The sequence below is a fragment of the Desmodus rotundus genome, chromosome 8 (genome assembly GCF_022682495.2).
Source record: "Desmodus rotundus isolate HL8 chromosome 8, HLdesRot8A.1, whole genome shotgun sequence".
Lineage (NCBI taxonomy): Eukaryota > Metazoa > Chordata > Mammalia > Chiroptera > Phyllostomidae > Desmodus > Desmodus rotundus.
The window spans coordinates 105607456-106184171 of record NC_071394.1 but is presented as its reverse complement, the minus strand read 5'-3'; the positions used below and the strand labels follow the sequence as shown (position 1 = coordinate 106184171).

Here is a 576716-nt window from a genome sequence, read left to right as displayed (position 1 = left end):
AGCTACTTGAGTGGGAGCAGGGAAAGCAAAAGGTGAACTCTTGGGAGAAATACACTTTAATATTTCAAAAACATTGTCCCACAACAAATATGAGCTCAGTGAGGCTAGAGATCCTGTCTGTATGTTCACCACAATATCTCCAGAATAGTATTGAAGAAGTAAATGTGTGAATAAGTACATGAATGTTGTAAGAAGCAGCTTAATGTTCTTCATCCTGGTTTTTCCCCCCTTCCCAGGCTTTTCTCTTAAGAGAGCGTGAGCAGTGCTCTTCGGGCAGGGAGACAGGGAGAGCTATAATCATGGTTGGTGCCCAGGACTTTCCGGGTTTGACTTACTGTTATATACTTTTACACACACACAGATACACACGTGGGGAGAGAGACATAATTTAAGAAAACAGGACAGAGAACAATAACAAAGGGAAGAGAAATAAAAACACCCAGTGCCTGGCACATAGGGGCCTTAGAAATGTTTGTTGAATGAGAGAAAAGAAGAATTGCTCAGTTTTCCCCATTCAGGGGCTGAAATGGGCAATTCATAAACAGCCACTGAATTCCAACATTTCTTTTTTTGGAAATGTGTTAAAGAGAGTTATGTTGTCACCTCATCGTAATGTCACTCTTCCCTTAAGCAATAGACTCGGTTTGTTTTTCTAGATGGCCCCTCTGCCTCTCAAGGCCGGTGTGAGTTCTGTAACACGCTGGGGGAGAATGAACTCTCGCAACAGGGACAGGCAGGACCAGGAGGCCCTGAGTTGGTTCCCACCCAAAATCGAGAAGGAAAGTGATGTAGCTTAAGACAGGTTCTTTATCACTGGTTCCTCTACTGAGGGTTTTTTTGGTGGGGGGGGGAGGTACAGAATTTAATGACAAACTTGTTTTTTTGTTTTGTTTTGGAAACATCTCCTCAACTTTTGTGGCAGACCCCAGAGGTTGGCACTCCCAACTCTTATGTCAAACCACTTTCTTACTGGCTTCTGTCTGTTACACAGGCTGAGAAACAAAATTACTTTGTTCCCAACCTTTCTTGCAGCCAAAGGAGGCAATTTGGCACAGTTTTCTAGACAAGGAGACATGTTACTCTTCCCATATTTCTTCTTTTCTTCTGCCTTGAATGGACAAGACAGCAGCAGCTGTAGCTGCCATTGTGTGACCATGAGGGACAGGCAAGAGACTCACAGAGATGCTGGCCTTGACATTGTTGAGACACTGAGCCAATGCTAGCAGACACCTGTGTTCAGACTTCCTCTTATGTGGAGGGAAGGTATCCTTCTTTGTTGCAGGCACTGAAATGAAGTATTCTGTCACTGGAAGTCCAAAGTATTCCTTACAGGCAGCTCTTCTTCCTTTTCTTTTTTCTCCAGACAAAAGGAAATGAACCAGCTATATTTAATAAATATGGAAAAAATTCCACAAAATATTAAAATAAGATCTTAAAACATGGACTGGCAGGATAGGCAAAAGAATAAAGTTGGAGGGTTCACACTGCTGGATTTTAAGACTTACTCTAGAACGAAGTATGTATGAAGTCTTTGCACCTCAAGACCTGGTGTTGCTCGTAAAAGGACAGACACGTAGATCAACAACACAGAGCTCAGAAAAGATGGGGTTGCCAAAGACTCATCACTGTGGAGTATTTCAACACGGAGAAAATATCCAACAACCCAAATTACCTCTTCTATTGAGAGATTCAAGTCAGATCAATCCCAATGACTTAGCCTAAGATAAACTGCAATCGTAACAGATGTGTCGAAAAGTAACTTCTGTGTTGGCCTTTCCTTGACTAGGCTGCACTCCTCCAGTTTCAGATCTTCCTGCTATCTCGCCCCGACCTCCCTGGAGTTTGGCTCTGTCAGTTCTCAGCATCCCCTGAAACACCTCTCGTCTGGAGCAGGTACAACAGTTGTTTTTACCTAGGCTTCCATTTTCCTTTCCTGCCTTTACTAATTTTCTCTCCCAGCCACACCATCCATCCTCCTCCTTCAGTTGTCTTTGGCTCCACAGTTTCCTTCTTCCTCATGCCTTTCCCTAAACCGTGCATTGGATTGTGTCATATCTGGCTCAAAACCTCCAGTGGAGTTTCCTTTTCATGGGCTCTGTTTCTCCAACACAGCGGAGGCCTCAGGACCTTTGTTCTTTTTGTTTTAAGTATATTTTATTGATTATGCTATTACAGTTTTCCCAATTTCCCCCTGTTTACCCCCCTTCACTCTATACCCCTAACCCTCCAGCATTCCCCCCCTTAGTTCATGTCCATGGGTGGTACACGTAAGCTCTTTGAATTCTCTGTTTCCTATATCATTCTTAACCTCTCCCTGCCTATTTTATGCCTACTAATTATGCTTCTTATTCTCTGTACCTTCCCCCCCATCCCTCCCTTCCCCCTCCCCACTGAAACCCCTCCATGTGATGTCCATTTCTCTGATTCTGTTCCTGTTCTAGTTGTTTGCTTAGTTTTTGTTTTCCCTTTTTTGTTTTTTAGGTTCATTTGTTGATAGTTTCTTATCATTTTACTGTTCATAGTTTTAAATCTTCTTTTCCTTAGATAAGTCCCTTTAACATTTCATACAATAAGGGCTTGGTGATGATGAACTCCTTGAACTTGACCTTATCTGGGAAGCACTTTATCTGCCCTTCCATTCTAAATGATAGCTTTGCTGGATAGAGTAATCTTGGCTGTAGGTCCTTGCCTTTCATGACTTTGAATACTTCTTTCCAGCCCCTTCTTGCCTGTAAGGTTTCTTTTGAGAAATCAGCTGATAGTCTTATGGGCACTCCTTTGTAGGTAACCCTCTCCTTTCCCCTTGCTGTTTTTAAGAGGAAAGGGGAACTTAATGATGATGTGCTTTGGTGTGTTCCTCTTTGGGTCCAACTTCTTGGGACTCTCTGGACTTCCTGGAAGTCTATTTCTTTCACCAGATTGGGGAAGTTTTCCTTCATTATTTGTTCAAATAAGTTTTCAATTTCTTGCTGTTGTTCTTCTCCTTCTGGCACCCATAAAATTCAAATATTGGAACATTCCAAGTTGTCCCAGAAGTTCCTAAGACTCTCTTCATTTTTTTGAGTTCTTGTGTCTTCATTCTGTTCCAGTTGGATTTTTTTTTTTGTTCCAAATCATTGCTTTGAGTCCTGGTTTCCTTCCTGTCACTGTTGGTTCCCAGAATATTTTGCTTTATTTCACTTTGGGTATCTTTCATTTGCTCTTTCGTTTTGTGACCAAGCTCAATCAGTTCTGTGAGCATTTTGATTACCAGGGCTTTGAACTCTCATCAGATAAGTTGGCTATCTCCTCATCGCTTAGCTCTCTTTCTGGAGTTTTGCTCTGTTCTTTCATTTGTGCCATATTTCTTTGTCTCAGCACACCTGATAAGTTGTAAGGGGGCAGGACCTTAGGTATTCACCCAGGCAGGGTGACCCTCCTTGCTGTGCTGCAGGGCTGCCTGTGGGGGAGGGGCCAGAGAGGGAACAGTGTGGATCACCTGCTGGTCTCTAGCCCCACTTTCCAACGAACTCTTGTGAGACTGGGAGTTTCTCCCACTGCAGCAACTGCTGTAGCACACAGTCAGCTCTGAGTCTCAGTTTCCCATTCAGTCAGCCCCATCCGTGTGGTCCACTGCCTTGCCCTGGGTTCTCTCTGCCAGCCCTCACCTAGCCACGTGGTCTGGTCTGCCACCTCACCGCAGGCCCAGGACCTGTGTTCTGATTAGTCACCTGTCAGGAGCACTCTGGTCCCATATCGTGGCATGCCCAACCCTGTCTGGACCTTAGGTCTCTAGCCAAATGTCTTCCTCTCAAGCAGGTCTTCCTGACCAGTCTACCTCTTCATCACTTTGCCCAGTTTTAAATTGTCTTCAAAGCTTTCTCAGTCCCCAATGATCTTGTTCATTATTTTGTTTACTTCATTAATTTCCATTTTCCTTTGTCTCAACTCCACCAGAGCAAGGACCTTATCTGCTAAAAGGTTTATAAGAAAATGAGTGAACCTGAGGGGAAAGACCCACAAGTAGGGTGACCCTGTTTCCCCAGAACAGTCCAGGTTATTAACATGTCACTACTAACAGCGTCCCCTTTCACTCTCAAAAGTGTGCCCTTTGAAGTGACAGTACCTTTCTCTAGGTCCTTGTCTTGGGTCCCAAGTGCTACCACGTACCTTTTTGTGATCAGCGCTCTTGGTAAGCATGCCTTTCTGACACAGTGATGGCCTCAGCCTCAATATAGATTGGATGGAAAGCAGGGAATAGATGTGGGGTAAGCGAACAGGCTGTGGATGACAGCCACTTTAGTTAATATAAAATTATTTTTCTGCCATAAAGGTATATTTGACTGTTTTTTAATAATTGCAGGATATTCTAGCATATAAATGACTGATAATTTAACTACTGCCTTATTAACAAACATTTCAATTGTTTCCAATTTTCCCCCTGCTATCCATCTTGTGATAATGAACATTTTTGTATACATGTGCAAAATTTTACCAGGATAAACTTCTACCAGTAATATTTCTGCATTGAACGGTATGTACATTTACAATGCTAATGATTATTGTCTAAGGCAATTTCAAGCAGGAAATTAATATGACAATTGTCTTCCACTAAAGCCGGCATGTGTTCAGTTTCAATATCAGGTTAACACACTTTTATTTTACACATTCATACAAGGATGCCCTGTAGAGGAAGAATTTTTAGGTATTCAAAGTATATGATCATCTTTTGCATTCCGAGTTTCTATATAATGCTCTCTAATGAATGCATATGGAATGAATTCATGGGTTGTAAGTAGTAATGTGCCTTCTGTGTTCATTTTTAGGTTCTTTAATGGTCACAGATGGATCCCTAGTTTACATATTTCATTTTTGTTTTTTTAGACAAGAGTCCCACTGTCTACCAACTTAAGGATGTAATTATGTGTTAAACTCTGAGTTAAAGTCAGTGTCTAGGTTTAATTTCGAATCACACGCCAAAACCACTGTATGTTAGAACTGTAAGGGATCTTATGGATCTGTACTGGAGTGCCCCAGCGTACACTCTGGGATGTGGGACGGGCACCACTCGGGTAGGGTCCCAAAGTTGCACACGTGAGCCCTGACCTGCTAAGTAAACAGCAAAGAGTGCCCTTCTGTGGGAGGGCCATCCTGGTCACTTCCATCTCAAGTTCTAGTGTCCCGACTCATATGTGCTCCCTCAAGGCCAGGGCCCTGTGCCGCCCCACAGAGGTCAATGGCTCCAGAAGCAGCTGCTAGCGTAGACCCTTTGCCTGGACCCCTGCTCGTCTTTAACAGGCCAGAAAGAAGATTCCCAGCCTTCACAGGGAAGTTCAGCTAGGGGGTGCTCCATGCATCTCTGATAGTTAGTGATGTTGAGCATCTTTTCATATGCCTGTTGGCCTTTTTGGAGAAATGTCTATTGAGATCCTTTGCCCATTTTTAAATTGGATTGTTTGGGGGGTTTTTGGTGTTGAGCTGTATAAATTCTTTATAAATTTTGGATATTAACCCCTTATCAGATGTATCATTGGCAAATATGCCCCCCGTTTATGTGAGTTGTCTTATCATTTTGTTGATGGTTTCCTCTGCTGTGCAAAACCTGTTAGGTTTTTTTGTTGTTTATTTTTTCCTTTTTGTTTCACTTGCCTGAGGAAATATATCAGAGTAATTAAATGTTTTCTTTTGTTTCCCTTGCCTGAGGAAATATATCAAAAACAATATTACTAAGAGAAATGTTCAAGATTTTACTGCTTATGTTTTCTTCTAGGAGCTTTATGGTTTCACAGCTTACATTTAAGTCTCCCTGAATTCTTAAATTACAGGATCACAAAAGAGTTCTGGTCTTGGGGGAGAGGCCTGGCCGGCCAGGGCTGTGGGGACACTTGGGGGGATCAGCACAGAAGCTGTTTACCAACTTGCATGAAAGCATAGTATTTTAACAATAGGTCTTCCTATACTCATGTATAAGTAGGCCACAGTGGTTCAAGTTTTGGTCCTTTTACTGTTGCCAGGGATTTCCTACTCTCAAAGGCTGTTTGTGACCTGGTGCTGTTCTCTCTCCGACTTCATCTTCATTGCTCCCCAGTCCCTCTCCCTGCACTCCAGCCACACCAGCCTTCTCTGTGATTCTTGAACACTGTCAAGCTCCTTCTTGTTTTAGGGTCTTTGCACTTGCCGTTCAGTCTGCTGGAACTTTCTGTGGGATGGGCTGCAGAGTTATGTTGCAAAGGGCATGGGCACAAAGAGGGTGATGACAGTAGCCAGTTTGGCAAATCTGCCATGTGGCCCCTTTAGGTCCATATTCAGTATGTTAGATAAGGTGCTCAGCACCTCAGATTTCTTCTCTCTCTCTCTCTCCTTCAGAACATTCTGTTGGCTGCCAGAATCTGAATAGTAACTATTTTTCTTCTTGTTTCTGCAATAAATCTAATTGTCTTTCCTCCACTTTCTACTCCATACTTCCTGTCCACCCCGTTCCCCAGATTAATGCTTTATATCAGATACAGAGATGCTTCAGAAAGAACAAAGGAGAAATGCACATTTATATGATTTAAGATATTGTCTCAGTTACATTTACAATAGTTACTCATAATAGGTTCAGGCAATGGGCTGAATACTTTTCTACACATTGTCCCATTTGATCTTCACAAGAGCTCCCCTTACACATGAGAAAACGGAGACCTTCAGTGATTGATGAAACTGCTTCAGAAATTGTTAAATTCTAGTTAAATAGTAGAACAGGATTTGAACTCAGGACTGCCTTACTCCATGGCCCATGCTCCTAACCCTTGCTGCCTCTGCGCCCCTCTGTAAGATCATCATCAGTGAAGTCCCCTTTACAAAGCTTTAGAATTCCTTTATGCTGCCTATTTGTTTGCAGCTTGCTTACTGCCCTAACTATACGCTAACTGCAAACCGCAGGGCTAAAACTTAAAAGAAGATAACAAAAAGAAGCGTGACACAGACTGTGATGGTAATGGCGATCAAATAACAGGAGGATGGCAGGAAAGTCCCCATACAGAAGGCTTTTTCTAATCCAGGGAAGTGGCAGTGATATTTCATCATGAAGCACAATCTAGCAAGAATGGTCCAGCAGGCTGAATTATATTTGAATATATTATCTTCAAGTTGGGCCCATAAGCAAGGGTACATATTATATGCATGGTTATTTTCCTTTGGCTCAAGGCATGTCATTTGATGCAATAAATTTCTCTTGGTGTGTAGTATCCCAGTCGGCTCCTCAAAAACCCATGGTTTCCCGCTCCTAACTTCAACATGGTTGAAAAGAATATTTCTTTGTGGCTTTTATCATTCCTACTGAATCCTAAATTATTAATAGTTTCAATTTATTCCTAAGAAGTTACTATTTTCCTTTATAATTATTCAAAGGGAAAATTTGAGTGAAAAAATTTTCACTACTTGTATTTTCTTTTTCATCTTGCACCATGCTGTTAAAAAAATAATGACAAAATGTGGTCACTGGGCCAGCAGCATGCATGTCGCCTGGGAAACTTGTTTGAGAGGCAAATTCTGGGGCCCTACTCCAGACCGTCTGTAGTCTCCTAGAAGCTGTAGAGTTTCAACCTTTGCATTTACACTTATAATTCATGTTTCCATATACCTATCCGGTTGTGCCAGCACCATTTATTAAAAAGACCTTCTTCCCCCAGCTGAATTGCTGTATCACTTTCGTTTAAAACAAATTGACTATAAATGTGTGGTCTATTCCTGGACTCTTTAATCTGGTCCCTATTTTATTTATCCTTCAGAAGTATCACATGCCGTGATTACTGTGCCTTTATAATGTCCTGAAATCAGGGAGGGTGAGTGTCCAGCATCGTTCTTTTTTTCTCCATTTATTTGGATCTTTAATTTCTCTCAGACTTGTTTCAGTGTATGGGATTTGCATGTTTTTTGCTAAACTTATTCCTAAGATATACACAGATATTTCAGGAATATATATGTAATTTAGTGCTTCTGTTAATGGTATTTTAATTTTAAGAATTATGATAAAATATATATAACAAATTTTTATCATTTAAACTGTTTGTAATTGTGTAGTTCAGTGGTCTTAAGTACATTCTCACCGCTGTGCAGCTTTCACTACCGTTCGTTTCCGGAACTGTCTTCATCCTCCCGGAGTGGAAGCGGGCACTCCTTTAACAGTACCTCCCCGATTCTTCCCTTCCTTCGGCTCCTGCCCACCGCCGCTCCGCCTTCTGTCCTCACGCATTTGACTACTCGAGGGACCTCATGTAAGTGGGACCTCACAGTATTCGTCCTTTTGTGACTGCTTTATTTCACTTCTCATAAGGTCTTCCAGGTTCGTCCACGTGTAACATGTGTCAGAATTTCCTTCCGTTATTAAGGCTGAGTAATATTCCATTGTATGTATATGCTATATTTTGTTTACCTATTCACCCATCAGTGGACACTTAGGTTGCTCCCACTTTTTGTCTATTGTGAATTATGCTGCTATTAACATAGGTGTACAAATATTTGTTTGAGTCCTTGCTTTCAATACTTTTGAGTATATACTTTAAATGGTATTTTAAGACTATTTTCTAAGTGTTTATTGATAAAACTTAGAAATGAAATTGACTTTTGTGTATTGATCTTATATCCTGTGACTTTGCTAAATTTAGTTATTAGTTCTACTAGTTTAGTAGAATCTTGAAAATAGTTTTTGTGTTGTCTTATTGACAGTGAGTAAAGACAGTTTTACTTCTTCCTTTCAAACTTTATACCTTTTACTTGCTTTTTCTTGCTTTAAGGCATGACTAGGACCTTAGCACCGTGTTTAATGTAAGTGGTGAGAACAGACACCCTTGCTGTGCCCCCAGTCTCAGGGTGACGTGTTCATGCAGTACTCCTACATTACGGAGAACATTAGTTGTGTGTGTTTTGTGATGCCTTTTTATCAGGTGGAGGAAACTTCTTTCTATTTCTGCTTTGCTGAGAGTTTAAAAAAACAGTATAGTGATATATAAAACACTGCACATGTTTAGTGCATGCAGCTTGATGGATTTAAACATATACATACACCTGTGAAACCGTGATTAAGGTAATAACACATTCATCACTTCCAAAAGTTATCCTCCTTCACTCATGTACATAGAATGTTGTCAAATGCCTTTTCTGTTCCTATTTTTTAAAAAAATCAATAGCAAAGGGCAATTAATTTTATGGACCACTAATGAGTCAGTGTGAGGTAAGGTGAAAGACCCAGCTTCTTTGTGCATTTTGTTGCCTTCATGAAATTAAGATTTTATAAGCTAAAAAAGAGGAAAAAATGGTTGTTGGGTGGCTACCAACGGTGGTGTCATTATAAGGTCTCTCAACTCAATTTTGGAGTTTTGTGAAGCTAATATTACAAGTAAATGATAGAATAACTTGCTGCACTTGACATCTTGTTTCACCTATCCATCTTGCTCATGGTGAACTTGCCTTCTTCAAACACAGATCTGACCGTGCTACAACTTTGCTGGAAGAAATCTGCACACTACTTATCACTGCAAAACAAATTCCATGGCATGGTAGCCAGTCCCTTTGTGGCCTTGGCTCGATGTTGTCTTTTTAGTAGTATTTTTCAGTGCGCTTCTTTCTTCCTTTGTCACACAACATTTGCCCTTACTCTGACATGCTGTGCATCTCTGTGCCTGTCATTGATGATAATGCCTTTGCCCCTGCAATGGACTCCACAATCCACTCATCTTTCAAGACCCAGCTCAAATGCCACCTCTTCCATGATGCCACCCACAATATTTCCAGTTGCAATTGATCTCTATCATCTCTGTGCTGCTATTGTACCTATAACGCTTTGTTGTAGGATATTTATTGGCAAATGTATTTGTATTATATTTTCCTTGACTATGTATCCCCACGTTGCCTCACACAGGAATGGCAGATAGACAGCCAAGAAGCCGCAAGTCCCTGTTTATGAGCCTGTGGAAGATATTGCTACATGATTACAGCATGATATTTTAGTAACCCTAGATGCACTTCAGGACACCTAAGGGCATTATTAATTTATTATTAATAGCTGATCCAGGCAGTTATTATTAGCTGATTAAATGAAATCTGCATTCTATCTCTAGCTCTGTATATGACCTTGTTAATAACAAAAGCTTAGGTCTTTGGTTAGTTGAAGTGGATTTCATTGCCTAGACTCCACGGGCGTTTTCCACCAAGAGTTAGATTTATTTGGAAGAGGGCAGAAGGCTAGAGGATTATAGTTGATTACTGTGCTATAGCATTAGAGCATGTGGAAGAGCTGACCACATGGAAGAAATCTGTTAGTAAGAGTGACAAGCTCTTGCAGAAGGGAGGCCAGGCTGTCATACCTACTTTATTGAATTCTCGAACTCACCAGGAGACCTTGTTATTTTCTTGCTTTAGATCGAACAATCAGATGAGGGTCTACACGTCATCTGTGTGTAAGGCCATGTGCTGGGAATCTGACGGGCCAAGGGGAGGAGTGAGAGTGTTTCCAAATGTCACAATCCATTTCATTACCGTGGGACACATTTTCATTAGACATAGCTGTAAGTGTCACCCTGGGAACAGCAGGTGTCGACCACAAATAGAACTCTTTAAAGCACACAGACATGTCCAAGCTACGTTCAGAAGTCAGTTTTGGTTGTTTTTCTTCCTGGCATTGAGTTGTATCAGCTCTTTGTATATTTTGGAGATTAAACCCTTGTCAGTTATGTCATTGGCAAAAATGTTCTCCCATACAGTGGGGTCCCTATTTGTCTTGCTGATGGTTTCTTTAGCTGTACAAAAGCTCTTTAATTTGATGTAGTCCCATTTGTTTATTTTCTGCTTTGTTTCCAGTGTCTTAGAAGATATGTCACCAAAAATGTTTCTACTTTGAATATCTGAGATTTTATTCCCTATGTTTTCTTCCAGGAATTTCATAGTTTCACAATTTACATTTAAGTCTTTTATCCATTTTGAGTTTATTTTTTTGTATGGTGTAAGTTGATTTTGTTTCATTTTTTTTGGTATGTACTGGTCCAGTTTTTCTAGCATTATTTCTTGAAGAGACTGCCTTTGTTCCATTGTATGCTCGTGCCAACTTTGTCAAATACCAATTGCTCGTACAGGCATGGGTTTATTCCTGGGCTCTCTGCTCTGTTCCACTGATCTATGTGTCTGTTCTTGTCCCAGTACCAGGCTGTTTTTTTACAGTGGCCTCATAGTATAGTTTGATATTAGGAGTTGTGATACCTCCAACTTTGTTCTTCTTTCACAAGATTGCTGAGGCTATTCAGGGTCTTTTTTGGTTCCATATAAATTTTTGGAGTATTTGTTCTAGTTCTGTGAAGTATGCCATTGGTATTTTAATAAGTATTACATTAAATGTGTAGATTGCTATGGGTAGAATGGCCATTTTAATGATGTTAATGGAATTCTTTTCTTAGTTTCTCTTTCTTTTTTTAAAAGATTTTATTTATTTATTTTTAGAGAGAGGGGAGGGGGAGAGAAAGAGAGGGAGAGAAACACCAATGTGTGGCTACCTCTGGCATGTCCCCCACTGGGAACCTGACCTGCAACCCAGACATGTGCCCTGACTAGGAATCAAATCAACGACCCATTGGTTTATAGGCCAGCACTCAATCCACTGAGCCACACAAGCCAGGGCTTAGTTTCTCTTTCTGATAGCTCGATATTGGTGTATAAAAAATGTCATCAATTTCTGGATATTAATTTTGTAACCTGCTACTTTGCCAAATTTATTTCTTATGTCTAGTAGATTTTTGGTGGAGTCTTCAGGGTTTTCTATGTACAATATCATGTCATCTGCAAATAATAACAGCTTTACTTCCTTCTTTCCAATTCGTATGCTTTTTATTTCTTTTTCATGTCTGATTGCTATAGTTCAGACTTCCAGAACTATTTTGAATAAGAATGATGAAAGCAGACATCCCTGTCTTGTTTCTGATCTTAAAGGGAACATTTTAGTTTTTGCCCATTGAGAATGACATTAGCTGGAGGTTTTTCATATGTGGCCTTTATTTTGTTGAGGTATGGTCCCTCTATTCCCACTCTGCTAAGAGTTTTTAATCATAAATGGGTGCTAGATTTTATCAAATGATTTTTCTGCATCTATTGATATGATCATGTAATTTTTGTCTTTCATTTTATTTATATGATGAACTACATTTATTGATTTGTGAATATTATACCAACCTTGCATCCCCAGGATAAATCCCACTTGATTGTGGTATATGATCTTTTTGATGTATTACTAGATCTGGTTTTCTAATATTTTTTGTTGAGGATTTTAGCATTCATGTTCACCAGGGATATTGGCCTATAATTTTCTTTCTTTGTTGCAAAATGGTCAAAAGACCAAATAGCCACTTCTCCAAAGAGGACATACAGATGGAAAATAGACATATGAAAACATGCTCAACATCACTAATCATCAGAGAAATGCAAATTAAAACCACAATGAAATAATACCTCACACCTGTCAGAATGGCCTATCATCAATAAATCAACAAGTGCTGGTGAGGGTGTGGAGAAAGGGGAACCCTTTTGCACTGTTGGTGGGAATGCAGACTGGTGCAGCCACTGTGGAAAACAGTATGGAGTATCCTTAAAAAATTAAAGATGAGGCTCCCTTTTGACCCAGAGATTCCACTTCTGGGAATATAGCCCAAAGATCCTGAAACACCAATACAAAAAAATAGATGCACCCCTATGTTTATAGCAGCACTAGTTACAGTAGCCAAGGTTTGGAAACAGCCTAACTGCCCATCAGTGGATGAGTGGTTAAAAAAGCCATGGTGTATTTATACAATATAAATATACTGTGTAGCGGTAAAAAAGGAGAAACTCTTACATTTTGCAACAGCATGGGTGGACCTGGAGAAAATTATGCTAAGTGAATTAAGCCAGTCAGTGAAAGAAAAATATCACATGATCTCATTTATATGTGGAGTCTAATGAACACAATAAATTAATGAGCAAGATAGTAACAGAAGCTTAGATACACAGAACAGACTGACAGCTGCTGGAAAGGTGGTGGGGGAACCGGGTGAAAGATGGTGAAGGGATTAACCAAAGAACAGTTATTCACAACCCAAGGACATGGACTAGAATGTGGGGATTACCTTGGCTTGGGGAGAGGGTGGGGGTGGATGAAGGAAGGGGAGGGGAGAAAAATGAGAACAACTGAAACAGCTTAAACAACAAAATAAATAAATAAACCTATTTTAACTGCAAAAATTTCAGTTTGGGAAATGACAGAGTCATCAGGGGTTTCTTTGAAGATAAGTACAGTTTCAAACATTTGTCTATTCCTAAGGATAGATTGTCCAGTTCAATGGCCATTTGTCACATTTGGGTTATTTAAAGTTAAATTAATTAAATAAAATTAAAACTTCAGTTCTGCATTCACATTCGCCACATTTTAAGTGCTCGACCAACCTCATGTGGCTAGTGGCCACCCCACCGGACAGAGCAGATACACAGAACATTTCTATCATTGCAGCGAGTCCTAGTGGGCAGCACTGTTGTAAGGCTTTCTGTGCAAGACTTAAATTCCTTTGCGCCGTAGTTTCAGTTTTTGCAGAAGTTTTGGCTTGCATGCAGCAAATATTCTTTGGTATTAGCATTATTTATATCATGTAACTCTTTTATTTATGTTTCTTTCACCCAAATAAATGTTTTTCTCTTCCAAGGCCTTTCTGTTTAATGTCACATTTGAGAAAAATATCAAGGAAATATTCATATCCCATAGTTAGAGGCCTGAGTAGTAAGCAAGTAATAAGATTCTATTATTTATCTTTTGTTGTTTCTTTACGATGGTTAATATCTTCCTTGATCCCTGGGTTTCTTTTTGCAACCCTCTGCTGCTAAGTTGGTTATGTCCAGCATGGTTGTTTGAATTTAAATTACCTACCATTTTGCCTTACTAAGGAAAATGTAGTGAATTTCATCACTAAAGGAAAGGACTATTGGGAAATAATGTGTCATGTGGCTGCTATCTATTCTGTGACATTTTTATTCTCGACTCATCTCCCACATTAAATAAAAGCTATTGTACGTAGGGAGAGGCATTAAAAATAGACCACACAATATGAAGTGGCGAAAGCTTCCACAATTTTAAAGGGGGTTTATTTGAAATGACTTTAATCTTTGTTATGGTGACTATTCAAACGTTCATTCTTTGTTACAACTCAAAGCCGTATGTTTACTTCATTTATTCCTATGAAGATAAGATTAAATGTTTTTTAAAACATTTTAAGTAAGGTAAAATAAAATGGATTGCAGCATAGGAGACAAAATCTAATCTTTATCTCTATCCCTATGGTTCCACAGATTTTCATCATTCTTTATAATTTCCTGCTAAGGCACCTCTTTGAATAAGGTCTGGATCAGCTACTTAATATTCATATAGTCTCTTTATCCACACAATACTGAGGCTAAAAACTTGGTATATATCCTAGGGAAAAGAATGAATAAGATTTTTTTTTTCTAGTTTCATTGCTGTCATGCCAATCCTCTTCAGAAACAGATTTAGGGGGGTGTTCAATTACATGACTGGTTTAAACCCCAGTTCCACTGCTCCTGGCTGGGTGGACCACAGAAATGACTTAATACTGGGTACTTCAGCTTCATCTTGAAGATGAGTTTGATTTTCAACCTACATTATTGGATTTTCCTGAGGCTTAATAAAAGCCCTTAAAACAGTGTCATTACTTTTCACTTGGGTTTCAAATCTAAAAATCATTTGTCTATGACTTTAAATTTTTAAAATTGAAATGTAATTACTATGGTCTGAATGATTGTGTCCTCCCAAAATTCATATCTTGAAACCCTAATGCCCACTGTGATGATGTTAAGAGGAGGAGGAGCCTTTGGGAGGCAATTAGATCATGAAAAAGACTAATGCCCTTATAAAGAGGCCCCAGAGAGAGCTCTCTTGTCCCTTCCACCATGTGCGGATACAGCCAGAAGTCAGCAGTCTGTAACTCATAGGAGGACTTTCATCAGGACTTGACCATGCTGTACCCAGATTGTGGACATCCAGCTTCCGGAACTGTTGTTTGTAAGCTACCCAGTCTGCAGTGTTTTGTTACAGCAGCCTGAATGGACTAAGACAGCATTATGTACGGGGAAATGCACGATCTTAAGTAGTAGAGAGTTTGATGAGTTTTGACAAAAGCATACACCATCTAACTCACTATCAAGATAGTATAGGAAATGTCTATCTCCTTATTAAGTTCCCTTAGCCCTTTCCCAATAAATTCCTGCTATCCCCACCCCTAGCACACACACACACACATATGCACACACACAGAAATCACTTGATTTTATCCCTATGCTTATTTTTTCTCTGTTCTAGAATTTCATCTGCATGGAATCATATAGTACGTATTCTTTTGTATCGAGTTTTTCCCATTCTCTGTGAATTTTGATTAAATGTTTCACCTTCTATAGTATCACTTTTGTTCACATTTTATGTGGAACACCTGTCTTTAACACAGTTAAAAAATCGTGGGTAGAGAGGTTTAATTTTAAAAGTTTAAGGGAATGGCTTGGCTTGGTGTTTTGAAAGTGGCTTTGTAATTCCTAGCTAAATGAACACATGAGATTTGGCAAGGTACTTAAACTCTCTGAACCTCACTTATCACTTTGAAATGACTGTTGTAATATTTACCTCTCATAAATTTGTATTAGGATAAAATAAAATAATGTATGTGAAGTACACACCATTTGTGAATACAAAAATCTGCCAGTCCCCCCCTCTTTTAGGCCAATAATTCTCACAGCAGTAACCAAGCAGTCATTTTGGCCCTGTGTGTGACTAATCGCACACCCATCAATTACACTGAGTAAGTGGCTAAGTAGGCTCAGAAAGGTTGTTCTCTTATATAATTATAATGTTTTATACTCATTTACCCCTTTGTAATTTACAGAACATTGTTTCCATTTGTTAGCTCATTTAGTCTCTATTGCATCTCTTACAAAAAGTAGCTGATATTACATAATATTTATTTTGCAGATAAGTAAACCAAAACTTGATGTGGTTAAGTAACTTGTCCAGAATCATTCAACTAGTTAGTGGATTTTAAAACCAGATGTCTGGCACTAAAGCTGGTCCTTTTCATGGAGCAATGTTGTGTCCCCTGGGGCAGAGACGAGAGTGACCTAAGACCCTCAAGTTTTGCTGCAGTTACTCTGCACCTGGGAGCTGGCCAGGCAGGTGTGTGCATTCTGCAAAGCGCTCAACATGTCTTTTGCCTTAAGCACCAGTCGTGATTGGCTGTGAAGTGACGATGGTCCAATGGTTCCCTTGTTCATTCTTTCATCCACCAACAGGTGTATGTTATTCTGGCCATCCCTGTGACTACTATGTGCCAGAAACTATTCTGGTCCCTGGAAATTCAGCAATATGCAAAGCAGACCAAGAAAAGTTCCTTCTATGATGGAACTTACATTCTAAATGGGGAAGATGGACTATAAACGAATGAACAAACATGTCTGTTTACTTAGTTACTTATATAATGCTGGAGGGTAATAAGTTCTTTGAAGAAAAATAAAACAGAGGAGACGAACCCAGAGTACCAGGGCATGGGATTTGTTGTTCTGAACAGGGTGGTGAGAGAAGGTTTTGCTGGTAAGTTGAAGGAGGTGGGAAATAAGCCACACAGATAAGGGGTGGAGTTGAGGGTGGAAGGTGTTTCTGGTGAAAGGAAGAGCAAGTTCAAAAGCACTAAGGCAGGAAGGTGCTTGGTATCTTTTAGGGACAACCAAGATCAGTGAGCCCAGAGTAGGGTGAGTCAAATAAGAGAGGAGAAATAGGGGGCTGATTATGGCAGGCCTATTTTGCCATTTTAAGGATTTAGGCATTTCATGAGCTGCAAAGCCATCAGAGGATTCTGGGCAGAGGAATCCTAAATGATTTGATTTATATTCCTAAAGGATCATTCTGGAATCTGGGGTAACAACAGACCATAGGAAGGCGAGGGTGGGAGCGGGGAGACCAGTTAGGAGGCCGCTGCAACAATCTGGATGAGAGATGATGTAGTGGTGGAGGTCATGAGAAGCTGTTAGATTCTGGATATGGTCTGAGGCTAGAGCCAAGAGGATTTCCTGATGGATGGGCTGGGTTTTATGAAAGTGAGGTCAAGGTGATGTTAGGGTTTTTGTTCTGAGCCAGTGGAAGGAAAGAATTTCTGTCACCTAGGATGGAGAAGGCAGGAAGGGGAACAGGTTCAGAAAGGGACATCAAGATTCCCCTTCTGGAGAAGTTGAGTTTGAAATGCCTGCCAGACATCTACCGCTGTGGGGCACTAGATGGACATACGTGTCTAAAGTTTTGAGACCAAGGTCTTGGCTGAAGATACGAATTTGGAAGTTGTTAGAAAACAGGGAAGATCTAGCCCTGGCTGGTGTAGCTCAGTGGATTGAGCACAGTCTGCAAACCAAAGGGTCACCAGTTTGATTCCCAGTGAGGGCATGTGCCTGGGTTGCAGGCCAGGTCCCCAGTGGGGGCCATGTGAGAGGCAACCATACAATGATGTTTCTCTCCCTCTCTTTCTCCCTCCCTTACCCTCACTCTAAAAATAAATAAATAAAATCTTGAAAAAAAGAAAAGGGGAGAGTTAAAGCTGGAGGCTAGATGAGCACATCGAAGGTGTGGAAGCGTAGGCAGAGAAGTGGGACTAGACTTATTGGAGGGATCGCTTTGTAAATTATATAAATGTCTAACCACTAGGCTGCACACCTGAAACTAATATAAAATAACACTGAGTGTCCACTGTAATTGAAAAAAAAAGGGAAGTTCAGTTAGGGTCTCTTTGGGGTTGATAAAATTGTGATTTAAAATGAAAACTGTCTCTCAGTTACAGAAAGGTTATTGGAAAGGTTTTGTCTCTTATTACTATTTAATATTTTCATGACATTTCTCACTTATTCCTCATCTACTCTTCCATACTGAAGAGATTCTTACTAATTTCATCTTTGGGATGAAAACCAGCCCTACAGACCATTTGTTCTGGGTCCCTCTCAGATTAATGGGCCCCGATGTTATTATTGGTCTGTTTTTGAAACCACACTACTCTTTTCCACTCTTTAGAAATTAAGAGGAAGCAGCCAAGTAGGCACAAAAACAAATATGTCTTCTGTGGGCTGAAGGGCTTTATCAATGTGAGGAACAGAGTTTTAGTTCAAAGGTTCCGTTTCTCTGTAAGAAGTAAAGATAAGAAACATTCACACTGTTTTGTTTTCATCTTTGACCTTGAGAACTGCCTGCATCTTCTAGAGAAAGAAAATCCTCTTTGGTTGAAATGTGGACGGGCAGAAATAATCCTCCCACTATCCTAGATGTTATTATATAATCCTTAGGTTGTTTGAGAGAGTCACTGTGAGAGTAATATAAGATGAAATGAGAGAAGAAATACCTGGAAAGATTTTGTTCCTGTTACTATGACTGCATGACAAATTACCCTAAAACTTAGTAGAATAAAACAGACATTTATTATACTCCCAAATTCTCTGGGTAATGCCTTTGGACAGGGATTGCCTATCCTGCTCCATGAGATCTGGGACATCAAATAGGAGATGTGAGGCTGGGAGCAGGAATTGTCTGAAGGCTCATGCACTCAACTAGCAGTTGCTACTAGGTGCCACTTAGGGCCACAGTTCCTTTCCACCTGGGCTTCTTCATGCGGTCCCTCTGCATGGGCTAGTTTGGACTTATTGGCAGCATAAAGGCTAGTTTCCCAGGGTGAGTGTCCTGAAAGAGAGAAGCAGGTGGACACTATCTCTTTCGTCTGACTTAACCTCAGAAGTCACACAGCATCACTTCTGCCATACTCTGTGGTAGGGGCAGCCTTGAGCTCAACCAGGTTCAGTGGAAGGAATATAGGTCCTGCCTCGCAGGGTGGGGAGTATCAATCACACTGTAAGAGGAGCATATGGGATAAGATAGGTACAGTAGTGCATCCATCTTTGGTAAAATACAATTTGCTAAAGATTTAATGGCTATTAAGAGCACAAGCTATTAAAATAAAGAGTTTTGGTTTGAGAAGTAGAGCAGACACAAACACCACTGAGAAGAGATTGAAGATGGAGGTAAGAGCTTTCATTGCTAATTTTAGGAATGCTTTGTTCCTTTTTTTCCTTCCCATTTTGCAGACACTAAAAATGTTGCCTTAGAAGGAGGGCTGTCTGTATCTGCGTCTCAGGCTGACAGCCTCATTAGGACAGTATTTGTACAGTTTGCTGGGTGACGAGTCTCTCAGAAGGGCATAGGGAACTGCCGTATGGTGGAGCTGCAAACAATTACTGAAGGCCCTTGGGAGTTTGCAGGCGTCACCTACGGGACAGAAGCTTTCCTATGAGGCTGGTCCCCTGACAAGAGACCAGTGAATTCCCTAACCTACCTCGTGCTTAATTCCCACCATTTTCCCTCCAGACACATGCAGAGAGAATCGGGTTATATCATACCCTTTACCTGCGTAGGTTTAGACCTAGGGGGAAGGCTCTTCTCTCAACACGTACAAAGTCAGTACCGGGGACTCATTTTTTAGAAGAGATTGGTCCTGGTTAGAGGATAGATTAAAAGATTCACAAGCTCTAGATAAAGACTTAGAGGGAAAGGACTAAAATCCTTGGTGTTAGGAAGGCTCAGAGTAAAGCGAGTGCAATATGTAAACCAAATTTGGGGTTTGGCTGCACGGGAGCTGCCACAGCAGAGGCATCCAAGGGAATGGTGTGTGCTGTGAGAGCACTGAGGGGCCAGCTTGGCTCGGTAAAGGCTGGGAAGTGTTTGGCAGTCAAGGGAAAGTGAAGAAACAAGAACAGAGAAGCTAGTCTCCCTAGGAGTGGGCAATTTCACAGATGCACGGTAGAAAGGATTTGGAAGGAAGGGAGTAGTAGGAGGTTGGGTTAGGGATAAAGAGGTACAGACCAGTTTTGAGATAAGTTTGGGGAAGAAAAGATGACCTGGGTGGGTAGAGGGCTTATATTTTGGGTTCTGGTAGATAATGCAAATTTGGGGCAATTCAAATATTCACAAAGAATTGTAATAATAATTTATACAGTAGAGTAAATCTCTGCCTTATGTGGTAGAGACTTAATGCCAACCCTGTCCGTTGGTCTGTCTGCTTGCTCCATGGGGGGTTACTCTTGTCCATCTGTCTTCTGTTTAGGTAGGGGTATGTAACTGTCCTGGGCAGGGGGCAGAGGTGACGTGAGAACCAAAGTATTTCATTACTGCCGTAAAGCCCTCCAATTCTCTCTTTTGTCCACCAGCAGAACGTGATAGGTTCCGGATGATGGAGCTTTCAGCACTCTGGGTTTCGGAGTGAGGGCGACATGGACTACAGACTAATAGCCACTCGTAGCCCCAGTAATATAAAATGGACATTTTGCAGGAGGAAGAAATAATTGTGTTAAGCTACTGAGATTTGGGGGGTGATTACCTCGACATAACCTAATCTATCCCGAATGACAACGCAGGTGTGTGAATACATTATTTTCTATAATAACTTCTTTCAGTTTGCTGTCAAGACTGTGTCTTGTTGGCAGCTGACAAGGGGACTTAAATGTGCCAATTAAAGATTATAGTCTCATTGAAATACACAAACAGGGGTGGGCAAAAGTAGACTTATAGTTGTTCATATGTGAAAAGACATGCAGGTTGTTATTACAATCACTTTATTAACTCAGAATAAACACTGTTTTGTGTACTCATAACTGTAAACCTACTTTTGCCCACCTCTGTATATAAAACTTTTTTAAGAAATCCTCCCAGGAATTTTTTTCCAGCCAACATGCTGGTATCTGGGTATAGAGGGAAGCTCATCTGTCCTTGTGACAGAGGGGAGGATGGGGTTTTATGCTCTTTCTGGCCCCTGGATTACCTGTCGACTTCGACTGCAGAAGTTTAGGGCTAGGACTTCTGCCGACTCAATTCTAACTAGGGTTTCTAGGCCACACAGGTCCTCAGACCTCAGGTCTTGCCTCAGTCCCATCCAGTAGCCTTGCCTGGGATGTCCGCCCCTGACCCAGCCTCCACTACCTTTCCATGGCAGCACCATGCAAATTTAACAATCTCTATCTCAGCTACTTTTTCATCCCCCCACCCTGGGTCTATAGGCTTGTCTGAATCATTTTTTTTTATTGCATCCTCTCTGTCTACCTTAGATTACTATCCTTTCACTGTCTGCTCACACTGCCTGAGCTAAGGATTAGAGAGACAGGAGTGCTGGGCCCTTATGGGACCAGATAAAATCTTCCTCCTACACTCTCCCCTCCCCCACCCAGTCTTTTCTTTCCCTTCCGGATAGGGAATGACCTGCCTTTTCTGTCTGGTGGAAACTTCCTCTATGTCATTTCCTCTCTTGTTCATCTGTAGACATCTTTGCCCTAAGTGGCCTTGCCTTCTTGCTCAAGTCATTAAGCCTTATGGCTTGGCCTTAATGGTGAATATAATTTATGGGAGACTAAAAGAAGAATTCAGGTTCACATTTTTAAAGATAATTACATTAGCATTTGTGAAGTACTTTCTCCCTGGATGTTCTGCCTACTTGCTTGACATTATCATTTGCTGATTCACTTGTTCGAGAGTCTAGCCGCCTCCATCGTGTGGTGAGCCCTTCGAGGGCTGTGGACTGCCCTCAAGTGGACCCTCGTGATTCAGGTTGGCGGACTGACTCAGGGAGCTCCTTCCACTCTGTGTAAATAAAATATTGGCTCTCAGCAAAATAAACTCAAAGTTAACCTCCAATTTCCATGGAAACCTGGGGAATGTAATCCTTTCTTTTTATGTCTGCTGACTGTCTTGTTTTCCTCAACACCATGGCTTAATGTTCTTGATGGTCTTCTCAAGAGTCATAAATTATTTCAAGACCAGCAAAGGTCAGATGAATCAATGCAAAGACTTTAATTTTTTCAGCTTTCTTTTTGTCACATCTTTGGTCTGTACATTGCTTGAAGCCTTGAGTGAATTTTTTCTTATTAAGAGAAATCCTCATCTTTTTACAGAGTATCGTGTCTAAATTTGCACCACTCCTATGGGAAGGCCACATAAATATGATGTCCATAGATCACTTTAAGCTGAACCCTAGGGAGTCTTGATGCTTTTAAACCTGGAGAATGATTTGACCTGGAGACTCTTTGTTGGTCTTTATGAAAAATGATGATTGCTCAAGAGCTTCTTAATACTTTTTTTAGTTTGCTGCCAAATATTTTTAGCCATGCGTGATCTCGTATTTGTTGAGCTCGTGATACTCTGTCTTTCATCTCCCCACCAAACAATCAAATCATACTTTAGGAATTCGTCATCTGTCTTTCTTACTCTCAGCTGCCGAAAGTTTGTGTTAGACAGAGCTGCTACACTTCCCTTTGGTGGCAGGAACAATACAGAGCAAACTCTCTTCCTCTTTTCCATGAAGAAAATGGTGATGGGAGCACATTCACGAGCAGATATATGGAATTTTTGGCCAAACAAAATGCATTCCTAAAAGTGCCTTAAATGTGAATCTCTTTATTTCAAATCTTATGACATAATTTATTTGATTGGACAGCTTTTGTGCATTATTTAAAGTATTTGTCAGGTCAACCTCTTAACTGAGCTACTTCCATGGACATAGTTCCTGCAGATTTTCATCTGCTTCGTGCAGGGGCAGTTAGGTTGAGACTTGCTGTGGGCTGGTGCCATGACCATGTACTTCTAGTTCCTCACCCTGAGGATTCACCATGGGATACTGCTTTCTTTGTACTTACAGAAGTGCAGCCCAGAAATTTATGTGAGTCATCCTTGACCATTGAGATAGAGGAGTAGATGGATAAATGTTCCTCTTTTGCCCCCAGAGTGGACACTTATGAGATACAATACCTAAGGCTTCTTGAAAGGCCCCAGTAGTTCAAGTAATGGCTGCTGATAGGAATGGCCCACTCAACAGCTCATTCTTGTGTTGGCTTTGCATTCTTGTTTTGTTTTCTCTGTCTTGCAGTATTGCCTTCTAGGGACCGTGTTTCAAAATAACCTATCTGCAAAGAACTTTTTTTTTCCCTCGGGTTCTCCTTTGGGGGAACCAAGACTAAAATAGTATTCTTTATGAAATAGGAGCTAGTGTTTTCTCTTGTTTCTTAGTCTTTCTCATTAAAGCCTACCAACAGAGAGTCAAACATATAGAGAAGAAGCGTTGGTGAGTTTGGTGAATGTGTATGTATAAGTTGGAGTGTGGAATTACATTCCAAAACCAGCTATGGTAATTGTTTTATTATCTACATAAAGAGGCAAATGGATTATCCAAAAATCATTTACATTTTATATTAGGATGCACCCACTCCCCCATTTACTGATAGTCCAAACTCATCCTTTCTATTCATGGTTTCAAGTTCCTTCCAATATGGTACTTCTTTTATAACCTAGGATCCTGTGGAATAATGGTTGGGAAGAGATCTTGGAGAATCTACAAAGCAAATAAACTGACTTAACTATGAAATTTATATTGAAATTATCTGATGCTTTGGGTAATTTGCATTTTATTCCCATCTATTAACATGAATAATTAAGGACTGATTAAATGGATAACAATGCTATAATTTTCTTTTATTTAAAACTAGAAACCTGTCTGATTAGCTGATCCTGGTGGATACATTATCAAAATGGTTATTAGGAGAATGGTCCATATAATTTAGAGGGTTAAAAGGGAAGGGGGGTAGAAAAACACCTTCTTAGGTGAAGCTGGGCCCCTTCCAAATTCAAGAGCCTTGTGATTGTGGAAGGAAATGCTGTTGACCATTTCCATAATCAATGTCTTGAGAAAGAATTTGTTCCCCAGTTGTGATATTGTGATTTCTAATAAATATATATTTGGCCTTCATCCTACTCCTGGCACAGAGTTCCTAGAACCCTTGGAATTTCCTAAGTAAATACAGAGAAAGTTGTGTTACGTTAATGATGTGACATTTGGAAAGCCTCTTGGTAACCCAAGGATGTGGGCTGGCTGCCAGGGAAACCAACCTTTTGATTAGAGGGTTGGAACTTTAGTCTTACTACTCCCCAACCTCCCAGGAGGGGAGAGGGACTGGAGAGTGAATTCAGTCACCAATGGCCAATGATTTACTCAACCATTATTATGTAATGAAGCCTCCATAAAACCCCAAAAGGATGGGGTCCCAAGAGCTTCCAGGCTGGTGAACACATGGAGGTGCTGGGAGAGCAGTGCATCCAGAGATAGTACGGAAGATCTGAGCCCTTTCCCGTGTGCCTCGCCCTACGTACTTCTTCATCTGGATGTTCATCTGCATCCTTTATAGTAGCCTTTATAATAAACTGGTCAAGTTTCTCTGAGTTCTCTTCTGTGAGTTCTGTGAGCTGATTATCACCTTACTTGAACCCAAGGAGAGGGTGGTAGGAATCGGATCTATAGCCAGTGGTTCAGAAGCACAGGTCACAACCTGGACTTATGATTGGCACCTGAAGTGGTAGGGGTGCAACTTTGTGGAACTGAGCCCTTAATCTGTGGTTTCTGACACTATCTCCAGGTAGATAGTGTTAGAATTGAATTAAATGGTAGGACACCCAGTCTGCTGAGAAATGGAGAATTGCTTGGTGGTGTTGGAAAAAAACACATTAGACGAAATTACTAAAAAGATATAATCCCATCAAAATCTCAAAGGAATAAACACGCTGTAAGAGAACTTTGGAGGAGGGGATCCCTGAAATTTTGCCTTCTATTAGGGATGCTGAGATTGGGATTTCAGTCACTTGATAGCATGCTTTAAATGATTTTTATCCTACCATTTCTTCTTTCTGAATCGGTAGAGATACCACGTGGTTCTATCCTTTTGCCAGGACAGGCAAAAATCAGAGAAAATCTGGAACCACCCCTTTTCTTGTGGTTGCGTTACGTAATCAGTCATCATGGCATTCCTTCAATCTTCTGCTCAACTTGGGTCATTGCATTTTCTTTGGTGGCTCATAAGCCATTGCTATTACAAATATGTGTATGTTCCCTTCTGAAATATTTCAACAATGTAGCAGTTGGATTCATCATTTTAGAAGTTGATTGTATTGATGAGGACTATTTTGGTTGCAAATGACAGAAAGCAAGTAAGAGCAGTGGAAGCAAGGACGTTTTGGTGTGCTATGGACCTCAAGGGTAGCCGTGGGGCTCAGAAGCCAATCTCAGGCAGGCATCTCTCTTTACCTTTTGCTTGTTCATGTATTTATTTTTCTGCCTAAGTTCTCTCTTCTTCACTCTTTTAAATGGCTTGCTCTGCTCACATGGAAAGAAAATGTGGCTGTTGCCTGGAGCTACCTGAGCTTTTCATTTACAGTTTTAGTTCCCTAGGAAGAGATGGACTCAACTTGTTTTCAGTGACTCAATACCAGGCAAAGGACTCTGAGAGGCCCAGCTTGAGTTAAATGCTCATTCTGGAGCCAATCTGCTGTCCAGAACAGGTTCTGAGAGGTGATAGGCCCAGATCACCTTCCCCTGGACCAACTAACATTACTTATATAAGATGATTGGTCCAGAGATTTTTGTGTTCATAGAGTAGGGAAAAAGAGCAGGAAGAGGCTGTTTTCAGGAGAAAGTAGGGGAGGGGTAGAGATGGTTCTATGTAATTAGAGCAATAATTGTTCCCTACACTGATCTGAAGGAATCTGACCCTTTATAGTCAGTAAGGTAAATTTCACATAAAATACCAGCTCTCTTTAGTAGTGGGAATATTAAATGGCTTCTTTAGAAAAAATAGGGTGTTTTAAAAATATGTGGTTCCTGATTGTGACATGGATGAAGATGATGTAATAATTTAGTATAAATATATGTTATTACAAGCGTAAATATTGAAATGTTGATAGAATTTGGAATGCAATGAAAATGGAATCTCAAACGATAATTTGGCTTAATTCTCCCAGCTACGGAAATGCTCCTTTAATTAAATGTGAATTTAGTTTTATTTGTTAATTGCACAAGTAATAAGTAATTAAGCAGGCTAACTCTGGAGGTATTTTCCTTGGTTTGATATTTTTCTTTGTCACTTACTAGCTATATGGCTTTGGAAAAATTAGTTGATCTCATAATGCCTCAGATTACTTATCTGTAAATTGGGGATAATAATTGTGGCCTTTTCATAGGTTGGTATGAGTAAAAAACTAGTCAATACATGCAAAGCACTTAGAACAGAGCTTGGCATGTGTTCAGCATTCAGCAATAATAGCTAATAATGTTAGCTATTATTGTTAGAATACTCTTTGGGCATTATTACTTTCTTCAAGATTATAAATGAATAATACAAATGGACTTTCTTGCATACCTTTCAAACTGCATTGACATGATCACTTAGGGCTTTTTGCCAAAAGTCTTTGAGCTCTATTTCACAGAAAAATACAAAGTATAGCTTACTTACTGGTAGTGTTTTGAGGCCCTGAGACATCTTCTGCCCTAGTATCCATTAAGGCTTTTCACAAATGTTCTGTTTCATAGATATTCTAGCACCCTCTCCTTCTCAGCACATGGTAGGATTTTTTCCCACCTACTGGAAGTTAAGTGTGGCCACGTAACACACTTTGGCAATGATGTGCATCTTTTGGGGTAGAAACTGAAGAATCAGGGTATGTTTCACCATATCCTCTTTTCTTTTACTCTGATAGCTAGCAACTTTGACAACTCACAATGGATATGTAGGATAAAAAACAAGGAAATGTTCTTTTAAACAACTGAAATTTTGCTCTTTTTGATTCCTGAAATTCTTCAAATAAGACTTCTGGAAAGGAGGGTGTCTTCACTGTGTTACGTCTGGCTGGGCTGGTTCTTCTTTGGCTATATTTCATTCAGCAATGAACATCTGCATAATTAGGGTATCCATTTCAAAGAACATCACATTATTAAGAGCAAATGTTTTAATGCAGGACAAAAACACCCATATTTTGTGCAATGATGCTGTAATTTTAAAACTCTGGCATCAGTTGAAAATTTATATTAAAGTAATAAATTTCTAATCCAGTCTCACAAAAGCAGAGCTCATTTTTCAGGCTGCCATCTCCGTTTGTGTGGTAAACCCCCCCCCCCATACACGCACACACACACACACACACACACACTCATCATTGCAACACTTGCACTGATAAACTATGTTCCCTTGTTCTGTGTAGTTCTGACTAACCATCTCATCTATCATTTTTTCCTGCTTTCATTTATATAAGACCTGATTTTCTCTATCTAGAAATTCTTTGAAGTTTATCCATCTTGAAACTTAAAAAGTACAGTTTACTTGGCCTTTTAAAATAGCATCTGGTTCAAGCTTCCCAACTGGTCTTCCTGACACTGTTCTCTTATCTACCATCAGAATTACCATTCTAGAAGGCAAATTCTACAAGCTCATTACCTGCCTAGGGGATAAAACGAATGCTTTAGCATTAGTCCCTTGTCCATTGTGTCTTTTTTCCTCACTTCCTGTGTAAGTACTCACAATTCTCCAAAGACACATTTTTACCATTTGTTGAAAATGTCATAGCTATTCATGCCCAGAGGCTCTGGCCATCTCGATTCCCCTGATCTATAATAACATCCTCTTCTACAGCTGTGTTGTTTTGCTAGGGCTACCATAAAATACCACAGACTCCTGGGGCTTAAACAACAGAATTCCAAGATCAAGGTGTCAGCTGGTTTGATTTCTTCTGAGGCTTCTCTCCAAGCCCTGCGGACAGTCACGGCTGTCCCTCTGTGTGTCTCTGGTGTCTCCCTGTGTGTCCACATCTCTTCTTATAAACTGGTCTGATTTGTTTAGAACTCGCCTCAATGGCCTCATTTTAATTTAATCACCTCTTCAATGACACTATCCAACTAAATAGTCACATTTTGAGTTAACTGGGAGGTTAGGGCTTCCACAAAGGAGTTTTGGATGGGACACAGTTTAGCCCAAACATACCATATTCTTCAACTATTTATCCTTCAAGATCCAGTCTTCTGGGAAGCTTTCCCTGGACCCTCTGGTTACGAACTCATTGACGCCCATAGCACTTGATACTTACCTCAATTATCACACTAACAGTACAGTATTGTAGTAATTGATGTCATAGGTTGGCAAACTTTTTCTTGAAGGGCCAGGTAAAAATATTTTAGGCTTTGCAGGCCAGTCTCTGTCACAGCTCCTCAACTCTGCCATAGTGGTAAAGGGAGTTCAGAGTTCTTACATCCAGGTGCTGGTCTGTGGGGGCATCATAAGTATGAGAATCTTTCTTTCAATTTTAATATGAGTTTAAGGGACAGTGATCTATAAAAAAATCTTTTGTTATCTATTAATTTATTTTTCATGACAACCTAGTGCAGCTTTATGAAAAAAAAATGTGGATTTTTTTGGCCAACCCAATATATGGCAATTGCCTCTGTATCTGAAAGCTGAGCTAATCAGAAAGCTCAGATGATGAGTTTTTGTTTGGCATGTGTTTGGGGAGTGGACACTGTTTATTTTTCTATTTTGAGAAGACAAATGATAGGTAGATAACTTGTGTTAATTCTGAGATGTTTGCATGCAAAGTACATGATTGAGTTCCCTCCGATTTAACCCGATCTCTGATCCTTACACAATTTCCAAAATGGTAACCACTGGCCCCGTGTGGCTAGTTAAACTTAAGTTAAGTAGAATTAGATGTTCAGTATCTCAGGTGTGGTGACCACGGCTTGCTGCCCACGTGGCTGCACTGTGGCTCGTGGCTACCCTATCAGCACAGACCTAGGGCACTGCTTCAGCACAGGATGTTCCAGTAGAAGCCCTTACCGTCCTAGCCAGTCTAAGGAGTCATAATCTGTCTTGTGACATTTTATTTTATTCAGTTTATTTTGAAAACTGTGAATGTTATTATATTCTAATTTACTTAGCAGTCCAGGCATGAAAACACTTCTCCCATCCATTTAGGAATGCTGAAAATTTATTGCAGTCAGTTTACATGCATTTAACAACTAAAATATTTACATTTTTTATGTGAAGGATCGGAATCTAGAAGCACTGGCAGCCCAGACTTTTGTGTATGGAAGCCTAGTGAGACTTACTTCTCTGTTTCCAAGAGCTTTGCAAATGTGGGCATTTCCACAGTCATCTCTTCCTTCTTATGTATGTTGGGAGTCGTTAAAGACGGAAGTAGTCACTCTGATCTGGCACAAGTCTTTTGACTGTGTGAGTTCACTTGCTGATGAAGTCTTGCTCGCTACCTGAAGTCAGGATTGAAGAGTTTATGTCCGGAGGGCTTCTCTCACTTGGTTTCTCCCTCCTGGAACCTCACGTGCCTGTATCCTGTCCCAGAAGGCAAGACTAGGGCTTGAAATTGCAGAGCAGATGAGGCAAGTGTGAGATCACAGGTAGGCTCTTGAGTCCCTCATGACCACATGTGCTATGTTTTAATTAGTGGAGCTTTTCTTATGTCCTTGACTGTATTTTAATTGCCCATGGGGCAGCCTCACTTCCTAGATGAAGTTCACAGAGTCCCCCAGAGGCTGAAGAATGATTCACTGCTGCTAATCCAAAGATTCCAGATGGCCTTCCTGTTGCTGCAACTCTAACTTAACTCCTAGCTGTAGGCTAGAGACCTATACTGAGAAGCCAATCTGATTGTCAGGCCCTTTTACCAACTTCTAACTGTGAAAAACCGTTCCTCTTCAGATAGCCCTTTAGATGGGGAAATAATCTCTTGTATTTGCACAATAATCATAGGTGGCACTGGTGGAATGCATACATTGTACCAGGCAGTGGGCTAAGATTTTTATTATATACTTCACTTATTCTTCCCAGCTGAATGAGGGGGTTCTATCATTAGCCCTGCCCACTGGAGGTCACACAGCCAGGAAGATGTAGGGCTGAGATGTAACCCCAGGCCGTCTGACTTCAGAATATATGTGTAAACACATATACATGTGATCCTATTAGATGCATGACTACTTTTCTGCTCTATCTTCTTCACAATCCTATGAGGTATAAAAGGGACCAAAATAAAGCCAAAGAAAAAGACCCCCAACACCAGAGAAGTTAAATTTCAAAGCTCCTAAACAAACTGAGCTCGTGCTCAGACAGGATCATGCCTATAACATGCCATGACAGGCCCACAGAGGGAATGAGCATAAATGGGAAAGGAGAGGACAGAGAAGCCATGGTCTCTGAAGGGAAGCAAGAACTTGCCGGTGTGACAGACTCCTGCCAGTTAAGCTACTCTCCTATTCAAGAGTAGCAGAGACTCAGGTAACTCAGAAATGGGATGGTTATTGTAAGGTACATTTGGGACAAGGAGGGATGAGGACTTTCATGCAAATCCACTCAGTGGGTTTGGCCTTCTAAAGCCAGGAGGTGGAGAGGTACTTGTTCTGAGACAGTTCAAGGTGTTTCAGGAATCTTCCCTTTGGACCCCCTCTTCCCACTACCAGGACCAGCTTCTCTAGTGCATCCATTCTTCAAGGATGTCCACCCACATCTGCCTCACACCTCTGCTTGCCTTTTTCTTTCCCTACTTTGATTCCAATAACGAGAGGGAATCTGATTGGCTTAACAAATGTCTATCATCTCTGTTTGGGCAGAATCCCAGGCCTCAGGAGGACTTGTTATAGGCAGATGATTGGCTACCTTTGTTGTCAGGTGCCCACTCAGGCCCAACTAGCTGGGCTGAAGGGGTGCAATAGAACAAGAATGGGTGGGGCAAAAAAATGGGACGTCTTGGTCATCGAGACAAAACCTGCTGCAGAGCTGTGTCCCTCAGAAGGAGCTGGGGTTCAGAGGCACTGACGTTAGAGTATCTTTTACAGAGAGAAAATACTGCACGTGTGTACAATGAGATTAAAGTTACTCCTGTCTAGGGGTTGTTTATGTTTTAGGAGGTGATTTATCAATTTTCTCCAGGTTACCTAATTCTGCATCTACCCCATCCAAAGTGCTCGTTCAAGCCCCACTCTCTCTTGCAAATTAGGTTTCAGTAAAATTCCCATGCTAGATTGTTTCATCTGGATCTTCTGAAACTCTAAATTACCCCAAAATATGACACCCATTTCTGAATGTCCCATTTGGGATTTTGATTGAGGCTCTCAGGGCTTAAATTCTTAATTTTTATTTTCCTCTCTGCCACATAATCATTCTCATATAAATTCTGAGTTACTAATGTTTATTGCTGGCATTTACCCTACCTAGTGGTTCTCGTGTCTGGCTACACAGTGGATTACTTGGAGACCTTCAAAAAATACCTCAGCCTATGGCATACCTCTGAAAATTATGATTTAATTGTTTTGTAAAGGCCTGGAAATTTGTAAAAAGCTCCCCAGGTGACGTGAATGTACACCCAGGGTCCACAGCCACAGTATGGTCCCTGAGCAGCAGGGTCCACAGCATCAGGAAACTGAATAGGAATTCAAATTTGGGGCCTTATCCTAGATCTGCTGTTTTAGAATCTTGGCGGCGTGGGGGTGGCACTCAGCAACCCGAGTTTTAACAAGCCCTCCGGGTGATGCTGATGTGAGCTCAGGTTTAAAAACCACTGTTCTACACGGAGCTGCTTAATTTATTATAGCTCTTCATAGCACCATAGCTCATGCCTTTCAACTAAGCCCTTTGGAGGTGGCCCCTTGAATTACATTTGTCACACATCCTAAGAGTGCATTGGGCTGTCTTATGGCTTGGCAGAAGGTTAATCATCTTGATTATTCTGGGAATCTTCAGCTCATTTATTTATGATTATTAATGACCAAAATAAAATAGCTAAGTTAGTCCTCTTCGAGGGCTCCCTTTGTTAATTCTTTTTTTAACGTGATTGTTTTCCTGATTGTTTCAGACCATCATTTTCTCCCCACACCTGTTCCATGACATGATAAATTAGCCAGATACTAAAGTGGCTGTTTGTTCTATCTTCAGCTACCATGATAAGATCTTCCAGTTTTGTGGGGAGAAAAGCCCAGCAACTGTTTACCAAGATTTCTGATGCTAAATATTTTTTTTTACAAACACATAGAGTATAATGTGCTTGCCACAAAATAAAACACATATTGTGCAGGGTATCACACAGGACCTGAAATTCAGGATACAATGCAGTCATTGTTATTGTATTGTAATTGTCTATTTATGAGTCTGCTCTCCACTAAATACTGAGCTTCTGAGGAGGGATGGGGTGCATTTCTTATTCTTTTCTGCCTCGAAGAGTGGCTGATGTGTAGTGAACACCGAGCACGTGCTTGGTGAATGGATAGAAGAATGGATGAATGACAGCATCATCCCACACCAGCTGGTTGCATGCAGGCACCACGTTTGTTTTGTCTGGAGGCCACACTATGGAAGACACATTGTTGACACAGTCCAGTCTTCCTTCACTCCTCAAAGTAGATTAAATCTCAATGGTATAATCCACAGGTCTGTGAACTGTGGCCCTTGGGCCAAATCCAGCCAGCCTCCTATTTTTAGAAATAAAGTTTTATTGGAGCACAGCCACACCTGCTCATTTACATATTGTCTCTGGCAGTTTTTGCAATACAATGTCAGGGTTAAGTAATTGCAACAGAGACTGTATGGTTTGCAAGCCTAAAGTACTTGCTCTTTGAGTCTTTACTGGAAAAGTTTGTCAATTATTAGCTCTCTATACCTTTCCTTCCACACCCTAGTACAAATTGTAATGATATATCATGTGAATATTTTATTAATGTTAACCTCTCACATTATTTTTAAGCTCTATTGTTTTAAAAACCATGTTTAATATCCTCACTATTACATTCCTAGAACGTACACTAGTGTTGGCACATAGCAGTTGCTTAATAAATGCTCGTTAATCAAATAAGTATATGATAATTTGGGAGCAAATATGTTCTCTGGAGTACATCTGCATTTCTGTTTAAATGTGTGAGATATAATGGTGTAGCCTAAATGGGGTAATACACAAAGTGCTGAGCATAATGTCTAGAGCATGGAATGTGATGAATAAATCATAGCTCTTACTATGCAAGATCGTCCGCATCTTCACTTAAAAACCCCATGGAGCCTTTGCTACCAGAGAATAGCCTTAGAAATGCACACACAAAAAAAATTAGGAAATGCATTTATTCTAGGACACACTTTTATTTTAAGAAGTATTAGGTGGCTACCCCATGCCTGGTAAAGCCACTTTTCTTATTTCATGGCTTCTCCGTTTTACCACGCTGCCTGCTGTTTTGTAAGGCCTCACAATCATGTGTCTTCTAGAAAAGAAGACCAGTGGAGAAGTAAGCAGCCTTTCCCAGGATTGCATCAATTCTCCATGTGTTTGACGGCTGGCCCGCGCTTTAGAATCACCTGGGGAACTGTTGGAAGTATGATGTCTGGGCTCCCCAGACACCATCCCCGGAAGTTCTGGTCCAGGTGGTGCTTTTAAAGCTTTGCAGGCGCTTCTAATTTGCAGCCAGGAGCTAGACTGTCAGTTTCACCAGTTAAGAGGTATTCAGTGAATACTTGTTCTGAGAGACTGAATGTACAAACAGATAATGGTCAGACCACGTATACCAAAAGAACTTGTAGTAGCTGACCTAGAAGAATCAGGGCCCAGGCAATAATTGCCAGCTCTTCTATTTGTTTATTCTCAGGACCAACCATAGAAAGTCACACACACTCCCCAAACAAATCAGATAGTACACACTGCTTCTAGTTAGCACACCTCCAGCATCTCATGCTAACAACCTGCAAAGAGGGCATACCTGAAGCCTTTTCTTTTCTCACTACAAGGCTTTTCTATTCCATTGCTTGCATTTGAGTTCCTGCCAAATGCAAGTAATGGTGCTGACTCCCTTGCTATGCCAGACTACGAATTAATAGCTTCTCTTTGTTCTCATCTGGGTGGTCTTCATTTATTTCCACAGGGCTATTGTTCTTGATTTGTAACTAGTATTGCATATATAAATAACATACTTTGGCTTCTGTTATAACCAGGAGAATCATGTAGAAGAATCCCACTGGCATTAGCCTAGGTAAAAACTGGACTGAATATAAAAAGTGAAGGGTATCTCAGACAGCCTAAGGGCAGGGGCCAGTTGGGTGGCAGGAACCCAGGAAGGGGGGAAGGCTGTTGGGAACCAGGATATTTTCCCATTGTGTCTCTTGTCCCCATTTTTCTCTGTGCAACTGCTTAATTCTTTCTTCTTGGTCCAAACCACCTGTCTCGATTTTCCAGTCCACATGGCAGAATAACCACTGCCAACAACTCCCTGGTTTGCATCTCCTTGTGAAAGACAGAAGACCTAGATCGAATGGAATCTCTTAGTGAGTGGCCCAAATTGGGGAGGTTCTTCTCCCGCTGCCTTCTGTAACCATGTGGATTTGTGGGAGGCGGTCAGTTCCCACAGCAGACGGGCAGTGTGGCTGAGTGGCACACTTTAGCGATACAACCTTAATAACAAAACAAGCAGTTTCATTTAAATTCTAGACTTTCCTGGAGCCTTTGTTCAGCTGTTTTTCAGCTCCCTAGTGGTTCTGGTCTTCTTTGGTAAGGCTTACTTCGTATAACTTGCACCTGCGGCTCCATTCTCGGGCATCCTGGGGTCATTTGAACATTTTAAGGAAAATTGTCCTTGAGGCCATGGTGCCTCAGGGACCCTTATGAGTGCCTCTCTTCTTTATAAGCATGTGTGCCCATAGAAGTGTGCCAGCGATGTCCATGCCCCCGCCATCTCCCAGTGTCCTTTGGAAGTACACCGCACCCATTACTTGGCAGGGGTGTTCGTGCCCAGACAACTGCTATGATCCATGCTATCCTTTTGGGGGGCTTTATGTCTTTGGGTTTCTTGCCCAGAAGACCTCAGGTTGGAACAACTGTTTGGAGCACTATACCTATCTCTACTCATCCAAAATGATGCTCTTCTCCCTCACCTCCCCCTCCCTCCACAAACTGACAGGGATGCAGAGTCAGCAGGGAGGTACTAGGAATGAAGTTGGAGAGAATTTCTTGAAGTGAAATGAGCTCAGAGCCATCTCCTTCTAATCAACTTAGGCACTAAATTCTGGCCAACACAAGGAGGTAATTAAGCATAAGTGTATGCCATTTACTTTGCAGGTGAATATAAATTGCAGAGACTAGAGTTCTTGAGACACTGTTCAAGCCAAAACTAGGGCAAGCTGTGCTTCTCCCATCAAATCACATACCATAAGTATAGAGGAGCCCATAGGATTAAATCCAGAATTGATACTTTCAAAGGAAACTTGGAGAAAATGCTGCTTCAAATGTTCCAGCCACTATAACCACAGAGCTCCACACCAAGTCTTGACATCAAAGATTTATTGAAGACCTGACACATTTGCCATTATGCAAATAAGGTATTTTTACTTTTCTCAGCTGTGCAGTTCAATTAACATTTTATTGTGCAGAGTCAAACAGGAGCCAGCTCCTGAAACTTAAACCTTTAAACAAACAGCAATATTGTCGGTCTACTTTGACGTCTGCTTATTGCTAAGGAGTGAGGAGGGGAACAAAGATATCCAGGAGTTTTGCATTGGTTATGCAAATTCGGAGTTCGTAATCTCTGCCCTTGTCAAGGTCTGGGGACTATCTGATCTGACATTATCCAAACCAGATGCTCGAGGACAGCTTGTGAAAGATCATCTCTTCCTTTCATCCCCCTCCCCTCCTGAAATGTTATATATGAGTTTGCAGTGCATCTGACCTCCACTGGGAAGGGTTCATTAGGCCTTAGAACCCGAGGGCATTGCGACCCAGCTGGGAGGGACTGAACTGCCATTCCTCTGCTTGCTCATGCAGGCTGTGGCAACATATGTTTTTGAGCCTTGATTTCATCATCAGTCAAATGGGAATAATGTTGTGGAAGTCCTAAACTCATTTATAACTAAGAGTGCACATTGCCCACGCCGTCAGAGGGGAAAACAAAAGCAATTTGGCATCAGGAGATGACCACAAAAAAAAAAAAAAAATCACACACATGCCATCGAAAATCCTCGTCTTCAAGATAAAGCCTTGAGCCCCTTCCTGAAAGTTAGAGTCAATTTTATCTCATTCATATCTTTGATGTTTTCAAATATATAATGATCCCTGCAGATATAATAATCAAGTGAAGAACTGTTTTTGAGCAATGAAAATAGAAATCAGACTGATTGTAACTTTATAGTTTTTTCTTTAAATGCCCACTTGATCCTTTATTTAGGGTGTCCCATTCTTCTGAAGGTTGGGCTGTCTTGCAAACATTGCAAGGAATATTTTTTTTTTATTGCTTGAATCTCCCTCTAGGTTTTCCCTTGACCACTGTGTGGCCAGAATTGCCTGAGGTGAGGCTAGAGGGGTTTAGAGGGGCCCCGCTCACAAAGAGTCCTCCAGGCCACCTTCGGAAGTCTTGTCTTTTCCCTGCGATCAAGAAAGAAGTCACTGTGGACGGTGGAGACGGGATCCCTCGCACTTTAAGACCATCGCTCTGCCTGCAGAGTAAAGAGTGCTTTAAAAAGGGACGGAGCGAAGTGCAAGTGGACGAGCTAGGAAGCCGCCGTTGCAGCTGAGCAGAGAGAAGATAGAAGCTTGTCCTGGGTGGTGACAGTGGTGGTGCAACGGGCAGAAAACAATGGAATCAAAAGATAGTTAGATGGTAAAATGAGCAGGACTTGATTCTGGCCTGGGAATGAGTTGGATGGCAAAGCCAGGCCCTGAACAGGGAAGCGCTGGAGGAGGGCCAGGCCTGTGGTCTTGTAACATCCCATGGATGTGTAAAGTGTGACTCTCACTTTCCAGGGACTGAGGAATTCCTCAGAGGAGGGAATTCTGAGCCTCGTGGTACCTTTCCAGCATCTCTGAATCTCAGTGTGTAACCCATTAAACCCTCTGTTGAAATGCACAGAATTCATTCTTTTACCAAAGCCACTACAGGACTGTATCCTCCTGAAGAGCTCATATAAATGCACGCATCCTCCAGGGCCAAGACAGATGAGGCATTAAGCCACAGACCTCCTCTTTTAAGAACTCTTTATGTTTACATGGCATTTAAAAATTCACAAGGTGCTTTATCACAATGCTACTCAAAGTGTGGTTTCCAGAAGGCAGCATCAGCGTCACCTGGGAGCTTGTCAGTACAGACACTCAGACCTTCTGAATCAGAAACTCGGTGTGCATGTGTCGGGGGTCCGCAACCTGTGTTTTAACAAGCTCTCCAGGTGATTCCGATGCACACTCAAGACTGAGGAGCACTGCTTATCATGCACCTTCCTTAACAATTAATTGTCCAAGGTGAATATTGTCATCCCCGTTTTAGTAAGGAAGAACTGAGGCTCTGAGAAGTTAAGTGACCTGCTTAAGCATGCAGTTGGTGGTAGCAAATGTAGGAATCTAGTCCACAAAATGTCTAAATCCACGTTTAGTGTCTACCAGAGCCTTCTTACTTGGAATGAGTGGAAGGACCTTGAGAGAACAGACATATGTATACGTGTTGATGGGGAGAGGGTGGGAAGGTAGGATTGGAAGAAAGGGATGGAAGAATGAACTGCTTGACACCAAATAACAAACACCCAGATTGAATTCTTCTGCCTAGGGAGGGCCTCAGAGGTGGGCACAGAGGTGGGCTGGAGCTGGCTGGTGCCAGGTCATGAAAGTCCATAATGCATATCTCTTCTAAAGTCTGTGTTCAGGGACATGCTCCTAGGTTAAAACAGGCTGGGACGGGAGTATTTACACCACAGAAAAAGGCAAACACTACAGTCAGGGTTCCTCACCCTTAGGCCCAAGAACGGGTTGGTAAATACTTGCCAGCACACTCCTGGATGGGAGGCGATCTCAGAGACAAAGTGTCATAAAATGGGAGGAGTTGACAGAGATGTTGGGCAAGGTCATTGTGATCGAGGTGAAGCATTGCTGATGTTTCTCCTATGGATTAATATAACTGGCAACAAATAAACCAATCTTAAATCGTAAGTTTTAGACTACTTAACCAAGTCAAAATGGGGAAAAGCTTACTGAATACACTTATGTTTGAGACAAAATAACAACTATTTCAAAACAGGGGTCTTTTTCACTGAATCTAAAAAGTAACACGGGCAGGATTTTCGTAATAAAGAGCACCCCTTCAGTTACTCTCTGGCATCGGCTTGGAGCCACTCGGAAGAACTCTTGAACAGAACAGTAACGGGTACCATCAGCAAGACCTGCAGCATCTGGAAAGGAGAAGCTTTTCCCAAGATCTTGTTTATGTTACCTTTCAGTTAGAGTTCAAACTGAAGACAAGTCTGAGCCTTTTTCTAAAAACCCAAGAGAGAGAAACTGTAATTATATTGAAACATAGCTTCATTCTGAGAGGCTCATTTAAAATGAAACCCATCCTAGCCAAAATTGAATTATATTTAGAAACCAAGAATGAAGACGTCTGATGTTGGGGTTTTAACTCATAATATCGTAGAACTTGGTACTGCAACCAATTATAGGAATCATTTAGAACCCCTTTAAACCTGCTGACTCTCCACCTGGATTACACGTTAGAATCACGTAAAACACCAGTTTCCAGGCTGCACGCCATACCTGTTAAATTGGCATCTCTGGGAGTGGGAGCCAGGCCTTACCTCAGAGCATCCCAGAAGGTTCCCGTGCACAGTTGGAACTGGGGTTTGGACCCCAGTCCAGGAATAGTGATAGAACCCACCTCCCCTATTTTACAGATGAGAAGCTTGTAGCCCAAACTGCTTTGCTGACTGTCCCAGAACCAGTTAGCTAGTTGCCGAGTGAATCATCAGTACACTGGTGTATCATCAGTCAGTTAACAATTGCAGAGCACTTACTGTTTGCCCAGTAGTGCTGTGGTGGATGCCGTGAAATTTAGGGGAAGGCTAGTGGGGCGGACTATGAAGCCCCATGCCCATAAGTCCCACAAGCATTTGCATCCTGGTGAGATCATTTTAAATCAAATGTGATTCATTTACCACATGCACCCCTGCCTCCCCAGGCTTTTTCAATTCCCTAGTTAATAGGACTGACAGCACACTGGAAGGCGTTTTCCTAGCATGTGTCCGCATTTGTAGTTACATATTTATTTATGAGATTATGATATTAATGTCGACTCCACAACCAGTCTGTGAGCCCCATGAAGGCAGGGATTGTGTCTGGGTTTTGTTCACTATTTAGTCATTTATTCAACAAACATTTACTGAATGTCTAGTCTGGATCAGGCTCTGTTCTAGGAAGCAGAACATGGCCTGGAACTAGGTCACTAAATGAACGATTCTGTTACAAAAAGGCAGGCGCAAAGCGGTATATAGAGGCATAAAGAGGCAGCCCTTCGCCTTAGCGGTGTGGGTCTCCCAGTGGTCCCCAGACAAACAGCATCGGCACCACCTGGGACCCTGTTAGAAGTGCAGGTTCTGGGTCCCACTCCGAACTGTTGAATTAGAAACCCTGGGGGCGGGCCCAGCGATCTGCTTTACAAGCACCCCAGGTGATTCCAGGCGTGCAGAGGTTTGAGAGCGACTGCCGTGGGGGAGCTGATGACACGCCTCCTCAGACTGTGTGTTGGAATTAGTCCACAAAAGCCTCCTTTGGTTCTCCCACCAGCTGCCTCTTTGCCTTCATCCTGCTCCAGAAATTCTAAGGGCTTGAAGTGACCGCTCGGATTCTGATCCTCAAGGATAGTTCTTCCATCCAGCTGTGGCCTACACCTTTGAGGAAGATGACACTGCAAGGTAGGCATGGCTGAACATCCTTTTTAAATGAGTTGGTTCCGTTCTAACCCAGCGATTTTCAACTACTGTGCTGCGGCCCACTGGTGAGCCGCAACAATTTTTAAAACACACACTACCTGACTATTTAGTCAGGGGCACTGACCTCTTTTCCCTTAGATTGTCAAATTAAAAAATGACAACAACCAACACAGCAATAGCCATCCAGTGTGACTGAGTCAAAATTATACCTATTTTTTTGGTTAGATTGGCAAAAACATATGTCTTTTGGTGTGTCACAGAATTTTAGTCATTAGTTTATGTGTGCCAGGAGATGAAAAGGTCGATAATTGCGGTCCTAACCTCGTAAGTCAGGAATGTGAGTGTTGACTGGTTACCGAGTTTGCGACCTCTTTGTTCTGCTGTACCTGCCTTGCCAGTCCCAGCCATCAGCAACTCTTCGCCGGGATGGCCAAGAATTTTTGGAGAAAGGCACAGATCCTTTCTCTTTGGTCCAGTCCCCAGGCACACCATCCAGCTTTTCACTCCCCCCGTCCTCACTCCTGACTATTCACTTCCCGCTTCCCTCACCACCAACCCCACTCTGACCCTTCTCTCTCAGTGGCGGCCCTGCCACTCCTCACGGAAGGTCAAGGAGCTGGGCCCTCTCTCAGGCTCCTTCTCTCTGCTTCATCTTCCTGCACCTGCACGTGTCCCTTCCTGCCGCGTTTTTCATTTCGTTTACAGACGATTCTCTGAGAACCCTTTACACACTGTGCAGTCTACAATCCTGCCCTCGGGACGCACTCGGGGAAGCAGATAATAAACAAGCAAACAAGCAGACGGACATGCAACTATACAAGCAAGGGTAATTATAAATTGCAACAAGAGCCACAAAGGAAATGAACCAGGTCCGCAAAAGAGAGACAAACAGAAGGGGGACAGTAACCTGTTCTTTCTCAGGGCTTTTCTCCGAATTTTGTGATTCTAGCCTGGTTTGCTTCCTCTGGTTTAATTACTATCATTTCTCTTTCTCGACTCCAACTCCTTTTCTTCTGTCTACAAATAGAATTGACTCTCTCCAGTTGTCAAATATGTCTTCATAATTCTGGGATTGGTTTACAACGGTTTTTTATGCCACTTCTCTGTTGAAATTGGGCTTTTTATTAAACAGGTCACTGAAGTTCAAATCCATTGGCTATTGGTCAGTATCACCATTCTTATCTTGCTATTGGACCATCCATATCCCTTCCAATGAAACCCATTCCTTTCCTGGTTTTGTGAGGTGGGGCCAACCTTGTTCTTTCCAAATGTGCTTTTTCTCCTTATCTTTCTCTCTTCTACATCTTTACGTTTACCACCTTTGTGAAATCATTTCTTATTTTTCCCAGCCAGTCGTGACCAGGCCCTCCTCTGCTATGTCACAGCTGCCTTCTTAACGAGTGGCAGCATTCACTCCCCCATTGTAGCTCTCTTGTTTTCCTTTCGGGGGGTGCAAAGTGCCGAAGGGAGAGAACTGGGAATTAAACATTCTGATTCTACCACAGGGCCCTGCCGTGGAGGCCCTCAATTAATATGCGGAACAGATTGCTGTTAGTTACTAGCAATGGTTAATAGATAGATAGTCTTAAATAATATATTTCTTAACTGATTTGATGCATTTGTGTGTTTAATGAATTTAAAGGCCTGGAAGCTGGGAATTAGATGTTTCAAGCGGGGGAAAGAAATGGATTCTTACTCTGAAACTAAAAGCCAGGACCATCTGCAGCCCCGGTGCCCAAGCACAGACCCTCAGTAAAGGCTGCCATGGCAACCCACAGCATTGCTTTGTCTTAGTCAGTCTAAGCTAACCTTTTAAAACATACGACTATAAGGGGTTATGTTAGTTTTGTTAAGTACGTAATCACATTTTTGCTCTGAAATACTCCCTGCGCACTCCTGCCATTATGACTTTCTGGAATATGTCCCCACCCGCCTCTGCTACTTCTTCCCAAGAAGCAGAAGTGCCTCTTGTGTTTTATTTAAGAGGGTGGAATGGTAATGGGAAAAGTACAATAAAAAAAGTTATAAAAAGAAAACTCTTGTATTTTAACATCCAAAGTGGTACAATTGGTGTTGCCTTCACCCACCAACCTCATGTTTTGTGACCTTCAACACTTAGACTGTGAACACTTCAAGGTCATGGAGAGAAGCTGATCCGTATTTGTTTCCCTGAGGTGGAGCTCAGTGTTTGGCAATCAGAGATGTCCAATGAATGCTGTATGAACCAGAGAATATGCGTGGATGACCATTCTCTCTTAGTCCGCCTCGGAGACTTATGAGGCCCAAGCAGGAGACGTAGGAATGGGAAGCTGGTGGGGCTGACTGGAAGAGGCACAGAGGGTATCTGGACAGATGTCAGTGAGGAAAATCTCTGATTGCACTTTTATGAGAAAATGAGAATGAAGTGTGCTTTACAGATAGACCTTATAGAGGGCATTTGTTGGCAGCTATCGCACCTCAGGAATATCCCTGTTGTACCGTGGGATCCTACCCATCTCTCCTGTGAACATTTGTCTCTCCACTCACAACACTGGGTTATTCCAAATTCAAAAGGTTCTCAGTGTTGGGGAGAAAGAAGACACGAGAGTTCAGACACTCCAACAGGTTGGCAAAAACGAAGCAGTTAACACAACTGAGCATCCTTTCATGTCGGGATATTTACATACACATTTTTACTTGATCTTATTAATGGCCCAATAAGGTTAATATTATTTTTATTTTGAGGTGAGAAAATAGAGGCTCAAATAGATTTAGTGTTTTAGGGAAGCTTTGATGAAAACTATAGATGCTGTTGTGAACTCACCACCAAAATGCCAGGGTCTGGTGGTGTAACATCTTTGGCCAGTTCTTCTTTCCCTTAGTAGCATTAATTATTGGGTTGGCCAAAATATCCATCATGGTTTTATTTTTTCCATAAAAGAAAAGACACATTTTTCATTTTCACCAATAACTTCATTGATCTGGATATTTTGAGTATGTCGGCTGTCTCCCGCTATTGGCTTCTAGCGGGTAGAGGCCAGGGGAGCTGCTAAACACCTTCCAGTACGTAAGACAGCCCCACAGCAAAGAATCATTTGGCCACAATGTCAATAGTACCAAGGAACTTCCTGAACCCTTTTGACCCATTTGATCAGTCACAGCACCTTCTCCATACACTGCACAAATCTTTTTTGTGTGTTTCGTTTGCATTTTTACCTTTCTTGAAATAATAAAGCATAATATACTGAAAATGTTGCATATTTTCTTCCATCTTCAATATCAAAATGGCAGCACAAAAATTCACCAATTTTGATAATTTTTTAAAAAAATGCACGCTGATATGCCAGCTGTCACAATACAACCTAACAAAATTATTTCGAATGAAGTTAGAGACTACTGAGCACTAATAGATCCATCGTACAGAAAAAACATAACAGACTTTTTGACCAACCCAATACTCAATAGTGAGCATCTGTGTGTATATGAAGTGTGCTTTTCTTGGCTTTTTTTACTTTTGACATGCAGTTCTATGAACTTTAACATTGCGTAGTTTGTTACGAAACATGACAGCTACATTGTGCTGTCACCTGTTGTCATACCCTCCCCCCTCTGTCCCCTGACGTGCACTGATCTGTTCTCTATCACTATAACTTTATCTTCTTGATAATGCCCCACAAATGGACTCATAAAATATGTAACCTTTTGGGATTGGCTTTATTTTCTTAGCATAAAGTCTTTAAGATTCATCCAAGTTATTGTGTATATCGAAGTTTATTTTCATTGATGCATAGGATTCCATTGTATGGACATAGCACAATTTGTTTGTTCACTTGTCCACTTGAAGTAGACAGATTGATGGCCCTCCTAAGGCTATCCACGTGCTAATCCTTGGAACCTGTGATATGTTATATTACATGACAGGCAGGAATTGAGGTTGCTAATAATATGACCTTAAGAAGCAGAGTTGTCATGGGCTAGCCAGGTGGGCCCAGTGTAATCAATCACAAGTGTCCTTAAGTGGGGAAGAGGGAGTTGGAAGAGTCAGAACCAAAGAGACAGCATTGTGAGAAGGACATCTGGCCACTGCTGACGTCGAAAATGGACCAGGCCCCGAGCCTAAGAACGCAGGCCTCCTCTCAAAGCTATCGTGTAGTAAATTTGACTTCTTTTCTTCTGATACACAGTTCTATGAATTTTAAAAACAAGTCTTTGTTCCTTCAAGGAATGTTTTAAAATACAAATTCAATTTGTTTATTGAATAGATATAGGGTTCTTTACATTATCTATTTCATCTCGTGTGAGTTTTGGTAGTTTGTGGGTTTGGAGGAATTAATCCATTTTATTTAAGTTGTTGAGTTCTTGTGCATAGAGTTGTTAGTATTTTCTTATCCTTTTAATGTCTGTGGGGTATATAATCATATTCACTCTTTGATTCCCAAATTTGCTTACTTTTTCTTCAACTGAGAGTATCTTTATTTTACCTTTATTTCTGTAGGGTATTTTCACTGGATAGAGAGTTGTTCTGACAGTTCTTTTCTTTCAGCACTTTAAAATTGTTGTGCTTCCTCCTCCCAAGCTTTCGTGACTTCTGCTGTAAAACCTGTTGTCCTTTGAATCATTCACTGTTCATCTACATGGAATGTGTCATCTTTCTTTGGCTGTATTCAGGTGTTTTCTTTGATTTTAGTTTTCAGGAATTTGGGTAGTGGTGGCAAGCCAAACTTTTTTGGTTGTCTACCCCAGAGCTATCCCTCTCCTTCCTCGCCGATGTGGCCCTGAGTTTGTTCAGGCATCAAAGCACAGTATATCAAGCTTCAGGGCTTGTGGCGTGAGCAGTCTAGGGAATTGTGCTCATTCCATCCCTTTTTCTAGTAGCTGATAGAACAGGGATTCAGCTGGGAAGCTCTTGGAAAAGATTTGTCACTCCGATGAAAAAAATAGACATAAAAAGAAGTTGTCTTATTCTTTCCTACTTTCAGCACCATAACGTGAGCATGTGATTTGTGGGGCTAATGCAGCCTTCTTGCAACCGTGAGGGGAACTGGAGAAGTTCAGCCACAGTCCTGACTTTGGTGAGTGACTAAAGCAACCTTAGGACAGCCTACTTTGAGACTCTGTACATGAGATTATGAATTAACCCCTATTGTTTAAGCCACTTTTAGTCATATACTCTGCTAGTTGCAGCTAAAAGTATCCTAACTGATGTAAGGACCGTGTAGGTTTTGTTCACCACCATCAACTAGTGTAGTGCTTGGCATATGGGTAGAAGCTCAATAATTGTTTATTGGATTCGGGAATGACATGACTGTTCAATCTTACTGATGAGTCTACTCTTGTGTCTTGGTTCTTGTGACAAGGTGCCAGTTAGGTCCAAGGAGGCTACCTAAGTCCTTGCCTGGATACCTGCCTTGAGTTTCAGTCACTTGTCCATTGAGTCTGGTCCTTTCTTCCTCTTTGGAGTTCCTTCAGGGTGGGAGTTAAACCTGTGGCTGGCAGTGCCTCCCAGCTCCCCTTGAGACCAACCTCTGCCTGCATGGTGAAGGTATGGGCTGATTCCACATCTTCTGTTACTGAGTTCCTTCTGGAGAGGAACTGTGTGTGCTCTTTAATGAACTTTCCAGCCATAGGCCATCTGCCTAGATTGCCAAATTTTGTCTACTTTTTGTGTATTCCCACATCCCTTGAGACTATATTTCACCTGCTGGCCTGAAGCACTTTCTCCCACCTAACATTACCGTCTCGTATTTTAGCCAGTATACAAGTGCCTGCAGCTCCTGGAGGGTGTGGCCTGTTTACATCACTAAGCCACCCCTCCCCCTGGTCTGATTAGGTCCGTCCTATCACAAACTTCCGGAGCCCCAAGGGCTCTCTTCCCGATATACTCAAAAGCTACTTCTGTCATCAACTGACAGAATTGGGCAGATGCTAATGAACAGTGACAATGGTTTCTTCTGTGGGCTAGTCAGCTTCACCTGTGACTGGAATGTCAAGGAGAGCTCAGCTAAAGGAGGAACAGGAACATTGTCCTCTGCTCATTGTTCACCTCTACGATGACATAAAAAAGGCCAAGGCTGTTTGAAATCCCTGTGCAAGGACATTTCAACCTCACTGTTTATACAATCAAAGAGAATAAACTTATTTTCCATCTTACTAAAATGATTGAGAACTAGGAATGGTTTGGAAATTTTCCATTTGGAAATGGAAATTTTTAGTAAATTATAGAATTACATGACCAGCCAAAAATGAAACCTACCCAATGTCCATTATCAATAGAATGGAAATTCAACTGTGGTATATTTAAACAATGGAACACTGTGTCAATGAGAATGAAAGACCTACAACCACATGGACGAATTACAAACATAATTCTGGGCTACAGAAGTCAGTTGCATACATACCATATGATTCCATCTATTTTAAGTTCAAAAACAACAGGCCCAGTATTTTTATTTTGTACTGGTTCCCACAGATTATGTAGCTAGTCCTGGATATAAATGTTGCTTTGTGTAACACAGGCAGTGCAGGTCAAGGATTTGTAATCAAATTCTAGTTTAAATGAACTACGGAATTTGATATTTAAAGGTAAATCCTATATGATGACAAATCCTTTCTATACAAAGAATAATTTTCTAACTTATTAATTTTACTGCTAACTTTCTGAACCACAAGTTGACTTAAAACAAGAAACCAAATGGAAAGTGAAATAATAAATACGAATCTTGGAATAGTCTTATTTAAGAGCTGGAAAGAGATCTTAAAAATAATCAAATTCATCCCTTTTGTTTTGCAATAGAGAAAAATTAGTTCTAAAGAAAGAAGTGATTTGTAAAGAAATTGACTCAACTACGTAAGTGGAAGTCAATGAAAATTGATCAGCATAGTGCAATATTTGAAGACTCAGTGATATTTGGAAATTTCTGGCAAGATTTCTGGAGTACTTCTTTTTCTGTGCCAGAAAAAGCCTCTTAGCCAGGCCAAAATAATAAACTTTGCTTTATACAGAATCATTTTCTGGAGGGAAAGTATACAGGCAAATTGATTACACTTTGTATAAAATAATTATCTTAATGTAGCACCTGCCATATGCAATTTTCACTTGGAAACAGAAAGGGCTGTCGGAATGGCTATGCCACAGGCAGTTGGTTAGCGTCAACTTGACCCAATGCAGTGTCCGCCACGTGCAGATTCCGTGCCCAACAAAGACCCTGGTGCCTGTCTGGGGGATGGGGCTTGCATTTCAGTTTGGCTTCACTGAACAAATTTAGGTGGTTGGGTCCTGGCTGTGTTCTGCTTTAGATCAATGACATTTCTGGATGCAGAGAAAATATGGATGAATTAAAATTTTTAAGTAGCTAAGATGGGCCAGGATTGTGCTAGGTGGCAGGATTGGAGCACACCTTTGTTCTCAGGGAGTCCCCAGTTATAACTCACAGCACTGAGTGCAAGAGCACGAAGGGAAGTGGGATATGAGGTTGCTTTGTGGAGGCTTGCAGGAGAGTGGGGGCAATGATGTGCTTCCTGAGTCTTAAAGGATGAATGGAAGTCAGCCCGATGAAGGGCCAGGAGGGGGAGGACATGGCAAGTAGGGCACTGAACTTGAGGGGAAGGTGTGAGCAAAGCCAGTGAATGGTTTTGAACAGAGGAGTGTGTGGTAGCTCAGGAAGATTACAGTGGTAGCAACACGGGCAATGGATAGTGGATGAAGATGATGGCTGGAAGTGCTCCAGGTAAGCAGAGACAAGAGTCTAAGCTATGAGTGTCCCTTACCCCTTCTCAGACAAGGTGTCTGAAAAAAGTGGAGAGTAAAGTTATTAGGCATGATCATCTATGAGTGTAGAGGTTAAGAAAAATGGTTTGGTTTTGTAGCCATGGCACAGGCTACAGTGGTGCCATCAGCTGCAGTGAGCTTTCCAGGAGAAGTGGATTTAAAGGAAAGGATGATGAATTCTTAGAGATGCTGAGCGGAGGTGCCTGTGGAACATCTAGGTGGATAACTTCCACCATTTCAAACATTTGAAACTTTTCGTAAAGTTGTCTGAATGTGTGTTTGTGGTCACTGAATAAATGAGTTCGAAGCTCGTGTGCACATACCATACGACATCATGCATCTTCATTTCAAGCAAACGTGCGTATCGTTAAGTATTCATTTTTAAAACATGCCTGAAGAGGAAGATAAAGTGAATACAGTGTTATATATCAAGTGTATCTCAATTTAAAAAATAAAAATATAAAGAGGAAGAAAATAGAGAAGTTAAATATTACAATTTTATTGCTAGAAAAGGCCATATTAGTCACATTCCATATGAAACAGTTGGGGGTCAGCAAGACCCCTCCCAAGGTCTCCCAGCTATTAAGTGGCAGAGCTGGGACTCCAGCCTGGTGGTCTATTCCCCACCCTAGGCTGCCTCATCAAGGTATCACAGAAGGATGCAATTCACCTGTCTAAAGTGTTTACCACCCCAACCTCCCATTTTAAAGGAGAGCCTTCAAAAATCTTCTTCCTGTATCTACATCTTCCCTCCACCTCAGGTCTCTACTTCATGCCTCACCTCTCTTTACTGCTTGCATTAAAGTTTCTTTGAGGAGCACCTTGGAGAAAGTTCTCATGGCCTGTAGTTAATTCCATGGTTTCCAGTGAAGTGAGAAGCCTTCTGAGCACCAACAGTTATGGCGGTCAAGTTGCCTTCATCTGCCCCGAGGACGCACAAGGCCTTGAATGGTCAGAGGCACAGGGCAGGAAACATTGCGTCAGCTGTGCCTCCGACAATTCACTTCAGTGACAGAAACATTATTCAGAATTCAAGTCAAGCAGGTGTTAAGCACCCACTAGAAGGACTTTTAATTTTTAAGGATTAGGTTTTGAATAATTCTGCCTGAGCCTTTCAAATTACACTCAATTCTAAATTCTTAGAAGGCAAAGTATTATGTGTCATGGCCAAGGCTTCATTTGACATCGAGTTTATGCTTATGGGGAGGCTCTAATACCATCAATGTGTATAGCACAGTTGTATCCAAATTATAGAAAGCACAGAATGTTTCTTTCTAAAATGATTATCGATTTATAGTAAAATATGTGCACGGTGGGATAAATTTCTCTGTCCCTGGATCTTCGTTGTCTTCCTCCACCCTTTCTTCTGGTGAAGAGGGGAACTTTGAGCATAATGTAGAATCAAAGGTATGCTGAGAGAAGTCTTTATTATTGGCAGGAGAGAGCTCTGTCTTGTTGCTGCTCCGCTCTGAAACATTTAAAGCCTCGGGCTGTGGGATTTGTCAGCCTGCAACCATGGAGACTGAAGTGTGTGCTCTGGGCCAAGAACAGTGGAAAAGGAAGAAGGGAGGGGATTCCAAGGGGAGGGGACCTTCCAGACCCATGTGAGCAGACCTTAGTACAAAGGAGAACTGTAAAAGCATTTGCGACACCCTCTGGGCCCTGCGTGTGTTCCCGATGTGCCTTGGGTAAGACTGGGCTGTTCCTGGTGAAGGGCTACCTGCACACCTCAACCATGCAAGGCAGCAGGCTTCCGCGTGCTTTTGTGGCGTGTTGGTAAAAGCCATGACATGTGGGATGCTCACCGTTGCTTAGGAGTGCATAACAGTAATGAAAACTATAGACTATCATTTATTGACTGTTTATTGTGCTGAACACCTTGGTTGTGTAGTTTAACCAAAGTCTGATTGTCAACGTAGTGGTGCCCGGGCCAGAACCCAGGCCACAGAGCTGCCATTTCAGAGCCCTTCCCACTGTCCCATGCTGCCCAGGGTTTGTGATCTAGTGTGGAGGTGTGTGCACATATGGAGATGGAACAGCTTCAAGACCCCAGAGAACGAGCCCCACCCAGATGGATGATGGGATTTAGGCATGTGATCAGAGTATCATTTTGTCTATCTTTCTGAGAGTTGTGCCAGATTGGAAGGCTGCCCTGCTCATATTAAGGATATGCTGTAGAATCTGGTTGTTGGGAAGGCTCAAGATAATACATGGGAAAAAGTCTGGTGCAGTGCCTGGCATACGATAGATTAAGTGAAATCTATGAACTCCAGAGGGGCTCTTATACGGCATATTTGAAGCCCTTCTCCTACTGCCCCACTTCATGGAGTCATTAAACATGGTGCCACCATTTGACAGACTTTGGAGAGCTCATCTTCCTTTGGAATCCTGAGGCTACCCTGGGTTTGGAGACCTGTGGGATGAATCTGTGGCTGGTTCTGCCAAGCCCAAAGGGTCCACCAGGTGTGTCCTGGACAACCTTTCTCAGTTTTATTTTTCACTAGTGATGTTTGCACCTCAGAGCCGAGGCAGAGAGCCTGCTTACTGGTACAACTTTTCAATCTCAGCCCACAGATGGGGCAGGGTTTTCTGAACAGTGGCATTGTGCAAAGTCCTATGCTGGCTGCCTGATTTCAATTCTGCTTCTTTCTCAGGCATTTGCCTCCACCCCTAAGGTGTATCTAAGACTCACATCCACGGGCCTCATAGCTTCAACCCCCACCTACTGCTCTATCTAAAGTCTCCTTCTTTGCTTGTGGCCCCTGGGGGCGTTCTTTCTTGTTTGCATGTGTATTAGAGAGAAACCTTGTTAAGCTTTGAGAATTCAAGCCATTTACTGAATGGCCCCCCGCCCACTGGAGGCTCAGGTAACCAATCCTGGACTTGAAACCAGGCACTCTGCCTCGTGGGCCAACCAAAGACCTGAGCTCAGAATCTTGCCCTATTGGTGCACAACCTTCCCTTTGCCATAACCAAATTCTTTGAATTTCTGCTTGGAGGGACCTGCTGAACTCATACCTGAATGAGGTGATATGGCCCTCCCTTCCAAGTAAACAATAAATCCAGCTTTGTTTTAGACCATATTTGGTAGTCTTTGCTTCTTACTGTCCAACACGTATCAATTTTTTATTTAACTTATTGGTTTACACATCTGCTAGGTCTGCCACCATGTCTAGAAGTTGAGGTAACTTCTGCAGCATTTACAATGTTGGCTGACATTGCATGAAGTCCACACAGGCCCTCAAGGTCAGGGGAACATGGACAAAAGTAACCAAATAAGGAAGGAATGACAAAAGCATCTTTCCCCTGCTGTAGAAGGTCTCTCAGCTGCCTGGCCAAGGGCATGGCTTGCTCTTCAGCCCAAAGTCGCAGAGGGAGATGGGCCACTTTCTGTGTAGTCAGGAATCTGGGTTCTCACCATCAGCAGCCATATGGGTTAGGGAACATCCGTCAGCTAGAGAACTCGCTGATCTAGAAAGGGAGTCTTTTCAAAGGACAGCCCAAAATATTTTGTAAACTTATAGAAAACTGATAGTGACTTTCTGCATGTGCCAGCTGCTGACAAGCATTTTTATTTAAAGATATACCAGGTGGAAAAACCGTAGAGTATTTCAGTGCATGGGGGTTGCTCTTCCAAGGGTCACTTGAAAGAAAAGTCACCCTCAGAGAAACTAACAGACTCAGCACAGAATGTGAGGACTTCAAGCCAGATTTTGAATGGAGACAGTTTCTTAAGGTAACTTAGAACATGTGTCTCGGGGCTCAGATGCTGATTGGATCTGAACTCCCTGGGTAATCTTGACCCCTCTGTGCCTCAGTTTCCACATCTGTAAAATAGAGATGAAAATTGTACCTACCTATCGAGCAGTGTAGGATTAAGGTGATTTGATGCAGGAAAAAGATTTGAAACGGTAACTGACACATAGTAGACACGACATGAACTTAGCTCATATTATACCACATAATAGGATGTTCAAATCTCAGAAGTTTGTTTAGCTGAGGCCTCTGAGCTGAAAACAGTGTCAAATACTCCCTCAGTCCAACGTGAGTCACTGAACCAGCTTGACCTTCTGTGTAGATTGTCCCTTTTGCAAAGGGGGTGGCTAGAGCCCGGTTCTGCCGGAGTCAGGGAGGTTGAAGGTCACGTGGAGGGCAATGATTCTTTCTTTAGAGAGAGTTGTTGGAGAACTGTGCAGTTGCCACTTTCCGGGGAATAGAGGTACTGCTCTGTCACTTTAAGCCAAGTGAGGAGAATGTGTTGAGCAAACTACCCAGAGAGCTTGGCGTGCGTCTCCTAGGATTTAGGGATGAGAGGAAAGGTCCCTGATACACATTTGGGAAAATCTGTAGGTGAGAGGCTGTAGCTAAAGAGGCCAGAGCAGAAAAATAGAGAGTGGCATAGAAAGGGAAGTCCCTTTTGGGAGGGAAGGGGGTCCACAAATACATGGACCCCTTGGAAGGGATCCTGGGATGAGTTGTCTTGAAAAGGATACTTCCCAAGAGAGTATCCTTCCTGGGGTGATGTGACCTGGAAGAGGCTGGAGGGTTACTGCTACATGCAGAGACTGAGGGTGCTAGGGGGAGTCATAAACAGCCATGAGGGAGGAGCATCATCACACCAGAAAATAGCAGTTGCAGGTCTCATGTGTGTGTATGTGTGTGTGTGTGTGTGTTTAAAGGGAGGAAAGGGAGTGCCTTAGTGAACTCAAAAAAAATGTCCCAGAGGAAAAAGAGTTCACATGTAGACATCTATTCCACCAGGGGACATCAGTGCCAGATTGTAATTATACCTTTTCAAAAAAAAGAAACATCTTTTCCTTCTTTCCCAGCTTCATCTCACCCCTCGGGGAAGCCTGAAGCAGAATTGTAGGTGATGGCAGGAAGAATAGATAAACAATGTGTACAAATAACGATGGAGCCAACCCTGCCCCAACTTTCTTCCCCACTGCAAGACTTCAAGATTGCGTTAGACCTAATGAAGGAGGAATTTTAAATTGCACGAGTGTTTAAAGTCAGCAAAGTGAGTTTGCAGAGGCAGATGTGAAAGATACTAGTTTCCAGTCCTTGCATCTTACCAACTTCAATGGTTTTAGATCACTTACCCTAGAAGCAGAGGCTGAGACAGGTATCAGATCCCAGCATTCATTGAGAAAGTGCTTTCAGGAGAAGCCTATGGGGGATGGAGTGAATAAGAGTAGGACAGGGGAAGAAGTTAATCAAAGAGGTGGTCTCAGGTAGGGTCTAACCTTGGCCTGGTCCACAGGATCACTGGACCATAAGTAACACCACAAAGATGTCCCATCTAGAGGGGAAGGGACAACTGGGAGAGGTTGGGGAAGTAACCTCCTGGCTGAATTGGCTCCTGTCAACCAAGGGCAATTCTTCAGAGAAGGGGGCAAGCTTTGAACTAAACGGCCAACCCTTGAACTAGCTGAGTGGTGGGTGTTCCAGCCCAGTAAAAGGGATCTAGGTGAGCACAAGAGTGACTACTATAATACCTTATTCCAGAGCGTATTCCAGGTAGTCTTTTCTTTTCGGGAACTCCAGCAGTCTCCTTAAAATGTTATGTGCTGCTGATATCTACATTAGAGACTTAGTCTTGAAAAATGCTCTATGAAATATGCATTGAGGCAAAGCAAGTTTCTCTACCCAATTTGTGCCACTAGATCGAACGTGACATTTAGCTCCCTTCTTTTTGGAATTCATGTTTTCCTTTCAATGATAACGATGCAACATAGATAGCATACACATACGTTTTTGTCCTTCTCGGAATAAGAAACTATGTAAAAGAAAATCTTGTGAGCCCCTAACATTTGTGGGGTCCAATACAAGAGCACAAGTGGAGGTCTACATACCATATATCTGAATATTTAAAAGGTATAAATTAAGCTAACAAACTATAAAGTAAAATTAATTGTATTCATCTGTATTATCATATATGCCTTCATAATAACCTGGAAGGTCTGGTTTGATTTTATAATTTCCATATCCCTTGAAGTTCCATGCTGCAATGAGATGGCACTGGGGAGTGGACCCCCGACCTCTGGCCCCCCTACCCTCCTCTCCTCATCCCTAGTTCTAGCCTGTTCTGTGAGGGACCTTTGTGCACAAGTATATCAGTCTGCTTGGGCTTCCATACCAAAATATTACAGGCTGGGCAGCTTGAACAACAGAAATCTATTTTCTCATAGTTCTGGAGGCTTGAAGTCTCAGGCCAAGGTGCCGGCTAATCAGCTCCTGGTGAGAGTTCCCTTCCTCCCTTGCAGATGGCTGCCTTCTTGCTGCACCCATACATGGCCCTTCCTCTGAGGCATGTAGAGAGAAGGAGCTCCTTGTCTCTTCCTCTTCACATCAGCCCTATTGGATAATGGCCCTACCCTTATGAGCTCATATAGCATTCACTACCTCCTAAAGGCTTTACCTTCAAACACAGTCAACATGGGGGCTAAGGCCTCAATGTGTGCATTTGAGAGGGATGCAGTTCAGTCTGTAATGCAAGGCTGTGGACGTTCCCGCCTCTGTGAGTGATCCACCTTGGCACTATGTCCTTCAGTCCAAGTCAGGCCTTCAGATGGCTGTAGTTTCATCTGACACCTGATGGGAACATCATGAGAGACCTTGAACTAGAGCCCCCCAGTTAAGCTCCTCACAAATTCACAACCCACAGAAACCATGAAAAATATAAATGATTTTTCTTTTAATATTTTAAATTATATTTTATCAATTATGCTATTACTGTTGTCCCATATTTGTCTCCCCTTTATCACCCTCCTCCCTGCACTGGCCCCCACTACCCTTCAGCATTTCCCCTCTTAGTTCATGACCATGGGTGTTATGCTTCTTATTCCCTGTACCTTTTCTCCCATTCTCCCCGTCCCCCTCCCCACTGATAATCCTCCATGTGATCTCCATTTCTGTGATTCTGTTCCTGTTCTAGTTGTTTGCTTAGTTTTTGTTTTTTAGGTTCAGTTGTTGATAGTTGTGAGTTTGATGTCATTTTACTGTTCATAGCTTTTGGTCTTCTTTTTCTTAGATAAGTCCCTTTAACATTTCATATATTAAGGGCTCAGTGATGATGAACTCCTTCAATTTGCCCTTATCTGGGAAGCACTTAAGCTGACCTTCCATTCTAAATGATAGCTTTGCTGGATAGAGTAATCTTGGATGTAGGTCCTTGCCTTTCATGACTTGGAATACTTCTTTCCAGCCCCTTCTTGCTTGCAAGGTTTCTTTTGAGAAATCAGCTGATAGTTTTATGGGCACTCCTTTGTAGGTAACTGTGTCCTTTTCTCTTGCTGCTTTTAAGATTCTCTCCTTATCTTTAATCCTGGGTAATATAATCATGATGTGCCTTGGTATGTGCTTCTTTGGGTCCAACTTTTTGGGGACTCTCTAAGCTTCCTGTACTTCCTGGAAGTCTATTTCCTTTGACAGATTAGGGAAGTTCTCCTTCATTATGTTTTCAAATACGTTTTCAATTCCTTCTTCTTTTTCTTCTCCTTCTGGCACCCCTATAATTTGGGTGTTGGAATGTTTAAAGTTGTCCCAGAGGTTCCTAAGCCTCTCCTCATTTTTTTTTCATTCTTGTTTCTTCATTCTGTTCCTATATGATGCTTATTTCTTCCTTTTGTCCAAATCGTTGATTTGAGTCCTGGTTTCCTTCCCGTTGCTGTTGGTTCCCTGTATATTTTCCTTTATTTCACTTTGTGTAGTCTTCATTTGTGTACTTTTCACTTATTTTGCTCAATCAGTTCTGTGAGCATCCTGATTACCACTGTTTTGAACTCTGCATCAGATAGGTTGTCTGTCTCCTTGTCACTTAGTTCTTTTTCTGGAGTTTTGATCTGTTCTTTCATCTGGGCCGTATTTCTTTGTCTTGGTGCACCTGTTACATAGTAAGGGGTGGATCCTTAGGTATTCGCCAGGGCAGGGCCACATAACCCTCTTTGCTGCGTTGTGGCACTGATGTGCGGGAGGGGTCAGAGAGGGAACAATGCTGCTTGCTCCGCTTTGTCCCACTTTCCATCACTTCCCTTGCTTCCCACAAGTAAATTGGGCCCTTCTGGTGCCGATTCTTGGGTGGGTGTGTTTGTGTACATTTTAGGACCCTGTGGGTCTCTCCAACGAACTCTCCTGTGAGGCTGGGAGTTTCTCCCACTGCCAAAACCCCCACAGATTTTTTTACAGCCAGGGGTTTGGGTCTTTAGCTTCCCACACTGGATCCCTGGGTTTTGTGATCTGTCTCGCTCCCCTGTTGTTCTTCCTGTCTTCTCTGCTCACAAATGTGGGACTGTCTATATGGTACATCGCCTTGCCTTGCTGTGTCCTCTCCACCCTGGCTGCCCATCTCTGCCCCTCCTACCAGTTTAGATGAATGTTCCTTCGACTCCTTGGTTGTTGGACTTCCATGCAAATCATTTCCTGGCAGTTCTGGTTGTTCTTTTTTTTTTTTTTTTTAAATTGGTTGTTATCCATCTTTTGGTTGTGTGAGTAAGTGAAGCATTTCTGCCTATACCTCCACGTAGGCTAGAACTCCTAAATGATTTTTCATTTTAAGTCACTGCGTTTGCGGTGATTTTTTAATGCCACATTAGACAACTAATGTAGGAGAGGAAAGCAACAGAAAAGGGCCATCCCAGAACCCTCAAAGGTGTGGCGCTTGGGACAGGGGCCTCTCCTGCCCGGATCTAAAGGCAGTGCCGATAAAAAGATATCGATATTGTTTGTCGCAGTACCTTAGTATTTCCCAGGGAATGATAGGAAATGTATACAAAAGAGGAACTTGGAGGACTCATTAGGTGTTTTGAGATCAGAACATTTTTCATACGAGCTGTAATTAAAGAGCCCTCTATTGGGCACATGAGGCCATGCACTTGCTCGACTGTGTAAGCACACAGGAATGTACACATTTTGGAAGTCACAGTGGAAGGAGATCTGCTTAAGCGGATGATGCTGTCTGTCACTTTTCAAAAATGCCCGAGAAACGTCTCTTTCAGTATTGCCCACAAAGCTGGATTACAAGCTTCCCATGAAACCAGACTCATCAGTCAAACTGAGACGTGGTTTGTGACCCCGGACAGCATTCCCCAGCTTGATCACCCAACCTACTTAGCAAACTTCTCTCTGAATGTCTTAGAACTGTTTCTGAAACGCGCACCCCCCTCTGAGGACGCACGCTGTCAGCGCTATCTGTCTAAAACCCATCTTGGATCATGTGCTTCAGTGGCTCTCAGCCGCATGGAGAATTAAGTCCCAACTTCTCAGCCAGATTCTCAAAACTTCCTATAATATGTCTACCTGTCCAGTTCTGTCAGCCCAGAACACACGATGCCCTCTCTACTCACCAGCGATAGGCACCGCTTACTGAGGCCCTGTTATGTGCCCCGCACTGTGCTAAGAGCATTACATGACCTCTCACTTTATCCTCTGCGAGTTTGTAGGGCAAATGTCATCTGTATAGCAAACGATAAAACAGCGATCACTGACACTTTGTATCGTCCTTCCAATGTGCTGAGCCCTGTCCAAGAGAAATATAAATAATATGAGGCATGTATGTGATTTTAAATTTTCTAATTGCCACATGAAAAAAGAAACAGGTGAAATTGGCTTTAATAAAATATTTTTATCAGTGAGTATAGTCAATATTAAAACTTATTAATGACATATTTCATATTCTATATGTGTACATATTAAGTTTTCAAAGTCCACTGTGCATTTTGCACCCCCGGCACTTCTCAATCTGGGTATTACATTTTCGTTGGAAGTAGTTGATCTGAATGTAGAGTTCATGAAAACTGCAGTGGGAAAAGTACATTCACACAGCCAAGTTGTTCCAAACGTGCTGAAAAGATTCCCAATACCTAAATCAAGCACCAAAAAAATCATTCTTTTCCTATTCTCATCTATATTGACATTGACAAAACTGCTTCAATTAAAATTTTTAACATCAGTCAAAATTAAATAAAATACAAAATTTAGTTTTTCAGTCGCATCAGCCACACAGCAGGTGCTCAAAGGTGCTCGGCCTTCACGTTGCAGCCCTAAGCACCGTGCAATTGGCAGCATGAAGAGGGTACGTAGGTGCTTTGTTACCTTCATTTTGCACACAAGGTCAGGGGCGCAGCGAGGTAGTAGCTTGCACGTGTACCCATAGCTAATCAGCTGAGCTCAGAATGGTCAATTTGCCCAATGTGACTTAGCTAATAAAGGCTGGAGCTGGGATTTGAACTCAGGGTTACTTATATCCAAAGTCTGAGTTTTTATCCACTGTGCTAGTCTGCTTTATATACACTTCATTGCTCATGCTTCTCCTAAAATCCTTACTTTCTTGTTTCTGGACTTTTTTTTTTTTTTTTTAATCAGATTACTCCCCTGTCTGAAATGCCTGGCAAGGTCCATGTTGAGAGTCATTTATTCAGTCATACAGTCATTCAGTGAATCCCTTTTTCAGCAAGTATTGCCAGCCACTTCTCAAACACCCCCCGTGTAGGACAGAGAAGTGATCGAGGAAGATGTAACCTGCGCCCTTACAGAGGGCCCAGTCCAGAGCAGCGCGTCTCAGATGTTGGTCTCAGGGCGCCGTCACACTTTAAAACGTACTGAGGAGCCCGAAGGGCTTTTGAGTCTGTAGTTTATAGCTGTTGATATTTATTGAATTGGAAATTAAAACTAGGAAAATTTAAAAGTATTTAAAATGACAATGAACCTATTATCTGTGAACATGAATAATGTGTAACTATGACAAGAGACTTCTGTTTTTCAAAACAAAAAAATTAATGAGTGACATTGTTTTATAACTTTGCCGATCTCTTTAATGTGTGACTTAATAAAAGAGAGCAGGATTCTCATCTCTGCTTCTGTCTTTAATCTGTTCGAATATGTTGTCTGGTTGAAGCATATAAGGGAAATCGGCCTCACCCAGATATGTAATTGGAAAACAGGAGTATCTTAAATGCCTTTTCAGATAATTGCAGAAACTTCCCTTTGCTACTATACCAAAAATCAACAAGTAGTAATTTCTTAAAGTTACCTACAATATAGAATCTAAAACCATATCAATGGTAAATATAAAAATATGCTTTTCATGGATCAAAATTACATTCAAATGTATTAGTCTATGTTGCATTTTCAATGAATCATACATGCGATTTTGTAACAACATGCATTGTTCATTTGGAAACATTACTCACTGAGTTACATACCAGTCTTTCAAATGTGGATACACTTCATTATACAATACATAAAAGTCACATTCATTAATATTAGCACTGACCACATAAGAATTGTGTTGGAAAGCTGTCCAGCTTGTGGTGACAGATATTATTTTTCCAAAATTCTAATTTTTATTTTACTGCTTCAATTTTACCATTGGCAACATATACTGCAAGTAGTTTTAACTTGGTTCATTGGCAGCAAATGTCTGCCAAACACTCAGGTCTAAGTAACCACAGTTTAACTGCCCATTGTTCTTTCAAGTAAAAATGGTGCTTCACAGAAAAAGCATCTGGCTCAGCTCACAAGCCAATCACACAAGTGCTTTTCCTGGAGATGACCCTTGAACTGCAGTGTAGAGCCAAAGTGTTTTATGCACACTTCCCATTTGTCATGCAGAATATTAAACAGGCATATTCAAGGGTTGCAATTTAATAAAATTGATCACTTTTTACTGCTTAATCAAAGACATTCTTAAGTAAAACTAGCATTTTCTTTTCTGTGAGTCGATGGATGGAGAATACAATGACTAGTGGCTGCCACTGTCTTGCTCAGCATTGCTTTGGTGCCATTGCTGCAAATGTCACACAGTGAAAAAGGTAAATGACATCCTAGTGGGATCATGAAAATCCTTTCAACCTTGTGCACCCGACGAAATGGCCTCAGAATCCCCAGGGCTCTGAGGACCACATTTTGAAGACCAATGTTCTAGAAGGAAAGATAACTGCACAAATGCCTGGGTAAGCTGCCAATTCCAAGGGGTCAAGGAGGGCCTCATGGGTATATTAGATTGGACTAGTGGCCTGGGTGCCTGACAGGCAGGGTAAGGGAAGGGAGTGTCAGGCAGAGGCAGCAGCGTGTGTGAGGGCCGGAAAAGACAGGAGCGACAGGAAGTTCTTTTGGCTGCGGCCTGCAAGACCGCAGGGAGAGCAGGTAAGTGAGGAGTCCAGCGGGATGGGTGGGCAGGGCCCACCTGCGACCTGCCTGGCAAATGCCTTGAGAGCATCATATTACCTCTGCTTACTCCTGAAAATATTTAACCTGAATCTAATCTTGAACAGACAACCAGACAAATCCAATTTAAGTACATTCTGTCAAACAACCCACTTGGACTTGGGCAAAATGTCAGGGTAGTGAAAGAAAAAGGCTAGGGAATCGTTCTAAATGATAGAAGACTAAAGAGACGTGATGACTAAAAAGTATTGCATAATCCTCGATTAGATCTTGGATTGAAAAAACAATAACTATAAAGGACATTATTGAGACAATTAGGGAGATTTGAATACAGACTGTGTGTTAGATGGTAATATTGTATCAAGGTTAAAATTTTAAAATGTGATCCTTGTATTGTGGATATGTAAGAAACCGCCTTTATTTTAAGGGTATTTAGGGGGTGAAGTATTATGGTATCTGTGACTAATTTAATTTTCAAATGACTCATCAAAAGCTATTTGTGTGTATACAGGGAGAGAAAAAGCTGTAGAGCAACGTAGCAGAATGTTAGTGGTTGGGTCCAGGTACAGGGTATGTGGGCATGCATTTTACTATTCTTGCGTTTTTAGTAGATTTGGGAATTTCCTAACTGAAAGGTTGGGATACAAGGAGTTAAGGAGTTACCTAGAATCAGTGGAATCATGGAAAGATGGTAGACAAGAGTATCATGATAGGACTCTTTGGTTACAAGGGATCAAAATCCAATTTGAACAGGAAATTATTGGCTCATGTGATCCAATACAATGGGTGTTGCTGGTCTCCAAATTTCAGAATCCAGGTCTCCTCAGGCCCCACCACTCCACTTCCAAACCTTTCTTCCTCCTGTTTCTCTGTAACACTCAGCCTCCTTCTTTCCAACTGCAGACAGGATTCCTCTGCCAGGGAACATGGCCTCAGGCAAGTGTGAGTTTATTTCCTTACTGCCACAGAATCCCCTCCCCCCACCTGTTTGAGGTTGACTAATCCCTAGTACAACATTCTGATGGGTACTATGGGAACCGAAGGACCACCTCTTTGAGCAGTCACTGAAGCCATTGATGTGAATGATGATAATTGGTTCCCCCTGCCCCTGTACTTGCTCCTGTGAGTCAGTTTCTCTTCTTAGAAGCAGGCGCCAAGATAGGATTAGATTTCTGAGAGCTTCATTGGGGGAAATGCCAGTAAAGGACAAACTGGACTGCAGCAAGAGTAGTCAGGAAGAGCTCTGAGCCTGGGATGCAGACCTGAGGCCTAGGAAAGGAGAGAGGGAAGGATGGACTCATTAGGAAGATCGTCTGGCCACAGCACAGTTCTAAGACAGTCTCCACTAAGCTGAGAGAAACTTTCCCAGAAAATAATTGCCCATTGTGGGGGGTACTACGGTGGGCAGGAACATCCCAGCCCTAGATGCTCATTGTGTTCACTCACTGGCTGGGAGCCACCTGGGTGAAGTGTGCTCTTGATATGAGCACCTAGGTGACCCCAAGGTGCAGTAGCCGCAGCCTGATCAGTCACCTATGCCCCCTCCTCCCCAGCAGGTTCTTTAGAAGGCAGTTTGAACTGCCACATCCTGTTGGTCAGAAAGCAAATGGGGAGAATGGAGGAAGAGGTGCTGGGCAGAAAAAGGATAAAAGCGGTAGTTTTTCAAGAGGGAAAGAACCCTACCTTTTCTTTGCTTTTTCAGCCCTCAATTCTTTGAATTTTTACATTCTTACACAGTAGTGGATGTGTAATAATTAAATTTAGATTCTGGAGATGATTACACAAAAAGGTATAAAAAAGATTTTATGCAATAACAGTGTGATCTGACTCAGTCTAGCGGGTGTGAATTCCTTTGAGGGTAAAAACATGCATTTGAGGTGTGAAGTCTGGTGCATGAAAAAAATTTGCTTTCTTACTAATCTAACTTCCTGTGTTTTCTAATTGAACTTCAGGATGCCTGAGGGTTCTTGTTTCTTAGGTAAGAGTTGTATGAGTTAGTGGCAGAACTAGAAATAGAAACTAGGTTTCTTCCATGTTCAACTCTTGTTCCTGGTCTCAGTCACATCACACAGGTAACTGGGCCTGGAACACACAAAAGCTGGATGTCACCAAAAGATGGATAAGATGTTGAGGTGAAAGACCAAGTTTGGTTTAAAATAGAACTATTAAAATAAAATAGAACTATTAAATTAAAATAGAACTATTAAAATAAAATGAAAGAGAACTAATAAAATAGAACTATTAAAATAAAATTTTTTGAGGACCACCATACTTCCTTCCATACACCAGCAATGGAAGGAAGTATGGTGGTCCTCAAAAAATTCAACGTAGAATTACTTCATGATTCAGCAATTCCACTTCTAGATACAAACCCAGAAGAATTGAGAGCAGAGACTCCAACAGGTATCTCTCTACACCCGTGTTTATGGCAGCATTATTTACAGTAGCCAAAAGGTGGAAGCGACCCAAGTGTCCATTGACTAAACAATGGATAAAGAAAATGTGGTATGGATATTCAATGGAATATTATTAAGCCTTGAAAAGGAAGGACATTCTGGCATAAGCTACCATACTTCATGAACCTTAGGGACATTCTGCCAAATGAAATAAGCCAGTCACTAAAGGACAAACACTATATGATTCCACTTATATGAGGCACCTAGAGTAGAAAAATTTATAGAAACAGAAGACTAGGAGTTGAGAGCTATAAGAGGAGACTTTTGTAAAGCATAAAATGGGAACTACTTTGGAAAGCTACGTGGCAGTTATCAACTAAAGATGAATTTAAGTATATTCTTAAATTCCCAGCAATCCCACTCATTGTTTTATGCCAAAGATAATGGTGCGTTTGTCCACCAGTTGACAGGTGCAAGAATGATTGTTTATAACAACACTACGCATGTGGCCACGAACATTCAAATGTCCACCTTCAGGAGGATGAGCATAGAAATCGTGGCATAGTCATACAGTGAAGTATTACACAGCAAACAACTACTACCACTACTATATTAACAAACGCCTACCACACACAGCGTGAATGAATCTGACAAACGTGAAGTTGAGTGATTCCATAATAAAAAAGGAGAAACTGATCTCTGCTGTTAAAAGTCAGAATAATGGTTGCTTTGGGGAGGAGAGGGAGGAGTGACTAGGAGGGAGTGCGAGGGCGGCTCCTGGGGTGCTGGTAGGGACTTTTTTTTTATCTGAATAGTGGTTATGTGGGCGTGTTCACTTTGTGAAATTTCATTGAATTCCGCATGTATTATTAAGGCACTTTTCAGTATGTATGCTACAATTTTTTAGTTTATTAAAATAAGGAATCAGGAATCATTAGGATTCTCGAGTCTCCATAGAGTTCAGAATTGGTCTTTACATAACTAATGCTCAGAACTGATACGGTGGATAGTTTGGGGCCCAGCAGTGGGAAGCGGGAGACCTTTCCTGCATACGGCATGTGTCAGTTGTGTGACTGGGTAGGAGTTAGTGGCAGACCATCAATGCTTTAAAAATGTGCTTCAGGTTAAAAACTCTTTCATGTACATACACTGACCTGTGCTCCTCACAACAACCCTGAGAGTAGCAATTGCCAAAAGCTCCCTTCAAGTAAGAAAACCAGCACTCAGAAAACCCAGGGGTTACGAAGGTGTCTCAGCTAGCTAGTGATTCTGAAGTGAAGCCCCGGAAGGCTGGCCCCAAAGCTTGTGTTGGCTTCTCCTCCCACTCTGCCTCCAGGTATCCTTTCGTACCTGGCTCCTTCCCCTCCTCACATGATGTTGTATCTAGGTAGTGTGGTTCTGCTTATACTATCTATGTATTTCTATTGTAGAGAAAGGATTTGATCATTTTTCTTGGTGTTCACTGTGTTTACCAATTATATTTAAGTTTTTATTGTATTAATTTTTAATTCAGTGCTTTATTAGAATTTTAATGCATTAAAGAGTTGTTTTTATTTAGGTTTTTATATTGTAAAGGAAGTATAGTGACATTGAAGGAAATTGAGAAATTAAGTCCTCTCTTACCTCACATCGCAACCCAGTTTTATTTAAGTCGTAGTCTACCTTCTTCTAGATCTGCCTTCCCGTGCTTATTTTTCCCACTTTTTTTCACTTAGCAATACATATCTTAGAGTCATTAAAGCTATATTTTTAGAAATAACTTTTCTGTGTTAAGAGTAAAATATTGAAAATTGCAAACTGAAAAAATATGAAAAAAAAGAAAATTATCTTAATGTGCAACTGGGCAAGAACCAATATTAATAATTTATTGTAATTCTTCCTAGTGCTCTTTTCCCCTATGAATATATAGTATTTAGTTAGAAACTGGAATCACACTATATATACAAAATTGTATCTTGCTTTTTTTTCAATTATCATATTCTTCCAGGCCACCAATATTCTTTGAAGCCATAATTTTAATGGCCACATCCCAGCTATTGGATAAATATATTTAAAAGAAAATTTTCCTACTCAACTTTTTCATTCTTAACAGACTTTTCTAGTGTACATACATACATAAATGTAGTTTTTGACACAATTTCAAAGATTGTAAGCTTCATAGGGGCAGGATGAATGTGGAATAAAGTACAGGAACTAGCCTGAAATGAAAATGACAATTCACCCAAGATGTCACCTAAAGTGGGGGACAGCCCAGTAAAGGTTTTGGATTGTGGGTACCTATTGCTCATGGATTAAACAAACTGTGGAAAATGGTATCTTAATCTTTAGTTACAAAACTAAAAAAATCTTTACATAGGCAAATAGCCTTTGGCTAATGATAGCAAATAAGTATATGTATTTGAATATACCCCAGATATCTTCAGCTCTATATATAGGGTCCAGCAGAAGTAACACATGCTTGAGTGTGGTTGGTAGGGTAATAATACAGGTGTAATAATTTATACTTTTAATTTGAACATTTCACCTAAAATGTCATATGGTATGCTTGAGTTTGATATTGCTATGTTCTAGAATTACGTGCTTATGATTTTATAATAAAAGAGTTTGTAATAAAAAAGGGGGCATTATTTGTGCTGGACCCTGTGTATATATACTCACTGGCCTATTTGCCAGAAACTTGCCCACCACCAGGTGTCTTAGTGGCATTCCCACGGTGCCCGTCCTCTCTGTTGGGGCTCCCCGGGCTAGCGTGGTTCCTGGGCAGCCACAGGCATGGCGGAGCTCTGCTGCTTCCCCACCCCACCCGCTCCACTGAAACTGCTTTCCCAGCGCTCTGAGTCAAGGCGAGGGAGATCAGGAACTCCCTCTCTTTCCCATTCCAAAGCCTGTCAAGTCTCCTCCCTCAAGCTTTTCTTTATCCTAGGACTGTTAACAGGAAAATCAACCATTTCTTTAGGAAAAAATCTCTTAACCCTCTCACACAGGAGGGATTTTGTTCTCTTGACCCCAAGAGGGTTACCTTGGCCTGTCTCCCATAGTCTGATCCATTCTTTCTAATCCAGAACTTTGAGAGCAACAGAGGCTCCATAAATATATTTAGGTCAACTTGATCTGACCTAAAATTAAAAAAACAAAGGCATGGAACAAGAGCCACATTTTGTGCTACGATCAGCTTCAAGCTGCTCATTTGGGAATATGGAGGAATCAAGGGAAAGAAAAATTGTAAAATTAGGTGACCGCACTGTATACAAATGACAACCTCCTTGCTGGTCTCCACTCCTTTCAATTCACCAGAATGAGGAACTGAAAAGCAAAGATTCCATTCAAATGACTGGGTACATGTACTGTTATTTTCCAAACCGGTACGTTCACCCAATGATTGAGAGGATTAGGGTTCAGCTTCACGGCTATTTATTTGAGTTCTGAACGATGCAGACAAGTGCTCATCAACACGAACACCCTGTGAGGTGTGTGGTGTAATCAGTCCCACATTTAGCAAATTGTGGGTGTTCTACATGTAGTAAGTGTAGCAGTTAAATGTGTCCCGATCTAAAACTGAATTTTGTTGATGGTGCCAGTGGGCATAAATGAAATTCACTGAACTCAAATATTATTGATGGCATTGTTAGTGTAAATAAGGTTGTCAGAATTGCATACCCCTGGGATTGTACCTTTCTGTAAAAAGTCACTCTGTATCAGAAAGCTTCTGAGATTATTCTGTATTTGCCATGTTTACCTGAAAAGGAAGAAAAGAAACTTTAATTATGGGAATGAACCCTATTGGGAATCAAGAGAACTCTGTGTCCCTTCAACTGCCCATGGTATTTTTATTTCTTCCCCCTGTGCTCCCCTCTTCTCTGAACTCTCCTCACTCCCAATATTTACAAAAACGCTGGGATCCATTATTTCCTTGGTGCAGACTAGAATTATGCGCTCTGTCAATATCTGCCCAGCAGGGGAGGAAGGAGAGCTGGAGGAAATCACCAGGAATGTTAATGTGCAGCCCGATGGAGGTAAACTAGTGTGTTGCACAGAAACTAACATGGTACTACCAAGGAGAAGCATATGCAGTAGTGTTTAAAAGTCACAGAGCCTAATTTAATTTAAAAGCTATTAGGATCGTTGCCCAAATAGCCACATGCCTGTATTATATATATCCTCAAATGAAAAAGAATAAGCAGTTAGCTTTTTTTCTGGGTCAAATATAATTTCTGATTAAACTCCTGCTGAGCTCTCCAACAAGTTATGACCAGAAAAGCAGCACAGTAAATTTGGAGTTTGGTTGAATTTAAACTCTGATGGTAAGACGTGTTAAACCTAGAGATGTTTTGTTGTTATTTCTCTTTTCTGATTTCAAACACAATAGCAACTGTAAACCAAAACTAACGGTAGAAGTAACATGAGGTTATAAAAATAAAGTTTCCCTTCTTAAGGAGGAAGGAGACCCCCAGATCTTTGTATAGAGTATAGGTTATTTCAGAGTAATAGAGTGAATATTATCTCTTCTCAATAACTAAATCAACTGCCAAAATCCTGAGATGAAAGTTTTCTTGAGGTAAAGAACTAAGCCTTTGAAATAGCTGTCCTCATTACTTATCTATTAGAAGTCCAGTCACCTGATTCTGCACCTGGGAAATGTGCTCCTCCCTCATCTACATGAAGGCACAGGCATGGATAATTAGACAGGGGCACCTGGTCCAAACAGGAATTCGGAACTGAGACTGGGGACAAGCAGGATGAAGGGGGCTGAAAATAGTCACATGTCACCTCAGAGGCCACTAGCTAGTGGCTAGTAAGCCAGGTGGATTACCGAACAGAAAAAACTGGGGAACATTGGGAGAAAATTTGAGGCTTCACCAAGTATTCTGGAGTAGTCTCAGGTTCCAGTGTGTTCATGAAATCAGCTACATTTTTGCTTTGGGTTCCATCATGGCCACCGCTGTCTTTATAATAAGCTCCCCTTTCAGCTAAATTTAAATCCAAGGGGGCTGATGTTACTTCCAACCAGGAAAACCCTTCCAGGGGTAGCCAACCTTTTGGCATCTCTGTGCCACACTGGAAGAAGAGGTGTCTTGGGCCACGCATTAAATACATTGTGACATGTAATCACAAAAAAAATCTCACAATATTTTAAGTAAATTTACGATTTTGTGTTGGGCCACATTCATAGCGATCCTGGGCTGTGCACGGGACAATACTTTTGGAAATTGCCTGTTATAATTGTTCACTTAAAGCTAAAACTATTTCTGTGTTAAATGCTAAGTGCAGACAAGCCTGGTATCAGCAATACTATTAATTGTGATGTTTTGAAAAGATGGTATAAAGTTTTTAAAAACATTTTGTTATGTTCATTGTGTTCTTCTACAACACAATAAAACAAGTTCATTGAAAATGGAAACTGTCCTGGAACAACAATAAAAAAAGTTAAAAAAAAAAGATGAAAAAATAAAAGAAAATAGAGAAGGAAGCTTTATGACTTTCCTTAAAGACTCAGTAATGATGTAAGATACATATTTTTAGGGAAAATTTCTCTTTTATGACTCTTTTCTAATATCCTCAAGTAGACCTGGCCAGTCTACTGGTGCAGCAAAGCATGTTGCTTATGACTCTATCTTAAATGTATCACAATATGCACAGCGATTAGTTATATTCTCTGACATTTATTGCAGCTTCACTCTGTGCCAGACCTTGGGAATATAAGGGTGAAGTGCCTACAGGCCTGGTCCACAAAGAGGGGCAAACTGACATAACGCCGTGTCAGGTGGGCCCCTCCCTGCTGCCTCAGTGTGCCTACGCATTCCAGTGAGGGTGAGGGCCGTCTCCACAGGAATTGCTGGCGCATAGCAAAGTCAGTCCTGTGACTCCTAGCCCATCGTCTAAATTCAACCTTTAAAAGAGAAGCCTAGATAGTTAAGAAAAAAGTAATATTTTCTTTGAAGGTAATTCATACCAGCAGAGAGCTTAGTTTTATGGCGATTCCACTCCCTTCCCCATTCGAGAGAAAGGGAGATTTCTGCTGCCTCCCTTTAAGACAAGCTGGAGCTGCGGGCACCAGGAGTACAAGGGATGTGTGCCCCGGGCTTCAGCAGGCATAGAGACTGCTCTGAGTCTCATGAGGCTGCTGGAGGAAACAGCAATGTCCCTAAAAAACAGAGGTGCTTGTAAAAGGAATGGCCCACACTTCCACAGTCTGCAAGACTGTGTAGAAAGTTAACCAAGCCGGAGTCAACATGAAAGCATCCAGTTTAAGAGGCTGACCCCCAGGGTGAGGGAACCAGAGCGTATTCTGCTGGAAGGTAGAAGCTGAAGAGTGAAGAGGTTCACAGAACAGACGAGTGAGTGAGATCATCCCCAAGAAGATCACTCAAGATCTAGCAATGTGCCCTATGAAAGGGCCACCGTTTGGGTGTGGGCGTTCAAAAGCTGAAGGAGATCTGCAATCAGTACCAGGGAAATAAGTAGATCTTTGCCCTTTTTCTTCTCATCCCTCTCCCTGACCCCAGTCTTGGAGGCACCTCAAACAGAAACCGAGAATTGGGTGAAAGATGGAAATACTGATGCTGAAATAGACTGCATTTCTTAATATCTGAAAGCAAGATTGCTCTTTAATACCTGAAGATCTTATAGAGCAATGAGATATACGCCCCAGCTGTTACCGGGAAGAACAGAGACCCGCCAGTGTTTGACAGCATTGGTGGGAGAAAACCAAGCCAAATTCAACTCATTCAATAGACCAGCCACACGAGTGAGCAGACGATTGTAAAAGAATGGCCTGAGCGTGGCATACAGAGGAGTAGGGGTTGTCGCGGGGAAAGCATGGGGGCCCCCGACTGAGTGTCAGGGGAGCAGGGAATGCTTCCCAGGATCAGTGAGTCAAATAGCAGGCAGGAGTTTGTCAGGTAAAAAGAGTGAAAAATTGAAGGGGGGAGGGCAGCTGGGCAAAAGCAGGGGCAGGGGCAAATTTCTAGAGACTGGAGAAAGAGCAGCCTGCTTGGAAAATTGCAATTTAGTCCATATTGAGTGTAGGTTCTGATCAGGGAGCAGTGCAAAGTAATGAACTATAGACTGGTCATGAATTTGCATATAATCTTGGAGTCTATAGGAATCCAGTATTTAGCTTTTTTTTTTTTTTAAGTAGGAAAGTAGTACTGTGAAAGGCCATTCTAGCTGAGACACCTGGATTGGGCAGACCTGTGAAGGAGCTGTAACAATAATCAAGGTGAGGGATGCTGGTAGAACTATGGTAATGGCGGTAAGAATGGAGAGAAGATGGCAGATATCAGAGCTCTTCAGGAAGTATCATCTAAAAGGCTTGGTGGTTAAGCCCTTATTATATGAAATGTTAAAGGGAGTTACCTAAGAAAAAGAAGATCAAAAATAGGAACAGTAAAAATGACAGCAAACTCACAGTTATTAACGAGCACACCTAAAACAAAAACAAGAGCAAACTAGGCAAACAACTAGAACAGGAACAGAACCATAGAGATGGAGATCACATGGAGGGGTGTCAATAGGGGAGTGGGGGGGGGGAGGGGGGGGAAGGTACAGAGAATAAGTAGCATAGATGATAAGTGGAAAATAGACAGGGGGAGGGTAAGAATAGTGTAGGAAATGTAGAAGCCAAAGAACTTATAAGCATGATCCATGGACATGAACTATAGGGGGGGAATGTGGGAGGGAGGGGGTGGGCAGGATGAAGTGGAGTGGGGGGAGAATGGGACACCTGTAATAGCATAATCAATAAATATATTTTTAAAAAAACTAAAAAAAAAAATAAAAGGCTTGGTGGTTGACTGACTAAGGGAGCAAGTAAAAGAAAGAATTAAGGATGTGTGCTTCATACTCCCAGCTTGAACAACCAGAACTATTACTTCCAAAAGGCCAAGCGCTCTTAGGAGCATTGGATATAGATTTTGTAGTAACTGGCAAGATAATTGGATTGGATGAGGAACTGATAGAGTGAGTGTAGACAGCTCTTTTCAATAATGTGATGATTGTGAGGGGGAGAAGGGGGTACTAAGTAGAAAGAGAGGAAAGTTGGCACCAGGCTTTAGTTTTTTTGAGACAAAAGAATATGACCAACTAGTGAGAGCTGGCTAGAGGAAGAGCCTGTCTGTTAATGGTAAGGTGAAATGTATGAGGAATGAAGGAAGCCGTATTTAAAAATTTAGGGCCATTGTGTATTTTGAATATTCTGGCTATTTCTATTTGAGGGTCTAGAGTTTTCTGAAATAGAGTTGTCTTTCATTCAGATTCAAATTGGGACCATTGGATTTACTTTGAAATTACTTTCTTCTGTGTTACTAGAACAAAAGAGCTTACAGGGAAGGCTGTATGAACCAAACACACACACACACACTCACAGAGTCTGTGCAACAGACTCTGTGGCCCGAGGCAGCTCGGGGCACCGGATCATAGAGGAAGTTTGTCGTGGGTGTTCTGTCTGCTTCAACCTGGGGAGTTTTCTCAAGGTGTTACAGATTGATTTGTTGTCTTGATTAGTTGAAATGCTCGCAAGTGCATAGACTGGGTATTTGAAAAGAAGACATTATACAGCCGAGCTGGAAAAAAAACAAAATAGATCATAACTGTACGATATAAGAAAAATAAATCAGTGTAGGGAATGCATTTGGGGCAGCAGCTTCAACCCTTGATTGCATGAAATAGCAAGTGGCAAAAGTGAGCCACAAATACCCAGACCAATTTATTTTCTATTATTCTGTGTGGTCCAAATTTTACACAGCTGAACCTGAGGACTCTGCCTGCCCAGGCATCATAAGGGTTTGGGTCAAAACATTTTACATCAATTCTCAGAATTGAATATACCCAAGAAAATATAACCTTTATGTCTTTATGTGCACACAAACCCATGCCCCCAATCTATTATTCAAATGAGCATTGTATAGACTTTTATGGGGTGTTTATGGCATGGAGTATGCACAAATGTGCATATGTTTTTATTATATGGGCCCTGAACTTGATTAAATAATGCTGTCCTTCTGATTTTCTGTTCTATGATGCTTAGATTTTGGATTTCTAACCAGTGAGGGGCAATTTTCAATGTAAAAAATGTTTGCTTCTAGACACAGTGGAGTTATTATGAGGCATATAACTGCAGAAAAGAGAAAGGCAATGGGTCCTGGAGCTTGGGATGTGATTGGCAGCGGAAAAAAAGGAATCTAGAGGCAGATTGAATGTTGGGTGAATGTTCATGGGTGATGGCAAGCACAGAAAAATAACATCAAAAATACTTCTTGGATATCACCTTGTGAAAGACTGAACTTGGATAGAGTATATATTAATTTGATATTTAATTTCAAGTGGCCTATTTTTTTTCTTTAGGGCATACACTCATGTATGTACTATAGCTTGTAATTTGAATTCTCAAAGTAACTGAGATACAAGCAGCCAATCCACCGCCCCCCCCCACCAACCCAGCTTTTCCCTCTGTAATCCATCAATGACGTGGGCTGTGAATCATGCCTGGGGCTTTTAGAATGACTTCACCAAGTAATGACATGTCAACTTCAACTTGGGTTTTTATGGTAGATTTTATGGAAAAGAAAAGAATAACTGTATTTATTAAACTGACAGTGACTAGAATTATCACTGACTCTGTATCTTGAAATGCAAACACTGCTACCACTTTTACACATGTGTAGTTTGTCTGTGATTCTTTTGTCTTGATATAATAAGGATTGTTTGTCTTTATAATTTACTTATATTCTGGTACATCCAAAGGTTGTGATGCAGCATCCAGCCTGAGTATGATCTCAGTTTAGGGGCACAGGACACCATGCTAAAGTAGGACTTATCACAGGATCCAACCTGTTCTTGAATGTTCTGTTAAGCCCGTTTATAAGAACAGTAGAAAGGAAATAGGAAAAGGGGGAAGGAAGAAACTGATATTTAACGTTTAGTCTGTGCAACCAAGGTTGTCCCTGAGGTCAGCGTGGTGGCATCCACTGCACTGGGTGGATTGCTGTGAGTAAGAGCAGAGGGAGAGATCGTCCTGTGTGTCTACAAGGTTTGGAAACACCGGAAATGCCAATCACAGTTACCCAGCAGTCATCTCAATGTAACGAAACTTCAAAGTGATTGGATATTTTCAAGCAGAAATTACTTCCATTGTATACTCTCTTTTAGAAAGAGATGGGGTAAACAGAAAGGAGCATTTAAAAAGGAGAGTAAGAAGCTAACACTGTCAGGGCACATGGGGGCACCATCCAAGGACAAGTAGAATCTGGCAGATGCAGAGGCTTTATTGAAAAGAAGAGCCGAGTTCTTGGCTAAGTGGCCCTGAGCTGTGCTGCTTCCAGAGCAAGAGTATGATCGCAATGAGTCTGGTAGACCCACCGATGGGCCACCCTGCTCTTTCAGGTCTACCTCCACTTCAGAGAGCTGCCAGCCCAAGACCTTGACACCCTTGGGGCAGGACACACTCAGTGACCAAGTGAAGCAGGAACGGGAAGGCCTGGATATCTCGACCCAACGCTGGAGAACTCTGACGGGTGGGACTTACTCCAAGATCCCTGCTGGGTGGGCCAAGGCTTTGCTAGGTCTGCCTCAGAATTCAGCTTCTGCTTTTACCTCATCCTGCTTCCTGCTTCTTCCCCCTTCCTTTCAGAGATGTGATTTCTAACAAATGTAGTCACCTCAAACTGTCTCAGCATCTGCTTGCAGAGAAACCAACCTGCATCAGCAATGGTGTCTCAGATTATTGGAGAGACACCCCTCATGATGTCTCAACATTCAGACACGTGTTGTTTGAAACACCTCTCATATAATACCTTTGGTCTGAGTTCATGCCCACAAGCGAATCTTCCTCTATCTGATTTCCATGTGGTTTGCCTAAAAAGAATGTGCTGGCCAGGCATGGTAAGCAACTAGTTCTCCAGACAGTTGTATTTTTCACTATAAATGAGTAAATTAGCCTTTTGAGAGAGTCAATCTCTGCAAACCTTAATAGTATGAATCTGTTCCTGGGATATGGACTCATTCTTAGAGTGCCCACAAAATCGGTATCAGAGCCTGTGAGGTCTGGGACCAGAGTCTGACCGAGGCACACTCCTTGGTACATAGTGAACACGTGTTATTTTGTCTGTGCAACACCTCATCCTCTGAGGGACAATTCCACCTCCCATTCTTCGGGATTTGGGGCTCTCTCAGTCATGACAGCCACCACCACCACCGCCACCACGGGGGTAGGCCTGTGCCCCAAACTCTACCGCCGAAGGTCACTGGTGTAGAAATTTGACTCTGCAGTGGAGGCACACATGGGCAGAAGGTGGGTGGAGCTGAGTCATATGATGGCAGTGCTCAAGAGATTGTCCTTGAATCTTTGCTGCTGCATGTCCTAAACCTAACCTAGTTCCTATACCCCCGGGCCTTGTTTGTTCAGCCCTTTTCTTCCGTTTGTAGATGACGCCAGCACTCTCGAGATGAAAATGCCGTTTACCTCCTCAAGCTAGTCTGTGTGTTAGTGAGATCTAACTGGCAAAACTGAGACTGCTTAAGTGTTTTGGACCAGATGCAGGAGATTGTTAAAAGGTGAAAGGAGGCCTCTGAAGCCAACCCAAACCTGGGAGGCAGCTTAGAGATTAGTCAAGCAGGAAGCTACTCTCACTCTCAGGCCAGGGGGTGGGGGCGGAGGTGGGGGGCGGGCACCAAGGGAAGTGGTACTGTCAGAGCCCAGAGGCCAGAGTCACCTGGAAGAAGGGGGAACCTCTGTAGACCTGTCTAGCGTGAACTACAGCAATGAAGGAGACTCAGCTGCACAGGTGAAGTGGCTAAAGACAGAGCAGAGGGGAAGGTAGACCCTGGCTTATCCCTTCCCACGACCCTCCAAACTCCCTCCAGAGCCTATTGACTGGGAGCCTGAGAAATGAAAGGTACCAGCACCCGCTGGACATCTTTCAGTCCCTTCCCATGAAAAACATCAAAATGATATACCACAGCCATTTAGGGGATCTTCAGGGCAGGCAGCCTATGTTTCCACCATGAATTGTGCATGTTATCGGGAGGGCAATTCTATGAACCAGGCACTCTCTCCAGCATTGTTTACATTTGTTCTTATAGATCAGATCTAACCACCCAATTCAAACCCACTTAGCCCCAGGGAATTGACATTAAGAGGGGCTGACATGAAATCACATCCATTCAAGACTCATCATTCACCACCCAATAAAGGTGAATTTAACCCTCCTGTCGTAATGATTCCAAACTGAACATACATGTACCACATGACTAAGGCAGAAAACCTAGTTAATAGAGTGCAAAGGAATGGAGAATGGAGAACCAGTTGTCAAAATCTCCAGGAATCCACATGTTTACTATATTTTATTGGGAAAAAACATTTAAAGCTTGAAAGTTACTGAATAAACAATCAATTTCTAATAGCTTGTTTTTAAACATGCGAATTACTCTGCACAAATCCATCCAGAAAACGAAATGAGTTGGAGTCCCATTTTCATTGTTGTTGTTTTACTTCTAATGACTATTTCCATTATGTTTCCATGAAAAGAGGCTGGCTCACTGCAGTGCATGTGTTTACTCATTTTTATAAATATCCAGCAGAAAAATTATTCCTTTTATGGAAAAAATTATTTATTTTAGCAGGTGTTGCAGGGGAAGGTGTTTGTGATGTTGTCTCCCTGGCTCGGTGACCCAATGACTATATAATTTAAAGATTGCTAAGGCTATCGACTTTCCATGTCATTCTTACGTATGGAGAATTACAAAGGAAAACGCATACTTTAGAAAGAAAAACAAGTCCGCCCGGCACTTTTCGTGTGTGGGTAAAACAATTCCAGCAAATCATTTAACAGGAATTTAAAATGTGCTCTAAGGGAACCTGGGTTCAAATGCCACGTTTGTTAGATTCTCTCTCTTAAAAGCTCTCTCTTAAAGTGAAAATGACTTAAGCGAATTTGTTCGTTTATAAGGAATGATAACATACAGCTTGGGCACAATGATAAAAGTAACCTAATAGCCAACCAGGCCAAGATGATGGTAATTCAGTGCAGTGCACATAAAACCTTCCAATAGCTGGCAACTTCCACATACACCCGATTTCCAATTTTACCAAGAGAAAATCTGAGGAGAATTAAGTTCAAGTGGCAGACATTTCTGCTTCTTCCAGTTTCCAGACATAGGGCTATGTCTTTCAAAAAAGGAGAAATAAAGATTGACTTTACAGTGTATCGAATTCAGGCCTTCCTTGAAGGCTGTGGAGATACTTGTGTTGCATATAAAAGTTAGGAAAGACTGCATGTCTGAACAACCCCTCAAGACTAAGTTCAGGCTCCGAAGTGAAACTATCCCAGCAGTTTATCGAGTCAGTCACAAAGGCCCGTTTTCCAAAGTGAGGGACTACAGAAGATAAGAGTTTCAGGAAACCAAAGACGCTGAGATGTATTCCAATTCCTCCCTCCTGTCTCTTACGACCTTGCTGTCATTTATTTTTAATCTATGTACATGTTACAATCACTCAATACATTGTTACTGGCATCTCAAACAGTTATCTATTGATATTAGACCAACTAACACTAAGAAAAATAAAATAGGCTATTTTACCTTCATTTATTCCTTTTCTGATGTTCTTCCTTTCTTTATGTAGACCTAGGTTTCTGACTCATCATTTTTCTTTGCTCTGAAGAACTTAATTTTTTAAAAAACATTTTAACCTTTTGTGCAGGGTGCGTGATCTGGCAATGAATTCCCTTAGTTTTCATTTGTCTGGGAGAGTCGTTGTTTCTCCCTTGCCTTTGAAGGATAGTTGCACCGATTGTAGAATTCTAGACTGGTAGTCTTCCCCAACACTTTAGATGGTCTCTGCCACGCCTGCATCGTTTCTTCAAGGAGGCCGCTGTAATTCTTGCCCTTGTTTGTCTCTAGGTAAAGTCTACACTCTCTTGTAGCTTCTTTAAAGATTTTTGGTTTTCTGAACATTGACTATAATATACCTAGGAGTAGTTTTTTTAAAAAATATTTATTCTGTGTGATGTTCTCTGAGCTTTCTAGATTTGAAGTTTTGTGTCTGCCATTTAGTGTTGGACACTTTCCAGCCATTATTCATTTCAATATTTCTTTTCCATTTTCTCTTTCTTCCCCTTCTGATATTCCAATTGTGCATAGGTTACATCTTTTGAAATTATCCCACCGTTCTCCCTTCTTTTCGTGTTACAGTTTGCAAAGTTTCTCTTGCCATATCATCAAACTCAACAATTCCTTCCTTTGCTGGGCTCAGCCTGCTGATGAGCACATTGAAGGCATTTTTCATTCATGTTACAGTGGTTTTATTTCTAGCATTTCTGTTTGGTTCTTTCTGAGCGTGCCATGTTTCTGCTTACACAACTCATTTGTTGTTCTTGTGTGGTGTTCACTTTTCCCGTTAGAGCCCTTAACATATTAGTCATATTAGTCATATCAGCCCTTAACATAGTTATTTTACATTCCCAGTCTGATAATTGCAAGATATGTGTTACATCTGACTCTGGTTCTGATGCTTGCTTTGTCTCTTCAGGGTTTTTTTTTCTTGCTTTCTAGCATGCCTTGACTTGTTGTTGTTAAAAGCTGGATATGAGGTAAATAGACCTTCAGTGTGAGATTTTATGTTAACCTGTCTAGAAGCCGGGCTTTGCTTAGTGCTTGTTGTAGCTATAGGTTCTGGAGGTTTACAATTCCTTGACTGTCTTGATTTTGTCTTCCCTGTTGTCTTGGAGTTTCCCTAAGAACCCCTTCTTGGATAGAATCTGAACCTTGCAGCTCTGTCGGCTGCAATCCGCTGTTACTTGGCTGGAGCCCTGCTGGTCTGATGTTGAGGAGTGGGAGAGGGGAAGTGTCCTATAATCTTCATTGAATCTCAGTCTTTAGAGGGCCTGTGTGAACCTCACAAGGGTTTTTAGCTCTGCCCTCCACCCCCTCACTTAGGTGGGACAGGATTCTAGAAGGTGCTGGAAGTGGGTAATTGCCCTTCCTCCTAGGTGAGATAAGGCTCTGATAAAGTCTTTTCCCCTGGAAGGGTAGGTCTTTCTTATGAAGAATGTTCTGGGTGTTTTCTGAAACAGTTACTTTTCCTCTCCCACTATCAGAGACACAGGGCCTCTGCCTGGGCTCCACCATGGAAACCTGGTGGGGTTCCTGGAAGTGAAACCCACAAAAGTGTGGATACCCCCTAAGACCATGCCATCCATGTGTGGCTCATGTTCCAGCTAGTCCACACTCAGCCTCCAGCAATTTGTCAAACTGACCAGTTACGTAAGAGTTCCTACCAGTCTGTGGCTGCCACAGCTGGGGCGCCAGGTGAGTTGATCTCAGCTGTGACTCTTTGTCCTCTTGGCTCTCCTGATGTCAGGGTGGCAGCGTTCCCTGCAACTGCAGTTCTCTGCTGCGCACAAGAAAAGTCTTTGAGTCTGAGTTTTTTGAGATTTTTTTTCCAGATTGTAACAATAAGACAACTTCTGAGCTCTTTTCGTATCAGAGCAGAAAACTGGAAGCCCTTTCTGTGATTGTTTCTAAGAAAATGTGACAGGTGTAATTGAAGCTCACTGTCTCCTTTCCAGCCCCTTTCTTCTTTCAGGGGGGTAGTTACCCCCCCGTAGTCACTGTCCACGGTTAATCATCATCCAAAATGGGATTTGTTCTGCCTTCCCATCCGTGCTTTTAGGCCTTCAGAGTATATGCACTCTGTGAGCAATTGTATCAGTTGTCTTTTGATTTGTAACAAAATCTGATACAAATTTGACTTAAGACCACACATTATTTTTCACAGTTCTAAACTGGGCAGCTCCTTCTGACCTCAGGAGTGGATCTCTGGTTGGCTTCACAGATGAGTCTGGCAGGTGACTCATTGTCAGGTGGTGTGACAAGAATGACTCGATCAAGTGCCTCTCATTATCCAACAGAATGGTCCTGTGGTCATTCAAATTTTTGTGGTCACAGGGTCTCCAAGAACCGCAGCTGTGCACGCTGTGATGCCCAAGCACTTTTCTGGTGTCTGCTGATGGCAAGTCTGCTACTATCCTATGACCCAAAGCAAGTCACACAGCTTATTCAGTGTGGGAGGGGACTTTGCAAGGAATTAGCTGTGCTCATTTTCACAGAAAACTCCCTTAATTATACTAGTATTATTTTTTATGTTTGAAGTGTTACGTATATGGCAGCATAAATCCATTTCTTTCTGCAGTGTTCATTTGTCACTCAAAACTCCATGCTTTAACAGAATTGAAATAGAAAATTCTTTTTTGTATAAAAGGCTGACCTATGCATCGTAGGATATTTAGTATCATCCTGGCCTCTCCTCACTAGATGCCAAAACCAAGCCTCCAGTAGTGACAACCCAAAATGCCTCCAGACATTGCCAAACGTTGCCTGGGGGGCAAAACCGCCCTTAAGAGCCACTGCAGTCTACAGGTCTGTGTCTAGAAGTTGAAACTCCCACGTCATTAGATGGGTACATCTTTCACTTTTCTTACACACACGCAAGAATAAATTCGAAATGGATCAATGATGTAAATGTCAGGCCCCAAACCATAAAAATCCTAGAAGAAAAGTAGGCAGCAAAATCTCAGATATTGCTCGTAGCAATACTTTATCAGATATATCTCCCCAGACAAAGGAAACGAAAGAAAAAAACAAAAAAAACAAATGGGACTATATCAAACTAACAAGTTTTTGCACAGCAAGAAAATCATCAACAACAAGAAAAGACAACCCACAAAATGGGAAAACATACTCGCCGGTACATCTGATAAGGCGTTGGTATCCAAAATTTACAAAGAACTTACAAAACTCAACACCAAAAAAATAAACAACCCAATTTTAAAAAATGGGCACAGGATTTGAATAGACACTTGTCCAAAGAGGACATGCAGGTGGCCAATAGACATATGAAAAGATGCTCAACGTCACTAATCATCAGAGAAATTCAAATTAAAACCACGATAAGATAATACCTCACACCTGTGAGAACTGCCTATCATTAATAAATTAACAAACAACAAGTGCTGATGACGATGTGGAGACGGGGGACCCTCTTGCAGTGTTGGTGGGAATGCAATTGGTGCAGCCACTGTGGAAAGCAGTATGGAGATAATCTCAAAAAATTAAAAATGGATCCGCCTTTTGGCCCAGTGATCCCACTTCTGGGAATGTATCCGAAGGAACCCCAAACACTAATTTGAAAGAACATGAGCGCCCCTATGTGTATTGCAGTGTTACTTACAATCACCAAGATATGGAAGCAGCCCAAGTGTCCGTCAGTAGATGAGTGGATAGAACAACTATGGACATTTACACAATAGAATATTATTAGGCCATAAAAAGAAGAAAGTTTTACCCTTTGTGACAGTATGGATGGACCTGGAGAACATTATGCTAAGTGAAATAAGCCAGTCAGAGAAAGACAAATACCGTATGATTTCACTCATACGTGGAATCGAATGAACAAACTGAACTAACAAGGAAAATGGGGGTGGACTCATAGATGGAGAGCAGCATGAGAGCTTGTCGGGGCGGGGGCAGCTAGGGGGTAGAGAGAATGAGCAACAAGGAAAAAAGACTCATGGACATGGACAACAGCGGGGAGGGGGAGGGGTGTAAGGGGACTAAATGGTAATGGAAAAATACAATAAAGATTAAATAAAATAAAATAAAAAATACTATAGACTGAATGTTTGTGTTCCCCCCAAATTCGTGCGTTGAAACCTAATACCCAATGTGATGGTATTTGGAGGTGGAGCCTTTGGGAGCTAATTAGATTGTGAGGGCGGAGCCCCCAAGAATGTGATTAGGAAAGAGACTATAGAGCTTCCTCACCCCTTTGGCCATGTGAGGACACAGCAAGGAAATGGCCACCTGTGAATCTGTGAATGGGGAAGGGGACACTCACCAGACACGGAGTCTGCCAGCACTGTCATCCTGGACTTTCCAGCCTCCAGAACTGGTTTTTAAGTCACCAGTCTATGGGATTTTTATTATAGCCTGAAGAGACCAAGACACTAAATCTTACCAAATTGCTTTCCAAAGGGCTGTGATAATTCATACTCCCAGAATCAGTGTGGAGAGTTCATGTTTCTCCCCGGCCTTGCCATTACTTGATTTTACCAGACGTTTAACCTTTTATAAATTTGATGGGCATGAAATTGCTTCTTCTTGTTTTATTTGGCATTCCTTGAATTGATAATGGAGGTAAGCATCTTATGAGCAACTCAGATTTCTCCCCCTTTGTATTTTCTTTTTTAAAAAATCCTTTCCCACTTTGTTTTTAATTATTAGCTTATAGTTCTTGGTATATTTTGTGTGAAAATTATTATTTTTTAATTATGTGCGTTGCAAATGTCTCCTCTCTGCCTATGGCCTACCTAAGTCAAATTGGTCGCTGTATCGACGCTCCTCCTGAACACTTAAGACCTCTTAATTCTAATGGGTAATGTCATTGAGGTCCTGTGTTTTAGTTGAAGTTTTATTTTAATCTCTATTATTGATTATCAATTTACCAGGCAATACTTACTTGTGTTTACTCACGCATCTTCCAATGTCATTCATTGCTCTCCGTCTCTTCTCGCATTTTATCTCCCCGATTTTTTGTTTATCCTTTAAGAGGACTTCCGGCAAGGACTTTTCAGCCTTTGTATTAAATGCTAGTTTACCTGGGTGCAGAATTCTGGGTTACAATTATTTTCTCTCTTCTCTGAGAAATCTGATGTTAGTCTATTTGTTCCTTTGTAGGTAATTTCTCTTCTCTTGGTGATTATTTTTAAAAATTTCTTTGTTTTTGACATTCTGCAATTTTACTATGATGCATCTAGATGATATTTATATATAGGTTAAATTTACCCTTCCTCAGGTATGGTATACTTCATTCTGAGAACTTGGGTCTTTCTCAATTATATAAAATAAGTTTCTTTAATGATTTTTTTTTTAAATGAGAAGTTTCCCAAAAGTACCTATAGAGGAGTAACTGGCAAAGACTAGATTATACCATCACCTGAGTTGGAGACTTGAGCCGTAGTGATTTGTGTGTTAAAATTATGACCTCATAGCCCAGAGAAGACTCAGGAAAGAAGTGCCACCTTTCCTGACTAGTGCTGATGCATAAAGCCAGACATGAATGGGGCCAAAACCTGGAGGAAAACACCAGGGCCAAGGGCATGAATTCCAAGAGTGTGAATGTGTGTGTGAGTGTGCATGTGTGTCTGTGAGTATGGGAGAGTGTGCAGGTGTATGTATATGTTTGGTTTCTGCAAGAGAGAACAGCCCACACTCTCAAAATAGCAGGCAGGAGAAAAAGACAAGGTTTATATATGTTAGATTTGGCAACTAGATTTATCTACTCCTGCATGAATAGTGGGACAAGGTATGGTAAGATCTCCTTCTCCTTGAAATTATTTGATTCTAATGCTCCCATGTATCACTGTCTCTTTGATTCATGTCATAGAGCTCATCTCTGTTTTATACTGCTCCCTGCCTGAGGGGAAATAAGAATTTCCCTGTCTACATTCTAAAGACAGTGTAACCTACTTGGCTTTTATCAGCTTGGTGTTCTTGATCCTAATTCAGATACCATGTGAGTATATGTGTTTCTATGCTTCCTTCCCATCAGCCCTTGCAAGGTGACTGAATACAAAAGTAAGTCATTATTCCCCAACTGAATCTAATTTTGCATATTAGTGGTAGTGTTATTTCAAACAAGGAATCTGCAATTTCAAACAAGAGTTAGCAAATGTTAACCCTTTACCCACAGACCCAGCAAAAACTAACACTGACCTAACACTGTAGGAACCAGCTACTGCTCCAAGTACTTGACACTATTAGGCAATTTAATCCTCACAGCACACCTTGAGAAGGATACTGTTATTATCCCCACTTTACAAATGAGAAAACTGAAGACCTGGAGATTAATTTACATGGCCAAAGTTCAAGCATTTCAGATGTTAATGTTATTGCAGGCTGGGTTCTCCAGAAAGAAGATCCAAAGACAGGGTTTTGTATGCAGAAAGTTTAATAAGACGTGTTCTCAGGACTAATACCTGTACAAGGGAAGAGAAGAAAGTGACTTTGGACAGAGGGCAGTCTTAGAAATAGAAGTCGTCAACACCATCTGAAGCTGAGGTGGCCCTTCAGAGTGGTTCCAAGTATTGTAGCATGAAGGGGCCAAGGCTTCCACACTGACCAGTCATCGGATAAAGGCTGCCCTTGGACAATGGGGCATGACCTTGGTGAAGCAGCTCTCTTTGGTGAAAACATTTCGCAGAGAAAGATAGCATCTTCAGCCACTGGGAAAATAAGTGTCTCAGTCCTGAAGGGGAACCAGGAACCAGGTAGCGCGTCCCACATCCATTACATATGTATCTATGAGTCATTCCAGGATCTTCAAAAGCAGATTCGGATTCAGCAGGTCTGGGCTGGGGCTGAGCGTCTGCATTTCTAACAAGCTCCCAAGTGATGCCAGTGCTGCGGGTTTGTGACAGCAAGGTCCTGATCGTGCCTCTTCGGTGCTGCAAAGTTATGAATAGAACCCAGGCAGCCTGATTATGCATCTGTGGTCTTGCCGCTCTGCTGTGCTGCTACGTAAAGAAATTCTCTACTAAAATTTTAATTCTAAAGAACTAACTTGATAAACTATGCCAGACTGACCAGCTTTAAAGCATTTTCAGACTGACAAGCTTCAAAGCCACTCTGGCTTACCAGAGACACAGTGGTGTCTACAGTGGGCATTTTATCCCAAGCATTGGCTGATTACTGCAGTTTTCCATTGCTGGCTTTCACAGTGACGTTTTCATGCAGGAAATTCCTTCCAGCTCGCCTGACAGTTTTTTTCCTCCCTGACCTTTATGCAGGTGTAGCAAACATGAGAGTGGTCCCAGCTAGTTGGTATTCATTAATTTGTGGTATACCTTGGCTATTATTTTATCAGAAAATTACCATTTTTCTATTTAAAGAGTTTATTATATCCTTAGGTATCAGTTTATTGTATCTTAGAGCCAATATGATTCCCCAAAGGAGCCTACCTTTAAGAGAATTGGATTTGACGTCCAGGTTCATTTATACTCATTTTTTTAGAAGCATCTCTATTTTGTGAAGTCAAACCTATACTAAGAATTTTCCAGGTTACACTACCTTGTTAATTACATGATGATACTTTTCTCACTGGGTACCCTCCACCAGCACAGAGGGAAGAAGATAAAATGCTGTGCAATTTTATAAAGTTCAAACAAAAGACAAATGTGGAAATCAGTAATGTTTGTGTGTCCATTCTTACCTTGTTTTAAATGCCTATAAAATAATTTAATTATTTTACATTTCTATTATTTTAAACAAAGTATGTGATAAGAATATATAGAGATTGGTGGAAGAGACGTGGAAGAGAGAAGTGACCTGCTTGAAGATATTCATTGTATTGTAGGAAATAAAAGCTTGAACTGGGCAACATTCTGGTTAAGACTCTCTTCTAGCTCAGTCTGTTCCCTAGGCAACAAAAGTCTGTGTTAAAAAAGAGGAAAAGAAAGGGAGATAGCACGTAGAGTAGTTAAGGTTTCCGAGTTTTCTTCATTCAGGAGATTCACAATGGAAAATTATTTGTTTGAATACCAAAATTAGTAATAGTGACTCTAAGAATTTGGGTCAGCAGATGGAGTTACTATGCTTCTAGAACGATGGTTGTCGAAGTGCAGCCCCTGGGCCAGTGGCATCAGCATCACCTTTACCCGGAACTTGTTAGAAATACGGATTTCTGGTCCCATCTAGATCTGCAGAGTCAGAAACCTGGGCATGGGCGGGGAGAACGAGGCAGCAACCTTTCCCACAAGCCCTCCAGGTGGTTCTAGAGGCTACAGAAGTTTGAGAACCACTGTGGTGATAAAATTTTAAGTCCGTTCAGAACTGCTTCTGTTCCAGAATGTTTTCCTATGCACACATTAGGCACCCATGTATAGACTCAAAATATTTAAAACATTAGTGGGAAGGAACTCTAAGACAGCTGTATCAGAAGCAAATTCCTTGCTCAGGGGGACTGAGTTAGAATAGTCTCCGAAGTTCCTTTGACAGCTTTTTGTAGGCCTAAACTGTTGCAGTTACAAATGGCAGGGGCAGCCTCAGCAGTGAAGACACTACTGCTGAATTTCATTTCAAGCAATATCTAGAAGAGCAGTCCGCAGCAGGAGACGTCTTTCAGGAGGGAAAAAAAAGACATCTTCATTCTTTAAATAGAGCAGAAAATGACTCCCATCAGATTGCTGAAAGCAGCTTTCCTCGTGAGGCAGAGCCGTGGTTTGCAGGGCTCACCCCTCTCTTCCCTGCGCTCGCAGGCAAGGTCAGGCAAGATCAGGCAAGATAGGGGCTGTGAAAAGGAGAGCAGACACTGTATTTTGTTCCCGGCTTTTCTTCCTTTTGTGAATTGGTATTGGGAAGATAGCTGTCAGATCGGTAACCACTGCTTGAGAAGAAAAGACTAGCCCTTCGTTTTCAAGCCAGTGAAGGAAGAGCTAACCTGGTGTATTCATAGCCAGCAGCTCAGAGACGGGAGGCAGTGCCGAGGGCAAACTATCCAAAATCCTGCAGCTATCCATTCCGGCCCCAGACGCACGGAGCTGAGTATACGCTAGTAAGTTCAAAAGAAAGAAAGAAAAAGTAAAGTATATGTAATAAGATCGAAAGACAAGCTCCAAGTTGGATTAAGCTTTACATATTATGACAATGTAACAAGAGCCACATGGATTTTTAAAAGATGTTTTTCCAATGAACACTTACTGAGTGTTTTCTACTAAGCATTGAAATAGAAATCTTTATAAATAGGTAAATATCTTACTTAAATACAGTATTTTTCAAGCACTGTATTTTTTATTCTAACAATTTTACAGGGTGGGGCAAAAGTAGATGTACAGTTGTGAGTACGTGAAACAGTTTATTACTGTATTATTATTATTATTATTATTATTATTATTTTCTATACAAACAACTGTAAGCCTACATTTGCCCCACCCTGTATATTTTTAAACTATAATGAACAGGGGAATTATACTGCTCTCTCATTCAATAAGGGTTTATACCTACCATTTATGTTTTCAGAACATGATCTCATTTATTTCTGATGCTCCTCTGAGATTTTCACCACTGAATCTTCATTTTGAGTGTGTAAATACTCTTGTAGAATTTTAGTCAAGTAAACAGTGGAGGTAAGGTTTGACCCCTGGTCCGTCGGGCCCCAAACCTGCTCTCACTGTCCGTGCTGGGTGGCCTCGATCGCTTTATCACGCCCGTGTTTTCAGACTGGCGGTTGGCCGTGCGGCCAGCACACACGTCGTCCCTGTGGCCTTCCATTCTAGTTGCGAGTCTGCTTCTTCGATGGGGTTCTTCCAAGTTGACCCTGTGTGTTTCATATGTCAGAAATCAAGGTCAGTTAGGAAAAAGAAGAACAATAAACCAAAGTAAACGTTTACAATTTTTATGTCTTAAAATCAATTTATTTTTGTAACCAATTGAGACAAATTTTATGTATCATATAAATCACCCATGTCAAGTGTACATGTCAATGATTTTTAAAATAAGTTTTCCAAGTTGTGCAACCATCATAAGTCGGTTCTAAAACATTTCTATGATGCAATAAAATTCTTCGTGCCTACTTACTTACAATTCCCCTCACTCCCCACCCCACCCAGGCAACCAACAATTTGACTTCAGTCCGTGTGGATTTGCCCTTTCTGGAAATTTCATGTAAATGGAACCATACCACATGCGGTCTCATGTCTGGCTTATTTCCCTTAACATAATGCTTTTAGGTTTAATCCATGTCATAGCAGTTTTTAGTAGATTTTTCTTTGCATTTTTGAATTTCATTGTGTGAATACACCCTATTTTATTTACTCACTGATTGATGGACATTTAGGTTGCTTCCCCTATTTGGCAATTATTAATGATTTTGCTGAGACCATTCATACGCAGCTCTTTCTGTGGATGTGTATTTTCATCTCTCTTGGGAAGATATGGAAGAGTAAAATTGCTGAGTCATGTAGTAAATTTATAGTTAGCTTTTTAAGGAACTTCCAAGCTGTTTTCCAAAGAAGCTGCCTCAGTTTACATTCATCCCAGCAATATATGCAGGCTCGGTCCTCCCACACCTTTGCCAACATTGGTTGTTGTCTGTCTGTTGGTCCTAGGAGTCGCTCTAAAGTGTGTGAGGTGGTACACCGTTGTGGTTTAAATCTGCATTTCCCAAATGACGCATGACGGAGTATTTTTCATGTGCTCGTTAGCTATTGGTATGTCCTCTTTGGTGCCTATTTAAACAATTTCCCCACTTTTTAATTAGGTTGTTTGTCTTTTTATTATTGAGGTATGGGAATGTGAATGAGGTAGTCCTAAATTCATGTCCCAATGAAATCTACAGAGACAGTGTACAGTACCCCAACCTCAAAAACAATGGAGCCACACTGTGTTATTTCATTGGCGATGAGCAGATTCAGTAGAATTGAAGTCTATATCTGAAAACACTTTATCTTTTCTTTTTTTTCAATACATGAGATCAGCTTTATTATTTTTATTATTTTTTGTTGTTATTCTATTACAGTTGTCTCAATTTTTCGCCCTTTGCCCTCCTCTGTCCATCCCAGCCCCCCACTCCCACAGTCAGTCCCCACACTGTTGTCCATGTCCATGGGCCATTCCTACATGTTCTTTGTCTAGTCCTTCCCCTTCATTCCACCATTACCCCCTTTCCCCCTTCCCATCTGGCCACTGTCAGTCTGTTCCATGTTTCCGTGCCTGTGGTTCTATTGTGCTCGTTAGTTTATTTTGTTCGCTAGATTCCTCTTATAGGTGAGACCATACGGTATTTGTCTTTCACCGACTATCATTTCGTTTTGGTAAGTCTTATTCCTCATAGCTGGAATCAGTGAACACAGACTGCCTTTCAAAAGAAGCCTGTTGTTAGCATATCGTGGTGGCTTTTACACAGATGTCAAATTCTTTGACACTTCTCCCATGTAGAGATGGGGTCTATCTCTCCTCTCCTTGATTCTGCATTGGCTTGTGAGTGTGTTGATGAATAGAATACAGTGGAAGTGATTTTATGTTACTTCCCAGCCTCGGTCACAAAAGCTCATGCATGTTCTACCTCATTTGTTAGAATATATGTTCTTGAAGCCCTGAGCTGCCACGTAAAATGTCTATCTATTCTGAAGCTGCTATCCTGTGAGAAAGCACGAGCCATGTGGAGAGGTCAGAGCAGGCATTTCAATTGACAGTCCCAACAAAGGCACTATATATGCATGTGAAGAAGCTTCCTGATGATCCCAAACCTCCAGCCATCCAGATATTCTGAGTTCATGTCTAAGACTTCATGGAGCATGAAAAAGAAAGACACAAGTCATTCCAACTGAGCCAGATCTGAGTTCTTCACCCACAGAATCTAGGAATAAGTTAATATGGTTGTTGATGTATGCCACTGCATGGAAGCTTATTGTTCATTCAGTGCTGTTGAAACCACAGTGGACAGAAGCTCCCTCAAGATCACTCAAATAAACGGAAGTTAATAATAAGGCTCTTCTCATGAACTTGAAGAACAGTAGAAAACAGAAGCTGCAGTCACACTCTCCAGCTCTCAGGGAGCTCTCCTTGCTCTCATCTGCATGCCCACTCCATTCCCCCCTGGAATTGCTCTGTGTACCCGTCAGTGATATATGGCCCCATGGCTTCTCCACCATGACCCCTAGCTACATCATCACTTTCCAAATGGATGGCCAATTTGATGCCTTTTAGTTCAAATTCAGGTGAGAGGTTCTAGAATAGTCTAGCCACACCCCATCTGTTTCTGAGTTAGTAGGTCTGAGGCAGGCCCTGAGAATTTACATTCCTGACAATCTACCAGGTGTACAGCTGCCAGCCCAGGGACCGCACTCTGAGAACCACTGCTCACTGAAGACGTCCTTCTGATCTCATGCTAATCTGGTGCCAGGAATGAGAACCCACAAACTCCTGTCTGATTATGATGTAGACTCACATTTCTGAAGGACTGGAATTTTCCCTCTCCTTCATCCTGTGGATGTCAAGGACAATACATCAGTGGTTTGCCTGATCTAGGTTGATGCATGGCCAGGCTGCGTAACCTTTTCACAACAGCAAGAAATAGTTGCCATAGTGATTTTATCTTACTCTAGAGATATATTTGTACAGGACTTGCAATTAGAGTTAAAAATGAAATCAATCACTTGTTAACCAAAATGAGTAATCTCGATGGCTCTTCTGATCTAGCTGCATTGACGAGGGCTATGAGCCAGACACCATGATCAGCACTGAGGACAGAGAGATGTCACTTCCTGCTTTTCTCCATCACACCAGCATGTTTGTTCCTGCTTGATCCTCACAGCATTTTGTGATTGTATAATTTTTTGTTTGCTTATTTATTTCCTGGCTCCACAACTTGATTATAAATTCCACAAAGGCTTGGCTTGACATGCGTCTAGGAAAGCATACTAGGACCAGGGCGTGCAGGTCTGGATGGCATGCCATGGGTTTGAACCTTACCCCACACGTTGATGGGGAGCCACTAGAGGCGTGAGAACCATGGTGCCATTAGGTTGCAGAAAGATGTCCTTGGCGTTCAGTAGGATTGCAGTCATTCAGTCAAGAAGTGATGAGGTTCTGAACCGAACCATAATCCTGGGAGTCAGGAGAGGACAGATTTGGCAGGTATTTAGAAAGCAAAATTAATGAGACCTGGTAATAGAGTATGATGGATTTGTGCAAGGGTGTACTGAGGATTTATTTTATGTAACACTTATTATGTGTCACATAAATATTTGTTAAATGCTGTTCTAAGTACTTTACAGACATTAATTCACTTAACCTTAGAAACCCTGTGAGGTAGGTACTATTATCAGCACAACTTTACAGAGAGGGAAATCTAGGTGCAAAGATGTTGAGTAACTTACTCAATGTCACACAGTTATTAAGTGGTAGAACGAGGGTTTGAGCCCAGAGAGTCTGACTCCAGGTCCATGCTCCTAAACACTAAAATGAGCCACCTCGCAAGGACAAGGTATCTAGGAGCAATTGCAAGTGCCTACATGGGGTAAGTTCAGTTCCTGAAAACCATGAATGATTGTGTTCTTCCTTTGTCTTCCGAATACTGACCAACCACTCTCCCCTTTCCAATATGAATGACTTCAATGACTTTTTGAATGGAATCAAGCAGGGCTGAAAAGGGAGACCTTAGTTCTGAACAGATGCCAAAGGACGGAGTTGGAGCCTGGTGGCTCCATGAATAGTGGTGGGCGAGTTCCACAGAAAAGCCAGTTGTGCTTGTGAGGGATGGGCCTCTGATGATGACCAAAGCCTGTAAAGATCATCTTCTTTGCTTGGCTCAACATAGGCAGGGGGTTGTTATTTTCCTGTAGCTCTTAAAAAAAAGTTTCTTATATAAAATGCAATGCAATTTACGCACTTTGATAAATCTCAAAGTAACAGTGTTCATGTGCAAATGGACACGGAGCCAGCTTTCACATCTACGTGCTATTGGAAGAGAGAATACAGCTCTCCAGGGAATAACCCCCAAATGACTCCTCCAGTCTCTCATTCACATAGCCCCCTTCAAACTGGGCTCGAACTCTCTAAACTGGAAACAGGGGATGTGGCCCTGGTCCAGTGCATTGGATACAAAGCTACCAGGAATTACAATAGCTAGAGACCCATTTGGGTGCTAGCAAGCAAGTAATTATGGGGGAAACGTGCCTTCAGTGTCCTGTCCCACTGACAGAGTCTGAATCTCAGGGTATTCTTAGTTCTGTGATGCTGGCAGAATTTTTAAAGAAGTCTGTAAACAGAAGTTATGTATTAGCACTTCCAGGAACTACTAATATGATCACTGCTTCTGTTGGGTAATTTAAAATGGAAATCTCCATTTATACTAATAGAAATGCATTAGTTAAAAATTATAGTTCGATAATGAGAGTAAAACAAAATTTGGCAAAGCGTCGTTGACATGCAGTTGAGCACCAAACTACAATGTTCCCGCTACAGCCTGGGACCGTTCTAGGCTCGATGGTGTTGGAGGGGGTGACTTGACCTTGTAAAAGCTAAACTCAATGACATCACTGACAAGGGACTACAGACACGTTGCACTCACATTTTTCTAATGCCTGTTATTTTTCATCTCAATGTAATTGAGAAATGACTACTTTTTTCCAGGTAAAATTTGTATTGTTGCAAGAGAGGGCTGTTGCCTTATTGTCAATTATTTTTCTTTGTGGATGTCAAGGGCAACACATGAAGTTAAGAAAGGAAAAATGAACATTCATTTTTAAATTTATAAAAATATATAGTATAAAATTGATCATTTTTTAATTTATTGATTGATTTAATAAGTAAATTTTTATTTAGTTATTTTTTTTACCATTTTTATTTATTGATTTTTTATTTTAGAGAGAGAGAGAGAAACATTGATTTGTTGTTCCACTTATTTATGCATTCATTGGATGATATTTGTATGTGCCCTGACTGGGGATTGAACCCGCAGCCTTGGTGCATCGGAACAACACTCTAACCAACTGAGCTCTCTGGCCAGGATCATCTTAACCATTTTTAAGCATACAGTTCAGTGGTACTAAGTGCACTTACATTATTGTACAACTATCACCACCATCCATCTTCAGAACTTTAATTTTCTGACATATAAATAACAATAGCCGTGTCACATACACAGTTATCCATTCATTTATACTAATAGGGCCCTCAGTGGGGAATATAAGTCATTCATCAGACTCCCTGTACGAGAAAGCCTCACTGTCCCTATTTTGTCATTGTAACACAAAATAGGCTGGTTGTCAATTTGAATGAATGAAGAAACGAATAAATCTCATCAACATTTTCATCCTTCTCTCCTGGGAAAGGGTGGGTGGTGTCTATAGTTTATTCCATTTGGTTCTAATGAAAGCATCCTCAGTCTTTAGAACTATAGTGCTCTGGAATAATCTCCAGCTATAGGTGACAGGGTTTGTAGGACTCAGTCTCCTATAAACGTCATTCAGCTTTGGGTCTCCTATTAACGGTGGTCTTGGGGACTTGTTTACATGCTCTCTTAGTCTGTGGCCCATAGAAATAGAAATATCAAAAATATCAAGAAACGGCATTTCTTCTTTGTCTGCCTGAGATTTTGCTATTTTTAGCCAGTCCCGGACCAGCTTCATTTGTCAGTGACTCTGGGTTTTGAAATTGGCCTTCTGTATTCCCTAGGGCAGTAGCTCAGCCTACCCACTTCCAGATGAGTGATGACGTAAGAACTCACTGAGGATAATCATCATCATACCATATACTGAGCACACGCCGTGTGCCAGGCTCTGTGATATGTGTCTTCCACGTGTTATTTCCAATCCTGCAGATCACCCTCTAAAATAAGGTTGAGGTTTCTGTTTATAAGTGTTGTGTGTCTGCCTGTGCTGTAGATGCCAACTCACTTGATCCTCAAAGCCACTTTCTTCTATGCCTCCTTTCACTAATGAAGAGACTGAGGTTCAAGAGGTTACAAATCTTTGCTGATTACTTAACTACAAGTGACAAAGCTGGGATTCAAACTCAGGCCTGTCTGATTCCAAAGTCTATGTTATTTCTCTCAACGCTTTTTAGATTTCCCCGTTGAGTCATCTGAATTTAATTCCTGCTTATGCAGCTGATCTTTTGCAGGCTTCTTTTTTAAATGTTTTTCTACATCTTGGCTCTTTCTTACCATCTATTAGTCATGAAGATGGTGATCAGATATTCAGAGTTCTGGGTCTTTGGGGAAGGACTGGATGGATAATTTGCTTCTGAGAGAAACGGTCTTGTCAAAGCTTGTGGTTACTTAAAAAAAAATACTAATTATAAAAGGCTTACATCAAGACCAGGTATAGGCCAAATTAACTTGACCATATAAATCAACCTCATTAACACCATTTAGGAAGAGACAGGGAAGTTTGGCAGCAAGGAAAATTAATACCTCAAACTCTCCCTGAAGTACTCTTACATCTTAAATGAACAGGAGTCTAGGCATTACATAGCTGTGGTTGCTTTATCACATTAAAAAACCAATAATTGATTTTTAGTACCTGTTTTTTTGCAAGTCTTTATATTTGAGATTTTAATAGACTTCACCAAAATTATTCCACAGTCCTGTCCTCTTCTTGTTTTTCCCCCTCATTACAAAAGTAATTGCATTTTCATTGTAGAAAAATTGTAAAACAAGCCCTGGGTGCTGTGACTCAGTGGATTGAGTGCCAGCCTGTGAACCAAAGGGTCGCCGGTTCAATTCCTAGTCAGGGCACATGCCTGGGTTGCAGGCCAGATCCCCAGTTGAGGGTGTGTGAGAGGCAACCACACACTGATGTTTCTCTCCCTCTCTTCCTCCCTCCCTTCCCCTCTCTCTAAAAATAAATAAGTAAAATCTAAAAAATATTGTAAAACATAAGAGCAAAAGAAGAAAATGAAAAATGCCCCTTTGTTGACCTCCTTTCTTGGTGCCACAGGAGAAAAGACCCTTGGCCCACCATTTCATTACAGAATGTCCTGCACGTTGGCCTTCTCCCTGTGGTATGAGAATAACGTATAGAAACCCCCAAATTTAAGCCAAGAATGGACTCATATAAAAGATTGAATGTACTTGTTAAAATACTTGTCTTAGGAGAGCTAAGACCTCTCGATAATTTGTTTCTAGTTTGTGATTTTGTGTCTCTATATCTTAAAGATAATCAAAGGAGAAATTAGTACGCCCCTCATTGAAATTTTGTTTGTATTCATCTTTGAAGGTTGATTTTGAAATTACATTGAACTGCAATGTGTCTAATATGGTTCATTTGAAAAATACACATTTTTCTTCCTGGTAAAATTAAGCTACCTCTATGGCATGTTTTTAATAATCTATGGGGTGGGTAGCACTGCATCTTTGGGACAATGAGGTGGCATGCATGCAAGTGCCCGGCACAGTCTTGCACCTAATAGGCACTCAGTGCACATCGATAATGTATGCATCGCATCCAAACATTGCTTATGCTGCTGGTGCTTTTCTCTTGTGCTGTTGGGGCTGAAGAGACTTCAGTAGGAATCGCAGCTCATCCCCTCTTTCTGTCCATTGCATGAGCATAGACCTGTGCTGCTTTGCAGGGCTCCTAAGGGCTCCTAAAGCACACACCTTCTTAACAGTGGGTTAAGAGAAAATGCTTTAAGAGGGAGAGAACTGTTAAGCTGTAAGGATTGTTCAAGAAATAAATTTATAAGAATAATTTTCAGTGTACGAGGTCTGTCCAGAAACAGTCCAGCCGTTGTTAATATAACAAGAATTGGCAGCTTCATCACAACAACACGCCCACTCACACATCACGTCTCATGCAGAGTTTTTTTTGCCAAATGTCAAATCACCCAGGTGACTCAGCCCCCCTACAGCCCAGATTTGGCGCCCTGTGACTTTTGGCTTTTCCCCAAACTAAAAATCACCTTTGAAGGAAGAGATTTCAGACTGTCGATGATATTCAGGAAAATATGATGGGGCAGGTGATGGTGATTCCAGCAAAGGATTTTGCAGAGTGTTTTGATCAGTGGAAGAGACGTGGGGAGAACTGTGTGAGGTCCCAAGGTGCCTACTTTGAAGGGGACTGAGGCATCATTGTTCTTTGTATGATGTTTCTTATATCTTGTATCTTCTTCAATAAATGCCTCTATTTTTCTATATTACATGGCTGGACACCTTCTGGGCGGACCTCATCTTTGCTCCTGTGGTTCCGTCTGCCTGAAGACCATTTCTGAATTTTCAGGTGTCTCCAACTGGATATTCCATAGCACTATAATCCCAAGAGGTAAAAATAAATAAATAGAAATGCTCTCTGTTCATTGATCTATCCCCAGAGCTTAAAGCAGGGCCTGACATGGTGGGCACACAATAATTTATCCTTCCCTCTTCTCTTTCTTTCTTAATGGATTCACCATTAAAGTCACCTTTGACTTTGTCTTCTCCTTCACACCTGGCCCAGTCTGTTCGAACTGCTATGTTGTATTTATACTAAGTACAAAAGACTGGGTGGCTTAGAAGCAACAGGGAATTATTTCTCACAGTTATGCAGTCCAGAAAGTCCAAGGTTAAGGCACTGGCAGGCTTGGTGTGTGGTGAGAGTCTGCTTCCTGGTTCATAGACAACCATCTTTTCACCGGTGACAGAAGGGGCAAGAGAGCTCTCTGCAGTCTCTTTCATCTGAGCACCGATCTCATTCATGAGGGCTCCGCCCTCGTAACCTAATCACTTCCCAAAGGTGCCCCCTCCAAATAATACCACCACATTGTGGGGTTGGTTTTCAACACATGAATTTTGGGGGGAACACAAACAATGAGTCTATAGTATCTAGCACCTACCCCGTGACCTGAGAAGGCCCAGAGGGAAGGAGCTGTCCTATTTAAGGCACTAAAGGAAGCTCTGATGTCAGAGCATAGATTACATAAAGCAGCCCGAGCTCAGAAGTGGGACTGAACCTGAGGCTAGGTCAGATCGTGGGAGGCCTTGTAAAACATTTGGTGAAATTGAGACTTTATCCTAATGTCAGGGAAAAATCAGACTTGGTTACCCTCAAATAACACAGCTACTGAAGAAGTAGAAAAATCACCTTTGGGGGATAAATCATGGAGACTGTTGATGTTGCAAAAAAGTACACAACTAGACAGTGAGCAGCTAAGGATCCTACATTTTACTTCACCCACAAGGAAACTTGTTTTTTGATTATATCATAATTTCATCATAATACCCTTATATCATGACCAATATTTTATTGTATGTGCTAGTTGGTGTTCTCCAGAGAAACAGAACCAATAGGATACAAATAGAGAGATACAGATAGAGATTTATTCTGAGAAATTGGCTCACTTGATTATTGAGGCTGAGAAGTTCCACCATCTGCTCGCCTGCAAGATGAAGGCCCAGGGGAGACAGTGGTGTAATTTTAAGTCTGAGTTCAGGGGTCTGAGAACCAGGGGAGATGATATGAATCCTAGTCCCGAGGCAGGAGATGAAATAAAGTCCACCAGTGAGGCAGGAAAAGGGGCAAATTCCTCTTTCCCCTGCCTTTCGTTCTGTTCAGGCCCTCATGGTTAGGTGATGCCCAGCCACAGGGAGGAGGTGGCCCATCTGCTTCACTGAGCCCACCAATTCAAATGCTAACCTCATCTTGAAACACCTCACAGACACACCTGGAAACATTTAACCTGGGTACCTGTGGTCCACATAAGGTGACATACAAAATTTACCATACAAGGAATTTATGTAGAAAAGTGACAAAAGATTACTGTTTATATACTTGTAATAATTATTTTGCATGGTAATAAAATCAGTATCTTAAAAAGTCTTGTAAAATTGCTTTTTGAACTACCCTTGGAGAACATAAAAATTCACATTTAGAATAAATATGTTACTACCCAACAATATTCCACTTACTGCTTTTTAAATGTGAGATTTGATGTTCTCAGTTTTAAGAATATAAGTTGAGACTTTAAATATAAATGTATAATTTAAGTATAAATGAAGAAACTTTAAAAACCTTTTTCACTTTACAGGAAAAAAAACCCCTTTAATCAAAAAATCCCTTATGCATTCATGATTAATTTTGGAGAGGAGGGTAGCAGAGAAACTTTAAGGGTCAACTGAAAATTAGTGAGATATTAAGATAAAATATCGCTTAGCGATAACAATGAGGGGAAATTGCTTTTATTACTAATTTTTTTTTACTATACACAACTTTTTGGTAAAACATCTGTTATGTGGAAAGGAAAACATGCATTCCTGTGTGTTTATAACTGTTGGTTTTAATCAACTGTCAACAACATTATTATGGTTGAAATGGAACCTTCTCACTAAAGACCGCACAGCAGCATGGTGTCCAATGGCAGGCAGGGTATTTAAATGCGTCCACTCACATCCCACCTTGTCACAAGATGTCCCTTGCTTGATTTTGCTTCTCCTCTAAGATTAAGTGACCTTATCTTCTTCCTCTCGTGCTCTGCCCAAGGTGAATCAGTTCATGGCTCCCACGCACTGCAGAAGAACTTTGTACCCTTTGTCATTCATTTCACCTGGTGGTCTTGCCACCTCACCTCTTCGATGGGCTCAAGGCCAGTTAGGATTCTGTAGGTGACCCACTTCTCGTTGTGAAGGTGGGAGTGACACTTGCTGGCAGCTTTCTCTGTCCTCAGAGAAGGTGGAGGCCCTGTGGCTCATGTTGATATGTTTTATATCACAGCCAGTGCATTATTCAACACATGTGACCTGGAGACAGGTTTCCAAAAACAATGCTCCTTCTGACTTTTTATTCTATTTATTTTTTCATAATCTGCTGTTGCACTTCATTGTAAGAAATGATGGTGGTGACCCACTAAGCTGATCTCACAATCCACTAATTGAGTCAGGAATCACAGTTTTCGAAACACTAGTCTGGTGTGGGAGGCAGATGTGTAACTATCATTACAGTATAATGCATTAATTTCTATAACATTACTTTACCTGTATGTAAATATTATCTAAATAGGATTCTTTTTTGAGAGCAACAGATCACAAATCTGATTAACTTAAGCAATAAAATAATTTAATAGGGTACCCCTGAACTCACAGATTCAACAGGAAGTTTGAAGGACCAGCTTCAAAAATGTGAAAGACCCAGTAGAGGCCACGTAGCTGAGAGCACGTCCAAGGCCACAGCACAGGCACCTGCTGCTTGGGACATCGTCACTGGTAAGTCTTGCCCACCCGACTGTTGGACTTCTGCCACAGCACCGTTACAACTGAGTTCTCAATAGTTCCCTACATCTTTGCATCAAGCTGTAAAGTCCTAAAGTACCAGATGGTGAGTCTAGGTGGGTAGGAGAATACTTAGGTTTTCCCTTAGGGGAAAACTTGGGTTTTCATGTGGGGATAATTTCCCCCCAAATGAAAAGGTGGCCAAAAAAAATGTTCACTGCCCCATAATCACTCTCTATTCTTTTTAACAAAATGTCTTGATATCCGTTGCTTTGATTACCACTTACATGTGTTTGACTCCTGAGTTCATAACTTCAGACCGAAGTTTTCCTCTGAGCTCCAGGCCTGGGACACACAACTGCCCCACTGGCGTCTCCGTTGGGGCGTGTCAGAAGCTCCTCCAGTTGAGTGTCTCAATGTGTCCATGGGTGGCTCCCTGATCTTCCCACAAAACCCCCACATCCCATGTACAGTGACTAGCACTTCCATGCCCCTATTCTTAAGAACCAAGGAACCTTAAAGTCATTCTTGAAATTCTTTCTTCTCCTGAGACATATCTAATTTATCACCAGACCTTATGGATGTTTATTTCTCAAGTATCTCTGGAACCTACCTGCCTTTCTCCATTTTCATCACCCCCTTCCTCATCCAACCTACTGGACTCTGTCAGCCTTAACCCATCCATCTGCACAGGTTCCAGCCCTTCTCTCCAGTGTTCTCCACATAAGTCTTCTTACATGACAAAGCTAACCATGTCGTTCTCGTTGCTTGAAATCATTCAGTGTCTTGTAAGAGCTCCTGATTGGAATCAGAGAATCTTCTTCTATTTAGAGATTTTTAGCATAGATTCCATTATATATTTCCAAAACAGCAGATTGCAGGAGGGGAAAAAAATGTCATCTAGGATATGATGGCCCTTTGAATGAATGGCTGATTGCAATTTGAGGACACTTTTCAGCAGCTTTTGTAAAGGACAGAGTGGAAGATTCTCCCAGAACACAGACAGCATCAGTGGTCACCAACTCATTTAACAGCCCCCTGGAATTAAAATGACTTTACCTGTGATAAACCTGTTTCAAAAGTTTGCCGTAAGTGTGATTTAATATTTTGATTCTCAGCGCAGTCTAGACTTATTTGTAAGCTCTCTGAAGTCAGGGAATCAAGTCTGTTTCGTTCATGCAGTTGGTAGAGGTTCAGTAAGGGGGAGGAAAGGCATTCTGAGTCGAGAAAGGTGATTCGGCAGTGTAGACATGTGCCAAAGAGAAGTCTCCAATCACAAAACCCTTCAAAAGTTTCTTGTGGTGGTTTTGTACTGTGTCAACTTAACTATGCGGAATTTCATTTCCCTAAATTCCCCTTCCTATATGGCTCTGGTTTAGGGTTGGTCCCAAAAGAAATTTGCGTAAGATTTGGAAGGGTAGCGGCAAGGTCCGCGTAAGTCACAATGCACCACTGCAGCTTGCCCACCTTGTCACTAATCTGCTGCTCACGTTGTTGGCACGGGTTCACAGCCAGCTCTGCAGCTCCTCCAGCTCCACCAGATCCTCCACTGCAGCTTCTTCAAGCCCACAGCCAGGTGCCCGTGCAGCAACATAGCGGAGGGTGCAGCCTCTTCTGCAGATGGCTGTCGTCACTGCTGGAGGGCTGAGAGACAGATGTGCATTCCAGTGTGTCCTTCTCCTCCTGCTTCTCCCTAGTTGTTCCCCCCTGCTGTCAGCCCCGCTGATCTGCAGGGACTTCAGGCCTGCTGTCACCTGCAGAGGCAACAAGCCTTCCAAAGACATTTCACCAGATCCCACAATGGTGTGCGTCCACGTTCCTGTAACGTATCTCCGATTCCACATCGCTAACAATGGCTCTGCGTCCCTGATTGGGCCCCGACTGACACGTTTGCTGCATGACATTGACTAGGACTCTTTAAGGACCCCCTTTACTGGACAATCCTGCCCAGGGGCAAATTGCTAGTTCCCTGCCCTCATAGGCAGTTAGTTCCAGAGGTGAGGTCATATATACAGCAATATAGAACACTTGTAATTAAGAGCATGTTCTCCAATGTCAAGACGATCCAGGTTTAAATCCTAGATCACTTCCTGGCCCACTTGAGCCTGTTCCTTAACGCTCCTGAGGCTTAGTTCTCTCATTTGTAGAATAGACACAGTAACATATATCCCAAGGTTGTTTGCAAGATTTACATGAGCCCAAGGTGCATTAACCACGCTTAAGGGGCACAAAGTAAGTAAATAAATTGTAACTATTAAAGCAGAAACACATCGATGTAATCATTTTTCCATCTGGGAATAAAGTGATCTATTTTCTTGGGTAGTAAATTAAAAGCATTAGCCAAGTCTTCCATAATATGTCTCTTTAAAGAAATCCTTTTACCCTTAACATAACATAAGGGCCAAGTACCTTTTTCTCAGCCTTATTATTTAAGAACGTCTCTATGAAGAAACCCTGTGGAGAGGGAGATGGGGAGAGTGTGCAGAGCAGAGGAGGTAAAAAGCTAAAAAATCGTTTTCTGTTGGCAACAAATATGGTGGATGAAATGGAACCCAAAGGGACAGGCTCGTCCACTGCCATCGCCCGCACAGCTTCTTGTCCTGTTACAGGCCAGCTGAGGCTGAGCAGTCGGACTCGTGAAAGAAAAAAGCTGAGCTATTTGATCTATTGAGCTCAATGGGGAAAATTTTCTACATGCTCGCATGGTTTTGTTTGTTTGGTTAGTTTTTTATGTGCATTTTGCTGCTGTTTGTTTGTTTGTTTTGGCTCTTATACAATGCTGTCTGCCCTTATCTAAGTTGCCGATGGCTTGTTTAAGGCGTGAGGAGTAGCAGACCTCTCCAGGTGGGACACAGCCACCTAACCCTCTGAGGTTCTCATTAGTATTAGGAGAAAGCTGCACCATGACAAAGCATTGCCTTGCCATTTGGTTGAAGGACATTAGTGGTTCTGTAGAACACCCAAGGGTGCTGCTGTGCCGCAGAGATGATGCTGAGTGGTTTTCTTCAGAAAAAGAGCAAAGAGGGAATTCCAGGCCAAGTTTAGGTTTAGGTACCAATGAAAAAGTACCCATGAGGGAAGGAGGAGAGGACAGAATCCTAATGGGTGTGACTATGAATTTTCAACCTTTTTAATCATGTCTCAATGTGACTGGTTCTCTAGAAGAAAAGCATATTTTATAGTTCAAATATCATGAAATTTTGTCAAATACTCATGCATTTTTATGTATGAAGAAAGTCATTTTCAATAGCATATTTTAATGATAGAATTAAATAATAGTTCTGACTCTCAAATTCAATAGCCTTAGGTTATCATAAGAAAGATGATAAAATATTCATTTCTTTATAATTAGTCCGAGTTAGAGGTAAAATGAGAAAAAGGCCCATAGCTTTGAAGTACTGGTTTGAGAAGGATGCTTTCCCACAAAAGTAGGGTGTAAACGGCACTGTGCTTAATGAAGACCCGAAGGTCATAAACCATGGCTGCCTCGCTAGTCTGCGGTCCAAGCTTCAATTTGTCTGCAAGCAAATGTCGCCAATCTGTGCCCACACTGTTTAATCACATATTTTATTACTATTTCATGTTTATTTTAGTTTTCACATAGCCCGAAGTTCAAAGGCAGAAATTCTCTGGAACCTAACATTTCCTCCCAGCCCCTGCAAAAATGATGGGGAGTTTGAGATTATGGTTTAGTCGTTTGCATCCCGTGTACAGGTAAAGGTCTGCATGTTTCTGAGTCATGGACCCCTGTGAGAACTTGATAAAAGATATGAATGGCTTCTCTAGAGAAAAACCTCCACACGTTTGCAAGTGCACTAAATTTGCACAGAATACCCAGGGATTCATGGACTCCTCCGAGCACATCTCTGGGCTCCAGGATGAGAGCAACTGATTCCAGAAGTGGGCGGTTATTTACCCCTGGGAGTGGGTATAGGGAGTTGAGTGGAGAGTCCATATGGAGGAGAAATCAAATGACTTCTTGACTTTTCTAGATTTAACGATTCACAGGTTGGTTTTAAAATGAACTTCCAGAATATCAAACATACCCATACCCCAATATACTTTAAAATGGGTCATTTCTTGGTACCATATCTCTGAAGGGCAAATTGATGCTATGTATCAGCAGCCCTAACGAGGTTCATAGATTTTGATACAGTCTTGCCAATTTAAGTAATCTCTCCTAAGAAAATATTTAAAAATGTAGACAAAGATCTATGTACAAGGAAGTTTATCACAGAATTATTGATGATAACAAGAATTTGGAAACAACTTAGATGTTTAGGGGTGGAAAGTGATGAGTAATTAAATTAATTGCACTCATGCAAAAAATTATTTGGAGCTACCAAAAATTGTTTTAATAATATTTAATGGCATGGATAACTGCTTAATATCTAATGTCTAGTTAAAATGGATAGAAATTATATCATCTAAGTTATGGAATTAAAAATTGATGGGGGTGGGTTTTAAAAACCTATATGCATGTAAATGGCAGAATTATAGATTTTTAAAATTTTTTCTTCTCTATAATTCTGTATTTTCCAAGTGTTTTTACAATGAATTGGTTTATTTAATTAATTGAATAAACCAATATTCATTGTATGCCTATTATGTACTAGGTACTATGCTATGCCTATATCTAAGTAATGTTTACCATTATGAAAAATAAAACAAATGAAATTTGCTTGTTTAATCTATAACAGCCATCAGACACTAGAAATTTCTCTTATACTGATACATATGTATGCTTTATTTTCCCATTACAATGTAACCTCTTATAGGATAGAGGATTCCATTTAACCCACTTATTAGATATTTCTTTGTATTGGGTATTGTTCTCGGTGCTAAACTTGTCCAGCAGTTTTTAAAGTCCTCAGCACTATTCAAAATCCTATAGATGAGATCAGTTCTAGTTCTTCCTCTTCATAATTTTGAGGTAGCAATGTCTTAATTCTATAAAAGTGTTTCTTCTTTTTAAAATGGAGTTAATACTATCTATCTCAAAATGCTGATGGGGAAATTAAATAAAATTTTTCACATAAAATGTTTTTCATTTCTTATCTATAAATTGAAGCATATGTGTGTAGTGATAATGTATTATTTTTATCTACAAAAATGGAAGTTCCATGTGGTGGAACCTAATAATTCATGTTAACTATCAGATATGGCTGCACCCTTGACGAATTACATAGAGAAGGTGTATCTGCAGATTGGGATGGAAAGGGAAGCCTGGGTATAATTATGATGAAGTAACTCAACTGAATTCTCAGAATTACAGATGTTGCCTAATTTTAATCTGGGTAAAATATTCATACCAGCTATCCTTTACAAACAAAAAGAGCAATAAAATCCAGGAGACCAGATACAAAACTCAGGGATGGGGAAGGTGTTCTTAACTAAGACAGAGAATCCAGAGGGCTATAAGAAAGTCAGACTTATTTGACCATTTAAAACTTTTAAAACCATATTAAAATACTACAAATGATATTTATTGATTTATTAAATCATTGCCTGTGTTTCCTATCTAGAGTATAGGAAACATGGAGGGAAGGGACTTTTGTCCATTTTGTTCACTGTTGAATCCTCAGGACATGGACTAGTGTCTGGCACACAGTAAGTGTCACCACAAAAGAGAAAAACACTGTAAGCAAAGTCAACCGATAAATAATAGATGTGGAACAAATATTTACAACAAGAGAATAGACAAAGGGTTAATATTTCTAATGTGAAAGAGCGAAAAACTAAAAAGAGGACATGAAATATAGTAAAATAGGAGGCTCCATTATCCAAAGAATATGTGAAAATATCCTCAAACTCATACATACTGTTACCACTTCAGACTGGTGAAAATGAAAAAGACTGACAACCTCTGTTGTTGGTAGGAAAGTGGGGGTGAGGGTACTACCAGGCACAACTAGGGAGAAGATGGATTGTCTTCGCTATTGTTGGAATGCAATCTGATACCGTCAGTTAAAATTTTAAATGCATATACATTTTGACCCACTAATGCTTCTTCTGGGCATCTGTTCCATGGAAATGAAAGCACAAGTGTATAGCATGTATACAAAGCTGTTTACTGCAGCATTATTTTGGAGGCAAAAGGTAGGAACTTTGGCTCAATAGGATAACGTTTGAGTCATTGAAAATACATTGCCATATAAATGTTATGCAACCATTAGAAAAGAGTTATTGTTGAGAAAATGCAAGATTCAAAACTAGGTGTGTTCCAATTTTTGCAAAAGAACGGGAAAACCTCTCTATGTATATGCATATAAGTATGCATTATGAATATGTATGCACATTATGGGCAGTCATTTATTTATGAGTACATGAGCCTAAAGAATAATATGAAAGCATATACAGTAGGTTGTTAGCATGGGTATCTCTCTGTCTATAAGTAGATAATGCAGGTTGAGAGAGGAGTATATGGGAGAGGAAAAGCTAAGCCAACACAAAAACGGCATTTAAAACAGTACACATACATAGAGAATTTAGGTAAAATTACCTGTGACTGTTTACATGTATAAATATTTTAAAAGAAAAAATAACCAAAGAACAAGGGAAATGAGTTTTACTGAGCCCATGGCTATTTCCGCACAGCCTACATGTCGCAGTGCGGCCATAAAGAAACTGTAATGCGACGTTGGAAGTGGAAAAGCAGGCTGGACTGTCAAGCCCAAATATGAAGAAGGATGGAGAAGGACACACTTCCACCATCAGATAAATCAAAATGAGTTAAGTAAACCCAAAGAACCAGCTCCTGCAGCCCTTAAAAAAGTCAGCAGGGAATTACTGGTAGAAAAAAAAAAGAAAGAGTAAAAACCACCACAGTGAAGCATATTTGTTAGAGACCTGCTGCAAGACACTAGTTAAACTCCACGGCAGAGGGAAGCCCTGAAGGAAGCAGAGCCATATGCGATTGGACCATGTGATTGAACCGTATCACACACCGCTGACTCTAGGCTACATTAAGGCTCCGAGAGTCTGTGCCTGTAGAATGAATGCAGTGTGCGTGGTGTAACCCTTAGGATGCGTGCAGTCACAGGGTTTTGGAGCTGGATGACCCTTGGACGATTGTCTACTGCTGGGTCCACTGGGTTTTTTAATTTACAGTTTTTACTGTGATAAAATCTACATAACATAACATTTATCATTCTGACTATTTTTAAGTGTGCAGCTCAGAGGAATGAAGTACATTCACACTGTTGTGCCAGATATTTTTTTAGAAGGGCCCTTTTGCAGGAACTGGTGAACATATACATATAGGACCTCTCTGTATTACCTCTTCAACTTCCTGTAAATTTATATATTCAAAAATTTAAAGGTTTTTAAACAATGGGGCACCTGTGTGTGCTTCAGGATCTTCCTCGCAGGCACGAGAGGGGCAGCGTGAGCGTGATTTCAGGTGTGGCCTCTACCACCCACCTTCACTCAGAGAAGCTCTACTTCATCCCTCTCATGTGTTTCTGCGTGAGATTTCCAAAATTCCATGTAAGAAACAGTTCCACTATTTCAAAGAGTAGGTTTGAAAACTAATGACTCTACTCCTTTATTTTACCGATGAAAAGAAATGAATTTAATTTTCCAAATTTGCTGAGTAAATAATTGGCAGGGCTAGGTGACAAATTCAGGTGTGTAGACTCCCCATCTGGTCCTCCCTGTGCTATACCACATTGCTTCTATTGAAATATGAAGATGTTTGTTGTTCCTGGCTTTGCCACTATGTCCTACAACCTAAAATAAGCACCTTCAATTAGCAACACAGGTAATTGATACATTATAGACAAGGAGGAGGCTGTAGCAGGGAACAAATCTAGAGACTCACGTACCTAGGACTTTGGATTCCAACGTCTCCAAGTCTGTAACCTTGATGAGGCAGGTGTGTATGTGTACACCTTAGTGTCCTGAAAGGATATGCAATGAAAGATAGCACAACCGACCTGAGTCTCAGAGAAATTTAAGAGAAAAATGTATGAATGCCTGCTTTTCAATTCATTTAGCAAATGTTTAATGAGTATCTGCTAAGTGCCAGGAACTTTGACAGACACTGAGGATGCAATGGTAAACAAAATAGGACATGGCCTCTCCTCACATGAGCTCACTACCTGGGAGGCTGGAATACATGGTTATTAATATAATCATCAAAGCAATGAACAGATATTTCAACTGAGTTAGAGGAAACAAAGGCATGAAACCTAGGACAATGAGGTTGTGCGAGGTCTGTCCTGAAGAAGTCCAACAATTGTTAATATAATAAGAATGGTTTGCACTATATCAATGTAATCTGGCAGCCAAGGACATAGGACTGGGATGCACATGCGTGAGCAATGACAACTTCACCGTACTGGTCAGTGGGGCCAGTAAATGCCATTAAGTGAGCATGTGTACTGTGTGGCTGTCATATTCAAAATCACTGAGTGAGTAGGGCAATGGATCTGCATCAAATTTTACATTAAACTTGAACATTCCTCCGCAGACACTGTCCGGATGATACAGAAGGCCACAGCTATGGGCAAGCTGATGGTTGGCAGCTTCATCACAACAGTGCACCAACTCATGCATCACGTATCATGAAGAGATTTTTGGCAAAACACCAAATCACCCAGGTGACTCAGCCCCCCTATAGCCCAGGTTTGGTACCCTGTGACTTCTGGATTTTCCCAAAACTAAAATCACCTTTGAAAGGGAAGAGATTTTAGACCATTGATGAGATTCAGGAAAATATGACGGGGCAGCTGATGGCAATTGGGAGAACTGTGTGAGGTCCCAAGGAACCTACTTTGAAGGGAACTGAGGTGTCATTGCCCTGTGTACAGTGTTTCTTGTATCTTCTTCAATAAATGCTCTATTTTCATAGCGCATGGCTGGATACTTTCTGGACATAGCTTGTATAACAGGAAATGACCTAAAAACGGTCAGAGCGAGCTTCCCTGAATAAGTCATGTTTGAGCTGATCCATGGGGTAAGTAAGAGTTAACTGGATGTGTTTGTGGAAAGCTATTTGTAAATAAAGTTACAGTTTAATTGTTCTGTAGGGAGGTTTTATTGAAAAGACAACTTTTGTAGAGAAGAGTATTGTTTAGGCTCAGCCAATATACCACCTTCCTACTCTTGTTCCCTATCACTCAACCATCCAGACAGACCTCACCAGTCAGTTACAGCTCTCTTTCCTGGTAAATCCTGACGGACATTCTCAACAGAGGTTCTGGGAAGCCCTTCCCAATCAGATTTGGCACTCGAAGTGGAATGTATTTGCCATCTTGTGTATAGTAAACCAAAAATGTCTCTGGCCTCACATTTAGAAGTTCTGAGTTGTAGCTGTGTGGATTTAACTCGTGATTTAAGGGACCGGCCAACATTTGGGCAGCTCACCTCAGTCCCTGTGATGGTTAATTTTCCATGTCAACTTGACTGGGCTAAGTGATGCCCAGATGGCTGGTAAAATATTACTTCTGGGTGTGTCTGTGAGGGCGTCTCCTGAAGAGATTAGTATTTGAATCTGTGGACTAAAGAAGGAGGATAACCTTCACCAGTATGGGTGGGCATCGTTTGATTTACATAAAGTCCCAATGGGACAAAAAAGTAAAGGAAGGGTGAATTCACTCACTCATCTTGCGCTGAGACATCCATCTCCCCCTGTCCGTCAGCATCAGCACTCCTGGGGTTTGGACTCAGACTGGGACTTACACCATCAGCCCCCTAATTCTTACATGTTTGGACTCTAATTGAATTATATCACCAGCGTTCCTGGTTCTCCAGCTTACAGATAGCAGATTGCAGAACTTCTTGTCCTCTATAACCGTGTAGGCCAATTCCTATGATATTTCATACATATTATGTATGTCCCCAGGGAAGACAACACACACATCCTGCTACCCCATCCTGTGGAACTACGTGAGAGAGTCGATGGGATAAGGCCTCTTTGTGTTCTAACCCTCTATTTATGGATAGAAGAGTTAGCCCGAAAATATGTCCTTGGGCAGTACCAGAATCTGTCAATTTGCCTGAGGATTACAAAAGTATTTTGCTGAGACTTGCAAAATTAAAACTAAGAAGAATGAAAATACTAAAGGCATTCGATTTCAAGCCAGAAGGGTTGCTATTAAAAGTTTACAGAGAAATTAAATGCATATAACTTAAAATTTCTGGGCACTCCTGTCTCTTCAGGGCATGGAGCCATGGCCACGTTCTCTGCACAGTGAAGAATAAATTACCCCACAAATTCTGGTTGATTTGGAACGTGGCTGCTTTCTAGAACTTCTGTTTATTTTGAGTTTAAAAATGTATATCAATACCATTTTTATTGTGTTTCTCCTAACCCCTCCTTTCTATAAGAATGTGTGATTGCCAACGGCAGTTTTGCCAATCACAATACTCCAGCAGCTGGCAAGGGATTGCTGAATTTCAAAAGATGTTTTTCTTTGTAAAAATTTTTAACTCAACACATGGTAATGCCTTTAACACTGGCTTATGTTGCACCATTGAAAAAGATGTTTTGCATATTCAGTGCTTCTGTTTAGAGCCACCTGGGGATCCTATCACCCTAATACCTGTGTTACATCCGTGGAGTCCTCATAAGATGGACCGCGGGCTCTAGAATGAACTTGTCCTCACGTTGTCTAGTCAAAGAGACAGACACTTGATGCAAGATGTAATTTTCATGCTTTTCACTTCTATCATCTTATGATGGATAGCTGGCATTATGCTAATAATAATGATTATCTTTAGCATTTGATTACCTATCTTACCGAGCTACACCTTCTTTGACTACAGTCTTTCATATCCATGCCAAATTGCATAAGCACTACAGAGAAGATTTCAATTTAATAAGTAGAAAGGATGCTAATCTTAATTCCACTATGTAAGTGTGTTGGCAGATGAGTCAAAATGACACAATAACTCTGGATGTTGGCACAGTTCCATTTACTCCAAAGAAAAATGAAGGCTGTGTCTTCTATTTAACTACTGACATTTTCATCTTCCTCCGTCAAGCTCTCAGTCTGAGAGGTTTTAGAGGGGGTGGCAGCAAAAGTTATACGGTGGTGCTCATCAGTGTTTATGGTGGGAACACAACATCGCATTGGGTGCGTGTGTCAAGAGCGCCAAGGCACAGAGGCTTAGCAGAGCAACTCCTGTGGCCTACCCACTAGGGAGGCTGTGTTTGCACAGTGTGTGTGTGTGTGTGTGTGTGTGTGTGTGTGTGTGGTATGCGTTATCCCAGGATCTATGCGTTATCCCAGGATCTGATTGCTCTGGCTCCAGCTGTCAGGTGTTTGCCACTTCATGGTCATTTCCCTTCAGAGCTTTCTTTTCTGTTCATTGCTGCTCCCTTCCTGACTGATGAGCAAACCTTGGGAAAGCCATTCCTAGGGGGTTCTCAGCTCCCTGTGATAAAGCGTTGAAATGCAGGCTTGTGCAATTGAAACTCCAGACAGGGATGCACCTGTGAAGGGCAGGCCTCCTGAGTCCCTGCAGATGTCTTTATGTAAACTCTCCCACTTCCCTTGCATTACTAGTTTGGAATCTATAAAGGTCCCTGGGAGAGGAGCAGCCACAGCCACAGCTCCCCAGGCTCTGCAGGAAGTTGTTCCGCCCCCTATCAGGAGTACATGGCATATCCAGGAGAGTTTCTTCGGGTGGTTTGTGGGATTTGGGTGTCTGAAAATCAGTGGCTTTAGAAAGTATAGCTTTAATCAAGAGAAACTAGTTTTGATTTTTGAGTAATTTAGATAATGTGCTCTGAGGTTCTAACAACCTCTTGCTTACAGGCCTATTTATAAAGCTAACTATATGACTTGGGGACAGATCACTTTCCTTTCTGGGTCTCAGACTCTACTATAGAATGAAGGACTTGAACCACATCAGTGGTTTTTACTCACGGGTTACCTTGAAGTTCAAAGGGAAGTGTCATTACTCCAGTGTCCAGGAGTTCAGTTTTCATGTTTAATGTTCTAAGATTCCACATAAGATTTAAATTGGGAGAGAGAGAGAGAATAAGAAGAAGGAGGAGCAGGAGGAGGAGAGGAAGAGAGAAAGGAGAAGCAGAAGAAAGGAGAAAGGAGAAGGAAGAAGCAGGAAGAGGAGAATGGGAAGGGGAAGAGCAAGAGGAGGAAGAAGATAAAAGGGGGCTCAGAGGAGGAGAAGGAAGAGGAAGAGGAAAAGGAGAGAAATGGTTCTCTGTCTTAAGGTTGTTTGTGAAAATAACTGAACTACATAATTGTAAGTAAGTTTCCAGCTCCTTTTCTGACTCCTAGAATCTAGATTCATCCATAAGATGTAAGGAGACTTGCAATACTTCATTATCCAATCACAAATTAAGATATTTTAGCAGGAAGTGATGGCAAAAGGAGGGAAGGCAGCTTTTAAAGGGTGTCTTAGAACTTGATAGAAATCAAGTCTTACAACTTCACAGAAAGTGCTAAGGAATTAAGGGGCGTTGCCACTCAGTTAAATTACTACCCTGTCTTCTAGGGCTGTCTCTGCTATATCCTTTGACCTTACTGATTGATTTCTTTTTAAAAATTTTTTTTAATTGTATTGTTATTCAATTACAGTTGTCTGCATTTTCTCCCCCTCCCTCCACTCCACCCCATCTCCCGCCTCCACCCTCCCCGTTGATTTTGTCCATGTGTCCTTTATAGTAGCTCCTGAAACCCCTCTCCCCACTGCCCCCTCCCCACTCCCCTCTGGCTATTGTTAGATTGTTCTCAACTTCAATGTCTCTGGTTATATTTTGTTTGCTTGATTTCTCCTCTGTTTCTTTCCTGAGCCCCTGACCCTTATCCAAAGATTTCAAAGGAAATATGAAGAAACACCAGCCACATGAGCACAATGCCAGTGATAGGTTTAGGGTGGGCAGCTGGCCCAGGTCTGACCAACAATACATGGAGGAGTTCTACTGAGGGCAACAGAAAGGGTCTCATGGAAGATTTATGGGAAAGGAACACCCCTGTTTCTTTGGTTGGACGTTATGGTGTTTGGGTGTGACAATAGGGACAAGTCAGGGGGAACAAGTGATTAGTGCCCCTGCTTCCCTTTTACTTTTACTACATGTTGAAGAAGGATCATCCCTAAGTGGACATCTGTATACAGCCATCCAGAATGTACTAAGACTCTAGGATTTGATTTTAAGTTGGGAGAAAGTGGATATCCCTCTTCAGCCTGGAGCCTCAGCCATGGACTCCAAACAGCGCTTCGCAGGGCTCCACTCTGGGTCATGGGCATGTGCACCAACAAATGAAGGAAAACTGACTCTTAGCAGCTCTTCCTCAGACATGTAGCTCCCTGAGCAAAGGTGTTTCAGGGCTTTGGCCGTAACACCAGCACAATAACATCAACTGCCCTGTCATTTCCCATCAGCCTAGACATAATCTATTTGTTCAGCCTTCTCAGGGAAACGAGGTATGATATACAGATGTGGAGTTTCCGTAACTGAAGCTGAATCCTCTGTTCAAGCCTTTGATTTTAACACATTTTTGTGGAAATACTAAAAAAAAAAAAAATAGTTCTTCGTTTTTTGTATTCTCTGAAGGGCTAAATGTATTTAAACTGTCCCCTAATGATTTAGAGTCACCTTTATGACCCAGCTCTGATGTCCATGCGTGGCTGTCTTCAGGCTTTCGTGCTGCCTTTCCTACTCTGAGCTCACTGCACATGCTTACAGTGGGGAGGGGTCAGAAGGCTCTGCCCTGTGGGGGCTGGAGCCTGCGGAATAACCATTGGCAAGGACTCAGGGCACCTCTTTTGTCCATAAATTTAGGTCCTCTTGCTGGGGGAGATGCTGGGCTTGTCAGAAGGTGAGAGCTGGGTGAAAGGAAGTGGGGTCATTAGAATCTCCCTGTGGTGGGGATTCAGGGAACCAGGAGGGAAACTTCCGTGGATGGAGGCACCCAAGGAAGCCGTGGAAGGGCTGAGCAGGACAGGGCTGTGTGACCCTCTGAGATCAGGTTGTCAGGGATGGAGACTTAAAATGACTAGTGATAGAAGGTGCCAGGTTCTTTCTGATGTTTCTTCTCCTTGTGTCCCCTTTCTTCCCTTGTCCTTCCCCGAATCTTCTGACAGGTGAGCTTTGAACCTCTTCCCAGTCCCGGGACCCACTTTGTACCACCATCTCTGACCTGCCCCCACATTCTTGACACTCACTCCCCTTTCCTTATCTCTGATCTCTTGAGTCCTCCTTCTGCAGAGCTGGGTGAGCAGATCTGAGTCCAAGCCTTCCAGATGTAAGGCTGCTGAAAGCCATGTGGTTATATACAGGATAAATACTTCTAGATTTCAGACAACACAAAAAAAGTTGTTGCTTTCTAAATTTTAAAGAAGAGGACGCTAACTCTATAAAACAATAAGAAAAAAATTCTACTTTTAGTGGATTGACTTACAGGAATCTCTCCATTATAGTAATAAAAAATATTGTTTTTAAAACTGCATGTCACTATATCATTATTACTTTGTAAAATAAATTATTAAGCAACGAGGCCCTGGCTGGTGTGGCTCAGTAAATTGAGTGCCGGACTACGAATCACAGGGTTGCCGGTTCAATTCCCAGTCAGGGCACATGCCTGGGTTGCAGGCCAGGTATCCAGTGGGGGGCGTGTGAGAGGCAACTACACATTGATGTTTCTCTCCCTCTCTTTCTCCCTCCCTTCCCCTCTGTCTAAAAAAATAAAATCTTTTTAAAAAGTATTAAGGAACGAGAAATTTTAGAATAGAATAAAAAGTATCAGGTGTGTCACGTATAGAAAGAAAAAATATTGTTGAAAGGAAAATGTAATTCAGTTAAATATATACAAAGGTATGAGTATATGAACAAGAATACAAAGTTAAATGTGTTCCTTACTGTAGGTCATGGGCAAAACATGTGAGAACTACTGAATTCTAACAACTGTACCTGGATGTCAACCTGGGACCATGTATGGGCCTCCCCTTCATCTGGGGAAGGTAGCTGAAGTGCCCACAGGAATGTTCCCTCTTGATAGAACTTATTGCTGCACTGGGATCAAGGTTAGTCTTTGGGCTCCTCTACCTCCTCCAGTAAAATACTCACTTAGGAATTTGGATGTTTGTGCAAGTCAGTTTGGGCCTGGACGGAGACCCCTCCCTCGTGTGGGTAAATGGAGTAACTGCAGAAACAGCCAACCTTCCTCCAGTCGGATCCTCCTGTATCATCTTCCATTTCTGTAAATGTGACTGTGAGCGTGGCCTCTCCTGGTCTTAGGGGGTCATCTGCTCTCCATCTGTCTCTAATCTAGACTGTGTTCCCATTTCATTCGAAGATAATGGTCTCCAGAAGCCTTCTCTCATATGTGCTGATGAAAGATGTGGTTAAATTTGGTGGGGGAAAAGCCCCAAACATCCAGAAGTATCTGTCATAGCTTCACCATGAGAGAAGTTCTGCCACTGCGTGGCTAGATGACCATCTCTTCCACCACCAGTCCTACACTTTCTTTTCCCCTTTTATCCCTCTCTGTCTTCATAGCCAGGCCAAAAATATATACTTACTGAGAATGATAGATATAACTTCTAAACTTCCCCAAGTCCAACGAAGTCCACTGCCAAGACCCTGGTGGCATTCAGGGTCTAAAGATGAATTACACCTGCTATTCCAGGAAGCGTGGGGCATTCTTCAGTGGTTCCATACAGTGAACATTTAGGATATTTTATATGCTCCAAAATCCAATATAAGTCTTACTTTGATTATTAAGCTTATTGATTTTCAGAACTTTACTGTTCAAGCTGCCCTGGTATTAATCCCTTTGGAGCCAAACCATCAAATTCTGAGATACACATATGTATTAAGAATAGATTTATGTTTGCTACAAATGAAGGTCGACTTTTAAGCTATCGCCTTTGCAGCTTTTGACATGCAATTCAAAGACTCCTGCCTACTTTAGCTTTTGTTAATGTGTCTCAATAGAAGAAATGGCTGCTGCAATGCAAGCTGGTGAACTCAGTTCCATGTGAGCAAAATGGCACTTTGATCCAGGTTACCAGGGAAAATTCAGGAAACAGCTATCAGTATGAGTTTGGGGGTTAATTATGTAAGTGGTAAGACCTGCTTTGCAGGTTTTAGCAGGCAGCACCTACATAAGCCAGGATATATTTTAGGTGCTTAATAACTGAGAGTTGTTGGCATTTTTACTGCCTTTTGTTATTCTCATCACTCCTGACTAAATATGCTTCCAAGGTACAGTTTTTGTTATAAAATGGAATTATGAGTATGGATGGTTTAGTACAAAAATCTCCCCTATTTAAGGACTACAGACCTCAATCTGTGCTTCCTCCTATTAGGTCACCAATGCCTTTATTTAAAAATTTACAGTGTACATTACCTCATGAGGAAGGGTTGGTGTTTTAAACAGGGCTCAGATAGTTAAGCCCTCCTAGTTCCCCCTCCCCCACCAAAGTCCGAGGGACTTGGTTTATGCAGGGGACATTCAGCAAATACACTGTTTCAGAGCCCAGGCTTGTCTCTCAGTGAACTGATTGCATTCCAGTAGCTTCCCCTGGAGCCCAGTATTCTTACAATCTTTTCAATAAAACATTCCAGCAATAGTCTTATTTATTTCTCTCCTTCTCACAAACTCAGGCTTCTTAAAAGAACAGTTTCTACATTCACAACTTCTAGTTCCTCACCTCCTGTGTTAGAGACCGGGATGAGAAAGCTACTGTGACAAAGAAATCCAAAAATATAGTGGCTTATATGACTTAGAACTTCTTTCTTGTCAGGTAGCTTTCCAGAGGTAGGTAGTCCAGCCTGCTAGGCATGCAGGTTCCTTTATCATGTGGCTCCACCAGGCTCTAGAGTGTCATCTTCAACTGAATGATGAGAACAAGGATGAGTCCAAGGATATGAACAACTGGAGGAGTGGAGTTGCCATTAGCTGAAATGGGAAGATGGCAGGAGGAGCAGGTTTAGGGAGCAGAGAGGAGGAGCTCACTTGTAGTCATGTGAAGACTGAACATTCTAGTGGAAATATAAAGAGGTAGTTGGATAAAGAGATTGGGAGTCCAGAGGAGAGGATCAGGCTGTAGATATGACCTGAGGAGTCAGTAGTCATGGTCTTTGATGAAATCAACAAGGGAATAGTGTATATAGAAAAGAAAAAAGGACTAAAGACTGAGCCCTGGGTCACTCAGAAATGTGGAGGTTGGGACCATGAATGAAAAACAGCAACTAGTAAGATACTGGTATCCCTGAAGCCAGGAGAAGAACATGTCAAAGACGAGGGAACAATTAACTTGTCAAATGCTGCTTGTGAGTCAAGTAAGGTGAGCACTGATTGGATTCAGCTTCAAGGGGCAGGCGCATGTCTGCAGAGCAGAAGTGAAACTAAGCGGTAAAAAGGGCTCCTGTTTTATTGGTTCATTTATTTTTTCATTTACTAATTCAGGAAGCATTGAATACACACAGTACATTCTACATTGATGACATGTGCCTTTAGGAAAATAATTTTAAAAGACTGTTCATACATTGAGCTGTGTCTTGGATTCAGTCCTGTAAATAGTGCTGTTTCTTTCCAAAGATTCCCCTCTACCCTGTTCTTCAGAATCAGTTGACTCCATTCACTGGACACACCAGCTGCTTTGGTGACCAAAAGTGATCACCCCACAAGAGGATGACCATATAGACAAACTATAGGATAAAACAGTCAGAAAAGACACAAGCCAATAAAGAAATCTGGCTTAGTGTTGAGTAGGGAAGATGTACAAAACTGGGAGGAACTGGGCTGCCGTGAAAGTCCTCTCCAGTCTCCTGGGTCAGAGATTCCAAGAGGATTTCATTGCAATGAATGTGCACCAGCAGTCTCTACTGATGATTCATTTTAATGAAGTGGAACAATGGTGTAAATTAGCCAAATCAGCATTGAAATCACTACATGTGCTTATGCTCGTATTAAAATGAGCTCACTTATCTGAACACGTCTCAGCATGAAGGGTGGGCATGCAGCCAGGAGGATGTCAGGGAGATGATAACAATATAGGATATTAAAATCCACCAGAGATAACTCATAAAGTAAAACAGTAAGGAGTGGGTATAATCGTCTAGCTGGTATTAGACAGGCTGTTCTGAGGCAGACAGGTTCCCACCGATAAGTGGACAGAAGCCTCTGGTTCTGGTAAAAACCTGGCTGTGTGATGTCGGATACAGGGGTCGCTTTCTGGGCCTTCTACAGTCAAGTGAGGGAACTGGGCAAGAAGACTTTTGAGGTCTTTTTCATCTCTTACATTTCAAAACTAAAACCTCCCAAACGTGCAAAAAAAATTCACTTTGTTGATAATTAGGAAGGGCTTTTTCAGTCCCGCTGTTGGTTCTGACCCAGACGCACGTGTGCATTACTGAAAGTGTCAATGATTCTGTCCCGGGAAGGAGCCACGTGCAAACACAGCTTCACAGATTTGGAGGCCTAATAATGCCTGGTTATTTGCTGCCTCTAACCCACATTCTCAGAAGGGTTTGTCCCCTAGGTGCCTGGTCAGGGCAAGCCAGTGGGATGGCTGTTGGTATAAGTGAACATTCTGTTACTCAGCAAAAGAAAGACAACAGCAGATGTGTGGGATCAGCGCTGTGGCGGAGATCTGGTAGTGATGACACCCCGGATATGTGCAAGCATACAGCTTCCCTCTTCACTGCGGTGTCTTGCACACGCTTCCGAATGAATTCTTGGCGTGCTTAGTGGGTGGATGTTGTTGGAAATCTGTGCTGGGCGCCACGTCCATTGTCTGAATTGCGTATAACACAGTGGAATTACTGTTCTTTAACAAAGTTTATTGGTGGAATTCACACACAGCCACCTTGGCACATCATTCTATTATGGAAACTGAGAGATCCTATGAAAGATATAATCTTGAAAATAAATTAGTGTGTGTGTGTGTGTATATATCTCCTTCCTTGTTGACAGACAGTCCCTGTTAGTTTATCTCCTGTCTAACTCTAAGAGGCAGGGGGTTGAAAAAATGTCATATGATGCTCTGATGATCTGGATCTCAGGCCCCCTGCAGGGGATTTTCCTCCAGGTTCTCAAAGCTATAGGGATTGACTTCCCCAAATTCATACACTGACAAGTGGGAAAACTGGGATTTGAACGTTGGCTTCCTAATTCTGAGTTAACTCTCTCACACATCTCAAACCACAGTTATAAAACTCAATGGCCCGCCCTTTGATACTATTTGAACTTTGGACGTCACCAGGCTCAAGGTGAGCTCGACCCCAGACTCCCCAGTTAAATGAGCTGAGAAATGACCTTCTTTGCTCAAGCTACTTTGACTCTGGTTTCTGTCACTTGTTAACACATTTTCATAATGATATATGAACTCTTCCCTTGTGTCAACAAGTGTGTGCCTATAAAGGAATGATAATTTCATACAGTGATGGTGAACTATGTGCCAAGTGCTGAAGGTCTTGCATATTTATCATTTACCTTCAAACACCGAGGTAGATATTTTTATTGGCCCCAGATGAAGAGACTGAGGCCCAGAGGCCTTAGGTGGGTTTCACAGGGTGATGGATCCAGTAAGATTCAGAGCTAGGATTCAAACCCCACAGTCCCCACTGACTGATCCCAGGATGCCCAGCCATGGGGCACACTGAGGACTTCTAGGGAGCAGTCAGTGAGGTGGGACTAAGCCTGGGGACCTTGGGTCACAGCAAGGGAGCTCAGGCACTTTGGGAAAGTGGCGGATAACAGCATCCAGGCATTGAACAGGAGGCTTGAGTGACAAGAGAGGAATATTTCTGGATGTACAGTCTGGCCCAGGACAGTAAAAAGGATAAAACTGACAGGAGGGTCAGTCGGGCCCTCTTGTCCTCACATCACCCTTCATGTCCAGCTATAATTTAGGCAGTATTTAATTTTATAGCTTCTCAGTATTTATCACCTTTCAAAACTTTGAAAATATGGTATATGAAACCGTGTTATTTTACAATTTCAACTTGCACTTTTTGCTAGTGAGATTGTTGCTATACTGCCAATATATGTCCCATTAGATTTGTTCAGCAGTATGTATATTAGGCCACACGTACTCTTTGATGGCAAATGACAGAAACCCAACAAATCTGAGGACTTATTGAATCATATATGTAGGAAGCTGGGGTGGGGTACACTTACTTTGAGGCAAGTCTACATCCAGGACTTGGACCACAAACTGTCTAATTATGAAATCACATCTCTCTCTCTCTGTCTCTCTTTCTCTTCCCCTCCCTCCCCTCCCCTCCTCCTCCCTCTCTTCCCACCCAACATACAATGGTGTGTCTTCTTAGCCAGGCTCCAGGCTTACATTAAACTCACAGCCAGTGATTCCCACAGAAAAAGGAAAGGTTCCTTTTATTTTATAGCATAGGCAACAGCTTATAGCACCTGAAAAAAAAATTGGTCTCATTGGGAACCTGCCAACGCCTTGGATTGATCACAGTGTTAAGGCTGAGGTAACCAGATTGGGCACATGCTAAATCTTCAGGTAGGGAAGGTGGTAGTGAACAGTATTTTCCTGAAGGAAAATTATGCTACTGAGAGGGAAAGGATGCTAGGCTGGCAAAAGAGAAGATGACCACTAAAATACCCTTCCTGTTTAAAAAGCATTCAGCTTTTTATTGGTTTAGAAGAGCTCTTTCTATATTAAGAATATGAACCTTCCATCTGCACTATACAAACTGTGTACGTCATTTCAGTTTGTCACTTTTCACTTTATTTATGGTCTACTATTTCCTCTCACAGTAATTTAAAATGTTTTACATGAGCCCCCATATGTAGCTCTTCCTCAGAGCTACCACTTACGGGGTGCCTCACCCAAGACTCCCCGTCTCATCCCCCACCTCAGCCTACAGGCCTGAACAGCTAAATACACTAAAGCTTTAGTTCCCTGTCTTCCCAATGAGATTTTCAGGCATCAGTTAATTTCCCCATCTGTAAAGTAGGTAACAATGGTATTACAAGGGTACAGAGGTATGTAGCAGAATGCCCTTACATTTTGGAAGTACATACTAAAGTATCAGGCTGGGGTTCATTGAAGTCTATGATTTATTTCTGGTTTATCTAAAATATTAAAGAAAGAGAGAGATGAGTAGGGTTAAACAGTGTAAAATGTTAACAATATTGAGTCTGAGTGGTGGGTAAATGGATGATCATTATACTGATATTTCTACTTTTCTTTATTTGAAGTCTTTCCTAATTAAAAAGTTTTAAAAAGAGAGTGAAAGAAGGGGCACTGGACAGGTGTGGAGCATGTGAGCTCTTTAGCGTCCCTGTCCTCCTCTCTACCAGTGCCACTGACGGTCTGTCCCCGTGGTCGGCCGGAAGTGCGGGTCCCAGCGCAACACTATGGAGTGCACGCTGCAGGCACTGCGCCTGGCAGAGCTGTTGCTGCTGAAAGTGTACTGGGGTGTGTGTGGGGGCGGGTGTTGATTCCCTGGAGGGGCTGTGGAGCTCTGTGAAGCTTGACTCCCAGCTACTGCCCGGGAAGCTGTCCAAGGCAGTGGCCATGGCCGCTTAAGATCTGCCTGTACTTTGAGTTCTGCAGCTTCTTGTGGGGGCTCAAGTCACATTTTCCACACATCTCATATTTTGCTCAGGAAATTTAAGTTGAATAAGAGCCAGCTTTTTATTAAAAAGGAAAAAGAAAACTTGCCCCAGAGCTTGCAAACATTGATCGGGGATGGGGGCGTGGGGGGAAGTGAACTCCTTGACAGGCTCAGCTCTGTTCAAAAGGAATGTGAAAAACTGGAGTCACCTTTGAAGAATACTAGCCTAGAGAAAGAGTCATCAGAAACCTGGAGGAAACTAGGAAAAGTTCAAGGATGAAATAACTTCCCGAGAATGAGACTTGAATGAAGAAAGCTCTAAATGTGCAGAACAAGAGCACTCTGTGGCCGAAATTATAAGAGTGATACACTCACTTGCCCTGACTGGTGTGGCTCAGTAGGTTGGGCATTGTCCCTCAAACTGACAGGTGGCTGGTTAGGGTCCCGGTCAGGGAACATGCCTGGGTTGTGGGCCACGTCCCGGAAAGGCAACTGATCGATGTTTCTCACATTGATGGTTCTCTTCCTCTCTTTCTTTCTCACTTCACCTCTCTCTAAAAATAAATAACATCTTTTAAAAAAATGATCCACTCACTGGAAGATGAATTGAGTCATCCCATCACAAGAAGCTTTTCAAACACAATGTCAGGCCAGCAGCCAGTCCCTCTGTGGTGTCTCACTAACAGGTGGACCTTTATGTCAAGAACAGCTCTTCTCTCCCCTCCACTTGGGCCTTACCTGTGCGACATTCCCCTATATCCTCCTCTCATCTCAATTATTAATTATTGCCAGTGGTCCCAAGGGTACGGTTTCTGCAGAGGACCTCTTTCTACTTGTCTTTCCCTCTCCCCTCCTCCAGATGCCCCCCACCATCACCACCCTCACACCCTGAACAAAAGAAGTACCTTCGTACTTCGGCACCCATTGGCTTCACAACTCACCAAAACCCTGTACTTGTCGCATTTTGACGAGAAAAAAGTATTTCAACACCTGGCAATTGCTCAGGACTAATTGCACTTGCTAGAACTTTTATGAGTCACGACACCGCCCTGCAAGAGAGAATATTTCATCACGCGGTACTCATTGGTTTCAGCACTCATCATGAGTTCCGTAATGAATTAATGACGGGTACCGAGGTGCCACTGTGGATTCATTACAGACCGACTCAATCTTCAAACAAGCAAAACATTCCAGAATCAACTGAAAAGACTTGGGGCCTCATTTTAATCTCTTTTTGAAAAAAAATAGCCTTGAAACGATTTATCTTTCATTATTGGTTGAGGAAACTGCTGCTACTTAAGAGACTATACTTTGCTCCAGTTGAGCTTGGGGGGACAGTGGTTCTCAATGTTTTGAAAATGATATTTACATAACAACTTATGGGTAATATTTTCATTTTTATTCTATAGTTAGATTAAAGACTTTATTTTATTTCCATTATTATAATCTCAACAATAATAGGAATAGTATGTGTGATTCAGACGTAGTTGTTATTTTAAGCTCCAGAAAAAGCTTTGTGCCCTGGCTGGTGTGGCTCAGTGGATTGACCGCCAGCCTGCGGGACACAGGGTCGCTGGTTTGATTCCCAGTCAGGGCACGTGCCTGGGATGTAGGCTAGGTCCCCAGTAGGGGGTGTGTGAGAGTCAACCACACACTGATGTTTCTCTCCCTCTCTTTCTCTCTCCCTTCTCCTCTGTCTATAAATAAATAAATAAATAAATAAATAAATAAATAAATAAAATCTTTATAAAAGAGTTTCGTTTGCTCAGAGATGCATTGACTATAGTTATAAAGCAAATGTAAAATTTAAGTTTCACCTAAATAAATGTGATTAGTAATTGGTCTTGAAGATACATCTGCACTCTCAGGTTCGTTGCAGCTTTATTCACAATAATCAAGATGTGGTAACAACCTGAATGTCGTCAGTGGACGGACGGACAGGGAAAATGTGGCAAACGCAAATCAGATAGAAAACATGTGTTACATAGTCACATACAAACAATGGAACATGATTCCACTCCCTGCAAAGAAGAAAACCCTCCATTTGCAACAACGCAGGTAGACCTGGAAAACCTGATGCTCAATGGAATGAGCCAGCCGCAGAAGTACAACTACTGCATTATTCTATTCCTGTGAGGTATCTCAAATATCCCACCTCATCGCAATGGAGTAGGAAGGATGGTTGCCAGGGGCTGGGGGCAGGGCGAGGTGGGGAGGTGCTCTCCAGCCGGTAGAGTTCAGTTCTGCAGGAGGAGTACGTTCTACAGGTCTGCGGCACAATACTGTGACACGCTCAAAGCCAGGTAAAAATGGAATTCCTGAGTCCTTTGGTGCTGTGGTATTATTTTCATGAAGGCCAGAAGCTTCACATCTTATGCCTCCTTTCCAGAAAAGTGCATTTTTGCAGGAAATTCACTCAGAAAGGAGAATTCCCACATTGCTCCTAACTCCAGCATATATTGGAGACATTTTTAAATTTTCTCAGGTGAGAAGGGACATGAATTGGGGCCAGTCACAGTTGCTGACACTCAAGTACTGTTCTTTGCAGAGATTTGCATTCAGCATCTGTCAACGCAGGGCCTTAAAACTCCTTCCAGACAGCAATCCGCTGGTTTACGGTCCATGAGAGCTTTGCCCCATCTGAGGCAGGTGCTGAGAAGTGACAGAGAGGCGCACGTGGGTCAGCAACCTGGGACTTTCCAGAGGCGCACGTCACAAGCACCTGACAGTTTTTAGGAATTTCAGCCTTCTTCCCATTGCTCCACACACGATGGCCGTCTTGAGGACTGTGCGTATTCCTCTCATGTGAATTTAAAGTCTAAAATGAAATCCATTTTCTTTTGGACTTACTGTCCTTTTGATGTCAACACTGCAGCTGCAAAAAGAAATATGTTACACAGATTCATTTTTAATAATTTCCTTAAGAGAGAGGTCAAGGGGGCTTTCCTGGGCAGTTCCTTGAGAGCTAATTTGGGGAGTAATTTATCTATACAGGCTGCTCTGTCAAGTTTGGTGGAGTGAATGGTTGTCCCCATTCCGGAATATCTGTGACAGGAATAGATCCCCATCTGTCAAAAGGATTTGAATGCCATTCAGCAGAAAGACGGTTTAATTCAAGGGTCAGCTCCCCCACCCCGTTTTTCTCTTTATATCAACCAGCACCGCCTCTGAATCTGAGAAATGTCACAGTGTAGTGGAGAGATCATGGACTTTTAAGTCAGCAAATTGGAATTTGAATCTTGAAATTGCCACCCATTATCTGTGGGCGCTTAGAATTACTTTATTTTTCTGAACTTCCCTCTTTGATCATGAAATAGAGTGGCTGGGAGAATGAAGTGAGAGGATGTACAGTGTGTAGATGGTAGGGACTTCATAAATTATGTTTTTTCTCTGCTTGTTAGCCCAAATTTAAGAAGTGCTGAGTGCAATGTCAGGGGTGGAGGTCAGTGTAAGCGGTGGAACAAACAAAACCTAGCTGATAATGTACACATTGATTCACTGACTCATTCATTCAGTTAATATGCATTGATTGAGTGTTTTCTTAGTGTTGTCTGGAGAACTGGGAATTAGGCATAAGCAAGACTTGGATCCTGCTACCCCACCCCAGCCCCCACCCTGGAGAAAGTGAAAGGCAGATGCTTCTGAGCAGTCAGCTCAGAGGTGTAAGTGCGGAGCTAACTCTCAAAACCAAAATAGGACTGATGTCCCGAAGCCATTTGTGCTGGTCAGCATCCTCAGAGCCAGCCCCACTCAGGCCCCTCAGTCTCCTGATGATGACGTCGGACCACTGTTTTGCTGATGGACAGAGATAGGGCTCCTAAGATGTAAGAAGCTTTATACTGCCCTGGCTCATTGAGTGGTTTTGGAAATGGCTGAGACTTCCTTCTCTTTGCAAAAGCTTTTGAGGGCAGATGAGATGGCCTCAGACTAAAGCTGGGACACCTGCTGGGAGTCCATGAAATATGTTTGTCTTCTTTGGCAGGCTGGGACTCAGTGGAGGGAGGTGTATGTGCGACGTATGCTTTTGCCTGTAAGATGACAAATGCTTACTTTTGAGTGAACTCACAGAAAAAAACAAGCATGCCCTTGGACTCTTGCTGCTGTCATTTATAAACTTTTTAGGCTCCCTGTTTTTAGGGTCATCACTTTTGTTTCAGACCAATGAAAGTGTAAGTAGAAGAAAATAATATCACGAATTGGTTTACAAAGGAAAAGCTTTCCAGATAAGAATAGAGGTCATTTTTGAGTGTTTACTTATCTACTCATCGCTTGTCCTCATTGTTTACCTTAATCCTCAGGACAACTGCATGAGGCTGATATGACAATCTTTGTTTTGCATGTGGGCAAAACTGGGATTTGAGAGGTAAATATTTTGCCCAAGGTCAAACAGCTAGAAAACAGCAAAGCTAGGTCTGTCTGACCCTGAAGCTCACAAGCTACACAGTGCTCTCTGCCGTGGGACCAGCTCTGTATAATAGCAATGAAATGCGTGTGTAGTATGTGAGATGATATATAATTGAGCACATACAACGTGCCACGGGATCCCCATCATGGGAACAAATCACTCCCCTAGGAAGGCCACGAAATGCGTCACAAGACAGGTGTCTAATTTTAGACGCAAGGGAATAATGCAGTGGAACTCAGAGAGGTTGTGACTTGCCCAAGGTGGCAAAGGGGTAAGGTGAACACAGCACCGAAGGCTGAGCAGTGCTTTTCCCATGAATAAGAACATGCCGTCTATCATGCCCAAAGTGTTGGGGCTCCACAGTAGCTAAAACTAATCTTTAGGCCAGTAAGAAAGTGAAAGACCAAAGTCTAATGGTGCCGGGAAGAAGCTGGGTCCCCAAGTCCTTTGGTTTGCTCCAGACTGGTTGCTCCCAAGTGGTAGTTCCTCTCCGCCTTGGATAGGTGTCAAGGCAAAAGCTGAATATGGCTGTGATGGGGTGGTGTTCACAGGAGAGCCCATCCGTTTCTGACTCCAAGACCAGGGGGAAACAGTCTGAGAAGTAGGCGGAAGGGCAGCGTGAGAAATGGTGGAGAGGGGGCAGAGTGGTTACTACATGCTAATGCACATGCTCTGCACCGTCTGATGTGTCTGAGTGGTCCAGCTACCCACTAACTCATGACAAATCACCCCCGCATTTAGTGGAATAAAAACCATTCCCTAATGATCATGGATGCTGGGGGTCAAGAATTCAGACAAGAAGCCCTAGGCATGGCTCATCTCTGTTCCGTGATGTCTGAAGCCTCAGCTGGGATAACTCAGGAGGCTAGTGGCTGGATGGATACTCTTTTTCCACAGGAACTCTCCATGTGGCTAGCTGGGCCTTCCTCATAGCTGGCATTCTCAGGGTAGAGGAACTTCCTATATGGCAGCTCAGGACTCCGAAGACCAAGGCGGAAGCCACCAGTCCTTTGAAAATCTAGTCCCTGATCATGATTGCCATAATCTATTCACCACACTGTCCTGGCTCAGCCCAAATTCAAGGGGAGGGTAGACCCCACTCAGCCTTTAATGGAAGGAGTATCAAATACTTTAATTGTGTCATGGGAAGAGAACACGAAGAAAAAGGTCTCTGCCTCAGTCACTGTTCTGGTAAAGACCTGGGCTTGGCCAATCCAACAACAGAAAGTAATAGGAACATTAAGACCCCTAAGTCCAGCAATCAGGAAAGCCTGAGACAATTAAGAGGTGAAAAAGGAAATAAGAGCAGTTGCATCTTTGAGGCAATATAATATAGCAGAGAGGACTGGTTTAAAAGTCAAGACTGCTACTAACTTGTGATGTGACTGGTGGCAGGTCCACTCCAAGTGTCCGTGTTTGTGGAGAGGGATGGGTGACCCTGCCTGCCTTGGGGGGGTGGCTGCGAAGCTTAGATAAGATGGTGTCTTAGCGTGGGCCCCTGAAACAAACCTTGAAATTGGAATGTGTGTGAAAATTGTGTATTAGAAACCTTTATCAGTAAAAACAATAATCAGTAGAGAAATGGGAAATTGAGACAGGTAGGCGAAGGAGGCCAGGTTAGAGTGAGGTATCAAGTCACATCTCAAGGAGAGTAATTTTGGCTCAATCTCATCACGTGCCTGCGGGGGAGAGCATTACGTCACAGCACCCTGGAGGAGCAAGGGCGCTGGGGAATTTCTACCCCTAAAACTTTACACCCCCACACCGGTGCCATCTTAGGTAAAGGCTGCCCCAGGGGGGTGTAGATTCACAAGCACTTCCAGCTCCTCCTGTGCTCGACAGTGTGCTCTTGCAGCCTGAGGACGACCTTCAACAACAGGACGCAGTCTGGGGACTAAAGAGCGGCACCAGAAGCCAGTGTGCGAGAAAACGATAAAGGGATTGGAGGGGATGTGAGAAGAAAACTGCAGCGAAGTTACAGGTGGTACAGATAAACCACTCGACATGGTGTGCGGTCCACGCTAGCCGCTGAGTGGAAACAATTCTTGTTTCTTCTAATGTGTTATTGGTGAATAATGGCAAATATTTTGTGTTCCCCTAGATTCTGGAGGAAAGGCCACTGGTAGATAACGTGCGGTTTCCCTCAAATCCAGGGCTCCTTCTAGCTTTGGCGAAGTCCCACAGGCTTTGTCGTCTCTGTCTGTGTCGACTGTTTCACATCTCTGTTGTGATGGATGGGAAGGCTTACCTTTCTCGATTCAAAGCCAGGGCAGGAGAATAGCTTTTCATTCATTCATCTCCTCCACCAGCCACCTCCGCTTGTCAGTGGGTTGTGTGTCTGCCAAGCTGGTGCTGCTGGGGCCCAAATTGCTTTTACAGTTTAATCATCACCCATAGACATGGCAGAAGGGGACCTGGCTCCAGCATCTGATCTCTTACTAGAATCGCTAGGATCCTCTCCCATGGCACACTCCACCCACCATTTATATTTGTCATCAATATATCAGTAACATAAAGCCAGCATGTTCAAACAATTCCAGCCCCCCTTTCTCTTTGGAACCTTCAGAGCCTTGGCCCAAGCTCACCTGGCAAAGAAATTCCCTTAGCGTGGCTGCTGCGTGTGCTTCTCAGTCTTAACCACAGTACCTGTCCAAGTTCTTCTCGTCCCACGGGTTTTATAAAGGATGGTTATGGGGGAAGGGTCATGTGTGGAGGACCAATGGACAGGAAAAATGGGGTGGGGAGGATCGAGTGTGGGGGTTGGGTGGGGTGGGGAAAAGTAAGGGGGAGAAAAGCGGGATCATCATGATTGAACAACAATAAAAAATTTTTTAAAAGGATGGTTATAGGGTGAATTGTGCCCCCCCCCCAAAAAAAAACATGTTGAAGTCCTAACTCCTCATAACGTGACCTTGTGTGGAAATAGAGACTTTACAGAGGTGATCAAGGGACAATTAGGGTGGGCTCTGATCCAATATATTCGATGTTTTCCTGAAAAGGGGAAATGTGGGCACAGAGACAGACATGCACAGAGGGAGACACACAAAGAGGAGTCCAGGTGAGGACAAGGCAGAGACTGGAGTGAAGTTCCTACAAGCCAAGGAACTCTGGGGATTGCTGAGAACCACCAGAAGCCAGGAAGAGGCCAGGCAGTGTTATCCCTGAGTGTTCAGAGAGGGCGTGGCCCTGCCAAAACTTTGGTTTCAGCCTTCTAGCCTACAGAACTGGAGAGAATAAATTTCTTCGGTTTGAAACCACTCAGTGTGTGGAAGTTTGTTACAGCAGCCCTAGCAAACCAATACAGCTGGGATCTGATACCTCTGAGAACTGGCTGGAGGACCCTTGAAAACTGCTTCCCACGTACTCTGGACTTCAACATTTGCATCTGGAAAATGTGGAGAATGGATTTCATGGCTGTGGTGGATTGTATTTTGCAAGGACATCCTCAACAATGCTCATCACACATAGTTTTCTACAATTGGCCATATTAACACTGACTAAGATGAGGTCTATGTCATCTCCTCTAAAATACTGATGAGCTTGTGACTCAACTGTATTTAATAGAATGGGGCAGAAGTGGCACAGCACGATTTCTGAGGCTAGGGCATAAAAGCTTCCAGCTACCTACTGGGACACTTGCTGTGGAGCCCTGAGCCACCACGTGAGAAAGAAGCCTGACTCTCCTGAGGCTCCCATGCTGGGAGGAAGCCCAGGCCACATGGGAGGCCACACGTAGGTTCTCCAGTCAACAGCCCTAGCTGAGGTCCCAGGAGATGGTGAGCATCCATCACCAGACATGTAAGTGAGGGTGTCCCCAGGTTATCCTAGCTCACCAGAAAGTCTCTCCCAGCCATAGAACCTCCCCAGGGATTCCAGTCATCCTCAAGCAAAGGAAAGCCATTTCCACTGTGTTCTTCCTGAATTTCTGACCCACAGAACCCCGAACATAATTAAGCAGAAAAAATAACTGACTCTCCAAGGTCTCTGCCAGATCTTACTGCTTAGAGTCTGAAGACTGGCCTGGAGTACCATGAGGAGAGTGTGGAGAGACTCTGGGAAGACCGGTCTGCCTGGGGAGGGCAGGAGGGCCTGGGACAGGCCATGGCCTCCGGCTCTTCTCTCCTTTTGCGGGAGTTAAGAATCTAATACCAAAAAGGAGAAAGGACTCATGGACAAGGACAACAGTGTGATGATTGCTGGGGGGGTGGGGGGTGGGGGGTTATACGGGGACTAAATGGTAATGGAAAAAAATACAATAAAGATTAAATATATAAAAAAAGACTCTAATACCAAAATAAGTGCAGGTTTTCAGGACACCTCTAACTAAATCTTAAATGTTACATAAATCTAATTAAAGGTTAGTGTGACCCTGCTTTTCACAAGCCTTTTCAAGTATGTTGGCCCAAATTCCATTCCGTTCACAAGTCTGCGGTGACTTTCATTCTGCTGGCGCTTCCTCTGTGCTCACTTTCTGCTTACCTCTGACCACTGCCATTTTACTTATGTGGGATCCAATTCATTCATTCATTCAACGAAATTATTTTATGCCAAGTATGTATAACTATTATGCTAGGCTTTGGTGGGGGGTCGTAGGGAGGGTATACAGAGGCCAATCAGCCACTGATCTTTCTCTTAAAGGAATTTATATTGGAATGAGAGAGTTAAGATGTATCCAAAGAACCTCCCTCCCAGAAAGAAGGCAAAGTGCCGAGAGTGCTATGCAGAGAGAGGTCACTCCCTACTTTCTGATGCTAAGGCTGGGACTCAGCAAAATACATTTCTGGTTTTCCAGCTGCAGTGTTAGGCTCTGCCAATAGGGGACGCTAGAGGAAGGCTGCTGCAAAAGGAAAGGAGGATGGGCTTCACCTGTTTGCTTCCTGTTCCTGTGAGCATCACCCCAGCAAGGCTCTTCATCTGGAGGCAGCACACTGATAATGGCAGTACACTCCTGTAGCGGCTGCAGAAGCTGGTCTCTCAACATTGCAGAATCCGCCTCACTGTCACCTCTCAAAGGTACCAGTACCAGCCTGCTTGCACTCAGTCCTCTGAGGTCTGGAAGTTGGCCCCACAGCACCCTTCTCTAAGTCTGTAAGCCCTAGGGGTGTTAGCTGCCTTCTGCAGTTGTTACCTTATTAAAACCTTAATACTTCCTTTTTACCCTTTTGGTGACGTAGTTAACAATCTTCATATTAAAGTCTCTGTTAAAAAAAAAAAACTGGTGCGATGTTGGTGAGAATGTGAAATTTGAACCCTTGTGCACTGTTGGTGAGAATAGAAAGTAGCACAGTCGCTAGGAAAAATGGCATGGTGGCTCCTCAAAGAATTAAAAATAGAACTTACCATATGATCCAGCAACTCCACTTCCAGGTATAAACCCGAAAGAATTGAAAACAGGGCCTCAAAGAGATATTTATACACCAATGTTCATACATAGCATTATTCATAAGAGACAAGAGATGGAAGCAACACAAGTATTCACTGACAAATGAGTGGATAAACGAAATGTGGTATATACATAAATGCAATGTCATTCAGCCTTAGAAAGGAAAGAATTATGACATATGTGTCAACACAGATAAACTCTCAGGACATCATGCTATGAATAAGTCAGATACAAAAGACGAATACTACATTATTCCATTTATGTGAGCTAGCTAGTCAAACTCGTAGAAACAGGAAGTAGAATGGTGGTTCCCACGTGCTGGAGGACGGCAAAATGGGAGCTGTTTGATGGGTATATCTTTCAATTTGGCAAGATGAAAAAGTTCTGGAGATTGGTTGCACAACAACCAATTTGGTACTGTAAATATTAACAGTACCAAACCACACACTTAAAACTGGGTAAGATGGTATATTTTATAGGTGTATTTTACCACCATTTTTTAAAATGGTGTATTATTTCTGTCTCCTGAGCAGACCCTGAATTATGGAGCAAGTAAAGAAACTTTTGTATTAATTGTGGGGCAGGTAGCGAGGAAGTAAAGAACCAAAGGAACAAACTACTGAGATCCCAGTGGCTTCACGCAGTAAAAGTTCATTAACAGAGTGGCTCTGCCCCACGGGGTCACTCAGGGTCACTCAGGGACTCTTCCCGTGTTCTGAGCTCACCGTCTTCAACACATGGCCTCAAATGACACCCCAGAAGGAAAAGAAGGTACTGAGAGAACTTCCAGAGGATTTATGGCTAGGGTAGTCATACAGATGTGACATTTGCCAGATTTTCCATTGGTCAGAATTCAGTCACCTGACTCAAATTTAGCTGTAAGGGATGCTGGGAGGTTAGTTTTCCATAGAGCACAGGAGGAAAAATGAATGAATGAACACACAGCATTGCTGTTACTGCAACTTTGCAGACAGAAAGGGAAGTGGGCCGAACCTTGAAAACTGAGTCTTCTTATATTCATCTTTGTATTTCTTGCCTTTAGCAAAGGTTCTTGCACAGAGCATATTCTTGATAAATGTTTATTGGATGGGTAAATAGAAATTCAGCTTTCTATAACCTTTGAACCACAAGGGGACTAGAAAGAGAATCAGCCTATTCTATTTCCAGCAGAATTATTGCCTGATGTCTTCCTTTGGGCTTTAAGAACATAAGCCTCTGTTGATTGTCATCTCTCAGAGTTTTCTCTTCTTTCAGCATGAGAAATGGACTCGGAAAAATTGATGAGTAGCTTGCCCCCACAGCTCAGTGACGGAGGGTGAGCCAAGAATCCTAATCCCAAAGCGGGACATCGTCTGACAGACCATCGTGCGCCCACGTGTGCAGTCTCTTGCTTCTCAGTCAGTGTGAATCCCTGATCCCACCCAATTTCCGACACAAGTGCTGGGCATGTGGAGAATAAATCCTACATATCTTAAGACATGCCTTGTTTGTATCATTGATCCTGTGGAAGCTTGCCCGTGTATGAAGGCATTTATTCTTTTGTTTTTTTGGCTTGTTTGAGGAGATATTAATAAAAGTAAAGCCAGTAAAAGCAAAATGATTGTAATTAATGCTAATAAAGGGAAGAACCAGATTGCTGAGTGCATCTGTGCAATCTGGCTTTTTGAGATGTTGGCAGGGATTTTGTTATTGGTAAGTGGGAGAGAGTGAATGCGGGGCCATTACCCATTTCTAATACGCTCACACACAGATGATGATGGCACGGTTTCTGTCTCCAGACCTTGGGCAGCTGCCCAGTAGGCTTTGTGTAACAATGTGGTCAAGGGTAATCTGGGCGAGAAAATTGTTCTTGATGTTCTGCATTGCAAGTAGCCCTGCTTGGAGCCCGTGTTTGGGTTACCTACTGCTATGTCACTAGCTTGCTGAACTCAGCGACTTAAACAACAGTTTGCTGTGCTCGTAGATTCTTTGGGTTAAGAATTCAGAGGGGTGCAGTGTAAATACTTGTCGCTTCTCTGTGATGCTTAATTCTTTGTCTTCTCCTGACATTTAATTCTCTGTCTTTGTTCACCAGATCATTTTCCATTGAATTCCAGGGGAAATCTAAGGGTGGCATCCCATGCTCTGGGAATTAGGAGGAGGCAACAGGAAGAGAGAGGAAGTAAGCCTAGTGATCTGTGTAACCTTGAGCACAATTAAATATACACTGCACAGAATTGTTTCATGGAGGGAACAACATTGGGCATCAAATTCTAACATTTGGTGGAATTAGAATCGTGGTGACCCTTGTGGGTGGGGGTGGTGAGTAATGACTGGGAGGGGGCATGAGGGAGGCTTCTAGGGTACTAAAAATGGGACTTGCTAATCTCAGTTGTGGTTATGTGGGTGTATTCTGTGAAATTCCATTTCTCTCTCACTTACGATTTGTATACTTTTCTATATGTACGTTACACTTTCATTTAAAAGTTTACCAAAAAATTGCCACCCAGAGCATGTGTGTGTAAGTGTGTGTGTAGAATTTCTGTAAATAAGTATTAAGGATAATTTATATATATTACCTGATGAATGGCCTAGATAAAAAATAAAATATAAAAATGGTTTCAGTGGTAGGAATTGGCACAGAGAGTTGTCAGCTTTATGCCTTGGAAAAAATCATGAATATGAACCTCAAAGTAGTTGAAATTTGATGCAGGGGATTAAATATGGATTCTTCTCATCTCAATTTTCCTAAGCCTCTTTCACCTGTCTGGTCTAGGCAGAGGGGTAAACCTGGGATGCTTCTGGAATTCCCAATGAACTGCTGGGCTCATTCTTGTTCTAATCACTCACAGGTTCATTTCCAATCTACTCCTGGAGGTGCTTTCACCCAGTCTATTTCTGTGACTCTTTTGATCTGTCACAAACCTTCACGAATCTAAAAGGCCATTTGAAAAACAAGGGAGGGAGATGTACAAATGGCCCAGGAGAGAGGCCACATGCCTTTCATAAGTCCCACCAGTGGAAAATTACAGCTAGTCTTTTGAAACTCTTGTCCAGGTAGGATTTGGTGACTAAGAGTGAGGTATTTGAAGAAGATGGTTTGATTTCCCGCTGTGACGCACTCTGAAAAAAAATAGACATTTTGAGCTCGGATCTGACATCCTACATTTCATCCACTAACCCTAGCCGAGTGATATCCCTTTTACAAAATTCCCAAGTACAGGAGCTAATCGTAGTAGACCCCACACCTTTTTTTATGATTGAAACTTAGGGCTGTACAGTGTGCTTGTTAAACAGTAGTTGGTCTGCTTATAGGCAGAAGATCTATTCTTTCATGCTCAAAGTCACTCATGTTATTTAGTAGGAAGCCTCACCCTAATTCTCATAGCTCATCTTTGGAACTTTTGCCTTTAAGATTAACGTTGGTTAGATATTCTATTAGTTATTTATTGCTGTGTAGCAGCTCCTCCCTGAGTTATTTATCTTGCTCACAAATCTGAAATTTAGGCAGAGCTTGGCAGGTATGGCTCATCAGCTGGGGCAAATTGACTCGAGGTTGGATGACACACTTTGAAAATGGCCCATTCACGTGCCAGGCAAGCTGATGCTGGCTGGCAGATTGGAATTCAGCCAGGGCTGTAGGTCAAGGGATTCAGTTCCTCTCTACAAGCTGCTTAGGCTTTGCTCATGAGTTTCCAAGAGATTGTGTCCCAAAAGAACAAGATAGAAGTACAATACATGCCATTTTTATGATCCGACCTTAGAAGTCATAATGTCACTTCTGCCACACATGAGTCAAAAGAGTAGCTCTGCCCAGATTCAAGAGGAGGAGACATAGATTTGATCTCTTGATGAAAGAATGCCCATGTTCTAAAAGAGCCTTGGGAGATGGGAGATACTGTTACGGCCATCTTTGGAAAATGCAGTGTGCTGCGTATGTTGCAACAGTGGCTAACCCACAGGATTGACATGATGATCACCAGAAAAGTGTGCACATGGGTGTATGTGTGTGAGGCAAAGGGCCTTTCATTCCCTTTCCACATACATTCATGATAGAATTCCATGCTAGTCACCGGAGGGAGGAAGGATCAAAGGGCTACTTCTGATCTCTCACTCTGCCCTCCCTCATCCTGTCCTCCCCAAGGAACAAAGTATGGCATATTTCCAGGCCATTGCATTAAAACACAGAGTGGGCTGAGTTTTTCTCCCTTAAAAGAAAGCCAGAGATAAAATACACGCCATAGGTATTTGGTGTTTGTGCTTTTTGTCTTCATGTGGAAAGAAAACTGAGTGGAGCCTGGATTAGCAGGCTATCGTTCACACTCTCTTTCTGTATCTGGATGGGTAAGTTAGGATTCTGCAGATCCTTCAATCAGAACAGGAAAGGGAGAGAGGAGGATTTGCCATGTCTTTTTACCCAACCTTATGAATATTAAGTCAGATGTTGCTCAATGCTTCATTTGGTTCTTTGCCATCATTTATCAATTGATGAAGAATCCAAACCATGTAAAGTGTGTAATTAGCATCCTTAAACTTTCAAATGTATGTAATGACAGCTCAATCTATAGCTCAACATTAGTCACTCACTTTAAGTCAGTAGAGTGTAAAATAGGCTACAAAGCAAAGATCGTACTAGTGAGCTCGTATTGAAGAGGCAGGAGGCCATGTTAGGAAAAAGATTACAGATTTTATCTGGAGAGCTTGAGGAAATTGATCAGTTTGAGCCTTTCTCTGAGCCCCATCCCATCCATGGGCAAGAAGACCCCAGATGCCTGCAGGCTGCTGCCACCCTTTCCCAGGAGCCCCCAGAGGCAGAGTGCTAGCCCCGTGGTTGGGCTGTATGATTCTCCTGCTCCACTGTCTAAGAATGAAGCACCCAGGAATTCAGCCTGCCTCTCTAGCCCCCTTTTACCTGGTACACTTGGGCTTCAAAGATTTTTCCAACTTCTCCCACTCTTGCTGTTGATCTTGGAGGAAGCCTTCTTTCTACTCAGTTGGCATTCATCCATTTATTCAGTCCATCATTCATAGCCAACTATGCCAGCTATAGACGCTGAGTATAGGATTGTGAATAAAATATACCTAGTCCTTAGCTTCATAAAAGTTAAAAATCTAATAGAGGAAGCAGACAATAACCCATACATAATATATAGGCCAACCCCCCCCCCCCCCTGAATAATATATAATTACGAATTGTGGTAAGTGCTTTGGAGGAACTAAAAAGGGTACAGAGACATAGGGTCACAATGAGCCATCAACTTAAATCTTATTCCGAAAAACCTTTTTTTTGTGTGTGTGTGCACTACATTCCTATTTTTTTTGTGCCCTACACCGAATAATAATAAAACAGTAGTGGTACTGCTGCTAATAACAACCCTTAACACTTATACAGCACTAACTATGTCCCAGGCACTTTTGTAAGTAATTCTCATATGCTAACTCATTTAACGTGGTACTGGTTAATGTCCTAGATAGCACCAGAATTTAAGACCTGATATCACCCATATCTCTCAAACGCCATGCCTTGCTGTCTTGCTCCTCTCCTCCCTTCTTACACACACATGCAGCCTCTTCCTCCTCTCCATCAGCTTCTCCCTGCAGTGTGAGAGCTGTCTGAATGAAGAGTGACACAGCCTATCTGTTTGGTCTGTAGTTGTGATGGCTGACCTCTTCTTGGGGCACTGCTTCTGCCCTGGTATGTGTCCTGCACAATTCCCCCATTTCCTGTTGCCTTTTCCTGGCTCAGTGTTCCCAGAATAGTGCCCAGATGTAGCACCAATCCGTCCACTCACAGAGCCAGTCCCATCGATATCCAGCTGGAAGGAAGAGAACTATTGCAAAGATAGGGAAAATAAAGTTGATCTGGAGATTTGAAAATCTCACAGGAGAGAGAAACTTGGGCATACTGGACTCTTTTTAAATGAAGCATTATTTGAACATTCCAATATATAAGACAGGTAGAGTGTGAGTGGGAGACCCGTGGCCTAGGTCTACTGTTCTCATCCTTACGTGATCGAAGTTAGCTACGTGGAACTCCATGGCTCCGTAGAACTCAATTTTCAAACACTGCGTTTGGCAATAAGGAGCAATTATGAGTAATTGAGTAGGGGATTGACATTTTCGAAGTGTATTTTAGGAAATTAGTTTGGCAGTAGTATACAGAAATAATTGAATGAGGAAAAATGAAGTTGAAGAAACTCTAACAGATTGTGGCTGAGCTCCTGATTTGAAGTGATAAAATGCCTTATCTCTGTGTAGTATGTTCTGATCATTAGAAACCTATCACGTACCTTATCTTACTCTCCCCTCCAACACTGCCACGTGATATGCATGAGGACTGTCAGTATCTCCACTTTACATTTGAAGAAGACTCATTGATGGGGACCATACAAAAAAATACGTGATCCAAGGCAACAGCCTTCAGGTGTGGACTTGAAAGAGTGAACACAAGACAAATAAATTTCAATAGAAAAGAAGAAAAATTGATCCAGAGCAGTATTTCCCAAGAAGCGTTCTTGGGGAGTTTATAGATATATTATTTACAAGCGTTATTTGGAGAAACTGGATCCATCTTCAAGTGAGGTTTGGAGACACCGGGTCCAGCTTACGTTTTTAAACCATAGAGCTGTTAAGAGATTTAATAAGCAAATGTGCATTCTCTCTCTCTAAGTGGGGCATAGAACGTAAGAATCACCCACATTTCCACACTTTTTTTTTGACATGGGACTCTGTTTTTAGGGGCATCTCATAAAGGTTAGTGAAGTTCCAGGAAATGAATTTTGGGAAACAGTAGTCTAGACCAGGGGTTGACAAACATTTTGTAAAGGTGCTGATAGTAAATATTTTAGGTTTTGCAGGCCATGTGATCTCTGTCCCAACTGTTCAGCTCTGCTGTTGTGGCAGTAAGGTAGCCATCCACAACAGACAAACAAGTGGGTATGCCTGGGTTCTGTTAGAGAGACTGAAATTTGAATTTTATATAACTTTCATGTGTCATAAAATATTATTTTTCTTTTGATCGTTTCCAAATGTTTAAAAGTGTAAAGTGCATTCTTAGCTGTTGGGCTATACAAAACAGCCAGCAGGCTGGACTGGAGGACTCTGGGCACTCCCTGGGAAGACCCAGCGCTGGGCTGAGTGTGTACAGAGACAGGCTCGAGGGCGGGAAGGAGCAGGGATGGTGATGAAGGCCGGGCTCTCTGCGCTCAGAGTGCTGCCTAGGGCTTGGCACGGTTGTAAATGATAACTCCGAAACTCCAGCTCACCCCAGCTCCTTGCTTATTGAGCCTGGCCCACTCACCTGTGGCAGCGACGTTTCAGATAAGTTCACCACATAACTCTCAGTCAAAATCAGTGACCCAAACAACAGCAGCTCATGGACTCTCTTGTCTGAAGAAATTTTGTTAACCCTTGTTTGCCATCTAGCTTCTTGGTGAACCCTAACTCCTCAAATCCACTTTCTAACAGCAGGCAATTGTATTTTGGCCTGCCCCTAAGCATCTCGGGTGACCACACTGTTAAATGCCACTCTTTAATCTCAAGGTAGTGTCTGAAACACACTGTTAGTCATACTTTCCATTCCTTCCAATGTAACGGTTGCAAAAACCCTGACATACTTGAATCAAAAACTTTTGCTCATTATTTTCTCACCTATGCCTCATTTGCCAAAGTACAAGCTGAATAGGATTGAGGGCAGGAACGGCAGAGAAACATGTCACTGTACTCCCAAGTTCATCTCCACCCCTTCTACCCAAAGGCAAACAGTTTAAACAGCATTCTCCCCAAAAGGTCAGTAGTCATGTGTCCTTTTAAAAATATGTCTTCTTGTTACAAAAGAAAAATGTTCATGGCAAAGACTTCCAAAGGGACAGAGAAGGAAAGAGAGAGAGGAGAAAAGCCACCTCAACCCACCACCTGGGTATAACAGCCCCTGATATGTTATTCTTTGTCTTCAAAGATTTTAATGCACATTGAATGAAAAATGACCCTATTGTGTACATACTGCTTGAAAATAGAATTGTTTTCACTAAAGGTAGCAATCTTCCCATGATGGGTCATATGCATTTTGGCTTAAATTGGTATTTCTCAAAGTTTCTTTCACAGAACGCTATTTCTCTGGGCAGTTAATACACAGATGGGAAAAAAATGGGAGGGAGGTTATGGTCAAATTCATTTGAGAAATGGGAAATGCTCAATTAAATACAGTGAAATAGGCTTCTTTACCTCAGGGCATCCAAGTATCTCCAATATGTCAGAGGATGTTAGAAGTCCTCAGGATGAGGACTCGAGTGTGTTGTGTTGAACTACGCTACACAAGACTCTCTTGCCCTCCAAGAATCTCATAAGACTTTTTTTCCACTGTACGTTGGCCAAAATCATTAGGAGCTGAATTCAAACCCTTTCATTTCTCATGGATATTTAAGGCATCATTTTCCCATCCCTAAACAACTTTATAAAGTTTATTGCAAATAAATTACTTTGAAAAAATTCAACTGAACTTCCTTGTAGTTACTCCTCATATTGTGTTGCCTTTCTTTAAAAGCATAATTTAACCGGTAACATTGAACTTTAAGGCAAACCAACAGTGATATATTATTGGTTGAGAATAGATGGTTCACTGTGGAAAAATAACAATGTGAATATTTTTATTGACGTTCTTTTTGTTCTGCTTTATTATTTTTTTTTATATGGACATTTTGAAGGCAGTTTTAGAGTCGGAGAGGAAGAGATTTCCAGAAACTACTTCCAGCCCCCACACCTGCACAGCCTCACCCTTAACACTCCCCACCAGGGTGGAACCTTTGCCACAACTGATGGACCTGCATCGATACACTGTAATCACTAAAGTAAGGATTTTAGATTTTTCAACAAAGCTTGCTTAACGTTTTAATTCTTTTCAGCAAAATGTGTATTCTGTGTAGCACTAATGGGCACAGAAGTTCACAGTCAGAATATTCTATCCCAGTGATTTTCAACCTTTTTCATCTCATGGCACACATAAACTAATTACTAAAATTCTGTGGCAGACCAAAAAAATATTTCTGCCAATATGACAAAAAAATAGGTATAATTATATAATTTTTATTTATTCGCACCAGACGGCTATTGCTGTTTGCTGTTGTCATTTTTTAAAATTTGATAATCTGACGAAAAAGACTTCAGTGCCCCTGACTCAATAGTCAGGTATTGCGTGTTTTAAAATTTCTGGCAGCAACCAGTTGAAAATTGCTATTATATCCCTATGATGAATGCCAGTCTAAAACTCACTGCTGACTCATTGCTGGCATATAGTTGTCCATGGTGCAACAGAGTTTCATTTTCATATTGTCTAGAACTGCCTCCAAGTCCTAGCTTGACAGGTATAAATGTGGAATAGCGTGAGGTCTTTGGGGAAAATCATGCACGGCCTTCAGAAGGCTGGCCTTTCCCAGTCCTTTTCTGAGACGCTTCTTCCAAGTCCAAGTGGTCAAAGCTCTTTAGCTGAGGGGAGAGAATCTAGAATCTAACCCTAAGAGAGCCTGTCTACAGGAGATAGTGATCCTCTGAAGCACAGATCTGGACTCCTGGGCTGTAATTCAAAGAGTCAGCAAGATGGTGATAAGAGTGGACCCACAAAGCAAAATGAGGTGGAACGAGTAGCAGAGTCACACAAGCAGGTACGAACTAGGGTAAAACTGTAGGAACTCATGTTTGGAGGCTCTCTGAGCTCAGGGCTCCAACCCATGAAGGCGTCCCCATTGCCATGTCACCGTGAGGCTTGGCTGTGCAGCTTTTCCTGAATGAGGCTGGCCACAGGGTTGAGGTTCCTGTTTTGCTAGTTTTCCCAGGTATTTTCACAATGAACTCACCTCAACCGATAATGAATAAGACTGTTCCTTATAATATGTATGTATTTTGATTCCATATAAAGTTTTTTTGAGTTTCATTGCTAAAAAAGAAAAAAGAAAGGTAAAAGAAAGAAAAGCCCAGCTCGCACAGCTGGAAAAATGGCAATTGCTCTTCTGTTTCCTGCTGTTTTAATAAAACACCTGTCCCAGTTGCCCAGGAGGGAAAGGGGATGCCTCCTAATCACAGCATCTTACCAGCTGGAGTTCTTCAGGCATTATTCTAGAGCTTCAGATCTTCGGCCCAAGGTTTGGATGGGCTTCAGCATAATTTTGAATTCTTTGCTAGTGTATGTAAGAATTTTTTGCCTATGTACATTTTTCTGCGGCTAGGTACCATTCTCAACTTTCCTGAGACCCTCAAAGGTGTCTATAACTCAAAAATGGTGATAGATAAAGAGGGAAAATTTAAGCCTGTGTGTTTTTGATATCCGAGCTTTTTCTATAGATCAAACATCTTAACTCTGTTAATTAAGATATTGAGATTTCTTGTAATTTCTCTGAATTCATTCTGCATAACTAACTTTTATTTCCCCTGGATCTCTCCCAGCTTGACATTACTACTTTTATCTTGAAAAAAAAAGAAAAAGAAAAAGTGTCTTTGCATAATGCATAAATAATTAGCCCTGAAAAAATGTATAGAGAGTCAAATCTCATTTAAAGTTGTAAAATGACGTCTTTTCCTGGCCTTATAGTGTTTTATACTAAACCTTTCAAGTTGGAAGTACATCCACCTATAAAACCATCTGCATCTCTGTGCATGTTCTGTCTCCTTCCCTCTCATTCTGGTAGAAACTTTCTTGCTTCCTCTTTCACCCACCAGATATAATTTCAAATTCCAGGGGATGTAGGAAGAAAAAGAGAGAACCATGTAAGTCAGTTTTTAAAATAAAAATCCTTGAAAGTGCCCCAAAACACAAAAGCTGAAAAACAAAACATTCTCATGGATGTTAAATCTACCCATAAAAATGGACATTTTTAATTGAAATGATTTTTTTGGCCTTGAAGCAATGATTCCATATTCTGAGATAGCAAAGCAAACTAAGTAGGTTATGGCCTCAATTTAATGAAGAGAAAAGTGAAACATCGGATCTGCGTTGCCCATGGATACGCAGTAGATGGCAGCCCTGTAAGGTCTGGGACTCAGACTGTGCCTGTCTCTGGCCTATGGTGGATCAGTGACCCATGTACTCGTCATGCTTGGTGTCCCTTAGAAGAAGGTCAGAGAGTAACGGAAGAAGTGGTTTGACATGCATGGTCATCTGAAAGGAATAGGGCACACCCGAGAGTTCATGGTCTAACAGGCTGGTCCCTACTGAGTGGTCTAGAACTGTAAATCCTTGGACAGCTTTCAAGTGATAGCTTGCAAGCATAACTTTTATTTCTCTCCTTTTAGATAAAGGGACGTGACAGGTTGTATTTATTAAAAGACTCCCATGTTATCATTCTTGCCTATGTTTTTGTTTGACAAATCACTTTGTTTAGAGAATGGGAGTAAATAGATAAGTTCAAGGTGAATTTGAAAAGTGAGTAACAGTTCAACTTTAAAACACACACACAGAGATGTACAATAGTGGGTTTGTTGCTACACTCTCATTTTTTAAATCATTTTTTAATGTTGGAATACAGTTGTCTCCACTTTCCCACCACCACTTTCCCCTGCCCCACCCACCCCCACCTCCCACCCTCAATCCTACACCCTATTTGGCTTTGTCCTTGGGTCCTTTATACATGTTCCTTGATGACCTTTTCCCCCATTGTTTCCCTCCCCCCTCCTCTATGGTTCTGTCAGTTTGTTCTTAATTTCAATGTCTCTGGTTATATTTTGCTTGCTTGTTTGTTTTGTTGATTAGGTTCCTGTTAAAGGTGAGATCATATGGTATTTGTCTTTCACCGCCTGGCTTATTTCACTTAGCATAATGCTCTCCAGTTCCATCCATGTTGTCGCAAAGGGTAGGAGCTCCTTCTTTCTTTCTGCTGCATAGTACTCTATCGTGTAAATGTATCACAGGTTTTTGACCCATTCACTTACTGATGGGCACCTAGGCTGCTTCCAGCACTTGGCTATTGTAAATTGTGCTGCTATGAACATTGGGGTGAATAGGTTCTTTTGAATTGGTGTTTCAGGATTCTTTGGGTATAATCCCAGCAGTGGAATTGCTGGGTCAAAAGGCAGTTCCATTTTTAGTTTTCTGAGGAAATTCCGTACTGTTTTCTCCAGTGGCTGCACCAGTCTGCATTCCCACCAACAGTGTACTGGGGTTCCCTTTTCTCCGCAACCTCGCCAGCACTTGTTTGTTGATTTATTGATGATGGCCATTCTGACTGGTGTGAAGTGGTGTCTCATTATGGTTTTAATTTGCATCTCTCTGATGGCTAACGATGCTGTGTTGCTACATTCTCTTGACATGTGCAGAGAGAAAACAATCTTGCCAATGATCCCAAAATATATTATTCCCATTTTTGATTCTTTAAAAAAATGTTTTAAATGTAACAGGCAAACCTAAAATATCATTGTGTGGTATGCCATTGTGAAACTATACCACAGTTGGCTTATCCATTTCCCTTCAGTGGACACTGCATTATTCCCACAGAGCCTGTCACAGAGGATGCTGCCGGGAACATTCTTATATGCCTTTGGTGCACTCAAGCACACATTTCTGTAGGGTATGTACCTAGGAACGGAATTACTGGGTTATTAAGGCATGTGTTTCTTCAGCCTTATTAAATGCTGCCAAGCTTTTTCCAAGGAAGTTACACCACGCTTGGGCTTTTCTATTTTTAATTATTATAATGGTGTACCCAAGGCATGTGGTTAGGTCTGCACCTGGCCCTCCTGGCAAGAACAGGTTAGTAAATTGGTTTGGGAACAATTCTGTTTGCCAACTCTTGTTTTCCTTGATTAAATTTCCTCCAGTGATACACTACTTCAGATATTATTCGTCTTGCCTGAGCCCTGACAATACGGTCATTTTTTAAGATCGACCTTTGACCTATATCAAATATAGCTGTATGTAAATTGGGATTAGGGGATCCAGAAGAAAGCCAGTATCAGGGAAATAATTTGCATAGGAAATAATTTCCCTTGGGCTTAAAGCATCCATATTAAAGCTTCTGTGATGTGTAGTACAATCTGTTTTTTTTTAATTTCTTTTTTTAAGGGTATGTAAGTGATGCCAATGTAACAGAATGACTTAACACAGTTAAATGCCAAACTGGGATTTAAAATACCAATGTTTTCTTCTTTAAACTTGAAGCCCTGAAGGATATTATGAGGATGCAAGCATCTTCACAGCAGTCTGTCACCTTGTGGCTCCAGAAATTGAAAGCTCATCATGTTCGTGGATCAGCACCATTTCTACTTATTAATATTTTTAGTGTCTGCCCATAAATCAGGCACAAAGTGAAGGGCTTTTAAAAATAGACTTCTCCATCTCTTCAGGCTCCATACACTCTGCTAAAAGGAATTGTTGGAATCAGCAGATCCTTCCCTTTCCTTCCCGCTTTCTGGCCTCTCCCGGGATGTGGGACACACCTGTGTTTGATCCAGGCCCATCAAGGACTCTAAAGATTCACCATTACTAGCCTTTGCTTCTGTAAAACTCTCATGATATTCATCATCTTATTCTTTCACCCAAGGAGAGACTACAATAATTCAAACTGAGGAGCCTGTGCCTAAGTTTCGGTCCAGCTTACCTAAGCACCGGGCAATAAAGAGGTCTCACATGAAATGCAGTAAATCATTTGCACGCTGCAAGTGAAGTCAGAAGTGGCCAGGTCTATGACGACTGTGATGGTGGTGTGGTATGAAGGGGCTGGGAGAATACATAGACACCCATCTACTTTGCAAGTGTGTCATTTTATATTTACATAAAGTACAAGAGGCAGTCCCTGGCCTTAAGGAGACTGAAATATAATTCAGGAGATTGTACATACTTATTGCAATAACTAAAGAGCAAGTGCTAGGACGTACAGCAGTGTAACAGGACTTCAGGTATGCAGAGAAGGACTAAGTCCACAAACTCAGGGGCTGAAGTGAGGCCTGGAAGAGGGTTTGAAGGAATTTGGACAGGCAGGGAAAGAGCCGGGGCAGGAAAAGCACCATGAGAAGTGATGATGGCACCTGGGATGGCAGACAGGCTGGACTGGGAGGGCCCCATCACCTTTGGGAGCTATGAGAAATGATGTTGGTTACCTAGGTGTTGGGAAGTGGCAAGGAGGGGCGTCTGAGTATTCTTAAACCTGACAGAATAATCATGGGAGTGACTAGAAAGGTGAGCCCATCAGGATTAATGTCAGAAGGTGGATAGGCAAGGGACAGTCTTCTGGCCTCATCAGAAGAAAACTAGTTAAGGGCTTACTTGCCACATGCATCGAGCAGATGGTGCATCATGATGTAAATGGCACCCAGCAGAGCTGTGCATGGAGAGCCTGAATGATGTTTTGTTTAGGGGTGAGGAGGTCTGGGGGAGTCCCGGGCCACCTCGTCTGCCATGGAAATCACAGTATTCGAGTTTTATAAAATACCCCAAATCAACAAAATGGTAGATGGACATTAGAGCTTAAATTATATATACACTAATGACATCTTGTCTGTTTTATTTTCACGTGAACGCTTGTACATGACTGTTCATAAAAGCAGTACTCACAATAGCCCAAGACTGGGAACCACCTAAAAGCCCATCATCGGAGGAACGGATAACAAGCTGGACGGAGCACGTCTGTGTGATGGAATAGTGCTCTGCAGTAGACGGGGGAGAGTGGCTGATACAGGCCACCACCTGGGTATACGTCCCAGACATGACGCTGAGCGAAAGCGGCCGCACTAAAGGGGTACGCACTGTGTGTTTACAGTCATGTAAAAGTAAAATGCACACTGATCTACCGAGATGGAAAGCCAATCAGAAACTACCTGGAGGCCAGGGGTAGAAGGAAGGACTGCGAACGTGGTGGTTTCAGGAGTCTGTCTGTTAAAAAGCTCATTGAATTATATACTTTAAATGTTCAGTTTAGTGTACATAAATCATAACACAATTGCATTAAAGAGAGAAGCTAAACTTCCAAATATTTTCTTATAAAAATTGTATTATTAGAGTTGAGTTATTAATTAGTGGTGACTTAGTTTTAAATTCTTCAAAGTATTTTTTAAAATTTTCAATGTTTTGCCCTGGTCAGGTGGTACAGTTGGATGGAGCATTGTCTCATACACAAAATGGTTGTAGGTTCAATTCCCGGTCAGGGCACATACCTAGGTTGTGGGTTTGATCTCCGGTTGGGGCGTATACAGGAGGCAACCAATCAATGTATCTCTCACATTGATGTTTCTCTCTTTCTCCCTCCCTTCCTCTCTCTCTCTAAAATCAATAAACATATCCTTGAGTAAGAATTTTTTTAAAACGATTTCATTGTTCTAATTCTTGCCCATTAACAAAGTTTCCTTGAAAATGTAACCTAATTTATTTAGAGAACAGGAAAAAATAGATATTAGTATGAATCAGGAAATTGAAAGCAATTGAATTATAAGAATTCAAAAACGGTTTTCCCACACACAGTACCTCATTTTGTATTTTAAAATGAAAATCCATTCAAAAATCTTGTAAGAAGTTATTGTTATTTTATCTGATCGTTTCTCTACATCATAGAAAAATTCAAAATAAACCAATAAACCGGATCATTTCTCCAGCAAGTTTTTCTCCTATTAGGTGTTTGCTATGTTGGCAGGGAACACCCATCAGGGTTTAACTCCAGCAAATGAAATGACAGCTTGTGACACATTTGTCTCAGGAACCAGGGAGGCTTAAGAATGACAGGAAAACTTTAAAGGGCCTCCTTCACAGCGGGCGGCAATGGCTTTGCTTTTTTATGACAATCTTTTTTTTCCCCTCCACTGGAGGATGAGCTAATTATAGCCACAGCTCAACAGGAAGGGGCTCTCACACCTTTGATCATAAAGTTATTAATCACCATTCTGCCGATGATTCTCTGCGGTTTGGTCACATCAATTATTAATTTGTCGGGGGTGAGTTTGTCACTTCTTCCTGGAATCCTGGTGCACAGGCTGGCATACCGTGGGAGAGAGGAGGAGGATGGTGGCTGAGCAAGGGGGCTGTCACTTCACCGTTATGAGTACGCCAGACCCTCGTTTGGGAAAAAAACAGTCGCAAATACTTTACTCTTATACATTCAGCTGGTTCCACCCAGGACTTGAGCCTTAAACCTTTTCAAATATACTATTTGTAGCATCCATTATAATACATTTACAGCACTGATCCTCAACCTTGCCTGCACTTTGTGAAGTCACCTGAGGAGCTTTATAAAGATGTCAAGGCTGGGCCCTACCCCCCAGAGATTCTAACTTAATTGGTCTGGGATTAAGCCCAGGCAAAAGTATTTTTAAAAAACACATTTCAAATGTGCAGCCAAGATGGAGTCCTGCTAATTTAGAGCCAGGACAGTGCTTTTTAAGTGCTCTAAACAAATGCAATATAGAGAATTTTTCATAGTCCACATTAATTTGAAAAGACTTTGAAGTGGGTTCCAAAATACATACATCCAAAGATTTCTTTTAAACTCTGGAAATTTTCATTAAATAAATGGTAATTAAAACAAGAGTGGGGTAATATCTGGCTGGTGAAAAAGTTCATTTGGTTTTTTCCTAAAGCTGGCTCTAGTAAGCGCTTAGTTGTCTTTAACTTGATTTGAAACAACTTTGTTAGATGGTGTTGTGACTGCTGTCATATCAGCGTGCATTTAAAAAACATCAAAATTGGTGTATTTTTGTGTAGTCATTTTAATATTGAAGATGGAAGAAAATAAGCAACATTTTCAGCATATTATGCTTTGTTAATTCAAGAAAGGTTAAAAACGCAACTGAAAAGCAAAAAAAGATTTGTGCAGTGTCTAGAGAAGGAGCTGTGACTGATCGAATGGGTCAAAAGTGGTTTGAGAAGTTTCGTGCCGGACATTTCTTGCTGGATGGTGCTCCATGGTTGTGTAGACCAGTTGAAATTGAGAGCAATCAAATCAAAACATGAATTGAGAACAATCAACATTATACCACATGGGAGATAGCCGACATACTCAAAATATCCAAGTCAAGCGTTGAAAATCAATTTCACCGGCTTGGTTATGTTAATCACTTTCACGTTTGTGTTCCACATAAGTGAAAAAAACCCTTCTTGACCGTGTTTCCTCGTGTGATTCTCTACTTAAATGTAATGAAGACGTTCCATTTTTAAAACAAATTGTGATGGGTGATGAAAAGTGGATGCTTTACAATAACGTGGAACTGGAATAGATTGTGGGATAAGTGAAATGAGCCACCACCAACCACACCAAAGGCCGGTCTTCATCCAAAGAAAGTGATGCTGTGTATATGGTGGGAATGGAAGGGTGTCCTCTATTATGAGCTCCTTCTGGAAAACCAAACAATTAATTCCAACAAGAACTGCTTCCAATTAGTCCAACTGAACACAGCACTGGATGGAAAGCATCCAGAATTAGTCAACAGAAAACACGTAATCTTCCATCAGGATAACGCAAGCCCACATGCTCCTTTGATGACCAGGCAAAAGCTATTAGTGCTTGTCTGGGAAGTTCCGATTCATCCACTGTATTCACCAGGCATTGCACCGTTGGATTTCCATTTATTTTTGTCTTTATAAAATTCTCTTAATGGGAAATATTTCAATTCCCTGGAAGACTGCAAAAGGCACCTGGAACAGTTCTTTGCTCAAAAAAATAAAAAGTTTTGGGAAGATGGAATGATGAAGTTGCCTGAAAGATGGCAGAAATAAAAATGGTGAACATGTTGTTCATCAAGTTATTGGTGAAAATGAAAAATGTGTCTTTTAATCTGAATGAACTTTCACTGCCAACCCAATATCCGCCCCCCCTTCCCCTCCGCCAACAAAAACGTAGAAGGTAGATGCTATCTAGTGATGAGAGTGTGTGGAAAGGTACTGCTCATGCAGCATGCATAGGAGTGAGAACTGGTACCAGTTTCCTGGAGGGCAACTCAGCAGCATCAATATTTTCAAGTATTGCATCAGTTGGTCCAGTAATTATCACTGCTAGGAATTTACTTGCAAAGTTTTTACTGGGATATGCGGTTAGGACTATTCATTGTAATTATTTCTGTGATGCTGAAAAACTGGAGAAAAACAAAGGGTTTATCACTCAGGGCACCAGGTAAGTACATATTGATGAGTTAGTAAGATGAGATACTATGGAAATATTGAGAAGAAGTGCTCCCTCTATACATGCAGATACCAAAAGATCTACAAGATCTAATATTTGGTACCAAAATAAGTTACAGAAAATTATATAGATTATGATCTCCTTTTTGTAAACTTAAATAGACCTACCATATGACCCAGCATTCCCACTTTGGGGGACTTATCTGAACAAATCTAAAACACTAATTCAAAAGACGTATGCACCCCTATGTTCATTGCAGCATTATTTATAATAGCAAAGATATAGAAATACATGTAATTTTAAGCAAATGCTCCCAGAGGCATGTTTTTTTTCCTAGAAGGAAATGTAGCTAGCTTTGGGAAAGTGAACTTTAGGAGAAGTGGGAAACTTGGATTTTTTTGTACCTTTCATTAAGTTTGATTTATTACGTATGTTGAAGGAACAACTGCATGTGCGTGTATGTGTTACATATAGAGAGCTATCTGGGTGATGGGATAATGTTTCATTTTTTATTTAATATAAACTTTTTAAAGGGCGGGAACCAGGAGAAGGGTTTTGAAAAGCAGATAAATGAGATGACAGCATGAGTAATTTGGGATACAAATAACATGTCTTAAGGTCCCTGCGACTGCTGACCCGGGGACATACATTGGGCCCAATTTCACCACCAGCCAAAGTGTAAGGGAAACACCATCAGATAAGCTGTGATTCATGACGTCTGTGAGAATAAGAATGCCTCTATGGGGAAGCTCAGCGAATAACGAGGCTTGAGTGCAGTTTTCAGATGCATCTTCCAAACAAGAGTACTCTGTGGGAAAAACACCCTCAACAGGCTGGAGATTTCTATCCATTTCACAGAGGAGAAAACAATGCCAGAGGCTCAGTTACTGGCCCTTTCTGCTGAGACAGTGGTGTTCGTAGCTGCAACAAACGATCCCCGCTCGGCTAGTGTTGCTACTGCCCACAGAAATCGTGGATGCATCGGTTAAGCTGCGCTGTGGTGCCAGACTGCCACCGTGTCACTGCCACCATGTCACCGCCCCCAGAAGCCAGACACCTTTGCTGCCATCCTCCCCAGGAAACGGATCTCCTTTGTTCCGTTACAAACCAAAGTCTCCCACGTGGCTTTTTACTGGTGGATCTGTAGTCACGTGACTGTGCTGCGCCTGCAGAGAAACTTGGGAAAGCAGGACAAGTCTCATAGTTGGGTATGCTCCCCCCAGAGAGGGCAGGGTACTCATAAGGTGACAGGTGGAGAGAAAAAGAACAAATACCCACCAAAACTCCAAAGCAGATCCAGGATGAGGGGCCAACAGCAATCAGCATCTGTTTCTACTTTGCGTTATCCTCTTGCTTTGATATTAGAAAGTTATACTTAGGCTTTGTCTTAACTCTAATGTCTTTACCAGTTCCAGCACAGACTACACAAACATGTAAACTAATATGAGCTAAATATAGCCTTCTTCCTATAGCCACAGATGCTGATAGGTCTTGAAACAAATAAAAACTGAAATTAAAATTCAGTGCATAATAAAACTGGGAGCCCAAATACCTTTCAACTGAGGGATGGATAAATGAGCTGTATGGTACAATACACAGTGGTATTCAGGAATGAACTACTGATACATGCATCGGTGTAGAAGAAACTCAAAAACACTACGCTAAGTAAAATAAGCCAGACTCAAAAAGCTGCGTACTGTGTGAGTCCATTTATACGGCATTCCAGCACAGGCAAACCTAGAAGGACAGAAAACGGATTGGTGGCTCTGGGGGACTGAGTGTGGGGGAAGGGCTGGATAACAAAGGGGCATGGGACAATTGGGGGGATGACAATTGATCCATGTCTTGATCGTTGTGGTAGTCACATCACTGTAAACGCTTGTCAAAACTCTCATAACTGTACCCCGAAAAGGGTGAATCTTACTGCAAGTAAATTACGCCTTAATTTTAAAAACGGGGGGTGGGGGGTATCAATGAATGATGCCTGCATTCACCTTTTTAAGAAATATTTACTAATTCCCTACTATATTCCAGACACTCTTTTTTTTAATCCTCATCTAAGAACATTTTTTAAATTGCTTTTTAAGAGAGGAAGAAAGAGAGAGAGGTGGGGAGGGAGGGAGGGAGAGAGAGACAAACAGGCAGACAGACAGACATTGATTGGTTACCTTCTTGTACGCACTGCGACTGGGGATTGAACCAGCCACCTGGGTGTGTGCTCTGACCTGGAATCAAACCTGCAACCTTTTGGTCTATGGGATGACACTCCAACCGACTGAGCCACACCATTCTTAACTGACCATATACTTCAGCAAACTAAGCCCAGTATATACAATGCATTGGAAATCATCTAAATTACTCTACCAACTCCTTAAATTTGATTTACAGCCAAAACAATGCATGAAGGACTTTGGCAGTGATGGGAAATGGTGGCAAGTAGTTTCTTTAATCCAAAGCTGATAAACTACTAAAGTCTGGTGTGAAGACATATTGCAGCCAATGGATCTTACACCCACTGAGCACCAATTTAGAAAGTCATTTTTAGGTGATAATTGGCTGTGTGAATGTCACATGTTGGTGCAAAGAGGCCTGGAATTTGGGGTGGAAAGAACTAGAGAGGGAACATTGTGAGGGAAGTTAGGGCAGCCTGAAGCAAAGAGGTGGAGAAAGCAGACCACTGGCCCAGGAGGACTGGAGATCTTACTAGCCCTATTCCTAACTTGCTCAAGGTCACTTTGCCTTCCTGGACTCCGTTTCCCGATCCATAAGATGAGTGAATTGGAAGAGTGGGAAAAGCAGCGACTACACAGTGCAGAGCTCCTCACCGATCACCTGTGTGACCGGGGACCAGTCAGCTGGCCTCTGGGGGCTTTAGTTTCTCACTTTATCAAATAGACACTTAATGGTTGCACAGCAGTGTCAATACCATGGACTGTGCACTTAAAATAGTTATAATGGTAATACACACAGACACACAACTACAATTAAAACATTTTTAATTAAAAAAGAGATTTAGACAAAAAAGTTTCATCTTTCATCTTACACTTGGGATAAAGTCCAAATTCCTTAGCAAAGCCACCCATAGGATAGCAGGCCCTTGGCAAATTTTCTGTGGATCCTCTGTCTACAGAAACACCGAAATCAGCTGGTCAGCACCTACTGCCACCCAGGCTCAGGGGCACCTGCCAGGGGGAGTGGTCTGCTTGGCTGCCTGCCATTTCGGGACAGGCCTGGCCCTGGAGCCCCAACACACCCCCACAGTATCAGTTCTGGTCGGCCCTACCCATGGGGCAGAAGACAAAGATCACGCGGAAGAGAAAAACAGTCTGTACAGGCTCCACCGAGGATTCTGGGTGCCCCCTCCAAATGGCACTGTCATACCCAACTGCTCCAAAACACCAGACAGGGACTTAGAAAATTTCAAAAAAGGCCCATCAAAGCATGGGGCCTTTGAGGCATGGGTGCAGTCAGGGGCCGGGAAATGGGGGTAGGCCTGGGGAGTTGGAGGAATTTGTCCATGCCTAAGGCTGGTACTTCTTACCTGGTTTACTAACTCCGTGTGATCTGCCCTAAATGTGCCAAGATGTCTCTCACCCTTGGACTATGGCACCCACGTAGAGTCTTCCCCCTAAGAACACTGGTTTCTCCTCTGGCCCGACAATCGTTATTCCACTTGCTTAATTCCTCCCTATTCACCTGGGAGGCCTGGAAAACACGTTCCCCAGGAAGTCTCTTCTGGGTTAATGACCCTGGTAGGCTGTTTTAAAGATGGATCTAGGACCTTGGAATCTGTTTTCTCTTCTTTCCCAAACCAGTCCACCAGCACATTAAAAATAAAAGATAACAAAATCCCTTAGGAAAAGAATAGAAATTCTAACTTTGCTTCTTTCCAGAGGCTGGAGAGGAATGGAGTCATTCTGTACTGAGTTCTCAGGGGAGGAGCCAGCACCCAGAAGAGCGAAGGTGTGATATTGTTCCCCACCCAAGATACTTTCAGCTTGCTCCTTGTGGTATTATACAGCTTTCAGTCATTCATTAATTCACTCATCCATCCTTCATTCAATAATTCAACAAACTTTTTATGGCTCCCTACTGTATTCACGGCACTAAACTAGATCCAGGGGGCAAAAGTCAAATAAGATGTGGTTCCTTTAAGGTGCTCATGGTATATTGACCGTAACCAACTTAGGAATGTAGCTAATGGTGCTGAGCCAGGGACTCGTGGAGAATCCTGCAAATGTACCTGGGGGCTTTCCTGACTATTTGCCAGGGTACAGCGAGCATGTCATTTATGAACACGTGAATTCAGAAAACTTGTCAGGAGAGCACGATGCTTCAAGGGTTAGACCGTGCCATTGCCCTGGGAACTGAAGGGAGAATGAAGAATGGGAGAGTCTGCCTTCTTGCATTAGATTCTAAGACTACATGCATGCTTGCTACTTTGTGGCATTTCCCATCAGAGAACAGAAGACCAAATGGGAAACAAAGTATTATAATAGGAGGTCTTCACTGTCAAGCACTGTAAATGGACAAGACACTTAAGGGAAAGAAGTTATGACAAGATCATGTCTACAAGACTTGACCACAGACACATTTCTTAATCTGTCCCCTCCAGAGGCAGGGTTTGAGAAGGGAGTGTGTGGTGGCCTCTAACACCTATTCTACCCCTTGAAACAGCTCAACAGTTAAAGGAGAGAAACCTCACGCACAGAGGTGCTGAGAAACCAGTGTGGGTGATTTCTGAGGATTTGCTAAAAAACCTCCTGACTAATGTCTAACTCTGTACTTCATTTTGGACCAGTAAAGAAGAAGATTCTCCTCAAATTTGTTCCAAATTTCCCTAAAAGAAGACTTCTAGCCCTGGCTGGTGTGGCTCAGTGGATTGAGCGCCAGCTTGCAAACAAAAGGGTCACCGGTTGGATTCCCAGTCAGGGCATGAGCCTGGGTTGCTGGCCAGGTCCCCTGTAGGGGGCACACAGGAGGCAACCACACACTGATGTGTCTTTCCCTCTCTTTCTTCCTCCCTTCCCTTCTGTCTAAAAATAAAATAAACAAAATCTTTTTTAAAAAAGAAGAGTTCTAAAGCATTTGTTTCATGACTGATTTTTACCTCATATCAAATAACCAAGAAAGATTCAAAGGCTGCCTGGTGCTTCCTGCCTGGGAATGCACTATTTTGAGTTTGGAACTTCTTTTAGAATGGGATGAAAGCTATGGGCCTCCTCTCCAGGAAGTGTGCATAAGTCTATACACACAACATTTCCCAGACAATTTCAACGGATTCAGAGGCCCACTTGAAATGTATCCATGTACCCTAGGAGATCTGTGCTCTAGGAAATATTAAAAATGGAATCTGTTGCAAAAAAAAAAAAGAGTTTTAGCTTTAGCCGCATTGATTGATGAGGCTCTAGAAATATTGGACAGCGGTTCTCAGGCTAGAGGTTTGTGGGAAAGTTCCAAGGAAGGAGTGAAGTCGGTAACTATAGAAACAGGCACAATGGCCGTGACAGTGATGCTAGTTTCTTCTAGTTAGGGTGGCTGAATAAAATATGGGATACCAAGTTAAATTTGAATTGCAGGTAAACAAATAAATTCTTAGGATCAGTATGTCCCTGAAATATTTGAGATGTAGTCTTGGTCCATTCGGGCTGCTCTAACAGAATATCGCAGACCAGGTGGCTTAAACAACAGGACATTTTCATAGTTCTGGAGGCTGCAAAGTCCAAGGTCAAAATGCTGGTGGATGCAGCATGCATCTTGGTTTATAGATGGACATCCTCTCTCTGTAACCTCACACACCAAAAGAGGCAAGGGAGCTCTCTGGGACCCGGGCTATAAGGGCACTACTTCCATTTATGAGGGCTCCACCCTCATGACCTCATCACGTCCCAAGTCCCCGCCTACTAATACCACCATGTTGGTCTTTAGGATTTAACTTATACTTTTAGGGAAACACAAACATTCAATTCATTGCTGATATACTGAGAATTATTCACTGTTTATCTAAATTTCACATTTAAATAGATGTTCTTCATTTTAATTTGCTAAATGTGGGAACCCTACTCTTGGTCAATTCTTCTTTGGCAGGATTCCCCATCTTGGGTTTGTTTTTCTTCTATGCTCTGTGTGTTCTTTTTGAAAGTGGTCAGTCTGCCGCCTTAGGTCTAGATGTACTCTAATTGCCCCAGCACTGACCGGACCCAGTGGTGACTGTCACTCTCTGAACAGCACAGCAGTAGTGAAACTGTATGTCTGTGTTTGTGCATGAGGGAGGGAGGGAGGGAGGGAGAGAGAGAGAGAGAGAGAGAGAGAGAGAGAGAGAAAGGGTTTAAGAATTACTGTTTTGAAATACACGTGACCACTGGAAAATGAAATCTAACCTCCAGTGACTGCAGAAGGAGGTAGTAGTATAACTAATACACAATTAAGACAGACAAGTGACTTCTTATAACCAGATAGGAAACAGTCCTTGACGTTTATAAAGAGTCACTATCTCCTTGCCAATGAGAGTTGACTCTTCTTGAAAATCACATGGTTTTAGAGTACCTCTAGTTACTAAAGCCAATATTCATTCTCTTCTGTTTTGTTTTGTTTTTTTAATCCTGATTTCTGATTTTGGTCAAGGCAGCAATGTGTCTGACTAAAGCACACAGTTTGGAGCATCTTTTGCAGGTATCATAGCCATGTGACAAGCTCTGGCTTCTGAGACATCATAGAAGATTGTCAGATATTTCTGGGAAATAGTTGCTTTCCTGGTATGAATGCTACCTCTTCCTCTGTGTTGCTTTCTTCGTGTTCCTGTCCAGAGTGCAGATGTAAGGCTAGCGGTGAAATAGCCATCTTGAGTCCATGAAGCAAATCGTGAGCATAGAAGCCACGGGCAGATCAGAAAGGAAGAGGGAGTCTGAGCCATTGACAATGGTGGTGTGCATTGCACTATACCTGCCTAAATCAGCTTCAGGATTGAAGTCTTTTATCCCCACTGCTGAGACTGTAGATGGCTGATGTCCCTCAGTGGTCAGCCCTCACTGGGAATTGCTCTCAGCGGAAGACAGATGCTCCCATCCCAGGTCACACCTTCCTGGTGGACAGCCTGCATGTAAAGTCTGGATGATAAAAGTGTATAAAGTCCTGCTTCCTTGCTCCCGCACAGAAGAACTCTGAGGGTCCAGCTTCAGAGCTTTCCTTGTGCTTGGCTAGGACCTCGTTGTGACAACACCACGGCCTAACTTCTTCCTCTTACTGAATCCCTCTGTCTTTCTTTATTCCACAGGTGTTATTCCCAAGAGAACTCTTCAATAAACTTCCTGTCTGCCGTCTCCATCACAGTTTGCTTTCCAGAAGAATCTGATCTGCAACAGTGATCTTGCACAGCTACTGCACCAGCCTACCTCTGGACTTATTGTTACATGACAGGTATTTTAAAGCCACAGCAGCTGTATTTCTCATATGCCTAGTCCAAAGCAATGCCTGTCCAGAATGGAGGAGTATTTTATGAGGTCTGTCCAGAAAAAGTCCAGCCATTGTTAATATAATGAGAACAGTTTGAGCAACATCGATGTAACCTGGCAGCCAAGGAGAGTGGAATGGAATACATACATGTGAACAATGATGACTTCACTGTATTAGTCAGTGAGGTTGGTAGAGACCATTGAGTAAGCATGTGTACTGTGTAGCTGTCACATTCAAAATGACTGAGCAAAGTAGAGCAATGAATCTGCATCAAATTTTGCATTAAGCTTGAACATTCCTCTGCAGAAACTATTTGGATGATTCAGAAGGCTTTCGGGGACAATACAATGAGTGCAGTGCAAATAAAAGTGGCAGAAACACTTTAAAGATGGTTGAAAATCTGTTGAAAGTAATCCACATTCTGGAAGGCCTGCAACAAGCAGAACATCTGAGAATGTTGAACATGTAGGGGCTGCAATCAACAAAGATTGGCGACTGACAGTGTGAGAACTAGAAGCTGATCTGGGGATTCCAAAAACTACTGTGTCCAAGATTTTGATGCAGGATCTTGCATGAAACATGTCATGGCAAAATTCATTTTGCAGTTTTTGCTACAAGAGTGGAAGGAACATCGTACTGCAGTTGCTAATGGCTTGATTTAAACTGCTACCAATGAACCAGATTTCCTCAAGAAGGTCATAACCAGAGATGAATTGTGAGTCTACGGTTATAATCTGGAAACAAAGGCCCAGTCATCCCAATGCATCGCCTGGTTCTCCATGCCCAAAGAAGGCATGGCAAAGCTGCAGCAAGATCAAGGTCATGTTAACTGTGTTTCTGATCGGGAAGGCATTGTCCATCACGAGTACACCCCTCCAGGTCAAACAATTAATAAGGAGCACTACCTTAACATTCTTCATTGGTTGAGAGATGCAATACAACCAAAATGGCTGCAGCTAAGGGCAACTGGTGACTGGCAGTTTGGTCACTACAACACACCCACTCACGCAACATGTCTCAAGCAGAGATTTTTTGTGAAACATCAAATCACCCAGGTGACTCAGCCCCACTATAGCCCAGATTTGGTACTCTGCAACTTCTGGATTTTCCCAAAACTAAAGTCACTTTTGAAAGGGAAGAGATTTCAGACCATTGATGAGATTCAGGAAAATACGACAGGGCAGCTGATGGCAACTCCAATAAAGGATTTTGCAGAGTGTTTTGAACAGTGGAAGAGACGCTGGTAGAATGGTGTGAGGTCCCAAGGTGCCTACTTTGAAGGGGACTGAGGCATCATTGTCCTATGTACAATGTTTCTTGTATCTTACATCTTCTTCACTAAATGTCTCTTTCTCATAGTACATAGATGGATACTTTCTGGACAGGCTTCGTCGTATATCTTGAACTGTGGGCTTAAAAGTCTGCATGAAAGATTGATTCACAAGACTTAGCTTGGGTTGCTGAAGGCCAATGTCATATAAGTGAAAATTCTGGATTGACAAGGGGTAAATAGTTCCCATCTGATTCCTGCTGTGGAATGTAAGGATGAGGAAAAGCCATTCCCTAAAGCTGCAGGAAAAGGCAAGGCCTTGACATTTCTCACGTGGAGGGGGAGTGAAGGGTGAACTTTGGAGAGACTTGTCCAGACTGAAACACAACCATTGGCTCTACAAGGCCTGGCAGCCACGTCGTTGAAAATAGATGACGGCGCAGGAAGAGTTGGTCAGCGCCGCCCGGAGCAAACAATTCCAGCGCTGAGGACTCCATGTTCAAAGGCGGATTTGTGTTGCTGTAGACAAACTCCAGACTCCTCAGACATCGCTAACTCCAGAAAATCTTGATAACTAGAGGTATTAAATCCAGAACACTTCATCATCAAAAAATCCCACAAAATTAAAGAGCAAACAAAATAAAACCTAGACATGAATAAAAAGTAAAATGGAGGTAAGAGATTTCATTTTCTTCCCAGTGAATGAAATATAATCATCACAAAATATGAAGAAAATGAATTCTAGGTGAAATCAACTGAATCCAGGTCTCTTGAGACTGATGAAAACCTGAAATTGGTGTTCTTCCTACTCTCTCACTGAAATGCATATACCTATATGGTTCAAGGTGAGGCCAGAACATCTAAAACCGGAAAAACGCTAAGGCAATGCTAAAGGCTTATTCAACCCTCACCCATGGTCATTGCATCATTTCTAGAAGATTATTGCCCCCTCTTTCTGAGTCTTAAAATTAGTACAATTGACTCTTCAAATAAGACAGTCATTGACATGAAAATGAGAAATGTGTACTTTGGTCCATTCAGCTTTTGACTGCAGAGAGATTTCCTCAAGTCACTTACATCTAATGACTTTTACCACGTTTACTTGAGACTGAGGCAATGACAGGAGAAGTATATCTGTCATGCTGTAAAAGCCCTAGCAAGAGCAAGGATTCCAGTGTTAATTGGTGCACCTGGAATCTCTAGCATCTTTTCTTTCCCATTTGTCTGTTTTACACAGACCTGTACTATATTGAAAGTGGCCACACTTGGCGCAATTAATGCAATGTAGTTCTATAATAAAGCTGTACAATTCACATTACACTCAGCTAATGGATTGATCTAGAGACCTCCAAGGATCATTCAAAAGCAGGGAGAAAGGATGTGGCTGAGGAGGGTGTATGTTTGTGGAATTCTCTTCGACCTAGTGTTCCAAAGCAGGGGGCATCTTTCCTCTTTAGGACGTGTGGCTTCTGTTCTTGCTTAGTAGCGGAATCCAGATTTTATTCATGGCAGCAATGTACCCTTCTAAAAAACACCCCTACACTTTCCAGCTCCCCTTGCACCTAGCAGTGATCACATGACATAGTTTGGAGAAGGAGTTTGGGAGATTTCAGGTTGGGAAATGGATCTCTTTAGACAATGGGGTATGTATGTGTGTCTGTGCCCATATTGGATTCGCAGCTATGTTTTGCTTGTCCCATAGGAATTTCTTTGGGAAAAAAAAACTGGATAAATTCTCATAAAATCTCAGATTTGTAGATCTTAAAAAGTTATCTGATAAAAAGTTAAAAAGTTATTAAAAAGTAAAAGAGATGTGATCCGTCTTGTATTCTCACATGGCAGTAATAGGTCACAACTCAGTAACGAAATGGTCCCCACTTCTTCCTATTGCCCCGTCCCCTGCTGTAGGCTTCTCTTCACCTGCCATGTCCTGCATTTGTTTTACATACCTTGCCTTAAACCATTGCCGGTGTTTCTCTCGCTCCTTTTCCCCTTCTGTGTCTTGTGCCGTGTTTTATTAGCCTGTGCCTGAGTCCTGGGCGACAGATGTGCCTCAAAACTCACAATGATCAAGAATGCCTGCATGACCACGCCCAGGGAGGGATTATCAGAGCTGGACCACGTGTGAGTAAAAATGAATGGGATTATTATTTACTCAATGTAATGTTTTTATTTTTATTAGTCCTCTCAAAAACTATAAGAGAAAGTTTATTTAGTAAGTTACAGAGGTAGAAAGAGGTGAGCTGTAGAGAAATGGGCTCAGGAAACAAGTTACAGAGGCCAAAGAAGGGCTCTTGGCGCTTGAGAGACAGAGAGAGAAAGAGAGACAAGGAAAACGTGCCTGGGGGGATGGGGTGGGGAAAGGCATGGGCGTGCTCCATAGAGAGAGCTTCTCTCATTTTAATATTTTTAGTTACTGTTCCTAAACTTGGACCACAGGCCATCCTTATTTTCTTTTTTAAAAAATATTTTAAAATTACAGTTGACATACAACATTATATTAGTTTCAGGTGCACAATATAGGGATTAGACATTTATATACCATATGAAGCGACCACCCTGATAAGCCTAGTTCCCACACGGCACCATCCATTGTTATTATAATAGTATGGACTATATTCCCTATGCTGTACTTTACATTCCTGCGACTATTTTTAGAACTGGCAATTTGTAATTCTTGATCCCTTTCGCCTTTCTCTGCAGGTCATATTTCACGGTGAAGTGGACCACGTGAAGGCTAAAGGTCTTGGATTGCTCATCTGACTTTAACGGTGAGAACTGCATTACAAGGCAAAACTCGAGGAGTATTTACCATATTCTTTTACCAAAGGCAGCATTAGGGGACATGTGACAGGGAGCTAAATGGCCTACCTTCTGCGAACCACAAAAACCTAGTAATTTATGGTTTTATAATCCACGCATTTGCCAACAGTGTGGTGATTGCGGGGGTGGGTAGAGGTGGGAGAGAGCATAAGGGGGTAAATGGTAATGGAAAAATACAATGAAAATATATATGTTGATTATTTTTATTTTCCTACATCATTCTCAGGAGTTATGAGTACCACAAATTATACCCATTGAATGAAATAGTACTTCCTTTATAAATCTCCCAAACCTCAAGTTTCAAAGAACCCTCCGCACTCCAGGACTTCAGAACTGGGTATCGACCTGTCTGTACTGCTGTGATACTATAGGTTTTTATTGTCCCATTGCTTAGCTTTCACCATTCTGCAATGACAAAGAAACCTCCCGCTTTCTTGTAGCTGGCCTTATATGTCTGGTGGGGTCAGCCAAGCTGTCCTTCCTGGGGCTTTTTCTAGGACCGTGGTGGCTTTCCTGAATTTCAGTAACCAGAGGTTCGCAAAGTTTTATTGAAAAGAATATGTATCGAAATATTTCTTTTGAACGATAGTCACCAACTGGCTGGTCACCTGAGCTGTCGTGCCGCATTGGACTGCCGTCCTGGAACGATGTTTCTCCTTTGGCTGTAGGCAACCAATCCCAGAGAGCAATGGATTCTGAGTATTTGTTGATTACTTTTTCTTATATTGTTTTTTAGTTTGTTCTTTAATGACAGGTCCATGATTCTAGAGCCTGGTCTTTGGGGACACGATCCCCTGGGAGCTTGTCACAAGTACGCATGCTCCGCCCTCACCCAGGCCCACCGAATCGGAGGCCCAGCGGTTTGGTTTTTGCAAGCCCTCCAGGTGATGCTGATGCATTCAAGTTTGAGACCCACTGTTTGCAAATAAGTAAATGAGATATGAGGATAGGAAAATTCGTAGGAAAGAAAATGTCTTTTTAAAGATTGTATTTATTTATTTTTAGAGAGAGGGGAAAAGAGGGAGAAAGAGAGGGAGAGAAACATCATGTGGGAGAGAAACATTGATCCGTTGCCTCTTGTACACGTAGGCACCCTGACCAGGGGCCAAATCCGCAACGCCGGTATGTGCCCTGACTGGGAATAAAATCCGCGACATTTCATTTTGCAGCATGAAGTCCAACCAATTGAGCCACATAGGTCAGGGCAAGGATATTTCTACTTAGAATTAGAAAAACTGGACTGTCAAGGAATAGACTATCAATATTGCTTTCTTTGCTTGTTAGGATTTGGGCGATGTGTATAAGTTATCAGTTGCTCGTATGCGAAGGCCTGTCTAGGTTTGATGATCTTACTAAAATTGGCAAGGGGAGAGGAAGACATGTGAGAATGGAGAAAATAATTTAATCTGAGAGGAATTTAAATATTTATACATGCACATATTAGCAGAAAGGACACAGAGTCCAGAAAGGAAAAGAAACTTAAAGGAATATTAGTGATAGACCCTCCTAACAGGTCGTGACACATTCCCAGTTCAGAGTGGAAGCAGCAGAGATGGCCATCAAGGGAGGATTCTGAGCATGAGAGCTTCGCTCGTTTAACAAATGATTACTGAGTACCAGCTACTGTTCCAGGCGCCATTGCTCTTGTCTAATGAAGGACAAGGTGGAAGTGGTCCCTGCCTTCACAGCATTTACACTAGTGAGAGTCAGGAATCACTGAACAGCACACAGTGTGACAGAAGCCGCGTCAGAGGCTGTGCGAGGTGGCTGTGGGAGCTCAGGGGAGAGGCGCTGAGGCCAGACTGGGGACCGACCGGGGAGTGGTGGTAATGGCCATGAGATGACGTTTGCAGCAGGGACATAATGTCGGAGTAAACTGAAGGAAACTCATTTCCAATGGTCTCCCTGAGGGAGAAAGCATTAGTCTCAGTTTGGGGTTTTAATACAAAACGTGTGCATGAGGACTTGTAACTGAGGAGAGAGATCTTGGACCATGGAAATAAAAAATGTTGGCAGAAGCATGGAACTGAGTCCAGAGCCCTCCCTGAAACCATTTCTACCCTAAGGCAGCACAGGCGATTGTAACACTGGGGAGAACTCAAGCCAAGAGAAAGTGAATCTCTCTCTCTCTCTCTTTTTTTAATGTTTGAAAACAGAAGAATTGACTGTTCTCCCTAATGGGGAGAAGTGGAGAATATGGCTTTAGCTACTCCGAGATCCTCTCAGGAGCAATTACTGCTATAAGAGCTCTGAAGCATAAATAGCTGTCAGACTATATGGGGGGGCCGAGGTTTGGGGTCCCTTGTTAGGAGGGATTTTTGTCAGATGACTGTTGCTGCTATAGCAGGAGGTGGCTGATGGAATTCCAGCAGGAGCCCAGTACAAAAAAAAAAAAAAGAAAGAAAGAAAAAAGAAAAGAAAAGAAAGAGGGGACAGACCACCTGGAATTTATTTTATTTCAATTTTTCTTTTTCATACTTTTAATTATTTACTGAAAAAATCTATCTCAAAGCAGGTAACATTTATTGAATGCTTACTATGTGCTAGGCTTTCTGTTGGTCTGAAACCTGTAACTTGAAGTGGAATTGGCCAATACATTCACAAGTGGTCATTAATGTCAAGAGAGATAAGAAACAATGAAAAGAATGTGGACATGTATAATTCTATTCAGGTCTAGTCAAATGGCCATTTTCTTAAGTTATTCTGTCAGGCAAAGTAGTGGAGCCTATAACTGAGGTTTAAAAATGTTGACTATTTAAACAAAAATGATCTCTGGGATTGTCTCATTTTCAGGTCTCTTTTGAATCCCTTTACATGAGCAGGACACAGCTTCACATTTGTACATACGAGTCACCCATCTGAGTCTACAGATTCTCCGTCTCTCTCAGTCCTGATGGCTTTTCCACGTTGACTTCATTCATCTTTCCAAAGCATCCTGAGCACAGGTCACTGTCACAATCGAGTGATTCGAACTAGCCCATCTTTGTGGGTACCATAGAAAAGGAAGCCTCTGTATTACCCTTTCACTATCTTAGTTTGTGGCAAATAATCCGGCCTCTGAAATATGCTCCTTTCCCTTCCTGAGCAAATCCTTTACCCCACCAAGATCAAAGGATTCCACTTCTTTAAGTGACTTTCTCCCATTGACATGTTGAAATAATCTCCTTTCACTGGCTTCACAGACACTGGTAAAATGCCCTTCAAAGCGTTTTTGTTGTACTTACTCTCCTCATATATAATTGATTGGGTCTCTTTAATTTCTTCACATGAACTCCTTTACTAATTTGGTGGAAAATGCCCTCTTTTTTCTCTGATTATTTATATGGCTCAGCAATTCTCTTGATGTATGTTTTTTATGGAAGGCCAACAACGATGAAAAGGTATTTGGGCTTTTCTTGTGGGTTATTGACTTCTTTAAGTCCTTCCTTCCAATTGTCTCTTACATGAGGTCTGTAGTTATCATATTTCCCTTTTTAAACATCTAGCATGTGTGGGATGGGTTTCTTGGTTTTCCCTTCTCCCAAGAGGATGTAGAATTTAATTATGTTATTAATTTTTGCTTAGTGGCTCACCCACAGCAATCTCTCGGGTCCCTTTCTGAACCTGTGTAGGATGAAATTTCTCTCTATTGCCTATCCTTGTGTGATTTAGAAAGCCTTGCTCAATTTATTAACATCCCGCCCACTGCCCCGGCCCCGCCCCACATTTCTCATGTTGATTGAGCAGTTGGTTACTTCGTGTTCTGATAATTAAAGCCTTCTATTATTATTATCTGGACAAATATTTTTAGCTTCCCCAGTTCCATTTAACATTTTTTTGTTTCATTATTTCACTTGGGTAATTTGTATTGGGTTGGCCAGAAAGTCTGTTTAGTTTTTTTCTGTAAAATAAATGATACATTTTTCATTTTACCAGTAACTTTATTTTCATGTTTTAAAATTATATTTAATTGATGATGCTATTACAGTTGTCCTAGTGTTTTCCCCCTTTGCCCCCCTTCACCCAGTACCCATCACTCCCTCAGGCAGTCCCCCCACCATTGTTCGTGTTCATGGGTCATGCATGTAAGTTCTTTTGCTACTCCATTTCCTATACTGTACTGTGCATCCCCATGGCTATTCTGTGGCTACCTATTTGTACTTCTTAATCCCCTCACCTCTTCACCCACTCCCCCATACCTCCAACCCATCTGGCAACCATCAAAATGCTCTCTGTATCCATGATTCTGTCTCTATTCTTGTTGGCTAGGGTTTTTTTTTTTAGTTAATAGATATGTATTTACTGCCATTTTATTGTTCATAGTTTTGATCTTCTTTTTCTTAAATAAGTTCCTTTAACATTTCATATAATGGTTTGGTGATGATGAACTCCTTAAGTTTTTTCTTGCCTGGGAATAACTTCATTGACTTGGATATTTTGAGTAAGTCAGCTGTCTTCCACGTGGAATAACATTGATTGTTCTCAGTGTCTTGATTTGATCATCATCAACTTCAACTGGTCTACCCAACCATGGAGCATCATCCAGCAAGAAATCTCCAGCACAAAACTTTGTAAACCACTTTGGACATGTTCAGTCAGTCACGGCACCTTCTCCATATACCGCACGAATCTTTTTTTACATTTCAGTTGCATTTTTACCTTTCTTGAAATAATAAGGCATAATGTGCCAAAATGTTACTTATTTGTTTCTATCTTCAATATTAAAATGGCTACACAAAAATTCACCAATTTTGATAAGTATTTTTTAAAATGCACGCTGATATGACAGCTGTCGCAATACAATCTAACAAAGTTGTTTAGAATGAAGTTAAGAGACAGCTAAGTGCTACTAGAGCCATTTTACTAAGAAAAACAAAACAAAACCAAATGAACTTTTTGGTCAACCCATCAATACACATCTTTCCATATGGAGAAATTTTAATATGAATTGTTCTTTATAATGATAAGTTTACATGAAAAGCCATAACACAACTCTATCTGTGAAGTTTATTCTACAGATCGTTGTTTATGTACCAGTTCTAGACACCAGGGGTAAGCACGTACCAGAGTCAAAACTCATGGGCATCTATTCCGGTGAGGGTTGGGGTGGAGAGACAAGAAAGAAATAATTTGTCATATGTTGATAGGAGCTAAGAAAAAAATAACGCAGGATGACAGGTTAGAGCAGCCCTTCTTTACCAGTCCTCCCAGAGAACTAAGCTCTAATGCCCTAAGGCACTCGTTATATACAAAGAGTTAACTTCTCTCCATATAGCTAGATTGATGCCAGCCATGTACCGTCCTTGGGAGTTGGCGGTGGGGGGGGGAGGGCGCACTGCCATGGGTATCATTTTCTGTGGTGGGGCTTCGCACTCTCATGGACCTCTGGTTAAGAAAGTCTGGGTGAGAGAGGGCCGGTGTGGGAGGGAGCGCTACTTTGGATCATTTGACCTGGGCGGTTCTCTTTGACAGTAAGTTCTTTGAGCACAGACCTTAATTCAGTGAGGGAGGGAGGGCCCTGCGGATGCAAGGTGGGGCGGAGTGTGTCAGCCAGAGCCAAGAGTGGGCTTGGTATTTCTGAGGAACAGTGAAGGTTGATGTGTCTGCAGTTGAGTTATGGAGGGACAGAGGGCTGGGGATAACATCAGAGAAGTGGCTGGTGAGGGGTGGGGATGGTTGGCGAGATTTGCCAGAGACATTTCTTCATGCAGTGGTGTGTGCCCCACTTGTAATATGGCACTTTTTGTTTTGAACTGTGATGGCTTAGTTAACCCAGAATGAGCAAACGGACAGAACTGATATCGTGTTTTATTGAATGAACGAGACCTCATTCCTCACCTTATCCCTGCTCCTAACTATTTGTGGTGTCTTCTGAAAGTTACCTGTACCGAAGTTGGACCACATGGAATTTCCAGTTCTGGTATCTTTTTCTTATATCAGTTTAGAACTTCCAAACATTTTATATGGTAAGAATTTTGTTCATTTACATTTATGTTTCTATTATATGCATACAATATGGTGTTTCCTTCCATAAACTATTCTCTGTCTTGTGGCTAAGTTTGCTAAGTGTGATATCTCCATCTAAAAAAAATCAAATTGTTGGAAGGGGTACATGGAGCCTTTGACTGTATTAGTAATGTTTTATTCCTTAAGTCAGGGAGGTGTAGAGGGGCATATAATATTGTTATATATACATTTAAAGTCTGATATATCATAAAATAAAAAGAATGTTTATATTCTTTACAGATGATATAAAGAATATAAGGAATAAAAACATATCTAAAAATGTCCAATGTGTTAGGCTAAATTGGTACAGAGTTACAGTAAGTGGAAAAGAAGGTACCAGTTATTAAAACACAGATACATAGATTTAAAATGTTTATCCTGGCTGGATTTATATGACAGATGATGACTAGAATCTTGGGTAATCTGTGGGTCTTCATGAATGAAATCAATTAAGTTTAGAGAAGCTATTATTGGTAGAGGGATAAAGACATAATTAGCAATTATAAAGCAGTCTATGGGGGTTCTGATGGTAATCGAGCAATGGGTGAATTTCTGGAGACTCAAGAGTTTACATCTTATTTCTCTTTTCTTTGCAAATATACCTGATTTTGTTAAGGAATTTCTAGGAGGTAATGGGGCCGGAGGGGGAGGGACTACTTAAGCTACCTCATGATTTTTATCACGCACTAACATACCCGTTTCCTGAGATAGGTTAGCCGGGCTGTATATGCGAGGCAAGCAGGCCGAGAAACAAAGAATGAATAACAGCCTGGCTGTCCTTTTTCAAATTCCTCCAGCAAGAATCTCTTTGTTTCCTGTTGCCTCCTTTTGTAACAATGACACTCGCAAAGAGAAATAGAAATGCTTTTTTTCTAGTTAAAAATCTAAATTACTCATGCTAGTTAAATATCACTGCACACTGTCCTTATTTTACCCAGGGGATAAAGCTACAAGTTTACAAGGTGAGAAACATTTCTCCCCCATTTAAATGCTGTGAAATATATTTTTAAAAAGTGTCAGAGCAGGAGGAAAGCTAGTTTTCAGGATCGCACATCGGGCTTCCATATTTCTGATGTGGCAAATAAAGTCACTTTCGAGCTATTGTTGGCAGAGTGTTCTGAGCGGGCCTCACTAATTCAGTTAAGAACTAGGTCACACCCCACTACAGCAAATGTCACTCCACAGAAAAATTCTGAGTGACAACAGCTTCCCAAGATCCAGACACTATTCACTTTATTTTGCAAAATAATAGAACTTGGTAAAATTCCCCCAAAGGGAATTGAGACTTCAAAGTATTTAAAATACACTCACCTCCTTTCTTCAGGGAGCATGGCAAACTAAACTAATAGCATAGCTATTTCCCTTGAGATTTTGCCTTTATGGTGTCTAGATGTTCTGTATCGCAAGGTACACCTTGAACTCAAATTTAACCAGTATTAGCTTGGAAATATTTACAGGAGAGAGACTAGATGAGGTTGTGGGGGCCAGCGCAGCTGGGAATCTGCATTTTAACAAGTGCTCCAAGTGATTCTGTTACACACTTTGGGAAATAGAGAATAACTCTACAATGCACAAACACAAACTGGCTTTTCGTTAACTAGGGCGTAAAACAAGCGGCGATATAACCGGAGAGTTGATCAGTTTGTTACGGTTAACAAAAGGTAACAGGTTCCATGACTAGGTTTGAATTAAACCTGACATTTCAATTTTTCAATGTGTTCCACTGAATAGTCTTTGGAGTATTTACGACCTGTGCATTATTTTTGGCCTTTAAAAAGAGCTATTCTCACAAATTATGTGGGCACTTTCCTCTGTTTTCAGAGTCTTTATGTTATTAGTGATTTGGGTCCCGGAGTTGCCTTTCTCTGGTTAAAGAACGAGTCCATTGGACCAGCAGCTTGTGCAGGTGTTCTCAAGCACAGCTGTCTACAGATCACCTGTGCAATGCTTTAAACCTCTGGTTGCCCAGGCTCCACTTGTCACCCCAATCGGAATCTCCGGGCACAGGGCCCCAAAATCTCTTTCCTTAAAAGCTGTCCTGTGCAGTTTGGCTGGAGAACTACTGGTGTAATGACAGCAAAAGAAACTTTCTTTGAGACTTGCAAATATTATTCCCCATTTTTGTTGAATTTATTGGGGTTGACACTGGTTAGCAAAATTATATGGGTGTCAGGTGCACAATTCCATAGCACATCATCTGGACACTCCATTGTGTGTTCACCACCCCAAGTCAAGTCTTCGTCCATCAACATATTTTTCTTTTTCTTTTTTTAATTCTCACCTGAGGATAGGTTTATTGATTTTAGAGAGAGAGGAAGGAGAGAGAGAGTGTGTGTGAAACATTGATGTAAGAGTTAAATATTATTGAATAACAATAAAAATTAAAATTTAAAAAAAGAGTTAAATATTGATCAACATCGATTGATTGCCTCCTATGTGTGCCCCAATGGGCAATCGAACCACAACCTGTATGTATGTGCCATGACTGGGAATCAAACTTGCAACCCTTTGGTGAATGGGACCACGCTCCAAATAACTGAGCTCCCTGGTCAGGGCCGTAGTTTTCCCGATTAGACATTTCTTTACTCTTGTTATATAGCCAGCACCATTGTGGTGTCCCATTCGATGTGCTCCCTGAAACTCTGAATTTCGTGCTATGCCACTGCTGATAGAAATGCTATGAACAATGTCTACAATTGCTAGGTGGGCTTCACTTCTGGAGCTGGTAAGACAGAGAGGCCCAAGGCACACCGAAAGGGTGAAGTTTTCTTTAAGTGGCAGTGTGATCACCTTCATACGCAGTAAGAGAAAACTGCTAGAAGCAGTGTCATGGCACCTGGTCTGAAGAGCTGGGGGAAGAAGGTTTGGGGGGATTTGGCACTTAGACCTTTGAATCACTTCGGCACACTATTGGGGATGATAAGAGCTTGACTATGCTGAACAACAAAGTTTCTGGCTGGCCAGTCTGAAAATACTTAGTTTAGGTCAAATTTGAGAGATGGCAGAGACACTGGGCTTCCTCACTTCCAGACTCTGGAAATACTAAGAGGATATCTGGACAATTTTTGAGACCCCTGAAATAGGTTATTTTACAGCTTCTCTAGCTTATACCTGAATTGTCCAAGATGCTGAGACCATTAGCTTTTTGCATGCGTTTCCTACATGCCTTGTCCTGAGTTTGCCTGTGTAGTTCTACAATAGATTGTAAGTTTCCAGCAACTACCTATCTTGCTTCTTTCTGGCCAAGAGTAGAGCACAGTGGCGCTCAGATGCATGTGCCCCATGCTTCAGGGTGACCTAATGTTCTGTAGAAGGAATACATAATCCCCACTTCTGGCTTCCATACTCCAACCACCACATTGGCACAGGTTTCTGACCCAGAGACCAAGGGTGGGTGATGTGGAAATTTAGCACACCTACCCTCAGCGGGTGCCCAAACTATGAGCCGTCGCCAGGGCACCCCATGTTTAGTCAGTCACTGGAATGCATTCTGTCAGTGAAGGTAGAAAAAGGAAAGGTCTTGCAACTGTTTTTAGATAACAGGGAGCAGGGGATCCAACCATCATTTTCTGACAGATACCCTTAAAATCTTGCTGCTTAAAGGGTAGACCTCAGATCTTGGAGCATCATCATCACCACCTGGAGCTGTTAGAAAAGAATAATCTGGGGTCCCCAACCCAGACTTACTGGATCAGAATGCTTCTTTTAACGAGACACCCAGGAAATGCCTATTTAGCATCTGAGATATCCATTGACCCAGCAATTGCTCAGTGAAGCCCCACTCAGCCCCAGGAAAACAGACACTGGGGCCTCCGTGCACACCTCGCACCCGCTCCACTGGGTAGCAACTGAACCTCCAGGGACATCGGAGAAGGTGCTGCCGAGGGCAATTTGGTGATTGGTTTACCTACCACGTGACCGGCGCTGGGCCTCCCGCGCTAGCGGATTGGCTCTTACAGACGATGACGGACGGGGCTGGGTCTGAGGGGCGCGCGCGGGGGCGTGAAGGCGCGAGAACGCGAGTGCGCGTGCGCGTGCGGCGGGGCTTTCTCCCGAGCCGTCGGAGGGAGCTGGAGCGCTTCTCCCGAGGTAAGCGCTGCTGCGGGGCTGTCCGCAGCCTCTCCGCGCCCGGGTGTTGGCGAGAGGGGCGGGTAGGGCCGGGCTGATTGGGGGCGATCTGGGGTCCACCCGCCCGGGCAGCTCCGCTTCGGGGAGGATGCGGACCCAGGCTCAGCCACCCTCTCCGTGCCTCGGTTTCCCTTTTTCCTGTCTTGTAATGCACCTCCTCATCCATCTCACCGCGGTGACGGGTCCGCCCGTGGGGAGTTGTCCCCTGGCAGTCTCTCCTCCGCCTTTGTTTCCCGCTGGCATCGGCCCCCTCCCCAGGTAAAGGGTGAGGGTGGTGCGGCGGGGGCGTCCCGGGCGCCCGACCTGGGCCGGGGCCGGGGAGAAGATGGCATTAATGCAGTGGGACCTGTCACACGTGAGAGCGAAAAAAAAATGTAGTGTCACTTTGGCCAAGCCGCGGGACCCAACTAATCCGGCGGCGGCCAGCGAAGCCGAATTCCTAGCGCAGCTGTGCCGGCGAGCTGGGGGCAGGACCGCTGTTCCGAGTGCAGGTGCCGCCCCATGAAAGGCTTCTCTGTACCTGCCCGCGAGCCCTCAGCCCGGAGTTGCACGGGAATCGAACGCTTGAAGCCTGCTCAAGGAATCCAGGGCTTCGTTAAGAGGCGGATTTTTTTTTTTTTAAGCAGTTGGGTCTCGGTAGAGCAGGTCTAAATGAGAGGCTACAAAAAGGAATTACAGATGCAGTGAAACTGATGACGGGTAAATTGTATGGAGGGAAATGCCTGCAGTGAACTGCAGACCAGACCATCGCTGGAGATTCTTCTTCAAGAAGACAGGGGCCTTGGGCGGGGGTGGGGGGTTAGGGGGGTGGTAATCTCTGTGAACTGATGTTTTTTCCTGGGTAGTAATTACTTTCAGCGTGCTAATGGGCTGAAAGGAGAAGGGAAGCCAGGGTCTAAATTACACCTATTCAGACCTCCTTCATTCTTTGAGAAGTGAATGTTTAAAGAAGACTGTTTGGGTGCCAAAAGCCGTGCGTGTGTGTTGGGGGGTGGGGAATGTCTTTTGTAAATCATAGTTTAAAAAGGGAGGGTGTGTGCAAGGCATCCCCTGCCTGGCTCTCTTCCTTCTCCCCAGGCCTGCATTGCAAGGGCATGCTGTGCACCTTGTAATGATACACAAAAAGTTCATTCCGTTTTCCACTGGTGAACTAATTAGCTAATTTATCTGATGTATCTAGTAGTGTATTCGGTAAGAAAGGGTTCAACTAACTGTCATTCGGAAGATTTACTGCGCCCTGGAGTTTCACTGTAATCCACTCAGAACTTACTCTGGTATGAGATGGACAGGAATCTTTTTACCTGATTTCTCTGAGAAATCTTGATACTGCTTCAAAGCCTTTTTATTACACTTACCTTCCCCATACAAAGTTTTGGTTTTTAAGGGAACGATGTGATTTTTTTTCATACATCTAAGACACACTTTATGCCTGAGAAATGTCTACGCATGCTGGGAAATTAATTGGCAAGTTAAAACAAACTGAAGAGGGAACACTTAACTGTGTTAGGGGGAATCAGAACTAACACTTACCAGCTGCAACAAATCAACTTCTGGTGGTTTTCTGAGGTGGATGAAAGTAGGAGAAGTTGCTGCAAAGCTTGTTGGGAATATAACAAATGACCATAGTCAAGTGAAGTACAGTCACCTGATAGATTGGGGCATAGAGCAAATTAGTGAGAATAATTTAGAAATTTGTCAGTGATCTGTTTTTTAGCTGGTGTGTGATGGGGAGAGGAAGGGATTCTGAATGTGGGGTAGGTGATATAGTTTGAAAGGTATGCTTTCCTGTTTTTTTCAGACGTCACTGTTGTTAATATAAACTACACAGAGGGCATGCAGTGTTTGTGTTTAGCCCGTGGAAGGGGGGCAGGGTTTTGCAAAGGTCGAGAAACACTGATTAGGTTACACAAGGGAAAACAGGAAGATTGGCAGGCTTAGTTCATTCTGGAGGAAGCAGCGTGCCTCAGTGACCTCCAGGACAAGGTTTTATTCTCTGATTCAATAAAAGCCCCATCGGGTTGCTTTTAAAGCAACGACAAAATCGTTTCCCGTTGGTCGTTTCTGTCCCCTGGGTCAGGGATGGGGAGGAGGGAGAACGAGTGAGAGAGATTAGAGCCCGACCTGCCTGCCTAAGCAGTGGTGTCCTCTGAGCAGGATCTGTGTCACATTGTGTGACGGTAAGAGCCTTCACGTTGGGGAGAGTCTGAGCACCTTCCCTGGGTCACATGCTGTAAAATAGAGCTGAAGACACTGCTACAGGTGGGGACTGGGGTGAGATCACCTGATAGAGAAGCACTGGGGGGAAAGGAAAGCCAGGAAGTGTTCCATTGAGTGAGGCTCTGCTGCTTGCCTTTGGAGCCTTGAGGAGGCATTTCCACGCAGCGCTGCCTCATTTATTGGCTAGCCTGGCTGGGCTTTCGGTGGCTTCCAGAAGACCTCCCTTTCACGAGCAAGTCTCCTGTGGGGGTTCCATGGCTCAGATTATAAACATCAGTCATGCTTGTAATGTGCTCTAGAAAAGAAGGGCTCACAAAGACACAAATCTAGGCTGCCGTTCTTTCGGGTCCTTTGGCCCACGTTACCCACCGGCTTCCAGAAAACAAGTGGTGCCCTCCCTACCAGTAGATGGCACTGCTGCCTCTGGGAATTCCTGGAGGAGAGGAAAAACCAGCTGGCTAACCAGCGGTGTGTAGCCTCTAGTCTAGGAGATTTTGAAGGGCCTTGTCCGCTCTTAGTCAAAGAGAATCTTTAAAAAAAAGTTCTGAAAGTCAGACTGTTTATATAAGGCAGGAATAATGTGCTTTGTGGGGAATTGAGGAATGGGTGTGGTTACTTGGCTGGTTGTGTGTGTGTGTGTGTGTGTCTGTCTGTCCGTCCCAGGGGATAAGGCAGCGGATAAACTGACAAGCCTGGTAGCACAGGGTTTGAAAGCATGCGGCAGACATGTTGTTTGTTGGTTAATTGGATGAGGTTGAAATCATGATTAGATCAAAATTCCCAACACTTTCATAGTTACTAATTCTTCACATGTAAAACTAGTCTACACACAGGGACTGTGGAAATATACACATGGGACTTTTCAACCCGATCAGTACCCGATAATTACGTGCTCTGAAGACAGTGGCCGGGGCATCAGTAAAGATAATGCTGGTTTAAGTGGTTACTGCACTTCGTGGCTGTCCAGAGAAGGTAGCTCAAAGTTACCCTGAATCAGTTGCTTCCTGGAATATGTGTTAGGAATGTTTAAGTTTTAGATTTTTGTAGCTAATGTTGTCCTTCCCAGATTATATTAACAATCCAAATCTTGAACTTTGGTTTTATTGACCTTATTAGCCAGAGTTCATTCATCCATTCCCTTCTTTTGATAAAGTTATTATTTTTGGTTACTGATTGTTCTTTGAAATGGATTTTGTAGCCATGACATTTGGGGGTGGTGGGTGCTGTTGACGGTGAGGTTACATTGTATAGGAGAGTCTCACCTTTGACCCTGTTGGAGGTAGAGGGCATTGCTGCTGGGTGTTGTCACTGCAGTCACCTGCTTCCTCGTGCAGTTCTCCTCCCACGGGTCAGCTTATCTGAGGTTTATTTCTGTCTCCAAGTGCACCAATGAGCGCGTTTGTACTCCCAGTGCCTAACACTGAAATGCTGCCGGTGGTAGATGGCAGTAGTGACAACGGTCTGTTAACATTGCCTCATCATGTGACCTCAAGTCACTCTTCTTGCCTTTCTGAGCCTCAGTTTTCCTACGTGGTCACTAGGAGGGGTTTGGGGGTGGCACATGTCTGTTTAAATCTCTTCCAAGTCTAAAATTCTATGGCTAGGTGATTCTCATAAGGTATTCCTGAAGTCTCTGAAAAATTCTCATCTCGAAGGTATTTGCGTACTGTGAGCCTAGGACAAAAGTAAATCTCACTAACAGTTCTCAGAGAAATGATTGTGTGTTGTCTTAGAATCCTAATAATTCAGAGTTGGGAGAAATCCTAGAGTTGGTTTAACCCAACCTTCTCATCTTATAGACGGGGACTTGCAGCTCAGAGCTGAGTGACGTGACCAAGCAAATAGAGGAGTCGATGGCAGAGACCTGGTTAGAGAGTGAGGACCATGCTCGGACTCACCTCAGCCTTCCCTCCTCCAGCGCTGCCTTTCTTCATCTGCCGTTAGTGCCCAGAATATGCTGTGTGTACAGGGCTGGAGCCAAGAAAATTCTGAGTAATTCCTTACTGTAGGATTTTAGAGCCACAGCACCAATAGTGTTGAGTTTGGGCAGAAGTTCAAGGTCAGGCTTCTCTGTGCAGCTCTTTCTTTTCTTCACTGACGGATCCTGAGCAGGATTCTTTACTTTGCATCTTTGGGTTTTTTCAACTTTTCTGCATAAAAATTCCTGTAAGAAAAAACTTTCACCATCCCGAGAGAGTCATTCCCCAATCAAGTGTTCTTAAATTGGGTCCGTGGACCCTCTGAGGCTGTGTAGATAGAAGAGTATTTTCATAATTGACTTCCTTTGTAATCATATATATATTCTCTATACATTTTAACACATTATTCTGAGGAGGTTCTTAGTCTTCAACAGGTTGCCAGAGGGGCCCGTGGCACAAAAACGAGGTAAAAGTTCTACAGTAGATTCTGGAAAACTGCCAGGATGAGAGGATTTTTGAGGAACTAAAGAAATTATGGTGGAAGAGGGTTTGGAGATGGAGCACAGAAGTAAACTTAAGATGTTCTCAGAACGTTTTACCTTTATTAAACTGTTTCAAATTGCTCATTCAATGAAGATGCTGATACATTTTACCCATCTTAAATTGATAATGGATATGCAAGTATTGATTTCCATTTATCATTCCTTGTTCAATAAGTACTTCCTCTTAATTTTACCAGAACACTTACAAAAAGTGCTTTATTAGAAATGACATGCATACTTAGAGCCTTCTTCCCCAGTTTGATTTGATTTCTAGAGAAGTTGATGCCCTTTTGACTTACAACTTCAAGCTTTTGACTCCTATCTTTTCCTTCTTTGTCCCTAACATTTTACCTTTTAGGACTCACCGTGATCCCAGAGATGCAAAATAATTTACATGCCAGGGATAAAAAATCTTGAGGTCCCTTTATTTAGTCCTAGGATTTAGCCCAGAAACCACTGCTCCTCTCTGGCTCATTCTCTTATTTTTCTTTCTGTGTGAACTCCAGGTTCTCTCTTTTTCAAAGCATTCCCAAATATGAGTGACTCAGAGTTCATATATCTTGAAAATAAAAACTCTTATTTTTTCTATAAGGTATGGAGAAGTTAATTTGTGTTCAAGCCACATTTTGGACAAGTGGGGCATCACTGTGGCGATCACTACATTTTGAAGATCATCTGCTTGGAAATCTCTTGATGTCTGTCCCGTGACGCCTTGCTGACATTTGGTACCGTGGTGACCCATGCTGGTGAATGTCACCTTCTGGTACTTTTCTGGGTATGGGCCAGAGTAGTATTTGTTCTTGATTTAGAAGAATAAAAAATGACCCTTTCTTCTTCAGAAGGTTATTGTCGGTTGAGTTTATGTTTCAGAAAAAAGTCAAATTTTTGAACCCTGGTCCCAGAGCACTGAGTTGTTGTGAGATTCGGGAGGCGTCATTGACGTCCCTGAGTTTGCACCTTTGTCCGGTAAATGTAAGGAGAAAGCAGCAACTACTGAAATTCCAGTTCTAAGTCCTGTGACTCCATGAAATCCCTCTTGGTACCTAGGCCAAACTTGTCCTAAAAATGCTGGCTAGCTGGGAATTCATTTATAGTCATAGTCAGTGCCAGGATAGTAAGTCTTCATAGCTGCAAATCACTTTGTGGTTTACAAACATATTGTCTAATTCTTCACCTCTGTTCTACTTCAAGTGTGATCAAAGAACAGCATTGGTATCATCTGGGAGCTTGCTAGAGATGCAGAGTGTCAGGCTCCACCCAGGGCCTCCCCAATCGGAATCTGCATTCTATCCAGATGCCCAGGTGCTCCGCATGCATGTTATAATATGAAGAATGCTGTGTCTCATTTTTGAGCCTCACATTGACCTCCTGGGTCAATGAGGGAAACGGTATTTTACATATAAGCAAATCAGGAAACAAACACTCAGTTGTTAAGTAACTAAACTGTGCTAGTGTCTGACCCAGAGCTCTGTACTTTATTTTGGTTTTTTTTTTAAGATTTTATTTATTTATTTTTAAAGAGATGGGAAGGGAAGGAGAAAGAGAGGGAGAGAAACATCAATGTGTGGTTTCTTCTGGCATGACCCCCACTGAGGACCTGGCCCACAACCCAGGCACATACCCTGACTGGGAATCAAACCAGCAACCCTTTGGTTGCCAGGCTGGTGCTCAATCCACTGAGCCACACCAGCCGGGGCCAGAACTCTGTACTTTAAACCTAATGTTGCTTCTTGGGGTTGGCTAGACTCAAGCTTGTTGATAGAGACTAACTAGCTGCCTGGCAGCCCATGGGCTTAGTTGTGGTCATGTGTCTGAGTTCTAGCCAAGTGAGTGTAAATAGATGTGGAAAAGTGTTCTGATCCACTTCAGGGAAAAATCACAGCAAGAGAGAATGCCCATGTGAGTTCCTCCATGTTCTACTCCTAGCAGGCTGGAATGCACAGGTCCCCTGGAAATTATGTTTTAAAGGTGGCAGAACTTTTTTCAGCCTGGGTGCCTAGATCACTGAATGGGGGGGCCACTCCATCAACTCCCCTGTTCACCTGTCCAGTATGTGTACAGGAACCAGAAATAAAGTTTTATTGAGTTTGAGCCATTACACATGCTCGGGTCTAGGTTAAGCACTCAGCCTACTTTAACAAATTCCTGTGAGCAGTGGTTTGGGGCTTAAAGTTATTGATCTTTTGGTCTAATGCATTCATTCGTTCTTCATCTTCGGCAGTTGGTGATCAGTCGGTCGTAGGCCAACATGCAGAAGTGAGTGGTGAAAAGCAGCGGAGCTGATGGGTCATGAGGATGTAAGTGTGTTTGAAGGCTCTCACACCCCCTACTCCAGGGTAAGTCGAGGGCAATCTCTGCCGCTGTTTCTCTGGTTGTACTAAGTCACAGAGGCTCTTGTCTCAACAGTTTTTTGGAGTCAGTGCAGTGGGGTGCCCTGTCTGTGGAAGGTTCTCAAACCTTTTATTGATTCAATTATAGACACAGCGATAAATCAGCAATTACAAAGATAAAACCATGGTCTGAGGGATGGGATGGGAGCTGTGCATAGAAATACCTCACACAAGAATTTGTAATGAGTTTGTGTGGAATGTATTTACATGGGTGAGGAGGTAGTCGATGGGCCCTTCCTGAGAAGGGAACTAGGCCTGTCGTCTTCCTGTAGCCGTTTCGTGTTGTTATCAGCTCCTCCTCCTTCATGAATCACTCCTTGATTTTCCTTCATCAGTGACTTTTTGCCAGGAGGGGGAACAGCTTACCAGAGAGTTGATGATTCCCAGTTTGGTAAATAATGGCACCAGCAAAGCCTGTGGTTCTCTCCGTTCCATTTTATTTTATCCAGTGTCGCTGGAAGTCATATGTCTGTTAATTCCTCTTCTGTTTGCAGTCCCTCTGGCAATGGCTGTGGGCACTGGGAACATTAAAGCCAAAGCTGGCTTTGGATTTTCATTTATGCTGAAGGTTTTTGAAACCAGAAGGAGAAATTTACTGTTTGCTATGCCCTCCTCAGTGTCTGTGAGGAGGTCCAGGAAGGAGGGGTGGGAAGGACATCCCATCCTTTCTGAGCTCTTCAACTTCTGATGCATAAACTAACACTAGATTCCTTAAAGAGAAACTATAATTAATATAAATCTAAGCAGAGATAAGGATCGGTGGGAAAGAGGGGCGGGGTTAAAAAAAAAAAAGTACTCAGCTGAAAAACTGGATGGAGGGTTGTTTAAGCAGCTTGGCTCAATACCGTGGAGCCCTAGTCCGATAACGTCCCATTACCCAGACTCAGACAGAGGGCACCCAGAAGGGCTGTTGTCCTTTGGTGCCTCACGTGGCTCAGTAACAAGTACAACTTATTGAACAAAATAGACAATGAAGGGCTGTAGCTCTCTGGAGATTCCCATAAACATATATCATTGCTGCTCTGGACTGATGCGCCTGCTTAGAGACAAGCAAAGCAGAGAAGGGGCAGCTGTAAGGCGTGCCGACGACTGCAGAATCCAGATGAGCAGTTAGACTCCGACCGTAGCTCCGGGCCTGGAGGCTGCTAACGAAAGGACCTGGTGTCGTCCAGGGTTTCTCCTGAAAGGACAGGAGCTGGACTTGGCTCTCTTTCCTCATTTTCTCGGTATCTGGGGGGATTGTTCCAGGTAGTGCAGTATTTGCAGGAGACCTGTATTTGCATACAGGCTCCAGCAGGGCGTGCCTAGCACTCTGTTCCTGTGGCGTCAGTGTAGAACTCCGTGCGTGGCAAGTCCAAGTTTTATTTTTTGGAACTTCGTGGGATTTTTTTTTTTTACCCAAATATTTTCAATCCATGGTTGATTGAATTTGAGGATGTGAAATCCATGGATACAAAGAACGAATTGTATCTTCTATTTTAAAAGTGACTAAAAAGGATAGCATGCCAAAGTAGCACTCATCTGGCATGTTTCTGTGTAAATACTGTACAAGGATCAAGTTGTAGAGAGAGCCATTCATTGACTATTGACTGCGGGGCCAAAGAAAGTGATGTTAGAGATGCCAGGGCATCAGGGGTTCCCGTTCTCGGCACCATTGACATTCTGAGCTGGGCAGCTTGTTGTGGGGGACTGTGTTGAGTACTGTAGCATGCTTGGTGGCATCCGCAGCCTCTACCTACTAGGTGCCAGTAGTGCCGCCTCCCCACAATCATGATAGTCACAAATGTTCTCGGACGTCCCTGAATGTCCCTTGAGGGGAAAAACTGCCCCTGGTTGAGAACCGCTGCTGGAGGAACACAGTGATTTAATCTTGCTCTGAGTTTCCCTGGGACTGGGTTTTAACCTTCTAGTATCATTTTGGTGTAGTTTCCTTACCTGCAAAACAGACGCAGTATTAATAACTCGATAGCCTAATAAGATGATGTACATAGATTACTGTGTGACTTCTGGGAGCTCTGTAAATGCTAAGAAACAATACCTGGCTCCCCTCATCTCCAGGACCCAATGATCACTCATGATCCTTGTGACGCAGGACTGTATTTTTCGGACCATAAGACACACCTAAGTTTTAGAGGAGGAAAATAGGAAAAAAAACCAAACAAACCCTGCTCCACCGCCGCCCTCCCCTCCCCCCAGCGAGCCAGGTAAACCACATTCAGACTATAAGATGCACCCCCATTTTCCTCCCAAATTTTGAGGGGGGAGTGCATCTTATAGTCTGAAAAATGCAGTAATTGAGCAGCAACAGCATTTGAAGAAAGGCAGAGGGCTAGTGCCGTGGGAAGTGATGAACAGTCCTGGGTTCTGATTTTACTTGAAGGCTTCATGTTCTAGTTTACTGCAACACTATATTCTGGTTGAAGGCTTGCTTTTGGAAAATTGGGGAGGAGGTGAGGGACTGGGTGAAAAGGTGAAGGGTAAATAAAACAAAACAAAACACAGCTGAACACCTCATAAACGACAGTATGGTGATTACCAGAGGGACCAGAGGGACGAGGGGTTTGAGGGAGGTAGAGGAGGGTAAAGGGGGGATAAATGGTGATGGAAGGAGACTTGACTTGGGGTGGTGAACACATAGTACAATATACAGATGATGTGTTATACAATTTTACCCCTGACACCTGTATAATTTTATTAACCAATGTCACCCCAATAAATTCAATTTAAAAAAAAAGAAATGGGGGAGTGGAGTAGGCAGAAAGAAGGCTACTCGGAAGAGCAGTCGAGGAAATTACTTTTGACAAGGTGGTCTTTTAGTGTTAAAGGGACTCATGTATAATTAGACCAAAGGGCAGAAGGAAGTAACCCTGCAAAGAAAAATATCCTCCCAAATGATTACAGATCCTAGAATAGATTTTGCAGGTAATAAGATAAAGACCAGCGAATGTTTGGAGAAAGCTGTTTTTATCCTAGAACTTTTACACTTGTTTCTTCTCTTCTTTGGTAATATGGAAAGGGGTATTTTAACACATTCCCTGTGAATGATAAACAGAATCTTTTCATATAACATGTGTTCTTCTGGTACTATTGTATTACTCTGTGTTGGAATGGTGAGAGAGGTCATCCTTCTGAGCTAATCCTGAAGTACAATATTATGTCGTTTTCATAAAAAGCCTCAGGTTGACTCTCAGACAGGGCCTGTGCAGGGATGAGATGTGAACTGTCCTGGCAGATTTGAGTTCAGCCTTGCCAAGCATCTGGTCCCTGTAATTATTGGACACTCTCAGGGAACTTACAACAAAAGCGCTCCACTGTGGATTTAGTATGTGGAGAAGCCGTCTTAGACTGTGTCTTGTTTATTTACATCGTGTCATACACTTAGAGTTGTAGGTTTTAAGCAAACTTTGTCAGAATGTTTGAGAAGGATTCTACGTACCTTGAAGGAGGGGGCACTTTAGTGTAGCAGAAAGGTGACAAGCGAAGGCAGCTCCAGTTCGATAGAGGCAGGCTGGTGTTTGAATGTTAATGTTTTCATTCCAGTGCTACTCAGTGTGTGGCCCTGGACCATCAGCATCAGAATCCCCTGGGCACTTGTTTGAAGTGTTTAGACCTACTGAATCAGCAGCTCTGGGAGCGAGTCTAGTAATCTGTGTTTAACCAGACCTCCAGGTCACCCTGATGGGTACAGAAAGTGGAAAAGCACTGCTCTCCTGGTTTCTGATGTAGTGACATTGTAATGAATTGTGTCAGTGGTAGGGAGGGTACTGAGAAAAGTATTTTTCCAGGTGGTCAGAAGATATGCAAGATTTCTCTTGTGCTGACCGGTTAGATCATTTCCCCCAAACCCAGTCTAAGCTTTTTCCTGCATTGTCCAAGACAAGAGCCACTAGCCACGTGGGTTTCTTTTTATTTGAATTAATTTAAATTAAACAAAATTAGGTATTCAGTTTTTTATTTGGAGTAGCCACATTTCAAGTGCTCCGTAGCCACGTGTCGTTAGTGATGCTATAGGAGACAGCACAGACACAGAGCATGATCCCTAACCAGAGTAAGAGTTATTGGACACCGTGGCTGTAGTCTCAAAGGACCTTCTTTCATGGGAACCCACATTTGCGGTGATAGCGGGCTCTTGTAACAAGCCCTCGCTCATTTTAACCAGAATTACCTTTTGGACTGCTGCATCCAAAGCTCCCAGAAGGGGAGCCTTTTGGTCAGTGAGTGTGTTTTGCTGAACCTTTTACCTTTGCTGCAGCATCTGTTTGTTACAGAAAGTGCCCTGAGACTGTCTCTCTGACATAACCAAGTAGAGCGCCTCTAAAATTAAACCAAGGCTGCTGAGCTGTCTCTTTCCATTTGGTCTCCTCGTGCCGGAGCCTTGGAGCTAAAGCCTGTTTGCAGCATCCCTCTGTTGGTACTTCCTGAAGCTTAACAAAACGCCTGGTAGAGGTGGCAAGAGAATTTTCACTTCCTCTTCTTCCAGGTCCCAACAATGTGTTTCATAAGAGGACAATAATTCAGGAGAGTGACCCCTGAGGGATTATCCCCTGAGGAATTAGTCTCCAAAGCAAATTCTCCAACAGACGTATTACTGCACAAATTTAGTAATTAAGCCCTTGAGCAACAGGGAATAATTTTCAGTTGATATTATCTGTTATTACCAATATTAGTTGCTCAGAAACTATCATAATTAGAACAGATGAAAAGATGTGGAAATAAAGACAATTTTTAAAAGATATAATTTAAATCTAACTGAGCCCAAGATTGCTTTGCACGGCAGAGGGAATGAGAATAAGGGGTTTGCACCCCATGAGTGTTATTGCTGGGGGTGAGGGCCGGGGGCATATGGGTGCTGAGACCGACCCTTGGACAACCTTTGCTCGATGGCTTCGCTTCTGATGGGGAGCATTGCTTGTTTTCTTACTACCGTCCTCTCTTCAGTCTGCCTTTCTCTCCTGCTTTTGTCTTCCCTGGATGGGGGGGCTCAGTGTTTCTCAAGGGAGGTGCTGTTAGCATTTTCATAGAATGGTTCATCTGGTAGATTGATCAGTCATCATGTGGAACTTTCCTGTCCACTATAGGACGTTTAGCATCCCTGGTCACTAAATGCTCATATTACTTTAACCAAGTCATACGTCAACCAATATGTCTCCCCATACTTCCAAATACATGCAATTGAGAATCACTGTCTTCTAGAAAAATGAGTGGTATCTTTTTGGGGGGAAGGAGGGGTAATTAGAATTGGGGAAGATGTAGGTGTTTTGAGGGACTGGCTCATTAATTTCTCACATGACCTGACCTTTTCCAAAGTTGGACCTGCTTTGGGAACCAATTTTATTCTATAGGGATCAGAAGAATGAGTTTTTGGCAATGCAAACCCTGGCTCCCGAGGCTGGAGATCAACCCAGAAGCCACAGAGGAATCTGTCAGTGACTCAGAGGGTGGAAAGACTGCTCAGGCTCCCATAGGATGCTGGGTGTTCTTGACTCACTGTGGCTAAACTTCTTGCATCTGCTCAAAAGTAGATTGTGGTTCACATGTGGCAGTGATCTACTGAGAGAAAAATGCAATGGGGCAATTAAAAACAATCCAAGGGAGATAGGCTTTGCCAATCATTTCCTTTCTTTCTCTGTAATTCCAGATATCACCAAAGTAGCCCCTAAGTTTATGAGGTTATGTGTGGGCTATCAGATGGGAGATCTGAGGTTGGTTTATAGTTAGTAAAGAGAAGGGGAACACTTTCAGACGTCTTGTTCTGGGGCCCACATAAATGCCTTTGATCAGAAGAACAGAAACACATTCAAGTTCCCTTCAAAAAGCATGCCTGAGAAAATAAAGAAAACACTGTGTCAGTCGCGGCAAGTTGGAAAGAATCCCAGGGGCATTGTAGGAGCGGTAGGCTGGCCAGACCTCATGGAGAGGGGACCAACTCAGGACGGAGAGACTGTTCCTGATCTGTTGTCCCCTCTAGTGTGTGTCTGCTCTAACAGGGGTTGGTCAGCCTGCGTTCTGCTTCTTGGTCATTCACCTGGCTCAACACTTCCACTTTGGCTTCTCTCCTCATGTTGTCCTTTCTGCCTCCACTCTTTGTCCCTGCAGCCTAACTGATGATCTGTGTATGGACCAAGAAGAAGAGGAATACAATAGTTCACTACTAAGTATCATCCCTACTGGTTTTATACCAGGTGATCTTAGGGGTGCTGATTCCCCCTTTTGGTCCAAGTAGCTGAGCCCCTTTCGTAAGGACTGTGGTCCTGGCAGTTTCTCTAGAAGGGAGCAGTGGGGGTGGGGGTAGACTGATAGGACATGAGGCCTTTCTAGTGTAAGGATGCTGAATTCTAAACCCCCTGGATCAATAGGAACAGTATTTGTAGGTTATGTGTATCAAAAAGAATTGGAAGATTATTTGCAAAGCCTCCACGTTCAGTAGCAATTGTGAAAAAGCCTGAATCCATTCTTTTGAGAAGCCTGTCCGCATCCCATGCAGAATGGAAGGGAAATTGCTGGGCTAGATGATTGGGAAATGAGGAGTTGCATTTTTGGTATGGATAGCTTATAGTTTGTGTCTGCCAAATGTGATGCTCTCAGTCACTCATGTATCCCACAGGAATAAGGGCTCAGTGGCTGTCTAATGCGGAAAGACGTTGTGACATTTCTGACAAGTGTTATTCAACAGCTGGGTTTACAAGAGTCCAGTTCTGGCAGAGGAAAGAAAATAACTGGGTTTGTTACTGTGAAAATAAATTCCACATAGCTGTTGTCATTTAGGGGATTACAGCCGTACAAAGTAGACTTAGAGATGGTTTGTGTTGTAATGTGTTTTGTGCATTTACCCCTAATCTTGGAGAGTTAGTTTCATCTGAACCAATGATTGAATGTGACTTTACAAGGAAATGCATTCTCATGTTGCAGAAGGCTCTGTCCTTACTTACAATTCTGTGACAGAGTACGGAGGATGGTCCCGGCCCCATGGCCCCCCACAGCTGTGAATGGTGTGTGGCAGCACAAACAGCCCATCTGGTCACTGAGTTCATTTGAGGCTCTCATACTTCTCAAGTAGCTGGAGCACGATGGTGCCACATACAGAGAACCAGTATTTCCTTAGAGACATGCAGCTTTTGTTGAAAGAAGCAGAAGAGGAGTTCAGCAGGGCTTCTTGCAACTGCTGGTTGAAGACAGAATGTAGTCTGTTATTGAAGGGTCGTGAGGATCAGCTCTCTCACCCAGCTGCCGACTACAGGGGTGAAAAGAGCAGAGATGAATCGTTTGCTCAAGTTTCTCTTCTAATTCTGAAGGTCTCTATCCCCTCTACTGAATTTTTTTAATAATAAAAAGGGAAAAATACAGAATTGTACCCAATTTGTTTTAACATGTATTTGTGTTTCTTCTAAAGAGGAAGATTTGCATGTATAGAGATAGCCATATGTTGCCAGATTAAAATCTTTAATTTTCATACTAAAGATGTACTAGTCTTACAGAATAAACTAAAGAAAAATAAGTCAAATTTGTGCATGTGTATTTTACAAAACTAAAAGTGTCTGTTCTCATAGAATCAGGAATGAATTTGAAGCCCCATCAGGAAGATTCTGTAGCAACAGTTAAGACCTCCAGGGTGTGAAGAGATTCTGAAAGACAGCTGAGAGTCCGGGATCCTGAATCCTGGGATTTTTCTTCTGCCACAGCCACTCCCTGTGAGATTTCTTGAGGATAGAGGTGCGTGGAGGGGAGGGGCAAGGATTGTGGATGCAGATATTTGAGGGCAGGGCTGTGGTGAACTGTCCTGACCTTCCCCTGAGCCTCAGGAAGGGGTGATCGGTCCTTTCCTTCTCAAGCGCATCATTGAGTCTTGACCTTCACCTTTCCACGAAGTGAAACGGTGGCTGATGCAATATCCTCAAATGTGACCCATCTCTTATCAGCACCACCCCTTAAAGGAGGCTTCATGGACAAGGGAGAGGGCAGTGAGGCACCCGCTTCCCTTAGCTGTCGAAAGTTGGCTTTTTTCTATTGAAAAGAACTCTTATCAGAGACCTTCTGAATTTTCAAGTGATTGACATTAGTAAAATATTTCCCAAGCATTAAACGATAGGACATTCTTTACAGATCCACCCCCTAACTTAGAAAATAATGCTTTTACTTTGAGAGACCAAAATCCAATGTTAGAAAAGTACTTAATTTATTTTAACTTTTTGTTCCCTCTGGTGTTTCTCCAAATGTCTGTCCATCTTTCCCCTCCTTCCGCTAACCCTGTCGTCTCTTTGCCCCCTTTCTTACATCTTTGTTTCATTCCAAGTTCTGTGGCTCCCAGGGGACTACAGGACAAGGTGTGTCTTCACTAGGCCTAAGGCCTCTTTGTAGGCTGACTCCGACTTCCCTTGTGACATTATGCGTGAGCTCCTCCCTACTCAGACTGGTCCTTGGTCCCATTCTCTCCTCTTTGCATAGAATCCCCCTTTTCTCTTTTGAGGGGCCATTTGGTTCTATAGCATTGATAGACCTTTGGCCTATTAGTGAGGTCTGCATTTCTACCCTGTGTCTATCAGTTTTTAGAAATGTGACTCTGGGTAAAATATTTAATTTCTCTCTGCCTCAACTTTCTTACTTGTAGGATGGGATTCATAATACCCACCTTATGGGATGCTTGTGAGCATGGTGCTGGGGGTGCGTTTCTGCCCGTGGCCGAGTTCCTGCCCGTCCAGCACAGAGCTCTGCATGTCGGCTCATCATACATGTTTGCTGATGAAGTTCTTGAACATGAGAATTGCACAGCTGGCCTGCATCACACTGCTTGAATCGTCATCCTCTGCCTGCTACTTCCATATCTTCTCTAAATCTCTCTTTCTTTGATAGGATGCTAGTACCCCTAACCCTATCAGTAAGTACCTAAGGATGTTTTCTCCTCCCTCCACCTGTGATTGTGAAGCGTACATTCATAGGCACTCACAGTGTCCTGGTATATTTGCCCCCAGCAGACACTGACAGCTAGTTCAAGGTCACGCTCTACAACCTTGAGCACCAGTTCGTTTTCTTAGCGCTTTTTCTCTCATGTACAGTGAGATTTAAAATGGAAATCAGGTGCTGTGATTACAGCGAGTTGTCCAAGGCCCAATGAACAGGCTTTTTATTCCAAACGTGACTTCATGAGATGCAACATGACATTAACAGGATTTCTCGGGCAAATCCTTTCGAGTCAGGCTGTGCCCCCTATCGATTCTCAGTTATACCAGGTTCCGCCTGAGTGAGCCTGCCAGTGCTCTCAGAAGTGGTGACGCTGTCCTGGCAGCCCCGCCCTCTCCGACCGCGGAGAGGGTTTCTTTTGTTCATTCTGTTTAAATTTTGGCTTTCCACCTCTTGCTCAGATGATTACAACCCTAAGTTAGGTCTGTAAATTTTGGTTTCTTAAAACCTAGCCCCTTCTGCCCCTTCTTATTCTTTCTTCCTCCCTTTTCTCCATTTTCTTTATTGTCTCATGCACAAAATATGGCTTTTAAATCTTTTCTACTCAAGGAAAGAATAACTTAAATGCTTGTATTGCTTTTCTAGTTTGATCTATTTGGTTTTCAGTTTTTCACATGGGTGTAATTTTCTATATATGTGTGGTTCCCATTGAATTAATTTTGTCTCTTCTTTTGCTCATGAGTTTATTGGTGAGAGACGTAAGTACAGCCGCTTGGATTTTTTCTGCACTCTATGGCTGTTCATGTACATGGCTCATTGTACCTTTACCAGTTGTCCAGATGGGATGGTTTGTCTTGTTTCTACCTATGGCTTTTGAGGGAAATATGTACAAAGACACGAGCGTGTTTGTGGTATGAAAGGGTCCATCGCAGCATTTTGTTCTTCCCAGATCCCTCTTTGGAGAACAGTTAAGGTAGATTAATTTTTTGCTCATAATCGGAAAGATTATTTAGTATAACTTCTTTGAATGGAGAGCTTTTAGGGCAGGCAACAGAAGCCTCCCAGCCTTTCCCCTCCGGGAGCATGGTGGGGGGAGGGGCGCTGGGTCTGAGTGTGTTCGGGGTTGGAAAGGGGAGGGCAGCGACAGTGAGCTGTGAGACTAGGGCCCTAAATTGCTTGTCAATCTTCCTGAAGAGGAAACACCAGGGCCGCAGCCATACGTCCTTTCTTGCAGAATTACTCAGAGTTGGAAGAAGCAAAAAATACAGCTTCTGATCAAGTTGGATCCTTTTTAAAAAACAACTGTTGATTTTGAGGTTTTTATTTTGTTAACTATAGGCACCAAGATAAAAAAAGAAAAGCCAATGGAAGGAGAGATGTACAGCAGCTCAAACACGTGGCTGCTCTGTTCGCTTGAGTTAGGTTGGATATCCTCCTGCTGCTTCATTTCTAAATAACACTCTCTCGCTCTTTCCTGCCCTAGGGGCTTGTGGAACTTTTGTCCTCCTGACTCCCGGAAGCTCTCCCCTGTTCCTGGGGGTTTAGGAAGAAAAGGGGCTGGGATGGATGAGCCCTGCCCCAGAAGGACTGACCACCCCCTCTGTGGGTTTGCTCCTGGGGAAGGAAAAAGGGACTCATATCTTCCTTCTTCAAGCTACACCCTTAGAATCCCTGCAGTCAAATGTGTTCTACCTGCCCCATCTTGTCCATGTGAGGTTCCCTTTCTGTCCTTTTTTGGCTACAGGTCAGGGCACTAAGTGTTATGGGAGAGGAATGCTCCTGAAGAGACCCAGAGGTGCCAGGAGCAAAGCCCTATTTCACAGTTCTGCTCCAGGCCTCCCTGTTTACCTAGCTTTGCTGCTTTGGGTATTAAAGTTTGAGGCCACATTTTGGGACTGGGAGACTTTGCTAAGTATGAAATTATTTTCCTCAAATACATATTTCTTTCCACAATTAGACAATGAGGCCTCCCCGAGCAAGGACCATGCCGGGAGCTTCTCTTGCATTCCTTGCATTGCCTGCACTGTGGGAGGCCCATGGCAGGGGCCCAGGACATGAGGGCTTCATTGCATTCACGGTTTCTCTCTGTAGCCTGTCTTACTCATTCCCCTTACCTTCACTTACCATTCCTATATTTTTATTCAGTAGCCACTTGCTTGTTTCTCCCTGGAGCAGTATATATTTTTCTGGATGGCTTCCAATTCTTCATGCCTCCAGAGCAGTGTGCAGTGGGATTGACTTGGCCATCTCTGCCTTTATTTGTTAAGCTGAATCTTACCTTTTCTTCTGTTGTGACTCAGTCAAGAGCTTGCCTTCTCAGGAGCATGAGCCCTACTTTCGACTCAAGGGGCTTCTTTTCCCCGTCACTACCAGGAGATGAAAGGGACGTGGGTCCTTTTCTGTCGGGCCTCACTTAAATTGGCCGTGTGGCTGCAGAGGAGTCAGTACGCCTCTCTGTGTAGTGGTCTGTCGTAATCAGGAGTCGTCCCAAGTCCTCTTGCCGGGGCCCCTCACTCTGTTGCTTGGATTCTCCGTCACACCAGTGAAGTCATTGCTTTCTTTAAAATTGTCCTAGTTATTTAATGTAGTTTTTTTTTCTAGCCAGACCCATTTTTTGAAGGGCAGGGACAAGACCTAATTCTCATGTATCCTTGGCCACCCTTTTCCTCCCTGTAGACTGAGCATGAGTCTCCATTCAAATTAGGTGATCCATAAATGTTTTAACCTATTTAAACCCCAGCCTTTATAGGATTCAGCAGGAAGAAGTGCTCTTAATACAGTAACACCTAAGCATACCCTAAAGGTCATCTGGTTTACTACCTCATTTTTTTAAATCGATTTATTGATTCAATTATTCCTTCCTTCATCATCCCTCCCTCCCGCTATTTTGTATCGTGCCTGTAAGGAGCAGGGGAGCTGAGGTTACTGTACACGTGGAGCTCATTAACAAATGGAGAGGACAGACACTGAACAAATAGTGACAAGTCTTGAGAGACCTGTGGGTAGCCAGAGCTATAGAACCTCCTGATGGGGAGCTGCCACAGTCCAGGGAGGCTTGTTTTCTGAGGATGTGATGTTTAACCTGAGACTTCACAACCAGAGAAGGGAAGTGACTTGCCCAAGGCCAGTCAGTAGCTCATACGTAGCAGAGCCTGCAGTCCTCTACCCTGATCCAGATTTCTACCCTGCCCAGGGTCCATCCCTCTGAATTTTATGAGGATGCCATGAAACCACTCATTGTTGGAGTACTCTGATCTTCTGAATCTCCCCGGGCGTATGACATAGCTATTGAATAGCTTACAGCTTTGGTAATGTGCTTATATTTTTATAACGATGAACCTTTATGTATGTTTTCCTTCCTTGCTACTCATGAAGCAGTATCCAATGTTTTAGTACCTTACCTCTTTCTAGAGTAGTTATCGACTCCCTTTCTGTTAGCCTCTCTTAATTCTGTGACAGTTTATGTCTTTCATAAGTTTTAAGTTTTGTTCAGTTTCCCCTGATTCATTAGGGTTTTATGTTAAACTCCCTGTCCTACAGGGAGGTAAAAATGAAAGATTGGGATTTATAGAAATTGAGAGTGGCCAAAAGATAACTGATAAACAAGTAAGAACTTTAATAAAAATTTTTAAATTTCAGAATAAAAATTTCTGAATTTCAAAATAAACTGAAGAGGGTCTCTGAGACGAGCCCCAGGGGTAGATAATGAAAAAAAATCTTTTTGCCATTTTTTCCTAATTCTTCAAATCTCTTCATATATGTGGCTTCAGCCAGAGATGCCAAGTGGCGGAAAGTCAGAGAACTCCTCTTTACGTGTTTCCTCAGAAATGACTCAGGTAATCTGCGTGGGAGGGGCAGCAAGGCAGCGGGGGTGGGGTCCTCAAGAAGGAGGTATTAGAAGGAGCCAACTTAACCTGTAGTTACGGTGGGTATATTTTGCATTGTGCTTGTACTGATAGTCCTGTGAGAGAGGAATACTTTATCATTCCACATTAGTTTGCAGAGAAAGATAAATACACAAAATATGATTTGTGCGTGGTCACACATCTGGGTAATGAATTCTTGAACTGCATGAAATTATCTGCAAAATGTTTACATTTTTCTGGGTCATTCTGGTTTCATCGGATTCTCAAAGAGGTTTCTGATCACAGAAAGGTTCAGAATAATGGTATTAGCTGAAAATACTCATTTTGAAAAGTTTGGGGTAATAGAATCTTTCTGTGTGTGTCATACAAATCAGAAATGATTTTCAAAAATTGCTGTTTTATAATAGAATAAAATGTATGCATAATGAAAATTACTATAAACAAGATTCAAAGATGTGACTGAAAGATATTTAGAATTTGTTTATTATCCCTCATATGTAAGTAGGAACACATTGGTGGTGATTGTGCAGTTCAGCATGGTTGTGTTGGCCAGATGAAGACCTTTGGAGCTCTGTGGTTGGTTGGGTCTGTGTCATCGACCTTCTAGAGAGCACTCTGTCATTGTACATAAAAATGTAAAGCGTGCTTACACTTTGACCCAGCAGTTGAACTTCTAGAATTTGTCTGGAGAAGGTACTTGTGTAGCTGTTACGAGATGCATGCACAGAGATACCCACTGCATGTTTGCGTTTGGGAAGGAAAAACTAGAAAGACCTGAATATCCATTACTAGGAGGCTCAATATTGTTCTATGGTAAGCACATGCCTACCATGGAATTCTATATAGTCACTAAAAAGGATACAGTGATTTAAATTTTTATAGAAAGCTCTTCATGACATATTAGTGAGTTAGAACAATTCTGATCAAGAACAAATAATATGAGCCTGTTTATACAAAATTGTGTGCAAACGTGTATAAGTATCTATGTGAACACACACGGAATATTCAAGAAAATCTTAGTAGTTTCTTTTTCAAGTGTTGGGTTTTTTTTTGGTATTTTGCTATATAGGTTGAATGTTGTATGATGAGTGTGTCTCATTCTTAAAAAAAAAATAACAGTATTTAAAACATGCTTGGCCCTACTGATCAACTATTTGTAGCATCATCTAAATACGGCAGCACATTAAAAGGGTGGGAAGGACTGGGCATTGTTTTTATATAACTTCTATTAAAGTTCAACTGTATATATGCCGTGACTCTAGGTGATAGGAATATAGAGGAGTGTCTGGGTCCTAGGAGCTTAACCGTCCAGAGGAATTCCAAGGCAGTAAGGTGTCGAGTAGGTGTACAGTTCTGTGGTGTGGTCTGTGTAAGTACCCGTCGAGGGGAACATCTTTGATGGCTTGTGTGTTCAAACGTATGGTTTTATCTCGAGTGTTTACCTGAATATGAAACAAAAAAAAATCAGCGAGGGCTTCACACTGAAGGGGGTTAGTTTGGCACAATTTTATGGACTTCTGGAACACTCATTAAACTGAGTGTTGCTCTCAGTTTTGGCACTTTAAAAAGGACCTAACCGTCTATGTCAGTGGCAGTTCCTGAGGTGCCCTAGGTGTCCTAAACGCCTGCAGTTTAAATCTCGTGGTGTGCACGCGGAGTCTTCTCGGTGGCAGGGCTGGGAAGTCAGAGAATGCACATTCTGGAAGGAAAGGTCATTTCTTAGCTTTGAAAATGAAAGTAGTGCTTAGTCATTCCTTAATCCAGGTTTAGTTTTCTGATATGCCACGAATATCTTTCTGATGTGGGTGTTTTCCTTTAGCACCATCATTATTTTTTGCCATTGGAAAAATCATAACCTGTTGACCCGATGTGCAAAAAATAGGCATCAAACCTTTTTACACTTTTTAAAAGATTTTATTTATTTATTTTTAGAAAGAAGTGAAGGGAAGGAGAAAGGGAGAGAAACATCAATGTGTGGTTGCTTCTCACGTGGCCCCCCACTGGGGGCCTGGCCCACAACCCAGGCATGTGCCCTGACTGGGAATTGAACTGGTGACCCTTTGGTTTGTAGGCTGGCACTTAATCCACTGAGCCACACCAGCCAGGGCCTTTTTAGAGTTTTTGATGATTTTATTCTCCATTAACATCTCACTATTTTAAATGGTCTTAACTTTCCATAGACTAAGAGACTCAAAATATCAGTCTGCAGCTAATGGACACTCCTTTGGGCCAGAAGGGCTAGAGCCCATGGTACAAAGAATCTCAGGGTAGGTTTAAAGAAGGTTGGTTAGTGAGCTTAAATCTTTAATGTATTCTGTCATCCATTCTCTTTAGTGTTATAAGAATTTGTGTTAAGGGGGTTTTTTTGGAAACATTCTAACTCAGGACATATATACCACCTTACAAATTTGAAGTAAATCTCATATAAAATTTACTTTCACAGAATTGTTTGTTTCAGTCTAACATCTGATGACATTATTTATAAATGCCAATTCATCTCTGTAAAGATTTATCAAGTCCCTTTAGATTCAAGAGAAAGTGGAAGGAGTAAGACTGGAGACACCAGCTTTGAGGACTTGTGCCGCTGCCTCGAGAGTGAGGAAGACTCACTGGTGGTCACATACTTAGAGTAGGAGTATTCAGTGAAGTTGTGTGGTCTTCCTCCTTGGGCCTAGATGTGAATGAGGCAGTGATGAAGTTCATGAGGTTGGATTTTTGTCTCCTGAGCAGGTCCACGTGAGAGTGGGAGGGAGTTCAGGGTCTATGCCCACCCCATTCAGGAAAGGAGTAGTTACGACAGTTGAATGTGGAATTTAAATTGGTTAAGGAGAAAGTGAGGCCAGACAATGAGGAGGCTGAGGACAAGTGAGTAGAGGTAGGGTCAATGGCTGGTGGGTCTCACTGTGGTCACTAAAGTTACTCCCATTGAAGATGGCCATGGTTGGTGAGTAGCATGGAGGGATTTCAGTTAACTGGCATGTGACCTTGGAGTTAGGGTAGAGACAAGGACTGAGAAGCCAGAGCATTGGAAGGATCATCTGTGTGGATACTGGATTCACCTAGAATGATGGCCACAGTAGTGATGGAGAAGGACAGGGAGCCAGGAGCCCAGATCTTCCCAGAATGAGCAGGAGTGGGTGGTACAGTCTAATTTTGTGTGATGCTGAGCTTAGAGTTTTACAGAAGAGGGAAGGAGGGATCGTGGACTGGACGTGGTAAAAAGAAGCAATATGGCCCAAGGAATGTGGGGAGAAAATAGCCACCCCTTGAGAGGCCTGGTGGGGTGGGGATGCAGTACCCTCCGGGAACAACCAGGGTACAACAGAAGGAATATGCAGGGAGCATTCAGAGACAAGGCCGAGGATACAGGGGACCTTGCTTACGGCTGCCTGTGAGTTCCAGAGAGCACAGGAGAGGGGCTTCGGGCACTGGAAGGGGCCAGAGATAGGGTCAAGGGAAGAAATGAAAGAAGCCATATGGCCACCAAAGTTGGAGGAATGAGAAAGACCTGGGCTTCCCATTGTGTGGGGGTTAACAGGGATGGAAGCTGTGATGAAATTAGTTCTGATTTTCCCAAGGCTATGAGTATAAGGCAGGGGTGTCAAACTCATTTTCACTGGGGACCACATCAGCCTCACGGTTGCCTTCAAAGGGCCGAATGTAATTTCAACTCCTTAGCAGTTAAGGAGTAGTTACATTTATCTAGCCCTCAAATTATTTCAGCCATTTGGAGGCAACTGTGAGGCTGATGTGGCCCCCGGTGAAAATGAATTTGACACCCCTGGTATAGAGAGTGGGATGGGAGGCAGGCGGTGTGGATATCGGAGCACATGGGGGTCTGGGTCTCCAGACTTGTGCTTGATGGGGAGTCTTGCTGAATGCATAGGGCTCCTGTTCACCCCCAGCTGGAGGAGGGGCTGCCTTAATTCCAAGCCCTTGGAGCTCACCCTTACCCCACCTAGGGACGTGTGAAGAGCAGTAGAGGGTCACGGAAGGCTCTCCTGCTCTATTCATCTTTGCGAATCACTTCCTGTATTTCACCACATACACAGCACCCCATTTGTTCTGTACTTCTGCTCATTCTTTGTTGTTGATGAAGGGCCCTCCTTCATTTCTTCTCTCCTGCCCCCTTACCCGTCTGCACTGCTCGTGCCTGGACAGACAGAAGCTGCCGTGTATGAGGGCAGAGCATCCTTCATGTGCCCTGTAGGGCTCTGCTCAGTTAAGGTGCTGTGCGCAGGAAAGCATTTGGTCTAAAAGCAGGGGGCACTTCTACCAACCTAAAAGGCGTTCATTCATTTCTATCTTCTCAGCAATGCAAAGGAAACTTAAACGTGTGAGCTGACCTTTAAGTGATCTATTTTGGGGAAATTAATTTGTGTTTAACTCTGAGGGCACTGGATTTAAAATTCAAAATGAACTCCTCGATAAGTTCATGCCGTCTCCCTGTGGATAAAAGCTAGTGTCTTTATTCTCTCTGTCACAGTCTGCTGAGCCCTAAACATACTTGTATAAAGAGATCCAAGAAAGATTTGCCAAAACGACCTAATTTTAATTCTAATTCCTCTTTCTGGAGTCCTGCTACCTTTAACAGAAATGACATTTCATGGAACGTTTGAGTTGTTTTAACATTTCACTTTTAAAGGCCTACTTTATGTGTAAGGGGACTTCTCTGACATGAATCATAATTTTCAAAACAAAGGGAGGCACCATCTGTGGACGTGGAGGTTAGAGAACAAAACCCTTCTTTCTTGCAGAAAATGACAGCAAGTGGTAGAAGTTTCAGAGGTGGCCTGAAACAGGGGCAGACAGCACTGACGAGAGCGTGGTTTGAAGGTACTCCTTCCTCCCTTACAAAGAAAGCTGTCCATACAGATCACTCACACGTTATGTAAAGAATAAACAGGCAAAGTTGATTTACGGGCCTCCCCCCAACTGTGCGCTGCCATGCTGCCACATCTGCAGTGTGGTCGGGATCCCAGTCCCGTCCCTGTGAGACCCTGCAGGTCAGGTCCGGAGGCAGCAGAGGTAAACCAGATGTCCCCACCAGGCTGTAAACCCTTAGAAGGCCGGACTAGGCCCATACCTGATTCTGGAAGATGATCTCACCCTGGGGACGTCCTAGATGCCAAGGCCACGGTGAAGTGATCTTTGAATAGAAATGTATTCAATGTGTATTTATTGGATGAATTAAACTGTGGCCCGTGTATTTTGTTTCAGTCCTGCGTATTCTTTTCTAATTCTGTTTCTTATTCTAATTCTGCTAGCTGCCCAAATGCTCGGGGGGGTGTGAGGATATGTACAGGTAAACACATACACAGGCAGACACACACAGACACAGGAGGTACTTGGATATACAGGGGGAGACACCCTGACTTTTCCCAAACATAATTTTCAGTTAGCCAGAATGTTCCATTCCCTAGCTGTGGTAACGCAGTAAGTTTACCATAAATGTAGTTGTATTTTGCCAGTTTTTAAATTTTTTGCCTCAAAGAGGAAAGAACCATGTTTAGGAAAACCATGTCTAAAGAAATCAAAATCAGACCACGCAGGAAGGGAAGTGGGGCATCTTCCCGCAGTGGCTGCAGCCTGATCTCACCACCTCTGATGCAGTTTTGACATTTTGAAGCCCTAGTTAGTACAGAAGCAACCCAACTATTTTTCATAAACAGTTCATTTTTTCCTGAAAAAATGGAAGGGCCTCAACATAGGGTGCATATTTCTTAATTAAGATCTTCCATGATACACTTAATTGATAGCTCCTCAATCTTATTTCCAGCAAGTTTTTTTTATTTATAACTAGATCAGTTTTAAAATGAGAGGGGTTTTTTTTGTCCATATGGCATTCATGTAGTTATGAGTATTTGTACTAGAAGTACAAACAGTACAAAGAGTGTAGCTCTCTAGGAATAAAAATATAATTTTCAAATGAAAACCGTGGTACCAGCATGTGCCTTTTTCTGCATAGTTCAGCTGCTTTCAAGGCTTAAAGTGGGCGGGATCACACTCTGAATTTTTTAATATAAGTGTAGGGTTATTAATGCTTGGCAATTTTGGTTCTGTAAACAAGGAAATAGACGGTTTTTGAGGTTTTCTGTAACGGGTAAATATATTCTCTAAGTTAAGTATAAGGATTCAAAACAACCATAATAGCCATGAAAAGCTACTCATCTTTGCTTCATTATCGTGATTTTTGTGCATTTTTACTGTTATCATAATTCTTCATGTGTTCTTAGACTCCAATTACTGCACTGTGTCTGGCAGCCCGAGCATGACATTCCTCGCTGTATTTTCATTGATTTACTTATCTTTCCTGTGAACTAAGGACTTTCCTGGAGCCTGGAATTTAATGGGTATTGTGCTCGGTAACTACCAACTTCATTCTTGTCGCCATCTGGTACGAGCCCCGTTAGTGTTTTGTGGGCCTGATTACAGGATGCTCCCTTCGTTCTGTTCTGTATTACCATATACTTCCCGACGTCTGTCTCATTTCTATACTACCTCTGGTTCTAGAAAGGATTTGGAGTGGTTCACAAGGATACACAAAATACAACACATCAATTTTAGGAGTGGAAGTGAAAGAAAAAAACAGTGAAGTAATAACAGTAGAACCTTGAATGAAGCTAAGACAATTGCAGGTCACAGGGACTGATACTCTTTCTCTCTGGAAGACGCATACACATGGCTTTGAGCTTCACCGCAGCCATTTGGAGGGGGTCTCGGCTCCATTACACAGTACTCTTAGCCTAAGAACAAACTGCTTTTCCTTTTCTGTAGTGTGATCAGTGAAGAACGTATCGAGGGGCAGGAAGGGTGTTCAGAAAAACACAAAATTATAAACATGGGGGGCACCTGCTATCTGGGAGGATAGAAGTCTGGTCCTTACCCTCCAGAAGCCTTTTATAATTACCTGCCGTGGTGAAACACGGAAGACAATTGATAGTCCTAATTGCCAAGTTTGCTGTACAGAGATCTGCCTTGGAGGTTTGAAAAGGGAGAGATCACTGTGCAGTCAGCGAAGGCTTCTTGGGGCAGGTCGAGGGTGAACCTGGAAGGACAGGTGGAAGTTAAATAGCAGAGAGTAGGGAAGACATTCCAAGCAGGACAAAGTAGTGTCGGCTTCTGTTGGGTAGAACGGAGGAGGGCTGGGAGGTGAGTTTAGAGGGAGGGAGGGCTGTTGCCAGGTTTATGAGAGACTGAATGACCGTTCCTCCTGAAAGATGGCACCAGCAGTGGAGTAGTGAACTGGCGCGCTTCACATCTCCGCGAGGATGTAGCCAGTGGCTGTAGTTCAGGAGACTGCTCTAGGAGTCCTGTTTCCTTACAAATAGCACCACCGCATTTTTGATTACAGCCTGAGTTTGCTGGTCCTGGGTCACTTTCTTATGGGACTTTACTAAGTTACGTGGTTCATTGTAGTTTGACATTGAGTCTTATGTAGAAGAACCAACTTATTTTTAAATAACAGAAGTAATTAGGCAAATACCTATCTAGCTAATAAAACAAGAGCACGTACCTTAATCCCTCAGGAAATTTCCTCCATTTCAGCAGTAGTGTGAGGAAGTGGTTGAGGCAACCGCATTATTAATTTGTTTAGATCAGCTAGGATCAAGTCACGACTGCAGTCCTTCCTGAAGGAACTTAAAGTCCCAGTTCAGATCCTTTTATTTATAACCCGAGCGCCTCCCTTCCCTACGGCATTCTTTAATGCCCAAACTCCTCCTTAGGCCTGCCCTGAAGGTGGAAATAGTGAGACCATGTGGTATTCCATCCGTTCTGGCCTTGTTCATTATGCCTGTGCCTTTACCACATGACACCTGTAGCCAGGTGTCCAGTCTTTGGTCAAAATCTTGCTGTATAATTGACTCACCCTTTATGTTTCCAAGAATATATATATTCTTCAGTTCCCTCAATTTATGTGCTTTTCACAGTGTCTTGTGTGCTTATATACATTCTCTTGAATCTGTCAGTTTAGTACAACCTATTTTTACTCACAAACTCTAACAGGTTTCCCTCTGCCCTGACAATAGATTTCTCTTTGGTCGATGCTACCCCAGCACCCTCTCAGATTTGGCCGAGTGGATGTTTTTCATACTGAATGTCTGTATCAGATGCATCAAGCTGAGTAGCTTCTTGGTCAGTCACTGCACTTACATATCAAAGGAATAGCCCGCCATCCAAAACATGCTGTGAAAAAACGGTTTAAATCATCCCTGAAGTCTCTTAAACAAGAACCCACAGGGAATTCCCACGACGATGCACAGCATCGCTTATCCAGTCTTCCTTCTCCATCTTCATCTGCCTCACGTGTCACGTCGAACCAGCTGCTCTGCTGTCTCCCCTCTCAAAACTCGGGTTTGCTTGTCCTTTCTCTCTGCCTTTCTTCTTACCTTGAGCTCCTCTTTCATCCCATGAGTCACTTTCTGTCCTTTCCATGGACATTGTTACAGAAGTCCGGTTCTGGAGACATTGTTCTTTATGCAGACCTGCGTCCTCCTCACCCTACTTTCAGGAGCAAATTCAGAAACTCGGCAGTGCAGTGTTGAGTAGAAAACAAGATGACAAATGCTCGAGTTTCGCTTCTTTCTTCCTCCAAGAAATGATGAGCAAGTTTATGAAGAACTATCTAAATGTTGAGTTTTCATTAGGTAAATACAGTGTCGTAGTAGTAGTTTAATAAACAGGCAATAATTATTGCTGGAATATTTTTCTAATATAAATGTCATTGTCAAAGTTTGAGAATAGACTTCATAGCCACAAAGAGCTGCCAATTTTGAATCTGTTCTTCCACCGTGAAGGATCTGGTGGTTTTTTACAGGAATGTCTCACGCGTGTCTAGTGCTATTAGACAGCTGTGGAAATATTTGAGGGTTTTTTTTCTAGCTTCTTTCAAGATTTTCTCTTTGTCTTTGACTTCCTGCATTTTGAATGTGATTTGCCTGGGTGTAGGTTTTTCGAACACCAAGCTTGATGTTCTCTGAGCTTTCTGGATCTGTGGTTTGGTGTCTGACGTTATTTAAGGAAGTTTTCACTCATTATGGCTCAAATATTTCTTCTCTTCCTTTCTCTTTCTTCTCCTTTTGGTATTCCCATTATGCATTTTTACACCTTTTGTAATTGTCCCACAGTTCCTGGATATTCTGTTCTGCCTTTTTTTCCTACTTTAGTCTCTCCTGTTATCTTTGGGTTTCCTTAGAGACTGCTTCTTAAATAAGTTCTGAGACATACTGTTCCTTCAGTTTTATTTTTCCCTGCTGTTAAACAGAAGCCCAATTGATGTGGTAAGGTATGGGGCTGGGGGAGCCTTCTCTAGTCCTATGATTAGGTCCCAGTCTTTTAGTGAGTCAGTGCCCTGGGCTGTGACCTTCACAATTGCTTTTCAGACCCTCTCCTCCTTCCCTTAGGTGTGACAGGCAGGTTACAGGACGGCTGGAGGTGGGCATTTCCTTTCTGCTAGGTTAGTGGCTAGAGTGGGCAGGTGTGGGCATTGCCCTTTCCCCGGTCAGTGAGACTCTGGTAAAATAGTTTCTTTTGAGGGCAGGCCTTGTTAAAAAGAACAGAATGTTCTGATGTACTTTCAAAGGGCTATCTTCCCCCTCCCCCTATAGGAAGCAGGAAGGAATTTTTCTCCAATCCTTACTATGAGAATTTCTGGTAGGTAAAACTTACAAAATGGTGAGCACCCCTGCCCCCTGCCCCAGACTGGGCCCTGCTGAGCTTTTTAACTCTCAAACTTGCCCACACTGAGCCCCCAGCAGTTCATCTGTACTGGTCCCCACCTCCCACCCGAGGTTTCTGCCTGTGGGTCTCTTGCTCCAATGGGTTGTGATTCTCTGTAGTCATCTGTCCATTCCCAGTTTGGGGGGCAGCGGTTGGCCCTGTTATTTGAGTTCTAGGATGGACCTAAGAATTGCTGATTTTCAGTTTGTTAAGCTTTTTTCTTGAGAGGACAGGAGCGATGACTTCTCAGCTTCCAACACACTGACCAGAAACCAGAAGGTCTATTTGAGTGTTTTCAAGGCAGGAAATAAAGTCCTATTTTAAAACTGGTCAGCAGACTACCAAAAAAAGGCTAATATCATTTTTTAATTAATTTTTTTTTCAGTTACAGTTTACATTCAATATTATTTTGTATTAGTTTCAGGTGTGTAGCATGGTGACTACATACACAATCATATTCTTTTCAAAGTGGTCCTCCTGATCCTCCCAGGACCCAGCTAGCACCGTACATAGTTATTACAATATTATTGACTATATTCCCTAGGCTGTACTTTATATTCCAATATCTATTTTGTAACTACCAATCCGTACTTCTCAAGCTCTTCACCTTTTTTACCCAGTCCCCCAAGCCCCTCCCCTCTGTCAGCCATCAGTCTGTTCTCTGTATGTGTGAGTCTGTTTCCGTTTTGTTTGTTCATTTATATTGTTCTTTAGATTCCGCACTTAATCTGTATTGCCAGACACATACTCTCTAAGCACACTAGATCGGTAGGTGAATCTTGATGATATTTAGGAAAAGGATCCCAGTAAATGGCATCTAAAGATATACAAAAATAAGGCCAATGAGGCAAAAAGAATTACTGAGGTCAGACCATTAAAAGTAAGATATATTTATTATTTTGAATTTCACACTGCTAAAATCTGTCATGTAAAATATAATAAAACCTCAGAATAATTAGAGAATGGGTTATTTTAGTTAAGGGAAATCTGTTTACCTCATAATTCAGCTAAAAACCACTTTAGTGTTAAACCCTAATCATGCTAAGTGAAATAAGCCAGGCAGTGAAAGACAAACACCATATGATCTCACCTATATGACCAGAGACATTGAAATAAAGAACAGACTGACAGTAACCAGAGGGGGGGGGTGGGATAACAGGGGGAAAGAAGGGGAAGGGTTTTCAAGGACCGTGTATAAAGGACCCCTGGACAAAGCAAAGGGGGCAAGGATTGGGGGTGGGAGGTGGGGTGGGGCAAGGGGAAGTGGTGGCAGGAGAATGGAGACAACTCTACTTGAACAACAATAAAGAAAAAGAATTTAAAAAAAACCCTTAATCAAAATTAATCTAAAAGGATTAAAGATCTCACAAGACCATAGGATCATAATTCTGCAAATCAAAGACCGTGCCAAATACAGAAAAGGAAACACAAAGTATACACTGCCGGTGGACACTCCGTCCAAGTTGTTTGCTCTTGCTTTTTACCAAATACCTGATACATATTTTATTTCTTTTTTTATGTTTTCTTTTAAAAAATAATAGCTTTATTGAGATAATAACTCATATACCATATGATTTATTCTTTTAAAATATGCAATTCATTAGTTTTTAGTACGTGCACAGAATTGTACAACCATCACCACTACATCATCTTGGAACATTTGCATCATGCCCATTAAAACCATACCCCACCTCCCTCTCCCACCAGTCCCTGCTGTCCACTGAGTTGCTTTCTGACCTATGGATTTGCCTGTTACGGACAGTCATATAAATGGATTTATTGAACATGTGGCCTGTCATGCCTGGCTTTATTTACTTAGCATAACGTTTTAAAGGTTCATTTATGTTGTAGGGTGTTCGGTACTTCATTCCTTTTTATGGCCGTACGTTCCGTTGTTTGCATTTTGTTTGTCCGTTCATCAGTGGACGGATATTTGGGTTGTCCCACATTTATGGGTATTATGAGTAATGTGGTCATGAACATCTATGTACAAGTTCTTGTGTGGCTGTATATTTTTGTTTCCTTTGAGCATAGGCCCCGGAGTAAAATTGCTGGGTCATCTGGTAACTCTACGTTTAATAATTTGAGGGATTCCACACAGGCCATGCAATTTTGCATGCCCACCAGCAGTGTCTGTGGATCGCAGTTTCCACATCATTGCCAACACTTGTTATTATTTGACTTTTTGATTCTAGCCATCCTAGAGGGTGTGGTTTTAATTTGCATTTTCTTAATGACTAATGATGTTGCTTTATGTTGTTCTTGTCACACACAGACACGTAAGTTCAGAACTTTGACAGCATAGCCGAAACAGCAATTAATTTTGACCGGGCTATCACAAAGGTTTAAAAGGCGAGAGATGATTTGGAACTTTGGCACCATTGAATAGCGTTACTGCTCACCCCATGCCGCCTCATGCCACAGTGAACACCCTTCCTGAGCACCTGTTGAGTATTCAGTTTGAGAGTTCACAAATAAATCAGCCTCAGGCCCGACCTCTGGGAGCTCACGTATCAGCAGCTCAAACCAAATTGCCCTCACAAGCGGCACTTGAACGAGTCAGGACAGAATGTGTATGCTCTTGCATTTTTCTGTTTTGTGTCCCCTATTTCCTCTTCTTTGCTACCTCACATGAGAGGTGCCACGCATCATCTGATTAGCTGTTACATCACTGGCCACAGGTGCCTATTTAAGTCAAATCAAATAAATTCAGTTCCTCGGTTGCATTCGTCTCATTTCCAGTGTTCAGGAGCCACATGTGGCTAGTGTCTGCCGTATCAGACGTATAGAACTTGTTCGTCTTTGTGAAAAGTGCCGTTGGACAGTGCCTGAGATCCAGGATTGGGTTGCTCTAGAGGCAGATTAACATTTGTTAAACATGTACTGTCTTTCAGGTGCATATTGTGTCTTAATCCTCTCAAAGTCCCTCGTAATAAGAATCGAGTCCTCGATATTATCAGTGAGGAGCATGCTGCATTTCTTAGACGTTAATTAGTCCCAAGTTATGTAACGAGAAAGTGGCAGAGTTGTGGTTTCAGTGTACCTGTCTTCCAAAGTTGTGGGAGTACAGAAAAGAAATATATATGTCTTTCCTTTTATCCGCATGCCTTATTCTGATTCCCCTCCCACAATGGGCAGTCATTTTAATTTATTTAATGTATATCTTTTTTTTGAGTGCATTATTAAATTCATTTATTTTGTATTCATGTATTATAACACAACTTAATGTTATGTCTTTTTCCTCCCCTCCATTAAGCTTTGCATTTCTGGGACCTGTGTGTGTTGCTGTGTGTTCATCTAACCTGGTGCTGCTTTTTGCTGTGCTTCTCCGTGGATGCCTGCCACAGTCACCTCCCCACAGACCATACAAAAGCCTCTGTTGTGTGTTCGAGCATTCCTTTGGGGGTCTCTGTACACACAGTAGTAGAACTGCCGGGTCATACTCAATGTTACTAAGTAGTGTTTGATTGTCCTCCAGAACGACTGTGTTCGACGGTCCCTCCACCATCACTTGTCAGAGGGTTCACGTTCCCCTAAATCCCGCCAGCACTTGGCATTATCCAACTTCCCAGTTTCTGTCAGGCAGGCTAGTATGTATGAAGTCAAGTCTCATTTTGTTTTCATTTCTCTGATCACCAGTAAGTGATTTGAACATCCTTCGCTATGTTGCTGTGATTTCCAGCAAGTTAAAGCACCCTTATTGAATAGCAGTCCAACCCTCAAGGCGTCTGCCGCATCACCATTCTGTGGTCCTCCTTCCCTTCCTCACCCCTCACCTCTGCCACGTCCCCCGGGTTTTGACGATTCCTCTGGCCATAGCTGCCCGTCCCTTGTACCTTATCATCTGTGAGGTGGTGGAAGAGACAGGACATTATTTAGAGTGCCCTGTGTTTTGTTGCTGTGGGAAACAAGATCTCTCCTGCTTTGTCCTGGCAGTGAGTCACAGAGGAAATAACAGATGGTTTGCAGGGTGAGAACACAGCCACACAGCCACGTGGGAGTCATGTTCCTTAAAAACCACCATTCGCGGGCAAGCAAGTGAAGGGGGCTGGGAGAGTGAGGGAGCATGAGACAGGTTGCTGGAAAAGGGGTTGGGTGGTATCTGGAGACCCCACATCCCCAGGACGGAGAAGCTGACCCAGGAAGGAATGTGGCTCTGGATGATGGCGAGGGGCTAAAGGAAGAGGGAGACTCACTGAGATTTGGGTTGAAAAGAAAGTAGAAGAAGGATTTACGCATCTAGATTTTTTAAATATATATAGTTTTTGATATAATAGATGTAATAAAATACATGTATTTTTAAATACATGTACTTGACCTTGTGGTGTATAAAAAGTCCTCTCTAAAATGAAGCCAGAAGTCATAGTATCAGTTCCCAGAGGACTCATAGTCTAGTAGCCAAGCTTTTAATTTCTTCCATCAGGGAAGATACTGATAGACACTTTTACAATGTGTACTAAAGTTGTGTGGGTTCTCAATTCAACGGTTTGTAACTGCCATCCCACCCACTGAGCAGAAGGCCTCTGATACACTGCGATCAGTAACAGCGACTAATGGGGGTTGGGCGCGTTCTCAGAGTAGTGGAGGCAGGGGTGGAGGAGGAGAAGAGAGGGTTGAGTTGAGGATCACATCCCCAGAAGGATGAGCACAGAGGTCGAAGTGATGAGATATGACAAACCAGCCGAGGAGAGAAGTAGCCTAGAGCAGCAGCGGTCTGCGCTGTCGTTTCAGAGGTTCCATTAACATCCGTGCCTCGATGTCACTTTTCTTGCCCTCCCCACAAAACGCAGATTTGAGTGGTAGCTGATTCACTTTATCTTTCAGGGTCCCCTGGAAACAGCTGCTTTCTGAATCACTCCCCCATTGTTTTGGGGGTCAGCAGTGGCAGTTGCTAGGAATTATGGGCCAGGGGAGAAGGAAAAAGCAGGGGGACAAGTGAGGTGAAATGCAGTGATTGGACAAGGGGTTGAGGAGCGTTTCATTAAGCCTTTAGCATATTTCTCTATCATGCAGCTCTGGTCTTGGCCAGCATCCCCGAATTTCCTGTATCTTGCACCTTCTACATCTGGTTCCCAATCTTTGAGTCCAGAAAACTCAGTCACTTAAGAGAGAAACTAAGAGGCCAGCACGAAGGTTAAGATGTACAACAGAGTAAAATCACTACGTGGATGAAAGTATTTCCCATGGGTAGAAAGCAGAGGGAAGGATCAGTTGAGTCATTGATAGAGTTGTAAAAGCTAAAAGGAAATAGAACTTTTTCGTAAGGGCAGGAAGTGGCGCTAATAGTAGTAACAATAATTCCCTAGATGCATTTATTATTATCTTACAGTTTGGCATCCTTTTCACACTTTGAGGAGTGAAGGATACGGCTGCCATCCTTGTCGTGCGCACACCCAGGCTGAGATACAGGTGGGGAGAGGGGTTTCCTCAAGGTCTCTGGGAAGCTGAGTCTGGACCTAGGGATTCGAGTAGCTTGTTACTTATGTCTGTGACAGTGCTGGAGGTGGAGAGGGGAGTGCCTGGGAAGCAGCTGACCATAAACCAAAGAACATAAAAGGGAAGGAAAGGAGGTAAAAGGAACAGAAAAACTACAGAAGCAGGAGTGTAGAATACAAATTAAGCTACTCTACCTTTAAAGTTTATGTCCTAAAACCTTCCACTTTAATTTGTTCCCTAGGATTTTTCCCCTAGAATCAGAAATCTAGAATCAGAATGTCAGAGCTGATTACCTTTTTGATATTCTATTCCATCCTCATCTGAATGGCAAAAGACAGTTTTCCAGGTTGAAAGGTAGGGGTCCCTCGCAGTGGGTGGGACCTAAATTGCCTAATCCCAGCAAAGGGGAGGGGCTTGGCCTCTTTCTGCTGCATCACGTTTCCAGGGCCACCGGGAATCTGGCTCAAATCAGAAACATGGAAGGAATAGAAATTAAGGCCAAGGCCAAGAAATCAGGTTGCCACACCAAAGAAGGGAATGACAGCATTCAGAGCCAGCCACGCAAGGGAGGGCGGCTGCCCAGAGGAGGGGCTGGGCAGCGGGGGAGCAAGGCAGAGGGTCGAGCCCGCCCGGGTGCACCAAGGGCACAGCACAGGAGGGCTCCCCTGAGGCAGCCGGCCCAGGAAGCTTGGTACCCTGTTCTCTCAAGCTCCTCCTAGCGTGAAGGGTGGGTCTCATGAAACTGAAGAAACCTGAAGGCAAACTCTGTCTCCAGGGGGGATGTTTGAGTCACATTTTCTCTTTGGGGATAACCTCCAAAGTTGTCTAAATGATAAGGCAGAAGTAAAAATACTTCAACTCCCACCCCCCTACTACATACCCTGGCACTTCCAGTCTTCCTGTGGCCAGGCAGATTCCTGCTTATTCAGGCCATCTTTCCTTGCCTGCACCTGAGAGTCCAGGAGAAATGGTCCACTCAGAGAAAGCCTCGAATCCTTGTCTTTTGTGTAAGAGTGAACAGAACCTGGCCCGGACTCCTGGAGCTCTTGACCCCAGACTGACCCTGTTTTGCCTTTTCTGAGAACGCAGGTGCTGTGTGTTCTCACAGGGCAGTCCTGGGGGCATCCAAAGGAATTACTCTGGAAGCTGTCAGCTTGCTTTCCCGAGTCTTCTAATCTGAGAGTTTTACATAAGCTAAAACCAGCCGTGAGGGAAAAGAGCTCCCTATACTGAAACATGAAGCGTCAGTAGGGGTGTGAGGCAAAGCAGTTTCACCTGCTTACCTTGGCTAAAAGGGGTGGGATACGCATGTGTGTACACATCTCAGGCCCCACAGATGTGCCCCTGAGTCACTTCCTGTGGAGGGCAGGGCACATACCACCTTCTTCTCAATGCTTTGGGACATTCACTCACTTAATATCACCCAAGGGACAGCTTGCGCCAACCTTCCTCCCAGCTCATAAGTATTAAAAAAGACAGGTTACTCTCAAATAAGCCAGTGTCTGAACCCCTTGTGGAAATTGATTGATGCTCTGCAGAGCTCCTCTGAATTGCTGAGCGGAGGGTCTAAGGTTAGATTAATCAGGGGCTGGAGAAGTCGAGGAAGAATTAAAGCCACAGTTATAAGACTGTCACCCTCGAGGAGCCATGAGATGACTAGTGATATTTTCAATTTTTAATTAGTGATAGTGACTCAGTAAGTGAAGTGAATAGTCAACTGAAACATGAATGCAACTTAGCAGGAAGTAATTAGAAATTTGAAATCTATTCAACTGGAGGAGTTTTAAGATTTGAATTTATTCAGTCAGAGTAATTGCATTAAATAAGACTAAATTGTTCCTTTACCAAGTGTGAAATGTCTCCCCTCTCTGTCTCTACAAAGCACACACGTGTGTGGTCTTACAGAAAAACCAGGAAGGAACTGATAGTTTTCAGAGATCCCAAAAGGTATTCACTTATCCAACAAATAGATATTTAAATTTTATTTTGTGTGTGGCTCTCTGTTCAAAACTGTGAAGGGCAGGGGAAAGATTGCTTAAAAAATGGTTCTTGCCTTTCAGAACTTTCAGTTAAATTGGGAAGAGAAGACAAACTTTAAAAATATTATGAAAATATTTGAGTTACATAATGATTCAAGACAGCAAGCAGTACCAGTGATGTGTGCTTACAGCCTACAAGAATGACACAGAGCTGTGACTTAAGAAGGGAAAGGGATCCTTGTAGCTACATTTCACTGGCATTTACTTCTGCCCAGATTTGTTGCCTGTGTGTGAAGAAGGGGCCTTTAAGCTTGGTCAGGTGAGATGAAATACGCCGTGCAAATTGCACTTACCTGAGACCAGACAATGGACTTTCCAAAAGCAAAATCATCCAAATCCCCCCAATGATTCTATGGGGATCATTGGGGGTGCTCACCGTTATCTTTCCTTTGCAGGTAAGGAACAGCAGGGTCAGAAGGACTAAGAGTCCCTTTGTGATGAGAAAGGCCCTAGCAAGGTAGCCTGCTGAAGTAAACAGCAGATGGGGCAGGCACAAAGCTTGAGAGTAGGAAAAAGTACTTGTCCACTGGCAGCATGTTGCTCACCTGCCAGGACCGAGGTGCTGGCTGTACTATCTTTTCAAGGTGGGGTCTCACCAGAGGCACAGAGAAGCCTCTGAGTACAGGGCCAGATGCCTTACCCCACTGCATGGGTTGTGAGGCCTACGATTTGCGCCCTGTTTTCTTGCTGCCTGCCGAGGAGCAACAAGGAGAAGTGGATGCTCTCCACATACTCTACCTGTTGTCATCTTGTCTAAGGGTGTTGGTTGATAAAATAGAGCTCTGTGCTATAAGCTGCCTTTTCTTTACACCAAGCAGAACGACCCAGAGGAAATCCCAAATTGGAGACTGTTCAGCCATGTTCTCCAGAGCTGTGGCAACCGCCTAGAAGATGTTGGCATAGTGTCCACTGCGTGCCGCCCACTCCCATTCATTCATTAATTGTTGTAGATCAAGAATTAGGAATAAGCATCTGAAGGCAGAGCACTGGTGAATTTCAGATTCTCTGGTTGTAAGTAATTTCCAAGGGCTTCTAAATAACTGATTTATGTGGATTGTGATACTGAAACTAAGAAACTCTTTTGCATCCTTGCCTTACCTTCTTCAGGCAAATGCTTCCAAGGGCATTGGTGGGCCACCTTTGGTACTTGCCAGTAACTCCAGGGAAGCAGGCTTTGTCTAATGCTTTCGCCTTTCTCAAAGCCCAACCCAAACACTCTGGACCTATAATCCTTCCCCGAGCTCTAGTCAAAATGATGTCTTACCTATCTTCCCATAGCTCTTTGTTCATCTCTCTTATGACCACATGTGTGGTTATTATATGCATGTCTGTCTCCTCCATTGAATTTTAAGATCCTTAAGATCCAGGTGGTGATTTTTTTACGTTTAGAAGCTAGAAGCAGCAGGCACTCAGTGCTGTATGGTGATTGAGAAAGGTCTGTATGGCGAGAATCCAGTGCAGGTCAGCACCGTCATTGTGAAGTACCGTTCTCCCTGTGCGTAATGTATAGGTATTGTATTCTCTCAAATTCTGTGAAACTGCTGGGAACTCACGCTTACAAGAATGTAAGTTTTGCATCCAGGCAGCCATTACGTGAAGTTTCCTCGTGTGTGAAACAACTCACCACGGTCCTCTGTAGCCCCGGAAAGCTTCCCTGGGTTCTTTAGTCTGGGAGGCAGCCATCTGATGAATGGAGCGTAGGTGACTTGGGGAGGCTTCACCACTCCCCTCTGCACCCGTTTCCTCCGCTGTCAAGCAGACATGGTTACAGTCCTTTTGCACAGTTCCAAGGCATGTGTTGGCCAGGTGGGTAGGCATTGTCACTGCTCATGCCTTCATCCACACGCTCATCACTTCTCATCTGGACGTCTCACCGGAAGATGATTGTGCCATCCTGTCAGGCCATTCTCCACACGGGTGTTTGTGGAGTATAGATACATCACCACTTTCCTGGAGCTCAGTCCTTCTTTATCACCTCCGGAATGAAAGCCAAATTTCCTAGCAGAGGACTGGAGGCTCTGGCTTCCGTTTCATGCTTCAGCACTGTCTCTTTCCGCTTTCTTGTTGGTTGATTCCTCTAGGATGTGGACACCAACATAGATACATTTCCAATCAATGTAATTGATTGGAAAAAACCCGCATGTTAAGTGGACCTGTGCAGTTCACACTCCTGCTGTTCAAGGATCAGCTGTACCTTTTACCCATTTGACAGTGTGAAAGTGAGACAGAGAGAGGTTAAATAACTTGGTCTAGGTCACGGGACCAGTGGTGCTGGGATTTGAATGAACCCAGCCAGTCTAGCCCTGAGCCTGTGTTCTCAACCACCAGGCTATTTTGTCTCTCAAAAACTTTGCCTGGGAAGGCCTCTTATGATGCCCTGCTCTGCCCCTTGGCCTGCTCGGCTGTTTCCTGAGTGTGTGCCTTTGTTATGGCGCATTGTGAGGGTGCTGGAGACTCACACACACTGGAGCTCAGTAAATCTGCCGAATGCCTGGATCGAGACAGATGAGAGAGTCGTTGATGTTTGCCACATGGACTGTTAAGCCAGAACAGGCCCTTGGGTGAGTAATTTTGTTCCTTTTTAGATGTTTTTCCCCTTCACTAACCTTCAGAGGTATTTACCTTATCCTCCTGGCTTAATACTGTCCCCACACCTATGCAGTTATGAGCCTGGACTAAAAAGGGACATCTCTGAAAGAAGCATATTCCATAGTTCTTTTTCCTTTGCTTTGTTTAATTATCCCTGCGTCACATTCGTTGGGCAATTTATGTGTCTTTTCATGCCCCTGAAGTAATGTTTTATTTTTAGACCTAACCCAGAGGTCATTTCAAAGATAGTATTTGTTATAAAGGAACGTGTAATTTTTTTTGAGAAAAACTACACATTTGCAGTTTGCTAAGGGACTTCCAAAGAGATGGGACAGTTGGGCGTTTTCACCTTGACTCTACTGCTTTTCCTCCTCTCCTTCCACAGAGGCCAGTCCTGAGGTCATGTTAAAAGGAGTACTAGTTCTAAACACTTTACATGCCCTTCATGTTCATGGCTAAGACCTTCCTAGAGAAACAAAGTTTAAGATCTGGAAGATGAAGCTCTTGCCATGGGTTACAGGGGGCAGAGGAAAGGCATCCAAGAGGTCATTCTTCAACCACAAAGCTTTCAGTCACCTGCACAGTGCATGCCCCAGTACCATGGGCAAAAAAAGCTTATTTTCAACCATTAGATTTAAAAATTTTATAGATTAAAAATTTGATTAGGGGTTTTCATCCGATAGAAACTGGAGAGAGCCGTATCGTGAACCACAGGCACCCATCGTCGTCGATCCGCATGCGACCAGCCTTCTCACAGACTTGCCCACGTGAGTCATAGATGCTAGGCCCTCTGGCCAGTTGGTTTTCCTTCCAATGCTTGGTTTTGCTTTGGTTCAACTCGTTTCACTCTCACTGAAACAAGAAATTGGTTAGACCTCTGCCAGCCACTCTTCCCATTTCTCCCCGCTCCAGAGAGGAGCGCCTTTGTGTCCATGATTTGGAGCCGGGAGCTGTGAAGTTATCTCATCCTGAAGTGGTAGACGTCCTGGAGCCGTCAAAAGACACAGTGTCAAAGGAACACAAGCGAGGCAGATAGTGGCAATTCCCGCCAGTATGATGACGGCATCAGAGCTGGTCTTTGAAGGGTTGTTAGCTTTGGGAGAAGCTCTTGGGTAGATGATGAAAGAGATAAATAATTGCAATTTTTATTACTGTGACAATAACATTTTCAGCATGCTTAATACATGCCAGGCACTGTTCCAAGTACTTTTACATATACTATTTCATTTATTCTCACAGCATCCAAGTTAGGTGCAGCAACTATTAACATCCCCATTTTACAGATTAGAAAGGGGAGATCATTCACCCAAGGACACACAGCCCAATGAAATAGGCATTCAGACATTCACGGGGTCATAGAGTGGGAACAAAAGTCATGGAAACCAACTCCTTTATTAAGGAAGCCATCATGCAAGGGATGAAGGGGTGTTTCCAGGATGCACAGCTAGTGGGTGGCGGGGCTGAGACTTCTATTCAGAAACCTGACTTGGGCCTGGAGTGTTTGGCTGTGTCAGCTGCCGTCTCTACTGCCAAAGCAGCTCAGGAGGCCTCATGGTATCAGTTCTCTATCAGGTTGGGTTAGGGTTGAGTCTTCTCTTTCGGTTTCTTCCTTCCAGAAATATTTCTTGCTTTATTTTTTTATTGTATCTCTGCAAGTTACTGAACTTTGCAAACATTTAGAGAGTACAACCTGGTTAAGACATGGTGCAAAGTCAAGGTAGAGTTGGGGGAAGAGTCTGCTGCCTCTGTGAAACTCTAAACATAATATGTTTTCATTTTTTGCATTTCCTCTACCTATGGCCTCAAAAAGTGATTGCTGTCTGAAGGTTAATGTCTTCCTCTGTCACCAAAGGCATGGCTCACACTGTGGTGCTTATTCTTTTCCGTTTTGGGTGGGAAAGGCTGCGCAAAGCAAAAGCTCCTCGTGAAAGGAACACTGAAATACACCGCTGATTTTCAGATCCGAGGCTGCAGTACGAGATGGGAATATGAGTGAGTTATAAGGGTTTCCCTTTTCCCTTTTTATTTTTTAATGCATGTTATGGATACTCATGAGTTATGTATTTGCTGTGTTACAATCAATTAGAGTAATTATTTTTTTTATCAAGTTGGCCACTGGAAGCCTCTTTAAGTTGGTTTCTGTGTCTTCTTTCATACCCCCATTAATCTTTGAGTCTTTTCCTGCATTCTGTGACATTGTGAGGTCCCAATAAGAAGTCACGTGATATGTTCTTGCTAGATTTTGGGGGGTAAAATTTTAATTTTTTGTGGAAAAATAGGAGTGGTTTAGATTATATGGATTTTTAACTCCTTGAAAAATTTTGAAAGTCAGTAGTTAGGTCCGTGTACCTATTTGTGATAAAAAAAAAATAAAAGCATTTCAGCTTTCATAAATAATATTTTTAGAGTGGAGCTTTATTTTTGAAATGGTATTTATAAGTTTTCTAAATCAAGAGTTTCTATTTTTTTTTAACTAATTTTATCCTTTTTTCTCTTTGCTGAGCCACATTTAAAAAGAGAAGGGAAAAAAGGGAGAAAACACACTGATAATTGCTTACTAAGGAAATATCACATGGAAAGAAATAGAAAGAGTTCTTGGATTCCGATCCTGTCAGGGGAGTGGAGAAAGGATGGCGTGCCCGCATGCTTGCTGTTCTCCGTGACCTTCTCTGCTCCCTGTGTTTGAGGTCGGCATCTGCCCTTGAGGCCCTCTGCCCGGCCCAGTGTTGGCTAGATGTAAAAGCATCATAAGAGCCAGATATGCCTGAAGTCACATTTTCTCTCTCTTCTTACTTAATCGCTGGAGCATTCAAGTCTGTCTTTCCATCTGTGAAGTGAGGCAAAACCACCCTTTAGAGTTGAAGGTGAGGACTCAGTGACAAAGTTTACACCGTGTAAGTGCAGGACCTGAGCGCAGCAAAGGATCGGTAGTTGTTGCATTCCTTCTACCTTGTATCGTGTTCACTTACGTCTGCAGACTATGCAGCTGCCTCATTTCCCTGTTCTATTGTCCAGTATAATACAACTACAAAAAGCTGCGTAAAATAGTTACAGCTTAATGAACTGTTGCAGGATGAGCAAAGATGAGCATTCTTTTAAACATGAGAAACAGGTCATGTTTTCTTCCTGTGGACGGAGGTATAGTCCTGTACCACCAGAGGTCAGACATGGGCGTGAGAGATGACATTTCTTTTAGCTCAGTTAAGTGGGCCCAGATCCAGCGAAGACCTTGTCAGCAGAGGGGACAGCTCTTTGACCAGGACTGTGTGGTCTGGGCACTGCTGTGGGTTAGCCACACAGTCCCACGTCCCACTTCCACGGCTATGGAAAGACTGGCCTGCTTTGCACGTTTTAAATCACAGAATGGCTTGGGAACCTTTTATTTTTTGAGTAACAAAGCTTAAGCTTCTATGTGTTCCCCTCCTAAGTGATTCCAATTTATTTTTATAAGTCTATGTTAGAAGTTAATCACACAAAGAAAATTTTTTTCAGAATGCGAGGCGCCAAGTGGTACATTTACACTTTCATTTGAACGTTTGCATTGGAATAAATATTGACATGATTAACTCTTTTTTAGAAGACTTTTCTGATTGTTGATAGACATTTCACTAGGTGCCTACTGGATGTGATTTCAAGAGTCATGAAGCTGCGGTGTTATGACAGCCCTTGACACTGCCTCTGAGGATCAGTGGGGGACGCTTACTCTGTCGTTGAGTGCCACCCAGAAGTGAAGGGGGTGGGGGTCGGTAGGAGAGGGTAAAGGAGGAATGGGGGGCAGAAGAAGACTTGACTTTGGGTGGGGAACACACAATACCATATAAAGATATGTCATAGGATTGTACGCCTGAAAGCTATACAATTAATTAAGGTCACCCCAACAAATTCAATAGAAATTTTTTTAAAAGGCTGGCAGTGCCACGGCAATGCACGCCATGAGCAGCCCCCGACGTGTGCAGCCCCGCCCACCGTGCACGCTGATGCACGTGGGGGGGGGGGCGCGCCATCGGGCATCAGTTTGCCAGTTTATGTTCTATACCTTGTCTAGAATTTTAACTTACATATTTTGAATTTTTATTAAAAATAGATGTTTTTTGTTTTAAAGAAAATATACAAGTCATATATATTTTTGTTGTAACTCATTTTTGATAGCTTTTGTTGCTGTTGCTCACATTAATTGGATGTGCCTCACGTCCAGCTATGGTCCTCTATGGTCAGGAAAGGTTGGTGACACTAATACAGGTTGTCACTTCATATGGTTAGTGACTGAGTAGGCAGTGAACTTGACGTTCAGAAGCTGCAGGGAGGCTGGCTTAATGACTATCAAACTTAATTAATCCGGGATTTGTCCCAGGCTATGTGATTCAGAGGTGTGAGCTATCTTCCCTGGCCCTTAGGAAAAAATGCTGATGTTCTGGTTGGAAATCTCGTTCATTCCCAAGCTGACCTGCTGAAGGTAGTCGGTCTGGCTGTGCTGAATAGACCGAAAGTGGATCTGTAGGCTGTCTGCATACCAGCACTTGGTAAAGACCCCAAGTTCAAACAGGTGCCAGTTTAGCATGTGTTCAATAGGTAGAATTTCCAACTACACAAAAATGAAAAGTTCAACTAATGGAATTTAAAGGCAGGGTCGCACTCTGCCGGCTTTACAGGTTGAGCATAAGCAGCAGATTAAAATGAGACCAGCAAAGATGAAGAACCTGGTGGGGCTGGAAGAAGGCCTTACCAAACATATTATGAAAACCCTCGTACCTAATCAGAAAACGAAACATTTTTCACCTGAGAGAGATCATTGCTTTCCGACCATGTAGATTCTCACCCTGGGATCTGTAGTCCTCCCCACTGAAAAAACAAGACAAAACAGAAAACTTCCCTAAAGTCCTTCATATGAAGCACTTGGAGCCAGGCAAAAGGCTGTCACTGAGCATCTCTGAACTCTTGAGCATCTCAAGGCAGTGATGTAATCCTCGTTGCTCAATAAGTGTACAATTCTTCAGGTTAATGTTTTCCCCAAGCCTGATTTTAAAGGAAGTATCACATAGCTGCTGTTTTATTGGGGTCCAGTATATACAGGGGTGTCCCACCTTTTGGCATCTCTGGGCCACACTGAAGAAGAGTTGTCTCGGGCCACACAGTGAGTATACAAACACTAATGAAAGTCAAAAAATCTCGTAGTGTTTTAAGGAAATTTACGATTTTGTGTTGTGCCTCATTCATAGCCATCCTGGGCCACATGCGGCCCACGGGCTGTGGGTTGGGTACCCGATAGGGACTTGAGGTCCTTATAACATTGACCCCTTCCCATCTCAGCTGTGAGCAGGATGACTTTGGGATAAAGCCATCAATATGCATCAATAAGTCATTTCCCACCATTATAAAGCTATTTTATACTCGTATTACCAGATAAATCTTGAGAAGTCAAGTACTACTGTTCTCATATTTATTCTGTAAGAAACTCCACACTTTCATTGTAAGAGTGAGATAAGGTAATCTTCCTGCATCAGCATCCCGCAAAATCATTGGTTAACAGTTTGAGTTTTTCCTTCCAGTGTAATTGACACACATGTAGGTATTTTTTTTACTTTATGAAATTGGGTCATACCGTATTGAAGAATATGTACTCTGCATTTTCATATATCATATAACTTACCATGTCATTAAATACTCTCCGAGAATATGAATTTTTAAGGACTGAATAGTATTTTATATGGACGTCTAGAATTTATTAATGTCCCCCTTTTGTTAAATGATCATGATCTGCTATTTTTCACTTGTATAAAGCAATGATGGTCATCTGTACACATTAGATAAGTTTTTGTCAACTTTTAGGATAAATGAACTTATTAGTAAAATGTATTTTTAATAAACATCATCATCATGTTTCTGAAAAGCTGACTCCAGTTCATATTTTCCTGTAGGCCCATGAGAGATTGTCTCCATGTGCTCCACCAACACTGTGTTAACTGTTAAAAAAATTATTTTGCAGATTCATAGATAAAGCATGATATCTTATTTTAATTTGTATTTCTTTGATTACCCACGGAATTGAATTTTTCCACGTATTTGTGTACTTGTGTTTTCTATTTGGCTTATTCTGCACTCTCGAAAGCGACCCTCTGTGCAGAGTGACTTCCCCAATGAGCACGAGGGACGGAGCAGTCACGGTTATGACCAACTGCAAGCCCAGGCGAAGGACAGCCATTCTTAGGGATTTGCTGACGAGGTCGGTGGCTTTTTTGTCTAGAAATGCACACCTGTCATAACTTTCTGTTCCTAATTAACTCTTTTCTGGCATTTGCTGATTATAGTACATAATATGGGTTAGTAAGTCATTAAGAAAACTATTTGATGGGTGGAATAGTTTTTTTTATTATAGATTTGCAAATTCATTAGTATCATACTTTAAAACTTTGCATATTTTGTTAAATACTGTTCTCTACTTATTCACCAGTGACCTCTTCAAATTCTTTGGCTTGAGGAAGACTGTGACAGATCAAGTTCATTCTTTTTGTTTTTAGTCAAAGCTTAATCAAACTAGGCTGGAAGAGGCAGTATAGAGAGTACTAGGTTAAGTCTGAAGCCGTGGTTTTAATCCTGTCCCTTTGTGTGGCCTTGGCCAAGGCCAACTGGTCTGAGCCTCAGATTCCCCATTCGTAAAATGGGGATAATAATCACTGCTTTCCTCACCACCAAAATGTTCATAAAAACAAGGGATATACAGCATACATATGAAAATGCCTTGTAAACTTCTTATGAAGTATGGAAATGTGAGGTATTATTGTAGGATTTATTTTTTTATTTTATTAAAGAATTCAAATTCATGAACTAAATAAATAGTGGTTAACACTATTTTGTATGTGGCCTTCTGGTTCACAAGCCCCAAAGTCTTACAAAGCTTGGCTCATACACAAAAAAAGAGCATACTCTCACTCCCTAAAATCTCTGATACAGAGCCCTGGCTGGTGTGGCTCAGTGGATTGAGCATCAGCCTGCAAACCGAAAGGTCACCGCTTTGATTCCGGGTCAGGGCACATGCCTGGCTTCTGGGCCAGGTCCCCATTTGGGGGCATGTGAGAAGCAGCAGATAGATGTTTTTCTCCCTTTCTCCCTCCTTTCCCCTGTATCTAAAAATAAATAAATAAAATCTTGAGAAATATGCTAAACAAAAAACTGAGAGAGCTAATTGGAGAGACATCTGAAAACCAATATGGTACCATAAGAACACAAATGCGTCAGGCTTATTCTGAGCCTGTCAGAAGATACGCATTCTTTGGTACCTTGCATTGCTAAGTTTCAGCAGGTCTGTCCCTGTCTAATAACATATTTAGTCTGTAAAGTATGGTGACATCAACGGTACTTGGAGCTTCAAAACTGCAAGGCATGCATTGGGAGGCAACCTGCAGCCTTTTGCAGTGGTACCAAACGTAAGGCACTCCTCTCTGGTAACTGTTGGAACTGTAGGGGGAGTAGTTGGGGGGAAACAGGCCTTCATTTCAGCCTTGGGTTCATAAGCAGTTAAGTGGTGCAAATAAGTTGACTTCATTTCAGACCTCTTCTGACACGGAACCAACTGTAAAAAGCAGCAGATTTCTAGAGCATTCTTCCACATTGATTAGTTGACATACCCCGAGCGCTGTGAAACATCTCCTTTTTCCTGAACTCCAGGCGAGAGTGTTCTCTAGCCTCTTCCACCCGACTGATATTTTAGAGTTTCCTTTCTATCAAATTTTAAATGAATGATTTAATTTAGCTGTACAATTTGAGATGTGTTGAAATGCCATAATTTACTTTTTAGGATTTTAGAAGTTTTTAAAATAGCATTGGCTCATAATTCTACAACCATAACATAATGGCCATTGCTATTTTAATTAATTTTTAAACTTTTTTAAAAAGCTGATGGTTTGACAAAGTGAAATCACAGGTTCTACCCTGCATTGTGACTTGGATGGTTCTTCACTCAACATTACACCCTAAAGTACTTTCCTAATTCTCAGCACAGTCTTGGTAGTGCTGCCTGTCAGGAGAGTGTTAGCAGCAAACTCACGTCCCACCAAGTGAGCGTGAGGACTCAACCGTTCTCTGCCGCAGGACATGCCCACAGCTGCTCATCTGCAGTGCTCATGAGGCTGTATTTCTATTATATACATCCATTCACAGAAGCATCCAATATTTACAAGTAGAAACGGGAATTACCTAGAAGGAATTGGCACAAAGCTGTTTAAGTATCTAAAAAGTTCACTTAGACATATCTGAAAAATTACTCTGTCATATCGGTGCTTGGGAGGAAAAAGATTATCTCAGCTATAATATTTTATGTTTGTGGGTAAGGATTTGAAAGGTTGGAATGAAGTCTCACTTGAGGTGGGGAGCTGGGACCGTCTCTGATTACATCTGGCACTTCATGTACGCTGCATTCTTGATGGGGGAGTAAAACGTCCTCCTGCTTGGCCAGAAAGCTTGTTCCTCAGGCCCTCGGTAGGCAAAGCTTGGAGGCCCGAGGCCTTCTGAGACCAGTTCTCCATCGTTATTATGTGTATTATCGTGGACAAGTCACTTTGCTTCCCTGGGCTAATTCCGTCTTCTGTGAAAAGAGAGTCAGATCTGATGTCTAAGATACTTACCAACATTCTCTAATTCTGTGGTTTGTAAACACAGTTTCTCCTCAACACTGCTCTGAGTGGCCTGGGATTATCAAAATTAATATGACTTACCGGGTAGAGGAAACGTAATTGTGATGGAAGCGGAAAGATCCCAGAACAGAGGGGTGAAAGGCCCAATGCAACTTTGCTTTAGAAGGTTTTTGTCTTTCCTAGCATTTCCTCTTTACTGTTAAAACAGCGTATCTTTCTGTATTGGAAATCTGGCCAAGAATAGAGATGCTGTCAATTCATTGAATACTCAAGTGGTGACTGGTTGTGACTCCTTTTATGCTGGTTCCATTTTATCCTGCTGAGGAGCCAAGTCTTGGCCACCCAGGAACCTGCCATTTGCATTTATAACAAGAGTAATGCGAGTGAGGGGAATGATGCGGGAAGCAGGCACCTGAGAGCTGAAAAGGTCTTAGAAGCTTGAGTTGTTGTATCATAGCTATTGCGTAGATGGCAAACATTGTATTCCAGGTTTCTAGATCAGTCCTTGTTTCCAGAAGAAACTTCTCTCATAATGTGAAAACACACAGGTCTGTGTTTCTTAACCCTCTCATAACCCATGTCCCTCCTGATTAAACTCAATGTCATTCTCTCTTCCTCCTCCCGTTCTTGTGTACTTGTGTGCATGTACGCACACACACACACACACACACACACGAGATACTGCTGGCCAGGTTGGTAACCCTTGGTACAAATGGAAAGAATACTAGATTCATTCGTTTCAGAGCAACTCAGTTGTACTTTCGGATCAACTGCTTCTTAGCTGTCTGACCTTGGATAATTTATCAAACCCCTCTGTAAAATGATGGCTTTGGCTAGAGAACTCCACAAGATCCACAGAATTGTACTTTCAGAAGAGTAAGGTTTGAGACATACATAAATGCAGGGCTGGCCCCAGGCACATTGGTAAAACAAGGCATGCTGTTTGCTTCCGGAATTCCCTCCTTTTCTGCACACCTCATCATTCCCCCTCCCCCTCCTTCTCCTCCCCCCAGCATCTGGCACTCAGTACACTCCTGCTGCCTCTTGCCGGCAGGCCCCTTTCAGCAATAGGTTAGCAGTTTAATGCCGTTTCCTCAGCCATCTCTCCCACTTGGCATCTTCATATGCCAGCCATCCTTCAACAACTCAGGTCCAATGCCTTCTCTATGAAGCCATATTGATCCCCTCATCTGGCATTGATCTCTCCTACCTACTAACTTCCATAGCATATACCTGATTTTTAAAATTCATGGATTTCTTCCTGCTTTGTAGATACAAATATTATTTCTTCTACTGGATTATAGTCTCTTGAGGGCAAGATTTCTATTCTAATTCCCGATATATCTGTTGAGTGACGGAATGAATGACCTAATGAGGGAGGATGCGAATGAGTGAATGACTGAATTAATTTATCACTGTATCCCCCCCACTTGGTACTATGCTGTTCAGTAGTAGACCCTCAATAAATGTGGATAAATAATTCTGCCCATCATTCCCATAGGCCCTTTCTGGATAATTTCTGATTAATTAATGAAGAGGTTTTAATCACTGGTAGTCTGATACATTGCTTGCTGCTCAGAAAGGAATTTGTTATAGTAGCAGACTCAAGGGTGTGACTTTAATGGTGGATGCCTCAGATGATGGACTGGAAGAGGTGTATGGGATGTGTGGGTGCACGTAGTCAGGGCTGGGAGGTGGTTCCACCTACTGGGTGGGCAGGTGACCGACAACTTCTGTGCTTGTATGCATTACACTTTCATTATGCAAAACAAAAATTTTCCATAGAACATTAATTGTGACAAAGCTAACAGACAGCTGCTGTCCCCTTGTAAGTACCCTTTGGGTTCCACTGCAGTGTTTCTGCTTGTGCCATCTTGGCTGTGCATCTGTAAGCTACACTGAAGAAGGAAGATTGAGGTTATCCCAAAGAAGATGTAGTCTTCTGAATCTTTTCTACAGCATCTTCCTGGAGCACATGAAGCAGTGCTCACTTATACTTGCTCTTGAGGATGCAGAGGGTGGCGTTTTTCAGTGCGACTAGGAGATGAGGGTGACTCCTAGAATGTCTCTATTAATGAACAGCACGGTCTTTCTTATCTCTTTGGGTTATGTCTACACGACCTCCCCTCACCCAGACATGCAGTTCTGATGGCTCTGCCTCACGGAGCACCACCATGCCCCACGCCCTGCAACAAATGTCAAACACAGACGAGGAAGAGCAGTGCCAGTTCTCAAGGCCTGCTTGTTTTTGTGACCGTTTGTTCTCTCATTTAATTCAGTCGCCGCGGTTTTCTGTGGATTGTATTTCTCAGGTACTAGAAGACCAAGTGTATATAAATAATTTGGTGCACAGCAGGGTGCCGTGAGCAAACTGACACTGAATAGATGACAAGTGCTGAGAGAAAGGAGGTTTGCGAATATGACAGCTACGAAACCAGGGCAAAATCTGACCCTCCTTGAGCAATTGGCCCCAACAGGAAACATGCAGGTGTCTCACTGGAGGAGATGCCATTTGTCTGTATTTGAACTCCAGGTACCTGCCCCCTTCCTTTCTCCATCAGCTCCCCCGTGTGTTAGAAACCTTGTATATAACTGGGGGGCGGGAGGGGGCGGGGCACGGCACTAAAGCTGGGTTCAATTGGCCATTCCAAACAATGTTGTTGAAGTAATGGAGGCCATGACCATGAGTCATTGTTGGAGCCAGATACAGCCCTTGATCTGTCTCCAGAATGCAGTTTGTTTAGAAAAGCAATCGCTCTAGGTTAATAGCTCTGCATCTGGGGTGTTTGGCATTTAAAGAATCAATTTAAATGGCTTTTATTCAAAGAAAAACTCGAACGTGTTCTGTGGTTAATGCATTCAAATATACTTGAGATTTAAGGAGTAGACAAAAAGTAAAAGAAGTAGATTTCTCATGGATTAGACTTCCGATGGTGAAAACATAACCATTTCTTTCATGCCCTAATGTTCCTCCCGCGGCGATTTCAGAATGCTTTCATTGTGGTTCTGTGCTGTAAGTACAGGTACAAAGGAGTTGTTGATAGTAACCCAACTGGGCACTTCACCAAGCCTGTGAGTTAATTTTCAGTTGCAGACTCTCTGCGTCTTTGTAACCCCCACCCCTCTATCAATTTTGAAAGAATTAGGCGGTGAGGGACAAATACCATATGATCTCACCTTTAACTGGAACATAATCAACAAAAGAAAAAAGCAATCAAAATATAACCACATGGAAGTTAAGAACAATCTAACAATAGCCAGAGGGGAGTGGGGAGGGGACAGTGGGGACAGAGGTTTACAGAACTACTGTAAAGGACACATGGACAAAATCAAGGGGAGGGTGGAGGTGGGGGAAGGAGGTGGGTTCTGATGGGGTGCAGAAGACCAAGTAAATTAGGCACAGAGAAGGGCTGTTTTGTGAGGATGGATTAAAAGAGAGAGAGAGAGAGTTCTTCAGCCTGAGTAGATATTTATCAATAGGTACAGGATCGAAGTCAATAAAATAGTGAAGAGTTCAGTACCCCCCAAAGAGTACTCTTTAAAACTTAAAATAAACATTAGGACTTAGATTCCACTCTCAAATCTGAAACCTGGAAGTAATTTTTGGCCTGATACTCTTCTGATTAGAGAAGTAATACATTTATTGTAGGAAATCCAGAAAATACAGTCGAGTACAGTAAAGAAAATAAAAAACCCACATCCTTGTTGTTAGCATAGCTATAACTAAGCACTGTGAATAGCCTTTCAAGCTTTGTTTTATGTGTGTTTATATCTAGATATCTATGTCTAGTTGTGGGTATAACTTTTGATTTTCAAAACTGAAGTCATACTGTTTTTATTACCTAAATTAAGAGCATTTCTTCACTGTCACATGCACATAAGTGAAATATCCATAATTTAGATGGACCATAATTTATCTGCTCCCTATTTTTGGACATTTCAAATTGTCTCCAGTGTTTGCTCTTAGACATAGTGGGACAATGAAAAGATCCTTGTATGTAAACAATTGGGCGACAATTTCTAGTTATTCTATTATGGACAGTGCCTGAAAATGGAAGAGCTGGATCAAAGGCACACACAGTTCTGAGGGGTTCGGAAACGTACCGCCAGACCGCCCTCCAGAAGAGTGTGTTCGGAGGGCGCTGCCCTCCCGTTGTCCTGCCGGCCCACGGAGTGCTCTTTCTTTCAGGCACCGACTGTTCAAGTTATGCTTCCCTCGGCCTCCCAGCTTCAGTTAAAGCCTCATCATTTCTTCACTGCTTTACTTAAACAGCCTCTTGTCTGGACTCTCTCCAAGCTTTCTCCACGTTTCCAACATGCTCATTCTCAGACAGGGATTTTACCACCTCAGGGCCTCCTCTGTATGAACCCACAGTTCCTAGCGTGCTTGCAGAGCTCGTGAGGGTCAACCTCTCCAGCCTCACTGTAGACGTTTGGCCACTTGCAGTCTGGACTTCAGTCCTCTTAAATTATGGCAGAAGCCTTCCGATCTGAGGCACGATTTTTTAGTTAAAAACACTGGTTAAAAATAGGAAGACATGAAAATGATACATCCTAAAATTTTAATTTAAGACATATAACTGGGCATTTCTTCACCAGTCTTTTAATGTAGGGCCAAGGCCTTTCCTTGGAAGTTGGTTCCCTTTGTCAGAGTCCCTCATCATTCTTCTTGTGTAACCATACCCAAATCTTGGCCCTGTCTCTAACTCTGTGTCCTTGGACCAGTCAGGTCCTCAGCATTCCTCACCTATAAAACGGAGAAAGTCATAACTTCTAAATGACCCATAAAAACCATTAGAGCTGATTGGCACACAGTGTGCCCTCAGTATATGTTTGCAATGCTAAAAAATTCATAAAAGTGATCCTATAAATAGCATGATCCCAGAAGGATTCTTAAAAATACTTCTTTAAACAGTATCCTCCCTGCAGCACAGTCATTGCAAAGAATTCAAACAGGAAGTGGTACGTGGGTAGCTATTTGAATCTGAATCTACCACTTGCCAGCTCTAACATTCTGGGCTATTTTCTTAACGTCTCCTAGCCTTGATTTCTCTACCTACGGAATGGAGATAATGACACTGAATTATAGGACGCATAAAAAGTATGGCTCCTGGAAGATAATAGCTGCTCAGTAGATGTTATCTGTGCTTGGCAAAATAGGGCTTTATTTGTCTATAACTGAACTTTTCTCACCCCTGGAATGTCCATCTTCTCTGTTGGCAGAAAATGAAATCTTGCCCATCTGTGATAAATTCAGGGGTGTCAAGACTTTTCCCTCAGTCTCTAGTTTAAGTAAATAAATACTCAGTTGATTTAGGATTCTTTTCTTCTGCCTTCTACTTTCCTCCTCCTGTAGGGCAAGGTTCAGGGGACCAGGTGTTACTCTGACACCTGTGACGATGACACTCAAATGAAAGCTTCCTGCCCGGTCTCCTGAGTGCACAGCTGAACATCGTCATTCCCCTTCTGCCTCCTGGACTCCAGATCCTGCGATGCCTTTGGTTCACTGGAGCTGGTCCACCTGCTTCATCTCTGATACTTTTGGGGAAATTCTGGGTGATCTCTGGCACCTCACTGGAGAACCCAGAACCTGTAAGGAGGCTTCCATCCACTTCCATGCTCACTCTGTGCTGCCATGTCCCTTCCGTCCCTCCGCACTCTGCTGGATGACAAGATTCTTTCAGAGCTTCTGAATGTACCTGGGGATTCTGTTGATGTATCCCCATTCGCCTGGGCTTGGCTCAGAGTACAGATCAGAAGAGAAAAGCTCTCCTTCCTTCTCAGAAACCTACAACAGCATTTCACTCTTATTCTTTCTGTTAGTTTTCTGTTGCTGCCATAACAAATTACTAGACATTAGCAGCTCAGATACCACATGTTTATTATCTCATAGTTCCAAGGGTCAGAAGTCCAGGTTGGCTTGGCTGACTTCTGACTGTTTCACAAGTCTGAAATCAAGGCCCACTTCAAGCTTACCAGGCTGTTGGCAGAATTCAGTTTCTTGTCTTTGTAGGATTGAAATCCTCATTTCCTTGCTGGTTGTTATGGGTTGGGAGGGTCTTATTCTCAGCTTCTAGAGGCCACCCACATTTCTTGGCTCTTGACTCCCTTCCTCCATCTTAAAGCCAACAATGGTGGGTTGAGTCCTCTTCACATTTTGATTTCTCTGACCTCCCCTTCTGTCTCATCTTTCCTGCCTCCCGTTTTCCATGCATCTTTCTGACTCCTCTGCTTTTCAGGGTTCATTACATTAGGACTACCGGGATCATCTCTCTGTTTCAAGGTTGGAGGATAAGTACCTAACTCCCCTCACAGCAAAGTCCCTTCACAGCAGTACCTAGATCAGTGGTTGTTTGAATAGCCATCGAACAGGAAACTTGGGGGGCAGGGGAATTCTGGCTGTGACATTCTTACTTCAAACCTCTCTTGACTTTCTCTTCTATGCAAGTGGAGGAATAAACTGGGTAGGAATGTGTTCCTCGAAAAACATTGATTATCCTAGGTCCTCAGGTTTGATACCCCCAAAATATTCAAAAGTGCCAAACTAATCTCTCTACCTTGGGCCTACAATGCCCTGGACATCCAGAACTAAAATCACCTTCTTTTCCTGCTCTGTCCTGTGCGCCCCACGGGCAGTGTGTACATGAAGCCCTCCCTGTCGCTGTGGGTGGTAGGGAAGGGTAAAGGACTTTCTAAAGGCATGCCATTCAGTGACACGCTTACTGATTATTCTGCAGATGGTGTCGTGGGAAATTCTGACCTCAGGGAATTTATAACCTGGTGGGGGTGCATTTCACTTAAATGCTTACAGTAAGTGCACAGTGTGTGAACACTGTGTAGGAATACACATGCTGCTGTCAGAACCCAGAGGAGGCGGCTGGGGCCTCCAGGTGAGAGAGGTGAAGCTTTGAAAAATCAATGGCCTACAGGCAGTCCTTAAAGAAAAATGGTGGTTGAGAAATAATTTTACATATTGGCAACCTACAAAGTGCTTTTCTATACTGGATTTCTTTAGTACCCACAGTTACCTTTTGCGGCAGGAATTATAACCCATTTGTGTTACAGATGTGGGAGCTAAGACCGAGAGACTTGCTCACATCAGAGCAAGTCTCTGAGTGAGATTAAACCCAGTTTCACCAACTCTAGGTCATGTGCTTGTTTACCACATTAAGACAAGCTGAGGGAGGAGGGGCATACCATGTGGAGAGAACAGCATAAGCCAAGGCAGTGAGGTGGGGCCAGTATAGTGTGTACAGTAGCTAGCCTCCAATACCCTCCTGTGTCCCCACCTGCTGGTATTCACACCTTTGTGTAGTCCCCTCCCAAACTGGATAGTGCTGGCCTGTGCGACCAACATGACGTTGCAGAAATAATGACGCGTGATTCCGAGGCTAGGTCAACACAGACATTGTGTCTTGCAGTGGCTTTCCTGTCTCTCTTTCGGAGGGGAAGTAGCTGCCATGTGCCAAGAGAGGAGCATTTCTTTGGCCGGCCCATGTGGCAAAGCCAGGTGAAAGCTCTCCTGGCAGCAGATTCTCCAGTCCCAGTCAAGCCTTCAGATGACTGCGGCCTTGGGCATCACCACAACCTCACCCCCAAAGGGGTCTCTGGGCTGGAACCATCCAGTTACACTGCTGTCAGAGTCCTGACCCACAGAGACTGGGCGAGGTGTTTATTGTTCTTTTGAGCCACTGAGTTTTTGGCTAACGTGTTTCTCAGTAATAGGTAACTAATACAGTATGGGATTTAAAAGAGCGAGTAATTAATGTTATTTAAATGGTGTTGAACAGATTGTTAAAAAATTGCCCTGGAGTCTAAGAGCCTGATTTTTTATTCTATAAACATGAGGGAGACACTGAAGGGCTTTGAATAGCAGAGTGCTGGGAAAAATAGACTATTGGAGAGTCTCTTGCATATGGAGTATTTACAAATTAGCTGAATTCCATGCCATTTGGACCTGCAAAGCAGTCACTAAGGGATTAAATACCCTCCAACTACATCTGTCTCATTTTATTTTGAGTCTGAAAATCCTCAAATCTGCGTCTGACTCTTTTTGCAATCCTAGGAATCATGCTTTATTTTTATATTTCGAATTAGTAGAACACTTCATACTTACAGCATTCTTACAAGGCAGCATGAACCCCTGAAAGACAAAATAGCTTGTCCAAAGAAGACGCTAGAGACAAACCTGTGGGTCACCACTGGAGCAAGTGTGCACGGTGCGTCAGTGTATGGCGATCAGATTCCAGCCCAATACAAGCGTAGGGAAAAGTGTGTAGTGGGAAAACTCCGCTTTGAGCCTCTCTCCTCTGGCCTTCTAGTAGAATCAAATTATGAAAGGGATTGAATTGCCAGCACAACCATTTGCCATTTAATTGTCAGCTCATGGCACCTGGGAAAGAGGGATTGCTATGATTCACCAGGATGCGCATAGGAAGGATCAGATGACACATCCTGCATCTTTGAGACCTGAAGGGGTTGGAAGCCCTCCACCTAAACTCTCTCAGTGAATAGCCATGACCTCTAAGCTATGATATAGCTCTTGGGGGAGTGGTATTGGTGGAGTGAATGCTTTCCTTTTAAGTGAAGTGAAATCCAGGTTTAAAAGATGTGGCCTAAAATGACCCCACATCCTAGGATTTCGCTTGAACATTATAAGGGCTCATAGATCTCCTAGGGAGAGCTTGTCTCTGAAGATGACTTTTTCTATACCATGGGTGCAGTTGGTTGTATGGTTGACTTTAGGGACTTCATCCATGGTTGGTTCTGCTTGAAGCTCAGAAGCCAAATGATACAGTGGAAAGACCAGTAGAGCTTGGGGATGAAAAGTGCTAGTTCTCACTGTGCCACTGACTGGTGTGGTCTTGGGCAAATGCTGAATCCCCTGGGTCTCAATTTCCTTGCCCAGAAAATGAGGGAGGGCTAGATTAGGTGACTCCCAAGGTTTCTTCTAACTACAACATTCCATGACATGTGATTCCTTTTGTGGCGTCTCTCCATAAAAATGGAAGTACCGTGTATTTCTGGGGAGAGTTTAGAGGGATAAACTGACTCTATTTCTAGAGAGAACAGGACAAATATTATAACCAAAAATGTTGCTTGGAAACTTTAAACACTGTTATTAAAAACAGCGCTTACCCATTTGCTTAGTTTTCTATGTAACATGGGCATTCCTTTGTAATGACAATAACTATTTAATTTGTAAAACTCATAAAGTTTATGGTGGGAAAATTAGGCTGCCTACCATTGCACGCATTAATAATGCATAAGTACGCAAGTGAATCTGTGCCATAGATATCATTCAGTGTGTTTTATATTCTGTTTAATAATTGCAGTTTAATCAAATATTATGATTTACAACATCTTTTTAATACCTTGCAGGAGACGCAGCCTGCTGCCTAATAATCAGATGGATCTTAGTTTTGGTGCAACATTAGTATTTAATAGGATGCTTGGGAATTGTGATGTGTAGCTATTATAGATTTCCTTTTCAGGATTGGTAAGTGGAGGCAGGGACCCTTACAGAACCCTACAGGAAACTGAATTCACTAATTAGTCACAAATCCTGTATTTTAGCTTCCAGTGTGATTGCAGCTCTTCTTCACCAAGCCTGACTATTTTGCCTACTTTTTTTCTTTTTTTTTTGTTCATCCATCCCTTAGAGGATTGGTAGAAATGCAATCAGATGGGCAAGGAGAGAAATGAAAATGAAGAAGATTAGAGGGCCTAGATGTTGTAACAGCTACATAAAATCAAACTCTAGTGATTTGGGGGATTAATTGAGTGGGGAGGGGAAGGAGCAAAGGTGGTCACCAGGTACAGCAGCTTGCCCTGTTCAGAGCATGCACCCACAACTTAAGACACTAAGCAGACAGGATGACAAGTAGAAATAGGTATTTGGTGCTGGCTACGTGAAAGGAAAGATTTCTACGTCAGTCCTTCCACTGTGGAGTGTGGCCTGCACACTCCAGTAGGTTATTTATTTTCTTTTCCTGTGCTCCTTTCATTCTAAGAGGGTCATTCATTGCTTTCTGTTCACAAATCCTGCCATGCCATTTGATCAGCATGCTTATGACATTTCTGGTCCCATCAGGATTTGACCAGCCCTCTCGTGGAAGGGGTGAGCGTTGCTGGGTGACCGGCATCCTGCTCTCACATAGCCAGAGGTGGTGTGTATTCCTTGCTAAGTTATAGAGCAGGGGAACAGGTACCCTAGCATTCTATCAGACCTTTTCCAAACTCTAACTTGCAAACTCCTGAACTTACCATAATGACTGCGTATAATGTTTTGGTGCACATTATACAAGGGATTATTATACCCATTATCATGCCCATGGTATATAATCATTATACCCATGTATAGTGTGCATCCTTATTTTTCCCTCAAAAATTTGGGCAAAGAAGTATGCATTATACATAGCAAAATACAGGGTACTCATTATAGAACCCCAACAGTGGTGTTCTGGAACAGCTGTGGGGTTTGATTGCCCACCACCAAGAAGCATGACTCACAAGGCAAGAGTTTAGTGAAAAAGGAAAGGGGTTGTTTATTTAAAAGTTATGCAGATGTAGAATAATGGCAGATTTCTGCTTCCTTTAAAAACACCCAAAAACAAACAGTCCAGCCTCCCTCTGTCAAAGGAGGCCGGTTCCAGAATACGCCACTCAGAGTTACTGCCTTTCAGAAAAGCAGAGGTCTTCAGCTCAGCATTCCCGGTCACAGTTCAGCTCCAAGCATCTCTCACGAGTCTGGGTGGCTAAGTGGGTCCTCTGCAGCACTGCTAGCTCTCCTGCAGGCTTCCAGGCAGACCTCCAACCTTGTGGCAGACATACTTACTGGCCAATCCACAGACCAACTTACAGGCTGACCTCCAGAGCTTGCATCTCCCCTTTGACCTTCAGCCAGCCCTAACTTAAATGATCGGCTCAGAACTTTCTATGTGACCTCATATCTGGCTCTTCCTGTGGTACATTAGTGTCCGCCATTTTTATCAGTTCCCCAGTGTCTTTGACCTTCTTTCAGCTGCCATCTTTAGTCAGGGCAGGAGTTCCCAGTGATGCACAGGAGGATCCGGTGAGGGCATCTGCCTCCCTGGCTATGTCACATTTGCCCTGAGCTTCAGGAAGGCATGGCTGTTAACTTGCCTTTGCTGTGCAGTATATCTTAAAGCTGTACCATCATCTCTCCCTGCCTCCAGTACTGCCTGTAGGCAGGATTGTGGGGGTGGTCCCCTGTTGTCAGGGGACCCATGCTCTGTACCACAGTTACATACTAAAGCAAAGCTGCCTCCTAAGGCTGTGGGTCTTAAACTTGAGTGTACATCAGAGTCTTCTGGAGAGTTAGTTAGAATCTAATTGTTGTGCCCCACCCTCAGAGTTTTTGACTCAGTAAGTATGAAGTAATATGTAAGCCCATAATATGCATTCTAACAAGTTCCCAGGCCATGCGGATGCTGCTGGTCCGGGCACACCATTTTGGGAACCACTGTCCTGAGGGTCCTCCCAACCTGGGGCGATGTGAAATCAGGCCGCAGTCCCTCTGGTGTCTCAGTTCTGCCACTCCTTTGAGCGAGCTTGGCCTGACCCATGGCTCCTTGGGCCTGGCGGGCATGGATGCGTGCTCATACCCTGTCTCTCAGATCCAGCGTCCCAGACAGGTGGGGCTGTGCCCGCCCACGCTCTGGGATGCCCAACAGGTCTGAATTTCTGAACACAGCATAAAACCAGAAATTCAGGGCAGAATTTGTGTTTTCCTATGACCTTAAGAACACTGTCATTTAATCTTGAAAATAACACTGTTAGGTGGAGAGAATTCTCACTTTTATCTATAAGGAAATAAAACTCAAAGTTTAAATTACATGCTCAGGAAGTAAATGGAAGAACTGAAATTTCAAACCAAGACTGGCTTCAGTGCCTGATTTTCTTTCACCTAAATCTCTTTCTCCCAGGTTCCATTTGGAGGTTTTTCATGACCTCTTTTCTCATTTTTATGTAGCCAAGATTATGAAGACCCTCTTTAGGGTTTGAATTATGACTTGCATATACATATGTATGAATTCACTTATGAATACACATATTAATGTATGAATATACATATACACAAATGCTCCTTTGCTTTGTTTTTATTATTTTGTGTGCATTTTAATCATGCTACATAATATGCATCTTTTTAAGTTGCCCTAAAGCAGTTTAGGAACAAGGCAAGGAATGCATTGCACCCCCGGTTGTAGTGAACACGGGCCCACACGTTAGTCATCCCTACACAGGCTGGCCTTTCCTCCCTACCTCACATTGAGTCTAAGAAAATCTTTGGTAGCCATGGACTTGTACTAGGTTTCAGCCATGCCCTTGACTGCGAATAGTAAATGGAATTGAAACTGCCTTTGCTGTCCTGGCCTCCTCCCCTCCTCCCCGTACTGCTCCATAAAGGAGATTAGGGCCTCATTTAGTTCTGCTGGAAGACAGCTGGCAGGTCTGTACTGACTGACGCATTCACTCTGTTAGAACATAAGAACAGCCCTGAGGCTTTGAGAGTGTGTCTGCACTAAGAGTTTATATGCTTTGCTCACATTAATAGCAATGTAGTGTTTTTTCTCCTTTCCTAAAGAAAACAGCTCTTTTTCCACTGGGGGAAAAACAAAAACCAAAAATTCTAGCATCTGCTGTTGAAGGCTGCAGTGAAACGAGGAGCTGGATCGCAGAAGGAACGGCGGTAAGAAGAGGAGACAAGGGGGTCGTAGTGCGCCCAGGAACAAAATGACTCCAGAGGTGCGTGCACATGTGTGCACACCCATTCCATCAGCTGTGTGAGGTTTTCTCCGGTCACCCAGTGTTTCTCCTGGATGGAATTGCTCATAAGCAAATGTAAAATTTGCATTATGCTCAGAATTGTTTCCTAGTTTATCAGTCGCATTGAAACAAATTTGTGTTTTCAAAACAAGCTTTGCAAGTCAGTTCTCAGAGGATCCCCCATCCCTTGTTTTTGTAATACTTGGTTGCCGTCTGTGAGATGAGGGGGCATAGGAGGATGGCTCTTTTATATATATTTATTTCCTACATTTTATAATATTTTAGGTAATATTACAAACATTATGAGTAAACCCCCCCTCCCAACCTCACAAAACAAGTATAAAATTTTTTTAGGGCACATAAAAATGTCCCATGTATCAAAATGGCCTTGTCAGGATGCCGTGTTCTAACCCCATTGCATCCCACCCCTGCCTTTGAGCCAAGCCGAGTGGGGCTGAGTCAGTGAAGACTGACCCTGTTCGTTTTCTCCCTGATTATTTTCCTTGACTGATAGTCCCAGGAGGTACCTGTTACAGTAGCTCTGTGGTGTTTGATGAAGTATTTATACTCATTTGCTGTGGGTCTTAGGGAGGTTCTCAGGGTTTCATTGGTTGATTTCAGGATACGACTGTGTATATGGGACACTTCTCAGCAAATCCATCTTGGGAAGGAGGAGAAACTACGTGATGAAAGCAGTAGCTCCACATCCTTGAGCCTATATTTGCGGGCGAGCCATGGCTGGGAAAAGCGTAGTCACAACGATGCCCTTGGAAGGAGCACCTGGTTATTTTTTGCAGGTTGACTCCCTGCCTTCCAATTAGATATGGCAGCTGGATTCCCATGTGTGCATTTGAATTACAGAGAGATGAACATCGCATCACTAATACAATTGCTGGGATAGGTAATATGCATATACACATGTAGAAAATTTTTTTTAATCTAGATTTAAAAAGGAATAAACTCTAAGGCCCTAAGATTTAGGACTGAAAGAACATATGGAGAAGGGGGATATTTTGTTCCATGCCCCATCTTACAATGAATATGGAATCAAGCCTACAGAAGCAGCGCTAGCACGAGATCCTGGCTAGTTCAGACAGAACCAGGACTTAAACACCAGGGCTCCAGGCTGTTCTCTCTGCACCATAGTATTGATTTCTGTAGTTCAGTGAGCTCTGAGCACTTCAGAATCCAGGCAGCCCTCATTTTGTTGCTGCTGATGCCTGAACTCTGGCATTTGTCACCCCCGCTGGCTTTGATTTCCCTGCCTGCTACTTCCCTTTTATTTTATTTTTAAAGCTGAGAACTATGAGGGTGACTTGTATACAGGCCATGGCTACCCCTATTTACTTGATTTTTTTAGTAGACATTCTTTTTTTTTTACCTTCATGGATAAGAAATATGAGTAAGAATATGAGTAAGAAATGTGAGTAAGAATAATCTAGGTATAAGGAAGAGAAAAGTGCTGGCCTGCCTCAGATGGAGGTCCATTTTCCAGCAGTTTTGATTTATTTAGTCAGTGAAGTCCACAGAGGCATTCCTGGAGATGTGAGGACCTGGGGGAAAGACAGCCCAGAAAATTTTAGGAAAAAAATGAAAAATTCCTCAAGATGTTTTCTAAAACCAAGTTGGAAAAAGATGTATTGCAGAAAATCTTTAGAATGAAATTGATATTTAGGATACCTCCATACCCCAAAGGCAAGCTGAGTAATAATAATAATAGTAATAATAACAACAACGACGGCAGGAACTTGCACTCACTGAGCTCTGACCAGGTGCCAGGCACTGTTCTGCACGGTTGCAGGAATCATTTACTTCTCAGCGCCACCGTGTAAGGTAAGTGCTGGCATTATTGCTTCATCTGATGGGGGCATTTGAAGTTCAAAGAGGTGGCTCTGCTTGCCTAATACCCCATTGTTAACAACTTGAGGAGCTGGGATGCAAACTGAGGGCTGACAGCGGTCAGGCTTACTCCCCAGCAGAAATGGAGGGAGGAACTAGACAGACCAGCCTTAGTCCTGCCTCTCTTATCAGGCAGCTCAGGTATCCCTCCAAGCAGTTTTGTTATCCACCAAGGGGGAACAAAAATAACACATGGTTTTCCTTTTTCGAAGATTAGTTGTGATAATCAAATAAGATAGGGAAGGGAAATCATGTTTCATGGACACCCCGGCGGAGCCAGGACCAGAGCAGATGTGTTTTAACAGAGCACCGCTAGTTTCCGCTCTTCCTGCTCTTGTTACTGTGTGGTTCTCAAGTTCACTGCTGACACACAGTCACTGCCATTTTCACAAGGGGGATTAACTGCCGTCTGTTCTCATATGTGGGTTTCTCTTGTTTTCTATACTGCCTGTCTTGTTCCACTGATTTCACTGGGGGTGGGAGATTATTTTCAAAGAAATGCATGTTGTTTGTAGAAAATTTGGGCAACGGGTTTGAAAAGGTAGTTTACAAGGGGGAAACTCAAAAGGCCATCAAGCATTGGAAGAGATACTCCAAGTCACTGGTAATAAGAGAAGTGCAAAGTAAATCACTAATGATACATTATGTATGGCATTTTAGAGAACTCGGTTATGCCACGTGTTTCCAGGACTGTGGGGAGGTACCTTCATGCGTTGCAAATAGGTTCACCTACCATTTTGGAGAACCATTTGGCACTCTTGTTCAAATTAGGGCCACGCATACCCCACGACCCAGCAGTTACGCCCTTGGAGCTGTATGAAAATGTCTTTGTTTTATATATATTTTTATATACACACATGCATACACCTATACCTATACACATGCGTATGTAGAATCACTCCATTTATGTAAATATTTACAGATGTACATATGTACATATACATACACAAACACACAATATACTAGATGAATGCATGCTGAAGAGTCAACACATTGTAAACAGAATTATGGGCAATTTTTTCTTTTTTGTTCTCACTTATAGTTTCTGATTTTTTTTTCTCTTTTCAAGGGCTTGAGTTAACCACCATCATCAGTTTATGGCACGTTATCATCATTGTTGTTGTGAGATTCTCCCTTGCTTTAATTATTTATTAATTTAAAATGTTTAAAGATTTTATTTATTTATTTTTTTAGAGAGGGGAAGGGAGGGAGAGAGGAAGAGAATCATCAATGTGAGAGAGATGCATCGATTAGTTGCCTCTTGCACAACCCCAACCGGAGACCTGGTCCACAACCCAGGCATGTACCCTGGCCAGGAATCGAACCAGTGACCTCTCCGTTTGCAGGACGATGCCAAACCTGCTAAGCCATACCAGTCAGGGCTCTCTTGTTTTGTTATTTTCCTTTTCATCCCCAGTTCTCCCCTTCATCCCTAATCCAACCCTCATGTAACCACTGTGCTGAGCTTAACAGATATGTCTTTTATAAGTACTCATAAAATGAGTATCATTTTATGTGCATGTATTTCTATTTGGGAAAATGGTTTTGTGCTGTACCTTGTTTTTCTTACTTTTTTCACTTGGCACTATGCTCTTAAGATCCATCCATGCTGATAAGTGTTCATCTAATCAATTCTTTCTAATATCTGCTCAGCACTCCTTTATGCTCATTCCCCAAATCTGAACTAACCACTTCCACAGTAAAGAACATCCAGGTTACCTCCAGCTCCCTCTTACCACCACAAGAATCCTGTGTGATATCCACTTATGTTCTATTATGGAGGGTTTTACATATGCACATATATGCACACATACATGTACACATGTGTACATGTATAGGCGTATGCATGTGTATATAAAAAACTATATAAAACGAAGACATTTTCATACAGCTCCAAGGGCATAACTGCCGGGAGTGGCCCTGATCTGAACGAGTGAGCCAAATGGCTCTCCGAAATGGTAGGTGAGCCTATTTGCAACTCATGAAGGTCCCTCCCCACAGTCCCGGAAACACTTGGCATAACTGAGTATATATGTACATTATGTAAATATGTACATATTTATTTACATAAACAAATGGGGTAATTCTACATATACTCTTTTTTTGATATTCTGGCTGTGAAACTGTGCTAAGTCATCTCTACGATGCCCGCCGATTCCAAGACACTGTCCTCTCAGGGTGAATACCGCATCATCAAATTCAGTCCATTTTAAACTGCCTTGGCTTCAGCATAACCCAAATGTTTGCTGAACACTCTCAGTGCCAACCATGAATTACTAGTGCATTCAAAGGAAAAGCTATCTGTATTTCATTTATTTGCATTTATTTCAAATAGTACTCATTTTGTGTTGATATGCGGTAGGTCGTTTAAGTGTATTCAGACCATTTCACAGGCTGGTAGTTCACTGTAAGAGCAGATTCCAGCGCTGAGCGTTGGTCCCTGACAGAGCAAGTGAGTTTGGAACTGGTCTCTGGTACCGGGGAGCCACCTCCTGTCAGTGACCTAATGGCTTTTTGATAGGCTAGAGCTGAATGGTTTCTGATGACTGTTCAAAAACAATTAAATTAGTGAACAATAGAGGTCTGAACCTTTATTTCTTGCTCTGTATCTGGAATGTGAGCAACCTTTAATAAAGAGCGCTTTCCTTTCTGCCAGAGGCAAAAGCAGAACTTCCCAACGGAAGATAGCAAGTCAGTCTAGGCCTTTTACAGAAGCCAAACCTCCCATTGCCCGCTGTTGCCATGGTGATCATTGCCGACCTTGCAGGTCCTCCCTAAGGGTGTTCTCACCAGGTTCACTGGTACTGCATAGGCTGTGTGTGTGGCTTGGTTGTCATGTTTTACTCTGAATCCCAAGTCAGAAGGCATCAGTGCCTTGCACGTAAGAAATGCTAAGTGAAGATATATGGGTTTGGATTGGGTGCACTGGGTTTGAAAAAAATCAAAGGTATAAGGAATTTCACAAATCTCTTCAATTCTCAGAATGTAGCCCTTGAAACCCGTGTGGCTGCTACTTTGTCTCTTGAACAATTCCACCTTCTACTTAGAGTCATCAGTGAGTGAGTGATGTTTGCAACTCTCCGACCCATAAGATCCCACTGGGTGGCCGGGACGGGGCAGCTGTTTTAGAATCACCCTCCCTTAGGATTTGTTATTAAGCTTTTCTGGGGTGGGGAACAGCACGGACCTGACAGGCAACTGGCTACTCACCAGGTTGCCTGGCCTCTGGGGGTTGGTTGGTCAGTGGTTTTCACACCCAGCTGAGTACAAACCCTTCTTGGGGTTTCTGATACCCATCGTCCAGGTGTGGGAACCACTCAGTGACAGAATCTCAAGACTATCTTAAGACTTTCCAGCCCTGAGTTTTCCCCAAACCTAAACTGATACTGTAATTTTATCAGATTTTTGATATGCCTCTGATGAAAACAGTCTCCCCCATATTAATATCTTACTGTGGTTGTAGAGTATCATGAACCTTTAAATGGAATCCTTCTTTCCAAAAAGAAGGGAAAGAGAACATCTAAAGCTTTAAACGTAATTTAAATTAAGCATTTATATGATATTAAGTTTTGTGTTTGCAAAATACTTGTCAGTTGTTCCTCATTTATCCTTACAAGACTAGCCACTCCTACCCCTAAAGTGCATCTCAAATTTTCTGAGAACGAAGAACTCAGAACAACAGGTAATTTGCCTTGGACATTGCCCCCAAACCATGTTTTTCACTAATAGAAGAGCCAATACAGATGAAAACTTACTTGACATCTGAAAAGTAGCTGTTCTGGAACCTCGTATGTCCCTTGTGAAAGTATAGTGAGGCTTCTCCACCCAGGGTTCTTCCTCCCACAGCTATAATAGATTGGATGCCAGGGGTTAGCTAGCCTTTGGGGTGTTTTAAAAAATCTTGTCATGCACTGAGGCAGTACAGTGTGGGGACATATCCACAGACCGAGGGGGAGGATTGGACTCAATACTGGCTCTATCATTTCCCGACAGTGTGACCTGGATTACATCAGTAACCTCTCTGGTAAAATGAAGACGTCTGCCTTCCTTGTCTCACAGGTGGTTGTAGCAAATAGGTAGCATCGATCATTCTTTGCAGTTTCTGGAGTGCTTTGGAAATGTGCTAGCTCCATTCACCGAGGGCTGGTGATCCTACACAGGCTGGAAAGAGCGTGTGAATGTGTGCTTTTTCCTGAGTCTAAGTTGTCGGGTGCCTCTTTCTCAGGCTCCTCAGCTTAACCAGCTGTCAGAGTGTATCCCAGAATACCAGAGAAGAGGGGAAGAAAAATAACATAGAAAAGGAGGGGAAGGGCAGGGACTCCCCCCACCTACTCTCCTGCTGCACTCAGCACACCGACTTCGTCCAGCAGCTCTTTCCTGCCTCGTGTGCAGTGACAGAGCCTCTCGTGCGGTGACGCGCATGAACAGCGGGGTATAATTCAGAAATAAATGCAGGCGGAGTTGGCTACTGCCATCTGACAGCCCTGGGTTTCTCTCCAACAGTGCCAGCCATGAGCACCCCATTCGTTTATGGTTCTTAGTGATTTCTTCAGGGCAAATCTGAAGTTTGCTTTGTTTTATCTATGAAGAAAGGACCCACAGAGCAGATAAATAGTGTAAATGTGTTTACTAGGAAACATATTAACCTGCTTGAGATGCATCTGTTTGCATCCTAACAACGTACTGATTAGGAGTGATCCTAGTCTTTAAGGAGTCCTGTGAGGGTTTCTACTGGTAATATTTTATTAGCATTTAATTTGAATTATTTTAATGTAATTCCACTTCTTTAAAGCTTGCCCATAATTCAATATTGTCACACATATCTTTCTTTTATCAATTTGGATTTGTTGTAAGGTATTATTGTAATTAACTACATGCCCCTCCATCCCTTCGATACCATCTGGTAAAATTACATCCTTTGAACAAGACTTAGTTTTCCCTTAGTTTCTTAAGATTAAAAATGGCTTGATACTTAAATGGCATCTCCAGGGTTCAGGTGCAGAGAAGATTTGCCTGTAAGAAGCCAACGAGGGAGGTTGCTAATTAGTTATCTCCACTATGACTAGCCTCCAGGGCAAGGCAGAGGCCAACTTCTTCACCTAAAAATTTGTTTAGATTTCTGTAGTTGCATAGACAAACCTTTATTCATAAAACTTGTGCACTGTGCTTGACCTGTAGTGACCGCTGATTTAGTGGCTTAGTGAATGAAGGTGCGAGAGTACATACGTCTCTGGGATTCTCCCTTGTCTTTCATACATACTGTTGTTTGATGTCGGGCGCTCTCTGTATTACAGCAGGAACCCTGCAAGAGGATTGTATTGAAAGCACTACCTGTGTTCGTCACTTCCATCTACCTACCCCATCTCTAAAATATTTTTGGGAAACCTATGGAGCCAACCAGGCATGGAGAAGGGACAGACCAAGTCCTTGTCACTGTGCCTATCATATTTAGTGTACAGCTCCTCAACTTTTTCCTTGAGAAGTAGGCAAATCTTAAAGATTTTATTTTATTTTATTTATTTTTAGAGAGAAAGGGAGGGAGAAAGAGAGGGAGAGAAACATCAATGTGTGGTTGCTTCTTGTGCACCCCCTATTGGGGACCAGGCCTGCAACCCAGGCATGTACCCTGACTGGGAATCGAACTGGCAACCTTGTGGTTCGCAGGCTGGCACTCAGTCCACTGAGCCATGCCAGCCAGGGCAGGCACTCAACTTTTAGTAGAGCAGTTGATCAGCCTTTTGCCTCTCACTGTACTCAGAGTTGCTGTGTGCTTGGTCCAAGTTCTACCCCAGGCATGCTGCTCTGGTCATTACTTTATGCTTGATTGGGCCACTAGTTACAACAAGGCAGCTACCGACCCTACTTTGTGTTACTGTCTCTTGTTTTCCACTTTATGCTGCAATTGTGTAACATCTAGGGCCTCTCCATTACTAGGGATCCACAGTTCTCAGTCAATAAAGTAACTTCATACTAAAGGTAGCAGCTGATATTTTTGAGCATCTGCTCTGTCCATGCTGGCCATTCCTCTGGAACATTTTATATATCCTCTCATTTAATCCTCAGTGTCCATGGAGGGAGTGTTATTATTTTTGTTTTACAGATAAGGAAACTGAGTCATGCAGGAATATATTTGCACAAGGTCATTTCACAAAGGCAAATTCTTACTCTTTTTAATAATAAAGCCCTTCTGGCACCCCATTTTTTAAAAATTGGCCCCATATGTTGCCTTACTTGATCTGGCACATCCGTGGCCATTCGTTTCCATGGGAGAAGTAGGCAAATGAGGGTGAGCCTTTGCGCTCCATGGCTCTGCAGGCTAGTGACCGCACAGTACTCGAACCCAGGGCTTCTGCGTCCTGGTCCCTGACTCGTCCTCCCAAAACGTACCGCCTTCTTTCCGCTCTCCTGACCGGCAGATCTCTCCTGAAGACTTGAGCCTGTCAGTCACACTGGGAGATTTGGAATCGTGGTGACTTTGAGCACTTACTGGAAGAGCATTTTAAAGGTGGCATGCTTCTTCATACCCATTCCGTTTAGTCTAGCAAGGGTGTCCAACCTGCGGCCTCGTGGGCCGCATGCAGCCCAGGATGGCTGTGAATGCGGCTCAACGCAAAACTGTAAATTTACTTAAAACATGAGGAGATTTTTTGTGTGTGATTACGCGTCACAATGTATTTAATGTGTGGTCCAAGACAACTTTTCTCCCAGTGTGGTGCAGCGATGCCAAAAGGCTGGACACCCCTGACAGAGTATTCCCAGTAAGCACCAACTCTGAATTCTTCTTTCTGCTTCTTTGTTAGAATAATACCTGGAATCTGTCCTTAACGGGTCGAGAGTGAAAAGCCAGTTCTTTGAACAAAGAATCAGTACTAATTGGGAAATAAATCACATTGTTTTCTATAACTAGAAGGGAGAAACTCCCACAAATTCATCTGTCATTTTGATTCATTCTTTCTCCCTTTATAGTACATTTTTAGTGTCTCAGAGAAGCTCCTCTGTGTGTGAATGTGCTCACAGAACCACCTTGTTTTACAGGTGACGAAAATAGAGAGAGCACTTCTTCTGACAGGAAACCTCACGTCTCCTTACTGGAAACCGTCCCAACAGTCATCATGTCTGGCTTTCTGAGATTTCCTGGAGTTAGGGGAACAATAGGCAGTTAAAATGTTAATGTCAGGAGAATTCTGCGCTTTTATAATGAATACCTAGGGAAATTTTTTTCTGTCGAGTTTGTAAGAAAAAAGTAGGAATATTTGGGAGGCTGGAAATAATGAGACAATGAACTTTAATGCTTTTAAAAATGGAGGGTTCTTTCTAATTTTTGGAAGTTGAAAAAATTTAATTGTATATTATGGTGCTCATTTTCTTGTTACTGAGATCAAAAGGACTAAGGGAAATTTCTCTTCAGGTGTCCCTCCCTGCATTGTATAAAGGGGGACCCCCCAAAATGAGAATTTTTTAATAAAAAATTGTGTATTTAGTCTTACATGTTTAAACGTCAGTCACCTTCAAAGCACTCTCCATTGGATGCAATACACCTATCGAGATGTTTTTTCCACTGCTCGAAACATTTTTTTCACTTGTTGACTTAGGTGCCTTTAAGGGCTTCTTCAGTTTTTTATTTCACCTTACACATCAGCAAAATGTTTCCCTTCGAGGACTCTTTTCATAAGGGAAACGAAAAAGAAGTTTCCCAGGGCAAGATCAGGTGAATAGGGAGGGTGGGGTATGGGGGTCATGCCATTTTCGGTCAAAAACTGCTGAACACTCAGTACAGTGTGGGCAGTGCGCTCGTAAATCACCCACCAAGAAATGGGCAAACGTGTTGAGTCTTCGAAAAAACTTCACTGAAGCCAAACACAGCCTCTCACAACAATACCAGCTGCTACACTGATACGGATGTGTTCCTAGAACACTCACCTAGTGAGGGAAGCTTGTGCTATAAGGGACCCACCATGCAGAAGATAATTCCCATTTTGGGGGTCCCCCCCTAGGAAATAATGTATCCCAAGAGACACATTCACAATTTTCTGTATTTTTATTTGATTAAACATCACTTACAGTTCTTGGATTCAGTTTATTATTTCTTAATTTTTATGTATCTACAGGGCTCCTGAGGCTTATGGTTTCTAATTTAGCAGTGGTATAGTTATTTCTCAGCTTCTTCCACCTCTGAAAGAAAAAAAAACTCAAGCATTAGGGAGAGGTGTTTATTTTCTGTGTTTTGCAAAGTGTGCTTCCACCTTTTTAATCATAAGATATATAGCTTTAATATTATTTCTTAATTTCTTTTTAAATTATATTTTGTTGATTACGCTATTACAGTTGTCTCAGTTTTTCCCCCTTTTCCCGCTTCCACCCAGCCCCGCCCCCCACTCCCTCAGGCAGTCCCCACTCCATTGTTCATGTCCATGGGACCTGGATATAAGTTCTTTGGCTACTCTATTTCCTATACTTTACATCCCCATGACTATTCCAGAACTACCAATTTGTACCTCTTAATCCCTTTACCTTTATACCCATCCCCCAGACCCCCTCCCCCCTGGCAAACATCAAGACATTCTCTGTATCTATGCTTCTGTTTCTGTTCTGCTTGTTTGCTTAGTTTTAAATTCAGTTGTTGATTGGTATGTATTGCCATTTTATTGTTCATAGTTTTGATCTTATTTTTCTTAAATAAGTCCCTTTAACATTTCATATAATAATGGTTTGGTGATGATGAACTCCTTTAGCTTTTTCTTGTCTGGGAAACTCTATCTACCCTTCAATTCCAAATGATAGCTTCGCTGGGTAGAGCAATCTTGGCTGCAGATCCTTGCTTTTCATGACTTCGAATATTTCTTGCCAATCCCTTCTAGCCTTCAAAGTTTTTTTTGAGAAATCAGCTGACAGTTTCTCATGGGAACTCCCCTGTAGGTAACTAACTGCTTTTCTCTTACTGCTTTTAAGATTCTCTCTTTATCTTCAACCTTTGGCATTTTGATTATGATGTGTCTTGGGGTGAGCCTCTTTGCATCCATCTTGTTTGGGATACTCTATGCTTCCTGGATTTGTACATCTATTTCCTTCACCAAATTAGGGGAGTTTCCTTTCATTATTTTTTTTCAAATAGGTTTCCAATTCCTTGCTCTTTCTCTTCTTCCAGTACCCCTGTGATATGAATGTTGATGTGCTTGAAGTTTTCCCAGAGGCTCCTTACACTATCCTGTTTTTGGATTATTTTTTCTTCTTGTTCTGATAGGTTGTTTTTTGCTTCCTTATGTTCCAAATCGTTGATTTGATTCTTGGCTTCATCCATTCTACTGTTGTTTCCCTGTAAATTAAAATAAATTGTTCTTTATTTCAATTAGTGAATCTTTTGTTTCTGGCACTAAGTTCCTTGAACATCCTTATAACCAGTGTTTTGAGCTCTGCATCTGATAGATTGCTTATCTCCATTTTGTTTAGTTCTTTTTCTGGAGTTTTGATTTGTTCCATGTTTTCCTTTGGGCCATGTTTCTTTGTTTCCTCATTTTGGCAGCCTCCCTGTGTTTGTTTCTATGTATTAGGTAGAGCTGCTATGACTCCCTGTCTTGGTAGCATGGCCTAATGTAGTAGTTGTCCTGTAGAGTCCAGTGGCACAGCCTTCCCTATCATCCAAGCTGGGTACTCGAGGTGCTCCTTACATGTGGTCAGAGTTCAACCTCCTCTTGCAGTTAAACCTTGACTGCTGTTGGCAGGTCAATGGGAGGGATTTACCCAGGCCAGTCAGCTGCAAGGATTGGCTGTGACCACTGACCACCAACCTCCACCTTTTGTGGAGGATCAGCTGTGCAGGGGCCTATTTCACAGAGCAGGACTTATTTCAGCAGGGCTCTGGTGCCTGCTGAGTCCCCTTGACTGTGTCGCTTGTGGAAGTGGTTGGGAGATGGTGCTCCAGCGTGGTCTGTAGCTGTCTACTGGGTGCTCCAGCTCTGGGGTGTCCTGGGAGGTGCAGGCCAAGGTCAGCTTCTGCCTGTGTTCTATCTGGGGCCACTTGACATAAGCTATAAAGTGATCTGCAGATGGCTGCTACTTGTGCTGGGCTTGGAGGTGCCCAAGTGTGGCCAGGCTGTGAACCAAGGCCATCTGTGGCTAGTGCTGGTCCTGGGCCATTTAGCAAAGAGGTACAGGGGTTCACTGAGGCCAGCTGCTGATTGTTTGAGAGGATTTAGGAAGATATGAAGCATGAGCCAAGACAACCCATTCGTATGGAAAAGCCACTGTTAACAACTTAGCTGGGCCTGTAAGTTGGGTGGTGCAGAGCCTCAGGGAATCACCAGGGTGAGGCAAACAGTGTGAGCCAGGTTGATGGAGTCTCAGATATGGTGCCCACCACTCGGCGTCTCTGTCAGCGGAGGACTCAGAAAGGGACAGTGGCCTCTGCCAGCAGTTCTTTCTGGGAAAAGCTGTCCCCCGGTTCTCACCCTGATGCTAGATACTTCACTGCCTCCTCCTATGCCACTGGTGCCTTTCAAGCTAGTGCCCTGCTGCTGGAGCTCAGAGGGAGTGAGTCCTAGTTTGTCCTTACACAGGCCCTTTAAGAGGAACTGTGTGGAAATCCAGCAGTTTCTTCTACCAACTCAATCCCTGCTGATTTTTACAGCTGTTAGTTATGGGGGCTTAACTACCTGGCACTGGAACCCTGGGCTGGGAGGCCTGGTGTGGAGCTGGGACCTCCTCACTCCTGAGGTATCTCTTCCGATTTTTATGCACCACACGTGGGTGTGGGACCAGCCCGTTCCGTGTTCCACATCTTCACCCCTCCTACCAGTCTGAATGGATGTGGTTTCTTCTTTAATTCCGTACTTGGGGGATTTCCATTCAGCTGATTTCTGATGGTTCTGAGTGATGGTTGTTCTATAGTTCAGTTATAATTTTGGTGTGGTTGTGTGAGGAGGCGAGACGTGTTAACCTAGGCCGCCATCTTCTATTTCTTAATTTCTAATAAAATTTTGATGTATTTACCATGTCCAACCCATTAAAAGTACAAGCTTTGTAAAGAATTTGTGTGAGCTCCTGCTTCCGCTTCTGCAGTTTCTCACCTGCCACAAGAGCTGTGGATAGTTTTAGAGACTCCTGTACTAGTTACAGGGCACACCTAATTGGTAAAAGTATTCTGGTGGCTTAATTATTTTTTTAAAAACTGATAATATGAAAGCAATTATGAATTGTTAACATGCTTTTAAAATATGAGAAAGAATTATTGGGTTGTCCACAAAGTTCTGTTAGAATGTATTGTGATAGCTGTCATAGCAATATGCATTTTTTAAAAAACTTGCCAAAATTGGTGAATTTTTGTGTAGCCATTTTATTATTGAAGATGGAAGAAAATATGCCACATTTTTGGTGTATTATGCTTTATTATTTCAAGAAATGTAAAGATGCAACTGAAACACCAAAAAAGATTTGTGCAGTGTATGGAGAAGGTGCTGTGACTGATTGAATGTGTCCAAAGTGGTTTGCGAAGTTTCTTGGTACTATTGACATTTGGCCAAATAATTCTTTGCTATGGGGCTGTCTTATGCATCAGAAGATGTTTAGCAGCTCCCCTGGCCTCTACCCACTAGAAGCCAATAGCAGGAGATAGCTGACATACTCAAATATCTATATCAATAACATTATTGGTGAAAATGAAAAACCTCTTTTTATTTTACAGAAAAAACTAAATGGACTTTTTGGCCAACCAACCAATACTTTCCTTTAAAATTAATGAACATCTTTAAAAACTATAATATGAAAATAAGGCTTCCTTTCTATATTCTGATTCCTAAATATCATTCTTTAAAGTAACCACTGTTCCTACAAGTCTTTCAGAAATGATTGAATGTTCTATTCATCTATAACATAGACACATATACATGCGAATGTACACATAGCACACATCTCTACTTATATGGGTATATATGGAAACGCATATGGATTCTATTGCAATATCTTGAATATCTGCCCATATCAGTACAGAGAGAGCTACCTCATGTTACTTAATATATAGCATTTTATTGTATTGGCATGCCCTAACTTAACTTACCCTCTATTTATCAACACGTGGTTTGTTTCCAGATTCCTACAGTAACATATTTTTACATTTCTTGGTAAATATATGTTTGTAGGATACGTTCAAAGTAGTGGAATTACAAGTGAAACTGTATGCATTTTTAGTGTCACTAAATAATATCCAATTGTCCTCGAAAATTACTCAACCAATTTATACTTTTACAAAGAGTGTATTAAAACACCATGCTTCTCCACACCTTTGACAGTATTGAATATAACAAAAGTTTTACTTTACATGTATGATAGGTGAAAATAGTATCTTATTTTATAATTTTAGTTATTTCTGTGTCTGTGGTTCTTTTCAGTAAATGCTTACTGACCACTTACTATGTGTCATCGTTGAAGTAGTATCTGGGAATCAAAAATTGTCCTGTTGAGTCATGGAAGTGAATAAGAAACCTCTTTTTAAAAGAAACCTGAAGGTTGCAAGCAAAAAAAAGCGGGTGTTTTCTCCCTGCTGGCAGAAGGAGCTTGTCTCCTGAAGGATGGACAGTGCCCACTCACGGCCTAAGTTGGCAATGCTGCCCTTCTGCATCAGTGATCGCTTTCACTGTGGAAGGCAGTGGCCTGTGTTTTCCTCTAGGACCTGGCTTGATTATCTGGTCAGTTGATTGTAGGAGCTGGTATTCGCTGTTGGTCTGTGTTCCGAAAGGACACCGGGCAAGCATGGGACCCTATCAGTAGGCCATCCCAAGGGCTGGAGAAACTCAGCTTATTCACTGGTCAAGCTCCTCCACCGCTATGGGTTTTCAGACAAAGTGTTTCATGTTAGGGAACCCAAATTATATTATAGACATTGTGAGTGTTTCTTTGGAATTTTTTGAGGAGGGGAAAATGCAGATAGCAGTATGAGTCATTTGGAGCCATGCTGGTTCCTGATGCCAAGTTACCTAAATGAGTATACAGGACAGTCTCTCAGCTAAAATATCTGGTTTCTAGCCTGTTCAATAAATCAATACATCAATAGGTGGGTCCTAAATATGCAACATAATGGATGGAAAATCCTGATTTTCTGAATGGAAGCAAATAGCGATCATTCAATTCTTCTTATAGGTAAGGATGAGCGAGATCTGAGGTTCTCTAAGAACTGGAATTTTCCTGGAGTTAGCCTGGAGTAAGTGAGTCCCTTAGAGCTGTCTACTCTTGGGTCATTGCCTTGAACCCATGAACTTTTTTTTTTTATCTTGGGGCAAAAAGAGGCTCCAGTTTGTCCAATCGCTGTGCATGCTACACACCAGTGCCTTGGGAGGCAGACTTGGCAGCTGCCCTTTTCACATCCAGCCAGCCCCTGAGTGTGTTTTAAAAGATAAAGAGAAAAAAGCTAAACCCCTTTAGAGGGCCTGGAACAGGTTAGCAGTTGCTAGGCAAGTTGAAGTAATTCAGTGTCCTTGCCAAACGTCTGCCATGCAGGCAGGGAGTTTTCAGGGCAGGGGAGTGGGATGGTGGTGCATGTTGGTTGCCATAGGAATGTTTCCCCTGATTGGAAAAGTCTGGGGAGTGGAGAGAGCAAGACAGCCGTATCTGTGGTTCTTTCTGCTTGGCAATGGGAGTCCAGAATGGGCGGTGGAGTGGAGGTAAGCCATGGGGAGGAAGAAGCGAAACCCAAGGCTCTCTCCAGGGGTAAGGGTGTGGGGAAGCTTTAAGGATAGTGCATTCTCTGAAGGGAGGCAGGGGCTCAGCAGGTGAGATCAATCCTGGATGCCCTTGAGACTAATGGTTTCTGAAGCTAAAAAGAGAAGAAAGAAAAGGTTAACTCAGGAACGTTACGTGATGAACTGTCATGCTATTCTGAAGACCTGAGACTTGTTGGAGAATTACAATCCAGAATTAAGTCAGGGAGAATTCCCATCAAACTCTGGAATAAACCCAGGTTTAAATTAGATGGAGATTTAAAATAGTGTAATTTAGTGGAGAAAGTACTTAATTCGAAGGTGGGTATTTTTATTTATGTAAATATATGCTAAATTATGTATTTTAATTCATAAAACAAAGGTAGTGATTAAGGATTTGTTAATGAATTACACTGCCGCACTTATCAAGTCCTGTTTCTATGGGGAAAAAGCACAGTTGACCAAATCGTGTGCTGCCAGTACCAAACCTTAAAGAGACCCTCCAGAGTGGGCTTACTACCCGTTAATAAGCACCTTGCACATCTGGTGGCAGCTTGCAGAATGACAGCTAAGGCCCGAGCACAAAGAAGCAGCTTTTAGCAAATGTTAAACCTTGAATGTGCTATTTAACTTCTCTACATTAATCGATTACTAGGCTCTTAAAACGGAGGTGCTGGCTCATTCTTGGCTCGCTGGAACGGAGTGAGCATGGACGCTGCCCTCATTGAATGTCACTTGTGGGGGTCATTTAAGATCCCAAGGTGCCCGTGATGATACTGACAGGCCTAGTTTGTCTTTCAGTAGTGATTTGGGTCAAAGATTTTCTCATTTTCAGGTTACTATCTTAAGAGGAACTTTCTTTAACTCATAGTTTTACTTGTACGTATGAAGTATATGTAACTTTATTATCATTTACCATAAATTTGATTCTTGGTCAGAAGGTATTTAACATTTTTTTCTTTAAAATGTATGCATATATATTAGGAATATATGTCATTGTTTCTTTATATATGGTTTCTTTTTGAGTCATGTAAAGAAAGACTACAAGAACGTGGTATTTATTCTCCAATACTGAGTCCTAGGGGTGCGTGAATGCAGAGGAAGCCACAGGACCCAGATGAGGGGTCGCTGTGTGCTGTCTCACTCCCTTGGTCAGTTTCCCCGGTCTGGAACTCAAATGTCATTTCTACTTCGGCATTGCTGTGAGGCAGCCGATGCAGTTAAGTGATCTGAGGCAAATCCGTAAACCAAACGCCAAATTTTAATTTACTGGGAGAGTGTAATTAGGAAGACTGTGTTCGGACGCTTCAGATGTTCTAACTTTTCCCTAGTCTGATTCTGACAAAGAAGCCATAATATGTGCTACCTGTAATGTTTTTTTTTAAAAAAAAAGACAAGTGATATTCTTATCTAGATCTCTAGAATCTAGAGCAGTGCTGTTCAATAAAAATGTAATGTGAAACTCAACTATGAGCCTTACATGTGATTTTAAATTTTCTAGTAGCTACTTAAAGTCAAAGGAAATATGTGACATGAATTTTAATGCACTTTAATCCAATATATCCAAAAATTACCATTTTAACAGTAATAGATATAACTAATTATTGAGATTTTGTGGTCTTTTTCTTACTAAGACTTGAAGTCCAGTGTACATTTTACATTTGCAGCACCTGTCAGTCGGGACACTAAATTTTCACAGAAAACACATGACCTGTATTTAGATGAAAATTTACAGTTGGAAAGTAGATTTACATGCATGAGTTGTTCCAAACATGCCTATCAGTTTTTCAATAACTGAATCAATGTCTGTTTCTAAATTTAAATTTAGCTGTAACTGAAGTTAAATAAAGTTTAAAATAAAATAAAGTCCAGTTGGTCAGTCACCCACCCTAGCCATGTTTCAGGCACTCAGTCTCCACGCCTGGCTAGCGGCGGCTTCCATACGGAACAGCACAGAGAGAGGACTGCTTTTCTCTGGCTTCGCTCCTTCGCTTCCACACACCTCGGATTGGGAGAGCTGTCGGAGAGCTCCAGCGGAGAGAGAATCTCGTTTTGTAAGTGTGCAACTACAAAGAGTCTCCACTCTTAAAAGGAAATTTCCATTCAGGCTGTGTTAGAACGGGCCTGGGAGGGAGGTAGCTATCTGACGGGCAGTACTCTCCACCCTCGCTTCCAGGCGCACCCCGCATTGTCTTTGCAGCAGATAGAAACGTGCCCACTCGGACCTTTGCCTCCCTGGGCTCCTCTGGCCCTACACTGTGTGCCGGGTCATTTCCATTACATCAGTGCATTTCCTGGCCATACGCCCCCTCTTATCTTTCTCATTGTTTCATTTTCCACATTTGGCTCTAATTTCTGTTTTACCTTAGTGAAGGATTCAAATGTCCAAATTCCAGTTTAACTCTTAATTGAGGTCATCTATATCAGGTCAATGTGGTTGAATTATATTATTCTGAATAAGAAAATTTTTCTTCTATTCTTCTTTGTTACTCCAGATTTCTAGAGTTGGCTGGGCCAGGAAACCTCACTTTCCCCTTTACTCATAGAAGTATTTTTGGGGGGAGGGAATCAGGGTTCTTAAGTATTGTCACCTGTGGTTAGAACTGCTAACCTTAAAGAACCTCTTTTTTCCTCAGACAGGAAGAATGAAGAAATACTTAGGCAGGTAGGCACATAGGTCAAGACTTTCCTTAGCCTTGCCAGAATCGTTTTGCCCTGCCTCTTGCTTTGGTCTGAAACTTGTTTGGCACATAATATAATAGTGACACCATCACCAGCAGGTTATAGAGCCCAGAAGTTCATCAGTTCCAGCTGGGTACCTTCCACTTTGGAGGGACATCACCAATGACAGTGTTGAAATTCACCCTCCATGTTCTGGAACATATGAAGTGAAAAAAGAGGTTTTTCCAGGTCTAGACAATGACATGTTACCCAAGATAGTAACAAGTCCTCCCTGGGCAAAAAAGCTAGCTTGGAAATTAGGAAATATTCGACCTATTATTTTAAGGGAATCTGGATAGGCTCACATATTGTGTCCCTTCCCTCATTACCAGGAGAATCAGATCATTTTAAATAGGGCTTTGCAGAATGAGTATCGGTGACAGGTGGAACACCTTGGATGCCAATCCCTATTCTACCAGCTGTGAGGAGTGAGACATCAGGAAAGCCATTGAATTGCTCTGGGCCTCATTTCGTACCTGTCAAGTGAGAGTGTTGCACCAGGCGGTCTTGAGGCCCCTCTTGGCCATCATATGTTTTGGTCATCTAGTTTGATCACAGCTTCTCAGATAAAGAACCCAGAGCCTGTAGAGTCACTTCCTGAGCTTATGTAGCAAGTGGGAGGCCGGCTTCTGCTTCCCACAGTCGTTTGCTCTGCCTCCCAAGGAGCTTCACCATGCACTTAGAGACTGAGCTTGAACTAAATGAAGATACCCAGAATGATGCTGGTAATGTTTTTCCCTCCAACATTATTTGTCTGTTCATATTTTGAGGTTGCTTCCCAAAAACCTCAAAATATGCCTTCTTCATACAACTGCTCAGTAATTCAGATCAAACAGCTCTAGGGCATGAAGTCCCCGAATGTCATCTAAGTGTGTATCAATTTTTTGCTGCTGAAGATGCATAATAACAAACAAGAAAGCAGTAGCTGGAATGAAGAATTAAATTTCTCCAGCTCTGGCTGGTGTGGCTCAGGGATTTGAGCACCAGCCTGTGAACTGAAGGGTCACCATTCGATTCCCGGTCAGAGCACATGCCTGGGTTGTGGGCCAGGTTCCCCGTTGGGGGCGTGCCAGGGACAACCAGTCCATGTTTCTCTCACACATCAATGTTTCTCTCCCTCTCTTTCTCCCTCCCTTCCCCTCTCTAAAATATCAATAAAATCTTTTTTGAAAATTTGTCCAAATATTTACCATTTAAACAACCACCACCACGACAAACAAAACAAATCAGAACAGAAGGTCCCAGTGGGCCGCTGCTATTCAAGTTGCCATTGTAAGTCAGAGGCCCACTTCCCGGTGCTGGGGCAGCACCCACAGGACGCTGACCCTGCCTTTCTCTGGAGGGCCTCTTTCAGCAAACCCAGGGGCCGTCACAGTCCTTTAGCCTGTCATTCAATTCTTTAAAAATGACACAGGTGCCAAGGACAGGAAACTTATTGATAGGTTATTATGTACCAAGCATGCTAAGTATTTAATATATGTAAGCTCATTTATTTCTGTAACCGCCCTCCAAGACAGATAGGTGTTATTTCCATTTCACAGATCAATAAAAGTGCCCAGCAAAGTTATGTCGCTTGCCCAGGGTCACATAGTAAATGAGCAGGGATTTTATTTGGCTTTAAAATCTGATTACTTCCCACTAACAGCCAATAACAGATGGCAGTTTTAGACCTCAGCGATTTCATTTTGGTGCCACTGAATTTGAAGAGGACACCTGGTATCACGCTGTGGATGTCAACATAAATAGACCAAAAAGAAAGGTAGATACAGTCATGGGATAAATTTTATTTATGAGCAGAGGTGGTTAATCTGCAACTCAGAGATCCTTTGAAGATATTAAAAGCAAAAATGTAAAGGATTTTTAAAATATATTTATAAACATACCCACGAATCAGCGTTATTGATGGATGGCAAAAGGTGTAATGAATCTTAAGTGAAAATTAACTTTCAGGAGTGGTGCTTGCTGCCTTTGGGTGAAACATAAGGCCGTCATCTTGGTTCTTCAGAAACTATGTTGTTTGTGTTGGTGACTCTCAGTCTTTTACTTTTGGGGTACATGAGAAGACGATATTTGCATTTAATGTCCTTCCCATAGATATGACAACTGTCCCAGACACATAATGCCGCACAAGAAACTTAGTGTCCTACAACAACAACCACGTTTACTTTGCTCACAGATCCGCAGTGGGGACAGGGCCCAGTGGTGACAGTTCATCTCTGCTCCACTCAGCATCTGCTCCGTTGGCTTGGGGGCTGCGGGCTGTAATCAGAAGCTGACTCACTCACAGGCCTGCGGCTTGGACTGGGAGGACTGAACAGCGGGGCTCCTCGGGCATCTGTTTCTTTGTGGTCTCTCCAGTGTGACAACTTCAGGGTAGCCAGACTTCTATGCTGCTCTATGCTCTCAAAGCGCATGACCCAAGAGAGAGAAAGTCAGGCAGGAACCTTATCTTTTATGACCCACCCAAGGAAATTACACAGCATCCCTACACTGCATTCTGTGTATTGAAGCAGTTACAAAGGCCACTGACACTCAACAGGAGTGGAAAGAGATTCCATCTCTCGATAGGAAAGTGGAAAGTTTCTGGAAGGGCATGTGGACTGGAAATACGGCAGTGGCCATTTCTTGGGAAATACAGTCTGCTGCGCAGATAAGCCAGGCTTCGGGTTACATGCTGGTACCCAAGCCAGATGTATTATCTCTGAGCATTTCTCTTCCACTCAGTGAAGCATGGGCATGCAAATGAAAAATAACCTATTTCCTTATAATTTAACCCACTGAAATTTGCACTCATCAAAAAAAAAAAAAAAAAGTAAATCATCTGCAAATTTTCGGCCCTCTAGCTTTAGAAACAAGTTACTTGTAAAACACCAGTGGGTTAGTCTAACAAGGGAGGTAGTTGAGACTCCCCCTAAATTTTCCATCATTGTTGAGCCGATGCCTGTTTAATGTTCTGAATTATCATATTGCTACTTTTCTACCTTATATGTAAAGGTAAACAGCTAAATATTTGTGTAAACAGCTATGCATAGAAACCTTTCCATTTGAGACTAAAAAGTGAAGATAATTGCACTTAAAATTGAATATTTCCTGAACGGGTTTATTCCAGCATTTTATAGCAGCTGCTGCCGCCTCTTTTGGAGGTGAAGTTACTATTCAAGACACATTTCTCAAAGTTTATAAAATGAGTATCTTCTCTCAAGCTCTGATTGTAAACTGTGGGACTCCTGTGGCACGGCACACAACAGGCCTACGTACTTTAGACACTATAAAATATTTCATCCACGTAAAAGAATATAAAATTTACAGGTCCAGTTTAAAGCATTAAAACCACAAATACTCATGTACACACCATCCAAGTTAAGATATAAACCGTCACCTTCCCCATCCCCTAGAGGTCAGACCATCCTGGCTTTTGTGTTAATCATCTTTCTTTCCTTTATGTAGTTTTACCATCTGCATAGTAAAATCCTGTCGTCGTTTGGATCTTTGTACAATGTTCTTAATTTCAATGAAAAACACTTCATGTAAAGAGCTTGCACATCCTTTGTTAGATTTTTCCTAGGTACTTTATATTTTTGTTGCTGATGTTAATGGCAATTTTCTGATTATTGCTGAATATAACATGCATTTGATTTCTACATATTGGTTTTGTGAAAATCAGGTTTGCTAAATCTTTTGTTTTTTATTTTTTTAAAGATTTTATTTATTTTTAGGCAGAGGGGAAGGGAGGGAGGAAGAGAGGAAGAGAAACATCAATGTGTGGTTCCCTCTTGTGCACCCCCTACTGGGGACCCAGCCTGCAACCCCCAGGCATGTGCCCTGACTGGGAATCGAACTGGCAACCCCTTGGTTCATAGGCCGGCACTCAATCCACTGAGCCACTCCAGCCAGGGCAGGTTTGCTAAATCTTACAAATTATAATTTAGTTTTGTATGCTTTGGGGATCTCAACATAAACAGTTTGTAACTTCCTGTCTAATTTTTATATCTTTTGTGTCTTTTTCTTATTTTGTTGCCCTGGCCAGGCTCTCCACAACAGTGTTGAATAGGTACGGTAGTAACTGATGCCTGGTCTTTGTTTCTGATTTTAAAAGAAATGTTTTTTCTTATTTTCATTATGAAGTACACAGTATTTATTGTGGGTATTGTTTTTGCTTCTGTTTTTATTTTGGTATGTATCCTTTATCAGATCAAGGCAGTTTTTTCTGTTCTTAGTTTGCAAAGTTTTAAAAATTCTGAAGGGATGTTGAATTTTATCAATTTTTCTGTACTGATTTGATCAAGTGATTTTTGTCCTTTGTCATTGGGATGCATTACATTAACCAGTTTTCTAATAACTAATCAACTTTGCATTCTTGTGAGAAACCCAATTTGTTTGTTCATCATTCAGTTTTGTTTACTAGTAATTTTTTTTTTAACAACTTGTCACCTTTTTTTAACAACTTGTCACTGAAATTGACTTACAGTGCTTCCTTCTCATTCTATTTCTGTCTTAGTTTGGAATCCAGGTAATGAGTAGGGGAACATTTCCTCTTTTCCTGTCCTCTGGAAGTTTGGAGATAAGGTGGGAGTTACTGTTCTGTGAGTGTCTCATAGAACCTACTCAATCTGATAAAGACGTTGTCTGAGCCTAGTGATTTCTTGGATGGAAGATTTTTAATTAGTAGCTCAATTTATTCAAGTTTTCTATTTCTTAGTCGTATTTGGAAGTTGTATTTTTCTATAGATTTGTCCATTTTACCTAAGTTTTCAAATGTATTGGGTTAATTAAAGTTGTTTAGAATACCTTTCTGCTTATGAGTTGTAGTATTTATAGTTACCTTTGTCTTTCCAGCCCTAGGATTAGTTGCGCATTCCTTCTGGGTGTTTTTTTCCCTTGATTAATCATGCCAGTGGCTTCTCCATTCTCTCAGATTTTACCAAAACCCAATATTTGACTTTGTTGATAGGAACTTGATAGTTCCTATGTTGGTTATCTTTTTTATTAACTTCTTATTCCTATTTTCTTCTCTACCTTCTTAATTTTGAACTTCTTTTCTAATACAAGGTTATAAACTCCCCCATAAGTATTGATTTGGCTCCATTCCTCAAGTTTTAATATGATAGTTTATTATTCAGTTCTAAGAATTTTTCAGTTTCTAGCTTTATTTTTTGGGTTGTGAGTTGTTTTGAAGTATGTTTTTCTTTAAACTTCTTAATGTATGAGAATTTTCTAGTTATTTTTAAAAAATACATTTCTAGTCTTTCATTAGAGTAAAAAATCTGTTGAAATTTATTGAGGCTATCATTATAGCTTTGTCGGTTTTTAGAATTGTTTAACGTATCACTGATTGTTGCATTCAGTGTTCTGTGTATGCTCTGTATTATTAAAAAGCTTATTATTTATGCTGTTTATTCTTCTCTGTCCTCACTGACTTTTTGTCTGCTGAAGCTGTCAGCTGCTAGGAGAGTCGTGCTGCAGTTTCTCCCTCTGGTGATGGGTCCGTCCACTTCTAGTTACCGCACCAACTTTTGCTTTCATATGTTGCAGTAATGTTAATGGATGCGTATTATAATTCTTGGGTGTCTTGTGCCAAGTTTTAGGTGTGTCTTTTACAAGTAACATATAGCTGGATTTTTGTTTATTCAGCCTAAAAATATTTACTTTTAATTGGAAACTTGGGTCCATTTCATTTATTGCAATTAATGGTATATTTAAATTTATTGCTGTCACTCTTTTATGTATTTTTATTTATTGTTTTCTGTTTTTCCTCCTCTCCTCTTGCCATCTTTTGAATTCGTAATTCTTTTTTCCCCATTCCAATTTTGCTTCTACTTCTTTGGAAGTCATATACTTTATGTCTACCTCCTTAGTAGCTATGCCTGCTATTTTAACAGGCATACTTCAAAAAGTTTCTATTTAATGATGATGTTACCACCCATGTTCCAAAATTTAAAGACTTACCTCATCACAGTGTCCCTATTTTCCCTCCACAAATTGCACACTTTTCTTACAGTTTTAAAGAATGTTTGCTTAGTTTTACCCACCTGCTTACCAATATCTTCCCTCATTGTTATAACACTTTCTTCCATTTCAGGGTTTCCCTCTGCAATCATTTTCCTTCTTTCTGAAGTATGTCCTTCAGAACTTCTCTACTGAGTCTTTTTCATAGCAAACTTTATACTACATGTCAGTGGTACCGAGATGAGGAAGATACTTCCCTGTAAAGTATATAACTGAGTGTAAATGCAGTACACAATTGGAGCTCAGGACAAAGTGTTGAGAGCGCAGACAGAAAAAGCTCAGTGTAGGGGCATCTCAGGAAGGGCTGTCTGCACAGGAGATGTGAAGCATGGAAGGCTATGGGTGTGTTCATGGAACATTCATCAGCTTCTCCGGTGGGCTAGGGCTTGGACCCTGGTCGGTGCCAGAATGGAGCTAGAGAGGTTAGCTAGCTAGCTAGTGGGTTGTGAAGAGCCTTAAATACCAGACAAAGGCAAAGGAGAGCTGGGGGAGGTTTAAAGGAGTGACAAGATTAGATACGAATTCAGGAGAGAGATGCAGATAGCACGGAAGGCCACAAGTTGCAGTAGTCACCTGGGAAGAAGCTGTGTAACTAACTATACGAAGACAAAGCAAAGGTGATGAAGAGGTGAGATTTTAAAAGATACTAACAAGGTAAAAAAGCTCCATAGCAGCTTTAAAGCGGAGCGGATTGGAGGATGTAACTTAGAGGACTGGCAAATGGAGAGCACAGGAGGGCTGCTGTCTGTGTTTGGGGTGCAGTGGGGGGATGCCCTTGGGGAAAGAAAATGAGTTTAGTTTGTAACATACACCATTGGATATATTTTTAGGACAAATAGTGGGTTGGTCTTAGAAAAATCAACATTTAAGATATTAGCGATATTTCTGTGCTGAGAACTCAGCAACATTTTTTTTTATTATATCTGATTGTTCTGGTCATTACTGATTTTTCTAGTTTTGTTTTCTGAGTTAGAATGTAGATCTACGCTTCAGGAATCAAAGGTTCTTTTTTCAGCAGTTAATAAAATATTAATTAATAGTTGGATTTCAGTTACATTTGAGGTCAGTAATTTGAAATATAGAACTGTCTTCACTGCTCTGTGCAAAATTATTGCCTCTGAGCAATGATTGCCTTAGCTGGTGGGACCTCTTGTTTTGGGTCTGTTTTTATCTTAGCGCCGTTCACGGATTAGCAGATGTGACACAGACTTCTAAGAGCACCTGGTAAGGCAGGAGGGAAAGGAGAGACAGAAGACAGAGGCAGACTAAGGGAAGAGAGGAGGGGGAAAATCCTCCATTTAATTAAAAAAGTATTTGCAAGGCTTATGTTTCCTACCTGCTGTTCTTAGCTGGCGAGATCAGATTCTCCCTGGGAGATGGCCCCTGGCCCACAGGCCCAGGTGAGGGCGTTCTTGATGATGTGTGAGTCATCCTGGTGATTCAGTGCCTTGTTTGTCCCTCGGGTAATAATTGCATTGGGCACTGCTGAGAGGAGCTTCTCCCTGCCAGGGTGTGAAGCAGCTTTGACAGCAGGTGTGGCCTGTCAGCCTGAAAGCTAAGCAGCTTCTGCCTGGTGCCGTCATGGAGTGCCCTGGACTCAGGCACACACAGGGTCCCGTCACATCCAGGCATTTCTTGACAGAGGAAGGAACTGGCCAGAGAGTTTGGAGGAAAAATGTTATGTACTATAAAATGTTGTCTTTGGGGAGAAAACCTGACAGACTCATCATCGGAAATAATTCCTGGCCTTTTTATGTGGGTGGTGGTGGCTGACACATGGAATCCTGCTGTGTGGATCAACTGCTGCTAAAATATATGATCCTTTAGAAGTGACTCAGTAGGAAAAGTGCCAAGTAAAAGCTAATCATTTCATCCTGGCAAAAAAAAAAAAAAGAATTTGAGTTGTTAAATTGCAGAATGAGTCCTATAATTTTTGTTGTTATCAGAATTACAGTTATGACAAGAACGTGTATTCCTGTATCTCCATACACAGGTTTGTCACTCACCTCTGGATGGCACTGGGAAGGCTGAAAATGGGGGGTGGTTGGTGACCTGTGCGAGCGTATGTGAACGGTGTTGGGGATTATATACCTCAATTATCTCATTTGACGTATCGTGCTGATATGGAAACCCAGAGAAGCGAAGAGAGTAAGGTCACTGTCCATGGTCACTGAGCGGGTACATCATAGCCAGTTCAAACCCAGGTGGCAAAATTCATACCACACCGTCTCCAGGCATGTTTCAGTATTTATTTTTTCTTCTTTCAGAGAACAGATGTGGCTTCTGTGATGAGTTAGCCTCAACCAGGTGTTTTCCCTTGATAAAGACACCATCCTTCCATGCCTTCCCCAGGCTCCAGCCTTCTCTCCCCAGATGCAGTCTTCAAGTAACATTTTTTTTTTTAAAGGAAGAAGCCTGAAGAAGGGGCTACTCCAGTGTGCATTAGCTGGCCCTTCTGCATTCTTTGCTTTGTACTCTTCCTTGAATGCCTGTTAGGCTATAAGTCAGTGATGTTTTTAAGTTATTAAAATTTCTGGCTGTTCTTCTCACAAGGACAGATGACACAAGATTCTGGGCAGCAAATATGTCAGCTGTATAAATAAAAGGATTTGTCCCTTACTTTTTCTAGTGATTTCAAATTGACTAAATGCCACAAATGAGCCAAATGTCAAGCCATCAAGAAAGACAGGATTATATAAAGGTTGTTTGGGGAGCAGGTTTCCTTGGTACCAACCTAAAGTACCTAATGCATTCTACCAAGCTTGGGGAAAACAGCCTTTAATTCACATGAAATATTCTGTTGCCTCCAAGAGTAGTTATAATCACTTGCTTGAACAAGCAGGGTTTACAATAATAGGGCTTGAAGATATGCATGGGTAGCCTTTTGTTATGGAAAGAAGCTGTGTTGTAAAGGTGCAGATGGTAACAGTTTCTGGTGGCAGTTGGGACTGGAGCACATATCTATGTCATGCCTCTTTTCCCTGGGAATTATAGGTACCCAGTCAAAAGACTGTCGTATTTTTAGCATAGGTTATCACCTGCAAAGCACGTGAAATGAAGAACTAGAGCCAGAAGTTAGGAGTTATGAAAAAAACAAAGCAGAAGGTAAGAGGATCCCTTAAAAGCAATGACCAGCCCTGGCTGGTGTGGCTCAGTGGATTGAGGGCCAGCCTGTGAACCAAAGGGTTGCCTGTTCGATTCCCAGTCAGGGCACCTGCCTGGGTTGTGGGCTGGGTCCCCAGTGGGGGGCGCAGGAGAGGCAACAACACATTGATGTTTCTCTCCCTCTTTCTCCCTGTGTTCCCTAGGTCTCTAAAAATAAATAAATAAAATCTTTTTTTTTTTTTAAAAAGCAATGACTGTAACATAGATTGTCATTCATGGGACAGGTGTGATCCACTCTCCAGTGTAGAATTTATCACCTGTTTAAGAACCGACAAGGAGTGACTTTCTTAAGAGCCCCTTTTATTCTCTCTTCCTTCAAAAGAATTCTCAGGAGAAAAGAGGAAAAAAAGGGAAGGGGGAGAATAAATGGAGGACAAAGACTGGGGAAGATCTTTATGTATATTTGGTACAGATAGTCCAAAATCACCTGAGCAGTTTTTGTTTATAAGTTTTATGCCACCTTTTTGCAGGTAAATGAGTTTTGGCAAAGCCCCAGGACCCATTTGAACTAAGTAACTTGAATTGATTTTCTACTAACTTTTTAGAAACACTGTTTTTAAACTTCTCAGAGGCTTGGGTTTTCCCACCTGTGTAATAAAGGAGGCAATGTAGATGGTCTGTAAAGTTGTGATTTGTGATCACAGCGGGTAGGTATAAATGAGTTTTAGTTATCATTTTTTGTGCCAGACACACAATGACTCGGGGAAAATCAGCAAAGGACAAGTAGCAGGCAGCTCATTAGAGCTCTGTCTGATCTCTGCTGAGCATGCACAGCCTTCTAGACCACCAGGAGAAACAAGAGGGATCTTAGCCAGACGCGCTTTCCTTCCCTAGCTCTTCCTATTAAATTTCTGGCTGGTCCGCCTTTTTGTGCTTGTCTCAGCCAGTATCAGCATGTCAGGCTACCCATGATGTTAGCCTCCTCTGATTGTTTGCCACCGAGATTACTGTTCTTTCTAACAGTGCCCAGGCAGGAATTTTTCCATGCTCTGCTCCAAGTCAAGTCAGCTCCCTGCAGCAGGGCGGCGGAACTGCCAGTTCTCACAGCTGTCTCCATCTGCTGGGGCTGCCATAGAGTTTCCTGGTAATGCAGCTGAGGTAATAGGGGGTTAGGGAAGGAGCAGTCCCTGGCTAACGGGTCACAGACTCCCAGGGTTCTTACGGAGAGCCAGTAGATTTTCTTGAATAAATCCTCAATTTGTCGTATGCTTTTGGCCAATTTCCAGAATCTTTAAGTGGTTATTTTTTAATTGAGATATAATTGACATATAACATGTATTAGTTTCAGGTGTAAAACATAATGATTTGATGTAAGTATATACTGTGAAATGATTGCCACAACAAATTTAGGTAGCATCCATCACCACACTTAGTTACAAACTTGTGATGAGAACTTTTAATAATTACTCTTCTTTGCTACTTTCTAATATACAATACAGTATTGTTAACTATAGTCACCATGCTATACATTACATCCCCAGGACTTATCTTATAACTGGAACTTTGTACCTCTTTACCTCTTTAAATTTTGTCCATTTCCCTCACTGCCACCACCCCCACCACCCCCTGACCCCGGTAACCACAAATCTGTTCTCTGTATCTGTGAGTTTGGGGGGGGGGGTGTTTAGATTCCGTATATTAGAGATCATGTAGTGTTCGTCTTTCTCTTTGACTTATTCGACTTAGCATAATGCCCCTCAAGGTCCATCCTTGTTGTCACAAATAGCAAGGTTTCCTTCTTCTTCATGGCTGAATGATAATCCATGTGTATATACACACTGCATTTTCTTTAGCCAGTCACTCATTCACTGATGGGCGCTTAGATTGTTTCCATCACTTGGCTCTTATAAATAGTGCTGCAGTGAACATGGGGGTAAAGATATCTTTTCAAAATAGTAATTTCATTTTCTTCAGGTACATACCCAGAAGTGGAATGGCTGGATTGTATGGTGGTTCTATTTTTGATTTTTCGAGGAACCTTCATACTCTTTTCCATAATGGCTTAACCAATTTACATTCCCACCAACAGTGCACAAGTGTTCCCTTTTCTCCACGTTCTTGCCAACATTTGTTACTTCTTGTCTTTTTGGTAATAGCTGTTCTAAAAGATCTGAGCTGATATCTCATTGTGGTTTTGATTTGCATTTCCCTGATGATTAGTGATGGTGACCATCTGTCATATACCTGTGGCCAGATGTATGTCTTTTTTGAAAAAATGTATACTCAGATCCTCTGCCCCTTTTAAAAATCAGATTGTTACTTTGCTATTGAGTTGTATGAGTTCTTTATATAGATAGATAGATAATATATGTGTGTGTGTATATGTATTTATATATAAACTGCTTATCAGGTATCTGGTTACAAATATATTCTCCCATTCTCTAGGTTGCCTTTTCATTTCATTGATGATTTCCTTTGCTGTGCAGAAGCCATTTGGTTTGATGTAGTAACACGTATTCTTCTTTTTATTGCCTTTGCTTTTGGTGTTAAATTTAAAAAATCATTGCCAAGACTGATGTCTAGGAGCTTACCCGCTATGTTTTCTCTAGGAATTTTATTGCTTCAGGTTTTACATTTAAGTCTTTAATTCAGTTTTAGTTGATTTTTATGATGGTGTAAGATAGTGATCCAGTTTCATTCTTTTGCATGTGGCTGTCCAGTTTTCCCAACACCATTTATTGATGAGACTGTTCTTTCTCCATTGTTTATCTTGACCCCTTTGTCATGAATTAATTGACCATATAGGCATGGGTTTATTTCTGGGCTCTTTAATTCTGTTCCACTGCTCTATGTGTCTGTTTCTATGCAAGTGTCATACTGTTTTGATTACTAAAGCTTTGTAGCATAGCTTAAAATTAAGATGTGTTATGCCTCAGCTTTGTTATTCTTTCAAAATTACTTTAACTATTAAGGATCTTTTGGGTCTTGGGTTTCATGCAAATTTTAGAATTATTCTATTTCTATAAAAATTGCCATTGGAATTTTTATAGGGATTGCATTGAATCTGCAGATTGTTTTGGGTAGTATGGGCATTTTAACAATAGCCTTTCAATCCTTGAATATGGATTGTCTTTTCACTTATTTGTGTCTTCTTCAATGCCATAGTTTTCAATGTATAGGAATTTCACCCTCTTGATTAAATTTATTCTTAGATATTTTTTGATACAAATGCACATGGGATTTTTTTTCTTAATTTCTCTTTCTGATTGTTATTAATATATGGAAATGCAACTGATTTTTAAAGTATTGATCTTATATCATACAACTTTACAGAATTTATTAGCTCGAGCAATTTTTTTGGTGGATACATTAGGGATTTGTATAAACAATATATCATCTGCAAATAGAGACAGTTTTACTTCCTTCTTTCTTTCTGGTTTGAATTCCTTTACTTCTTTTTCTGGCCTAATTGCTCTGGCTAGGACTTCCAATACTATGTTGAATAAAAGTGGCAAAAGTGGGCATTCTTGTATTGTTCGTGATCTTACAGGAAAAGCTTTCAACTTTTCAATGTTGAGTATTTTGTTAGCTGTGGGTTTGTTGTATAGGGTCTTTTATATGTTGAGGTATTCTCCTTTATACCCACTTTGTTGAGAGTTTTTATCATGTTGAATTTGTCAACTGCTTTTTATGCAACTATTGAGATGATCATATGATTTTAATTTATTTTGTTAATGTAGTGTATCACATTGATTGTGGATATTCAATCATTCTTGCATCCCTAGAATAAACCCCACTTGATTGTGGTTTATGATCCTTTATGATCCTTTAAATATATTGTTGAATTTGGTTTGCTAATATTTACCCTGGTTGGTATCAGTTAATACTGTCCTCATAAAATGAGTTTAGATGTGTTTCTTCCTCTTCTGTTTTTTGGAAGTATTTGAGAAGGATTGGTATTAATAGTTAATACCAATTAATTAATCTTCTTTAAAGGTTTGGTATTACAGAATTCACCAGAAACACCATCTGGTCCTGAACTTTGGTTTGTTGGGAGGTTTTTGATCACTGATTCAATCTCCTTACTAGTAATCAGTCTATTCAATTTTTTTATGTCTTCATGATTCAGTCTTGGTAGATTGTATGTTCCTAGGAATTTATCCATTTCTTCTAGGTTGTCCAATTTGTTGATGTATAATGGTTCATAGTAGTCTCTTACAATTCTTTGTATTTCTGTGGTGTCAGATATAACACCTCCATTTTCATTTCTGATTTTATTCAAGTTCTCTTTTTTTGATGGTGAGTCCAGCTAATGGTTTGTCTGTTTTGTTTGTAGTTTCAAAAAAACAGCTCTTCATTTCATTGATCTTTTCTATTGTCCCTTTAGTCTCTATTTCATTTATTTCCATTCTAACCTTTACTTCAACAAATTTAGTTACTTTTTAACAAATTTACCCAGATTTATTTTTGCTTTTACAGGAAAAGATTTTCTGAGTCCCTCACTCAGCCATTCCAGAAGTCCTGCCTCTTTCGTATACTTATAAAATTCTCTTTACAACATGTTTTATAATTCTGTTACTTTAGAGTAGTGCATGTACACTCCAGTTATAAGCGTCTGAGTCCCTTCAGTATCTTCTGTGAGCTGTGTAGGTGCAGTTTACCCTGAGTTGGCCATAAACCATACTGATTTAATGCAAGCAATTGCTTATGTATATTACTTCATGAACTATTGGTAACTTGAAGGATCATATCAATAGGCATTATCCTGTAAATTGTAGAATATCTGTGAATTTTATAATTCAGAGGCTAGGTTGATTAGAAAGGATATTATTAGCTGGGCGATTTTGTACTTTAATAACTTGACAAGTTTACAAGTTTTCTTGTTTTTCGGGGAAAATCTGAACAGAATACAGTTAAGGGATGGTAAGAATCTTTTAAAAACATCTTCATAAAATAGAAATTAAGTATAAATTTGATTGCTGTGATCTCAATCTATTCCTTTCCTTTATCCCCTTCCATTTTCTTAAGAATTCTTGAGCCATAATCACATTTGAGAGCAGGAAACACAGCACAGGACCAGGAGGCAGGAAATCTGTCTCTGAGAATGGGACAGCAACGTACCATAATTCATTTATCTTATTTTCTACAGTCATCATGTATTGTGCTAGTAAGTTTGTCTAAATATTTTCATATGTTCCTCTCCCCCCAACAACAACAACAACAAAATGTTGCATGTGCCGTCCTGAGCTCCATCTCCATAGTACAATGGGCAGTGCGTGCCGCGGTAGGTGAGGGGAGAGGCACTGAGCGTAGGGGTGTGCTCAGAGGGTCCAGCTTACCCATCATAGCAGGTGCCGCTCACATTATTTGGAATTTAAATGATTTAATATACAGGTTAAAACCATACCACCTAAAGGGGAAGTGTTGATATCGAGGAGAACCTTGAGTCCAGATAGTCTGAGCTGTTGAGGTAAGCAAGGCTAGACCTCTCTAATGATGAGGCTAGTCCCAAAGCTATGATGTCAGCAGGGGATTTGTGGTTGAAACCGGCCCCACAGCCAGTGACTTGGGGGAGCAGAGGCCATACCAGGACAGCTGAGTCTGCTGAGAGTCAGAGGTAGAGGATGAACTGAAACTCAACTTAGGGATCTAAAGCTTAAAGCTCATTCATGGAGACTGGGCAAGTCTGGAAAGGTTGGTAAGAGAAAATGGCAATGAAGTAGGCAGGTGGGTGCCTGGAATTTACTCTAGTCACCTTAGACTACACCTTGGCAAGACGACAAAATCAACCTCAGACCCTACCTGCCCATGGGATGGGCTGTTAATATCCAGCTGAGTAACCTGGGCTGAGCCTACTGGGAGAAGGCCTTCAGAGCCTGTAGCTGGGCTGAGGGTGGTAGGCAGGGACTGAACTATGTGGTCATCTTTTCAATTCCAAGGAGATAGCATTGTCTTTAGTCATCGTGAGAATTGCACAGTCCCTGCTGTTGGTGCCGCTAAGGGTGACACTAACACCACAGACCCAAATGGTAGGGGGTCGGCCAAAAAGTGATGTGGTTTCTTCCATAAAATAAAAGACACATTTTTCATTTTTATCAATAACTTTGTCAATTTGGATATTTTGAGTATGTCAGCTATCTCCCACATGATAGAACATCGATTGCTCTCAATTGATTTCTTGATCTGATCACTATCAACTTCAACTGATTTACCCAACTGTGAGGCATATCATCCAGCAAAAACTCTCCAGCACGAAACTGTGTAAACCATTTTTAATCATGTTCCATCAGTCACAGCACCTTCTCCATACACTGCACAAATCTTCTTTTTTTGTATTTCAATTGTATTTCTACCTTTCTTGAAATAATAAAGCGTAATATGCCTGAAATGTTGCATATTTTCTTCCATCTTCAATATTAAAATGGCTATGCAAAAATTCACAAATTTTGATAAGTTTTTTAATGTATGCTGATATGACAGCTATCACTATACCATCTAACAAAATTGTTTCAAATGAAGTTAAAGACGACTAAGTACTACTAGGGCCATTGTATGGAGAAAAACAAGCAAACTCTTTGGCCAACCCCTATAAAAAAATATATTCCCTCTTATTTTCACGATTATTATTGCTGGTAATAATTTTTTGAAAAGGAACCCCAGGTTAGTGGATATGACCCTGCAGTGGAAGTTGGGAGTTAGTGCTTGGCTCATTGAGATATTATAGGAAAAAAATCATGAAGTTGTAATATATCTTCATTTTCCACTGTCCTGGATACTGTCGGGCAGGAGTTCCCAACTGTGGTACAGTGAATTTTAAACCAGGTAACCCTTTGTTACGAGGGAGGGTGGGCTGTCAAATGAATTGTTGGATGTTTAGCAGCATTGATGGATGTTTACCCATTAGATGCCAGTAGCATGTCACTTCCCATTGGGCAACCAAAAACGTCTCCAGACATTGCCAAATGTTGCCTGTGGCCAGAATTGCCCCCAGTTGAGAACCACTGCTGCAGGATACACAAGAAGCCCGTGTAAGACATCGCTCTGTTGTCAAGGAGCTCACAATCTCTTTGGGCGGATTCATCTAAAATGCATGGCGAGGTGGTAACAGGCATGTTTGGAACACTGTGCTTCTTAGCGTACATGTGAAAAGAGTTGAAACAGAGGTTGGGATTGGCTGACATGAGGAAGGGTATGGAAGAGGAGCCAGTTATGGAAGTAGCATTTAAGGACAGACAGCACTTAACGTGTAGGGGCGGTGGGGAGGGCAGCTCAGCTAGCGCAGCAGACGTGGGACTGTGAGAACACTGCCCCGCTCAGAGCCCAGGCGTGTGCTAGGAAGTAGAGGGAGGGAGGCTGGGCCAGGGAGCTGCCACCGTGAAGCAGAGTCTCATGCTTCAGGTTTCCCTGCTGAGTCTCATGCTTCAGGTTTCCCTGCTCCCTGAAGACCACATACTAGGCATGGAGTCAGTTCTAGAAAATGGGCTTTCCACATATTCAATGCGACTCTTTCCCACTCCCTGTGTGATTAAATAGGATAATAAAATATCTGCCAATACTTTTAACTAACAACCCATGCCCCTTCATTAGCAATTCTACCTGATCAGATTATTAGTCAAGTATAGTTACAGGTGGCATTTATTAAGTTTTCACCATATTCTGGGCACTGTCCTAAATGCTTCACATGTGTCAAATCATTTTTTCACAACAGCCTTAATTGTCATGTTCTTGATTTTACAGATGAGCAAAACTTGAGGCTTAGAGAAGTTATACAAAGTTGTACAACTAACAGGCAGCACAAATAGGACTTGAATACAGATGGTCTGGCTCCAGAATCTGTACTTTTAATCCGTACTATGCTCCCGCTCTTCCCACGCTGATAAGTTGTCGCATATCACAGAGGTAGCAGAAACTACAGAGAAAAAGAGACCCGAGTGTGTGGCACGGGAAGTTACAAGTTCATACCCAGAGCCCCTGGCCTCTTAGAAGTCCAGAACTGTGCCAGAGCTTGTCTTTGGGGGTTATATTCCAGGGCTGAACTGAAAGAAGCTCAGTGTTTGGAATTATGGTCACAAAATACCTCGATGCGTTAAAAGTACTTGAAATTTATCTTGCTTTAGTCTCAATGTTTTTCAGTAAGATCTTTTGAATTTGTCTCCTATCCAGATTTTATAGACTAATAGTTCAGTTCATACTTTGCCTGATATTAAAGTACATAGTATTCATCTACACCTGTTAAAAATAAGGATGCCTCTTATTTATAAAGTACATTTTCAATTGCGTTGTTTATTTTTATCCTCGTAACAGTTCCAGAAGCAAAGCTGTTCAGGAGGCAGAACACTTTGCATTCATTTTTTTCATTCCTCTACCTTTTATTATTGACTGGTGTGGTAAAAGAAATACTGTAATCATTTTCCAGATGAGGAAACAAGAATACAGAGAGATGAAGCCATTCACCAAGGAGGCAAAAGCAGGGGTTCGGTGTGGAATCCCTCCAGCCCCTGGGCAGACCCTAAGTGTGCTGCGCTGGACTGCCGAGGGAGGCGCTGGGCTCGGAGCATCCTGTGCCCTGCCAGCCCCGTGCAGGCCCTTCTCTGCCTTCACTCATCCTATTTCCCTGGCCCACAGTGTTCCCTCTCCTCTCCTGGTATTCCAAGTAGGAGCAGCCACAGGGGAGGGGAAGGTTCACTCTTACCAGCACGTTACATACTGGCCAAGTTCCTTACGTGGTGGCCAAGGCTCTCTGGAGCTTCGCTCATCTCAGCTGTCAAATGTAGTCAGTATACTCCATTACCAACTGCTGAGAATGTTTCCTTTAGAAAAAATCAATTAATGACCGTTCCAGTGTTTCTCAGTCTGGCCTAAGACTTACCTGTTTGGAGAAATCTTTTGTAGATTAAAACCTTTCTCTGAGTAGAAACTCCTTTGCTGTGAATGCTTGAATGAATTCCTTGGTGCCGGATTAAGGATATCGATATGAACTCACGTTTATTTTAACATGCATATGGAAATATAGATATCTATGTAGACATAACCTTATATACATGCATATGTTTTCCATCCCTGTCCCCTGAGAGGACCTAGCAACAGTGACACCCTGCAGTGATGAGCACACCTAGTGCGCGGGGCTTGGTTTTTAAATACAGCCCTGCCTCGTGTCACTGTGCTGAGCTTTATTATGCTTCTGAGATGTTGCAATTTTTACAAATTGAAGGCAAAACCCTCCACCAACAAAAAAGATTATGACTTTTTTTATTGCAATGCTTACTTTATTGTAGTGGTCTGGAACAGAAACCACAGTATCTCCAAGGTATGCCTGAATCATTTTCCAATAAAATGACCCAATACTCCCTGGACAAGTGGCTGAATCTAGGGCCGGGAGAGGAAAATACCTAAAAGAACCTTGAGAATCTTTTAGTGTCATAAAGTAATGAAATGCTCAAGGAAAAAAAATGAGAACATGTTGAAAGGACAGAAGCTAATCTAAAACAATTTTCCTGGCTGGTGTGGCTCAATGGATTGAGTGCTGGCCTGTGAACCAAATGGTCGCTGGTTCCATTCCCAGTCAGGGCACATGCCTGGGTTGCAGGCCAGGTCCCCAGTTGGGGGCGTGCAAGAAGCAACTGATTGATGTGTCTCTCCCTTTCTTTCTCCCTCCCTTCCCCTATCTCTAAAAATAAATAAAATCTTTAAAAAATAAATAAAATATAAATAAGTATAAATAAAACTTTCAGTGGCCAAACTGGAGAAGTTATAGCAACAAAATAAATCAGATTAGTATCATCAAAGAAGAAAATAAATATTAGTGATACCATATTAATATAAATAAATGGGGACAAGGGATAAATATTCCTTACAGAAGAATTTTAACTTAAATAGAGAAGAACTGAGGGAAATAGAAAGTCATTAGAACACTACAGTAAGTTGCTGTAGGAATTTCCATTGATGAATACTAAAATTAGAGCAAAACTTTGAGAAATCGTATATCTGCATGGATTCAAAGTATCCCTCCCAAAATAGTTATTATTGTGATGGTTTTAACATATGTTGACAAATTCTTTGAAACTCTCTCCTCCAGTGAGTGAGACCTAATTGCTCTCCCCTAGAGTGTAGGTTGGACTTAGGGACTCACTTCTAAGGAACAGAGAATGGAAAGGGACCATTAGTAACTGTCCAGTGGAGAAAACAGGCAGACACCCCTTTAACCAAGTGGTCCAGGTGGACACCACCAGCAATGAGTCATGTTGACCTCAGGGTCACCTTGTTGACCCTGGTGTGAAGGGATTGGGAAGAATACTCCATCACTGTCGTCTTTTCCCTGAAATCTACAGCTCCAAATCAAGGGGCATTCTACAAAATGCCTGACTAGTGCTCTTCAAAAGTATCGAGGCCATGGAAGAGTAAAGACAAGGAAAGACCAAGAAACTGTTAGTGGATAGAAGGAGACAACTAAATGCAACACGGAGTCCTGGACTCAAGCCAGGAACAGAAAAAGGGTGTAGGAGAGGAAAAACTATTCCTTACGGCCTTAAGATCTCTGGCTGGGCTTAAGAATTACACTGATATCAGATTACTAGCAGGAGAAAAGTATGTGAATTTTACTAAATTTCTGCCATGTATTTGGGGACCTTCACAAGAGAATGAAGACCTGAAGAAGTGACCAGAGCAAAGAGTATGAAATGCTTTTTCTTAGACAAAGAAATGATAGATTTGTGAAGAAATGGCAAGACAGAGGGGTTTGGGCTGCAGGCAGTAAATTGTGTGGAAGTGACTAGGAGACATATGGGGTGAGAAAGAAACTAGTGGAAGATAAGGGTTATTTTAGTAAGTTGTCTGTACAGACCCATTTAAGCATTGATTCCCAGTCTCCAGTGATAAAGATGTTCTCCTCCTGGTACAGGGAGGACACCTTTCTCGTGCGAAGTTTTATGGCCTGCTTTCAGGTAGAAAAGGGGAAGTCAGCCCCTCCTGCGTCTGCTGTTGCCCGGGTGCCTTCAGCTAAAAAGAGCCCACGTGCCACAGTGGCATACTTTAGGGTGGCATGTTAGACTCCTCCAAGGACATTTGTGAAAAATTGAGGGAATCCAAATGAAGTTGTAGTTTTGTTAACAGTATTGTCCCAATGTTAATTTCTTAGTTTACAATTACACCACGGCTATATGAAATCTTAGCATTGGGGAAGCTGGGTGAAGGGTATACAGGAAACTCGGTACTATCTTTGCATCTCTTTTGTAAATCTAAAATTATTTTAAAATAATTTTAACAACTTTTTTCCTGAATTCTTCTTGCTTTGCATTCTTTAGTACTTGCATTTACAGATTTCACAAAGGCACAATGCTAATAACTTATATCTTAATTAGAAATTATGGTCTTTCAAATATAATATATGCTGCTCCAGTTATTATGTTGGCATCACAAATAAAGTAACTTTTTTGTAACTTCCTTGGTTCCATATATAATTCTCTTAAAACGTATTTCTTCTTAATGTATGGGTAAACTAACAGAAATTGACTGAGAAAACTGGAAAATTATTGAAATATACCTGGTAAATATCCAGTACATGCAGGTTTGTTAGGTTTCTTAGAGGCATTTTTCACCTGTATCTTCCTTTGAGGGTGAGTTAGGCTCTTTAGTTGATGATTTTTAAGCAAACAGGGCCCCATTTTCTCAACTCGGCTCCCACGGTAAGCTGTAGAACAGTGCCTTCAAGGACTGAGTCTTGGAAAGATATGGGCCATTGTTTATATGTACTATTTTACTACAGATAGAAATGGGATCTAACATTTGCCTGTGTTTTCCTAATTTTAAAAATATTTAAGGCTTTTACGTTAGCAGCAGCCATAAACAGCTGCTTGAATTCCTAGCCAGCTGCTTGCTTAGGATATAAAATTCATCCTCCTATGCTGTAATTAAACCGTGATGGCGGAATGCATGTTACCTGAAAAGTTTCTGGCTACCACTTTAGTTTTCAGGGAATCTTTAAAAGCAATAATAAGTCTGTATAATGATTTTTTCTTGAAGCAGTTGGGAAATGCATAGGATGACTTTGGAACCAGGAAGCCTGGTTTTTATTGAGGTTGTGGTATTACTTTTTTCCCCTTGGGGCATTTTTTAAAAAATTATCTTCCATGAGGATACTGGTTGCATCGTATGATTATGCTTTTAATTAGATGCTAATACTGGGAAAAGCCCTGAGGTTTCAACCCAGACCATAAAGGTCTTCTATGCATACGAAATATAAATCTACAGTATTAACAGGGCTCCACCACAGCATTTCTTACATCACACTCCTGATGAAGATGGTTCAAGAGAGCTGCTTAGCTTTCAGACCTACTGGTAAGGTTAAATATTCATGGAACCCAGCTTGTATGATAAGAGAAGAAAAATGACTACATCGATCAAATTAGACTTCACCATCCGATCCTGCCACCAAGAGGGCTGACCTACAGGAGCCTGGGGTTTCGGCCTTGCTTCATCTTCAGCCCCGCAGGCCCCCAGATGAGACAGTGCACCTACCTTAACCCTGGTTTCTGTGCCTGAGAAGTGAGAGGGGGTAGAATATATGATCTTTGAAGTACCTTCTACAGAAAGAACATGACCAACTGATAGCTTTGATTTTCTATTTTAACAAAGGTATTATTTTATACCAAAAAAGAGTCATGCAGTGGTTATGAAATGTCTGTAATCGTTTCTAAAGTGGGGCGGGGCCAAGTGGCATTATCTGTGAGGAGAGGTGGCTGAGGGCACAGGCTGTCCTCACCCCAGCAGGTCCCCACGTGGCAGGAGGCCCCAGTCCAAGAACACATCCGCCTCCCTGTCTAACACTTTAGAGCATCCCCCATACTCTTAGAATAAACCCAGTGCCTTCAGCCGGCTTACACAACCTTTCCTAACCTGGTCCCAGTTTACCTCTTTTGACCTCATTATTCCAACCCAAGTGTATCAGTAGTGAACTGCTCTCCATTTCTTTCGTTTGCCACGTCCCCTGTCTCCCTGGTCTGTGTCCCTGATACTCCCTTTTCCCAGAATGCTTTCTTACTGCTTCTTTATCTCTCCTCTTTCAGTATTGTTTATTCCAAGAAGTCGTTCTTGAATCCTCTATGGATCTGGGTGAGGGTGCGTTGCTGAGTCTCCTTCAGTATCAATCCTCCTCTATCATTAGTATGTGGCATGCGGCATTGTATGTGGCTGCTAGTTTTCTGGTGTCCTCAGGACTGTAATCCTGAGGGCAGTGAACGCTTTTGTCTCGCTGGAATCCCTAGCACCTAACACGGTTCCTGGCCCCAAGATGCTCAATAAACACTTGTTGAGTGAATGAATGAATGAACACACCAGCGATATTAAAGCTGAACTAGGTTACTGAGGAGACTTTCCAAAGTTCACTCCAGAGATGTTTAGTGGGAAAAAACATGGAAATCAAATTGCAGTCCACCTTTAAAGTATAAATGTTCTTTTTTCCCAAAGATTTTATTTATTTATTTTTAGAGAGAGGAGAAGGAAGGGAGAAAGAGAGGGAGAAACATCAATGTGTGGTTGCCTCTTGCATGCCCCCTACTGGGGTCCTGGCCTACAGCCCAGGCATGTGCCCTGACTTGGAATCGAACCGGTGACCCTTTGGTTCCCAGGCCCATGCTCAATCCACTGAGCCACACCAGCCAGGGCAGTATAAAAATTCTTTGTAGAATTGTTTTATCATTTACATTCCAAGAAGAGTCTAATGGAAACTTGGGGGTGGGGGGAGACCATTGGCATTAAACCCAAGATTTTAAGCAGTGGAAATAAATATTAGTAACTAAGCCTATTGCACTGCAGTAAAACTAGTCTTATAGTTTGAGCTAATTTACTGAAGTATTTGAGTGACAGAGCTTTCTTCTGTGTTTATGTTCGAGTAGCAGTAGAGCAATGACACAGCAGTTCCTAAACATTTTTAATTGCAGATTGTAGTTAAATTTTGTGGTATTTTCTCACTTTCAGTAGAGGTTTATTTGTTTAACCATTCCTCTGCGTCTCAGTATCTCAGGTGCCTCACACACCCGTTGTCTCTTCTAGGGCTGGTGGCAGAATAGAGCAGTGGGCTGGGTGACAGGATGGGGGTTGGATGTCATGGTAGACGCCCACCGGAGTAGACCGGACGCTATTGTCTGCATCCACAGCTGACCTGTACGAGTAACTTGATACTGTAATTGCTGGGTTGTTGGAGACTCCTGGTGACCAAAACAGCATCTGATTTCTCACCTTTGTCAGTTGAGTGAGTAGTTCCAAGCTGCCAGTAGAGCATTCATTTTAGAGTCTGAAGTTACAGTTCAGATACAAGAGAAGAAGAAGATATTGGCCCTAAGTAAGTTTGTTTTTCCATAAGATGGCCCTAATACTGCTTAGTTGTTTTTAGCTTCATTTGAAACAATTTTGTCAGACTGTATTGTGACAGCTGTCATGTCAGCATGCATAAAAAATACTTATCAACATTGGTGAATTTTTGTGCAGCCATTTTAATATGGAGATGAAAGAAAATATGCAACATTTTGGCATATTCTGTATTATTTCAAGAAAGGTAAAAATGCAACAGAAATGCAAAAAAATTGTGCAAGTGTCTGGAGAAGGTGCTGTGATGGATCGAACATGTCAAAGGTGGTTTGCAAAGTTTCATGCTGGACATTTCTTGCTGGATGATGCTCCGTGGTTGGGTAGGCCAGTTGAAGTTGATAGTGATCAAATCAAGACATTAATTGAGAACAATCAACATTACACCATGGGGGAGATAGCCAACATACTCCAAATATCCAAATCAATAAAGTTATTGCTGAAAATGAAAAATGTGTCTTTTATTTTATGGAAGAAACTAAACCCAACCCAAGTACTGTGTTTTGGGCCAACCCAACACTTAGCTTTCTTCACCATTCACAGTGCCTTTGGGGAACAGCATTGGTTGCTAAGGAACAGCAGTGTTATATTCTCTTGCAAACGATTGGTTTGCTGGGAATTCACATTATTGTTTCAATCAGATTCTCTCCCCATTAGGAGCCAATCTCTCTCTCTTGTTTCCCAATGTGATGGCAACATATAGACTTTCATTCACTGGATTTTGGTTAAGAGGTAGCTCAGATGAACCTTCTTAGGGGCAGATGAGAAGCTAGGATGCCACACCTGCTCTCCAGTGAATACTGATCTGACCCTGGAAAGAAAGAATAAGGAGAAGACATCCAAAATAAAACCAGCGGCAAGGATCCATGGGACAAACTGACAGATCTCAGAGGGGCGGGGGCTAGGGGGCTGGAAGAAATTATTCAAAGAACATACATATGTTCCTGTGTATAATGCACACGTTTTTGCCCAAATTTTTGAGGGAAAGATAAGGGTGCGCCTTATACATGGGTAGTACCTGAAATACCTTATATCTGTTTTTGTGTTTTATAATTATTTGTTACATAAAACTTCTTGCACCATAATGTGTTCAAAAATAAATGCTAAAATTTCTTTATAATACAAAAAACAAGTCTCTGAATATAAATAAATAAATAATTGAATTAAAAATTAAAACGAAAAATTTTTTTCCTGAAAGTTCGGGCCCAAAATGCGGGTGCATGTTATACACGGCAAAATATGGTGTCTGCATATACGCATGCCCCTGGACGCAGCCAGTGTGGTGAACGCCGGGGATACGGGGGCCGGGGACTGGGTGGAGGGGGGGAGGGGGAGAGAATAGGGGACATCTGTAATAGTGTCAACAATAAAAATAATATTTTTTTTAAAAAAGGACATCCACCTTTACAGTAGCTTTGGAAATTGCCACCACCTATTGGGTGATGGCTTTGTCACATGGCTCCTCCGTATCTCCCTGGGGTTACAAGGGTCATGGTGTCTATTTCATAGACAAAGAATTTTACTAGCTTACTTTGGAGGAATGAGAACTTAAACTTTTAGAGCCTGGAAGCTTGAAGGAATTTCCAGATTCTCATTACCTGGGAAATCACTTTTAAGCTGTTTCCTGAAATGCCCTTATCTAAACCTTTAAAAGAGAACCAGTTCGAATCGTTTCACTATAAAATGCACGGGAACACTGTGAACATTTCCGTTAGCTCTTAGAATTTGTGCAGCGTAGCAGGGCAGGGTGACTTAATGAAAAAACAACTGACAATATCATTAAAGCTGGTGAGCAAAATAGAACTAATTTCAGATAAATCCTTCTTCCAGGCCGCAAATAGCTTTGATTTAATATCTAGTCTTGTTTCCTTTGTATTCTGGACAGATTTTAGCAGTGATGGGGCTTCGTTGTATCCTGTGTACTTAAATAATAGGTGGCATTTCAGAGGAAATGGAAACTAACCAAAGTTTGATTTGTTTGGAATCGCGTAAACAGTTTCTTCACTGCGCCGAACACCATTCTGAACAAGACGTTCCACCTGGACATAAAATTACAGTCAGGAGATCCATGGTCTGTCTCAACTCCGTCATAAACTAGGGGATCCCGGGTAATTCTCTTCAGTTTCTCTGCAGCAAGTGGGTTCCAACGTCCCTTCTAGTTCTAACATTTCATTATATGTTAATATCTGAGCTCCGTTGGCTCAAGTAGAAGCATTTGGCAAAATTCAATGGAAAGTAATAACATGAAGTGAATGCCTGCCATGTATTAAGCATGTTCTAAGTATTTTCTGCATTATTTCAATTTACTCCCCCAACAGCATGACATAGTAAGAACCATTATTATTCAACTTTTACAAGTGAAGAAATTGAAGAAAGTGAAGTAGCATGCCCCGGTTGAGTTCAGTCTAAGGTTATATTAAGGCAAAGTAGACAAGCTATTAGAGAACTGATTTCACCATTATCACCTCTGCTTTTTACTCAGACTCAGGTGCTAATCAAGCACTTGGTTTTTGAGCCTTACAATCTTGCCTTTTATGCAGGAGCACTGCATTCATTCCAGTGTTTTCAGAAGGAATTCTGCCTGTGGCGATCTATGGCAAATGACTTTTGAGTGCATGCACAGAGAGAGGAACTTCCAGTGTCGAAACAAAGGCAGATGGAAGTCTGGGCAAATCTGTGGCGGCTATTGTAAGCACGACGCATTGTCTGTGGTGTGTGGTGTGATTTGACATGATGAAAAGGGAAGCACATGCACAGGAAGCTGCAGGCCTGGGAAGCATTGTACCTGTAAAGGCAGGTGTCATCCAGAGGACATCTCCAAATGGAGCTGCCTGAAGTGCTCCCGAACAGTAAAGGAGGTGGTTTAGTTTACCTACTTGGTTCCTTTCCCTGAGATGCTCACAGTGCAGCCTTGGGGTTCAAAACTAGTGTTTCTGTAGGAGTTGGACAAGTCACCCGAGGCACACTTACAAATACATTGCCTTTTTTTATTGACACTATTAAAGTTGTCCCGCATACCCCCCTTTGCTCACCTCCACCTAGCATCTGCACCCCTCCCTACCCCCTCTGCCTGCCCCCCGCCGTCTTCACTATACTATCGTCTGTGTCCACGGGATATGCATATATGTTCTTTGGTTAATCCTGTCACCTTCTTTTACCCAGTCCCCTGCACCCCCACTCTTCCCTGGGATCTGTCAGTCTGCTCCACGTATCCATGCAACCACGCCTCAGGTTCTGCTTTGTTCGTCAGTTTATTTTGCTCATTAGGTCCACACACGTGAGGTCATGTGGTATTTGCCTTTCTCTGACTGGCTTATTTTGCTTAGCGTATCCACCTCTTATGATTCTCAGGTGAACACAAAGAATGTTACAACAATATGTCCTCGGCAAACAAAATTTAGAGATGAGATATATATATGAAGAGATGAGTAATGTTCAATAGGTGTTTCGTAAATAGTACAAATAAATAGTAAATTGGAATGTACTGAAAATGACGAGTGCAAAGATTGTACCTCAATAGCTTTTTAACTAAAGGATTAGGATTTAGAGTTCTAAAAACTCTTTGATTTACTGTTTATATGATTTAAGCAAGTCACTCAATCTCTCTGAGCTTTGGTGATTTCATTGGTAAAATAAGATCCTGATAGAACCCAAACTGTAAGTGTGGAGTAGAAATCAAATGAGTTAATGGGTGTGAAAGAACTTCGCCAAGTTCTTATATAATGTAATTAATGTTTCCTAGAAACCACCGTCCAGCTCAGTGCCTTCCACCAGACATCTGGCAGAACTGCACTGCCTTGCCCCTTTGAAGTTAGGTATGGCCAGATAACTTACTCTGGCCAATGAAATGTGAGCCCAAGTGGACATTGGTTGCTTCCAGGTGGAAGTTTGAACAGCCTGTTTTCCCTTCTTGCTCTGCCACTGGAGGCATTGTTGGACCTTCATCAACCTGTGGTCCCTGGCAGTGACCATGGTGAGCAAAGCCTCCAGCCAACCAGTGTTGAATGTAGAGCATGAGCAAGAAATAAATCTATGTCCTGGTCAAGTAATAGAATTTGGGTGGTTTGTTACCACGCCATAGTCTTCCAGCACACTTTGCCCAGCTGTGTATCATTCCCGGTAACATTCCTCGAGCGCCCGTGTACTCAGGTTCCAGGGGTGCTGTGCCGGCGCTGTCTGCTGACTGCTGCACGGTGGGGTTGCTCATATTTCTGGGAACTTCACCTTCTCAGAAAGGATGTTGGCCTCAGACTAGTCATGTCTTTTTTTATCTTTCCTGTCAGGCATTTAAGGTATTTGCAGAACAAGGTAGAGCTGAGCTTTTCTGTCTACTTCTGTTTTTCAAAATCAGCTTACTTGAAAGAGAAAGTTACGGATCAAGACAAGATTTCTGTTTGACCATAACAATATTTGGGAAAGTGGTTGAAAAATAACAAAATACAAGTTACCTTTATTGTATGTATTTATTTCTTTTTTAAAAAGTTATTACAACAAAAGAATGCATGAGTCTCATTTTAGGCAAAGTAAATTCTTACTCGGATTTTAAGTTCTTAACTCCGCTTGACATGCTTTCCCACTTAGTGAAAGAAGATTGGACCCGTATTAGACCATATGACCATGAGCCTGTGCTTGAGGCCCACGCGAATAATGGCATTTGAAGAAGAGCACTTCTTGAAACTTTGGGATGACACGTCCTTTTGGATGGTGCCTGAGACAGAACTGTTGTATGCTGAACTTTTTTTTTCTTGCATTAAGACATATAGTAAGCATCCAGAATAGCAGAACCTAACCCTGAGAATCCAAGCCATTGATGAGTATGTAGATTCAAATGTACCCCTATTGGGACAGACTCATGGATGGAGAGCAGGATGACAGCCAGTCAGGGGGTGGGTTAGGAGGTGGAGGGATTGAGCAGAAAGGAAAAAGGACTCATGGACGTGGACAACAGTGTGGAGATTGTTGGGGGGGGGAGTATAAGAGGACTAAATGGTAATGGAAAAAATACAGTAAAGGTTAAGTTAAAAAATGTTTGACAGATTAAAAAATACAATGTATATGTAAGTACAAAGCATAATAATAAAATAGACATTTGTAACTGCCAAAAAAATCCCTTTTGTACCCCCATTGAAGGTCGCTTTCTCTGAGTGTATGTGAGTCAGGAGAACGAGGCCCCTCTTTGTTCCTGGGTGAGCGATTAGCCCACGCTGGGTGGTGTGAGCTGTGGGAAGGCTGCTTGGCACCAGCACTGCAGGCAGTAACGTGGGCCTTTGGAGTGTTTAGTCTCTTTAGACTGAACAGATTAGTCCACCTTTGGGGAGCAAATCCTGCCTGCCATATGCCAGGTACTGGCACTTGCAAATGGATTATTGCCTTTCATCCTTTTAACAATCCTGTGGATCTTGTCAGGTCCCTTTATAGACCAAAACAAAAATAAACTGAAAAAGACCAGAAGTGAGCTCTGCCCTCGGCATCCATCTCCGTTGTCCCTCATATTATCTTAGAGATTGGTTATATGTGAAGTAGGTTGGCCTAATGAAGCAAACTTTTTAGTTCTTTTTTTAACATCACAAAGGTGACACATTTTTCATAGATAATTGAAAAATACCCAAGAGCCAGTAGAAGAGAAATTGCCCATAAGTCAACAGTGCATGGTGAACCATTGCTGCTACGTAGGCAAGCCACCCCCTTCCTAAGTCCAGGGGTGTCCTGGAAGGAGATGTGAGAGCGCTGTGCTCTCCCAGCAGTACTTGGAGAACTGAGCGTCTCTGGAATGAGAGGCAGGAGAGTGAATTCAGTAAATAGGCAGTTGTGAGAGATGCTATCACAGTCTAGTGTCCCTGGCTACTGTCTCCTGTTGACCTTTCCCCCAGCTGGCTAATGTCAGCCAGCTGCTAACCCAGGCTTGTGAAAAGTTGGTTAACATGCAGAGTAGAGCTCAGCCTGTGGATATATTTACCAGGCTGTAGACATTGCCAGCCCTTCGGGTACAGGGAGAGTGTTACGCTCATGCTGTCTCCATTGGAGCCTGTGAAAGGGACGGCCAAAAATGCAGGCTGGCCGTTTACAAAGCGAGAACATTCACTTCTCCCTGGAGCTCCGCTTGTGACATTGCGTTGCTTCTGATGGATTGTCTTCTCTGATTTTCTCCTATTTAAGCCAGGTGGTGAGGTGTTCCCCATGTCACTTACCGTACCAGTTGACAATGATGAGTAGGAACTCATCACTATGTAAATTAGTTTTTCTTCTAGTCTTCTTAATTAAGTTAGGTAAATCCCCACAGCCCATTTTCCTGGAATTTAGATAATTCTAAAGCATTTATACACCTGTGCAATTCTCTCAGTTCTCCTTGGCTGCTTTTATCCATGCTCCAAATGACTATCTTATTTTCCTCCATCCGCTCAAGGGGATCCACCCCTTTGACTACTTAATCTTTGAGGGTCCTTGTACCTTACTTGGCACATGTCCGGTAGAATTCTTTCCAAGAGCAGAGTCACATCCAGTTTGAAGAAACCCACAATGATGATGACGGTCACAGTGATGGTAATTAACCACGACATAGCTCTGACTCTGGGCCAGACATGGTACCACAGGTTTCTGTTAACTTAGCATCCTCAACAACCCTGTGAGTGGCTGCTGTTTTTCTGTTCCCATTTTACGGATGAAAAAACTGAGTCACAGAGAGGTTAAATAATTTCCCCCAAGTCAAAAGGCTGGAAGTGACAGAGCTGGGATTCAGACTCAGATAGTACAGCTCTCGGGCCTCTTTCCTTTAACTGCTACTCTGTACCCTTTCTTCTGTTTCCGCTTGCCCCTGTTTTCTGAACTCCTCCTCAATCTATGTGAAATCTCCTTCTTCTCTTTCATTTAAGAGGATCCAACAAAGACAAAGAATGCAAGGGTTTTGCTCCTGATATCACTGCAAATAAGCATGCATAATGAGAAGTATGGGGAGAGCTGGGAATCAAACAGAAAAGTCCTGATTCAGGGTCGCCTTCTTTGTCGATAGCAGTCAAGGACTGCGGAGATCTCCTACAGCGTTCTCATGATAGGGGCTGGCTGCTTGCTGGCCATCCTCCCCAGAGGCAGGAGGCACCGTCCCCAGAGACTTAGGGCCCACTTCCCCTCTGGTGGGTCCCTCCGCTTCAGGTTGAAGTTCTCGACCGCGTGAGGGTCTCACACGCAGGGAAATCACAGCGCTGCTGCCTGAGGTCCGAAGTTCCCGGCGCTGCATGAGGAAGGAGAAGCTGGTCCTGGAAAGTGGAGTTGGTGTCAGAAGAGGCGCTGACACCATTCAGTGGGCTCCTGTGAAACAGCAGTTTGCTTGGTTAGTGGGTGTAGGCGGTGGATTGTGTGAACGTGTGTGTGGTTCCAGTTCCCAAACTGTGGCCACGCCTGAAGAGTTGGACTTGGGTCTAAAGCAACACTCCACTTTCATTCTAGATTGTTCTGCAGTCCTAGCAAACAAGAAAGCCTTTTGCCTAGCGGTTTAGTATCTTTTCACTTCCATCATTTCAGTCCATGGCACTTGTAGGGCAAGAGGGTGGAGGCACTAACAGTCTTGCGGGGAGTGTGGACCCTGGGACAAAAGGGAGGACTGAAAAGCTTTACCTCAGGTAGCAGTAAACTTTCCCGTCCCCGCCCCTAACCAGCGCCCAGCTTGCTATTGTGCAGAGGACCTCTGTTGGAAAACGAAAGCTTACACAGGTGTAGCGCTACCTGTGGTATGTTAATCATCCATTATCTCTAGTCTCCAGTCCAGGGTTCCCTGACTCGGAAATACTTTGAAAACTCAGACCCTTTTTAAGGATGAAATCGAACGCAGGGAGCGCGCTGGCCTGGCTCGCTTGTTACATAAACCAGGAAACAAAGGTCTAGAGGGCTTAAGAGATTTGCTCGAGTTTTCACAAGAAACTGTCAGAGCTACAACATTTTTGATGTTTTTGGCCTGGGAGCCGGTGTTCTCTTCTACCACTTCATCTTCAGTTTCTACTTACTGCAGAGGGAATGGATGCGGGTGGAGTGCTTTCAGATTAGCAGAGTTATTTGCTAGTTTTTTAACCTGTACGATAGTTTGGCATAACTTGCTTAACTGTGAAAAATATCAGATTTTGAGGGAAATAACCTCTGAATTTATCCAACCCCTCTCCCTTTATCTTTCCACATCCACTTAGACAGGCATAATGTCTGGAATCCTAGATGGAAAGAAACTTTTCTGGTACAATTGACATTTGCACAGTGCTGGCTTAAGGAAAGGGGAGAGAAAGGGAGGGAGGGAGAGAAAGATATAAAGAGATGGAAGGAAGGAGGGAGAGAGGGGGCAGAAGGGGAGGGAGGAAGGGAGGGAGAAAGAGAAAGAAAAGAAACAAGCACACAAACTGATAGGTACTCTCAACTTTGCAACTTGGGGGACACGATAACTGTCTTCAACATCTAATTAACATACTAGACGAGGACTACTTCAGTAATTAGCTTTTGCCCATGTGTAATTGTTGTCACTCATTTAACATTTAAACACCAGCCCCAGGAGGAGGCTGAGGCTTCTGTGTAAACTGAAGCAATGAAAGGGGAAGGTACTTAAAAGCTGCACCACAGCGTCTTCAGTAGATTTTAGGTCTTTGCCACGGGATGAGAAGTTTCAGGAAGGTCGCTGGGAAACGGGTTGCCATCGGGCACTTTGTTCTGCCATCAAGAACCAAACACGGCCTAGTTTCCATACTGAGTGTCTCAAAGTCCCTGAGTCCCAGGCCTCATTTCGAAGAGTTTGAACACTGCTCTTCCAGGCATAGGTTAAAAACGTGTTAGCCCTGGACCCTGGGGCCAGGTCCCTTTAATTAGAGCATGGCTGGGCTGGCCACCTAGGGCTGCCACCTTTGAATGCTTTATATTTATAGAAAGACAGATGGAACTTCTCCCGCGGTGGGTCTGTTAGTTTACCGAGTTTTGCTGTCACTGCTGACCCGGCCGTGTCGTTAAACCTCATTTAGGTTTAGGACTTGTCAGCCTGCTCTTTTGCAAGTGAGTGCAGCCATCCCGCCCCACTTCGTATGTGTCTGGGCCAGTCCAGCAGCGTGCTTGTGTCGGGCTCTAGGCCTTGCGGGATTTCATGGTCAGACCTCTTCGGAGGTCTGTTTGAGGACTTACAGACCCATTTGCATGCAAAGCATGGCACCTGACATTAAGATTGCACTGCCACCTGAACCCCTGTAATGGCCTCCTAACTGACCTTCCTGCTTTCACCCTGTCCCCCCAAATCTGTTTTCTGTATATAAAAGGCAACGTGATCCTTTTAAAATGAAAAGTATGCCTGTTACTTCCTTGTTTAAAATCCCCCAGTGTCCTCTCGATTTTCACACAACCGTAAAACCCAGGCGCCTCACCCGGGCCTGTGCAACCTGCATGGTCTGGGCCCTGCCTCCATCTCAGGCGCAGTCTTTCTGTTTTGACTCGGCCACACTGACCATTTTCCTTTTTGAACACTCAGAGTACCTGCCCTGTGCAAGCTGCTTCTGCGTCCTGAGAGGCTCGTCCACTGGTCTTCATGTGACTGGCTTCTTCCCAGCGTCAGATCCCCGAGTAACCTCCTCGAGGAGGCGTTCTTTAACTGCCCAGTCTCAAGGAGCCCCTGTCGCTCTTTGTCTCCTGTTTATTTATTTGTTCATTATCTCTCTATTCTCATCAGCTTCATGAAGACAGGGACCGTTTCTGTCCTGTTCTTCGTTGTTCCCTCAGTGCCTATATAATGCCTAGCATACGATGGTGTTCCGTCAATATGTACCGAATGAATGAGTGACACTTCGTAAGTGCTCAATAAATGGTAGCGATTATTAATTAATTATAGTGTTAGAAATGAAAAGGTAAAACCTTAATATACCTGGGATTCCATTTGGTCCTGATACTATGCAGTGACGTGTTCAAATAGCTGTCTAGCAGAAAACTGTGACTGAAAGTAACTAAAGTCTTTATACCGTCAAGAAAATGCCCAGTGTGCGAGGGTGTGGTTTTCACCTATAATAAACCTGGTTAAAATCTGGTCCCGCCGTCTCTCTCGCCCACAGTACCCAATGCTCATGGCAGCCACTCCGCCAATTTCTTCTCTCTGTCTCCCTGCCGACTCCCACCCAGAGAACTCTCCTCAGATACGGGAGGCCTGGCCAAGCTCCTCCAGCTGTCAGACCCATTTCTAAGTCAGCATAACAGAAAGGAGGGAGGCATGCACACTTAGACCCTGGCATTGGGGTGAGTGAGACTGGGGATGCTTACAGGTTAATAGCTCTGTTCCTGCTACATATGCAGCAAAAAGGGGAAACTGAATGATGATTTTAGAGAATTCTAAACAGAATGGTATTTAAGAAAGACTGCACTAAACAGCTCTGCTCGGGAAGCACCAAATCCTGGGAACTTTTCATTAGGAGCCGAATACACAGAAGGTCTTCATTCCTGGTACCCTGCTACAAAGCTTTGGACCTGAGATGGGAGATGTCTACTATTACAGAGTTCCTCTTCACCTAGGACCTTATTGACTCTGATTAGATGTAGTTATTATTAACTTGCTTTATTATTTTGTTTTTCTCTCATGGATTAGAGGCCACATCTAAAAGGGAAGGGAACCGTTAGAGGCAGAGAAAAGAACGTGGTGCCAGACAGCCTGAGCATGCAAGGAGGCCAGCATGGAGCAGGATCTCACTACACAGCCGTGACAGTGGCCCTGACTCCTCAAGTGGGGGTCAGGCCACCACGTTTCATCGCTGACTTTTTTCTCCAGGAGTTGGTTCTGGCTTCTGGAGCCTTCAGTTAGGCTCCATACATCCCCTGCACACTGGCAGGACTGAGCCTAGGATTACCAGATGTGGTCTGCGGGGAACAGGGCGATGCTCTGCCAAATCGCCAAGTCTGCCAAAGCAGCTTTCCTGAGCCCGTGGCCTCGTTGACTAACACTGCTCCAACTCCCTGACCTCAACGGACTCATCAGGTTATAAGAGGAGTTGGGAATAGAATGATTGCCCTGGGGAATCCCGGCTATATAATAGCTATCATTTGTATGCAGTTAAACGATTTGCACAGCTCAGAGCTCCCAGCTGCATTCTATCTATTTCTGGAAGCGTATGGAACAGTTTGCGGGGAATGTGGTTTCCAAAAGGTGATGTGAGTGTTACAGTGACATCTGGGGCCGGGGTTTTCTCCCATCCATCTAGAGTTGGGTCGGAGGTCTGCACTTGGGGAACGTAGATATAATGGCTCTTGCATGCTTTCCCATCCCATGCCTGTCAGTTCTCCCATTTCTGCCCGCAACGGTCTTGAGCCTCTCAGCTGCCATCATCCCCCAGAGAGTGCCAGGGGGAGGAGTTATACATTAATATTCAAGAGAGAAAGAGACTTAGAAGGCAGAGGTCAGGGGACCCTTATTCTGAGATGGGCTGCTGGCTGCCTGCCTTGCTTTCCTTTTCCTCCCACTCATCCTCCTACAGTAAATTGATGTAGAAAGTGGCCACGGCCTTCTCCATGCAGTCGGGGAGAGGCAAGACAACGTGGACGGCAACAGCCAGGAGAGGTGAGGGACCACATGCGATTTCCCAGGTTGGCACAGTGTTTCCCAGCCTAGCTTTCACCAGTGATGGGTGAATTGCCCCAAATTCCCATATACTCCAGGAGTCAAGGAGGGTGAGATAAGCAGAGCAGAGAATTACAAACAGGAAGGGGTGTCATGGGTGGCACTGAGGGGTAAGGGAAGCAAAGGCCGTCCTGTTCGCCCTAGCCAGACCATCAGGGACTCTGCCCTGGGGGCAGGCACTGCCACCTCCTCTGATCCCCACATCTTTCTACCCCAGAAAAACCAGATTAAAAGGAATGACAGCTGCAGCCTTGAAGGCTGTGAGAAAGGGAGGGTATTTCAGCCCTTTGCCTTTCCTGAGAAATGGGAGGGGTGATGCTCAGTGGCCTGGATCTTGGAGTCTTTGGAGAATTTTGCCATCTACTCTCACCTTTCTCCTCCCTGTGAGTCGCATTAGCCTGGCCACCTGGTTTCCAAAGCTCAAGCTGCTGATGAAGGCCCTCATTTGCTCCACACCAGGGGTTTGTTCTCTGACAGTGGTGTGTCTCAGTCTCAAGTTCCCGATTTTCAGTGTTCTCACTCTTCCAGGTTAGGCTTTGGCCTATTTCTAGTGAAGCTTACTTAGGTTTCTCCTTGTGACTTCCAATCAGAGATGCACAGTTTATCTCTTTATAACACTCCTTTTTCTCTCCTTGCATTAGAGTTGGTCTCTTCAATCAGATTAATGTTAGAGCAGCCATCACAAACATCTTTATATGACTGCCTTTGCATGAACTATACTTAATGCCTTTTTCTACTCTGTGACAAGAACAATTTTGTTAATCTGAGCAGACAATGCCAAGTGGCAGGACACAGCAAAGCCAATGGGAGCCAGGGTTCCTCCCTGACTTGTCCCAACACCGTGAAGTGTTTTGCTGTCTCTAATGGCTAGTTTTCCAAGTCACGGAAAATGCCGATGATTTACCACAGGCCTTAACCCAGCCAGACTCGTGAGTCATGTGTGGAAAGCCTAATAACACCTGGAGCAAGTAGATGAGTGAGTCCCCGAGCAAAACAGTGCAGACCCATTGGTGAGAATAAATGAAAACCTTTGTCTTGGAGCTTGAGAGGCCAGCAGGAGGCAGTGTGATACAGCAGAAGGAACACTGAACGTGTGGTGGGTGTCCTGGGTTTGGGAGCATCCTCACTCTGCCAGCTTATTGGCCACATGATGTGGCCAAGACCTTTTACCTGGTATTGTTTTATTCAGGTGTTGTGCCTGCTCTGTAGCAGGCGCTGTGCTTGGAACTGCTGGGCCAGTCGTGAAGGGGGGTTTGCAGCTATGTGTGACACCCCCCTCTACATTAGAGGGTTCCTGTGCAAGGAACCCTCTCTTGTTAACTTTGAGTTCATAACACAAGTATTATCTGTACTGAAAATAAAGGTAGTAACAAGTATATTTGAAAGTCTACATGGAGAACATGAATGTATCCAACCAGGGTGCCATACATAGAAAAGCAGACATAGCAATGTGGATGGGGAGTGCACATTATCCTACGGGGAGAGATTTTTTATGCATTTATTCCCATGTAATAGCAAAATGTAAAAGCACTACTGCCACTGATACAGGGGACAGAAGGCATTTATTAAAAGTAAATTTCACGAAACTCTACTTGGTTCTCTTAAAAGCCACTCTTTCTGTGTTCTCATCAAACGCCTGGGAAGACTGTAGGCTTATAACGGACAGCCTCTGTTATGTAGCATATCTCCATATCGCTCTGCAAAGGGTCAAAAGCAGCAGAACAGGAGGGTTTGAAGGGGTGGATTGAGAGCAACCTGCAGGTCACCCGTTCCTGGAGATGAAGAGGCTTTGTGAAGGCTCATTCACTCACCTGGAGCTTGAGAGGCAGCCGGGCCTCCTCCTGTGGGGAGAGAGACCCAAGGGAGGTCAGCCCTGGGCCGACTTAGACGCGGCGCACGTTGGATGACTCAGAGTCACTGAGAAGAGGATTTTAAAGTCTTTAACTGTAGAGGGAGTTTACAAATCAATAAAAAGATAGTGTCCCATTAAAAACTCTATGGCACATTGGTATGTGAAAAATTAAAAAGACTATAGACTGTCTTGTACATATCTTCAGGTCACCACCAGAGAGTGGGCAATATAATCCTTTAGGAAAAAGAGGTATTTGTGGGTGTATGCATAGAATATTAACTGTGGTTATCATTGCATTATATGGTTCTGGGCATATCTTTTTACTCAGAAAGAATGATTATAAACAAAACCCTAAAATAACATCAGCGCAGGAAAGGGACTGTGTGCAGTGCACTATGTCACCCCCAGTGTCTGTACTGAACGTCAGCGCCACCTGAGAGAACTCGTAACTGTACAGTTTTCCGAGCCTCACCCCTGGAGATGCTGACTCAGCGAACCGGTAGGAGATGAGGCTACCAAGGAAGGTGGAAGCAGATTCTACACTGAGTCACACTAAAGAGTACTATCAAAACCATCATTTCCTGCAAAAATTCCAGGTTCATTGTATCGTGCGGCAAAATCTGTACTCCCATTGAAAATCATCCCTCCAAACTTCCTCCCTCTGGTCTTGGCTCCGGTAGTTACTCTGTCTGGGAAGGATGTGTCTAGTTCAGTTTCCCCCTGAGATGCCTCAGGGGCTCCTGGAACTCGCAAAAGGCAATTATCTATCAAATACCAGATGGCTGGGTAGATTAGCCCCGATGAGTAGAAACACAAGGATGAGAACAAAAGATGTGATTAGCTGGTTGACTAACAACAGGCCATCTCAGCACAGGTGCACTGGAGACCAGGGTGGGGTGGGGCACTGGCGGTTCACTCTCCTGGGTTCATTAACAGTGTATTCATTATTCAGTACGACTCTGACGTTAACAGTGGGGACTCATGGAGGGCTAGCACACACCACAGCATTCTCTGCTTTATTAAAATAACATTTTCCTTGAACTGTTGTGGTAAGAGATGGCAATGTTATTTCCCATCCACTTGTAAAGGTTGTAATATGTGTTTCCTGGGTTTTGTTTTTTAAGAACTTCAAACTAAGCATTTCAAACTCCATTTATGACTGTGATGAGAAACTAATATTCATACTGTCCACCTATGCACACCACAGGGTTCTGTGGTGTAAAAAAGACGCTGAAGGCCGCCCACATGTTTCAGGCCACCACTCCACAGCTGCTTAGTTCAAACACACGCATGGAGATGCTGCCTGGTGAAACCCCTGCTGTGGACTCCGTGGTCTCTACTCTCAGTCAGCTGAGGCATCCGGCGGGGAAAGGGAAGACCCCAGATCACTTAAAGCACAGTAAAACCAAAAGTACTCAAAATGCGGTACCAAAATTTTAATTGTAAACATATTTAGTTCAAAATACATCCAATATTCAGAAACACATTAACATTTTAAAACATCATCCAAAGCATAAATGATTTAGCTATTGATGGTGTGCAAGCAACCAACCATAATCTTACATCCTCAACAAAGAAATGGTCAAAATAGTAAAATCACAGTGTTTTTTTAAAAATTGTCTATTACAACATACTATTGGTTTGTTTTTCTGGGTTTTTTGTGGAGAGACATGATATGTCCCCAAGATATGATGAGATAATATCTATTTCCAATAATAAACACATTCACAGAGAGAGATATTCGTTCTGAACTGTGGCGAGTTTATTTTTGGACAACTACTTCATACACACCTTTAGACATGGTGAGGTTCATCTTCACTCAGGCTTGTCCACCCCAGATAATCAGCAGGTAACCTCATGTGGCCTTGGCTCGCGTTGCTAACGTTCAGGTAGGTAAGTGGTGAAGACCAGTTGACTAAAAGCAGTGGGCGTCGTTAGCAAGTTGCAGCTCTGTGAGGTGAGTCGGTCGTCAGTCCATTGTTTTCATCATTTCACTCACTCATTTGTGAACCTAGGGTCACTGGTGCCAGCTTTCTCCCCTCTCTGACATGCAGGTAATTCGCCACCAGATAGCTTACCCTGTGCCTTGGCTTGCTGTTTGTCCACACCTACGAGGCACGCGAAAGAAGTTAGCGAAGCTGTGAACAGATAAATCGACGTGCTCTTAGAGAGTAGCAGTTTTACTCGAGGATGTCGGGGGCAACATAACGTAGACAAGTTTTATGTATGGCACATGATTTAAAAAATATTTTTATGTTGAAGTGATCTGTGCATATCATGAAATATAAAGCAACATGTGCATGGTTTTTAAAGACAACACAGGAGATTTCAAGGAAATTTCCTGCATGAAAAGTGCACTTTCCTCCATACCCAGAAATGGGATCGGGGTAAGGTGAGGTAGCATATTCACTCTCATTTTCTGTTCGACATTCTTCTGTGATGGGATTGATAAGCACTGCAGAGGGGCACAAGGAAAACAGCATAAAATTCATTTAAATAAATATCCTTTTGGTGGTAGTTATGAAGGGACTCCATTCAGTTACAGTTTTTCTGAAAAAGCCTAACTTGTCAAGCATAAATCACTAATTATCCTGTTTATGGGGACTCAATGTTGACAATAGAGAAAATCAAATGGCTAGATTCTTACAATTTCCTGATAGAGAGAACCTTTTGTTTTCTCACTTCCCTCCTTTAGTGTCTCATTTACCACGTCGGGTGTCAAAAGTTCCCATGACTTAGGCAAACCTGGAATCTTGCTGCTAAAGATGCTCTGCAGACTTTGATGATGATGATGGTGATGGTGATGGTGATGGTCAGCACCTACACAGTATTTCCCATATGCCAGGCACTGCTCTAAGTGCCTTGCATTTAACCTCACAACAACCCTATAAGATCCACTTACCCCATTTTTCCATTTTACAGATGAGGAAACTGAAGCCCCAAGAGTTCAGTAGCTTTCCAACAGCATGTGGCTTAGAAATGGCAGAACCAAGATTGGACCCTGGGCAGCCTGGTTCCAGAGTCCTGCTTTTGCACATTACCTGTTCCTGCTTCTCATCATAGGTTGTTAAAACATTTGCTGTTTGCACGGTTAGAATTCACAAAGCTGTTGGCAGTAATAGTGCAGAAATGCTTGAGTCCCGTGAATGGCACCAGCAAATGAGGATCGGGTGCAATTAGACAAGCAGACACAGTAGGTGCTTCCAGACGGAATCATTCGGCTTACAAAGGAAATCAAATGAAGCCCTGAAATAGAATTTTTAATAATTACATTTGCTACGATGGTGCTGTGAATATCCTGTGTGAAATAAAGGATGTTGTATGGTACTATTGGGCAGTTCCGTCCCCCCAAAACAACACACTCCAAAAAGCACTCAATTTATTCTTTATTTGGAGGTATCTACTTAGCATAGTCAGGAGGAATCCCTAGATTCTGAAAGCAATTTCCCAATGGTTTTCAGATAAAGCCCCAGTCTGTATTAGACAAAGTGTATGCCGGAAAGTTATCTTCAGTCCAGTTATTGACATGGGAAGCTCGGCCAGCACAGGAAGTTGATGGTGCCAAGGGTCAGTAGAGGTATAGAGGGGGCTCATTTGTGATCAGTTGTTCTATCCCAGGAAAGAAGAGCCTGAGAGGCCTTACCTGGGCCCCACCGCTCCATATTTACTTACCATTAGAAAAGAGAGAACCCTTATTCTCCTAGTAACGTCGGGGCTACGCTGCTCCTTGTGGCCGCTCCGAACTTGGAAGGCATGTGTGTTTAATTTCACTCTAATTAACACCTCCCCTTGTTCTCTTCCTTCTGCTAGCAAAATCTGCATTGTTTCCAAGTCCCTAATGCTTCTCCAGCACTAAAATTGCTCCTCCCACAGCCTGGACTCGCTGATTTTCCTCTTAGGAAGACACCCCATTGCAGATGTAAGTGGAACATTCAATTCATGCACATTTAGGTGGAACATGTGAAGGTTTTCAAAGAATGATTTTGTTCCAAGAGTATTAAGTTTTCAGCAGACTAAAATCAGAAGCACACATTTTAGTAAAACAGGGGAGATGACTCATTATCACCACATTAATCTTGAACTCTGATCATTGGAATAGAGATTAACTGACTAGCCAACTTAAAGCAGTTCTGAGTCGCATCTTGGGAAGTTCTCTTATCAAGTAGCTTGACAGTGATCTAAATTAAACTTCAGGTTTTTATGCCTTAGGCCCTGAAAATTCGCAGATGGTTGGCACTGAGACAAACTCTGAATGTGCAGAAGTCCTTCTGCCCAGAGTACTGAGTCAAAGAGTTTTAGCTGCAGCGAACCTGGGGCAATAGCCTTGGCCTCTGACCCCCAAGTCTTCCCAACCTGGCACTTTACCTGGGAGATCTCATCCTGTCTAGGCAACCTCACCTGGCTTAATCGGCCACCAGCCTGCCATTTATATGTCAAATGGGTCAAGAGCCAGTGGTTTCTGCATGCATTTGACTGCTGGCTTGTCGTGCCGATTGTAATGGAAGCAGAGTCCTTTCTTCCTGTGGGTAGGTTGCTTAATCAGACTGCCTTGAGGGCAGGGACGATTAACTTTTTTTTCAGGACTAATAGTCCTAAAAAGAATATGAGAGATTAAATTTTGCTTTTATCTAGGAAAATGCATAGGTTGGATTTCTCCCCAGTGAACTTTTCTGAGTTTAAAAGTGAGTGGGCTCCTCAGCAAGATCTGCTTGCTGGGCACCCTGCAGAGGAAGAGCCTGAGATTCCCATATGGCTTTATCACTGCGCATGTCTACACATTCGCAGACCGTGAGAAGGGAATCCTAGGAGCCCCAGCGTCATTCAGTGGTGGAACACTGTGGTCACGTTGTGGGTTTTGTGTCTGCTTGTTTGCAAGTTCACAGTAAGTCATTTGCTTTCCAAGTTTTGATAGTCTTGTTGCCTTGAACATACTGCCTTATGCTTTTATTTGCCTGGGTGTGCTGGAGAAACTGCTTCAGCCGGCAAACCCATTCTTCCCTTGTCCCAGGAGAGTCCAGCTCCTTCTAAAGAGCACAGAGTACTGGTCCTTCTAATGAAGCCTTCTGGGGTCCGGGGAAAATGCCTCTTGGGCCATGGCACCCAGGCCAAATGTGTCTTCATGAGGTGGTGGTTCTGCACCGGACTCGTTCTGGCCCCGCTGGTGCCAGCGTCCTGACTGTACCGTCCAGACCAGGCATCTACATAGATGGCGACAGCAGGTGTCAACCTTTGGCTGAAGGCAGGGGAGACTTTACAGTAATGACAAGAGTATTGGTTGGGAATGTTTGACCCCTCCACTGGAATGATAAGTAAATATATTAATAAAAACAAAAAATAAATATATATTTTCATAGATTTAAAGCCAATACATCTTCCCCTCCTCCCCTTAAAGCATTGGCTTGTTGCAGCATCTCATTCTTAAGCACAGTGGACTTACATCTGCAGGGAAGGGGGAGGGCGAGACAGGGGGCTTGAAAGGAGTCCTTGAGGAGTGAGAGGCCTGTGACATCCCTGCAGCTGCTCCATAGGGAGAGAGAAGGCAAGCCTGGAGGGTCCAGCTCACAGGTTCTCCTGCAGCGTGGAGAAGATGTAAAGGAAGTGAAAGAAAGTCTGCCTCCGTCCTGGGCAAAGGTGGGAAGAAGGAGAATGGAAAGAGGGAAGGAGACAGAAGTGGGTCCAAGAGGGGCATCTCCAGAGCTTTCTCTGAGCCTTGCTGTTGGGAGACTGGCGAATTGTGGGAAGCCCCGCAGGCACAGGATTCCCTCGGGGTGCTCCCGTGGGGACTGGGGAATGGGAGAAGTGTGCGGATACCCTCCAGGCCCATACAGAGCAGCTCTGTGACCATACAGCACAGATACTAAGGTGAGAAGCAGAAGCACCAAAACAGATGTTGGGGCCCACCGTTGGTCTGGGTCTGAACACTGCTGGGGCACACTCTGGGGTCTGCAGCCAGCCAGAGCTGGAGGAAAGCTGGACAGCAGAGGGGAGTTGGATTCACCTACCTGAGAGCATCACTGGAGGTGAAAGAAGGGGCCGGCTTGACACCTTACCATCAGAGGCCAGAGGAGCACATGGCGACAGGGAAACAAGGGGCAGTAATGCAGACCAGTGGGTGCCAGGCAGTGCCCGTGAAAGGCCTGCCACAACACCTGATGACCGCTCCCACAGCCCACGAGATACCAGGAAGGCCGGGGTGCCATCACGGGAGGAGAGGAAGCTGTCGGGGAACCTGCATATGTCAAAAAGGACAGCTTAAATTACTGTATTGAATAAATTCTAAGCTGGACTGGGCATTTAGTTACCGTAAAGGGATTACATCAGATCTGATCACAACTATTTTTTAAAGTAAAGTAGAATCATAAACAATTATTTATGTATGTTTCTTAAACATTTGATTTTAATTTAATGTAAATGTACATTCATACAGCAATCCTTTAATGCAGGGCCAAGACCTTTGCTTTGTATATTGGTCTTCCAATTAGAGTGATTATTTCTGTCACAGTTCTCCTCCATAATGCTTTATCTACAACTTCTAGTGGTATTTTCATTACTAGGCAAATAACTCTTTAAGACACTTGCAAAGAAATTTGAGCATAGAATCTTAGACTTTTTTATAGTCTTTCCATCTAATTGAAAGTATTGTTAAAGGAAGCTTATCTTAATTAAGTCTGTTCAAAGGATTTGATTTAGTTTTCATAGACAGCGCTCTCTTCACAGTCATTTTTCTCATTCTGCATCATATTTAATTATATTATGTAACTAAAATACACATGGATTTGAGGGCACAACTGACTCTTGAAAGCAGATGATACAGAGTCACCTCAGAGGGAAACCTGCTACTTACGGCACTCAGTGGACCAAGGGACTCGGTCACGGTGAAGCACAGAAGGAATGCCAGATGCTGGTTAGTTCAGCGGGTCAGTTAAATGGAAATTCGGTAGGAGTGTGGACAGTGGAACATCTTCTCTCTAAGGGCAGATGAGGGCTCAAAGGAAGCCCAGGTCAGTTACTGATGACATGTTTAAAATTGCATTTTCTACCCTGGCCGGGTGGCTCAGTTGATTGGAGCATCGTCCCGTCCACTGGAAGGTTGTGGGTTCAATTCCCAGTTAGGGCACATACTTATGTTGTGGGTTCAATCTCCAGTTGGGGTGCAATCAATGTTTCTCCCTCACATCTATGTTTCTCGCTCTGTCTCATCCTTGCTCCCTCTCTAAAATCAGTAAACATATCTTCGAAACCCTACCACATGCACTCTGCAATAAATCAAACCGTAAATGTATACAGCTAATTTGTAAAAGGATATTCAGTGGTTTTTCTGCTGATCCTTTTCCATGATATTCTTGATTGTGTGATGGTAAACCAATAACATTTTTCTTCTTGTCTATAGTTTATCCTAGTTTCTGCTTACCTCCTCAAAAGGTCTTTTAAAATTGGATCTTCATTGCTGTATGTGTAAGGAGTTTGCTTCCTGCCACAAAGTCTCCAGAATTATAGCTGCCTGCTCTACCACTTAACCCAGGCCTGGCTTGGCTTTGTTGCTCTGGCTCTGTGTTTCGCCCATCTGTCCTCCTCAATGCAGTGGCCTCTCTACTCTGCCTACAGACTAAATAGGAGGAGATGTTTTATGCTGCTTTGGGTTGGAAAAGTGACTTCCTGATTACAGATCTAAGCTAGAGACAGTTGTTTGCCCCATTGAATGGACATACGAATACTTTCTATTTAACTATTATATTTCTCTCTACCCTTTATTCTACCTGCACTTCTGCCTGTCTCCAGCGGTGTTCCTGTTTAACTGTACCCTGTCCAGCGCCATGCCAGCTTCTCCTGCTTCATGCTGAGGCACTGTTTACTGCTGCAGTAGCCTTACCCCAACCACCTATGGCCCCTGTGCCTGCAGTAGACCCGGTTGGAGGGAGAATTGGTAAACTCTTCCTTGGCATTCTGCCCGTGTGCTCTCCCCTTCTTGTCTGCAGAGCCAAAGATCCTACAGGCTAACCCCTCACCAGGGATCATGGGGCAGAACTTCAGTGAGTGCTCATTGATGTCTCCAGCTGTAGGAACACTCTCACCTGGGAAAGAGCGGGTGCCTCCACTGCTTTTGGCAAGTGAAGTAAGGACCTTTCCAACTTGTCAGAGGATGCAGTTTCTAAAACAGAGTTGACAGCCTTCTCAGGCTGGAGGGTCAAGATTAATAACCCACAGCCCCGGCCAGTGTGGCTCAGTTGGTTGGAGCATTGTCCCATAACCAAGAGGTTGTGGGTTTGGTTCCTGGTCTGGGCATGTAGGGAGGCAACCAACTGATGCTTCTTTCTTGCATTGATGTTTCTCTCTCTCCTTTACTCTCTCTAAAAGCAATGAAAAAGTGTCCTCGGGTGAGGATTAAAGAAAAGTAATAACCTACTGTTTTTGGTTTTATTTTGGTTGTTTTCTCTAGAGCCAACATTGTTCACTTCACTGAAACTGTTAAGGAATGCTTCACATTGTTAGTTACTATTTGTGATCCATTTGTGGCACTTTCCTAAATCTTGCAAAACATTGGAGGTAGGAGTTGGTTAACTTCCCTCAAGCCATCTGACCTGATACTACTGTTCTTACTGTAAACACAGCTTGTAATTTATTCCCCACTGTCCCAGCTCCGAACTGTGCCTGCAAAGCCGTGTCATGTGAAATGATTTTTAAAGACATAGCCTCAACCACGTGCTAGGGTCAATTTTTAATAATCTAAAAAGGCTTAGGAATCAAAACGCAGTTTCAGACTTAGTCTGTCCTATTTGTAAGTAGACACAGAAATATTAATCGGGAGCATATTGTGACAAATCCATGGGAATCGTGTCCTCCATTGATTTGTGCTGTTATTCTTGGAAAGAGTATATAAGGAAATAAGTCTTCCCAATCCAAATTTCCTTTTGACAAAACTTTGGCAAAAGCTTTCCTAATCCTAGGTTTCAAGTCTTTAAGAGTAATTTTGCTGGGTGATGCATGCTTTGAGGATATAATATTTTAAATAGCATCATATCGCTTGCAGACATCTGAGGGTTTAACATGCAAATTACTGTATCATTTCCCTTATCTCTGTATGGTACGTGTGCACGTGTGTGTGTGTGTGTGTGTGTGTGTGTGTGTGAGAGAGAGAGAGAGAGAGAGAGAGAGAGAGAGAGAGAGAGAGATCATCTCAAATCTGTTGGTTATATCAGAGTACCAGGCCTTGGGCAAGTCAGTTAATCTCTCTAGGCTGTCTTCTCAAATTGTAAAGGAATAGTACTGTTTTATTTTAAGCATTTCATTGTTATAACATTCTTTTATTCTAGTGCGAAGGAGTTTTGTTCCTTTTTAAATTAAATTCTAGTTGACATAAAATGTTATGTGAGTTTTAGGCGCACGGCACAGTGATTCAGCGTTTCTGTGCCTTACCAAAGCGATCGCCGTACTAAGTTTAGTGACCGTCCGGCACCAGCAGTTATTACAATACCCTTGACTGTGTTCTCCACGCTGCACTTTGCATCCCACGGCGTGTTTATTTTTTAACTGCATGTTCGTACCTCTGAATCCCCTTCACTTTCTGAGATCACAGGCTTATGGGTGCCCTGCACGTGCAGATAACAGAGACTAAGGTTTCATCTCTGAGAGGCTGGGATAATGTGATTCACATATGTACAAAGATGATTCTCTTAACTTTTGTTTTCTACTTTAATATATATAAACTGAGAGGGGGTAAAGGAAGATTAAAATCTTTTTTGACTGTGTATGGGACCCACTTCACCATCACCTCACCCGTGGCAGCTCCACATTGGACGTTCTATAGTAGCACCATGTTGCATGGAGCCACAGCAGGGCTGAGGGCGGGGTGGGGAGGAATCCTGGGCCAGGTCTCCAAGGCGCTCCCTGACTCACTAACGTCAGTAGTAGCCTTGAGTGTAATCTATCAGGACAGCGTGGCTTTCCCAGCAATTTCCTATCCACATTCAGGGCAGCGTCCTTCTAGCTTACTTAAAGCTCCACATGTATCAGGGCACCAGTCTCTGGAAACAGAAAAACACAGGAAGAAATAAACACACACTTTTAAAAACCATATCCGATACCTCGTGTGCCACTACTTCCTCAGAACCATGCAAGGCTGTCTTTGAAACTTAATTCTGTTTCTAACCTGCTAAAGTATGAACCATGGCTACTCCTCGGCTCCTTTCTTGATTTTCACACCCTGTTAAGATCGAAGCTAATTTGTCACCTTGACAATGAAGAATATAATTATTCAAAGCCAAATTAAAAAGGGAATTTATACAGAACAAAACCAATAAGCCAGGCAGCCTTGACATTTAATTTTCTTGGAAACCTTTCCCATCGAACCAGGAAAGTCTGCACACTACACATTTGCAAAATGAAAAGTGGTGCTGGGGGAGGATGATCTCTTTGTATAAACGATGAGTGAATAGTTTGAAAGAGACTGGGTGTTATAGATGGTCCTTTCTCCTTCCCTTGTCCTTCCCACCCTATCCTGAAATGGCATTTGTGCATTCTGGCTTTTAGAAACAGTTCTAGCTATTTTAGTCCCTTTTTTTATGAAATACAGACTGGAGAGCATTATGCTAAGTGAAATAAGCCAGACGGTGAGGGACAAATACCATATGATCTCACCTTTAACTGGAACATAATCAACAGAAGAAAAAAGCAAACAAAATATAACCAGAGACATTGAAGTTAAGAACAATCTAGCAATAGCCAGGGGGGAGTGGGGAAGGGACAGTGAGGAGAGAGGTTTTCAGGAACTACTATAAAGGACACATGGACAAAATCAAGGGGGAGGGTGAAGGGGGGGGAGGGAGGTGGGTTCAGCTGGGGTGGGGCGGAGGGATGGGGAGAAAAAGGCATACAACTGTAATTGAATAACAATAAAAATTTTAAAAAAAGAAATACAAAAGGTTTGAGGAATGAAGGGGGAGAATTTTCATTTATGTTTTTGGCCATCAATTCCAAGTTTGCACTAACTAGTAAGAATATTGGTTCCTGGCCCTTAAGCTCAGAGGCTCAATAAACAGTATCCATTTACCAAGAGTTGCCTGAAAACCCTAATGTGAACTATTAGAGATTAGTTCAAGACACCATTTGGCTCTTCAAGGTGAGCCGAACATACAGAAGAAACCGTAGGTCAGGATGCATTCAGCTTTCTTGCTTTAGTCAGAGTAGGTAACGCTACTTTTTTAACAGAAAGTCAAAATCTCAGTGGTTTGACATAAGTTTATGTATCGCATTCTGATTTGATGCAGATTGGTGGGAGGTGAGATGGAAGAGGGTCCTATTCCTTCCAGTCATTTAGGGACCTAGAATTTCTCTGCAATGTAAGTCTGCCATCTTCTGAGATTCAGCATCCCTCCACTAGATTCTCTGTGTCTTCCAGGAAGGGCAGTGAGAAGGGAGTAGAGGAGCCTGCAGGGTAGAGAGAGGTGGGTCTGTACCCCAGCTGTTGACTGGAACCCAGTCGCAGGGTCCCACCTGACTGCAGGGCACCTTTGGAAATGTAGTTTAGCTCTGGGACCTGCAGAAGGAAGAAGGGAGTTTGGTGAACTCATTGTTTTGACTCTACCTGGGTTCCCTTTCCTCTTGCTACTGATACCGGTCTGTGCATGCAGTCCTAGTCCTGGGGTAGCCTACCTGTGATGATACCAAGGCATTCGATTCGACTTATCTAGTGGTTGGGTATATATCCATTTGATCTATTGTTTATTCCATTTGCTTTCTCTGGAAGGAGATGACCTTTACCTATATGGGGTAAATGTGTTTGAATATAGACCTGCTTGAATCACCATAGTTTCAAAGTGGAATTCTGCAGGGAATGGATCCTGACTATTCAACATACCCACATGGGAAGTAAGAGGAGATCTCATTCATTTATCTGTTATATTTGGAAAAGCTTTAAATGATTTTCTCCTCTCTCCCAAGCTGTTCCTCTGCGGGGAAGAAGAGAAAATTACAGGGCTTCAAGAGACCAAATGATCAAAAGAAAAACAAAGCCAGAGAGATTTCAGCTAAGATGATAATGGAATAAAGTGTCGCCAAGATATTTAGTAACAGAAGGTTACTTGATACAAGTTGAGATACAGTGTTCTAGGGAGAGTCATTTATGCCCGTTAACCTTACTCCATAATTCAGCATCTGAGGAATTCTCAACTCAGACTGGTTCTTGATTAACCAATAATTCCAACACATGAGGGACTTCTTAGATGGAGCCAAAAGAAGTAGAGAGACACTGACAAGGAACTGATAGCAGTTGAGGGTCGGCCTGTATACTTGACCTTCCAGTGAGTCCTTCAGCAAAACACGGTAAAGGCACAGATGGGCGTTTTATTGGGCAGGCTAGTATTTCTCAGGGGAAATTTCTACCCACGGACATTTAGGGCCCATCAGGTATGGTTCTATATGCTTTTTCTTGGAATCCTATCCCCAAGAGGGATGTGAGAAAGAAGTAATGCGTTCTTATTGATTATAATACTGGCTTCCTCTGCCAGCAAAAGGGCAGCATTGCAAGAAAAATCCCATCTCCATGGCAACAATGATTGCAACTTTAACTTAATATCACATGGAAAATTATTTTTTCCCTAGCCGCTAAGGTTGCAGATTTGTGAACGTGAGTATGACCTTTGGCAACAGGGTTTTGTTAGCGCATCTGGGCCAAAGGGCTAATGTCCAGGCTGAAGGCCTTTAGGGCTTTTAATATGTCAGTCCTGATTTTATTTACATCAGGGCAAAAGGTGATAACTTAAACCATGTAAGACATTATTTTCCTGCCCGGGAACAATGATCATTTTTTTTTCCCAGAGGTATCTCATGGGCAGAAGAATAGGAAATTTCATTTGTTTAACTTCCCTGAATAGTGCAAGACCCCCCACAGTGTAGCTAATCAAATTAATCTCTGCTAGACATTACTATTGTCTTTCCCTTCGTTCTCCTGCTGCTATCACTGAGCTTCTTAGACAGAGCAGCCAGTCCTGTGAGGGACCCCTGGTCACCCTGGCCCAGAAAACTGAGTGTCTCTGGCGGCTGTGCTGTGGAGAACTGTCCTGCCATCTGTGGTAGAACCTGAAGGTGACAGTAAGTCTCATCAGCCAGATATTGTCAACAAAGAGGCCGGCAGGAGCCAGGGTACGAGAGGAGAGTGGACATTTACCGATCACGTGCTGTGCCGGGCACTGTGCTGGCTGCCTGCGGTACTGGGAGACCACGGCGTGTGCCGTCTTCCTCGCTCCTGTGACCAGAGAGGATCATTGGCTCATGGTGGCTGTCATTAAAGGCTGTCACTTCTGCGCGAGGATCTAAACTAAGGGTTCAACACAACACTCTGGAGCCATTGGTGGCAAATAGGCTACGATTTTCTCAGCGTTGTTGACAGAGCTGGTATTTCAATTAAACAGTGGTTCACTGCAAAGAAAAAATGTTAATGTGTCAGTCTGATTCATTTTCATTCTTGATCAGAAACATTCGATCATTTTTCACTTAGAATTAATTGGAGGAAGTGATGGGATACATTTTTGACTAGTACCACTGCAAATAGAGGTTGAGGGTTGGGGTGGTGGGGACCGTGAGCAAGAGAGCCAGGCAGAGATCGTTGTTTTAAGAGAAATGTAGGGGACGAGGAGACAAAATCAGAAAAGAAAGTCAGTTTGAACAAACGAAGCACAGTCCACTACAATGAAGCCTTAATAACTAGGTTTTAAATTTACCGAAGTTCCTCTCCCACTATTTACTATCTTTGTAGTAAAGGTAGCAAACTTTCACCTCTGTTAGGATGAAATAGGTCTCTTCTCCTTTGCAGTTCTGAGATACGTTTTTAAAAGTCATTCTGTCTGTCAAATTAGGCTGATTTATGCGCTGGTAACGAGCAACACAAAACAGCAGTAGATGACAACCGCCCGTTTATTTCTCCTGTGCCGAGGAGGGTGGGCTGATGTAGCTGCTCTCTGGGGCCCTGCGGGTCTGAGGTGGAGGGAAGTGTGTGTTCGCTCCTGCTAATGAGCACTGGTGGATGGAGCTTCAGTCCGGCCCTGACACCGTCACTCCTGCTCAAGTTCGTAGCCAAAGAGATCATCACATCACCCAGCTTGGGCAAGGAAAGAAATCCTCCTTCTCTTCCTAGACTTAATCTTAAGTATCTTCAATTTCTTGGGGGCGTGTCACACCTATAGTTACTTTTCCTGGGTCATTTTGTCCACCTAGAGACCACCTTAAGGCATTGAGAGGTTTTTAAAAAGACTAGGAAGGCTATACCTTTAATGTGGTCCTTTCCTGGGACTGATGATTTAATTAGCCTTCATTGTTCAAAGATCTGCTTCCTTTTTTCTGTGACAGTTTGGGTTGTAAAGAAGTTGCCTCTTTTAATCCTCTAAGACTTGGGATTTCTGTACTCTTAGTCCCTTTCACTTCTGCTTACAGTGTCCACTTCCTTTCCTAAATCATGTCTTTCTCAGGGCATCTTGTCAAATGCAGCTAAAGGCAGTGAAAGATGCTGTTAGCATTTCATTTTCCCCCTCTTCACCTAAAGCAACAAGCTTATTAGGTACATTATATGTGTTCTCTCACTTGTGACAAGTGATAGTCTCAGCAAATGTTTTCCGAGTGCAGAATGGATTGCCCCCTTTCCGGGCTCTCGTGGAGCTCCTTCACAGGACCGCCTCCTGACCCCACACCAGCGCCTTACGTGTCAGGACTTCCTGTTGTTTTAGGGGCACCCCGTTCCTGACGCCAATTGCCATGTGTCAGGACATGCTAGGCTGTGCTGCAGTAACAATAGACCTTCAGACCTGAGTCACTTAAAGCAACAAAGGTTTATTGTTCACTGATACTACATGCCCATCACAGATCACCTTTGTCTTAATTCCTCCAAGAAAGGGCTATGAATGTTTTTTATATAAATGATCTTCTGTATATTTTTTTAAAGATTTTATTTATTTTTAGACAGAGGGGAATGGAGAGGGAGAGAGAGAGAGAAACATCAATGTGTGGTTGCCTCTCACACGCCCCCTACTGGGGACCTGGCCTGCAACCCAGGCATGAGCCCTGACTGCGAATTGAACTAGTGACCCTCTGGTTCCCATGCTGGCACTGAGCCACACTAGCCAGGGCTGAATATTTTTTAATAATGCTGTCAACTATAATTATTGATTCAAAATGTCATGTAGCTCATAAAATATGGTTCTGTTCCATCTTTATAGACTTCTACTAGTGCACGAGAGCCCCGCTCTCGAAACAGCCCATCCACGCTGACAAAAGTACTTGACTCGAAGTGCTTTAACAAAAACACGCTCCTTTTTCTTCCTCCCCCTAATGCTGTCTTGATCAGGGTCCTCAGAAGAGATGATATTTAAGCCAGTCCTTTAAAAGTGAGCACAGTGTGGACAGGCAAAGGAAGGGCAAAGTAGAGAAGGGCATGGTAGGTGGGGCAGGGAAGGAGTGGAGTCCTGAGAGCGTAATTCCACTCAGGGAGCTGTTCCTCCGGATGGGCACGGGGAGCACAGGGTGCCTCTGCAGTGGTTCTCCTAAAAAGGAAGATTGTCCCCGAGGGGTATTGGCTTTAGGTTTTGTCTCAGACCTTTGTTCTGTGGTCACCTGATAGGGCCTACGAAGCAGGAGCTTCCTGAGCCAGCTGTTCCACCCAACTTCCTGCTTCCAGCTGGTCAAGATTCATGCCCCTGGCATTGCCCGGTGGAGCGGGAGCCAGTGAAGAATTTAAAGTGCAGTAGTAAGGGATCAGGTTTGAGTTTCAGAAACTAAAAGCTAGAGGACAAGAGATCAGTGGGGACTGTCACAACTGTCGGCCAGGACTGGGGTCCTGCCGTGAATGGGCTGATGTAGTGAAACTGCCCTGTTACTCAGAACGTTCCCTAGGCTGCGTTGTGCGTGGTGCTGACACACCAGAGGGCACAGCCTGTTAAACCCAGCTTTTCCCCAGCCCCACCCTGCCCCACCCTGCCCCACCCGAGATCTGTGCATACCCCGTGGCCAGCGATACCCAGGCTCTGACAGATACAAGAACCAATGCTTGGAGATACCTGGGAGAGTTAGGAAGCCATTACAATAGCAAAGGAAGGATACACTGAAAATTGTTACCTGATGAGATGTAAAGGGTGAGAGTTTCAGCTGGGGTTACTGAGGGAGTAAGTCTATTACCAAACTAGAAAACTCAAGCAGGTGGTTAAAATATCTATTTTTTAAATCTTATTTTGGACATACTGAGTTTGAGGTTTGGAAAGGACTTTTCTGAGGAGTTGTCAGGCAGGCAGATGGGAACCTCACCGGCACAACTAACTAATGCAGAGGCAACTAAAATGTGTGAGTTTGAAGGGATTGTGTAGAGAGAGAGGTTAGAGCAAGAAAAGAAGAGGGGGAGGCCAGGGCAGGCAGGAATGCGTACATTGAAGAGGCAGCAGAGGACCAGGAGACACAGTGATGAACTAAGAGGAATATGGAGAGAGGGAAAGTGAGCCAGGAAAGGGGAATGCCGCAGAGACTCAGTCTGTTTTTACATCTGCAGGTGGAATTGAGCCCTCAACGAACGGTGATGCTGCCCTTTGGGACAAAGTCCACATAGACTTTAAAATACCTCCATAGATTTACTTCTACTCTGTGTCACATGGCAAGATATTGACATACTTTTTGCTGTGTATCTTTTGAATCATGTATTCTTAACAGGGGTAATTTTGCCCCAAAGAGATGGAAATTGGTTCTTGGGGAAGAAGGGAGGGAAGGGCAGCTCGAGTCTTAGATATTGTAATAGTCTGTGGCCCTCCAAAACTCAATCCTACCCAAAATCAAGGGGGAGGGTGGAGGTGGGAGAGGGAGGTGGGTTCAGCTGGGGTGGGGTGGAGGGATGGGGAGAAAAGGCACACAACTGTAATTGAATAACAATAAAATTTTTTTTAAAAAATTGGAAAACAAAACTCAATCCTATCTAACAAAATCTCATTCCCTGGCATTTAGTCTCTCTTGTGTTTCCTTGGGTATCATAGACACGTCATTGACATCAGAGATACACAAAATACCTGCAGTGCTGCAAAACTATGGGAAATTGATGCGACTGTAATTGGAGAATTTCCTGTCAATCAACTCCTCGATCTCAGAGTGGCCTGAGCAGGCGGTCGGCGTGCGCCTGTTCGGGTGCTTGGCGGAGGCTGTGTGTGTTTGGTCTTCAGTGCTTTTGTGTGTGGCTTGGGCCCACAGAATTAAATAAAAATAGTTTTTTTATTCTACACAAGTTATCCATCATTAATTGTTACATATACAATTAAAAGATCGACAATATCCAGCAGATAGCTAAGTTAAAAATCATTTCTTCACATCAGGCAAAGTTAAAAGTTAAGTTTACTACAAATAATGTATAGTGAATTAGTTTAGTTTTCTCAGTTGTTTTGTTTTTGAGGAAAAAAGTGAAAGTTTTGAATATTTTTGAATTCCATTACATTGCCTTCCATCCACTACTGTGCCCATGGGTTCAACACTGCCTTGTCCCTGGTGGGGGGAGAGTGGAGACTTTTCTCTTTAAATCGAAAACCCAGTCCTCCTCTCTCAGCAGGTGCTACCACTGCCTTTTGTGGATTGAAGAGAAAGCGGGAGGAATCTGGAGCCCCGGCAGCATTGCCTGCCCAACCTGCTCCTCCTTAAACTACTTCCCAGGGTCAGAGATAATAGATAATAAGTTTTCTGCATTACATACTCATTTTTCTTTTCTTTTGTTGTTTTTCACACACACACACACACACACACACACACACACACACACACACACACACACACCCACCCACCCATTTTCCCAAGCCTCTATAACTGTGCTGGCCGGCACGGTAGCCACAGTCCACATGCCCATTTCAATTTAAAATTAGTTCCTCAGTTACACCAGCCACGTTTTAAGTGCTCAGTAGCCACCTATCGCTATGGCTAGTGTGTCACACAATACAACTTACAGAACATTTCTGTCCTTGCAGAAAGTTCTGTTTGACAGTGCCACCTCCATCAATTTTGTAGGCTCACTCACACACTTACGTAGTCTGTGTGCTGAACACCTACTACGTGCCTGACCGTATTCTAAGCACTGAAGACACAACACCACGCGAGATGGACAACATGTCTGCCTTTCTGACCTCACACTTTAATTTAGGAAGCCTGCACCCAAACGTCACCGTGCCAATAGCTTCAGGAGGGACAACACGGAACACAGGGGGCTAATTGTTTTCTAAAATCCTGGCTCATCCGCAGTTTGACGTATTTGAGGTATTGCTCAGTTTTTAAGGACCTCTGAATTTAGACTTCTGATTTGGGTTGATTTGCAAGGCACAAATGGCTTACATGTTTGATTTAAGTATTGGCTAGCGGAGAACCAAGATGGCGGCGTAGGTAGACACACTGCGCCTCCCCGCACAACCAGAACTGACAGAAAATCTAACGGCAAGGAGGTCCGACACCAAGGAAATAGAAAATAAACATTCCTCTAGACCGGTAGGAGGGGCGGAGAAGGGCACCGGGGCGGAGAGGACTCGCATGGCCGTGGCGGGACCGAGACTGGCGGAGTGTGGGACCAATGGCGCAGGCAGTCCGACCACTGGCAGACCCTGTGGCCCCACATTCGCACAGATAAACCGAGAGGGCCGGACTCAGAGTGGCGGAGAACGGGGCAGGCAGAGCGGGGGGTAGCACCCTGCGGCCCCACATTCACGCACAGATAAACCGGACAAACGGTGGGGAGTGAAGCAAACCACACAACCCAGGGCTCGCTCCAGCGCAGGGAAATAAAGCCTCAAACATCTGATTGAAAATGCCCGCGAGGGTTGGGGTGTCAGCGGGAGAGACTCCCAGCCTCGCAGGAGAGGTCGTTGGAGAGACCCACAGGGGCCTAGAGTGTGCACAGGCCCACCCACTCGGGAACCAGCACCAGAGAGGCCCGGTTTGATTGTGGGTAGTGGAGTGAAAGGTTGAGGTCCGGAGGAGAATGAAGTGGGTGCCATAGCTCCCTCTGGGCCCCTCCCCCACGTACAGTGTCACAGGGCAGCGACCAGCGTTACCCTGCCCGGGGGAACACCTAAGGCTCCGCCCCTTAAAGTAACAGACGCGCCAAGACAAAAAAAAAAAAAAAAAAAAAAGAAAAAAAACGGCCCAAATGACAGAACACTTCAAAGCTCCAGAAATAATTCAACTAAGCAGCGAACAGATAGCCAGCCTATCAGATGTACAGTTCAAAACACTGGTTATCAAGATGCTCACAGAATTGGTTGAATCTGTTCGAAAACCAGATGAAAAAATGAAGCTTATGCTAAGAGTAACAAAGGAAAATGTACAGGGAACCAATAGTGATGCGAAGGAAACTGGGACTCAAATCAATGGTGTGGACCAGAAGGAAGAAAGAAACATCCAACCAGAAAAGAATGAAGAAACAAGAATTCGGAAAAATGAGGAGAGGCTTAGGAACCTCCAGGACATCTTGAAACGTTCCAACATCTGAATTATAGGGGTGCCAGAAGGAGAAGAGGAAGAGCAACAAATTGAAAACTTATTTGAACAAATAATGAAGGAGAACTTCCCTCATCTGGCAAAGGAAATAGACTTCCAGGAAGTCCAGGAAGCTCAGAGAGTCCCAAAGAAGCTGGACCCAAGGAGGAACACACCAAGGCACATCATAATTACATTACCCAAGATTAAATGCAAGGACCTACATCCAAGGTTACTGTATCCAGCAAAGCTATCATTTAGAATGGAAGGGAAGATAAAGTGCTTCTCAGATAAGGTCAAGTTAAAGAAGTTCATCATCACCAAGCCCTTATTATATGAAATGTTAAAGGGAGTTACCTGAGAAAAAGAAGATAAAAAATAGGAACAGTAAAAATGACAGCAAACTCACAGTTATTAATGACCACACCTAAAACAAAAACAAGAGCAAACTAGGCAAACAACTAGAACAGGAACAGAACCATAAAGATGGAGATCACATGGAGGGTTGTCAATAGGGGAGTGGGAGGGGGAGGGGGGGAAAAGGTACAGAGAACAAGTAGCATAGATGATAGGTGGAAAATAGACAGGGGGAGGGTAAGAATAGTGTAGGAAATGTAGAAGCCAAAGAACTTATAAGTATGACCCATGGACATGAACTATAGGGGGGGAATGTGGGAGGGAGGGGGTGGGCACGATGGAGTGGAGTGAGGGGGGCGGAAATGGGACAACTGTAATAGCATAATCAATAAATATATTTAAAAATATAAGTATTGGCTAGCATTGTTAAGTCTTCTAGGTTCTGGGGGAGAGGTTTATTTGAAAGCAGTTCTAGGATTAATCATTTAAATCAATTCTGGCTGTGTTTAGAATTTTAATTTCGTGACAGGTCTAGTTCTTACTAGCTGTGTATAACCACAGCAGAGACGGGACGGACGCTGCAGTTATTTTGTTGGTTTTCCCACCACAAAGCCCATGTTTCAATATACCCTCCCCGTATGGGGTTATTCATAGAGCATTAATATTAGTAATCTAAAAAGTCGAGTGACGGAAGTGGGTTGTACTTTTAAATTAGCCGTTAGAATTCAGATGTACCTACCAGCGCTCTCCACAAGAGCCATGAATGCTTACACCAACAATCCATCTGAACTAATGGACTGTAAACACTTTCCCCACTGGAGAGTCGGTGAATTACAGTATGTTACAGTTGAGAGAGACTTTGATGATGGGTTTTTCTGCTCCAGTTTCCTCTTTTCTCATTTATCGGTCCTTTGAAGATGAAAATGATCTGTCCAAGGTAAGAGTTGTAAAATTCTGCCATAACATAGTAAATGGGTTCAGAAATTCACTTGGGCATAGTAGGGGTCCTCAAGCTCTAGAGTTTTAGCATTCTTGGAGGACTTATGGAAGACAGATTGCTAGGCCCCACCCCCAGAGCTTCTGATTCACTGAGTCTAGGGTGGAGCCTGATGACTTGCATTTCTAACAAGTTCCTGGGTGCTTGCTGGTCTGAGGACCACACGTTGAGACCCACTAGTGTGCACCATGTGGTTACATTATTGTGACGTTGCTGAAATGATGAGAGTGAGCCTATGTACCAAGCCAGCCTAGAGATCTGAGGGTCCAGCTGGATGATCTAGATCCATCCAAGTGTAAACTGGGCTTAGGCGCCACCTACTGGTGGTTGTCTAATGCTGTGCACATCAGTGGAGATGACTTGGGTCTTGTAGCTGTCTGGGACTGCAAGAACAGTGTCATGGTTAGTGGGCATTTATTTTGTTGTTGTGATCTGGAACATTGAACCTGGGGAACCCAGCCTCCATCTCTCTGCTTCCCTATCAGTCTTGTCCTCAGGATCCTTCAAAGAGCCTTCCCTTCCCCAGAAGATGAGACCTTCAGCCCCACCCTGGAGAGGCAGACACATATTATATCCAAAATTGCATTGTTTGGGAATTTTAAAGCCGCCAGTGGTAGATCTTCTGTGGTTTGGCAAACTCATCCTCAGACCCTGCCTCACTGTCCTCATTCGGCATCGTCCCCCCTTTCCGCCTTCACTTCCTCTTTTCAAAATCCTTCTTAACCTTGAAAGTTTAGCTCAGAGTATATCTCCTGCTACTCTCCAGAAAACAAAATTTCTCCTTCCTCTGGAGAAATGTCATTTCATTCTCTAAACAACCTTGCAAGTATAGGTGTAATGCCTATTTTATAGGTAGGGATCTGGCTAATGAGCGCTTTTTAAAAAAAATTGTATTGATTGATTTTAGAGAGACAGAGGAAAGGGGGGGAGAGAGAGATTGATTTGATTTACTGGTCCACTTATTTAGGTGATTCTTGTATATACCCTGACCAGGGATTGAACCCACAATCTTGGCATATTGGAATGTTGCTCGAACCAACTGAGCTACCCAGCCAGGGCACGAATGAATGATTTTTGACATGATGTTCTCTCTCCCTGCTGAACTGCAAACTCCTTGAGGGCAAGGACCATGTCCCCTTGGCTTTTATTCCCAGCCCCTGAGATGAACAGTGCTTGTCACGTGTTGGCACTCAATATTTTTCAAAGAAATGGACCTGCAGGCTCCCCACTCCTTGTACTACATCTTCCTGCCCTGCTCTTCTCTGTGCTTTTGGCTGTGGTCCCCTACAGGAGAAGGGACCCCTTCTGTTTGTTCCCTCCCTCTACTGCCACTCAAACTTGCATCCTTGGCTCTCACTGTGTTTCCCTATGAATGCAGTCTTCAGAAAGAGGAACATCCCTCTGCCTTGGGAACAGCGATTTAGAGATTAAAGTGGTTTCAGCTTTATGCCAGGCTCCTAGTCCTGTCTGCCTGTGGATTCCACACACTCTTCACTTCACTGAACCTCTTTCTCCCTTTTACTCAGTAACTGCTTAGTCTTGTGCATCCCTGTGAAGCAAGTAGCAGGGGCAAGTGAGAGGTTTACCAAAGAGAAATTGGGTAAAATATCACAAAGAGCTCGTGTTGCTCAAAATTTGAATTGCATGAGAGGCTGTGGATCTAAATATTTAAGGAATTCTGAATCACTCATTTTCTGTTTTGAATGTAACTTGCAAAGTGGTTTCATTTATCATCCCACTTCTTCCATCTCTCTTAAAACTGCCGGCTTCAGGAGAGAGAACAAGTGGGACTGGGCTCGCTGTGGGTTCTCGGTCTCTCTTAGGCAGGGACAGGATCCCCTGGGAGAGTCCCTCCCTCCCTCAGGGAGTCTGAAATAATTGATTTAGAATGTTCCTCCAGGGTTACAGTGTGCAGTCAAGGTTAAGAATGGCTAGATAAGGTTCTTGGTTTCCATGCCTGGCTTATCATGAGAACCACCTTGGGCACCTTTTAAAATTGCCCATCTAAGAATCTGGGTATTAGAATACCTGAGAGAAAGACCTAGAAATCTATTTTGAAATGGATTCGGACCATCGCCTGGTTTGGGAAACCACCAATCTCGGTACTTCTGGATATTTCTTCTAGCCCTTCCAGTCACCAAAGCGATGTAGAATTATCAGCATGATTAAATGAGCTAGTTAAGGCCCTCACAGGTGAGGTCAAATGACCTTAATCTATATTCTTCAAGTGATGGCTGCACCTGTTTTATATTGAACCAAACTGCTCTTGCCCACATATTTTTAAAATTTCATTATAATTTTTATTCTAGCTGTGCATTCCAAAGATTTTACTTGTCCTATGGAATCACTTGACATAAATTATATTCATGTATTGAAAGATTAAATCAGAACCATAGGTTAAAACTGTCTTCATACAGGTCAAGAACTTTCTGTGGATTGAAAGGGGAATGGAAAAAAAGAGTCTGAGCTAAAAAATAAAACTTAGCAGTGCCTCTGATACTGTGAATAATCTCACGTGCCGAAATGCATTGCATGTTCCAGTCATGAGTTGTGGGTTTAAATGTCCTTTCTGCGTGTAAAACATTCTGATAAGAGTTCTGCCTACTTCCTATGGCCTCGCCTCCCTTTCCACTGTGAAAACTTGGCACATCTTTCAGGAGAAATATCTGCTGCCCAGAGGAAATACACTTATTTTTAGGTTTCCAAATTTAATTTCTGAAGATGTTTTTCAGATGCTGCAAAGGAAAAGAAAAATGACTTTGCCGTGGACAGGAAGTAATCTTTTTCATAAGCAGTGCGGCCAGCATGACTGAGCACGCCCCTTTAGTGTTGGGCATTGCTGCGGCGTCGTTTCGTCCCCTGGCCTCAGTGTCCAGTCATTCATACCGAAGCCACAAAGGGGGAAGTGTGATGTGCATTCTCCGCCTTGTGGTAGCACCTTTCTGTCTCCTCAAATGAGATCAATGGTCTTAATACATCTTGTGCCAGAAGAAGGAGGCCTGTAGTCCTATAAGCCCCCAGCTCCTTGTCCTAGTTTCACACTGTTGCTGACTTCAGTGACTGTGGGCAGCAAACCCCACTCCCACCCCCAACAAATGCAGGTGAGCCCCAGCTGGTCTGGAGGACCAGTCAGGCAGTTGACCTCTCAGTCCTCCAGGCACAATCCACTCTACAGTCAGACCTCGGAGGCATTGTGGGTTTGGTTCCAGACCACCACAGTGAAGTGAGGATCACAATAAAGAAATCATAACCTTTTTGCTGGTGGAGGGTCTTGCCTTCATATTGTGAAAAAATGCAGCATCTGTGAAGTACAATAAAGCGAAGTGCAGTAAAATGAGGGGTGCCTGTAATTGATTCCTTTTGCAGGCTTTTCCTTGGCAGGAGACGAACGATTTTTGCCTTTCGTTTGGAATTCAGTATCCCAGTGGATTTGACAACCTAACCAGCAATATTCTATTTTTCGGAGAAGTAACTGTGAAGAGGAAGAGAGGAAAGGAGCTCAGTTGAAGGTGTTTTCTTTCCCTTGAAAGCTTACTAAGCGAGAGCCCAGAGGAGTAGCCGAACGAAACCTGGAGGGAGGGTTGATCTGCCCCGCCTCCTCCTCCAGCCCCTCCCTCCAGAGATGGACACTCTGCTCCTCAGTTTGCTAGGAAAGTGCTCACATAGGTTCTACATCAGGAAAGCCTTGCGAATCAGGAAGCACACAGTCCTACGTCTTTTGGCTTGTAGTCTTGGCCCACATGAATGAATCGCTAGTATTTTAAAATAGGGAGATTCTATGTCTGACTTCTCTTCAAAATTTAGGGAAAACATTTTTAAGAGGACTTCCAGTTTCTTTAAGAAAAACAAAAGGAAAAGAAAAAGACCAGTTTTCCTGCTGACAATTGGCTGGAGCCACAAAGCAAAAGAAAAGAAAAGAAAACCCCCTACTCCCTTGTTCTGTGCAGTTACCAGAATCCCACTGCTCCCTGTGACTCCCAGACCTGAGACACAGTGACAGTCACTGCAGTTGCGCTCCCTCTCCTGACCGCTGGTTCAGAGGAAAGGGAAATATTACTTGCACAGAAGTGAGAAAATTTGGAAGATGAACTAGAAGAGCCCCACGTTTCAAGAAAAACAAGAGAGAACACCTATTTTTGTATGGAAGTGAAAGCGATTTCTGTGTTTAATAGACAAAGCATCTGTGTCAAAAGAATTTGACTAAAAGTTCCACTACCACCCAAACCCAGCCCTGTCGGATGCCTGCATCTCATTGTGACTTAAGGTATAAGTGGGCCTGAGAAACCTCCCTGTCTGCCTCCCTGAGCTAATCCAACACCCATGATGCTCAAGCCCTGGTCTGACTGCTGAATATCAGATGGTTCCTTCTGTTTTCCCAGTTCTCTTTATCCACAAATGACCCAAACAGCATATTTGTACACCATTAGCTCAGGAGAAAGGGAGAGACATATACAATGTGCCAGGCACACAGTGGGTGCTTTACTTTATTCTCTCAGCAATCCTCTGATTTAGGTGTCAGCCCCATTTACAGATGAGAAAGCTGAAGCTCAGAGAAGCTGAATAACTTGCCTAAGGGCACACAGCAAAGCTACCCAGTGGCAGCCCTGATCTTTCCCATGCAGCACGGTGCTCCTGGTGCACATTAAAATGCTCTCCCTGAATTACCACTTAGCGCAGTAACCTTAGCTTGTCTTGTGGGCTGATAAGGAGCAGCTGCAATACAATATTCTGTTTATATTCCATAAAACTGCTATCGAGGATGCTAATGATTTTCAAAAGATGATCTGTCTAATGATCTTTTCTCACATTTAGGAGCAGAAAAATTTTGTATTTCTAAGCAAAATTTAAAATCCCACTGATGCAGCCAGAAAAAAATGATACTAGCTATCCTTTTGGTCTTTATTTTTAGGATGCTCCAAGGAAAATGTATTGTCCCGTTGCATCTGATGGTAAAATTAATTCCCCTTTCCTCCACATAATTTTGCGTCTCTCTTTCTGATGTGATTAATGTACATCATATGTTAATAATTCTGTTGTACAGGTTGCATCTAACAGTAAGCATACTCAAAGCCTTTTTAAGGAAGACAAAGGTATAAATTATAAATAAGAACTGTGAAGTTAAATTTATACATCTGAGTGTAATCCTAAATCCAACATAAATGTGTCATCGTCTTGGCTTCTGCTATTGGGAAGTAGTTGCTAACTCGCACTGAGCACTCACTGTGGGCCTGGCGGTGGGGCAAGTGCTTCGCGTGCATTGTCTCAGTCTTTGCAGCAAGCGTGTCTGGTGCTGTGCTTACCCTTTCCACAACTACGGAACCCACCGGTCAGAGAAGTCAAGAAACTAGCTCAAGGTCTTGCGATTTGATCTTGAGCAAAGCCCTGCACTTCTCGGTCTCTCTGTCTCCACCTGCAAAATGGAGGAATATGCTCCTTAACAAACTTCTTCAAGGGCCTGTGTTGTTTGTTGATATGTAAACTCTCCTGTCTCTCTCCCTTCTTACTACTTTCCTGGAGGGCAACTCTAAGGTGTGTTGGCCACCAGGTTAATCAGATCTTCCCTGTCCCAGGGAGATGAAAGCCAACGTTCTGTTTTGTTCAAGCTCTACTATCGGCCTGAATCATTGATCATCTTCATTTTTGCCTCACAAAATATTTTAAAGTCTGGCCCAAATATACACAATTCTCATTACTCATGGTAGTTGTATTCTATAAAGTTGTCCCAAATATTTAATTATCGAATATTGAACCATTGCTCCTAGGGGAAATACAAGGTTAGGTTCCCATGGGCCTCTCGTCATATTTTTATCAACCGATCGATATATAACCTTGTTTTATATGTTTCTGTTTAGTGATACCTTATTTAGTATATATTGTTGCTTCATTAACTTTGATCTCCAGGCCGACAGCACTAACTCCTGCCTGAGCAAAGCTCATGTAAGACATGTATTTTAGCTGTAAGGCCAATCTCTGTCTTCTGGCACTTAGGAACACTAGACAGCACTTCAGTACTATGCTTGGGGGACATTTCAAATAGACGTTGGAAAAAAAAACCCAAAATGCTGAAAATTTGTCCCTAAATAGCCTGGAGAAAGGACCCTTATTCACAGGAAGAGATCTGGAACAAGAAGGCAGCATTGCCTTTTGACCTCTGCTGGGAACACAGCACGATGGAGGCTCAGGTTTTTCACCTCTGTGTGCATGTCTGCAAAGGATCGCTGAGGACCACGAGTACTGATTTGAGGATTACAAATAAAGTTTATGGATAGTAATTCTTTGCTTGTTATTAGTTGAACATTTTTTCTAGTTTTTTATTTGCATTATTTAGTTGTATTTTTTACTGTGTAATTTTTTATGTAATAGAGTTTATCTTTTTCCTTATTGCTTCATACTTTGATTTTGAGTTAGCAAAGCTTCTCTACTCCCAAGTAATAAAAGAATTTACCCATTTTTTCCCCCTTGTACTTGTGTGCTTTACTTTTTTACATTTAAATGTCTGGTCCATTCCAGTCAAGATGGAGGTGTAGGCAAACACAGCTCACCCCCTCACACAACTATAGCAAAAATCACAACTAGACCACACAACAACTATCACCCAGAATCATCAGAAAAAATTGAGTACATGGAAGAAGCCACATTCATCCACATAGGTAGGCAGGGTGGAGAAGCAGAGACGCAGGGAGAGGTGCATCGACACAGAACAGGTGGTCGATACCCATGTGTGGTGCATAAAAATTGGAAGGAATACCTCAGGAGTGAGGGATCCCAGCCCCATACCAGACCACCTAGCCCAGGGTTCCAGTGCCAGGAAGATAAATCCCCATAACTTCTGGCTGTAAAAACCAGTGGGAGGTGGGGCAGCAAAAGAAACTGCAAGATTCTCAGCAGTCTCCTCTTGAAGGGCCCGCAACAGACTTAGGACTCATGCAGACTCACTCCCTCTGGGCTCCAGCATGGATGCAGCAGCAGGAAGGGCACCAGTGGCATACAGGGAGAAATTGAAGTGTCTACCATCAGGGCAAGTGCAGGGGGACAGCTTCCTCCTGGACACAACTCCAGAGGCCAGGCAGCAGCATTGTCCCCTTTCTGACCCTCCCCTACATAGAGCCACAGAGCAGCGACACCATATCAGTGATCCATCAGCCTGCTTTCAATGGGATGCCCTGCATAGGCGATTACCTAAGGCTCTGCCCCATCCAATTTACCAGTGAGATTTTCTACAATAGGCCACGCTACTAGGAGAGGGAGTCAAAGCAGCTCTACCTAATACATAGAAACACACACAGGGAGGCTGCCAAAATGAGGAGACAAAGAAATGTGGCCCAAATGAAAGAACAGGTCAAACTCCAGAAAAAGAACTAAATGAAATGGAGATAAAAAATCTATCAGAGGCAGAGTTCAAAACACTGGTTAGCAGGATGCTCAGGGAACTCATTGGGTACTTCAATAGTATAAAAAAGACACAGGCAGAAATGAAGGTTACACTAAGTGAAATAAAGAAAAATTCACAGGGAACCAACAGTGGAGTGGATGAATCTGAGAATCAAATCAATGATTTGGAACATAACAAAGAACAAAACATACAATCAGAACAGCAAGAAGAAAAAAGAATCCAAAAAAAATAAGGATAAGCTAAGGAGCCTTGGGACAACTTCAGGTGTACCAACATTTGAATCATAGGGGTACCAGAAGGAGAAGAGAAAGGGCAAGAAATTGAAAACTTATTTGAAAAAATAATGAAGGAAAAGTTCCCTAATTTGGTGAAGGAAACAAACATACAAGTCCAGGAAGCACAGAGAGTCCCAAAGAAGATGGATGCCAAGAGGATAACACCAATCACATCATAATTAAAATGCCAAAGGTTAAAGATAGAGAACCTTAAAAGTAACAGGAAAAAAGCAGATAGTTACCTACAAAGGAGTTTTCATAGACTGTCAGCTGATTTCTCGAAAGAAACTGCAGGCTAGAAGAGACTGGCAAGAAGTATTCAAAGTGATGGGAAGCAAGGACATACAAACTAGATTACTTTCTCCAGCAAGGCTATCATTTAGAATTCAAAGGCAGATAAAGTGCTTCCCAGACAAGGTAATGCTAAAGGAGTTCATCATCACCAAGCCATTATGAGATGAAATGTTAAAGGTACTTATTTAAGAAAAAGAGGATCAAAACTATGAACATTAAAATGGCAATAAATTCACAACTATCAACAATTGAATCTAAAAAACTAAGCAAACAAGCAGAACAGAAACAAAATCATAGATATGGAGATCGTTTGGAGTGTTATCAGTTGGTAGGCAGAAGGGGAAGAATGGGAGAAAAGGTGCAGGGATTAAGAAGTACAAATTGGTAGGTACAGAACAGATAGGGGGATGTTAAGAACAGTATAGGAAATGGAGTAGCTAAAGAATGTATATGCATGAACCAAGGACAGGGGGCGGGATTGCCAGAGGGAATGGGGGTTACTGGGTGGAGGGGGCAAAGGGGGAAAAATTGGGACAACTGTAATACCATAATCAATAAAATATATTGAAAAAAAAGAAAAACTATTGGAGGATTTTAAGCTTAAAAGTGTCATGATCTGATTGGCATTTATAAAAATCCCCGGCTTGGCTGTTGAGTAGAGAATGGATTGTAGAGAAGCAAGAACAGTTTTGAGAAGCCCAGAGAGGAGGCTTGGCAGCAATCTGAACAGCAGAGCCCCTGTGCTGAGGTATAGCAGCCCGGGTGGCAGCGCACGGATGTATTCGAGAGATACTGAGCAGGTATCTCTCAATTTTAGTGATCGATTGTACTGAACAATCGCTAAAATTGAGAGACCAAATTTAGTGATTGATCGGACTTCAGTTCAGGGAGAAAGAGGGAGGATTGACTCAGGTTTCTACAGCTTGGATCTCATTTTGATGTCAGTTATAAAAACAAAGTACCGCTGTTCAGCCCCAGGTGCCTCAAAAAGGCTAATTGAGAGTAAACATAGCATCATCCAGAAAACATCATTGTTTATTTATAAGGCCTCGCTTCATCTAGATGGAGGTACGAGAGGTGAGCCAGAAAACGTGAGTAATTCAGCAGGGCTGCTTCCCATTTTTGAACAAGGAGTGGCACGCTGCCTCACACCCAGGCAGAAACGAGCTTGTGTCCCTCCCACTCCAGCCTCCACATCCCTTCAGCCTCATCATTTGTTTAAAGGTGGGAGGATGCGATGGTGACTGCTTAAGGTCCCTAGGCTGAAATTCTCCTAACTTGGCTGAGATAAACAGCACAATCAGAATTAGAGTCTCTTGCCAGAAATACAGTTTCAGGATCCACATTCTGCAAATGTCCGATAAACCTCGATTGTTGTTACAGCCAAAGTTTCAGACTGACCTACGGCCACTTCCAGGCTCTTTGAAAGGAGGGACCGAATGCTCAAAGGATGTCAGCAGACAGTTTGCACAAAAAGAAACCAAATATTAGCAATTGTGTTTTTTTGAGGGGGGAGTTTCAATCTCACTAGTAAACAAAGAACATTAAAGTAAAATGAACACAGAGGTTCCATGTCTCTCCTATTCAGTTAGATAAAATAATAAAATTTAATAATGCCAAGGCTGTGGTTTGTATAAACTCATACATTTATACATTATTTTTTTATTACAGTGGACATTGTTGCAATGTCTTTGCTGGGCAATCTGACAGCAGGTGATAAAGACCATGAAATGATCAAAAACTAAAATAAATAAATAAATGTCTGGTCCATTTGGAACTCCTGCTGGTGTGTAGTGTTTGGAATGAGGACAATTATCTTTTTTCATATTACTCTGCCATTCTCTCAGCTTTTATTTAGGAGTCCATCTTTTTGCCCACTGATTTGGTGTGCTGCCTCGATCATATTCTAAATTTCCATATAAACTTGGGTCTATTCATGTGTCAGTATCGAATTATTTTAATTATAGAGGCTTTAGAGTATGTTAGGTCTGATAGGGCTGGCAGCTTTTTCCTCCCCTACCCCCACCTTTTTGGGAATTTTTTTGCTTTTGTTTTCCAGGATTTTCCCAGCTATTTTGTATTTGTTTTCTATGAACTTATCATTTCAAGTCAGTTTGCATATCACGTATCAGAGCTTTTCCTTTAACTTGCTACTACACGGACATTTCTAATGGGAACATTTTCAGTGATCCACAAAGGAGAATTGCCTCCTGAGTCAATGGCACGGATACAACTGTCCCATTTAAGGCAATGGGAGAGGCGGGGTTCTGTAGGGCTCACTCTCTTCAGGGAGTGAGTGGTTCAGGTTTCTTGCACCCCCTTGTTCCTCCCGAGCTAATAATCAGTGAGTTCCCTACCTGTGCTGCTGTCCCTGCATGTTGAGTCAAATGTTTGCATCATCTTCTTTCTCTCTGCTTTTATTCAGCCTTTGGCTGTAAAACTCGGTACTTTCTCAGAATTTCATTCCAGAAATTAATTTTCATCCTTGGAACTCCTAAATTATTTCCTGAGGCACCAGATACAATTAATGTTTCCGACTACAGTTAAAAAGAGGCTTTCAATGGAATCTCATTGTGGCTCTCCATCCATCCAAAGCAGCACAATTGACCTAAGAGACTTAGCCGAGAAAGCATCATTACCACGGGTGAGTGCGTTCAGTTAGGCCACAAAATGAATATATAAAAACTCAGTCATTTTCATGTAGAGACAATTAGGAAGTATAATGGGAACACAAATTCCATCACAGAGGCAAAATATAAAATGCCTAGAAATTAACAAGACCGTATAACTTAAATGAAGGAAAAACACTGCAAAACTCCACAGAAAGGCCCAAATGAACATTAGTTTTGAACAAACTAGGCCACGTAGTGCTTGTAGTTAGGATAGCCCTGTGTGGCCCAGACGAGCCCAAGTGTCCCAGATTTATGGGCTCAGTCGTTTCTTGATCTGTGAGTAAAATGGCTCTCGTCCATGCCTTGTGGAAAGTCTTCCGGTTTCTTGAAGACCTCTAAGGACTTCCAGAGAAGATCGAGGAGCATGTGTTTCCCCGTGATCAATTTAAACTACAGCTCTTTCTCTGCTGTCCTGTTGCCTGATCATTCCTTTATCCATTCGTTCATTTACTTACGCGCTGCACGTGTATTGAACACTTACCATGTCCTAAGTCCTCCATAGATGTCCACTACCACCGCTTACGGCTCCAGTGCCCCCCACCTCTGTTCCCAGTCACGCTTGTCTTGGGTCATAGTGCCTTCTCGTTCACTGCCCAGCTGAGCACCGCCCATGCAGGGCTATTTTGTACAAGACTTTTGCTGAGGTTTTGAGGATACTAGTGTTGGATAAGCACTGTGGGGGAGAAGGAAGAAAGATGTGACATGTAAACACAAAAAGCATGAAAAAGCAGTAATGAAAAATTAAGTGTCACACACCTGAAAGTTCGCAGGTCATCTCCTGTGGAGAATTTCTCGTTTGACCCTTTATTCTTAGCTCCCACCTGCTGCTGTCTTTTGGGATTGCCTCTTTTTTTTCTGTCTCTTAACGTCTTTGGTTTATCATCTCAGCCTTCCTGATTTCCGGGTCACTTAACCCCTCCTTCCTGGCCTTTGGGAACTCAAACCTCCCATTACTTTATAGCGGAGAGGAATCTGACTATTCTTTCTCCCCCTCTTCCTCACCCAGGTGACACTGTGAGAGAGAGGGCTTCGATTTTCCCAAACAAGTCCTTGAGCTCTTCCCCGCCCCACAGAAAGAGCACTTCTCACCCTCTGAGAAGAATTCTTCTGCTCTCTACAGCTACAGTCTAAAATATCATCTATTTTTCTCCTTATCGCACTTGGATTTTGAAGAGATCAGGTCTCTCCTAAGTTAATAAAGCAAGTAGAAGATTATTCTAACTATAATCCCAATGATTGTTTTTCTGGAATTTAGTAAAACGATTTTCAACTTAATTTGGAGGGATAAACAAGTTCAAAGATCTAGGCAAACCTTTAAAAGAAGAGTAAAAACTAAGGACATTCTATACAACACTTATTGTTATAACAGAAAATGAGTAAAGAAGTAAAACATGATACACAGTCCAGGAAAGAAGCAAAAAATGTACCAGAATAAAGTACAGGCAACTATTTATGTAATCTTGGACTGAGGACGGCCTTTCTAACCATAGTAGTGTGTGTGTGTATCATTGTTAAAATAAATAATTAAACAAACATTACAGCATGAATGAACCTTGAAAACATTATGTCAAGTGAAAGAGCCAGAAACAACAGGCCGTGCATTGTATGATTCCATTTATGTGAGATGCACAGAATAGGGAAATCCGTAGTAGATTAGTGGTTGCCAGGGAATGGGGAAAGGGGATGATGGGAAATGACTGCTCATGAACATGGGAATTTCTTCTTAGAGTGATGAAAATATTTTGGAATTAGGTACTGGTGATGGCCGCACAACTTTTGGATACACTGACAACTGAATTGTATACTTTAAAGGCTGACTTTTAAGATACGTGAATTATAACTCAGTTAAATTTCTTAAAGACAAATCAATTCTTACTCGGGGTATCATGAAAAAAAATTCCAGCATACCAGTAGAGAATAGTTAAAGACTGTGTTAAAGAAAAAAATATTCAACCTTAAACGTAAAATAGAAACAAAGGAATGAATTTTTAAAAAGTATTCACTGACACTTGTTAAAGAAGGTAAGGCAGACTTTATTCTGGACCATCAGAATAGTATAGGGACCACTACAGTGGGATTTTACAGTGGGAGAGAGAGATTGGACTCAAACCCTAAGATAGGGCAGGCAAGTGAAAATTTAGCAAGAAATAGGGTTGGGGATCATTGGATGGAAAATTACTAAGGAGAAACACCAGAGCATTCTGGCCAACCTGACCCATGAGGATTCTCAGTGAGGACAGGCCAGGGCAATCATCCCCTGTGTGTGGTGGAGGACGAGGGCCCTAATCACGTATTGAGGGTGGTTAGAGTTTGAGCATGGGGTGGGTAGCAGTTCTGGTTGTACTGACTTAGCAGGGTTCTTGCTAACACTGGGTTTGACAAGGACGTGCATGGAAGGGCCTACGAAGGAGCCTGACTGAAGAATCTTTGTCAAATGTGAGTTTAAAAAATTTTAAAGACAAGTGGCTAATAAACACACAAAATGCAAACTAAAGCCATGATATGGAACATTTGCCTATTTACTTGGCAAAGAGGGAAAGAAGGTATAAATCCTCATCACTGGGTAGGTTGCAGTCCAGAGACATCCTCATGTACCAGAACTGGTGAAAGTCTGTTTGGCAATATGGTTCAAAAGCCATAAATTGTGTCCTTGCGATTCCATCTCTAGGAATTTAACTTAATACTGTGTGCCATTTAAAGTTAACACAGCACAAGATGTTTCTGCTCCTACGGAGAAAAATTAGAATGTATAATACATGAAATGAGACAGGCCACTGAAAATGCATACTTGAAAGGCTAGAGAAATAGGTAATTTGTATTTTCTCATATATTCGTATCTATATTTTCTGTTTATATTTTCCAAATATTCTGTATTAGGGGTATCTTTTATAACAGAGAGTGATGGAAAAGTTATTTAATACAATACAATTTCAAGTGTGGTGAAGTTGTTTGGTGAGCACCATAGTAGAAATGAGATTAGAAATTTTTTGTTTCTCTTGTTTCAAGATCAGAGACTCAGGGGAGATTGATTGGAAGCCTCGAAAGTTCCAAAGCCAGATTCTTACTCTCTAGTTACCCGAGTAAGTTTCCTTCAGTGGTGTGCATATTTCAGGATTTGGCTGATTTGATTAACTGGTAGCTTCACAGCATACACTGTTGTAAGTTAAACTGTGGCGAATCCATTCCAAGAATTTTCCTTTTCAGCCCTGGCTGGTGTGGCTCAGTGGAGTGAGTGCCGGCCTGTGAACCAATTGAACTTGTTCAATTCCCAGTCAGGGCGCATGCCTGGGTTGTGGGCCAGGTCCCCAGTTAGGGGGTGCACAAGAGGCAACCACACATTGGTGTTCCTCTCCCTCCCTTCCCCTCTCTCTACAAATAAATAAATAAAGTCTTTAAAAAAAGAGTTTTCCTTTTCAGAGTCAGGTGTTTTAGCCTTTACAGCTAGGGTCATGTTAAGTGGAGTTCTTCTTGACTATTGACTTGAATTATATTCCCCAGATGTAACAATTTTCTTCTCCCAATTTCCTAGACAGAATCATGAATAAACTGGAGGACAAGAAGGACCAGATGATACCATGAAGAGAAGTTTACAGGCCCTCTATTGCCAACTGTTAAGTAAGTTGTTATCACATTTCTTCTTTCCTGGAATATACCAGTGTTATTGTTTGTCCAGTGCCAGAGACCCGTCCACTTTCTAGAGGAAGATCAGGGTTTGGTCAATGAGAGAGGACAGTAACTTTTCCCTCTGCTTCATCTAGGTACTTAGAGTGTCACACATTTAGTTATCCCGTTACCTTGGGCATCGGCTATAGTGTAGACTCCATTATAATTCTAAATTGGCATGTTACACATAGTTAATATAAGAATGAGTGTCAAAAACCTTGTTGCCCTGGTTTTTGTGATGAACGGTGTTCCAGGGTGATCCTCTGTAAGTTTCACAGGGAGAGGGAGTGGCAGGCTGGGTTTTGTGTCCTGTAACTGTTACCATTCAGTGTTTGCTCAGCCTTCGGCTTGGAATGTTTTGCATAGTTATGCTTGTTCTTATATAATGGGGGTTGAAAATGTAATTCCTTTAAGTTTGGTGATAGAATGACGTGTTCAGCTAGGACTTGCTGCGTGTTACTCATGAGTTTTGTGGATTGTGATGCAAAGTGCCAGTTGCCGCTTAGTGCCTGTATGGCCTTGAGATTGGCATCCTTAATGAGTGAATATAAAAACCAATCCCAGTTGGCAGGTTTGAGGTTCAGATTGACCCACTTGGGGCAACAGGCATTTCCCACTCCAGGTCGAACAAAAGCCACTGAGTTAGGAAAATCTGGAGTTGATTGTGTTTGTCTGGTTCTTGCCAAGGTAAAAATAGAGGACCTATCTTTCCTAGGCTGAGTGGCTCCTTATTAACTTTTGCCAAGAAAATAGCATGAAAGAGATTGAGATGCAAATCACCAGTCAGCCCTTAGAATTTAGCAGTTCAGGTTACCTTGCACCCCCAGTTCTCAGCACTTTATCTGCAAATAGCATTCTGGTTGGTATTCTCATTGACTCATTTCTGCTACTGAATTATGACCCCTGAAACACAGGGCATGTCAGCCTGCTTCAGTCTGGTGGGACGTTGCCAGGAGTTGTAGAAACTCTCAAGTTCTTTCTCCATGTTTCTGCACGACTGTGGGTGGTTGTTGCTTCTTAAAAAAAAAAAAAAAGGTAAGCTTTCTTGGTAAAGAAAAGGCATTACAGATTGAAGAAGCAATGTCATCAAGAAATGATTAACTCTGCCTTGATGGCAGAGGGGACATTTGAAGGTTAAATAAGATCACACACACACACACACACACACCCTCAGGAAGGGCAGGCAGGCTTTGCAGAAGAACCAGGAAGTGGAAAAGAGCATAGTCCATTTGCGAGGCAGCAAAATGTTTGAGTTCACCATACTGATTATATGCCCCAAAGTTTACATAACAATTTTTAAAAGGCATCAGGTAAGTATTCTATGTTTCAGAGCCAAGTCTTATCCTCTAACAAGGCTCTTCCAAAGTGGAGCACGTGGGAAAGTTGAAGGGGTTTTCCTCAAAGATTATCTGGAGAATGTACTGCAGAAATCTACTTGGTCCTAAAGCTTCCGCGGCAAGCTTGCCAGAGTAGGTAGTTTCCTGCTGGGTAGGAGGAAGGTAGGTAGTGGCCTTTGATAAACTGCTCTGATTACTAGATAGCTGGTCATGGGCTGGAGCCCAGCTTTGTACAGAACTGGGAGGGCGGAGCGCTTGGGCACTGGATTCAGTGAGTCTGACTTCAGAGCATGGTTTTCCCAAGTTCATTAAGATGAATGACTGTTATTTGTAGCATTATTTTTCCTGTGGGAGGAACTGGATATTTAGAAAAATTCTAGAGAACTTAAACTCTGGCATGCATACTCCCCCCACCCCCAACACACACACACACAGTAGCTCATATATGTCACTGGTCAGCCAATTAGTAAGTTATGCTCGGATTAACATTGTCCACAAAGAAAATGTTTTTCAGTGTCTACAGTGTGCTGATTGCTGGGGGGAGGTGGGTATAAGGGGACTAAATAGTAATGAGAAAAAAACACAATAAAGATTAAGTCAAATAGGGAACAAATAAAATAAAATAGACTTGAGAACTACAGAATCAACATAAACTTAATATGTGACAAAACAATTCAGCAAACTGATGTTTTTAATTTTCAGGGGGAAAAAAACCTGATAAAGAGAGTGTTCTATATATCTTTTGTTGCATAACAAACTACCTCAAAACATTGTGGCTTAAAGTAAAAACAGTCATTTATTTTGCTCACGAATCTGCAGCTTGGGCAGGGTTGGCAAAGACGCCGGTGTCTGGGCTCTGGGCTGGAATAACTCCAACAGCTGGGGCTGGAGCAGCTGGGGCTGGACCAGCATCTCTTTTTCCCTGAGGCCCTTTCACAGGACGTAGTGGAGCTTCCTCCAGCAACGTGGCCTCAGGGTGCTCAGACTTCTACACGGCAGCTCACGGCTATGAGGCCAGGGCAAACCTACAAGGCTTCTCATGAACTTGGTTTAGAAATCCCAGAACAGCACTTTGGCCACATTGTGCTGGCCAAGGAAGTCACCAAGACCAGCCCTGATTCAAGGGGAGTGGGCTTGGACCCCACCTCTCAAAGGGAAAAGTAGTAAGAATTTGTAGTCATCTTCAGTCTACCTCAGAGAGTGTCTGTTAAAAACAAGCAAGCAAACAATTACTAGTTCATGAGTCATTATAACCATCAGAGAATCTACTCCCTCTTGAATGCCTACTGTGTTCACAGACCTCTGCTGATCATTCTACCCGCATCATCTCATTTATTTTAGAGTGGCACTTGTTTCAGTATGAAGAAGTGTTTCCAATGAGTAAGTTAAGAACTGGCCCATGGTGAACAGGTAATGAGAGATGGAGCCGGAATTCACACCTGGGTCTCTCTGACCTGCTGGTTCATGCCCAATTTTTCATCCTGCCTGGCACCTCCCCCCCACACAAGAGAAATCAGCAGCGTGGCCCCTTTGCTATCCCTCTGTCTAGACCACGCTGGGTCTAGCCTGTGATCGGTAAAGTATACATCTTATTAGTTATGGCAGGTGAGGCTAAAAAACCCCCGGCTCTCTCTGGATCACTGAATCCCAATCAGCAGTCATTGGGGCTTGTGCGTGTGCCTGATAGGGGCTGAGGGATGCAGTCTTTGGCAGGCAGGGCGATTGAGGTTTTAATATTTTACTTTTATTGCAACTGACTGTCTCTGCCTTTGTTTTAGCTCTTGGGCTCCATTCCACAGTACAGAGCTAACTGTTTCATCCTGCCAGCTACAGCCCTTTGGGAAGGTTTAGCACGCTTTATAGCATATTTTAGAGCAACGGAAAACTTGAGGATGAGGGTGACAATGAGAGCCTTCATGGCCATGTAAAAACCAAATGCCACTTTTATTTTCCTTTTGTAGACGTAAGCAACAAAGTAGATGCGAAGCTAGTGCTAAGAATGCCTGGGTTTTTCAGCAGCAGGTCAGGGTTTAAATCCTAGCCCTACTACTTAGTAGGTAGCTCATGTTAGGTAAGTTCCTTCACCTTATGTGCCTCCTATGCCCAATGGGACATGACCACCCACTGCATAAGATGGTACTAGGTGAGATAACAGGGCAGAGAGAAGACCTCCGTCGATGCCAGTTCCTTTATTGGGCCTTCTGTCTGGAAGAGAGGGGTACCACCTAGCCAGGAGCTCCACTGTGACTAACTATTGCATGGGACGTTTTGGTTCACCAGACGTTTTCATGGAATTTGATCCTCATACTTTACACGGCAAGTGGGACATTAATTATCATTGATCCCATTCTTCAAAGGAGGGGATGATATAATCGAGGCTGCCTTTCCCAGGCCACATCACAACTTTTTTTAAAGTAGTAATGGAGAGTAAGGAGCATCGTCACAAATCTTTAAGAACAGGACCTGCTGGAAAGATGCTGAGTCCCCCGTTAGCAGACTTGGTCTTTGCCTGGGTGCTGTGTACTGGAAATTCTTCGTGGTACTTCACTGTTGAGAAGACTAAGACAATTATTATGAGCTTATGAAAATAAGAAGCTTTGATATACCAACATTTATTCAAATCAAAGTTGTTTGGATACTTACTCAGAGTTAAGGAGTGATAGAGTGATTATGTTTCGTAAGTTAAGGGTCTGCTCTACACCCAGGCAGTTGTATTTCTTAAATCATGTTCTGTGTTCTTCTTGGTTCATCTTGCTTGCTCTTGCATCCTCTGCACATACTGGACTGTGTTGACCACCCAGAGTAACCTTCTGTTCAACCCAAAGAACTTTCCACAGGCTCCTGTCTTACTCGGGAAGAGGAAGAAGAAGAGGAAGATAACTGCTGGCATGGATTGGGGCCCCTAACCTATGGGCTTCAGAAGGAAAGGGATACCCCACCGTTCCTGCTCTCTTTACTGGGGACATGGGCATTGTGCCTCGGTCTCAGACTTGATTTAGGTACACACACCCCAAAATCTGTATTGCCCACCTCTCTACACTCTTCCAGGCATGAGAAGCCAGTTGAGTGTCGAATCCTTTTTCTGATGAGATGACCTGCCTCTCTTCATCTGATCTCTGGAGCTGAGCAGACGCCCCTAAAATACTTCAAAGTGAGCAGAATGTCTCTGGTGCGTTTTCAACTCTATCCCTTCTCGCCAACCAGCTACCTAGTGACTAGTCTTCTCTCCTGTCACTCCTTAAACTGGAAATATTCATATAAGTAATTACAGCTTCCACAAGGGGTTAAAATTTTATCTCTCTTTTTCCCTCCACCCATCTTTAGACCCAAGGTCCCCACCAGAGCTCCTCCCCAGGCCAGTTGCCCTGCAGTGGTCTGTGAACTGAAGCTTTCCTGTGTTCCATTAAGATGGAAAGCACTCTGACCAATCAACGCCAAGGTGTGCTTTATTGGTTAAGGAGAACTAAAGAGCTTCTCCGTAGCTCGGGGTTATTTGCATTTTTAAAGAAATTAATTTTACCTTAAAGCACACACAGTATTTTGGTATCATTTTAAACAGTACTGAGTAGAGCAGTTTAAAGAGGTAAACTTCCCAGGGCCTGTCTGGATCTCCTTGAGTCAGTGGTCTGGGATCTTCATATCATTTCTCATTTCTTTCCTCTTTGATTAGCTAAAACCAGAACTGATCTTTTTATGCCTTACCTATACACAATTATCATCACCATCCACTCAGATTTCCAACCCAGAATACCCAAAGTCGTTCTCGTTCTCTGCCCCAGCCAGGGTGCATTTGGATACCAGCTCCCGTGGACTCTTAACATGTTGTGGACCCATTAATTTCTCTGCATCCCCACTAGGTCTGCTGAGTGAAGGGTTCCTATGGTCTTGCCTGGAATTTTTAATAGTCTCCCTGATTGTTGCCCTATTCTTAGGCCTCTTCCCCTTCTCTTCTTATCATCGTCCCATTGCTGCAGAATTAGCTGCCCGCCATCTGCTGATGACTTTTCAGTGGCTTTGCATCACCAAGAGCAGCAGTTCTCATGGTGTTGTCCAAGAACCTCTGGGATCCCGCAGGCCCGTGCAGGAAGTCTGTGAGGCTCCCCTTTTGCAACTACATATCTTTATGAGGCCAGAGTTTCTTCATACACTTCAAATACACCACAACAGATGGGGTGCAGAAGCTCCTCCGAGAGCCAGCTAGCTGTCTTTCATAAGCCAGATTAAAGAGGTCTACAAAAATATAAAACAATGGCATCCTTCTCATTAATTCTTTTTGTTTTAGAAAATGTGTTTTTTTTTCATTTAAAATGTTATTTGTTAACATGTAACGAGTTCATTATTTTTAATGAATTAATATATTTTGCTTCTCAGCTTTAATCTTAATACAATAAACATTAGCAGATCTAAGCCATATAAACAAAGACGCTTTGTGGTCCTCAAGACTCTGTAAGAGCATAAAGGGGCCATGAGACCAAAATGTCTGAGAACTACTGACCTAAAGGATAAGGCCTAAATTCCTTAGGTCAGCACTCAGTGCTGGGTAACAGTCTGGTCCCAGGCTAACTTTCCTGCCTCATCTCTCACTTCTGCCCTTCATGCCCTTGGCAGACACACCCCACTTACAGGGTGGATGCCCAGTGTGCTCCAGCCCCGACAACCAGCGGTTCATCCCCCGCAAGCTCTTTAGCTCTGGGTGTGTGTGTGCTTGTTCCCTGTCTGCCAGCTGCTCGGGCATAGGGACTCCGTTTCACTCATTCCCGCATCTCCCGTCTAGTCTAGAGCTTGAATTATAGTGGGATTCAATGTATGCTTAACGTTATTACCACATTTCATCAAACGTACGATTTCATTAATTGTAAGATAGATACACTCGGGTTTTATGAACCACTGAGAAAGAAAAATTGCCGCTTAGACTATGAAACTACACACCATCAGTTACACCTTCCGATGTGGAAACGCATGTCCAGATGAAATCCAGAATTACTAGGGTGGATTATGGCTAACTGGGTGACATAGTCCTCGGATTCCTGCCATGAAGTTCTCCGTTAGGACCAAGTTTCAGCAAGCCCACCTATAGCCCCAGCGCCCACCCCCTGTTGCAGGGAACCTCCCCTCGGGAGCTGGAGGGACAGCAGAGTGGCTGGCTGTCGCTCGCCGAGGTGGGCTCACGTATCCTGTCTTCATGGTTTCTCTCTCCTGATGTGAGAGGGAATTTTCCCTGAGATTAAGGAGGAGGAGCTATAAATCATAATTGACATGGTTTTTAGGTCTGAACAATTGTTGACTCCAGAAACGTAGGTTCTTTTAGATGTTATAGGTCATCATAAAGATCGCATTGTGTATGCGTATGAAATGAGGTCTCTTCATTTCCTCCTCCTCTGCCATTGAAGGTGTCTTCCCTTGCCTTGTGTGCTGGCTGGTCCTAACCTCCATGGAGGACAGTGTGGCAGCCACAGTTAAGGGCTCAGGTTCTGGATTGAGATTGCTTGGGTTCCCATCCTGGCTGACTATGAATTCTTTTCCAAATGATTTTCATCCTTTTCCATACAAAACATACTGTTACAGAACAGACCTGAGGCGGGGGCAGGGGGATAATATACTATTACCAATGGACCCCCCTCTTCTCCTAGGGTCCCCCTATACTAGGTTTGCCTTGCCCGCCACCAGGGAATGACGTCTCTCAATGTCAGAGGTTGGTGAAAAGGAAAGGAATTATTTATTCAAAGGTTGTACAGACTTAGAGTAATGACTTAATGTCTTCATTAAAATCCCAAAGTCCCTTAAAACACTCACAAACACACACAGTCCTTCCTTCCCCCCTTTGCCTAGTCAGGGGGACCATATCTCAGGAAAAGAAATAGAAGTCCATGGCTCAGGTAGCCCCCAGTTCTTCCCAGTAATCGTGCTCAACTGGCAGGCCTCCCTCAGTTCCCAGCACCATCAGCTGTGTCGCCACCATGATCTCCAGTTAATCCAAACCCGCGTGGCACTTTCTTACGGTCCACCAGCAAGAATCCTTTCACCCCTTTCCTTCCCGAAGCATCTCCTGCATTCTTCCGGACTGCTAAGAGAAAGCCCTGCATCGCTGCTACATCTTGCTTTCCCGCTTCCTAAGCTGTATGGCAAAGGGAGCCCCAAAGCTGCATGGTTGCCCTTCTCTCCAAAGCCATGTGGTCCCAACCTTTTCTCGCCAAAGCTGTGCGGTCCCTCCTTACTCCAAGCTCTCACACAGGCCCTGTAACCAGGGGGAGCTGCCTCCCAATTCCATCCTGGGTAGAAGTCATTCTCATTTCCCTGGCTCAAAATGTGGCCACAGCTATTTAACATATCCGTGAAACCAGTTAAAAGTTATAGATTTGTTCAATGACCATGCCTGAGGTTAGTTGCAAAACTTGCTGTGTAGAACAACTCTCAATGGCCCTGCTCCATGTGTCCCATCCGCCAGTTCAGACTTGTGGAGGAGAGGACATCCTATATATATTTTTTAATATTTCCTGGACACCCTGAGTTCTGGACCCCATTACGAATTCCTATTGGGGGGCACCCTGGCTGCACCCTGTTACAATACCAGTTGAGGGGGCCTCCCTGGCCAAACAGCTGTTGGACTATCCATCCACCACCCATGCAAATCGATTACTCCCGCAGCTATTAACAACTCTGCTCTTGAGGAAATAAAGGAGCATACTCTGTTTGGTAGCAGAGAGCAGTTTGTCAGCCTGCATTTCTCTCATGGCACCACAGTGGCTGCGATAGCACTAGTGACACGTTCGGTCTTCATCAGTGTGATGGAGACGGGAGCATCCATTTTAGCCACAGTGCAGTTTCGTGTTCCAGACTGGGTTACTCCGACTGGCTTCCATCAGGGCTTCTCAAATCTACCTGTGCATTAGAATCCACTGGGGAGCTTTTAACAACACTCCTTGCCTGGCCAGACCCCACCCCAGACCAGTTAAATCAGAATCCTTGAGAGAGAGGGTAGGTGGGTAGTGTGGGGCCCGGGCATCAGGTGATTCTAATGGGCAACCAGTGTTGAGGACCACTGGCTCAGAGCAGGGTTTTTTTAACTTGATTATCCAGCAGAATTACCAGGGAGGCTCGTGTAAGTGCGGAAGGCCCAAAGTTTCTGGGTCAGTAGATACAGGATGGGTCAGTCCTTTGCCTTTCTAAATTTCCAGGGACGCTGAGGCTTTAGTCCAGGGACTTTGAGAATCACCATCTGAGACTTATGGAGGGCCAGTTTGCATCAGGAGATGCTCTCAGCTTCCTTGAATTACTTGAGCTGCCTGGCGGTGAAGTGGATCTTGGAACAAAACCAGGCTGACTTAGGAAGACGGCAGATGTCAGGGAATGAGCAGAATCCCATTGCTGTAGGGTTAGGAACTGCTAGAACTTGAGGTTTCGTGCCCTCTTCAGGGTGCACTGGAAGTTAGCTTTCACTCTGTTCTAAGGCTGAGAAGAGCACAGGGACTGGCCTAGCAAGGGTTACAAAGCGAAGGGGAACACGAGAGTGGCCCTTGGCTCTGACTCTTCTCTGAGGTCAGCCTGTTTCACAACTCGATTTTGTATGACTATTTCTTTCTCACTTTATGCTGGATAATTCTTTTGCAAATCAGGAATTCAAGGCTGCATTTTTTTTCTTTTCATTATGAAGAGATTTGCAAATGTTCTCTAGGGAGAACAGGTCTCTGGTTCTGAAAGGTAAGTCATTCATAGAGAAAAATTAAGGAAGTAACACTTGGAAATGTGACATTAACCCAGGAAGTTTAGGCTTACAGGGTCCTTAAAGGTGCCACGTTAATTTAATGTCTTTTACATTTTAAGGTGTAATTTTTAAATTTGCATAAGTCAGCAACTCTTATGCAGATTACACAGACCTTAATAAGACATTCTTATTGTAGCAATGCCAGTGAAGACTGAAGAATAAAGTATTTTAAAGGAACTCAATTCTCTGACTTTTTGGTACATTCCAGTACACAGTGAGCATGAGGGAAGTTATGCCCACACTTAGGAGAGCTGTTGACCAATGCAAATATAAATGTTAACTCTTGATGAGTTAATTCAGATTCCTGTATGAATGTACTTTTGCCAAGTAAGACCTATGGAGGGAGAGAGCATATCATTTGATGTAAAGGATGTACTTTGAGTTCTCACCTCTTCTCTTAGTGGTTATGTGACTCACAGGGCACCGAACCTCCCAGAGCAGCTTCGTGTCCCTGAGCTGCAGTGTGCAGATGAGAGAGTGACATCTATCCTGACTGAGGACTGTCAAGAGTTACATCAGAAGGCCTAAAAACATTTCAGAAGCTGTAAAGCGCCTTCCAAACACGGATTGTCGTTTCACTGCTGTCCTTAATTAACTTAATTATTTCTTTTATCGTTGCGCTGTACTATTGTTAGCAAATCCTGCATAAAAGCTTAAAAGAAGAAATGGGAAAGCTGCTAGCAGGTCCTCACCCAGGTTTCAAGTCAGTAGGACCCCCATTAATGCACATAAACCTCATCAATGGGGGCTAATCTAATGGGGCTTTCTAGCTTAGCAGGATCTGGTAAAATTCTGGAAAATTGTTCTAAGAGGAGTTTGCGCAGAATTTTTCAAATGAAGAAAAATGTTTTTTTCCAGCAGCTTCATGTTGGCTTCATAATAAAGCTTCTCTGAAAGTTTTCTGAGACATCTAATTGTTGCCTCTACAAATGCGGTGGACACTGCGGGTTCTTCAGGCTGGAATCCAGGAGGAATCCCCAAACCTAGGCACACGTTGCCTTTCTCCCTATCATGTCTCCCCTTCTAGTCACCCATTCTCCTTCCTTTTCTTTGGGTCGTTTCCCTCCCTGGGCTCTCTCTTCCTTTTGCTCTTCTCCCTCAGAAGTGTTTGAGCCTTTCTCCTCCGGGGATAAATGCTTTATCTGCGGAAGTTGTCCTAACAGCTCCTTAAAAGTGAACCCCTTGCCTTTGCTCTGGCTGCACCAGAGTAAAACTCAGGGCGCCTGCAGGCCGGGGCCACTCCCGAGCGCCTTCAGCGGGTCCCCGTCTGCAAAATGCATTTGCTCCCTCTGTAATGGCTGCCATAGCCAATTACCACAACCTTGGTGGCTTAAAATAATGCAGGTTTCTTTCTCTCAGTTCTGGAGCCCCGAAGTCTGAAATCAAGGTGTCAGCAGGGCCACACTCTCCCCAAAGGCCACAAGAGAGACTCCTTTCTTGACTTCCATTCTGGTGGCTTGAAGATGCTCCTCGGTTTGTGGCTGCATCACTCCACACTCTGTTTCTGTCTTCACACAGCCTTCCTGCTTTTCCCTGCGTCTCTTCTGTGCGTGTCTCCGATAAGGAAGTTGTCATTGCATTGAGGACCCACCAGATAATCCAGCATGATTTCATCTCAAGATCCTTAACTATATCTGCAATGACATTTTTTCAAACTAAGGTCACATTTACAGGTTTCAGAGTTAGGATGGAGACAAAACTTTTGAGGGACCCCCATTCAGCTGACCACAGCATGCTATTGCTATACTTCATAGAGGTGCCAGTGTAAATGTGTTCCCTCGCACAGAGCCCCGTTCAGAACGGTGCTCAGTAAGCGGTGGGTGTGGGTCTGGAGGTGAGTATGACGGGATGAAAAGGAACAATTGAGTTTATGCAGCTTTCAGAGAAGGTTTACCGTAAGCTTAGAGCAAAAGACAGCTGTAGCTAGTGAAGGATATAGGGCTGAGCGTTTCAAAAAACAGTAACTCGCGCTGGTCTGAAAGCTCCCAGGACTGATTTGCAGGAACCGAGGGCTGTAGGGCTGTGAGCTTCAGGGGCCGTGCGGTGCACATTGGTGGTGAGCCCCCAGGGCAGGGACAGCTCTAGAAGTGATTTCTGTGCCTGTGCATACTGGGGCACAGGTGCGTTTCCTGACCTCGCCAATGCAGCCAGTACTGGGGGCATAATTGTGCCGTGTTTGATAAGAAGCAAAAGGAGGCTCCCCTGAATGGGGATCAGTGAGTCGGGTTACCACTGAGCGTAAGCGCTTTAATGATTTCCCTGAGATGTTTTCTCAAAGGCAGACAACTGTCTCCCCAGGGGCAGAGCCCAGGCTCGGTGCTCACAGTTGTGAGGTTTGCTAATTATAACGGGGCTCAAGAGAGAGCCCGGAGCCCTCTGAGATGAAGAGATGTTACAGTTTACTTTGAAATTCCTTGCTTCGATGAAATGAGAGTGTAACCACTTTACCCAGTAGGCAGAGGAGCAAGGGCCCAGGAGTCACCTAGATGGGGGACCAGTGTCATGCCCCAAGTACCTGCTAGGCCATGCCCCTGCATCCCTCAGTACAGCAGGAGATGAATGAGAGAGGAGGGATGGAAGCTCTAGAGCGGGCCTCCTGAAGGTGGGGGGTAATTATTAATTAGCTGCTGGCCTGGAGGTTGTTATGAGGCACAGGCAGCCCCCGAGTTTGGGGAGTGCCAGCTTGGAAGGAAGCCAGAATGATGGGCAGCTTTCTTGTCTAAACAGGTGGGGTCACGTTTAGGCAGCTCTCATCACAGCAGCGGAGAAGCCCTGAAGGTGGAAAAGGGTGCCCAGACAAATACGGGCACACTGTTCCATTGATCTCTCATTGTTATTTTGACCAGTGGTAAGTGCAAAATAACCGAGCTAAACATTAAAACATAACATTGATTTAAATATCTTAGCTATACAAATTCCATAGGGGAAAAATGTCTCCTATTTCACCCAAAGAGTTAGTCTGCTCTCGTCAGGACATTCAGTTTCTCTTTTGGCCAGCGTCTTTAGTCACACTCCCTGTAAGTACCCTTTGAGCCCTGAGACAAGGAGTCCTGAGAAGCGAGGTATTAGGCAGTGCTCCCAGGAAACCTGCAGGAGCCGAGGAAGGGGGCCTGGATAGGGAAGGAGGCCCAGTGACGATGCAGTACCCAGCACAGCCCCACAGAGGCTGACCTGGGCTTAGTTTCTCCCATGAACTCTGGTAAGAGCACAGGTCACACCTTGGACTTGTCCCCATCCCAAGTGATGGAGCTAGAGTGTTGTATGTCTGGATCTGTGAGTCACTTGCTGTACCAGGCACTGTTTAAGCACTTTAAATTAGTGACGAACACATTATCGTGTTTAATACATGTAACACGTGCAAAGCATTTGGAGCTGTCTGTGAATCAGCAGTCCCCAACCTTTCCAGCACCAGGGACCAGTTTCTCGGAAGACAGTTTTTCCATGGACCGGTGGGGGGTGGGGGGCTGGTTCTGAGATGACTCAAGTGCATTGCTTTCAAGCTCAACTCCTGCTGTGCGGCCCCGTTCATAAGAGGCCCAGACTGTTATCGGTCTATGGCGTGGGGGTTGGGGGTCCCTGCTGTAAATGTTGGGTTGTTATCTCTCTACCACCATCCCTTCCTCTACTCCTCCCAGTTTTCTAGACTTAAAACCCCATCTCTCTTACATTCTTAGAACCTTGTTCTCACTGTCATGCATCGTATCACAAATACAAGGTATTACATCTCCTTCCTCTCTCCTCCGAGTCCCCCTCCTAAGCCTCATTCTCGGAGAGCCAGGCTGGAGTTCTAGCTGAGGGCTGCTGGTGACCAGCGAAGGGTTGACTGTGAAGCCGTCCATCACGTGGCCCCTGGGTTAGAGGTGTAATTGAAATTCTCCCCGGATGTGGTCCCAGGGGCTTCTCTTGCGCATTATTAAATTGTGATGATAAATGAGTGTGACCAGATATTTTATTCCTTCCCTAGAGATGTGGCTCTTATAGATGTGGTCTCATTAGAAATGTTTTCCACAGGTGGAACTTCGGCAGAGTCACTGCCAGCCTGAGAACCCAGATTTCCCCAGTCAATGGGTACTTCAAAAAGTTAAAGTTCTGAAAACTGGGAAATTATTTATAGACTTCTGAGGGGATTATAGTATAGTTGTAAAAAACAAGGGCCTTGTTTGTATAGGACCTCTCATTGTTTTTGAGGAAGCTGGTCCAGGTTTTAAAGGAAAATGTTCTTATGTGTGCAGCAGGGAGCTTAGAGGTTTATCCTGAGATGCTATATGAGAATGAGCTGGCTAGATGTCAAATAAGTTTCATTTTCTTTAAAAAAAAAAAAAAAAGCCCTGGCTGGTGTGGCTCAGTGGATTGAGCAGCGGCCTGCGAACCAAAGGGTTGCTGGTTTGATTCCCACTCAAGGCACATACCTGGGTTGTGGGCTGAGTCCCCAGTAGGGGGTGTTCAAGAGGCAGCCACATATTGATGTTTCTCTCCCTCTCTTTGTTCTTCCCTTCCCCTCTTTCTAAAAATAAATAAACAAAAAATCTTTAAAAAAAGAAGGGGAGGGGAAGAGCAAGGGAGGCATCAAATTACTAAAACTTCAAAGAGATTAAGGGTCAGGATGTTTTGATTTGCTTCCTTTTTCATTTTCCAGGACAGGATTTTTACTTCTTAGAATATACAAATAAGTCATAGAATCATATCCTTTCAGAGCTGAAAGGAAGATCCTTTATTAATTGCCACCCACTTAGCAGATGAAGAAACATGCCATCCTAATAGGAAAAGTGAGCTGTCCAAGATCCAAACCTGGTTGACGTGAGGGCAGAGGCTCATTCTCCGGCCACACAGATCTTCTTTTCCTGCCTGAAATGTTCCAACATATTCTTTGCTTGGGGCCTCGGACAGGCCGTCCCTCCTGACCCTGCGTGACTGGCTCCCTGCTGTCCGGAACACAGCGGCGTGGCTCCTCCCAGCAACTGCCTCACCAGCCAGCCCCTCTCCATCACATCGTCTCCAATTTAAGCTCTACATGACACACAGTGTTATCTGATGTTTTTCTCTGCTCTATTTTTTATCCTCACCTGAGGACATTTTTTCATTGCTTTTAGAGAGAGAGGAAGGGGGAGAGAGAAACATTTATTGGTTGCCTCCTGTACATACCCGGACCAGCCAGACCCGCAAGTGAACCTGCATCCTAAGCATGTTCCCTGACCGGGAATGAAACCTACAAATTTTTGTTGTACAGGAAGAAGTTCCAACCAGCTGAGCAACACCTACCAGGGCTCTGCTCTTTATTTTTTTATTGCCTACATCTTTCTTTGGAATGCCAGCTAAGAACCAACATACTGTATCCCCAGCCTTGAACAGTGACGAGCCTGTGGAAGACCCCAAAAACATTGTGCTCATGTGGAATGAACTGGACAGAAGGCCAATGAGCAGGTTTCTTGGGTGGTCCTATGGTCAGGTGAGGCTCCACGTGGAGAGGACTGGACCTGTGGCCTAGATGAGCACTGTTCACTGGACAGAACACAAGCCACAATTTTAGATGTTTTAATAGCCACATTACAAAAAGTGAAAAGAAGTAGGTGAAATTAATTTAAATAATGTATTTCATTAAACCTAGGATATCCAAAACATTATCTTTTCAACATTTGATCAACATAAAAAATTATTAGTGAGGTATCTTGCTTTCTTTTTTAACACCAGGTCTTTGAACTCCTCTGCATAGTTTGCACTTATAGCGCATCTCAACTTGGACACTGAATTTTCATCAGAAATACTTGATTGGCATTTAGATTTCATAAAATTTACAGTTGAAAAATTGGATTCACATACTTAAAATTGTTCTAATAATTGAATTAGTCATTAGATTTTAAGTGCGAATTAGTTAAAATGAAATAAAATTTTAAAATTCAGTTTCTTGGTCACCCTAGCAACATTTCAAGTGCCCCTGCGGCAGGTGGCTGGTGCTGTGCGGGTCTGTGCTGACTGCATCCGACTGGTGGTTGTGGGGTTCCTCTGCCCTTCCTGCCCCACATCAGCCCTGTGCAGAGCCTGGTCTGTGGGACCCATGGAGGCAAAGCACCAGGGCCAAGACAAACGCCTGGGCCTCTAACCCACCACCTCCTTGGCCGTGATGTTAAGAGACAGGAGTTGGTGAATCCTTTTAAGACCTTGAGAGTGAAGTTGTTCTATTCCAATTTGTTTTAGATGAAGGGCAAGGTCAGGGATTCTCGCAGTGCCCACAGAGTACACGCAGTCCAGCATCGAACACAGAACTGGTGCACGCGTGCGAGCCTCTCTGGAAACAAGTGGCATCGGGCTCCTCAAGGCTGAGGAAAACAAGAGATTTGTGTAGAGCAGAGCTGCTCACTCAGGTGGCTGTGACTGAGTGGGCAGTGTGACACACACACACACACACACACACCATGGAGGCACCCAGAATTTATCTGTGCAGGAAGGCTTTTTTCTCAGATTCTCTGCAAGGCCCTGAACTAAGGGGCATCACTTCTCAGAAGAGTTTTAAGATCCTCACCCCTCCCATGTGCCGTCTCACCCTGATCTCTGCGCAGCCCTGGCCTGGCAGCACCACGTCTTCCTCAGTTACTGGGGGCACACATGTTATTTCTCAGTTTCTTAGACTTGTCCAGGAGGCCTGGACATCATGCTGTGAGCTCCTGGTACCAGCAACTCCAAGGAGAGTATCTCATGGTGTGCGCATCCCTTGGGAGAAAAACAAGGGTCAGTGTTATGCTCTGAAACAGCGGATACTGCAGGCTTCTCTCATGGCTCTTTAAAAAATTATATTTTATTGATTATGCTATTATAGTTGTCTCAATTTTTCCCCCTTTGCCGTCCTCCACCCAGCCCGCTACTCCCTAGGCAATCCCCACACCATTGTTCATGTCCATGGGTCAGTCATATAAGTTCTTTGGCTACTCCATTTCCTGTACTGTACTGTGCATCCCCATGGCTATTCTGTAACTACCTATTTGTGCTTCTCAACCCCTCGCCTCTTCACCCATTTCCCCACACCCCTTCCCATCAGGCTACTATGCAAATGCTCTCGTTATCTATGATTCTGTGTTCTTGTTGTTTAGCTTGTTTTTTAATTAGATTGTTGATAGATGTATTTATTGCCATTTTATTGTTAATAGTTTTGATCTTCTTAAATAAGTCCCTTTAACATTTCATATAATAATGGTTTGGTGATGATGAACTCCTTTAGTGTTTTCCTGTCTGACTAGCTCTTTATCTGCCCTTCAACTCTAAATGATAGTTTTACTGGGTAGAGCAAGCTTGGCTGTGGGTCTCTGCTTTCCATGATTTTGAATATTTCTTGCCAGTCCCTTCTAGTCTGCCAGGTTTCTTTTGAGAAATCAGCTGCCAGTCTTATGGGAACTCCCCTAAAGGTAACTAAATTCTTTTCTCTTGCTGCTTTTAAGATTCTCTCTTTATTTTTAACCTTTGGCATTTTAATTATGATGTGTCTTGGAGTGGGCCTCTTTGTATCCATCTTGAGACCCTCTGTGCTTCTGGGCTTGTGTGTCTATTTCCTTTATCAAATTAGGGAAGTTTTCTTCCATTATTTTTTCAAATGCCACATTTTGCCATGTATAATGTGCACCCACGTTTTTGTGCATGTTATACATGGGATTATTATGCCCATTACTATATCCATGGTATGTAATCATTATAGCCATGTATAATGCACATCCTTGGTTTTCCCTAAAAAATTTGGGCAAAAAGATGTGTATTATACATGGCAAAATACAGTAGATTTCCAATTTCTTGCTCTTACTCTTCTCCTGGCACCTCTATGATGCAAATGATGGAACACTAGAAGTTGTCCCAGAGGCTGCTTACACTATCGTTGGTTTTTATATTCTTGTTTCTTCTTGTTATTCTGATTGTTTTTTGCTTCCTTATGTTCCAAATAATTGATTTGATTCTCAGCTTCATTCACTCTACTGTTGTTTCCCTGTAAATTATTCTTTATTTCAGTTAGTGTGTCCTTCATTTCTGATTGGATCTTTTTTGTGTTGTTGAGGTCCTCACTAAGTTCCTTGAGCATCCTTATGCCCAGTGTTTTGAACTCTGCATCTGATAGATTGCTCATCTGCTTTTCATTTAGCTCTCTTTCTGGAGTTTTGATCTGCTCTTTCATTTGGTGCATGTTTCTTTGTCTCCTTGTTCTGGCAGCCTCCCTGTGTTTGCTTCTATGTATTAGGTAGAGCTGCTTTGACTCCGTGTCTTGGTGTCCTGTAGGGTCCAGGGGCACACCTTCCCCCAATCACTCAAGATGGATACTTGAGGTGCTCCCTTCATGTGGGCTGAGTACACCTTCCTCTTGCAGTTGAGCCCTTGGTTGCTGTTGGCAGGTCAGTGGGAGGGATTTACCCAGGCCAGTCAGTTACAAGGACTGGCTGTGATCACTGACCACCAACTTCTGCCCTCCATGGAGTATCAGCTGTGCAGGGGCAGGGTGGTGGTATTCCATCATGGTCTGTAGCTGTCCATTGGGTGTGCAGGCGCTGGGATTTCCCGGGTGGTGCAGGCCAAGGTCAGCCCCCACCTGTGTTTTGCCAGGGGCCACCCTGCCTGAGCTGTAAAGCAATCTGAGATGACTTCTACTACTTGTGCTGGGCTTGAAGCACAAGTAGTGCTTCACCATATTCCCAGGTGAAGGCAAGCTATGAATCTAAGCTGGCTGCGTTTGTGCCTTACCTGGGGCCACATAGTAAGAGGTACAGGGTGGGGAAGCTGGGGACTCCCTGAGGCCAGCTGTTGCTTGTTTGAAAGAATTTTGGAAGTTGTGAAGCATGAGCCAAAACCAGTCATTCATATGGAAAAGCTATTGTTAACAGCTGCAAGTTGGGTGGGATGGAGTCCCAGGGGATCTCTAGGGCAGAGCAGAGTGTTAGCCAGGTTTATGGAGTCTCAGATGTTGTACTTATCTACGAGCTCTGTGGCTCTGCCTGCCTTTCTGTCTGGGATAAAGCTCTCCCCCAGCTCTCTCCTTAATGCCAAACATTAAACTTCAGTTCCTCCATGTATGCCACTTTTGCCTTTCAAGCTGCTACCCCAGTGCTTGAGCTCAGAAGGAGTGAATGAGTCTGAGTAAGTTCATGTGTGGGTTCTTTAAGAGGAACTCGGTGGGAATCCATGGAGTTGTAGAAGTTTCTTCTACCAACTCAATCCCCACTGGTTTTTGCCAGAAGTTATGAGGACTTATCTTCTTGGCATTGGAATCCTGGGCTGGGGGGCCTGGTGTGAGGCTGGGACTCCTCACTCCTGAGATGTCCCTCCTGCAATTTTATCCACCACATGTGGATGTCTGACCAGCCTCTTTCGTGTCTTTGCCCCTCTTACCATTCTGGGTGGATGTAGTTTCTTTAATTCTATAGTTGTCGGACTTCCATTCAACTAAATTTCTGCCTGTTCTGAGTGATGGTTGTTCTGTAATTTAGTTGTAATGTTGATGTGGTTGTGTGAAGAGGTGAGCTGTGTTTACCTATGCTGCCATCTTGACCAGAAGTCTCCTTGTTATGGCTTTAAGTGAATTACCAAGTTACAGTTCTTCTCCGTTAAGAACATTAATAGAATAACTCCAACTGAGATATCCAGGACACAGACGCCCAAGATAGCCAATGTGCCTGACAAGTAGAAAAAAGCTAAAGTTTATCATGGGGAAAACTGTCTCAACTCCTTAAATCACAAACAGTTTGCAAGTAGAGCTCTTCCCATATGAACGAGCTATCGAGAATGGAATTCTTAGGAAACATCCCTGCTTTAAATCCGCCCTCTAGAAGTCCAGGGTAGACCATGTGGCGTACCCTTCTGTTTTCACTATCTTTCAACTCTCTTTTTTAAAGGACCTATTATGTACCAGGCAATATGCTAGGCACTGGGAATGAAAAGAGATGAGCTCTAGTCTCTAAGAGCTCCCAGGCTCCATGCAGAGACTGCAGTACAAATGTGGTTAATCGTGATCCCTTATCAGACAGTGAGCCTGCTACATGGATGGCTCTGTGGAAATTCTGGGGATACAAAGAGATGTGAGACATAATCTATGCTCTCTGGAAGCTTATAGTACAATCGAGAAGACAGGTACAGAAGGTGAAAAGAAGATAGTGTGTTTAGGATATAGTAAGAAGCCACAGGTCAAGCCATGTCCTTGACTCCAACACAACTAGTAATGAAGATGCCTTTTGATTCACCTTCTGATTCTTCTAAGTACATTTTAATTGGTTCCAAAATTGGAGAGAGGCTGTGGTTAGTCCCCATACCCAGCACTACAACCAAAGGAGACTGATGAAAATAAGCCTTTTGTACTTCATATTTTCCCGTCCTGACAACCCCATTGATAGGCGTCGTTTCTACAACCATGTTACTGTTAAGGAAATGGAAACCCAAAGAAGCCAAGTGTTGTGCCCAAAGTCCTCTAAGAACTTGGACCCAGCTCTCTGTACTCCAAATCTAATGTCTTTTCCAGAATCCCACAGCCTCCCTTATTTTACCTAAGTCACAGTCCTTGTACTGGAAAAACTGAGGGACCTACTCAGGATGGTTGTGCCATCTGATTGTGTGTTTCTTCTCCAAGTTTTCCAACTTCAATCAGTGAATCGTCCAGCCTTTTCCTTGCAATATGCCTCATCTTGTTTTAGCAGCTTAGGTGGTTGGCCTTTTTGTCTTCTCCACCTCCTACCCCTACATCAGTTTAAAGTAACTAAAAAAAAAAACAACCAGTAGCAGAATAGAGAGAGATTTTGACTCCCAAGTCAGATATCAGCAAGGCAATATATGGGAAAGCAAATGTTGCAATCCATTAAGGTGATGGGCCATTCCTTTTATAAGCCTATGGATCCGTAGTTCATTTAGCCTCATTGTTTTTTAGTTAGCAAGCTCTGGTTGTGCCATCCTTGTGGCTATATTTTTAGAAGTCTTAGATTATTATAGCAACTGTGAAAAAGGATGGGAAAAGAAATCTGGCTCCCAGTATACATCCCGCTTGTTTCTTGAATTAAATTTGTCTTTTATCTAGCCCTCGGAAAGTGCTGCACCCACCCCTGCTGCTGATTGAAAGCTGCTACCAGATGATGAGATGTTTCAGGGTGCTGACAGTCCCCCTCCTCATTCAGTTGGTTGTTCTGGGTACCAGCTGGACGTGGAAGGGTCGAGGTGGAAAAGGCCAGATAGGAAGCATGGATAACTGTGCCGCCTCCTTCACAGTGCCAAGTGAAACATGAACAATTTGTGTTGAGTCTGATGTTCTAGTCATGGCACTTAAGCCTCGTTAGAGCCGATGAGACAAGAGGCCGAGACAGTCATGGGAAGGCCCCACTGTGCATCGGAGGAATTCGGGCAGTAAATAACTGTGCCAAACTATTGGGCAGTATCGGTGCAGCAAAAGGCAGGGAATTTCAGCCCTTAAACTCTTCCTTTCACGCTGTGGCTAATTATAGAAAAGCTTTGAAGGAGTTGTAGCAGAAAAACGAAGAGTAGGGAAGACTCTGAGCATGAAGGACATAAACTGATGTTTTACTGCCACCTCCTGGGTCCTGCACAGCCATCTGTCCCCTGCGTGCCCTGCTGCTCTCTCTGAGGGCCTCACCTGCTGTGTCCTCCTCGACCCCACATTGGACTTCTGCCTTTGTTTCTCCCCCAGCACCCCGGTTTCCTGTGGACACGAGCACCCTGCCAGAAATTTGTCTCAGGATTGCCTGCTGAGCACCTGTCAGTATCTTCCCATAGGGAACTGGATTCGATATTCCTTAAGTCATCCTCAGCACAGAGGGCCTGCCCTCGACAGAATGGCCACCGAGAGCTGTGATAGGGAAGCCGACTCAGTCTGGAATGGAGTCTTTGGTATTGGCTAAGCCCCACAACTGAGCTCCTGTTAGCTGTCCAGATGAAGCTGGAGAGTCACTATACACCCCATTGGACTTCCCTAGTTGTCAGCGCTGGTGTGTCTGTAGCTGATTGGTTTTCTCCAGCTCCTCCTCCTCCCCCAGTCTTGGTTCTTCTTTCAGACCATCACTGGTTCATTGTGGGGGGGGCAGGGCTACCATGCCTTACTGCCATGCCCATTCAGCACAAATCATTTTTCTTCTGTATTTACAGTATTTCAAGAAAAAAATGCAAGATATGGTCATGGGATCTGTGAAAAAATCTGTTTTGCTTTTTAATTTTAATTCCAATTTCAAGCCTGGATGATATGGTCCAGTGAAGGAGTCCAGAAGAGAGGTGACAAAAATATTTTGAAGAAGCTTAGGGTCTCAGAATAACACAGAATTAAGAGATGCAGGTAAAGAAGTACAAGGAATTTAAAAAGGGGCCATAGGTGCTGCCCCAGTCTACATTCTCCCCAATGGGATCTCTTTTTCTCTACATCCTCTCTAGCATTTATGGTTTTTTTTAATTTTTTTTTTACTTAACCTTTATTGTATTTTTTCCATTACCATTTAGTCCTCTTATACTCCCCCCACAATCACCACACTGTTGTCCATGTCCATGAGTCCTTTTTGCTCAATCCCTCAGCCCCCTAACCGCCGCCCCCCAGCTAGCTGTCATCCTGCTCTCCATCTATGAGTCTGCCTCTTGCCTTTTTTAGATAGTCATTCTAACAGGCATGAGGTGATGTCTCGCTACGGTTTTGATGTGCGTTTTCCCAGTGATAAGTGATGTTGAACACCTTCTCAAGTACCTGTTGACCTGACTGACCTGTATGTCTTCTTTGGGAAAATATGTATTCACTTCCTTTGCCCATTTCTTTTATTTATTTATTTATCTATCTATCTATCTATTATTTATATTTGTGCTATTGTCTGATTTTTAATATACATTAGATAATAACCCTTATCAGACATATGATTTGCAGATATTTCTCCCATTTTATAGGTTACCCTTTTATTTTGTTGGTTTCCCTTGGTACGTAGAAGCATTTTAATTTGATGTAGTCTCACTTGTTTATTTTTGCTTTTATTGCCTTTCCTTTTGGTGTCAAATCCAAAGAAAATTATTGCCAAGATTGACATTAAGGAGCTGTTTTCTCCTAGGGTTGGGTTTATTTTTCCCTTGGTTTCAGTCTGCGTTTAAGTCTTTAATCCATTTGAGTTTACTATCGTGCACGGTAAGATAGGGGTTATATGTATTTTTAAATACGTATTTTTAAGCTTCAAAAAGTCTGCTTTCTTGGGGTGCCAGTAGAGTGACATCCAATAAGCTAGAAATACAGTGTTCTGTCTTAGTCTAGACAGGACTATGCTAGATTAGAGACTTCTAGTGCACTGCTGTTACAGGAGTGGGCAAAAGTAGGTTTAAGTTGTTCATACGGAACATAATACAATAATTAATAAATAATAATGCCAGAGAAAACTGTTTTGCATACTCACAACTGTAAACCTACTTTTGCCAACCCTGTATATTCTCAATATTAGCAAGACTACTTGTATCGTTGGTAAAGACAGCATCAGCAATTAATCAACAGAATTTTGCAGGGTATTTGAAAATTGTCAAATTCCAAACAATTGGGATTTTCAGGCCCTGTGGTTTGGGAAACTTTTACTCTATAATAGAAATTGTACTGAAGAGCAAGTATGATGTAAACATTATTATGATCTCTAGCTGTAGAGGTGAGTCACTTTTTAAAATTCTCCATTCTCTAATTTGTCCCGTTTTTCTTCCTCTTTCCTCTCTCATCTCTCAAAGCAGAATTCTTTGGCGTTGACCCACTTGCCTAAAATCACATACAGGGCAGGCAAAAGTAGATGTACAGCTGTGAGTGCCTGAAATGCAGCATTTATTCTTGAATTATTATTTATTAATTATTGTAGTATTTTCCACACGAATAACTGTAAACCTACTTTTGCACTACCCTTCATTATGTCAGTGAAACAAGAATCCCTTGGATTTTTATTTGTTTGTTCTACTTCATTGGAGGTCGAGCCTCTGACTTGTATGGTCCTGCTAGCATGTCTGATGGGTTGGTGAGCTTCCTAGGGTCACGGTCAGTCCACAGCCAGTGGTTCTGTAACCCAGATGGCACTGAATGAGATTAATAGGCAAAGATACGCACTAGTCTTACTTATTCAACAAGTATCTGAGTGTCTGCTGTGTGCTAGACACTGTGCTAAGTCCTAGATGTATCCCTTAAAGAGAAAACCAAATCTTAAAAATCTGGAACTCCTTGAGAAAGATAGCTAAAGGTCATCTTTTTCCAAAGCGAATTTTCATGGACATTCATTAACACTTACTTTGAAGACACTGCAGAGGATGTAATATGTAAAGGTACAGCTTCTTCTCTTTAAAAGAACCTCATGCTGATTCCGCCTCTGAGGGTTTGTAACATCAGTGTGGAGGCACAAACGGTAAACCTGAGAAGGAGTCCTGGCCGCGTTCGGGATAATGAAGTGTCAGGTTATCGCAGGCAGTGATTATGTGAAACTTGGCAGATAATAAAACTTTTTAATGCTTCTTTAAATTACATAATGCTTAAAGTTTAAATGTTTATTGGTAACTGTGTATTATTTATACCTGTATTTCCTGAATTAATGAAAAGAGATCTAGATAATTTGAAAAATAAAAATAAAAATAAATAAATAAAAGAATTTCATACAACCAACCAGCAGCTGGTCTTTGTTGTAGTCAGTATACATCATCTGCTATAACAAAAAAGGCAAGATCACACAATGGGTTAAGATAAAAATGGTTTGTTTCCCATTCACCCGAAGTTCCTAAGTAGGTATTTCTGGTTGGGTGGCTTTCGTCCAAGGTGTGATCAGAAACCCAGGCTTCTCCCATCTTAGGATCCCTCTGTCTTCAGTGCTGGCCTCCGAGACTTACCGCAGACGGGAGATCAGTGTTGGAGACTTACCCTCCTCTCCCTGGAGGTAATACACATGAGTTTCTGCTTCCGTCTTGTTGGCTAGATCTAGTCATGTGGCTCCATCCAGATGCAAGAGGAGTGGGAAATAGTGCCTGTGGCTGTGCAGCCCCTTCCCAGGGACAAATACACACGCAGGGAGGGAACCATGAATCTTGGATGGTCACCTAGTCATCTCTGTGTTCTTGGCTCTAAACTTAAACCTCTAGGTGGAGGGGTAAACTCATGAAACGAGACAGCCTCTCAAGCATTCAATCCTTCAGACAGCCTGCAGCGCAGAGTAAAATAAAGGCAACAGGGATGCTTGTTAGAGACAACTGGTCCTAACCCCTGTTGCTGTGGGACTCCCACAGCACTGTTTTCACTAACAAGTTTCTATCATGGAGCCCTGTTACCATCACTGCCATCATCACCCCCTCTGTTGATGTGACTACCCTTGAAATAAATGAGTGACCAGAACCACATTAATTTCAAGGTTCGATAGACTCATGGGAGTCAATATTGCTGGAGAAGGATGCAAGGAAAGTAAAGCCTGACTCATTTCAACTCCCTGCTATGGTGGTATTAAAAGAGCTGAAAACACCTGGGCACGTGAGCAGAACGAAAACAGAGCCATCACCTAAGGTTATTCAAGTTGCGAACTGCACAACTGTGAGGCACCATTTGCGTCATGGGCTGTGTGAACGGTGTCCTCCTGGAGTCACGTGGCTGTTCTGTGGAGGACTGAATGAGAATTGTAGCAGTGCGGCGGTTAGGAAGACGGTAGTGATTCAGACACTTTATGACGCTGTGACTGTAAGTTCACAGCGGGACACAGCAGATAACTTTCCTTTCAGATGTTTCTGACGCAGATTCTGATCAAGTTATCTTTACATAGAATGTAAGGAATATTTCCCAAGCAGATATTTCATGCTTCTGTGGGTCAATGGGGAATAAAACCAAGAGGGAGAGAGTTGAGAGTATAATGAAAAGCAGAGAAACGGAAGATGAGAGGGAGGGACAGGGTGCTATGACAGTTTAAGAACCGGACGAGTAGACGGGGAGATCGCACCGGACCTCTGGCCACGTGTCTGTGGAACGGGAGGCGGAGACTAGGAGGTCTCTGAGCCCCGTTCCTGTGCGCAGTGTTCAGAGACGCACAGAAGGTAGAGCGGCCTGGGTTCCGAGAGTCGCTGTCTTACACGAGACTAGCATAGAAAACAAGAAGAGTAGTCCTTCGCAGAACCATCTGAGAGCCAGGAAAGCTGGATTCTAATATTGCTCCTGCTGTCGATTAGTTTTTCTTTCCGAGCCTCAGTTTACCCATTTCTAAGGAGTCTCAGTTTATCCACCTATAAAGAGAACATTAAAAAAGAGCCGCAAGTGTTTTATAAGGTTGTTCCTACTCTTAATGTCCTTTGATTCTAGACTTTTAACATGGATGGATTTTTCCCTTAAAACAAAGAAAAAGACCCTGGACGTCATGAGGTGTCCACACTGCAGTGAGATAGCCTGGGAAAGCTCACCACGGGAGGAACGCGAGTAAGGGCAGCATGTGGTCATTTCAGTTAGTGCCTCCCGACGGTTACTACTCATCAAGTGTATACTCAACGCCTTAACTTGTGAGGTGTGGTCAGCTTTACACAGAAAACTGAGCATATGCCACTCTTCTGTTAGGCTTTTCTTTTTCGTATTTTTTCCGTTACCATTTATCCCCCTATACTGCCTTCCGCCTCCCCCCACTGCCCATCCCTCCTCAATCCCCATGCTGATAGGCTTTTGAATTCTAAATCTGTCTGTAGGAAGATTTCTTTTGCCAGTAGTTCATTTAATTTCACCAGGTTTCCCTGTTTACCAAGCTTCCTTTGGCTGGATGATAGTCATCTTCAAAATATGTTTTGTATAGTTGAAATTTGCTAAAAGACTACCGTATTTTTTGGACTATAAGACATACTTCCCCCCCAAAAAATTGGGAGGAAAATGGGGGTGTGTGTTATAGTCCAAATGTAGCTTACCTGGCTTGCTGGGGGGGGGGGGGGCGGCGGGCAGCGGTGGAGCCTGGTTTTTTTCCTATTTTCCTCCTCTAAAACCTAGGTATGTCTTACGGTCTGGTGCATCTTATAGTCTGAAAAATACGGTATATCTTAAATGTTCTCACCACCCCAGAAAAAGGTGACTGTGTCAGGCAATGACAAGGTTAATTAGCTTAATTGTGGTGATCATTTCACAATAGATATGTACAGGACAATATCACAGTATACACATTAAATATATAGAACTTTTTGTCAGTTATGACCCAGTAAAGCTAGGGAGGGAGAGCAAAAAGCGACAAAACGTGTTCTGAGCATCTTCCCTACGAGCGGGGCTGTTGCAGTCGTTTATGATACAAGCATATCTTGTTTTATTGCTCTTAGCTTTATTGCGCTTCACAGTCGTGTTTTTACCAACGGAAGGCAGGACCCTCCATCAGCAAAAGGGTTATGATTCGATTTTTGCAATAGTCGCTTTATTACAGTATTCTGGAAACCGAACCCGCAATATCCCCGAGGTGTGTCTGTATTAAAGAAAATAAAGGAAAAAGATAATAGGCCTGATCTCACAGAACTTCTGGTTAATTCCAGTGGGTGTGGGGAGTAGGTAATTGGAAAGGTAATTTTAAAAACTGAATTGTAAACCTGGCTGTAGCACTCTCGGGGATCCTAAACATGTCATGTAAAGGAACACAAGTCATATTCCTGTAAAGGAACATATAAGAACATTCATTAAATATTTGCAGGTTGAATGAATGTGCCTAGGAAAAACTCACCTGCAACAAAGGCAGCCAATGGACAACCCTATCAGTCATTGTTACGGCTGTTAGTGGAGAAAAGCAGTAATAACAGCAGCCTTCCTTGAGAATTTCTAACCACAGGGCTGCTCTCTTGCGGCTTGGATTTTGAATCCATATTACACGTGCAGTATGGGTAACTCCAAGAGGAATATAAATAAAAATAATTCCAGTGGGTAGCACTTTTGGGGCCAGCCAAAACAAATATAAATTTCTTGGTAGGAAAACATCCTCAACCAAGAGGCCTCAGGATACCTACAAATGAACTTCAGCCAAATGTGAAATCTCAGGGAAAGGCTGATACATGAGGGAAGGAGCTGTTGCAGGGGGTCAGCAAGCCAGAGGGGAGGGGGAGGGGGGTTTATGTAGCCTGCCCAGAGCTTGTGGTACTGGAATTATCCGGCAGTGCTCGTGAACTAACTCATCCTCGTTCCTGCAGTCTATTGATGTTTAGTAAGTTACCCCGGAACTTAGTGGCATCAGACAACCAATCGTTATTATACTTTTGGAGTCTGTGGATCAGGAACTTGGGTACAGGGGGAATGGTTTGTTGTCTGGGACCCCAGCTGGTTGGCTGGGAGGCTGCTGCAATACTCTGAAGGCTCATTCATTCATATTTCTGGTGGTTCTTGATACTGTGATTGAGACCTTAGCGGGAGTTATCAGCCAGAATACCCAAGTGTCACCTCTCCAAATGGCCTGGGCTTCCAGCATGGTGGCTTGTTCCCAGGGCGTCCGCAGAGAGAGCCAGGTAGAAGCTATGCACCTTTTCTAGCCTGGCTTCAAAACCCTGCGGCATGACTTCCGCAGCATTTGGTGCGTCAAGGAAATCACAAAGGCCAGGCCAGGTCTGAGGGAAAGGAGAGTAGGCTTCTCCTCTTGATGAGGGTTAGCAAGGTTCTGAGAGGGAATTTGGAACTCGATGTATTGTTGCAGCCATTTTAGAAAGAGGTAGTCTGTCACAAAATATGAAAATATTTGAGCAAACAGAAGATGAAAACAGCACGGAGGTTCATGAGATTAATGGACTAATAAAACTAACCAGTTAGAACTGAAAAAAGAACCAGCTAGAATTTATAGAATTGAAAATGTAATCGTGACAATTTGAAACTCAGTGGATGGATCAAACAGCAGATTAAATATCGTTTTACAAGAACGGATGTACTGGAGCACAAAGCTTAAGAAGTCACCTCAAATGTATTATGGAGAAATAAGAAGGTAAAAAATTTGGAAGAGCGATTGAGACACAGAAGATAGTAGAAGTCCTAATGCAGGTGCAGCGGGGGCTCAAGGAGAAAACAGAGGTGATGAGAGAGAAGAAATATTTGAAGACATACTAGCTCCGAATATTTCCTAGGATTTATGAAAAATAGGAATACTCAGATTCTAGGAGTCCTGTGAATCTGAAGAAAAAAATAAAAAGAACCCCACACCTGCCTATTCAAACAACGAGACCGCAGATAAATACATGGTCTTAAAAGCAGAGAAAGGAGAAGGTTACTTACAAAGCCAACCAGCCGCTGACTTCTCGACAGCCACTACGGCGTCCAGGAGACCGCGAAATAGGGCCTTTGAGATGACGGTGGTCGGTAACTACAAACTGAGAATTACGGACCCCATGAAACTACCTTTAAAGCCGAAGAGCAAAATAATGACATTTTCAGGTTTTTTAATAGAGCATTTTACAGGTAGACCCTCATTTTACAAAACTTCCAAAAGATGTGCTTTGGGAAAATAGTTTTTTTCTCAGAAGGAAAGTCTTAAATGTAAGAAAGAACAGACGTCAAAGAAATTGACAAATAACTGTCTTCATTAAACAATATAAGAATGTCTCATTTGCAGGGTTAAAGAAAAAAAACAATAAATATACTGGATAATAGTAGCATTTAAGTTAGGAGGGGTTAAACAGAATCAAAGTTTTCCTTGTAGTGTGAGAAGAATGGAGATAAATCAATTAATTTAGATGTCGTCAAGTTAAGTAGGCATGGAAAAATTTTAAGTGAACAACTACAAGAATAGAAATAACTTCTAAACAAGTAGAGCACAAAAGCTATTGGAATAAGGGGGGAAAATCCAAAGGAGGGCACTAAGGGCACTAAGGAAGGGAAAACGGGCATGGAGAAATGCCCAGTTGGATAAATAAGACAAAGTAGACATAAATACAAATATCAGCAAGCACAACAAATGTCAATGGACTAAGCTGACTGGTTAAGTGCATCGTGGCTCACTTTAAGAGATGACCATGCTTTTAATGCAAAGGCCACAAAGGATAATGGGAGAAAGGGAAAGTACTGGGTCAGTCTCACCCGTCAACATGACTATAAAATCATGCCTTGAAGGGAGGGACGGCGATTCTGAAACCTGAAAAGGACATGATGCCCGTACCTGTCACACCTGCAGGAACACACTGTGCCTCCTTCTGGTTTATGTCTGGGGTAGAAGTTGGCAGAAGGTCTTTACTGATACCAACTCGTTTGTGGCTGTCTCTTAATATTCATAACCCCGGGCCGCTACGCAGTGCCTGTGTTATATAACAGCACCTCTTTTACGGCCCAGGATGTCACAGCCTGATGAGTAACGAGGTGCTTGTGGGAGTTATTGAAGGATTAACTGTAGAATCCAAGAGTTGCAGGAGATGAGGCGACATCATAAAGAATTTATCAAAGTGACTCGTCTCCGTTGCTGTGGACAGATTACATTCTCATTCTGTCTCTGAAAGTTTATGGCCCATCTCTGAAGTAGTTACAAATGCATTATTAATAATCCTTAGAAACCCGTGCACTTTTGCATGGTTTAAGCATTTCTCATCTCTAGAAAAGCAGTTACATTTCTGCAACAGTCAGTCCTGTCTTCATAACATTACTGCCTCTTAAAGTTCGCCCCCCACCCCACTTCAAAACAAAACCCCAAGCAATATTCTGTTAATCCCTTTGAATGCATACGATAAAGCTGGAGATGGTGAATTAGGTTGAAGTGAAAAGGTTTAGATTTGCCTCTCCTCCCCCCCTCTCTGTGAGAGCTCTTACTGAGGCAAATGAAATGGGATGAAAATCCCCCGTAGGAATAGACTGTGTATCTGAACAGGGCCGAGTAGACGCTGCCCAGTTGTAAACTTGGCTGATTCCCAGTGATGACGGAGTCAGGTGCGGAGACTTTTCTTCCAGCCAATGACCTGCATCCTGAGTGCACAGCACTGAGCTGTGCCTGTTGGGAAGCAGTCAGAGACCCAGACAGTTTCTAACAGGGGAAAGAATCTCCCCAGTATGAAGGACTCCAGGAAGAGCTGGTTGGTGTGTTTCCCTCAGGGCCTTGTGGGGAAGGTGGGACAGGATTCAGATGCTTGAATCCCATGGTGGAAACACCAGCCATACTCACCATCATATCCATCGAGCATTTTGTGAAGGGGAAGCACACGAGGCGGTTCTCCAGAACCTGGTTTGGAGGGCCGTGGCAAGAGGAGCCAGCTGCCTGCTGGGCCCTGCTACCTCTCAGTAAAAGTGGGTGAACCACATGGTACACGTCCCGGGGAGCCCCTCATGTCTTCACGTATCACGTCCTTGTCTCTGAGGCAGCGGTTGCCATGTCACCTCCCATCCCCGCCACCCAGGGGCAGCGGTGCATCCCCAGCATCCCCATCAGCACTGTCCAGCGTCCCACTGCCCCCTGCTGCTCTTCTGCCTCCTCTCCAGACCTCCCCCTCTGCCAGGAGCCATCTTTAAGACCAAGGAAAGCAAACTGGGCTCCTCATCCCGAGTGGGCGGCGAAGGGGGACAGGAGCGAGGGAGCGAGAGAGAGGGGAGCGCAAGGGATAGTGAAACATCTCATGCTATTTACCAAGGGCAGAGCGTTATGTAGGGAAACTTCTTTTTGTTTTGTGTTTCGGTGGTTATTTAAGCCTCTTGGACTAATTTGGAGAGCATGAAGAACCTTTCAGGATTAGCTGACTGTTGGTTCGGCTAAGAAAGCACTAAAACAGACTCTCTCTGCACCAGCAGACCTGTGGGCATGCCTGGAAGTACTCGGAGATTTTTACCTTTCCTATTGTCTTTCCCTTTATAATTAAAGGTGCAGCACTCAATGATTACTTTCTGCTTTTAGAATTCTTCTGCCTGATTTTTAGAGCACAAGTGCCACAGATGCTGGTGGTTAGAAGTAGCAATTGCATTTCAGAAAAGAACTGTGTTGAAATTTTTTAGTGATATTATTAGTCCATACATCTACCTGTTACCGATATTAAGCATGACTAGAAGAGATGAGGAACAAAACCAAACGCTCATATTATACTAAATCAATTTGATCTCTAATACTGCTGTTTATTTATGCTTTATTTTCACATATCCAAGATGTCAGTTTTATTTTGGCTTAATGTAAGCTGATTGTGAGCTGTATAAAATAATGACAAGAGTTCGCCCCTGGAGCTTTGATAAGCTTGGATTCAAATCTTGGTTCTGTAATTTACTAGCTGCCTCGGTTTCCTTGTCTGTCTAGAAGGAATGATGGAACCTATCACGCTGGGGTTTGTGAGGGTTAAGTAAGATGACTTAGGACAAGTTCCAAGCACAATACCAGGTACCTAATGGATGTCAAATACATTGTAGACATTATTCACGATTTAAGCTCTGTAGCAAGGGATCTGGTCTTGATGGCTGTGATTTGGGACTGGATGAGGAACTTGGAGGAGACACAGAGCATTCCTGCAGAAGTCCAGGTGTCCCTGGCGAAGTTCCCACCCAGCCGGCAGTCTGCAAGGTCTGGAGCTGCCAGTGAGAACTGAGAATTAAATTCCTCCTCCTTTTTTTCTTTCTTAGGACTTCTGAATCTAATAAATTGGACAGGAAATGTCAGTTATTTGAACTAGTTGAGGCCATGGGATAGGGGAGAAGATCACAAACTTTCTAATCCTGGCTCTGCAGTGTATTAGCTGGGGGGCTTCCATTTGCCTCCTCACTTACGAAGAGAGAAAATGTGTAACTCCTCCCCTGTGGCCCACGGAGGTAGTATATGCGGAAATGGCAGCACAGTGATGGACACCCGGTGCCTGGTGTCCCCATTCCTTGTTCCTACCTACCCCTCCTCCCACCCCCACTGCCTTTTGTGTTGGAAAATCTGGGGTTTTCTGGCAGGTCATCTACAAATTTGCAGTAGCTCCTGGAGGTGTGAGGACAGGTTTATTGAGCACCCCAGAGCAGAAAGCTCTGCCAGTCACAGACTTGCTTTTCGGAGAACTAGCTGCACCCTCTTCACAGTCTGAGGGAAGCCCGCTAAGAGAAGAGATTTATTCTTAGAGTCGTTACATAGGAAACAATGGATTGATCTCTGCCTCAAGTGGCTTACAGTTCACTGACAGGATGTGGAAACATTTAAATGCAGTATTGGGAGAGTCAAAATTTGCATTCATATGAATAACAAGGAGCAGGCTCTAGTTCATGGTTTGAGGATACTTACCTTGTCACTTTGGTCTTTGCAGACCCCTGTGCGGTAGCCCTTGCAGTGTCCCTTGGTTTAGTCTCCAGGCTCCGACTGTCCTGATGGGTGGCTTTTTCATACAGGACAGTAGGGAGCTCCACTAACTTTCCTCCCAGCTGCCGCGGAGACCTTCTCAGTGCCTCACACACTGCAGGTGCTCGGTCAGAGTCTTACCTGGTCCGGTGTCGTCATCTGTCTGACTTTGTACTTCAGAAACCAGGCCTGATCAGGTCCCTTCACTTCTGAAGCTTCTGCAGCCTGTGGTAAGATGTCCTCCTTTCCTTTACGATACTTGTGTTTTGATGTGCAAAGAAGTGCTCCTGGTGTTCCGAAACTCTCCTGATGGAGTTCTGGAGGCATCTTGCACTTCCTGCTGAATACTTGAGGAACTACCAGAGGAAGCCCCTGGGCAGCGGACAAGTCCTGAGTCCTGGGCTTGTCCCCGTCCTTGGGGCAGATGTGTGTCACCCATAGAGCGCACGCCCCAGTGCTCTCACTGGTTTATGTCAGAGGTAGGTAGTAATAACGCCATTCTGCAGGTGAGAAAACTGAGGCTGTGAGGTTACATCATATATTCAGGGCTGAATTGGCTGCAAGTAAATAACAGAATTAGGATTTTATTCTCTGGGTTCTGACTTCAAGCCCAGTATTCCTTTAGCTATTCCACATTAGCAATTTGGGGAAATACTGGGTTCCCAAAAAGGAAATATAAATTTTGCAACAAGAGGGGGAAAAGTATCTTTGAGTCCTGATACAGTACCAAGTGGTCACAGTGAGGACAACTTAGCACACAGAGCAATGAAAGTTTTCCAATACCTATAGAGTGGGTGTGATTTTTATAAACAGGACAGGCCTTGGAAAATTGGGCTTAGCGGATCTGTCCTTTGAATGGCCCAAATGGTCCAGAAGGCAGTTCCTATTGACAAAGAACAGGTGCATGCCCACAGAAGACTCTTTAGGGTCCAGGTAGAGAACTATGTTGCCCAGCACCCAGAGTCAAGGAGAGTAAGAATTGATTTTGTGGGTACAAGGGGTGAGTGAGTCTCTCATTAGATATGGAAGCAACTATGCCAGCTCACCAACCCATGTATACCTTAAGCAGGTCTCAGTGCCTTTGCTTAGCACCTGCATTGGTTCAGGTACCTGCTTTCTGCGAAGCTGCTCACCTGCAACTATTTTAGACTTTTTATTTCACTAAGAATGTTAGTAATTTACTCTGTAGGGCATTATTCTTGATAACAAATGAGATAAATAAGATCTCAGCCTCATGGAGCTTACAGACTAGTTGGGCAACCCAGACAATAAGGGAGTTTTAAAAACATCAGAAGGGAAATCGTACTATGCAGAGATCTAACAAGGTTATTGCGATTGAATGTGACTGAGTAGCTGGTTAGATGGAGTGGTCAAGAAAGGCATCTTGGAGTGGATGGCACTGGGCTGACAGCTGAATGAAAAGAAGAAGCCTGACCTGACAGGGTGAATAAAAAAGGACGTCCCAGCTAGATGGACACAAGGAGGAAAAGCCTTGAGGTGGAAACATGCTCGTCATTGCTGAGGAACAGCAAGATGGCCAGTCGTGCGGGAGTGCAGTGAGCACGAGGACCAGCGGGACGACATGAGGTGCACTGGGGTGAGCCAGGAGCAAGACATTGGGGTGTAAGTGTGACGGGGAGCCATTGGAGAAGTCCAGACGGAGAGATAACTTTGTATGCTTTATGTTTTGAAAAGACAGCTGGCTGCTTTGTGGAGAATTGATTGTAGGGGGTTGGGAGTGGAGGCAGGGGGACCAGTTCGGAGGCGGTCATAGTAGTCAGGCGAGAGATGGTGACAGCTTGAACCAGGATGGTGGTCATGGGGATGGGGAAGCATAGCAAGCAGCAAACATCTCAGAAATAGATGGGACTTGCTCATGGATGGGGTGATACAGAGCGAGGACGTCACGTTTAATCAACCAGAATTAGGGCTTTAATCTCTGGATGCCCTGTGGCAGGCAACATGGTAAAAGAAGTACGTCCTAACCAGGTAGAGTTTAGGTCCAGGTTTTTCCATTAATTGTTCGAGCTGCTTGTCCACACCTGAGTTTATTTAAAAAAAAAAAAAAAGGGTAAATGAGACTTTGAGTTTGGTGCTGACGGCAACCCCACATCATGTCTGGATCCTGGGATAGTCTGACAAAATGGACGGCAGGAAAGCACAAGGAGAGACTTGGGGCTCCTTTGGAAGCGGTAGCTGTTTCATTCGCTCATCACGTATTCAGCGTCCGCTCAAAGCAGCTAAGCGCTATGAATATAGAAACGTGAGTCAGAGCTGCCCAGGCAAAGCTCACACTCTTGTGTCCCTGTGGACTCTTCACAAACAGCCCACCGAGAAGTGACATTTTCAGACGGAGACCTCTGTGGATACCAAGGCAGTTCACGTCTGCAGTAAACACAGCAGCCCCTTGATTTCTGCCTTACGTGTGGCCTTTCCGCAGCAGAAACGACTTAGACCTTCTCCTTACCGCATTTCTGGAGAGGACGCTGGTCCCTCCACTCTTCCCGGCTGTGAGTCAGTGACTGCCCTCTACGTGCTCTCACTCTCCTCTTCGCACCTACTCGTTCCTGAGACTCCCACTGCACAGTGGCGGAAAGCCTTCTTCTTCTGGAGGAATATAAGAGGTGCCCAGAGCGCTCAGTTTTTCTGTCTCACAAGACCCAAGCCGCATTAATTTATCATTGAACAGTTCCATTTTAAGAAGCTTTTAATTCCAATAAATGTTGATGGAGGTTTGAAGCCCAAACATTTTAATGAAGTCATAAATCAAGAAGCCAGAGCAGCTTTCTTCAAATGTCCTCTCACAAAATTATCTTGCAGGATGGGTTTCCCATGGAGCTAGAGCGCCTGCTCCAGGCAGGCAGCAGCATTCCCAGCTTGGGTTTTCACAAGCTCCACAGCGCAGGAGTTGGTGTGGAGAAACTTGTCTTTGTAGTTCAAGTGTCAGACCCGGCATGCCCTCTTCTCCTCCCCAGTCTCCGATTCTAGCTGCAGCTTCGGTCACACCTGGCCTTAAAGTTGCGCACACCAGAGGGTGGTCACCACTAACAGATGTCTTTGTTTCACTAGTTTGCCCCTGCCCTTCGGAACTGCAGTAACCAGTTCACTGCTCAGGTCAGGTCCCAGGTTAACGTCCAGCCTCCACTCAGCATAGCCTCCTGTACTCATCTTTGGAATTCCACAGCTATTTCCTTTATGAGTTGAAATGAGAACGTTTCTTATCTGTGGGCTAAAATCCCTCTGCTATATTTTCAAATGCACTTCTTAAAATATGTACTTCTAATCTCAGACTTAATGCAGTTTCCTGGACTCCGTGGATCTCTGTTTCAACATATTGCATCTATTCTATATATTGTCATATATTATTTAAATGCATTTATTATAAAGTGGGACATGCACAAGCTTTGCAGATTACCAAAGAGGTTGCCCTCTGGGCAGATTTCTCTATCAACTGCATCGCTCATGCTCCCCTCCTCCTTCCCACTTGCATTTACAGAGTTTCCTGGTACCAGGCGTTACTATAGTAACATGGAAAGATTGTTCAAACAAAAATGGGAGACACAGCACTGAGCTTTCATCTTCACTGCTTTACGTTTCTGTGATGTCATCAACCAAGATAGAGGGTCTGGAGAAAACAGGGAGCCCTATCCCCAAAGTTATTGACTGTCGTTAGAGATGCGAGTGTTGTGGATTCTGAGCACTCGGTTCCTCAGGTATTTAGAGAGCACCCACTGTGTCATGCCCCACGGGCTGCTGGGGACGCAAGCAGGAGGGATGGTTGCCGCCTTCAAAACTTTGCAGGCTAGTAATCAAACACATTTCACATAAAAGGGTTGTTTACAAAAATTTGATGAAAATTCCAAATAGAACCCTTTACTACCAGGCATCCTTCTTTCCAAATCTTTTGAGAGTGGGCTATGGGTTTATGATTATAAGACAAATAATGTTCATCATGATTGCCCTGCTAATGAATGAAAGGAGATCCTCCATTTGAAATTCTTAAGCCTTCCATGTTTTTGGAAGTTCTCTGCTGTTACAGATCACAGGTGATGGTTTGTAAAACTTTGCGAACCTATTGCTTCGTTCCCTTCCAAAGATCCTGACCTGTTGAGAACGCTCCATGTGAGGTGGGGAACACAGGCAGTGGTATAAGAACTCCAGACACTGGTGAACTGGAAATGCTGTAATTTCTTGGAAAAAAGTAATCAAAATACTACGGTGGTAAGTTATAGGAAATGGAGTGACTGAGAAATTAGCTAAATTCTACTTTCTGCATAAGCAAGTAAGTAGTAAGAAACATTATGTCATCTGAAGCTAAGTTACTGCTTGAATGCGTACACCTTTGAAAGCTCTCTCAGTTCTCCTGCTATGCTGCATATGGTACTGTTTTCTGCATTGCCGTTCTATCTTAATCACGGTTAAAGTAAATCATTTCAGTGATTGGAGAATCTGACTTGGAAGTATAACAGTGAAATTTCTTCATGGGGTTAAAGCGTCCTGCTTCATAGATGAGCTCACAGTTTTTCTGAGTTATCAAAAGAGAAACAGACATTAAAGAGTATCACTGACACTAACAGATGATTTATTGGTTTAAATGAGTAGCTTATAATCCTGTGTTTTCCTGTCTCAGAGGATTTCTGTGTAATAGTTCCTTTCACTTAAATTCAAAAACGACACAATTCCACATAGTATTTTTGTGGTGAATAAGAAAAAAGCCATACAAAACTAGGATGTTATAAATTCTTAAAATTTAACCTCCACCGAATCGCTGGTCATTGCATCTTTGTTGTTTGGCTCATTGGAAGGGTGATATGAAGTTCTGAGAGTTAATACTTAGAGACTCTGGTGGTACTAGAAGTCAGATTCACTGGTTTGAGTTTAAATTCTCCCCAGGAATGGCAGCCTCTGGGAGGCTGGACTTTGAAACTCTCACGTGGCCCAAAGAGTGAACAAAGTGAGAAGGACACAGGTGACCCCCAAACTGCGACCGAGGCTTGCAGGCAAAGCGGCAAAGTCGCCCTGCCATGCTGTCCTCCTCCAGACCACACGGCCACCACTAGAGGGGGAGGGTGGGTGATCCGCCAAGGTCATGGCCAGTTGAGACATGATTGCTTTTTTCTTCTCAAGTCTGAAACAATTTGTTTCTTTCAAGAGAAGTACTGGATATGTCCGTGGAGTGCTCAGAGTTATATTCTACAAAGAGAAAACTCAAGTGAGTTATGAGTGCTGGGGATCTGGAGGTGAGAATTCTTAGAATTTAGATACTCGGCTTTAGAGAAGTAGGTAACAGTGTCGGTTCGCTCGAAGAAGGTTACTTTCTAGGTCAGGCTGCCAGTTGGTAATAGGTTACTGCAGCCATCCACACTCTCTTGTCCAGATTGCCCATGAGCAAGAACCTAGTTTCTCACTGCATGTCTACGGTTAGAGATTCATCTTGTGAACTTGGAACTGACTTTCTCAGCAGGGAGCCAGCTAGTTTGGAATTGAACTTATGTCCACAGTAGAACATCATTTTCTAGCTATTACGTTCTGTTTCTTTCTGCTTTGGGTACAAATTTATCACAAAAAGCAGCACTGATGTTCTAGGCACATGCCCTGGCTTTTCAAACAGTCCATGATATAGGTCCAGATTTGTTTGAAGATAAAGATTAGACCATGAATTGCAAGATACTTACTACAAACAGACCTGGACTTGATGGTCGTCTGGAAAGCAGGCAATGGTGACATTACCCAGCTCAGACAGTTGCTGAGGGGACTAAAGATAATGCAGGTCTGTTGGTCAGGGAAGCCGTGCAGGTAGCAGGTCTCGCTCTAGGTATCTCAGGCAGAAAGCAATTGCCAGGAAGGAATTAAGTGCTTACAAAACCATTGAAAAGGCTGGGACAGTAGAAGTCAGGGACTGTAAGGTCCACAGTCACTGTAGCAGCACCCAGAGGCCAGGAGCAGCTCCTGCGTGACCCCAGGAGCCAGCACGGCAGCCACCACCGAGCTCTCTGAGCACCAATGAAGCAGTGACCAGGATACTGACACTCCGCATACAGCTGCCTCGCTGCTTCTCATAGTGAGTGGGAGCTGACCTGCCCACCACTGTAGAAGCAGGACCCCGGCCTCTGGCTGGCGTCTGCCTGCAGGCGCCCCACAGCACGCAGTCGCATCCAGAACCTGCTGCATGCCCGAGGCCAGGAAACAGCGTTTTAAGCTCTTCAACCTCTTCAGCCAGAAGGGTGGGATGGAGATGGGAAAAATCAAGTCACATTATTTACCACAGTAGGAAAGTACTTAACACAGTACCTGTTAAAGCCTAGTTATATTTCTGTTGTGTTTGACATTTATAAGGTGGTACTTTTAACCCTGGCGTCTCAGCCCTCATTTCCAAGAGCTCTCTTGACAAGTTGATTTTTAATGGCACCTGGAGAACCCAAATGACAGAGGGGTTCCTCTCCCCTGAGGCTTAAAGTTGGCACTGCTGGCTTGGGAGGCCCTGCTGATTTGGCCAGAATGGCTGCCCGCGCTCTCAGGACACAGGTCCTGACTGGGGTGCCCATGGAACACACAGCTTTACTGGGGGGTACGCCTCCCCAGCTGGTGAAGTCAGGATTCGCCGTTAGCAGTTCCAGAGGAAGAGAAGTTTGGTCTGTACCCTGTGGAATGGGGCCGTGCAGTATGATAGCCACTAACACATGGTGATTTACATTACATGAGATTTAAGATTCTCAGTAGCCACATGTCACTGATGGCCACGTCTATTGGATGGTGCAAAGACAAAATATTTCCGTCATTGCAGCAAGTTCTGTAAATGCTGTTTAAAAGCATCTTTTCACATGTGAGTCAGAACTTGTAGTCCTATCTCTAAACTCTGTACAACCTTTGCAAGGTCTTTCCAATATGAATGGCATAGAGTTTTATTCTAGGGCCCCTGTCCTCTTCTGGTTTGCACCTAGAGTCCTAGGGCTTTTCTGTGGCCTCCAAAGATGCCCGCGGTCTTCGGCAGGAAAAGCCAGGAGTATGATGGTGACTGTTGGGTACCTCACTGACCATTGATCAGAGGCTGGGAGCCCTGGACGGGCTCGTTTGGCACAGACCCAGTAGGAATCACCACATCCAGCCAGAGGCAGGGCAGGATCCTGTGTGTGTGTTCAACTCCCTCCCTCCAGACAGCTCTGCTTCTCGCCTTTAGCATTCTGTGTGTCTGAGGTTTGATGTTCTACCTGCAGCTTTGAACTAATCCATTTAAAACGTTGTCCTTGAGCTTCCAACACGTTGGGAGACAAAACCACAGTGCAGCACTGACTTGCAGATGAAACATCCCTGTCCTTGCATCGTTTGCTGAGGCTACAGTGCTGCGATTCCGAGCCCCGGGGTGGGGGGGCCCCTTTGTCAATCAATGTTTCTAGCATTCATTCCACACCTACGGGGTTTTCAGTCTCCGCCTTCTGTCCTTGGCAAGCACAGCTGCAGCGGGAGAATATCCCAGGTTTGGGCTGGCAGGTAAGGAGGTGGGGTGGGGAGATGTCTACTGCTGGTTGAGCTTCTGCAAAAAGCCTGAATGAGACCATTGAAAATGAATGGACTATTCATGCTATTTTCTCTTCCAGTTTCTAATTCTTTTATGTCAAGGCAGATGACAGGGAAGCTACATACTTTATTATCTGGCTCTCCATAGAAATGCCTTCACCAACCTAGAATTTAACATTATACTTTTGGCTTTCCTTGAAAGTGGCTATATATAAAAGTTTCCTGTACTTTTTGTTTTTTTTTTTTTAAAACAGTATCAGAGACACCATTTATTGTGTTATTTAATGCCTCTTTATATAAAGACTTGTGAGGAAAATTCTTCTTACAATTTAAAACTAGGGCAAAAGTCTTTACTGACAAACTTATGCTACCTCTTTCAAATGTTGAGAGTTGTATAATCCATTCAAACCTCCTTTTGCCTTGACTCCAAGGAAGCTCCAAAAATAATTTTGTCCACTTGCAGAAGTGTCCCTAACCTGGGCTTTTGGTGTGATAGTCTTATCATCACTTGTTCTTCTTATTATACTTTACAATATTTAAGAGTTTGTTTTTTAATAACTTTGTATTCTGAAACCCCATATTTTGGGGGGGACATAGATTACATATCCACAAATCAATGAATATAACTTGCTGGACCCAAGGAGGAACACACCAAGGCACATCATAATTACATTACCCAAGATTAGACGCAAGGACCTACATCCAAGATTACTGTATCCAGCAAAGCTATCATTTAGAATGGAAGGGAAGATAAAGTGCTTCTCAGATAAGGTCAAGTTAAAGAAGTTGATCATCACCAAGCCCTTATTATATGAAATGTTAAAGGGAGTTACCTAAGAAAAAGAAGATAAAAATATGAACAGTAAAAATGACAGCAAACTCACAGTTATTAACGACCACACCTAAAACAAAAACAAGAGCAAACTAGGCAAACAACTAGAACAGGAACAGAACCATAGAGATGGAGATCACATGGAGGGTTGTCAATAGGGGAGTGGGAGGGGGAGAGGGGGGGAAAGGTACAGAGAATAAGTAGCATAGATGATAGGTGGAAAATAGACAGGGGGAGGGTAAGAATAGTGTAGGAAATGTGGAAGCCAAAGAACTTATAAGTATGACCCATGGACATGAACTATAGGGGGGGAATGTGGGAGGGAGGGGGTGGGCAGGATGGAGTGGAGGGGGGGGAAAATGGGACAACTGTAATAGCATAATCAATAAATATATTTAAAAAAAAAGAATATAACTTGGTTAAAAAAAGTCACCCATGGAGACTTTTAAAATAGACATGTCTGAAGTTCACCTCACAACTAGTGAATCAGAATCTCTGAGGGCAGGACTGGACTAGGTGTATGTTTTAAAATCACAGGTGATTCTGAAGTGTTCTCCTGAAAAAATCTGGAGATTAAGCAGCCAATGGATTGAGTCCTAGCTGACCCATGTGAGATGGCTGGTCAGGCAAGTACTTGAAGAACTTCCCATGTACAGGGATATAGTTACTGTAAAGTCATGATTCCATGGAAGTTGGCTTCATTCATTTGTCCATTCCACTCACAGTCTGGTGTGAGTCCCACTCACAGTCTGGTGGGACTGTCAGACTTATGGGTAATAACTAGATACTGTAATAAATATGGGGACAGAGACATGCCCAGGTCATTATGGAAGCCCAAAGGACAGACATCTGGCCAAATCTTGAGGGAAGAAATCAGTGAAGTCTTCCTGGAGAAAGCATCTGGACATCTGGGATTCAAAGAATGAATAGGAGTTATCTAGATAAAAGGTATTCTCAGAAGAGGGGCCAGCACTGTGTAGGAAACTGCATTCTATATACATAAATCATCTGTTGTTGTACAACAAATTATCCCAAATTAATGGCTTAAAACAATAAACACATTATCTCACAGCTTCTGTGGGTGAGGAATTTTGGAGCGGCTTAGCTAAAGGGTTCTAGCTCAAGGTCAGGTCTCTCATTAGGTAACAGTCATCTAAAGGCTTGACCAGGACTGGGGGATCTGCTTCTGACATGTTTCACTCACATGTCTGTGGACGACAGACCTCAGTTCCTACCACGTGGGCTCTTGATAGGCCTGCCATGGGTCCTCATGAAGTGACAGCTGGCTTCTCCCAGACTGATCCAGGACAGAGCTAGGCTAAACCCAACATATCTTTTATGACAGGACGTTAGAATTCCCACAGAATTCTGGTGGTTGCACAGGTCGGCCCTCTGCAGGGTGGGAGGGGATTCCACAAGGGTGTAAAATGGACCAGGGATCACTGAGGAGATCTTAGAAGCTGGCTGTCACACAAGCACATTGCGCTTACGTTAGGGAGTGGTGGATGAAGCTTGTAAGGTATAAGCCCAATCCTGAAGCAGCCAAAAGGCCATCAGTAAGGGGCTGAGATTTCCCCTATAGGCAACACAGAGCCACTGAGAAAATGATAAGAAGAAAGGATGGTGTCAGAATGACATTTTAGGAAGGCCTCTTGGACAATAGGGAGGAAGGGCCAGTGAGCCGTCATAAAAGTCCAGTGAGGTGACACGGGCCGAGGTCCGGGCAGTTGTGGTATTAAATGTAAACCTTTGCTACTCAAAATGTGGTCCGTGGGCATGTAGCACTGGTGTTACCTAAGAGTTTATAAAGTGCAGGCTTCACCTTAGACATGAATAGAATCTAGTTCATATGGACCTAAATGTTTGAGAAATACTATTGGAGAAGATGCAGTAGCAGTGATTAGGAATTCCACGCTGAGGGGGAAGAGAAGGAGAGAAGACTGGCTCCCAAGTCAAGGCTGAAAAGCATACTGTAAACATTTTTGCCTGAATCTACGGAATGGGCCCAGAGTGGCCTGCATAGTCACAGTGTCACTAATGACGTGATCTAATCTAATAACAAGGCGGCTTTCTCTTTCACTATAAATTGCAATCACGTAAATGATGCCAGCGGAGGAAGCTTACTGAATCCTTGTTATAAAGCATCACCTTATTTTCCAGCCGGCTTATTTGTTTTGTCTCAGAGTCTAAAGAGCAGATAACGTAAGTTTTGAGAAAAGAGGCCGCGGAGGATGGAATAATACGGTAAAGCAGAGATTTGGAAAGCTACGAGATAATGGGCATTCTGGAAAATGTCCTCATTTCCAGCTGACCTTTCCAAGCATTGTCTTTTTTGGGATCAGACGTGGGAGCCAACTAACGACTGGGCCCCGCACAGTGAACGCCTGCCAGGAAATCCATTACGGCACTGTGGCCGGGGAGCCACCGCCCAGTGGCTTCTGCACTTAAGTGGGATGTCCTCCTGGTCTGCAGGCTGGCAAGCGCCAGCTGTCGTCATGTGCCGTGTGTCAGTCCTTGCTTTTTCCTCCCCTCTTCTATTCAGCTCTTTGTAATTAGGAAGATAACGTAAGTCAGTTCATTCTGGATCTTAGAACTCATATAACTATGTTAGCCGGGACTGGGAGGGGTGGGGGAGGAAGGGGAAAATGGGATTATGGGAAACCTCCAAAAGCTTAGAAACAAGCATTGGCACAATGAGAATACTTTACTCAAGGAGGAGGGAGTTTCCTCTTGCAACATATTCAACATATTCAACTGCTTTGGTGGCTAATGATTTAATACCTAACAGAGCCTCAGTCTCGTTGTTCTTCAGGCATGAACTGTTGTCCCTGCTAATAAGGAGGAGATACTTTAGGCGAGTTCTTCAAAGGGCAGTGACGTTACTGGCTCCAGGAGCTGCCAGAGATTAAATGGCTTCCTTGGGATGCGTCCACATAGAAGAGGAGCCAAAAGGAACCTGGTGCTTTCTCCTGGCGCTTTTGCCTCACCTCCCCCATGTCCAGGCCCCTGATAGTCTGGATTCCAGTGAGTTATTGGTCACTTATTGAGTCATTTTTAGTTCACGTCTCACAATGATATGAAGTTATTTGTTCCCATTTAGAGTGATTAGGCGGGTCCCTGAGCAGTAAATCTGCCAGTAATTACAGAGCCTTAGGTAGTAGATCTCTAAGCTGCTTGTCATCTGTGAACTGCTTCTCTGGGGTTTCCAAGGATCCCCAACTGTGAGTAGGAAGAAGAGGAGTTTTCAGTAATACCACACCCCTCCTGAGCTTCCGCGACTTTCAGGTCAATCCCTTCACTGCAACCCCTTAGCGAGTATTGAAAGTAGGATTCACCTTCTCTTCATGGAAATGAGCTACAGTTGGGGAAAGAGATGCTAATTAAGATCATTCTCAATATTGTGAAATATTAACTTCATTTACCTCTTCTTCAGTATGTCAGCTTAGTAAGCATCATAGCCCCATTCCTCAAACATTTACTTTCAAAGGCATTCTTTGTCTTCTAAAAAATCAGATACCAAATAAATTGCACCGCGTCCTCTCCCTTTCCTTTTGAGGTTAGCTTTCTTGCTCTTCCTTACCCCATTTTGCTCTATCTCATCCGATAACACTGATCACCTTCTGAACGATCATTTACTCACTTATCTCTATTGTCAAACTCCCTCTACTGGAGTGTAAACTGCATGAGGGTAGGGATTTTAGTCTTTCCTATTAACTGCTATAGTAGATATACAGTAAATATTATTTGAATAAATTTAAGATCCTAAGGGACCTTGAAACCTGTTCAATGCTTTTGTTCAGATGATGAGATTAAAACCCTGGGAGTTTGTGATTCACCCAAGGTCACAGAAACAGATGTAGAACTGGAACCCAGATCCTCCCCTCCAGCCTTTCTGCCCCTCCCTGCTGCCTTTGGAGTTGGATTGGAGACTGCAGGCTTCTGGTCCTAATCCATCCATATTATGGGCTTTCTGAGTCCTGCTCAGAAAGAAGTAGGCAAGTACTACAAACATCTTCCACCAAAAAGGTATTGGTAGTCAAACGTGGCTTTGGTCTCTTAGTCATATTTGCCAATTTCCACTGCCAGGATTCTTCCCCTGCTTAAAGAATGCCCCCCGCCACACACCCACAATTCTTTGGCTGCCCGAGTCAGCACATAGCTGCCAGAAGGGTCATCTCCATAGGGTCATCTCCAACCCTGTTTGGTGCAGCTTGGGCAGGAGGATTGCTGATGTTATTATTGAGGTACCAAAGTTTCCTCCAAACCATCTGCTTGATCCAACCACTGTTTTGACCTTTGACCCATTCCAGGATACTGCTTTCTGTGACTCTTTGGTTTCTACTACTCTTAGTTACTTTAGATGATCACACAACCCAGCCCTGGACCTCAAAACCATACCCCATCATCTGGCTTTTTCTCCCTGCCCATTCCACTACCTCGTACCACCCTCAACATCCCCAAGGAGCCAAAAAGGAGAATTATAGAAGCCAGGTAACATTGCGCTCGTGATTAAGGGAGAGGGCCAGGAGTTGAGGACCAGGAAATAGGCAGGGCTTGACAGCCCCACAGAGGCAAGTGGTCTGGGGAGTTGAATCAGCTACATCATGTCATTAGAAAAATTAATTCTTTACCCACCAAATACTGTGTTGGAAGCCTGTCTCACAAGGCCCACAAACTTCCCTATTATGGGGCTGTCAGTTTTCAACAGGAACTTAAAATCAGCAATTTAAAAGAGATTGCTTGGAAATAATTTCTTACACAATCTTAAGTCTCTAGAGAAAAACGTAGGTCTTTCTGCCCATTAGGTACAGGACCCCTAGCTCATGAGTGAGAAAGAAAAAGGGAGAGCAGGAATTAACGGGGTGGTTCAGTTGGCTTCACAGGACCGCCTGGCTAGTGTGCGAGCTCAGGAAGTGTCTCATTTGCAGGCAGAGAGTGATTAACACACCAGGGGCTCCTCTGACTCTCCTGGGAGTGAGAGGAGAGAAAGCTTGAAGGCTACATTTGCAGAAATCATGAGCAGCCCCACCCAAAAGCAAGCCAAGCTTGTTTTTATCTCTTTGTTCCTCTCTAGCTTCTGGGCCAGTCTTATTCCTGCCTTCTGGCATTCGTTCACCTGAGTCCCTACTGTGTGTCAGGCTGTATGCTAGGTATGCACTGAGAGGAAAGATGGATCCCATGCAGCCCGTCTTTGGAGAACTCAGAGGTTTGGTAAAGATTTAAGTAGATAAGCAAATAACAGCTATTGGCAAAATTAATGTGTCATAATAAAAATACGTTGACATGAGGTCGTAAGCTCTTAACTTTGCTTCAGGAGCTACAGCAGGCCTCTGAGAGGAGTTACCCTTTGAGTTTAGTGCCTCCCGGTTTCTCTTAAGGACGACAGATTCCCAGATTTTCATCAATAAGGCCAACCAGGATATTCTCTCTCCTAGAACTTTTTCTATATTTTTTTGTCTTTATTAGACTTCGGATTTGTGTGGTCAGACACTTGTGGCATTGAAGGAGCATGCTGAGCCTCAGCCTTTTAAGAACACCGATATTTTTTAATAGCTGAAAGGAGACTTGTGGGAACTTCACTGAGATGCAGGAAATCCCATAGACCTCGCTCTCAATGCTGCAAGAATAAACCAGCTTTAGAGCTGAACTGACCTTCCAAATCAGCTCATCCTATTTACAGCTGATGAGCATCAAAGCTAGGGAAGCTAAAGGACTCCACTGAAGTCACATAGCTAACTACAGGCAGAACCAAGTCTATGACCAGGCCATGGTTTTATACATTTCAGGGTACCCTGCAGGTCCCTCCAAAGAACACATATCTGTCAGCACAGTGGGGTGTATAGGGGCCAGCTTTACCCTCAAAGAAGGGGTGATGTGTCTGAGATGTAACTGAATCACAGAGCTGGGAGGAACCCTAGAGGCCATCGCACCCACCTCCCTCATCTTCCTGATGAAGAAAGAGAAGCCAGAGAAGGTGAACTCAGTCTTCTCCTGAAGGGGATTTGTGTGTCTGGTCATTTTTGATTGTCACAGTGACGAAGGGGTGATGTGGCTAATATCGGTTCCACTGGTTCCAAGTTAGTGCTTGATTTAACGGGCTGGTGCCAGGGATGCTAAATACATTGGAATGGCTGGAACCATCCTACCCAGTGAGTACTCACCCAGCCTCAGCTGGCAGCAGCTCATTAAGAATCATGGGATTAATGTCACTTTGCTAAAAGCAAAAGCACCTGTCAGGAGCAGAAGGGGGACTCAGTTCCGTGGTAGTTTACCAAGTATAACTCATCATTGGGTGAGTGTTTGCAGGTGGGTCACCAAGACCTCCGAGAATTGGTTTAAAACCTCTTCCTGGAATCCTTCACGTGCACACAAGTTTCACACTTAATCTTAATGGGTTTGAGCTCCTTTATATCTATCCCTGACCCCTAAGTTAATATCTCTGGTCTGGAAAGACATAAAGGTAGAAGAAATTAAATGTGTATGTTTTCTTACGGGTAAAAGAGTGTCTGCCTAATGGAATGAAGAATGAATGTGTATTGTTCCCATAGGTGGACACAGTGCTATCCAGGCTATTAGACTGTCTTTTGTTCATTTATCAGAAGCTGTGAACTTTATCCATCACTGGAAAATTATAGCCAATATTTCCTAGTGAAAGCCAAGTGAACACTGAATCTGCTTCCAGCACCCTCCTTTCCTTTCCTTGCTCCCACATTAAGAAGTGCTGGGAGCAGGATGGAGGTGGGAGTGGGTACTCACTTCGAAGGATCCTTTGCTCTGAGCTAGCGATGGTCTCCTCTGAAACAGTGTGTGTCCCGGCTGAGCGTTAGGAGGACTGCGGGTTTAATTACTAGTCAGGCTATAAATCGGATGTTGTATTTTAAAATTTTTTAAGTGGGGAATTTCTGACTTATTATATCAGTTACATGGCAAAATGTTCCATTTTGGCTGCTCTTCTCCTTCCATTTACAACAGGTAGTGAGTTGTCAGATCTCTGTGGTGCTGTTTTAGAGAGGGTAGGGATGGAGAGATGGGAAGGGATGAGGGCAGAGGAGGCGGGAGGGATGAGCAGAAGAGAAGAATGATGGATAGCTGGCTACCACTCGGTGAGAAAGGACTTAGGGTCGGGTATAAAAGTAGGGCCAAACAGACATTTCGAATAGTTACTCAAGAGCTTTACCTGACAGAACCCTCTGGGCATATTTTCCTGTCTATTTTACTAATGAAGAAACTGTGTCTCAGAAAGATTAAGTAACTTTTTTAAAGTCAAGTCAAAATTCAAACTCTACCCTCTGTGACTCCTCAGTCAAGTTCTCCCCACCCCAGTGCCTCCCAGACTCCCAGCTAGTTTGGGTAAATGAGTGAACGCAGTTAATAATAATGCTTTCAAACAGCCAAAATTATCTACGCAGCAGGCGCCTCCATAGCTTCAAACACAGCAGCCTCTCCGGCTAGGAGACCCTTCTCAGGTTGCTCTGGGCCCTTCCAGGATGCTGAGGGTGAGGCTGCTGACTTTCATTTAGCTTTTTTGGTGGTCCGTGCTTCCATCAAGGCCATAGAGAAACCTGTCAAGGCATCATTTTATACGCTTCCTTCCCTCTCTCTCTCTTGACTTTGAACCTTTCCTTAGAGACTGATAGGGGAGACCAAGCCCACTGCTGAAAGTGCAGTGCGTGTGAATAGCCCCTGAGGTCTTCCCAGACCAGGCCTGGACAAATTGAAACGTCATCTGCATCTACTTTCCACTTAGCTGGTGGCTTTATTCTGTCCCCCAAAGTTCTTTGTTCTGCTTCCCTTGGAGATGTGTTTCTCCCTAAGTTCATCTAAATACAGTGTGTGCTGACGGACAAGAATCCTTTCCCACTGCCTCCCGTTGCGTAGTTGCGGAGAGCAGGACCGAAGCTGTGTTTAGAGCATGCGCAGTAGAGTGATGACGCAGGGCGGTGATGCAATCCCTCAAGCATGTGCAGTACATCACGGTCAACATGTGCCCGGCGGGACTGAGGAAAACAGCATGTGTTCATCGAAACTGAGAAAAATATGTTTATGAGACACTGTGCAAAACAACATGACTTTGCAACCAAAAGAAGCATAAAAGCAGGGGACTTCAGACCATGGATGACGCATCTGGAGAGCGAGTCACCTTGAGATGTCCTGCAAGTTCCACCTCTGGAGGAAGATCTGCGGAGATCCCGTTTCTCTGACTCTGCCTTGCAAGGTGCCGACCGCCCAGCCCAGTTGCCTCCCGGACCTGGACCTGATCTGGACTCTTGGGACTCAGGTTCATTGTCCCCTAATTTTCTTGTGTGATGTTATTGCTGATTGTTGCTGAGTGATTATTACTGTTATTAGGGTATTATAGATTTGGATGATATCTGTGTTAATAAAAGCTGAGTGAATAGCACAGTTACCTGTGTTGACTCACTGTTACTCCTTTGTGCCAGCGTTACCTGTAGGGCTGGTGACTAAATAGGTGGCCCAGTGCTTTCAGTTCTTAAGGCCCGGGTCAGATGACCCAAGGGGGGATCGAGGGCTGACTTACAGGAAGGACTGCATCGCAACAGGAGCTGTCATTATTGCTGGACAGATGGCGCCTTCCCAACTGCGGTGATACTCTCCACTCCCTCAGGTGACTGGGGTCTGAATCCTTTGAGTCTAGAAGGTGATCTTTCTGAAGGTAGTGGCCTTTTGTTTGTGCCATCGGTCAACCAGAGAGTGAGACACATCTCCCATCCCCACTGCTGGGCGTGATTTTCCACCCCTGCCGCACTTCCAACAGAGCTGATGGAGGAGCTTACCTCCAATCCAGTCTCTGAGTGAAATTCCACGGGCTCTCAGAGCACTCACAGCCTCTCCTGTTCTGAATCTGTTCAGAAATAGCTCATCAAGTGGCACTAGTGAGCTGTAAATCTTTTTCATTTGTTTCTCTAAGTCTCATCCTGTTACACCTGAAGCCATTGGTTCCAAGTTGGCACTTGATTTTCCTACTTCTGTCAGCAAAACCCACAAATACTCGGATTCTAAAAATGGTCTGAGAATGCCAATGCCAAGTATAAAGCCCAAAATCTGCTGAGAGATTCATCGTTTGAGGATTTTCATGCTGGAATTAGGCCTTTTAAGGGAGAAATGGGAAGAGCTCTAGGCCAGGAGTCAGAAGACCAAAGGTTTAGCTTGGACTCCACTACTAACTACCCACGTGACCCAAGTCACTTTCTTATCCAGTTTCCCCAACTGTAAACCAGTGTTTCACACTTAGATATTCTCTGAAGCAGAGCTGTCCACTAGAAATATAGTAGGAGCCACGTAGGTAATTTTTAACGTTCTAATAGCTACCAGAACATTAGCTAATAGGAAAAAACCATTGAAATTAATTTTATAATATACTTTATCCAACCTAATATATCCAAAATAATATTATTTCAACATGTAGTCAGATATATTCTTTTTACATACTAAATTTTTGAAATCCAACGTGTATTTTACACTAACAATTCAGATCAGACACATTTCAAGTGTCCAGTGGGGCCACATGTGGCCACTGGCTGTTATAGTGGACCCTGCAGTTTCTAAAATCTTTTTGGCTATTACCTTGTAAATCTGCCCCAATTCTGTATTTCAGACTCTTGAGGTAAGATGCAGAATTGAGAATTTTTCATGTTTTAATAGGTAATACAATATTTATCATATATTATGTAATACCCCAGGTGGTCTGCAGCAGGACTCTGTGATCAAATAGATACTTATGTAGCAAAAAATTATGACAGTTCACACTAAGTAAGATAAAGAGAGCAAATAGCATCGTGTGGGTTGACTGTTGCTCCCACCTCACCTTTTCGTTTTCACAGGGTTTTACCTTTTGAAATTACAGAGAAAGGATTGTGGGTCTGCACCATGAAAACTGTGTGTGCTTAGGTTCAGTATTTACTTGATTAATTTAGGTTCAGTGTTCAGTTGTTTTCTTTATCAGAAAACAGCCCAGCATTAGTGTGGCAACGCAGCTGTTCATTTGCTAGCCTTGGACTGGGCGCGACAGTGAAGGCTGCTCCCTTACTTTGAGTCTCGGTAATGGCCGCTGTCCGCAGCTAGTTTAAAAGGCCATCCGTGGGGCCTGGACTTGGGAGTGCCAGATAACACAGAGGATGCTCAGTTGATCTGAACTTAAGATAAACATCCAACGATTTGGGGGGGTATAAGTATGTCCCACACCATATTCGAATTTTGGATGAAGCTTGTCTGAAGTTCAGGTTTGCCTGGGCGTGCACTGACTCGGGCCGGCTGAAAGCTGCCTCAGCAAGTAGGCTGCTGTTTTGCGGACCAGCTGGGGCAGAGTGAGAGCAGCCTCCCTTCCTCACCTGTGTCACACTTGCTCACAGGAAACACACAGAGCAGCCCGGATGGTGAAGGAGACCAGAATCTGGGTGTTTGAATCCCAGAATCCAAAAAATTAGGCTGACTAAGAATTTAGGTACAGGTGTGGCATTGGCAGCTCTCAAGGCCTAGCTCATTGCCGGGGAGCCAAAGGCTAACGGGACAGATATTCTTCACTGACTCTCTTAAAGCCCTTACGAGCCTTATCAGGTTATAACCCACAAACCAGTCATGCAGCCCCTGATTTGGGGGCTTCTTAATCTCCACCGAGCATTCAAGAAGAAAACCAAGGAGGGCGAATTAGTTGTTGTTGTTTTTTTAATGAGGCACCGTCAGTGGTGGGTGTTTGTTGAGAGCATAACTCCCTCTCCAAATGCCTCAGAAATTGAGGTGCCAAGAGGAAGTGCCGCTTTGAGAACCACCTGGCTCTCCTAGGTGCAATGATGGGGAGGCTGCCAACCTGCATCACCGGTGTGCTCAGCTCCCATATGCAGCGTAGCTCCCGGCACTCCCTGCCGAGTCGGGGCTTTGTCTCTCAGAGAGTCAGCAGAAGCAGGTGGCAAATCTGACAGACCAAGGCGAGGACAGCATGGCACCCACGCATTCAGTGCGGTGCACTCAGGATCCCTCGAACTGTAGAGACATCCGGTCCAATGACTTGTAAAGGGCTGGATTGACCCCAGGGGCCTGGCTGAGGAACAGCTCCAGATTGAAGGGGGCTGAGGGGACAGGACAAATAAATGCACTGCATGACCTTAGATTGAACCGGCATCAGGAAAAAGGACAGTTGCAGTAAACGTCACTATTGAGACAGCTGGTGATTCTTTAATGTAAGTCATTTTTAGACAATAGTTTTGTCACTGTTAAAACCTGGTCATAATTGTACTATGGGTATGCAAGAGAATGCCTTTGTTTCCTGGTCTTTAAGGGTAAAGGTTATTTTTATAGTTTCAAGTGATTCAGAAAAAAATAACACTCTCTCTCACATGTACACAGAAATGTAGCAAAAGGTAACTATTGCTAAATCTGTGTGAAGGGTACAGAAGTTCATTGTACTATTCTTGTAACTTTTTAGTAATTTTTTTTAATAAAAGGAGAAAAGGAGGGTAGCCCGGCGCAACTCAAAAACAGCTGCTCCAAAGGGAGAACCGTGGGAGAGGCGAGGGTCCCTCCCTCCCTGAATCAGAGGCTGCCCGACTTAGAGTAGCTTTAGGCCTGTCTAGCCTTTAACTTCACTTTCAATTTCAGAGCACGCAGGGGAGACTCAGCCAGCCAGGTGTTCAGCGGGGCCCTGCAGTGCCCTAGCTGTTTATCCTGTTTATCTCTGTTTCCTACATGGGGTACTGTGACTTACCTCACAACTTTGCTGTAGGACTGGAGGTGAAGTTTGCAAAGCACCAGGCTGAGTGTATGGCATGTAATAGGTACTCCCCCCAAATTAGATACACTTCTGCTTCCACAGAAAGACCACGGCCTGCTGGCTTCACAGTCTCTTATTTTAGTCAGGAACAGGAAGCAGCAGTCTGTCCGCAGGTCCGTGGACCTGAGGGCCCTGCCCCACTTGAAACCCTCTAATTGCAAAGCCCGCTGGAAACCCTGTTTATTTAACTGCTCTGTGCAGTGTTTCCGGGGGTGACTGGTTTCCTAGCACGCATGACGACTTAGGGCAGGACCACCACAAGCCCTTTCTATCTGGAATGCTTTTCAAAATCTTTTCTTCCCCAGCTGCCACAGCCGCAGGAGAAGCGAGATCAGGTTGTCAGCCCAAAGGCTGAAAAAGGATGAGATTAACTCTGGACTTGGACCTTTAGGCAAATGACTTCACAAGACTTGGGAGGCAGAGTAAAAAGGAAAAGTGAATGAATGAGGCTGTGAGAGAATGAGGCTGTGAGCGAATGGCAGTGACACCGCACTAGGAGTCAAAGAACTGGGATCAGAACGCTGGCTGCGCCACTAACTGGCTGTGCCGCTTACCGGCTGCTGGTTTTGAGGCAGGCCGCTCGGAGCCTGTTGCTTCCCTGGAGAGATGAGGACACTGATGCTCCGTTTAGTTGGTGAGTTAATCGAATGAGAGAGCACATGTAGAGGGCCTTGGTAAACTGCAAAGGGCCACATAACCTAAGCCTTGCTCAAAGTGTAGTTCAGCACCTGTGCCATGGGGAGATGGAGTCTCTCAGGCCTACCCCGGACCTAATGAATCAGAATTTACATTTTAACAACCTGCTCAGGGCGTCCACATGCACAGGAAAGTTGGAGAAGCTGGAGTAAAACACTGCCCTTGAGTTGATTCTTAAGGTGGTGCATTTAAAGGGGCCTGTTGGGGCTTTTAAAACTAGACCCTCCAGATGGACTGATGATTGCTGGAACCCCTGGAGCCACTTGGTGTTCAGTGTTTTGCCTATTCAGACCACAAAGGTGTCTTTCAAGGATCTGGCAAACCAGCAAGGTCCCTAATGAACGCTGAAAACACACCGGGCACCCTCACACAGCTCTTGCCTCTGCGCATGCCCAAGTTCATGGGGTTAGTCCTCTGTGCCACTCCACCATCACCTGTAAGTCAGCTCTGAGTTTTGGGACACCTGTTACTCCCAAAACCTGCCTTTGGCCTGGAAACCACCACGTCCATTGTGAGGCCATCCTTTGGGAGGGAATAAATGTAGGACTTAACCCAAGGTTAGCTGCAAGTAGGAATTAGGCCTGGCTGTCCAGTCCCCTTTGTTGCTAGAGCTCAAAGGCAGCGATGACCCCATATGGCCTCTGCTCACCCTGTGGTGAGTTAAAGGAAAGGCCAGAAGCAGATCTCAGCTCCACAGTTCCTTCACATTTCCAGCTGGGCCAACTCAGAGCCCTCAGGGACCAGAACTGCGGGGAATTTTTGGCATGGTTCTAGGCACTGAGCTGAGTTGGTGGGCGTGGTCAATGGCTGCCCAGGTAGTGACTTTGATGAAGACTTCAGCACAATGTTTTATAGTTGGTTGACTGAGTAGGACAGGGTAACCATACAATAGGCACAGAGCCCCAAACTGTGAGTTCTTCACAGGCTTAGGAAAATGTTCCAGATGTGAAGATCAACAACAAAATCAGTGATTCCAAAATACAGAAAGAAAACTGCAAAGGAAACGTTAAAATGTGCAACTAGCTGGCTAGTCAAGTGCAACTTGACCCTGAGAGTTCTGTATAAATTATATTAAATTGTGGGGACGTGGGAACACCTGAACATGGTAAGTGTGGCATGGGTACAGCCTCCAAAAGTTAGTGTCTAGGGCCTAGGAAGGACTGGTCGTAGCAGTTAGGTGGTGTAGCCCCCACCCTGCCCCTGCTCCCTTGCTGAAGGAACCAAGGCAGGCGCGAAGGTGACACCCTAAGAGTGGCAAGGAAATGGCACAGCAGAAATCAGGGAAGCCAAGATGTTTTAAAAATTATAGGGCTTTCACCCTGTCCTGGATAATGTTTCCAGTGTATTTTTGTACACTCTTTTGTAAGGAGAGAATTTTCTGCCACTTGTCTTACTACCCTACTATTGATTAATGGCATGCCCTACATTTTGTGCATTTCTTTTTATTTCCTTAATCACAAGCTGTTGAGGTTGCAATGGGCTGAGTGTAGGCGGAATATGAGAATCAAATTTTCATCAGTCTTTTCCACTTCCCTGTTGCCCTCAAGAAAACAATTCTGTTCAAAATTTCCATTAAGTTACTCATCTAGGTAACATACAGAACCACGTGGGAAACATCCCTTTGCTCCGAGAGGCCCAATTTAATAAGCATTCCTGCAGACAGGAATAAGGGAATCTATATCAGTTCATTTTTGCGGCATATCAACCGCACCCCCCCCCCCAAAAAAAAACGTAGTGGCTTGAAACAGCCACTATTTATTTAACTTACAAGTCTCTGGGTCAGCTATGTGGACTTGGTTCAGCCACTGGTTGTTCTGGTGTTAGCTGGACTCATTCATGCCTTTGTGCTTAACTGCCCAGTGAATTGGAGGGCCAGCCAATCTGGGACAGCCTCATTCGGGACTGCTCATCTCAGCCTCCTGTGGTCTCCCATGGCCCAGCCGGCTAGCTCAGGCTTGCTCACACGGAGGCTGAGCAGATGTCCGAGAGAACCAACAGAAGCACACAAGTCCACCCTCAGAGCTGGTTCCATCTCATTCTGTTGGCCAAAGCAAGTCAGCCCAGATTAGAGGGCTGGGGAAATAAACGTCACCTCTTGATGAGAAAAGCTTCAAAGTCACGTGCAAGGGACGTAAATACTGTGAAGGCAAGAACTGCAGCCATTTTTGCCATCTAACGGAGTCACAACAACAGAACAGTGTAACCCTGAGCGAAATCGGTGAATGAGGTTTAAACTGCCAGGGCAAAAGAAGAGAAGATGGGGGTCAGAGGAGTCACGAACTTGAATGCAGTCAGACCAAGGGGGTGGGGGGAGGAATGAGCCTGAGCCCGATCATTCCGCTGGTTTGTAAAGCTGGTTCTGAGGGGGAAGTGAATGACCGGGTTAGGAGAGGTGTGGGGGCCGTCATTTTTTCCAACAGTGGTGCTTCAGGCTGCGCAGACGCACACCCCCAGATAAAAATGAACCTTGCAGCAGCCACTACAGACAGCCGGGAGCAACCTCAGCTGACTGGGCAGCTCTTCCCTCTGCACTGTTACAAAGGACAGAGAAGTCTGCCCAACAGCAACAAATGTCACGTGGCTAAGGAAGTGGCAAGTGATGGGGGGCACTTGCAGGAGCTCTGCTCCCGGTCCTGGCTCTACTGCAAACTGCTCGGTGACACTGCCCCAGCCACCTTCACTCTCTAGGCCTTGGTCACCTCCTGTACCAAACAGGAGAGCGGGTTTGACCATCTCTCTGGTTCCTTCCAATAGTGGGGTTAGGATCATTGGGCTGAATACCTTGACACGTGATTGTTTCTCCCAGGAAAGCAATACAAGGGAAAAGTGTATTTTTAGACCATTTCAATCCTTAGTGCTAGTGGAATTTTCCTGCTCATGGGCCTCTCTGTCAAATCCAATTTCTTTGAGATAAAAAAAGTAATTACGCAAATAAGAAACAGTAGGGGCTCTACACAGACTTAGAAGGCTCTTTCTTCTCCCGGTTTTTCCAGTGGCATTTTAGGCTACACAGGCTCCCCATTGGAGTGCAGAGATTCAGGGTTCTGTGCTCCCCATTCCCACAGCACGTCCGCACTTCTTAACCCAGTCATCTTGTTGCTCACACCCTTGCATAGCCCTTCGTATCTGACGTGCTAAGGAAACTCCCTGTGACTTGGTGTTTTAATTCCCTGATGAATCGGATCACCAAGAAGTCTTCAGAGGGTACCAAGGAAGCCTCTCTGAACGACATAGCACATACCCTGAATGACATACCCTTGTTCCACCGTTGTGCATGTCCCTTTGCCCATTGTAATTTCATTTCTCTTTCTCCACTGGTTGTGAAGTTAAGACTGTGGATGTTGTTACCATCTCCATTCAGCCTTTTTATAAAGTGTGAGGTGCATTGCGGCATCATTTGTAATCATGAAAACGGGGCAAACCTAAATGCCCACAGGGGAGGAAGGGTCTGAGAAAAGAGGGCACAGCTATTCACGGGAATGCAACGCAACACTTAAAGAAGCAAGGTCTGATGATATTAACGTGGGATATTTTCCAGGAGTTATTGATAAATGAAAAAACCAGAACAATGTGTCTAATGAAGTATTATTTATGGAAAGGTTAGCTTAAGTGGTGTATCTCAAGGTAGGTGTCCACTTGCATAAACAAGGTGAGACTGTGCAGGAAGGACACAGAAACAGGTACCAGTGCCTTTCTCGGGGCAGCAGAGGAGATGGGGGTAGGGAGAGTAATGAGAATTTTTGCCTTATCTGCTTTAATTTACTTATGTTTTTAATATTAAGAATACTATCATATTTATTTGTGCAATTAAAAAATTTTTGCAGAGAGTTCAGTGATGATGGTTTATTTCACCTCTGGGTGTCAGAAAAGAAATAGAAGTTAGGAAAAATTGCTTGCTCTTTCTAGGATTAATAGCCCAGCACCCTGAGGATGGAGGTGATGGCATCTTTCTGGCCTCCTAGTGTGAGGGGAAAATAACACAAAGGTTTCAGGAAGTAAGAAACTGCTGTATTCTAACCTGGACAAGAACCCTCTGAAAATGTCAGAATTTCAGGTTTTAATTACTCCATCATTTCACTTTTGCTCTTAGAGCTAATTCCAAGAAGTGACTGCTTTTCTTAAATACTGTGCAATTTAATTACAATTAACTCCTTACAATTTAATTACAGGTGAGTACTATTTCTTCAGAATCTGGGCAACCAGAAAGCTTATGTAATCAACAGCTTGCCTCGCTATTCTGCTTTTTGAAAATGAGACAAATAAGAGGCTGAATTCAGGGAACTCTTCCAAAAACACGTTTCCGTTTCTGTGATAGGGTCAGCTCGGGTGACCCACTTGGTTACCCCTCCGGCAATCCCAGGATCAGGTGCTGGTAACTGATACATATAACAACAGCAGGGAGACACTGCAAGCTTCTAAAGCAACTTAGGAGATTTCAAAGAAAGTTAACATTGTGGGTGGTATCTGGTGTTGCTTCCTGTAATTTTGAAAATTATAATCCATATGCTGTATATTTGGTGCCTCTCGGGTAGGCAGACAGCTGAGCAATAGCGTCTCCAAATCTAGGGATGCAGGAGAAAAGACCTGTGCAGAGAGTGCAGGTGTCAAGGGCGGACTAGCCACATGTGCCTAGTGGCCACTGTTCTGGACAGCATGATTCTAGACGCGGAGGTGTCCAGCCTTTTCCCGTCTCCGGGCCACACTGGAAGAAGAGTTGTCTTGGGCCACACATTAAATACATTGAGACACATAATCACAAAACAATCTCAATGTTTTAAGTAAAATTACGGTTTTGTGTTGGGCCACATTCACAGCCATCTTGGGCCTTGGGTTGGCCACCCCTGTGAGCACCGGACAGGAAGTCTTCCTGGCCAAGGGGCTATTACAGATTGATGTCACTCAAGGGCCAGTGGAGGAACCAGCTTGCCCTGCAGCCAGCCGTGTCTCCTTGTCCTCCGCTTCCATCTCCTGTGTGAAGTCCTCAGCTCCCAGCCAGAAGAGGCAGCTTCCAGTCCCCTGCAGAGCACGCCGTGCCCCTCCCAGCTCTGTCACCTGTTCTTCCAGCAGCACCATCAGTCTCTGTCAGCAGGGTGGGTTCGTGCTGGAGTCTGCAGAGTTAGCCCTTCCCTCTGCCTTCCCACCTCCTGTGGCTCTGCTGGTTCCCAGTGTCCTGCCAGTGTCTGCACAGAAAAGCCCGTCTGGGGGCCCACGTGGCTCAGATGCCATCTTCCCGCCTCTCTCAGGCAAACTGGTTTCTAAGCATTAGCAGCAGATCTCCTGGGCCTTCAGTCTACGCTCACACGGCTGCCTCCATTAGGTCATAGCTGACATTCCTGCTTCACCTTCTTCCTATGGGGCAGGTGTTGCTGCCTTCAGCTCTGAAGGCCTGGATGGTCACGGCTGCTTCAGTGGCTACAGAGACCAGCTGCTGGCTAGATGTTTTGAGTTTACCTTTTTCCAAAAATGGCTTTTGTCTCCTCAGGCCATCCCAGATTAATGCCAAGTGGTGTTCTCTCCAAAAGCGTTTCTGATTAATCATAACACACAAGACTTGTCACTCCTACAAGTCATCATTCCCCAAGTGTTACAGAGCAAGGGGGGGTGGTGGTTCACGATAAATTATTACAGAAAGGATCCCCCCTTTCTGTCTCTGGAGGTTCCTCCCCCCACGCCCACCTGCTAGGTTCGCAATGCCCGCCGCTAGAAGAAAGATGTCTCTCAATGCCAGAGACTGGTGAAAAGGAAAGGAATTGTTTATTTAAAAGTTACACAGACTTAGAGTAATGGCTTAATGACTTCAATAAGATACTAAAGTCCTCTAGAATACCCACAGATGCACAGTCCTTCCCTCTCCCTGTGCCCAGTCCAGGATACCGTGTCTCAGGAAAAGAAGTAGAAGTCCGTGATTCAGGCTCCCGGCTCCATCAGCTGTGTGGCTGCTGCAATCTCCAGTTAATCCAAAGCCATGCAGCACCTTCTCATGGCCCACCAGCAAGAGTCCTTTCTCCCCTTTTCTATGGCTGCAAAGTCTCTCCTGCTGCCTAAGCCGTGTGGCAAAAAGAAGCACTCCAAAACCACATGGTCCTCTCTACTCTCCTTCAGAACCGTGTGGTCCTTTTCCCCACTTCAGAACCACGTGGTCCTCCTCCTTTCCCCTCAGAACCTCATGGTTCTCTCTTCACCAAAGCTGCCTGATCCTCTCCCTTCTCCTCCAAAACCTTGTGGTCCTCTCTTTCCCTTCATCAGAACCGCGTGGACCTCTATCTATCTACTTGCTTCAGAACCTCGTGGTTCTCCCTCTATGGCTGCCGCGCCTAGGTTGAAATCCCAGCACCCATCTTCCTTTGCAGCCCCATTTCTGACTCCTCCTACAGTCAGCTACACCTACCAGCATCCCCGTATTCTTCCAACTTTACTGGGCTGCCATAGTAAGTCTGGGCAGGTGTGGCCCCATGGCGTGGAGCCAATCATCTCCAAGCTCTCACGCAGGCCCTGTAACCAGGGGGAGTTACTTCCCAGTCCCATCCTGGGTGGAATTTGGTCCCATCCCCCTGGCTCAAAGCATGGCCACAGCTACTTAACACATCCATGAAACCAGTTAAAGGTTATAGATATGTTAAATGACTGTGCCAGGGGTTAGCTGCAAAGCTCTTGCCACCCAAAACAGCTCTGAATGGCCCTGTTCCATGTGTCCCATCCCCCCTGGCTCAGGCTTGTGGGGGTGAGGACATCCTACATACATTTTTCTAATATTTCCTGGACACCTTGAGCTCCGGACCCCATTAAAAATCCCTTCTTGGGGCCCTCCTCTTGGCTGCACCCTGCTTCACAAGTATTTGGTCCCAGGTGTGAGAGAACACAGTGCAGAAGGCTCCCATTAAGTATTTGTTGAATGAATATGTGAAATAGCAAATCTAAAGACAGACATTCCCACACATAGCCAAGTGTCATCTTTTTTCCCCTCACTTCTGTGTTGGTATTTCAGGTGAGGGACCGCAGCACGGATTTTACACTTTCTTTCTGTAGCCTCACTCTTCCCGTCTCCAAAAGGATGGTGGTTCTTTTAAAACAATTCTGTGTCCAAGATAGAGAACTGATATCATTTCTGGATCTTTCCTCTCCTGTAGCTCCCCCAGATCACTAACGTAATGCATCCTCTATGACACTCAAGCCCCGCACACTCAGATTCCTCTTGAACACTCTCCCTAACACCCCTCACAGGCCTTGTCACTCTCGGCGGTTTCCTCCAGACCAGCCGTGACCCTGAGAGCCCCGTGCTGACCCATTTTACCGACCATTTAACAGCATGTCGCCATTACCCACCCCAGGGCTCTAATTCTAGAAGAGGCAGCTACACGCTGGCGCTGCAAGGCGGTCTACCTGGTGTTCCACTTAAACCCCCCTGAAACTTGGCAGCTTCGAGTAACAGTCTTTTTATTCTGTCTCATAGTTTCATAGGTCAGGAAGTGGAGGGAAGGGTTTAGCTGGGTAATTCTTCGGCCCCATGTGGCATTGACCAAGAATGCTGGGTAGTATTCAGCTGGCAGGTGGGTTGGTCTGGAAGATGTGAGATGACCTTGCTTACATATCTTCTCACGGACAGCAGGCAGGCTGAGCTCACATTGGCATTGGCTGTGACCTGGAACGGCTGCGTCCGGCCTCTCCGGCACAGGAGTCTCTGAGCAGTAGGTTGTCTTACATGGCAGCCCAGGGCTCCCAGAGAGACCGTCCCAAGGTAGCCAGGCAGAAGCTGCAAAGCTTTTTGTGACCTAGCCTTGGAAGTCCCAGGAGTCACTTAAATGGCATTCCGTTGATCAAGCATTTCACTAAGGCAGACACCTAGATTTAAGGTGAATTATTAAAAATAAGGGACTTAGACTCCAACTCTTGCTGGGAGGAATAGCAGAGAATTTGTGGTTTTCTTTAATTTACAAAACCTGGCTTTTTAAGGCTCCTGAACAGGACTCATAAGTAAATCCTCACTTAACATTATCAATAGTTTTTATAACTTTAAATGAAAGGACATATAATGAAACTATAATGTTATCACATGACACAGTCACCGACAAGCAGTGTCCACAGCATTGTGGCTGAGATGAGACAAATTCACACGGACTACCGAGTCCTGCGGAGGAAAAGGGACGGCAGGGCCACTCTCTCAAGGGGAGAGCACCCTGACCCTTGCCTTGCAGGCTTTTCTTTCTTTTCTGGGCAGATTACATTGAGGATGGTCCTCATTTACTATGCACAGGTTTGCTTTAGGTGGTTACCTTTCACGGAAAACAAAGGAGAGAATGTTGCTAATTACATCAAAAAAGAAGGATATTTACAAATGTAAAGGGAAAAGTGGTTGAACTGGTTACACTCCTCCTTGGAAGGTTTAGCATAGATTTTAGGAAGTTACTTTAAAGATATTCAGTAAACATTTGCTGCCTCAATTCAGGGTGAGGGAGTTTTAGCAAAAAGGAAGTCTCAAAGTGGCCTAGGTACAATGCAGGCCTGATTCCCCATGGGAGAACCTATCCATGGGTATGGGTCCTAGATGTCGGACCTCGCTTTCCACTGGCCTTTCCGAATGGGAGCTGGGCCCACACCATGCAGAACAGTCTCCTATAATCATAAGCTAATCTATATAAACAAGAGTTAAGTTCCTACAGCACCTCATCAACATTATAACATGACATTGAACCAAACACTTCCAAGGACCTGCGGTATATCCAGTGAATACACAGGTAGATCTTGTTTCTAGGTCCCAGTCTTAGAAACTTGGCAAAGCTTCTCATAACAGGAAAGCAGGAAACAGACCAAATATGAGATGGGCTGGATTTTCTTCATGTAGACTCTCTTACCTGCTTCTCTGATCCTGTGTTTTTCTCAGATTTTCATCTAGTTCACAGGTGGCAAACACAAGGCCTGAGGGCTGAATCCAGCCCTCCACCTTGTTTTATCCGGCCTGGCACCTTGTTTCTACCCGGCAGCAGCGCCGAGCTCCTTGTCCCTAGTTAAGGAGTAGTTACATCTATAGTCCTGAAATTGTATTCGGCCCTTTGAAGGCAACCGTGAGGCTAATGTGGCCGGCGAAAATGAGTTTGACACCCCTGATCTAGTTCATACCCTCATTTGACTATACTATTTTTTCAGTTCCAGCATGATTCCTGTGTTCCTCTTTGCTTTAAAAGTAGGCAGGGAAGCTGGGCGAGTCAGAGACTCGCATCCCACAAAGTCCTGTCTCACTGCCACCAGAATTGAGAATGTGGCCGGCAAGAAGGTTCTTGGTATTTTTTTAAAGGTGTTATTTATTTCATTTTAGAGACAAGGGGAGGGAGAGAGAAAGAGAGGGAGAGAAACATCCATGTGTGGTTCTCTCTCGTGCACCCCCCCCCCCCGCCCCGTGGGGACTGGGCCCTGCAGCCCTCAGGCATGTGCCCTGACTGGGAATCGAACCAGCAACCCCTCGGTTCACAGGCTGACTCTCAATCCACTGAGCCACACCAGCCAAGGCAGGTTCTTGGTATTTTTAATAATTCCCCTGCTCTACACAGTTTAATATGGTGAGGTTCGGGAGATAATGAGCAGGTCACTGATAAAGAATATGAATTAAAATTTCTCCCCAACCTTCTTTATAAAGCCCTTTTAGAAGTAGATCAAGGCTGAGTATATCTATGGGTGTGAGTGACTCAGTCAGTGATTCCATTAACCTAGTAAAAACTGGTTAAACAAAGTGCCATGGAGTATTCGAGTATATAATACAGTTTCTGACAAATGTGATTTTATTGAGTCCCTTTCCTCCTAAGTTGCTTGGAGGTCGAAAGAGTTCCTTCTTGCCAGTTCACTCTGTTTGGCAGAATGTTTTCATTTGCTCCTTTGTATGAAATTACTGGTCATCTTTGGGAGGAGCTAGATGGACTTTATGATGTTATGTTGATAGCAGATTACAACAAAATGGTGTGAGAGTATGCTGATAAGATTTCAGAACAACTTCCCTGTCTAAGGTATGCTCATTGCCTGAGAGAGAGAGAGGTGAGCTACAGATTTCATTGTTAATTTGGCCCTTGGGCTAAGTGAAACCCAGAGAATTTTAGTTAGGGCTTCTCTCAGGTCAGTAAGCCCGACAGACTGTAAATCAAAAATACAGATCAATAATTTGTTCAACTTTGTTGAACGCAGATAATCACTTAGATTCCATAGCAAACAGATTCAGGAGAGCTGACTGGAGAATTTTGCTGCTGTGGCATAAAAGTTAGAGGAGTGCTTAATGTTCCTCTCATCGTCCCTCACTCACTGGGGAGCCTTCGGCTGGGTTCGGGATGATGGCCCCGGAGACCCCGAGATGGGAACCATTCAAGTTACATTTTAATGAAGCCCCAGGAAGGAAGGGAGAATTATGCGAAGTCATTAATAGAAAGTAGCAATTGTTCCTTGCCCTCATAATTATTTGTACACCTCACGCCTGAACGGCTGGGTAAATTAACAGCTGTGCCCCTCACAAGCAAGCGTGTATGCGGGGCAGCTGCATGAAGGTTGGACTGCTCTCCCTAAACTGATTTTCCTAGTTCTTCCGAAAGTGTGCTGTAATAATTAGCAGCATTGTGATACACTTAACTGAGCAAAACTCCACCGCATCCTGTGTGTTCTCCAAAGTGGGCATGTAGAAGTTCCTTGTGGCGTTCGTGTTAGCTGAGCTCCACTCGTGGTGAGTGCATTTGCAGCAGCCCTGTTCCCTGTGGTCGTAGGTACCCCTTCCTATTGGGGACTTGCCCCTGGAGGGGAAGCGCTGAGTTCTTCCCTACAGTAGAGCTGCTAGTGCTGAGATGGCAGTAATAGCAACGCCTAACCCTTCAGGATGCCGAGCACTCTGCCACGGGCTCTGCGTATATTGACTCATTTAATTTTCACACACACACAAAACTAGGAGGTGCTGAAATATTGACAGGTGCAGTCTGGGATTTATGTCCCAGTTATGGGGACAGAGAATACAGGGTGTGGCGGGAGTATGGTTGGCCATAATTGAATGGTCGTTAGGGCTCGGTGATGGGGTATGGGGCGCATTATTGTATTCCGTGTACTTTTATATAGGTTTGAAATTTCTCCATAATAAAAAGCTGAACAAAAACTGTGAGGTAGATACTGTTATTTTCTCTTTGTTGTAGATGGGAAACCTTGCCCAAGTTCACACAGCCCCAGAGTGTGTGCATCTAACCACTGGGCCGTGGCCCAGGGTGCGGCAGTGGACAGCATTGGGGGTGCTGCGGGGTATTTTACATCGCGGGTGGAAGGAAGCCTAACAGTGCCCCCACGTCTGTCAGAGACCATCTGAACTGCTAGCTCAAAGCCGCAGTTTCCATGTTAGACTGAACTACATTCCTATGGTTATGTCACATCTTTGTGAAGCTGGCTTTTCAGCACTTGTGATAAAAAGCAAGTACCACGTGACAATCAGTGTGGAACAAGAGCTCAGGGTCCTGGTGTCCAATCTGATTCTGAGGTTTGAAAAGTCGTGCTGTCCCTGATAAGTGCACACATCCCATTAGGAAATGATTGCAGGATTACAGAATAAAATTAAAATATTTTTTCTTTCAATGTATGTGCATTTCTTCTCATATGGCTACTAAGTTGTTAGGACATAAACGCTTCTTAAGTCTTTGGGACCTAACTAAGTGCCACGTGACCCAAAATTTGGGGAACCCCTGCACTCTATGATACTGCCCAAGATGTAGAAACTAAAACATGGAGTACCCGAACGCTGGTCCCCTGTGCTAGCCCAGCCTCATCACTAAAGGCAAGGCAGGTTCATTCACGTATCCATTCAACCAGTACTTATGAAACACCTATTCTGCCAGGCGCTGTGCTAGACACAGGAGATACAGCAGCGAACAAGTCACAAAACCCCCCTGACAGGGCTTTTGTGCTGATGCGGAAAACAGAATAATCAGAATGAACAAACAGGAAACATGCATCATCTTAGATTGTGATAAGTGCTAAGAAAGAGACAGCAGCAGTCCAGTGGGATAGAAAATGTGGGAGGGCGGGGAAGGGGTGAGATCTTACACAAGGAATGGCCTCATCATTGAGATGACAGATCGGTAAAGACCTGAAAGAGGGAAGAGAGAGCTATCAGACACTTAGTTATCCCTTGCTAAAAAAAAATAATAATAATTCAGAAACAGAGCCCTGGAGTTAAGTTGTCCAACACATAGAAAATTAATGGCAACTGACCTACATCAGATAAATTAATGAAAAAGCAAAAGAAAAACAGTGTATAACTTTTCTGTGGATTACCTGACTTCCCTGGTTTCAGTGGAGCCCAAATGTAGAGGGGGAGAGGACAAAGGTAATAAATAACCACACCAGCTCAGTACCATAGCTCAGTTGCAATGGGAAACGAAGAAGGGCCTGGAGATTTTATGCAAACAAGAAGTCATGTTATCACTATTTGAGATGCTAAGTGGCACTAGCTAAAATGCCTAGAGGTTTTAATGGGGTCTATACTATACTAACACCAGCTGCTCATATAATAACAACAATATTTTGCTTTTGTATTGGAGATGTTTTATGAGGATGGGAGTGAAGGACCGCGAGGGGATTGTTTTGTTGTTGAATGATGAGTAACAGAGCCAGTACCGAAAATGTTAATAGCAATTAGAACCATCAATCAAACAAGCAGTAGGTTGTTCTCCTCAATGGCACCCTTTAAAAACTTTGTAAATGGAAACATCAGAATTTTTTATAAGTCTAAATCACCACCACTGAATTTTTTCATGGGACAGCTGCAACCTTCACGGAGCTGTGGAATTTCCCTGAGCCTCACCCGAGAGAAAATTAAAGATTCATCGGTTACAAGCCCTGTGGATGTCCCATGTTCTTCAGCTTGCTTGTTGTCTCACTTCTGTGTCTGTGATGAAGCCATCAGACTCAGAGGGCAGGGTTCATGGAGGGGCCCGGAGCCGTTGCAGCTCCTTTGCTGTCCATCGTGGCTTCCCCCAGCTCTGGACTCTTGGTGAGTTAGAGACCCAGGTTATCACCCTGCCATCTTCTCCCCTCCCCAGAAAGTTTGGAGTTAATCCTGCTGTAGATCATCCCATATTAAAATCCATTTCGTGGAGCAGGATGTGGAATAGCTCCTTCCCAGTCCTGACTGCACATCAGAGTCCCCCTGGGAGCCCAATAACAACAGAAACCTGGATTCAGTACATTTGGGATGAGGCCCATGGATTTGTGTGTTTAACAAATGCCTCTGATGATTCCGTTAGAAAACAATTCATGGGAGTCTTGGAGGGTGAGTAGAAGTTACCAGATTGGCAAACGGAAGAAGAGTCTTTTACACATGGATACAAAACGCCATGTGTACAAGTATGGATGAGGGAATGTGTGTGGCAAATTCAAAAAAGTGCAGGTTTTCAAACTATGCTCCAAAAAAGTGCTTGAGTGGGGAAGAAGCTATTTTATAAATATCAAGGGCTCTTAATAAGAATTCTTCTAATAAAGGTTTCTTTGCTAAGCTCCTTTCTGGTTCTGCTGTTTCAACCTCACCAGGCGGTGGGTTTCTTGCCCAGTCCTCATTAGGCCCAGCGCCAGGGTCTGGGCTGATCTCAGGCTTTCCTTGGATCCCGCCATGGCTTCCTCTTACTTGTTCTTTGCATTGGCACTGATTGGCATCCTAAGAGAGAAACAACCTAGCTGGAACTTGGTACCTGGCTGCTGATAAAATGTGTCAGGCAAGAACAGCCCACCCAAGTGCTCCACAGTTGGCAGGGAGCTTATGTGGTTTTCAGCCTGGGAACCTGGAGACAGTTTTAATCACTTTTTCAAGCATCTGTCCCATACCCTCAAGCCCCAAGGTCCTCTCCTCTTTCCCTCAGACAGACAGATGCCCAAGCCATAATCCCCCTATTGCAGAATTCTGAATTTATTATGAACTTAATCAAACAAAGCTTTGTGGAGAGCTCTGGGCTTGAGATAGGAGACGCTTGGCTTCCAGTTCTATTTCATTTGCTACTTACTTTTTGACTTAAGCCAAATAACCTGGCCAAATGAAACATTCTCGGTTCCGCTTTCTATAAACTTGGTATGATAGCACGCTTGACTTTCTGCAGCCAGGAATAATGGATGAGATCTATGTGAATGGAACCTTGAGAAAAAGGATATATACTACAAATATGATACTGTATCTTAAGAACAATAGGGAACTGAACCTTGCATAATTTGCCTTGTAAGACCAGTTGCTTTTTCTGAGGCACAAGGAAAAATCGATTCATCAGTAGGCATCTTTCAGGAAATGTTTACTCTCATTGAAAGCATTTACCTCTAGACTGCCCCCAGCCTTCTTCGACACCGAATCCGAGTCAGCCATGCCTGCCTTTGGATTCCCGCTGACGTAAGCATTTCCTTCCATGAAAGCCTTCATCATACTCCTCAAAGGCAGAAGCCTCCAGTGTATCTGTCCCTGAGCCTAACACAGGCTTTGGTACATAGTAAGCCTTTAACCAATGCTGGCTATTAAAGAATGAACTTGGACACTGTCCAGCATTGGATTTGATGCACTTCAGACCAAAGATTAATACAATACCCATTCCTGAATTTGAGTGGATTTTAAGGATTCATCTTGCCAACTTCCTGCCCTTCTCCAGAGCCAACTTTTAAGCACCTAACAAATTAGGACCCTTTATTTTTAGTTCCTTCCTGAGAAGGACATTGAGTGGTGTTGCCAGCTAACTCATCAAGCATGAGCATCCTCTGTGCAGCTGAAGTCCATTTCCTCTTTATCCACTTAAATGAAATGAGAGTAGAATATGCCTGCATCACATCTTGTGTGTAAGTTTTCTGGTTTTTTGTTTTTTACAAATTGAAGACTGTCCTTACAGAGTCTAATCTAGTTTAGGTTGGAAACAGGGACGGTCCTCTCAGTTAGGGTACAACAGGAGAGCTAAGGAATTGTCAACTTGAATGTGAGAACTGCCTCCCGTGGCAGCCGGGAACCCAGAAACCAGCTTCAGCACACCAACGGCAGTCGCTGCAGGTCGGAGCCCTGCCGTGCTTTCGCCAAAGACAGGCCGCGCTGCTGTGCAGATGGTCTTGGATTTGTCACGTCTGAATATTAATTTTCTCTCCTGTGTCTAGTCCTCTGTGCCGTTTCTGATGTGATTTGAGTGAATTTAATTTACTAGAAGTGCTTTTGTGGATAATAAGCATTTGTATTTCTCCTCTTTATAAATACAGGGCGCCGTCAGGAAGAAGGGAACTGATAGTATTGTGTGTAAGGAAGAAAATGTCCTTTCCAGTAAAACTCGTCCCACCCCTAGAGCTGTTTGGAGCTGGTAGAAATATGGCTCCAGAATTCCTTGAACTTCTCAGAAAAATGTGGCAATAAAATTGGAACCATGGTTTTTGTGTTGTTTCACTTTTTTAAAAAAATTTCAGCATAGAGTTAAGAAGCCAAACAAAACTATAAAACCACCAGAAGGCACAGGGCTGCGGGGCGGAGCCATCGCCTTGCGATGCCTCCACGTAGGAGGTTTTCTCTACTTCCTTCAATATGAATGTTTCCGGACAGTTGAGTTTAAATCCTGGTGTAAGGAGTATTTCTGAAGATGGGGGATCTGCCTCCGGTGCCTCCAGCTAACTCTCTGCAAAAAGATAGAATCAATTTACTTCCCAAGTAGCAATGTTGAGATGTATTTTTATTGGTTTCCTTGATTATTTTTTAAATTTCTCTCACTACTTAAAACTAAATGTACATCAGCTTTTATTAAATGGCTACTTCTGAGCTGATGAAGTCGAGAGGTGGCAGGCCAGGCCACCGCCTTTAATTATGTTGACTTTCACAATTTGGGGTCCTTTCAGATTTATGAGATTTCAAGCATCCACATGTCTTTACTATTTCCTGAAGAATTGTTTTTAAAGAAATAAATGTATGAACCATTTCAATCTAACACGAGAAGACCCAGCTGAGTAATGTACATTCCCTGACTGAAATCAAATTTCATTGATGCTGGGAGTGTTACTGTGGGCAGAAAGTATTTGGAGTTTATTAAAGGCTGTGTTTATAGCTGCTCCCCACTAGGCACTTCCGTAACAATAAATCATGGGAAAATTATACATTGAGATAAAACTTGGGACGCTAAGTTTATATATTATTAATATACATAAGTACTTTTAAGTACTTAAAAGTACTTATGTATATTAATAATATGTCGTAAGTACTTTTCTCATTTGTTTCATAAAAAGGACAAGGTTGGAGATTGTCAAAATTTTTGACACAGAAAATAGACACAGTTTCCCCTCAACCCTGATAACCATAGCTTTTGAGATCTGGAAGGAGCCTTTGCGAGCAACCTTCTCTGGAGCAAGGGATGGAGAAGTGGGCAGAGCAGAGCCTTCTGGCCACTGTCCAGCCATGTGACCTGGGGCTTATTGGGTGGCCCTTGGCCAGGCTACTTTGTAAATGGAAATAGTGCTCATACATCTGCCTACCTGGAAAGTCGTGAGCATGAAATAAAACCCAAAAGCATTATGTGAGCTATAAATATATAACGCCCAGTGTCAGGGTCAGTTGTTACTATACTGTTATCTAGAAACCCTATCACTTTTTTGATGAAGAGCGGAAGTGTCCAGTGACTTGCCCAAGAGCATTCTTTGGCAAAACCAGGCCTGGAATTTAGGATATCCCAATACCCAGTGCAAGTTTTTCCTCCCTCTGAGGACACCGGGAGCCAGGAGAGAGAGAATGAGCACAACGCTAGGGCTACCCCTGGCTGCTGGGCAGCTTGGTGGCACTCCTTTGCCTCGTCCGCCCAGAGGGAGACACAATTACAGGCCAGCGGTGATGCTGTCAGAGAAGCAACGGCAGCGCTGCAGCTGGGCCCACGAAGGAAGAGAAACCGCACGATGTGGGGTACGCAGCTCACCAAGGCCCCCGAATGAAAGCAAACATTTTCTACCAAGCACACTATAGGGGAGCAACCTATTTTTCTAACATGGAAGAACGAGACAGAGCGTTTTAAGACTGAGAAGGGCTCAGGTCCAAACTTTTCCTTGTCTTCAAAGTTCTCCCGTATCTTCGTTTCCTTCCTGCTGCTCCTGGCTTGTCTAGTGTTTGAGTGTGTCTACCCTTGACGTCCTGGTCCAAACCTTAACAGATGTCCCTTTTTTTTTTCTTTTTTTTTTTGTTTTCTCTTAGTTATGTTTGTTTTCAAAAGAATGTTACTTAAAAAAAAGAATTTTAGTAAAATTAAAGATAGGCAAAAAAAAATAAAAAGAAACCCAACAAACTAAGCCAATGTAATAAAAGAAACATTAACGCTATCAAGTCAGTGAAGTTGGGGTTTAAATCCTAGATTACCTGCCTCCAGAGCCCGTACTTGTTTTAGTTCATTGCACGTAAAATAGCCATTATAACATTAAAACAGAAATCACAGACGCACAGAGGCGGCAGGGTACTCAGAACTCTCGTGGGGGTTTCTCTTTACACACAGTGTGTGAAAAACCTAATGCACAGAGAGATCACATTTCTGCCTGTGTTTCCAGAACTCAAAATAACAAGTCGCCAGGCTAACCAAGAAGTATCACGTAACAATTAAACTATTAATACCAGGTTGCTAGGCTGCCAAAAAAAAAAAAAAAAAACCAAACCACTAATAAAAAGCAATAATCTGACATTTTCATCAAGCCTTGTGTGTGTCCTCGGCAGGGAGGTAGACAGGCTGGATCCAGGAGGGAGCAGCCTTGGCCGAGGCCACCGATGCAGCGAGACCGGCGGAGCAGTGGAGGGGTGGTGGGGGCTGTCGGTGGACAGTGGGGCCGAGGGCCGGCACAGAAAAATCAGGGGAGCACAGGAAGGGGAGTGCCAGGAGGAGTGCTAGAAACGAGGTTAGAATGGAAGTGTGTCTAATGGACTCGAAAGTATAAATCAAAGCAAACAGCTTTCTCATTAAGTGGGAGGAAGAACAGGGTACAAACCAGCAAGAATGTGGACCCCTGGTGCTCCCAGCCATCCCCACTTTCCTGCAGGGCCTAGTCTTCAGTACCCAGCTGAGCCAACAGAACGAGGCCCGGGTCTGAGCTGCACCCCCCAGAGCCTCTTGGTCTCCGAAGGAAGTCGGAACGATATCAGTCTAGCAGTTGCTTTTTCTTAAATGCATGCAAGCTCACTAATAATGCTCATTAGGCCTATAGCTCACTCGAATTTAATTTAGAGTATTTCATTTGTGTCCCTGCATGGTTGCCAGGACAGATGTGTGCGTGGCTCGGGCATACTTCTCCCTGCCTGAGACAGATGTCAGGGTATTGGGCCATGCTGGAGCCATGCCAGCGTGTTTATCAGTGACAATATATTGTCAGCCTCCCTTCCCCAGTTGGGACTTCCATTTCGGTTAAAATGCCAGTGCCAGCTCAGAAAAAGAGAGAGAAAGATTTTGAGAGAATTAGAGAAAGAAGAAGTAGGGTGAAAATGGAGGAAAAAAATAGAAACTGACCAAGCAGCAGAGGAAAGAGGGAAAGCTTTGGGTCACTCGTTTCGATTGCCAACATGATTCAGGTTATTTATGATTCCCACATGCGACTCGGGTTCACCTTGGGGGTGGAGGAAGATTTAGGAAGCAGAATCCTGGGCTCCACCCCAGAGCTACTACTTCTCAAGGCCCAGGGACCTGTATATATTTAAACTCCCCACAAGTAGGCTATAAGAACCACTGGCTGAGGCTACCTCTAAGGTTTCTTTTTAGACTCAGAGTCTTTGCTAATGAGAAGGGAGAAAACAAGGGGGGTGTTGGGGTGAACCCAAAGGACAGGACTGCCGTACCGATGTTTCTTTGTCCTGGGGAAGAAGCTGCCCTGCCGGTAAAGACGATGTGATACAAAGATCAGAGGAGAGGAGGGATGCTTGGCATGGGTGTTTATTTCTTTAGTCAGGTATCTCACTAACTGTGGACTGGTGCCTGACAAATGAAGTTATTGTATTCCTACCTCATGAGTCTCAAACGCTTTGACCTTTCTGATGTTTTTGTCCATCCACCCGCCAAGGTGCTCTGAGCCCCTGCCCTCCCCCGATGGACCAGGCCACTAGCAGATCAGAGAGTGTGAATGGAGGAAGAGCCGGCCCACTGACTTTAGTCCCTCCCTGAGTCCTGGCCGCTGAAACCTCTCTTTTCCCATTTCTCTCTCTCTTTGGGGATTTCTTATGAGTAGGTTTCTATTAACTCTGTGTAGAGCAGACAATTCTCCCAGGTCTACCAGAAGGACCAGGTGATTCATTCCAACCAGAGGCCCAGGAAGAACTCTCCCTCCCACCCCACTCCCACCCCTCACCAAACCTAATGTCCTTAAAACTTATCAAAAGCAACACAAAGTATCTAGAAAACAAAAGATCCCCTCAATCTCAATATAACTATTTTCACTTTATGTAGTCCCTTGATAAATATTTTACATAGAGTACTAATGATTTTCATAGGCCTTTTCTATGAGAAGCATTCTCCTCATTGCTGTACAGCCTTGTTAATCATCTTTGTAAAAGCTGCAACATTCCCCATCTAGAAAAGGTACCACTTCGTTTGTTAAATCCTTACATAGTGCTTCTCACACTCTGGGTACATAAACATTATAATATGTGTTAACTCATTTCATCCTCACAGTATTTAAAAATATACACTAATTTCCAACTCCTAACCAGCTCTGTTAGGCTCAAGTTATTGATGAGGATGTAGAGGCTCAGAGAGGTTAGATAACCTGCCCGAGATCACACAGCGAGCAAGCAGCAGAGACAGGCAGATGCTCTTCTGTGCTCCTAACCACTATGCAATACTGACACTTAATTTCACTACTTTTCTACAGCTTCCCGTTTAGGCTGCACAGAGTGTTTTCAAATTATAAATAACTGTGAAGAACATCCTGTTGCTTGTGCCTTTTTCATTCTTTCAGATTATTTGTCCAGGATAGGTTTCCAGGCGAGCTGCCTGTCCCACTTCATTGGGAAAATCTGAACTCTGGGGAGGAAGGGCACTTTCTTATGAGTTTGTTAGTGCTTGGTCCTGGCCTGTGTAATCTAGAACAATGAAGGAAATGACCGAGCTCACAGCTTCGTGAAGGCGAAGGCTTAAGATACTGGATGCTATTGTTGCTCAGTGCCTCCTGGGTGGCCTGGTAGCTGTAAAGCCACTCATTGAACAAGAGAAACAAATTGTCTTTATTTATCTCAGTGGTGGGAAGTAACAACAGAGTAACTTCAATGGCAGATAGATTAACCAACCAGTTGGTGGGTTTAGCCCCTCGCCTTTAATCTGGGTGTTTTGACGTCCTGTAGACAAGCTGATTTGGAGGTAAAGCCCGATTCTCTAGAATTTCTGTATAGGTGGGGATGGGGCTGCCAGCCTTTCAGAATGGAGCGTGAAGGGGATTTGTCTTGAAACTACATTTGCAGCACACGCACGGATTTTTCCTTCTGCAGTACATTTGTTTGGAGGATGGCGTGGAGTGGAAGAACTGAAGAATATTATGCCTCCCTCCACTGCTTGGTCCACCACGGGGTCAGTCAAGTCATGCTTAAGGTTTTTGGATGACTATGGACCAAACTACCAGAAATCTTAGTGGATCAAAGGACAGTTCTTTGTTTTTTCTCACTTAGGATGCAGGCCCACTGTCTTCTTTGCTTACATGGTGTCGTAAACAGCAAAAGTGGGTGCGGTTCCCATTCCCTGGGCCGACGCACATCTTCAACCCGACACACACACACACTCTCTCGTCCTGCACCCTCCCGTATTAGCAACCATGCATCTGCTCCCCACTCTCCCCAATTAGAAATGCAATTATCATGTTATTAGCACATTCTTTAAAAAGTCTTCCTATCACAAGAAGTGATAAATCTGTAAACCAGACATGAGAAAGGCGGAATGTCAGAGTGAGAAAAATAGGAACAGCTGATTTTTTCCAAGTTTCTGGGAAATTGCAATGCGTCAACAAGGCCTTAGGGAGGTGTGTTAACGGCCTGGGTAGCCCCTGTTGGCTGCCTCTTGGGTCCATGCCTTCCCTCGCTCTATAGCCACTGTGTCTTCTATCAGGTCATTGGAAGCTTCAAACATGTTCGATCAAACAATAAGGACTTTTCGTATGGGGTAAAGGAAGAGGAAATTGGTCCTGAGCACATTTTAAGAACGTAAAATAAACACCTAAGTAAACAACCTGATGGTGTTGCCTGGCAACCCCCAGCCGGCCTTGGAGCAACAGAGTCCCAGCAAAGGGAAGTGAGGGATATGTTCAGAAGGGCAAATTTACTGCCTCTGCTGTTACTGACTATGGATGCAGCCAGATAAAACATTATCCAGTTGTAAAATACACCCAGAATTTGTTTTGATTGGGTATGGGAAGACACAGACATGTAAACAACTGCCACGGAGGAAGAAGTTCAGCCTCACAGACCCCTGGGAACCGCAGGCGCAGCATGCCATGCGCCCCGCACAGAGGCACCAGGGCCGGTCAGGAGGCGGGGGTTGCGAGGGGAAGCCTGGGTGAGGGTTTTCATTGCGAGGCAAGGCGAGCAGGGTAGACATGTTTAGGATTGGCTAGCTTAAATAATTTCACTGGGCCTTGGCCTATAGGAGTGCCTCCTAGCTGCCTAGTGCCTGGCTCTGGGGAGATGAGGGCAGAGGGCTAGTATCCTCTACTACTGGGGCCTAACAAGTGAACAGGAGGTTCACCTGTCAGGTTTAACCAGAGTTCAGGCGGGGGCTGTGTCATTTCCTATCACACACAGTGAGCATTGCTAAAAAGCGTTATCTGGGAAGACTGTTACCCCATTGTTCAATTAGCTCCAGGAATGAGAATAAACATGTTCAGAGTCTTTTGTGTTTGTAAACGGTTTACAAGCACCGGCTGGCTCACTTGTTAATAATTACTTTGGGGGATTCTTAACAATGCATATTTAGGAGATAAAAGTAATGGTTTGATGGGATTAGAGGAAAAGACAAGTAATAGAAAAACATTTCGCACGTTTTTTCAGGTCAGTAGTCTCTGCAAGCCTGTACTGACTCACCTTCATTTCCATTGCATTTAGTTCCACACTCCTAGTACTCAAAGCCCAGCACAAATACATACACATTTGGCAAACCCGTGTTTAAGCTTTACGTTACTCACTGCCCCTCATCGTCCTTTGGTGTCCCATTTTCACACAACATGGCCCAGCTCAGGAAGCATTCTGTGAGCGTACCCACCACCCACCCACTTGGGACAGGAGACCCGGCACTGTCCTTCTGTCCTTCCGGCCTGTGCCCGATGGACGGCCCCAGCATCTGCACTGCACCTGTGGGCCTCGTCCCAGCCGCACAACGACTGAGCGAGGGGACTGCAGGGGAACATGGGACCAGCAAGGTCCTTCCATCCTACATCCCACGAATCTATGATCTGACCACTTTGCCTGAAGCTGGAATGTGTGACTTTAGGGTTCTCTCTGCTGATTATCTCACTGAAAACCAGAGACTGGCACATCAGCGTGGGACCACAAGAGCATGTGTGAGCACACACACACACGCACACACACACACACCAAACTTTACACATCAGGGACTTTAAAGTTTGGTGGACTGGAAATATATTCCAAAGCCACTCATTAAAAGTATAAAATTTCATAAGTCTTCTGAAGTTTTTATTCTAAGTCACACTTAATGAGTGTTTTTACTCCGGTCTTCATGTACTGTCCACCCTCCAAAGGTCAGCAGTATCCTGTGATGCTGCGTTCCTGGGGCACCCACACGTGTGTCTCACCCGCTGTCAGGTGTGAGAAAAGCAGCGCCAGGCCTCACGCTCCTCTCCCTGCGCCCCCTGCTGGAGCCTCAAGTCTGAAGGGAGCCGTAGACAGAACAGTGGACCTCATGCCCCTGCCCCGTATCTTACCTGTCTCTTGACAAGTTCTGCTAGTAGAGGCTGAAGTGGCCCAGGAAATATGATTTGAGCCAGAGGCTTGTTTGATAATGAAGCTATCTGTTTGCATGACACTCATCTTCAATTTTTCAATATCTCCTTAAAAAACAGATGTTTAGAGCCAACAGTGGTGGAAAATATCTCAAGAAACATCACTGTATGTATTTATACATTACTTAGGGCTGTCGTTTTGCATACACCGTTACATCCATCTCAGTGGCAACATCAGTTTTGGGGGGCACACGTGCTACACACTCCGCCTGCCTCACATCAGCCATGTGTGTGAGCGTTTGCACAGGGGGCAGATGTCACAGGGAGAGAGTGGGCAAGTTTTGGACCTTTCAAAGGAAATGTTTCGTCATAGTGACAAATCTCATGGACAGTGAACTTAATCAAGATTTGCCAAAAATATCTCTTTGGTGCCTTCCTACACACTTTACTATGTATAGAAAATTGGTGTAATTTAATAAGTTGCTGAGTCAGTATATTTCCAAAAATAGCTTCCTAATGTCCTTCTCCTAAGGTCAGGAAACCGAGGCACTGAAGGAATCTGGTCGCTGCTTGTTCTTTCACTACGCAGTCTCCGTGAGACGGGAAAGCCTGCCTCAGTCATTAAAAAGCCACATGCACTCTTAAAGTGAATATTGCTAATTTACTAACCCAAGGTTGCTTTCTGAAGACCAAATCACATGTATTTATGACAGTTCACTTTGAAAAATCGGACTGTTGTCATAATGAAATATCCAGAAAATCCAATTTCAATTGATTACTTTGTCGTAGTTGTGGTTTTGAAAAATCTTTAAGAAAGCCAAGCGGTTGTGTAGGAATGTGGTTGCTGTTTCCTTTGCGCCTAAGCAGGGAATTGATGAAACTGCATTCCGTGAATGCAGTTTCTGACGTCATGACTGTGCCTGGCTCGGGGCTTTTCTTCTCCCATGCCTTGCTACGCAGGCCAACATAGCCGTGCGGCAGCTGTTACTTCCAAGACGGGCCACGGTGTGCGGTCCAGCTCCATCAAGCCCTGCTAACATGGCTCGGACATCCTAACAGCCCCTGAGCCCAAACCTGCAAAGTGGGAGCGGTACCAACTTCAGGGGCCGTCACGGGATCAGAGAGAACAGTGTAAGGAAGGGAGCCACCAGAATGCCTGGCTCCGTTCTCGCCTTTCCTGCACGTGCCGTGAAATGGCCATGCTCGTCGCCTTCTGGAACAGCGGCTGACATTCTGATCTGGCCATAATCATACACGAATGGTCTGACAGAATGGAAGCCTCATATGTTACAGTTTTCTTCTCAACTTAGCTCTACTGATTTTTTAAACAGCTTCATTGAAGCGGAAATTGCATACCGTACAATTCGCCCATTGCAAATCGATGGGTTCCGTGATGTTCACAAGGATGTAGAGCTGTACAGCCATCCCCCAGTTCAGCGATAGGGCATTTCTGTCACCTGAGAAAGTTTCCTCATGTCCATTTACAGCAGCTCCCCTTCACCTTCAGCCCGAGGCAACCACTGATCTGCCTCCCTTCTCTGTAAGTTTACCTCTTCTAGACATCCCCGTGAATGGAATTGTACAGTGCACACAGCCTGTCGTACCTGGCTTCTTCTCCTTGCATAGTGTTTTCGAGGTTTATCCCTGCTGTAGCACTGTGTTAGGGTTCTCCAGAGAAACAGAACCAGTGGAATAGACAGATATCCTGAGGGATTGGCTCCCGTGACTGCAGAGGCCGAGAAGTCCCACGATCTGCCATCTCTACCTGGAGATCCAGGAAAGCCAGTGGTATAATTCCAGCCCAAGTCTAGAAGAAAAAAAAAGAAAAGAACAGCTTCGTAGGATTTAGATAGGAATCGTTGCAAATTTATAGGTTAATTTTGGGAGAATTGACATCTCGACATAATTGAGTGACTTTTTAAAACAGCTTTTTATTTGTAAATAATTTCATACTTACAGAAAAGTTGTAAGAATATTGCAAACAGCACACATGTACCCACTATTCATACTCACTGAATGCTACCATTTCCCCCATTTGCTTTACTATCCTATGTATGTATGCATGTGTGTAATTCTAAGTTACTTGGGAAGAAATTGCATGTATCATGCCCATTACCCCTCAATGCTTCAGTGTGCGTTCCCTAGGAATGGCTTTCTCTTACGTAACCACAGCGCAGTTACCAACTTCACCAGATTTAACATTGTTACAGCTCTTCATCTGATCACCAGTCGTCCACAATTGGAACGAGCTTCACAGCATGCTTTCCGCCCGAACAGGATCCAAACTAGAATCGCGTAGTGCACTTAGCTGTCACGTCTCTTTAACCCGGAACACCTCCTCAACCTTTCTTTGCCTTTTATAACATAGACAGCTTTGAAAATACACTCTCAAAAACCATCCGAAGATTTCAGAAAATGTATATATTTGCAGTTTTGAACATAACTTTAAAATTATTTTAAAACCCGCTTTCAGATAAATGTTCTTCGATTTTTCATTGCCCGATGTTTCCTCCCGGTCCCGCCCATGTTGGGTTTTCCAAGTCGGAGTGCCAGCTGGGTGACGGCGTGTCCTTCTCCTGGCGACACATCTGGAGGCACCTGACGTCCGCCTGCCGCTTACTGCTGTTAATTTTCATCACCCAGTCAAGGTGGTGTTAGGTTCCTCCACTCTGTAGCTGCCATTTCCCCTTACATTTACCAGGTCCTCTGACTTTCTTTTTGAACCAGCATTTTAGGTTTTTCTCAGTGTCCCTAACAGGGCGAGGAACTACTCCGGTACTAGCAACACTACAAGTAACGGCTGCGCCCTGCGAAGGGAGCCTTCATAATGGCGTTACAACCCGAAGGCCTTTTTAATGTGTATTTAAGGCTTTTCCCTAATGCATGGGTGATTAGAAATAGAGAAAGCTGCTACCAAGTGGATGACAGTTTTCTTCTCCCCTGTAATCTAATACAAGATTAACTCCTTTCCCCGTTCTATTAATACCTCCAGTGAAAGACTTCCTGATGTGATCTCTGCCTTGCTCGCTCATGAATAAATGGATGGAGCTGTAGGGATGGATTCCTGTAGGAATTTTTAAGGGTTTAATTTTTTTTCTCTTCCATCAAATCAAGATAAAAGAACAGCTTAAAAGAAATGGCTCAGACTTCATTGGAAAGAGTAATACTTGGAGAAAAAAAAAGTTGTTTTTAATAGCTTGGGAAAATTAAAAGGATGATGACAAATCCAAAGCATGTGCCACCTCTCATCAGCATCTCAGCCCCCAATTAATAGGAGACGGTGACAGCTTTGTTATTAAATTATGTAGATGCTAATTGAAGGCACAACCAAATAGGAGGATCTGTTGCCTTCCAGGAACTTTCAGCTTGTTAGCTGTGATGTCAGTGATGGAATGCCCATTCCAGACCCGTTTCCAACTCGCAGACTGATGCTTCTCCTAGGAAGAAGTGCTTTGGGAAGAAATGCTCGTATCTGGTCTTCATGCTCGAAGTTACTCTTGTGTCTGAAGATGTAAATGTTTCCCCCTTATGCGATACAGCCAAGGTCCTCAGACAGCTGTACGCTGCACACTGAAGCCACTTCTCCACCCTGGTCAACAGAGGCCCGGGGCTGGTGGGGATCTGCTGGCGCTTTGATGCACGGACTAGTCCTGGGGACTAGTGCATAGATTAGAATTTGCCTAAAAGACTGTGGGGCAAGGGCAGGTAGCATCCATTTAGGCTTTGGAAAGGCCCAGTCCTTAGAAATAGCCCAGCCCAACCCCCAAGATCTCATTACTATTGACACATCTCTGAGAGAACTAACAACGACGATGACGGTCTGGATTTGCATAGCCCTTTGCCCTTTCAAAGCACTCTTGGAAATATCTCTTTTGAGGCACTATAGCCACAATGCCTTGTTTAAATCTCGGCATCAGCGTCTCCTGACTGTGTAATCTTAAAGTTATTCAACCTTGCCACGCTTCAGCTTCACCCTCCGCAGCATGGAGATAATAGTGGTTCCCTGCTCAGCGGTTGCAGGAACTAAATGAGATTATATCGATCAAGGGCTCAGAACAGTGCCTGGACACAGTGTTGTAGTCCTCTCAATATCCTACGGAAGGAGGTAAAAGTGTTGACTAATTCCCTGCTTTGATGGATGAAGAAGTAGAAGCCAACAGTTCCATGACGTGCCTCTGATCACACAGTATTTGTTCTGAGCTTTTGAGGCCTGCTTTAGGTCCCTAGCGAGGGTCCCTCCTCCCTCCGGTCCTCTGAGCATTTCATCACGTTCAGTGGTTTTGAAGCACAGAAAGCCTTGAGGACCCCACCTGGAGATATAGAACAAAGCCAGGACCAGACTGTGCCCCCACAGAAATGCTCAACTCTGAACCCTAGAGCTTGGGTCTGTGATAGCTGCCAGACACAGCGTCAGTGAGGAGCCAGCCAAACGAGGGCAGGAACAGCATAAGCCCACTGCCCCGCCACGTCCAGGCCCCAGCCACCCCAGCAGGAAAGCTCGCTGATGTGCTGATTCCACCAAGCCCAGCAGCCACGTGGCGACAGCAGATGTGAAGACGTAGTTAGCTCTCCTCCAGAAGTGAACACCAGGGAGGTATCTGGGCGATGGATTGTATTATAACTCCAGATCTTTAGGGAATGGAAATTAAATTTGACCCAACTTTGACATTAGACACCACAGAGGCACACATTTACAAAACCACTTTCATTTCAATATTACACACTAACATCAAAGGGGAAAAGGCAGCGCCCACAGCTGAGTGCACACGCTGGCGCCGCCCAGTTGTAAAGAGGGGTAGAGAGCACACACCCTTCCCCTGTGGCTGTAGCTAGCACACCGTCTCAAAGTGGACCTCCCTACCGCTAAGTTCCAGGGACGCGCTAGAGCCCTGCAGTCTTTCCCGAGACATGCGCAAATGCCAAAAAAGGAAAGGGGGACTAACAAAAAGACAAACAGTGCTCGCAATAATCGACTGTTCTGGAGCCCGTTTCATTAGGTGTTTCATTAATCATACAAAACAGGAAAATAAAGGGAAAGGCACACAGGAGGGAAGGAGAGAAAAGGAGTTAAAAAGAAACTATGTATGCTCCTCACATTCTTTTAAAAAAATTGGAAGAAATGGGTTGAGTGATTGATTCCCTTCGGGCGGTGAGGTTGTGGGTGTTCAGTTTTGTTCTTTCCCTAGGTATCCTCCATATTTATAAGAACGTATTTTACCGTGGAAATTGAGGAAAGCACGTTTTTAAATCAGTACCCAGGGGGCACCGGTTGTAAGGTGTGCACTGCAGAGCCCACATCTTTAGCACCATCGCACGGGGAGCCGTGCGGTCACTAGGTGTGTTTCTGCCCTGCTGAGAGAGTGCCTGGTCATTAGCTCGATAGGTCTGAACTTTAGAGCCCAAGGACCTGGCCATCGCAAGTTGGAGGGGGGATATAAACACATGTGTGAACATCTTCTTGCCTAAAAAGATGTGGTCAAACCACATTCCAGTGCCTCTGGAATGTGTTCAGAATGAGCCAAGTATCAGATTCCTCCTCTTACTCAGCTGGCCAGGTGCCCAGGGAGCAGCATCAGACCTGAGGTGAGTATACTCAGCCCTCAACTTATAGTATGCAAGTCCAAGGGCGAGCCAAAAAAACAGGGTCTTGCAGAGATGCCGGATCACAAGTCAGAAGATCATCCAAGTGAGTTGGCATAGACAGAGCAGAAAAAGCTGGACACTGAGCTGGAAGACAGGCCCAGGGACCTGAGGCCCCCAGGGATCCAGGTGTGAGTGGGAGCAAGTTCCCCGTGGGGATTTGCCACCGCAGTGTGGCCAGGATGGGGCGTTTTGTAAACCCCTGTGAGCTTGTTGGAGTGAGGATTTATTCAAATGTGAACAAGAGCTGTTACTGAGAGTGGCTGAAAAGCGTTCCAAGTTCCTGGGCTGAAAGACATTCTCTGTGTTTCCACAGCCCTGTTACTGCCCATCTAAGCCGATGATAGAGAAATTAAAAGGGATTTGTATCCCCAGGGAATACGTGCATTGCTGATACCACATTACTCTGATGACTTTTTAAAAATGTATACTATCCCCTTGATACAAGATGCTTGACAGGCTCTCAGTAAAAATACTGAGCTTTTACCACCTTTGCTAAGGAAGCAATAAACATTACCTGAAAGGGAGGAAATGAAAGATTGTTGCCAAATGTTGAAGGCCTTGGCAGGTATCAGTAATATGATTTTTATAAGAATGAGATTCTCGTAATTGTGGGTAATGGATTTACAGATTTCCCAGATGGCTTAGTGAATAACAGCTTGGAAACAGAACATAAATTATAAGCAGGAACATAAACACCAAACCAAATTTTGAAAATAAGCATAATAGAAATTCGAAGAACATTAACAAATAGTAATTGCTTGTAACCTTTAATGTCACCTTGGCTAGAGAGGTTATTTGGTGTGGATGCCCCACAGAAGAACTGAAAGGCTCTTCTCAGCATAGTCCGGTCCAGCAGATACAAATGCAGTGCTGCCTTCCCGGGGCCACACACCCTTCCCGGAGCTGGGAGTCCAGAAGCAAACAAAAGGACCAAGTGCCTGGCCGCGTGGAGCTGACATTTTAGCAGGGAAAGACTCGTTAACAGGAATACGTCAGCACAATATATGTCATGGTAGTGGGGTCCACGCAGTGGAGAAATCTAAGGCTGAAAAGGAGAATAGATGTGGTGAAGGATGGTGCTTCTGCTTGGAAAGAGGGGAAGTGCAGCCAGTGGCCCTCACTGCAGAACAGACGTGGTTCCCGGAGTGGGGGCAGGAAGCTCTAGCCCGTCACTTCACACTTCACGGGTAGCCATTCGCTCCCCACGGAGAGAAGCAGTCAGGCTGAGCGAGCTCTGTCGCAGACAAGCTCACACAGCTCTGGCCTGTGGATGTATGACACCCGGGAAATTAAGAAACAGCTTAGATTTCAAACTTAGGAAGTAATTCATCAAGTAGCGCCCTTTTGTGTCCATAAAACGAAAGCACAGATCGCCCACGGGAGGCGTCTGCTCTGGGGCGAATGCTCCCAGAAGTGAGCACACGGGCGCCTTCCACTGGGCAGTGAGAAGCCCGTGGGAGGGAAAAGAACGGGGACCCCTGGTTTACATCTCGAGGATATTAGAGATTTGTACAACTGCCTGTCCAACATTTGTCCTTAGAATTCATCACCAGCTAGGCCCTGTCACTTTTTAAAGCCCATTTTATAGATTAGGAAATTGGGAAATAAAGATTAGGTCACTTACTCAAGTTCAAATTTGTACAGTTGTAGTTCAAGGACTTGAACCCAGATCCCTCTGATACCGCAATCTATAGTCTTTACCCTGTTCCTGGGCACATTTTCATGAGTGCCTCATCCTTTACCCTATAATCTTCCCCAGATACAGAAACATTCAACAAAATTCAGAATGTGGATGTTGTACGGGACGAATTACCTGGTTTCCTCAGCAAACAAACTGCAAAAAAAAGAGAGTGAGTGAGGAAGAACCTGTGAATTAAAAGTGACTTAAGAGACCCTGGCCAGGTGGCTCAGCTGGTCGGAGCGTCAGCCTGTACACCAGAAGTTTGCGGGTTGGATTCCCAGTCAGGGCACATACCTTGGTTACGGGTTCAGTCCCCAGTAGGGGTGTGTATGGGAGGCAACCAATTGATGTTTCTCTCTCTCCCTCTCTCCCCCCTTCCTCTCTCTCTCAAGTCAATAAACATATCCTGGAGTGAGGATTTCTTAAAAAGTGACTTAATGCCCTAATCAGTGTGGCTCAGTTGGTTGGACATTGTCCCACATGGTGGAAGGTCAATGGTTCGATTCCCAGTCAGGGCACATCCCTGGGTTGCAGGTTTGGTCCCCAGTCAGGATGCGTGCAAGAGGCAACCGATCAATGTTTCTCTCACATCGATGTTTCTCTCCCTCTCTTTCTCCCTCCCTTCGCCTCTCTCTAAAAATAAATAAATATTTTTTAAAAAGTGACTTGAGAGACAACTGATTTCAACATTTGGACCTTACTTAGATTCTGATTCAAACAAACTACTTAAAAATCAATATACAAAAATACATTTAGAAATTTGAACACTAACAGAGTATTTGAAAATATTAAAGAATTATCTTTATTTTTTTAAGTGCGATAATATTGTGGCTGTGTTCTTTAGAGTCATTTTAGAGGTACGTACTTACACATTGCCGAGGAAATGATATGATGTGTGGGATTCACTTTATAATGATGCGCTGGAGGGTGTGTAAATAAACAGGATTGGCTGTGTTCATCACCATTGTAGCAGGATCCTGGGGCTTGTTCTAGAGTTCTCTGATTTTTATATCTCCCATAATAAAAAATTAAACCAAAGCAAACCAAACACACTCTCCATGCTGAGTAAGGAACTGGTTGCCCTGACCACCTGCCACTTTCTTAGGCGCCCTGCCTCCTCCATTAGACTGGAGGCCAGGACCGAGTCTAATGGCCGAAGCTCACATGCCAGTGCCTGTTGCTGCCTTGGCTTATAGAGCTGGCCTACACGGTGGACTTGCTGCCTATGACAGACTGTCCTCTGCCCGGTCTGCAGCTTTTTTGCAACCAGCCCCACAGACCATAACCAAGGAACCCGGGAGGCAGTGTGATGATATGAGAAGAAGGCGGGCTGGGATCAGAATACCCTTCATTGGAAGTTTGCCCCTACCTTTTAGTAGCTGCGTTGTCTTAAGCAAAGCCCTCTACGTGCTGAGCCTTGAGGAGTTGTGGTGGTCAAATAGAACAGCATAAACATAATGGAATATCACAAACCCTGGAGATCCTTCCCAAAAATTTGGGCTCCCAAATGCGCAAGTGAGCTGGGACCCAGCAGTGATTCCGAGGAAGAAATGGTGTCTATAGCAGGATAGAGGGAGTAACTGGCATTTTTCTAAGTCATCTCTATCTTCCCTACCAGACTGTGCCGCCTGGGAAAAGGAACCATTCCTTGTGCTTCTGTGTGTTCCCAGCAGAGGGAGGTGGGAAGAACGTGGCCCTGGGGTCAGAGTCCTGGGCTCCAATTCTGTGTCTATTGCTTATCCGTCATGGAACCTTTGGCAAATATTTTAGCCTCGTGATCTGTGAAGTAGCAGTAATAGTGCCCACTAAAGGGATTTAATGAAAGAACACATTCAACTCCTCAGCTCATAGTTGGGGCGCGGGAAGTGTTAGTTTCCCACCACCCTCAGGTGCTCTCTTAACGTTTGGTGAGCGAATGAGGTTAACTAGATGTTTCTCCAGAAAGCAGGTGCCTCAGAAGGAGGCTGATCAGATACAGTCCCACAGGTTCTCCGCTGCAGACAGACACCTGGGTGGACTCCACAAGCTGTGCACCTGAGTGTGGGACTGTTTGCCCAAAGGAAGGGCACTTCTGTGTCCTTATGCAAAGGTGCTGAATGGGCTATTGGTGCCCCTGCTCAGAAGACAAATGTCAGCCACCCAGAGAAAGAAATCTGTTTTGTGATGAGTGACTCAGACTGGTGCTGAGGGTAAAGAGGAAAAATAACTCCTGTGGAAATTGTGAGGTCACTGAACCTTCCTTGAAGCCCACCGCATTTTTGAGCCTTTAACATTCCTTACTGGCCGAGTCAGGTCCCGGTCTGGGTATTAGCACGGCGCTCAGGTTATGGCGAGGATGGAAGTGCGAAAACTGACAGTCATCCGAAAGGGCTGTCTGAGTAAGGTGGCCACCCGGGCCTGGCTGCCTGTTAGGACTGACTTCCCCAGGCTAGCCTCAGGTCACAGTCAGCTCCGCAGCCTAGCACCTAGCAACTCACTGATGCCAGGTGAATTATAACTGTGGTCCGAGCCCTCCTGGCAGAGGCCCTGCAGAAAGGCCCCAGGGCTATCGCTTCCCCTGAAGCGTTTAAAGAGGTGCTGCCTCCTCAGCGTGGTGTCAAGTTCAGTGTGGACAGGGTGAGCATTTATACCGTCTCTGTGCTGACAGTCATGTCACAAGTTCAAGGCCACAGGGACTCAGGGGCAGGGACCCCACCCTTCTGAAAGGAAAGAGGAGAGGCAAGCCCACTTCTGTGGATGTCTTGGGGTGGAGGTCACAATGATTCTGAAGTCTCTCGGGACAAGCAAAGGCAAGAGAACAGCAGCAAGGTTCAGTGAAGGAAGAAGGGAAGGCAGGAGGTAGGAGGTGGGCATAACAAGTGTAAGGAGTGGACTGTGTGTAAAGTGTTTCCAAGAGCTTCATTGCTTGTCCCGATACTATTTGTTGAAAAATCCCAGAGCAGGTTTGGAGGACTGGGTGAAAAAGATGAAGGGATTGAGAAGTACAAATCGGTAGTTACAAAGTAGTCATGGGGATATAAGTATAGCATAGGATATGTAGTCAATAGTACTGTAACAGCTATGTATGGTGTCAGATGGGAACTGGAAACATCAGCGGGAACACGTTGTAAAGTATATGGTTGTCTAACCACTATGCTGCACACCTGAAACTAAAACAAAATAATATTCAGTGTAAACTGTAATTGAAAAAAAAATTTTGTAAAAATGTAAAAGAAAAATCCCTCTTTTTCTTTTCTCCTCAATACCACCTTTATCATATTTTTTTTCTCACGGAGGTTTTCTGGTCAGTTCCGTGAATCAGTCTCTGATCTTGTGTCAGTGTCTCCAGGTGACAGATATCTAAGGAGCCACTAGTCCGAGGGGGACTCGCAGCTACCGTCAGAACTGAAGTCAGACGTGCACTCCCAAACAGGGAGCGCGTCCCCGTTTCTCGTCTTAGGTTCTAATACTGTGAGTCAGAGGCACTGGGCCAGGCTGCGGTGGGCACCTAACAGGACATTAATCATTTGTGTCTGAGTGTAAGGGCGTGCCACGACCTCCGTTAACCACAGGGAGATAATGGGATGTTGGGAAAACTCTAAGTCCGTCACCTGTAATTAGAATCTCTGGTAGAGATCAATGAAAGTCCCTATAACTTAATCAGCTTTCCCTTTCCCTGTAATTAACACAACCACTGAGCGCTCACTGACCTGGTCACTGTGTGGAGTCCCCAGCCTGGTTCAGCAGGTGTCTTCCTGGTTGTTTCTACCCAAGCAGCGTGAGAACAATGTTATCAGACACTTGCAGGCTGATAGCAAAGGTGGATTTTCCCTACTTCATGCCACCGGCTCTCATCCCCTGCTGCCAGATAGTCAGTCCGCCCTCAGGGAGCAGTAGATGGAGGAAGCCAGTATGTTTTTTACTTTCGGCGTTCAGGTTTGTAGCAGGGTAGATGTAATATAGAACTGAGCCCTGAACAACACCTCTTGAACCTTCTATGCCACAAATTCCCCAAATAATAGAGGGTGGGAGGAAGGCATAAAGGAGGAAGGTGATGAGAGGTAATCACTCACTCTTCCCTTTTTATCTCGGTGCGCTAAACCCACGCCTACCTGTGTTCTAACCCTACTCACATTGTGGCGTGTGTGTTTGTTTTATTTAATGAGCTGCCTGAGAGTGTCAGGACTGCTTTAGTCATTTTCATTACCTAGTATGATGACTAGAATGTAGGCGATAGTAAATAAGTGTTTGAGAAATTATTAAGTGAATGAATTTCAGACTGTTTGTGACAACACTAGTATTTTGTGAAAACTCCCGTTGCTGTGTTCACTTTAGCCACATTGGGGGAGCGGTGAGTGCAAGAGGAAAGGAAAGTGTCTGGCTAAAAGAAAAAATAAAAACAATAACACCCCCACAACGGCCAAACGCCTTGGAACATTTTCTACGTCCGTGTCACTAACATCAGAGAAGGAATCTGGGAAGTGAGGTTGGGGCTCTTTGCTGAGGAGGATGAATATTGTCCCGTAAGCAGGTGACACACTGCAATGGGAGCTCACTGATGCCTGGAGCCCGTGACAGCCTGCCTGTGACTGGCAGGGCTTTGCTGGGCCTTGCCTCTGCAGACAGGATCTCAAGGCCTTATAGAAAATCTCCGGTGAAAACAGGAGGGAAATCCGGGGAGTGGCAGGAACCCAACTCCAACTGCTGCTTCACCGTGCAGCCGCAACTCCGAGCCGCTGTGCTAGGCACATAGGAACGTCAGAGACTGTACCCTTCCCTTTGTTTGCTTAGGCTCATCTTTATGTATTGTCTTCTTTTAAGGCAAAGACGATGTTCCAATAATTCTTATCACAGCTCCCAAGCCCACAAAGAGAAGGCCCAGAGTCCTCTGTTCAGCCTTCACCCAAGGCTGCACTCCCAGGCGGCATCCATCCCAGAACCATCCTGGGAGAGAATGCTTAATTGCTAATTAAATATGCTTCCAGGGCGTGATCAGGATTCCCTGGGAGAAGGCTTACAGGACAGGGTGTGGGCACATCCTCCCCACAGAAGATGAACTTGACACTGGGAAGATGCCATTCAGGCTCTCTGTGGAACCAGTTTTCCATCTTCTCATCCTTCGCTTCTGGCAGGGTTGCTTTGGAAAAGAAACCATCACAGTAATGTGAGGAGGAAAAGGAGTGTTCAAAATGCCATAAGTACCTCTAGCTATTTATCTGCGCTGAAGTGTTCTGGGCACACACAGTTTCCTTCATGAAGACAACTTTTTAAAAACCAGTAAGTTGCCTTTAGATAAGAAGCTTCTCTTTGCCAGCCTCCATTCCCGTGTGGAGCCCTGCAGGGCAGTGGCCACCGTGTGTGAGGCTGTTGCTGAGCAGAGCAGCCTCGGCCAGGGCAGATTCATGGGGGAGGGCGAGGAGTGGGAAGAAACTAAAGTATCAGGAAAGGTGAAACAAGGGAAGCAATACCTGTGTGTGTTTGTGTCAGAGACAGAGACAGGGAGATGGAGAGAATATTTTATTTGGATTCTAGTTAGTTTTCTTGGAAAAATCCTTCTCCAGAATGACATAGGAGAAAATCTTGAAAAACAAAACCATCTGGTTTTATAGGGAAGTGTCTGATCAGATTGAGTGTGTCTTGTGTTTTTCTTTTTTCTTTTATTTTGCTGTTGCTGGAGGTGGAGTATTTGCTTTGTTTTGATGCTTTTGCTAAACTAAAATAGTGTGTCTTCCAACTGTATTCAACCTTTGCTAGAGAATGGAGCTTGCTTTGTCGCCTCACTAGGCTCTAACTCCTGCTTTCTCTGCTGACTAGATCGCACCTGGTTTTTTGTTTTGGTTTGTTTTGTGTTTTAAGTTTAAGGGTTTCATCATCAATCTGTTGTAAAACAGTTTCAGAAACTGTATATCTACCCGGCACAGACCATAACATACTTTTGGTTTTACTTCACAAAAGTGAAGCTTGAAACCCCCGTAACTAAGAAGACAGTTGCCGAACTCCTTTGCTTTACCATGGAATCGCTGTGGGCATGAGATTACTATGGCAGTAACAGTAACACAGATGTACTGGTTTTATACAACTTGAGGGCAAATAAGAAGTACATTAACAAGTACATTTGTCTTATTTTAAAAGCATATGAAGGTCAACTTAAAATGCAATACATAGATTAAAACAAATTAATAAAAGTGGAAAATTGGAAATCAGGACAAGAGATAATCCTCTCGTACCAATGGACTCAGGATAGGCAGATAACTTTCACTGATACAGACATGGAATAAATCACTTCAGGGAAAAAAATTCCCAAACGCCTTATGAAAAAGTATACAACTCTACTTCAAAATGTGCTATTCAGTCACTGCCAAAGATGTTTCATTTGAAATCTTGTTTCTGTATTAAAACCTAATTAGCCATCAAAAAAGGTTAGTGCCTATATAACCTTTCAAATTGAAACAAAAGCCACAAAAATTCAGCCACGAGGCCTACAGGATCATCTATTTCAAATGCTTACTTCCACGTGTAACTATAAGAATGTTAATTTGTCGTGTCAACAAACAAGACCTTAAGTAGATCATGGTGTTGGAGGATTTTAATGTAGCTGAAATCAGATACATCTAGTAAATAAAGGAAACCACGAAGAGAGTACAAAAAACACAGTCCCTAACTTCTGCCATAGAAGAAAGAAGAAAAGCAAAGGCGCTCAAGTTCAAGATCATGCTAAAGGAGGAGTACTCCCACATCTTCTAGGCACTGGCAGCCAAGACACAGATCAAGAAGGAGATCGCATTCTAAGCCAAGATGTAGGCAACAATCCAAAAGTTCTAGACTGAGAAGATATTCCAGAGAAAGGTAGGAGGTCAAGGAGCACATCAAAAACCAGAGACCAAAAGAAAGAAAACAAAGAAAAGAAACATTCTAAAACACCACCAAAAAGTTATATAGCACAGCGGGACAGTCCAGAAGTGCAAGCCGAGAGAGACGACGAAGAAGCCGGAATGGCACATGGTCTCCAAAAAGAAAGTCGCCTCCCTCACCGTCCCCTAGGAGGCACACAAAGGAGAAGAAAGATGAAGATAAAGAAAGAAGCAGAGATGAAAGTGAACAGTCTACCAGCAAGAAGTAGAAAAGGAAGGGAAATCAGAGAGTGATAAAGATATGAAAAGTTACACGGGATTACAATGAAGAGGAACGGGGTAAAGCAACAAGAAAGAGAGATAAGGGGAAAAGAAACCAGCAGAACCAGTTTCCCCTAAAACAAGACTGTTCTCTGGCAAAGGGAACTGGCGATCCACTGAGAGAATCCAGAGTGGGTGGGGGTGATCACCGTGAAGGGGACGTGGCTATGCGGGACTGAATAGTGCCTGTGGGGGAAGCCAGCTGTACACACGCATCAGTGCCGTCCTTTGTGTGATTTCTTAATGCTGTGTGTTCATCTCAAACCTTCGGTGTATACAACTCTGCATTATAAATGCTTATAAAGCTCCTGATACTGGTATTATTTACATCGGAAAGCTTTTAGAAAATGATACATGGGTCAACGATTCTTGACGTGGTGAAATATGATTGAGTAACCAAGCTGTTTTACTGTCCTGCTGCTTCAGAGCCAATGTGAAAAGCCGCATGCATTGCAGCAGGCATGGGGCGTTCGTGTCGTAGGACCTCCTTCATTAAGCTCGCTTATTTCTAGCATTTGATTCATTGTCATAATAGAGCCGTGTGGGGAAAGAATGCACTGATTGCATGTTAATTGTGGCGCCCGTTTTTATAACGTGTTCAAGTCTATTAAGACTAATGAATAATAACTTTATAACAAAACATATCAGGTTGAAAGAAGAAAAGGATCGCTAAAAGGTACGATACTTGGGATTCACTTCAAAATAAAACATTTGAGGTGGGAAGTAGATCAGATAAGGGAGATAAAAGGAGTCCCTATAAAATATCTGGGCTTTTTTTTTTTTTTTACATAATATCTGGAATTTACCTCAGACCAGTGGAGGAGAGGGGGGAGTTGGGTGGGAGCTCAGATGAGATAGGACTGCCGGGAACTGACCATTGCTGGTGCATGGAAGTTCACAATACTATTCTGCCTACTTTGTACGGGTTTGTACAGGCCTGTGATAAAAAGGCAACAGTTGTACACATGTCCCTTAGCCTTTAGATATGGAAGAAAACACAGTAGATCTCAAAGAAAGTGGGCTGCAGGCTACTAAGACGTTTTTCTAAAAGGAAAATATTGGCATTTGGTGTGATAGTTGCTCTATTTGGGGATACTCACTGTCATCAGATGTCTCATTGGTAATGAAAAAAATGCTGGACTGAAGAAACTCCTGATGATGAGTTTGGTCCAGACTTAATAGGTCTCTCCCATTGCTGATTATTTTATGGGGCAATTTACCACCCTAATGAAACATTCCTCTGATGGAACATTCTAATAGAGGCAGAGAAACTCGACCAATGGCTCCGTTTCCTAAAACCAACAGCAAAACATCCTGTGCAGAACTGCGGTGTAAATCGAAGAGCCAAAATATCGCCTTTCTTTGTCTGTCAGAACGCTCTGGAGACCCGAAGGCACATGGGATCTGCCCTTCGCTAGGGCAGCAGTCCCACTTATGGACTGCAAGCTACACATCCACGGGGTCCCCCCAGGACTCATATTGATGATCACTTCTTTCCCTCCTGCTTTCCCCAGAAGCATAGCCTCCTGCGTTCTATGATGCACATACTTCCCTTGTCACAAACCTAATTAACTCTCAAGAATCAGAGGAAACAATCTCATTAATATTTATCAGGGGAATTCTGGCGAAGGAGGATGGATAGTCTCAGGAACAAAGAGACCCGACCAGAAGTCAATTTGTGTCAAAAAAAATATGTGCTAAAACTTTGAATTCAATTTCTTGGCTGGGGCTCTGAATCGTGGTCTGCCTGGGTGAGCCAGGATCCGTAAACGGGGCTGAGACATCCCGTTTGCCGCTGGGTGGCCACTCGTGGTGTTGGGCAGGGCACTGCACGGCAGTGCAGGGTGGTTTCTCCACTGGCTCCTCTCATCACCCGGAGGTTTGGAGAGGCTGCAGGCTTAACCCAGGCTAGAGAGCCCCCGGGAGTAACTATGCTGAAGGGGGATACTGACTGCCTGGAAAAGCCACCGTATGACTCTTGCTGTCACCAGGACAGAAACTGACGGGAGAGATCTTCTTGGAACCCAGGCACCAAATGTGAGCTGACACGTTGTCCTTCCCACCGGCTCTAGGGCAGGGCTCAGGTGCTCACCAAAGAGGGAAAGCTCGAACAGTTGGAATGTGTGGCATGGATGGCCTGCCCTGAAGCGCCGAGACCAGAGCTCTCCGTCTCAAACTTAATTCCCTCTAGAGGAAGTGGATGAGATGGTGTTAGAACAAGATCCTTCTGGTGCCATGATCGTCAGCCTTATTGGGAAGTGCGTATAGCCTCAAGTTAAATTTAGAGCCAGGTTTTGGCATATTTCAAGACTTTCTAAAAGAAAAAAATACCCATATACCTTAAAGCGCTTCTGTTTTAGCCATTGATTAAGCTCTTAGATTGAGTCTTTCTCCTGTCCTTTAAGCTGATGAGTCATAACGCCTAGCATGTTCCTGTAACCAAGGAACCATTAGCGCAGTGAGTGACCATTAGTGTCGCTTTCCTAAGCCATTTCAGGCAGATAAATTGAGAGAGAAGAGAGTCTGCCTCCTGTAGTGCTCCAACTATCAGGCAGATCCCGAGTGTCATAGAATCATGCCGCCTTCTCAGTCCCTGACACTAAGCCATCAAGACCCACTCTGAGGCAAGGTTTGAATGACAGCATGTGCCATGATGGCAGGGCCCTGGGGAGCTCTGCGTGGGTGCAATACCTCTCCTTGCTGGGGGAGCTTCTCTTCTCAGGGAGCCTGTGACCTTTCTACCATGGCTCTGATTCTGTGACGAAAGTCCCACACCTGTGCTGTCCAGTATGGTAGCCAGTAGCCACTTGTGGCCATTAAGTTTTAAGTGTAATTAATTAAAAACTCAGCACACCAGTAATACTAGCTACATTTCAGGTGCAAAATAACCAGATGTGGCTAGTGGCTTGCACACCGGCAGCACAGACATAAAACGTTTTCCTTATTGCAGAGAGTTCTTGTGGATAGCACTCCTCTGTCCCATAGGTCAGCAAAGTGTGGCTTGTGGGAGGAATTCAGCCCAGCTTCCGTGACTGTAGATAAATCTATACTGGAAGACAGTCACGCCATTCTTTTATGTATTATCTGTGGCTACTTCCACATTATATGGGCAGGGTTGAATCATTTGCAACAGAGACTATCTGGACCACAAAGTGCAAAATATTTACTATCGGGACCTTACAGAAAATGTTTGCCAACCCTGCTCCATACCTTTCTTGCATAAAAATGTACATGGCTATATTTAAAATTTTACACGTAATTTTAGAAAATATGCAAACTCCCTTAGCTCCATCCATGAAAGCTCAGGGTACAAGCTTCTTGGCTAGTTCCATTTTTCTAGAATCCTCAAGCCCCAGTTCCATACTACTGAAATCTAGAAATGATAGATTTTTATGATTTCAAAAGATTAAAAACATCTTTAAAAAGTAATACCGCTGCAGAGTTCAGGGTTACGCTCCGTGCACTTTCATACAACATCCCTGATAGTGTTTGGGCTTCACTGGCAAGCCCACCACCATCTAAGAGTCAGGCCATTGCCTCTCTTCACATAAACCCCTCTCCTGCTTTTAACCTCTGCGAGTCTGGACTCACTGACTCTTTGTTAGACTCACTGTCCAAACCATCTGTTATCTCTGTTAGCTGTCAAAACCCTAAATAGTCCCCGTTTCTCCCGGTTCTTGATGTCTTCATCAATAAAACACCTGCACCTAGCTTTCTCCTTCCACTAGCTCTTCTGCTCGTGCTCAAACATGTGCGCATCTTGCTGCCGCCGTCACGCTTAGTGAGCTGCCACCTGAAGGTTCTGTAGCTCATCTTTGCAATTTTTGTTGAGATGCATATTGGCTAGAAGAGAATTTGCGCATACGAGTGCATGCACACACACGCACACACACAAACACACACCTACACTTACCTAGACGTTCTTGGGGTTTCATTTGAGTACCTGATTTCATTAGCCAAGGGGGCAATCTGTCATCTGAAGCCATGGGGTAGGGTGGGGGGCCCAGCAGGGGTAGAAGATGATAGTGCATCTGAAATGGCTCCCTTCCGGGGGGTTCTAACCTGCGGCCCCACGGGCTGCGTGTGGCCCAGGATGGTTATGAATGCCGCCGAACACAAAATCGTAAATTTACTTTAAACCTTTTTTTTTCTCATCAGCTTTCATTCGTGTTTTGTATTTAACATGTGGCCCGAGACAACTCTTCTTCCAGGGTGGCACAGAGAGGCCAACAGGTTGGACACCCCTGCTAACCCCAGAGTCCCTAACAGGAACACACTGGTGTTTCCAGATCCAAAAGCTCAAGTCTTGCTCTGCCACTTTTTGCACGAACAATTTACATCACCTTCCAGAAGGAATATAATCTAACAGTCTTTGTCCTTCTATTTAAGGGACTTTTATTAGACCCTCCTGTTGGTTTTTTTTTTTAAACAAATTTAGCAACAACAAGACATAAACATCTTCATTTATTCAATCTATCTTGTTGGGTTTTTTTTAAATTTATCAAGTACCCGCTATTTCCAGGAACACTTCTAGATATTGGAGCTATGCCAGGAGGGGGTGGGAATAAAGGTGTGGCCTTGGTAATACTTACGTTCCACCAGAGGGTACTGAAAATAAATTAGTAAAGAAAAGATAGACACGTAATGTGAACTGAGATAGTGTTCGTGTTACAGAAAATAATTAAGTAGGTCAGGGGATGAAGGGTCCCCTTCATACATGGGGGTCACAGAGGGCTCCTCAGAGGACACTGCAGCAGAGACCAACATGAAGTGCAGGAGGAGCCTTTAAGGCAGAGACAAGTTCAAAGACCCTGAGGCAAGAGCCTGCTTGTTGTATGGCTAGAGCAGAGAAAGGGAGGGGGAGGGGAAGAAAAGAAGTCAGAGGATGTCCATGGCCAGTGAGACTTGGACTTTTGCTCTAGTTGGGCTTGGACATCCTAGAGGGTTTTGAGCAGAGAAATAACAGGTTATCACATTTCATATTATCTTTCTTTGAATAACATCTTCCCCCGATATTTAAGCCTTTTAGGAAATATCATTGCCTCTCAGTCCGCCCAGACTCTGACTTAATTCTCCTTTTGTCCGGGTCAGCCAGGCACTGAGTTAGGTCTGAGGTCTTCAAGCCCCGATTCATTTCCCCTCTGCCGCCACCCTCCCCTCCTCGCAGTCCCCCTTTTACTCCAGCTGTTGCCACAGGAATCAGCCACACGGAGAAGCATGGGGAGAGCACCTGCCTCAGCCAGCCGCACATCTTTGTCACTCCGCCCCCGACTTCTCTGCCACTGTCACTGCCACATGGGGCGGCTGTGAGGACCACCCGGCCCTTCTGTTGCGCGCACACTCCTGACCTGTGAGCAGGTTAACATCCAAGAGGCAGGCACCCTTTCACTAATGAGGGACAGAGTTAGTGGACAGATCTCCCTCTGTCCCTTCAAAGGACAGTGAGGTACAGTCCACACAGCTTCTCCAAGGGTCCCCAGCAGGATGGATCCCCAGTTGCCCTTAGTGGTGATCAACTCAGTAACACAATCCTGGATGTTCTTTCTCTTTCACTTCTCACCCTTTTGGGTCCCCTTTGCCTGTTCCCTGAAATCACTCTGCACAAAACACTACCTACAGGGAAGCCATGTCCAGACTGCTTGTTGGGGAAATTGGGGTTAAAAACAGCCCTTCTCCTTTCACCTTTCCTACTCTGTTCCTGCCTCTTCATTAAAAAAAAAAGTTCAAATAATCTTAAATCAAAGAGACCTTTAGAGAAAAGTCATCTCAGCACCCTTTGGTTACAGATGAGGCAATGGAGGTCTGAAGAAATGAATATGCCTCTGCTATAATTTGTCTTTCTTGTGGAAAAGATAAGAGCAAGTGGAAAATCAAAACCATGTAAGGGACTGCAGACCTTGGCAGGCAGTTCCGAAGTCAAGAACAAGACTGTTTTTTAATAGAGAGAACTCATCTTCGCTGTGGCATAAAAGGAGTCAGTGCCTAGGAGCTGAAATGGAGACAGAACTGTACGAGTTTGTAGGAGATAGAAGTTTTGGGTCCATTGTACTGTTTCAGAGTTTAGTTTCTTTGTAAGTCAATCTGTGTATGTCCAGTGAGCACATACCCTAACAAGATTCCATGCTGCTGCTCTGGGAGAGTCAGAGGGCATTCTGAGATAGCCCCCAGCAGGCTGGGGATCAGGAGATTGAATTTCTAATTATACTTTGACCGTTAATTAACTCTGTGAACTTGAGCTGAAGTCATTTTCTCTCTCTGGGCTGTGACTCAGTTCCTTCTTTACAAAATGTCTTAATCATGGAACGGTGACTTATGAAGTGGCTTTGGAGCTCATCCTCATTTTGCAGGCCCAAAGCAAAGAAGTGAGTTTCCAAAAGTCATTGAGTTAGAATCAGATCTGGCAGTGGAACCCTGATCTTCCCCGGTCCTCGGTCTGCGGATGAGTTTTGAAGTTTTTCCCAACCCTGCGATCAGGTAACCCCATGATGAAACTGTAAGACAGTATTCCTGCCCGGAAGAGTTCTGCAGTCACACGGAGGAGACACTGACGCACACAAGTACTTACGATAAGACAAGTGAGATCCAGTAAGCAGAACAACAGTCTCTTCTTTGGCCCTTCTGAGAAGCGAGCTGTCAGGGAAATCAGTGAGATTTGAGCCCAGCTTTGGAAAACAACGGGTGGGTGGGAAAGATCATTATGGATGTGGGAAAGCAGCCAGGGCAAAGGCTGGGCCTGGGGTCAGCTGGGAGGACAGCCACTGGGACTGTCGAGCAGGAGTCACAGTCCTGGGAGAGAAGGGATTCCCGGCGTCTCTCCTTCCGGGGGCTGAAGCTGTACCCAGCGAGGGGCTCTGTCTTATCATTTCAGTCTGTAACAGAGGAAAATAGGATGTGGAGACTGCGGCCAAGTTCTTTTATGGTACTGAAATAGACTTAAATCTGCTCATTTCTGATTGGTCCTCAAGCAGTTTTATTTTTAAATGATATTTTAAGTACAACTGATACACAGTACCCCAGATACCAGGGCTAGTTATAAAATTCATCTTATGGCACACATAAACTAATTACTAAAATTCTTCAGCACACCAAAAAAATACATTTTTTGCCAATCTCACAAAAAAGGTATAATTTTGATTGATTAAAAAAAAAATAATAGTAATTACCTACACTTTTTGCTCCAAAGTGACTTTTTAGAAGATCAAGTGCCTATGCTTGTACATAAAGATTTCTGGTACCAAGAATTAACCAATCAGATGCAACCTTATTGTGCAACGTGGCCAATAAGATGAAACTCTATGATATGACCTATACATTTATGGTTTGACACAGGGCATTCACACTGGATGGGTACTGTTGGGTTGGCTGTTGTCATTTTTTAATTGACAGTCTAAGGGGAAAGAGGTAGTGCCCAAACTAGTCAGGTACTGCATGTTTTAAAAATTCCTGTGGCACACCAGTGTGCCTGCCACAGCACACCAGTTGAAAATCACTGAATTAATAAGAATAATGAAGAACAGTGGACTTTTTTTTGCAAAGAATCTTGTAATTCTTTGAAACACATTGTTTAAATAAGTACAGTTGTTTAGAAACAGAAGTAGATGTAGCTCACCCAGCTTGATAAGTTTCCTGTTTTAAGTGGGATTGGTGGAAAGGTTAGGGAGAGACTCAGAGTTTCACGTTTGGCATTGATAATTAAAGAAATGTGATTACGGCAAAACATAACATTATATACACTTTAAAATGAGTAAGCAAATAAGGAAATGCTAAAACAACAAACAAAATTGAAATCATAAAACAGGATGAGAGACCTAACAGCATTTATGTCAATAGACGCCAATAAGGCCCACTGTTAGATGACAAAGACCCATCCAAACAAAACATAGCGATGTGCTCTGTTCACCTAAAACATAGCGACATGAAAGAGTTACAAATACAAGGATAGAGAAAATTGGACAAAAATAAAGCAGAAATGTATTTTTAAATCACAAGAGCAAATAAAAGAAGCAAAATAACATAGTGACAATATAAATACTGGTTAGAATAAACACAAGGGAAAAATATTTGGGCTAAAGAGGATTATTTTATAAAAGGTGTGATCTACAATGAATGTGTAATGTACTATGACACAGCATAGAAATAGAGAGCAAAAGCCACTAGAAGACAAAAGCTGAAAAGAAACACAACTGTAGAAAAATTAGCATACCATGTTTAGTCTTCGGTGAATCATGGGGTCAAAACTAAATAGGTTTTAAATATGCTTAATAGGGTTAATTTGATAACTTATGTATGAAACTTTGTACCCTACAGATGATATAATCTTCTTTTCAAATATCCATGGATCATTATAAAAAATTATTCTATACTAGACCAAAAATTTTAAAACCTCCATAAATTCAATAAAGTGAATTTTTGGTGCGACAAAAGCTAGTGTTAGAAATAACATATAAAAATGTAAACCAACATGTAATGGCTATTAAAACAAAATCGTAAAGTGTTGGGTATTAGAGAAAATGAAAGTGTGGATACAGTTTGCATAGAAAATACACAGCAGTGCAGAACTACATGTCAGCTTGTGGCTGAAAGGCGATTAAAAGATATTATTTTATAGAAATGATCTAGGCATATGTAAAGGTTGCAGGAAGGTAGATTTGTAATAAAGTCTGAATGCAAAAGCAAAACAAAAACAAAAACAAAAACACCTTAAAGCCCAATCCAGACAACAAGTCCATAGCCTTGAAAGTTTTCATCATTTAGTGAGAGAGAATGGAGATAAATTACCTATGAACTCAGCTTAAAAAAAATCAACAGAGCAAAATACACTTAAAGCAGGAAGAAGAAAATAAAAAATAAAAGGAAAGAGAGTGTAGAGGAAAATAAAAGGGGAGTATAATTGGAAATTCAAAAAACAATCCCATATGAATATATTTGGGGGTTGAGTATTGAAAATAACAAAATAAGTGTGCCTTTGACAAGTCTATTACAAAGGAGAAAGTAAAGAAAATAGGCATGAGAAAAGTACCTAATAGATGAGGAAATTTTTAAATAAGGGTGTACTTTGTGTTTGGTGTGAAAATCCAACAAACTTCACAATTTTTCAGAAAACGAAAAATAACTGAAATTACATACAAAACCAGATAGAACTATAAGCCTGGAAAGTATTTTTAAGCTGTCAGATTTTTAAATTGTCAAAGAATTTTCTACAAAAAAAGGGGGGTTACTGTTTCACAAATAGGCTAAAAAAAAAAGAGTTTACTGAACAAATATTTCATATGCTATATGAGGTGGCCCTGATCACAGAAAAACACTTTAAGCATCTCGATTTGTATCATTAGCTTATTACGATTAGCTTATGTCACTCAGTTACCAAAACCTAACCTGATGCCTTAAACCACATACATCCCAACTTACAGACCGGTCCTCACCATAAATGGAGATATAACAATCTGGAACAAAGTTTCACCGGATTGTATGAGGGTGGTTCAAAGAATGTGCAGATGGATGCTGTTAGCATCTATCAATATAAACCATAGGATCTAAGGAGAGTAGTTGGATGAGCATTTCAATAGATTACAGAAAAAATATTTGAGAGTATTTAATATCTACTCCTTAAAAAAACTCTCAAATAGATGTAGAAGGATATTTCCTTAACCTAACACCAATAGCTGGTACTGTGTATTGTCATGTTCATCGAAACCAGAATCAAAACAAGGATGCCTGCCACAGTCACTGTTACATAGATAACCTCATTCTGGATGTCCACATCAATGGAGTAAAAAGTAAATTAGAAGAGTAACAAACTTATGAAAGAGTAATACAAAATTATGTGTGGGAAGATCATTGTTTTCCTGAAAAATCTTAAGCTATTAGAACAAAGAAGAGGCATTAGTAAAGGATACAGTTACGAAGTCAACACACACGAAAGTAATAGGCTAATGATTGCGTGTCTGTGAGGCTCAAGACCAGACAAAACTCTGATGACAGAAATCAGAGCAGTGGTTGCTCTGAGAGGGAGTATTGCTTGGAAAGAATCGGAGAGCATCTGAGGGTACGGAGATGTCTGGTATCTTGGTTGGAGTACCGGTTAATGGATGTGCACTGCGCAGTTCAGGTATGTGAATTGCATTGTATGTAAACTGGAATCATACAGAATATGGCCTTTTAGACTGGCTTCTTTCACTTAGCAATATGCTTCTATGGCCCTTCCATGTCTTTTGTGGCTTGAAAACTCCTTTATTTTAATCATTGAGTATAATATTCTAGTATGGATGTACCATAGCTTCTGTATTCATTCACCTACTTGTATACATCTTGGTTACTTCCAGCTTGGGACAATTAGGAATAAAGCTGCCTTAAACATTCATGTGCACATTTTTATGTGGACATACATTTTCAACTCATTTGGATAAATACCTGGGAGCACAATTGTGAAATCTTATGTTAATAGCATGTTTAACTTTTTGAGAAACCACCAAATTGTCTTTCAAAGTGACTGTACCATTTCGCATTCCCTCCATCAATGAATGAAAGTTACTGTTTCTTCACATCCTCGTCAGCATTTGGTATTGTCAGTTTTTTGGACTTCAGCCATTCTGAAAGGTGTGTGGTGGTATTCATTGTTGCTCTAATTTGCGTTTGCCTATGACATATGATGAACATCTTTTCATATGCTTATTTTCCATCTGTATATCTTCATTGATTAGGTGTCTGTTCAGATGTTTTGCCCATTTTTTAATTGGGTTGTATTATTATTATTATTATTATTATTATTATTATTATTATTGAGTTTTGAGAGTTATTTGTACATGTTAGATACAAGTCCTGTATAAGAAATCCGCACCTTTGGAAAACAGATAAAAACCTCTCAAGACAAAGGACCCAGTTCTCGCTCCTTTTCTCTCTTGAGCGCGTCCACACCTTTCCCTACCTCCTTATTCCCCAGAGCACGCTCTCTCTTTGGAGGACACCTGTGCCTTTTCTCATGTCCTTCCCCCGTGCGCATGCTCTCTGCCTTTCTTCCTCCTAAGCTCCAAGAGCCCTTCTTTTGCCTCTGTAACTTGTTTCCTGAGCAGCCCAGCTGGCTCACTTTTCCCATGGCTCACCGCTTCCACCTCTGTAACTTTCTAAATGAAATTTTGTTTGTATTTGGGAAAAAAAATGCATATGTAAATATTTTCTCCAAGTCTGTAGCTTTCTGTTCTCTTAACAATATCCTTCTCCATGTAGAGCTTCAGTGAGGTCCAATTTATTTTTTTTCTTTCATGGATTATGTTTTTTGCATTTTGTCTAAAAACTCATTATATCATAAAGTACAATATAGGAAATGGAGTAGTGCCCTGGCTGGTGTGGTTCAGTGGATTGAGCGCTGGCCTGTGAACAAAGGGTCGCCAGTTTGATTCCCAGTCAGGGTACATGCCAGGGTGCTGGGTGCACTTGAGAGGCAACCACACATTGATATTTCTCTCCTCTTTCTCTCTCCCTTCCCCTCTCTAAAAATAAATAAATAAAATCTTTTTTTAAAAAAAGGAAATGGAGTAGCCAAAGAACTTATATGCATGGCCCATGGACATAAACAATGGTGGGGGGGTTTGCCTGAGGGAGTAGGGGGCACAGGGTGGAGGGGCCAAAGGGGGGAAAATCAAGACAACTATAATAGCAAAATCAATAAAATATCATTTAAAAAGAAAAAATAAAAATAATAATTCATAATAAAACTCAAGTTTACCTAGATTTTCTCCTATGGCAACTTTTAGTAATTTTATAGTTTTGTGTTTTACATTTAGGTCTATGACCCATTTTGAGTTAATATTTCTGAAAGACGTAAGATCTGGGCCTAGATTCATTTTTGGCATATGGATATCCAGTTGGTGCAGCACCGTTTGTTGAGGAAAAATACAACCCTTTGTCCACTGAATTGCCTTTGTTCTTTGGTCAAAGATCGATTGACTATATTTGTGTGGCTCAATTTCTGGAACCCATTCTGTCCCAGGGACCAGTTTTTCTGTCCTTTCTCTAATACTACCCTGTCTCGATTGCTGTAACTTTAAGTCTTTAAGTCAGGCAATGGCAGTCTTTTGACTTCTTCAGTATTGTGTTGGCTGTTGTCTTTTGTCTTTGCATATGAACTTGAGAGTCGGTTTGTCAATGTCTACAAAACGATTTTCATTTCTCTGGGATTTTCACTGAGATTGTGTTAAATCTATAGATGGAATTGGGAAGAACTGAAATCATTACAATCTTGAGTCCTTTTATCAATGAATGTGGACTATCTCTCCATTTATTTCGATCTTCTTGGAATTCTTTCATCAAAGTTTTGTAGTTTTCCTTATGTGTAGATTATGTACATATTTTGTTAGACTTATTCCTAAGTATTTCTTTGGAGAGGGGATGCTAGAAATGGTGTTGTATTTTTAATTCCAAATTCCAATTGTTTATTGCTGGTATATAGGAAAAGCAATTGACTTTTATACTGTGTTAACCTTGCTTATTAGTTCTAGGACTTTTTGTTGTTGTGATTTTTTGTGGAAGTTTTTTGTTTGTTTCTTTTGTAGATTCTTTGGGATTTTCTTGATAATCATGTTATCTACAAACAGACAGTTTTCTTTCTTCCCAATCTGTATACCTTTTGCATCTTTTCTTGCCTTATTGCATTAGCTAGGCCTTCCAGTACGATGTTGCATAGCAGCAATGAGAGGGAACATCCTTGCCTGGTTCCCAATCTATATGTAAACTATACCTCAATAAAATAAGTTGAAAAAAACTAATACCTGTCTTGCACACCAGCAATGAATGTCTAGAACATGCAATGTAAGACAAACCATTTCCTACTGACAACACACACACGCAAAAGCTGGATTTAACCAAATGGCCAATACAGAAACAAGCAAAACTACAAAACTTCACTAAGGGGCATAAAAGAAGGCTTGAATGAATGGAGACATCAAGTTCTATCTCAAGGGAAGAATTCGTATTGCACAAATTTCCCCCAATTAAGGCTAGTTTATAGCCTTAATGAAATCCAAATCAAAATTCTAGTAACAGATTTTTTTTTATTACTCAATAGAAAATAGTCCCAAGTTCATCTGGAAGTATAGACAGGCAAGAGTAGTAAAGACATTTTTGAAAAATAAGAGTAATGAAAAGGGATTTTCTCTGCAAGAACCAAAACATATCATTAAAATATATGAATTAAAATACTGTATTGCAAGTACCCAAAGCAGACAAATTAGAGAAACAGTCTAGATAGCCTGGAAACAGTCTCTAGTATATTTAAGAATGTAAAAGATAGTAGAGGTAGCAGCCCCAAAACTGGGGAGAGGATAATTCCGTAAATGGTATTGAGAGAATTAATTATTTGGAAAAAATAAGTTAAAGCTTCACCCCACACCTTCTATGAAAGTGAACTGCAAATGAATTCAACTGGTTTTCTGTCAGGTTCCCGGGAGAAGAGGCCCAAGGAGTGTGTGCGTGCACTGCAGGAGTTCAGTGCTGGGCAGTGAGGGTTCAGGCCCAACAGAGAGGAGGTCAGGCTGCCATGCAGTTAACCCGGAGGGCTCAGCCCACTCCGGGGGGAGCAGTGGGGCTGGGATGGGCCTTCAGAGTTGTCCCAAACTGAGACAAGGGCCTTTGTACCCTGATACGATCTAGGTGTTGGATGTGGGGTTCACCCTGGAGGGGCGTCATCTTGGGTGAGGCAGCTCCCTTTGGCTAAGGGAGATTCTGGGAGAGGGATTCAGCTGTGAGCCATCAGCAGCCAGCACGCCCAGCTGAGGGAGAACAGCCTCAGTCTTGAGGAGGGGATCTGAGTGGCTGACGACGACATCCCCCGCATAGCTAAATGCAAAAGACAACATTATGGAAACAAATCGAGGGAAGTGTTGATAAATACAACAATGGGATTGAGAAGGACTTTCTTTTCGTGTGATATTTTCCAAATCACATTAAAAGAGTTGTCAAACAGCTGTTGGGACCACTAGTTTTGCTGAGGTGGGGATTAGAAGCGGGGAAAGCCCTAGCAAAGGCCACCAGCATCACTGTGGTTTAAGTGTGACCTCCCTCCCTTGCCCGCCAGGCTGGACATCTGAAGGACTGGCTTTTCCTCCTAGTGCTGCTTTTCGCTAAGCCCTGAAAAACAGACCACGTCAGTCAGCCTTGTTCATGGCCTCAGCTATTTGCTCCTGTGAGACCCTCAGGATGACTTCATATTTGTGTCTGGTGGGGCGGAGCTGATTTTCAGTCACCCAGGGGACCCTGCTTATTTCAAACTCAGCATGTTTATAAGATACCGTGGTCTTCAAGGAATATCCTTCCATTGGCCCCTACCTCTCCTTGCAATTGTACATCCCTGGGTGTCCTCACCCCACCTTTGTGTGCCTGTTTAGAAGGGCCAGCTGAACTTCCAGCATGGCGGGCTTTTCCTAGACATGCCCTGTGCCCCGTGTTCTCCCTTCTTACTGGGTTCTGAGCCCTTGGGGAAGGCTAGTCGGTACTCAGAGACTGTGGTGCTCTAGGAAGGAAGAAGACACCTTCAGGGTTAATAATAATTATGATAACAGCAGCCACAGTGACTTCACCAGACACTGTGAGAAGCACTTTTATAGATCATCTCAGCAAATCTTCGCAAGTCTTCATTTTACAGATGAAGGAACTGATCAGGTTGCCCAAGGTCACACTGCTGAAAGCGCTCTCCTGAGCCACTTCGATGTGAATTAGGATCTGACTCCAAAGATCTCACTCCTCCTACCGCCTCCAGTTCTTCTGAGGCTCATTCAGTGAGATAAGATACGGAGACCCCAGGTGGAAGACTTAGTGTGCAGCTATTATTATGTCAGTAGCTCAGTGACTCTCACTCTTGGCTTCACATTAGATTCATCTGGGGAGTTTTTAAAAAATCCCATTGGTTCCAGTAAGAATCCAAAGTTGAGAACTATTTATTAGATGCCTTCAAAAATACCCTAAAATACAAAGTTGGTGCCATCTTAAAAGCTAATGTTACCGCCTTCCTCAGCATTGAGATTGCATCATTGGATAATCCTGTGTCTACTTAGAGCATTTCATTTACTACTTTACTTCCATATTAACATAAATGGTAACTAAACAAAAACACAGAGGCTAGAAGCTTCAGTTGGCTTTTAGGTGCTACCGTGCATCCTCACGTCTGTGGGGAGTCAGAGTCCGAACAGAATTAGAAACCGAGGTCCAGGTTTTAGCTCTGCCACTCACCCCGTGTGTGGTCTTGATCTTGAAATGTCTCCTTACACTGAAGGAAGCTGGAGACAAAGATACTGTTCAAGGGATACAAGGGTATCGATCATGCTGCCTTCACCCACCCACCCCAACCCTCGTGAAGCTGAAGGTACAGAGAGCAATCTCATGCTTATTTGGGCTTAAGAGTTAGGAAAGCCTGTTCTTTGTAAGCATTTCTTAAATGGAAGTCTGTACATTTTTAGTCTTCTTTCAAAATGAAGGTGTAAGATCCAAGCGACCAGAGCAGTGACATAACAAGAGTCTGGCGTGACCTCGGATATCAGAAAGGTCCCCTCCTTCGGGCACTGGAAGCCGGGGAGACCCATGCCGAGGATTGCTGGGTCTGTCTCTGGCCTGTGCAGTCTTCTCATCTCTGACTCCGCCAATTCGGGGCTTACTCTAATGTGAAGTGGGCGTGTGGGGTCTGTCCCAACTCTGTCGCCCTCATGCTTCTAGGGTGACAGAGGAGTACTAGCTGTGACATTTGAATTGGGAAGAAGGTAGTACATTGAGAAGAAATAATCACTTCTTACACATTGGGAGGCAGCTTAAGAGCCAGCCAGGAATCTCGTTGTCTTCTCTAGTTTCTATTTCAGGCTCTCCCTTTCAGAAAAGAATAGGGCTGTGTCTTGCCTTCTATCCAATTTAATCACACAGCCCATTTCCCAAACTTGCCTTCACAAGCAGCAGGCAGGCACACGAGTTCTCCCAGATTTTGTTTCTCGGCATTCTGGAGAAGCACGGATTTGCTTGTGTCCTTTAAGGTTGGTCAGCAACGAGACCACAGGAGGCAGGGTGAGCGGTGTGGGATTTCACTGGTGGCTCTTGCTTCTCCCTGTTGGTTGGTCCCCACCCTCTGTTTCAGCTCATCTTCGTCTTCTCATTCCTCTGTAAAGTATTGATCTCAGTTTTTGTGCTACAAGGCTCCTGTCGGTGCCCATCCTGCTGTAAACCACCTTGAAGCCTTTTCGAAAGCATGTAACACAGACATCAGAAACAAATTACAACAGGTGCACCCCCCGTGTCTGCGGTGGGAGCATGGCATACACCACGTCAGGGGTGTGCCGGGGAAGCTCTGAGCGGGGGATGCATCTGGAGATTCAGGCTCATTGAAGCCACCCAAGAAGTCTGCTCAGGCATCTCACAGACGCCTGCCATGCTTAGAGGCGCACAGAAGGATGAGCTGGCATCCAGAACATCACTGCACTCGGCCCTGTCTCCAGGGGACCCTTGCCAGGAAGCCTGTTTACTACAATGAGTTGTACGGAACAGAAATGTTAAGGGTTTGATACTGGATTCTAGCAGCACATTTGTGAAGCAGTGGAGGATGGAAAGAACAGGGGCTTGGGGTAGACAGACAGGAGAGCCAAAAGCTCCGTGACCAGGAGAGGTGGCCACAGTATGGCACAGTGCTTTTCCTGCCACAGCCACATGCACCCGCGCCTCACTAGATCCCTGCCACCCGCGCCCTGCCAAGCAGAACCTGGCAAGCCCAACTCAGAGACCTGTTCAGGGAGCCAAGCAGCCTCCTTAACTGTAGCAGTAGTTTGTCCAATCCTACTTTAAATGTCATATAACCATTTTTACACAGATATAAGTTTCTAATTTTGCTTTTTCCTTTACACATTCCTTTGGCATATGTGCTAAAGCACATGTTAAAAAAACTAACTATAGCTCAATTCTGATTTTCTTACTTTAACATGACCAGCACATTACATTCTCATGCATAATTTATTTTGTAAACCATAAGATCCTTGTTGAGCTCACGGCAGAAAGGGCAGGTGTGAGGATACAGTTCTGTGGGTCATACCAAGTTAGGACCCGCAAGAATTCCCTTGTTAGACTCATTCCCATCCAGTGCACAGATACTCAGCTGAAAGCGTCTAAATATCACTACACAGCATTAGGAAATGGTTGCAAAGAAGAAAAATGCAACGATATCCTGCTCTTCAAGGCAGTTGGGTTTTTCTTTACCTCCTAAAGTTTGAAAGTAGGACTTGGTTTAAGCACACCTCTTCATTTGGGTTTATGCTATTGGAAAGACCTCTGTTCATTTTAACATCTCTGAGGTCAGGGTGCATCTCCTGGTCTCTGTCAGCCAGACGGCATTCGTGACGTAGTTACTACAGTCCAAACACAGGCAAACATCGACTGTAGTTGTTCGTCTCATACTCTCTCGTTTGCGGCAAATGCATCACTGGTACTATGCATATTTAACTGCTGCTTAAAGTGTCTTCACAATCATTCACTGTGACTCATTATTGAAACAAAAAGTTGTGGATGCAGAGGGCACGGAGGCTGAGCAGCAGGATAGAAACTTGATGTTTGTGGAACAAGTGCTCATCATTGTAAGAACGGTCTCCATTCCATATTCCAAACAACAACCAAGTTCTAAGTGGGACTAAAGGAAAGCAGACACTCACAAAGCAGTTGAACGTGGGCTATGCTTTGTTGCTGAGATGCTTGCAAAAGGATTAGCAGTTGCACACTGTGGGATGCCAGTGAAGACATGTGGCAGAAGTGTCTAGATGAGTCTAAAGGAGCTCTTTCAACAATTGCAGAATAAAAATTGAAAACGTAAGAGAGCATTGTCATATTTAATGGGCAGCATTTTCTCTTATTAGTGCATAAAACAGTAGTATGTTGGTTCTTATATTTAATGAAATATGGTACTTAAAAGAGCTAGAACATCCTTAGATAACTGTTACATCTATTGCCTCATTTTTAGCATGAGCAAACATAAAATTCTCTCTCAGAATCACAAGCTGACGTACCCTCAGGTGGTTTCACCATGAACAACAAAGATTTCGGGTATCCTAGAATGAGGGAGCTATAAAGCAGCCCTAGGGATTCTATGGTCTTTCAGATGGAGATGCTGAAGCCCAGAATCCAAAAGCATCCATTTAGTCACTGGACATTTATGTAATCAAATGGACCGTGAGCAGGTGAAGCACGGATGCCCTTTCCCGGTGCTGCGTGTGGTCCCTCTGGGCATAGAGAGGAGTAGAGGGGAGGGAGAAGAGAAGCAGGGTAGTGGGGAGACAAGCCAGATTGGACGACTGTGCGGTCAGCCTTCAGCCGCGCTCGTTTTCCTCCAGGACACCCTCCCCACGATTCCCTCTCACCTTCCCCTTCTCCCCCACCCTCTCTTCTTCCTTTGCTTTGTCCCACTCCTCTCCTCCCTTCCCATGTCTTCTAGGTGGGATGATTAATTGGGATGAAGGGGATGGGGCGTGTAAGGAGAAAGTAGCACAAACAGGAGACCTTGGGAAAAAGCACACTTGAAAAACGTAATCGGAACATTCCCTGTCTCAAATCCTACCACGTTCTTGATCAGGAAGTGGCAAACCACAGTCTGCCACCTCTTTGTAAATCAAGTTTTATTAAAAAGCAGCCACACCCACTCTTTGGCATCTTGTCTACATCTGCTCACACACAATAATGGCAGAACTGAGTGATTGTGACACGAAGCTTGAAGTGCTCACTCTCTGGCCCGTCACAGAAAAGTGTGTTGACTCCTGGTCTAGCTAAGTGCTTCTTCCCCAAGAGTGTTCTGCAGAAATCTAATGCTGCAGAATGTTGAATAGGAGTTACTGCAACGGAAAGGATTCTCAGTTCAAATAACTTAGGAAGCCCTGCTTTTTAATTACAGAATGTCCTAGAGCTTTTAATAAGCTAACATGCATTGCGAATTTCTGAGAGGCAGCCAGGGCTTGCGGCGCGTTTCCAAGTTTATTTGGGAACCCTTTTCTCACAGAGCACCTGGCGGGTATAGAGTTCAAGAACACACTTTAGGAAATAGCTCTTTAACAATATCCAAGATATATTATTAAGTAAGTAAAACAAGGCGTGCCAAGTACACGTGCATCTATATAGAAAATGGGAGGTGAAATGTAGTTAAGTGTTTGCTTGTGAAAATTTCAATTATCTCTTGAAAGGCCCATAAGGAACTGGTAACACCACTCACCTTCATGTGAGTTGAAGCTGGAGAGAGATTTTCAGTGCATTTTTTTTCTTTTTTTTGGGGGGGGTATGTGTAAATTTTTAAGTATATTTTATTGATTATGCTATTTCTCCCCTTTATCCCCCTCCACCCTGCACCCCCCTCCCGCCAGCGCTCCCCTCCTTAGATCATGTCCATGGGTCATACATATAAGTTCTTTGGCTTCTCCATTTCCTATACTGTTCTTAACCTCCCCCTGTCTATACTGTACCTACCAATTATTCTTCTTATTCCCTGTACCTTTCCCCCCTCTTTCTCCCCTTCCCCTCCCTCCTGATAACCCTCCAGGTGATCTCCATTTCTGTGATTCTGTTCCTGTTCTAATTGTTTGCTTTGCTTTTGTTCTTATTTTTTGCCTTCGGTTGTTGATAGTTGTGAGTTTGTTGTCATTTTATTGTTCATAGTTTTTGATCTTCTTTTTCTTAGATAAGTCCCTTTAGCATTTCATATATTAAGGGCTTGGTGATGATGAACTCCTTTAATGTGACCTTATCTGGGAGGCACTTTATCTTCCCTTCCATTCTAAATGATAGCTTGCTGGATAGAGCAATCTTGGATGTAGGTCCTTGCCTTTCATGACTTCGAATACTTCTTTCCAGCCCCTTCTTGCCTGCAAGGTTTCTTTTGAGAAATCAGCTTATAGTCTTATGGGAACTCCTTTGTAGGTAACTCTCTCCTTTCCTCTTACTGCTTTTAAGATTCTCTCCTTATCTTTAATCTTGGGCATTTTAATTATGATGTGTCTTGGCGTGGTCCTCTTTGGGTCCAACTTGTTTGGGACTCTCTATGCTTCCTGGACTTGTATGTCTATTTCCTTCGCCAAATTAGGGAATTTCTTCATTATTTTTTCAAATAAGTTTTCAGTTTCTTGCTCTTCCTCTTCTCCTTATGGCACCCCTATGATTACAATGTTGGAATGTTTAAAGTTGTCCCAGAGGTTCCTCAGCCTCTCCTCAATTTTTTGAATTCTTGTTTCTTCATTCTGTCTGGTTAGATGTTTATTTCTTCCTTTTTGTTCCAAATCGTTGATTTGAGTCCTAGTTTCCTTCCCTCCACTGTTGGTTCTCTGTATATTTTTCTTTATTTCACTTTGTATAGCCTTCGCTTCTTCCTCTATTTTGTGTCTGTACTCAGTCATTTCTCTGAGCATCCTGATTACTAGTGTTTTGAACTCTGTATCTGATAGGCGGCTATCTCCTCATTCCTTAGTTTCTTTTCTGGAGTTTTGATCTATTCTTTCATTTGGGCCGTATTTCTTTGTCTCATTACGTAGTAAGGGGCAGAGCCTTAAGTATCCACCAGCACCACAATGCAGTGACAACCCATGTCACTGCATTGTGGCGCTGTATGTGGGGAAGGGGTCTGAGAGGGAACAATGCCTCTTGCTCGGCTCTCACCCTGCTTTCAGTCACTTCCCCTGCTACCCACAAGCAAATTGGGCCCTTCTGGGCTGATTCCCAGGTGGGTGGGTTTCTGTACATTCTAGGACCCTGCGAGTCTCTCCAATGAACCCTCCTGTGAGGCTGGGAGTTTCTCCTGCCACTGCAGCCCCACAGGTTTTTTCAGTCAGAGGTTTTGAGGCTTTCTTTCCCTGCACTGGAACCCTGGGTGGCACAGTCTGTCTCTCTCCCCAGTCATTCCTCCCAGTTTATCCACCTGTGAATGTGGGACTGCCTGGTCTGCCAGCCACCGCCTTGCACACCTGGTCCACCGCCTTGCCATGTCTCTGCCCCTCCTACCGGTCTGGAAGAATGTTTCTTCTTTACTCTTTGGTTGTCAGACTTCCACACAGTTTGATTTTCTGGCAGTTCAGGTTGTTTTTTGTTTATAAATTGGTTGTTGTCCTTCCTTTGGTTGTGGGAAGAAGCAAGCCTATCTACCTATGCCTCCAACTTGGCTGAAAGTCTGTATGTGTTGTATTTATTTTCTGCATTTTGACTTCTGGATTGTGCCAATATACTTTATTACCTAAACAATCAATTAATCAATCAGTCAATGAACATACTTAAATTTTAAAACAAATATAAAATGGAAAGCCACCTTGGAAAACAGTTTGGCAATTTTTAATAAACTTAAAGATGCACTTACCATATGTCTCAGAAGCTCTACTCCTAGGTATTTAGCCAAGAGAAATGAAAACATATGTCCACACAAAGACTTGTAAACAAATGTTTATAGCAGCTTTTTTCATAATAGTCCTAAACAAGAAATAACCCAAATGCTATCATCAGATGAATGACTGTACCCGTTGGAGTAAATCCTTATACTGGAATACTACTCAGGAATAAAAAAGGAACAAACCACTGATAGATGCAGCAAATGGATAAATTTAACAGATGTTTGGATAAATTTCACAGATGTTATGCTGAATGAAAGCCAGACACCAAAGACTGTATTTAAATCCACTTATGTGAAAATCTACAACAAATAAAACAAAGCACTAGTGCTGGAAATCAGATCATTTTTTGCCTAAAGTGGGTGTCAGGAGATTTGACAGCAGAGGGACAGGAGGGAGCCTCCCAGGGAGATGGAAATGTTCCTTATCTTGATTACAGTGGTGGCTACACAATTGTGCATATTTGTCAAAACTCATCAAGCTGTACACTTAAAATGTGTGGATTTTATTGTATATAAACCATTAAAATTAACTTTATATTGCATATAAAGTTAATTTTAGAAAGAAAGAAATGTCTCCCTGAACCACTCAGAAGGAAGCAATGAAAGAGGAAGGGGCATTCAGTAGTTAGAAGATGGTCACATCAGTCCTCTAGTATTAGTGTAAAAGGGTCAATCTCTGCCCTGTAGTGTGGGAGCCCCAGAGAGAGAGAGAAGTGAGCAGGCCCAGCCTGCATCTGCTCTTTGTTAATCCAAGCCAGCTCGGGGTTCTGGTCTAGAAACCAGCTCTGCAGGAGAAGCTGCTCCCCCCGGCTGAAATGAGGCTGGTGACCCTTGTCCCACGTGCCACGCACCGGATCGAACCATGTCTTATGCTGTCCCTGATGGTGTTCCCTCTGTTTCTGGGACCGTGACAATTCCAAGGAGAGCCCCAACATCATTTTGGGTGTAATAACTGGTGAAAATATAAGCAACATATCTGACTTTGCTGCAGTCTGACAGATTATCCCGAAGGGACTGCCTCCAGCTTAAGAATCAACTGGACTCCAAAGTAAAATAAAATAAAACAAGCCAACCTCTGAAAGTCCACCAGAGTGAACTAAGACATCAAAGCCCTAATCTAACTTCAAGGCAGCCCATGTTCTTTGTTCACATTCCCACTTCAAGGCCAAGTGTCTTTTTATACTTGGCATGGGAATCAGCCTTTTCAGCGGACCTTTGAAGATAAGTCCTCTGTACTGTGACACAGTAAAGGACTCAGTGGTCATCTCTGCTTACAGATGTCCATGTGTAACCTAGCCAGCATGTCTGGACAGGAGAACAGACCTGCTGGAGACTGTAGACACAGGGGTGTCCAACCTTTTGGCGTCTCTGGGCCACACTGGCAGAAGAAGAGTTGTCTTGGGCCACACATTAAATACATTGTGACATGTAATCACAAAAAAATTCTCAGTGTTTTGAGGAAATTTACGATTTTGTGTTGGGCCGCATCATAGCCATCCTGGGCCACATGCGGCCTGCAGGCCACAGGTTGGCCACCCCTGTGAGCATCTGACAGGGAGTCTTCCTGGCCACGGGGCTATTAAGGATGTGACTCAGAGCCCGCACACACAGATGACAGATACAAGCCTGCAGCTCGGCTTGCCGCACACCAGCTGTGAGACCTCACGTGAATTACTTAACTTCTTCCTGTGTTTCCTCCTCTGTGAGGGAGCTACGATAATAACCCCTAGGTTAGTGTGAGTTTCATAAGATAATGTAGAGTTCCATTTACTGTTGTTGGGTAGCAAGCCAAGCCAAAACTTAGCAGCTTAACACAATGACATCATTTATTTTGTTCCCAAACTGGCATGCCGGACAGGACTGTGAGGACAGCTTGTCTCTGCTTCAGTCCATGTCACCTGAAGGTTCGTTTACTCACAGCTGGGGGCCTGGAGAGCTGGGGCCCCTCGGGCATCTCCATCTATGTGTGATCTGTCCAGCATGGCAGCTGCAGGGCTGCCAGACTTAGTCCAGGTCACCTTGAACTTGGAACTCAGAGTGGAACCTCTGCCGTAGCCACAGGCCTGCCCGGACACAAGGAGAGGGAACACAGACTCCACCTCTCAATGCATGTCAACAGCACACTGTGGAAAGAACCTTCGGTGGTGTTGGCAGTGACGGTTAAACAGACACATTTACTCAGTGCTCCTGGTACTTAGAGTAAGGGAAGAGGGCGGGCCGTGGGGAGAAGGTGGGCTGCCGTGCAGTCCCACCAAAGGCCTCAGCCGACCCAGTGATGAGCTCTGGAGCCTGACTGCCCTTTGCAGCCCTTCTAAACTGGGGCAAGGGGACCAGCCTGTTTACCCCACATGAACCAGTTGTTAGATGCAGGTTTCCCAGGATGGGGTTGTAACCTTGAGCCACACAGCTCTGTCAGCTGAGATCAGTTCCTGAAGAGAAGCAGCTGCGTCTGGGCGGTGGGCTTCACTGACCAGTGCACCAACTCAGGGCAGAATCTGAAGAGCCAACGAGAGAACACAACATTGAATGGAAGCCCCTGCAGAATCCCAACAGTCAGCCTATCTAGTAAATTGATGCGAGGTCATACAACTGGTGAGTGAATTTACACCTAGTGTCTGTTTTCTCTCCACACGCTCCAGGAAAGAGAAGAGAGGTGAAGAATAGAACCTAAACACCCTTTATCACAACGAGTCCAATTCCTAGATCTGTAGGATTCAAACACTTTGTGTTCTAGAGTCTAAAAGAAAGTTGGACCACAGTTGGAGTGGGGGAGCACACTTACCTAGGAGCCTTGGGTGCCTGAGTCATTGGGAGCTGTGGCTAGAGTAAGGGCAGAGCCTTGGAGAAAATCACAGTGACAAGGGACTACCTCCTCTCCTCCCTGCCCCCAGCTGTGTTTCTGCTGCTAGGGAGAGTGTCTGCAAAAGACATTCCCAGGGTGGGCTGTGGTAGTGGTCTCCGCGCCACCGCCCAGTCGAGCCTGGGGATTAGAGCTTTTTGGGGGGATGCTTCAGTCCTGATCCCGAGTGTTGGCTTGGGTTCAAATCGGAGGCAGAGTTTGAACTGTGCTCCTGGACTGAGGCCCGCCAGAGTGGAACAGCCCTCAGGAGCCTGACTCCATGTGGTCATCGGCTAGTCTTCTCTCAGGCCTGCCGAAGCTAGGGGCCCTTTGACCAGGCAGCGCACGTACTGGGAGCAGAAGTAATCGGGCATCACCACTAACGGGCTTTTGCAGCTGGCAGTGTCCGCAGCTGGAAATAGAAAAGGAGAGGCGGAAGGGAGAGTAAACAAAAACAAAAATATATAACATTTACATCTGCATTTTGGTTCCCCCTTGAATATGTGACCTTGAATAAATCTTTTAACCCCTCTGAACCTCCATTTTAGAGAACAAGACTCACCTCACGAAAGTTTTTATGAGTCATCAATTTGCAGGAATAAAATACTTCTAAACATAACCAGTGCTTAATAAACATGTGTCCTTACTATGAACATTAGTGCCTCCCACCCATGGATAAACTCACCTCCTCAAAATTTGCCGGATTTTGTCTGCCACTGTGCCTTTTATTGCCTGTAGTGGGGAATGAGGTCACAGCAGCCATCCCCGTGGCTGAGACTGCGAGGGCAGTTACCTGGGGAACACAGGGCCTCACTCTGCTTAGCCCTCAATGAATGTTTGTTGAATGTGTAAACAAAGAAATGAGCAAATGGTGGGATGGTAGTAAGAGAACTCCAGTTTCTCCTCTTCCAGGAAGCACTCCTGGGTTTGTCCAGCTTTCATGAGCTCCCTGTCAAGTGGCTGCACATAAAATTTGCTCCATTCAACAGCGTCCTGAATTACAGACTACCTTCTGTTGCTTTTGTCTTATTCTTTGTGTTGATGGTTGTCTCCTTGGCTTGACATGGACAGAATTTTATTAGTGTTTCCTCCAGAAAGCTGCCTCCAAATTTACATTGAATTATTCAGGTACTTAAATCCATAGATTTATATCCCAAAAGAGAGTAATAAAGAGGTGGAGGATGGGTACCCTTATAACCATACAGGACATGGATTAAGAGTTGTCCTTTTCTACCTCATAGGGTTTTATGAAGACTGAGTAAGATGATATGTAAAATTCCTTAGTTGAGTGCCTGGCACGTAGCAGGTGCCTATTAAGTGGAAATTCAGAATTAGCGATGGTATCGGTATCAGTGCTGGGGAGAGGTAGGGAAGAGGGGAAAGGAAATCCTTAATCCCCACGCACACGCAGCTTAGAAGGCTGCCCTTCAGAATTCAACTGTGAAATCCAGCTCATGCCCAGCACTTAAATTACACCTTGGAGTGTGGGCATCCTGCCTTGCAAGGGGAAATGCGGCAATTTCACAAGGATGCACAGCGGTGCTGCCTGAGCCGTTTTGTTCCAGGCAGACTGGCACAGACGGTGACCCTTGGGCAGCCGACAGACAGAGCAGCGCCAGACGCCTGCAGCCTGCCCGCTGGGCCAGGCCGGGCCAGAATACCAAGCAGCCTTGCAGGGCGCAGGGAGAAGCTGCGGGGCTCCAGAGCTGGTGAGCGGTGTGCCAGAGGGAGCAGACAGCCTCTGCCCTGCCCACCCCACCTCGCAGACATTGCCACTGCCCCGGGAGCCACCTGCTCTCTCCTCAGCAAGCTCTTTGTGTGTGTGGGGGGGGTGGGGGGGGCTGCTAAGAAATGCCGTTTTAGACTGGCAGCGAGCCCCAGAGGATGTCAGGTGAAAGCCCCAATGCTCTGTTTAGGCAAGTGACTCCCAGGCATGATCAGGCCAGGACCTTATGCCTTTTTTTCTCCTGGCTCTTGAGAATTTGGAGAAATTTGGAGAATGCTGGTGTGTGCAGGTCAGGTACCTCCACCTCTTTGGGCAGGTCCCAGGACTCTCCAAGGGCTTCCTCAGATCCCAGAGATCCCGTGATGCTCACTAGGGAGCCCCCTAGATCAGAACCCAATGTGGGTCTGCAGGCTCTGGGGGAGTCATTTTTTATGGTTTATAGGAGACACCACGGGCTTCTCCAGGGCATGCCAGGGCCCTTGGTGGGGCCGCCTCCCAACAGCAAGGCCTGTTTGTCATGCTTCCCTGTGGCTCTTGTCAGAACCTTCCAAGAGCACACACCCTGAACCAAGAAGCGGGTGCTGGGACCCGTCTCTAAAACCCCAGTCCTGGCAAACACTCTGACCCGGCCCTTTAGGACTCTGGAGGGAAGTGCAGGCCAGTTTGCCTATGTAACAGGAAGGAGCCTGCAGTCAGGGTGCGGTGCAGGAGAGGGTCCTGGGCGGCCCTGCAGGAAGTGGGCTCCCTCTCGGCCTTCTCCTGCCTCACCCCCTCATGTGGGTTGTAGGTTTGTTTGAACCGGTGGTCGATCACCGAACCACGCGAAGTAAAAATGAGACACGTACACGGGTGCATGCACACGCACACCCACGCTGCCACATCACAGGACTCGCATTACTTTCTGCTTTCTGTTCTCAAAGAAACCAACATCTATCATCTGGGGGTGAGCATTCAGTCACAAATAAATGTGTGGAATTATTTAAGCATCTGTTTTGCTCCCGTTTTTCAGAAAACACAATGCTCCTAGTACAAGTCAGACAGTGAAGTAAGTGCTAGGGTTCCAAATGCCCAAGGACCCCAAGCCCCAGGGAGTCACCTAAGTGTGGCAGAAACTGAAACCACACTTCCCACCCGTTGAACACCTGGCACGGGTGGGGCCTCTGTGCCTCTCAGTCTCCTGTTCCCACCCCCAAAAGCACCCTGAAGTTAGTCATTGTCATCCTTATTGTACAGCTGAGGGAAACAAAGCGGAACTAATTTGCCCGCGGCCCCACAGCTTGGTGGGGATTGCCCCTAAACTCCACTGATCCCTGGCCCATGCCTTCCAGCCGTGCCCTCAGCTGAAGGGCTCTGTGGGGAGATGGGTCACAGTACTGGGGACAGAGTGCCCTGGCAGCACTGGGCAGGGAGCCCAGTTCCTGTCCAGAAGACGTGAGGGACCCTGACCTTGTCAAGACAAGCGACAGCCCAGGTTGGGGCTTTAGAGACGGGCACATCCCCACTTAGCAGGAAAGCGGCGTGGGCAGAGACCCGCAATGGGGACAGTGGGTCCATGCCCAGCACCTTCTCCAGCATCCTGTGTGAGGGGCCGGCCGCCCAGCCCTGCGGAAATGACGAATGGCCTTTGGTTTTCAAGCAGCCTGCTTCCTTGTTCAGGAAGGTTGGGACTGCTTATATCACTTGGGTGGCATTTACCCTGACCCCTCAGCTGGAATTTGCACGGGTTAAAAAGCCACGTGCCCAGGTTGTGGGTCGCCCCGAGCTGAGCACATTTCACCTCCAAGCTGCACACTTGGGCCCTGCGAATACGGAAAACGGTGAGGCCCAGGTGGAATGTGGATGGACGCAGCAACAGCCGTGGGATGTTTTTCCCGCTGGAGGGTCCAAAATGGGTCTGCCGATGCATGACCTCACATAGGGTGCTGGGGAATTGCCGCCAACCTCCCTCAGCCACGTCCCCTCCCAGGCCCCACCCCTCGGGATGGTGCTCACACTGCCCTGCTGACTCACCTCTGTGGAACAATTTTTTTTAACTTTTTAAACTTTGGAATAATTTTAAGCTTACAGAAAAGTTGCAGCCAATGTCTTCTGTTACTGACATCCTACATTTCTGTGGTACGTTCAGCACAGTTAAGGAACCGAAATAACACACTATTGGTAACTGAAGTCCATTCGTTACTCAGAGCGCCTTCATTTTTCCCTAAGGTCCTTTCTCGGTTCCAGGTGCCCCTCCAGGACACCACGGCACACTGAGTTGTCACGCCTCCTTAGGTGCCATCGGGCTGTGAGAGTTTCTCAGACTTGCCTTGCTTTTGATGACCTTGGCAACTCCGAGGAGTACTGCTGAGGTCATTTTCTAGAACATCCCTTACTTGGTTTTTAAAGTGCTTTTCTTATGATTAGACTGAGGCTGCAGGTTTGAGGGATGAAAACTGCGAGGTAAAGTGCTGTTTTCATATCGCGGACGCTCAGCCCCGACTTTATCAATGTTGATGTTAACAGTGATAAACAGCCCCTACTGCCTGGGCTTCACTCGGTAAAGCGTGGCGCTTTTTTATGCGTCTTTTCCTTCTGGTTTGGGAGAGCAGAGCGCTGTCTGGACTGGTGCATTGGTGCTCTTTCCCGTGATGTCAGCAAGCTGTTCCCTGAATGTTAAGGATTCTGCTGTTTCATTAGAAGCTGAGTTGACCTTTTCATCCATCTCCTTCTGACTCTCATTTTTATTTGTTTCCGGAAAGTCTTTGAGAGAACGTCTCAGGTGGTGTGGGTTTGTGCCCCGTCATAGTTGATTTTCCTCCTTGCAAGTTGGCAGCTCCTTGAAGGAAATGGTCATCTGTGGGCTCCATTCAGTGCACACACATACTGTGTACACACATACACCGTACACACACACACCGTACACACACACTGTGTACACACACACATACTGTGTACACACATACTATGTACACACACACTGTATACACACATACATACTGTGTATACACACTGTGCACACACATACTGTGTACACACATACATACTGTGTATACACACATACTAGGTACACACAGTGTAGACACATACACACTATGTACACACATACTGTGTACACACACAGTAAAGTCACATCTCCAACATGCGGGCCCTTCCCCGAGCTTCCAGCCCCCTCCCAGCCCACAAAGTGCACATGAGCCAGGGAGCTTCGTGGCTCTCCTAGTGTGCATCCGTTCCTTTCTTCCTTTGGGGGAACCTGTAGTTACAGACTAGAGAAGTCACGATGTTATAGAAAGAGCCCAGAATTGAGCTGTTTCCCTTTCCTTGAGTCTGGGCAGGAAGAGAGGACAGTAAGGGGATGCAAATGAAAATCAGCCTGTTGGGCTCCAGCATAGAAAATCTCTGATGAGGAAATCCAGAAAGGTCACTCAAAGAGCTTTAACTTCACTTCTACATAGATGGTGTCCAATCACTGTCGCTGCCTAACAAACCGCCCCAAAACTTAGTGGCCTAAAACAATAATAATCGTTCACAGGTCTGTAGTTTGGGCAGGGATCACTCGTCTCTGCCCCACCGAGACTCAGCTGGGGCAGCTTGCCTGCGGCTGGAAGCTCCGCTTTCAGGATGGCTCAGGCCTTCGCTGGCAAGTTGGCGCTGGCTGTCCTCTGGAAGCTCAGCTGGGACTGAGGGCCACGTGGGCCCTGCACAGGTTACTCAGGCCTCCTCACAGCCCGGCGCTGGCTTCCGAGAGCAAGCACCCAAGAACAAGAACTAGGGAGAAGCTGTATCACTTTTATGACCTGCCTCAGAAGTCACAGAGCATCTCCTCAGTCACAAACCCACCCAGATTCAAGGGGAGGGAACATGAGCCCCAGCTCTCATCAGGAGTTTTGTTTTTTAATTGTGATCATCACGGCTGTTGTGATTGCTATGTTATTCCCTGTTTTCATAAAGCATTCCTCTGCTCACGCAGGACATTCCTTTGGATTAGAAATCTCTCCGTCCCTAGGGTCTCAAGCAGCCAGGGTGGGAGAAGCCTGGGTTTTAAATCCTGGTGCTGCTGCGTGGTGGCCGCGTTGACCTTGGGCCAGCGACTGAGCCATGTGTTAGCATGGGTATGGTGGGAAGTCTTGGGCCGCAGATTCATCATTTTGCCTGTTTCCTGCTTGCAGGAGAGGACCTGTGCATTGTGTGTGTGCTAACACGGGCAAGGTAAACTCCGCTGGCTGGGGGCCGTGGGTGTGTTGGGGCCCACAGGCCCATCTCACGTGGATATCCACTGGCAGTGCATTAGAGATGTACTCTGGGAAATACAGTCTTGGGCCTCGTCAACGATCTCCAGACATTTCTGGAACGCACCAGGTGATGGCCTCAGGCAGCTCTGAGCGCCAAGCAGAACCTGTCCTTTATCCTCATGGCCAGCAGGACGTGATGGAAGGGAACACTTGGACTGTGGCTGCCTGGAAAGAGGGCCGCAGCAAAGATCTGCACCCAGAACTCCTCGGTTCCATAAGGAAGCCAAGGTCACAGGCATGAGTACCTCTTAAGAGTAGTTGCCCGGCTCGCCCTGCAGTCAACGAGGGGTATTTATTTCTGAGTGAGAGACACTGAGCTCCGAGGAGTGGATTGATGTTTGACCTTTAAAACGAAAGGGAACGTTGAGGTTCAGAGGCCCTAGAGTACTGGGGGCACAGGGCAGAAAGACAGCCCGCGGGTCTGGGCATTGATGGGATGGGAGGGCCAGTGAGCTGGCCGGGGTCTCTCCCAGCCCTAACCCCGTGTAGCTGGCAGGCCCAGGGCAAGTTGTTTCACTCTGTTGGGCTGCAGCCTTCTCATCCATCCAGTGAAAGAGTTAGATTCCAGAGATTCCAGAGAGTCCAATTAAAAGTCCCTTCCAGTTAAAGGACAATCATCTTGAAGTTAGAACAGCCCATTTCCTGGCAAGATGTTCCTGTTGCTGCCTGTGGCGGAGACAGGCCCCCTGAGGGTCAGACATGGAATGCCACGGATAGCCTTTCCTTTTGCTGTCGAAACATCGGAGGCAGAAACTAAATTTCTAAGTGTTCTGGTTATCTATCACTGCCAAGCCAACCACCCCAAAATAGGACTTAAAGAAGTAACAATTATTTTGTTCACAAATGCTAGGGTTGACCAGGCGCAGCTAGGCGGCTCTCACCTGGGGTCTCCTGTGGGATTGCAACCCAGCAGTGGCTGGGCCAGGGTCATCTCCCAGGCGTCTTCACTCTGACGTCTGACGCCTGGCTGTGGCCGGGACGGCGGGGACTCCTCAGGCCTCCCTCTCAGTCTCCAGGCCGCCTCTCCACACTCTGTCCACCTCTGTCTCATGGTGGCCTCGGGGGAGCTGGACTTCTGCGTGGGGCTGAAGGCCCCCAAGAGAAACCTGCAGAAGCTGTGTGACCCTTTCTACTCTGGCTTCTGAAGTCATGTGGTGTCACTTCTGCCTCATTCTCTTCATTGAGGAGGTCACAGAGGCCCACCCTAGGTTCAGCAGCAGGGGAGGCGGACTCCAGCGCTCGGTGAGAGGATAGTCAGAGGACCTGCAAATGCCATGCGTCCAGGGTGGCCAAGCTGCCGTCGTGCTTAGGGATGGGGGTGGCTTGGAAGGCACCTCAGACCCTTTGCTTATGTTTGTAGGGTTTGGAGGGGATGGAAAAAATAACTGACAGTAGAAGCCTTGGGGAGGGATGCTCTACGTAGAAGGAGGACATATTTCAAATTACAAGGAAAATGAGCCAGAACTCTGTTTATTTTTGGAAGGGAAATTGTACCCATGTAACAAATATGTCTTGTATGTGTGTAAGCAGTTTCAAAAGAAAAATTATACCATTGATTTAATTAAGCATTGGTGTGTGTGACACACCAGGATTGGGGAAGAGGAGAGAATTCAAGCAGAGATTTCCAGCCCTTTTACTGTACTACTACAAGTTCCTCCAAGCTACTTGTAAAATGACGTTAATTGGCTGGATTGTTAAAAGAATACCAAATGTGTCATATAGAACCCTGAAACAGAGATAGAAGAAAACAGGTAAGAGGGAAGAAGAGTGAAAAGACCAATAATAGAACATCAGTTCCCAAAGGATTGTGGGTCATCGCATTTGGTTGTACAGAGCAGCCTGCAGGGTGGGGGCTGAGAGCAGAGACTCTGGAGCGAGCCACGCTGCCAGGTTCTGGTCGCAGCTCACGGTCCCCCAGCGCCCCAGCGGTGTGAGGGCCTGCCGGGCCCTGTAGGTGCCTCTCTGTGCTGCTTCTCCATTGCAACAGGGAGCTAATGGCGGCACCTGCCTCGTCCCCTTGTTACCAGGATTGTGCCAGGTATGTAGGAAGCACTCAGTACACATTAGCCATTTCTCTCGTCACCAGCTCCCTCCTTGCCTTTGCCAGATGCAAATATCATGCCCAATATGGACTGTGGGCAACCGACCAAAGAAACAGAAGGAGAAGGGCCTTTTCTCCCCCTGGGTCCTGGGATCCTGTATGCATTGGAATTCTAGGTAGGAGGAGGCCTTCACAGACATCTGGACTCCCCTCAGCCTACGGGTTTCCACCCCCGCCCCCCACCACTTGTCCTTATTCCAACATGATTTAAAAGTCGGTTCCACATTTAAAGCACGTCAAGCTAGATTTTAGTTTTAGTCTCTCTTATATATTTGGAGGTAGAACCTCCAGAGGCCATTATGCAAATCAATGCAAATGACATGCAAAAAAGGACCTAGCCCCGGATTGTGGGGCACAGAGTGAGCAGGGCAGCACAAAGGGCCTGGGGTGAAAACTCGCATCTGTTGAGGGGTTGAAGGCCTGGCACGGCTACTGTGGCAGTGTGCTGCCCGTGCACTCCGAGGTTGACCTTTGGTGCAGAGGACGAGAGGTAAACCCTGGTCTGATTTCCACACTGAAGGTGACAGTGGAGGCTGAAGGTGTTTGGGCAGCACCACCCCTTGGTAGCAACTTGCATGATGCAAATGAAAGTTGCTCTGAAATAACAGCTGTGATCCAGACCATCTCCAGCCAGCCGTGTGTTCTTGGACAAGTGACTTCACGCCTCCCCTGGCCCCCTCTGTGAGGTGAGGGGTTGCGTTGAGCTACCCCTAGGGCCCTTGCACAGTGGCAGCTAAATGTCTTCCTCCAGGTGAAAACCCTCTGCAGCCAGGATGGCAGGACCGGTCCATTGTACCAAAGGGTTACTCTGAAATCTAAAGGAGAAATGGCTGAGAGGTCTTTAACAGTCCTCCCGGAGAGAAAAATACCTTCAGGGTGTGCAAAGGCAAGCAGACTTGCTCACACCGTATGTCTCACAGCCAGAGGGGCTCAGTCGTGCACCTCCTCGCTGGGAGGGTTCTAGCCCGGGGATGCTGCTGGTGGGAGAGTCAGGGCCATTTCTTCCCCTGCTTATTATAAAGCACCCTCTGCCTCCGGAGTGCTCAAAAGTTCTGGAGGCCGGGGTTGCCCCTGTCCTACCTGGGCCTGTCACTGGGGTCACTTGGGGGCTCTCTGAAAGTTTGTCACTGCCCTTTCCGCTGCCACAAGACCAAGGTACCCTTGGCCTCCAGCCCCTGGTTGTACCGAACACATCTGGTGCTCCACCCAGGAATTCTCTGGCCCTTACCTTTAACGCCAGCTACTGTGGCAGCCACCAGCTGGGGGCAGGTGTCACCAGAGGGCCGCTCTCTGACTCAGCTCCATGAGAGGAAGTGCCGTGGCAGGGACGCCCATGGAGCAGCCATGGGCCAGCGGGGATGGAAGCTGCCGGGTAAGTGCTCGTCTTACGTGGATGACTTGGGGTACATCGCTTGTCCCCTCAGACGTCCCCAGCGAATTTGCATTACCCAATCTAATCAGCTCATAACTCACCCTTGGATTGATTTTCCGTGTTTCACTCATCACAGCCCAGACCCCCATTGCTGTCCCCTCAGATCACTTCCCAAAATAAACTGCCACACACAAGCCCCTGTCTCCACCTCTCTTTGGGGTGGGGGGTGCAGGTCTCTAAGTCATCATCCAGGCTGCCATACAAAGTTCCCCAGATGGGGGGCTCCAACAATAGAAATTTGCTTTCTCACAGTTCTGTAAGCTAAAAGTCCAAGGTCAAGATGCTGACCGTATTGGTTTCTAATAAGGCCTCTCTCCTCGGCTTGCCGAGGCTGCCCGCTCACTGTGTCCTGCATGGGAATTTGAGGGCCCCTGGTGTGTCTGTGGGCCCTAACGTTGTTGTAGGATCCAGTCAGGTTGGACCAGGACCCACCGTCACGGCTTCATTTTGTCTTAATCGCCTCTTCAAAGGGTCTGGCTCCCAACACAGTCACACTCTGAGGTGCTTGGGGTCAGGGCTCCCACATATGCATCTGGGGTGCCCAGTCGGGTTCACAGTAATATTGAACCAAGGCACTCAGGCACCCAGGCACCAAACAGAGGCTTATAACAGAATGTCCGAGGTCTCAGTACCATTTCTTAGAGTGTCCCTGTGGTTTAAGCTGCAAGGGAGAGGCTGAATGACCTCGAGCTGGGCAGAGCCTAGCGGTGCCTTTCTTCTGTGGGTGCAGCTCCGCGCCCTCTTCTTCCTCCTTCTGTGGCATCGGAGATGTTCAGCCAGGAAAAGCATGCGTTTTGGATACAGCCTGGTTTCATATACTTCCCATACTGTGGGGCTCTGAATATGTTACTTAATCTCCCTGAGCCTCAATTTTCTACCCGTTCCCGTGTCTGGAAGGATTAAGTCAAGCGTGAAACAGTTTTTAGGGTTCATTTGAATAAGCAGAGCACACTGTTGATCTAGGGGCTGGATCACAAACGAAAGTTTAGAAAAAATAGGTTGTTTAGGGCAAATTGTCAGTCCTAGAGATCGTGGGTGCTAGTCTCTGTTGGATCTACTGTTCCTCAGCCTCCCTCCCACCCCCTAATTTACAAGTGCAGGGTGAGGGGGGCACCCGTCCAGAACCCCACCCCACCCCTGAGCTAGAGGCGGCCCCAGTAGTGATCGTGGGCCTTGCTTCAAAGGCATGCCAGGAGATGGTCGCCCCCTCTCTGCTTCCTGGAAGCTCACCAGGGCCCCTGCCTTCCCCTGTGAGCAGTTTTGCTGACTGCCCCAGACTCCCAGGAGTCACCCCCAGGGCCCCAGCTCTGGCCATCAGTCCTGCTGGACCGTGGTGGGGGAGGGAGGCTCCGAGAGAGTGACCAGAGACAGATCTCTGCTGTGCCGTAGCCGGGGCGGCAGCAGGGCTGAAGGAAGGGCGTGCGAGTGACCACGGCCAGGCTCCTGCGAGCAAGCAGGAGTTCCCGGTCAGAGCCAGGTGCTGGGGGCCGCTCCTCGGCAGGGCAGGGCGCACCGGCTCTCTCCAGGCCCTGTGCTGCACAGGGGTGGCCAGTCTTCCAGTCTATAGTCCGAACAGATCCCGTGTCTCCCATGTACGTGAGGTATTTGAAAGACAGGCACCGGCTGTTGTGATTAATAAAGTCCACACATATGTAGAATTGTTTTTAAGTTTGGTTTTTTCCTTCTGCATTTTATCAATGAGCTAAAAGCATACTACTGACCTTTGGGCAAAATCCATGACTTTCTTTTAGTGCTCGAAAGGGCTTCTTCTATGCAAAAGACCTGGGCGTCGGCAGTGGTTCCCCAGCGTTCAGCGCCATAGGGACAGCAGTGAGCACAGATGACAGCACTGGCCTCACTGGGACACCTCCTCCGGGCTCTGCTCCGTGCCTCACAGGCGCCTGGTCTGGTCGCCCTCCTCTGGACCCCTGTCTCCTGTGTGTGTCAGTCTCCAATGGCACTGGGGCATCTCTGCCTAGTTGTAGGATTGTTTGTGGATTTGTGCGAGCGAGCTCAGGGACAGAGACTGCCCTGTCATTTTTGGGTCCTGCAGGGTCCAAGAGAGGGCAGTCCCTCCTTAATTGGTGGGTAGGCATCAATGAACAGAGGTCTGTTTGTACCTTTGAGAAAAGACATGGGGCTGGCCAGCTCTGCCCACCTAAGTCTTCCTCATCTGATGCAGGGCGGCTCACACAGAGCTGCCAGCTTCCCTCCGATCAAGCTGGCCTTGACCCCACCCTGCCTGAGGAGAGCCAGCACGCACTCAGAGACCACAGCCTACCTCCCACTCTCAGCCCCAGCCTGTTTGGAGAAGCTGCCTCAGGCAGAGGGCTGGTGGCATTTGGGAAAGCCTGGGCCTGGCCGCTTTACTGGCTCCAGTTTCCAGGGGCTGGGTTATCCTCCCAGCAGAGCTGGTGGGCACCTACCTAACAGACCTGCCGAACTCCACGATTCTGCGTCTGATGCGGGCAGGGCAGCAGCGCGGACCTCAGGAGTGCTCCCGATGTTCCCCTGAGTTCCTGCACTTCACAGGCTCTCGGGGTAGGGAGGCCCAGGCGCCGAGCCGCTCCCCGGGTGCTCACCTCTTCTTCCTGTCTCCCTCTCAGGCATCCTCCTGATCTTGGCCCTGACCGAAGCACCGGTATTTGCTGCCCAGGAACCATCTCCCAGGGAGTCCCTTCAGGTCCTGCCTTCAGGCACCACGGTGACAGCACTGTTCAGCTCTGCCAGGCTCTCATCCGAGACAGCTGCCCCCACCTCCGTGATGACACCGAGCCCCCGTCCTGATGGGTCCTTCTCACAGGCTGAAGCCCCCGTGGCAACAACAACACCCTTTCCAGACGGACACCCTCCTACAAACACCTTCTCCACCATTTTGGCGACAGCAGCCACCCGTCATGCAGAAGGCCCCCCAACCACAGGGCCCCTTCCTGCTGCCATGGCAACCACATCCTCCCACTCAGAGGGCCACCCCCTGGGGGAGGCTGGGCCCACCATCCTGCTGACAAAGCCGACTGGAGCCACCAGCTACCCGGCCACCACACCCCCCCGGGCCAGCACCCGCAGGCCCCCCAGGCCCCCAGGCTCTTCCCGAAAGGGGGCTGGTAGTTCTTCACGCTCTGTCCTGCCTGCACTCAGTGGTCACTCTGGAAGAAAGGAAGGCCAGCGGGGAAGAAACCAGAGCTCCACACATCTGGGGCAGAAGCAGTCCCTGGGGAAAATCTTTCACTTCTACAAAGGCAACTTCACAGGCTCGGTGGAGCCCGAGCCCCCCAGCCTCACCCCGCGGAGCCCACTCTGGGATTTCTCCTCCTCGACACAGACCCAGGCAGCAGCCACAACCAGGGCTCCTGGCAGGACCTCGTGGGCACCAAGCATTGCCCCCTCGGTGCGCACAGAAGACAAGCCTGGCCTTAGCAGAGCAGACCAGGGGGGTGGCCCCACCTTCACCAGCCAAGGGGGGGCGCCAGGTGCCACAGCAGCCTCAGGTGCCCCTGCCAGTCCACAACCTGCCCCAGTGCCTTCTCAGCGCCCCCGTGCTGACCCACCCAGCAGCACCGGCCACAATGACTCCTGGCTGGCTGTCACCCCTGGAACCAACAGACCTCTGTCTGCCAGCTCTGGGGCCTTCACAGCCGCCACGGGGCCCACCCAGGCTGCCTTTGATGCCAGTGTCTCAGCCCCGTCCGAGGGCATTCCTCAGGGAGCATCCTCCACAACATCCTCAGCCCCGCAGGCCCCGGCCCACCCCCCCGGGGCCTCAGAAAGCACTGTTTCCCAAACCGAGGAGGAGGCTGTGGCCACCCCCACCGTGACCAACAGGGTACCCAGTCCTCTCTCCACAGTGGTGTCCACGGCCACAGGGAACTTCCTCAACCGCCTGGTCCCTGCAGGCACCTGGAAGCCTGGAACAGCAGGGAACATCTCCCATGTGGCTGAAGGGAACAAACCCCAGCACAGAGCCACCATCTGCCTGAGCAAGATGGACATCGCCTGGGTGATCCTGGCCATCAGTGTGCCCATCTCCTCCTGCTGTAAGTGCCCGCCCTCTCCCACACCTCCCTCCCCTCCTTGCTCTCCCTCCACCACGTCAATTTGTCCATCCCCAGAATCCCATTGCCCCAGAGTTGGAAAGCCCCCACCGAGTGGGCTGCAAAACTTTTCAGAATCCCAGGGCACAAGGTGGCAGAACAAACACCAGGGCTTATCCCAGCCCTGGTCCTCGGCCTGGCCAGGCCACAGCTCGGATGCCCACTGGCCATGACAGCACAGCTCCTAGAGCCGGGGTGGCCCACACAGGCAGTCCAGTTCACCCCTGCCTTTCGCAGGAAGAAATACCAAGCTGGAGAGGCAACGTGGCTCACTCAAGACCCCAGAGTGGGTGAGGGCAGGCTGGGATGAGAGCCCACAGCACCTGTCTTCCAGCACAGCGCACTAGTCATGACATCACCCTGCCCTCAAGGTCGCCTGCTAATGCTGCAGTGACAGGGCAGCCAGGCCCCGGGGGGAGTCGGCAGGCTGACAGCAGAGCCCTCGCCTTCCTCCCCTGCATCACTCCCATCTCCCTTCCTGTCTTCCTCTCCTCCCTCCCTTCCCCAAGAAGGAAAAGGAGATGAAGCTTTGATCCTGCAGGAACTTCTATCAGCCTTGGCAAAACACAGTTCTTGCACCTAAATCGAGGCTTCAGAGCTACCTATGAATTTAGCTGCCTTGTCCCTCCCTGTCCACCTGGGTGGTGTGAGCTGCACGCAGTGGGGACCTCATCTCTGTCTTTTGCTGCCACTGGTATTGGTGAAGAAGGGCTTTCCCCAGGTGACCAGCACCTCCTTGCTGCTGCCTGTCACTCCTTTAATGAGGAGTCGGAAGGCTGGCTCCCTGATGTCTGCATAAAGAACCTGACGTAATCCCTCAGCACCTTAGGGCGCCCTTTATGTCTTGCCCAGGTACCTGGCCCTAGACTCTTAGAATGTCCCTGATAACCTCAAAGGAACCCTCACTGATCTCAGCCCCAGCCCACCCCCACACAGTTACCACCCAGCCTCCCTCTGAAGCTGTGCTCCTCACTCCCTGGACAGCCCACCCTCCCTCCCATGGTTACCCAGCTCTCCTGGGGGCCTGACATCGGCCTCCTTGTAAGTTTCCTGCTCTGGTCCCAAGCCGTGCCCTCCAAAGAAGCTACGCAAAACCGCTCAGTCTACCAGCCCCTGAGAGGTTTGCAGTGGCTGTCTCACGGTCAGCCTCCTCTTTTTCCAAGCTGCTCGTCCCCGTGCCTGCGGGTCTCTTCACAGGGCTGCATGGCGCTGGCCTGCCCCCTGCCCCCGCCCCTCTGGGTGGTCTCCAGTTTACCCTTGCTCCCGGAAGGGAGAGGACAGCACTGCACATGCCGGGCCCGTCGGCCCCATGCAGGCTGCTGGCGTCGGCTTTGTCCGCTGTACTGACTGTCGTGTCCCACCACGGCTCACCCAGTTCTCTAGAGGGACGACGCCCAGAAACATTACAGGTCGTTTGAACATCAGGGCAGGAGGTGCGTGCCTTTGATGTGAACGTGGTCTCTGCTTGGCATTGTGGGAGCAAGACCTTGTTAATCTGGATTCTGGATCCTTTCCAGGAGCCACCTCTCCCAGCATTCTCTCTCCCAGTGGAGAAGCAGTGCAGACCTTCCACGTCGGGGGTGGCAGCCTGCTTCTGCTCGGGGACCCAGTTCAAGGGCAAGTGCAAACGTTTGCAGACTGCCTCTTTTCTTGTTTCATTAGGCAGCTTTGTTGTCTCTCCTGGAAACACACCCGTGTGCTTAAAAGTGTGGCTGCCCACTTCTAAAGCAGAAGAATGATAATGAGAAAATATTGCACTATTAGCCAATAAATAATTGATAATGGTCGTATTGGAGAAGTGACCACATGACAGACAGCGTTCTAACTTTCCATTCTTTGTAAGTGTCTAGAGGCTCTCATTCACAAAGTGAGTTCCCATGATTTTTAATCATTCCATCCTTAAAACAGACTAGCCAGAGGAGAAAATAAAGACAGAAACAAGTAAATACACCATGCAAGGAACATACCTTAAAGGTGGGGAGTAAGTCACCAGGTAAAGTGACTTGTCCAGGGCCCCAGTCACAGAAGAGTCAGCCCAGATCTGGTGGTAGGATCTGTCTGATTCAGCACAGTTCCTCCTGAGTGCCCACTGTGTGCCAGGGACTGTGCCAAGCACCAGGGAATCAGAGACTGTGATGCGGCTCCCCCTCTCCCAGAGTCCTCTGCCAGCCTGGGCTTCCTCTTCCTCTGGCCTGGACGGCACAGAGTATATCTAGCCTTTGCCCCCTACAGGCCACACCTGGGTTTTGCAATTCTAAAAACACCACTCCAGCCCTTTTGCTGCATGTGAGTGTGAGATCAGGTCAGACCTTCCTGCAAAGCCAGAAAACCCACAGGCTGCCTAAGCCATGCGCGATAATGTCAGCCGGGACCAAAGCAAGGACTGAGCCTGGGCCTGCATCTGCATAACGCTTCTGGCAGTGACGGCCTTCGTGAAGGATGATATAAACCTTTGCTCAAAGCGGACTCTTGCAGCCCCTGGGAACCTCAGATGCTCTTTGGCGTCTGTCCTGCATTTCCACCCTCCTCAGGCCCCGAGGCTTCTGCCTCAGCCCTGGCTGCCTCCGCACACAGCTCCCTGTCCTCGTGGTGGCCCCAACCTCTGTAGGGCCGTCATTAACCCTGTGATGGCCCAGAGGGAGGAACATGGAGACAATACTCGTCCAGCTGCAGAACACTGTGCGCTTCCAAAGCTCGGGAGCGAGTACCCAGTCTGTTTTCAGAGCTCTGCCCCACTCTGGTTCTCAGGGGAGCAGACAGACCTCTTCCAGGTCTAAGGGCCCCCAGTCACACCTTCTCGGCAGTGACCTGTATCCTAAAGCCCACTCTGCAGCCCTCAAAGAAGGGCCTCCTCCTTTGCCATTTTGCCAGAGAGTTTGGCCAGTCCAGATGGTAGCAAAGTACATGCATGGATTTTCTCACACGTGGCTTTTCAGACGGGCCCTGGCCCTGCTTTTCTCCATCCGCCAGAAGCCAGACCTCAGATGGCCAGGACTGCGGGCAGCCAGGTGCTCTGGTAGAAGCAGGGGGTGGTCATAGCAAATCTCAGGCCTGCCCAGATAGGGATCATCGATTCCACCTGCCCTTCCAGGTCGTGATCCCCGCCTAGCGGCCGGAGGGCAGATGTGCCAGGATGGAGGAATGCTTTGTCTCTGGAGCCCGGCCTGGGACAGCCATACAGGGTTTCGGAAGGCTGAGAGGCGAAATGGATTGGATCAAGCCACTTTTGGCTGGGGCAGGGGAGCCATGTGGCTCCTGAGCTGGTCTCTGCTGCCACCATCAGGATGCTCAAAGCCCCCCGCCTCCCGCCGGAGTGTCTGGGCCTGTCCTGGAATTGCTGACGCCCCCTCTGTGCCCTGGGCTCCCCCCAGACGGTCAGCTGTGTCTGCACCAGGCTCCCAGGCCACAGCCAGTCTTGAGAATGTCTTCTCCCAGCCTCCCTGGGAACACAGGGGGCTTTATGGAAGGTGAGAGCGGGAAACCGGGCCAGTGCGCCTGCTTTTCCTCAGCAGTCCATGTGGAAGCAGACCAGCCGAGCGGCTCCTATGAGGGGCCTTGTGCACCTCGCCCGGAGTGGCAGCCTTCCTTCCGCTCGGGTGGCGAACGTCACCGGTGTGTCAGTGCGGCATTCCGAGAGACACCACATCCGAGTGCACAGCGCGGCTCTCGGCTCCGTCAGCTGCTCTGTGAATGGCAGTCAAATCTGTGTTCCATTTACTCACAGGCCCAAAGTGACTGTAACTGTCTGAGAAAGCCTGGGTCAGAATTACTCTTTCAGTGAGCAAAGTAGAAGAGAGCGGGACCAGAAGGAAGTGTAAACCAAAGGATCGTCTCCCTGGAGCTATGAAACCATTGAAGGAGGGGCAGGGAGCAGCCTTAGGACAAGGCAGGGCTGTCCAGCATGGGCCACCTCAGCTGGACCACGGTCATTCATGCCCAGGCTCTCAGGGCTCTTCCCTGTGCTTCCCAACCAGTGCCCCGTCGGGGGGACCTTGGGCTTCTTCAGGCACGTTCCCACCAGCCAGGATGGGGAGTCAGAGAGTAGATCCCCAGATTCGGTTCCCCCAGGCCCATGGCCTGGTGCCCAGCCTGGCCTCCTTCCGTACGGAGCCCCCCACCCCCAACCTCTTCCCTCAGCCTCCGAGGAGGGCAATGCTTGCCCACAGCCTGGCTCACCCCTCGGTTTGCCACTCCTGACCCACCCTTCCCTCGAGGGTCTCAGGTCTCTCGTGAACAAAATGAAGGGGCCACCTGGAAAAATGTCAGGGCTCCCTGTCCTCACTAGCTTTTCTTCATTTTCAACCTGCATGGGTCGCCAGAGAGGAAGCCTGGTGTAACAGGAAGGCTTGGCTTGGGGACCAAACACACCTGGATGTCATGCCAGCACTGGATTACAGCCTGAGAGACTCAGACGAGTTACTTAACCATCGATCCAATGCCTTCTCACCTGTAGGGATAGGGCCAGTGTTCACTGTGTGTGTTCGGGCCCTTCAGGAGGTGGACACCGAGACAGGGTTAGGCCTGCGGGAGGTTTACTAGGGAAACCCCTGGGATAAGCGTGAAGGAAGGGGCTGGAGAGGGCAGAGAGCCTCCGGCTGCAGTGCAGGCCTGACGCCTGTGAAAGCAGAGGGGAAGGAAGGAGCACTGGGCAGGAAGAGTCTTGGACTGCAGCGCAGCTTTAAGGAGGTTTCTAATGGGCCATCAGGGGCGCCCCGTGTCCTGCAGGAGCAGAGCTGCACCGGTGCCCCTGCTACCATCAGTCACACCCGAGAGCAGCCCGGGATGCATGGCCTTGGCCCAGACACCGTGCTGGGTCCAGAGGGCAGCAGCCGGGGCTGTCCCTGAGCCATGCTCCCCACGGCAGGAGGTCGGTCTCAGCAAAGCATCTTCGTGGCTGCAGCACCCACTCTGAAGCCCTACTTGAGCGCCAGAGACGATGCGGTGGAGAAAGCGCTCAGTAACTGGCAGTGGTCGTGTAGCCATTGTCATTATCCGTCTTCCTGTTGTGAGCGTTTGCTGTGCGTGCTCCGTAGGCCACGGAGAGAGTGCTTTCAGCAGGTGTTTGGAAAGGTTGAATCCTCGGGGAGCCTGGAGGATTTTATTTCCATTTCCTGTCACACAGTGAGTCAACCCCTGGCGTCATGGCTCTCCCAGAAATGTCCGCACGGGCCCCAGGGTTCCATCTTCGACTCAGTGGCCCTCCTCCTTCCTGCCACACATCTGACAGGTTATGGATGGGTCCCCAAGGACATGCCTAGGAAACCGAGAGAACTTGCTTAATTCTCACTCGTGTTTTAAAACTTGAGGGAACAGAGATGTCCTTGACCCCCAGTGGAGTCTTGGCAGCTGTCGCCTTTAGAGAAACAGAGCAGTTAAAGCTCTTAACTGAATGAGAACGGGCGGAGCGGGGAGGGGGGGGGGCGGCTCACACCTTGTGTTTGCCTGAGCTGTGCAGCTGACAAAGTGCCTCGTGTTGACTAAGGCGCGTTCCCTCCAGTGTTCTGGACAACATGGGAGAGCAAGCGTGATCCCGAGGGTCACAGACACTGGGTCCAAGTTCCAGGAATTAGCTGAGTGAGCAGGATCGGTTTTCTTAACATCCACAAGCCTCTCCTGGAAATGGGAAGAGTCACAGTACCTGGCTCAGACGGTCCCTTCCCGGGTTAAATTAGACTGTGAGACACCAAGGTTGGCGCCGGGAGTATGTCAGAGACTGTAAGTCTGAACGGTACTTTTCTTTCTTGGATGGAAGGTCAGGTCACTGAAATAAGGAAAGTTCTAAGCCACAGGTGGAGCCTTGGCCTGGCACCACCCAACAGTCATGTGGCCCGGTTCTTCTTTCTAGGTCTGTCTTGTGGGAGATGCTGGGAGGAGAAAAAGACCCTCATTAATTAAGTACCTATCATGCATCAGCGCACTAAGCATTTTGCTTTTTCAGGCTAACTTTTCTTACACGCCTGTGAAGACCATAGTAATCAGCTTGATGAAGTGACTTACCTAGTGTAACACGTGGCAGAGGTGGACTTGAACCCAGGTCTTTTGGACTCCAAGCCCCTGCTCTTTCTGTGGCCAGGCAGGCTTCTAGTATGTCAGTGAAGTGGCCCTGGAGAGGCACTGGGAACTTCTGGGAGAAATGCAGTCAGGGAGAAAGAGCTAGGAACGGAACTCCCTGTTCCAACCCTCAGGCCATCCCACGAGAGTGCCGGCCCTTCCCACAGGATCCTGGTCCTGCGTCCTAAACAGACCCAGAACTGGGAGCCAGGGCAGAGTGGACTTAGAGGGAGCACAGGGTGTCTAAGCCCTTCTTTGTGGCTGCTGTTTCGCCAGCTCGAACTCCCCAGGGTATTTCTCTACCACAGTTCCAGGCGCAGGGTGGAAAGGTAGTGATAGTGAAGAATAAAGACACCAAAAATGGGGAGACGGGACCTGGGGACTTGGGCCAGCCTTGGCATTCACACCCGTGACCAGTGGTGAGTCAACCAGGTGCTTTGGACCGCAGTCTTCGCATCTGCGGAGTGAGGAGGTGCCCTAACTTAGCAGCTTTTCGGGCTGGGCTCCTCAGCTGCCCCACCCCCATCCCCTTTACCAGTGAAGGAAGGACTCTTCGGAAGGAAGGGAAGAAAGAAAGGGAGACTCCAAAAATTTGAAAAAGTCTATTACCAGGCAGTCTAAAATTCCTTATAGCTCAAATGCTCAGAAATTTCCTTTATATATTTTTAAACTTTTTAAGGAGACCTGGAAGAACAGTGAGCAAATTAGAAGTCTTGATCAAAGCACATTGGATGAAATGGAAACTTGCCAGGTCTCTTGATTTTGTCTGGAGGAAGCCCTCTCAGGCGGAGACGCCCGCTGGAAAGAGAGCCGCAGAATTCCTCCTTCAGGGAGAGTCCCTCCCTCAGAGGCCTGGGGTGTAGGCCCCGAAGTCTCAGCCTGTGTGGGGCCAGCTTTTGCAGCCACCTCACACCTAGCAGACACAGGCCCCTGGTGCTAGCCACACATGCTGCTGTGGACAAGGGTGGCCCTCTGCTGCCCTCTGGTGGCCACTGCCATCAGGGCGCCAGCCTCTGGACAGCGCAGCTCTCCCCAGTACAGGTGGGTGGCACATCCAGGGTGTTGGATGCCACCCTGCCCACCCCTGGTCTGGCGTTTCAGCCACCTTACAGGCTCTGGTGGTGGTAGCCTGGACAGGAGACGCCCAGTCTTCAGTTACTGGCTTCTCCTCAAGACGTATCCTGTCACCCTTGTCACTGCATCCCCTGCTCCACTGCATGAGCCTGGACGGGCCTTCCCCGTTGGCCCAAGTCACTCTGTCCACACCTGGTTCATCAGCAACATCCAGACGCGTGCCTTCCTCCCTGGGGCCCCACGAGTCTCCAAGGTGAAACAGGTCGCACGGCAAGCTGTGTAGAGCCCCGGATCGGGCCCCTCTGGGCTGGCGGGCTGCTGCCTCGGCCTTCAGCACGTCGGTGCGAGGCAGAACCGTGGAGGGTTAGCAACACAGACTTTGGAGTCCAGATGATGTCGGGGTTTGCTCTCAGCCAAGTCGCTTCTTGTCTCTGAGCTCAGTTTTCCTGTCTGTAAAATGGGTACCCTAATAGTATTGACCTTATGGAGTGAAGTCGGGGATTAAATGAATTAATATTTATAAAGTGCTTGGAACCCTGCCTGGCACATACACCACATAACTGTCAGGGGCTTTTTTTTTTATGATGGTGATACTGATGATGATGCCAGAGCAGCTTTTGAATCAGGCCCGAGACCTCTGCCCAGGATTCTGCTCTGTGACCCTCTGCCATCCAGGCTGAATGTGAGAACCAGGACTCACTGGGCTCTGCCCCTCTTTCTGCCACCGACCGCTCATCAATCCAGCAGAGCCCCTCAGCACACTGCCATTCTCTGCAGCCAAGCCCCCATCCCATCGAATGAGCACGGCCTTGCCTTGGAGCAGACGCCAGGAGAGGCACTGCTCTGTGCTACCCACAGATCACTGAAACCACGTCAGAGCCTCTTGCCCCCAGCCCTGTGGACACAGCCCCTGAACTCCACTCTGGCCTCATCTACCTCACTCCTGCACACTCGCCCCCTCTAGCCATGCCGCTCTTTCCTCACACACAGCAAGCTTGTCCCCACCTTGGGCCCTCTGCACGTGCTGCGTCCTCCACCTGGAGCACACTGCCCTGCTTCTGCGCAAGACTAGCTCCTCCCCACTCTGTTCTTAGGTCCAAGGTCACCTTCTCAGAGAAGCCTTTTGTGATGGCTCTAAAACACTGTCTCCCCCAACTCACCTCCATCTCCATTGTCTCTCCCACTTCACACTGTTTTACTTTCCCTGAACAGTTACCACCAGCTGAACTTACCTTCTTTATTCATTGTGTCTGTTAGGGACATACTGTCTGACCCCTCACCCCCGCACCCCCTCCCAGACACACACTAAAAGGGAAGCTTATGGAGGCGGGGCACACTTGTCTTTCTTTCACCCCAGCGCCTGGCTCAAGGCACTCAGCATATATAGGTATCTGTTGAACAAACAAACAAGCAAATGAATGAAGGGGGTAAGTGGCCGAATGTATGACATCCCCGCTGCTCCTGGAGACCGGCATCTGTCGCTCAGGAATGCGGGCTCCTTGCCGGTCGCCTCCCTGCCCCCTCTAACTTGGGCTCTCTCCACAGCTGTCTTGCTGACGGTGTGCTGCCTGAGGAGGAAGAAGAAGACGGCCAACCCGGAGAACAACCTGAGCTACTGGAACAACGCCATCACCATGGACTACTTCAACAAGCACGCGGTGGAGTTACCTAGGGAGATCCAGTCCCTCGAAACCTCCGAGGTAACGAGCTCCAAACCAGGGCTGCCCCCTGGAAGGGCTGGCCCCGCTGCCCGCCGGGAAAATCAGGCTCCAAAGAGAGCAGGGGAGCGTCTGCTCACCTCCCTAAGAACCAGCAGCAGAGCACCCAGGAGGCCGCAGGCCCCACCCAGCCCAACCGAATCAGGATCTGCATTTTAGCAAGAATCCCCGGGGATCTATATGCAGGTTAAAGTTTTGGAATCACTGTTCTTGGGACTTTGAGTTTCCAGGAACAAGTCGACAAATACTCCCTGAGGACCTGTTTTGTGGCAGGCACCCTGGGGACTATGAGGGTGAGAGCTTGTTCTCGGGGGCCCGGGTTCCAGGATGGGGTTGGGGTGTCGTTCAGAACCAAAACAAACTAGGGGAGATCCATGGAGAGTTACAGAGAGCTGTGGGAACCCAGAGGAAAGTCTTCACAGTGGAGGTGCCAGGAAGGATAAATGGATCTCACAGGTATTCCAGCAAAGATGGGGATGTGTGTTAGATGTGGCCGAAGGAAGCGTTTGCCCGAAACTCCTGGCTGACCGGTGAGAGAGCTGAGCTTCGCACCCAGGTCCCTTTGGCCTCAGAGTCTGTGCTCTTCACTCACAGGGAAGGTGGGCGGCGGCCAGGGTGAGGCAGGAGTGGTAGGTGGACGGGGCACAGCCTCGAACGCGGTTGAATGGGCTTGCGTCTTGGCAGCCGAGGCTCACTGAAAGTTTCGAGCTTTGTGTGACCAGGTTTTAGGGAGATTGTGCTGATGGCCTGGTGAAGGCACTCTGTTCGTGATCGGTGAGTGGGTAGGAAGGGTGGTTCAACAGATGGATGAATGGATGGGCGGACAGCCAGACCCACTAGAAACAAGCAGAGCTACTGGGATGCGACTGAGGAGCAGGATGGCGGGGATCTGAGGAAAGGTGATGAGAGCTGAGAAGCATTGTCCTGGGCATACACTCCCTTCCTCCCCTGCAGATTTCTTCCCGCAGCAGCCAGGCTGAGCTTTTATAAACACACACGTGATCATGCCAGTCCCATGCTCAGAACCCTTCAGTAGCTTCCTGTTGCTCTGAAAGGTGAGGTTTCCACAGGGCCTACGAGGGGCACCCAGCCCCCGGCCCGACTTCCCAGCCTCGTGCCATCCCCCCACCCCTCTCATTGCTAAGGCACACTGGACCTCTCCTCAGCCTTGACAGCATCAAGTTACGTCCACCCAGGGCTGCGCGTGAGCGGTTCCCTCTCCCAGAATGTCTTCTGAGCCCCCCTAGCACTTGTCTCCTGCCCGTGATTCAGGCCCAGTCTGAGCATCACCTCCTCAGGGAGGCCTTCCCTGATTTGCCAGGCTGGGCTTGGCTCCCCTGTCCGTGTGGCCCCAGCTCTGTATGCTTTTCCATCACTACAGGTAGCAGGGTCATAACTGTATCTCTCTCCCCTACCAGGATAGCTGTTTGCCTCCACACTGCTAAGCCCCTGGTCGTCCTGAGCATCCTCTTAGCTGAACTGCCAGCAGCATCAGCACCATCACTTCCTCCTCAAAACGATTCCCTGCTGTCCTCTGGGCCCCACCCTGTCCTGGCTCCCCGCCACCTCCCTGGCTCCCAGCAGCTGCCCTCTGATCTGCAGCACTGGTTCCTTGTCTTCTCCCAGCCTCTAGTCACCTCTCACTGCTTCTCTCTCTGCTTTGTTTCACAACTTAAATGCCATCTCTGCCCTCTGGGCTACCAGTTCCTATCACAAGGACCTCCACCCCCGCCCAAACTCCAGACTCACAAACCCAGCTCCTGCGCACTTGTTGAACAGGGGACTCTTGGCTTCCCCGCCCTGCCCCACCCAAACTCCCGGAAGCTCACAGCCAGTGCCCATCCTCCCACGCCCACATCCAGTTGGTCCTCCCCACGCACTTGTTACCACCTGCACTGCCGCCCCTCGCCCAGGCTGCCGTCATCCTCCCAATCCCGGACTGTGGCAGCGGCTTCTGAGTGTGGGACTCCCCACTGCCGTCTCGCATCCCACCGTCTGTCTCCCACCCAGTAGCCAGGTGATCTCTGCCAGGCAGGCCCTCATGTCAGCTGTGGCTCCCAGCCCTCGAATGGCTCCTCCACCGGTGGACCTCTGCCTACCTCCATGAGTCCCTCCTGCTAGACTTCCCCGTTGATCAGATACGTGAGCCACACCGACCTTTTTGCTCTTCTCCAAAGCAGTGAGCTTGCCCCACCTTGGAGCTTTGCTCTTGTGTGGATCTGAATTGCTCTGATCTGAAATGCTCTGCTCCCAGCTGCCTCCTCCCCTCACTTCCTGCCGGTCTCCGTTCCAATGTCACCTCCTCAGGGAGGCCTTCCCTGACTGCTCTACACAGATTAGAAGCCCACACTCCACCGCCATAGTTCTCTACTCCCTTCCCTGCCTGATTTTCCTTCAGAGCACTCCTCACCGCCTGCCAGTGCATCATTCCCTGGGTCAGCTGGTTTGTTGTCTGTCTCCCCTGCGGGAATATTAGCTGCCTGAGGGCAGGAGCCTGGTCTGTTCCACCCATGGCTCTGTCGCCGGCCCCTAGAGCAGGGCCCAGCACGTGGCAGGTGCTCAGTAAATGCTTGTCACGTGAATAAACCACAGGTTTTGGTCACGCTTCACCCACCCTTCCCCCAGCCCAAAGTGATGCTCCGTAAAAAATTTTAACTCAAGGACAGAGGGATGGGCTTCATGAAGGCACTGACCTTGACCTTGAGCATGGCCAGTGCACATCCTGTGGGGCCAAGGCGAGCCTGAGGACTGTTGTAGTGGGTGAAGATGGGGAACTAGGCGGAGGGGCCGGCCCCACTTTGGGTGTGGGCTGCAAACCCCTGAAACTCTACATTTCTCACATTCCGTTTGCAAAATCAATAAATAAAAGCCAAAGCCAGAGAACAGTGCTTATGAGTGCCCTGCAGAAAGGGCCAGATGGGCTCCCAGCCCAGAGCTCCAGGGCCTCCACTCAGGGACAAAGCCTGAGGCTCTGGCAGAGACTGGCCACAAGCTCAGGGTCAGGGTTAAGAGCACAAAGCCCGGCTGGGCCTCAGAGTGGATTCGATCGCCTCCCTCCCAGCAGGGCTGCTCCCCGCATCTGCTTTATTTAGAGGGATCCACAGTTTCTCCAACTCTCCGGGCACATGTACGCACCACAGACCACCCCCAGAGTGACCACACAGCCACAGGGCTCAGTCCGCTGCTTTCCGCGGCCTCAGGACGTGCACTCGCCGCCCGCCATCCGGCCGCCACCCGTGGAGATGGCCAGGCGCTGTGTCTGAGCAGGTTCTCGGGCGCTGGCTCCCTTTCCGGGTGGGTGAAAAGCAGCAAACACAAGGCTGGGCCGCGCGGGCGAAACCGTGATGCCAAAAAGGTGCCTGGAAACGTTTCCGTGCTTCCTTTCCCTCTTCCTTCCCTGCCTCTTTCTTACCTTAGCTGTCTCCTAAATAACTTTCTCTTTTTCACGAAGTGAGCAGTCCCCACTGGTTCCCCTGGGTGAACACCTGCTGTGTGAGAAATTAAAATGAAAAGCCAGATCCCAGCCTCCCAAGTCCCCCCCCCCACAGCTCAACCCAAAAGCCCTGTGGTGAAGGATTCCTGTCCCCACCCTGACGTGCCACCCTGTGTCCACCCTCGGATGGGCACTCAGCTAATTCCAAACGTTGAGGGAAATTCTTGTCTTCAGAGAATACATTTTACCAACGAATAGCCTTTCTTCCTTCATCTCTTTATTCTCCATGAAACAGTACATACTGCTTAACAGTTGTACGTCTCACTTAAAAACAAACTTCAGAGAACTCATTGTGGCTTCTTAAAGAGAAGACATCTTAGCAAGTCTGTCTTCAACCGGTCACACCCAGGTGAGTCTGAGAACAGCCGCGCAGACGCCCTGAGCACTGGATTGCCTCTTTCTGGGCTTGTCCCTCCTGGGGCTGTGCAGACAGACTGAGTGTTTCACTTACCACCTACTGCGCCATCACACAGAGATTCGGAGCCATTCACCTCCATCCCATCTAGTGCTGCAGGAAACGGGGCAAGGATTCCGACCAGGCTCTGGGAGGACTGGGGTGGGGAGGAGTTAGCCCTTGGAGGCTCCGACACGTGGGTGGCAGGGGAGGAAAGAGGTGGGCGCATGTCGGGTGTGCCAGGGAGGAGAAGCAGCAAGATCTCCCAGAGGCCTGAGAGCGAGGCAGGAAGGAGAGTCTGGGGCCCAAGTGGGCCACAGTCTGCCTGTCACGTCACAGAGCCGTGAAGTCTGCAGGTCAGGCATGGTGAGCCCTCAGACTCTGACCAGGAGACCACTACCATCCCTGGACACCTTAGGTGGGGCGATTCGGGGGGCAGGGACTCTGTTTGGACGCTGCTATAAAAATCCGGGAGAGCGGAGAGGGCTCTGCACCTCAGCATTGGCAGGGAAAAGGATGAAAAACGTTTGCGAAGCAATCCCAGGTGTAAATAATTACCCCTGTGGGTCCCTTTCTTTAGGAATGGCCACCGCGTGCCCTGGCCGGGTGGTGCAGTTGGTTGGAGCGTCTTCCTGTGCACCCGGTTTCAGGTTCAATCCCCGGTTGGGACGGGTATGGGAGGCAACTGCTTGATGTTTCTCTCCCACATCGGTGTTCCCCTCTCTCTCTTTCTCCCTTCCTCTCTCTCAAATCAATAAATATATCCTCGGAGGAAAATTGCTTTTTTTAATTATTAAAAAAATGGCCACCTTGTGAACCCTGGCAGCTCACACCATCTCCTTCCTCTCTCTCCCCCCAGGACCAGCTGTCAGAGCCCCGCTCCCCAGCCAACGGTGACTACCGGGACACAGGGATGGTCCTCGTCAACCCCTTCTGCCAGGAGACCCTGTTTGTGGGGGGTGGCCAGGTGTCAGAGATCTGACTGCAGCAGCCCTCGCCTTGCCGTTCCCTACCTTTTGTCTCTGAATTATAAACACACAAATATATATTACGGATATAATCTTTGTGTAACCCTGACTTAATGAGAAACATGTCAGCTTTTGTTTTTCCTAAGAATTGTCAACATCTTTTTTATAAGTGTGGTTTAAAAAAAAAAACTTTACAGAATGATCCGTGGCTTTATAAAATAAAGGTATTTCTAAGCAAAGCAGTTGCATTGATTGCTTCTCTTAATAACTGTCCTTGAGCACTTGGGGGTCCCAGCAGCCCCCAGAAGGTGAGGGAATGTCACATGCATGGCCCTTGAGTGACTCTTGAAGCTCAGGTTCCTCTCGATTCCATGTGACCCCTGCCCCCACTCCTTATGCACACCGGTGAAGGGCCACCGGGGGGAGAGGATGGCCGATTTCCACACTAACCCAGGAAAGGGGACATGACACCCCGCAGCGAGGAGTGCCCTGGAGCCTCACACTGGCACCGTGACTGTTGAGGGTAATTCCGTCTGGGCAGCTGGGCAGGAGCGGCAGCCCTCCGGAATCCATGAAGGTCAGCGGGCATCTTAAGGCCACGTCCCCTAATGTCACACAGCAGGGACCTTGGCTGTGCCGACCTCGGGACTGCCTTTCCCTGGTGAAGAAAGCTCCGCTCCTGGCACATGTGTCGCGTCCTCTGCATCGCCCACGTCTGCATTCAACACTCGTGCCTTTCTCTGGGGAGGGTTTTGACGCAGACCCCACCATGAGCTTGAAGATGCTTGCCCTCTTCAAGGATCATGTGCTTATGGGGGTTCAGCTTTGCTTCCTCAAAAGGCCATCGGATTGTGCCCCTGAGGAACGTGTTCGTGTAAGAAGCCTTGAAGTGTGGAGCTGCTGTTTTCAAAATCATCCTCCTTCGATCCTATAGAAACGAGATTGCCAAAGCGGTCACTTGGGAGAAGAATCGTGATATCCCTTCTGGCACTGCAGACCCGAGTGCGGGTCAGCCGATGGACTCGCCACCAGCTCATTCCCGGTGCCCCTGCATTGCTCCCCCAGTCAGTGGGCGGCCCCCCACCCGCCCCCCGGGCTGCGACCCGCTCGGCTAGCAAGGATCAGACCCTCAGAGACAAGAGGGGCTTCCAGAGACGGCTGCTTGTCCACTGTTTCCTGATAGGTAGTGGCTGGGACAGAAAGTACTGCTTTAACATTTCCTTTCTCTAAAATAAAAATAGTTTGATAGTATATATTTTGAATATAGATGTTCTTATAGTCAGACTGGGAATTGAACTTGAATGTTGATACATATGTTTATGTTGTTGCTGTGGTCTTTTTACCATAACTTCTTTCTTCCTACATTTTCCTTCCAAAAAAAAAAAAGATGGCCTTCAGAAACGTGTGTTCTCAGTGTCGTGTGAACGTACTTAACAGGAGTTTGCTGGTTGTCTCTCTTTAAACCCTGCAGACCACAAAGAAGCAGGTTCAATGTCGCTGAGATTTGTATCCCAGTGTGCTGCTGTCTGACTTTTTATCCTCGTCATAATCTTCCTGTTAGCTGTGGCATTTACTATGTCAACGTGTGTGTGTATGTACATAGAAGGAAATCTGTTTGTAAACTAAAATTTATATATAATATATGTAATCAAAGGTACATATGTTATATATACATATGTGGATGTTTGGCTTATTTTTCCTTATCGACAGAACTCAGCTACCATGTATATATAAATAAACTTATTTTATTAGCCAGAGGATTAAGTTGCTAATGCATTTTGCATTCTTTCCGTTGTGAAAATAACTTTCAAGTCTTCCTTTAGTGCTGATACCACCTAAGGCCATCTGTATTTTTAATCCACTTTAACAGTAAAGTGTGTCTTGTGGGAAATGATGAGCTAAGAGGATTAGCAATTGATTATTTGATAAAACAAATCCTTTAAAACGTGTTAGTGATTTCTCCAAAAGAGAATCATCCCTCTTCAGGTCTTTGGACTCACTGGGGTCAGCTGGGTTTCCTCCCCTCCTCAACCCATCCCCCCTCCCAGAACTCAGGCTTCACTGAAAATAGCAAAGGGTCCGATAAGTCTGGGGCTGACCTGGCTGTGAGTGTTGGCATGCTGTAGAGGGTAGTAGTACCTGGGCAGCCTTTGCAGACAGCTCAGTAGCTTGAAGCCTTCGTTTAGCCTTGAGTGTTAGGCACATCCTGGAATTCACAAGAACACGGCTCTTCAGGACCCAGGCAGCGTCTCCCGTCTTAGCATGTTGTTGCAACACAGTCCCACGGGCGCCGCGGGCCCTGCAGGCCGCACCGGAGGAGGCGTTCCCAGCCAGAATGCCCCGTCTGAGTAAACGAGGGACACCACCAGCCTTTACTTGATGAAGTTGCTTTCTTAATCTGTTTGTCATATAACCAACATGGATATTTATAAAGTACCTTCTGTGTCATCTCAAAAAGACAAAGCAGAAGGGGAAAAAAGAGTGTGGTGTCCTAATCAGCAAGGAAGAGCACGGGGAGTATCCCAGTAGGTAGCCGGGCTTTAAACTCTGCCTGTGTGCCCTGGGGCAGATACCTGCTCTGGGCAGCGGGAGACGGGGGCCCTGGGTAAATCCCTGGGTTAGGGGTCAGAGAGGCCTCCTCATCCCAGCTCAGCTGCTTTCTGAACGTGGGACCTCGGGAAAGTCACTGCAACTGGCAGGGTCCTCATCACACAAGGGGACAATAACCCATCATAGGACACGCGATGATATTTCTGGAGCTGTACCATGAGCAGCCAAATGGCAGGACCTGTCAGCCTCACACCTGCCCCCTAAGGCTGAACTGAGAACTCAGTACAATACCGTGCAGAAACCGTGCCTGGCCCTGGGAAGGGTTCAGCACACACTTGAACTGGATGCCCTGTCCCTACTCTCCCTGGGGGGGTGTTCCCACATTGCAGGACCTGGAATAAATATCTGGCCTCCAGGTTTGGTTACTTGGTTTCTCCAGGGTAAAACTTGATTGCAGTAGCTTTTAGGTCCATTTTGTCCCCTTGGGGCTGGAAGGTCCTTTCTGAGCCTGGAGCCATGCCAACATGCTTTAGTGGATTCTGAGGACAGGGATCCAAACCCAAGGAGTGTCATCGAATCCTAACTTGGAGCACCCTTAAGGAGCTTACTGGAAAACTGTCTCTCTGTGTTCTATTAATTTTCTGGCAGATGGGCAAACAGGTGTATAGGGAACAGCTAGAGCATAATAGGTGCCCAGCATGTGTGGGACCTGAATTTGCCCAAGGTCCCTAGAGAGTCAGAGCCCAGGCCAGTGCGTGGAAAGTGAGGTCCAGAGAGGTGAAGCAATGTGGCCGAGATCACACAGCCGATGGCAGTTTTCTTGGGGAAAAGGGTGCTAGGGAGGGACCTGAGGCTGTTGCCGGGACTGAGGGGGCATGAAGGATGCAACAGGCTTGGTTTGCCTCTCTTGAGACCCAGGGGCTGCTTCCTGCCATGGCTGGTTTACGTCTGTTTCCATCCTGTTACCTGTAGGAACATGTGAGCACATCCATGTGTTCACACACACGGCACCTGGGAGGATGTAGGAAACCCTGAAATCGGCCCTGGGAACACCTAGGTTGATTGAGCCCTGGCTCAGCCGCTCTCTGCGGTTGGGATCTGAGCCTCCAGTTGACCCTTGGAATCAGGACTGCAGCAGTGAATCGTGGAGGAAAGGCTGCCTTGGATTTGGCGGCATTAAGGAAATGGGGCTGTGGAGTGGGGCTGCCTAACATCTACCGTGCCCTCTCGCAGGTAGGGAAGTACATACACCCAGAAGAGCCACACACACCCCTTACCTCCCCCACCAGCAGCAGAAAAATCTGGGAGTTTAGGCACATGACCCTGAAGAGAATGCACGAGCGCCTCTCTGCACGCAGCCCTGGACACCGCCCCGTTCTCTTTCAGCTCAGTGATGATGGAAGCTCATGGAAAACAGCAGACAAAGCAGCCCTGGGTACAGGGGAGCTTCCAGAGAGGCCCATGACTGGGCCACAGGGACGCTGGGGCTGGAAACCAAGAGCCACTGGACTCTGTAAAACCACCAGGCACAGCACAGGCAGAAGCAGCGATGAGCTCAAGGCAGGTGGTGGTGGATGAGCCCACCGATGCCGGCATGTCCCTCCAGAGGCACAGGGCATCCTTCCGAGGAACACGGTTGTTGTGTTCCCTGGGTAGCACCCCAGCCCCAAGGACCAGTGCCATAGGTGGCCCTGTCCGAGCCCCCAGGGTCTATGTAGGAATGGCCGCCAGTGGGTACACAGGTGGCCTGGTTGCCCGGGTGACCCGCCGAGCCCTGGGCATCAGCAGCGTCTTTCTGCAGGGGCTGCAGAGCTCAGGCCTGGCCATGGCACCCACTCCGAGCCTGGAGAGGGACCTCGGTGCCGTTGAGGACCTGGGGGGCTGCCTGGTGGAGTACATGGCCAAGGTGCATGCCCTTGAGCAAGCCAGCCAGGACCTGGAGGCACAGCTGCGGATGCACCTGGAGAGCAAGGCTGGGCGCTGTGAGAACTGGGGTACCCTCAGGGCCTCCTGGGCCAGCAGCTGCCAGCAGGTGAGTGCCCGGGCTGTGCCCTAGGGCTCTGCAGAGGGTGAGGGGGGATGCTGGCGGCTGCCTGTTGCACGTCTCTGGGAGGTCACTATCAGAGACCACGCGGACTGTGGCGGGGGCAGGGGTAAGTGGTCTGAGACCAGAGAGACTGACTATAACCCCTTCTACTTTCATGCTACATACACTAACGACAGCAATAACAGCAGTGACAACTGCCATTGACTGAGGTGTCCTAGCGGCCAGACCCACAGGAGTCCCTCGACACGCAGCCTCCTCTAGTGTTTAGAGCAGGGCTGTGCGGCGGCTCATTCGCTGGTCGCATGTTTCGAATGAGAAAACTGAGGCACCAAGTTATTTGGCCAAGATTAGGCAGCAAGTAGGGGATGCAGCTGAGAGTTAAACCTGGATTTTTCTGGCTCCGAAGCTCGCATTTGTCCCATCACCTGGGGCTGCCTCTGTGACCTTTGTGTCAGGAAAGGGTGTTTATAGCCACCCTCAAATGGAGTGACATCGAATGGATGGAACACTAAAAATGAGGGACAAGTGACAGAACGGTCCTGTACCCACCTATCCTCTCACTGTCCAACAGAAACACGAGCCACGTAGATAATGTCCCAGTTTCTACTGCCCACAGCAAGAAAAAGAAGTAAAAAGAAAAGGGGAAGTTAATATTGCATTATATCTTATTTAACTCAACATATTTTAAGCGCGACTCCATGTAATCAATATAACAAGTAGTAATGAGACAGTTTAGCTCCTAATAGAACTTTTCACAATGATGAAGATGCCCTGTGTCCACACTGTCTGTCCTGGCCACCACCAGCCATACACAGCTACTGAGCACTTGAAGTGTGGCTAATGAGAATGAGGAATTGAAGTTGTGTATCTCATTTGATTTTTGTTACTTTAAGTGGCCACATGTGGCTAGCGGCTGTCTTATTGGCCAGGGCAGGACGCAGAGGTTCCCTTTCTCCCTCGCTTGGTCAGGACCCGCTCTCAGGGAGGTTTCTGCAGAGCTCCCAGCCCATCCGTCACATTGGGCCTGCCGCCAGGGGCTCTGGCACTGGGGCTCCAGCCAGCACCACACAGCTCGTCTGTCTCTGTGTGGGTGGCTGCCTTCTCTCCTCCCCCCTGCCAAACATGCTGGCCTTGGGGTCCCTTGGGGCTAAAGCAGCCTCTCACCCAGCCAGGACCTGCCACCTCAGACCCCTTGCCCCCTGGGGCCCAGCACACAGCCCCCCAAGACGAGATCACAAACCTTCATGTGTGTGGCTGGGCGATGCTGAGCAGACACACTCAGGGGCTCTCCCTCCCCCTCCCCCAACCATTTCATCCCAGCATGCTGCTGCTTCACTGTCAGTCAGTGCTCAGCTGGCAGCGCAGGACTTGTCCTTCCTGCTTTGCCCTGGAGCTGAGGCTCTGCTCACACCCAGCTGGGCGGAGGGAGGGCCGGCTGAGAACAGCCTGGGCCTTAACGCCGCCAAGTCCAAGGCAGCCGCCCCTCTACGATTGACTGCAGCAGTCCCGACTCCAAACGTGCGTCCGGTAAACCACCAGCACATCCCTGCACAGGCCACATTTCAGCACCTGTGGGACAATTCCTTGCATTCTGGTACACACAGACTTTTCAGGAGAAGTCAGGCAACCCAGTTCCCAGGTCGAAAAGCGTGGCCACAGAAAACAGCAGATACTGCCTTGGTCTGGCCCCAACAGGCCACAGGGGCGTGGGCAACTCACTCAGCCTCTCTGAGTCTCAGTTCCTCGCCTGTAAAGTGGGTACAATAATGCCACGGATAGTCCAGCAAATCTGTGGGTCAATAAGTTACATGGTTCCTGCCTTCAGGTGGACTGCAGACTAGACACCGTCCAGGGAGAGCGGTGTGGCCCTGGCACCGCAGGGGAGAAGGCCAGACGCCAAGACGTTCACCCCGACACAGGTCCTTGGAGTCCCCAGTGAAGTCCATTTCCTCTTAAGTGACTATAACTGACCTCCTAGGGGTGAATACAGAGTCCTCTCTCTCTTCTCTTTCGTTTAAACAAGGACGTGAAGGTACAGTTAGACCTGTAAAACGGAGTTACTTCTGTATCACACAGCCCAGCCTTCCAGCCATATTAATATCCGTTCCGTGTCAGAGAACAAAACAAAATACTACACATTTGAGAAATAACACGTGATTTTCTTTTGTTGCTATTGCAAAACTGATTGACGCTGCCCACCCCTCCCCAGGCCTGACACGTGGCTGGGAGTCGGGCGTGCTGGCCCCTGCTCTCCCTGCCCATGTCCCCACACAGTCACCACAGTGACCTCTCAGACACGTGGGATTTGACTACACTGTGTTGCTGCCCAAAACCCTTCTGGGCTGCCCGTCACTGACTGGACACCGTGATCCATGACCCCGGGCTCGGTCCACCAGGCCCTTCTGAATGAATCCAGCTGTCTGTCTGGGCCCCACCAGTGCCCCCTGCTGCTCCTCTGTGATGCTTTCCTGCTCCTTCTATGACTTCATGGCAGCCTGCACCCACGTCCACTGCACAGCTACCCTGTTGTCCCGTGGTCATTTGCATGTCCACCCTTCACATGCTGAGCCCACTCAGGCAAAGACAGATTGTCCTGCACAGGGAGGGGACTGAAAAGGACACAAACTGAGGGTCAGGTGAACTGACTTTTGGGTGTTGGCTCTGCCACCCATAGCTGGGTGACTTAAGGTCAGGTACTTAACTTCTCTGGACCTGTTCCCTCGGGTGTGATTTGGAGATCACTGTATCTCTTTTGCAGAATGGTTAGGGGGGTAGCTGAGTGCAATGCACCTGTAAAATCAGTGACTAACAGCTTAGGAAGACCATGTCCTTCCTGGCATTACAGGCACCTAGAGCCACGTACACGGTCGATGCTCAACCAGGAGCTGATCTTCCTTCAAATCCTGGTTCTGCCACCGACTCAGACCAAGCACCCTTCTGCCCCATGTCTTCCTTTCCCCTTCTTCAAAATGCATGATCACCCCCCAGCGCCACTGTGAGCAGGAAATGAAGTAAGGTGCAGAAAGGGGCTGCAGGAACCGTGAGCTGTTGTGCGCGTGCAAACAGGCCGTCCCCTGGGCTTGACCTCTGACCAAGGACTGGCTGCTGGAGGCCACAGCCCACCTTCAGGGCCTCCACCCCTAATGGTGTCCTCCTCCCAGTGGCCGCAGGGACACAGCTCCCTCCTCCGCCCTATCCGTCCCGAGATGGCAGGCCGCACTTCTGGCTACTCAGAAACAACGCCCCTCCCCCCAGGGAGTGAGGCCCACTGCCTTCTTAGGCCTTGTCACGGAGCCCTAGACCCCCAGCCAGCCAGGCCCCCCGTGCTGCAGGGGTCAGGAAACCAGTCCTTGGGGTGGGGGGACTTCTCCCTCGTCACCCACTATGTACCTGTGAGAGCCTTGGAAGAACTGGGGTCAGGGTCAAGGTCAGCTTCACAGGCATGTGACCGCTACAGTCCTTTAGGGTACAGTACTCAGAGGGCTGAACTTGGAATTTAAGGCTCTGCAGTTGCCATCTTGAAATTTTTAATGGCTTCATGTTTGACTTTGTGTTCTGTAAGTGAAGTCGATGGGACAATGGAGTGTGTCCGTGTGTAAGGGACTTGGAGCCGCAGCTCAGACGGGCCCCACCTCCTGCTCCCATACCACAGGGCTGAAATCAGCAAAGCCCAGGCTGTGGGAAACAATAGGACTCAACCAACCCAATCTTTTCAACAAGTAACAGTTACAAGGGGGGGAAAGAGATGGAGTGGAGAAAACTACAAATTGAAAGAGACTAAGTTGACATACTGACCCTTTGACATGGACTTTGTTTGAACCATATTCAAACAGTTAAAAAAAACAGATTAAACATGAGGAAAGATGAACTGTGCATTTAATGATATTGGGGAATTATTATTAACTTTTAGGTGCGGTAATGGTTCTGAAGGTATGTGCTTCTGTAAAGTATCTTTACAATTTAGCAATACACACTGAAATATCTGAAAAAGAACTAATACAGTACCTAGGATTTGTTCAAACTAATCTGAGGCCAAGGAGAAAATTGAGAGGTTTAGGTGAAATACAATAGGCCTTGGCTGACGGCCCTGGAAGCCAGCTGACAGGTATATGGGAACGCATTACCCCATTCTCTCCATCTGTATAAGTTTGAACTTTTTGTAACAAAAATGAAGATAGAATTTCTACCTCATAGGGTTGGTCCATTATTTGCATATAATGAAATGATGTAAGTAAATTTCTGGGGGCCTAATCAATGCCCAGTTCAAGGCTGTGGAATAACAGTGGAGATACAGACATGAAATGAGCGGTAAAGTGACAGTGTTTCCACACGAGCATTCACGAGCCGCTCGACCCACACGTGCAGCGGGGGTTTAGGAAAGAAGTGAGGCCTCGCCTGGTCCTGAGCAAGGCCCAGGAGGTGGAGGCTACCCGTGGAACACCAAGACCATGCCAGGAGATGGCCCTTCTGCCCAGCATGGACAAAGGCTGGGAGTCGGGACAGGGCGTGACCCGCTGCGAGGTGGTCTTCGTGTTGGGCAGAGACGTCCCAGCTGTCTGGGAGAAATTTTACACTGGCCACTTGTTAAAATTGGCGAGACGGACTTTATTCAGGCTACTGTGGTAACAGAGAGAGACTGAGTTCAGAGCTGAGCTCGAGTGCGTAGAACCAAAGGCTTTTGAAACACAGGGGAGGGCTAAAAAAGAAACTTCTGAAGGAGGCTAAGAGGGGGCTGGTTTGTGTGACTGGGCCATCTGTGTTTGTTTAGCGGAGCTTATACAAGGAGAAACACTCTTCGCACGTCCTCTGACAGGAGCAGCTTGACACTAGACGCCCACCCCAGCTAGCATCGTGCCCCCGCCAGGAACTGGGCGACAGGGGAGCTTCCGTGCAGATGTCTGCATCTCACAGCCCGGCTCCCGGTCCCTGAGGAAGCACTCTGGGTCGCAGGAGACCTATCGCAAAGAGGCAGAGGAAGGATGTACAATCCCAAGTTTCCTGGAGTAATTGTCTAAGAACAGGGATGTCAGGGGCCCCATGCAGGTTCTGACTGGAATAAACAGTAAATTCTTTGGGCAGCTTGGGCTTTCTCCGGCAGGCGTTATAAGGGGCTGGGGCCATCCAGGGCCCTGGTCTGCGGCTGACAGAAGCCAGGCCAGAGTTCAGGCAGGCCCCCGAGTGTGGGGGGCTGGATGGGTCGTTTATGCCAAGAGTTTTGTGGTTCTCGCCACTGAGCGCCAAGTGGCCCCAGGTCACTGCCTGTCCCCACCGCCTCTCTGCTCTGAGAGTATGTCACAGCACCCCACAGGCGGCCACCAAACGGGTGGGCCTTGAAGTCTGTACACAGGGCCAAGCAGCTCAGGTTTCCGATCGGAACCCTGAAGTGAGGGACAGAGAATTGCTTTAAAATCCCCACTTCTCTAATATCTCAGAGGTGAAGGTGTGGGACCCACCTGCGGGTCTGAGAGAGCTAAAGTACTTGGCAGAATCCCGGCAGAACCCTCGGCTGCCGTAAGGCCAGAACAGGGAAGCTCGTCCTACGCCGATGTGGGGCCAGCACCAATGCGTACTTCTGAGTGAACAATGGGCTGCAAAACCCCATCTGTGCTCTGCTGCTACTTGTGCCGTCTTACTTGCTCATGCACTCATTGGTGGCTTCCCGTACGTGCCCTGACTGGGGATCAAACCCACAACCCTGGCGTACTGGGACAACCTTCCAGCCAAGTGAGCCACCCGGCCAGGGCTGCCACTCGCGTTGTTTTAACAGAGGAGGGAGGGTCAGCCGTCTAGACCCACAGCCGTCTAGACCCACAGCCTGGGGAACGGCCTTGCTTCTAGTGCGAGGGCAGGGGGACTGGGCCTGAGGTTTACTTTGGGCTATGCCCTTTTTTCTGGGGAGGGGGGCACTGTTAAGATGATTTACCTTTCAACAAAAATGAAGTAATAAATGAAACTCCTGCCAGCAGCTTGTTACATGGGGGAGGGGAGGCCGGGGTTGGTGGTCCAGCCAGGTCCGGCAGGGGGCAGGGGGCCAAGCGAAGCCCAGGTCCTCACAGAAGCACAGAACCTGTCTGCGGAGAGAACACTCACTCAGCGGCCTCGTCTAAAAAAAACAAAAAAAACCCAAAAAACCCCAAAAAACAGGAAAGGAAACCAAAATTGAATATGCATATAAAAGAGTAATAGGAAAGACCTTCTAATGGGCTACACTCTCCGGAAGAACTAAATTAAAACTCAATCCTAGCAGCTGGTGCGAATGTCGGGATGAACGTGGCGGCTCTTTACACGGAATTAGGGAAGGAATTGGCTGAACTAAGCGGAACGTCAGCCGGGGGCCCCGCATTCCCCCAGAGGGTTTGTGCTGATCCACCGAAGTGGAGGACCCAATTTAGGAAAATGAAACCTAGTTCACCGTCCGTCTGGCTGGGGAAAAGCACAGAAAGACTCATTTATCTGGCTGCAGACGGGCTAGCAGCGCTGACTGTCACAAATGCATTATTCAGCAGAAACGAGGAGCGATTTCAGCTGTTATCGGTGGGTAATGAAAAGCCGTGCGCAAGGAGTGGAAAACTCCATCCCCAAAATGCCCTGCTATTGAAAAACAACTTGTAATTTGTAGTTATTTATTTCAAGGACCAGTGAGTAATCATTGAAATAAGTCTTAGGGGAAATACTACAACATGGAGAAAGAAAGAGAGTTAGAAAACACCCTCTCCCACCTCCAGCAGCCTCCAGGCGAAGCTATACGGGAGGCAAAGTGCCTGACTTCTAACTGCCCACACTTGTCATCCCAGCCCCAGCACCTGTCGCCCTTCCCCTGGCCCCTCCCCAGCCCCTCCTTCTGGCTGGGCTGCCCAGGCTTCCAGGCATCATCCTGGCCTTTGACTGCGCTGCATCTTCATCGTCTTCATTCCCACCGGTCCCGGTAAGAACCCATTCCTCAGGGCTGCTCCCCACCAACTCCGAAAAGGAAGGTTATTAACTTAAGGGAATAGGTGTGTTTAGCTGCGTAATGAAAGTGGAAACTGCTGTCTCGCGGGTCCTGGGTCGTTGGGAGGAGTAATGAGACGAGAAAATGAAGCTCCTGGGGCATCGCTGGAGTCCGCTGCCTGTCTCTCTAAGGAGCATCACCTGCAAATTGAATTGCCCCTTCAGTGTTTCTGACCCCCTGCAGGTGCCTAGCAGCACCCGGGGCACCCAGGGTGGGGTCTGCACCCCAAGGCCAGCCCTGCCTGGCACTGACTCCAGTGCGCAGCCCTGGGCAGGCTCCTGAATTCCTGGATGGTTTGCCCAGACCGCAGCCACCCCCTGGAGGGGCACAAGTGCTCTGCGGGCTCTATGGGTTCCCCTCCCGTGTCCCCTAACAAAATCACATGCTTGGGTAATAAGACTAAAGCGTCCACACTTTTCACTACGACCTGCAGGCTTCAGAGGCTGAGTTTTGACAGGAAGTTCTACTCCCTGTATCACCTGATCCTCTCAGCAATGTGTGCGTCCCCAGGGGCTGGGCTTGTGCCCCCTGGATTAGTCTGCCTGGGCTGCTGTAAGGACGCGTCACAGGCCGAGTGGCTCAAACAACAGGAATTTGTTTTCTCACAGTCCTGGAGCCTGGAGGTCCGAGACAGGATGTCGGCAGGGTTGTTTCTGCTGCGGCCTCTCTTCGGGGCATTTAGATGGTCGTCTTCCTGCTGTGGCCACACATCTTCTCCCCTTTAGACATGTGTCCACATTTCCTCTTCTCACGGGACGCCCTTGTGGCACCGTCTTAACAGCCTCGTTAAAGACCCCGTCTCCAAACACAGTCACACACTGAGGTGCTGCGGGTTAGGGCTTCACCACAGGAATCTGGGGGGGACACAGTTCAGCCCGTAACACCCATTTTATAGGTGAAGAAACCGAGGCCCACAGAGGCGGAGTTCCTCACGGAGTCAGGGTCCCAGCCAGGACCAGTTCAGCATTGTGTCTGCCCCCGAACACTATTAAAAGCCTCCTGCTAAACTCGCTGTATGACCAGTGTCAGTCCCGTCTCCAGCCCCAGGCCCCAAAGGGTCAGTGGGTTTACATACACTGTGAGGGCCCCCGGATACGAGTTACAAGTAGAGTCAGCCAAGGCCGTTCTCTATGAGGACTTGAAACTCTGCGCTATGCCTCCTGTGTCTCCTCTCCTCTGCCTCTTTTAGCTTGGAGGAAATTGTCAGAAGCCGTGATTGATCCTCACCCAAGCTCACGGACCCTGGGACTAGTAACCACGACACAGGACGCTAGAACTGGGACTTGAAAGTTGAATAGCTTTGCAGCCCCTCGGGCATTTCCATCTTCCTTTCTCGGGGATTTTAACACTCAGAAGAATGTGCCGAGCAACGGGCCCGGGGGTAGGATGTCTTATCTGAGCAGCATTTAGGGGCCCCCCTGAGGCACAGCCCTCCACCACAGGAGTGGGCACCGCATCGTTGTGAGGTGGCCTTCCCCTAAAACCCACAGTCTTTGCCAGAGATCTGTGTCCCCTGAAGGGTGATGTGCCCACCTGCCACCGTCACTTTGTTCCACGACTACTGGAAGAGCTGAGCGTTCCTGGTAGGAGGTGGGAGGGATCCCCAACACCAACCGCCATGGGCCCTGGGTCTGCGGGCAAGGCGTGCGCCGGTGGGAGCCAGGCAGACAGTGAGAGCACACTGATAGGGGGCAAATCGAGGTTTGCTCACCCACTACAGTGGGAGAGAAACACACTCGGGTACCTGGGACAGCTCAGGAAGAGTTGGGAGGGGCCAGTATGAGGTTTGGGGGAAAGTTTAAGAGCAAGGCCTTGTTCTGCATTTGATGCCCTCAGGGATTGGGGGCCGTGGGACGACTGGCCATCCCAGACTTCACCCAGGAGACGGGAGGAACGGGGAGGACAGAGCTGCCAAGAGCAGCCACCCGCCACCTGTGCTGGCTGGAGGGGGAGTGCCGATTTCGATGGTTGCAGAGCATCCTTGCTGCTCTGTTCTGATAGGATCACAGTGTGGTCTTGCTTCTGTCCCTTCCCACCAGGATCACGGAGTGACCCTGCCTGGCTACCACTGACACTCTATGAGCGTTCCTAAGCAGGTAGTGCACTGTGGCCTCCCTGCCAGCTCCCTGACCCCTCATGCTCAGCTTGGGAGGCAGGACTAGGGGGCAGAGCTGGCTGGGAGGGGTCTCTGGCCTCACACACATCTTCGCAGGACCGGCGAGGCCAGGGGCTGAGTGCAGTTTCTTGGGCAGTGCTCAGCTTTTGAAGGCCGGGCCCACTCTGTGTCCTGGAAATGCCAAGCAGGAGGTATCTCTGGGCCCAGGCTCCTGCCTGTCTCGCTCTTCTCCCCCCTTGGATGTCTGTCTCGGGGGGCATGCCCCTAGGCTGTGAGAGAGACCGGGACGGTGGTTCACACAGAGCCCACCTGCATCCTTTACCCACTTTATCCTGGATGAAGTCCAGGCCCAGCTCCATCCGAACCAGAAGTGAGGCCCTGGCCTGGTCACTGACCCCTAAGAGTGAGTTTCCTTACCTCTAAGTTGAGTGAGAATGATCCCTTTCCCCAGGATTGTTGTGAGGACTCTGAGAGACAGTGCGAGTGACCTCGAAGGTCAGCTTCAGGAAGGCAGGAACCTAGGCTGTCTCCCTCCCTGCTCTTTCTCTCGCACCCTGCGCAATGCCTGGCGCTCAGCAGATGCACAACAAATATTGATTAAATCTACAAACAGAAGTGCCCAGGAAAATAATCAATAAGAGAGAATGCTGTTCTTTTCCTAGGGCTGCCACAACAAAATACCACAAAGTGGGTGGCTTAAGAAAACTGAAATTTATTTTCTCCCCCTTCTGGAGGCTGGAAGTCCAAGGTCAAGGTGTCTGCAGGGCTGATTACTTCTGAGGGCTCTGAGGGAGAACCCGTTTCATGCCTCCCTCCCTTCTGCCTGCTGGTGGCGGCCGGCCATCCTGGTCATTCCTTGGCTTGTGAACACATTGCATTACTCCACTCTCTGCCTTTATTCTCCCTGTGTGTCTGTGTCCAAATTTCCCTCGTCAAAGGACACCCGTCACACTGGACTAGGGCCACCCTCATGACCTCATCCTCACTGATTATATGTACAAAGGCATGGTTCCCAATAAGGTCATGTTCACAGATATTCACTGGGGTCTAGGACTTCAGCATATCTTTGGGGTGGCACACAATTCAGCCCACAACAGTAGCTATTGTTTTCCACAGGGCAGTCCTGATTTCCAACATGTTGTCCTGCCTGCTCAAATCTCATTCTGAAAGGTTCCAGAAATACCGGTATTTCTGCACCTAATCCACTTCACCCTTGCTTCGTTTGCCCTTGAACTCAGATCCCAAATGCTGTCAGACCACACAGAGCTTGGGGGTCAGAAAGGAAAGCCACGGCACAGGGAGCACAGAGAGTCCTGTGGACAGAGAAACACGGTGTCACTGAGTGGCTGCATGACCTTAGGCAAGTCACCCCGCCTCTTTCATCTTCAGTCTCCTGGACTGTTAGGTGACTGGATTGGATCAGACTGACACCCCCCTGCAGGTGCGCAGGGGCTAGGCAGACTCCCTTTCATCACTCTGGCGGCGGCAGCGAGCAGGTGGTCACTTCACTGTGCCCTTCACAGACGGGAGAGACCAAGTGCAGCTGCTCCCGGGTCTGTCTTCACTCTGGCTGCTAACTGTCTGTGTGCCTGAGGCAATTCTCTTCGCCTCCAGGCTCCTCGGCCGTAAAATGAGAGGGTGGAACTCTCTGATCTCCCAAGCCTCAGGCCCTGGACTTTTCTGTCACAGCTCCTCATTATCTCCTAAAGAGAAGCAGCAGTCCTCTGGTGAGCCATGGTCCCCAGTCCTTTGTGGCTCAGCTGGTTGGCTGACTGCCAACGAGAACATTCAGTTTCAGTAATCTGCCACCTCCTTCATTTCCGAGGGCCAGGTGGTAGCCTGTGCCCCAACGTTGATGAAACAGCAGTTTAATTAACCATCCTTCCCCTCAAGCCCCTCACACACACACACACACACACCCACACCCACACCCACACACACACACACCCCTGCCAGAATATATCCCAGGTCTTGCCAAATGGCAGTGAAGGGAGAAATTGGCTAGACGGGGCGTTTACTGAAAGAGAGCAAAGCTCACACCTGATCCAGGATCACAAAAACCCAGAATAAGTTAAACCAACGAACAGCTGGAATTGCCAGCTTGAATAGCCCCCAGCATTATGTCTGACCTAAAACCGTGCTGGGTGCAAGCGAGCCTCCCTTCCCATGCTTGCCATCATCACGGCCCCCATCACCCACCCCATCACCCACCACGGTTGTCCTGGGTCTGTGCATTACAGTGAGGACCCCCAAGAACAGAGGTGCAGTCTGGTCCTTCCTGAACCTCACACCCAGCACAAAGAGAGGAAGGAGGGGGTGGAGGGAGGGAGGGAAGGAGGGAAGGTCACAGTGAGTAATGGTACAAGCTCTAGTGGAGTCCAAAAGAACTGAATTCAGATTCTGGCTTTGCCGTTGGCCAACCTTGGGACCTAAAACAAATGCCTTAATCTCTCTGGATTTCAGCGCTCGCATCTGACAAATAAGGATAATAGTATTTGCCCCCACAGGATCGCTGTGGGAATCAAATCCAATCATTCACTTAGAGCGTGTAGCAGGTGTCTCCCGCGGTCAGCACTCAATAAACTGTGGCAGTAATTTCTGTTGTTGTTTGTAGTAGTTGAAATGGTAACTCTGGATTACACGGCCCTCCTGCTACCGTCTGCCCAGGCATCTCTGCAGGGAGAAGGAATGAGCACTTGCACAGGGACAATAAGGGGCGGGCCCTTGGTTTGTCAGAAGCATCCCACTTTGAGGCAGAAACCCAAAAGTGGCCTCCCAGCAAAATCAGAGTGGCAGGGGACACCCTTGGATATGGGAGAGTCCCAGGCCACTGCCTCTGATCCAGTTCTTTTGGCAAGTGGCGCCACCTTCTGGCTTCTCTGGGAACTGTCTGACACGCTTACCCAGCTGCAAAATGTTATTGTGTCAAGTCTGGGTGCCTATAATTATCCCTTCACTGGGAAGCTGCCCTGATCCTGAGGGCCCAGCCACACAATTCATGCCGCCCTGCAGTCACTGCCTTCATGTCAGAATTTCCACGACAGCTTCCAATTTCCTGGATTATAAAGAGAGCCTAAAATTTCACTCCACGCTGAGACTTTGCATATATTAGCCAGCAAATCTTTCTTCTCTCCTGCTTCCATTTGTGATGGAAGAAACCAACCCCTTCTTTTTCTTTTTCTTTTTTTTTTTGTTTGAGTTGCATTTTCTGTGGCTTTGGGTTTTAGGTCAGAGCTTGAGTGTGGAGTCAGGGGCCGTGAGCTCCACCCAGTCTCGGGTCACCGGGTACTTTGACCAGGTCCCTAGTATCTCCTGTCTACCACCATGGCCCCCTCCTGGTCCTTTTGAAGCTTAAAGGAGAATAACACGCTCTGGCCCATTGGCTCAGTTGGTTGTAGCGTCGTCCTGTACACCAAAAGGTGACAGGTTCAATCCCCCATTGGGGAGTGTGCGCAGGAGGCGACCTATAGTTGTTCTCACATCGATGTTTCCCCTCTCTCTCTCCCCTCTCCCTTCCTCTCTCTCTAAAATAAATAAACATTATCAGGTGAGGACTTTTTTAAAAAAGGAGACTAACACGAGAGGGAAAAGGCTTCATCAGTGTCAGAGATTAGGCTGCGGCTCCTCCGTCTATGTGTGTAATTAGCATCACATGTAAGTGGGATGTTGGTATGTGTTGGCCCTGCCTCCTTCCTCCCCAGCAGTCTCGACAGGGTGACATTTGTCATGGTAGCTGCTATGGGGCTGGCACAGAATTCAGGTTTATTATGTTTATGCATCAGGCACTGAGTGGGAGTGTACCCTGCCCCAGGCACGATGCTGATCCAAATATTCAAGAGTCAAAATGCTCAGACTCTGGGACCTGGAGCTGTAAGAGGGATGAGGAGGAAATAAGTCCTCAGTTGCTGAGGGCCTGCCATGTGCCGGGCACAGGGCTGGGTGTGGAAAGGATGTCAAGTACATTGAACAGGAAGGACTCATGAGTTATATCGTAATAAAAGTAGCTTTGCTGGGAGGTAAATACTGTCTCCTACCCTCTGGATGGAAATACGAATGGACTCTTGATTCTTCTGCTCTTTTGTAGATAACTGAAAATTTCATTCAATTTAAGTCACAAAATACAGTCTCAATTCAGTAGATAGGAAATGTTACTCAACACATTAACCCTCACTTTCTCCCCTGAGCCCAGGTAGGGTCCAACACCTAAGAGGGGAGTGGGAGGAGCCTCGGCCCTAGCTCCCTGGTCTCCCACCCCCTACCCCCCCTGCTGTTCCTAAGGCAGCTGAAGTGCAAGCAGGAAGGAAGGAGAGGAGAGGAGGGCAGCACAGTTCTTCCTTGAGAGAGACTGTTATAAGTTGGCCTCACGTTATCTGGGTCTGGTTAGAGCTCAAACCAGATTCTTTCTTTTGGAGACACATCTCTTCTGAGATTTCCCCACTGGGCCAACTGCACAGAGAAACTCCACCTTCAGCTGACGCCCCACTGGCACCCCCTCGCCCTCATGGGCAGGACCCCTCTCAAATGAGCCCAGCTGCCATGGCTGTCCCAGGTCCACCCCTGCTCCCAGGAGGGGTGCGCCTTTGGCCAGTCTGAGAGCAGCGCAGTGAATTCCCAGCCTCAGTTCAGGTGGTTGAACATCCTGTTACACATACATGTCTTTTAATCATCTTACAGTGTTGGGGAGAACATCTCTTATCCCCATTCCACAAATAGGGGGACTTTTAGAGCATCACACATCCTCAAGGGACAAAGACAGGGTTGGAAGCCCTGTCTCTCCAAAGCCCATTGTCTTCCCAGGAGTCCTTGCTGCTTGACTCCAAAGGGGGAAGGACCTGCTCTGGGGTGGGGACAAGCCGTCACACCTCTCTGTGCCTTCATCCTTCGGAGAGCCCCTTGCATTCTGAAACTGTAAGGAAATGTCCGAGTGGAGATTTGCTGGAAGCAGAGGGCAGAGGATTCTGCAGAGGCCCCACCCTCGGTGTGCAAGGCAGCCTGGAGGTCGGCTCTCGCCTCCTGCTCTAACATGCTCTGTCTCACAGGGGCAGGCACCCTGAGCAAGTGTGGGGTGAGAAGCGCCACTTACACGGTGCTGGCACTCTGCTCCATCCGTGAGCTGTGCCCTGTCCTGAGCAAGAGAACGGAGGCTTGAATTTGCTTCCTCTTCAGACAGGCTGACTTCCCTGTGCCTCTCGTGGGAGGATTAGGCCATACTGAGCATGACGCTGGTGTTTCAAGAAAGGAACGTTCCAGATAACATAACTCCTATTTCAGTGGACTGTCTCATGTGGAGAAAAACCCCAGCTGTGCTGGCCTTACTGATCACGGGTCTCCAGGATGGCGCCCTTCTAGGGGCTTCCCGAGGACAGTCTCGTCTAGGCTACTGCAATGTTCTCCTAACCTTCGCTTTGGTGCCATGGGTGGAATTCCAGTGCGAGGCAGCTCACGGGACCCAGCATGTGCTCTGCTGTGTCCCCCTAGGTCCTCGCAGGCTCCCTTGGAGTGAGTAGAACGGGTCTATTGCCCCCTTTTACAGATGGGGAAACTGAGGCTCAGAGAAGAGCAATACCAGAGCCAGGACTGGAAACCAGAGCCAGGACGGGAACCTCGGTTTTCCATGCCATGTCTAATACTTTGAGTCCTGTACTCTCTTTCATGCTGACGTTAACACAAGAGTGAGTGAGCATTTCTCTGTCCTTCCCTAATGCTCTCCCTGCTACAGCCCCATTCCCAGACATGGAGCCCCAACCCACTTCCTGCTCCTCAGCCAGCCTGGGGTGGGGGAGGGGTGGAATCTCAGGCAAAGGAAGAATGAAATGCAATTCTCTTGTATTTCTTTCAGTAAACTACCAGGCACATCCACCCTGCCAACCCACTCACCTGTCCACTCTGTCCTATTGCAACAAACTGAGGTTATTGTCCACGTAATAGAGAATGGCTTGTTCCCTTTATTAAATCAGCCTGGTGTGCAGACCCAAGCTCAGGGGAAAAGCATATCTAGTCCCTGATTGCCCTTAAGTGTCCCTTTAGTTCCAGTGGAGATTAACAAAACATTTATTGAGCACTTACCATATGCCGCAATTAATTCTGAGATTTTTGTACATGCCCTACCTCATTTAACTTCACAACAACACTATGAGGCTGATCCTTTCATGACCCCTTTTAGAAAGATGAGGAAACCATGGCACAGAGCAGTGAAAGAACTTTTCCAAGGTCACACAGCTAAAAAGGGATGGAGACAAGACTTTCCACTTGGATGGTCTGATTCAGAGGCTGTGTGCCCACCTTCACTCTAGACAGACCAAGGCTGGAGGCATCCCGACCCGGAGGGATTCTGGGATAAAGGAGAGCTCCTGTCTTAGATGGATCCCTAAGAATTGGAGCCCAGGTCTATGGATAGTGGTGGCATCTTACAGAGGCGCTCCCAGGGGAAACCTGTGCAGGAGGGATGAGCAAGGGAACCATCTCCGGCCAAGTGCCAGCTTCAGCCTGACCCTGAGGGGGATCTCAGGGCAGCTAAGTTTCACCTCAGAGTTGTCCCAGCTCCAGCAAGGGAGCTGATGCTCACAACCCACACCTGTCAGTCATTGCTGAAGAATCAGCCCCGAGGAACTGTAAAGTGGGCCCTGGCTCCCTGAGGGCACTGCCCCCAAAAGAGCCCAAGTGCTGACTGTGGGAGGGGGAAATCACCAGCAACCTCAGAGCACACCCCCCCCAAAACCCCAGGAGCCCTGGCTGACCCTGGGCAGTGTCTGCTCCAGCAGTGACCCCTAAGACAGAAGGGGTCACTGCTGGAGCAGACACTCGTCTAGGCTACTGCAATGTTCTCCTACCCTTCGCTTTGGTGCCATGGGTGGGATTCCAGTGTGAGGCAGCTCACGGGACCCAGCATGTCCTCTGCTGTGTCTTCCTAGGTCCTCACAGGCTCCCTTGGAGTGAGTAGAATGGGTCTATTGCCCCCTTTTATAGATGGGGAAACTGAGGCTCAGAGAAGAGCAATACCAGAGCCAGGAGTGACCTTGGTTTATAAAAATGCCTTCGATTTCTGAATAATGACTTTGTATCCCACTGTTTTGCCAAATTCACTTATTAGGTCAAGTAGTTGGGGTTTTTTCTGTGTGTGTGTGGAGACTATAGGGTTTTCTATGTACACTATCATGTCATCTGCAAATAATGAGTTTTACTTCCTCCTTTCCAATTTGGATGCCTGTTGTTTTTCTTGTCTGATTGCTGTGGCTAGAACTTCTAATACTATGTTGAATAAAAGTGGTGAAAGCAGACACCATTGTCTTCTTCCTGGTTTAAGGGGGAAGCTTTTAATTTTTACCCATTGAATATGATGTTGGCTATAGGTTTCTCATAAATGGCCTTTATTATGTTGAAATATGCTCCCTCTATTCCCACTTTGCTGAGTGTTCTTATCATAAATTGGTGTTATACTTTATCAAATGCTTTTTCAGCATGTATTGATATAATCAAGTGATTTTGTCTTTCTTTTTGTTTATGCAATGTGTTATGTTTATTGATTTGTGAATATTGTACCGTCCTTGCATCCCTGGGATGAAACCCACTTGATCATGGTTTATGATCTTTTTAATGTATTGCTGGATCCAATTTGCCAATATTTTGTTGAGGATTTTAGCACCTATGTTCATCAGAGACATTGGCCTGTAGTTTTCTTTCTTTATTGTGTCTTTACCTGGTTTTGGAATTAGGATAATACTGGCCTCATAAAAAGAGTTTAGAAGTCTTCCCTCTTCTTGGATATTTTGGAGTAGTTTGAGAAGGATAGGAGTTAGTTCTCCTTTAAATGTTTGGTAAAGTTCACCTGTGAAGGCTGTAGACTGGACGGTCCAGGGCTTTTGTGTGCTGGGAGTTTTTTGATTCAAAAAAACCAGGCACCTGCTTTCGTAAATAAAGTTTGGTTGGAATACAGTCACACCCTGATTCACGTGCTGATCACCTATGACTGCATTCATCCTGCAAGGGCAGGGTCGTGCCATTTCAACAAAAACTGTAGGCCCACAAAGCCTAAAGTATCTCCTATCTGGCCCTTTGTAGAAAAAAATCAGAAGACCCTGCTCGGTACCAAGGAGTAGAATGAGCTGTGTCCATCATCAGCTTTTATATGGCATTGCCCAAACTTACCCTCCCGGAAGCAGGCTGTAGGAGCTCCACTTTCTTCACATCTGCACCTCCCAAAGGTTTGCCAATCTGATGCTTGTGAATTCGTTTCTCAGTGTTATTTCACAAGTTTGGCTCCTTAAACTTATATCACTTATTCATTCATTGAACAAACATCTATTCAGAGATTACTGTGTGCCTGGTACTGCCAAGATACAGCTGCCCCATTTTACAAGAAGAAACAACTACATAATGTTAGAATCACAATTCAAGCTTGCGGGGAGGCAAGATGGTTGGGTACTTGTGGGTTTTGCAGCCGTGGCCTGGAGAGGGTGACACCATGAAAATCGTTAAATAGTTCATATTATGCTGCAGGTCTGAGGATGCTCTCCTGGGGAAAAAACCCCAACAATTTGACTACCTGCCCATAGTTTCTGACAGGGGCACCTACATCATAATTCTTAGCAGAAAGGACCTATATTTCACACGGGCACCAGTAGAGTCATTTAGTAATTAGACTGGTTTTTTGTCTTCTCTTTTGACCTTAGAAAATAAACCATCTGTGATTATAAGAGAGACAGTGAGTGTGAGAAAGAAAATGTTCATAACTGTTACAAGAAATAGAACTTTATTATCTAAAGTCACCAAGACAGCGGGTAAGTAAAGGAAAAGGGAGGGGCATGTGAGTGCACTAAGTCTTCACTAGGTGGCCAGAAGGTCAATACACGACGTTTGTGGCTGATAACTGAAGCAATCAAGACGTTTGTAGAAATATGGGGCAGTCTCTGGACAAATGAAAACCTGGACGTGCTGGGGATTAGGATTCGGGGGATGCAGGTGTGAGGCAGGGGAACGCTTTTCTTTACTAGTTTTTCTTGTCAGTATTGTTTAATTTTTTTAATCAAATGTTATATATTATTTTGACAATTTTATTTTTATTGTATGTTTTCCATTACTATTTATTCCCCCCATTTTTTAAAGATTTTATTTATTTTTTGAGAGGGGGAAGGGAGGGAGAAAGAGAGGGAGAGAAACATTGATGTGCAAGAGAAACATCTATCAGTTGCCCCTCACATGCCCCCTACTGGCGACCTGGTGCGCAACCCAGGCATGCATCCTGACCAAGAATCAAACTGGCAACCTTTTGGTTCACAGACCGGCGCTCAATCCACTGATCTGCACCAGCCAGGGCATCATTTATCCCTCTTCTACTTCCCCTCCCCCTCCCAATCACCACTCTGTTGTCCATGTGACAATTTTCAATTAAAATGCAAGAAGTACTAACTGGAGCATGGGCGAGTAAAAGAGTTGGATAAAGCAATATGTGCATAATAACCTCAGAGACAGAGGCTGGTGGGAGTACAGATGTTTTAACTTAGCCATGAGATTTTCATTGTTGACGTGGGGAGATGGGGGGAAGGGTCATCATCCTAATTTCTCTCTACCTTTATGTGTAGTTTTATATAGTTGAAATTTCCCGTAATAAAAAGTTTTCTTAAGGGAAAAAAAAGCATGGGCTGCGGAGTCAGACAGACATGGATTAAATTCAGCGGGGCCCCTTAGCACTGTGGGCACATTACTTGAACTCTCGGGGCCTCAGTTTCCTCGTCTGCCTAATGGAAACAGCTAATATGTACCTACTTTGTGTGGCCATGTGCGTCGGGGGTGGGGGTTAAATGAGATCATGACCCCGAAGGGCTGAGCAGGGCATAAAACACGGTGCTTCAGAAAGGTTCCGGTTTGATTGATCTGGTTGCTTCTATTTGGGATTTTATAAGCAGAGTTTGGCTCTAAAGTCTGAGTTCTGCTTCTCAGGAATCTTAGTTCCACACCTCTAATTATGTTGAACTTTATATGTGTGTGTTAATTTGCTCTCCCCAGCTAGCCTGCTTCATCTGCTCAGTTAACCAACATTTAGTGAGCACCTATGGGCCAGGCATTGAGCTGGAGGCAGAGATGAGAGACTGCCCCTGTCCTGGGGACACACAGATCACTGGTGGGGAAAGACAGAAAAAGATCAGAAGAAACTCAGCGTGACAATTGCAGTGACGGAGACACACCCGCGGGGGATATGAGCGGTACAGAGGATGCCCAGTGCAGCCTGAGCCGGGTTTTGAAGGATGGATGGGAGTTTCCATGGCAAAGAAGGAAAACACAGGGGCGTGGGTGGCCTGGTGCGGTCATGACCTGCAGAGGTGGCAGCACGAGCCAAGGTCTAGAGCCGGACCGGCCTTGGGAAAATACCGGTAATTCAAAAACACAATTCAGGTCGTAGCAGCAGAGGAGTAAAAAAGAAATAAAGCTAGAGTGAAGACCAAGGTCTAAACTGTGAGCTTTTTAATCCTTACCCAAGGGTATGTTTATTAATTTTAGAGAGAGAGGAAAGGGGAGAGGGAGAGGGAGAGAGAGAGAGAAACATCGATGTGAGGGAGAAGCACTGGTTGGTTACATCCCGCACATGCACTGACTGGGGACAGGCCTGCAGCCCCGATAGATGTGCCCTAACAGGGAATGGGACCTGCGACATTGTGATGCACAGGACAAGGCTCCGACCTGCTGAGCCACCCAGCCAGGGCTTGGGAGGGTTTTTTCAAAATCACACCTCTGAGTAAAATCCAAGTTCAAATTTGTGTCTCAGTATCCAGTAGAAAGGAGAATCAGAGGTTGGAAAACAGTTGCTCCAAATCTGAGAAAGAGGGAGACTGAGATTGAAGAGGGAGATAACTCAGATTTTGTTACGGCATCTGTAGAAAATTGGGCCCTGGCAGGCTGGCTCACAGCTAACAAACCCCTCTGGCACATGCGCCCAGGCATACATACTAATGTACAGTGCTGGTTAAACCTGTCCAGTGCCCACCACCGGCACCTGCTGTCCACAGCAAGCCCTCCTGTTCCAAGGTAGCTGGAGGCAAGATACTCGGTGAGCCCAGAACCAGCATGGAGGGGTGCAGAGGCTTCCCCAGAGAGTGAGGCCTAAAGAATCTTGTCCCCACCGTGACAGAGGACAACCACTAGGTACCAGGCTGCACTTGATTGTGCGGGAATGACGGGTAACAGCAACCACCAGCTCTGGCCCCTCACTCCATGAAGACGTTCTTTCTGTAGCCAGAGCACAATTTGATGGTGAGGTCAAGGCAGATTTGTAGTACAGACTCAGAAGTGTTCACCGTCCTGGCTTTCTGAAGTAAGACCCAGCCTTAGCCCTCAGGGGTCCCTGATCCTCCCTGGACTCTCGGCGGCTGTGACTGTGCTTGGGGGTGAACTGTCTCTGATACAAGTCTCTCGGCTTCTCCATTACAGATTGACATGTCCCCAACCCCACTGGCAAATGCACTAACGCACTGTTTGAGCTTCGTACTTTCCATTCCCAGGCGACAACTATCAGGTTAAACCAGAAGAGAGGATTAGGGCTAACAGCAAGGCTGGATTCTGGAACAGGAATGCGTGAGCACAGCAATGTGGGGAACTGATCGTTTCCTGACTTGGGAGATGAGGAAGGTGCTGAAGGTGCTTCCTGAAGCTAAGACCCAGGTGTTCCCTACCTTGCTTCTCCATAAAGAGGTGGCACTCTTGCAGGGCTCATTAATTCACCTGATACCTACTGTGCCAGGGATGGGACAACCGGCAGGACAGAAAGGCGTGCCTGACCTCAAGAAGTTTATATTCTGGTGGCAAATACCAATAAACAGAAATTGATAATAATTACCAGCTGTGATAAGTGTTTTAAAGAAAGCAAACAAGGCAGAGAGGGGCAGAGTCAAGGCAGCTCCTACCTTAGGTGAGGTGAGCAGGATTGGGGAGCCTCCCACGCAGGGAAGAGAGGAGGAGAGGTCCAGGCGGAGGGGCCAACTCATGTGGGGCCTGGAGGCAGGAGGGAGACTGGTGTTGCCGGAGAAGGCCACTTGCTTGACAGTGTTTTATTCTAAGTACAAGAAATACATTTAAAAGGTTTCATTTCCTTTAATCAAAATAACATGATCTGATTTGAAGAGTTTAAGAAGATCACCCTGCCCTGGTTGGGTGACTCAGTTGGTGGAGCATCATCCCGTAGACCAATTGCAGGTTTGATCCCTGGTCAGGGCACATAAAGGTGGCAATCAATCGATGTTTCTCTCTCACATTGATGTGTCTCTCTTTCTCTCTCTCTCTCTCTCTCTCTCTCTCTCTCTCCTTCTCCTTCTCCCTCTCAAGTCAATAAGCATTTCCTTGGGTGAGGATTAGAAAAAAATAAGATCACTCTGGACACAGGATAAGGAATGTGTTGGAGGAGAGAAGAACAGAGCAGAGATCAGAAGGACAGGGTGGTGGCATGGTGGTGACGCGCACCAGGAGGCATCCGTGGAGATGGAGAGAAGTAGATGGACTTGAGATACACTTTTGGGGTAGAACTGACCAGGGTGGTGTTGGATTCGATGTGGGGGATAAGAGAAGGTGCGATATCAAGACACCCCAGTTTCTGGGCAAATGTCGGTGCTATGCCCTGACATGGAGAAGATGGAGAGGCGAGGAAAGATGTGAGGGCAAAATCTAAAATTCCATTTCGGGTCATGGTAGGTTTATGAAGTCTGAGACATATCCAAGAGGAGACATCAAGGAGAGTGCCACGCATGTGTGGAATGGGGGAGAAAGCTCTGTGCTAGAGATACCCATGCAGGTGTCATCAGCACATACACTTAGATCCATGTGAGTAGATCAGATCACTTAGGGATAAAAGGAACAAGTCCAGAGACCCAATCTTGAGAAACTCCAGCAGATGAGGGAGAAAGGCTTCATGAAGTAGAAAGTCAATGAAAATGGCTAACGAGGTAGGAGGAAGAGCGGGAGAGAGTGGTGTCATGGAAGCCAGAGGGGAAAACACATCCTCTGTGGCAAATGCATCTGGAATCTCAAGATGAGCTCACTGCCCTGACCAGTGTGGCTCAGGGGATTGAGTGTTGTCCCACAACCCAAAAGGTCACTGGTTCGATTCCTGGTCAGGGCACATGCCTGGCTTGCAGGCCAGGTCTCCAGTTGGAGTCATGTGAGAGGCAACTGATCGATGTTTGTCTCTCACACTGATATTTCTCTTCCTCTCTTCCTCCCTCCCTTCCTCTCTCACTAAAAATAAATAAATAAAATCATTTTTTTAAAAAAGAGCTCAGAGAAGCCTCTGTTTGGCTTGGTAACATGGCGGTCTTCACCATCTGGGTGGAGACGCACTATCTCTGGGGCACTAGAGACAGGAAATGGCTTCTTGTTTATTTATTGCTAGAAGTAAGTCACGCAGAGCGTTTGTCCTAAAGTTGAAAGTCACACATATATATGAGAGGGCTTTCCAGGGACTCTTGCATCACACCACTGCGGCCGCAGCGCCTGATTTCCCAGAGGCCCAGTCTTGCCCACCTCCACCAGCTCCAGCTGCTGGGATGCTGATATCTTTAACTCCCAATAAAGCATTCATTGCACCCTTGGGCCCGAATAATAACGCTTTTTAAAATGCTGCTGTCCTTGCCCTTTCTAAACACAGCGATGGTCAAATCTCTCACCCGCCACCACCAGCTCCGTTGGTTTTATTAACTACATCCACAATGTGGTGGATGGGCAGTTGGACGGGCTAAGATCCTCATCCTCGTAGTACCAGTGACCGGGGCTTTTCAAAATGACTATGGACAGGAAAAAATGAAAGAAGAAAAAAATCAAGCCACTAGATAGAAATCTTCCTTCAGCTGCCTGTGCAGGGGGCGGGAACGTGCCAGACTGCACACGCCCGTCAAGTCTGTGTGACTGTCCTTGAATCACTGCTCTGTAGTAAGACAAATAACAATAAGAGTAACGGCTGCCATTCACAGGGTGCTACTTCCTGTGTGCCAGGCAGTCAGCCAAGTGCTTTTCCTGCAGTGGTTCATTTAACTCTCGCAAGTACCAAGGAGGTAGGAAGTATTGTTATCCTCGTTTTATGGATGAAGAAAGCAAATCTTAGAGTTCCCCAAGGAGCTGGCCCAAGGCAGTGAGTGGAAGAGCTAGGTTCAAGAACACAGATCTCTGTGATTGTCTACTGAGTGTGGTAAGATAGGGAGGGACTTGTGCCATAGGTTGGGACTGACTGGGACACAGGAATGACCCGAGGAGAGAGGGAGTCAGCACCATACCTCAGGCTAACAACCTAAGGGGCATTCTCAATTCTTTTTGCTTACTCGCCCCACAACTCCTTCATCACTAAAAACTGCCTGTTCCATCCCCAAAATATGTCTTAAACCTGTTGGCTTTTCCCCACCGTCCCTACAACCACCCTGATCAAAGCTGCCCTCCTCCCCTGCAGCCCCCTAGCTGGGCCCCCAGCATTGCCTCCAGCACGTCACTATCCCTCCGTCCCAGTGGGGTCAGGAGGACCCACGGACCACATGATCACACCTGTATCTGCTTAAGCCCTTTCCATGGATTCCCAGTAAATCCCACCTACTTTCCATGGTTTCCAAGGCCTTCCCTCCATTTCTTTTTTTTTAATCCTCATCTGACGATATGTTTATTGATTTTAGAGAGAGAGGAAGAGAGAGAGAAACATCAATATGAGAGAGAAACATTGATCGGTTTGCCTCCCATACATGCCTCCACTGGGGCTTGAACCTGCAACCTAGGTATGTACCCTCACGGGAATCAAACCCACAACCTTTTTGGTGTATGGGGAAAACACTCCAACCACTGAACCACCCAGCCAGGGTCTTCCCTCCCTTTTTAACTGCCTCTCCAAGTACTGCAGAGCCTGGCTCAAAGGAAGCTGTCATCATGTGCTGAAGAAATGAAGGCAAGAGTGAATGAGTGGATGGATTAAAAAGCTTCCCAGGGGAAGCCATGTTTGACATGAGCTTTACAGTGAGGCTGGGTTCCTCAAGTGGCAAGGGCTATGGGTAGGCCCTGGCTGCTGTGGCTCAGTGGATTGAGCATCGGCCTGCAAACTGAAAGGTTGCTGGTTCGATTCCAGGTCAGGGCACACACCTGGGTTTTGGGCCAGGTCCTGAGTTGGGGGCGTGCAGGAGGCAACCAGTCGATGTTTCTCTCTCACATCCGTGTTTCTCTTCCTCTTTCTCCCTCCCTCCCCTCTCTCTCTAAAAAAAAAAAAAAAAAAAAAAAAGCTATGGCGTGAGGTGGTAAAACCAGGTGTTCTAGATACAGGCAACGACACAGACGAGGACATGGAGGACTTCCAGGAGCAGCCTGGGAGGTGACATGAGCAGGACTGGAGGCAGGTCCGGGCAAAGCCTGGGTTATCCAAGTCCAAGGTGCCTTGTAATGCCCTGAAAATCTTGATAAAACACAGATTGTTGGGCCCCACTTCCGGAGGTTCCACCTCCCACATCTGAGTTAGCCTCTGAGAATTTGCATTTCTGCTAAGTTTTGAGGAGGTGCTGATACTGCTGGCCCAGGTGTTAAGCAAGATAGATAGTAAACCAAGGCAGGGGGAGGAGGGAGACGTGTCTCACCTGCTGATGCAGCAGCAGTCCTGAGCCCAGTCTGACAAGACTGCCAGGTGTTCTGAATATCACAAGCAAAAACTATGATAGCTCAGGAGGGGAGTCCTTGAAGGTCTGTGTGCTGGGAAAGAAAGCCTTTGTAACTGTATATTGATCCCAAGGCCTGGAAGGGGGAGAAGAAGGGGCACCTAGAAGCTGGCTAAAACACAAGAACTCCTGCAGTCCCGAGAGTAGGGGCACTCAGAACAGCTGGGTGCCCGCTTGTAACCTTTTGCTCAAGCGTACCTCATAAATAAACTTGCTATCTCGTTTCCCCTCTGCGTGTTGTCTGTTGATTGAATTCTTCTCTTGCAAGTAAGACAAGAACTGAGGAGGAGAGCCCCTGACTCTGGTCTCCCCAACAACACGGGGACGGCATTTTGAAAGACACTGGTACGGGGTATGCTAAGGAAGCCTCCGCATGGAGGGTCGGGGAGGACCCTCCAGGGACACGAATGGAAGGAGGCTGCATACCACACTGAGCACAGTCTGTGCAGGCAGAGGCCAGTGGTCAGCCCCACCTTTCCCCAAACCCGAGCCTACCGTGACCACCTCCGACTGCCCAGTCTCCTGGTACTCAACCCTGCCCGTCTCCTCGGGTGCATTTATGCTTTGAAGGAGTCTCCTGTTCCTCACTCCAGTGAGAATTTGATGATCCCTTCAAAATGCTGCTGAGGGGATAGGCTAAGACCACCTAATTTCACACAGCAATTCTCACTGATGCTGCTGTGACTGTTTTTAGCAGGAAACCTGGCATTAAGTCGTGTCTCCTTGAAGGCAGTTCTCACTTTATGTTTGGGCAGAGGGAGAGGGAGGAGGAGGAAAGGCGGTGCCCTGCTAACCTTCCCAGGACAAATCATGTGCAAACTGCAGCCTGCCCACCGTGGCTTGGCTTGGTTTGGTTTGGTTTGGTTTGGTCAGCATCCTCATATCCAATAGGGACAATATCTCTTTCTCTTCATCGTGAAGCCCGGATAGCAGCCTGGGGTCCTGGCTGCTCTGTGTCACAGGAAAAAGACAGAAAGCAATCTTGTACAACAGCTTCTCTCGATTCTGATGCGCTTTTTAGTTTCTGACACTGATACAAAACCATGCACAGTTTCGATTCACATTCACCTGGTTTGGCATTCTGGCTCTGCCAACTTTGCAGCCATTGATTTAAGGCAACTTACTTAAGCTCTCTGAGCCTCAGCATCCTCATCTGTAAAATGGGTGTGTTGATAACCCACGTCAGAGGGGCACCAGGGGCATTTAATGAAGTCATGAATGTTAAGTATGTAATAGAGTGTGGGGCTCATCCGTGTTTGCCAATTGCCCTGGTGTAAACACTCTCACCGTAGCTGAGGTCCAGCTAACGACATGCTGTCTCTGAATGGGGTTGAGCACACCATTACTTAGCGTTTCCACCATCCAGACACAGTACAAACAAATAACCTCAAGAGCAGAGAGGACAGTTACCCACAGCAAAACAGTTAGGAAGTGATGGGTTTTTATGACCTTTGCATTTTGAGTATTTATCACCTGTGTTTTTAATATGTATTAATAATGTTAATAGGTATTTACATGCATATTTAATATGTATTTAATGTATTTAATTGTGAGTTCACATAATTAAAATTTTCATGATGGCTCTGTTTAACAACCAGTTCACAAAACCCCTGAAATACTTAAACCTCCTCTCATAAGCCAGTACCAGCCAGTTCCAGCATACGGGCTGAGCTCACCTGTAGGTGGTTGGTTAGTGACACATCCTTTTCCTCTTTCCTTCCTATCCTCAAACCCGGGGAAGATTTAATGAAACTTTCCCAGGTAGAAATAAAGATGTTTTCTGTTCCACTGCAGGCTCCAATTTTGCTTTAGGCCTTGTCCCCCATCCCAGTCCTCAGCCAAGGTCCGGCCCTCGTCATGCTGCCTGACTGGCCCTCCCCACGGCTGGGCAGCTCAGCCACCACTGACACCGAAGAGGACACAGCCCCTGCTGGGCTGGGCACCGGCAGGAGAACCATGAAGGGCTCTCTGTGGCTGCGTGGTGGACTGGCAGGTTATTTCAGGATCTCGTCAGTGAAGGGGATGGGGAAGCCCAGCCAGCCAAGTGCACTTTGGCAAGTCAAGGCCTATAATTAGCCTCCACTTGAGGCATGAATAAACCCCTGGTTGTTACTAAACAACAGCAAAGCAGGAAGGCCTCCAGCTTCCCCAGGCCTAGTGCTGCACGAGCCGCCCAGGACAGACATTTGGACAGAAGTGCCCTGTCTGCTGAGCGGTGTCCAAATTATCTCAGAAACCTCTCCTGGCCTCAACCCCAAGTGAGCACAGAGGAGCAAAGGGCGCCGAGCCACCGGCTCCTCACCCGGCCTCACCTTCAGCATCCGCACGCCCTGCCTGACTCCATGATTGCTCGGCAGCCTCTTATTTACAGTCTGCAATCACTGGGGAACCGTTACACATGCACACGGCCAGGTCTGCGGGAGCCCCGCAAAGCAAAAGGTAAAAGGAAATGTATCCAAACGCTGGCGGTGATCTCACTGGATGGCAGGACTTGGAATGAGTGCGTTGTCAGCCATCTTTCTGCTTTTCCAGAATTGTATGACTCTAAATATGGTACACATATCCCCCCCCACACACACACCCAGAGTTTTGTCTTATTTTTTACTTTTTCTGCCCACCCCTCTAGATCCCAAGTTTAAAAAGCAGAAAGAAGCAAACAGCAAAACCAAGTTGTACCAAATGAGGAATTTAAGCTTCAGGGTCCCTTGCTCACCACAGACACCCCTTCGTATTAGTCATTTTTCATTCCCTTGGTTAAAGGCCGTCTCCCCAGTTCTATGAGCTCCAGGCACACATCCGCCCGCGCCCACCCCTGCACCGCCGCCTGAGGGCCTAGCGCACGTGAAGCCATCTCCTCCCCTGCGGTTCTTTTCGAGCTTACGGTTTGCTATGACTTGGGTCCCCACACTGCGTGGAATATTTGTCCTGGCATCAGTGTAAGAAATTGAGCAGGGCAATCGCCTCAGGCTTCAAATTCGTCATCTGCAAAATGGCAGCACTGAGAGTCCAAGACTAGAAGGTTTTCTGAATGTGCGGCTGCAGCATGTGGGAGAGGAGGAGCAGGAGCGGGCTCAGCCCGCGCAGCCCAGCCAGTCCTCGGCGAGGCCTCACACAGCCGGAGCCCTCCGATGAACTGTAGGCAATGATAGTGACTCCGTTATCTTACTTTCTGCATTCTTTTAAAATTATTTTAAACTATTTTTTATTTTTCAATTACAGTTGACATCACGATTATATTAGTTTCAGGTGTTGTGGTTAAACATTCACATAACTTACGAAGTCATCACCCTGCTAAGTCTAGTACGCACCCGACACCATTTCAACATTAGTGACTATGTATTCCCTACGCCCGTGCTTTACATCCCCATGACTATTCCGTAACTACCAACTTGTACTTCTTAATCCCTCCCCCTTTTCTGCCCATCTCCCCAGCCCTCCTTCCATCTGGCAACCCTTGTTGCCTCGGACTGTTGAGTGGCCACATGTGGCTGCCACGTTGGGCAGCACAGGCAGAGAGCAGGCGTCATCACAGAAGGTTCTGTTGGACAGCCCTGATCTAGAGGTTCCACGATTCCAGCAGCTTTTCAAAGGCACTCGTGACCGGAAAATGTTAAGAGCCACTAAGTCAAGCCCGTGAAACTTCATTTAAGGAGCCAGGAACTTCTCTAGCGGACAAAAGCTCATCATGGTGGCAGAGGCTATGAACAAGTCTGCCTCTGACTGCTCTTTTTGCTCTAAAAATCCAACTCTAAAAACTCTAGAACACCCAGATCTTGCACTTTATTGTTTATCTCCTTCCCCCTTTTTAGAGAAGGACACTTAAAGTTCCCCAGAGCCTCTGGGCCCAGCCCGAGTCACAGTGGGAAATAGGGGGGTATTCAGTGACCTTGTCTCCTGTGCTGTGTGTGACTGTTCCAGGTTGGCGAGGCGGTCTTGGAAAACGCCCGGCTCATGCTGCAGACAGAGAGTATCCAGGCAGGCGTGGACGACTTTAAAGAAAGGTAATGCTCTGCCCGCAGAGGGGACAGTCCCTCCGTACCTCCTGCGTGACCCCTGGGTCACTCAGGCCATGCTCTCTGGAGTCTCCTGCATTCCCCTCCAGCCACATGGAAGGCTGGGGTGGGACAACAGGGTCCCTGGGAGAATCCAGAGCCAAGATGGTCAGACCCAAACCCTCCTTGCAGACACAAACTAAGCCCCAAGGGCTCAGACATTTTGCCTGGTGTCACTTGGGTTAGAGCAGATGTTCTTGAAATCTAGTGTAGTTCAGAATCCCCTAGGCGGCTTGTAGAAAACACAGATTGCTATGCCCCACCCTCAGAGTTTTTGATTCAATAGATCTGGAGAGGGGCCCGAAATTTACATTTCCTGCAAGATCCCAGTGCTGCTGATCCTGCTGGTCCTGGGACCACACTCTGAGAACTGCTGCTTTAGAGCAATGCCTCTCATGGGCAGCTGCGTATTAGAATTACCTGGGCACTAAAAATGCCAGTGAGCAAGCCCCGCAGACTAATTAAACCAGAGTGTCTGGGGGTGGGGCCCCAGCCTCTGCATATTTAAAGCTCACCAGCCTTGAGAAGCATCTCTTTGAAGTCTAATATAGTGTTTCCTAAGGTGGGCAAAAATGCATTTAGAGTTGTTCATATGAAAAATTATACAATAATGAATAAATAATACTACAAGAATAAAGTCAGCATATATATTGCTGGTGAAGATTATTTTAAGTGGCATAAGGATAACATTTTACTTTTAATAGTGATGTGTTTATTTTTGTAGTTACCTTCTGTTTATGACCCATGCAACTGTATTTCCACTGCAGTACTACCATTTATAGTAGCGATTTAAGGTTTATTTAATATCAAGAGCTTTCCAGGTCTATTGATTTAAGATTTACTTCTTCGGTAGCTAAACCTAAGGAAAAATTAAGTAAATAATGATACAGAGGATAGGCACTTAGGGCAAAATCACAAAGGCCAGTGAGGTGTGGGAACCACTAGGTCCATGGAGAAGCTGAAGGAGGAAGACCCTTTTCTGCACGAGCATAGTGATTTTGAGAAGGTTCTGTGGGGCAGGTGGCCTGGGCGGAGGGCAGTTGGATTGTTATTCAAGGGAAGATTTTCCGAAACTGGCAAAGACAGAGAGGAAAGGCATAGCGTTGGGAGTCCATGGGAAAGACCGTGTCCCCATCATTCTTATCTCAGGATAAGAAGGCCTGGTGACAAAAAGGAGAACTGTTACCATCTCTTCATTGTCCTTTCCTTTCCCAAAGACTGAGCTTCTCCGTCTGCTAAAAAGTCTCTCCATTGGTGGCCACTCTGGAGTCACGGGCACTCAACTAGCCAGGGTTGCTGTCTTGCCAGGCACCATGCTACCCAAGGTAGCATTAGCTCATGCTACCTTGGGTACACTTCTCTGTACCCAAGGTAGCATGAGCACAGAGAAGTGAAATAAAAAACTGGGGAGAGGGGTCCGCAGTTCGATTCCCAATCAGGGCACATGCCTGGGTTGCAGCCTGGTCCCCAGTTGGGGCGCATTTCTCTCACCGATGTTTCTCTGACCCCCTCTCTCCCTCCCTTCCACTCTCTCTAAGAAAGCTGGGCACCCTGAGCACAGAGATGCTAATTGAAGACTACAGAATGGTGGGGACAGGGGGAAAGGGTAGCCAGAGAAAGCTAAAAGCTTAAGAGCAGCCTTGGGGCATATCACAAATATATCTCAAATCCTTAGAGCAGCGATTTTCAGCCCTGTTCTTCTCAAGGCGCTCATGGCACTTCTCATCTCTCTTCACATAAACCAATTACTAACATCCTGCGGCACACCAAAAACTATATTGTATTTTTTGCCGATCTGACAAAAAATAATAGGTATAATTTTGATTCATTCACATTGGACAGCTATTGTTGTGTTGACTGTTGTCACTTTTTACTTGACAATCTGAGGGAAAAGAGGTCAGTGCCCCTGACTAAACAGTCAGGTATTTTGTGTTTTAAAAATTCTTTCGGCATATAGTTGAAAATCGCTGCCGTAGAGGACCTCAAAAAAAAAAGTCGATGGGACACCTAAGACCTCCCATTGTTGAATGGACCTTATCCCAGAGGGACCAGGCTCCCTGGGTAGGTGAGCAAATATGACTCCAGGGGCCCAAGGGGGACTCTTCCAACTTGGCTCAACAGAGACCAAGCCCAATCATATGGGTGGCTTTTCATTTCAGCTGGAAGGACAGGACTTGTTTCCAGAAGGACTAAATGCTAATAAGCGTGCAATCCTTTGTAAAAAATGCATTTGGGTAGAAAAGTTCATCCTACACACAGAGCACAGAAAAATGCTTCAGAAGTGCAGGTGCGAGGGTGGAGCTCCCACCCTGGGGGAAGGCTCAGCGGAGTGCCCCAGGGCTCTGTCCTTCATTCCTTCATTTACATTTTGGACGGCCAGGTGCAGGTATGCAAAGGAGGCGCAATGGCACCATATGCGAACCAGGGGGCGGTGAAGAGCAGAATGACAGACACGTGATTCAGAGCCGTCTCAGCACACTGGAACAAGGGGCCACCGAAACAAAGAGGATAAATTCCAACTCCCACTTTGGAGCTCACGCACCAGGTGCACCCAGGGAGGACAGGGAAACTGGGCTTCAGGCAGCTCTGGCGAAAAACGCTTGGGGGTTCTAGTTGGCAGGACCCCCAATATTAGTCAGCAGCAAGTACAGCTGGTCAAAATCAAATGAACAAACGCATAAGCAAAGAAAAGCCGCAAAGCAAATCTTAGGATCCGTGAGGAAGAGCATTAAGGGGCTTATCCACAGGAGCAGACAGTCCCACAGGGCCCTGAACTAATCGGGCAGCATCGGGATCTTTGCAGTCTGTGTTACATCTTCAGAAGGCCGGAAGACCAATGAGAGCATTTATGTTCATTCCACAAATGCACCTGAAGCCTGGAGCAGGGTGCTGAGGACAAAAAGATGGAGAGGCCACAGTCCCTGTCCTCGATAATGAGGGATGTGGAAACCAATGTACGTCAAGAATGGAGGAAGGAGTGGGAGTGTGTAACTTAAGGAACAACAGGCTTGGAGGGGTGGGAGTGGGGGAGGGGAAATGAGGGAGTGACATAGAGACAGCCTCTAAATATTTGTAGGACTGCCAGAAGGAAGCATTAGACTGATTTGGGGTGTTCCAAAGGGCAGAACTCAAATTCTTACAAGAATGGAGATTTAAGCTCTTGGGGAAAAAAAACTGCAATAATTAGAGCTGTCTAAAAATGAAATGGTGGCCTTGAGTGGTGATGAGTTCCCTGTCACTGGAGGTATTCAAGCAGAGGCTACATGATCAGTTATCAGGAATGCTATCAAGGGATTGCCACTGGGTAGGAGTATCAATAGTTGAATGCCAAAGTCTCTTTAAAATTCTAAGACTCTACGAGGCAGAGGTTTTGTGAAATGACAGGTGTGTGATTTCTCCCTTCTGTGAATGGACTAAGGTAAGCTGTGGAATATGGCTGAGTGGTGCAGCTGGATAGAAGGCTGTGGCAGGAAAGGAGTGACATGGGGAGAAACTGGCACAGATGTGGGGTAGTTTTCAGGAAGAAAGCTGGCAAAAACCAAAAAATGAAGGAACTCAGAGTAGGCAGTTTCAGACTCGAGTTGGTGTGTTATTGCCTATGTTGTAAGTTTTTAAAACTCCAATATTTCACACATAAATCCAGCTTTCCTGTTTCTCTCAAAGAGAACTGTCACACCCTTCCCACAAGGCAGTGAGGGGGAGGTGCTGAGCAGCAGTGCCCCTTTAGAGGAAGCACACATAAGCTGTTGTGTGTGCTTCAATCCCCACCTCTCTCTGCTGCCCAGACCTGGCCCTCATCTCTCACCTGCATTGGCCACTTGGCCCCTGGAGGCCTTTGGGTTGGTGGCCACGGTCCTGAAATTCCATCCACATGGGCTTTTTGGAGATAGAAACCACATTCTTCATTTTGGGGTCATCGGCACATAGCCTGGCAGATTCTCAGTAATGGTTGTTACAGGATCCTCAGTTGAAAAGGATGACAAATCAGAATAATGATGACAATGCCAATCCCTGAACTCCTAGAGAAGCTCACCCCAGAGTTCCAGGCTGCCAGGGCCCCACGAGGCTGGCCCCCCGTTAAGCCTGGTTATCAGAAGCTGGCAGCAATTGTTCTCACTTTAACAGGCCAACATGTAACAGTTGCATTAACCGTGCCCTCAAAGCTGCTAGAAAAATGACATTTAACATTTGTTGTCTAACTAGCACATAATTGGCCTGTTGGCAACACTTATAATCGGATTATTTTGTCTTTTGGGTTGCCTGGCTATGCTGATTAAGTTCCTTTATCTGCAGATATGAAAAAGAGCAGCCATTTCGAAAGGCAGCGGAAGAGGAAATTAACTCTCTGTATAAAGTCATAGATGAAGCTAACTGGACAAAAGTGGATCTGGAAAGTCAAATAGAAAGCCTGAAAGAAGAACTTGGCTTTCTGTCAAGGAGCTATGAAGAGGTAGGTGGTGGCTGGGGTGACGCTGGGTTGGTTACAAGACCAGAGACACCTTCCTGTCTGGCAAAACTTCAAAACACAGGTGAGGGTGGCTCGCCTCAGCCTCTGCATGTCACTTGCGCAGGGCTGCAGGGAAGATGCTGGTAAAAGACTTTCAGGCCTTGGTGTGGGTCAGGTTAGCCCGGTGCCTCACCCTCAGAGGGCTTCAGAACCAGGCTGCTATAGAACCGAGAGCCAAGAAAGGCAGCAGGTCCAAGCCACAGACTGTTGAGTTGGAGGGAGCGTCCCATACCTCAAGGCATTCAAGTTCAGATCTTTGTTTTCAACACTATAGAGGACAGACAAATTAGCTCCGATCAAGTCTGTGGTTTGCACATACTCGTGAATGGAATTAGGTCAGAACATTGAGTGACAGGACAGAGAGACCCTCCCACAGTGACGTGGTCCAGTCCCCGACAGAACGGTACTGATTCTAAACCACCTGCCACATGCCACTGTCTGATTTGAGGCCTAAAGTGCCTGCTGTTGAAAGAGTAAAAAGCCACTTACCAAGGTGTATGTCAGGAAGCTCCTTCTTTTCACCAACCTTAAGCAAACCAGGAACCAATCAGCCCGCACCCTCCTGTTCTTGGCTCTGTAGTTTTCACCACTCTGCAACAGTAAGACACTCCAAAGTTATCTTTAAATCTCTCTCAGCCTACTCTGACTTTATGAGATTCATAAGGGTCATCTGGCCGTCCTTGCTTACTCTGTTTGTGTTGTTACTTAGTAACTTACTTGGATTTTTGCTTTGGCCTGTACTTGTGAGGACCAGCTGAGAAATGCATCCTGGGAAAGGAAAGTGCCTCCCCAGTGCTGGGAAGGGGACTGGGGACTTGGCCAGTGTCTGCAGAACCCCACGTCTGGCTGTAGAAAAATGAGAAGCACAAGTGTTGCCCACAGAACTGGGCTTCTGCAGACCTGACTTCTGAGTCTCTTCTTTCTCCCATGGGACTCACCAGAGGTGTATGTTGTCCTTTGCAGGATGTGAAAATGCTGTATAAGCAGTTGGCAGTGTCCGAGCTAGAACAAGTAGGTGTCCCCATGGGCACTGGCCTGGACGATATCCTTGAGACGATCAGAATTCACTGGGAAAGAGATGTCGAAAAGAACCGGATGGAAGCAGAGACCTCACTCCAATCCAAGGTGAGAGGCGGCCCCGCGCCCTCCTGTCCGCCCTATACAGAAGGAGGCCACGTGCAGATGGAGAACAGCCTGCATACAAAGGGAGAAATGCAGTGTTCCGATCTCATGAGCCAAAAATGAAATGTGCGTTACAATAATAGTTGTTTTGTTTACCTGTGTAAAGGCAGGAGACGTTTAAAGTGGTAATGATGATAATAATGCTGGCCAGTGGGTGGAAAAGGTTTTCACCTGTATTACGTGGGCACGTCACTACGACCCCTTTCCGTGAGGGATTTGGTGGTATGCATCAAGAGTCTTAAAATGTCCCCACCTACTAGTCGAATAATCTGGACACTATCCTAAAGCAATCATAGAAAATACAAGTAAACCCTGGCCAGGTGGCTCAGTGCGTTAGAGCATCATCCCCATCGTATGCTAAGGTTGTGGGTTCAATCCCCGGTCAGGACTCATATATAAGAATCAACCAATGAATGTCTGGATAAGTGGAACAACAATTGATCTCTCTTTCTCTCTCTGCCCCTCATTTCTCTCTCTCTCCCCATCTCTCTCTCTCAAATCAATCAATAAAAAAAAAAAATTAGATCCTTAAAAAAATACAAGTAAAGTTTACATCCAAATATACTCACTGATATATTCATTATAAGAGTCAAAAACTTTGGGAAATAAACACACAATATGTTTAACAATAGGACAAAGACTAACGGTGCAGTGACATGCCAGGCAGTTATCAGAGACGGCACTCGCGAAGCATTTATAACAAGGGAAAACGCTCACACAACAGGGTAAAATGCGGGTGGGAGGAAGAGAGAGCAGAGTGGTATCCACCAGGGCCAACAAACTTTTGCTGTGAAGGACAAGATATTTAGGTTTCTGGGCCAATGGTCTCTGTGGCAACGTCCCACTCTGCCTCTGTAATGCTAATGCTGCTGTAGACAATAGGTAACAAACGACGTGGCTGTGTGCCAATAAAACTTTATTTACAGAAACAGGAGACGGGCTGGATTTGGCCTGCGGACCGCAGTCTGTCAGCCCCTGGTGTACCCAGCAGGATGAGCATTCAAACAAAGAAACGAGGCATCGAGCAGAGATTAGTAAGAAAACACTAAAACACACGGTTTCAGGGGCGGCTGTCTTTGCATGAGGGAACTGTTCAACACTTTGAAGTGTATTTCTCATTTTGCAAATTTCTTCAGTAGCATGAGTCCTGTTCATGGGAGAAAATGACTTTCATTACACTTCATAAATACTAAAGGAATTAGCCAGAAGTAGAACGCATAGGGCTTCTTCCCTTCTCCATCCCCCACCATGTATGACTCTGGAATTTCAAGGCAGAAGTCAAAAAGGGCAGAAGAGGAAGCAAAGCATGAAGGAAGTGTGAAAACTAAGGTAGCTATTTGACACCAGGCAAGAGGGCTGCTCCTGCATCCTTGGTTTCTGGTGAGTGGTTCTCAGTCCTGGCTGCACAGCAGAATTAATTCAGAGCATTTTCAAACGTGCCCAAGCCCAGGCCCCATCCAAGACCAATGAAGTCAGAAGCAGGAGGGGGACTTTGTGGTTTCTCAGCTGTCTGGATGATTCCAATGCACAGCCAGAGTTGAGAGTCACGATCATGTATAAAATCTACCGAAAGAAAGTCAAGAAGACCTTTTCTCCCTTCTCCCTGCGCCCCAAGTACCAACAGGAACACTCCCAGCAGAGTGTTCACCAGCGCTGGAGCCCCCAAGGTTCTGCAGCCCAGGAAACATCTTCCATCCCCCCTCCCCGCTTTCCTGTGCGCTAACCCCTTTCCACAGCTTATCTTCTTTCTGACCTTCAACGCTTAGAACCAGACCACAACCAACACTTTTTAGGGCAAATAGTGCCTAACAACACCACAAAATGCAGCCTCTCCCCGCCCTCCCCACTTGGGGAGAGCTGTAAGAACACAGAGGGAAAGTGAACCAAACCATGGGTTTGATTTTGGCCCATGACTTCTTTCTTAGGAGAGTCGTGAATACTTACCGTTAATGACCCTAGAAACCAGCCGTCTCCACTCCCTCACTTTAGAGGTGAGACCCAGAGAGGGCAGCGGTCACACAGCTGGAGTGTGTGTGTGTGTGTGACTGTCATTGAGCTCTCCTGGCTCTTTTCTCTGTTTGGGCCTGTGATTTCTCCTTGGCTCTGTTCTCAAAGCTATTTGCAATTTCCCATCTGTCCCAGCACTCCTCGGGTGTATACCACACTGGAGTGATTTTATCTTGGAGAAAGGGGGGAAGGGCATTGTAATTAACAGGAATGTATCCTGCATAGTGTGAAAAAGAAAAAAAAACTGGGGGTCATTGTTATTCACTCCTCACCCTCTTGAGAATCATCACCAACCCAACAGTAATTCAAACATCAACTCTGAACAAATTCATTTGTGTACGTTTCACAGAGCAATCTGAAAGCTCCATCTCAGAGAAAACAGACAGCACTTGTTTAAGTTTGGCCCATGCTGCCTGGGCCTCTTGCAGAGAGGCAGAGCTCAGAAAATATTTGCAGAATGGGTGAATCCTTCTGATCATCAACAGAGATGAGGACTGACAGCCAGAAGTCCTCCAATAAATAGTTTTGTTAGCTGCAGCCACGCCCTCAGGGGCTGACATTCGCCCATCCTCAGCACCTCTGGTCGGTTTCTTGGCCGCAGAGCATAAATGTGAAAGGGCTTAGCACACACTGCTTTCGAAACCTTTTGCAGAGAGCACACAAACATGTACTTAATTACCTTTCAGCCAGGGAGACTGAAAATTAATTGGCATGATGAAGTTATGTCTTTGTTTAGCTTCCCCCAGAAACTGATCCTGAGACAAATATTGAAGTGGAGGTGATTTATTTGGAAGTTGAGGGGAAAATACCAAAATACCAGGAGAGGAGAAGTAGAGAAGGGAATCAACAAAGAATATGTTATCCAATGAGATGCCACTGTGGGAGACTGGAACAAACCCCACGGGGGTCCTGGGGGCAGCACAGAATACGAGAGAGGGGAAGGCAAGGAAGCTGGGGTAATAATACCATCTCCCAGAAGTCCTCTGCCATCTGCTAGCAGAGAGGCCTTTCATAGTCTTCGGAACAAGCTCTCAGGCAGAGGCATGGAGCCTGGCCAGGAAAAGGGAGCTGGGGAAATGAACAGGATAAGGCCAGGGGTTTAATATAGGTGGATGCCCTCAGCATCTCCTACCACTTATCTGCCAAGCCTTCTCTTCTTTTAATTGAGGTAAAGGTGGCATATAACATTATATAAACCTCTGGTATACAATATTAAAATTCAACACCTGCCTACAGAGGTCACCACCCAAAGTCCAGTTACTGTCCATCCCTACACAATTGACCCCTTCACTCACGTCACCCACCCCCCAGCCCTCGTCCCTTTGGGTAACCACCAACTGTTTTCTGTATTTCCGAGATTGGTTTTGTTTGGTTGGTTACTTTTGTGTGGTGAGGGGGGTTTCAAGATTCCACATATAAATGAAATCATATGGTGTTTGTCTTTCTCTGTTTGATTTATTTCACTTAGCATAGTGCCCTTGGGTCCATCCATGTTCTTGCACAAGGCAGGATTTCACTTTTCCACGGCTGATTAACAGTCCATTCTATATCGATTCGCCCATCCATGAACACTTAGGTTGCTTCCATATCTTGGCTATTGCAAATTACGCTGCAATGAACACGAGGGTGCACCTATGGTTTTGAATTAGTGTTTTCTTCAGCTAAATATGCAGATATAAAATACCCAGATAATATGGCTTTTTGAGGAATCTCCATACTGTTTTCCAAAAATCTTTTTTGTTTCTAATCATGAAAAGCTTATAAAGAGGTTCTGGTTAGGTTTCTCTCCAGCCACAGTGTTGTGGGTGTCGGGAACCTCAGTGGTCTGGAGTTTGGAGCGCCTCAATTCGTATGAGTCAGTGTTCGGGAGGGTCAGGCTGGTCGAAGGAGCTCCTGGAGGGTCTTAACATCTGGCCCTTCCTTTTCTGTTTGTTGTGGTCACCCAACTCAGGGTATTTGGGGATTTTTCAGGAGCCTTCCATGACACGCCAGACTGCTCTCTAGTCCTCCCAGCTAGGATGGAATACATCCCCCAGTCTGCAGCCCACAGACCTTTGGAAGGCCCCTTGGGGGACCCGGCCAAACTGCGCTCACTCCCGTTTCCCAGAGTCAAATGCTGAGATGCTCCCATTCTGTAGAGTGACAAATAAGAGTGTCCTGAGGGCGAGTACCTCTACCCTGGCCATGGCCCAATGAAAGTCGCAGTGCCCTTCTTTCCTAAAACTTGCGTGGAATTTACGGGTGCACAGAAATCACCCCGTCGATCATGGTTAAGACATGTAAAATTCAAAAATAAAATCGATAAGCAGAGGAGGGCACTTCTGCCGGCCAGACCTTTTGACTTCTTCCCAGGTGGTTCAGTTCTCATAACAGCCTCAGAAGCAAGAACTGTTGTTACTGGAGGGAAGAGAGGTGAGGGTCTGTAGTTTCTCCACAGCCAGGCTGTTTCCACTACGTGTTTCTTTCACAGATGCAGCCATTTCAAAGGTCCTTTGTCATCAACAGGAAAATGGTGTTCTAGGTAACCAAAGTGATACTTCCAAGAATATTATGCAGTTGTTACCTTTCATGTCCATGTTAGTCCATTGTGATCAATATAACCAAATGTTTCTTCCAACTGACCCTTTCCTTACAACGTGGGATCCTCCTGGATCCAGGGCCACGCTGCAGGCCGTGGGCTTCCAAAGCTTTTGAACAAAGCTGCGTTGGGGTCAGAAGATTGACCTTTCTCACCTCAGTTTGCCCGTTGATGGGACTGGAGGCCCTCCCCCCAAGGTAATGAGGTATATTCATTTCTCATTGCTTTGTAATCACTTTCCACAAACTTATTGACTTGGACAACTTACCGTGATTGGCTCACAGTTGCCATGATCGGGAATCAGGTGTGGCTTAACTGGGTCCTCTGCTGGGGGTCTCACTCAGCTTCCATCAGGTATCAGCCGGGCTGCATTCTCAGCTTCCGAGCTTGTTCAGGTTGTTGGCAGAGCTCAGTTCCTGCAGTTGCTCTCAGCTGCTCTGAGTCTCTCAGCTCCCAGAGGCTGCCCCTCTCCACTGGCAACTCACAGCATGGCCTCACCTCCTCCTCCAAGGCCAGTGGAAAATGACACCCTTTTGAAGCTTTAATCCTATTAAGTCAGCCCTACCCAGGGTACCCCTCTTTTTTGATCAACTCCAAATTAACTGATTTGGGACTTTAATGACATCTGCAAAATCCCCTAATCCTTGTGACCTAATCACAGGTATAACAGCTGGAGGCAGAGATCATAGAGGTCATCTCAGACTCCTTCCCACCATATCAGCTCACCCAGAATTGCAGCAGAGAAATAAGACTGCACCCCCACCCACCCCACCTCCCCTGTCAGGTGGGCAGCACTGCCTTCAGCCTACCTCCACAGGGGAGGCCAGGTCCTCTCTTCCTTGTCCAGTTTCTCAGCCTAGACACTGATGTTACCGAACAGCAAGCGGGGGCCTGCTGCCCAGTGCCACCCCGTAGGCAAAACTCCAGAGGCAAAGGTCTGCTGATAAAGGAAAGGAATCTTTATTCAAAGGCTACACAATTTTGGAATAACAGCTTTCCACATGCATTAGTCACTTAAGCCTATGGATTAGGGCTAAACTCTTTAACACCTGAGTTCTCCTATCATTCCCCGGTTAGTTTTAATTATCTTATTTCTATAGGTTAGTTTACAAACTAAAAACAACAAAAGATAACAAAAAGTACACAATTTTGGAAGAAAGGCAGGCTTCTGCCTCACAGCTGGTCCCCTCTAGGACACCCAAAGAAGAATGCCCCTGCCACCCCCTGCCAGGCCAGCCCGATCCTCAGCTGCTCCCGGAGCTCCTTCTACCATCCTTCGGGAAACCAGGCTGCTGCAGTGGGATCATCCAGCCATCTTCAAGGAAGAGAGCCCTAAAGCCAGTCTCTGCCCTCCTTTCACTTTAAATCTTCTGACCCACAATTTTGTGCACTCCTGAGGCATTCAGCTTCTCAGCCAATCCCTTCCTAGACTGCTCACCATTGCCTCAGGCAACCTCCTCCTATGGCCCCTCCCTACTCTGCCCCAGTGATCTCATCAGATCTGCTGTGTATCACTGAGAGGCCTTGGCTCCCTTTCCCTAAGCCCAGCCTTCAGTCAGCTTCCAGCAAGGAAGGCTCAGTTTTGCTGCCTTAACCTCCTCCTGGGGTCTTCCTTCCCTGGGAAGAGCTTGCACCCTCATTCCCAGAAACCTCACCTCTGTCCCTCATTCACGGCAGCTGGGTGCTGTGTAAAATAACCCATTCATTTACCAACATGAGCGGGCGTGGTGTGAGGCAGGGATGAGAGAGAACTCAGCCCCCTTCACAGTCCCCCAGGGCCAGGAGCTCCATCCACACCACCACTGCTGTCTGTTCTGGCTGTAGGTCAGCACTTGCCTCAGATCAGTTTGCAGGGGTGTGCAACCCACAGCCTGCCCAGGAGGGCTATGAACACAGCCCAACACAAAATTGTGAATCTACTTAAAACATCATGAGGGGTTTTTTGTGGTTACACGTCGCATTGTGCTTAATGTGTGGCCCAAGACAACTCTTGTCGTTCCAGTGTGGCCCAGAGACGCCACAAAGCTGGACACCCCTGGAAGCCCTTTGTGGTCAGGAACTTTATCTGTGCTGTGAACTTCATGCCTTAAGCAATCGGATGATTGCTTGTGGAGACGGTTAAGCATGAAGAGAGGGGGAAGAGGCTGAGATGAACTGCGAGGTGTCTGGTTCCTGACAGTCTCTGAGCTGGAAGACACGTTAGAGATGGACCAGAGGAGGGCCCTCGGACAGGCGTTTCTACAGTAATGGGGATGTTCTACAGCCCGTGCCGCGATCCAGTATGGTAGCCATGGGCCCCGCGTGGGCTTCGAGCACCTGAAATGTGCCTGACACAACTGCGTTTTTAAATTTCATTTAATGTTTTAATTAAGTTTTAATTAAAAATATGACATGTGGCTCATGGCTACCATATCGGACAGCATGAGTCTGGATTGACCCTCGAGAGACCTTGGATGACATGCTCCCGAGTCAGCCATTTTCACAAACAGATACTTGCCCCCTAAGGGCAAACATCCTCCACAGACTACTGTGTCTATGCCTCTTCTTTGCCTTTCTCTGGCTCTAGACTATAAGGTGGCCAAATGTGATATTGCCATTGTGGCCAACGGGGAGAGTGCCTTTCAAGGAGAATAGAGAGAGCAGAACCCCTGAGGACACCCGTAATCCACAGATCCCTATGATTTGATGAAAGAAGCCGGAGAGGCACTTCAGTGAAGTAAGCCAGCACTGAAGGGTAACGTCTCTGTACCTCACAGTGTGTCACAGAATGAACTTGGCCAAAGGGCCCCAGCTTGCTTTGATTTCTTTCTTCACGTACTTTTATTTCATTGAAACATTTAGGTATGTATACCTTAACTTGGTTCACAATTCCCAGTGTACAAAATGATACGCTGTGAAAGTGTCACCCTCCCCCATATCTCAGCCCCCCCCCCCCCCGTTCTTTTCTGTGCAGCTTCAATCAGTGTTACACTTTTCTTATGCGGGGTTTCAAGGACATATGTATACAGGCACTTGCTCTCTGTCTGTTTTCCTAAACAATAGTATTCAGAGCACACTGCTTTTTAGCTGCATGCTTTGCACCATGGGACACAGCAAACTGGCCCGCAAGCCAAACCTGCCTGACTACCTGTTTTCTTGCAAATGAAGTTATTTTTGGGACAGAGCCATGCTCATTCATTTCCACATTGTCTCTGGCTGCGTTTGCACACCGTCAGAGCTGAATAGCTGGGTCAGAGACCACGTGGCCTGCTAAGCCTGAAATATTTACTATCTGGCCCTTTACAGAAAAAGTTGCCAACCCCTGTTCCAGCTAACAGATATCCCAGGATTTATTTTAACCTGTGCCCTGCTGATGAATGTTTAGGTGGCTCCTAATCTTTTGCTATTATAAATAAAACAAATCACACACTTTGTATTTCCCAACGTAGAAATGTATCTGTTGGATAAATTCATAGACATGGAATTGCTGGGCAAGAAATTATGTGCTTTGGTAATTTTGATGAATATTGCCAAATTGCCCTCTATAAAGGTAGCTACAACGTACATCCTCATCTGAAATGTTGGGGAGCGCCCATCGCCCCACATCTTCACCAGTGCCATGAGTTCTCACACTGCGATCTCTTGTCAATATTGTAGGTTAAAAATATGGTTTTCAGTGTGGTTTTATTTTGCATTTTTCATATTATGAGGAAGGTAGAACATCTTTTATGTGCTGAACTTCATCCATGTTTGCTCTGTGTAGACTATCTGATCATATCATTTGCCCATTTTTATTACATCTTGGATTTTTTTATTACCGCTTTGTAGTGGCTCTTTGTACGTTAGAGAAATTAGGCCTCTCTCTGTGATATAAGTTGTAAATATGTTTCCAACTTGTCACGTGTCTTTTTACTTAATTTATGGTAGTTCCAGCCAGCTTTCAAAAGTGAGCCAACAAGAAAGGGTTATTCTCAGAGACAGGTAGCCAGGATTTGGTTCCCTTAGCTGTTTGCTACAGCAGCATATCCCAGCCGGTGTGACTGGGGCAGAGCTGGGGGAAAATGAAGAGCCCGTCTACCCAGAACAACCATATGCGCTGGAAGGCACTCCCGGTCCTCATCTTCTGTACTGTGTTTTCAAACCCATGACTGGTCAACAACCAAGATTTGAGGGGATGTCTCTGCAGGCGATCACCAAACATTGCAACCTCCCCTCACACCTTCCACCAAGGAATCTTCACTCACTCACACCTAATGTTGTTTGAACGCTGTTAAGTTCGAACCAGGTGCCAAGTCCTGCTCTTGGTGCTGTGGACGCAAAGTCCCTGGTTTCAAAGAATGCCCATGCCTGGCCACCCAACTCTACTGGTCTCAGAGCTGTCTTAGATATTTCTTAATAGCAGTTCTTGCCCTGGCCAGAGTGGCTGTGTTGGTTGGAGCATCATCCCATAAACCCAAAGGTTATGGTTTGATTCCTGGTCAGGGCACATGCCTGGGTTGCGGGCCAAGTCCCCAGTGAGGGCCACGTGAGAGGCAACCACACATTGATGTTTCTTTCCTTCTCTTTCTCCCTCCCTTCCTCTCTAAAAATAAATAAATAAAATATTTATTTAAAAAATAAGTAATTTGCAAAAATAAAACAACCCAAATCCCTGAGAAATTAAGGTAGTGAATTAAGATTCATATTAAACACTTGGTAGTCTCCTGGAAAGGACAAAGCAGAGGAGTCCCTTTTTCCTAAGAATGGGATGATCTCAATAAACCAGAGCAAAAATGCTACATTTGGACATCTCCAATAATTAAGAAGAAAAATAAACTTTTCTCTTCAGAATGACACTCACTGCTGAGCCTCTTCTGCTGCGCTCATCAGCAGGGTGAGCTCACTTCTGGCCAAGGGGACAGCGAGCCCGCAGAGCCATGTGCTCCTCTGGGTTTCCTTTGGCAGCTTCCACCGAGGCTGGGCATCGGTCCTACACCCCTGAGAGAACAGTATCAACAGCCAGGCAGATCTTGAGTAAATTCAAGGAGACACTTGGCTTAGCCTGGCCAGACTTGCTCTTCTGCCAGTGCTGAGGTTTCGCCATGTGAGACATGCCCTTCTTTTTAATCCCTCCTAAGGAGAGCCTATGTCTCTGGTGAAAACTGGGTGGCACCCGGCCCTCTCCCAGATAAATGCTGCCTCTGGCTGGGGTAGGTCAGAGATGGGTGTGCTGCTAGTAAAGAACTATCCTTAGTTAGATAACACGGATACACACCGAATGGCTGTCAAGTGACTTGCAATTGTTATAACAAGGAGAGCTAACCCTCCTAATGAAAAGGAGATGGGATTTAGTACCATTTCTGGTAGATCCCCCTCTTCTTCCTTGGTCCGTACGTGCCTGACACACACCATAGACCTTCAATAAATGCCATTGAGCACGTACTGGGTATAAAAAGCCATCTTAGGTCCCCAGGGAGGGTAGAGGGGTGACTGAGAAGTTGTCCCTGAACACAGGGCACCCACAGTCCAAGGCAGAGTTTGGCCGGGGTGGGGGCAGCAGGCAATGGGTAGAAAGACCACCTTCTACAAGGCAGAAAGGGGTGCACCGTGAAAGCAGTGTTGGCAAAGCGTTTATCGAGCATCTTTAAAGTGCCAGCCAGTGAACTAAGTATCTGACAGGCACGTTCTCCCTTAATCTTCCCAGGATGCAATAGTACTGTGATTTTATCTATTTTGCACAGGAGGAATCTGAGGCACAGAGAGATTAAGTAATTTACCCAAGACACATAGTTTAGAAGGTAGTAGAGCTATGAATCAACTTTCTTATTGTTGGTATAAGAACGTCGAAACCTATAGAAAAATTTTATGAGAGTTTATTTGAAGCTAACTGAGGACACACCCCAAAGCAAGATCTCAATGGCCTGAGAAAATGCCCTGGAAAAAGGCAGTTCTCCAGTTCTTTTTATGCATTTGGAATCAAAGGAGGGAAGGAAGGAAGATTACATGAAATCCATTGGTGGTAGTTAAGGAGATAGGCAAAGCAAGGTGAAGAAATCTCTGTGATTGGATAAAAAGTAAAATGGAGAGATACATACTTCTTTTACATGGCTGAGTCCAGAATACTTAATATTGGACATTTACTGCAAATGGGGATGATATACAGGGGGCAGCAATACCCAGTGCTCCCCTGAGGGTAACTAGCCTCTGAAGGGGTCTGGTAAAGAGGATTGCTTTGGCATTTCAAAGGGCTGTTAACCTAGAAGAACGAGACAATGGACAGGGCTTAAAACAAAATAAACCTTTTACTAAGGAAATTACAGACCTGGGGCGTTACTACCCACCAGGGCCTGCACAGTTAGGGATTTATGACCAAATCATCCTGGGAGGTTACTTCAGGTCACTGAGCCTGTCAGATTGACTCTATAGCTCCTCCCCGACTGACACACCCACCCACTGGACAGGTAGGCTGACCTGGACAGGTCCCATGGAGTGGGGAACTGGGATTCGTTTTCTTCTGTTAAGAATGAGCAAGTGACGTCTTGTAGAATGTGCAGTTGGGAGGCCTCTGTCCCGAGGGCCTAAAAGGTTATGCCAGGCTTTGTCAGGCTCTTTCTGAACCAAGGCTCTGTGCCTCCCTGTGCGGTAAGATTCCTCTGTGACACAAGACTGGGACCCCGATCCCAGCCTTACTTTCCCCTTCTCCATGGAAAATGAATGTAATGAGCTTGGTGTGGTCCTGGGAGGTCTAAGGTGCTTAGAGCAGGGCAGTTGGTTGTCCTCTGCAGCAGAGCATAGCAATCTTTCACCCCTGACGAAAACCGAAGAGCTCGGGTGACTTGCTGAAACCCGCACAGCAGCTGCTCAGGGGAGGCAGGGCACTCAGGGCACACTGCACGGTGGCTGTCCACACTCCGCCGCCTCCTCAGCTCTCGCCCTCCCCTCACACTACAGGGTGGCGTTGCTTCCAACTCCAGGTCTTTGCCAAGGGTGTTTGGGGGAATGGCAATGCGAGTCAGCAAAGTGGGTTGGATCGCATTTTCCCCTCCATTTGGAAACCCTCAAATACTCCATTCTGACTTACTCAAAAGCATGCTGCTTTTCTTCTCCCACGTCCATCCTTCCCATGCAGTAACATGAAAATTGAAGTTAAAAATATTTTAATTTGAAAATGTTGACCGTATTTCAAAATGTCCACATGCTCTCCTGCCCCAGAAATGTGGGTGGGGTGCAACCACCGGCAGCCCAACTCCTGCACAACGAAGCCAAGATTTCAAGCTTGTTTGAAAGAGTGGGGACTAACATAATTGAATCTCATTACACACCCTAGCAACAGAACTAGTCCTGTCTTCCTAGCCTCGGGCTCAGGAATCGCACACCCACTATTTTTGATCTGTAAGGAGAGATCTGGAGGCACGGAGTTGAAATGGAAACAGAAGTAGAGTTATTGCAATAACTAGAAAGTATAAATCTAAAAAGGCATTGGAGAAGAGCGTGTAATCATTTTAGGTGAGTTCAAACACCCAAGTGTTCCCAGATGCAAGGCAAGTGTGTGGTAAGCTGGTTTGAGAAGGTATGAGACATGATATGAAATGGCAGTGTAATTCATTGTGATCAAATTAATTTCTTTTTCAATCTTAAACTATAAGAAAGTTTCCATTCGGTGCTGGTAAGTCATTAACACTTCTGTTGTACTTGTTAACCTCACCTTTCAACAAAAAGAAAGCAGGCTTTGGGACTCGGGTGCTTGGCAGGCACCATTTGCTAGAATAAAATAACATAGATCGGTTTTAAGTTTATTAATTTTTCAGTTATTTTCTATCTGCAGCAAGTAAAGCAGTTCTATCAGTTTCTATAGCAATCTACAAATTTGCTTCCCTGGACCAGGCATCATATGATGACAGTTTTCAACACAGATTCCTGGGCCCCTCAGATTCCTGATTCCTGAATCAGGACCTGCGCTTTCACAAGATCCCCCAGATGCTGCTGACGCATATTAAAATTTGAGACTAATCTACAGTTTCCATTTTATACACATTTATTTACAAAGACAAAGGGAATTGATTAAAATAAAAATGGTTTGGATTAGTATGCAGATATGTAAAAAACCGTGCTGGTCATCCAAGAATGTCTGGGAAACACTTGGGTACAGCATTTTGCTAATGAAACTGAGACCTAGGGATTCACCCCCCCCAGACACCAGGACACAGCTCTAAATGCAAGCCACTCATTGTCTGGATTGACAGGAGGGACAGACAGATCATACGGGGACCGTGGCTACAGCCTCGGCCAGCAGCTTCAGTCTAGACCCGCCCAGCAAGGCTCTGAAACCTGCCCTCTGTCCGCTCATGCCCGGCTCTTACCCACAGTGCCCCGGCCACATGTCACAGCTGCTCTGGGCGTGGGGCGAATGTAAGCGTACGCATGTACATGTCAATCAAATTCACAATACCACATAAAAGTGACATAGAATTTCTGGTGACATTTTATTCATCTAATTTTAGAAATAACACATTTTCAGATGAAATACCTACTTTGCCTTTCCATTTGCACTTGTAACTGCAATGTGACTTGCTATTTCTTGCAAAACCCACCAACCGCTTTGATAATTCTGTCACCAACAATAGTGTCACAAGATCAGACTACAGAAAAATGTCTGATTATTAATGCCTGACTATACAAAAAGTCACTCAGTGATGAATGAGGATAACTCTGATTCATTTGTGATGAATATTTGTGTTGACTTGAATGAGTTCATTCACCAATGATGTAACAACCTCTTTATGGGTCAGATAACAGTTTCCAAATATTGGAGGAATATGCCCTCTAATGTTTGTGCCACTCACAAACAATGCAACAGCGTCAGACATGACCCACTTCTAAGTTGGATCTGCATTATTAGCATTTTCTGCCTCCCTGTCTAAGTCTAGACAATGAGTAAAATAGTGATTCACGGTGTCAACACTGGTTGCAAACTAGTAGCTCCATGTAGATGAACACAGAGTTGGGCAGGGACACACCATTCCTTCCACCACACAGGGGCCATCAATGTAAGTAACCGCAAAAGCAGATAATGATAAAATGTAAATAATTAACAAGTGATGCATTTTGAGTATTTATTACCATTTTTAATATAGCTTATTTAATTGTGACTTGGTATAATTTAATTTTTAATAATGGCTGTGTTTAAAGACAACCAGCTTACAAAGTTCCTGGAAATTTACCACAAGGCTCTTGTAAGCTGTGGGGAGCCGCCAGCCCCTCTGCGTGGCTGTGCCACCTGACTCCGCTTGCCTGTCAGGAGACCCCTCTCCTGTCCCCACCTACCCACACAGCCCGTCTGGCCAGGTCCCAACCCCAAAGAGAGAAGGAAAACCAGGACCACTGATCACGGGAGGGCTTGGCAGACAATGAGGTGTTTTAGAGTGATCCACCTTCACCTTGGGAAGACAACTCCAACTTCAGGCTCTTCAGCTGAGACCAGTGGGAGCAGTGGCATTAAACTCTGGTTAAGAGCGTGGCTCTGGGGTCTGCTGCTGCACGAGCCCCAGCTCCGCCCCCTGAAGCCCCATGACCTTGAAAAATAACTCAGTCTCAGTTTCCTCATGTGAAATGGGAATAATAAGGACACGGCTTCATAGGGTTGTGGAAATGAAGTGAGATCACAGACTAAAAGCTGTGAACAGAGTGCTTGGCACAAAATAAGTGCTGCTTCACCCCGATTAGTTGTCATTATTCAACTCGCAGCGGCTGTACAAACGCATTTATTGGTTAATACTACCTTTCACATATAGAAAGCATATACAGCCAATGGCTGCATGCTTTTAAGGTTCAAAAAGCTTCTACCTGCATAACCTGCAGGAAGCCTCGAGCGATTCGGGGGATAGTCGTGTGATTATCATTTACCGCTCACTGTTATCTGCATCCAATGGGCAGGGACAGGGACGAAGAGAGGCTGAGTGACGGCCCAGGGACACATGGCCATGGGCTGACTAGTCAGAGCTGGGCCCACGGCTTCTGCTTTCCTTCAGCTGATCCCAGGCCTTTAGTGGCACTTGCGCGGAGTTCCTTACAGCCTTTAAACAGCAAAAACTGCCAGAACTACTACTGCGGTATGAGCCTTTTGACATGGGGTTTCTGAGCCAGTCAGTAAGATCGGATTATTTTTGCATAATTCAATAAGTAAGTATTCATATGTAATAAAAATGGTCAGTCCACAAAGCCAGTAAACTAGGAGACGAAGCAGTTTCTTCCTCCTACATCACTGGCGTGGTGGCATGCCGTCAGACTTGGATTGAAGTTACAGATGAGGGAGATCTCTCATTTTTTCCCTTTTCCCCAGCGAAGAGCAGAGTAACGACGACCTGCTCCCCTGAACACGTAGGGACGAATCATAGTGTGTCCACGATGCTGGGGGAGAAGGTCCAAAACGCAGACCTGCCCCTTGATAGTCACGACTGTGGCCAGACACGTTTTTCCCAGGAAATGGGGACCATCGGATCAAGCCTGTTTACTACTAATTGAAGAAGTTGCGGCCATCGGCACCATGTTACGGCGCTGGAACGAGTTACAAATTTTCTGAAGGGCAGTTTGGCAACATTCCTCAAAGTTACAGATGCCTACACTTTTGATTCAGCAATTCCACAGCAGGATCTTACCCCCAGAGATATTCCCAGGGACTCAACATGAGGGATGCAGGTTATTCTTTACACCATTGATTGTAACAGGCGAAGACTGGAAGCCACAGAAGTGTTCCTCAGTGGGGGACTTCTAAATAATTATAGTACTTCCAAATAGGGCACTCCTATGTAAAAGAATGTGATCGGTGTGTATATGCTGATAGACTAGAATAATTTCTAAGATTAACTACCAAAGCAAGGGGGGTGATCATACATATTTATTTATAAATATTTATATGAAATATTTCTGGAAGGAGGTATAAAAAAACTGGAAACAGGAGAACTGAGTAATTAGAACATAGGAAAAAAGGATTCTATATACTTTCTACCATATTTTTTTAATCCTCACCAGAAGATATGTTTATTGATTTTAGAAAGAAAGAGAAAGAAACATCGATGTGAGAGAGAATCATTGATCATTTGCCTCCCATAAGCTCCTCAACTGGGGATGGAACCCACTACCTAGCATGTGCCCTAACCGAGGACCGCACCAAAACCTTCTGGTGTATGGGATGATACCCCAACCAGCCAAGCCACCTGACTGGGGCTCTACCATATATTCTTTAGAAAATCTTTTGAATGTCATTCTATTTGCATGTGTTATATGTTCAAACTATATGAACGTTTACATACAAGCTGGAGTGGGCACCTATAGAAAAAGTGGAATTCTTAAATCTAATAGCTGTTTCCTCTGAGTTAGAAGCAGTGGGGCGGTCATTAGAAAGGGGGAGGGGCAGGACGGCAGCGGCCTCTCCACTCACCCTGCTCACCGAGACCTCACTGTCCACAGCAGCAGGCAGAAGTGGCCCGCCTGGCCCAGACCCAGGAGGAGAAGCTGGCCGCCACCCTCAGGGCAGAGGTGCACAACACTTCATGCCAAGTGCAGAGCCTTCAGGCTGAGATGGAATCTTTGCGCGCCCTGGTGAGTGGGCCAGGAGACCTGGCATTTGGGGGGACAACTTTAACTCTTAACCATTGAACTGCAGTCCTGGGGGTCACAGGACTGCAAGGGACTTCCATCTCACAGCAGGACTTTGAGGCCTGAAAGGGTATCTGATTCTGAATCACAAGTGTGGTAGACACGGTGAGTGCCCAGCCCAGGCAGGCTTCACCGGGCTGCCGCCGTGAATGCTGGCCACTCGTGCCCGTAGATGCCCCTTCTCTGCTGCCCCTCTTCTCCAGAGAATTGCCCTCAGTCAAACAGAAGACACCTCGGGAGATCAGGCCAGCCCACCTTCCCAGCCAATGACTGACTCACAGGGGGACTGAAAACCCAGCTCCCTTGCGTCAAAGTGGAGCCTGCCCTTGGTGTAATTCACCCTCCGGAGGCTCCGTGGGCTTAGGCTGCAGCCAGACTGCTCCATGACCCCCTCCTGGCTCATCACCTTCCCTGCCCCGCCCTGTCCTGCTCTCCTGGCTCCCCCTTTTCCTGAGGGCAACCCCTTAATTATGTCCATACAAGGATCCCTTTCTCAGGCTCTGCTTCTGGGGCACTCAGCCTAAGACATCTAGAAAGCCCCTTAGACTCACTGTGGTTTGTGAATGGCTCTCTCGCATCATTAATTATTCTTATTAATTTCAATGATTGTTAGTAATGCAGCCGCCCACCTCTGCTCTCTGGAATGGCCCAAAGTTCAAGCACAGCGCCTCCTGGACGCCCCCCTGGAGGGCACCATGAGTACTGCAGAGGTGGTCTGAAGACCATTGAGGCCCAAGAAGCCCTTCTCGTCCACCAGCCTCACTTCCCAGGGCTGACCAGATACCCATGTTAAGGCCATTTTCTTCCACCAGACCTCATAAACCTGCATCCCAGTTTTGCCACTCGAATCAGCCCCATCATCAAACCACCAGCCCTGCCTCCCGCTGCAGCCACAGCCTGCCATGGAGTTAATTCTAGTCGGCTCCCCTCAGAAACAACTTTCTCTCTGCCTGTTGTTAAGATCATCCCATCGCCCGCAGTCCCCTTCCTTCAGGGGTCTTCAATTCACTGGGGTCCCTTGTTCTCCAGCCAGCAAGGCCACACAGGGCCCTGGCAGCTCAGGGAGGAGGCACAGGCTTCTTGCCACATGTGACCCACACCATGTGCTCCCCTTCTTCCGCTCATTCTCTGAGGGGATCTGGGTCAGAGCAAGGGGGTGTGAGGAAAGGATCTGAGGTCAGAAAAATCAGGAAACTACTATTTAAAGCAATTCTGTTTCACACTTTCACTTTTTAAAAAAAATCGAAAAGAGACGGTGTTATTTATGTGAATTTATGCTAATTATTTCATTCACCTGCCATAACCACTGATAAACACCCTGATGTTAGGGGTGCTGGCTTTCCCCCCTGTGCTGTAGGCACAGTTAAGGGGCTGCCATTTCTTCCCCAGATGTCCTTGTGGCTGCCAAAGTTGTCACTCTTCTGGTGACAGAAAATTCCAGGCAAAAGATTTGAGAACATATTCTCAAGGCCACACCATCCAAAAAGCCCAGATGAATTACTCCTAAGTGGCAGGTGGCCCATCCCTCAGCACACATTCCACACACATATACTGGGTGCCTACTGTGTGCAAAGCCCTCCTTAGACCCTGGGAGGCAAACATGAATTGGAAGGTTCCCGTCCTCTAAAAGCTCAGACCTTGACTGGTGAAGGAAACCTCTGCTGCAGGGAACTGAACAAAGCAGAGGGCGGCTGTGTTCCTCAGAGTGGCCACCCCAACCATCTCCACTCTCAGCGAGCCCCCAGCATACCGCTGTCCCTCAGCAGATGCTGTCACCTGTGTTATTCTGCTGATAAAATTAAGATCCCCAACACAAGGTCTCTGGTTCCCATTTCCCACTTCAACAGACCTCTGAAGCTTTGTCTGCCGCCTCTTTCCTTCGATAGACTTCAGCTGTCTTGTGTTGCACCCTCTGGACGTTCCTCCACCTACTGCCTCCTCTCGTCTGCACTTTCAGGGTCCCTAACCCAGGGAATTGCCTGGGCTCAGCCTGCAACAGAAGCCTTCCTCTGCCAGACCTCCCACCACCACCCAGCTCAGGCTTCATTTTAATGTGCAGACATGGTCCATTGCTTTCCTACCCTTGAGTCCTTGGATGTGTCCTTCCCATGGCTGGAAGGAGACTCCTCCCCACAAGTCTGCCCACCCCTACCGCACACCCTGGGCACAGGTGAGCTGAAATGCATAGCTCCTGACTCCCACAGCTGGGTGGTCTCTTCCACCTGTTGCCCACTCGCACTCACAGCAGTGCCTATGGTGAAATTAGCTCATCCACCAAAGTCACATTAACTGCTTGGGGGCAGGGACAAGGTGTAATTACTTTCAAGTCCCCAAATCACTTGGTACAGTGCCCAAAACAAAATGTCTTCAAAGTGACACCAATAGTAATAAGAACATGCTCATACGCATTCTCTCATTGGATCCTCGTAGAAACATTGAGAAATGGGCTGGGCTGTGACTAACATCCCGTTTTGCAGATGAGAAATCTGTGGCTCCGGGGCTTTCCTACTAACGCAAAGAAGTGGAGGAGCCAAGCCTTGCTGGCTCTGTTTCTGTCCTAGACCGTGCCCACCCTATGGAACGGGGGACTGGCACTCACGCTGGGGTCAACCCTGGCTCCTCCATCACGAGCTGTGTGACCGATAAATTCAATTTTCTTACTTTTTATAAAGTGAGGGTCTATTTATACTTATCTGCTCTGTCCGTGGCTTAAGACAATTTAGGCAGAATTCAGAGAGGTTTTTTTTCCCTCCTGCTCCATGTAGCATCTGCTGGGGCCGGGACATCCAAGAAAGGCTGTTTCACCTCCCACACCTGGTGCCTCAGCTGTGCGTCTCTTTTCCTCTCTCCTTGTGGCCCCTGTGCGTAGCTGACTTTGACTTCCTCACGTTGTGGGAGTCTTGCGTAGTTGGACTTCTGACATGCTGTCTGGCTTCCATCAGAGTGTGAGCACAAAAACTAGCAGTTCTCCTAACACCTGGCTGGAGAGTCCCTGAACATCACTCAGGCAGCGCACCACTGTCAGAGCAGTCACAAGACCAGCCCAGAATCAGCAGGAAGAGAAAGAAACTCCACCTCATGATGGGGCCACAGCGATGGCTCATAGAGAAAGAGCAGGTGGGGCGGAGATCGTTGTGACAGCTGCCTTGGGAACTGTGATCTACCCCTGGACCATAGCAGGATTTACCTTATAAAGCCATTGGGATGATCAGTTAGAGAGTGCAAGCCCTCAGCGCCGTACCCGGCACAGAGTGAGCTGTCAATAAATGGCATTAGTAATTGTCACTATAGCATCAATAGAACCACTAGTAAAGTAACCCCAACTTTCTATCATCTAGTCACCTAACTTAAACCCATGGTCCTAACTGTTGGAACAAATGGTAAAAGAACTCACACCCACGACCAGAGACTTAGGTGTGGTGACGTGCTAGCCATGCCTAGGACCCAGGACGGGCTGCCTCTGTCCCCTTCTGGCTCCAGGAGATCAGAGTTCTGGTCACTGTACCTTGTAGCCAAGGTTAGGAGCACAGACGGAGCCAGAACAGGTAGTACACCCCCCTATAGCTTTCAAACATGGCAGAGTTCATCCAGCCACCCTGTTATCCTCACTCAGAGCAACCTGTGCACACGCAAGGCCCCTGCTGCTTATATGAGCCTCAGGAAGCCAAGCTGATGAGACATTCAGCCTTCTTTTCCAACCAGGCACCATTTACATTGGCAGCCAGGCACCAATAACGGCACTTGACGCGTACTAAGTTCTGTGTTCAGTCAACTCAAATCAGGAATTCTAGACCAGAAATTAATAGGTCACCATTTTACTTTCTGAAGGGTTTATAACTCAAGGGCATCCGTTCAGATTCCCATAAACTGGGGAGTAAGTGTGCTCCCGGAGGCTCAGTTTGCTTGCTGGTGCTACACGTGCTGCCTAGCGGGCCAGGGCGAGGACCCCTGCAGCATAGGTCTGGTCCCAGGGACTGAGGCTGGAGCCTCTCGGTGCAAACCAGGCCAAGATGTCGGGGGCTCCGGTGGCGAAACTGGGCTTGGCCTCTGAGGGTGAGATGGAAGAGAAGCTGACAGAGGTTCCCAGGAACCCAACCTGGGCAGTGGGTCCTGAGTCATCAGAGACAAACCCTAGGCCGCACAGAGGAATCACCCCTGAACATGGATCCAATACTACAAACAGAGGACTCAACCTTGGCTCTGCAGAATGGTTTTCCAAATCACAAGTGTTACAGGTCGAATGCCAATAACATCTACCCATGAACCGAGCAATGTCCTGGTAAACGAAGGGAGAAAACCCGGGGCTGGGGAGGAGATGGAGCAATAATTCTCCAAGTCCGGGTGGCCATTTCTGCGTCCTCACTGTCATACAGGGGCTCTCAGATCCCATCAGCAAAGTAATACCCTTAGACCAGCTACCAATATACATCCATCCAACTACTGATCACAGTTTGCTACCTGTAAATGCACTAGGGTGGGAATCTGACTCAACATTCTCGTACCCTTTGGAATTAAGATTTAAGTAAGATAATATGGTGACCCCGCTTAACAACAGCCATGATCCAAGACAGCATCCATAACCAAGAATCTTTCGTTTTGGCCACAGTGGTCAAAAGGGTACGAAAAATCTCCCCCTTGGGATCAGAGTACAGGAATTTGTTTCAGCGAAATTTGACTCTATCCAGTTTAGAACGATATTTATGTGTTTCTTACGTGTTATATAAAAAGCCAGATACTAAATTATAGGTTCTCCATAGTTACAACTATTAAAAATGTTAGACAGACGCACACAGATTTTTAAAGGCGTCTGTGGTCAGCCCTGCAGTGTGCAGGGTATGGTACATGGGGAGATGAGAAGAACGTTTCCGACTAACAGGGAGACAGACAGGGTGATAAGTGTACTTATCGCAAGTGTTGTCGTCCGGAGCAACCTATGCACACAGGCATCTCCGCCTACACTGTGCCAGGCCCTGTACTGTCACTGGGGTTACAGACACTTGGTCCCTGCTCTCAAGGAGCTCACCATCTGCTAGAGGACACATGCCCCTAAGAAGCTCAGCCCACTCTGATAAGTTCAAGAGCACACACGCACTCAGGTAGCCATGGAAACCAGGGGGGGCGGTGCCTAACCCAGCCTGGTGGTGGTAGGGGCAAGAGACTGTCAAGAAAGGCTTTCTGGGGTGGGGGGTGACCCCTGAGCTTGGGGATGAGCAGGAGCCAGCCAGGTGAGATGCTGGAAGGAATGGAGAAGGATGGTGCAGGTGCAGGAAACAGCATGAGCCCAGTTTACTCGAAGAGTAGCTGTGTTCCCCTCTTTGGGGTGGGGGGTAAAGATGGAACGATGCTGGGCTGGTCCTGTGTGCCATGTTGGGGACCCTGCAGATACAGGCCCAGGTTTGGACTTTTGACAGAGCACCATAGCTTCTGTGTGGGAAACACGGCACAAGGAGGAACTAGAGGCAGAAGGACAAGCTAAGAGGCCACGAGGTTACCCGAGATGAGAGGTGATGAGCATCAATCCTGGGTGTTGGTGACTGGAGAAGAGAGGGCACAAATGTGAAAACTTTTCAGAATATTCAAGAGGCAGGATTCCGTGATGATTGAATTTGGGAGGGAAGCAAGAAGATCAGGGGCATGTCTTTCCCCAGTTTCTAAGTTCTCTTGAGTTCACCTGCTGAAGCACACAATAGGAAAGACCAGCAGGTCCAAAGGGAAGAGAGTGGATTCATTTTGGACTCCTTGCTTTGAGGTGCTCTGGACTGTACATATTTCCAGCGAGAAGTTCACCGTGGGTCAGGGCTTGGAGGAGGGTCTGTGCTAGACGTACCAATGCAGGAGTCATTGGCAGATGGGAGAGACCAGCGAACACAGGCCCAGGGGGTGCAGCTCAGAGAGAAACGGGCTCAGGAGAGGGAGTGGGGGGCCCACAGTGAAGGGGCAGCCAGAAGAAGAGGAATTAGCCAAAATATGCGCCTAAAACACTGAAGAAAAAAGTGCTGAGTATAGCAAGTCCAGAAACATCCGTTCTAACTCATAATCCGGGAAAGAATGTCAGAGGAGACAGCATTTTAACTGAATGATGGATGGGGTTTCAGCAGTGAAAGGGAAATCAGCCCCCCGGGGGTGAGAAAACCTGAGCAAAAAGGCCCAGAGGCCCCTCAGAGAGCAAGATTTCTTTGAAGGGACACCTGCAAACTGCTTCTCTACGTGTGTGTATGTGTGTGTGATATGTGTGTGTATGTGTGTGCGAATCTCTCTCTCATTTTTTTCTCTCTCATTTTCTCACTCATCTTTCATTCTTATATTTCATCTCTCCCCACTGTCCCCCTTCTTTTCCTTCCTTTCCTGCCCTTACCTCCCTCCACATCCCCCACCCACACATCCACCCCCACCCCCATCAGGACAATAAGTGAATTAGACTAAACAACAGTCTGTCCTCCTGAGGAAGTTTCATTATTTCCACACCAAGCCATATAAGCTTAGCAAGGTCATTGTCCTTGAAGAAATGGACTGACCAGACCAATGCCAGCCCCTCGTACTGCTCTACACACCTCCCTCTCCAAGGACCTTGTCTGTCCACCTTGAATTTGGACATGTTCCCTCTGGCAGAAACGAGGCCTGGAGAACACCTTGCATGATGCCAAGCACTGGCATGACCTGGAGCTACAGAACCTGGGTGCCGTAGTCGGCAGGCTGGAGGCGGAGCTCCAGGAGATGCATGTGGAGGCAGAGCAGCAGCAGCGGGCCTGTGAGCGTCTGCTGGCTCACAGGTGCCAGCTGCAGAGGGACGTGACATCCTACCACGCCCTGCTGGACAGGGAGGAGAGCAAGTAAGTCTCTTTTCTTGTTTAATTATAAGAGGAGCACAAATAATTGTTTTAAAAAATACTGTTTTCAAACACTTAGAAGTAAAGATAGAAGAAATCACCCCCAACTCCCCAACACAGACACACACAGCCCCATAGCCTAGCTCTGTCCTTCCAGGATTTTCTATTCCTACATACACATATGCACAAATGTATTACATATGCATGAATACACCTACGTGTGTGCACCTGCTTATGCACACATAGGCATACCTGAAGTGTTCATACATACCGAGGGCAGCAGCTTCTCGAATAAGGTCATTTAGTTCAACAGCAGTTCGTTATAATGGTGATGACATGGCATAGGAACTTATTTGTATCAATTATTCTATAGTAAAAGTGGTTTCATTAAATATCATTTCATCATAGGTCCCAGAACCTATTGACAATGTTACATGAGGACTTGCTGTACATACATGGTAGCGATTAGGAATGCTTTCAGTTGCATGTAATAGAGCCTAATTAATGGGGCTATAAACCAATGCACCTGAAATTGATGTGCACCCATAACACCCCAAACCTGGGCATCTCTTAAAAAATGCAGATTCTACTTCAGTAGTTCTAGGTTGGGGCCTGAGATTCTTCATTTTTAACAAAACTCTCGGGTGATGCCGGAACTGCTGGCCTGCAGACCACACCGTGAACAGCAGGGCATAAGCCATGTCCATTTAAGAGTTCCAGAAATGAGGTGGTCTAGGCTTCTCCAGGATTTCATTAAGGCCCCAAGCTCTTTTCATCTTTCTGCTATGCCATTCCTGATACATTGACTTGTTGTCTTCATCTCTGTCGCCCATGGTTGCTAAATGCCTACCACAGCTACAGATATTATGTCCTCTTTCATGACAAGAAGGGGGAAGGAAGGGAGGACAGCAAAAGGGCCTCTCCTTGGGTAACTTCTTTATCAATCAGTGAAGGAAAAATGTTTGAGAAGTCCTCCAATGGACCATCCCCAATCTCATTGACCATACCTACCTACAAGGGGTGCTGAGAAAGCAACTTTTTAGCTTGTCCAGCCCCCATACTGGAGAGAGGCAAGGAGAAGGGATGACATAATGTCTATGTAGGTATACATGTGAATATATGCACATATATCCACATATGTACCTATGTACCTATTCATCTATGCACATATGTACATACATGTGTACATGCGGTCTTTTTTAATGGATAAGGATTCCAGGAGCATATGCCTGAGTTTTGGGACTAGTTTCTTGCCAGCTCTTTAAGGAAATCCCAGCCTTTATTCTATCATAATTCTAGGTCTTCATATCTCCCTCTAGGGTCCCTTCTGTGGCATACATTGAATATGGAATAGAATATCAGTCCTAAGAGATAACTTAGTGATTACATAATATAGTCCAACCCCCATGATTCCAGCAAAAAATAATAGACAAAGGGGCCCAAAGCAGAAGAGGAGCTTTCTGTGATCAGGTGGGCAGGTGGAGGCAGAGCTGAGACTGGAGCCCGGGCTCCCAGCTCTCTGCAATGCACTCTGTAACATCCACCCCTTTCCTCAGACAGCCAGAGAGCTGCACGGAAGCCGCCTAACCCTTCCCCCTTTCAAAGGGAGAACGTGTCATCAGCGCTTTTCCAGCTGCCTTTCTATTGGATTGATTGCTGTTGATTACAAAAGCTAGATGTTTCTAACTAAGCTAATGCTTTCATGTGCCTATGAGCACCTGAATAAATGCACAAATTTGTTTTAAACATATACAAAGAACAGCAAGTTAGGCTGAATTTTCTTCAAGAATATAAGAATACCACTTAGTGAGTGCCTGGGATGTGCCAGCACGGTTTTAAATTCGTTGTTATCTTCATTTTCCCTGAAACCTTGCCGGGGCAACATCATTATCTCCATTTGACAGAAAAGAAACAACACCTCAGAGAGCTTAAGTCATTTGCTCGAGGTCACACAGCTAATAACCCTGGAGCAGGGATGTAAAACCCAAGTTGTCTTGTGCCAAAGACCAGCCTCTTTCCACGAGACACCTACCTTTCCTACACTCTTACTGTGATGTCTTTACTCATTTCCATCACTCACGGCTTCTCTCACTCAAATGTGTTTTTCTTTATTTGTTTCAGCCAATGAAGAAACTTTCTCTTTTCATGGACGAAACGCTGCCTTCCTCACCAAGTGACCAATGAAGTTTCTTAAGGATTTTCTCCCCACCCCCCACCTACCCCCAAAACCCCCATGCAACCTCCACCTGCCCCAAGCTGGATTCCCTGCTAGATTTCCAGGTTGATTCAGCTTGAGTTGAAAAGCTTCCTGGACGTGGAGAGAGAAGGTCCTTCTGCCTTAATTTTAAGAAGTCTGTAGCTTAGCAACCCCCCTGTCTCTCTCCAAATAAATGTTTTGTGTGCGGCTTCCAGTCTCCCTACCTTGTTCTATCAGATGAAGATGGATATCGTTACCAGAAAGGGGACCTGGCCCTGAGAGGGTCTGCCCAGGGCCCGCTGGATGTGCGTGGGTTCTTGACTTTGTGCAGGACAGATTTCACGGCACGAGTCCAGGTGATTTAGAGAGTGTGTTTATTAAAGCTGGGGACAGCGGAACAAGGAAGGGCTTAGCATACAAGAAGCACCAGGAGGAGAGCCTAGGCTGGGCTGCTTTGGTTCTCTAGAAATGTCATAGGAAAGAGATGAGCTGAGGCGGGGTTGCCTTAGCTCATTGGGAAGCCAGAGAAGAGGGGACCTTGGAAACAGGTTCAGGGGGTTAGTGCAGTACTAGCTGCCTCTGCCCATTGCTCTCCCAGTTGCAAGTCTCGTGGGGCCCCTTAGAGTTTAGGAGATGCCTGCCTGTGGGGAGTGGGGAGAGAGAGCTCATGCTAGGTCTTTCTTCTCCAGGGTTTTAAAGGCGGGGGGTTCAGGGAAGGTCTTAGGAGAGCATCTCAATAGAATACTCATTGGCTTTATGCTGATGCACCAAAAATGAGATTTATTCTTTTAACTTCATCTGTCCTTGGCTGTGGTTGTCAAATGTCGCTAATTGGATTTCTGCTATCTATCTCCCTGAGTGGGCTGAGTTAAGCTATTTTTCCTCTGGTTGGGGAGGAGAAGTGCAAACCCAGTGCCCTTGGTTTAGAGAAGATGAGATTTACTAGACGTCTGCAAGCTGCTTGGTCGTTTAAAGATCTGTCTCAGTTTCCCTATTCTGTGTGTCCTGACTTACTAGCCTGTCTCCTCATCACTTGGCCTGCCTGGCCTTGGCTCAGGAAGCCATTCTTGAAGGCTCTGGAAGGTTCCTTGAGCATGATGCCATCTCCCTCGCCACCCAAGGACCAGCTGCTCTTGGGTTTATCGACATAAATGCACCGCCTGGGCAAGAGTTGAGCTCATGGCAGGCAAGCCTGCCACAGTTGGGGGCGAAAACAGCACTCTTGTTAGAGAGGGGATTGGCGAGGTGCTTTATGGCTGCGTCATAATGGCAGGCAGCACAAAGCATTCAGACCTCTTTAATGTGCTCGGCATGGTGTTTATGTGCAGACCCACGCATCTCACCGCTGTTGGCAGAGCACCTCACCATCCGTTTAAAGAGAACTTCACTTTAAGTCTGTGGGGGATTAATTAGGTTGTGGCTGCTTACCTCACTTGGAGCCTCAGAATTTTCTTCCAGGGTCAGGGCCCAGGCCAGCCAAATATAGTTCCTGCATCTGCCAGCTACCCAGGCAAGGCTCCGCTGCCGTCTGATTAAAATTGAAAACACCACCTGTGTCCTACGCAGGCTCCCAGTGCCTCCAAAACCACACACACACACACACACACACACACACACGTGTGCGCACATAAGCCCAACCTCCATTTCTTCATTCTTCCCTCGAGCTTCTGTCAGCCCACCTGTCACGTAGAATTACAGACCAAAATATCCAAGCTGAGTCTTTGTCCTCATAATGTCTGATCCAGACAGGGGGACGTGTCCACTACGGGCACATTTGAAGACACCCTCCCCCCGGTATTTGCAGTTCCAAATAGCCAAGGCCAACAGAAACAAAAGAAGCCTCCTTGGCTCTTAAGAAAGCTTGAAAGAGAAGCAAAGCACCAATGCAGGGGTGCCCATAACTGACTGCTGGGTACACGGTACAAGGGCATCCCCCGGGAGACACGGTGTGTGGCTGGCCTAACTATGTTGCACGCACTGTACACACACTAAGCTGTGTCTTTTCTCTCTTGCTTGTTATGATTAATTTTTGCCCCCCCCCCCCCGGCTAACACCAAAATCCCTAACCTAAATACAGTGGGATGGCCCCGAAAGGTCAGCCATCCAAAGGAGGTACTTCTGTGTCTGAATGGCCACGCCTTTTCCAGAACCTGGAAGCTTTCAGCTATTAGAAGAAGGGGAGAATGGATTCGCACCTCACCCTCCACCCTCACCCGGAGTCTCCACCAGCCTACACGCTGGGCCAGGCTGAACTCTCTCTGGTCTCCTCTGCTTTGTAATCTCAAAGAGCAGCTGCCGTAGATCATCACATTTATCATCCGTTGGCAGCCTGAGCCAAGGCTGGCTGGTGCTTCCAGTTCTCAGCACAGGTTCTTGCTGTTTCTAATGAGGCTTCATTAACAGGTAAGAAAAGGCTCTGCTGGCCCGCCTGACTCTGCCAGGGCCTTATTTAACTCGGGCTCCCTCTCACAACACCCGGTACGATTACACTCTGGCAGCGGTCCACTGACAGGTGGCGGGGAGGCTGCTGCTGTGTTGGAGTCAAGGACAGAGCATTTGTTCTGGAGAAGACCAGAGAAGGGCTTCGATGGGCACCTGTGAAAACACAGACGAGCTCTATTTCCAGACCAGGTAACTCCACTGGCCTCCGGCCTCACTCCTAGAGCACAGTGTAAACTCCCAACGAGATTGCTAGAATATTCCCTGGCTTTCAGACCAGGGTCCTTAAGTCCCACCTTCATTGTCATCTATACCACTTCTGAGCACCTACTGGTACGCAGATGTTTTGCTGGTCTTGGAGATTCCAGTATAAAAAGAAGGCGAAGTTTCTGCCCTGGTGGGTTTACAATCTCATTGGGGATTCTAGGTATGTGCATAAAAGTGGAAACAGAGCAAAGCAGGCCAAGCAGCACATCCCCATTTGCATGGCCCCGCATATAACTCAGTTTATATAGAAGGCGTGATAGGCACTCAGGTCGGATCTCTGTGGATTTTGAATAAGGTGAGTCAGCAAGAATCATCAAGCACCACGCTGGTCTCTGACTATCTCTAAGTACCCTGCAGATATTCTACATTTTTCCAGATTTATTGAGCTATAATTGGCATGTGGCACTGTATACGTTTAAGAGGTACAGCATAATGATTTGACCTCTACTGTGAACTGACTACATCAGTACGTTAACATTCAGCATCTCACATAGATATGAAAATATGTTTTTCCTTGCGATGGGAACTTAGGATGTACTGTTAACAACTTCCCTACATTCCACCCGGCAACGCTAACCGTGCCCATCGTGTTACACATGGCACCTCTAGCACTTTCTAATGTGATGACTGGAACTTGGTACCTTCCGACCACCTTCCTTCAACTCCCGCCTCCCCATCCACACCCGCCCCTGACTCTGGTAGCCACAAATCTGCTCTCTTTTTCTATGAGTTTGGGTTTTGTTCTTTTAAGATTTCACTGTCTGGCTTATTTCATTTAGCATAATGCCCTTAAGGTCCCCCCGTGCATCCAAGTTGTCTCAAATGACAGAGTTTCCCCCTCTGACGGCTGAATAACATTCCAGTGTGTGTACACACATATACAAACATCCGTCCCTCCACGCATCCGTCGGTGAACATTTAGGTTGTTAACACAGCTACTGGAAATAATTACTGCTTAATGCCGCTATGAACACGGGGGTACAAATATCTCTTTCACATAATGTTTTCGTTTTCTTGGGATATAATCCCAGAAGTGGACTTCCTGGATGATGTGGTAGTTATAGTTTTAACTTTTTGAGGAGACTCATACTGATTGCCATAGTGGCCGTGCCAGTTTGCAGTCCCCCCAACAGTGCGCGAGCTCCCTCTTCTCCACATCCTCGCCATCACTTAACTTTTCGATGACAGCCATTCTGACAGGTATCCGGTGGTATCATTGTCCTCAACTTCGAGTCCTCTCATAATAAGTGATGTTGAGTACATTTTCATGTACCTGTGTGCATATCTCCTTTATAAAATGTCTATTCAGCTTCTGTGCCCATTTTCTAATGGGATGGCAGTTGACCCTTGAACCACTCAGGTTAGGGCTGTTGACCGCCCCCTGCTGTGCAATCAAAAACCATATATAAATTTTGATTCCTCCAAAACTCAACTAAGTTGGCTCTCAGTATCTGCAGGGAATTGGTTCCAGGACCCCCCTCGGGTACACAGATTTGTGGGTGCTCCATTTTCTTTTATAAAAATGACATAGAACAATGCATACAGTCAGCCCTCTGCATGTGAGTGGACCAGCACAGTTCAAGCCTGTGTTGTTCAAGGTCAACTATACTTAGTGTTTTCTTTCTTTCTTTTCTTGCTTTTTTTTTTTTTGCTATCAAGTTATGTGACTTCTTTATATAATTTAGATGTTAACCTCTCATCAAATATATGGTTTGCGATACTTTCCCCCTTTCTTTGTTAAGTGTTTCTTTTGCTGTGCAGAACCTTTTAATTTGGTGCAGTCCCACTTGTGTATTTTGTTGTTGTTCCTTGTGCTTTTGGTGTCAAATCCAAAAAAAAAAAAATCATTACCAAGGCCCATGGCAGGAGCTTTTCCATTTTTTTCTTCTAGAACTTTATGGTTTTTCAGTTGAAAGTTAAGTCTGTGGTCCATTTCAAGTTAATGTTTGTGAGTGGTATAAGATAGGGGTCTAGTTTCATTCCTCTACATGGGAATATCCGGTTTTCCCAGCACCAATTATTGAAGAGCCTGTGTTTTCTCTGTCGCATAGTCTCAGCTCTCCTGTCAGGTATTAGTTGACTGGAAATGTGTGAGTTTATTTCTGGGCTCTCAGTTCTGTTCCATTGGTCTGGGTGTCTGTTTCTGTGTCAATAACACACTGCTTTGATTACCATAGCTCTATAGTATAGTTTGAAATCAGCAAGTGAGATGCCTACCACTTTGTTCTTCTTTCTCAAGAATGTTTTGGCTATTTGGGGTTTTTTGTGGTTCCATATAAATTTTAGGATTGTTTTTCTACCTCTGTAAAGAATACCATTGAATCTTAATAGGAATTGCACTAAATCGACAATGACTTTGGGTAGTATGGACATTTTAACAGTATTAATTCTTCCAATCCATGAACACAGGGTATTTTTCCACTTATTTGTGCTTTCTTTGATTTCCTTCCTCAATGGCTTGTGTTCAACAGTTTTCAGTGGAGAGACCTTATACCTCCTTGGTTGAATTTACTCCTAAATATTTATTATTTTTGAGGTTATTGTGCCACAGATATTCTTTCATAGACACTTACATCATCTTTTTTTGTTTTGAGAAATGGCAAAAGTGGATGATGCCTCTTTGGGACAATTCTAGCCTCTAATCTGGTCATAGAAAGTAAAAGTACAGGATGCCCAGGTAAATTTGAATTTAGGGAAACAACAAGTAATTTTTTAGTAGAAGTATGTCCAATGTATTACATGACGCTATACTCCCACCAAAAAACTATCTAGAATCCCGAATCACATCAGTCAAAAACACTCCATGCTACATATTCCCCACATAGGTATCTGACTGCCTGTGATACATGAAGGTTGCCCAGCATCTCCAGCTTGGATATCTCAACACACAGAAGGGGAGAGGTGACCCAGGTCATGTCCTTGCCCAGTCTTGACTGAAAACAGTATCCTGACACAACAGCCTAGCAGGTCCAATCAAGTTCAAGACATTAATCTGCTACTTGAGTGAAGAAATAAAGCAAACTGTTTTCTCAGCTGAAGCAACTGGCTTCATTGGATCACATAGACTGGTGACTTCGAACAAAAGGTCACCCAGGAACCAGAGCAGATCTCAGCATAGATGTGCTGTGCTGCAGAGTCAGCAGAAATCCCAGTTGTCCCAACGTGACCAAGAGGAAATGCTCCATTTTCTCCCTCCTCTGGAGAGTGGCAGGTAATGCACACTGCGGGGAGGCGAGCCTTCGGTGAGATCCTGGAAGTGGACACTGTAGGGGAATGAGCTTTGCAAAGCAGATGAGCAGCAAACTACTGAATTTCTTTACACAGACGATAGGCACTTGGTTGATCATTTCATTTTTCTGCAGCTAAAATTCTTACCAATGGCCCGAACAGGAAAAACGTATATAGGAGGTTCACAGTTTTAAACTAAAAAGCCTATTTGGCAAACCGGAGCAGACAAGTTGCTGCCAGCACCTTTATGACAATCAGCAGTGCTCTAGGTGCTTTCAGAGGGAAACAGTTACCAAAATCACTTGAATCCGAAAAAGCCCTCAGTCCTTCCATCTGTGTTTTATGACACTGGCATGTTGACAGGCACAGATGTACTAGTGTCCTGGGACTGCCGTAACAAATTACACAAACGGGGGGGCTTAACACAACAGAAATGTATTGTCTCGCAGCTCTGGAGGTTGGACGTCCAAAATCAAGTGACGGCATGCTACCACCCTCCGAGCCCTGCAGGAGCATCCTTTCTTGCCTATTTTTAGCCACTGGTGGCTTGCTGACGATCCGTGGTGTCCCTTGGTTTCAGCTGCAGCATGTCAATCTCTGCCTCTGTTCTCACGTGGCATTCTCCCCTCACGTGTCTGTGTCCCTGTGTTTCTTCTCCTCTTCTCCTAAGGACACCAGTCACTGGATTAAGGCCCATTGTACACTGAAGGCCCTCATCTTAACTAATTACATCTGCAGTGACCCTATTTCCAAATAAGGGCACATTCTGAAGGGATAGAGCTTCAACATATCTTTGGGGGGACACAGTTCTACTAAGAGAATGTCCCTCAGTTTGGGTTTGTCTGATGTTTCCTCAAGATGACTCAGGCCCTGACTGGTATTGCTTAGTTGGTTGGGTGTTGTTCCCTGCACTGAAAGGTTGCAGGTTTGATTCCCAGTCAGGGCACATACATGGGTTGTGGGTTCAATCCCCAGTCAGGGAGCCTGTGAAAGGCAACTGATCAATGTCTCTCCTTCCCTCCTCCTTCCTCTCTCTCTAAAAACAATGAAAAAATGCCCTCAGGTGAGGATAAAAATGTTTTCTTTTTTGTCTTTTAGGATTCAGGTTGGGCACGGTAGGTTGGAATACCATAAAACTGATCAAGAGGCACAAGGTCTGAATACACCCCATTACTGGTGATGTCAACGTGGGTCACTGGGTTAAGGCGGTGTGTGTGTCCAGCTTCTCCACTATAAAGCTACTGTTTCCCCCTCTGTGATGAGTAAGTATCTTATAGGAAGATAGTTTGAAACTATGTAAGTATTCTGTCCCTCCTCCAGCTTTCTCCCACTAGTTTTAGTTTTAGTATCTTGTCTGAATCATTTATTACTATTATGGTTGCCATATGGTGATTTTTTAAATTCTATCACTTGTACATTTTCAGTTGGCTTTCTCCTGTGAAAGAGTTTTCCTTTCTCCCCTACTTGTTTGTGTATTTATGTCAGTGTGGACTCGTGGAGAGGCAGTGAGTTTTGAGTGGGGCCTAGAGCAGGAAAGGGATCTGGAGCAGGGTCAGGCGGTGCAGGCTGCCCTGCCACTGGGCCTCCCCACTGCGCCCGGTAATTCCGGGAGCGCCACAGGCTCCCAGACAGACGCAGTACAGAACCCTGGCAAGGCACGGTGGGAGAATCACAGTGCAGAGGAAGGAGAATCCTGGAGTGTCTGAGGAAGGCTCTTCCCGCCTCTGCTGACACTGTCCTCTGTTGAAGAGCAGCTCCGCGTTACTGTCCTGGACCTCATGGACTGAACCCTCAACTTTGGGTCAGCTACTCTGCCCCTGATGGCAGATCTGTGTGGCCTGTGTGAATGGCTCCCTTCCCTGCCAACTCCAATGTATTGCAGCAATAGGGAGGGTTAGCAGGAAAAGGAGGGGTGGGGAGTGAGGCCGGGGTATTCATTCCCTTGCCCCTCCCTGTGGCATCACCGCCAGGCCAGCGGGACCAGGACCTCACTGAAGCTCCCAGCCCCGCCGGGCAGCCCTCTCCAAATGACTCAGTCTTTCTGAGTCTGGGAATGGCCCCTTCCTCTCACCACCCCCGCACCCAGAGGTGTAACAGGGGCCCGTAGCTCCCAGCCTGGGGGCGCGCACTGCTTCAGGTGATCTCCTTGACACCCTACGTCTTCGAACAGAATCCATTTACCAAACTGTCCCCAAGGGAGCCAAGTTGAGTATGCCATCCACTTCACGCCAGACCTCTGCTCATACACGCCACTACGGTGGGACGTTGCAGGGCCTCGCTCCCCTGTTCACGCTACGAGCCCTGCAGCGGGGGCTTCCCCGCACAGCAGGCTCCCTCCCCACCCGGGGTCTGCTTCAGGTGACGCTGACATACAAGTCTGTTCACTCTCTTACCATTGTCACTGGGGCAGTGTAGTAAGGTAGGCCTTGGTTTCTTTTTATTTTTAATTAATGACTTGATTGTTTTTATAAAACAATACACGTTCTGAGAATGAGCCGTCCTGCTCCCATGTGCCTTCTGATGACGCACTTGCTGAGGGGGAGAAACGACACCCCTGAGCTGTTCCCCCCCGAAAACGCAGGATCCAGGTCCAATCATGAGAAAACATCAAATCCAAAATCACTGACTCCAAAAATGTCAAGGTCACAAAAGACAAGAAAAGTCAGAGCAACTGACCAGGTGAAAGACAACGAACAAACAAGACATGACAACTGAATGGAACCCACACACCTTCGTTGCGTCCTGGACCAGAATTTTTTTTTCATAAAGGACAACTGACAAAACTTGAATGTTTTGCAGGTGACCTAATAGTATATATTAGTATTGTATCAGTGTTAATTTCCGGATGTGGACGATTGTACAATAGCGATGGGAATACATCGCTATACACAGCTTTGGGGAAACATAGCTGAGGCATTTCGGGGTAAAGGGGGTATCATGTCCCCAACCTACTTCCAGATGGCTCAGGGGCATAAAGAAACACACACACAAATGCGCACACACAAGCACACACAATGAGAAAGCAAATGTGGTGAAATAACAGTATTTGGGGAGTCTAGACGAAGGGAATGCGGAAGTGATTGATACTCTCCTTGCACCTTTGCTGTAAGTCCAAAGTAATTTAAAAATCTAAAAAGCCTGCTTATTCTGGAAATTTTAAGCCACACTGAGAAGTTCAAATAAGAAACAGTAAGTCATGTCAAATGCCCCCGTCCATCCAGAGATAACCTGTGCTAGCATTTGGTGTTGACTTTTCCAGTCCTCGGTCTACACTCGCACTGGGTAGGAAGTACTGAGCGAAAGAGACGCAGCCAGAGCAAATTACGTATGATTAGCCGCATGCCGTACATGCTGCTTTTTTTTTTTTTTTAAACAAACTGAGGTTGATTGCACTTGAATTTAACATAAGAAAAAAATGACATTAAATTGAAAGAAATGCCAAACTTTTGATACATGGTTGTTTAGCTTGAGAAATATTAGTTGCTATAGGATTATTTGGGGTCCAGGGTTTTATTTTTAAAAAGATAATGAAACTGTTGGAATATTATGCATTTCTTTTAAATACATGCTTCAGGGGGGGTTTTGTTGTCATTTTATTTTTATTGTATTGTATTGTATTTTTTCCATTACCAATTATCCCCCCAATACCCTTTTCCACCCACTGCCCCTCCCCCACATGTTTCAGTTTTATATAGTATCAATGTCTCTATACGAAAAACCATGGAATTATTAGCACAGCTACACTTTTTCCCTTTCCCCTTCTCTTTCCCTCTACATATTTTTCTTCTATCATTTTTACTTTATCAAGGTTTACTTTATTCACATTCCTTTCTGCAACCCATAATTCATGTTGTTGCTCAGCCTTAGTCTATGTATATTTAAATAAACATATATTTAAATGGATACTTTTACCCCAGCATTTTCATTCCTAGATTCTTATTTTGATTCATCTCTTGTTTCCAAGGGCTGATGGCTGATAGGCACTTCACCTCCTGCTTTTCTTTCTTGTCTGACTCTGCTAGGTTTCAGTGAGAACTTGGCCAGGCACCAAGCTCCTGGGTCGCACTTCACTTCGCTCTGAACCTGGCAGGTGTTGCTTGTTGGTTTCCTGGATTCGCGGGTTGTAAAAATGTCTGAAGCCAGCCTAACTCTTCACCCCGGCTCCTCTTCCTAGAGACCTGAATATTTCTCTTCACATTTCAAGTTCTTAAATCAGAATATGGATGTGCTTTGATTGCTATCATTCTTAGCCAGTTTTTCCAATGATGTGATATGGTTTTTTTTCTGCCTGAAATTCTACTCTTCTTTCATTTCAAGGCCACTTTTTTGCATCACATCTGAGTACTTTCTCTGCCCCGTTCATTCACGTCTCTATTTCAAAGCCATCAAACGACCATCTTTGCTCCCTTCTGTGTCTTTCATCTTCTCTCTAGTTTTTAAAATCTTTTTTTCTCTTTCCTCTGCAATTATTGTAATTATCTCAGGCCTCTCCAAAAAAATTTGACTTCCGGCCATGTCTACTCATAACTACAGGTTGGGGCAAAAGTAGGTTTGCAGTGGTGAGTACACAAAACACAGAGTTTATTCTTGTATTATTATTTATCAGTTATTGTATTATTTTCCATAAAAACAACTATAAAACTCCTTTTGCCCCACCCTGTGTGTTGAGTTTATTACAACAGTAATAAACTATTACTATTACATAATAGTAATAAACTATTACTACTACAATAGTAATAAACTCAACACACAGGATGGGGCAGAAGGTAATAGTCCTTTAAGTACTATTAAAGTTAAGAAACATGAACTTTTCTACTCTGCAGTATCCCTTTGAACCCAGTCTGTGTCTTAGCTTATCATCTCATAGATGTTATCATATTAGATTAATATTCTACATATTTATGTTCTTATAGTGCAAAGCACCTATGGAGAATATATCCCTTTGAGGGTTTTATTTTCATCTATACTGGTTTCTTTGTATGCTTTTTGTATTCTGATAATTTAATCAACATGTATTTGAGTAGCTTCTACGGCAAGACAATGTTTTTGTCTGGCAATACCACAACACAAAGTAGGTCTTTACTTCCATTGCGCTCACACTGTGTGTGCACACTATACGTGTTTGGGGGTTGCAGTGATACATGCACGTAATCACTATGTCATTTCTTGACATTTCACTGATAGTTGAAACCGGCCTGTGCTACCCAGGTCTTTCATTTCTCTAATAACGTGAGATTGAATTTTCCTTGACATTTATTTTTTCACATTATCTGGAACCAGTTTGAATTCCCTTCAGGGCTTCGGATTAAATTACCCATGTTGGGTTTAATCCACTTTTCTGTAGCCCAAGAATAGAATCATTATGATTAAATTTATGGACTTCAACCTTATAAATGGGAATTCAGTTTGTTGTCATAACAAACTTTTCTTATAAATGTAATTTCTAATTATAAATTATGTAATTGTATTTCCAAAAAGTTAAAAAAAAAAGAATAAAGTCACTTATAAATGATTCTACTGGAAAACAAATTTTATGGCTTTTTTTGAGTAACTGGACCATTATCTTAAAAATGAAAAAGCTGAGGAATGATTAGAACAAGCCCGTGGTTTGTTTCTATGGTAACCTGTAAGAACATGCATCATGTGACTCTGAAAACTCTTTTTTTTTTTTTCCTTTTAATCCTTACCCAAAGATATGCTTATTGATTTTAGAGAGAAAGGAGGGGGGAGAGAGAAACATCAATCAGTTGCCTCCCATATGCACCCTGACTGGGGATGGAACCCACAACCTAGGTATGTGCACTGACCGGGAATCGAACCTGCAACCTTTTGCTGTATAGAACAATGCTCCAACCAACTGAGTCACCCGGCCAGGGCTGAACGCTCTTTATTGACTGTTTAGAAGCAAACTACTAAGCTTTTTCTAACAGTTCCCTACAAAAGAGCAATCCTGAAGATGTTCCCTATCTTAATTGCATTTCATGACAAAAATAACCATTTGTTTAAAAAATATTTATTTATTTGTTTGTTTATTTATTTATTTATAGAGAGAGAGGAAAGGAGGGAGAAAGAGATGGAGAGAAACATCAGTGTGTGGTTGCCTCTCACATGACCCTTGCTAAGTACCTGCCCCACAAGCCAGGCATGTGCCCTGACTGGGAATCGAACCCATGACCCTTTGGTTCACAGGCCAGCACTCAATCCACTGAGCCATACCAGCCAGGGCAAAACTAACCATTTTTTTTAATGTTCATGTGTAAGTATAATTTCATTTGTGTCCAAAATGGACATATGGCCTCCATCTTCTCTTTTGTCTTCCTCTTGGTCAAAGATCATGTTGGCTTCTTCAGTGGAATGGAAAAGAACAGGGTCAGGTATCAGAAATAAAATATTTCCTCTGTCGGTTGTCTCCAAAACCAAAGGAGAAGACGAGATGGGACCTCTAGCAAATTCAATAGACAAAATTACCTCAAGCACCAACAAAGAAACTTTCAAAGGGAGTTACAGGATCTCAAAGGAACCAAGTACAAAATGGCAACACCCATTCAGACTAAGGAACACTCCTGAATACACGCTAAAAAAAATCTACCTCTGAGTTTCCTAGCAACCAGGGCAAGAAGGAAAATAAAACAGGTGTCATACTTCTTCTTTTTGCCTCATAAATGAGTGTTTCCAAACTATTGGAAGACTCAAAATTTCTTCCCACCGTTGAACTCTAAAAGGACAGTTGTTACCTGGATCTCGATGTACTGGATCGCAAACAATGGAATACACAACATTCTCAGTAATCACTTTAACAAGTAAATAAGGAGAGGCCTACTTACTCTTCTATGACCCCGTATATGAAGACAATAAAGCAAGATCTAGTTTCATGAAGTCAGTGCTACAGAAGCAATTCGTAAGAGTTCTGCCTACATTAATGAGTCCATTGTGCAACTTTGTTCTCACTCCGGGTTCTATTTTCCCCTATCCTGCCTTTGTACACTTTCTCTGATTCTGTGCCTCTCTTGGGGACATAAGCATCATCTGTTAAAAGCCATTGTTCCACCAACCATTTTGACAGCCAGACAGAAGGAGTGAGCCACAGTCAGAGGCAGGTCTGGTGAAAGCGGGAAGCAGAAACCCTTTTTCCTTCAGAGCTCTCTCGCCTCTCCATGGCCTTTTACCACCCCCTGCCCCACCTCCATGCATCCTTGCTGCTCTCTTGGCTCACAGCTTCCCTCTGCCGCATTCTATCCAGGCTCACCTTTTCAAATATTGCCATGGCTTACAGTTACCTCCTCTTTTCATTTTCTAACAACACCTCTCTTTCTTCAGGGATGAGCACAGCATCAGGAGGAGGTAATGTTCGTCAATCCAGGTTCAATCAGAGATGCGGATCCACAGTGAGCTCTGGAATGAGGATTTGGGATTCGACCTTACACAGCGATGGGGAGAGCTGGGACATGACAGTAGGGAAGGTGGCGGGAGATCAGAGAGTCACCAACCTGTCAATCTGTACATCTACTGTTGAAGTGGGTACGAATGGGAAGCAAGTAGCGGAATCCATAAGAAGCTGTGGGCTGTGGATCAACAGCCAGGCATCCAGGGATAGGCCTGGGGCTGCTATTGGTCATCAGGGTCAGCACTTGGATGGAAGAGCTGATCTCAGAGTGCAGGGGACCAGGCTCGAACCTGCTGGCATGTCTTTATGGGTCACTGTGTGTAACTGTGACAACATTCTGAAAGTAATGGCTGCTGCTTCCCTTCCATCTCGCAAATTTTGCACAAGTTCCTCTTTTGGCTAACTCTAACCTGCAGCCACACAGGAAAGGGATTCTGGAGACATTGTTTCCACTTTAACCACTTTGGCAATAGAACAACTGAACATACTGTGTTTTGAGAAAGTCACACTGTAACAAATGCCTGATATTCTCTGTGAACTCCTCACAGATGGATACTTTACAGTGAACAAAAAGTTGATTAGTTCAAAGAGGTCTCAGGCACGGGAGGGCCAGGAAGGCATGTATTGGGAGGGGCATAATATTCCTGCTGGCCTTGTTATTTGCTCCTGGCTTTGCAACTTTTCCACCCACAAACCCCTAATTACAGAGGGCAGGCATTGTACACTCCAGAGGACTGAGCTCATTGCCCAAAGTGGCTGACCACAAACTCGTAATTTCTTTGAAGTCTTCTATTTTATCTTCATTATTCCTGCAAACTTTGTGTCTTACTTTGCGACATAAATGTACCTGTTTTGGGATCAAGATAAATTTTAAGATGCTTGGAGAATACATTTCTTAACTTTTTTCCCCCTAACTATTCGGTCACCCATTTATCCTGTGGCTTCAAGAGCCCCAACTTCATCACCATGGGTCCCCTAAAAAGTGCATACCCAAGACCTGAGAAACGTGGACTTTCTCTTGACACTCAACCCATCAGCCACTCCCCTGCTTCAAACGTTCAAAGGTTCCTGAGGGCTCTAATTGTTGGATAGGCCAAAGGTCTCAAGGGCTGGGCAGTCCTACCTGTGATCTGTTGCTGAATGTTAACATGCAGCAGAGTATTCTATAGATGCAGCTGTAAACAGGATGAGCTGACAGGAATTCCACCGATGAAAATAGCCAACCACAAAGAAAAAAATCAACATGTAATTCACCAAATATTAATAATATGTGTAAGTAATGGCTAAGCCTCCCTTTCAGGAGACAGAGCTTTGGATATAAATCCTCTGTCTCCTTTACTTGTGCAAGTAAATAAAACTACTCTGTGACACCACATCTCATGTTTGAATAGAGCACCCCACGCTGCAAACCCCCTTGACTTGGGTACCATCATCAGGGTCAAGTCCAGTCTCACTAAACTGGCATTCAAGGCCCCATGGTCTGGGCTCACTCTCCTTCTGCCTGTTTCCTGTCACTCACTACCCACTCCTGCCTCCTGAGGTCTCCCTTCCAGCACACTCCTGTGGGTCCCTGACCACCCTCCCTCGTGCTATTCCTCTCCTCTGCCCCAATTCCTTGCCTGAAGAAATCTTCCTCAAGCCTCATGCGCCTGTAACACCCGTGAAGCATCCCCAGCCCCTCATCTTTACTTGTGCCATTAGTATCACCCTTTCCATCGGTAATACCCGTTAGTGTTCTGTCTGGCTTCCCAGGCAGCCTGTGCGCTTCTCAGTGGCAGACACCATTAGAAGCCTGCCCAAAGGCCACGCGCCTCTTCACGCTTGCTGACAGAAGACCAGTTGGATTTGGAGGAGTCACAATTAGATTAAACCAGTCATGGTGCCTCCACTGTCCTCTGCCAGTGAGCGATGCAAGGTCGGACACCATGACTCAACTCTGGTCATTAGGATGTAGAGAGAACACACCAGAAAGCTGTTTTCTTTCTCTCTCTCTCTCTCTCTCCCCTCCTCCTCCTCCTCCTCCTCCTCTCTCTCCCTCCCTCCCTCTCTCTCTCTCTCTCTCCCCCACCCCTCTACCACGTGAGGGCACAGTGAGAAGGCGGCCATCTGGGAGCCAGGAAGAGAGCTCTCGCTAGAACCCCTGTGAGAACCTTGATCTTGGACTTCCAGCCTCCACAACTCTGAGAAAATTAACTTCTGTTGCTTAGGCCCCCAGTCTATGGTATTTTGTTATAGCAGCTGAAGTTGTTAATTGATACAAACCTAAACAGCTAAGACTTATTGAATGCTTATCGTGTGCTAAGCATTTTTAAAGCCCCAACTCATTTAATATTCACACCTTTCCAGTGCAGTAGGTACCGTTACGATGATACCCATCACACAGATAGAGAATCTGAGGCACAGAAAGGCTAAGAAACTCACCCCAAATCAAGAATAAGTATGATAAGTAGCAGGGCTGGGATTCGAACCAAGGTTCTCTGGCTCCTGAATTCACACTTTCAACAATTATACTTTATTGCTTCTTAACGGCTAGTCTTACTCATCTTAAAATTCTTAAAGGCCAGCACAGTGCCCGACACATGGTGAAGCGTTTATGAACACTGATGTGCTGGGCATCTGCCACGCATTGCCAACGGCTGTCTAGTTTCATCCTCACAACAAGCCTATCCGCAGCGGGGCTGACCACCCTGGTTTCTCCAAAGCTGAGGGGGTTCCCGAGACTTTCGATTTAGCTGGAGCAGCCCTGGCTGGTGTAGCTCAGTGGATGGAGCACTGGCCTGTGAATTGAAAGGTTGCTGGTTCAATTCCTAGTCACAGCACACGCCTGGGTTGTGGGCCAGGTCCCCAGTAGCAGGCACATGAGATGCAGCCAAGTGATGTTTTTCTCCCCCTCTCCCTCCCTTCTCCTCTCTGTAAAAATAAATAAAATCTTTTACAAAATAAAACTGGAGCAAGTCGGTCACCCCACCTATTAGCTCAGTTCATACTGCATTACACCACGCATTGGCCCTACACCCTTCTACTTCCAGGGGCCCCTCCCACCATAGTAGTTTGTGTGGGCCCTAAAACATTCAAACATTCATTTTTTTATGACACGGGAAAGGAATTAAAGTATCTTCTTCAACCCTCAAATTCCTTTTTATTTTCTTCTGAGTTTGAAAGAAATGAAAACATTCTAATCATCTCCTAAAACATCACGTGTCCCAGGCATGGTGCCCACGTGCCTCTGAGGCCAAATGTACGCACTGGCCCTGGGCCAGAGTCTGCCATGGTCCTCATTTCATAGAGAGTTTAAGTGACTGCCCAATAGCAGTAGAGCTAGAAAGTGATGGAGACAGAATTTGAACTCGTGCAAACTCCAGAGCCTGTGCTCCTTTAAAAAACAACCATTTTTCCATTACCATTTTCCCCCGCATAGCCTCGTCCACCTCCACCCACCCCCGCCCCACCCACGACCACCAACCACCCTGCTGTCCGTGTCCCTGAGTTCTCTCTCTCTCTCTCTTTCTTTTCCGCTTGATCCCTCCACCCCCACCCTGCCCCCGGAGCTGTCAGCCTGCTCTCTGTGGGTCTGTCTCTATTTGGCAGAGCCTGTGCTCTTAACTGCTATTATTTTCAAACATTTTTATGATGATCCCAATAAAAAATAAATTTTATAGCACAGTACATTATACGCACACATGTACACATATGGCTGAACCAAAAGTTTCATGTAACAATATTTACCCTCATCACACATAATTCATATTGATGTTTTCTATTCCATTTCATTTTTTTAAACTCCAGATGTAGCCCAACAGGGTTCATGACCCATCAATGTATTGTGACTCATAGCTTGGAAAACCCTGCACTCCACGCTAATACTGTTTAATAAATATTTGTTGAATGAGTGGCTGGGTGTCGGGACAGGATAGGGACGTCACCCAACACAAACATATCCAGTCAAATAACTATCAGTTTCATCTGCCTCTTTAACAACTGAAATAACATAAAAAGGAAACGTGTTATTTGAGCAAGATGATGCCAGTGGTTTGTTAAATATTTGAGAGTATCAGCTTCCTAGAAAGAATGTGGTACGGGCTTGGATTTTATTTTCATTGTTTTGTCTTGAATAAGTCTTAGCATTCCCTCCTGCTCCAGCAGTTCTTCAGACAGGGCACAATCAGGCTCCAGAAAACTCCTGAACCCAGGGGCTAAAATGAGGCAGCTCAATCTTGCCTGTTTCCTTCTCTGTTAATCAGACACGAGCCTTTCTCTGGGTTCCTTAACTGTCTGCTAGGGAAAATGTGAACTTTAAGCTGGCTAGGTAGAGAAATAGTAGTTACCAAACTAGTCCCAAAATGCAGATCAGGCACTGTAAATATGCTTTTGGACTGATTCAACATCATTCTGAAGCCTGTAGGCCTTCTGAATCCCTCAACAAAGATGCTAATACATAATTAGATCTCCTCAAGGGGACACCGAGGGGCTGGCTTTCCTGTCCTTCTACATTTGGGGACTAGTTTTGATCATGAAAAACCTTCATCCACTAAGACCCTCTGACAACCAGCTGTACACTCAACGTCCAGTCAGCTGGCGCCAAACAGCCCGCGGTCAGGGATGGGAGGAAGGGCCCGCATGGAGGAGGGATGGATGTTGGCGAGATCTTGAGTCAAGGAAATTCAGACCAAGAAGCTATCAAACTTAAGCCCTCAGAGTGGGGCTCAGAAGAGGAGGGGAAGCGAGAAGAGGAAGGGCAAAGAGCGGCTGAGAGGATCACGGTGTGTGGGAAGGGCTTTGACCTGGCGGGAGGGGCATAGCTTCTGCCAATCTCGGCGTCCAGCTTGCTGTATGATTTTGGCAATAGCCTTTACTTTTCTGAGCCTCGGTTTCCGCAACTGCAAATTAAAGTGTCTCCACCCAATGACACTGAAGGTTCCTTTTAGCCCCCAAATTTCAAAATTCCCAGATCGGAACAACCGAAGGTCCCAGCTCTATCAGGCCATGCATGTGACAGTTATGGGTGGACGGCAGGGAGGAGGGCCTCTGGGAAATTATGACATTAGAGAGGGGTCCTCCTACCCAAAGAGGTTGGACTCTACCCTCACGTCTTCCCTGGATGACACCGCTTTCCTGTGGCTGAGTTTAGAATCCCAATTCTTGCACTAATTTGCCAATACCCTAGGAGAAGCCCCAGCATACCCTGCACTTCCCTATGTTCCTAATTATAAATACAACCGTGCAAGGCATTGAGCAAAAATTTTTATCTGCATGAACATCCTTTGTCCTCACAGTGGCCTGGGAAGTAAGGACTATACTTTCTTTATTACGCTGCAAATGGATAGAGAAGGCTCAGGGGGGTTAAGTAGCCCACCCCCGGTTATTCAGCTTGGATGTAGTAGAGGTTGGATTTGAACCCAGCTATATCTGCCTCCCAGGTTCATGTCTGTCTACTGCACCAGGCTGCACAAGTCTCCAGGTTTGCAAGAAATGAGTCCCCTCTCACCCCACCCATTTACAGGCATATCAGGAGGATTAAAGGTATATCACTGGATGCTTTTTACTTCCTTGTCATTTATAGCACACTTGCCCTGGCTGGGTGGCTCAGTTGATTGGAGTGTTCTCCCCTACACCAAAAGGTTGTGGGTTTGATCCCCAGTCTTGGCACGTGCAGGAGGCAACCAATCAATGATTCTCTCTCTCTCTCTCTCTGTCTCTTGCTCTCATATCAATAAACATATCCTTGGGTGAGGATTAAAAAATAATAATAATTTATAGCACACTTCCAAAAATGGATCTGAGGCAGCTCAAAATATTAAAATACATACTATAGGGCAGGTTTTTTAAATTCAAAGATGTACAGGGTCCAGCAGAAGCAAGGCCTGCTTGAGTGGTTGTTAGCGTAATGATATGGGTGTAATAATCTATAGTGTGAATTTGAACATTTCACCTAAAATGTCATATGGTGTACTTCAGTGTGATATTGTTATGTTACAGAATTACATGCTTATGATTTTGTAATAAAAAAGGAGCATTGGTTTTTTTAATATATTTTATTGATTATGCCATTACAGTTGTCCTACTTTTCCCCCTTTATTCCCCTTCACCCTGCACACCCCCTCCTACCTGCATTCCCCCCCTATAGTTCATGTCCATGGGTCGTACATATAAGTTCTTTGGCTTCTACATTTCCTATACTATTCTTACCCTCCCCCTGTCTACTTTCTACCTACCAATTATGTTACTTATTCCCTGTACCTTCCCCCCCCTCCTCCCACTCCCCCACTGATAACCCTCCATGTGATTTCCATTTCTGTGATTCTGTTCCTGTTCTAGTTGTTTGCTTAGTTTGTTTTTGTTTTAGGTTTGGTTGTTAATAGCTGTGAGTTTGTTGTCATTTAAAAAGGGGCATTATTTGTGCCACACCCTGTATATATGCACACATATGAATGTAGGTTCCAAAAATGAAAAAAACTGAGTAAGGCTGGTAATTACTCTTAAAGTCTATTTAAGAGTAATTTACCAATGTAAATTTCCAGGTTTGTCATACCATAACCATATAAGATGTCCCCTTTAGCCCTGGCTGGTGTGGCTCAGTGGACTGAGCGCTGGCCTGTGAACAAAAGCATCATCCGTTCGATTCCCAGTCAGGGCATGTGCCTGGGTTGTGGGCCTGGTCCCCAGTAAGGGGTGCACAAGATGCAACCACACATTCATGTTTCTCTCCCTTCCTCTCTCTCTAAAAATAAATAAATAAATAAAATATTTTTTTAAAAAAAAGATGTCTCCTTTGGGGAAGGGTACATGAGACTCGGCACTATTTTTGCAACTTCCTGTGAGTCTATATTATTTGAAATGAAAATTTAAAAAATTATATAAATAAATCAAAAGATTAGGGGGCGATCAAAAATAATTTAAATAAAAACAGGATGGCAGTTCAGGGACTACTAGCCCTTCACCCCAAATCTAGTTCCTCTCCTCCCTGGATTTCCCAGTCTGCTTTCAACATGGTCATGTGATTGAATTTCGTCAACAGGATGTGATGAATGAGTGGGTACCGCCTGCAGTCCAGGTCTATAAAAACCTCCGAGGGCTGTGTTCCAGGCTCTCTCCCTGTTTTAACTGAATTCAGACGATGGCCAGACTCTCGGGGTTGGTAGAGCTACCGCATGAAGGAGCTGGAGTGACTGATCAGCGTGGGGAAGAGCTGCCCACTGACCTTCCCACCGTGGCCTGAGAAACAAATTCCTGCTAAGTCAAACCACACACTCTCTATATTTCCCCCTTTGCGCTCTTACAAATATTGAGGACTCGAAAAGTTCCATATCCAGTGATACTGACTGTATTAGAAATTAAAACTGAAAAGTATTTAGTTTATTCATTCCTTTAAGAAAAATAAACCCATTACATGTTACCATAAATATTTTATTTTATTTTTTTTGTTTTTTTTTAATTTTTATTGTTATTCAATTACAGTTGTATGCCTTTTCTCCCCATCCCTCCACCCCACCCCAACTGAACCCACCTCCCTCCCCACCATAAATATTTTAATAAAAATGTTTTTTTAAGACAAAAAATTTTACAGTGGTGTACATCTCTTTAATTCTGGCTTAAAATAGAAGACAGGCTAGATTCTCATACCATCTGCTTCTGCATTTAATCTGTGAGATAAATTGTTTTGGTTTAAGCAATTGAAAAAATCCAGCCTCACACAGATATGTAATTTTAAAAGGAAGAGCATTTTAATAGGCTTTCCCCCCCAGATAGTTGTAGATATTCTTTTTTTATATACTAGAATACTCCCCCCTTATCTATGGATGATACATTCCAAGATCCCCAGTGGGTGCCTGAAACTGCAGATGGTGCTGAGCCCTAGATATCGTGTGCTTTCTTCCTATACATACATACCTGTGGTGACGTACAATTTACAAATTAGACACTGCAAGAGATTAACAACAATAACTAATGATAAAATACAACAATTATGACAATACACTGTAATAAAAGTTTTGTGAATATGGCCTCTCTTGTTCTCTGATAACCGAGTGGCTACTAAGTGATCAGCGGAGGGTGGCATGCACAGTGTGGATACACTCAACAAAGGGGCGACTCACGTCCCGGCAGGATGCAGCAAGACAGCTCAAGGTTCCATCATGCTACTCAGAACACGGCACAATTTAAAGTTTATGAATTGTTTATTTCTAGAATTTTCCATTTAGGATTTTCAAATCGCTGTTGACAGTGGGTAACTGAAACCTGTGGAAAGCCAAACCACAGATAAGGGGGGACTAGTGTAGACATAAACTTTACATGTGACAGTTTCTTGAAGGTTAGTTGCCGTGTGAAATCTGAAACCACGTCAATGAATTTCTCATATTCTGTTAAATTAAAATCCACCGGTTTATCTCACACTTTGAAAGGATCTTTTGCGCACGCATGATTTTGTAACAGCATCCATTGGTCATTGCAAAAATAGTGCTTCCCTGAGTGATGCAGATCTTCCAAATGTTGACACATTTTGTTGCACAGTATCTTTTTTATCCTCACCTGAGGACATGCTTATTGATTTTATAGAGAGGGAAATACAGGGAGAGAAACATTGACGCGAGAGAAACATTAAGTGGTTGCCTCTCGCATGTGCCCCAACCAGGGACCAAACCCTCAACCTAGGCATGTGCCCTGACTGGGAATTGAACCTGTGACATTTTGATTTATGGGACAATGTTCCACCTAACTGAGCCACCCAGCCAAGGCTTACACAGCCCCTTTTAAATCATACGTGTTAATATCACCACCAATATTATCAGAAAAGTCTTTAGGTATTGGGAAGGTTTAAAGTTCATAATGGCACATACTAGTTTTCCAGAGTTCTAATTTCTACTTAAAAGTTCCAGCGATATCTCTGGCAACAAATACTGCCGAGTAACAAGCTCACTTCATTCAGGAAAACATCTGCCCGACACCCAAGCTTAAATTGTGATAGTTCATCTGTCAGCCACTCTTTCTAGTAAAACTCATGATCCGTGGGAAAAGCACCTCGTTTACTCAGCGCACAGCTCGGGTGCGTGACTGTGTTTCCCCGAGACAACAGCAGTGCTTTAGGGGCACTTCCCACTCTGTGGTCACACAGAAGAATGAGACCAGGGGCGCTCACGGGCAGCAGTTTAAGAGCCTCAGGAAACTTCAGAGACTTCATATTAAAATGAGAAGCGGTCTGAGCTCCCCGGCTCCCCTGAAAAGGTGGGGAAGCACTGTCCTGCCCCAGAGCTCCTCAGACCGCACTCAGAGAACCGCTCGGAGGAGGCTGGGCAGCCTTCATCACACACGTCTTCCTTCCTTCCTTTCTCATCAGTTGTTTCAGCTCCATCACTGGCGGGCCCAGACAGAAACAGGTTCAAGGGGCACACAGTTGGCTTTCTCTGACATCTTCAGAAGACACTGAAAGTGTATTTTTAAAAAAGAAGGAAGGAAACCATAAGCCAGAATTATAACCAATCTTTGTCTTACTCTGATGACCTGGTCTATAAAATGATACATATTGGTATATTTTAGTCATATTTTATGAAGTTTTCTTCTTTCTTTCTTTTTTTCCTTTCTTTCTTTCCTTCCTTCTTTCATTCTTTCTTTTCTTTCTTTCTTTTTCTTTCTTTCTTTCTCTCTGTCTCCCTTTCTCTCTTTCTTTCTTTTTCTTTTCTTTTCTTTCTGCCATTTTAAAACAGTGTGCCCACAGATTGTCAGGATTTTTGAATTTCCTAATAGAAATTTCAGCAGTCCCAAAGGCTTCTGGGAAATTCTTGACCTGAAAGGGAAAGGATATTCCCGTCTCTGGGAAAGCCGCCTGATTCTTTCTATCTGATTAAAATGGCCACGTGCAGCGAAGTCACAAGAACAACAGCAATGACAGGAGCTCCACAGATGGGAATGTTAGACCTCCTACTCCTCCACGCCATAGGCCCAACCTGGAGAGATTTCACTTTCTCTTTGTTCTGCTCCTTGCTGACTCCCAGCTTTCAGACTGCTTTCTGGCGTTCCAGTCTGACCCCAGAATTTGATTATTTCCCCCCCTTCATGGTTAAACTGACTATGGAAATTTCACTAGATTTTATTACTTAATCCTCTGGTATCTGTTGTCTAAGCTTCACTATATCATTCTTTATATTTAGTTATTCTTTTTTTATTGAATTTATCGGGGTGACATTGCTTAACAAAATTACATAGGTTTCAGGTGTACAGTTCTACAATGTATCATCTGTATGTTGCATTATGGGTTCACCACCCCAAGTCAAGTCTCCTTCCATCACCATTTGTCCCCCCTTTACCCTCCTCCACCTCCCATGGCCCTTTTCCCTCTGTGTCCATGAGTTTTTGTTTGCTTTTTGCCATCTCTTACCTTTTTCACCCAGTCCCCCAACACCCCTCCCTGTTCAGTTATTCTTACTGGTTTGGGAATTTGACTTGGGCCTGTGGTATTTGCTACTCTTCACCTCACACGCTGCCAGTTTTCTTAAATGATTCAAAAATGAAAAGCAACTCCTCACCTTTGCAGCTGTGGAAGACAATTTCTGTAATGTCAGCGTGGCGCACCTCACCCCTGCCTGGGAACTGCCTCACCCACCTTCAGGAATGCGACCTAGCAGCCCTTCTGTCATCCGTGACTTTGCCCCCCCTCCCTGACCACAGCTGATTGGGCCAAGGGTGGACACCTGACTCAAGATGGTCAATCAGAATTTTACCTCCCAAGCCCTGGCCAGGTAGCTCAGTTGGTTAGTGTTGTCCTGATACTCTAAGGTGCAGGTTCGAGCCCCAGTCAGGGCACGCACAAGACTCAGCCAATGAATGCATAAATAATTGGAACAACAAGCCAATGTTTCTCTCTTTACCTTCCTTTCTCTCTAAAATCAATAAGAAAAAAAAAAAAAGAATTCAATCTCCCAAGACTGTGGAATTAGGCCTAATATAAATGAATCAGTTTCTGTTGGCTACTTGACTCCGAGATGGGCCAGCTCAGGAGCTGTGGGTGGGCAGAGAAATCTGGAAGGTTGGCCTACTGTGGGGAAGGCTGGAAGAAGATGTGCAGAGAGGAGAGACCTGAAGCTTTGGAGAATCAGAGGAAATCTCTATCCTGGTTCCCAAAGTCTCTGCAGCTCCTGGTCCCAGGCCTTGGGACAGCCTGTTTCCTGTGGGTTCCAGAAAAGCCCATGTATGCCCCAGAAAATGTTCCCTTTTTGCTTAAAATAGCTCCAGGTTGACCTAAATCCACATTACCTCTACTGTCCTTCGAGACTAGGTACAAATGTCCCCTGCTCTGAGAAGACTTTCCTGACCCTTTCAAGCCAAGTGACCCTTTCCTGCCTGATATTCCTATACTACCACATTCCCCCTGTACCACCTCAATCACCCTAAATGACCATAGTCACCCGATAAGCTGCCACCCTTCCTATACTACCACATTCCCGTTGTACTACGTCACAGTCACCCTTCAGTACCACAGTCCCCTTATGCTGCCATCACACTCCCATCACTGCCCTCGGGCCCATGAACATTACCTGTTTTCTCACCTGACTTGAGCCCTCTGATGTGCTTAGAACAGTACCTGGTGCTTAGTAGGTGCTAAGTAAATCTTTGTGAGTGAACGAATCAATGAGACAGTGAATCAGGGAAACCACTTCAGTGTCTCTCCCTCAACACTGCCGGGTTGACTGGTTTTTTTTAGCTGCAGATGAGAATCAGAACACAAGCACCATGAGAGCAGGTGCGCACGCTGCCATCAGTGTGGCCCCAGCACCCAGCACAGTTCTCCGCAGAGCAGACAACTGTTTGTTGAATGAATGAATCAGTTAGTAGGTATTCAAGGGAAAGAAGGAGTCCTTGCCCACAGATGGTAATTTTCTAAATACTGTCCATTATTCTTGCCCTATTATTCGCATTCCTCTTTCAAAAAAATAATTTATTTACTTTTAGAGAGAGGGTAAGGGAAGGAGAAAGAGAGGGAGGGAAACATCAGTGTGTGAGAGATACATCGATCCGTTGCCTCTTGCGCTCCACCAACCTGGGAACCCACTCTGCAACCCAGGCTTGTGTCCTGACTGGGAATGGAACCGAGAATGGAACCGGTGACCTTTTGGCTCTCAGGCTAGCGCTCAGTCCATTGAGCCACACCAGCCAAGGCTGCATTCCTTTTTAAAGAAAACCTGCAGAGGAAATGAAGTGCTCATTCAGAGTTACAGACCCCAGGTTTGCCTTACTCCCACCCCTATTACTGCATTCTTGCCCAAGGCATATGGTCCCCCTGACGTTTTGCTGTGGCTCTTTTTGTTCGTCATCTCAGGAAAAATTTCACTTTATGACAGTAATTCACCTTTCTGCTGAGGAGGTCTTCTCTCTGTCTCTGTCTCTGTCTCTCTCTCTCTCTCCCTCCCTGCACTCCTTCCTTCTGATGAGTCTGGGCCCTGAAATCCCTTCCCCCACCTCTCACCATCCACTCTGACCAGGAGCCCCTGCTAAGTTCTTCCCCCTGGCTCTGGCTGAGGAGAGAGAAAGAAGAGTGAGTCTACTGATTTTCATGACAGATGTTGACTGAGTGTCCACTGTGTGTCTTACATATTCAGGAGTCACTGGGAGTATACACTGAGTGCCACAGTCCTGTGGTCAAATGACCTCGTCTCATGGGGAAAACAGATATTTAATTCCCATGGAATTAAAATAACACCCTTCCCCCCAAAATGTGGCTAAATAGGATTTTAAAGAGATCTCTCAAGTTGTTATGAAAATATCCACAGAGTTAGATAAATTTAGACAAACCTAGGATGCTCGTAATAACGTGGTATATAGACATTAGTTTGCTAGGGCTGCCATATAAAATACCACAGACTGGGTGGCTCAAGCCACAGAAATTTATTGGGTCCTAATTCTGGAGGCTGGAAGTCCAAGATCTAACTGTCGGTAGATTTGGTTTCTTCTGAGCCCTCCCTCCTCGGCTTGCAGAAGGCCACCTTCTCCACTGTGTCCTCACATGGTCCTTTCTCTGTGCGCAAACATCCCCAGTGTCGGTGTCACTCTGTGTCCAAATTTCCTCTGGTATAAGGACACCAGTCAGACTGGACTGGGGCCCACCCTCACAGAACCATTTTAACCTAATCACCACTTAAAGAGATCCCACGTCCAAACACGGTCTCACTCCAAGCACTGAGAGTTAGGGCTTCAACATATAAATTTTAGAGGGATACAATACAACCTCTAACAGTATGTAATAGCAAACACCTTAGAACCAACCAAAGTATCTGATGATAGGATGTGATTAAACTCATTCAAGAAATACATACTGAGTGTTCACAAGGCCAGGTACTGGTGCTGATTCCTGTCCACAGTATCACCAGGGCGGAGGGTTGACAGACAAATCGTGAGAGACGCAGGTGCCTGCATGCACAGACTCCCTATGAACTTGCTAACGGGATGACTGTGGGAGAGGGTTAACCTCTCTGTACCTCAATTTCCTCCCCTGTACAATGAGGTTAATAATAACACTTACCTCATCGGTCTACTCAGAGAATAAAATATTTGTAAAGCACTGAGAGCAGTCGCTGGCACACAGCACGGTGTCAGTGGTAAATAAATAGATTTGTGAACATCCACTGAGTCTGGCATTGAAAAGGAGCTTTGTGAAAGATTGTACTATTGGCCCCCAATTTTACCTCCCTCCTTATACCCCGGCCCTTTTCCATGTAACTGCGATTCCTCCCCAGATGATGGAGTTTCCTTCTCAGCCCCTTCACTTTGGGCTGACCCACGTGACTTGCCCTGACAGTGCCCTTTAGTGCACTAACCTGGATGCTGGCTCCTTCTCCTGCCCCTTCACATACCATTTCTGAGGATATTCAGTTTTCTTTCAAAGGCATTCTGTTACACCCTGACCAGTGTGGCTCAGCTGGCTGGGTGTCATCCTGAAAAGCAAAAGGTCACCGGTTGATTCCCAGTCAGGGCACATGCCTGGGTTGCAGGTTCGGTCCCAGGTCAGGATGCGCACAAGAGGCAACCAATCGACGTTTCTCTTTCACATCGATGTTCCTCTCTTCCTTCTCTCTAAAAATAAATAAATAACAGATCTCTTTAAATAAAAGTAAAATAAAGTCATTCCATTATGAGCTGCAGCCAAGGCATCACCACCTTTTCTACCTTTTCCCCTTTTCCACTTAAAGGAGGGTAGCCCATTCCACCACTTCCCCCCCCTGGTGAAGTCAGGTTATCAATGAAGTTTTCAGTTTTGGGTTTTTGGTTTTTCCTGAACCAATGCAACTGCACTGCACCGTGACTGCAATGGGCCAGGGTTCCAAGAATTTGCATTTTTAACAAGTTTCAGGTGATGCTTATGCTACTGGTCCAGAAACCATATTTAAGAGCCACTCCAAGTTGATCATTTCTGCTAGACACACATATTATCTCATTTGATCATCCCAAGAGCACTGTAAAGTAGCTATCATTATCCCCATTTTGTACACGAACAAAGTTAAAGTTCAGAGAACTTTCAGAACTTGCCCTGAGTCCACAGCTAGCGAATGGCAAAGCCAAACCAGGAATTTAGGTCTAACTCCAAAGCCCATAGGTTTTGCACTATTTCAAGCCTCCCCCCTGCCCCACCCCCACACACGCTTCCTGGAAAAGCAGTCCTAGAACATTATTTGAGCTGGTCAATGTTGTCAAAATCTCCAGGGTTTGACACATGTTAGTTAAAATACTTACATATTTGTTGATATTCAGTGTAGTTTTTCAGAGTTCTTTAGTGAGCTCCCATGCCTCTTCATAAACTCTCTAATTTCCAGTGATGATCCAGAACAGGATCTTCGCTGTTTACCAGAGTTACCTTATTAAAGTAACTATGAAAAATAAATCTCAGGGTTTGAGAGTAAACAGGCACGGTGACATCATTTCGGATCACGTGCTACTAAAATAGCAGACGGTCAGCTGAAGGTTCTGTAAAGGACCTGGACCATAGGAGTCATTGATCCTGAGCAGAACCACCCCATTCTTTGACTCTAGCTCAGAAGGCAGAAAATGCCTAGGTCACCTGCCACCTCTGCTGCCTCCTTTCATAATGGCAGAGCCTGGTTACAAATTGGATTTTCATCTGACTGTCCTGCTGTCCCTTCCCATTAGCCTCCCGATGCTTTAATTCAGCATGAGAACTAATTCTATAAAAATGCATAAAAGCAAAGACTTCAAACTTAAGTAGGTTTTCTCATGTGAACAAAGGAATCCTATCTTCCTGCTGAATTTGGATTGTCTAAAAGACTTTAATTCATACACAACTTACCAATTGAAGGACTTGGAGAGAAGGTATCACTATAGATGCTGCCATGATTAAAAGGATGGTAACAGAAATTTATGAACAGCTTTATACCAATATCTTTGACGACGTAGGTGATATGGACAAATTCCTTGAAAGACACACACTATCAAAGTCACTGAAGAACAAATAGAAAACCTGTACATCTATTAAAGAAATTGAATTTATAGTTTAAAACCTGTCCACAAAGAAAACTCCCGGTCCAGATGGCTTTACAGGTGAATTCTACCAAACATGTAAGGAAGAAATAATATCAGTTCCATACAAATTCTTTTGGAAATTGAAGTTACTCCCAAGTAACTCTTGAGACTAAAATTACATTGAAATGAAAACCCTTTAGCCTTGCCCTGGCTGGTGTGGCTCAGTGGATTGAGTGCCGGACTGCAGATCGAAAGGTCACTGGTTCGATTCCCAGTCAGGGCACATGCCTGGGTTGTGGGCCAGGTCCCCAATGTGAGAGGGAATGGATCGACGTATGTCTCACGTGTTTCTCCCCCTCTCTCTTCCTTCCCCTCTCTCTAAAAGTAAATAAATAAAATCATTTAAAAAACAAGCTCAGTTGGTTGGGCGTCATCCTGCAAAGCAAAAGGTCACAGGTTCGATCGATTCCCAATCAGGGCACGTGCCTGGGTTTTGGGTTCAGCATCCAGTGGTTGGGGTGCATATGAGGGGTGATGGATCCATGTTTCTCTCCCTCTCTTTCTCCCTTGCTTCCCCTCTTTCTAAAAATAAATAAATAAAATCTTAAAAAACCATTTTAGTTCAAGTTGAGATCACAGGCTGTGCTAAGGAAAGATGTCTTTAATCCATTTTTAATTGTTTTGTGTGTGTGTATGGTGTTACGGTCTAGTTTCACTCTTTTGCATCTGGCTGTCCAATATTCCCTGCACTATTTATTAAAGAGACTGTCCTTTCCCTACTGTATATTCTTGACTCCTTTGTCATAAATTAATTGACCATACATGGGGGGGGGGGCTATTTCTGGGCTCTCTATTCTGTTCCATTGACCGATGTGTCTGTTTTCATGCCAGTACTATACTGTTTTAATTAAAATAGCTTTGTGACAAGTTAGAAATCGGGGAGCATGATGTCTCCAACTTTGTACTTCATCACGCTTATTTTGGCTTTTCAGGGTGTCTTATGGTTCCATACAAATTTTATAATTTTTTGTTCTATTTGTGTAAAAAATTACCATTGGAATTTTTATAGGGATTGCACTACATCCGTAGATTCCTTTGGGTAGTATGGACATTTTAACAAATTAATTCTTCCAGTCCATGAGCAGGGAATGTCTTTTACTTATTCATGTCTTTGTCAGTTTCTTTAGTTGATTTCTTGTAGTTTTCAGTACATAGGTCTTTCACCTCCTCAGTTAAATTTTTTTCCTAGGTATTTTTTTGTGCAATTTTAAATGGGATTGTTTTCTTAATTTCTCTTTTGGAGCCTTCATTATTAATGTATACAAATTCAACAGATTTTTGCATATTGACTTTTTTATCCTGCAACCTCGCTGAGTTAGTTTATTATTTCAAACAGTTTTTTGATAGAGTCTTCAGGGCTTTCATGTCCTCTGAAAAAGTGACAGTTTCACTTCCTTCTAGGATCAATTAATTATGTCTGACATGAGCATGATGGAACAGTGGTAGTAATTTCTATCTCTAATCTATTTATTCCCCTCTTTTAGAAATGAAGGCTCAGTAGAAAAAAACAAGATCACTAAGCTTGGGTTAGGGACAGAATATTGAATGTGATTATGGAGTCAGGGCAGGTTCAGAATCAAAGGGTTATTATTTTTTTTTTAACGATAATTCCTAGTGTTGACAATATGCAAGGAAAATGGCATTCTGGGATACTGTTTTTGAGACTCTAAGTTGACGCCACTTTCCTGGAGGACAATATGACAATATATAACAAAAAAAAACCTTAATAATTTTTATGCCCTTTGACTTAAAAATTTTACTACCAGAAATTTATCCCAAGGATGTGCAGGAAGACCTAGCAAAGGTTGTTCGTGGCAAGTCTGCAATAATAAAATATTGGAAACAACCCAAGGTTTTGCCTATGGGGGATTAGCTAAACACAATATGCCATCCAATCAATGACCCGCAGTCATTTGAATATTATAGAATACATGACATATCATTGAGTGAAAAAAAGCAAGTCTGAAAATAGTATATTCAGTAAGTCTCATTTTCAATTTTTTAAAAAAGGAATTTATACATATAAATATACACATGGAAGAAATGTCACAGTAGGTATACCACAATATTAAGTTAATATTAAAATATTAATATTACTAATTGGTAAAATTAAGAGTAATTTATATTTTTCCCATCCGCTGATCTAATCTTTCAAAATTTCCTATAAGTAATTCATATTTTTAAAGGAAAAGGTTTTAATAACAAGTACTTTTAATCAAGGTGCCAGATAATATACACCAGGGACGTAATTATACTACAACATTATGCCTTGTTTATCTAAGATTTAAATATAAGTGGGTGTGTTACCAAACAGAAAGTGAGATTCAGCTACCGGCTGCCCATAGGCAAATTCCAGAGGCAGAGGTTTGGTGAAAAAGGAAAGAGGTCTTTTATTCAAAAGCTACACAATCTGGGAAAGGGCAGGCTCCTGCCTCAGGGCCCACCCCCTGCAGAGCACACCCGGAGAAAAACTCCGCCACCCTCCACCAGACCAGCCCAAGGCTGCACCCAGAGTTCCTGCTCCCACTTAAGAATACTGTCCTTTGGGAACCGGAGACGGCTGTGTCCTGACCACTCAAGCAGCTTAGCTCGTTCCTGGTTGCAGCCCAGCTTCCGGCTTCTCCCTGCAGCTCCCCCTGCCAATCCCGTTCTTCTCCCAGGATAGACTGAGGGGTCAGCACCGCCCCCTGCTGCCCTGTTGACCTTTACAGTACACATGCTGCTGTGTCCCCTGGTCCCACCCTCAATCAGACTGGAAGTGGGGGAAAGGGTTTTTCCCCCTCATCCAAATATTTCACCAGCCTTGCACAAGCTCTGTGTAAGGCCTCCCCCTGCCACACTCTGCCTGAGGGTAGGGAAATCTGTGGACACGTGCAGCGACTATCTTGGTTACCCAGGCAACATGACACTGCAGTGCTATGCTCCTACCGCCCCTCCCCTCTGCCCTGTGGTCTGGCCAGATCTACCTGCATCAGGTGTCCCATATTTTTATTTGCTAAGTCAGGACTACTTCTTAAAAAGATTTTATTTATTTTTAGAGAGAGGAGAAGGGAGGGAGAAAGAGAGGGAGAGCAACAAGGATGTGCAAGAGATACAAGATATATCAATCCCTTGCTTCTCACATGCCCCCAACTGGGGACCTGGCCCACAACTCAGGCATGTGCCATGACTGGGAATGGAACCAGCAACCTTTCATTTTGCAGGCCAGCACTCAACCCACTGAACCACACCAGCCAGGGCTAAATCAAGCCTACTTTTAATGCAAAGTAATCAAAGGAGAGGTCAGGGTGCTGGCCCACGATGTGCTGGCGCCTTTGAAGATGGGAGAGGAATTGATTGTTCCAAGCCTTTTAAACCCGGAAATAGGATTTGGGTGGACTAAGAAAGAAAGATCTATCTGGGAGCCACATAGTCCTTCTCTCAAGTCTGGACTCCACCACCACCACCATCACCACTGTCCCCTCCAGCCCTTCTCACTGCTCCACCATGAGAAAGTCCTGGGGCAAGTTACTTGTCTCCCCGTCACCTCAGTAATAATTCCTTACAAGAATCAGATGAGAGCATGTGCGTGAAGGCACTTTCTAAAGTGCCAACTGCCAAGCAGCAGGTTATTATCATGTTAGTAAATTATACACACAAGGACATGTTGCACAGGAACAAAACAGCACCAGAGACAAACGCAGAAGTGCTCCTCGCAGCAGATTTTTGATGGCTCTCCGAGGTCAGACAACTCAAGGCTCAGTCGCTCCAGGCCTGAACCCATATATTAACGTCTATCCAAATTGTCCCTGTGATCCTATTTATAGGTGCACTGATCATTAAATATTGTTGGAACGCTTTGCCTGTCACAAGTTGGTTGTTAAATTACTTGGCGAGAAGCGTGTGACAAGTGCCTCGGAGGAAGCCCGCGTGGAGTACGAGTTTAGCAACTCATCACTCCAGGCCCTCACCTTATCCTCACACACTGGTCTCGGTCACCTTGGAAACTGCCCTATTCTAAATGCAGAGCACAGAAGGCCCCAGCTGACACGGCATGAATCAGCAGCCGCCGCCTTCCCTGCTGGTCTCTGCTCCTGAGAACCCGCCAGTGCCTCTCCAGCCACTTCATGTGGGAAGTCAAGGATCTTTCAGGGGAAAATTAACACAGGGGGCTGGGGGATATTAAAAATGAAAAAATAAAACAAGGGAGAAAGTAAGAAAGGGCAAAGGAAAGAGGAAGGAGGAAAGGAAGAAAAAGTAAAGATCAGAAAGAAGAAAATGAGATTATTATCCTATTTTACAGATGAGGAAACTGAAACCCAGAGGCCCAAGGTCATATAACCAGTACATATCCAAGCTGAACTTGAAATCCAAGAGAAATAAAACCCTCGAAGGAGAAAACAGTTCCTCTGATTCACTGAAGTATTTTCAGTCTGTTGAGAGCTTGCTTCCAGGTATATCTCTATTTGGCTCAAATGAGCTCTCAAAAAATTTTTCTACAGATTTAAGAATTGTATACCTGAAAGCAGTATAATTTTATTAACCAATATCACCCCAATAAGTTCCATGAGTAATAAATAAATAAATCTCAATCTTCAAGTTAATATGGCCACTGGACCACTTTTAAGTGGATTTTCAAGAACTCATTGGGGTGAGGGTTTTGAAACCTTAATCATTTCTCTTCAATATTTTTGCCAAAACTATATACCATCTGTTCTATTAGTTACTATATACATGTATATACATACATTTATAAAACCAAATTTGCTTCTAATCATTTTTCCAATATATATTAAAATAAGTGTGTAACTTTAAACTTTAAAAACATTTTTTTTTCTTTTCTACAGGTTTGGATGTTCTTATGTTGGCGTGAATTGGCAGGAGCTTATGTGCCTGACTGGAACTCAAAGTCTGACTGACTAGTTTTAAACACCAATTTTTGTCCTCCACAACCATAGCAAACACGTTTTTTGTTTGCTTCTATGTCTGAATCACTTCTGAAACGATTCATTGCTGCTGAAGCAGTACTATTGGTGCTTGGTAAGGCCAAGCTGGTTAAGAGTCTGGGTCTCACCTACATGGGTCCAGAAACTGGGTCTTTTCAGTGTACTGGTACTGATGGGGCTCGTAGTTATTGATTCATAATCATTAAACTCACCAAAAAATTGAGGTAGGAATCAGAATAATAATTAATCGATTTTCTTATGGGGCATTCCTTTCTGTGATTGAGTTACTCAAGTTTCCTAAGTAGGCACATCCCGATATGAGAATAAGGAAAAGTAGATGCACTTCAGGGGTTTCCGTCCAAGATGTAGAAGATGCTTGTGTGAGCTGTCTCCACTTGTAACAGAGTAAAATGTCTGTAAGGACTGAGAATTTCATATTGCCCTGACTCAATGTTAAAGGTGTGCCTAAGGGTAAAGTGTATGATTGTCTAATGACTGTGCTGTACCCCCAAAACCAGAACCGAATAATACTGAAAGTAAACTGCAATTGAAAAATTAAATAATAAATAAATTTTTTAATGAAAAAAATGGGGTTAAGTATTCTCAGACTCTAATAATTGGGACTGATAATAACAAAGACACCATTTATGGGATTTAAAAAAAAAAGAAAGAAAACAATCCCCCCAGGAAGACCACTTTCTGATGTCCAGAACAGTTGCTCATGGGAATCCGACACTCTGGAAACAGTGCCTCAAAAATGCAACTTGTTAGTGAGGCATTTCAATGGAATGGCATGGAGGAGAGACACAGAGAGAGGCAGCCATCTGCAAGCCAGGAAGAGGCTCTCACCAAGAATCTGACCCTGACCTTGGACTTCCCAGCTTCCTAAACTAAGAAAAAAGTTGTTGTTTAAGCCACCCAGTCGATAGGTATTTTGTTATAGCAGCCGGAGCAGACTAAGACATATGGTACATCTATGTTTAACGTACCGAGTAACTACTAAACTATTTTCTACAGCGGCTGCACTATTTTCCATTCCCACCCTCAGTGTTTGAGGAGAGAATACCGGAGTGGAGTCCCAGCGTCCTCAGCCTGAATCTTAGCTCTGACACAGACTGAACTGAGTGACCTCCTTACATAACCTCTCTAGGTTTCACTTTCCCATTAGGAAAATGGGGACAATAGAGCTGAGAGAGGATTACAGACGACATGTGAAGAGCTCCTGGCACACGGTGGTCAGGAAATGTCAGGGGTTCCCTGGTGGGTGTGGAGAGAATCACAAAATCTCAGTGTGGGAGAGAGCCTGGCAGGTACAACAAGTGACTTCCGGGATTATCATAGCAGGGTTCCACATTGTGCATCACGCCCGGATGTCCCCGTCACTGCTCACAGTAGGGCAATGGGGGCCAAAGCCAACTCTGCTGGACACTGGGGTGGCATTTCCCAAGTGTGTTGGAAACTTGGCTTTCACGGGGTACACACGAGTGTTCTCAAGGGGGAAGAGAATTCCGAGGTCAAATAATACGGGGAGAGCCTAGGTTAAATAACGCCAAAGCAGGTTTCTCTTCGGCAGGGCTTCTCAGAGCATCGAGCAGAACTGTGCACTTGGAAATCTCCCATGAGAAATGGAGTCAGTAGCGTTTCCTAAATCTCTGCATTGTGGGAGACGTTCCCCAGCTGGGAAGGCTGCCTCCAAAAATGAGGCATCGGTACACATGGCAAAGAACCCACATACAACAACCTGAATTGGCCTCAGCCTTGAGTTCTACATACTCACCCCGAACACCACTGCATTGTAGAAATTCTCTCCTTTCCTGCTTTATCGAGAATGGCAACTTGCGAACTCCAACCACTGCACTCTGTAGTCTTCCTTAGGGTCCCCACTCATCCCTGCTATGTGAAGCCAGTCTCCAAGTTCAAGTTCAGGGTGTTAGGTAATGTGAGGCTAAGAGAAGAGTGTCACCTTATCAGCACTGAGGAAATTGGCCCTCCCCATTTCCACCCTGAAGCAGGTCCTGAACACAGGTGGGCAGAAGTAGGTTTCCCTCCTCGGCCTGGTCTCTCAGCTGCTGAGCACAGCAAATATTCAGGGAGCTGACTTTCTTGGGTCCTGCAATTGCCCTTTTGTATGTTAGTGTACTTTAAAAAAAAATCCGTGGTAAATTTGGAGGCTGTAACTAAAAGATGTAAGGAAAGGGATAGAATCTGGGACAGATGAAAAGCCTTCGCAATTCCCTAAGGCACAGGGGAAGGGGCTGGGGCATTGTTCCGAAGGACCTGACCTCCAAGTCACAGGTAATGCACATGCAAATGAGTTCTACCCTCCTGTTGCCACCTCTGGGAATGGTGAATGATTCTATCTCAGACAGAGACCAGATGAAGTGACTCTCACTTCCCATACAAGCTTACCCTGAATCTTTTATTCTCAGGGGCACTGGGGAAACTGAAATCTTTCCTCAAACTCTTTGAACTAGAATGACGCAGAGAATCCCAGGATGACCCCCAACACAGTAACCCCTGGAGCCAATGAGTCCTGATTAAGTAAGCACCTACTTGATGACAGGTGCATATGGACCAATGGCCAGAGGGAAGAGCCAACCGCCCGCAAAGGCACTGGCTGGGATTCCTCTCCGCTGGCCCTGGTCCCACCACCAGCTCCTCCGGTCCGCCTGCTCAGCTGACATTTGGGACGCTGAGCAACGTCTGCAATGTGAGGAATGTGACCCACCCAGTCTTTGTCAACCCTGTTGGAGGCTGCGGGTGAGGCCCTTGGGAAGATTTACTCAGGAATAAAGTTAGACGTGGATTTTTTTTTTCATCAACACACTTGAAGGGAGCAGGCATTGGACAATAAAAGAAAGCCTGGCTGAGAGGTCTGTGGGTGGGCGAGGAGGACTTTCCCCTGGAAAGCCCGGGGCCTGGCTGCAGAAACTATGGCTGAGTAGCATGCAGCTCAGACCTCTGTGCACCCCTTAATCTGAGCTTTTTATGGTGGGCCCTGGAGGCAGGAGACCAAGGACTTTGAGGGAGAGAGGCAGCCTGCTGGGGTGGGCTTGGGGTCAGCCGCCTTGGCTTTACCTCTGGCAGACTGGGTGATGTCAGCAGGTCATTTCTCCGTTCTGACCCAGCTCCCTTGTTAGTAGCAAATGGGATGGTTGTTTTAGATCCGTTGATTGGGAATACATTTTGTATTGCGGTAAAACTCCCATAACATAAAATTTGTCACTACTGACATTTAGAACATTCTCAACGTTGTGTAACCATTAGCACTCTCTAGTCCTAGGACATTTCACCATCCTCAAAAGAAGCCCCATGCCCATTAAGCGGTCACTTCCCATCACTCCTCCCCCAGCCCCTGGCCACCACTAATCTGCTTTCTGTCTCTGTAAATTTGCCTATTCTGGACATACCATAAAATGAAATCATACAAACATGTGGCCTTTTGTGACTGGCTTCTTTCACTTAGCTTAATGTGTTCAAGGTTCACCTATATATCAGTACTTCATTCCTTTTCATGGCTAAATACTATTTCCATGTAGGGATATACCACTTTATCTATTTATCTGCTGACGGGCATTTGGTTTGTTTCCCCTTTTGGTTATTATAAATGACCCAACATAATATCAATGTTTGTGTACAAGCATCTGTTTGGATATCGGTTTTCAATTCTTCTAGGCATATAGCCAGGCCAAGAATTGCTGGGTCACATGGTGCTGTGGACTGAATGTTGGTGTCCTCCCAAAATTCGTATGTTGAAGCCCTAATCCCAATGTGATGGTATTTGAAGGTGGGGCCCCTGGGAGATAATTAGGTTTAAATGAATTCATGGGGGTAGGGCCTCCATAATGGTGTTAGTGTCCTTATAAGAAAAAGAGGAGCCCTGTCTGGTGTGGCTCAGTGGATTGAGTGCCGGCCTGCAAACCAAAGGATCACCAGTTCTATTCCCAGTCTGGACACACGCCTGGGTTTTGGGCCAGGTCCCCACTTGGGGGCATGTAAGAGGCAACAAATTGATGTATCTCTTGCACATTGATGTTTCTCTCCCTCTCTTTCTGCCTCCCTTCCCCTCTCTCTAAAAATTAATAAATAAAATATTCTAAAGAGAAACATCACTGTGTGGTTGCCTCTCACACACCCCCAACTGGGGACCTGGCCCACAACCCAGGCATGTGCCCTGACTGGGAATCAAACTGGTAACCCTTTGGTTCACAGGCTGGTGCAGTAAGCCACACCAGCCAGGGCTAAATAAATAAAATCTTAAAAAAAAAAAAAAAAAAGAAAAGAACAAAGAAAGAAAGAAAAAGAGGAGATCAGACTTCTCCTACCCAACTCCCACCCCTAGTCCCAGCCCCACCCACCCATGTGAGGACAGAGAGAGGCAGCCATCTGCAAGCGAGGAAGAGGGCTCCCACGGAGAGCCTGACCCAGATCTGATACTTCCCAGCCTCCAGAGCTATGAGAAATCAATGTCGGCTAAGTCACCCAGTCCACAGTATTTTGTTATAGCAGCCCAAGCAGCATAAACATATGGTAATTCTTTGTTTAATTTATTGAGGAACCACTGAACTAGTTTCCACAGTGGCTGCACCATTTTCCATCCCCACCACCAGGGTCTGAGGCTTCTGTTTGCTCCTCACCCTCACCAACGTGGGATGTTTTTTTAAAGCACAGAGAGCATTCTGTAATAAAAACCTCTCCTTCTAAAGAAATATTTCTTGGGAACCCTCTGTAATAAAACAGATTAAAGAGAAAATGCTCAGGTGAAGGTGATGGGACTTCTGAGGAACGCCCTAGGGTTCTGAGAAACACAGTTTGAAGACCACTTGCTCTAAATGGGTTGGTTAGATCCTGCCTGGCTTGGAATCTGCAGATCCCTTCCCAAAGGCCATGCGGGTCTCTGGAGGTCTGGCTTGAAGAGGCCTCCCCTCTCCATTCCATGTTTGCAGGGAAGGCCGGGGTCACAGTGCTCCTCAAGGTGTATGCAGCCCATCTAAGGAAGAGCAAGCTGGTTCTTGTTAAATTGGAAATCCCGGTATCCAGCCCAGACTTAGAGAATGGGAGTCTTTTGTGGAGACACCCTGAAATGTGTATGTTTTAAATACTTTCCAGACAATTTTGATGGCCCCCCATTTGAGAACCACTGAACTGGAAGGGGCTGAGAGGAAAGGGATGGAGAAAAATTGCCTATGGTTGATGAGGCCGAAGAGCCACCATCTGGCTGAACTGTTGTCAGATGAACTGTTGTCAGATGTTGTCTTTAAGAGGGAAGGAGTCAGATTTTGCTTTGGGATCCAAGTGCCAACCGGGGTCACCCTAAGGTCAGATTTGCACTACCTCCTGGCCACAGGGCTCTGAACTTCAAAAAGATAAGGACGCGTTTATGACCCTTGGGAAATGTGCGCAGTGTTTAAGCATTTCCAGTACTGTTATTGTTTTTTTATGGTGGTTATTGTTTTGAAATTTGAAAATTTAGCAAATCAGTCATAAAGCAGTGACTGTTTATGTGCATTTTCACAGCATTAAGCAATGCCCTCTTTGTGCTGAGAATCAACATTATTTACTTTGGGACTCTTTCCCAGATCTGTGTTAACTCATTCACACACAGTTTCTCCTCCCGGCCTGTGACTCAATGAATTCTTCCCCAGCTGGGGCAGGCAACAGGGAAACTGTCATATACAGTCCCAGACCAGCGCACTGAACTCACAAGGCTTGTCAAAGGCCCCCGACTCCAGTGACACCCCAAGATCAGGAGTTCCTTCTTCAGGCTCTGCTGGGAATCATCCAAGAATATGTAGCTCCCCACCTGTTTTGATTCTTCATTGCTATGTAACAAACCTTCTCAAAACTTCGTAGTTTAACACAACTGCCGTGGTGCTAGTTTTCACCGCTCTCTGGCCTGACTGAGCCAGTCGAGTGGTCCTGCTCCACGGGATGTCGTCAACGGGTTGGAAGAGTCCAAGCCGGCTCGCTCCCATGGCTGGCAGCTGCCGCTGACTGTCAGCTGGGAGCTTTGCGGGGGCTGTCGGCTGAAATGTGGACACATGCCCTCTGCACGTGGCTTGGGCTCCCCCACACTATGGCAGCTGGGCCAGGACAGGGAATAACCTCAGGGCAGGTGTTCCAAGAGGGGGAACGTGGTTCAAAGCACTGATCGGGGGTTAGACCCTAGCTCTAAGGTCTTGGATAAACTCCTTAATCTCCTGCAGTCTCAGCTTCTTCACCCACCAAATGAAGACAGTGCCTTCCTTATCAGATGGACAAGAAGATGAAGGGAGATAGTTTGCGTAAAGCCTCTCCCAGTGCTTTGTAAACAGGATGGGGTTACGATCGGGTCCACACTGGCACTGATCCTGAGCGTGTGTGCTAAATCTCTCCATTCTTTCTCCCGGGCTCACGGAGATTCCCCAGTTGCCACCCCTGACTTGAAGAAAAGGGGGAAGTTGTCCTCTTTAATGGGATCCTTCAGGACTAAATGCAGAAATCAGAAACTATGACATGACTCTTTGGAATTTATCTTAAAGGGGAAAAAAATCTTACAAGTGTTGAAAGATATTAGTAGAAAGATGTTTTTTGCAAGAGTGTAACATGTTATCCATAGCATGTTATCAGCTATATGTCTATCAATAGCGGTCAGGATCTGATACATCCATGTTCTACAGGATATTAATTGCTTTTAGCGTGTCTGGCGTCTGATCATCCTTCCTCCAGAGGGAAAGTTCTAAGACAGGAAAGAAGCAGCCCTGCTCTCCACTACAGAAGTGTAAAAAACTTTTTACACTACAGATTTTTACACTTCTGTAGTACAGAAGTTTCTGATCGGCCCACTCCCTGCACCCGGGAAGGTAAAGTATAGGCACGTGAGCTGAGTGCAGCCAGTGAGATGCTCCAGCTTTAGGCTTTGCCCACAAAGGCACAAAGACAGTGATGATCAAGCTGCCATCAGCAGTGGAGCCCAGATACCACAAGCATCTGGTGGAGCCTAAATTGGGCTTTCTTTGTTACAGCAGCTTAGCTTAGCCTAAAATGGTGATTTTAGAACATGGTCACAAATTCTTTGACACGCCTCCCACTGAGAAGTCCAGTCTTTGTCCACTTCCCCTGGATGGGGGCAGGCTAATGTCTACTTTGATCAATGGACTATGGTGGAAGTACCTTCTGAGGCAAGGTCATGAAAGGCACACAGCTTCCTGCCTGCTCAGTGGGACACTGGATGCTGGAGCACTGAGCTACCTTGTAAGAAGTCAGACTGCCCAGAGCTCAGCCCAGGGTTTGAGTCACCCCAGCCCAACCTCTAAACATGTGGAGCCTCTAGCTAACTTCATTGCCCTGACCCCACCCCAGCCTTCTACCTCACTCCTACTTTGAGTTTTCCCAACTGAGGTCCCCCATGTTGTGGCATCATCCCTGCTGTGACGTCAGAATTCCTGACCCACAGAATTTATGAGCATATTAAAATGGCAGTGGTTTTATTCCACTGAGTTTTGTGGCTTGTTGTATGGTGGTAGCTAATGGAACACTAAACTGACATATCATAAATCCTCTGAGATATCCAATACCCTTCCAAAAAAATTCTTCTTTGCTAAGTTAACCAGAGTTGGTTTCTATTGCTGCAATCAAGAATCATGATAATGAAACACTACGTAGCCCTTAAACCGATGTGGCTGGCCCTGACTGGTGTGGCTCAGTGGGTCGGGCATTGTCCTGCAGAGCAAAAGGTTGCGGGTTCCATCTCCCATCAGGGCACATGCCTAGGCTTCAGGCCAGGTCCCCGGTTCGGGGGCTGGGAGCATGCGAGAGGCAACTGATCGATGTTTCCCTTGCACGGTGATGTTTCTGTCCCACTATTTCTCTTTCCCTTCCCATCTCTCTAAAATCAAATAAAATCTCTACCAAAAAACCCTGATGTAGCTGTGTATAAACTGTCACAAAAAGATGTTCACAATGCAGTTTTAAAATGAAAATGGCAGGTTCTAAAATAGTAAGTGCAGAATTGTTCTGCTTTCGTAAAATAAAATTATTACTTTTGCATAGAATAAATTCTAAGGTGCTATGTACCAAAATTATATAGTATTGTCTTCGGGTATTCGAATTGTAGGGTTGTTTTTTTTTCTTGTGCTTACCTGTGTTTTCTAATTTTTATAAAATAATGAACATCATTACACAATGACTTGAATAGTTTTAAATTATTTTTTAAAGATTTTTATTTATTTATCTTTTTAGAGGGGAAGAGAGGAAGAAAGAGAAGGAAAGAAACATCAATTTGTGGTTGCCTCTTAGCCCCACCCCACCCCACCCCCCACCCCTGCCACTGCAGACCTGGCCTGCAACCCAGGCATGTGCCCTAACTGGGAATTGAACCAGCAACCCTTTGCTTCTCAGTCTGCAGTGGCACTCAATCCACTAAGCCACACCAGCCCGGGTAGTTAAAAAAAAAATTTTTTTTTAATTAAGTAAAGCCACGATTATAGATCCAAAATTTGAGAGTACCTGGCATACCTCTTCACCTCTGGGAATTCTGTACATTCCCAGTGAGACACCCCAAAGCACAGTCTTTATAGTGTATGGTAGCCGCTGATAATTCCTCCCCTTCCTATAAGCATGTGCTGTTCCTCACTTCTAGAAGTAGAGTTTATTTCCCCTTTCTGGGCCATTGCTGTGACTGCTTTGGCCAATGGAATGCAGCATAAGATGCTTGAAGACTTCCCACCTCAAGCCTTAGGAAGACCGGAAGCTTCTGTTTCCTTCCTCTTATATTCTTGTTCTTGGGGTGTTCCCTTGCAGAACTCAGCCCCAGCCATGTGGAGAGGTCACCTGGAGGGGAACCAAGACTCTTCTTGGCAGCCTCAGCTGAGCTTGTGGCCAACAGCTGGCACCCCTGCCAGCCATGTGCGTGAGCCCTGTGGGATTCCAGCCCAGCGGAGACACAGATGACTGCCGCTCCAACCAACACCATGCGGGGCTGAACGGCCACCACCCACCTGAGCCCTGTGAACCCACAGACTCACGAGAGACACTAAAAGGGTGGTTGTTTTTCACCACTAGATTTTGGGGTAAAATGGTAGCCAGCCTCCAAGATGGCTCCTCCTGATAGTCACACCTGTTCATAGTCCCTTTGCACAGGGGACCGGGGCTGGCCTGTGTGACTAACTGAATACAGCAAAGGGGACACATGTAGGCAGCTCTCTCCCCTGAGCACCAGAGACCCTCCTTGGCCTCTGTAACGTGTTTCCTGAGCCCAGTTCTTCTACAGATCACTTCCACCTCTGTGACTTTCTAAATAAACTTTCTTACTGTTTGAAGGAAAAAAAAAGTGACACAAGTGTGTCACTTCCAAGATTAGGTTACAAAAGACGTGTTGCTGCTGTCTCGGTTCCTCATAGATCACCCTTCATGTTGTGGGCAGCCCCCTGGAGAGAAGTCTACATGGATGGACAACCTGGTGTTGGACTGGAAGGCTCACGTCCTAAAAACTCCCTCAGCCCTGGGCACAGCAGGATGGTCGCCTACACCATATGATGAGGAACTGAGGCCTCTGGACAATAGTGAGCAAGAAGCTGAGGCCTCCCACCAACAACCACATGAAGAGCCACCTTGGAAGCCAGCCCCCGGTCCCCAGTCAAGCCTTGAGGAGACTGCAGCCTCATTAAAGACCCTGAGCCAGAACCCCAGGTAAGCTGACCCCAGACTCCTGACCCCTAGAAACTGGGCGAGATAATACAGCTTAGTTATTTTAAGCTGCTGGACTGGGGGTAATTTGTTAAACAGAATAGATAACATACAGCTGGCTTGTTGCAGCCTAATGGATGACAGAAACGAGGAACATTAACAGAGTCGGGGTTTCCACCCTCTTTTAAACAGCTGCAGTGATCTTCCTGTTTGGGGATTTCTTTTCCTTTCCTGAAAATCAACCTGAGGGAATTTTGCTTTTCAGAGTTCCTGAAGAGCAGAGCTGGGCAGGGCCCCTGGCTGCTGCCGGGTGAGTTCATTCCAACTCTAATTGTTTTCCAAGCTTTAACAATACATCTCTGGGGCTCACAAGGCCCTCCCACCTCTCCATTTCCAAATGCTCTCTGAAGCTGCCCTGATTTCCCCGAAGGCCGGAAGGGGTTAGTTACCTGGGCCGCTTAAACAGCCTTCTCTGCTAGAAAGCATCCCGAGCTCGGACATCATGGATGGCTGCGTCCAGTGAGCCATGCGCAAGGTGCAGGGCATGCAGATGGTTTGTGGGGGCCTGGGAGGTCCTGACCTAAAATCTTTTCCAACCAGGCACCTGCGTATGTGAGATTTCACCTTCCGAGTGTGATTAATTCACTTCGGAGGGAAATTTTATTTATTCACCGGCACCTTCTTCTGAATGAGTTTACTGAAGACATTCTTCCCTACCCGGGGTAGCACAAGAGCAGTGGGAACTTAATCCAGGGAAGCACAGGCAGGTGGGACCCCACAAAGCTAACCTAATGTTGTGTTAGACTGATTCTGTCTGCCATTAGGGCTGCGAGTCTGCACACACGTGGGGCACCCAGCAAGCTCAAGGGCAGGCTGCAGTGTACATCCAGGGACCCAGAGACCCGTAGCAAGGCGGATGAAGCCACAAGCTGGGTGGCCTAAAATTACAGAAATGTATTTTCTCATAGTTCTGGAGGCTAGAAGTCCAGAATTAAGGTGCCAGCAGCGTTGGTTCCTGCTAGAGGCTGTGAGGGAGTCTGTCCCAAGCCTCTCCCCTAGCTTCGGGTGGTTTGCTGGCCATCTTTGGCATTCCTCAGCTTGTCGATGCATCTCCCCGACCTCGGCTTCCATGTTCATCCGGCACTCTCTCCGTGTGCATGTCTCTGAGTTCAGACTTTTCATGCTAATGACTTCAGCTTAAGTTGATCATCTGCAAAGACTCCATGACCCAATAAGTCACATTCACGGGCACTAGGAGTTAGGATTTCAACATATTTGGAGGAGAACACCATTCGACCCATAACACACTGCATTAGTAAAGACAGTTAATAGCCACGAAATTCCAGGCATTGGCCATGATAGCCACTTTTACATACATTTTTCTAATTCTCACACCATTTCACAATATTATAGCTGTAGAAACTGAGGATCAGAGAGGTTATAGGTCTTATTCTTACTCACAGAGCTAGAAAATATAGGCTCTGGAATCAAATAGCCTGGCTTCACCACTTAACTGGGAGGCCTCGGGCAAGTTAATTAATCTCTCTGCCTCCTCATTTATAAAGTGAGGATAGTAATATTTCCATCCATGCTGAGTTGTTGCAAGAATTTTGAAAGATAATACACAGAGCCTGGCACCCAGTAATTATTGAACTCAGGGTAGCTATTGTTATAAGTAGTGGAGTCAAAATTTAAATCCATACCTCCTCGGCTCTGATACCTTCATTCTTTCCTCTCAAATCCGACATAACTAGGTAGTCAGCCGCTCCTGCATCCATGATCTCACCGAATCCTCACAATACCCCTGGGAGATGAATATTTCTGGCTATATTTTATAGATAAAGAGCTGAGACACAGAGAGGTAAAGTGACTTGACCAAGGTCACCCAGCAAATAAGCATTCTAATCTAGCCCTGCTGGTTCTAATATTTCTTCTACTATGGTACCTGTCATCCCAATGCATAGACAGAATGTAGTACACCATTTTCTTCTCCCACAGTGTGCTGATAACCTCTGGTAGTCAGCTGGGATTGTGAGTTCAGTCCATGACCACCCTGCGACGATGGCAGGATTAAAAAAAGAAAAAGGAAAAGAGCCAAAGCAGCTAAATCCTCTGGGGGCCTTTCCCTGACCTTCCCCTCGTCTTCTCTGCCACAGCTGCGTTTCCACACGCAGTTCAGCCCTGCAAATATCTAAGCAGAGCGGACAGTGTGAAATGGCCACCCACACGCTCCTCTGCCCCATAGACGAGTTTTGTTTAACCTGCACACAGCTTTTAAGTAGTTGGTAACATATTTTTAAAAGCAAGAAACTTTGCATAAGAATCTAGATTTTTTTTTCCTTCTTTTGCAAAACCAAAGGCTCTGGCCGAGTGCGTCTGATCCCTGAGTGGAAACTGTGAGCCAAAGTTGAGTGGTGGCTGCCTCCAAGTTGATTATTTTTATACCCAAACTACGTGACTCATTCATCTTCCTTGCCTGACCCCGTTAGGAATTTGAGTTTTTAACGAAGGCCAGCTGCAACCTCCCTTTTACCTATCAAATCAAATGCCTCTAGCCTTACTCTGGCATTGAAACATCCTCACAGTACGGCTTTTCAGACTTACCACCCACGAAGATACTTCATTTCTAGTTTATTTACATCTTCATCCCCAAACAGGTCCCTTCTTTTCCCACACTCATGCCCTTGCTAGTGCTTTTCTATTTCCTCTAAGATGCCTGTCACCCCAACTTAGCCTGGGAACTCTTCCACCCCCGTGAAGGTCCAGATGAAGGCCTTCTCAGAATCTCCCAAACAGACGGAACCTCCTTTTCATTTGACGGGCCAAAGCACCTCGTTATTTTGAGCTCCTTGTTCTGGACTTCCACAACTGCACACGTTTGCATACTGTAATTCCTCTTCCTGTAACTCACTTCCTTCCTGGTCAATTGTTCCAAATGAGCCCAGCCTTCCAGTTGTCTCGTCAAGGCCCTAAACCCACAATGAGAAGAACCTCTTGACCCTCTAAGACCTGCCCAGTCACCAGATCAATACCAACGAGTAGCCTCAGTTAATGCCACATGGAGCAGAATTATTGCCTGGCTGAGACTTGTACAAACCCCCGACTTCTGTCACAATTGTGAGACATAATAAAAGGGTTGTTGTTTTAAGTCATTTAGTTAGAGGACAGTTTGTTACAAAGCAATAGAGAACTAAAACAGTTAGGAAAGTAAAAAAGTGTTTAATATCGTTAATTATTTTCTTCAAGTTTTTTAAATAAAATTAAATATACACACACACACTTACACAAACACACACAATTTAGAGAAGTGACCTAATGTTTAGTGTAATATCTGCCTGGTACTTTCACATGCATAGTTTTCTCGAAGATTTTATTTATTTATTTTTAAAGAGAGGGGAAAGGAGGGAGAAAGAGATGGAAAGAAACATCAATGTGTGGTTGCCTTTCACTCATCCCCAACTGGGGACCTGGCCCACAACCTAGGCATGTGCCCTGACTGGGAATTGAACTGGTGACCCTTTGGTTCACAGGTCCATGCTCAATCCACTGAGCTACACCAGCCAGGGCTGCATGATCTTATCTAATACCTAAGACAATCTAGTTTGTGTTATTATTTACATTTTCAAAGGCCAGAGAAGTTAAGTAACTTGCAGATGACTACACACCTCGTGAGTGGGGGAAATGGGAACTGAGCACCAAGTCTGGCCTATCCAGCTAGAAAACCCATATTTTTGTCACGACCCCACATCCCCACACCACCTCTCTCGGCTCAGACAGCGGTCTACATTCCATGCAATGTGACATCGTATGTGGTTTTTCATGTTGCCGCAAGCCTTCAAACCTTCCTTTTAAATGGCACCGTATTATTCCCACTGTAGTTTACATCCTATCCCTTATTGTTGCATATTTACATTCCTTCCAAATCTTTTTGCCATTGAGAGGAATTCTGAGAGCTGCATCATGCTGGTAAGAGTAGAAGTGAGGGAGTGCTGGGCCATTCTTTGGATTTCTTGGGCATTACTAGCACTCTCACCTACGGCGCCCCTCCTTGAGCTCCCTGCCCACACATCTGCCCTCTCCATCCTGACTGTCTTAATGCACCTGGTTACACAGTCACCTGAGAAGAAGGTCAGGTAGCTGGTGGAGCAAAAAAAGAGGAGACAAAAATTCCCTTTGAACTCATCCTGTTCAGGCCAGATGAGTTTATCACCCTTTAACAACTCGATGCAGACCTTATCCCTCTTAAATAGCTTTGACGGCTGGAAAGATTAAGATTACATCCGGACTCTTGTTGGTTTCCAAAAGGTTGTAAATTGTCTTATGTCAAAAGGGCCAAGAGACAGGTTTTTAAATCCTGTTAAGAATTTTAGCCTTTGTCCTCAGAGCAATGGGTGGCCATTGAGAAGTGATGGCCAGAGCTGATTTTTTGATCTACCAATAGGAAGAACACCCTGGTTTGGGGGCAGTAGGGCTTAGTGATTAATGCAATGGAGGGTGGGGGATAGGGAGGACTCCAGCATGACCCTGGGGTTGCCCCCAGGACAGCTCGGTGGGTAGGATAAATGCAAGAAGGCAAGCCAATGGCAGGGCAGTAGTTCCCTTTTGGACCAGGTGAGCCGGGGGTGTCTGAGGGCAGGACCTGGGACAGGTGGACTTCCAGATGCCGTTCCCCAGGACTCCTGCCGGCTCGCTATGGATTCAGACCCAGGAGAAAGGGCCACATAGGCCAGGCCAGGTGGTAGAATTGGAGTGGAGGGTTCCAGAAAGCCATAGCTGTCCCAGCAAGAGAACTGGGGACACGGGAAGACCATGAGAATAACGTTGGCCCAAAAGACATCTTCCCATCAGTGGCTGAGAGAGAAATTTCCTCTGATATCATCTGGGAACAGTGCTAGAAAGCTCAGTCCTTAACTTGCCCTATCTCTGCCACCAAAAGTAACTTTCCAGAGCCTCTCTGGAGGTGCATTTAAATATTTTATTCCTTTTATTGATTCTAGAGAGAGGGGAAGGAAGGGAGAAAGAGAGGGAGAGAAACGTTGATGTGAGAAACATCAAGTGGTTGCCTCCTGCACATGCCCAGACCAGGGACTGGGCCCTGACCAGCAACTGAACCAGTGACCTTTTGGTTTTCGGGATGACGCCCAATCAACTGAGTCATGCCAACGGGTGTTGGAGGTGCACTTGTTTTGTTCTTTTGTTATCTTTCCTTGCCTCTTTCTTTCCTACGTGTATTTTTCCTTTTGTCTCCTATGTCAGCCTTTAGATGAGATGGTGTACATAAAAATAAATGTATAAAACACTAAGCCTTCGTATTATCTTTCAAAACACATCCAGTGTCCACCATATCTTCAGAGGGGCCTTGAGTCTCATGGGTGGTGCCAGATGGGGCAAAGTAGGCAGGACAGGGAGAAGAGCCTAAATGGACAGGGGACTCCGGGACAGGGTTTGCAGTGAGCTGAACTGAAAGCACCTCATAATAAGGATATTAAAGTCTACCCACATACATGGAGTTGACTTCCATAGAGGCTAGTCAGACAAGACAAGATGCCAGGTTTAAAGATTTTATTTTTAGAGAGAAGGAAGGGAGGGAGAAAGAGAGGGAGAGAAACATCAATGTGTGGTTGCCTCTTGCATGACCCCTGAAGGGGACCAGGCCCACAACCCAGGCAGGTGCCCTGACTGGGAATCAAACTGGCGACCCTTTCGTTCGCAAACTGGCACTCAATCCACTGAGCCACACCAGCCGGGGCAGCCAGGTCATTTTTATCCAAATGTTGTATTCAGGGGTTGAGAGATTTTTTTCAGGCCTCACATTTTCCACAAGGAGGAAATGAGGTTCCTGTTTGTGTAGGACTTCCTGGGTAATGTGAGGGGCTCAGGGACCTGGAAACTGGGTTGGGGTATGGTGATAAAAAGCCTTGGAGCAATTGTGGATTTACTGCAGTTTGGAGGGGTGGGTATAGGGGAGGGGTAGGTTGGGAGCTGAGCTTCTTTGCCACGGACTTGAGGGTAGAGGGAAGGGAGAGGCACAGCATCACTAAGAACCCTTAATTAACTTTGCCGTTTTACTGAGAACTTACAAGTTGAGTTGTTCTGCATTGAGCTTCAATTAGTAGCAGGTTCAATGCACAATTTATAATTGTACCTTACTGATTTGCATACATTTGCAGTTGTTTACAAGTGCATGACATACTTTTTGTTCCTCTACGGCCCACAGAGGCCCCAAAGGAGATTTGCCAGCAACAAGGGAGGAAGCCCCAGGCAGCCAGCCTCGCAAAACTTTCCCAAGTTTCTACTCTCTCGGCATTCCTCAGGCTGGGCTTCCCTTTGCAGGGAGAGGTCTGCCTCAGGCCAGGGAGGGATTGGGGGTGGGGCAAACCCCAGAATCACCATCTAAGATTAACTCCAAGCAGGAGGTTGGGCTGAGTCATCAAAAGGCTTTCTTCTTCTGTGTAATTGTTTGGCTGGAGGCTAATCGATGGTTATTTGAGGATACTCCTGATCCCTCCTTCAAACACCAGGCTTCGGAAGTAAGCCAGGAGATCCAGTCCTATTTGGGCTGAGGGGGCCAGTGACTCCCCAGCTCAAAAGACTGAGAGGAGAGCAGGTAGCAGTGAGCTCCTCAGGAAGAGCTGCAGAGTCACTAGGTAAATGGGTTACTTTGTAGTAGCTTTTTTGATTCAGCCTTTTGCAGCTCACTGACAGTTCAGCATGAATAAAAACTATATAACCAGCCCTGGCTGGAGTGGCTCATTGGATTGAGTGCTGGCCTGTGAACCAAAGGGTCGCTGGTTTGATTCCCAGTCAGGGCACATGCCCAGTTTATGGGCCAGGTCCCCCAGTGGGGGGCATGCAAGAGGCAACCATTGATGTTCCTCTCCCTCTCTTTCTCCCTCCCTTCCCTCTCTCTAAAAATAAATAAAATCTTAAAGAAAAAAACTATATAACAGAAGATCTGAGAGAAAGTATCAAAATACCAAGCAATTTCATATTTAGTAATTGCCAATACAAAGCATGAAACTTTTTTCTTAATGTTCAACAAATATTTAGTGATTGTCTACCATGGGGCCAGCACTCAGCCAGCAGGCACTGCAGGGTGGGACTGGACAGATTAAAGGAGTGGTCACCCAAACCCCCATATAACTATAATTCATGGCACATGTCTTAGTAATAACATTAATACCACCAATAATACCTAACATTAACTTGGTTGACTGCTTGCCAAGTGCTGAGCTGAAATGAGTTCATCCCCTCATTTAGTCCTTATAATTCCACAGATGTGTTTATCATCCCCACTTTACAGATGAAAAATCTGAGGTACAAAGAAGTTAAGTGGCTTGCTAGGAAAAGGCTGTGATTTTGAACCGAAAGAGCTGTGATTTGAACCAAGTCCATGCTCCAGGAAGCATGCACTTGACCGTGAAGTAAAGAGAAGGGTGAAATAAGGACTTGCCTTCAGCATGGGGAAGATCTCTCTGCACTCCCTTTATCCGGACCCTTTCCCTGCTTTTTTTAGCCCAATTAGTATGACAATACCACTGACCTACTGACCTGGTAACTAGGACTGAGATGGCTCTGAGTCAGAGCAGAAGATGCCAGACAATTTCACATCTACCTGCTGGGTCATTAAGAAGGATTAGGAATGGAGTGAGGGTCAGGGACAAGATCATCCTGCCTTGCCAACCTAATTACACCCCCTGCAGTCTGTGCTAATTTGCTGGAGTCAGAAGGTTTTGCTTCGTTGCAAGAGTCATCTGACTGATTCCCAAAGAGGCAACCCGGGGTAGTGTTACGTTAGTAAATTTACCGCAGCGCTGAACCGGTTTCACAGCCACGTCAGTATGCTGAGGTTCAGGTGCCTGGACAAGCCTGACTCCCAGCAATCCAACTCACAGGAGGCTGAAGTATATAAC

At 44.6% G+C, this 576716-nt stretch overlaps 2 protein-coding genes and 1 pseudogene across 10 annotated transcripts; all 3 read left to right on the top strand.

Moving 5' to 3' along the window:
- The first annotated feature begins 167586 nt into the window (after positions 1–167586).
- Positions 167587–462757, top strand: TMEM108 (transmembrane protein 108). 8 transcript variants are annotated; one of them, XM_053930238.1, is made up of 6 exons: positions 167587–167644; positions 174583–174697; positions 318935–319016; positions 445870–447297; positions 456025–456179; positions 460944–462757. In XM_053930238.1, exons 3-6 carry the CDS (start codon positions 318977–318979, stop codon positions 461064–461066), a joined length of 1746 nt encoding a protein of 581 aa, XP_053786213.1. In that variant the 5' UTR covers positions 167587–167644; positions 174583–174697; positions 318935–318976; the 3' UTR covers positions 461067–462757. The 8 variants fall into 8 exon arrangements, with proteins under 8 accessions (XP_053786213.1, XP_045056038.2, XP_045056040.2 ...); XM_045200103.2 differs by having other exon boundaries at positions 318931–319016; XM_045200105.2 differs by lacking the exon at positions 167587–167644 and adding an exon at positions 167877–167941 and having other exon boundaries at positions 318931–319016.
- Positions 404715–409709, top strand: LOC112309681 (serine/arginine-rich splicing factor 11 pseudogene; annotated as a pseudogene).
- A 2272-nt stretch (positions 462758–465029) lies between the features above and the next one.
- BFSP2 (beaded filament structural protein 2) lies at positions 465030–525584 on the top strand. Of its 2 annotated transcripts, none has more exons than XM_045199957.2 (7): positions 465030–465634; positions 494331–494413; positions 498758–498914; positions 499935–500096; positions 516166–516294; positions 522961–523181; positions 525300–525584. In XM_045199957.2, the coding sequence occupies exons 1-7, from the start codon at positions 465152–465154 to the stop codon at positions 525304–525306; spliced, it is 1242 nt and encodes a 413-aa protein (XP_045055892.2). In that variant the 5' UTR covers positions 465030–465151; the 3' UTR covers positions 525307–525584. The 2 variants fall into 2 exon arrangements, with proteins under 2 accessions (XP_045055892.2, XP_045055891.2); XM_045199956.2 differs by having other exon boundaries at positions 516163–516294.
- The last annotated feature ends 51132 nt before the right edge of the window (positions 525585–576716 follow it).

Bases quoted from the DNA above. Each gene is read 5' to 3' on its own strand.
- TMEM108 (XM_053930238.1), top strand. From the start codon at position 318,977: ATGAAGAGAAGTTTACAGGCCCTCTATTGCCAACTGTTAA. The intron at 447,298-456,024 runs GTAAGTGCCCGC...CTCTCTCCACAG, and splicing joins TGTGCCCATCTCCTCCTGCT to CTGTCTTGCTGACGGTGTGC. The intron at 456,180-460,943 runs GTAACGAGCTCC...CTCTCCCCCCAG, and splicing joins AGTCCCTCGAAACCTCCGAG to GACCAGCTGTCAGAGCCCCG.
- BFSP2 (XM_045199956.2), top strand. From the start codon at position 465,152: ATGAGCTCAAGGCAGGTGGTGGTGGATGAGCCCACCGATGCCGGCATG. The intron at 465,635-494,330 runs GTGAGTGCCCGG...TGACTGTTCCAG, and splicing joins GGGCCAGCAGCTGCCAGCAG to GTTGGCGAGGCGGTCTTGGA. The intron at 494,414-498,757 runs GTAATGCTCTGC...CTTTATCTGCAG, and splicing joins GTGGACGACTTTAAAGAAAG to ATATGAAAAAGAGCAGCCAT.